The 576,716-nt window shown below is 47.3% G+C and overlaps 8 protein-coding genes, 1 long non-coding RNA gene and 1 pseudogene across 23 annotated transcripts in view; 8 read left to right on the forward strand and 2 right to left on the reverse strand.

Annotated features, from left to right (window-relative positions):
- The first annotated feature begins 8,618 nt into the window (after positions 1 to 8,618).
- Positions 8,619 to 15,544, forward strand: LOC115464892. Its single transcript, XR_003941285.1, has 3 exons — positions 8,619 to 8,657; positions 9,182 to 9,550; positions 14,828 to 15,544. It is a non-coding gene; the product is annotated as an uncharacterized LOC115464892 (long non-coding RNA).
- A 51,886-nt stretch (positions 15,545 to 67,430) lies between these two features.
- CC2D1A (coiled-coil and C2 domain containing 1A) lies at positions 67,431 to 117,013 on the forward strand. Of its 2 annotated transcripts, none has more exons than XM_030196897.1 (29): positions 67,431 to 67,602; positions 75,738 to 75,882; positions 76,325 to 76,434; positions 76,515 to 76,580; positions 85,921 to 86,058; positions 86,135 to 86,435; positions 86,925 to 87,049; positions 87,224 to 87,296; positions 87,499 to 87,585; positions 87,669 to 87,805; positions 88,122 to 88,194; positions 88,408 to 88,520; positions 88,644 to 88,749; positions 89,088 to 89,260; positions 89,363 to 89,485; positions 91,300 to 91,358; positions 91,452 to 91,568; positions 91,731 to 91,804; positions 92,408 to 92,466; positions 100,212 to 100,263; positions 103,507 to 103,606; positions 104,099 to 104,189; positions 104,906 to 105,037; positions 111,621 to 111,676; positions 115,150 to 115,213; positions 115,879 to 116,005; positions 116,089 to 116,165; positions 116,256 to 116,303; positions 116,383 to 117,013. In XM_030196897.1, the coding sequence occupies exons 2-29, from the start codon at positions 75,738 to 75,740 to the stop codon at positions 116,401 to 116,403; spliced, it is 2,847 nt and encodes a 948-aa protein (XP_030052757.1). In that variant the 5' UTR covers positions 67,431 to 67,602; the 3' UTR covers positions 116,404 to 117,013. The 2 variants fall into 2 exon arrangements, with proteins under 2 accessions (XP_030052757.1, XP_030052758.1); XM_030196898.1 differs by having other exon boundaries at positions 67,495 to 67,517.
- A 15,227-nt stretch (positions 117,014 to 132,240) lies between these two features.
- DCAF15 (DDB1 and CUL4 associated factor 15) lies at positions 132,241 to 147,500 on the forward strand. The gene is made up of 13 exons (XM_030196899.1): positions 132,241 to 132,474; positions 137,470 to 137,567; positions 137,664 to 137,805; positions 138,555 to 138,661; positions 138,966 to 139,096; positions 139,177 to 139,347; positions 139,439 to 139,906; positions 140,268 to 140,359; positions 145,945 to 146,073; positions 146,314 to 146,399; positions 146,538 to 146,642; positions 146,818 to 146,933; positions 147,011 to 147,500. Exons 1-13 carry the CDS (start codon positions 132,382 to 132,384, stop codon positions 147,064 to 147,066), a joined length of 1,794 nt encoding a protein of 597 aa, XP_030052759.1. The 5' UTR covers positions 132,241 to 132,381; the 3' UTR covers positions 147,067 to 147,500.
- A 112-nt stretch (positions 147,501 to 147,612) lies between these two features.
- On the reverse strand, positions 147,613 to 460,184 carry RFX1 (regulatory factor X1). Of its 5 annotated transcripts, none has more exons than XM_030196902.1 (20): positions 460,033 to 460,184; positions 442,155 to 442,398; positions 356,939 to 357,048; positions 355,063 to 355,158; positions 354,513 to 354,608; positions 354,214 to 354,309; positions 319,424 to 319,518; positions 257,270 to 257,597; positions 256,874 to 257,055; positions 256,557 to 256,676; positions 255,703 to 255,818; positions 220,464 to 220,582; positions 203,432 to 203,544; positions 173,008 to 173,159; positions 172,680 to 172,777; positions 171,152 to 171,301; positions 170,647 to 170,855; positions 170,407 to 170,560; positions 150,515 to 150,560; positions 147,613 to 149,301 (listed from the first exon to the last, which is right to left on the reverse strand). In XM_030196902.1, exons 2-20 carry the CDS (start codon positions 442,366 to 442,368, stop codon positions 149,144 to 149,146), a joined length of 2,652 nt encoding a protein of 883 aa, XP_030052762.1. In that variant the 5' UTR covers positions 442,369 to 442,398; positions 460,033 to 460,184; the 3' UTR covers positions 147,613 to 149,143. The 5 variants fall into 5 exon arrangements, with proteins under 5 accessions (XP_030052762.1, XP_030052764.1, XP_030052760.1 ...); XM_030196904.1 differs by lacking the exon at positions 460,033 to 460,184 and adding an exon at positions 459,557 to 459,775 and having other exon boundaries at positions 354,232 to 354,309; XM_030196900.1 differs by lacking the exon at positions 460,033 to 460,184 and adding an exon at positions 459,557 to 459,775.
- Positions 186,736 to 186,868, forward strand: LOC115467476 (annotated as a pseudogene).
- Positions 460,185 to 482,839: 22,655 nt separating the features above from the next.
- Positions 482,840 to 484,249, forward strand: RLN3 (relaxin 3). Its single transcript, XM_030195265.1, has 2 exons — positions 482,840 to 483,217; positions 483,427 to 484,249. The coding sequence occupies exons 1-2, from the start codon at positions 483,196 to 483,198 to the stop codon at positions 483,702 to 483,704; spliced, it is 300 nt and encodes a 99-aa protein (XP_030051125.1). The 5' UTR covers positions 482,840 to 483,195; the 3' UTR covers positions 483,705 to 484,249.
- Positions 484,250 to 493,953: 9,704 nt separating this feature from the next.
- On the forward strand, positions 493,954 to 507,903 carry IL27RA (interleukin 27 receptor subunit alpha). 3 transcript variants are annotated; one of them, XM_030196914.1, is made up of 15 exons: positions 493,954 to 494,181; positions 494,927 to 495,154; positions 495,821 to 495,953; positions 496,030 to 496,202; positions 496,283 to 496,434; positions 496,514 to 496,667; positions 496,761 to 496,831; positions 497,332 to 497,536; positions 498,051 to 498,233; positions 501,464 to 501,565; positions 502,631 to 502,789; positions 503,562 to 503,684; positions 505,630 to 505,765; positions 506,680 to 506,776; positions 507,122 to 507,903. In XM_030196914.1, the coding sequence occupies exons 2-15, from the start codon at positions 495,085 to 495,087 to the stop codon at positions 507,434 to 507,436; spliced, it is 2,073 nt and encodes a 690-aa protein (XP_030052774.1). In that variant the 5' UTR covers positions 493,954 to 494,181; positions 494,927 to 495,084; the 3' UTR covers positions 507,437 to 507,903. The 3 variants fall into 3 exon arrangements, with proteins under 3 accessions (XP_030052774.1, XP_030052775.1, XP_030052777.1); XM_030196915.1 differs by having other exon boundaries at positions 505,681 to 505,765; XM_030196917.1 differs by lacking the exon at positions 501,464 to 501,565.
- Positions 507,904 to 507,995: 92 nt separating this feature from the next.
- Positions 507,996 to 537,821, reverse strand: PALM3 (paralemmin 3). Of its 5 annotated transcripts, none has more exons than XM_030196910.1 (9): positions 536,375 to 536,737; positions 517,004 to 517,055; positions 515,871 to 515,951; positions 515,388 to 515,512; positions 514,437 to 514,527; positions 513,197 to 513,221; positions 511,429 to 511,500; positions 509,939 to 510,979; positions 507,996 to 509,740 (listed from the first exon to the last, which is right to left on the reverse strand). In XM_030196910.1, the coding sequence occupies exons 1-9, from the start codon at positions 536,452 to 536,454 to the stop codon at positions 508,554 to 508,556; spliced, it is 2,754 nt and encodes a 917-aa protein (XP_030052770.1). In that variant the 5' UTR covers positions 536,455 to 536,737; the 3' UTR covers positions 507,996 to 508,553. The 5 variants fall into 5 exon arrangements, with proteins under 5 accessions (XP_030052770.1, XP_030052767.1, XP_030052769.1 ...); XM_030196907.1 differs by having other exon boundaries at positions 507,996 to 510,044; positions 510,111 to 510,979; positions 536,375 to 536,736; XM_030196909.1 differs by lacking the exon at positions 536,375 to 536,737 and adding an exon at positions 537,803 to 537,821 and having other exon boundaries at positions 507,996 to 510,979.
- Positions 537,778 to 550,614, forward strand: MISP3 (MISP family member 3). 3 transcript variants are annotated; one of them, XM_030196912.1, is made up of 4 exons: positions 537,778 to 537,866; positions 545,387 to 547,710; positions 549,769 to 549,848; positions 550,150 to 550,614. In XM_030196912.1, exons 2-4 carry the CDS (start codon positions 545,433 to 545,435, stop codon positions 550,246 to 550,248), a joined length of 2,457 nt encoding a protein of 818 aa, XP_030052772.1. In that variant the 5' UTR covers positions 537,778 to 537,866; positions 545,387 to 545,432; the 3' UTR covers positions 550,249 to 550,614. The 3 variants fall into 3 exon arrangements, with proteins under 3 accessions (XP_030052772.1, XP_030052773.1, XP_030052771.1); XM_030196913.1 differs by lacking the exon at positions 537,778 to 537,866 and adding an exon at positions 537,903 to 538,125; XM_030196911.1 differs by lacking the exon at positions 537,778 to 537,866 and adding an exon at positions 538,290 to 538,541.
- Positions 550,615 to 575,269: 24,655 nt separating this feature from the next.
- The window catches only part of CLPP (caseinolytic mitochondrial matrix peptidase proteolytic subunit), a 5,906-nt gene continuing 4,459 nt past the window's right edge, over positions 575,270 to 576,716 (forward strand). For both annotated transcript variants that reach the window (XM_030196918.1, XM_030196919.1), the window contains exons 1-2: positions 575,270 to 575,354; positions 576,239 to 576,340. In XM_030196918.1, the coding sequence (XP_030052778.1) occupies positions 575,337 to 575,354; positions 576,239 to 576,340 (120 nt within the window). In that variant the 5' untranslated portion in view covers positions 575,270 to 575,336. The remainder of the gene's footprint in view (positions 575,355 to 576,238; positions 576,341 to 576,716) is intronic.

Here is a 576,716-nt window from a genome sequence, read left to right on the forward strand (position 1 = left end):
TTTTCGGGCGGGAAGACGGCCGCGCATGCGCGGTGCGCGCGGGGTGCGCCGAGGACTAGCAAAGGACTTTGCTAGTAAGGATTCCGATTGGAGGGGCTGCCGTGGACGTCACCCATCAGTGAGAACAATTAGCCTGCTGTCCTCGGAGAATACCTTCTACAGGTATGTAGCATTCGCTATAATCCCTTAAGGGAACTTTACATAAACCAGGAGAGAATGGCACAAGGCACAGCAAAATCTCAGAGTCAGGTTTCCCCAGTATATACAGCAGAACTTTTTCAACAACAACAGTGTGTGAGTGAGGACTTGCCAGCTACAAACACTGGACATACACTGCAATTTATGAAGGGCTTAGCAAGTCAAACAGATTCTGGTGCACTTACTGTGATGGCTGCTTCTGGTAATGAGAGGGGAGGAGGCAGCAGGGAGTCCCTAGTATCTCTGGAGCCTACAAGGACAGAGAAAGAGCTTCAAAAGGCTCCTACACATTTGCAGGCTATGGAAACCAGAGATAGAGACTTTTTCATACAAGAGCTCCAGACAAGTGTTCCTGTCGGAGTGGCAGAACTCTCGAGGAGGTGGGAATGGAACCTGAGGTAGAGCTAGGAGCTACCCTCCTATCATGCTCAAAAGTGATTGCAGCGGGTCTAACCCATTCAGTGGAGGTGTGTTGAACCCCTGAGGGATGGGGAGGGGTACTCATAGACTGAGAGGTGGTCACAGGTGATTCAGTCCATTGAAAGGGATGCCGGGCCCCTAATGAGTGGGGAGGGGTATTAGAAGGAGAGGCTGGGCTGTCGGGAGTTGAGGAGTCAGGGAGTGGAGCCCAAAGCGGGTCTACAGAGGTTAGCAGGGAAGGATGTGGCACAGAAGGGTAGAGCCGGATGAAAGTCCAACCTAGGATGTGGCGGGGTTTGCACAGAAGAGGAGCTATCCGGAGAAGCCTGTGCTGGAGAGGCTTGGACTGGGTGGCGTGGATCTCTGGGGGTGGCACGGAACCCCAACAATGGGCCATAAGGTGGTGGCTCAAGATCTGAGGGGTCATCAGAGAGTATGGGTTTCTCAGACAGGGTAGGGGCGGAAGCCACCGATTGGGTGGTAGGCTTCCTGGGGCTCTTTCCCTCTTCCAGTTTAGATTTTCTAATCTTTCTTTGAGCACGGCCTAACATGAATTTTACTGGGGAACCCATATAAATTTTCAACCAAGAGGGAGGGTCAGTCACAAGGCTGTCCCAGGAATCTATATAGGGGAGTTGTTCAGAATATTCTGGTTCTCCTACAATTATGCTGTAGACCTTCCGGATTACTTCAATATCTAAGCTGCCACTAGGGGGCCACCCCACTCCCATAGATGGCCACTCAACTTCACACAAGGTTCTTAGAGTACTTGAGCTTAAAGTCTGTCCATAGTCATTAATTAAAAATCCTTTTTTGAAGTTCTTAAGCATACACTCTAGGGGAGTATCAATTTGTCTAGACGATTTCCCTCCCATAATGCTTACAGTTACAACACACAAAAGGGAAGGAGTTTTTGGATTTGTGGTAAGGGGTCCACAGATCCGAGACACAAGGTAGACAGACAACAATCGCTTCCTTCGGTCACTGGCCAATTGAACTCGCGTTAATTGGAAACGCAGTTATAAGAAGTCCGCACTCATTTAACATTCACGCATCACACATTCTGCACAAAAAATCCCACCCAACAATTTCAGATTTCTCAGATACAGATAAGCTTAAGCGGTTTCGCTTCTAATCTCCACTAGACTAGAAGGTACTAGGGCCTTCGCTGAGAGTTGATCAGACTCCCCTTCCCTCAATTTTTGAGGGGCTGGTTTACAGTTTCCTAGCTAGGATTACAATACAGAATACAGAATACATACCCGGCGAATGTTCTCCAGTCAGTTGGGTGCTGGGATTAATGCAGGATTCAGGATCCCACCGCTGCCACCAAGAATTGTTGCAGGAATGGATGCATGAATTTGTGGTACTTCAGGAGTCAAACAGCACACCAGAATGAGAGAGAAATCTTCTTTATTTGCCAGCAAACAAAGTAGAACATCAGCATTAAGTCTCTTCTTCTCTTTCTCAGCTCTCTGTGTCTTTGTGGCTTCTGTCTCAGCTGCTTCTCTCCTTCTGCTGTCTCTCCCTCTGTCTGTTCCTTCTGCTCTCTTTCTGACGTAAGCTGCTTCTGCTCCCTCTTATATACAGTTCTAAGCCCCCTCCTAGCCTAGCCCCCCTTACTCTCCAGATGGTAAAGAATAGATTGGTTACCTTGCCTCAGCCAATCATTACTTTAAAAATATCAGTTACATAGGTTCCAGACATCCTAAACTGACCTGTGACCTGGGCCCCTCACACCAGACATTTGGGCTCCAGAACTCCTGCATGTTATTATGATTAATTTCTCATATTCCTAGTACTAACTGCTAACTAAACTCTGGCATTCATTAAAGGGGTCAAGGGCCAATCTTACTTAATGGCATAGCTTGTTATTACTTCCAGGACCATTCCTACATTTTACCTATAATTAATCAAGGAGAAGAGAGCTGACTAGTCCTGACCTCTTTTCACCTATCAGCTCCATACATCAAACCAGCCAGGACTGCAGATAATTCAAACCACATGCTTGACCTCTTAAACAGCAGACAAAGGCTCACTTTAAAGAGTCAGGCAAATATGTAACACTGGATTGAAAGGGTATTCTACATATTAATTACACAGAAAAACATATTCTAAAATAAGCAGAATCAGTATTCCTTATAAGCCATATCTACATATTAAGAACTTCTAAAATCTAACTCATTTATATCTAGAATTATTTAGAATCTAACTAAACAGCATTTCAGCCTAATCCTTTTAAATTGCCTGCAATATACCTTGTTCATAATAGGATACATATGTGTTTGCATTAGCAATCCATCAATCACAAGGGACAGAGTTTCATTTCTCACTGACCTTTCTAATCTTTAGCTCGGCAAGCTAGACTTTCAAAATAATCTGAACCATCTGGCATTCCTTCACTTGCAGAGTGAAAGTTAGAATTAACAAATATGATTTCTTAGAATTATTCTTTGCCCACTGCCTCAGCAGCATCTTCCTCCCTCCAACCTTCTAGCCCAGCACGCCTGCTCCCTTTCTCCCATTGTAGCCTAATATCTCCCTGTCCCTTCCACACACACACCCACACCCCAGCATCTTCCAGCCCCCACTTCCCTGTGGTCCAGCATTTCTTCCTCTCTCTCTTCCCTCCCTCCAATTGTCCAGCATTTCTCCCTCACTCCCTTCTGTCCCTGGATCCACAATCTCCCTCTTTTTCTCTTTCCCCTCTAGTGTATATCTATCCCTCCCTCTCATCCATCCCCATGTACAACCTCTCTTCCCTCTGTCTTCTCTCTCACTGCCCACATCACTCTCACTATCTCCCTTCCTTGCACCCTGGGCCCAACATCTATCTCTTTCGTTCTCTTCCTTCCCCTTTTAGCATCTCTCCCATCCCCATACAGCATCTCTCTCTGACTCCCTCCCTCCCACTTCCATGTTCCAACATTTCCCCTTTTCTCTTGCTGTCCCTCCCTCCTCCTCCACATCCAGTATTATTTCTCCCTCTCTCTCCCCCATGCATCTCCCCCCACCAACATTCCCCACCTCTCTCGCTCACCTCTACCTAGCATTACCCCATCACCTCAACAGTGCTCCTGTGACTGTCTCTCCCTGTCTCCCTGCCACCAGCCAGCATGCTGCCTCGCTCTTCCCCGCCGGCGCTGCCTCGGTCTCTGACTCCCTGCAGCATTTTTGTCCGTCGCCGTCAGCGCTGCCATTCATTCTCACAGGCAGCCTCGTTCTCGCTCCCCTTTGCCGCGTCCACTCCTCCGACGGCTCTCTCTGATGCACTTCCTGTTAAACAGGAAGTGCATCAGAGAGAGCCGGAGGACGCGGCAAAGGGGAGCGGGAACGAGGCTGCCTGTGAGAATGAATGGCAGCGCTGACGGCGACGGACAAAAATGCTGCAGGGAGTCAGAGACTGAGGCAGCGCCGGCGGGAAAAACACAATTAAGCCCCGCCAGTTCGCCGGTGTGACTCTCGCCCACCCCCCAATCTACGCCCATGCTAGTCTTGCAGAAAGAAGGTTTCCTGAAGAAGGCAGGACAGGAGAAGTACTATGGTTGAAGGTGCATTTGTGGAAGAACTGTTGCCAGCAGAAGAGCTCTGCTTGCAAACACAGGTGCACTCTACAGGCTCCCTGAGTGCAGGAACTGTTGCTAAATTACAAGGAGTAGCTGCAGCTGGGCAAGCAGGCTCTGGGGAATCCTGCCTTCGAGAGCTGGAAAGACAGGAGGTTTCTGCCAATCAGGAGGAAGCAAGGGGAAATTCCTCTCATAACACAGTGACTAGTCTCCCGAGGGACCCTTCTGAGCAGAATGCAACAGACAGACAGCTGGGAGCAGAGGAGCCTGAGCAGCAGGATATTCAGAGGGAGCAGCAGTGCAAGGTTTCTTCTGAACAGATAAGCAGGGATCTCCCCTGTGGACAAAATCTGGAGAACAGTGACAGTCTAGTAAATGGTTTCAGTTTGGACTTGGGGGGGAAGGCTGCTTTGGATGGGGTGGATGAGCAGGGTGGGGGATTGGTAAGAGAAGAGGGACAGAATGGGTGTACGTTTGAAGCTATGGAGGTGGCAGTCTGTGATCAGAGGAGGGGGGAGGAAGGAGGGGGGTGGTGCCAGGACAGGCTGCAGAAGGTAGAGGGGGTGGGGACAGCTCAGAAGGGGCAGTTGGAGAAGGGCATGGGTTTGGATGGTCGGGATGGTTCCAGGTCAGGGAAGAGCGGGGGTGGGGAGGGGAAGAGGTCGGTATCTTTTGCGGCTGTGGTGAGGGGGGAAGGAGAGCAGGGGAGGGGGAGGTTAGGTTTTGCGGGTAGGGGGGGAGACGGGTTTGGAGGAGGAGGGAGGGGGCAGGGGCAGATCCCCAAACGCCGGAATGTCGTTCAGCTCAAATGGGTGGGGGAGGGGGGTATGCCATCCCGGGATAAGGTTTTGCAGTTGGTACTAGGGCTAGGGTTTATTCCAGAAGATTTATATGCTTGCATCCACCCGGCTAACATTCCGGAATATGATGTTAGTTTTTTTACTCAAAGGGGGATGGAGGTGTTTTGGGAAAAGTACGAAGAAGTTCGAGGGAGGGGGGAATGGAGAAATTATAGGGTGATTCCGATAAGCAGACCTGATCTGGTGCAGGTGACCCTTTTAGTCCGGAATGAATCCATCTCAGCGGCGGACCTGGCCTTCTGGGTTCAGCGGTATGCTGAATTGAGAACTCCACTAACCAAGCTCCCGGATCCAAGTAGAGTATGGGCAGGGGGGTGGGGGGCTTTAGTTAGGCTTAAACAAGTGGGTCAGGTGGTCCAGCATATTCCCTCGGCAGCTTTTATCGGGAGAGATAGGATCCTGTGCTTCTATAAAGGACAGCCAAGACAATGTTTTAGGTGTGGGTCTTTCCGCCACTTTAGCATGTCCTGCCCAGTACAGCAGTGTGCAAAATGTGGGTCTAAGGATCATCTTTTGGAAGAATGTTCCTCTATCCGGTGCAATCTTTGTGGGGATCTGGGGCATGCCTTTCGGGATTGCCCGAGGGCTTTTCATAATGAGGGGGAAGAGGGTGGGGGACGGGGGAGTTTGGTCCAGGAGGGGGGGGGGGGTGGGGGGGGGGGCGGTTTCAGGGTCAGGGCCCGAGGTACAGGGAGTAGGGAAGCTGCAGAAGGGGAGGAGGGAGGAAGAGGTTTCAGGGGTACGGGGGGAGGAACAGGTGAGGGAACGGGGGGAGGGAGAAGGGGGTTGGGTTCAAGTTCATAAGAAACAAAGGGGGGCTGAGGGGAAGGGTAGGAGGAGTTGGGTGGCTCAGGATTTGGATCACAGGAGTGTAGGGTGGAGAACCGTTTCAGATTCTGGAAGAGGAAGGTAGGGAGGAGGAGATCGAGGAAGGTGGGGGAGGGGAGGGAGAGGGAGTCCTGGGGGGGGGATGAAGGGAAGAGGAAATTTGAGGTGGAACAGGGAGAGGGTGGTAGGTGTAAGAAGAAGGGGGGGAAGGTCCGGATGGTAGGGGTTGGGAACGAAGGAGGAGGGGGGGGGGGGGTGGGAGTAGAGGGAGGGGAGAAGAAGGGGACAGGAGAAGGAGAAGGGATTAAGAGGCGGTCTGATAGGATCAGATCTAGACAGGAAACAGGGTAAAAGGGGGTGATGGGAATGAGGTAAGGGGGGTGGGGGGCAGGGGAGCAGCTCAGAGTTAGGGAGCAAGTAGGGGAGGGGTGGGGGCCTTCTTTTGTGAGAGGGGAGATGGTGGTCTGGATGACTCTAAGAAGAAGAAGGGGAGGAAGAAAGGAGGGGGAGGGGGAAGGGAAGGATAAGGGTTTTAAACTTGGTGTTTGGGATTGGGCGGAGGAAGGAAGGGATTCTGCAGAAGGGGTGCAGGGCGTTGGTAGTGGGTTGCTGCAGAGGGCAGATATGCAGGAAGGAGGTGAGCAGAGGATTACCTTCTACTCAATGATGGTAATGGCAGGAATTGTTTTTTTTGTTTGCCACATTGAATGTGGCGAGTGTGGCTTCCCAGAGGGCGCAATGTTTGGCCTTTGATGGCCTCTCTAAGATACAGGCAGACTGTATTCTGCTTCAGGAAACACGGCTACAAACGCTAGAAGCGATTAGGCGGGCACAACAGGCCTGGAGATGGGGACCTTCGGTTTGGGGTTTGGCAGGAGAAAGGTATGGGGGGGTAGGAATCTTATTTAAAACACATAATGTAGATATTCAAAAAGTGATAGAGTTAGGTATAGGGAGGTGTTTGGTGGTAGATGTGTTGTGGCACGGGGTGGCGTTGCGGATTATTAATATTTATGGGCCTCAAAGTAAGAAGGAACATTCCTCGTTGTTTGGGAAAGTTAAACCTTATCTCTATACAGCACGTCAGGTGGTTTGGGGGGGGGATTTTAATACTATTTTAAGGAGGCAGGATAGTGGGGGGAGGACAGCGCAGGTGAGGTATGATGGGGTACATTTGGCCGGGATAGTGAAAGGGGCAGGGCTGGTTGATGTGCACATAGAACATTCCCCTGAGGTACAGGGTTTCACATATTCACGGGGTCAGTGTAAGAGTAGGATAGATAGATTTTTGGTTCGGGAAGGGGCATGCGGGCAGGGCCCCAGATTAGTGGACGTAGACTTCTCGGACCATAAGCTGGTGTTAATTGAGGTAGGAGGTTGGGCGGGGCATAGGCCAGGAAGGGGTTTATGGCGGCTCAACCTTAAATGGGTAGCAGATATGAGAATGCAGGAGGAGTATCGGGCCTTCTTGGAGGATCAGCTCTCCATCCAGGGTATTTTTCCCTCTATTGGAGAATGGTGGGAGGTAGTCAAAAAGTGCACGAGGAGATTTTTTACCCAACAGGCAAGAAGGGAAGGACGGGAAAGGACGAGGTTAGGAACGGCACTTAAGAAACGCAGGGATTATTTACTCTCCACAGGGGGTAGGCGGGAGGATATCCTGGAACTGCAAGCGCAGTTAGAGAAGGTCCAATACGATAGATATGCCTCCTTGCTTTATGAACGTGATTTCTGGAAATTGATTAGTCCTGATCCGTTTGTCTGCTGTAAGGAGCGGAGGGAGCATAGGGTAGTGGGAGGGTTAAGGGACGCAAGGGGGGTAGTGCAGGTTTCGAAGGAGGGGATTTTGAAGGTAGTAGGAGAACATTTTGCACGTTTTTTTTTCGGGAGGACACTTGGATAAGGAGGTGATGGGACACTATATCGACGGGACACCAGGGGTGGGAAAGGGAGGGCCCCATCTCCAGGCCCTGTCGCGTCCCTGGACACTGGGGGAAGTGGAGGAGGCCATCGGGGCCTTACGGAAAAGAACGGCTCCAGGGCCAGATGGCCTGACGGCTAATATTACCAAACTTTTAAGGTCCATCTGGCTCCAATTCTGTTGCAGGTCTGGGAAGCCGCACGACAGCAGGGGATTCTGCCCCAATCTCTGACAGAGGCAGCATTAGTGTTGCTTAGTAAAGGGAAAGATCCTGGGTCCCTGTTTGAACTGGCGTCCTATCGCCTTGTTGAATGGGGACAGGAAAAGTTTTGCACACATGCTCTTAAAAAGGATGAAGTCAGTGGTCCAGGAAGTGGTGGCAGTTTCACAGCAGTGTGGGGTTAAGGGGAGGGGGGTCTTGGAGGCGGCTGCATGGGTTAGGGAGGGGTCTAGAGCACAGCCGGGGGGAGGGGAACGGGAGGTTGGTGGTGGCTTTAGACCAAGATAAGCTTTTGATAGGGTACAGTGGTTTTTTCTTTGGAGGTTGTTAGAGCATTATGGATTTCCAAGGGATTGGGTGGCACAGTTACAGTTACTTTACACCGGGGCCAGTTGTTTTCCTTTAGTAAATGGTTGGAAAGGGAAGAGTTTTGGTTTAGTAAAAGAGGCCCACATTATACTTCCTCCATTCAATTCCACAGAGGAGGACCCAGCTTTTACTTATGGAGGGCAAGAAATGAAGAAGAAAGGAGGAAAGTAAAGAAATAAATGAAAAGGAAGCCCTGGAAATGGTGTTAAGAGAACAGATAGAGAGCAGCAGAATCAGAGACTGGGACCAATATCACCAGACAACAAACAACAAAGGTAGGAAAATCATTTTATTTTCATTTTACTGTTTGGAATATGTCCAATTTGAGAATTTACATCTGCTGTCTTAGTTTGCACTGGGTATACTGGAGCTGTAACAGCTAACAGAAATGATTTATAAAGAAAACAAATCATGTTATTTTTTTCTCCTATACTAGTATAATGTTTTCAGTGATGTCTGTTTATAGGCGCCATGGCTGGTGTAAGGGGTGTGGCTATCATGGGGGTGGAGTCATATGTGGTGACCCCGCCCATAATGAGTACCGACACTTTGCGATAAATAATTAGATTTTGGGTTGCTGTTTGGGCACTCGGTCTCTGAAAGGTTCGCCATCACTGAGTTAGTGCATTGCCGCACGCCAACCGATTAGTGCATGGTTAGCACGTGAGTCCTTTCTGACTACTAAATAGGTGTTGGTAAGGGCTCTTGCTTTAATTTGGAAATTAGCACATGGCCATTAATAGAAAAAATAGAAATGGAGAATTTTCTTATTGATAATTTTCTTTTCCCTTCCTACCAGCCAGTGGGGGTACAGAAAACTGAATTCTGCCAGTGACATCAACAGCATAAGCAGAGCTGCTCCCATGGAACAATCCAGTATGCATCTCCCCAAGCAGAGAAGGTCCCTATGTAATGCAGCCCTGCCTCCTCAACCACTGCAGCTGCAATGATAAAGTGAGCAAAACACCACAGAATGGCACTTGCTGTCCTGCATATTCCAGGATATAGCAATATCACTGTGACCCGTATGGCTGCCAATAACAAAATTAATTTCTTTTTCAAAACACTGAAAAGGAAGCACAGAGCACACCCAGAACTCCAGGCTGACGTCTTCCCAAGGACGGGACTTCAGAACAGTATAGCTGATTAAAGAAAATAAAATGATCAGGTAAGACAATTTACCCAGTATAGCATCCACGTAGGTGGTAAGGGCTCATGCGCTCATCAGTTAACGAACTATCCATCAGAGTAATCCATCTATAATTTGGTCTGCTCTGCCCAGCTGTGGCAGTATAACAGAGTTCCTCTTATAGTGACATATGATCTAGAACTGGAAAAACATTTTCAAATTGCATCACGAAACCTGACAGGCAGGCTTTCTGCTATGCTTTTGGCAAGTGTTACTAACTAGATCCAGATTCACCCAACAGGGTTGATCTGTTTGTGGGTTTACCCCATTGCATGCAAGAACTTGTAGTTCTGATTTCCCCATTGCAATCCCTGCAGATAGAGGTCTACAGAATACTGACTGGAGTGGAACTGGTAGACCTGAATCACTTGTTTACTCTTTCCAAAAATACAAGGACTAGGGGGCATGCAATGAAGCTACTAAGTAGTACATTTAAAACAAATTGGAGAAAATATTTTTTTACTCAACTTGTAATTAAACTCTTGAATTTGTTGCCAGAGAATGTGGTAAAAGCAGTTAGCTTAGCAGGGTTTAATTAAGGTTTAGATAATTTCCTAAAACTAAAGTCCATAAGCCATTGTTAAGATGGACTTTGAAAAACATACTGGTTATTTCTAAGATAAGCAGCATAAAATCTGTTTGACTTTTTGGGGATCTTGTTAGGTATTGGCCACTGTTGGAAACAGGATATTGGGCTTGATAGATCTTCAGTCTGGCCCAGTATGGCAACGCTTATAGTCTTATATAAACTCAGAACTGTATCAACCTTGTCAGGCGAATCTGGATCCAGTTGGCGACCTTACTTTTTTGACAGATCCCTTCTGCTATATGAGGCACTGCCTCTGAAGCCCTGAGAAATAGTGGAAGGGTGGAAGCATTCACTTCCCAATCAGCACACCTTTCCCCTCCCTGCCTCCCTCTTCTTTTTAGGCTCCACTAAAGGCCAGTGTTCAGCTGTATTGTTTTTTATTATTTAATTATTTATTTGTTACATTTGTATCCCACATTTTCCCACCTATTTGCAGGCTCAATGTGGCTTACATTGTTCCGTAATGGTGATCGCCATTTCTGGAATGAGAAATACAGAGTTATATAAAGTTCATAAGTGACAGAGTAGCTTAAACAATCAAGTATAAAGAGTTCATTTTCTTAATGAGAAATAATGGTATTGCGTTAAAGTTCATTCGTGACAGAGTAACGTGGAGGGGCATAATCGAATGGAGGCGCCGATCTCTAAGGACAGCCTAGCGAAGGGGCGGGGAAACCCGTATTATCAAAACAAGATGGGCAGCCATCTTTCATTTTGATAATACGGTCGGGGACGCCCAAATCTCAACATTTAGGTCAACCCTAGAGATGGTCGACCTAAATGTTGAGATCGCCGGACTTAGAGATGGGCGACCTCGGTTTTCGCCAATAAAGGAAACCGAGGCCGGCCATCTCAAAAACGACCAAATCCAAGCCGTTTGGTCGTGGGAGGAGCCAGCATTCCTAGTGCACTGATTCCCCCCTCACATGCCAGGACATCAACTGGGCACCCTAGGGGGCACTGCAGTGGACTTCAGAAATTGCTCCCAGGTGCATAGCTCCCTTACCTTGGGTGCTGAGCCCCCCAACCCCCCCCCAAACACTCACTACCCACAACTGTACAACAGTACCACAGCCCTTAAAGGGTAAAGGGGGGCACCTACATGTGGGTACAGTGGGTTTCGGGTGGGTTTTGGAGGGCTCCCATTTACCACCACAAGTGTAACAGGTGGGGGGGATGGGCCCTGGTCCGCCTGCCTGAAGTGCACTGCAGTACCCACTAAAAACTGCTCCAGGGACCTGCATACTGCTGTGATGGAGCTGGGTATGACATTTGAGGCTGGCAAAAAATGTTTTTTTTTTGGGTGGGAGGGGGTTGGTGACCACTGGGGGAAGTAAGGGGAGGTCATCCCCGATTCCCTCCGGTGGTCATCTGGTCAGTTCGGGCACCTTTTTGAGACTTGGTCTGGAAAAAAAAAGGGACCAAGTAAACTTAGTAAAAACATAGTAACATAGTAGATGATGGCAGAAAAAGACCTGCATGGTCCATCCAGTCTGCCCAACAAGACAAACTCATATGTGCTACTTTTTGTGTATACCCTACCTTGATTTGTACCTATCCTCTTCAGGGCATAGACCGTATAAGTCTGCCCAGCACTATCCCCGCCTCCCAACCACCAGTCCCGCCTCCCACCACTGGCTCTGGCACAAACCGTATAAGTCTGCCCAGCACTATCCCCGCCTCCCAACTACCAGTGCTGCCTTCCACCACCGGCTCTGGCACAGACCGTATAAGTCTGCCCAGCACTATCCCCGCCTCCCAACCACCAGCCCCGCCTCCCACCACCAGCTCTGCCACCCAATCTCGGCTAAGCTCCTGAGGATCCATTCCTTCTGAACAGGATTCCTTTATGTTTATCCCACTCATGTTTGAATTCCATTACTGTTTTCTTTTCCACCACCTCCCGCGAGAGGGCATTCCAAGCATCCACCACTCTCTCCATGAAAAAATACTTCCTGACATTTTTCTTGAGTCTGCCCCCCTTCAATCTCATTTCATGTAAAGTCGGCCAAATGCTCATCAGGGACGCCCTTCTTTTTTCATTATTGGCCGAGGACGCCCATCTGTTAACCACGCCCCTGTCCCGCCTTCTGTACACTGCCGACACACCCCCGTGAACTTTGGTCATCCCCGTGATGGAAAGCAGCTGAGGAACGGCCAAGTCGGCTTTTGATTATGCCGATTTGGCCGACCTTGAGAGAAGGCCGCCCATCTCCCGATTTGTGTCGAAAGATGGGAGCCCTTCTCTTTTGAAAATGAGCTGATTAGGCAGTCAAGCATAGAGAGTTTGGTTTTGTCCAGTTCTGGTATGAGTTTTGTTGTCTAGTATTTAGGATGGATCATTGTTGTATGCCTTATTGAACAGGTTGATTTTTAGTAATTTTCAGAAATTAGTTATGTCGTGTATTGTTTTTGTGACTTTTGGTAGTGCATTCCATAGTTGCGTGCTTATGTAGGAGAAGCTGGATGCATATGTTAGTTTATATTTTAGTCCTTTGCAGCTGGGGTAGTGGAGATTCAGGAATGTGCGTGATGATCTTTTAGTATTCCTGGTTGGTAAGTCTATGAGGTCTGACATGTAGACAGGGGCTTCACCGTGTATGATTTTATGAACCAGAGTGCAGATTTTGAACATAATACATTCTTTAAGTGGGAGCCAATGTAGTTTTTCTCTTAGGGGTTTAGCGTTTTCGTATTTCCAAAACTGCTGTGTTTTGGGCAGTTTGGAGTTTCTTAATGATTTGTTCTTTGCATCCGGCATAGATTGCATTGTAGTAATCTAGTTGACTTAGCACCATTGATTGTACCAGGTTGCGGAATATTTCCCTTGGGAAGAAAGGTTTTATTCTTTTGAGTTTCCACATTGAGAGGAACATTTTCTTTGTTGTGTTTTTCGCATGGCTTTCTAGTGTGAGATTTCAGTCAATTGTAACTCCTAGAATTTTCAGGCTATTTGAAACAGGAAGGGCAAAGTTTGGGGTGTTTATAGTGGTGGGTTTCTTCGTGTTGTGTTGCTTGCATATTTGGCCAGTTGAGGTTCCTTAGTTGGGAGGAAATCCTTGCATTCACGTGCATTGGTTGAGTTAGGGTCTTCTAGGTGTAGGTTTATGTCCCCTATTATAAGTAGATTAAAGTTAGATACACATGTGTTCGATATGAAATCCATGAGGTGTGGTTGGCACTCATGCCAGTTACCTGGTGGTCTATAAAACAGGATGTTTATGTGGTTGAGCAAGGTTGTATGGTGGATTCTGACTGAGGCGATTTCGAGTAGGGGTGTTATGGACTCAGCTGTTGCTGTTATGGTGAAGTGGGATCTATGGATTAGTGTTATGCCTCCTCCTCTTTTTTCTTTCCCTGTCCAGTGAGTGATTTTGTAGCCTGGGGGGCATAGATCTAAGATTATGGGGTCATTATGATCGTGGATCCAGGTTTCACTGATGAATAGAAGGTCAAGGTTGTCTGTCGTGATCCAGTCTGTTATTATTGTTGTTTTGTTGACTACTGATCTGGCATTTATGTATCCCACTTGAATTGCTTGGTAGGGGTCAGCTGGGTTCAAAGTTGTGTTGATTTTTGTTAGTTGTCTGTTCTCTTGCAGTCTGGGTTTGTTATGTTCTTTCTTTCCTTTGTATTGTTTTTGTCCGCATATGGTAGTTCTTCCATTGTTTTGGTTGTTGTTATTTTGGTGGGGTGTATTGTTTCTGGGTAGTCTGTTGAGCATGTGTATTGTGGGTATGTTGTTGGTGTCTGTGAGAGGGGTGGTTAGTGTGTGGTGAATTAGGGATAGGGAGTAAATTTTTAGGAGCAATTTGGCGGTATTCTTTTTGGTGTTCGTTCGTTTTGGGCTGTTAGATAATCAGGTATGATGGTTGTGTTGTTGGTCTTTGGCAGCTGTCATGCAGTTTATCTGTTGTATATCACTTTCAGAGACATCGGCCCACTCGTCGGAGCTGGCGTGTGGAGCGTGGGCTGGTCTCAAACCGATCAGTTCCAATGGGCACTAATTATTGATCTGATATATTACTTTAGTACAAGGTTTTAAAGCAGTTTGCAGTCATAAAAATGTTCAGCGAGAAGAACATATCATTACAGAAAATAAACAAACATAGACATTGCAGCAAAACGTCATAAATACAGAGGAAATTAAGAACTACCAGAAGCATTTTTCAAAAGCCAAGTTTTTTGGCTTTATGAAATCCGATATAGATGATGGTAGAATTGATTTTGACTGGCGGGGAGGTTCCATATAAGAAAAGCACTGTTCCCAGTTGAAGTCAATTAGATCGAACTGAGTAAGGAAATTAAAGCAGACAGTTGGAAGAGTGCAATGAGCACTGACTCACTTGTTTATATAGCTCACTGGAAAGATATTTAGGGAGCTCTTATAAGCAAGGCATAATGGCTAAGAGTGGTCCTTGCAGAAATTGGTAAGGATCAGTTCCACGTGTTGGGCATCGGGAGTTATTTTCGGGCTGCTCTTCTGCTCTTTTTGTTTAAATGTTTGCAAAAGCAGTTTTGTTTTTGAAAACTACATAAGATGTGATCTCTGCACACAGTACATGATGGGAGATTTCTGGCTGCTACGGGCACAGCTGTAGGATAACCAGCTAGACTAGTCAGACAGCATTCTGAGTGTTTCACAATGCTTCTCTTTCACTGCACAGAGAATGGAAGAGATGGACAGAAATCTCTCAGAAGCTGAACAAAGCAGGAGCAGCTCATACTAGAGAGGAGAGGTATATGCCATGGAGTTTAATAACAACATTTTAAAAGGCATGCTTTACACAACTTCTTCCCCTGTTCGCATCACCAGTTTCCCCCTCAGGCTGAGGACTGAAGGCCATGGCCCCTCTCCACACTATAGTGGATGTGGTAGAGACCAGAACTGTATTGGAATTAAAGTAAACAGCAAAGTTTTTGCCCACTTAGTATGAGAACAAGCAACAATTTTCCTACACCACTGATTGTATAGTTTCATTATCAAAATCTTTAAGGGGTCCTTTTACTCAGGTGCGCTAAATACTAAGAAGCCCAAAGGTATACAGTGGGCTGCATGTCATTTAGCATGGCCTAAACACATTAGCACACCTGAGTAAAAGGACCTCTGAGTAAGCAACCACAACCCTCCTTTCAAGAAGTACTTTATTGCCATTTTATGAATGATTTTCCCATACAGACTTGTAATTACTAGTTTTATTTGTTTTCTTATTCTGTATTATTCAAAAAGTTTTCTCAATAAAAAGTTTGAACTAAATATTAGACTTTGTTTTGCAGTAAATGTAGATGTCAGTTGAACCCTTAGCTAAGAGGATTAGAAAGCACGGGAATATACGGGGAGTAATTAGAGGGAAGCGAGAACATAAGATTATGCTCTTCGCTGATGATGTGTTGATGACATTGGCCCGCCCTGCACAGTCGCTTGGGCAGGTGATGGAGGAATTGCGACAATATGGGAAGATGTCGGGATTTAAAATAAACGTAAATAAATCAGAGATACTTAATCTTACCATGCCCCAGGAAGAGGCCCAGAGGTTGAAGGCACTATATCCGTTTCAATGGGCAACCAAAGCAATCAGATATCTAGGCATAATGGTCACACCTAGGATTGAGAATATAGTCCAGGAAAATTTCCCAAAGAAACTGAAGGAGTTGTTTGGAGAGCTGGACAGGTGGGAAGGCCTAACAATAACATGGTTGGGTAGAATTCATGCCGTAAAGATGATGCTTTTACCTAAATTGCTTTACTTATTTTTGGCACTCCCATTGCCGATTCCCCGAGCTTTCTTTCAACAACTAAATAAGAAAATGTTTGCATACATTTGGAGAAAGAGACCACCTAGAGTACGAAGGAGTATGATGTTTCAAACTCCAGCAAAGGGTAGAATGGGAGTCCCTAATTTCTACCTATATTATCAGGCGGCACAACTCAGGATTCTAGCGGAGTGGGATCCAATGAATACCAAGAAGTGGCTACATTGGGAAAGAGCGTGGCTGGGGACCCGATACTTGAGGGACATACTGTGGGGCTCGGGAGGAGAGATCTTAGCAGCAGCAGGGAAAGTCCCGGTGGGCCTCAAACACTTACTAAATACATGGCTCCAAGTCAGAAGAAGGGTGTTTCCAGATAGAAAATACTTTTTACAGATGGCTATACGAGGTGCACCGGGCTTCCCCCTTGGGGTAGAAGAGAGAACATACTTAGTGTGGGCTAAGAAAGGGCTCAATAGGCTGGGTCAGATGTGGAGTAATGGAAAAATAAAAACCTTTGAAGAATTGCAGGAAGAGTTTGATCTGGAGGAAAGGGATCTGGTCTTTTATGTATGCCTAAGGAACTACATCTTAAGGCGGGCCAGGGACGAACTAGAACTGGCTGAGACAGGGTTGGAGCAAGCGATGAGGGGGGGGGGGGGTCGGAAAGGTAGCATAACACGCCTATATAGAGCAGTGCTCCTCCTCTCGTCGCCCCAAGGCTTTTATACGAGACGTTGGGAGGAAGACCTCCAGACACAGTACACAGAGGAATGGTGGGCGGCTGGGTATAGACATCTGTTGAAACCGGCCGTTGCCCAGCCACTGGCAGAAAACGGTTATAAAATTTTGTATAGATGGTATTATACCCCGGTGCGGCTACATAAAATCTATCCACAGATTACAACAGACTGCTGGAGAGAATGTGGAGGGCGAGGGACATTTTGGCACATCTGGTGGGATTGTCCCCGGGTTCAGGGGTTCTGGACCGAGATTCTAGACATGATATATGATATGATAAAGATAACATACCCGGCTCAGGCCCAATACTGCCTACTGAACACACGCCCAGGGAAGAGCCCTATACACTGTCATAAGCTGGTTGTCCATCTCCTGGGAGCAGCTAAACTAGCGTTAGCTCAAGCCTGGAGACAGAAGGAAGTCCCCAAAATGCAGATAATAAAAGGGAGACTGCACCATCTCTATCAAATGTCAAAGTTGACAGCTATCCGAAAAGGGCAAATACACCAATTCAAAAAATATGGCATATGTATGAATAATGGAAAGGGATTTAAAGAAGCTATAACCTGTACCGATGATGGGGGGGGGGGGGGGGGGGGGGGGGAGGTGGGAAAAGGGAAGACCAGAGGAGCAAAAAGTATCTGATGTAAATGGATGTTTTGGATAATTATGTTATATTTCTGTAATGTTTAACATACTTTATTGAAGAGCGTTTATTTTATGTATTTTGGAAAAAAAAAGAATAAAAAGATTTATAAAAAAAAAAAAATGTAGATGTCAGTGGTTCTTTGAGTTTCTGTGGCTGTCAGCATTTAAGGGAAATTGGGATGGGATTTGATATGTTGCCTTTCTGTGGTTACATATTATATATAGGTACTTATTTTGAACCTGGGGTAATGGAAAGTCACAAGGAGCTGCAGTGGGAATTGAACCCAGTTCTCTGGGATTTGCTGTTCTGCTTTCACTGCTGCCCTAAGTAGATACCTACTCATGCCTACTTGCTGGGCCAGCCCTAGATTCCTTTACCTTGCTGTTTCTTCCTATCACTAATTGAACTGGTAGAGGTAGAAAGAGAGCTGTGTATTTTGGGCTATGCAGGGTCTGATTTGCTTATTCAACTGTCCAGGTCACATTCTGCCATGCAACTGAAAGTATCACTCAGGCCCTAGCTGGTCCAATCAGCAGTGCGAGGGCTGTGTTATCAGATGGAAGAAATTAGTATTCAGCTTGATATCTACTGGGTTTTCTCAGTTCACCTCATCCTACTGTACCTCTACTAGGGTTGAAAAAGTGTCCTGCACTTCTGGAATCCTGATCTGTATGAAGATTCTGCCTCCTGCTGGGTCTGACCCTATGTATACTGTGGAAGGGTTACATGCCTGAGGTATATGCAGATGAGACACCACATGGGTGGAATGGATAGAGTAACGCACAATAGGCCTTCTACAGTAAGAGGCAGTTTTGAAACTGTTTGCTTTTCTGTTTTCACTGTGCATTGTTAACCCAGGACTTTGCACTAAGTTACAAAGAGATAGTGTACCTGTATTTGAAACTTCCCTGAATACCCGTACCTATGGGCATTTGTGTCTGATTTTTGTGTGGGTACATTTCTAAGGAAAGCAACACATGTAGACTTGAAAGTACAATCCGCAGACATTATTTTCCACTACTCACCAAATCACGCTCCCAAGAACGCCAGGATTAAGCCAACTAATTCACTTGCATAAATGGCTTTGAAAACTGTTCTTGCTACATATTGTATATAAAGCATAATAACGAATTGGAATAAAGCTCTCTTTTTTTCTGTTCTACTCACCCCTTTCTTCCTAACACTTACAAAGAAAGTTGCATCTTTCGTCAGGGAAATCTTCACTAAGTCGCCCAGTGGCAAGGCATGCAGGCACTTGAGTTCACTTTGAAATTGCTCTTTCTGTGGGCAGCAGAAAAAGTGTAAAACCTGCATTTACAATGACATACAAAAGTATGTATGCTCTTTACTTCCCCTGAGAAAGCTTCTTCTGGTTAAAAGTCCACATATTGTTAAAATCCACACATCAGGGGTGTAATTTCCACTTTAGGGGATCCAGTCAGGTAACCCCATAGTCACATAGTCAGATTCCCCTGAAAAAGGAGAAATTAGACCTTACCTGCTAATTTGCTTTCCTTTAGTCCCTCTGGACCAGCCCAGAATGTGACTGATGAGTTGTGCACGCCTTCCAGCAGGTGGAGACAGAGAAAAAAACTGTGACTCTAGAGAGAGCCAATAAGAGCCCTTGGCAACAAGAGAAAGATCTAGTAACAAAGTACCAAAGCAGAAGGAAGTAAAACAATACGTAAATGGTCTGTGCATACGAACGCCTGAGCAGCCACCGGCATATTGCCAACAAAGGGTGTGTGCCACCAACAATAATGTGACCAATGACATGCCCCTGCATATCACGCACAAAAGGTTACATACTGAACCATAGAATTTGTGTGTTGTTTTTTTTTAAACAATTAAAACGGAAACACAGCTCCCAAGAAAACAATCCACCTTATAATTGAAAGAGAAAAACGCCTAGATTTCGACCCAAATCGGGAGATAGACGTTTATCTCACAAAAACGAATAAATCGGTATAATGGAAAGCCGATTCTGGACGTTTTCAACTGCACTCCATCGCGGAAGCGTACAAAGTTGACGGGGGCGTGTCGGAGGCGTGGTGAAGGTGGAACTGGGGCGTGGTTATCGGCCGAGGAGAGATGGGCGCCTTTCGCCGATAATGGAAAAAAAGTATGCGTTTGTAGCTAGAATTTAGGGCACTTTTCCTGGACCCTGTTTTTTCACGAATAAGGCCCCAAAAAGTGCCCTAAATGACCAGATTACCCCCAGAGGGAATCGGGGATGACCTCCCCTGACTCCCCCAGTGGTCACTAATCCCCTCCCACCACAAAAAATGATGTTTCACAACTTTTTATTTTCACCCTCAAATGTCATACCCACCTCCCTGGCAGCAGTATGCAGGTCCCTGGAGCAGTTGTTAGGGGGTGCAGTGGACTTCAGGCAGGTGGACCCAGGCCCATCCCCCCCCCCCACCTGTTACAATTGTGCTGCTTAATGCTTAGTCGTCCAACCCCCCCAAACCCACTGTACCCACATGTAGGTGCCCCCCTTCACCCCTTAGGGCTATAGTAATGGTGTAGACTTGTGGGCAGTGGGTTTTGAGGGGGATTTGGAGGGCTCAACACACAAGGGAAAGGTGCTATGCACCTGGGAGCTCTTTTACCTTTTTTTTTGTTTTTGTAAAAGTGCCCCCTAGGGTGCCCGGTTGGTGTCCTGGTATGTGAGGGGGACCAGTGCACTACGAATCCTGGCCCCTCCCACGAACAAATGCCTTGGATTTATTCGTTTTTGAGCTGGGCGCTTTCATTTTCCATTATTGCTGAAAAACAAAAACGCCCAGCTCACAAATTGTCGAATAAAACATGGACGTCTATTTTTTTTGAAAATACGGTTCGGTCCGCCCCTTCACGGACCCGTTCTCGGAGATAAACGCCCATGGAGATAGACGTTTTCGTTCAATTATGCCCCTCCACATCACTTAACTCTTGAAGACACAGAATACCTAAAGGGAGGGATCTGGGCAAGTCCGGAGGGACTGAAGGAAAGCAAATTAGCAGGTAAGGTCTAATTTCTCCTTTCTTAGCATCCTTACGGACCAGCCCAAAATGTGACTGATGGGAAGTAACAAAGCAGTAAGATTATGGGAGGGACCCTAACAGCCCCACCGTCAAAATGCGTGCACCGAAAACAATTTGCTGATGACTCAGGAGGTCCAATCGATAGTGCTATGAAAAGGAATGCAAAGAAAACCAAGTCGCTGCCACACAAATGTCCTCCAGAGGCACCAGACAACACTCTGCCCAAGAAGTAGCCTGACCTCTGGTAGAGTGAGCCTTAACTCCTTCTGGAACAGCTTTCCCAGAAAGAAGGTAAGCTGATGCAATAATTTCCTTAAGCCAATGAAAAATAGTGGGCATAGAAGCCATAAACCCTGTGCGTGAACCTCCGATGAGAATAATACAAACGATCGGACCGACAAATCTCCTTCGTAGACTTGACATAATGCTTCAGAACTCTTTTGACATCCAAACGCTTCAAGAGACGCTGCTCCTCTGACCCGGAGAAAGAACCTAGAACAGGCAACACCACCGGTTGAGATGAAAGAAAACGAGTCAATACCTTGGGCAGAAAAGAAGGAACTGGTCTTAAAACACTCGATCCAAGCTGAAAAAACAGAGACCTACACGAAAGAGCCTGCAACTCCGAAAATCTCCTAGCTGAGGAAATAGCCACTAAAAACAATCCCTTTAGGGTTAAGTCCTTCAAAGTACAAGAAGATAAAGGCTCAAAGGGAGGCTTGGTAAGAACCGAGAGTACCAAATTAAGATCCCAGCGGGGAAAATAACAGTGAGACGGAGGACGCAGGAGGTCAACCTCTCTTAAAAAACGGAACACATCCAGGTGGCTAGCCAGCGATCTTCCTTGAACACGACCTCGAAAACACGATAGAGCTGCAATCTGTACTTTAAGAGAAGCCAAAACAAGGCCTTTGTTGAAACCATGCTGCAGAAAATCCAAAATCTGGAAGACGGATGCGTGAAAGAGAGCTATCCCGAGCTCCTCACAACAGGCCTCAAAAATCCTCCAGGTCCGAACATAATTCAAAGAGGTAGAACACTGACAAGAGCGAAGCTGAGCCAAAAGATCCTGCCTGACCGGGAGCTTGAACGGATCCTCTACTAGAAGCCGCTAAAGATCAGCGTACCACGGTCTGCGAGGCCAATCCGGTGCCACCATGAACAGACGGCCCCTGTGCATCTAGTAGACGCCCTATAAATGACCGGAGAGGAAAGGCATAAAGAAGGCCTGTTGGCTGGGGAGCAAACAGGTCTATCTTGGGGAAACTCCCAATGGTTCACCACTGCCCGAGATACGCCACATCGCTTAGAGCCCACTCCCCGGGATCTAGCATGTTTCAACTGAGAAAGTCTGCCTGAACATTTTGAACTTCTGCCACATGAGCCGCTGACAGCGCCACCAGATGCACCTCCGACCACTGTAATGCTTCTTGCTCCAACTTCCGACTCCTCATTCCTCCTTGCCGATTGATGTAAGCCACCGCGGTGGCATTTTCTTACATCACGCGGACTGCCTCGCCCCTCAACAGGTGGACAAAGGTCTGGATTACCAGTCTAACTGCCCTGGTCTCTAATAGTTTTATTGAACAAGATCTCTCCTGAGGAGACCACAGGCCTTGAGCATACTGTCCCTGACAGTGAGCTCCCCATCCCTGGAAACTGGCATCTGTCGTAACCACCCTCCAGTTGGGCTGATCCAGAGGCATTCCCTTGATAATACTGGCATCTCGCAGCCACCAATGTAGGCTGCTCTTCACCTGAGCCGGAAGTGACAATTTCTGATGTAGAGAGTCCTTCTGTGATGACCACCGAGAAAGAAGCGACCTCTGAAGCGGCCTCATGTGAGCCCTGGCCCAGGGCACTGCCTCAATCGCCGCCAAAATGGAACCCAGGACCTGAAGATAATCCTTGGCTGCTGGCCTCGGTGATTGCAATAAGTGACAAATCTAAGACTGCAATTTGAGGACACGAGCCAGCGGAAGAAAAACACGGTCCTGCAACGTGTCAAAAGAGATTCCCAGGTACTCCAATGACTGAGATGGCTGCAGACGGATCTTTTGTGCACTGACTACACAACCTAGGGACTTCAAGAAGTCTACTACTCGAGCTGTCACCTGAACGCTCTCCTGGTAAGACTTTGCTCTGATCAACCAATCGTCTAAATAAGGATGGACTAGAATGCCTTCCATTCTGAGTGCTGCGTCTACTACGACCACGACTTTGCTAAACGTCCAAGGAGCAGTCACAAGCCCGAAGGGAAGAGCCCGAAAATGATAAAGCTGGCCGAGCACCGCAAACTGAAGGAAACATTGATGTGCCGGTCGAGTAGGGATATGCAAGTAGGTATCTGTGAGGTCCAGTGACGTCACAAACTCCCCAGTCTGCACCGCCACAATGACCGACCACAAAGTCTCCATATGAAATGAGGGCACCCTGAGGGCTCAATTGACCACCTGGAGATCTAAAATCGGCCTGAAGGAACCCTCTTGCTTGGGAACCAGAAAGTATATGGAGTAACGTCCTAGACGCTGCTCTGACAAAGGAACTGGACAAATAGCCTGAAGGTCGAGAAGTCTGCGTAGAATGTCCCTGACAGCCCTGGTTTTGAGCAGAGAACGGCAGGGAGACTCCATGAAAGCGTCTGACAAAGGACGAGCAAACTCTAAGGCGAACCCCATCACAAATAACCTCTAGAACCCACTGGTCTAAAGTAATATACCATGTAGCTATATTTTTACCTACTGCATAGGCTCACTGTATATACCTTGGTTGCTATATCACACTGCGGAATAATCATATATACCCAACATCTTACACAAGGTTTATATCCTGTCACGATATAAGCATAGGCTTACTGTATATACCTTGGCTACTACATTGCGCTGATGATTATTAATATATACCTTGTATCTCGTACAAGGTCTATATCCTGTCACGATTCCTAGCTCAGCTGCATAACTAAAGAGGAACAACAAAATGATTATCATCAAACTAATTCTAATAGCCTACACACTATCCCTAATTCACCAAACACTTACCACCCCCTCACAAACACCAACAACATACCCATAATACTTAACCTCTTCAGATTACCCAGGCATACCACACCTCACCAGAACAACAATAATCAAAACAATGAAAAAACTAACCCACGGGGACAAACATACTATAAAGGAAAGAAAGGACATAACAAACATACACAAGAGAACAGACAACTTAAGAAAATCGTCACAACTACAAACATAAAAGACCCTTACTAAACAATTCAGGTGGGATACATAAACGCCAGATCAGTAATAAATAAAACAACAACAATAACTGACTGGATCACGGCAGACAATCTTGACCTAGCACTCATCAGCGAAACTTGGATCCACGATCACAAGGACCCCATAATCTTAGAACTCTGCCCACAAGGCTACAAAATTACGCACTGGACAAGGAAAGAAAAAAGAGGAGGTGGAATAGCACTTATCTATAGATCCCACTTCACCGTAACAACAACTGCTGAGTCTATCACACCAAAACTCGAAATTGCCTCAGTTAGAATCCACCACACTAACATGCTCGACCATCTAAACCAGGAAATTGGCAAGAATGCCAGTCAAACTTTATGGATTTCATATCGAATACATGTGTATACTATTCCAATCTACTCATAATAGGGGACATAAACCTACACCTGGAAGACCCTAATGCAACCAATGCACATGACTGGAAGGACTTCCTACAACTCTGGGACCTTAACTTGCCTAATATGCAAGCTACACACGTCAAAGGACACACAATTGACCTCATCACAAACAAACTATCCTTAGACTCAAACTTTATACTAACAGATACAAAATGGACGGCCATTCCATGGTCAGACCACCATAAATTAAACATAGCCCTACAATGGCGGAAAAAAGAGACGCACCCCAAGCAAGAATGCACAACCTACACTACTAGAGGACAGATTGATCCTGCTACATTCTGGCAACAGATCTACAAAAACGAATGGCTAGCACAGACAGATTCCAAGCACTATCTCCAAAATTGGGACGACAGATGCAGGAACATACTCGACGAAATTGCACCACTACAAACAAGAACCACATGAAGACACAGCTCAATACCTTGGTTCAACGAAGAACTGAAAAAGCTAAAAACACAAGTCAGGAGAAATGAACGTGCATGGTAAAAAATGAAAAATGACCATACACTCAAAGCTTGGAAACAAATGCAAAGAAAATACAAATACACAATAAGACAAACCAAAAGAGCATACTACAAACCCAAAATAGGACCAGACTACAAAGACACACATAAACTCTACCAACTCGTGAATAAACTAATAGACACCACACCGGTGACCACAGACAGCACAGACACCCCATCGGCAGACCAACTTGCCAAATACTTCAATGAGAAAATTATAAAACTTCGATCCACATTACCACACAATACCACTGATCATGAAAAATGTATGGATTGCCTGGACCCTACTCCCAGTGAACATCCAGCAGATCGAACCTGGAATGACTTCACTCAAGCACAGAACAAATTTTCCAAAACCCACTCCAAACTGGATATTTGCCCCAGCAGCCTAATAAAGTTCGCCCCCAAATGCTTCATAACAGACCTTACATCACACCTGAACTTCATGCTACAACACAGACTTTTCCCCAAGGACAAAGGAAATATATTACTCACACCCATACCCAAAGACTTAAAGAAGAAATTAAATGACACAACCAACTATCGACCAGTAGCATCCATCCCCCTGATAATAAAACTAATGGAAAGTATGGTAACTAAACAATTCACCAATTACCTAAACAAATTCACAATACTACATGAATCACAGTCAGGATTTTGATCCAACCATAGCACTGAAACAGTGCTAACCACTCTCATAACCAAATTTAAGCAACTAATTGCAACTGGGAACAATGTGCTACTCCTACAATTTGATATGTCCAGCGCATTCGACATGGTCAGCCACCAAATACTCTCGAACATCCTGGACTACTTCGGGATTGGAGGAAACATACTAAGATGGTTTACAGGCTTCTTAACAACAAGAACTTATCAAGTGACTTCCAAATCAAAAACATCAACACCATGGAAACCTGAATGTGGAGTACCACAAGGATCACCGCTCTTACCAACCCTTTTTAACTTAATGATGACACCTTTAGCCAAATCACTATCCGACCAAGGACTCAACCCGTACATATATGCAGACGATGTCAGAATATACATCCCGTTCGAACAAGACATAACCGAAATCACAAATAAAATCACACACAGCCTCCAAACAATGAACTCATGGGCGGATGCACTCCAACTAAAGCTAAACGCAGTAAAAACACAATGTCTCACCCTGTCCTCACAATACAACACAATCAAATCCAAGACCATAAATACCCCAGAATACACCCTTCCGGTCTCTGACAGCCTAAAAATTCTGGGAATCACAATTGACCGAAATCTCACACTCGAAGACCATGCGAAAAATACAGCAAACAAAATGTTCTACTCAATGTGGAAACTCAAAAGAATCAAACCTTTCTTCCCAAGGGAAATATTCCGCAGCCTAGTACAATCAATGGTGCTAAGTCATCTAGACTACTGCAATGCCATCTACGCCGGATGCAAAGAACAAATCATTAAGAAGCTCCAAACCGCTCAAAACACAGCAGCCAGACTCATATTTGGGAAAAAAAAATACGAAAGTGCCAAACCCTTAAGAGAAAAACTACACTGGCTCCCATTAAAAGAACGAATTGCGTTCAAAGTTTGCACCCTGGTCCACAAAATCATCTACGGGAAAGCCCCAACCTATATGTCAGACCTTATAGACTTGCCTACTAGGAACGCAAAGAGCTCATCACACACGTTCATCAATCTCCACTACCCTAACTGTAAAGGACTAAAATATAAATCCACATATGCGACCAGCTTCTCATACATCTGCACGCAGCTATGGAACGCACTACCAAAGGCTATAAAAACAACACAAGGCCTAACCATCTTCCGAAGGCTAATGAAAACAGATCTCTTCAGAAGGAAGTGACGTCACTGACCAAGATGGATGTCTGAAGCGTGAGCTCCCGTTCCCCAAAACATAAACGTGTGGCGATACCCTACTTAGTTTTGCGAAGCGCATTGTCTCTCGGAGTTTCTAAAATATTGCCGCAACTCAGGGTCCATGAGTAAAGCTGCGAATCTCTCCCAATTTGCTTACAGCAGCTCCGCGACGGAGAAGCACATGGCAGCTATAGAGTGCGTGGCGGTGGATTCAACGAGCGCGGGAGCAGGACCTGCCTCACAAGACTTGTTCGCTTCAGAGCTTGATCGGGGGGATCCTGAAGCGGTCAACTATACGGAGCTGCGCGACTGGATCAAAGAAATGCGATCGGACCTTAAAGCGGTCCGCTCTGACCTTGCGACTATGGGAACAGATCTCCGTAGCGAAATACGAGACCTTGGAAACCACTTAGAGGAGGTAATGGGCTGAGTGGAGGAGCATGAGGAGGCGATCGGAGGCCTCACTAACCAGATCGGAGAGGTGCATGTAGAGATCCAGCAAATTACAGATAAGCTTGAGGATCTCGAAAACCGCAGCAGGCGATGTAACCTCCGGTTCAGAGGCCTACCAGAAACTCCATTGTATGCAGATTGTGAGGATGTGGTATAGCGGGTGGTGAGTGCCTTATTATCGGAAGCTGGCTCGCCTATTGAACCCAAAGATGTGCATTTAGTGAGGTCTCATAGGGCATTGGGTGGGGCGCGCAATAATCTGCCCAAAGACATAATTGCCTGCTTTCAGGACTTTAAGTTGCGTGAGCGGGTGATGCAGGCAAGCCGCAAGCTTGATACTTTTCAATGGGACTCTTACTCAGTTTCCGTCTTTCAAGATCTGGCTGCTGTTACTCTGAAGAGATGGGCAGATTTGAAACTGGTTACGGCAAGGCTGCGTGAGCTGGGTATTCAATACAGATGGCGACATCCCTTCGCCCTGGCGTTTTACAAAGATGGCCGACAGCATCAAATTAAGTTGGTGGAGGAGGCCCGTCAACTTTTACCTACAGAGGATAGAGGTACAACCTCCACGCAGCCTGGAAAGCCACGATCTACCTCATTACCAGCTCACCCGAAATAGCAGTGAGTGGCCAAAGGCAATAAAAGATTGGAACGTCAAAGGTCAAACACCCAGCTGACTTGAGTAGAGTGGTCTTCAGTGTGAACAGTTTTGTGTTGGAAACCTTAATCTTGGGTTCTCTGATGAGTATATGTTGCATTTTTGATGGGACTTTTAGATTTGACCTAATAGTCGGTCCACAAGACTTGGGTCCTGTTTACATGTTTATATGTTAATGTTCTAGGCTTTTCATGCTGTTTAGGGTATTTTTGCTGTCGCATTACAATATTTGCTAAGTTTTTGGGGGGGCGGGAGGAGGAGGGTCTCACTTTCTCGATTACATGTCCCTTCTGTCTATAAGAAGGGGTCCTATTAGAGGGTACAGGTTGGGGGTGGGTGGGAGGGAGGGGATGGGGTGGGGTTTTAGGCAGGGTACAGTGCGAATGTGGAGGGGGGGCCTGGGTGGGATTGGGAGAGCAGGCGGTCCATTAGATGACTGGTACATGGACTTTTTCTTTTTGAATGAGTAATATAAGGTTGGGGCTCTTGAATGTTAGAGGATTGAACGTCTCTATGAAGCGACAGCTTCTATTTAGGGAGCTGATCCGTTTAAAGATTGATATAGCCATGATTCAAGAGACTCACTTGAAGACAGTACATAAGTCATTATGTAGACATCGTAAATATCCACAGCAATACTTTGCTTCTAATAGTGAGGGCACAAAGTCTAAAGGGGTAGCGGTCTTATTTGCTGATTCTCAACCATGGCAGATTGACAAGGTTATCCGGGATAGAGGGGGGCGATATATTTTAATAGTTTTAATGATGGGGGGTCAGAGGTACACACTCTTAAACATATATGGGCCTAACACTGACCATAAAGCATTATTTGAACGGCTAGATCAGGTATTGCTTCAGCACAAAGATGGTTTTCTTTTGGTGGGTGGAGATTTCAACCTGCCACTTGATCCTACTTTAGACAATTCTTCTCGAGGAGTACATTATGCGGGGTGGGATCAGGAGGTGTTTCGGGCTTTCCTAGAACGGTGGCAGCTGACAGACCTTTGGCGACAGGCTAACCCCACTCGCAGGGAGTATACTTATATTTCCCCGGTTCACAATTCTTTTTCACGTATCGATTTGTGGTTGGGAGAGAGGGGACATTCTTTTGGTAGTTGCGATGTTGGGATCGAGATGCGAACATGGTCGGACCACAGCCCGGTGTGGTTGCAGATTAGTTTGACCGGTCCTCCAAGAAACCCCCCAGTGGCGGCTGGACGATTCCTTGCTTTCAGATATGTCCCACATCTTTCAAATTGAACAACATATTAAAGATTATCTTCATTTTAATGACAATGGGGAGGTCTCCCCAGGAATTCTTTGGGATGGCTTGAAGGCGGTGCTCCGAGGTCACTTTATCGCATTGGGGCGCATGTGAGGAGAATTAGGAGCCAGCAGGAAAGTTCTTTGCGTTCCCGCTTGTTAGCTGTAGAAAGGCAGCTGCAACAGTGCCCAGCGTCCCAATTGGCTCGGCAACAAGACCAATCTGGTAAGCTTCGGCTGGAATTGCATAACTTGCAGCTAGATGCGTTGTCTGAGCAACTTCAAAGAGTTTGTCAGACTCACTTTGAGTTTGGCAACAAGGCCAGCTGACTCCTGGCTCATAAATTAAGCAACAATCTACCCGCAACCATATTCTATGTCTGAGAGATGAGGCTGGAGCACTGACGTTCGATCCCTTACGCATGCAGCAACTCTTTCAACAGTTCTATGAGCAGCTCTATTCCTCTGATATTGCTCCTTCTGATGTAGATATATCAGGCTTTCTGGACCGCCTTCAGTTACCCCGGCTTGGAGTGGGGGCGCAACATCAACTCTCGCAGCCTATTGAGGTAGATGAAATTCTTTGGGCCATACGCACTTTGTCACTGGCAAAGGAACCGGGGCCAGATGGCTTTACTAATAAGTTTTATAAGATTTTTGGGAGGTTGTTGGCCCTGGTGCTTTTGAGGGTTTTTCATTCATTGGTTGAGGGCCAAGATATCCCATCGTCTTGGAACCTGGCGAATATTACTATAATACCTAAGCCAGGTAAAGATCCACAGTTATGTGGCTCTTATCGTCCGATCTCCCTATTGGGGGTGGACTACAAACTTTTTACTAAGATTTTGGCTAATCGTTTGCAGCACTATCTCCCTCAGCTGATTCACGAAGATCAGACGGGTTTTATTCATGGCCGTCAAACTTTTGATAATATACGTCGCGCTCTGCACCTTATGTACCATGCTGAAACGACTCGTGCGCCTCTTTGCCTTTTATCATTAGACGCATAGAAGGCATTCGATCGTGTGCATTGGCCATATATGTTTGCGGTACTGCAGCGGGTTGGAATAGAGGGTCTTTTTTTGAGTTGGTTGCGCTTGATTTATAGCGCTCCATGTGCATTGGTTCGTGTCAATGGTGGGAGATCGTCACCGTTTCTCTTGTTTTGAGCACTAGGCAGGGGTGTGCTCTCTCGCCTCTTCTTTTTGCCCTTGCAGTTGAGCCATTGGCGGAATGTATTCGCACCCATCTGGAAATCCAAGGCATTCGGCGAGGGGAATTTGAAACCAAACTGCTTCTGTTCGCTGATGATCTCCTGCTCACTCTCTCTGCCCTGGCGGTCTCTTTCCCGGCTTTGACTTCTGTCCTTCGAGACTTTGGTACATTGTCCGGGTTCAAAATTAATCTGGATAAGTCAGAAGCCCTTAATGTATCAGTTCCCGAGAATCAGGTGGCTCGGTTGAAGAGAGATTACCCCTTTAAGTGGGCTTCCGCAGGTATCAAATATCTGGGGGTCACACTAACGAAAAAGTTTGCAGATCTTTATGCAGCTAATTATCCAGGGAAACTTAAGGAACTTTTTTTGGAGCTTGAACGATGGGAGGGTCTTACCATTTCCTGGCTAGGCCGCATCGCTGCGGTTAAAATGATTCTGCTTCCTAAACTACTGTACTTGTTAATGGCGCTCCCTATTTCAATGCCGGATAAGTTCTTTCGGGGGTTACAGCACCGAGTCTTCTCCTTTATTTGGAGGAGGAGACCCCCCCCCCGGGTTCGTAAGAAGGTGATGTATCAACCACGTGCGCAAGGGGGGATGGGAGCTCCCTGGTTTTGGGCTTACTATCAAGCGGCCCACCTTCGCATCCTCGCAGCTTGGATGCAAAAATCGGGTAAATTATGGGAGCGTATAGCGCAAACTTGGTTGGATCCTTTCCCCTTAGCTGCTGTTCCATGGCTGCCTGATCATCAATTAGCTGTGCTCCTCAAAACTTTGCCCCCGTTGTTACAAAAGTCTTTGTCGGTTTGGAGAGCGGTGCGTCGCCGATTTTTCCCAAGTCGCCAGTATTTTCAACACATGTTTATTCGCTTTGCCCCACAGTTTGTCCTGGGGATAGAGACTGGAGGGTTTCAGAGGTGGGAAACACTAGGTCTAAGTGAACTGAGGCAGATTTGGGAGGAGGGTGAGATGGTTTCCTTTCAACATCTTCAAGAGGAATATGGGGTCTCTGCTTCTCACTCCTTCCAGTATCAACAGGTGAGGGATTTCATTTGGAGAAAAGCTAGGGTGGATTTGAATTTAGACGAAACGCTCTTAGAACGAGCAATGAGGAGTGGGGGAGGTAGAGGTGGAGTGTCTCGATTATGGAGAAATTAGATCTTACCTGCTAATTTGCTTTCCTTTAGTCTCTCCGGACCGGACCAGGATTGGACTGATGGGTTGTGCTCGCCTACCAGCAGGTGGAGACTGAGAAAAACTCTGACTCTAGAGAGCCAATAGGAGCCCTGGCCATGTGACCTTAGCCTCAGTATATGAATAACAAAGCAGGAAAAGAAAGAAAGAAAGAAAGAAAGAAAGAAAGAAAGAAAGAAAGAAAGAAAGAAAGAAAGAAAGAAAGAAAGAAAGACCTTCTGTGCCGTATGGAATCCTAGCAGCCATAAAGCACTCGGCAATGCCAAGTATCAGAGCTCACCAGCAACTCTCACCAGAGAAGTGGTATGGCTTGATTTGTATTACAGCTCACCAGCAACTCTCACCAGAGAAGTGGTATGGCTCACTTGTACTATAGCTCACAAGCAACTCTCCCCAGAGAAGTGGTATGGCTCACTTATAATATAGCTCACCAGCAACTCTCACCAGAGAAGTGGTATGGCTCACTTGTCTTATAGCTCACCAGCAACTCTCACCAGAGAAGTGGTATGGCCCACTTATAATATAGCTCACCAGCAACTCTCACCAGAGAAGTGGTATGGCCCACTTAAGGACCTACGAGAGCTGAAAGATTAAGATTGTGATTTGAAGAGGATTTTGGCCTGTCGGGCGAAGGAGACTAAGAACCTTAAAGTAAACGAGAACTTCCAAAAAGATGAGGCCGTATCGGACCTTAGAAACAGGAAAAAACTGCAAACTGCAGGAGAAGAGAAAGTAATCCTTTATGAAAACCAACAAAAAATGAACCGCCGCATAGAAAGAACTACTGAAGCAGAGCCAAAACCGATGACCAATAAAGCCAGAAAGATGGAAATTTTCTTTTTTTTTTTTTTTAAATATAAGCCAACACCTAGTGAGTTGACGAAAGAAACGCATATAGAAGGTTGAAAAACCCCTGCTGGACGATGGCGTCTTTCCCGTCTCCGTCAAGACTGTTACTGAACGGAAGAAGCAAGAAATGTTCATGAGCCTGAAGGCAAAAAGAGATAGCCCTGAAGTGTCGCAGTGAGGAAGTAAGGCTGAAAAGATGAGTCCACTCACCTGAATGCAGGGTGAGACAACTAAGAAAATATGACTACAAACTCAAGAGTATACTCTTAACTCCTGCTTGGCGGATGACATAACCCATTGCTCTCTCCGCCTTGTTTGTCAGTAGGGAAAACAAAATTCACCCGAAGGTAAACGAATTGCTGTGGTCCCCCAGAAAAAAATATATACAAACAAGCTTCTGCCAAAAAGTGTACTGCATGAAGCATCCCTATGACGGAACTAAGGTTCTTGAGATAACTAGATGACACTTAAATAGCGCGATTGATGACCCTGAGATTCCAAATAGGATGAAGAAAAATTCCTTCTTGGGAACTAGAAAGTAATTTGCATTCTGCAGAATAGAGCGAGGAAATGGCCGAAGGCCCAAGGTCACCAAGAAAAATATAAACTGGGATGTTTGCAGAGGAGACAAAAGACTCTGCGCCAACCTGACTAAACAAAGAGAAAATTAGAGATATCTGATGAGAGATCAAATGAGAGGCCTGGCTACAATCACCACCCAACCTAGAGACAGTAAGAAATGCAACATCCGGTGCGTGACCTGAGAACTCTGCTGATAAGACTTTCTCCAATTAGGCAGTCGTCTAGGTAAGGATAAAATGACCCTGAGAGCGCAATGAACATCCTCTTAGATCTATAATAGAACGGAAGAGAGCGTACTGCTGAAAATGACCGGTTAATGCATAAGCAAAAAAAAAAAACACTAGCCATTCTCTGGGTTCTGAGAAGAAGAGGAAGGGTGACCAAGGACACCAGTTAAATAGGGCTACAAACCCCAGCCCTATCTCTGTGGCGTTCCATAGTTGGGTAAGTTCCGAATATAGGAGTCCACCAGCTATGGTAGTATGCTCCGGACAGAAAAAATTGTCCCAGTATGAACGTCTGATTCACCGGCCTGTAATTTCTTGGATCTCCCTAATCCACGTACCACGGTCATGCTTCCTCCCTCACTGAGATGTACCAGACTCACATCCAATAGATATGAATGTTGAGCTTGTTTCAGGTTAAAACACAGAACCTAGGCCCAGGGTCCCCGGTGTTCCTAGTGGTGATCAGCCATGGCAAATATTGTATGTGTTAGTTTGCAGAATTACTGCAAAGCCTTGCTTTTGGAGCAGAGGTTTCTGTTCGACACTCTCGTGAGTTTTTTTTTTAAATGCTGTTCTGATTGTAGAAAGGTGGACCTTTGAGCTTTCCCAGTATGGCAAAACTTATGTACCTATGCCCATTAGATATGAATGCTGGACTTGATGGACTTTAGGCCTTTCCCAGCATAAACATACTTATGTACCTATGGCATAAATACACAGGAAGTGAGTGAATCCCCTTCCAATTGAAAGAAAACTCTGGAGTGAAGGCGCATAGAATGAAAATGAAAAAGGTCAAACTTGGAAAATACCTGTAACTAAAAAAGTGAAGTTGTGCCACAGCCACTTGGTGAAGGCAGTGTAGACAAGACTGTATCTGAATTCAAGAAAGCTTGAGACAACATAAGGTCTCTAAGAAAGAGATAGCAGATGGTATGTATAGGCATACTGGACCAAACCAGGATGTTTATAATCTGCCAATGCTGAACTGATAGAGTAGAGACAAACACAAGTAGATGGTTTGAGGACCTTCCACTATCTTTAAGTGGGAAATATGCAAAATGAAAGGATGACCTTATTCTCTAAGTGACCATATGTCCTGTAAGTACCAGAAGAAAGCTAAAATGAAATATGAGAGGCTTCAAGGCAGTTGGAAAAGAAGGGAAGACATGAATAAAGCATGCCTGCTAAGGCAGCTGAGTGATTGGGAGTTTGGTAGACAGGACTGTCCCTCAATCAGAGAATATGAGAGAGCTGATATATCCCCATGGCATCTGAACAATCTACTGTATGCCTATAGAGAAGTCTGAAAAAGAAAACACTGTAGAACACTACAGCCATTGAGAGTGATTCTTGAAAGGAATGAAGTTATTATGGCAAGATTTGTAGAGTCCCAGTCAATAGACTATTAAATACAATGCTGCACTTTGCACCAGGTAATGAAAAGGACACAAAAAACAAAACAACCATAAAATTGTGTACTACGAATACCAGAGCTAATAGCCAAGTTATAAATTTAAAACCTAAAGCCAGAAAACCGTGAGAGATATCTATATATGAAAGGGACCCTTTAATCCAAATATTGCCTGCTTATATGATGTGGGTGTTAGAGTCCTGTTTACCTCACACATGTGTGGAGACAGATGATTAGGAAAAAACAGTTTGAAGGTGAGCTATACTTTGATGTGCAGCATAGCCTGCAACAGAGATCAAAGTTCTGGACTGAGAAAAAAAATGGAGGGTGAATACAAATGGGCGCCATTCGTGCCACTTACACAGTGGCGGTTCCCGAAAGCGCGCCTGACACCTCCGCAACAAGCGGAGTAGGGTGGAACATCAAGAAAGGAAAAATAACAGCCAGCGAACTATGCCACAAAAACCCGGAGAAAACAGAGAATCCGAATAAAACAGAACTCTTTAATAGAGAAACTGCAGCTGCAGCCTAAAAAGGCGGCCTTCCGCGCCAAAACTAAAAGAACGAAATTGCTGACAGCGCCAAATGAAGGAACTTGAAAGACACAGATATCCGCAGAAAACTTGAAGGAGCCGAGAGCGTTTACAGTCCGGCGCTGCAAAAAAACGGCTGCAGCCTCCCCTGACTGGCGATACTCTCGCCACCCGAAAAAAAAAACGTCGCGCCCCAATTTTTTTTTTTTATAAGCCTGCGCCCGCTGTTCAAACGCGAGGGAACGGAGGGAGAAATTCTGAGAAAGAAAGTGGCTCGTTAAAGGCCCCGTCAACATTATTTTCTTCCATTTCCTCCCCCTCTTGTTTCTTTTTTTTTTTTACACACAGCTAAATTAGCAAAGAAAAGACACTCAAGAACAAAAGAATAACCCAGAGCTGTCTGCCCGGTAGAAAACTGGGGATTATCTTTTTTTTTTTTTAAACAGCTAAGCCTGCTCGTTAAAAAGCTGGGGAAAGAAAATACTTGAAACCTCCTAAAATGGCTGCCTCTCCCAAAGACCATACACCTTGCTAACCAAAGGGTAGTCCTTCCCAGCTAAGTATGGGAGATGGGGAGGATAGGGGGAAGGGACTCGGGGCACCCGAGTGTAACACCCCCAGAGGCTGTAAAAGAAAGAAAAGAACACCTTATCAGTCCAGCGTCTAATAGAGAATTCCTAGGCACAAAAGGAGAAGTAGCAATATTGTTTTTATTATTAGCCTCTAAAAGAGAAAGAGAAAGAAAGAGACTAAAGGGCTCGCTTCCTACCTGCTGGGAGACTGAGAAAATACTGGGGCTAAGGTCACATGGCCAGGGCTCCTATTGGCTCTCTAGAGTCAGAGTTTTTCTCAGTCTCCACCTGCTGGTAGGCGAGCACAACCCATCAGTCCAATCCTGGTCCGGTCCGGAGGGATGCTAAGGAAATAGGGCTTTATTATCACATAGTAGGCCGGTCCTTTACTACTTGGCAAAATGGGAGCAGGCTATGGGTGTATCTTATGAGTTCTCACAATGGGAAAGGGTATTCAACTTCCTGCTTAAAGTTTCTATTTCTAGTGCCTTAATGGAGAATGGGTACAAAATCTTGTACAATTGGTATTACACCCCAAGTAGATTGCATAAGATGTTTCCCTCGGTGTCAGCTTTATGCTGGCACCAATGTACTGGTGTGGGCAGGGCCACTCTTAGCAAGTGCGGGGCCCTATGCAGACCAACTTAGTGGGGCCCCATCCTAGCCCCGCCCCACTGTAGCTCCGCCCCACCATAGCTCCGCCCCATTGATATGATTATTCCATTTAAAAAAAAAAAAGTTTTTATTTATGAAATTTCAAATGAAGACAAATGAAGCTAAACTTGTACAAAAAAAACTGATTGAAATAATAAGCACAATGCTATCATGAAACCTCCCCTCCCCAGAAATTATTCAGTTCAAGTCCACTACAATTAGTAGTTCCAATTCTCATAACAAAGGAGAATAAAGGAAAAATATTAAGAAAAGATTCAGTACTTTCAAATTCCCCTATTACTCTGTAACCCATCAAACCAGAGAGGCAAGTAGCCAAAAAAAGAGGTAAGTGCAAGGTTCCCATTAAAGACAAAACCACAACACATTTACAGTACCAAATGTTTCCATAAATCAGGTATATTACAGATAGACCGACTGTCCTAAATCTAGTCCTCCTGCTCCTGGGTGTGCTGCTTTGAAATCAGCTCCCCCTGCTGCCGCGAATCTTCCATGAAGAAGAAAAAATTGACTTTTGTGCTTCCATTTCCTCAACCAGCATATGACCATGTAAATTGACCAACATCTGAAGGGCTGTTATTGAAAAAAAAATACCCATTAGTGTGTCTAGTGAAAAAAGGACTACCATGGATGGTTCTCGCTGGCCTTCAGCCAGAGAGCTATGTGCTTCATGGGTTAGGAGAACTTGAGGCCCGCGGCTGCAAGGGTGAGGGCCTTGGGCCAGGGCTCCATATTATCTTTGGTCCCTCCAGGCACTGCTCCTGTCCCATTCTCTCTCTGCACACTGCTCCTTAGAAGAAAAGAGTCAAAAGGGTCCACTGTCTGTCTGCTCAGAGGTCTAACAGGGGCTGTCCTCCCTTCCGATTCCCAAATCCCAATTGTGAGAGAATGGGGCTCATTTTCAAAGCACTTAGACTTACAAAGTTCCATAGGTTACTATCCTGCTTATAATCGAACGAGAAAAACGCCCAAGTTCCGACCTAAATCGGGAGATGGACGTTTATCTCACAAAAATGAATAAAGCGGTATAATCGAAAGCCGATTTTTGGACGTTTTCAACTGCACTCCGTCGCGGATGCGGACAAAGTTGATGGGGGCGTGTCATAGGTGTGGCGAAGGCGGAACTGGGGCGTGGCTATCTGCCGAACAAAGATGGGCGCATTTCACCGATAATGGGAAAAAAGTATGCGTTTTTAGCTAGAATTTAGGACACTTTTCCTGGACCCTGTTTTTTCACGAATAAGGCCCCAAAAAGTGCCCTAAATGACCAGATGACCACTGGAGGGAATCGGGGATGACCTCCCCTGACTCCCCAAGTGGTCACTAACCCCCTCCCACCACAAAAAAATGATGTTTCACAACTTTTTATTTTCACCCTCAAATGTCATACCCAGCTCCCTGGCAGCAGTATGCAGGTCACTGGAGGAGTTGTTAGGGGGTGCAGTGGACTTCAGGCAGGTGGACCCAGGCCCATCCCCCCTACCTGTTACAATTGTGCTGCTTAATGCTTATTAGTCGTCCAACCCCCCCAAACCCACTGTACCCACATGTAGGTGCCCCCCTTCACCCCTTAGGGCTATAGTAATGGTGTAGACTTGTGGGCAGTGGGTTTTGAGGGGGATTTGGGGGGCTCAACACACAAGGGAAGGGTGCTATGCACCTGGGAGCTCTTTTACCTGTTTTTTTGTTTTTGTAAAAGTGCCCCCTATGGTGCCCGGTTGATGTCCTGGCATGTGAGGGGGACCAGTGCACTACGAATCCTGGCCCCTCCCACGAATAAATGTCTTGGATTTATTCGTTTTTGAGCTGGGCGCTTTCATTTTCCATTATCGCTGAAAAACAAAAACGCCCAGCTCACACATTGTTGAATAAAACATGGGCGTCTATTTTTTCCCAAAATACGGTTCGGTCCACCCCTTCACGGACCCGTTCTCGGAGATAAACGCCCATGGAGATAGGCGTTTTCGTTCAATTATGCCCCTCTATGGAACTTTGTAAGTCTAAGTGCTTTGAAAATACACCTCGAAATATACCAGCTGAAACAGAAGTCTCTGCAGACCTACAAAATGTTAAAACAACAAAACAATACTTATAAATTAACCTTTCTTGCTCTCTCTTCTGCAAAGGCTCTCAATATTTTGTTGAACTTTAATTTTTTAGCTTCTTCACTTTCTATGGATAATATTGCAAGGCTGTTCAGTCTATCTTGGAGCATGTTTGACCTTAGATATGATTTGATCAATTTTAATTTGGAAAAGCTCCTTTCCCCTGATGCTACTGTGACTGGAATAGTCAAAAATATGCATAGAGCAATAAAAAAAGTGTGGAAATCCAGTTGCTCTCTCATTCAGTGCAAGGAATTCCAATCTTTCCAAAAGACGAAGAAGGAAGAATTGGCTTTAGTGCTTCCATTTCCTCAACCAGCATATGACCATCTAAATCTGAATTGACATCATCATTTTCCTGAATGAGGTTGACATCAGTTAGCGCAATTTCCAAATCCACAGCATATTTTTGTAATTCCTGTTTTGGAATTTGTTGAAATGTACTTAAAAAGCCAAATAAATCAACATTTTTTTTCAGTTGCTTAAACCGTGGCTCCAAAGACTGCATAGCTTTGTCTAAGACTTGGTTGAAGCAATTTATCTTGTAAGCTTCCTTGGGATCAGTAATGGGATTATCAGCAGACTACCTCCAAGTCATTTGCAAGCTCAGTTGCACTAACCAATACTTCTTCAAAGCCGGTTTCTCTATACTGTTTCAGCCATTGCAAGAGCTTTTGAAATGAAGAAAGAGCTGTGGCAAGATCTACTGTTTTACTCTGTAGCTCTTTGCTGACAAAATTAACTTGAAACAACAAGTCATACCAGAAAACCAAAGAAACAATTAATTTGTAATCTTTCATTTGGTTAGTTCATGATTCAGCTTCACTCCTTGCCTGTGGGTCCTCTGATGCTTCAGCTATTTCTATCAGTGCATCATAGAAATTGCCAGCTTGATACCTTACAGCCCTTACACTTTGTTTAGACATAATTCTCCCTAGGCCCACCCAAAATTTGTTGTCTGGCTACGCCCCTGCGACCCTACCCAGCTTCTTAAGTCATACACTCCCAAAGCTGTCTCTGAAAAGTAGAATTACTGTTTCCATTCCTGATCTGTTCTATATGACCGATCAGAGTTAAGCCAAGAACGCAATAGCTCAAGCACTGAGAATAAGGAGCTCTCATGAGCCAACTTTTCAAAATGATTGAGGTTGCTTACACTCAACACAAATGAATGCTCCCTTGTCAGAATAACAGCATTTGCTCACTTTTGGGGAAGCTCAAGCAGCCACAGAACTAGTACCTACTATCCGGAACCTGAGCAACTTGATCCAACGTATGTTAGTCAAATAAAATCTTAGCTTTGCTAACAGAGTGTGATTCTTGACCTTTTCCTAAAATCACAGTGGAGGGGCTGAGCCCTTTTGGATGAGACTGAGAATCTCCAGGGCAGGCGGTTCACCTGATAGCACCAAAGGCACACTCATCATTATCACACACAATCATTATCAAAGTAGAAAGATTAAGCATGCAAAATAAAATATTGAGCAGCATTCTGTGATTCTTGCAAAGAGATGAAGCTCTTCATTTCAGGATACAAAGTGTTCTTCGTTTTCTGTTAAGGCCTGTCCGTTGCATTTATTCTGAGCAGTGGAAAGGAAATGGGGTGATGCTATTGCAGTAAGGTGGTCTATGGGCTTTGTGAATGTAAAAATGTATCCAACTGGGATGGAAAAAAAACTAGGGTGGGGGGGAGGGGGTAGGCAGGGAGCTTTTTTATCAGCAAATCCAGGTTAGGTTGCTACCAATGAGATCAATAAACACATGGCAGGAGAGGAGACTCAGGAGGGAAAACAGTGATGTGTGAAATTGCGGACATACAGGATTATTCTGCGTTCTGTTAAATCTACCACTGAAAACTAACTGGACACTGATACATTTCCTTGACTGAAAATGTCTATTAGATTAGAAGATGCCAAATAGTCAATGTCTACCACGTTTCGTCCCTCTCCAAACTAAAATATTAATATAAAGCTGGCGGATCTTTACAATAGGCTTTAAATATCACACAAATAGTAGAGTAACAGGGATTCAAATGTACGACTAAAAGTTACATGATGAAACTCTCCTAATATACAGCAACATGGGAAACTGAAATTCACTGACTTCAAAACACAGCCATGCAACCTGCATTTCAGTCTGTATTATAACCTTGGACAAACAACCTCTCCCACCCCCCCCTGCGGATTATTAAAAAAAAAAGTCTGTGAGTGCCTGAATGACTGCCTACCTGCCTGCCTCCTGCTCACCTCCGAGGAGTCGACCACGCCACGCTTTCCAAGCAGCTCTTTCTCTTCCTCCCGCTCGGGCCGCTCAGATTCCCGCCCGCCCTCGAGGAAACAGGAAGTAATCATCAGAAGGCGGGCGGGAAGGCGCGTGAGCTGCTGCTGCACTGTCTTTTCCGGGGCGGGACTTGCTTTCGTCGACGTCGTCGTCCTGACTCCTGGCCTGGGAGTGGACTGGGAGCTGTCGTCGGGCGGGCTCAGTGAGGGGGGGGAGGCGGGAGCGAGCGTCACGTCAGAGGCAGGCATTCGCGAGCAGCGGGTGGATCGGATCAGCCTCAGGATCATGTTGCGAGCGAGCAGAGCAGCAGCCGGGTTGAGTCTCGGAGAGGCAGAGGTGAGGCGCGCCGCGCGGGGCCCCCTTAAGCGCGGGGCCCTATGCGGCCGCCTCGGTCGCCTCTGCCTAGGACCGGCCCTGGGTGTGGGGGATATGTACCATATTTGGTGGACGTGTCCCAAGGCTCAGAAGTATTGGAATGATGTAATACGTTTGGTGCATAGTATCACTAAGATCTCTTACCCTTTGAAAATGGAACACTGCCTTCTCCATGTCAAGCCAAGAGGTGTTAAGCCACACATTCATCACTTAGATACATTTGTCTTTGTAGCTAGCAAGCTGGTTCTGGCGGTGGCATGGCAGCAGAGTACACTACCAGGTTTGGAGGTTGTGGTCCGCAAATTGGATCATATTCATCTGATGTCTAAGCTGACAGCAAAATGTACTGGCCATCTTATACCATATCAGAAAATATGGGACACCTCTGTGACCTGGTCCTCCTGTCCGGATCCCACTCTTGGACTTCCATAATGGCGGGGGGGGGGGGGGGAGATGGGGTGTTGGGGTTTACGTTGAGGGTGCATATGTTTGCCATATTTTGAGCTATTTGTTCTTGATATCAGATGTTCTGTTGTCATATGTGAACTTATTGCTGTTATAATGGCTTTTATTTTCAATAAAAGTATTAAAAAAAAAACCAGAAAACAGATCTCTTCAAGAAGGCATACCATAAACATCCATCTTAAATACTAAATAATAACACTACACACGATCTATACAAAACCAAAATCTTATCACATAACAAGCACGACCACCTTAAACCTTATGTCAAACAGGGTCTCTCTATAGTCGATGACCTAATGAAGATTATAATCCAATTCATCACTCAAGAACCTTCATGCAATACCATATACGTACGCACACCCAAAAGGAGAGAGTCCTCTGAAAAAAACTTGGATCATTGAAATGGAACTACTCTGCCTGGTCTATACCGAAAAGCACGGCTCCTACCACAGCCAGAAAAAAAACACCACGTCCAGGCCCCCTGGGACGATCCTCAGGAAGCCTCGGAACTTTAGCCTCACCTAGGCCAGGGGTAGGCAACTCAGGTCCTCAAGAGCCGCAGGCAGGTCAGGTTTTCAGGATATCCACATTGAATATGCATGAGATAGATTTGCATACCATGGAGGCAGTGCTTGCAAATCTATCTACTGCATATTCATTGTGGATATCCTGAAAACCTGACCTGCCTGCGGCTCTCGAGGACCAGAATTGCCTACCCCTGACCTAGGCTAAGCAGCCGCTTATCCAACTCATTGCCAAAGAGAAAAGAACCCTTAAAAGGAAATTTACTAAGCTTGGACTTTGAGCCCACATCCGCAGACCAGCCACAAAGCCAGAGAGAGTGAAGGGCCACCACACAAAGAGCCATAGACTTAGAAGAGGCCTGAAGCAAGTCATAAAGAGCATCTGCCAAAAAGGCCAAACCCATTTCCAGCATTGCCACTTCGGCATCTATCGCTGAAAAAATCATCAGAAGAACGGTCCAAGACCTTTCCAGACTAACGAAAACAGGCTATCGCTACTAAAGAACCACAGATAGCAGCCTGCACTGCCAGAGCAGAAACATCAAAACTATTCTTAACAAGGATTCTATACGCCGATCCTGGAACCCCCTCAAAGCCGTCCCGCCATCCAGGGGAACCGTATTTCGTTTAGTGACTGTAGACACTACGGCATCCAGCACTGGAGGGTGTAAAAGATCCTTGTCTAAAACCAGAACAGGATAAAGCCTGAGCATGGATCTGGCAAGATGAAAGGCAGAATCCGGCACCTCCTACTGTGCCTGAATGATGTCCCTAATATCCTGATGCATTGGAAAAGTCTTACCTGGCCTACAAATACCTTTCTGGACTCCGCCACTGGAGTCTCCTGCTCCTCAAATCGCAAAGTTGTGGAAACCTGAGAAATAAGCTCCTGCAGGTCATCTTTATGAAAAATTCTCACCACTGAGGGATCCTTCACTGCAGGGAGAGGCTCCACACCATCTTCCAGCTGACCGAGGTCCTCAGGAAAATGACCTTCCGGAAACACCTATGTCTCCTCCAAGGATGGCATTTCCTGGTCCAAATCTGAAGAAAAATCCTCTTCTAAATCCCCAAAACTGCCTGGGCCGCTTAGCAGCCGCTGCTTGGCCCTCCTGAGACCTCTTCACTGAAGCCTCTCCTGGAGCAGCTTTGTGCAATAAAAAAGCTTAGTACATTTGTACCACAAAGTCAGGCGGGAAGCCACCTTCACCTGCTGAAGAAACAGGAGTCTGAGGCAGAGCCGGTAAAGAGGGCCGATAAAGCAGGCAGGGATGCAGCATTTAGAGGGGAAGACAAAATGGCGGTGTTTCACGCCGAAATTGGTGCTGCCAGCGAGGCTGACACAACCGCACTTAAAACTGCCGAATTGGACCCCCCCTGCTAACGGCGCCGACATTTCTACAGCCCCTGCTCCCTGCTCAGACGAAGCATCTACCACAGTGCAAAACTTACAAGCACCGCTCGAGGCGACTCCCTGCCACTGTCAGACTGAACAACGGCAGAGCTTCTCTGCCATCACGTCTGCCTAAGCCAACTGCGAACCAAAACAGGAGACAGAAAAAACAACAAACCGTCACAGAGAGAAAACAAAAGCTGTTTTGCTCGTTTAAAGAAAAAGTAAAGGGCAGAGAACCAAAATCAAAGCTTGTCTTTTTGGGGGTTTTTTTTCGTGGCTGCCTCTCCCTGCCTCAAAAGCTCTTCCCCTGAAGAGCTTGAGGAAACTGCCTTTTTGTGCTGAGATGTCCTCTTATTTATTTATTTTTTTTTACTCATGCACAGCTTAAAAGAATACCAGGGAGGACATGGGGGAAGGGACCCTATATACATACACGGATGCACAGAAGAAATAAATTAAAACCAAATAAAAGAAGTACAGCAAGAAATAGAAAAAATATAAAGAATATAATATAATATAAATATAATATAAAGAATGAGACTGAAGGGCTCACCACCTTCCACCTGCTGGAGACTGAGATTACTGGATCTTTCTCTTGTTGCCAAGGGCTCTTATTGGCTCTCTCTAGAGTTACAGTTTTTTTCCGAGTCTCCACCTGCTGGAAGGCGTGCACAACCCATCAGTCACATTCTGGGCCGGTCCGGAGGGACGCTAAGGAACATACTCTTAATCGTTACTTCCAGCCCAGGAGAATTTTCTTACTTGAGATTGAAGAGCTCAACATTCAGACCATTAAAACATCTCAGGTCCATTTTCCATTCTTATGGGGCTGCAAATCAACTCATCACTCATCACAGGTCTCACCATCTCTCTTCTGCAGCCTGTCTGTACTCTGTGGACATTCTCCACTCACTCAATTTTCTTCCTCATTTCTGAACTGCCCCCACCAGGGCTGCCATCATTAGACAAGGCACCCTGGGAAAACAGGTACCTTGAAAATCATGTGAGGCTGCTGGTGCAGGAGGTGCACATGGAGCAGCAGGGCGGTAATCTTACTTCATCTGGAAATCAGAGGAAAAACAGACAACATCTTTGGTGAATGGGACCCTTTGCTTCAGATTTGTGTTTAGTTTGGCAGTGAGTGGTGTGTCTTCAGGCAGAGAGCTGAGGCCAATGCTCGACTCAAGAAGCAGCTACAGAGGGTGAGAGAAAAAGGAATAAAAAAAAGAGCCTGGGAATGAGAATGATGCAGATGAAAGAGATCTGGAAGGAAAGTAAGGCTGGATACATAAGGGGGAGAGATAGGGAAAAAGCGAGAGGCACTATACAAGAGGGAGGGCTTCAAGTACAGTGTAGAAGCGTTTGATATTTTTTATAGATTACTGCAGGAATTAACAATACATAATAACAATAACAAGAAATAAATCAATAAAGCAGGTGAATACAGCCTCCTGGGGGAGTCACAGTACTCTGTGGAAATGATGCCAACTTGAGGCAGCCTGGACAGAGAAATCATATTAATTTGTTAATTCTGTTTAACTTTGATTCAGTCCTGTAAGTGATAGAATGCCATCTGGGTTTAATTACTCAAATGTCTAGCTTTTGCTAGACTAGAGGTTAGAAAGGTCAGCGAGAAATAAAACTTTCTTTGTCCCTTTTTGAGTGATGGATTGTTAAGGCTAGTTCAAAGGCATAATAAACCACATCTGGATGCCATTCTAAGTAAGGCATACTGGACAGTCTCGAGGGGATCAGCAAGCAAGCAGTTTTAAAAGATTAGGCTAAATGCTGTTTAGAAGGAGATAGTTTAGATTTAAATAATTCTAGATAATTTAGATTTTGTCTTATAAGGAATTCTGATTTCTGCTTATTTTAAAATATGTTTTATTCTGTTTAATTAATAAGTTCTATTTCTCTATGTAAAATATCTTTTCAATTCAGTGTTACATCTTTGTCTGACTTTTCAAGTGAGATTTGTCTGCAGTTTAAGAGGTCATCATCTGGTTTGAATTATCCACAGTCCTAGCTAGGTGAAAGAGGTCAGGAAAAGTCAACTCTTCTCCTTGATGGATTATAGCTAAGTGTAGGACTGGTCTCCTGAAAGTAATAACAAACCATGTCTGTGTGCCATTAAGTAAGATTGGCCCCTTAATGAACCCAGCTAGTTATGAAGTTAACCGGGAATCTGAGAATTTAATAATAATAAAATGCAGGAGATAGGTGCCACATTGTCTAGTTTGAGAGGCCCCAGGTCATAGGTCAGTTTAGGAAATATCAAACCTATGTAACTGATATTTTGAGTAAATGTGTAGAGATAATTAGTTCAAGACAGGGTAATCAATCTATTCTTTACCATCTGGTGAGAAAGGGGGGCTAGAGGGGTTTAGGACAATATATAAATGAGAACAGAAGCAGCTTATAGAACAGACAGGAGAGCAAAGACACAGAGAGACGGGAGAAGACAGGACACCGAGAGCTAAGACACAGAGAGCTGAAGGAGAGAGCTAGCGCTGATGTCCTACTTTGTTTGCTGGCAAATAAAGAAGACTTCTCTCTCATTCTGGTGTGTGGTGTTTGACTCCTGAAGTACCATAGATTCTGCTAACAATAGTGGTAATTCCTGCATCAAACTGACTCTGTACCACACATCTTGTTCCCATCGTATGTCTGCTCTTGGTCCCTCAGCTATATGGTAAGTGAATTGTAGTGAGACAGCATGGGCAGAGAAATAATTGGGTATTTTAATTCTTCAGTTCTGTAAAGTAAAGTGATGGAGGAATGCCATATGGTTTAGATTATTTAGAAGTTTAACGTTTGGGTTAGAAAGGTCAGAGAGAGAAACTTTCTTTGACCCCTTGTGAGTGATGGATGGTTAAGGCTAGTTCATAGATATTATTTTACCACAGCTGGAGGCCATTAAATCTTGAGGGGATCAGCAAAGCCAGGCATATTGTAGTTTTAAAAGGATTAGTTTTAAAATGCTAGTTAGAAGGAAACAGGTTAGATATAGATATTCTAGATATTATAGATACCATTATAAATATTTAGAATATGTCTTATAAGGAATTTGATTTCTGCTTATTTTAGAATATGTTTTATTCTGTGTAATTAATAAGTTTTGTTTCTGTGTAGAATATCTGTTCAACTCAGTGTTACTTTACAAGTAAGACTGCAGTTGAAAAGGTCATCATCTGGTTTGAATTATCCACAGTCCTAGCTAGTTCAATGTATGAAGCTAATAGGTGAAAGAGGTCAAGAAAAGTCTTGATTAATTATAGGTAAATGTAGGAATGGTCCTGAAAGTAATAACAAACTATATCTGTATGCCATTAAGCAAGATGGCCCTTGACCCCTTAATGAATGCCAGAGTGCAGTTAGCAGTTTAAGCTATGACTGGGATTATGAAAATAATAATAAATGTAAGATTGGCCCCTTAGCCCCTCAATGAACCTAAGTTAGTATGAAGTTGATTGGGAAATTGATTATGTGAATAATAATAAAATGCAAGAGTTCTGGTGCCATATTGTCTAGCGTGAGAGGCCCCAGGTCATAGGTCAGTTAGGAAATGTCTGGAACCTATGTAACTGATATTTTGGAAATATATGTATAGAGATGATTGGTTCAGACAGGGTAATTAATCTATTCTTTACCATCTGGAAAGTGAGGGGGTTAGAACTGTATATAACTGGGAGCAGAGGCAGCTTACGTTGGTACAGTCAGAAGAAGGAGCTGAGAAGAAGAGAAGAGAACTGAAGAGGACAGACAGAAGCCACAAAGACACAGAGAGCTGAGAAAGAGAAGAAGAGACTTAGTGCTGATGTCCTACTTTGTTTGCTGGCAAATAAAGAAGATTTCTCCCTCATTCTGGTGTGTGCTGTTTGACTCCTGAAGTACCACAGATTCTGCTAACACTAGTGGTAATTTCTGCAACAGTAGAAAATCTTTAGCATCATATCTATGTTAATTGGATGTTCTAATGCTGCTTATTGGGTGTATCATTAGTATAAGTAGTAAAAAAGGCCCGTTTCTGGAACAAATGAAACGGGCGCTAGCAAGGTTTTCCTGGGAGTGTGTATGTTTGAGAGAGAGAGAGCCAGAGTGAATGTGCGGGTGTGTGACAGAGTGAGAATGAGAGTGTGGCAGGGCCCCCTCCCCTGTTCCTGATGCCCCTCACCCTGTTCCCTCCCCTCCTTTTCCTCCTCCTTCCCACACTTTGGGTTCCTTAAGGCTTTCAAAAGTCTATGTACCCCCGTGGCCCTAACGCCCAGTATCCGGATACCCCACCGCTTTCCTCCTCACCCCTCCCCCAAGATGTAACAGTTTCATGTCCTTCATTTTTTTTTTATGTTTAAATGTGTTTATTAAAAGACAAAATAGTACAGTTTGTATGGCTATAGTCAAAATACATTTTAAGAATATTAACTACAAAACATACAATTAAATAGCCTCCAACAGTTTCGCCAATTTTCTCATTACTTTGAATCTCCCTTTTCCCCCCCATCCTCCCCCCTCCCCTCCCTCCCATCCCTCCCGTCTCTAAAGAGCAATTATGGATACGGAGGCAAAGAGTCACTATCCAGCTTAGCCCCTTATGGAGCTATCACACACAAAACTTATGTCTGAGTTACACAACCTGCCATTGCTTCCAAATCAGGCCATGTCGGTTAGTTTCCAGAGGTCATTTCCTTTTAAAATTCTTAATCTTTAGGGCTTCGAGGATTTTAGACAAGCACCTCATTAATTTTTACTTTTTCTCTTACATCGTTTCCCTCTGTTACCACGCCATGGAAAACACCTCCATTCAACCTTTAAGAGTTCAAAATCCTACTTCTAGCCACCTCTGTTAATGAGTCCCAAAAAGGGGCCCATGTGTGGCAGAAAGACTCTCCTCTGGGTGAGGCCAGATCGCCCACCGCTCTTCGTTCCAAAGAGCACAAAAAAATCATTCTCGCTCGCCATTGGGACAGGGTTGGTGAGTCTGGCGTTATCCATAGTTGCAAGATAACCTTCTTACCCAATAAAACCGTTTTTTTAAGAAACGGGCGCAACCCTATAGGTGGTCTTTGTACCAAGTGAAATTTGTGGAATAGTAGTTGAGGCTTTTTCCGCCATGTAACCCTCCACATCTCCGACACATGACAACACACTTGCGTCCAAAATCTGGCTATTCGGGGACAAGCCCAGAACATGTGGCCCAGCCCCGCTGGAGAGTGACCACACTTCTTACATCTATCTTCCTGACCTACATGCGCCCTCCATGCTCTATGTGGAGAAAAAAACATTCGAGACAGGAATTTATAGGCCGTTTCTTGCAGCGCCACGCTTTCAGAAATTTTGGTTAAGTCCAGAAAGCATGCCTTCAAGTGATCGGGTTTAACGTTCACTGGTAGGTCTTTATTCCATTGCATTGCCAATTGTTCATAATCAATCTCACCTAATTGCTCACGTAGTTCCGAATGGTAATATTTTAAAGGGACAGACCCTTGAGCATCCAAAGCTAAAAGAGACATCAGTCGGCTCCATATTTGGGGACTCAAGTGTGCGGGTGGAAGAGATCGTAAATAATGTCTTAGTTGGAAGGAGGCAAAAAAATCTTTTCTAAGTATACCAAATTCTCTGTCTAATTCTTCAGTAGTTTTTAAAGTACCCTCTTCTGAGTATAAGTGATGTATATAGCGAATCCCCCGTGTTTCCCATTCTAGGAAAAGTTTAGCCGAGCTCCCCGGGGGGAAGTGGTTGTTGCCTCTTATCGGCAATAGTGGAGTGCACGTGGTAGAAAAACCAAACCTACGGCCCAGCCAACGCCAGGTTTGTCTTAATGGAGACACCACTGATGTGAAATACCGGGGTGTATTTACTGCCCCTGGCGTAGCATGCAGCCATGCACTAAAATGTCGGGGGGAGAACACCATGGTCTCTATACTAGTACACGAAAAGAAACAAGTGCCACGAAACCAATCAGAAAGGTGGCGCATATTACTAGCCACAGAGAATAACTTTAGATTTAAGAGTCCCAATCCCCCCTTAGCTCTAGAAAGATATAATTTAGAAACTGGTAACCTTGGTCTCTTCCCCTGCCACAAATATTTGGTCATTACCCTCGTCAACGTCCGATCGTCCTTATGTTTAAGAAACAAAGGAAGCACTTGCAATACATAAACCCATTTTGGGACCAAAATCATGTTATAGAGGGCTACCCGCCCCATCAAGGATAGGGGTAAAGTCGTCCATGTTTGCAAAGTCTGTCTAGTTTTCAGTTTAAGGGGTTCTATGTTTTGGCTATAAAGGGTGTTCAGATCGGCTGTCAGCCATATGCCAAGATATTTCAATCTATCCTCTGCCCATGTTAATGGAAATGCCCCCTCCCAGGTCGATCGTATCCGTGTTTGGACTGGCAGAGCCATAGACTTACTCCTATTCAGGGCAAGGCCCGAGTAGAAGCCAAACTCCTCCAGAATTCCAAATAAGTACAGGAGAGAGGATTGGGGCTTTGTTATAGTTACTAATATATCATCTGCAAAAGCTAAAGTTTTGAGCTCTCGCAAGTGTAATTTAATCCCCTGTATATCTGGGTCCCTTTGAATAGTGCATAACAATGGTTCAAGGTATAACAAAAATAAGAGTGGTGAGAGGGGACAACCCTGTCTCGTGCCACATGCTATTGTAAAGGGGTTTGATTTCATACCATTAATCAATAATGACGCTTTTGGATTAGTGTATAGCGTCCCAATAGCATTAAATATCCACCCTCGGATGCCAATATAATCAAGGACAGAAAAAAGGTAATCCCATCTCACCTTGTCAAAAGCCTTTTCGGCATCTAAGCTAACTAGCAGCAAAGGTTCGTTCTTGGTAAGACTCTGTGCAATGGCTAAACAGGCCTTCCTGACATTGTGACAAGGGTGTCTACCCCGCACAAACCCCACTTGACCCTCTCCCACTAATTTTGGTATTAGAGGGGATAATCGTTCTGAGATGATCTTCGCTAAGATCTTTAAATCAACATTTATAAGAGATATAGGTCTATATGAACCTGGATTTTCTGGTGGTTTGCCCTCTTTTGGAATTAGGGTTATCAAGGCTTCATTAGACTCTCGCCTAAATCCCCCACTTTCAATGGACTCCTCAAAAAAATCAAGAAGCGGGCCACCCACTTGTGGAAAAAGCAATTGATAATACTCAGCACCAAATCCATCCGGACCCGGAGCTGACCCACGTTTTAATGATTTCACTACTCTTTGCAGCTCCTTGGCCCTGATAGGCATATTTAATTGTTCTAGCACTTCAGGGTTCAGACGTGGCATTCCAGAGTCTGCCAAGTAATCTGTTATGGACGGGCCGAGTGGCGCCTCCGGGGCTTTGTATAGGTTTGCATAATATTGTTCCAATAATCTGACTACTTCCTCTGGGTTGTTTATTTGTCTACCCTCTGCATCTCGAAGTGTTGGTATAAACCTATTTCCCCCCCAGGTCTTATTAAGGCGGGCCAACAATTTCCCAGATTTATTACCATGTTTGTGGAAAGAGAAAGATCTATAAAAAAATTGTTTCTTTGTTCTCTCATGGATCATTGTATTAAGGGCTGCCAGAGAAGCCAGCATAACCTCCCTGGACTCTTTCGAGGGGCGTGCTATGTGTGCCCGTTTCGCTGCTTGATACGCTACTTCCAATTGTTTCACTCCCTTTGCCAATCTCCTTGAACGAGCACACATATACGCGATTATATCCCCCCGAAGCACTGCTTTGGAGGTCTCCCAGAACAACCTAGCCTCCCCCGCATGGCCCCCATTCGTGTCAAGGAAATAAGACCATCTTTGTTTCAAATAATCCTGGAAGTCTGCGTCCTCTGCCAAATATCCGGGAAACCTCCAAACTTGATGACGTAAACTAGTTGCTCCCACTTCCAATTCAATCCAAATCATTGCATGATCTGAGATTTCCATTACTCCTATCTCTGCACGTGGTACTTGAGGAAACAAAACTGAGGATATTAATATATAGTCTATTCTCGACCATGAGCTATGTGCTCTGGATAGATGCGTATAGTCTTTAGATGTAGGGTGGGTTAACCTCCATGGGTCTATAAGATCTAAAGCGGTACTCAAATACCCCAATCCTTTACCCCTCCCAAACATTGAGCTTGTTTGCGGGCCAGATCGGTCTTGGAGCCCATCCATGACTTGATTAAAGTCTCCTGCCACTATCCATGGGGTATGACCATATTGGATTCCTAGCCGAACCAGGTGTTGGAAAAAGGAATGGTCATATACATTTGGGCCATAAACATTAAGTAGGAAAACTTCTTGTCCCATTATATTTAGCTGTAAAAGTATATATCTGCCCTCTCTATCTTTACAAATTAACTTTGATGTGCATTGCATATTTTTATGAATTAGAATTGCTACCCCTCCTTTTTTGCTGCCCGAAGATGCAAAATAACATTCTCCCACCCAACGTTGTCTAAGCTTTTGGTGCTCAACGTCCGTTAATTTAGTTTCCTGAAGGCATGCTATTCCAGCTTTGTGGCGCTGCAACGCTGTCAAAATCTTTGTGCGTTTTATTGGGGAGGAGATACCCGATACATTCCATGAAATCAATCGGGGGATTGGCGTCCTAGCCATCCTTTAAGTAAGCTTGGTAACATAAATTAGACAATTTCCATAGTCTTAGAGCTCCCGGGTGCCCAGCCCCCACCCAGGAGCCTAGTTTGTGTAACAGAGGTGGCCTACAGTCATTTCCTAGTAACTTTCCATTCCTATCCGCCTCAGCATTGCAGCAGGTTTCACCCAAGCTTTGTACTTTTCCAGGTCCTTGCTGTAAAGATAACATTTGCTCCAATCGACAGGACTCCATAATCCAACATAAACAGTATCTAGTTTTGTACTTCTCCCTTCCCCCCTCCCCCCCCCCCCACCATGCAAATCTTATCTCAATTCTGCTCTGCTCTCCCATGTCATCCCTACCCTCCCCCCTTAGACCTACCCTCTTCCCTACTCTATTCCCCATTAGTCGCACCTGGGCCTACGTCACCAGACGCAACCTAAATTAGTCGCGTCCGGTGAGGGGTCAATAGGTGCCAACAAAGCCCCGTTCTCCGTCATTTTTATTAATATCAACAAATTTCTGAACTTCCCTCCACCCTCTCCAAACCCCCACACAACCGGGTTATACATCTCTCATAAAGCTTAGAACACTTGCGAGCCAAATGACTCTAGTTCACTTATCATCGTTCCAGTCTTAGGATTGGCTCTCCAGCATCTGGGTGCCGCCAGTTGTACGTCTTGCGTCCATTTTCCTTAACAACTGGGCCACACGAACCCGCAAACCATGTGATCAACAAAATTCCAAACAGCCAACTTGTCAATCTCGTTAATTGTAATCCAACAGGTGTTTTAATCACCTCCAGCCTTTCATGATGATCTCTCCGTAAAGCTGTTTTAATCAGTCTGCTGGCCCTGCTACTTGCTTATTCAGCCACTCCACGGCTACTTCTGGTTTATTAAAGGCTTTCCAGACACCGTTATCCATGATTTTTAAAGTCGCTGGGTATTGTAACATAAATCTGTGTTTCTTCTCCACCAGACTCGTGCAAACTGCCGAAAACGCCCGCCGCTGCATTGACAAGGCCGCGGAGTAATCCTGGAAAACACGGATGACTGTGCCATCATACTTAGTGGAGTCTCTGCATCCTTTATATGCCCGCAAAACGGCCGCTTTTTGTGAATAGTCATGAAACTTTGCTATGATCACCCTAGGGCGCTGTTCTCTTGCTGGTCTGGGTCCCACTCGGTGGGCCCGCTCAAGACGTATTTGCCTCCCCTCTCCTGCTTCGGGAAAGCTCGCTTGCAACCAAGTTTCAAGAGTAGTTTTCAAATTGGCTTCTGATAGGGATTCCGCAAAGCCCACAAAGCGGAGGTTGTCTCGTCTAGATCTATTCTCCAAGTCCTCGATTCTCTCTGTATAATCGTGTATCAGGCGGGACAATCGTTCTAGTTCACCCGAACTTTCCTGGTGCCCCTCCTCCACCTCTGCCACCCGGGCTTCCAGCTCACCCGTGCGCCGCGAGAGTTCCGAGGTCACCGCCGTTATGCCTGCTATTTGTGTCGATAACTGATCAAATTGTGGGGCTAATGCCCGCACAACTGCCTCCGTAAGCTCCGGTATGAGCGTCTCACCATTCTGGCTGGAAGGAGAATGTGCCGGCGAAACCGGCGCCATGTTGGATTCGACAGCTCTTGTTTTGTCTTCCTTTTTCTTTCCACTTTTCGCCGTTTGAGCCATTAGAGATCTCGTGATATACTTGTCCATATATTAAGAAAGATGTTTTGCGCAGCTGGGGAGATTTTCAAGGGCGGGGATCGCCAGTTAAGTTGCTTTTTGAACGAGGCTTTGAGCAGCTAGAGTAGAGCACGTCTTCTGCCGCTCACTGCATCACGTGACCCCCTAAAGTCTCTTCATTTTTTTTTTAAAGTGTCCTATCTACCCTGTGTCCAAATGCCCATTCAGATTGTGTTCCTCTCGTAAATTTTCATTTCTTTCATTCATTCAGAACTTGCCCCCCCCTCCCCCCCAACATTTTCGGTTCCTTCAGTCTTTTAAAACTCTGCTATGTACCCTGTGTGCTAATGGCCAGCATTGAGATTCTTTTCCTGTCCCAAATTTGCATGTCTTTCAGTCTTCACAACTCCCCCCCCCCTTCTCCAGTTTAACACTTTCGTTTCCTTCAGTCTTTTAAAACTCTCCTATCTACCCTGTGTCCTAATGGCCAGCATTCAGATTGTTTTCCTTTCCCAAATGTTCATGTCTTTCAGTTGTTCAGAATTCCCCCCTCCCCCCATTTAACACTTTCAGTTCCTTCAGTCTTTTAAAACTCTCCTATCAACCCTGTGTCCTAATGGCCAGCACTCAGATTGTTTTGCTTTGCCAAACTGTCTGTGACTGATGTCACTGAGGTCAGTGCGTGCCTGCCTAGCAGACCACTTCCAGCAGGCACGGTCCCAAGCACATCCTGTTGGAGGTGAGAATTATTATATAGGATGGTAACATTGTATTATATCTCTGGTATTTGAATTCCAGTGCTGATAAATGTGTACATTTTTGATACTGTTTCATGGTAGTTCTGTTAGGTTTCAGTTTACTGTTTTCAAGTTTACCTCATTTATTTATATTCATTCTTGGTTATTTTATTATTGTTACTAGTAAAACTGGCCCGTTTCTGACACAAATGAAATGGGCACTAGCAAGGTTTTCCTCGGAGTGTGAGAGAGAGAGTGAATGTGCGAGTGTGTGTGTGTGACAGAGAGAGAGTGAGACTGCTGGGTGCGAGTGTGTCTCCTCTGTCCCCCCTCCAGCCACCCAGCAATTCTCCTCTCTCCCCTGCTCCCCCTCCAGCCACCCTGCGATTCTACTTTTTCCCTTGCCCCCCTCCAGCCATCCACCAATGTTCTCTCCCCTGCCCCCCTCCTGCCACCCAGCGAGTCTCATCTGTCCCCTCCAGCCACCCAGCGAGTCTCCTCTGTGCCCTGCCCCCCTCCAGCCACCCAGTGAGCCTCCTGTCCCCTGCTCCCCCTCCAGCCACCCAGCAAGTCCCCTCTGTTCCCTGCCCCCCCTCCAGCCACCCAGCGATTCTCCTGTGTCCCCTGCCCCCCCAGCCACCCAGCGATTGTCCTATCTCCCCTGCCCCCCCAGCGAATTCTCCTGTGTCCCCTGCCCCCCCTCCAGCTACCCAGCGATTCTCCTTTTTCTCTTGCCCCCCCTCCAGCCACCCAGCAATTCTCCTGTGTCCCCTGCCCCCCTTCCAGCCACCCAGCGATTATCCTATCTCCCCTGCCCCCCTCCAGCCACTCTTCCACTTTAATCAGCATATATTAAATACCCATGTGCTACAGAAAAGCACCAAGCACATCCTATATAATAAAACGCACCTCCAACGTTCTGAAGCCAAGAAAATGAAGCCTTCAAGCCAGTGGCGTAGCCAGACTGCCAATTTTGGGTGGGCCTGAACCCAAAGTGGGTGGGCACAAATTCCCCCTCCCCCTCCAGCAAAATTTATTCACACTCAGATGCATTTGTCACACAGGGTAAAGTTCTGCTTTTCAGTGCGTCCAATTTCAGACAATTTATTTAATAACCTAACACCCTTTTCAATGAGCTTTCAGAGGCCAAAACCTCCTGCCTCAGGTCAGTATAATGCTGTTACGGTATCCTCTCCTGACCTAAGGAAGGAAGTATTGGTCTCTGAAACTTTATTAATACCATATTACTTTATCCTAAATTAAAAATAAAATTATTTTCTTTACCTTTGCTGTATGGCCATTTACTTTTTCTCATTGTGTTGCTCCCAGTCTCTAGATTCTGCTTTCCTTCGTTTTCGTTTAACTCTTCTGTCAGGGTTTCCTGGCGATTTGTAATTTTTCTCTCCTTTTTCTTTGCTTTCTTCAATATTTTTCTGCCTCTCTGTGTCCAGATTTAATTCATTCTTACTATCCATTCTTTAATTTCCTTCATCTACTTATGGCTTTTCATCTTTTTCTCACCCTTGTTCTCCCCATGCCCCTTCCTCTTATTCTCCAATCTTTCACTACTCCCCCTTTCCATGCAGCAGCTCTCCTCTTTCTCTCCCCATCCTTCCAGTCTCTCCCCTCTGTCTCCCCATCCTTCCAATAGTCTCCCCTCTTTCTTTCTGCATCCTTCCATCGTGTCACCTCTTTCTCCCTACCCTTCCATCCAGTGTCTTCCCTCTTTCTCTCCCCATCCTTCCACCCATCTACCCTCTCTCCTGATCCTTCCATCTAATGTCTCTCTCCCTCCTTCTAACCAGTGTCTATCTCTCTACCCTTTTCTGTTCAGTGTCCCTTCTCTCTCCACATCCTTCCAGTCTCTCCCCTTTTTCTCTGCATCCTTTCATCCATCTCCCCTCTTTCTCTGCCATCCTCCCATCTGTTTTCCCTCTTTCTCTCCGCATCCTTCCATTTTCCCTCTTTCTCTGCCATCCTCCCATCTGTTTTCCCTCTTTCTCTCCCCATCCTTCCATTTTCCCTCTTTCTCTGCCATCCTCCCATCTGTTTCCCCTCTTTCTCTCCCCATCCTTTCATTTTCCCTCTTTCTCTGCCATCCTCCCATCTGTTTCCCCTCTTTCTCTCCCCATCCTTCCATTTTCCCTCTTTCTCTGCCATCCTCCCATCTGTTTTCCCTCTTTCTCTCCCCATCCTTTCATTTTCCCTCTTTCTCTGCCATCCTCCCATCTGTTTCCCTCTTTCTCTCCCCATCCTTCCATTTTCCCTCTTTCTCCCCATCCTGCCATCCATTTTCCCTCTCCCGATTCAGGCCCCCCAGCTCCCATTGCCGGACACTGCTGCTTTTCCTGATGAGCAGCAGGGCCGGCGCTACAAAAAGAAGAAGCGCTCAGCTGACTGAGCTGAGTGCCAACGCTAAGACTCGACGAGAAAAAATGTTTTAAAAAAAACGCAGCACCGCAGGCAGCCGCGAAGCATTGGCTGCTGGCTCTGCAGGCTCCGCCCGTCTCTTACGTCACTGCCCCTGCTTCGCTCTCTTTCAGTAATTCATCCTCCTGGAGTATAGGTTGTAGATCTCTTATGATTTTCCTCAGTTTTTCCAGCTCTGGATTGTATGTCACTACAAGCGGGATTCTGTCTGTGGATTTTTTCTTTTTGTACTGTAGCAGATTCTCCCTGGGTGTTTTGAGGAAGAAGGGCAACCTTCGAAAGCTAATCAAGAAATGTATTAAGAAATGTATTAAGTTATGTCCACTAAAAAAGGTATCATCTTATTTTCTTTTCCAAGAGCGTCCAGAAACGACCTGAAAAAAACATACACATCCCGTCAGACATTGGCTGTCGGAAGGCCAGTACTGGTGGGGATGGGTCTGTGGTCTGTGCTGCGATGGGCACCAGGACAGCACCCCAATATGCCAACCTTTTTATGGCTGAGCTGGAAGAGACATTTCTGAATACACACCAGACCAAACCTCTAAAATACTACCGGTACATCGATGACATTTTTATGATTTGGACGGAGGGTGAAGAAACTCTGAAACAATTTTATTCTGCATTCAATACATACCATCCTACAATCAGATTCAAAATTGACTACTCCCCAGAAAAAGTCAATTTTTTGGACACCACGGTCTCAATCAGTGATGGCTGTATACAAACATCTATATACAAGAAACCCACAGACAGATGCAGCTACCTCCACAACTACAGCTTCCATCCTTCACATACAAAAAGATCCATCATTTACAGCCAAGCCACAAGATACCACCGTATCTGCTCTGACCCAGGGGACAGAGACAGACACCTTAAAAGCCTGACTGAATCCTTCAAACAGAAGGGCTACAACCCCAAAATAATCTCCAAGAATATTGCCTCCTCCCTCAAAACACCCAGGGAGAATCTGCTACAGTACAAAAAGAAAAAATTCACAGACAGAATCCCGCTTGTAGTGACATACAATCCAGAGCTGGAAAAACTGAGGAAAATCATAAGAGATCTATAACCTATACTCCAGGAGGATGAATTACTGAAAGAGATATTCCCATCCCCACCAGTACTGGCCTTCCAACAGCCACCCAATTTAAAACACAAGCTAATCAGAAGTAAACTTCCATCACAGACTGAAAAGGAACAGGGCACACTTCCCTGTAATTTATCCAGTTGCAAACTATGCCAAAATATTTCACAGGACCCCAAAGTCATCCACAAAGGAAAGATATTCAACATAAAGGGATCTTTCACTTGCTCATCTTCCAATGTGGTATATATCATTCAGTGTAAAAAATGTAAGGAAGGATGCTATATTGGAGAAACAGGCCAGATGCTTAAGACAAGATTCAATTTACATAGACATCATGAGGCAGTGAGCAAAAGAAATTGAATAATTCTGAGAAATCATATGAAGGGTTAATTTTGTTTAAAGGTGCTCAGATATTATTTTAAATTCTCAGTTCTGCTAGCAAGTGAAGGAATGTTATCTGGTTTAGGTTATTTACGTTTGCCGGGCTGGGTTAGAAAGGTCAGAGACAGGAATTTCTTTCAACCTTGTGAGTGATGGATTGCTAAGCAAACACATGTATTCTATTATGAGCCGGTATATAGCAGGCTGTTTGTTTAGGATTAGTTTAAAATGCTTAGAAGAAATACTGTTTAGAGAGAGGCAATAGATTAGTATTTACAAGTTTTTGATATTTAGAATATGTCTTATAAGAAATACTGATTCTGTGTAAATTAATAAGGTTTGTGTCTGTGTAGAATATCTGTTAAATTCTGTATTACTCTTTGTCTGCTGTTTAAGACTGCAGTTGAGGAGATCAACATGTGGTTTGACTTAGCCATAGTTCTGGCTGGTTCAATGTATAAGCTGATAGGTGAACGAGGTCAGGGCTAGTTAGCTCTCTTCTCCTTGATTAATTATAAGCTAAGTGTAGGACTGGCCTCCTGAAAGAAATAACAGACCATAGCCGTATGCTATTAAATAAGATTAGCCTTTGACCCCTTTAATGAATGCCAGAGTCCAGTAAGCAATTTAAGCTATAGATGAGAAATCAATCATGATGAGAAGATAAGAGTCCTAGTGCCATATTGTTTGGCTTGAGGGGCCCCAGGTTAGAGGTCAGTTTGAGGAATACCAAACCTATGTAACTGATATTTCAAAAGTAATGATTGGTTGAGGCAAGGTGACCAATCTATTCCTTAACCAATTGGGAGTAAAGGGGGCTAGGCTAGGCTGGATAGAACAGTATTTAAGTGGGAGAAGAAGCAGTTTATGTCAGAAGGAGCTCAGAAGAAAGAGAAGGACAGAAGGAACAGATAGAAGAAGGAGAAGACACAGAGAGCTGAGAGAAAGACACAGAGAGCTGAGAGAAAGAGAAGAAGAGACTTAATGCTGATGTCCTGCTTTGTTTGCTGGCAAATAAGAAGATTTCTCTCTCATTCTGGTGTGTGCTGTCTGACTCCTGAAGTATCACAAATTCCTATCTCAATTCCTGCAACAATTCTTGGTGGCAGCGGTGGGATAAATCCTGCATTAATCCCAGCACCCAACTGACTGGAGAACATTCGCCGGGTATGTATTCTGTATTTTGTATTGTAATCCTAGCTAGGAAGTTGTAAACCAGCCCCTCAAGAAAGAGGGAAGGAGAATCTGATCAATTCTCAGCGAAGGCCCTAGTACCTTCTAGTCGCGGGGACTAGAAGCGAAAACGCTTGAGCTTATCTGTATCTGAGAAATTTGAAATTGTTGGGTGGGATTTTCTGTATGGAATGTGTGATGCTTGAATGTTAGAAGAGTGCAGACCCCTTACTGCATTCTCAAAAACTCCTTCCCTCTTTGTGTGTTGTAACTGTAAGCATTATGGGTGGGACATCATCTAGAACAATTGCTACCCCCCTAGATTGTATGCTTAGAAATTTCAAAAAAGGCTTTTTAATTAATGATTATGGACAGACTTTAAGCTCAAGTACTTTAAGAACCTTGTGTGAAGTTGAGTGGCCATCTATGGGAGTGGGGTGGCCCCCTAGTGGCAGCTTAGATATTGAAGTAATCCGGAAGGTCTACAGCATAGTAGTAGGAGGACCAGAATATTCTGAACAACTCCCTTATATAGATTCCTGGGACAGCCTTGTGACTGACCCTCCCTCTTGGTTGAAAACTTATATGGGATCCCCAGTAAAATTCATGTTAGGCCGTGTTCAAAGAAAGATTAGAAAATCTAAACTAGAAGAGGGAAAGAGCCCTAGGAAGCCTACCACCCAATCGGTGGCTTCCGCCCCTACCCTGTCTGAGAAACCCATACTCTCTGATGACCCCTCAGATCTTGAGCCACCACCTTATGGCCCATTGTTGGGGTTCCGTGCTACCCCCAGAGATCCACGCCGCCCAGCCCAAGCCTCTCCAGCACAGGCTTCTCCGGATAGTTCTTCCCCTCCTGTGCCAAACCTGCCACACCCTAGGTTGGACTTTTCACCTGGCCTCTACCCTTCTGTGCCAAATCCTCTCCTGTTAACCTCTGAAGACCCGTTTTGGGTTCCACTCCCTGACTCCTCAACTCCCGACAGCCCAGCCTCTCCTTCTAATACCCCTACCCACTCATCAGGGGCCCGGCATCCCTTTCAATGGACTGACTCACCTGTGACCACCTCTCAGTCTATGAGTACCCCTCCCCATCCCTCAGGATTTCAACCTACCTCTACTGAATGGGTTAGACCCGCTGCAATTACCTTTGAGCATGATAGGAGGGTAGCTCCTAGCTCTACCTCAGGTTCCATTCCCACCTCCTCGAGAGTTCTGCCACTTCGTCAGGTAACCACCACTCGACCGGATCCTAATAATCAGGGTCAGGTTATACAGGCACAGGCCTATCAGTATGTACCCTTCACAACCACCGATCTCCTGAATTGGAAGACGCATTATCCCTCTTATACTGAAAAGCCTCAGGCAGTGGTGGACCTAGTGACTAGCATTATGGCCACCCATAACCCAACCTGGACTGATTGTCAACAACTTCTCCTGACCCTCTTCACAACTGAGGAGAGGCGGAAGATTTTGCAAAATGCTGAGGCCATCACGCGAGAGCGTGTCCCCGGGGGGACACAGGACCCAGAGGGATGGGTTAGAGCTCGGTTTCCTCGCGCAGCTCCAGATTGGGATCCAAATGATGGGCAGCACTATGAACTGTTGTCTGGCTATTGCCGGGACTTACTGGAAGGTATGAGGAAAGGCATAAAGAGGCCCATTAATCTGGCAAAGGTCTCTGAAATTCTCCAAGGGGCAACTGAATCCCCTGGGGCCTTCTTAGAGCGACTAATTGAAGCCTACAGAACATACACCCCATTTGACCCTGAAGCCCAAGAAAACCAGAGAATGGTGAATAGCGCATTGGTGGCCCAGAGTATGCCAGATATCCGGAAGAAGTTGCAGCGTCAGGAGGGATTCGCAGGGATGAATACCACCCAGCTAATTGAGATCGCAACCAAGGTTTTCATTAATAGAGATCAGGAGGTGCGCCGAGAGGCTGACCGGAAGATGCAGAAGAAGGCCGACCTTTTAGCGGCAGCCATTACTAATTCCACTCTTAATCGAGGTCGACCTCTAGCTAATGGGAAGCCAAAGTGGGATCCCGGACCACCAGCCAGGCCCCGAGATTCCTTCAATCAATCCCGGCCAAGGGGGGAGAATCCCAGACCAAGATTGGAGAAGGATCAGTGTGCCTATTGTAAGGAAAGAGGGCACTGGAAAGATGAATGCCCCCAGAGGCGCCAGGGACTGAGAAGGGGACCAGGAGATCGAGGAAGCCGAGGCCGAGTTCGAGAGGGAAGATATGAGCCTCCTGAATCTGACATCATCGGGATAGCCGAGATGGCAGAATGGGACGAATAGGACAGACCGGGTTCCTACAAACTGGGCTCCCAGGAACCTATGGTCAAGTTAACTATAGGGAGCCGCTCAATTCCATTCATGATTGATACAGGAGCTGAACATTCTGTTGTGACGGAGCGATTAGCGCCTGTGTCTGGAAAAACTGTCCGAGTGGTGGGTGCCACGGGGGTGCAGAACCGGAGGCCCTTCCTGACAACCCGTAGATGCCAATTAGGCTCACACATAGTCACTCATGAATTCCTGTATATGCCAGACTGTCCAATCCCTTTGTTAGGTCGAGACCTGCTGTCCAAGCTTAGGGCCCAAATTTCCTTTGACTCTGATGGCCAGACTTCAGTCTCCTTTCGGCCCCCAACATCCAGCCCTAAGGGTATACTGAGTTTCTGTTGCCCTCTTGAAGAAGAATGGCGGCTGCATCAGTCGCAGGGCCAAGTTGACCTACCCCTGGCAGACAGCTTTCAGGTCAGAGGGGTATGGGCAGAAGATAATCCCCCAGGGTTGGCCCGAAATATTCCTCCTGTACATGTAGATTTACTTCCAAGTGCCCGGCCAATCCATCTTCGCCAATACCCAATTCCCAGAAAGGCTCTGGAAGGGATCCAAGCACATTTGAATCGTCTGTTATCCCATGGAATTATTCGTCCTTGCCAGTCTCCATGGAATACGCCACTATTGCCAGTTCAGAAGCCAGGGACTGAGGACTACCGGCCAGTCCAAGACTTACGAGTGGTCAACAAATCCACTATCTCATTACACCCTGTAGTGCCTAATCCATATGTCCTGCTAGGATTGATACCTTCTGGAGCTACCCATTTCACAACACTAGATTTAAAAGATGCCTTCTTTTGTATTCGGGTGGCCCCCGCCAGTCAATTGCTTTTTGCCTTTCAATGGGAAAACCCAGTAACAGGAAGGAAGCTTCAGTATACATGGACCCGCCTGCCACAGGGGTTCAAGAATTCCCCCACTATTTTTGGGACAGCCCTAGGACAAGACCTTAAGACTTTTAAATCTGAGCCTTCCAGGCGAGTTTTACTCCAGTATGTAGATGACCTCCTGATTGCAGCAGTGACCCAGGAAGAGTGTTTTGAGGCTACTAGAGAATTGCTGGAGCTACTCTTGGATGCAGGCTATAAGGTCTCACGCTCAAAGGCCCAACTTTGTCAGTCAGAAGTGAAGTATCTGGGCTTTTGCATTTCCCAGGGAAGTCGGAGATTGGATGCTAGTAGGAAGCAAGCAGTAGCTGCAATTCCCCCACCCAAGTCCAGAAGGGAAGTTAGGGAATTTCTGGGAGCAGCTGGATTCTGCAGAATTTGGATTCCAAATTTTGCATTGATGGCGAAACCCCTATACCAAGCCACAAAGGGGGGTGAAAAGGAACCATTTGAATGGGGATCTACTGCTCAACAATCTTTCATTGCCATAAAGAAAGCCCTACTCCAAGCCCCTGCGTTAGGCCTTCCTGATGTGGAGAAACCTTTCTCATTGTATGTCCATGAGAGACAGGGGGTTGCTCTGGGTGTGCTGACCCAGATGATGGGATCCTGGCAGAGGCCTGTTGCATACCTGTCTAAACAGTTGGATGGAGTGGCTAAAGGATGGCCAGCCTGCATGAGGGCCATTGCAGCAACAGCCTTACTGGTCCAGGAAGCTGATAAGTTGACCTTGGGGCAAGAACTGGTTGTTAAAGTCCCCCACGCAGTTCTTACCCTCATGGAGTATAAGGGCAATCACTGGTTTACAAATAACCGTATGGTTAAGTACCAAGCTAGTTTGTGTGAGAATCCACGGATACACCTGGAAACAGTGGCTACATTTAATCCTGCCACTCTTTTGCCAGCATCTGAGGGACCACCAGATCATGACTGTATCCAAACCATGGATGAAGTGTATTCCAGTCGACCAGATCTTAAAGATGTTCCATGGAGGGACCCAGATGTAATTTATTTCACAGATGGAAGTAGTTATGTGGAGAACTCCAAGCGACTGGCAGGCTATGCTGTGGTGACAGAAGACAAAGTGATAGAAGCAAGGGCCCTGCCCCAAGGAACTTCAGCCCAGAAAGCAGAACTTGTGGCCCTCATACGAGCTCTGGAGTTAGCAGCAGGACTGGTAACCAACATTTATACTGATTCCAAATATGCCTTCACAACTCTACATGCTCATGGAGCTTTGTATAAGGAAAAGGGACTCATAAATGCTGCAGGCCAACCTGTTAAGTATGGATCTGAAATACTTCAGCTGCTAGAGGCTGTGTGGGCCCCTAAGAAGGTAGCTGTCATTCATTGCAGGGGACACCAAAGAATAGATACTCCAGTGGCCCGAGGGAACCGCCATGCTGATCGGGTGGCCAAGGAAGCTGCTCGAGGACCCCCAGCAAGTACTGTGACTCCCCTGTTCCAAATCCGACTGCAAGAATGGACACCTATATATACCCAAGTGGAAGAGAAATGGGCTCAAGAAGAAGGTGCAGTAAGGAGACCTGATGGTTGGTTACATCTCCCTGATACCAGAGTTCTGGTGCCACGCCACCTAGCTTGGCCTGTAGTGTCTCAAGCTCATGACCTATCACACTTAGGGAAAACAGCACTAGCCCGCCTACTCAGTCGAGTAGTGGTGCTGGAAGGATTGGATAGTCTGGTTGCCACTGCCTCTGCCCGATGTACTCTTTGTGCCCAGAATAATGCCCGCCAGGGACCCCGTATTCCACCAGGAGTTCAGTCTAGAGGACTAACACCCTTTGAGTCCCTAGTTATAGACTTCACAGAAATGCCCAGGAGTGGTAGGTTCCGATACCTCTTAGTCATGGTCTGTACCTTTTCTGGGTGGGTGGAAGCATATCCTACAGTCACTGAGAAAGCCACAGAAGTAGCTCGAGCCCTCCTTAGGGATGTCATCCCCAGGTATGGACTGCCCCTTGCCATAGGTTCAGATAATGGTCCCGCCTTTGTTGAAGCTACACTTCAGGCCCTGTCCCGCGCATTGCGCATTACCTGGAAATTGCATTGTGCCTACCGTCCCCAGAGTTCAGGGCAGGTTGAGCGAGCAAACAGAACCTTGAAAAATAGCCTAGCAAAGATTTGTCAGGAAACCCAATTGAAATGGCCACAGCACTGCCACTAGCCCTCTTCCGCCTCCGATGCACTCCAACTAAAGGAACAGCCCTTTCTCCCTTTGAAATTGTGTATGGGAAGCCCCCAGCCATTTTACAGGGAATTAAGGGAGACATAGGGATTTTAGGGTCTGCCCAGGTGCAGGAGCAGGTAGCCCTCCTGGGTAAGATAATTTCTGAGCTTCAGTCTTATGTGAGAGAAATAAACCCTGTCCCCTTCCAGGCTCAGGTACATTCCTTCCTGCCAGGGGATAGAGTTTGGGTGAAAGACTGGAAGCTCCAGCCTTTGGGGCCCCGGTGGAAAGGACCTTTACTGTTTTGCTTTCTACCCCTGCAGCTGTGAAGGTCGCAGGGATTACTCCATGGGTCCATTGGTCTCGAATTAAGTCTGCTGACCAGACTGAGCCCAGCACGGATCAGACGGAGCCTAAACAGTGGAGAGCAGAAAGTGATCCAGCGGAGCCATTGAAGTTGCGCTTGACCCGAACCAAAGAATCTACTAGCTGAAAAGAAGGGTCAACTGCATACTGCAGGAGCGGCTGAACTTCGGCTTCATACTGAGACTCTTTCTTGCCTGATTCTGGCTTTCTTGGAATTTGAAAGCTTGATCCTTATCAGTTGAGGGTCTATCCCAACTGGTATAAGAACTCAAAGACTGAGAACACTATATGAGAGTAATCTGTGATTAGCACAGACTGTTGAAATATTACTGCTTAATTAGTTTGCTGTATTTGTTTTAGATTAGGAAGAAAGAAAATGTTATTCCTAGTTAGGACCACTATAATCTCCAGAGTCTGAGTTGTGAGACTTATCTCTGCATAAGCTGATTTTAGTCTCAAAGGGGGGAATGAGGCAGTGAGCAAAAGAAATTGAATAATTCTGAGAAATCATATGAAGGGTTAATTTTGTTTAAAGGTGCTCAGATATTATTTTAAATTCTCAGTTCTGCTAGCAAGTGAAGGAATGTTATCTGGTTTAGGTTATTTACGTTTGCCGGGCTGGGTTAGAAAGGTCAGAGACAGGAATTTCTTTCAACCTTGTGAGTGATGGATTGCTAAGCAAACACATGTATTCTATTATGAGCCGGTATATAGCAGGCTGTTTGTTTAGGATTAGTTTAAAATGCTTAGAAGAAATACTGTTTAGAGAGAGGCAATAGATTAGTATTTACAAGTTTTTGATATTTAGAATATGTCTTATAAGAAATACTGATTCTGTGTAAATTAATAAGGTTTGTGTCTGTGTAGAATATCTGTTAAATTCTGTATTACTCTTTGTCTGCTGTTTAAGACTGCAGTTGAGGAGATCAACATGTGGTTTGACTTAGCCATAGTTCTGGCTGGTTCAATGTATAAGCTGATAGGTGAACGAGGTCAGGGCTAGTTAGCTCTCTTCTCCTTGATTAATTATAAGCTAAGTGTAGGACTGGCCTCCTGAAAGAAATAACAGACCATAGCCGTATGCTATTAATAAGATTAGCCTTTGACCCCTTTAATGAATGCCAGAGTCCAGTAAGCATTTAAGCTATAGATGAGAAATCAATCATGATGAGAAGATAAGAGTCCTAGTGCCATATTGTTTGGCTTGAGGGGCCCCAGGTTAGAGGTCAGTTTGAGGAATACCAAACCTATGTAACTGATATTTCAAAAGTAATGATTGGTTGAGGCAAGGTGACCAATCTATTCCTTAACCAATTGGGAGTAAAGGGGGCTAGGCTAGGCTGGATAGAACAGTATTTAAGTGGGAGAAGAAGCAGTTTATGTCAGAAGGAGCTCAGAAGAAAGAGAAGGACAGAAGGAACAGATAGAAGAAGGAGAAGACACAGAGAGCTGAGAGAAAGACACAGAGAGCTGAGAGAAAGAGAAGAAGAGACTTAATGCTGATGTCCTGCTTTGTTTGCTGGCAAATAAAGAAGATTTCTCTCTCATTCTGGTGTGTGCTGTCTGACTCCTGAAGTATCACAAATTCCTATCTCAATTCCTGCAACAATCATATGAACAATACTGGTGCCAGCAGGGTTCCCACGCCTGTTGGTCAACATTTTACAGGACCAGGACACTGTACCAGTGACTTCACAGTGAGAATCCTGAAAGGTAACTTTAAAACCATACAAGAACCTAAGACCTTTGAAGTCAGAATGATTGAATATTTTAACACCCAACAGAAAGGACTTAACAAGGATCTGGGGTTCCTAGCCCATTAAACCATAAAGCTGTATGTCTCTGTTGATCACCCTCCCCTCACCTATCCACACCCATCCTGTTAGAATATCAATGATATGCTTTGATGTCCCCATGCATACCTCCGACCCACCCCCATCCTCCCACCCTGTCAGACTGTCATAGTAATGCTTGAATGTTTTCACTTATATACACTGTCAGCTAGCACATTTGCTTATTTCCGATCTGAGGAAGAAGGGCAACCTTCGAAAGCTAATCAAGAAATGTATTAAGTTATGTCCAATAAAAAAGGTATCATCTTATTTTCTTTTCCATGTTTTATTTTGTTTGATTTCTATTGATAACCTTAAGAGTGGACTAACACGGCTACCACACTCCTGGACGCTCTTGGAAACGTCAGATTGGGAGGCGTGACTGAGAGGAGGGGCGGACCTGAATTGTGCACAGCGACTGACGGGATTTGTAGTTCATTCAGGGCCCAAGGAGCTTATCCAATCTCCTAGTTCTGGCCCTGTCACAACCGTAAAGCGCATTCTGTCTTCTCTTTGCGTCTTTTTGGCATGTGCCGTAAAGCAGCGACCTGTTGACTGGTGGCGACCCGAGAAACCCGGAAGCGGGTGGTGGTGACGGTGATCTGAGGCTCAGGTCTGTGCGCCAGCGATGGAACCGTTGGAACCATGAACAGAAAGAAGAGGAGCCGCGGCCCAAAGTGCAAGGGGCGGCTCGGCAGGTCAGATGGAAACGGAGAGGGTGGAAATAGAGAAGAGGGGTAGAGGTTGTGGGAAGATGGAAATGGAGCTAGAGGATGTGAATATATTTTGGGGAGTGGGAATATATGTTTTGTTTTCCCGGGTGGAAAGAATGGAAATGTATTTGCTGGGGTGGGAGGATGGAAATGGAGGTTGTGGGGTGGGATGCAGAGAGGATGGGAATACATTTTGGTGAGTGGGACTATATGGGTTTTTTCTGGGTGGAAAGAATGGAAATGTATTTGCAGGAGTGGGAGGATGAAAATGGAGCTAGAGGAGTGGGATGCGTGGAGGGGAGGATGGGAATATATTTTTGGGAATGGGCATATATGTTTTTTAGTTGGTGGAAAGAATGGAAATTTTGGGGGTGGGGCGGATAGTTTTGTAGCAGTGTAGAGGGAGCAGAACATATTTTTGAATGGATTTGCGAGGGTGTATCTCGCCATAGAGGGAAGTGAGGGTACTGAATGTATTTGTTGCAGGGGAGCTGCTTTTAGGTATGGCTGAAGGGATGCTGGATATATTTGTGCCAGGAGGGGATGGGAATGTATTTTGGGTTAGAAGTATGGATACATTTGTGGGGTGGGGTGACATCCAGGTTATCTTAGGTGTTATATCAACCTTGTTAATAAACTTGAAATTTGAGAAGGAGGGGAGGATCAGATTGTATTTTCAGGTGCAGAATATATTTGTGTGAGGGGATGGGAATGTATTTAGGGATGTTGGTGTGGATATACTTGTAATAGAGTATCTGGGCGTGGGGGAGGAGTACTACTACTACTACTATTTAGCATTTCTATAGCGCTACAAGGCGTACTCAGCGCTGCACAAACATAGAAGAAAGACAGTCCCTGCTCAAAGAGCTTACAATCTAATAGACAAAAAATAAATAAAGTAATCAAATCAATTAATGTGAACGGGAAAGAAGAGAGGAGGGTAGGTGGAGGCGAGTGGTTACGAGTCAAAAGCAATGTTAAAGAGGTGGGTTTTCAGTCTAGATTTAAAGGTGGCCAAGGATGGGGCAAGACGTAGGGGCTCAGGAAGTTTATTCCAGGCGTAGGGTGCAGCGAGACAGAAGGCGCGAAGTCTGGAGTTGGCAGTAGTGGAGAAGAACAGATAAGAAGGATTTATCCATGGAGCGGAGTGCACGGGAAAGGGTGTAGGGAAGGACGAGTGTGGAGAGATACTGGGGAGCAGCAGAGTGAGTACATTTATAGGTTAGTAGAAGAAGTTTGAACAGGATGCGAAAACGGATAGGGAGCCAGTGAAGGGTCTTGAGGAGAGGGGTAGTATGAGTAAAGCGACCCTGGCGGAAGACGAGACGGGCAGCAGAGTTTTGAACCGACTGGAGAGGGGAGAGGTGACTAAGTGGGAGGCCAGCAAGAAGCAGATTGCAGTAGTCTAAATGAGAGGTGACAAGGGTGTGGATGAGGGTTTTGGTAGAGTACTCGGAAAGAAAGGGGCGGATTTTATGGCTGTTGTAAAGAAAGAAAGGACAGGTCTTGGCAATCTGCTGGATATGAGCAGAGAAGGAGAGAGAAGAGTCAAAGATGACCCCAAGGTTTCGAGCTGAGGAGACAGGGAGAATGAGAGAGCCATCAACAGAAATAGAAAACGGGGGGAGCGGGGAGGTGGGTTTGGGGGGGAAAATGAGAAGCTCGGTTTTGGTCATATTTAATTTCAGGTGGCGTTGAGACATCCAGACAGCAATGTCAGACAAGCACGCTGAAACTTTGGTTTGGATGCAAGGTGAGATATCAGGGGTAGAAAGGTAGATTTGGGAGTCATCAGCATAGAGGTGGTAGGAAAAGCCATGGGATGAGATTAATGAACCAAGGGAAGAAGTGTAGATAGAAAAGAGGAGGGGACCAAGAACAGAACCCTGAGGTACGCCGACAGGCAGAGGGATAGAAGTAGAAGAGGATTCACCAGAGTGAACACTAAAGGTGCGGAGGGAGAGGAAAGGACAGAGAAGATGGGAATATGTTTTGGGGGGTGGAGAATTGGAGGTGAATGTAAGCAGAAGGTGTAGCAGCAGAGTAGATAGTTAAGGAATCTGTTTCCATCCAGGCTGCCCTGCTTAACTGTTGGCTTTTGCTGTTGCTCTTTTCTCCATGTCGTGTCTTCAGATGGGATAGTTTTAACCTTATTGTGACAGAAGTGAATCTGTCTTATGCTGGAGATTTATTTCATTCACCACACATAGTACAGACTAGTCAAGCAGATCAATCCAGAGAGTTTCGGGTTATACCTATCTACCAGCAGGTGGAGATAGAACACCAGAGTTCTGGAACATAAGACCAAGGAGGTTTGATAAAAGGAGACAGTGTGAGCCTATCTGGCACATTTGGGCTGAAGCCAGTACATAAGTATTGCCATACTGGGCAGACCAAAGGTCCATCAAGTCCAGCATCCTGTTTCCAACAGTGGCCAATCCAGGTCACAAATACCTGGCAAGATCCCCAAAAAGTACAAAACATTTTATACTGCTTATCCCAGAAATAGTGGATTTTCTCCAAGTCCAATTTATTACAATATTCGAGGTGCGGTCACACCATGGAGCGATACAAAGGCATTATAATGGCCTAATTTTTGTTTTCCATGCCTGTTCTAATAATACCTAACATTCTATTTGCTTTCTTAGCCGCAGCAGCACACTGAGCAGAAGGTTTCAACGTATCAACGACGACACCTAGATCCCTTTCTTGGTCGGTGACTCCTAACGTGGAACCTTGCATGATGTAGCTATAGCTCGGGTTCCTCTTTCCCACATGCATCACTTTGCACTTACTCACATTAAACGTCATCTGCCATTTAAGCGCCCAGTCTCGTAAGGTCCTCTTGTAATTTTTCACAATCCTTCTGCAATTTAACAACTTTAAATTTGCTGACGACACAAAGTTATTCAATTACCTCACTAGTTTCTCCCATCTCTAGGTCATTGATAAATATGTTAAAAAACAGCGGTCCCAGCACAGACCCCTAGGGAACCCCACTAACTACCCTTCTCCATTGAGAATACTGACCATTTAACCCTACTCTCTGTTTTCTATCTTTTAACCAGTTTTTAATCCACAATAGAACACTACCTCCTATCCCATGACTCTCCAATTTCCTCTGGAGTCTTTCATGAGGTACTTTGTGAAACGCCTTATGAAAATCCAGATATACAGTATCAACCGGCTCACCTTTATCCACATGTTTGTTCACTCTTTCAAAGAAATATAATAGATTGGTGAAGCAAGATTTCCCTTCACTAAATCCATGCTGGCTTTGTCTCATTAATCCATGCTTTTGAATATGCTCTGTAATTTTGTTCTTTAAAATAGTCTCTAGCTTGTCGCCCTATCAATTTCATTGTGTTAGGTATACGAAGATGGCGGCAGCAGCATTGGGGAGAATTAAAATCTCCTTGAGTGGAGATCTGTTTTATGCCATTTCCTGTTATCAAACCTCCATGCATGAGACCCTGTGCAGCAGCCTCACTTTCAGTAGTCTCTCTACCTAGCAGGTGGATGAACATAACCTGTGTAGCTTTTGGTTGCTTCTGGCTGCCGGCTTATTGTACAGGTTCAGATGAACGCTGGGATCCTCGGTGGGCTTGGGGTACACCTGGTGGAGCCAGGTCCCTCCCCTTCCCCCCCCTCCACTGCTGTTGTGTTTAAAATAGAGATCATCTCCTGCCTCTGGGTGGGGGGGCGGGGGGGAACAACAAAGAAAGCCTGACACTGGCTGAGGCCCTTTTAAAAAGAGCCAGCAGTGCTATTTAGCAGTTGGGGTTGAATTTCCTTTCATTGCTCTGCCTCTGCTAACATCTCTTCTAAACATGTATTTCTGTGCTTTGCTCTGATGGCCACTTCTGTCAGAACAGTTAAACGCTGCTCCTGGTGTGGGAATTTGAAAGCAGCATCGGGGACTTGTGTCTCTTTGTACAGCATTCCTTGGGTCGAAGTTTGCTGCCAGGACAAGAAGTTGGAGTCCTCCTTAAAGCTATCCTTTGAAGTGGCTGCTTTGTGCCTGCAAGCCACGGTTTGTGGCTCTTACGTGGCCCGTGCTTGCTTAAGTTGGGTTCAAAAGAATTCCTCTACTGAGGAGTTAATTCAATCCCTGTCATCCTTGGAGGTGGGATTGGCCTATTTAGGAGACATATTGTGTGAACTGAGAGCTTCTGCTAAGGAACTCTCTTTGGCAGTTATAGCACGGCTCTGGATTGGGCATTGGAATGCAGACACGGTGTTCAAGTCTCGGTTTGCGACACTTCCTTTTCACAACAAGCTCCTGTTTGGGGAGGATTTGCAAAAGCTTGTAAAAGATCTGGGAGATTCCAAAGGCCCAGTGCCTGCTAGAAGATAAGCCAAAAGCTTAGTTCTGTCCTCTGTCTCGGTCCAAGTTCCAGGAAGCAAGATGGTACAAGATTGGGCACCTTTCAGAGGCCACAATTCCAGCAGAAGTAGCAGTCCTTTTGGAGAGACAGACATGCTTCAACGTACAATGCCTGGTTGGCCCCAGCCACCTGTGCCTCCCAATGATGGGGTCTCAGTCCATTTCTCAGAGCTCGACAGCAGGGCATGGTTGTCTCTCTTTCTAGAGGAGTGGATTAAGATTACATCAGACCAGTGGGTCTTGGAGGTGATCAGAGACGGTTATAAGTTGGTGTATACTCATCCTTTGGCAGATTGTTATCTGGAGTCTCTATTCAAAGCCTCTATTCAATCTACCCTCAGTGATCTCTGCGCTTGGGCACTGTGCAGGAAGTGCCTCTAGAGGTGGGGCAAGGCCGCTATTCTATCTGTTTCGTGGTGCCAAAGAAGGGCAGTTCTTTTCGTCCTGTGCTCGACCTCAAGGAAGTCAACAAGGCTCTCATGGTCAGGCATATTTGATTTGGTCACCTCATCAGTGTTTCTTGCAATTCTCTGTGCTCGGAAAGCACTTTGTTTCAAGCCTTACTGTTTGGGCTCGTGACAGCCCCACAAACCAGCTCCAAGATGATGGTAGTGGTTGCTGCCTTTCTTCGGTGAGAAAGCATCTGGGTCTATCCTTACCTGATGTTTCAGCAGGAAGAAGGAATGTGGCGTGAAGGCCTTAGATGCTCTTCTTCAGCCTTGGCCAGCCTGCTCCTTTTTCTCTTTCTGCCGTGGCCGAAGGTCAGCCAGATTCTCTTCTGTCTCTCATCATCTGGGACCAGTAAGGGAAAGCACTTTGTTTCAAGCCTTACTGTTCGGGCTCGTGACAGCCCCACAAACCATCTCCAAGGTGATGGTAGTGGTTGCTGCCTTTCGTCGGTGAGAAAGCATCTGGGTCTATCCTTACCTGATTTTTCAGCAGGAAGAAGGAATGTGGCATGAAGGCCTTAGATGCTTTTCTTCAGCCATGGCCAGCCTGCTCCTTTTTCTCTTCCTGCCGTGGCCGAAGGTCAGCCAGATTCTCTTGTGTCTCATCATCTGGGACCAGTAATTCTAGTGGCGCCAGAGTGACACAGAAGGCTGTGCTATGCAGAACTGATGCAGTTGCAGGTCAATAGCCCTCTTCAGCTGTCGAACCAGAAGGTCTCCTGGTGTAGGGTCCACTGATTATGGAGGATTCCTCCCCATTTGGTTTTACGGCTGGCTCTTGAGAGCACAAAATTGAGGAAGAAAGGTTATCCACTTAATACGTTACTCCAGGCAAAGAAATGGTCGACTTCAGTTGCTTATGGGACAGTTTGGAGAACTTTTGAGGCCTGGTGCTCTTCCATGGGTGTGGTGCCATTGTTGGCATCTTTGTCTCACATTCTGACATTTTTGTAGGGTGGCCTTGAGGATTTGGCCTCGAATGAAAGTTCAGGTGGCAGCCTTACCTTATTTTCCAGAAGTCTTTTTTGGCGGCCCATTTGAACATGGTTCAGTTTCTGCAAGGGGTTAACCTTTTGTGCCATTGTCCACCAGGCAGTCGGTCTGTCTATCTTGGAGTCTTAACCTGGTGTTGCAGGCCTTCTAGAGGGGGTCCTGTTTGAGCCCATGGATAAGTCCTCCTTAAAGGATCTTACACAGAAAATGTTTTTTCTAGTGGCCATTGCTTTGGTACATGTCGGAGTTGTAGGCGCTATTGTGTCGGGACCTATTCCTCCGGTTTATGGAGGCTGGAGTAATGATTGGGACGGTTCCATCTTTACTGCTTAAGTATTTCATTTAAATCAGACGATTTCCCTCCCCTCTTTCAGCCTGGAGTATTACCCAGAGGAATTTTATTCTCTTTACTGTCTGGATGTGTGCAGGATTCTTGTCCAGTACTTGGAAGTCACCAATAAATTCCAGCATTTGATCATCTTTTCATACTGTTCGCTGACTGCAATAAGGGTAACTAAGCTTCTAAAGCTACTGTTACATGGTGGCTTAAGAAAGTCATCTCTTCCACTTATTTGTTGGCAGGTAAGACCCTGCCTTTGCATCTCAAAGCACACTCTACAAGAGTGGAACTAATGTCTTTTGAAAAATCTCAGTGTATTTCTATTGATGAGATTTGTAGATCAGCTACATGGTCCTCAGTTCACACTTTTTCAAGGCAAAGCATTACCGCTTGTATGTTTTGGCTCGGGGTAATTCTGCCTTCGGAGCCTCTGTGTTGGCTGCTGTGTTCACTGCAGGGTAGGCTAAGTTGTTCGCACTGTTCGGAGTTTGGGTTATTCAGTTCTTTCTCCAGAGAGGCAGTATATTTCTCTCCTTCCATCTATCTTTACTGCTTTGTTATTGAAAACTAGTAAAAAATGCCCGTTTCTTAAGGGAAGGAAACGGGTGCTAGCAAGGCCACCCCCCACCCTCCCTCGCTGTTCCAGACTCTGCCCTCCCTCTGTTTTCACCCCCCCTCCGTGTTACGGACCCCTGTACCCCCCTTCCGCGACCCTGTCGACCCCCCTTCTCGGCGAAAACCGTCCCCCGCCGCCGGGGGACCCCAACCCCCGTCAGCCAAAGTCCTGTGCAGGCCTTTGCGGTGTTGCTTCCTCAATGATCTTCTGTAGAGGTTCCTCTGCGTGCATCTGATGTCAGACGCACACAGAGGAACTTGAACAGAAAATCATTGAAGAAGCAACGCCGCGAAGGCCAGCACAGGACTTCGGCTGACGGGGCTTGGGGTCTCCCATCAGCACAGGTACTCCACGGCGGTGGGGGACGGTTTTCGGCGGGAAGGGGGGGGTACAGGGGGCCGTAACGCGGGGGAGGTGTTGAAATCGGAGGGAGGGCGGAGTGTGGAACTTGGTGGGAGGTGCGTGAGGGGACACGGGGTGTTCATGCTCGTCGGGTGGGGGGGGCGGGTTGGTGATGCGGCGAGGGGGGGGGGTCTGTGTTGCCCTGCTCCCTGCAGGGAGCGGCGCACTGACAGCTGATTCCCAGGCAGGAGGAGGAGTAGGGAAACACTCCTCCCCTTGCTTTGGAATCAGCTGTCACTGAGGCCAGTGCGTGCCTGCCTGCCTAGCAGACCACCTCTGAGGGAGGCACGGTCTCAGGCACATTAGAAGGTTGGAGGTGAGAATTATTATGTAGGATAGAGGCTGCTGCATAGGGTCTTATGTAGCAGAGCTCTGGTGTTTTCTTTATCTCCACCTGCTGGTAGATGGGCATAACCTACAAGTTTCTGGATTGATCTGTTGGGAATAATGGAAAGAAAATTATCAGGTAAAATCCACATTTTCCTTGGCTATGACACTTCTATTACTAGTGCTTGTTTTGTGCTTTTCTCCTATCCTGTGGGGAGGTTGTGTTTCATTGAAACTCTTCCTGTATCTGCTGTTTGATCTGATCTTTTGCACTTGGGAGTGACCTTGGAAACAGCAGCAGGCAGAAAGGAACAGGAAGGACAACTCTTGAGTCCTAGAAGACGTCACAGACTTCTTGTACTTATGTAGTCACTTCTCAGCCTTTCTGTGCTTGCAGCAGGCCTGGGCACAACAAAAGCTTGTAGCTATACCCTCTGTAAAGCTAAAGAAGGTGTGAAGGCTGAAGTATGCTGAATACCTTGTGCTGTGATGTACCAGCTGCATAACACGGCTCTGACTTAATGTTTCTTGCGTGGGCAGCTTTTGTCTCTGGATGTTCTGGGACTCGAAAAGATGGGCTCTGATTTGTCTCCTGCTCTCCCATAGATGGGTCTGCTCCTGGATTTCTCTCCAGAAGGAATGATGATGGGCAGCCATGATGAGGATGTAGAGAGTGATGGGGATCTGGAAGCAGAGCTCTTGTCCCTGACTGGAGAGAAATCAGCTGGGAGAGAGAAGCCCAGAGGGAAAGGTAACTCTTCTTGAATTGGCAGGAATCTTAATTCACAACTAGCAGATGATTTTATTTTCTACTTAGATCAACACCTGACTTAATCTAGTCCAGTCATGGTCCTTGGTTGGGTGCTGCATATTAGGCTTTGACATTTATTGCTTTGCTATAACCTCTTCAGGCCTATTGGGGTGGTGAATGCTGGCTCCACAGCATTTCTGACCCCAGCTGTGTACTGAGTCTTTATCCTTCCACTTGCAGCCAGCAATAGAAAGATGGGCCTGAGCCATAGCTGGCAGGATCTTGAAAACTCTCTCTTGCTTATCTCACCAAGTGGCCTAGCAGGGCTTGTTAGATGTAATAATTATTTGGGAGGTTAACAGGAAGGAACAACATAGGTCCTTGGGCCTCACATTTTCATGAGATGTACAAATCCTTGAATGACTTGTTTTTCTACTTGCAGCTCCACTGCCCATGGAGCACATCGAGAGAATGGCTGCTCTGTGCATGAAGGATCTAGATGAGGACACCGTGGAAGATGATGAGGATGTAGAGGCAGATGAGGACCTGCTGGTGATTTGGGGTCTCTTAGCGGATGGGAGTATTAGAAATTTGCATGCTTGATTTCTGCTCACTTTTTGTTTGATTTGTAGGCGGAGTTGGGTGAAGTATTAGGAGAGGGCGACACTCCTGCACCTTCGCACCCCACATCAGCTCAGGTATGAGGAGAGACTTGCTGAACTAAACATGTATACTCTGGAGGAAAGGAGAACAGGGGTGATATGATACAGACGTTCAAATATTTGAAAGGTATTAATCCGCAAACGAACCTTTTCCGGAGATGGGAAGATGGTAGAACGAGAGGACATGAAATGAGATTGAAGGGGGGCAGACTCAAGAAAAATGTCAGGAAGTATTTTTTCACGGAGAGAATAGTGGATGCTTGGAATGCCCTCCCGCGGGTGGTGGAGGAAATGAAAACGGTAACATGCGTGGGATAAGCATAAAGGAATCCTGTGCCGAAGGAATGGATCCTCAGGAGCTTAGTCAAGATCGGGAGGCGGGGCTGGTGGTTGGGAGGCGGGGATAGTGCTGGGCAGACTTATACGGTCTGTGCCAGTGCCGGTGGTGGGAAGCGGGACTGGTGGTTGGGAGGCGGGGATAGTGCTGGACAGACTTGTACGGTCTGTGACAGAGCCGGTGGTTGGGAGGAGGGGCTGGTGGTTGGGAGGCGGGGATAGTGCTGGGCAGACTTATACGATCTGTGCCCTGAAGAGCACAGGTACAAATCAAAGTAGGGTATACACAAAAAGGAGCAAATATGAGTTATCTTGTTGGGCAGATGGACCGTGCAGGTCTTTTTCTGCCGTCATCTACTATGTTACTATCCAGCTTATAATCGAACGAGAAAAACGCCCAAGTTCCGACCTAAATCGGGAGATGGACGTTTATCTCACAAAAACGAATAAAGCGGTATAATCGAAAGCCGATTTTGGGCGTTTTCAACTGCACTCCGTCGCGGATGCGGACAAAGTTTATGGGGGCTTGTCAGAGGTGTGGCGAAGGCGGAACTGGGGCGTGGTTATCTGCCGAACAAAGATGGGCGCATTTCACCGATAATGGGAAGAAAGTATGCGTTTTTACCTAGAATTTAGGACACTTTTCCTGGACCCTGTTTTTTCACGAATAAGGCCCCAAAAAGTGCCCTAAATGACCAGATGACCACTGGAGGGAATCGGGGATGACCTCCCCTGACTCCCCCAGTGGTCACTAACCCCCTCCCACCACAAAAAAATGATGTTTCACACATTTTCATTTTCACCCTCAAATGTCATACCCAGCTCCCTGGCAGCAGTATGTAGGTCACTGGAGGAGTTGTTAGGGGGTGCAGTGGACTTCAGGCAGGTGGACCCAGGCCCATCCCCCCCTACCTGTTACAATTGTGCTGCTTAATGCTTATTAGTCGTCCAACCCCCCCAAACCCACTGTACCCACATGTAGGTGCCCCCCTTCACCCCTTAGGGCTATAGTAATGGTGTAGACTTGTGGGCAGTGGGTTTTGAGGGGGATTTGGGGGGCTCAACACACAAGGGAAGGGTGCTATGCACCTGGGAGCTCTTTGACCTTTTTATTTGTTTTTGTAAAAGTGCCCCCTAGGGTGCCCGGTTGGTGTCCTGGCATGTGAGGGGGACCAGTGCACTACGAATCCTGGCCCCTCCCACGAATAAATGTCTTGGATTTATTCGTTTTTGAGCTGGGCGCTTTCATTTTCTATTATCGCTGAAAAACAAAAACGCCCAGCTCACACATTGTTGAATAAAACATGGGCGTCTATTTTTTTCGAAAATACGGTTCGGTCCGCCCCTTCACTGACTCGTTCTCGGAGATAAACGCCCATGGAGATAGGCGTTTTCGTTCAATTATGCCCCTCCATATGTCTTTTGGATTCAGGTTGAGCGTATGGCTGTGCCGCTTTCTGTGGCATTCATATGCTGTTTAGGCTATGAAAAAGGCCCATGTTCTCTGACCTGGGTAAGCTGAAGGATCTTGAAGGTAGTGATACCGACTGCTAGCTGGAATGTATGTTTAGCAATGTAGACAGAATAGGTGGGCAAGCTGGATGGGCCAGTTGTTACTGTTCACAGTGGGGGTAATTTTATGACATTTATATGTTTAAGATTCAACAGTTTTTGTTTTTTTATTGATGACACACACATAAAATACATCTTGTCTCGTAGCTCATCTGACAATACAAACAGGTCACTTAAAAAAACCTTGGTAATCATTGTAGCCACACTGAACACGACATGCCATCAATATTTAGTACCTTCGTTCTTGCATCCCCCCTACCTTCCCCACTCCTACTAGTGTCCCTTAATGCAAAAAAAAAAAAAAAGGGGGGGAGGGGAAAAGGGGCCTCACCCAGCCGACACCTCAGCAGCTACAGTCTCTTATTTTTCTTATGTTTGATCCTCTCATTTGTTTGCAATGGAGCATCCTGACTCTGCCTCCCCAATCCTCTGGTTAGAAAGAGTTCCAGAGCAGACTTCTGGCCCGGTGCGGAAGGGATTCAATATAAACGTCCCATACTGTTTGAAATAATTTTTGTCTTTTGGGGGTTTGTCTAGCGTATTGGCGCTCCAAAAGCATCAGAGCATATAATCGATTTCTCCATGTCCAGAAGGATGGCACTTCTTCCCCAACCCAAACTCCCAGAATCACTTTCTTCCCCAGGATTCCAGCTTTCCTAAGAAGCAAAATATATGATCTTTTCCTTATGTAAAATGCTTCGTAATTATCTAGCAGCACTGCTGCCGGGGAAAGCGGTATGTCACAACCTAACAATCTCTCCAGATTGCCAAACACCGCCCTCCAAAAAACCTGGGTCAACCGGCATTCCCAAAAAGAGTGAAAAAAGGAGTTTGATCCCTGTTTACATTTCTGACACACCAGGGTCTCCACCGCCCCTATCTTGAATAAACGGTCCTGAGTAAAATATGCTCTATGTAAAGTTCGGAATTGGCACTCCCTCAAGGCAGCATTCACTGTGATCTCAGGAATTCTCTTTATTAGTTTTAATGGCTCTATACCCATACCTAACCCCCCCAAGATCTCGATCCCACCTTGTAGTAAGATCTATAAATGTCCTATTTTGGGATTTCAGCTGTAGTGCTTTATGTAGTCCAGATATTGAAAGGCCTCCCTCCCAAAATTTATCGAAAAAAACCTGAATCCTCTCTCCCAAGGATGGAACTAGAGCCCTCCGATCCAATGAAGACACATAATACCGTAGTTGTATGTAGGCCAACATAGCTCTCTGCTCTACTGTTCTGTTCGCCTGTAGGACCTCCCAAGATATCAATCTGCCCTCCGAGTCTAAAACATGTTGTAGTAATGAAATTCTTTTTGCGGCCCATCGACTAAAACTAGCGTTTTCCCTCCCCGGAAAAAACTGCACATCGCCACCTATCGGTAGCTGGTCCGACACATCAACCCAGCCCCCAAGGAGCAATGCCAAAAATCTCCAAGTCTGACGCAACAATCTTAGTACCACACTCTTCCGCAGCCATCTCGGAAGTGAACCTTGCGAACAATGCAACAAAGAGTTACTATGCTAGGGGGAATAAAATGCCGCCTCATAACTTCAGGTGTGTAGCTCTGCTCTTCTAGGATCCAATCCTCAAGATGGCGAAGCAAACAAGCATAATTATATAATGAGAGGTCCAGAATACTCAGCCCTCCATGTTTCCAAGATCCCAATAAGTGTTTAAACTGCATTCTCGGCTTCCGGCCCTCCCAACAAAGAGAAGATATCAGCTTTTGCAAGACCTTAAGGTCCCGTTTCAACAATCTAATTGGCAACAATTGTACAATGTAGAGCCATTTTGGAAATACCATATTAAATAATTGTATTCTGCCATAAGTCGAAAGAGGAAAATGCTGCCAATTCGCCAACGTGGACTTACAATGATCCAACAAAATTGTTATGTTTACTTTATAAAGCATCTCTGTACTACGAGATAGCTGAATACCAAGATACCAAAATGAGGTGAACTCCCACTTTACCGGGAAAGAGCCTACCCAATTTTCGCCTATGGCAGACTCAGTGGGCATTGCTATAGATTTGTCTAGGTTAAGACCGAAACCAGAGTAATTTCCATATTCTTCAAAACATTCCATTAGTGTTGGAAAAGAAACCCGAGGATCTACCATGTGCACCAATAAATCATCTGCAAATGCCAAAATTTTAAATACATGAGAGCCTATCTTTACCCCTTTGATGTCAGGATTGCTCATAATATCTCTTATTAAGGGGTCCATAGTCAATATAAAAAGCATGGGCAACAACGGGCAGCCCTGTCTAGTTCCACGGTGTATCTCAAACTCTGAGGATATTACACCATTTACCTGGATCCTGGCTTGAGGAGAATTATGCAGTGTTTGAAGTGCCTCCAGAAAAAAAACCCAAGAACCCATATCTTTTTAAGACCGTATAAAGAAATTCCCAGTACACTCGATCAAATGCTTTTTCAGCATCAAAGCTCACCAGTAAAGATGGTGCCTTTATCTTTTCCACGTACTCCATGGAGATCAAGAGTTTTCACATATTGTGTGCTACTGTGCGCCCCACCACAAATCCAACCTGCTGTTCCGAGATCAACTTTGGGAGTATTTTAGCTAATCTTAGGCATAATCTTTGCGAAAAGTTTGGTTTCCACGTTCAGTAGAGAGAGAGGCCTGTACGAGGATGGCTTTTCTGGGTCCCTTCCTGGTTTCAACAACAACACGATTTGAGCCAAATGGAGCGACAGGGGGAGGGTTCCCTCTACTACGAACTGTGTAAAATAGGATTGCAATGTTGGAAGGATTGAGGGGAATAACAATTTATAAAATTCGGCTCTGAAACCATCTGGACCCAGTGCTTTAAACAAAGCGCTCTGTTGAATTACTAGGCCTACCTCCTCTCTCGTTATAGGCTGATTAAGTTTATTGACCTCCCTCTCACTCAACTTTGGCAAGTCCAGATTTTCTAGATAAAGATCTCCGTTCATAGGTTCTTCCCGCGGTTGCCCATAGAGCTGTTGGTAGTAGTGGCAAAAAACTAGCTATTTCCTTATCGGTGTGTACTAACCTGCCATCTTCTTTTTCTATTTAGCGATAATACGTGTCTCTCCTGATTGCTTTATCAAATGCGACATAAGCTTCCTTGATTTGTTACCATGCAAAAATAGTTGATAATATCTCGCTGACTTCATTGCCCTTTCATGCAACAACTCATTTAGAGTTGTCTGAAGCGTGAGTAAAAGGCTACGAACCTGGGCTGTGGGACTTTTCCCATATTGAACTCTGACTTTGGCTACCTGCTGCTCTAAGCGCAATATCTCCCTATCCCTAGATTTCTTTTTAAAAGAAGAATATGCCAATATCTCTCTACGTAGTACAGCTTTAGCAGCCTCCCAATACAAAACCGGTTGTTTAAATTCCTCATTATGAAATTGATATTCTTCCCATTTCTTCAATAGGTGTTCCCTAAACATAGGGTCCCTATATAATTTCTGAGGGAAGCGCCAGATGAATTGTTGACCTCCTAATTTCCCATATTCCAAAGAACACCACACAAATGCATGATCGGAAATACCATATGGACCTGTGACAGTTTAAAGTCTGCATAATTTTTTGTTTTTTAATAGGTGAGGATACTCCATTGACATTCCAGGATATCAATTTAACCTTTTTCATAAAGTTTAGCCCAGCATGGCATACACCCGATCCAATGTGCTATGATCGCCAGCAAGCCGTCCCAGCGAGCAGCTTCCTTTCAATCCACTGTATATCTAGTAGCCAGTCGTGTCGCCCCCCCCCCCCAGAAAAAATCCCCCCCCTCCGAATCCAAACAAGGATAAAAACAAAAATAATAGTGGCCAACCTTCTCCCCATCCCCTTCCCCAGTCCCTTCCCTCCTCTATACATGAAACATAGCAAAATTACCAAACACATCCCTTTTCCCACCCTTGCTGCGTGTACCACCCTCAAACCCATCCCCCTGAATTTGTCCAAAACCCTCAATGGACTGAGGTCCGTTTGAGATACCTCCCTCCTCCGATCGCCTCCCCCACCCTCCTTGATCATACCCATAGCATACCCTAAAGCTAACATATACATCAGTTTTCTCTCTTTATAACTCAACGAAGAGGCAAAAGTGCCCAAATAACATTAACATTTCCATAACATGCACATTTAGTACTGAGTTTGATATTTCCCCCATTCTTCTCTTACATAAACTCTCCCCGATCAGTACACCCATCTCTCAGCTTTTTCCGCCCGTTATTTCAACCCATACTCCCCCTCCCCCTCCCATCCATTCATCCACATTCATACCTAGACCAAAAACTGTCCCTTAAGTACCCTTAATTCTCCCCCTCCTCCTATCCACCTCAGTTTGGAGTGAAAGGCTAGGCTATAACACTTCCATCAGGTGGTCTCTCTTAAGGGTTCCTTGTCCCTCCACTTCCTTAGCAAACCCTTTCAATGCCATAATTAAATTTTACAGTCCGAGCCATTCCCTCCCCCCCTTCCTCATCCTTCATTTTTACACCCCACACTCATTCTGTTTAACAGGCTGATTCAACTTGCACAAATAAAGTTTGTAAGGGATGCCCTTCGTCTATCATGAGAATTCTGGATCCCTCTGCAGTTCACATGCACTAAAGATGAAGTTCCAACTGGTTCAATACCTCCCAGCCAAACATCTTCCTTTGGTTTCCAGCTCTCAGTTCATTACCCAGTCTTAACCATATCCAGTCGTTTGCAGTCTTCCTCAGCCAGGCCTTAGCACTTTTGTCCATGTCTTAGGCAGCAGGGTCCGTATTTTCTCACCCCTCTACATCCTCATTGACTAGCAGAGCTGGGCTGCCCTTGGAGGAAATCTTTAGCTGATTCCAAGGAGTCAAAAAATTTAGCCTTGCCCTCCTTGAAAACTTTAAGGTGCGCAGGATAGAGAAGCGCAAACTGTATATGGCGATGGTGTAGTTCCATGCAGACTAGCGCAAACGCTTTCCTCAAACTGGAGACCTGGGCTGAGAAATCCTGAAAGCACAAAATAGTTTTATTTTTGTATTTTAATGGGCCTTTCGCTCTTATTTCTCGTAGTATTTCCAATTTGTATGCATAATTCAGGATTTTGCAGATGACCACTCGTGAACGATCTCCCAGTCCAGTCAGTGTGCCTGCTTTATTCGCAACGGCCCTGTTGTCGACATTGAGATTGCAGCCGACATCAGCCATGCCTCCAGAAATTTCCGTAGTTCGGCCTCTGGGATGGACTCGGGCAGGCCTACCAGCCGGAAATTCCCTCGTCTAGAGCAATTCTCCATATCGTCAGATTTATCTTCGAGAGATTTCACCTTGTCCTGTAACGCCACCGTCAGCGTAGATAATTGCTGCACCTGGTCTTCCAGGTCAGAGACATGCTTGACAGCAAGCTGAAAATTCCCCTTTCAGAGCTTCCAGATTCCCATCCACGCTATCCAATTTAGCAGGTACCATTTGCATTATTTTGTCCAGCGAAGCGTCAATGGCCTGAGTTACTTCGGTGACTATTTCAGCCACCCACGCGGAGCTGACCGATGAAGGGCTTCCATCGCTTCCCGCCATCTTGGATTCACACTTTGCTGGTTTCTCCTTCTCCCTGCAAGCCGTTTTTGTCGTCATAAATGCTGGGGGATGGCTTCGCAGATTCAACAAATCTTTCCAATATGGGTCCCCCTCACAAACTTCGTTTTGGTCTTTTCAGTGTAGCGTGGAAGGGTGAGTTCTTGCAAACCGAGTCAGGAACTTCTCTCACCGAAGTCTGCTCTCTTAGCTCGACATCACGTGACCTCACATTTATATGATTAAAATAGCATTCCTTAGCGTCCCTCCGGACCGGACCAGGATTGGACTGATGGGTTGTGCTCGCCTACCAGCAGGTGGAGACTGAGAAAAAACTCTGACTCTAGAGAGCCAATAGGAGCCCTGGCCATGTGACCTTAGCCTCAGTATTTTCTCAGTCTCCCAGCAGGTAGGAAGTGAGCCCAATAGTCTCTCTCCTTTTCTCTTTAGATATTACAGATATTTGTGATAATTCTTCTGTGCCTGGAATCTTATTTAGAGGCTTGACAGGGTTTCCTTTCTCTTCTTTCTTTGACAGCCTCGGGGGTGTTAAACTCGGGTGTCTCGAGTCCACCCCCCTTCCTCCCCATCTCCCTGGCTTAGCAGGGAAGGGCCGTCCCTTTCTCTGGAAAGGTGTACCGTCTTTGGGAGAGGCAGCCACTTTTAACAGGTAGCTGCTTTAAAAGAATTAAATCAAATAAAAGGAAATTCAAAGAAGCAGCCTTTCTTTCCCCAGACTTCTAACGAGCAGGCAGCTCCAGTGTTTTATTATGATTGAGGGGTTATTAAAAAAAAAAAAAAAAAACAGAAGAAAATAATTCAGTGTCTGTGACTTTAAACAGCGATTTTTCTCGTCAGATTTAATTTCCTCCATTTTCTTGCGTTTTGGCAGCGGCAGTTTAAAGAAATGAAAAAAAAAAAAAAAAAGAAAGGTGCGAACTGCATAAGCGCGGCCACCTGTTTTTTCTGATATGGCTTAAAAGTTCAAACAGCTGCTGTCGGTCAGGCGCAGTTCACGCAGCCGGAACGTGTAAATTTTGCTCTCCCTTCAAGGTTTCTTCGGGTCCAGTGCTGCCTCCGGTTTTTTCGGGGCCTTTTTCGCCGGCTGTTGTTTCTTCGCCGTTCCACTGGGCTTCACTTGTTCGGAGGTGTTGGGCGCGCTGTCGACGATCACCACAGGGCCAGTGGCACGAACGGCGGCCATTTTGTTTCTCCCTCCATCTTATCAGTCGGGGATCTCTCTGCTGAAGGTAAGGCTGCAGTTCATAGAGCAGTTCGGCTCCAAGATGTGTACACTTTTGTATGTGCTGAACGGCGTATTCTAAAATGCTGTTCACATCAGCAGGCAATATTTGATTGAAAGTTTATTCATACAGATAGTTGCCTATAGAGTTGATTGGGAGTATACACGTCTATATTACAGATGTACTGGCTTTGTATTGGAAGCACATGGTTTTAAGCAGGCCTTTCCGTATGTCTAAAGTTCTATTGTCCTTCAAATGCAGCTCTTTTTATGTACAGAACTGCACTGTTAGTACCAGAGAAAACAGATGACTGTAGATTTCATTATAGAGCTGTGCTGTTAATAGTAAGCAGCTGACTGTGTTAATTATGTGAGAGGATATTGAAGATGTTTTCTGTTTGTCATAATTGTAGTTATTGTTTTAATGATGTATGTTCATTTGTTATGTGCTTAGATTCTTGAGATGTGTAAGCAGTGTGTTGGAATGACTGTGGCAGTGAGGGGGAGGAGTAATGTTTCTGGTGATACGAAGGATACTGCAGGTTGTGCATGTGTGGGAATCAGGTTTTCTGGTGCCCTATTTGCAGTGCTGATATAATAAATCACGACTTTAATAATACAGAAGATTATCACCAACACTAATGACAAGTTATCCTCATCCTCAGCTGACTGCTGTTTCAACTGGCTCTAATGGACTGGAGTCCACCGTAACTGAAAGGCTGGAAATGTACCGGACAGCCATCAACAATGCCAAGCAGGCTGGAGAGAGCTCCAAAGCCCGGCGTTATGAGCGGGGCCTGAAGGTAGGTCTCTGTGTGGAGCAAGCGCTAATATCGTCTCATGGTAACAGAAGTGACCTATTCCTGGCTTTTTCCTCAGACACTGCAGGATATGCATTCCTTGCTCATGAGTGGCAGGAGTGTTAACCAGGAGGATCTTCCACCCCCCGTTGCCTTGGGTAAGAACAATGACTCTAAGGAGCCTCCTGCCATTGCACTGTCGCCAGCAAAGCTAGAGGAAGCTATCCCAAGTCATCAGGCTGCTGACACAGAACAAACAGCTGCAGTGCCCTCGAGAACCCCACCACCCATACTCCTAAAGCCTAGGCTATTGCTTGAGGCAGCAGTGGTGCGACCTACGTCAGCTTCTGCTGCCCCTCAGTCTTCATTCTCCAAAGCAGGTGAGAGTCTGAATCTGTCACCCTTGTTCGGAGGCTGGAATAGCGCAGGGTATAAGCACAGCCTGTCTCTGTGCTTCATGTCCTCCTTCCACCCGTCCTCCTCCTGCTGGCAGCACACTTTTCTTCCACTGAGCACTTGTCCTCCTCCGCTGTCTGCCAGTGTTCCCTCCAGAGACATGTCACTGTCTCTCCTCCTCTCATCATCTACTCTCTGCACATGTTTAATGATGGGTGGGCTTCTGAGTAGGTGGTAGGCTGTGTTCAGCCTGTTTTAACATTTTTTTTTTTAATTAGAGGATGCAGGCAAAAGGCATAAGTTCTGGAGTTGTTTTAGTGGTAGTGTATACAAGAAGCCCTGCCCCTCTTTTCCGAGGTCGCAGTAGCAATAGAACACGAAGGTGGTGAGAGAAGGGGCAGTTGACATTAACAGATTGAAACTCTTTGAATGGGTGTCTCCTTTAGTTACTTGAAATGTTCCTTTGTGTTTAGGTTCTGAGGATGTAGAGATCAAGGCGACACTCCTGGGTAGGCAGCGAGAGTACAAGCTGGCAGCGCTTCAGGCTAAGCAGCAGGGGGACAGAGAACGGGCCACTACATACTACCGCATAGCCAAGGTACCATGTTCTCTGCAGACTGTGAATGCCCGCCTCTCTTGCACTCTGCCTTTCTTGCACTCTGCCCACTTGCCCATCCATCTCTTTCTCTTGCGTTCTGCCCGCCTGCCTTTCTCTCTCTTTTTGGCCAGTGGTCCGTGCGTCATTTTTGTCAGTGCTCTGACCTCTTTGCAGGTACTGGACCCCATCTTGGCAGCGCTGGAGAAAGGGGAACCAGTGGACATGAGTAACTTGCCCCCTCCTCTTGGTAAGATTTGGGGAAGGAGAGGGGCTATACAGTCTGATGGAGAAACAAAATGGATCTTTCCTTGTGTTTGCATTCCTCTTCTCTGGTTTTTATTTAGATGTCACTCTGCCGCCTCCCCTTCTTGCATCCTTCCTCATTCATCTGCATCTCTTTCCCTCTGTCTCTTATTGGATCGGTCTGACCAGGGTGTTCTGTTTTGCAGACCAGCTTCCTGAGAGAACAAAATTTTCAGCTCCTCCATGCTCTGCCCCTCCTCCAATAGTGGCAGCTGGATCCCCTACTGCCCGAGGTAGGAACACAAGGACAGGGCAAAGGGGTCTGCAGCAGAGGCCTGTGTCAGTGGGATGCTGATGGTCCTTCCTGTGTCCACAGCCCCTGAGATTCCCCCTCCTCCGAGAGATGTGTTAGAGGCCCTGCAGCAGAGGATGGACAGGTACAGAGCAGCAGCAGCCCAGGCCAAAGAAAAAGGAGATGAGAGGAAGGGAAGAATGCATGAGCGCATTGTGAAGGTAAGAGCATGCTTTTTGCAGCAGCGCTGTATTCAGCTCTGCTGGGCACTGCCTGTGGTGATATCATGGCAAATGCCTTGTACTTGGTAGCACTGTTGGGCAGTGCTTGCTCTGAGTATGGTGCCCCAGGGGTGGCATTGCAAAGGATGCCATGTACCCTGCTACACTGTCTGGTGCCCCAAGGGTGGCATTGCAACAGATGTCCTGTACCCTGCTACACTGTCTGGTGCCATAGGGGTGGTATTGCAACAGGTGCCTGTACCCTGCCTTTTCAGTCACTGCACACGATGCCCTATCTGATTGTCTTGTGTTTCAGCAATACCAAGAAGCCATTCGAACTCACAAAGCAGGCAAAGCTGTGGATTTCTCAGAACTTCCGGTGCCCCCAGGTAATGACTGAGCCAATTTGTAGCAGATGTGTAAATGAGGTAGCGTAGATGTGATCACCTGACATCTGACATCCTACTGTACATGTGACACGCAATATCAAGTGGTGCATGACTTGATAGGTAGCTGAAATTTGAGCAGTTTTAAGGTGTGGATTGCAGGCTTGGATTGGTCCTCTTTTGCTGAAGAATCTCTAATGTTGATACTCTTGCCAGGTTTCCCTCCAATCCAAGGCATGGAGCCCTCAGCTGACCAGCAATGCATTGCGGGAGTGTTGGAGAGTGCCATGAAACTGGCCAATCAGGAGGCTGATGAGGGTGATGAGGAGGTCAGAGAGGTGGCAGCTTGCTGCTCTGCACATGTGGCCTGAGTTGGCACAATTGTCTAATGCAGTCCTATCTTGTAGCCCACATTCTCACTATAACAGAACTTTTCTTCTGCTTGGTTGTAGTCATATCTGCATCCTGCTCCTGGTAGAGCAGCACTGAAGTCCCCCAGCTCAAAGACCCCCAGAGCCTTCCCTGCAGTCACAGCTCCTCAGAAGACAGGCACCAAAGGTACCAGTGATTCTCCCCCAACTGCCCATCTCTGGATAGGGCAGATCATTAATTTTTCCTCCTTCCTCCTCCCCCCCACTCCCAGGGAAGCAACACAAACACGCTGTATGTCTGCAGCTGTTTCAGAGGTTTAGTTGGCCAGGGGTGTGAGTATGAGCAGTAGATGTGTTTGCACCTTATCATCCTGCTCTCATCCCACTTTTACATTTGTGTTTCTACTGTAACCAGCTGCAGCTTTTCCACAGGTTTGGTTGGACAGGAGGGAAGAGCAGTAGATGTGTTCCCACCTGATCGCCCCTGTTCTCACCCTCCTCTCGTCTCCATTGTTTTTCCTGTAGCCCAGCAGCAGCTGAATTTCCTGGAGGGCCGAAAGAAGCAGCTGATGCAGGCTGCTCTCCGAGCCAAGCAGAAGAATGACATTGAGGGAGCCAAGATCTTCCTGCGCCAGGCCAAGGGCCTAGAGCCTATGATCGAGGCCTCTCAGAATGGACTTCCTGTGGATATCACTAAAGTAAGTAAGCCTTTAGTGTGGGGTAGTGTGTGGCCTGAGGCTTGGCAGTATAGACCAGTCACTGCAAGATCTGCAGCTGGTTTCTGTGCTCCTCTCTTTCAGGTGCCCCAGGCCCCTGTTAATGAGGAGGATTTCACCCTTGTGCAGCACCGAGGCCAAACTGTTCATCCCAAGACCACGGCTCAGTACGTGGAATTGATGGAGCTGCTGCGGCAGCAGCACGAGGTACACTGACCTGTAATCTCTCAGCAGCAGTGTGCAGGGCAGCTCACTCAGTCAGGGGAAGGGAGCCGGTCACAGACTCTGGAGGGGACGGTGTGTGTGTACACAGAGAAACAGCACACACTAAATATGCAGAGAAATGGCGTGAGATTCTGCAGCTTGGGAGAGGAGCAGGGAACTGAAATAAGAGGAGGAATGGCCAGCAGCACAAACGAGGGGATGATGCTTCTATATAAACATCAGGTCAGACCTCATTTAGAGTACTGTGTGCAGTTCTGGAGACCACACCTTAAACAAGTTATAAACAGGATGGAGTCGGGCCAGAGGGTGGCTACTGATTAGTCTTTGGTCTTTGTTATAAAGTGTTTAGGGACAGACTGAAAGATGTCAAATATGTATACTGGGGAAGAAAGGGTGGGAAATGATAGAGACATCATATCTCCCCTCACCCTCTTCCTGTACATTTATACTACAGGGATATTTAAATGTCTCATATCTCCCTTCTCCTGCCTCCTGAGTGTTTATATCACAGGAGGTATTTAAATGTCTCTAACATAAGAGAGGGAGGTATGATAGAGACATTTAAATACCTCTGTGGTGTAAAATGCACAGGAGGAAGAAGAGGGAAGATAGACATGTCTATCATTCTATATAATAATTCTCACCTCCAACGTTCTATCTTGCTGCCTGTGTCCGTGGCTTTCTTCGCAGTTGGTCTGCTAGGCTCCATAGATCAGACTGACATCACGTAGAACGCCAGAGCTGGAGGAGGAGGGGCGAAAGGGGCAGGAGGCGGAGGCGGAGCTTGAAAGAAACAGAAGCGTTGAGGGGCGGAGTAGCCCACAGCGTCGCGACCAGTAGCAGGGAAAGAAAGGTCGGAGTCCTTGGGCATCAGCAGAGGGGGCAGAGCCACGGAGAGCCTGCTGCTGTGCCGAGCCGGCGCACGGGTGTGCTTGCGCGTTCCTGCGCTGGGTGCGTGGGGGACCTCAGGAGTCGGAGCGGCGCGAAAGAGGAGGCAAGCAGGCAACGGCCGCGGCTGCCCCTCCAGGCCCCATGGGAGGGTGTGTGGGCAGCCGCCACGACTCCTCGGGAGGGACCCTGAAAGTCGGAGGGAGGGACCCTGAAAGTCAGAGGGAGGGGACCATGACACTCGGAGGGAGGGGGGACCCTGAAAGTCGGAGGGAGGGAGGGGACGACCCTGAAAGTCGGAGGAAGGGAGGGGGGGAGAGGGGCTCCTGGCACACACTCATTCTCACACATACACACTCTCTCACAGACACACTCACACCCAGTCTCACTCTCTCTCTGTCACACACACACTCGCACATTAACTCTCTCTCTCTCACACAGTCACTCTCAAACACACTCTCAAACATACACACTCCGAGGAAAACCTTGCTAGCGCCTGTTTCATTTGTGTCAGAAACGGGCCTTTTTTTACTAGTATGTGGCATAAATGCACAGGAGACGAGTCACTTTCAATTGAAATGAAGCTCTGGAATGAGGAGGCATAGGATGAAAGGTGGTGGAGATGGGGACTGTATCTGAATTGAAGAAAACACAGGACAAGCACAGAGGATTTCTGAGGGAGAGGAAGGGATTGTAGAGATTAGTAGTTGGGTATGGATGGACAGATTGGATAGGTTGTATGGTCTTTACCTGTGTCGTTTTCTCTGTTTCTCTGAGGAAGGGATTGTAGAGATTAGTAGTTGGTGTGGATGGATAGACTGTATGGTCTTGCTCTGCTTCTGTAAGAGTGAAACACAGTGCTCCAACTCCCAAACTGCAAGAAATCTTTTTCTCATGTCGTCACGCAGATGTGCATATCTTACTCCAAGCAATTTACTCATCTTGGTAACATCACAGAGACTTCAAAGTAAGTGTTTCTGATGTACCTCAACCCCCTAGTCCTCTAGAGAAGTGTTTGGATGAGGGGATTTAACTACCACCTGCTCCTTTCTGTGCCTAGGTTTGAGAAGATGGCTGAGGAGTGTAAGAAGAACATAGAAGTGGTAAAGCAGGCACATGCAAAAGGATTCCCTCTGCCCAAGTACCACTATGAGCAGCGGACGATAAGCACAGTCAAGTGCGTATATCACTTATACCGATAGCAGCAGGGCTGTTTCTCCTCCCATCCTCTTCCTTCCTTGTCCCTCCCTTCTCCTTCCTACCCTCCACTGTGTGTGTTCTCTGTCATGCTGTCATCTGACAATTGCTTTCTCTCGGTTTTTTTTTTCTTTTTTTAAAGGATTTTTCCTGACCTCACTAACAATGACATGATTTTGTTTGTGGTGAAGGGGATTAATCTTCCAGCACCCTCAGGTAATACTTGCCTTCTGAGGTTTCTGTGTATCGGTACTTGGGCTGGGTGTGTGCTATTGAGACAATATACGAGTTGGCAGTGTGAGGCGAGTAAACATCAGGAAATGATATAGAGTAGAGGCCAACCAGACAGGTGCTCTCAAAATGATAGAGTCTAAAGCAAAAGCCCCATTAGATGAGCTAGGGGATGACAATAATTGGAGACATGTTCCCGGGTAAGAGAGTATTTTCTTTGTGGGCAGTGAGTATCCGTACAACCACACTGATAATGGTGACTTCAGGGATAGAGCATAGTCGGGATTAGCTTCCCAGAGCTCAGAAAACTCTGGAAACGTTTTCTGTGGTCTTGCACTTCTGCTTTTGACATTAGTCCTTTTCATTTGTGGATGACCAGTGTTTCATAATGTAATGGAGGCTTCTGAAGAAAGCTGCGGGTTGTGAGGTTCAAAACAAACCAAAAGGCAAGATGTTCCTATAGAGAGATGAGATGAGATGGACTTGGCCCAGAAGTTCCTGGGATACATACTACAGAGAAAGGGGACCGAAAGCGATCCCCCCTCCTTGAATGGACACTATGCTGAAGCCATATTTATCCATTTATAGGTACGACCCCTGATGACCTTGATGCATTTGTGCGGTTTGAGTTCCTGTACCCAAACACGGTGAGTTAGGCAGTCGCTCGTGCAAGGTGTCTGTTGAGTGACACTGCGCGTGTGTGTATAATGTATTTGCGTGAGATTACTGTCGGGGTAAATTTGCATGCGAATTGCATGTGTCAAAACAGTGTTCCTTAGCATCCCTCCGGACCGGCCCAGGATTGGACTGATGGGTTGTGCTCGCCTACCAGCAGGTGGAGACTGAGAGAAAATTCTGACTCTAGCGAGCCAGTAAGAGCCCTGGTCATGTGACCCCAGCCTCAGTATTTTCTCAGTCTCCCAGCAGGTAGGACGTGAGCCCATTAGTCTCTCTGTCTGGTATATATCTCTCTATCTAGTTTTCTCTTATTTTTCTCTTCTGCGCCTGGGGAATACAGTTAGAGGCTTTTTCTTTTACTTCTCAGCCTCTGGGGTGTCACACTCGGGTGTTCTCGGGTCCCTCCCCAATTCCTCCCCATCTCCCTAATGTTTATTTATTTTATTTTTATTTTTTTATTTTTGTTACATTTGTACCCCGCGCTTTCCCACTCATGGCAGGCTCAATGCGGCAGGCAATGGAGGGTTAAGTGACTTGCCCAGAGTCACAAGGAGCTGCCTGTGCCGGGACTCGAACTCAGTTCCTCAGTTCCCCAGGACCAAAGTCCACCACCCTAACCACTAGGCCACTCCTCCACTCCAGAAATAATTTCTAATTGGTAAAAAAAAAAAAAACGGGAAGGGTCTCCCTTTCTGAGGAGAGGGCTGTGCCTTTGGGAGAGGCAGCCAGTGTTTCTTTAAAAAAAAAAAAAGACTTTCCCCACTGACTGAGCAAGCAGACAGCTCTGTTGAATGGTCTGGGTATGCCTTGTTGGCTGTGTTGCAGCTCTGTGTAAAAAAACAAAAAAACCTATTTCAGCTTTTTGCAGCATTTGTTTGTGCCCTCTTTACTGGCAATATGGTATTTGTGTAGTTTCGTTTGGTTTTTCTTGGCTGCCGCTTCGTTCTCAGGTCGGAAATTAATTAAAAAGGGAAATCCGCGCGACCCGCGTCGGCACGAGCACATTTATTTCTCCGAAATGTCGGAGAAGTTGAAGAGGTGCTCAGTTTGTCAGCGTCGAGGCATTAATGCCTCAGGCGCTTGTAAATTCTGCACGGCGTTTGAGGTTTCCTCTGCTCCTCTCCCTCCGGCGACGTTGGGGTCCCTTTTGGCGGCGGTTCTTTCTTCCCCCGCGAGGTCGTTGGCACCGGCTGCGGAGGCCTCCGGCTCAGCTTCGGCGGGTAGCGCTGGCAATTTGGCACGAATGGCGGCCATTTTAAGTTCTGCTCAGATTTCTCCTGCAGGAGGGCCATCTGCTTTGCGCAGCTCGGCCTCCTTAGCTGATCCTGAATCGGGGGCTATTTTGCAGACTGCAAGCACTCAGGCAGGGGGTTTTCCTCCTGAGTTTGTCTTGCAGATGTATCAGGCATTTCTTTTTTTTTTTTAATATGTTTATTAAAGGCTTTTTCATACCGATAATACAAAGGTAAACTCAAAAATAAACACAAAAGCAACCCCCCCCCCCCCCCCCCCCCCCCCAAAAACCACAAAGGAAGATCAAAGAGCCATGGCAATACCCGGAAACACACAGTATGGATACACAAGCTCAATTGGTGCTATGCGACTCCTTACAAAAGAGATCTAAACAAGCCCAGGTCTTCAAAACAGACTTAATTCGTCGACGCCTATGGGCCAAAATGGTTTCATATTTCCTAATCACACAAACGTAACTCCACCATTCATTATAATTGAGGTACACATTATTTTTCCAATTGGAGACAATTAAATGCAGTGCAACAGCTAACAGTATGTTGAACAACTTTTTATCAGACTCCAGAAGGGAGACATTAGGACAAGAGGCTCGTAAGATCACAACCTCATAAGAAAGCGCAGTAGTCTCTAGCAGGTGAAAAATAAGACACATTCTTGTCCAAATAAGTTGCCAGTAAGCTCTGACGTTTTTACAGTAGAAGACCATATGCGCTAATGATCCATCCCTCTCCTGGCAAGACCAGCAACTAAAGTTGACACTTAGTGATTCTTGCCACACGAGCAGGAGTCCAATAGGCTTTGTGAAATATAAAATATGAGGATTGGGATATCGCTGCTGACTTAGTGGGACGCAGGGAGTTAACCAAGAAAGTATACCAGTCAAATTCTGACGCATCCAAACTGAATTCCGCTTCCCAGGACATCCTTAATGGTGCAACTGTATCAGCATATGAATCCTGAAGTTTTTTATATAGTAGGGATGCCTTCTTTCCACCCGATGTGATGGTGCGACAAAAGGAGAGAAAATCTGAAGGAGTTGTTGTATTTGAATTGGAGACTTTAAAGGTTGAAAGATATGTGGATATGTCCTTCCATGTGCCAGAATCTATAAAGAAACATTATACAATGCAGACAGAGCATCAGGTGACAACAAAGTACCAGCAATATATAATTGGGATAACTGCCATATACCCCCTCCCTGCCAGGCATTTCTGATGCAGAAGGGCACTTCAGGAGCAGGAGTGTCAGAGGAGGCTGTTCCATCCATCCTCCCTCCCAAAAGACCTCAGGAATGGGACACACAATTTGTTTTGTTTTCCTCTCAAGATCAAGAAATGCCTCTTTTAGAGGAGGAAGAGGAATTAGTGGAACATTCTTGGGAAGATCCTTCCTCGTTGGATTTGGACGCGGGGCCTTTGTCTCAGGGGGAGGATCCCGTTGTGGCTCGAGTGTTCCATAGAGAGGACTTGCAGGATCTCATCGTTATGGTATCCTCTACTTTGCATTTTAAGGTGGATATCTTAGTTAAGGGATCCAGAGCTTCCACAAGAACCTTTCCGATGCATCAAGATATTTGGGAGGTTATTAAAGCACAATGGGAGGTCCCGGATGCGGCTTTTCGTCCCTCTAAATCGATGCAGCACCTTTACCCTGTCCCAGAGCCTGATAGGGCTCTGCTTAAGCTTCCCATGGTAGATGCCGTGGTTTCGGCTGTAACTAAGCGCAATACGGTCCCGGTAGATGGCGGAACGGCGTTACGGGATGCTCAGGATAGAAGGCTTGACACTCTTCTAAAGAATAGTTTTCATGTTTCTTCTCTGGCAGTACAGGCGGCCATTTGTGGCTCTCTGGTGGCCAGAGCTTGCTTTCGTTGGGCGGAAAGAGTTTTGGATCGCTCTTCCGATGATCTAGGCGCAATTGATGTAGAGGTAGCTAAGATTGAGACAGGCTCTGCTTTTTTAGCCAATGCTCTGTATGATCTGTTGAGGGCTTCTTCTAAGTCCTTGGCCTTGGGAGTCGCAGCTTGTTGATCTCTTTGGTTGAAGGGCTGGTCGGCGGATGCGGCCTCCAAGTCTAAATTAAGTAAATTTCCTTTTAAAGGTTCCTTTTTGTTTGGGGAGGAATTGGATAAATTGGTTCAGTCCCTAGGGGATGCTAAAGTTCCTTGTCTTCCGGAGGATAGGCCTCGGCAGTCTAGTCGCGGAGCTTTGTTTGGTCGTATTCGTCTGCACTCTTTCCGTAGATTTCAATCTGATAGGGGTCCTCAGACTCAGAGGTCTCGGTTTTTCAACAGGTCTCAGTCCTTTCGCGGTTATCGCAGAGGAGGCAGACTCTCAGGCGCGAGTTTTTGTTCCCCATCACATGCTTCCCAATGAAGGTGCGAGGGCCCCTCGCTGGTCCCTGTCTGAGCTCGGCTTTCTCAGTTTTATCAGAGGTGGGCCCAAATTACCTCAGATCAGTGGGTCTTGGAAGTTCTCCGAGACGGTTATGCCTTAGAATTCGCAAGGCCTATTTCAGACGCCTTTCTGGAGTCTCCCTGTCGCTCTCCTCTCAAAGCACGAGCGGTTCGGGAGACTCTACAGAGGCTTTTAGATCTACAGGCTATTTGTCCAGTCCCTCCTTCCGAGTGCAGGCAAGGTCGGTATTTCATTTACTTTGTGGTGCCAAAAAAGGAGGACTCCTTTCGCCCTATTTTAGACCTCAAAGCTGTCAATCGTGCCCTCAAGATCATCAGTTTTCGTATGGAGACCCTACGGTCAGTCATAGTGGCAGTCCGCAAGGGAGAGTATCTAACAGCCTTGGATTTGAGGGAGGCCTATTTACATATTCCTATCCGTCCGGCTCACCACAAGTTTTTGCGTTTCGCGATTCTAGAACGCCATTACCAGTTTCGCGATCTGCCTTTCGGTCTAGCGACGGCTCCACGCACATTTACCAAAGTTGTGGTCGTGGTTACAGCGGCTCTCAGGAAGGAAGGGATCCTGGTTCACCCTTACCTAGACGACTGGTTGATAAGGGCGAAGTCTTATCAAGAGAGTTCGCAAGTCACAGAGCGAGTGTTAGCGTTCCTGCAGTCCCTAGGTTGGGTGGTGAATATAGCCAAGAGCCATCTGGTTCCCTCTCAGTCTCTAGAGTATTTGGGGATCACCTTCGATACTGCGAGGGGTCGAGTTTTTCTTCCGCAGGGCAGAATTCTAAAGCTCAGATCTCAGATAATGAATTTGATGCATCAGAAGGTACCTTGTGTTCGAGATTATCTTCAAGTTCTCGGTTCCATGGCAGCCACGATAGAGGTAGTTCCCTGGGCCAGGGCTCACATGCGGTCTCTTCAGTGGTCCCTTCTGACCCGGTGGTCTGCTGAAACAGATTCCCTTCTGAGGTTGTCTCTGCGCCACCGCGAGCGTGTCTCCCTATTTTGGTGGCTAGGGATGCCATTGGAGTCTCCTCGGTGGATACCACTGACAACAGATGCCAGTCTCTGGGGCTGGGGAGCTCATTGCCTAGATCATTGGACCCAGGGTCTCTGGTCCCCGTGGGAAGCAGCTCAATCCATCAACTTTCTAGAGACCAGAGCAATTCGGTTAGCCCTGCAGCACTTCGGTTCTCTTCTGGTGGGCAAAGTGGTGCGAATTCTCTCGGACAACACCTCGGCGGTGGCCTACATCAACCGCCAGGGAGGAATGAGGTGCCGTCTTCTGTGTCGAGAAGTGGAGAGTTTTCTGGCGTGGGCGGAAATTCATCTCACGGCCGTCTCAGCCTCGCATGTAGCAGGAGTAGACAACGTTCAAGCAGACTTTCTCAGCCGCCACACTCTCGATCCCGGGGAATGGGCTCTCAGCGATCGGGCGTTTTAGTTGATAGTAGAGCGCTGGACTCTTCCAGTACTAGACCTGTTCGCCTCCAGTCTCAACTTCAAAGTTCCTCGCTTCTTCAGTTGCCGAAGGGATGCAAGAGCGGCAGGGATAGACGCCCTCTTGCAGCCGTGGCCCTCAGGTCTTCTTTACGCGTTTCCTCCATGGCCACTAATAGGTCGCCTCCTACAGAGGATCGAAGAGCACGAGGGGCCGATAACTTTGGTGGCTCCAGACTGGCCTCGGCGTCCTTGGTACGCGGATCTTCAACGTCTCTCCGTGGCGTCTCCTCTTCGTCTACCAGTGCACAAGGCTCTGCTGGTACAAGGACCAGTTCCACATCCAGACCCAGCTTGATTTTGTCTTACGGCTTGGCTCTTGAACGAGCACGTTTAGCTAAGAGGGGATTTTCGGCACCAGTGATTTCTACCATGCTGAATTCTCGTCTGCGTTCCACTTCTTTAAACTATATTCGCACTTGGAGAATTTTTGAGGATTGGTGTGCAGATGCTGACATTGTTCCTTTTCGGATGTCAGTGGCTCAGATGTTAGATTTTCTGCAGCGAGGTTTTGATAAGGGCCTGTCTCTTTCTTCTTTGAAGGTGCAGGCGGCAGCTCTTTCCTGTTTCAGAGGCAGGATTCGGGTCAAGTCTTTGGCTAGTCTTCCCGAAGTAGCTCGTTTTTCACCGGTTAGATCGGTCTTTCCATCTTGGGACCTTAATCTGGTTCTTTCGTCTCTGACAAAGCCTCCTTTTGAGCCATTACAAGCCTGTTCTCTGAAGGATTTACTGTAACACTTAAGACAGTGTTTTTGGTGGCTATTGCTTCCGCTCGAAGAGTCTTGGAGTTGCAAGCTTTTTCCTGTAGATCTCCTTTTCTGGAATTTTCTAAAGAGAGGGTGGTCCTTCGGTCGGTTCCTTCTTTTTTGCCTAAGGTACTCTCTCGTTTTCATATGTCCCAGTCGGTATTTCTTCCTGTTCTGGGTTTCGCCACTGGTACGCAGGAGCAGCAGAAGTTGCGTACTTTGGATGTTAAGAGAGTTCTTAAACGATATCTGGCTGTTACGGAGGACTTCCGTCGCTCAGACCGTCTTTTTCTTCTTTTTGCTGGTCGCCGCAGGGGATTGTCAGCTTCTAAGCCCATGTTGTCTCGGTGGATTAAGGAGATTTTTTTTTTTTTGTTACATTTGTACCCCGCGCTTTCCCACTCATGGCAGGCTCAATGCGGCAGGCTATGGAGGGTTAAGTGACTTGCCCAGAGTCACAAGGAGCTGCCTGTGCCGGGAATCGAACTCAGTTCCCCAGGACCAAAGTCCACCACCCTAACCACTAGGCCACTCCTCCTCCTCCAGATAGCGTCTGCTTATCTCTTGGCGGGCAGACAAGTTCCTGAGGCGCTCAAAGCTCATTCTACACGTGGGCAGGCAGCTTCGTGGGCAGAGTGCTTCTTGGTGCCTCCAGCGGAGATCTGTAAGGCGGCGACTTGGTGTTCTCTCCATTCTTTCTCTAAGCATTACAGGCTGGATGTCCAGTGTCATCAAGAGGCGGTCTTTGCATCACGAGTACTCACAGCAGGTTTGCTGGGGTCCCTCCCTTAGGACTACTGCTTTATGTCCCATCAGTCCAATCCTGGGCTGGTCCGGAGGGATGCTAAGGAAGGAGAAATTAGACCTTACCTGCTAATTTGCTTTCCTTTAATCCCTCCGGACCAGCCCAGGCCCCTCCCGTGTGCTATTTTTCAGTCGAACTTAAACATTTCAGATGAAGTTAAACATTACTGTGTACAGACATTCAACTGTCTACAGAGCTGTTCTGCTAGTTAAAGAAATTGCATAATGTTTCTCCAAGTTTCAAGGGTTAAACAATTCATGATATTATGCAAGTTGATCAGTTTACAGAGTTTTCGTAACTCTATGTTATACATGTTGAACAGTTTAAAGAAATACATTAATCTGTACATAGTTGGCCATACCTTAGCTCTGAAGCGAGTTGTTGGTGAGCCTAGTATCACGGCTGAGCCGTAGTTTAAGCACGTTTCTCTAGTGCTTCCTGGCTGCTTGGATTCCTCACGGCACAGAATATAGGTTCTTCTTTTCCTTTCTGGTTTGTTATTCAAATACTGAGGCTGGGGTCACATGACCAGGGCTCTTATTGGCTCGCTAGAGTCAGAGTTGTTTCTCAGTCTCCACCTGCTGGTAGGCGAGCACAACCCATCAGTCCAATCCTGGGCCGGTCCGGAGGGATTAAAGGAAAGCAAATTAGCAGGTAAGGTCTAATTTCTCCTTTTACATACTCAAGTAGACCCTTAGGTCTGTACGTATAAAAGTGGGATCTTAGAAAATATATGTGTAGGTGTGCCCAGGACGAAGAATGAGCAGCACAGCAGCCAGATCAGCATGTGTGGCTATGATGCGCTCACACAAGTGCCGAATCTCACAGCATAGGCGTGCAGAGTTAATCGCACCTCTAAGTGGGTGTAACTGTGTGCCAGCTCTGCACACCAGGTTCCCTTATTTATAAAAGCACACATGTGCCTCTGTGCCTCCCTTGCCAAATTACGGTCCTAGTGTGAGAAGGTACAGTAATGTACTGTTATAATATTTTTTTTTCCAGGAAGAAGCACAAAGAGATAAGACAAATGTGGTGAAGAGTACAAACTGCCCAGGTAAAAGCAGGTGGTGGGGAGTGGGGAAGGAACAGGGTGCAGCAGGTCAGGGCAGGCTTTGGTGCATTTCAACATGTACCACTGAGTGTTCTTTAACTTTCATTCGGATAACTTTGTTGGCATGATAGTTTTACATGTGTTGCTAAAGTGATACATTTACTGGTTAATAGAAAAGACAGAAGGTGATAATTTTCCAAAGTAAAATAACAGCAGAAAATTCATTATGTACAGAGAGGTGAATAACAAGAACAGTTCCCCGGTTCTGGTGCTGGTCTGCAAACATTTGGAATTTATTACCACATATTAAGCAAGAAGATGATTATGGCAGGCTTAGGAAAAAAATTAATAACTTCTTTAATGTAGTCAATATTAGGTGATCAACATTGATATTTAAGTTGTTGTTAAGCTGGTTCCTCTTATCATGACCCACACTGCAGAATAAAAATGCAGTATTGTATAATATTAGAATTTTCCAGAAAAGACCAGAAAACCTCTGGCACAATTTCAAAGCCTTCATAAATGACCAAGAAGTAGAACGTACTTTAGAGAAGACATCATACTTAAGTGTTACTGAAAAAGAAACAGCTTTGATGGTTTAATTAATGCAAATAGGAAGAGACTAACATAAACACTAGGACTGTGTAGAGTTAGAGGGACTCACTGGGAAGATTTGTTTACAATAGTAAAGAAGTTCAAAGCTTAGTGGACTTACTATAACAGACCTATATAAGACCCCAATCTTATCTATCAGATCACAGCCAAATGGGCCTGGACAGCAACAGGTAGTGCCCACCCCAAAATCTCCAGAGAGTCCGTTCAAAACAAAGAATTAATCCAAAACCCCTAGAAAAGTAAGAGATTAACACTACTCGCACCATACTGACAAAGTAGTAAGCGACGTAAAGGCTGTCTTCCACAGAGTAATGAGGAGGCGTTTAACTACCGAAGTAAGAATCAAAGAACAGATCAAATATAACATGCTAAAAACAACCAGCTTTGATAGGGAATGTAAAAAGCTACATCTGAAATTAAGAAAGCACAGAGATGATTCACACACTTATCTCCCAAACTTTAGAAACTACAAGACAAGGACATACACAGTGTTCAGATAACATGATGAACAAACTGCCTGAAACTGAAGAGGCCATATGTAATTCCTTCTGGGATAGGTGGAAGGGACGTAACCCCAAAACAAAATCATATTTAGCAAGCTAATATGGTAACATCTGGAGTGAGCACTTCCAGCAACTCTGTAAAGAGTTAAAACCTGAAAATCTCACACGGGTGCAAAAACATCTCCAATGGAAACGAAATCTGCTTGGGAGAATGATCAAACACTAAAAAATGCCTATAGACACCCTATAGCATCACAGGAAATCAAAGAATGCCTCCAGTCACTTCAATTCAGAAAAGCATTACATGAAATGCAGCAATTTACATCTCAGTCACTCCTGTAGCAAAGAATTACTACTACTACTTATTTCTATAGCGCTACTAGGCGTACGCAGCACTGTACACTTGAACCTGAAGAGACTGTCCCTGCTCGAAAGAGCATACAATCTGATCGGGACAAATAAGGGATAAGGGAATTAAGGTGGGAAAGATAAAACATAGAAGGGTACTGTACAAGTGAATAGGGATTAGGAGTTAAAAGCAGCATCAAAAAGGTGGGCTTTTAGCCTAGATTTGAAGACAGAGATGGAGCTTGACCTATCGGCTCAGGAAGTCTATTCCAAGCATATAGTGTAGAAAGATAAAAGGAATGGTGCCTGGAGTTGGCGGTGGAAGAGAAGGGTACAGATAAGAGAGATTTACCCAGTGAACGGAGTTGCCGGGGAGGAGTATAGGGAGAGATAAGAGTGGAGAGGTTCTGAGGAGCTGCAGAGTGAAAACCATGGGATGAGGTCAGAGTGGCAAGGGAAGAAGTATAGATGGAAAAAAGAAGAGGTCCCAAGACAGAGCCCTGAGATACACCAACTTGATAGGGGGATAGAAGTGGAGGAGGATCTGCCAGACTATACACTAAAAGTATGATGGGAGAGATAAGAAGAAAATCAGGAAAGAACAAAGCCCTGAAATCCCGGTGAGGATAGTGTATAAAGGAGTAGGCGGTGATCAACAGTTTCAAAAGCAGCAGATAGATCAAGAAGGATGAGGATACAATAGAGACTTTTGGATCTACCCAAGAACAGGTCATTGGAAACTTTAGCAAGGGCTGTTTCAGTTGAGTGAAGAGGGCAAAAGCCAGATTGAAGTGGATCAAGAATAGCTTGAGATGAAAGGAGGTCAACACAACAGCAGTGAACAGCATATTCCAGTATCTTGGATAGGAAAGGGAGGAAGGAAATGGGGCGATAGGACAGGCTGGGTCTAATGAAGGTTTTTTGAGGAGTGGTGTAACTACAACATGTTTGAAGGCATCAGGAACACTTGCAGTGGAAAGTAAAAGATTGAGGATAAGACAGACAGAAGGGATGATAGTAGGGGGAGATAGTAGATCAGAGGAACAGGGTGTCAGTGTGGAGAAGGAAAGAAAATATGCAGTTTCCTCTTCAGTGATTTTGGAAAAGGAGGCAGGGGTTGAGGGGGGGTGGGGTTGAGAGAATGGACTGAGGGTAGGAGCTCAGTATGGGTTTGAGCCAAGAGAGTTTGTCAACTGGATATAGTAGTTCTGTTTGGCAAGTGAAAGAGCAGACTGGAAGGAGGTCAGCAAGAATTTGAAATGTATGAGGTCAGCATGGACACAGGATTTCAGCCAAAGGCGTTTGGCAGAGCGGGCACAGGAATTCCTCCAGACACTTAAACCCAGAAAAGCATTCAACGAAATGCAGCAGTTCACACCTCAGACATATCTTCCTGTGGCAGCTTGCACTGTTGCATCCTCCTCCTCTGTTTGAAATGTATGTGCTGTATGGGGATAGAGCATCGTGCCAGAAAAGGTTAACAGCTGTGGATGTCCAAGGCTCTGACTTTACTTGAGGTGGCACTTGGGTCTGGCTGTGGGGAGGCTCCTGGTAATGGCTGTAAGACTGTATTAGCCTCGTTGTGCAACGGATTCCCTTATTACTATCGTTCATGGTTTAATTGATGTGTGGGAGGATTTGGGGTTATTTCCTTGTGCTGCTACGTTTGTGATATCAAAACAGCTGTAACTTTTGTTTCTGTTGGATCCAGTGAAGTTAAAATAGAAGCAGCATAATGTCAGCATTATTCTGATATCTCCTGTACACTCTTCTCTGACAGTGTTCAAAGAACAATTTAAGCTCTTCATTAACCGAGGACACCGGGGTTTGAAGAGGGCAATTCAGGCGAAAGGCATCAAGTTTGAGATTGTCCACAAGGGGTAAGGAGGAGTCCAGAGAGCTGGGTAAATGGGTCTGACTGGAAGTAGCACCCCCACCCCCCTTTTCTGTCCTCAAGTCTGCTTGGGTTCCCATAGTGCATGCACATTAGTAAGAGATGTTCTAGGGCTGAGGTAGATTGGTCTGGGTGATTGGTTTTCTAATGAATGCAAGTTATTGCTTCCCTGTCTCGTTTTCCTCACCCCCTCAGCTTCTTGCACAGTATTTCTAGTGCACAGAGTTCAGGGCTGCTAATTTTTAAATGCAGACAGTGAAAGTGTGGAGTCTATCCAAAGTAGGAGATGTGAGGTTTGGGGGGGAGGAGCTATTGGACATGAGCTGGGATTGGGGAAGGGGTGGTGGGAGGGAGGTGTAAAGTCACAGATCAGGATATGAGGGGTATGAGGGCACAAAGCAGGGACACTGGCTCTACACCAAATGCTAAAATGAGATATGAGAGAGAAGCGCATGAACTGTGTTTTGTCTGTCCTCAGAGGGCTGTTTAAGCAGGATCGGGTGGTGGGCACTGCTCACCTAAAGTTGGAGGCTCTGGAAACCAACTGTGAAATCCGTGAAATCATTGAGGTGAGTGGCAGCCATATAGCTGAGAAATGTTTCACAAAGTAGGCAAGAAGGTAAAAGTGTTTCTGCTGCCTTCTTGTCACCCTCCCCCCCCCCCTCTAAAAAAAAAAGTAAGGGGATTAACTTGAAAAAGGCATTTCTCTAGAAGCTTGAGAGAAGGAAGTATGATAGTTACTGGAAAACTGGAAGGTTATTCCAGGCTAAGACCTCTTCCCCCCCCCTCCCCCATCATCTGTACCAGCTCAGATGAATGGGACTTCATATACTGCCTTTCTGTGGTTTTTGCAACTACATTCAAATTGGTTTACATAATATTTACAGGTACTTATTTGTACCTGGGGCAATGGAGGGTTAAATGACTTGCCCAGAGTCACAAGAAGCTGCAGTGGGAATCAACCCAGTTCCCCAGGATTACAGTCCACTGCATGAACCACTAGGCTACTCTTCCAGAGAGCAGAGGTGGGAAGTCTGCATAGATTGAGTCCTCCTGTGGACACACCTATAGGTGACTTGGGAGAAGGGTGCGTGTGAGACAGGTTCGAGTGTTACTCCGGATTCTGTAGTGAAGAAAGTGTCACTTTCCCGTAGCTGAACGGCAGCTGATTGAAACCCCCCTCGGGGATCCTGAGGTGGTGATAGCCTGTGAGGGTGGTGAGCTAGCTCCTGTACTGCTGTTCTGAGCCCTTTTCCTTTGAATTTTCAGCTTTTTCTCTTACTAGGTGATGGATGGACGTCGATCAACTGGAGGAAAGATCGAAGTGATGATTCGAATCCGGGAGCCCCTCAGCTCCCAGCAGCTGGACACTACAACTGAAAAGTGGCTGGTTATTGATCCCCTGAGCATGCCTTCAGTAAGAGAGAACCCTGATCTCACTCCCCCATCATTCTTTTCTTCCTCTCTTCTGTCCTACACTCTTATAACTTCGAGATTACAACCACCCAGCAAACAGTTTTTCCTCAGCGACCCTCCAGACCGGTCAAGACGCGTGGTTATGTCCTCCTACCAGCAGAGGGAGACTGAGAAAACACTAAGCTTTTGAAGCCTGTATATATAACCTGTGCAGAACCTCCACTAGCCAGTATTTTCTCAGTCTCAGCAGAGGTAGCAGTTGACAGCCTGTGCAGTCTCCAATAATCTGGTGAGGTAGTTTGTCATTGGGTCGTAGGATTTTTTCCTTCCAAACTTTATTCTGTTGCAGTACCCTGTACGTGTGTGTGTAAAAAAAAAAAAAAAGTGCTTTGGGGCCCTGGGTCTGGTGGGGCCCAGTTTTTCCCCCTGGGGTGTTACACCTATGTTTGGGTCCCTCCCCCTGTGCTGCTCTCTATTTCTGTTTGCTTGGCAGCTTTGTGCCTCGGCTGCTTTCTCAGTATTGTAGCCTTGAGTGCCTTACAATTTCCAGATGCCAGAGTTAGAGTACGATGCCTTTAAGGTCAGTTATTCTATGTCATTTTGCTTGCCAGCTTTGTGCCTCGGCTGCTTTCTCAGTATTGTAGCCTTGAGTGCCTTACAATTTCCAGATGCCAGAATTAGAGTACTGTGCCTTTAAGGTCAGTTATTCTATTTCGTTTTGCTTGGCAGCTTTGTGCCTCGGCTGCTTTCTCAGTATTGTAGCCTTGAGTGCCTTACAATTTCCAGCTGCCAGAGTTGGAGTACTGTGCCTTTAAGGGCATTTATTTCTTTATTTTCAGCGGACCGAACGGGGGTTTTGATTCCTTGCTGGAACGAGAGAGCAGCGCTTTCTCCACTGCTTTTGCAGTGTGAGTGAGTTTTTGGTTTGGCGCGTTTGCGGAACAGCTTTTCCCTTCCCTCGTGGTTTATGGCGGCCCAGCTCCTCCGATGTCGCGCGTGCTCGTGACGAGGGGTAGAGGCGCCGGGCGCTCAGTGTAGCTTTGCGGTGCACCTATAAAGGTGGCTGCGGCACCCCCCGACTTGACCGCGGAGGGATCGATGGTGTCGGGAGTCTCCGGGTCAGCGGGAGCGTAGGCAGGGCCGCTGTCAGCGGGAACAGTTTCGGCGGGAACAGCCGCCATCTTGAGTCTGACGCGGCCCGTGGAGCCGGCTGGTTTTGGGCCTGCGGCCTCCGTTTTTGGCACAAAAGGGCCTAATGACGGTCCAGGAATGGTGGGCTTTCCTCCAGATTTTGTCTGGACGCGGTATCAGGCCTGGAGATCGGGACCACCCCCCCCTCCCCCCCCCCCCCCAATTGGAAGAGGGGGCTATTTCCGTCTTGGCTGAGAGACCACGGTTAGAGTGGTCAGAGGACAGGCAATATTTTTCTCCTGTAGCTGCAGAAGCTGCGCTTAGTGATCTGGGGGAGTCAGATGGAATTGACGGCTCTCAGGAGCAGGATTGTTGGATTCCTGGAGAGGATCCTTCAGTAGTGCGGATTTTCCATAGAGATGAGCTGTCAGAACTCATAGATCAGGTGTCGTCCACCCTTCAGTTTGGTCCTGAGGTGGCTTTGGGAGAAACTGTCCAGGATCCGTTGGTGAAGGGCATTCAGCGTCAGGCGTGATCCTTCCCTATGAACAAGGATCTCCGGGAGATGATTTGTCAGGAATGGGATTTGCCGTGTAAGGTGGCAAAGGCAATGGCGAGGCTTTATCCCCTCCCTCAGGACGATAGGGATTCCTTTAAGGCTCCCACGGTAGATGCAGTAGTGACGGCAGTAATTATAGCTACGGCTATCCCGGTTGATGGAGGAACGGCCCTCCGGGATCCTCAGGATAGGAAGTTGGGATCTTTTCTCAAGCGTAGTTTTGTTTTGTCGGCTCTAGCCCTGCAGGCCTCGGTTTGTGGGGGTCTGGTAGCTCGGGCATGTTTTCGTTGGGCCGAGAAGCTCCTGGATGATTCGGTAGATGTTGGTTCTTTTGGGGGTCAGGAGTTAGCCGACTTGGACATGGGTTCATCCTTTTTGTCTGAGGCTTTTATGATTTGTTGCCTACTTCAGACAAAAAATATGGCTATGGTTGTGGGTCTCTGCCACTTAAGGGAGCTATGCTCTTTGGAGAAGATTTGGACAAGTTAGTGTGAGGTCTTAGTGATACCAAGGTTCTATGGCTTCCAGATTTTCGGTTCAAGGCAGGGGCCAGAACTAGTTCCTCTCGGGGACGGTTTAGGGAGGCTCAGCGGTATAGGCCGGGCAGATCGAGTGGGACCTACCCCTAGCTGTCTGTTTGTCCAATTTAGATTGTAAGCTCTGTTGAGCAGGGACTGTCTTTTCATGTTAATTTGTACAGCGCTGCATAAGTCTAGTAGTGCTATAGAAATGTTTAATAGTAGTAGGACCTCTAGGGGTCGGTTTTTCCAGCGCACACAGTTCTTTCGTGAGAGTCATCGCGGAGGGCGTGGCTTTTCCGCGGGAGGTTAGTATTCAGGCCACAATTCCCAATGAAGGTGTGCGGGCTCAGGCTCTGGTGCATGTTGGGGCTCGGCTGAGTCTGTTTTACCAGAGTTGGGCCCAAATCAGGTCAGATCAGTGGGTTCTCAAGGTGTTTCGAGGCGGATGTGCGCTGGAATTCGAAAGCTGTTCTCCCGAAGTGTTTCTGGAATCCCTCTGTCGGTCTTGGAGCAAGAGGGCAGCAGTGAGGGACACTCTGCGGTGGCTGCTCGCGTTGGGAGCCGTGGTTCCTGTTCCTTCAGATCAGCAACACTCAGGGTGCTATTTGATCTATTTTGTGGTCCACAAGAAAGAGGACACTTTTCGTCCCATTTTAGATCTCAAAAGGGTCAATGCGGCACTCAAGGTGCCCTCTTTCCGGATGGAGACGTTGCGGTCGGTCACTGGTGCGGTCAGGAAAGGAGAGTTTCTCACTTCCCTGGATTTGACGGAAGCTTATCTTCACTTTCCTTTGTGCAGCCTTTTGGTTCCAAGTTACAGGGTCCGATTCGTCGGTTCCTTGCAGAGAAGGCGCCGACGGCCCGTACTTATCGTCAGGTCCTGGGCCTGATGGCGGCGACCATAGAGGTAGTTCCGTGGGCCAGGGCGCACATGCGTCAGGTACAGTCAGCTCTGCTCAGTCGTTGGTCCCCTCTGTCGCAGGACTTGGAAATGTGTTGTCCGCTGTCGGTGGCCCCTCGTCTCAGTCTCCGCTGGTGGCTCAGTCCGCGCAATTTGGGAAAGGAATGCCGTTGGAGTCCCCACAGGGGCTGGTAATGGTCACGGATGCCAGTCTGCAAGGTTGGGGGGCACATTGTCTCAGGTAGCTCAAGGCCGGTGGTCTCGGGCAGAAGCAGAGTGGTCCATCAACCGGCTGGAAACTCGGGCCATTCGGGTGGCGCTCCAGGCCTTGACGTCGGTGGTTCGCCACAAGGCAGTCCGAGTGCTCTGTGACAATGCCATGGCAGTAGCATATGTCAACCGTCAAGGGGGGAACAAAGAGCCTTGGCGGCGCAGTTGAACTCATCTTCAGGCTCTCTTGGCAGCGCATGTGGCCGGGGTAGGTCACATAGATGCAGATTATCTCAGCAGGCACACTCTAGATCCCAGAGAGTGGTCTTTTCTTCGGTCAGTGTTCCAGTGAGTTGTGTCGGTCTGGGGACTTTCGGTGATCTTAGGGCAACGGCTCGCTATGCGCAAGTTCAGAGATTTTTTTTTTTTTCAGTCGCTGAAGAGACCCTTGAGCGGAGGAAATCGACACTCTTCTGTTGCCTTGGCTTCGGGAGTGACTGTATGTGTTTCCTCTGTGGCTGTTAGTCGGTCGAGTAATATAGCGCATCGAACATCACTCCGGTCGGGTGATTCTGGTAGCTTCGGATTGGCAGCGTCGACCATGGTATGGAGACCTGGTGCGGTTGGCAGGGGCAGCGGCCCTGCCTTTGTTGGGATCAGTTCTGTGTCAAGGCCCGATAATCATGCCGGATCTGGCTCGGTTTTCGCTTATGGCTTGGCTCTTGAGCGGCACAAGTTGAAGAAGAAGGGGCTTTCGTCCAGTGGCTTTGCTACGATGTTGAGTTGCCGTAGACGATCCACTTCCTTGGCGTATGTCCGGGTTTGGAGAATCTTTGAGCACTGGTGTGAAGACCATCGAGTTCGGCCGTTTCACTCTTCGGTGGCGGAAGTTTTGGAATTTTTGCACGATGGTGTTGATAGAGGTCTGGCCTTGTCTACACTGAAGGTTCAGGTGGCAGCTTTGTCATGTTTTCGTGGGAAGCTTCAGTGAAAGTCCTTCGCGTCTGTGCCTGAGGTAGTGCGTTTTTTGAAGGGTGTTAAGTTGCTGCGTCCGCCTCAGTGACGGATGGTGCCTCCGTGGGATTTGAAGCTAGTTTTGGATGCTTTGATCAGGCCTCCGTTTGTGCCTCTGGTATCGGCATCTTGTAAGGATTTATCTTTAAAGGCGGTCTTGTTGGTGGCGATTACTTCAGCACGGAGTGTTTCAGAGCTTCAGGCTTTGTCTTTTAGGGAACCATTTTTGTCCTTTCTGAGGGAAAGGTTTCGTTGCGGACGGTGCTTTCCTTTTTTGCCCAAGGTGGTTTCCGAGTTCCATGTTAATCAGGTCATCTCTCTGCCAGTGTTGGGTGATATGGCTGGAGATTCGGAGCAGCGTGGTATTGCCAAGCTGGATGTCAGGAGAGTTTTGAGTTGTTATCTCTCTGGAACTCAGGACTTCAGAGCCTCTGACCGTTTGTTCGTTCTTCATGGTGGCCCAAAGAAGGGTGCAGCGGCTCCTAAGGTGACCATAGCACGGTGGTTGAAGGAGGCGGTTGCATCTGCTTACTTGGTGAAGGGTCCTGTGGTGCCTAGGGGCTGGTCTGCTCATTCCACTAGGGGAATGGCAGCCTCGTGGGCGGAGAATAGTATGATTTCTCTGTTAGATATTTGTCGGGCTGCGGTTTGGTTTTCGTTGCATTCCTTTGTGAAGCATTATAGGATTCCTGTGCATGCAAAGGACGAGGTGCGCTTTGGGGCAGCAGTTTTGACCTCTGGCCTTAGTATGTCCCTCCCATAAGTTAGTTACTGCTCTGGTACGTCCCACGCGTCTTGACCGGTCTGGAGGGTCGCTGAGGAAGGTGAAATTAGATTTTACCTGCTAATTTTCTTTCCTCTAGACCCTCCAGACCGGTCAAGAGCCCGCCCTGTCTGTATTGGAGGCCAGGAGGTGTGTTTGTTGGATAATTCTTGGCTGCTGTAAATTGTTGTTTCTCTAATTGCAGACTGTTTATTTCTGTTTTGTGATAGGAGTCCGGGACAGGTGGGGCTCTTCTTTGATAGTCCACCTGTAGAAGCCCAACTGTTTTATCAAAGGCAAAGGAACATGTTTCCGTAAGAGCAAGCGGAAGATGTTTCTTGTTTTTGCAGTTTACTGTGACCACGTACAGGGTTGCTAGTTGTTGTTAGTGTTTTTTGTTTCTCTGCTTTGTCAGGGGTATACTGGCTAGTGGAGGTTCTGCACAGGTTATATATACAGGCTTCAAAAGCTTAGTGTTTTCTCAGTCTCCCTCTGCTGGTAGGAGGACATAACCACGCGTCTTGACCGGTCTGGAGGGTCTAGAGGAAAGAAAATTAGCAGGTAAGATCTAATTTCACCTTCCTTCTGTTTAGCCAATGCTATAACCATCCAACATTTTAACAGTTCATAAACTCTCCCCCTCCCCCCAACCATAGGTGTCTTTTGTGCCCCGAGACCCTGTGTTTCCCCAGTTAAACGTCCTTTAACTGACAGGCAGGTGGCAGTCTAGGTCATTTCCCTTTGGCTAGTCTGTGGATACATCTCAGTCTAGTGCAGCCAAACACAACCCCTGTCCCATTTCTGACCCTGAAGGAGGCTTGGCTAGTATGTTTCCCAGTGTCTTCTGGAAGTTGTAAGATCTGTAACATTCTCTAGGGATATCTGTCACCGGGCTACTTCTTTGTGCCTTTCTTCAGACGCAGCCAGTGGAGAACTAGCACCTTCCTGTTTCCCATATGTTTTATTTGTTAGGATTTATTTGCCGCCTTTTTGAAAAATTTAACCAAGGCAATATACAGCAAGATTAAGTCAAATATAGGCAATAGACACATACAGCAGTAAAACTATTCACATAATAATACATAATATGCTCCTTAAATGGAAGCAAACAAGTGCCAGGTTTCTACCCTGGCTCCCCAGACAGTGGCACACTATAGTCAGACTTCTCTGAGAACTGGTTATTTTATCTCTTACAAAAATGAAATCTTTTTTTTGTTGTTGTTTTTTTGTTTCCAGGTTTTCACTTTATTAGCTCTTTATCTTGACACATCACTAATCCAGATGTTTTTCAATCTGTAGGCGAGTTTCTACAATTGTGACCAGGCCAGGGTATTCGTCCTGTAGGTGGGTGGGTAGGTGACAGATGGGCATTAGCCCTGAATGGGCAGAAGCATTAAGGTGTTCTGCCACACCTTGTCCTTCAGTCTCATTATTTTAAACATCTTGCCAGTGAAAGGAATGATTACTGTTCTTTTTCCTTTCCAGGTTGCTCTTCCAAAACCGCAGCAGAGGCCTATCCCGATGAAAGGGGTGGGAAGCAGGTATGTATGACGAGTCAGTTCCACGCTGCTGGCAGTGCATGCACTTTTCTACTCATTGTTAGCCAGAAGCTGCTTTCACTTCAGAAACATTTCTTTTACTTTACTGTTTCTGCTTGGAAGTAAGGTGAACAGCTGAAGGTATTTGAGGCTTATGGCATCTGACTTAAGGACAGTTCCTTGTTGGGGTAGGAAGCTTGTGGTCACTTAGTGTGGCACAATATTGGGATGAGAGGCATATGTTCTGTCCTGCAAAAGGCTCATGGACTTAGGCTTGTTCTCAGAATGGGAGGTTCATGGTCTATCTTTGGCTCACGGTGCAGGTGGCTCGCTCCTGATGTGAGAGGCTGGTGGTCTGTCTTTGCTTGGCTCACTTCCGATGCGGTAGACTTCTGATATGAAAACTTCATGGTCTTCCTGTGTAGGTATCTGAATGGTGGTGTGGGAGACTGGTGGTCTTTGTTTGTGTGGCTCACTCCTGATGTGGGAGACTTTTGATGTAAAAGCCTCATGGTCTTCCTGAAGGTATCTGAATGGTGGTGTGGGAAGATGATAGTCTATCTTTGGGTGTTTTGCTTTTGATGTGAAAGACTTATGGCCTTCCTGTAGGTGATGGAAGTGGTGCCATGGGAAAGGGCTCATATGTAACCATTGCAGGAATCTCTTCTCAGCCTGTGGTTGCCAGTGTTAAAGAAGTACGACCTTCATCTTCCTTAGATGCTGATTGCCAGACAGAGTATGTAGTGGTGGTTGTCGCCCAGAAATTTGACCGTTGGAGCTCCCTTTCCGATAACACGATGGGAGGGGGTGACAATGGAGCCAGCAAAGTCGGGTTAGTGACCTCACAAGTTCCATCTGGCACAGGGCACCCAGATAGAACAGGAGTCTGTGGTTGATAAATCACTTGCAGCTCAGGGCAGTGAGCAATGCCTTATGCAACTGGTCTCATTCTGCTGGGTGCCCTAGTCTGAGTTTTCTCAGACCATGCAATGGCAGTGACATATCTACAAGCTGGGCGGGACCCGCAGTCATCTGATGGCAGTGGAGGTGGCCTCCCTCATGAGTTAGGCAGAGAAAAATCATCTCTGCCAGCAGCTCACATCACAGGTTCCTTGAAATGCGGAGGAAACTTTATCAGCAGGTAGTCCTTGGACTTGGAGGAACGGGAACTATCCAGCAAGGGGTTTCAGCTGATAGTGGACTATTGGGGGTTCTCCGTTTCTGGACTTGCTGGGATGAAAAGGAATACCAGAGTGCCCACGTTCTTCAGCCGTCAGAAAGAACCGGGCTCGATGGGCATTGATGCCCTAGTGCAGCCCTGGCCATAGACACATTTACTGTGTCTTTCCTCCTTAATCCATGGTACATCGTGTGTTGAACAGGATCGCATTGCACCAGGATCAAATAATTCTCATACCTCAGATTGGCTGCTAGGGCCATGGTAGGAGGACCTGATTCGACTGCTGGACGGGGGTCCTTTCCCTCTTCTGCAGCTACACGCACTACTGAAGCAAAGTCCAGTGCTCATGGAGGATCCATACCCCTTTGGTCTTATGACTTTTTTTGGCCATTTAAAGGGCTTTGATGAGACAAAAAGGTTATTCTGATTGTCACTGCTACCTTGCTTCAGGCTTGGAAATGTTCTGCATCCATGGTGCATGCGAGGGTGTGGAGGAAGTTTGAGTGCTGGTGTGCTGAGTGTGAACTTTCTCCCTTCTCCGCTCAGATTGCGTACATGCTAGTGTTTCTCCAGGTACGTCTTAAAGAGAAAACTTCAGGTTGTGGCTTTGGCCTGTTCCAGATGCCGAGTATAGAAAATATCTCTTGCGGCTCACCTTGAAAGATCTTAGAGACAGTGTTCTTGGTGGCTGTTGCGTTGGCCCGTAGGATTTCAGAGCTTCAGTCTCTCGTTTGGATCCCTTTCTTTGCTTTTCGGAGGTTGGGGGGCGGGGGGGGGCCAGTACACATGGTTCCTTCCTTTCTTCTGAAAGTGGTACCAGCATGTCATCTCAACCGATATGTGGCGCTTCCGTCCTTTTGCAGAGAGGACGAAGAGGCTCAGTATTCTTCCTTGAAGCTTCTTGATGTACGTAGATTCCTCATTAGATATCTGGAAGTCACAAATTAGTTTTGCAAATCGGACAGACTGTGCTCCTCAGGCCTTGTGTGGAGGAGTGGCCTAGTGGTTAGGGTGGTGGACTTAGTTCCTGGGGAACTGAGGAACTGAGTTCGATTCCCGGTACAGGCAGCTCCTTGTGACTCTGGGCAAGTCACTTAACCCTCCATTGCCTGCCGCATTGAGCCTGCCATGAGTGGGAAAGCGCGGGGTACAAATGTAACAAAAATAAAATAAATAAAAATTCTACGAAGCGTACAGCAACATCGTGGGTGGACCCTACCTTACTTTCTGCAGCAGATATTTGCAAGGTGGCAACATGGTTGATGATGCATATCTTTGCCAAGCACTATAGGGTGGACATTACGGCATGCTTGGAAGCTAGTTTTGGGGCTTTGGTCAGGCAGGCAGGAGTGCCAGGATCCCACCCACTCTAGGAATTGCTTTTGAACAGCCCACGGGTTCTGGAATAGTGGGAAGCTGCATAATGGAAGGAGAAATTGGGTCTTACCTGATTTTCTTTTCATTATGCCTTCCCACTATTCCAGAGGTCTGTCCAAAGTTTGAGATGTTTATTCGGTGTGAAGTAATGGGTCAAATAATGACTGTTGCCTTGCATAGTGTTTCCTGCATATCTCTTGTTCTCTACAGGTTGACCAGAAATGAGAGAGGTTCACATGTTTGGTCGTCTGGTTAGTGTCAAGTTAACGAGTTGTTTAAGGTTGTGCTTATTCTGAGTTTCTCCTCACTGCTTGCCTACATAAATACTGAGGAGCTGAACTGGATGTCAAGAGAAGATGTCTGTTTAGTTTTCAGTTCTCTATCTCCACCTGCTGGTTGATGGACACAATTTTCTTTCCATTAGTCCTTCCCACTATTCCAGAACCTGTGGGAAAATTATTTATTTATTTGTTTGTTGCATTTGTATCCCACCTATTTGCAGGCTCAATGTGGCTTACAACGTTCCATTATGGCGTTCGCCATTCCAGAGTAGAAATTACAATTGGTGTTACATAGAGAATAGGATGGCGTACTAAAGTTAAGCAGACAAGTATAGAGAGAAATCATTTAGAATATGAGGTGAAGTGGTGAAGTTTTGCAGTGACAATTATTGATCATTGTGGTATGTTTTGTTGAAGAGAGATGCTTTCAGAGATTTTTGAAATTTAGTTAGTTCGTAGATTGTTTTTAAGTTGCGTGGTAATGCATTCCACAACTGGGTTATCAGGTTAAGACCTAATCTAATCCTACCCCATAGTGATTCACTGCCCTCAGCAGCCTGCAATACAGTGGCTGTCAAGTGAGAGTGGTTGGAGGGGGTCTCTGATTTATAATTCATTGCTGACTTTTCTCATTGCAGACCTGGCTTTACACTACAGAGCTTGAATGTCTTGGCATTTGAAAAAGAGAGGCTGGAAAAGAAGGTGAGGTTCCAGGTTATCGGAGGAAGGACCAGGGAAAATTAGAGGCTAGGAAGGAAGGGAAGCATCCAGGCTATCAGGGAGACAGAGGCTGGAAAGGAAAGCTATAGGGGGAGGGACTAGGGTGAGTCAGAAGCTGGTTAGGAAGGTCAGTGTCTAGGTTATCAGGATGGGGATCAGAGTGAATCAGAGACTGGGAAGGAAGGGGAGTATCCAGGCTATCACAGAAAGGATCAGGGTGAATCCAAGGCTCGGAAGGAAAGGGAAATGGGACTTCATATACCGCCTTTCTGAGGTTTTTGCAACTACATTCAAAGCAGTTTACATATATTCAGGTACTTATTTTGTACCAGGGGCAATGGAGGGAAGTGACTTGCCCAGAGTCATAAGGAGCTGCAGTGGGTATCGAAAGATCCCCAGGATCAAAGTCCACTGCATCAACCACTAGACCACTCCGGAGTGTCCATGCTATCAGGAAGAGGATAGGGATAAATCGGAGAGGGCTGGGAAGGAAGGAGAGTGGGATTACGTCAGTTGGGAGGAGAGAGGTTGGGTTGGAGGGTGGGACTTTTCCTTATGTTAATATTCTGTTTTACACTTACTCGTCCTGAGACGAGTTCCTGTAAGCTCCGCATCTCTCTCTAACTCTGCTACATCCTTTTTCTCAGATCCAGGGCTACAGACAAGCTCAGAGACAGCCTCCTAATGAGCTGATGAACCAGTACAGAGACATTGTCCAGCACAGTCAGTGGCAGCGAGTACAGCTGGAGAGAGGAGGCCAGGCCGTGAGGAGAGGTAAAGATTATCATATGTCACATGTGGATCCTCAGGGAAACCCGCTGAAAGGCATCGCATCATTTCTCCCTCTCTTTCTGCAGAATACGCAGCCCAGCTGGAAAAATACCTGCAGTTATACACAGAGGCTACGCGACGCTGGGGACAGGAAGGCAATCGGGTAAAGGCATCCTCACGTTATTGCGTCTGGTAAACTGATAGATGTATGGTGGGTGACTATTGTTACTTGCTATGTGTTTTTTGTTGACAGGAAGCAGCGAAGGAAGCATTGTATAAACGTAACCTTGTGGAAAGTGAGGTAAGGATCTCTCCACCACCCTTTCTAATGCTTTTCCAGTGCTTACTGCTCTAAGAAGCTCCCCTCTCCTCTTCCCCAGCTTCAGAAGATGTGGAGATGAGGGCTTCACTCTATGAAGACTGGTTCGAATCTCATGCCCAGAGCCTGAATGTGAATGCAATGGTTCCGTGAACTGCCTCTACAGCCTTGGAACTGGTCCTTGTACTATGTGCACAACAACTTCTGCTCTACTTTTCGTTCATGAAGACTTAATGGAAGTATTCCTCTTAGTCTGCCCAAAGAGACACAGGGGGAACCTGGTAGAGCTTTCTGAGAGAGTGCTTAGCTCCAGTGTCCCCCTCTTCATACAACCTGCACCTGCAAAAGTAGCTAACACTACAAAAATACACACCTTGTGCCTATACTGCACACATGCAGTCCTGTGGGAAGTACGCAGGGATTGCTCTGTCACATAAAACCCTCTACAGGGAGCAATCCCATCACCTGCCACGTTCTGCTTCATAGTTTAAATGCTGATGGGTTCAGTGTTTCACTACTGAAGCCTAGGCAAGATGTAGGATGGTTTTGTGGCAACGGATCAGCAGGAGAGAACAGGCCCCGCTGTCTTATCTCCTCAACTTCTGTGTTAAGCAGGGGACCTCTCATTTTTATGTGGTCTGGCTCCTGTTCACTGTGTGCCCTGCCTCTTATAAATGCCTTTTATTCCTGGGGATTGGTGGCTGTTTATTTTCTGAATACAGACAGAATGATTTCTTTACTCTTAAAAAAAATTGTATTTAAGAAAACTCAAAATCTAGATCTTATGTTCTAATTTATGTGTTAGGGATCAGTCTCGGCTATCCCATACTGATGTAGAAGCCTCAAACACTGACAGAACGGACCATGACGAGAAACAGCTGAATTGGGCTATTTCCTGACTGACACATAGGTTAAGAGAAGACTGGTGTTAGCATCCCTCCAGACCAATCAAAACATATGGGTTTATGCACTCCTACCAGCAGATGGAGACACAATTACTGACTTGAAGTGATCCTATCTATATTCTGAGCAGTCTACACCCAGTCACTGTTCTCAGCTCAGGGTCCAGTAGATGGTATATGTGCTTTCTTCGGTAGTCTAGATCTGGTTGAGATAGCCCCCTCACAGCCCCTGTATAAGTCTGGCCCTTGTCTAGTTAAAAGAAAAAAAAAATGGAAAGGTGACTATTGGGATTCTTTATTTACTAAATAAATATAAAACAGAACATCTAAGTAAGAGGCTTGGGTCCGTGGAGTCAAACAGAATAAATATTCTGCAGGAAACAGATTGCAATGCAGAATCTTGATGGATGGAAAGGTCCACCTGTGAAGGGAAAGAGAATAATGTGATTAGGTGGCAACACCAGTAATTGGGGAGCAAAGCCAGTGCTGGGCAGAATTCTATGGTGTGTGCCCTGATCATGGCTTCATAAATTGGACAGTAAGGAGAAATTAGACCTTACCTGTTAATTTGCTTTCCTTTAGTCCCTCCGGACCGGCCCAGAATGTGACTGATGGGTTGTACACGCCTTCCAGCAGGTGGAGACTGAGAAAAAAAAAACTGTGACTTTAGAGAGAGCCAATAAGAGCCCTTGGCAACAAGAGAAAAAATCTAGTAACGAAGTACCAAAGCAGAAGTAAGTAAAACAATACGTAAATGGTCTGTGCATATGAAAGCCTGAGCAGCCACCGGCACATTGCCAACACAGGGTGTGTGCCACCAACAATAATGTGACCAATGACATGCCCCTGCATATCATGCACGAAAGGTTACATACTGAACCACAGAATTTGTGGTGGTGGTTTTTTTTTTTTTAACAATGAAACCAGCAACACAGCTCCCAAGAAAACAATATCACTTAACTCTTGAAGACACAGAATACCTAAAGGGAGGGATCTGGGCCGGTCCGGAGGGACTAAAGGAAAGCAAATTAGCAGGTAAGGTCTAATTTCTCCTTCCTTAGCGTCCTTCCGGACCGGCCCAGAGTGTGACTGATGGGAAGTAACAAAGCAGTAAGATTATGGGAGAGACCCTAACAGCCCCACCGTCAAAACGTGTGTCCCGAAAACAACTTGCTGATGACTCAGGAGGTACAATCGATAGTGCTATGAAAAGGAATGCAAAGAAGACCAAGTCGCCACCATAAAAATGTCCTCCAGAGGCACCAGACAACGCTCTGCCCAAAAAGTAGCCTGACCTCTGGTAGAGTGAGCCTTAACTCCTTCTGGAACAGCTTTCCCAGAAAGAAGGTAAGCTGATGCAATAATTTCCTTAAGCCAACGCAAAATAGTGGGCTTAGAAGCCATAAACCCTGTGCGTGAACCTCCGATGAGAATAAAACAAACGATCGGACCGACAAATCTCCTCCATATACTTGACATACGCTTCAGAACTCTTTGACATCCAAACGTTTCAAGAGATGCTGCTCCTCTGACCCGGAGAAAGAACCTAGAACAGGCAACACCACTGGTTGGGATGCAAGAAAACGAGTCAATACCATGGGCATTAAAGAAGGAACTGGTAACACTCAATCCAAGCTGAATTCCAAAAACGGAGACCTACACGAAAGAGCCTGCAACTCTGAAAAACTCCTAGCTGAGGCAATAGCCACTAAAAACAATCCCTTTAGGGTTAAGTCCTTCAAAGTACAAGAAGATAAAGGCTCAAAGGGAGGCTTTGTAAGAACCGAGAGTACCAAATTACGATCCCCGCAGGCAAAAGAACAGCGAGACGGAGGACACAGGAGGTTAACCTCTCTTTAAAAAAGCGGAACACATCCAGGTGGCTAGCCAGCGATCTTCCTTGAACACGACCTCGAAAACACGATAGAGCTGCAATCTGTACTTCTAAGAGAAGCCAAAACAAGGCCTTTGTCAAAACCACGCTGCAGAAAATCCAAAATCTGCAAGACGGACGTGTGAAAGAGAGCTATCCCAAGCTCCTCATACCAGGCCTCAAAAATCCTCCAGGTCCGAACATAATTCAAAGAGGTAACACTGACAAAAGCGAAGCTGAGCCAAAAGATCCTGGCTGACCGGGAGCTTGAACAAATCCTCTACTAGAAGCCGCTAAAGAGCGGCGTACCACAGTCTGCGAGGCCAATCTGGCGCCACCAAGATCAGACGGCCCTTGTGCATCTCGACTCTCTGAAGTAGATGCCCTATAAATGGCCAGAGAGGAAAGGCATAAAGAAGACCGGTCGGCCAGGGAGCAAACAGGTTCATCTTGGGGAACCCCCCAATGGTTCACCACCACCCGATAGGCCACATCGCTTAGAGCCCACTCCCCGGGATCGACTGAGAAAGCCTGCCCAAACATTTTGAACTCCTGCCACATGAGCCGCTGACAGCGCCACCAGATGCACCTCCAACCACTGTAACAGCTGTGACACTTCTTGCTGCAACTGCCGACTCCTCATTCCTCCTTGCCGATTGATGTAAGCCACCATGGTGGATTTGTTGAGATCAAGTGGAGTACTTCGCTCCTCAACAGATGGACAAAGGTCTGGATTGCTAGTCTAACTGCCCTGGTCTCTAATAGATTTATTGAACAAGATCTCTCCTGAAGAGACCACAGGCCTTGAACATACTGTCCCTGACAGTGAGCTCCCCATCTCTGGAGACTGGCATCTGTCGTAACTACCCTCCAGTTGGGCTGATCCAGAGGCGCATTCCCTTGGTCATACTGGCATCTCGCAGCCACCAATGTAGGCTGCTCTTCACCTGAGCCGGAAGTGATAATTTCTGATGTAGAGTCCATCTGTGGCGACCACAGAGAAAGAAGCGACCTCTGAAGCGGCCTCAGGTGAGCCCTGGCCCAGGCACTGCCTCGATTGCCACCACCATGGAACCCAGGACCTGAAGATAATCCTTGGCCGCTGGCCTCGGTGACTGCAATAAGTGACGAATCTGAGACTGCAGTTTGAGGACACGAGCCGGCAGAAGGAAAACACGGCCCTGCAACGTGTCAAAACAGATTCCCAGGTACTCCAATGACTGAGATGGCTTCAGACGGATCTTTTGTGCACTGACTACCCAACCTAGGGACTTCAAATCTATGCTGAAAACCCACCTTTTCACTGCTGCTTTTGGCTCCTAGCCACAATTGCCCTCCCCTTCCTCCCTTTTCACCCATTACTTCCCTCACTCGTAACTGTCTTGTCTGTCTGTATTATTTAGATTGTAAGCTCTTTTGAGCAGGGACTGTCTCTTTGTATCAGGTGTTCAGCGCTGCGTGCGTCTGGTAGCGCTATACAAATGCTAATAATAATACTCGAGCTGTCACCTGAACGCTCTCCTGGTAAGACTTTGCTCTGATCAACCAATCGTCTAAATAAGGATGGACTAGAATGCCTTCCATTCTGAGTGCTGCGGCTACTACAACCATGACTTTGGTAAACGTCCGAGGAGCAGTCACAAGCCCGAAGGGAAGAGCCCGAAAACGAAAAAGCTGGCCGAGCACCGCAAACTGAAGGAAACATTGGTGTGCCGGTCGAGTACGGATATGCAAGTAGGTATCTGTGAGGTCGAGTGACATCAGAAACTCCCCAGTCTGCACCGCCACAATGACCGACCGCAAAGTCTCCATATGAAACGAGGGCACCTTGAGGGCTCAAGTGACAACCAGGAGATCTAAAATCGGCCTGAAGGAACCCTCTTGCTTGGGAACCAGAAAGTATAAGGAGAAACGTCCTAGACGCTGCTCTGACAAAGGAACTGGACAAATAGCCTGAAGGTCGTGAAGTCTGCGTAGAATGTCCCTGACAGCCCTGGTTTTGAGCAGAGAATGGCAGGGAGACTCCACGAAAGCGTCTGACAAAGGACGAGCAAACTAAGGCGAGCCCCATCGCAAAAAACCTCTAGAACCCACTGGTCTGAAGTAATTTGGGCCCATAAAACTGCCAACCGAGCTCCTACCTTAACCAGAGGCTGGGCCCGCAAACCTTCACTGCTGAGGACGGGAGGAAGTTGAGAGAGAATTTCCTGTTTCCTGCACGCTTCTACAACCACCCAAAAGGAGAGAATCCTCTGAAAAAAACTTGGATCGTTGAAACGGAACTACTCTGCCTGGTCTGTACCAAAAAGCATGGCTCTTACCACAGCCAGAAAAAAACACCAAGTCCAGGCCCCCTGGGACGATCCTCAGGAAGCCTCGGAACTTTAGCCTCACCTAGGCTACGCAGCAGCTTATCCAACTCATCACCAAAGAGAAAAGAACCCTTAAAAGGAAATTTACTAAGCTTGAACTTAGAGCCCGCATCTGCAGACCAGCCACGAAGCCAAAGAGAGCGATGGGCTGCCACGCAAAGAGCCATAGACTTAGAAGAGGCCCAAAGCAAGTCAAAGAGCATCTGCCAAAAAGGCCAAACACATTTCCAACTTCGCGACTTCGGCATCTATCGCTGAAAAAATCATCAGAAGGAACGGTCCAAGACCTTTTCAGACCAATGAAAACAGGCTCTCACTACTAAAGAACCACAGATAGCAGCAGCCTGCACTGACAGAGCAGAAACATCAAAACTATTCTTTAGCAAGGATTCTATATGGCGATCCTGGAACCCCCCTCAAAGCCGTCCCACCATCCAGGGGAACCGTTTTTCGTCTAGTGACTGCAGACACCACGGCATCCACCACTGGAGGGCGTAAAAGATCCTTGTCTAAAACCAGAACAGTATAAAGCCTGAGCATGGATCTGGCAAGATGAAAGGCAAAATCCGGCACCTCCTACTGTGCCTGAATGATGTCCCTAATATCCTGATGCATTGGAAAAGTCTTACCTGGCCTACGAATACCTTTCTGGATTCCGCCACTGGAGTCTCCTGCTCCTCAAATCACAAGGTAGTGGAAACCTGAGAAATAAGCTCCTGCAGGTCATCTTTATGAAAAATTCTCACCACTGAGGGATCCTCCCCCACAGGGAGAGGCTCCGCACCATCTTCCAGCGGACTAAGGTCCTCAGGAAAATGACCTTCCGGAAACACGCATGTCTCCTCCAAGGATGGCATTTCCTGGTCCAAATCAGAAGGAAAATCCTCTTCTAAATCCCCCAAAACTGCCTGGGCCGCTTAGCAGCCGCTGCTTGGCCCTCCTGAGACCTCTTCACTGAAGCCTCTCCTGGCGCAGCTTTGTGCAATAAAAAAGCTTAGTACATTTGTATCACAAAGTCAGGTGGGAAGCCGCCTTCAACTGCTGAAGAAACAGGAGTCTGAGGCAGAGCCGGTAGAGAGGTCGGTAAAGCAGGCAGGGATGCAGCATTTAGAGGGGAAGACAAAATGGCGGAGTTTCCTGCTGAAATTGGCGCTGCCAGCGAGGCTGACCCGACCGCACTTAAAACTGCCGATCGGACCCCCCCCCCCCAACGGCGCCGACATTTTTACAGCTCCTGCTCAGACGAAGCATCTACCGCGGTGCAAAACTTACAAGCACCGCTCGAGCCGACTCCCTGCCGCTGACAGACTGAACAGCGGCGGAGCTTCTCTGCCATCGTGTCTGCCTAAGCCAACTGCGAACCAAAATAGGAGCCAGAAAAAACAACAGCAAACCGTCACAGAGAGAAAACAGAAGCTGTCTTGCTCGTTTAAAGAGAAAGTAAAGGGCAGAAACCAAAATCAAAGCTTGTCTTTATGGGGGGGGGGGGGGGGGGGGTTCGTGACTGCCTCTCCCTGCCTCAAAAGCTCTTCCCCTGAAGAGCTTGAGGAAACTGCCTTTTTGTGCTGAGATTTCCTCTTTTTTTTTTTTACTCAAGCACAGCTTAAAAGAATAGCAGGGAGGACCCCGGCCTCCTGAGTTCGATACCCCCGAGGCGCTAAGAGACCCCCATGGGCCTCTGCCTCTAAGAAACAAGCTTTTTATAAAAGAGGCCTGTGGGGGTCTCTTAGCACTTCGGGGGTGTCGAACTTGGGTGGCTGGGTCCCTCCCCCCATGTCCTCCCTGCTATTCTTTTAAGCTGTGCTTGAGTTAAAAAAAAAAAAAAAGAGGAAATCTCAGCACAAAAAATATCCGGATGCACAGAAGAAATAAATTAAAACCAACTAAAAGAATTACAGCAAGAAATAGAAAAAATATAAAGAATATAATATACCATAACATAAATATAATATAAAGAATGAGACTGAAGGGCTTCCCACCTTCCCACCTGTGGGAGACTGAGATTACTGGATCTTTCTCTTGTTGCCAAGGGCTCTCTCTAGTGTCACAGTTTCTTTTCTTAGTCTCCACCTGCTGGAAGGCATGCACAACCCATCGGTCACATTCTGGGCCGGTCCAGAGGGAAGCTAATAGAAAGGCCCGTGCTGTTTGACTTCTACCGTCTGGGCCCTGAAAATGGTAAGGACAAATCCAGATCAAGTAATATCACATCATACCTTATGATATGAGTTTAACTTATTGGGCAGACTGGATGGACCATACAGGTCTTTTATCTGCTGTCATCTATTATGCTATGTTAGGACTTGAGGAAAGGAAACATCTGCTAGTTGTCTTTTCTTGAGTCCTAGCATAATAGATAACAGCAGATAAAAGACCTGTACGGTCCATCCAGTCTGCCCAATAAGTTAAACTAGCAGATATGACCAAATTTCTTCTTCCTTACATCTAGATAATACAATAAAGTCAAAGTAGCAGCCCTACAAATCTCTGCAGCTAAAACCATGCATATGCCCAGGAGATTATTACACCTCTAATGGCATGGGCCTTAAGGCCATCCAGAATCAGATGCTCTTTAAGAATGTAAGCTGAGGTCACTGCTTCTTTGAGCCATCTTGCTATTTTTGACATTCGCCACATCTCCTTTGTTTCTCCTCCTCAAGAGTGTAAAGAAATCTGTCCAATTTCCAAAACTTGGCTGTAAATTCAAGTAGGTTATCAGAGCTCTATGTAATGCAGCAGACAATTGTACTCCAACGTCCTTCTCTATTGCCACCTTAAGAGAAAAAGAAGAGAACTCTCCGGCCAAAACGCCTGCCTCTGAACTCCAGAAGAGTCCCTATAATGCCTGCAACTCCAAACTTTTTCTTGCTCCACTAATAGCCAGTACAAAAACCACTTTGAGCTTAAGATCTTTCAACAACATCTGATGTAGGGGCTCAATCAGGGAGAAGTTAACAGAACCAAACTGAGCTCCTAGGCTTGGACCAACCAACACACTGGTAACACGCTATTGCTGCCACCTGCACTTTTTTTTTTTTTTTTTTAAAGGAGCTATCTACCACTCCCTTCTTGAGATCTTCCTAGAGAAAGGATAGAATGCAGGGCACTTAGGCAGATAGTCTTTCTGTGTAGACTGTGTTTTGCAAAGCCTCCAGACTCTAGCATAGTCCAGTAATGTGGCTCTCTTATTCATCTACAGCACAGCCTTTCTGTCTCAGGCAAGACCTCTCAAAAGGGCCAAGCTGTAAGACATAAGGGAAACTCATCTTCCATCAACATTGACACTCCTCTTCACTCAAGGAAGCCTGGTGGAGATATGACAGACATTTAACATTTAAATTCTTTAAAAATAAGAACCAGCCAACCTGTTCCAAAACCGGAGATCCTCTAGAACTAGAGGACAGGAGCTGAAGTTGCAAAGATGGACACAATAAAAAGCAAGCAATTAGTTTTACAGAGTGGGTGGGGTTTAGAAAAGTGCTGGAATTCAAAAAGATAACATGAAGCTGCCTAATCGGTACTGTAAGCTACTTTGAGCCTGCTCACATGTGGGATATAAATGTACTAAAATTAATTAAAAAGCATACAGCATTTCTACACCATGTAAAACAGAGTAAGAAAAAAAAAAAATAACCCCTATAAGAGGTGGTGAAGTGGGTATAACCTTAAAGACAAGGAGTTGCAGGTAGAACAGTAGCCACCTTTCTGGGCAGATAAAGACCTGCCTGCTGAACAAGGTGGCCAGAGTTCCACTTTCATACTTTACTGTCTGTCTCCTGCCATCAAAGCCAGTCTTTAAAGTATTGGTGTAACTGTGTATGAGGTCATTTAAGTTTTGCTTCTATTTATCTGCTGTCATTTACTACAGCAGCACTGCCTTTTGGCTGAAACTCCTTTAATAGCCTAATGCATTGCAAATGCCAGTCACAGTTCAGTTGCACTTTCGCGCCTGACTATATTGGCTGCATTCTCAGACCAGCTGTCCTGACCTTTGACTCAGTCTTTGACCACAGGCTTACCTAAGGGAGGCTGGGGAAAGGTTAGTTCAGTGTTGCTTAAAGCCCTTCTCACTTCCATCATTTCTTTTCTGCTCTAGGGCCAGATGCACTAAACTTAACGAGCCATTGATGAGCAAGTAGTAAACCCTGGCATGCACTAAAGACTTTCCGTAGCAGCTAACGAAAACGGAAACCCTATTGTAATGAGATGCACTAACCTTTTCCGATTGCCTTAACGCTGGAAAATCTAATGAGAGGTCTGTACCTCTCGTTGGGGCTGCGCGGGATAAAACTTGGCCCAAAAGTAACAAAAAACAAATATATCGGGGAACAAAAAAAAAACCACCCCCCCCCCCCCCCCCCCGCAGTTAACCCTGCTGCTGAACCCTGAAGAGGTTTCCCTGCTCATCTCCCCCCCCCCCCCCATCCTCCCCCACAATAATAAAAACGTCTTTTTTGGCAGTGCTTCACTCAGCTGAGAGACCTGGAAGTCTCTGAGCCAAACACAGCGCATTTAGCTCGGCTAAACGCGTTGTGATTGGCTCAGGGACTTCCAGGTCTCAGCTGAGTGAAGCACTGCCAGAAAAGATGTTTTTATTATTGCAAGGGGGGAATGACAGCCAAAATGGACTTTTTTTTGCTGGATGGGCGTCCATTTTGTCCGTCATCTTACCCCCCCCCCCCCCCCCCCCCCCCCGCAGTAATAAAAACCTCTTTTTTGGCAGTGCTTCACTCAGCTGAGCCCTGGGAGTCCCTGAGCCAATCACGTGTTTAGCTGAGCTAAACGTGCTGTGATTGGCTCAGAGCCTTCCAGGTCTCTCACCTGAGTGAAGCACTGCCAAAAAAGACATTTTTATTATTGCCGGGGGGGGGGGGGGGGGGGGGGGGGGGACGAGCAGGGAAACCTCTTCCTCAGGGTTCAGCAACAGGGTTAAAGACTGGGGGGGGGGGGGGGGGGGAATGAGTTTTTTTGAAGCTGAGCGTTTTTTTGTGCCCCTAATTTTTTTTTGTTACTTTTGGACCAAGTTTTATCCTGCGCAGCCCCAAGGAGAGGTACAGACCTCTTGTTAGATTTTCCAGTGTTTTTTTTTGAGGGGGGGCCTTGGGGTGCGGAGGATGGCGGGGAGGCCGGGGCTGCGGGAAGCTGTCATTTCAATGCAGGGGGGAGGGGGAAGCGGTGGCGATCTCGGACATCCTTGGCATGCGCAGAGCAGCCAGCATAACGCTTGGCTGCTCTGCACATGCTCAACTGGCTGCCTGTTTGATGGAATAGAGAATGCAAGTGAGCTACAACAAGCAGCTCATTTGCATTCCTATTCCTCGATGCATGCCCAACACCCACCCTCCCCTAGGACAACTCTTCATTTATAGTCAGTTATTTTAATTAGGGTAACAAGCAAGGAGTGCTCTTACAGAGTTTTAAATACATTTCATTACCATCTAAGAAGGAAACACTAAATCACACAATATACTATATAAACTAAAAGATACTTTTATATTAGGCTAATATCCTTAATACTGTAGCAAGTTTTAAATTATTGAAAAACTCAAAAACACTAAGATGGAGTCAGCAGTCCAGCAGCAAGAGGGGTGCTATCCAGTCTTTTGCATTGAGTGTCACATGTATGATTATCTCCCAGTTGGTGAGATGTCATATGTGTGTGCCCGATACAAAGAGCTCCTAGCTCTTGGAGAACGTGTCTGTTCTCTTGAGGCTAGAGTAGCAGACTTGGTGGAGCTGAGGGAGACAGAGAGGTACATAGAGGAGACCTACAGGGATGTTGTAGAGAAGTCCCACCTCCAGTCTGGTAGCCCTTGTGCTACCCTGGAGGAGGGAGGTCTCCTAGAAGGAGAGCATCACCCTGGTGAAGTAGGAAGTACTCCTGTAGCCAGGACCTGCCCACCAGGGGATGTACTATCCTCTCGCACCTAGGATATGTCTCCAAGTGCTGCCCGGGAGGGAAAGGTTAGGACAGCTGTTGTAGTTGGTGATTTGATCATTAGGCATATAGATAGCTGGGTGGATGTGAGGATTGCCTGGTGACTTGCCTGCCTGGTGCGAAGGTGGCGGACCTCACGCGTCATCTAGATAGTGCTGGGGAGGAGTCTGCTGTCTTGGTACATGTGGGTACCAATGACGTAGGAAAATGTGGGAAAGAGGTTCTGGAAGCCAAATTTAGGCTCTTAGGTAGAAAGCTCAAATTCAGATCCTCTAGGGTAGCATTTTCTGAAATGCTACCTGTTCCACGTGCAGGGCCCAAGAGACAGGCAGAGCTTCGGAGTCTCAATGCGTGGATGAGACGATGGTGCAGGGAGGAGGGTTTTAGATTTGTTAGGAACTGGGCAACATTCTGGGGAAGGGGGAGCCTATTCCGAAAGGATGGGCTCCACCTTAACCAGGGTGGGACCAGGCTGCTGGCGTCGGCATTTAAAAAGGAGATAGAGCAGCTTTTAAACTAGAAACGGGGGGGGGGGGGGGGGGGGGGGGGGAGAGGCCGACAGTCGCTCAAAAGCGCAGGGTTCGGGATAAGGTATCTTGCAAAGATATCTCACAAACAGGGAAGATAAGGTTTCTGGATAGTGAGGCTGCACAACAGACCGTGGTAGGCCAGGTGCCCTTAAATACAACTAAAGATCAGACAAAAGATGGCAAATCAGTAGTGTCCAGTACCAAGCATCATGCAAATAGGAACAACAAACATACTTTGAAATGTCTATATGTAAATGCTAGGAGTCTAAAACATAAGATGGGAGAGTTGGAATATATTGCAGTTAATGAAAAATTGGATATAACAGGCATTACTGAGACCTGGTGGAAGGAGGATAACCAGTGGGACACTGTCATACCGGGGTACAAAGTATATCGTAGTGATAGGGTGGACCGGACTGGTGGAGGGGTAGCATTGTATATTAATGAGAGCCTTGACTCAGATAGATTACAAATTCAGCAGGACACCAATCACACCCTTGAATCATTGTGGGTTGAAATTCCATGTATAAAAGGGAAAAGGACGGTGATAGGAGTGTACTACCGTCCGCCTCGCCAAGATGAGCAGGTAGACGCAGAAATGATAAAAGAAATCAGAGACGCAAACAAAATGGGCAATGTGATAATAATGGGTGACTTCAATTATCCAAATATAAACTGGGTAAATGTAACATTGGGACACGCTAGAAAGGAACAATTCCTTGATGAAATCAAGGACAGCTTTATGGTGCAGCTGGTGCAGGAGCCGACGAGAGAAGGAAAAATTCTAGACTTGGTCCTTAGTGGAGCGCATGATCTGGTGAGGGACGTTATGGTACTGGGGCCGCTTGATAACAGTGATCATAATATGATCAGTTTTGATATCAACCTTGAAGTAACTATACACAGGAAGTCAAATACATTAGCGTTTAACTTTAAAAAAAGGAGACTATGATAAAATGAGAAGAACGGAGGAAAAAAAACTTAGGAGGACAACTGAGAGGGTAAAAACTGTACAATAGGCATGGACGCTGTTCAAAAATACCATCCTGGAGGCCCAGGCCAAACATATTCCACAAATTAGAAAAGAAAGACGAAACTCCAAACAGCCAGCCTGGTTGAAAAGTAAGGTGAAGGAAGCTATTAGGGCTAAAAGAAATGCCTTAAGAAAATGGAAGAAGGAACCATCTGAAAATAACAATAAGCAGCATAAGGAGTGTCAAAGCAAATGCAAGGCGCAGATAAAGAAGGCCAAGAGGGATTACGAAGAAAAGATAGCATTAGAGGCAAAAAAGCATAGTAAAAATTTTTTTCGGTATATTAAAAGCAGGAAGCCAGCAAAAGAATCGGTTGGACCGCTGGATGACCGAGGGGTAAAAGGGGTGATCAAGGAAGACAAAGACGTAGCGGAGAGATTGAATGAATTCTTTGCTTCGGTCTTCACCGAGGAAGATTTGGGTGGGACACCGGTGTCGGAAATGATATTTCAAGCGGACGAGTCGGAGAAACTTACTGACTTCACGGTAAACCTGGAGGACATAATGGAGCAGTTCAGCAAACTGAAGAGTAGCAAATCTGGACCAGATGGTATTCATCCTAGAGTACTGATAGAACTGAAAAATGAGCTTGCGGAGCTACTGCTAGTGATATGCAATTTATCCTTAAAATCAAGCGTGGTACCGGAAGATTGGAGGGTGGCCAATGTAACACCCATTTTTAAAAAAAGGTTCCAGGGGAGATCTGGGAAATTATAGACCAGTGAGTCTGACGTCGGTGCCGGGGAAAATGGTAGAAGCTATTATTAAAAACAAAATTACAGAGCACATCTGAGGACATGGAATACTGAGACCGAGTCAGCACGGCTTTTGTGGGGGGAAATCTTGCCTGACCAATTTACTTCAATTCTTTGAAGGAGTAAACAAACGTGGACAAAGGGGAGCCGGTTGATATTGTGTATCTGGATTTTCAAAAGGCGTTTGACAAGGTACCTCATGAAAGACTACAGAGGAAATTGGAGGGTCATGGGATAGGAGGAAAAGTCCTATTGTGGATTAAAAACTGGTTGAAGGATAGGAAACAGGGAGTGGGGTTAAATGGGCAGTATTCACAATGGAGAAGGGTAGTTAGTGGAGTTCCTCAGGGGTCTGTGCTAGGACCGCTGCTTTTTAATATATTTATAAATGATTTAGAGATGGGAGTAACTAGCGAGGTAATTAAATTTGCTGATGACACAGTTATTCAAAGTCGTTAACTCGCGACAGGATTGTGAAAAATTACAGAAGGACCTTACGAGACTGGGAGACTGGGCGGCTAAATGGCAGATGACGTTTAATGTGAGCAAGTGCAAGGTGATGCATGTGGGAAAAAAGAACCCGAATTATAGCTACGTCATGCAAGGTTCCACGTTAGGAGTTACGGACCAAGAAAGGGATCTGGGTGTTGTCGTCGATAATACACTGAAACCTTCTGCTCTGTGTGCTGCTGCGGCTCGGAAAGCGAATAGAATGTTGGGTATTATTAGGAAAGGTATGGAAAACAGGTGTGAGGATGTTTTAATGCCGTTATAGCGCTCCATGGTGCGACCGCACCTTGAGTATTGTGTTCAATTCTGGTCGCCGCATCTCAAGAAAGATATAGTAGAATTGGAAAAGGTGCAACGAAGGGATGGGACGACTTCCCTATGAAGAAAGACTAAGGAGGCTAGGGCTTTTCAGCTTGGAGAAGAGACATGATAGAGGTATATAAAATAATGAGTGGAGTGGAACAGGTGGATGTGAAGCGTCTGTTCACGCTTTCCAAAAATACTAGGACTAGGGGGCATGCGATGAAACTAGTGTAAATTTAAAACAAATCGGAGAAAATTTTTCTTCACCCAACGCGTAATTAAACTCAGGAATTCGTTGCCGGAGAACGTGGTGAAGGCGGTTAGCTTGGCAGAGTTTTAAAAAAAGGGTTGGCCGGTTTCCTAAAGGACAAGTCCATAAACCACTACTAAATGGACTTGGAAAAATCCACAATTCCGGGAATAACATGTATAGATTGTTTGTACGTTTGGGAAGCTTGCCAGGTGCCTTTGGCCTGGATTGGCCGCTGTCGTGGACAGGATGCTGGGCTCAATGGACCCTTGGTCTTTTCCCAGTGTGGCATTACTTATGTACTTACAGATTTGCTAAGGGAATCTGTAAGGAAAGGGTTTTAATGAGTCTTTAGTGCATCTTGCACCTAATGTGGTGCAGGAGGCACAGCTTCCCCTCCTCTCGGCAGTACAGATATCCTCTTCTTGTCGCTCCTCCTTGATAGGAAAGAGTTAAGTAACCCCAGAGCTCACCCAAATACGCCTTCACCTTAATCTCCTCATGACTCACCTAATACTACTACTTGACATTTCTAAAGCGCTACTAGGGTTACGCTGCGCTGTACAATTTAACATAGAAGGCCAGTCCCTGCTCAAAGGAGCTTACAATCTAAAGGACAAATGTACAGTCAGTCAAATTTCCTGAAAGGTATAAAGGTTAGGTGCTGAAAGTAACATTGAAGAGGTGGGCTTTGAGCAAAGATTTGAAGATGGGTATGGAGGGGGCTTGGCAAAATGCCTCAGGAAGTTTATTCCAAGCATAGGGTGAGGCGAGGCACAATGAGTGGAGCCTGGAGTTGGCAGTGGTGGAGAAGGGTACTGAGAGGAGGGATTTGTCCTGTGAGCGGAGGTTACGGGGGGGGGGGGGGGGGGGGGGGGGGGGGAGAATGAGGGTAGAGAGGTAATGAGGGGCTGCAGACTGAGTGCATTTGTAGGTAAGAAGGCTTGAAATGCAGCTGGAACCCGAGAAAACATCCTAGTTTAAGAACCGCCCAAAAAAACTCCACAAGCAACACGTTCAAAGAAACCAACTTAAAAAAACGCGCCTAATTGGGCAAAATACCTACCTTGGCAACTCCCACAGGCGAACTGGTACGGTACAACACCCGGAGGGAGGGGGTGGGGCAGGGCACGTCACATGTGCAGCATAGCTCCGCCCCCACACGGCCTCTTCTTCCTCTCGCATTGTCCCAGACAGTGGTGCATCTATGATCCACCCAGACTTTAACCGGTCTCCAGGGCAACGGACGGCCGTCGTCCTCGCCCGTTGGTGGGGAATGGGTGCTAGTGACCAGCCAATCGTCAAGCGCTAGCATACCTCAAGCAGGCTCTTCCTTCACTGGACAGAACTGTCTGCTTTGATTGACGGCAGCAGTGATCATTGAGGACCGGAGATACTAGGACTGCGGCCAATTCGCAGCCTCAGAAGGCGGGTCTCCAAACGCGGCGGGGACCACAACAGCGTTCAAATCAGGAAGACAGATGGGCGCGAGCAACAGCCCGGACCAATCAGAGCGTCGGGTCCTTGTCGACTGGCCAATCGCCGGGCTGTGGCGGGGTTCGGCGGCTCCGGAAGCGGTGAGCAGCGGGGAAAATGGCGCCTAGCTCGAAATCGGACCGAGGCGGTGGAAGCGGGAAGAAATGGCGGCGGAAGGAGCACGTCGTGAAGCAGCTGGAACGCGTGAAGGTACTGGCAGCCTGTCAGCGGGTTTATGCAGAGCTGGATCGGCTGGAGGCCCCACCACGGGGGAGAGGGGAGAACTGGCCTGAATATGTTTGTACGGCCCGATCCGAACCTCCAGCTGTGCGCCTCCTCCCCAGCACAAGCGACTCTCTACCTCTTCTCTTTTCCATATCCAGGATCTCCTCTCTCTCCGCCCCCCCCCCCCCCCCATATCTAGCAATGCATCCTTCTACCCCACAGGTCTAATAACAATCACTCTCAAATCCTCTACCCCTCCCTTCCTCTCCATGTCTTGCAAAAACCACCATCTTCCCCCCCCCCCTCATGTTCAACAACTTCCTCTCGCATCCCCACAGGTCCAACAATCACCCTCCAATTCTGTACCATACTTTGCTCTCTGTCCAACATCCCCCCCCCTTGTCCAGCATCAGCCCACTTCCTGTTATCAAGGATCTCATCCTATCCCACTCTTCTCCCCATGAGTCCAGCAACAACCACCCTCTACCCCCATGTCCAGCATCAACCATTCTCTACATCACCCCCATTCCCCCATGTCCAGCATCTCTACCCTATGGGTCCAGCTTTGTGCTCAGCATCAACCACCCTCTCCTCCTCTGTGTTCAGCATCAGCCAGCCTCCATTCTGCTCTCCTCCATGTTAACCATGCTCCTTTCTCTTTTACTATTTCCTCTTTCTCTACCACACTCCACCTGAATGTCCAGCATCTGTACTCTTTCCCCCCCCATCTGTGTCCAACAGCTCCCCATATCTATTCTCCACCACACTAATCTCTCCCCTCAGGGTTCAGGATCCCACCTTCTCTATCCCACTCCCCCATGTCCATTCCCACTCTTTCTTTTTTGTGCCCAGCATCCCCCTTCCTTCCCCCAGTGTCTATCATCTTTCCTATTACCTCCCACTACCATGTTCAGCCCCCTCCCCCCAGCTTCCAGCATCTCTTTACTCTCCTTGTTCATCATTTCCATTCCCTATCACTCCTTCTCCTTCCCTGTCCATTTTCTTAACTACCCCATCCCCTCACAAAGCATTCCACCTCTCCCCTTGCCCCAGATATCCAGCCTCTTCCCCCTTCCTAATCTGTTACTGCTCAATAAAATGAACGTCTGTCCGTGCAGTATGGAGGTTTGAGCACAGTCCCATGCTGAGGCCCAGTGCAGACTTTTTTTCAGAAGGGTTAGGATGCTGCAGGGCATAAGTGTTGCTCCAGTCCAATTCTGCCACTCTAGGCGGATTCCTACTTTGTCCAGTAGCAGGGCTGACCCTGAAAGGGTGGAGTGAGTGCTTAGTTTGGTGAATGTGGTAAGATTGATGCTCTGTATGGTGACCAAAGGCTTCTTGCAGTGGTGACTTAGCAGCGTCTCTTTACTTAAGTGACTGTGGAAAGATTACTGTTTCACCCACAAAGTGTTGCTGCCCCTAGTCTCCAGTTCCTTTTAATAACATGCATATAGTAAGAACAGGAAAGAACAGCACTCACCTGACCTCACTCAACCTTGACAGACTGTCACAGCCCTAGGTTTTCACTCTTGAATGTCTGGACTCGCTTAATGCATTTCAAGGTGTCAAGTCTGAGCATATCAATTGAGGCTACACTGTGCAAAGGTAGCTTCCTTTCCTCTGATGAGTGATGGCTGTGTGATGCATCTGTGACCAGTCCTGGCATTGGTAGAGAGATAACTGTGCCCATCTGCTGAACCACTGTCATCCAGGACATTCGCAAACAAATGGCTTTCCATGGAAAGAGTAAGTGGTTTTGTAGGGTGGTGAGAAGGGCGGGGTTTGGCATAACTTCCTTGCAGGGTAATACGTTGGCATGTGCCAGAACTCTGGACACTCAATGGATTCTGAATCTCTCTTTTCTGTCTTGGAACCAAGCTAGGATCTGATGACTTGTGTGTTCATTTGCACTACTTTCTTTTAGGTTTGGGGTGGAATTGTCTGTTTTCTTGATATTTATGGTATTATTATGATGATTTTTTTTAGAGTATAGCACTAAGGATCACGTCTCTGGAATAGAAACACACGGGCCATGTTTGGCACTAAGGAACAGATCTCTGGAATAGAAACACACGGGCCATGGTTGTAACAGACTTGGGCTGGACAACACACAGCCTAGTGTCCTTCAGAATTTGGCAGCTTCTAATTGGATAGTGGCTACAGCTCCCCAGTCCTCATAGCATTCTCAGGAATTGAACCCAGGAGCTTGCACTTAGGAGAGAGCAAGTACTGACCTATTTTCTAGGCTATCTGAAGTAGGCTGTTTGTAGCTGTTCTGCTGCTGTTTTACATTCTTTGTAATTTTTCAATTCGCATTTCTTCTCTTTTCCTTACTATTCTGGTTATACCCAATCCTAGACATATTAACTATGAACTCGCTCAACACTCTGTGTTCTCCTGCTTGGCATCCTCCCTTTGAAACAATCTTCCTGGTTTCAAAGGGTTAAAGCCTTCTTGAAAGCCATCGGTTGACCTACCTTAAGAACATAAGTGGTGCCATATTTGGACAGACCAAAGGTCCATCAAGCCCTGTATCCTGTTTCCAACAATGGCCAATCCAGGTCACAAGTATCTGGCAACATCCCAAAATAGTACAATAGATTTTATGCTGCTTATCTTAGAAATAGATAGTGGATTTTCCCAAGTCTATCTTAATAGTAGCTTGTGGACTTTTCTTTTAGGAAGATAGTCAAACCTTTTTTAAACCCCGCTAAGCTAACTGCTTTTACCACATTCTATGACAAGTAATTCCAGCATTTAATTACACATTGACTGAAGAAATATTTTCTCCAATTTGTTTTAAATTTACTACTTTGTAGCTTTGTTGTGTGCCCCCAGGTCCTAGTATTTTTGGAAAGAGTAAACAAGCAATTCAAATCTACCCATTCCACTCCTCATTTTTTATAGACCTCTATCATATCTCCCCTCAGCTGTTTTTTCTCCAAGCTAAAGACCCCTAGCCCAAGGAGGATGGAGGGAATGTTGGGGGGAGGGACCTTGCTCCACCAGGTATACACCAATATATATTGGTATATACCAACTCAGGGATCATCAACCCCTATTCAGGCTCAACTGGGCCCGGGTAACGTGCCAGGAGCCGGATCAATCCATAGCTGCACAGTTATGACACTCCACCTGCTAGACAGAGAGAATACTGAGGCAAAGCTGGCTGCACATGACCATATATAGTAAACCTCTGAAGTTCTCTCCATCTCCACTTGCTGGTAGAGGGACATAACCTACAAGTCTCTGGATTGATCTGTTGGTACTAATGGAAAGAAAGTTATCAGGTGAGAACTAATTTTTCCATTTTTGTTTTCCATTCCTTTCCTAATAATACCTAACGTTCTCTGTGCTTTCTTCACCACCGCTGTACAGTGAGCAGAGGGTTTCACTGTGTCATCAATAGTGACACCTAGATCCTTTTCCTATGTGGAACATTGCATCATGTAGCTATAGTTCGGGTTCTTCTTTCCCACATGCATCACTTTGCATTTGCTCACATTAAACATCTGTCATTTGGATGCCCAGTCCCGTTAGGACCTCTTGCCAGTTTTCACAGTCCTCTTGCGATTTGGGGGCTTCAGTCCTAAGGCATTGCTTTTATACGTCCCACAGGGTCTGAAATAGTGGGAATCTACGTAATGGAAGGAGAAATTAGGTCTGTCTTGATCATTTTCTTTCCATTTTTTCTTCCCACTATTCTAGAAGCTTGCCCGAGGTTTCTGAGGTGTTTAGCCAGGACAAAGTAATGGGTCAAATAACAACTGTCACCTACAAATTGTCTAAGGATGAGAGGTCCACACATTTGCTTGTCTGGTTAGCAAGTTGTTTAAAGCTGTTATGTTTATTCTGAATTTCGCCTTACTTGCTTGTCTATGTAAATACTGAGGAGCTAGACTGGATATGAATAAAGAGATTTTTCAGTTCTCTATCTCCACCTGCTGGTTGATGGACATAACTATCCAACAAGTTCTGGAATTGTTCTGGATTAATGGAAAGAAAATGATCAGGTAAGACCTGATTTCTCCATATTCCCTCCCCCTGCAATAGGACCGGGAACAGCCTGAAAATCCCATCAAGTGGGGTACGTAAGATCTTCATTCAAGTTCATAAAACTGATTATCCAATATATAGTTAGTACCATCCAAAGAAACCGTTACATACAATCACATACCTGCAGCTTATTCTGACCCCTAAAACCTCAACATAGACTTGTTGAATTTTAGCACTATTTGTAACTGCAGGGACCATCACACCTCACGGTCACTTATTCTGAAATTCTTTAAACCTTCTAGAAAAGAACCAGCTTAGTGTTAAACCCCTTGTTACCGCTTACTGGCGATCTCACTGCTAGTAAAAGGCCACACATATGAGTGCTTGCTTCAGTGGAACACAAAAGCAGACAGCAAGATCACTTCATAAAGGTTCGGTGTATTCTGCCAGTATGTTCTACAGCTTTGGGTATACCTTGAAATGACATGCTGTGTGTCCCTTCAGCCACTAGGGTATATATTCGATGCTTTGTGTGTGTGATTACTAAGTACGAATGTTGGCTATCTGTCATGCACATGCTTTCCAGGCAGGCACATGCATGGGGTATTCTCGGCTGCGTTGTCAGAGGGAAGAGTGATATGGCCAGGACCACCTCCACCTGCAGAAGTCTCTCTCTTCCCCCAGCCTCTTGAAGTTGGTAGGAATCACTGAGCAGCCATTCTTACATACCCCTTCTGCTTCCGCTGCAGATTTTACTGGCTTCCTTTTGATGGCAGAATGAGCAGGGCCTGGGAATTTCATGACACTTCTGGGTTTCAGAGGTGGCAACAACGGATAAGTCCTCATTAGAGTGTAAAGCGCCTTGACGTCCTGCAGATATAAATGGAGCCCTATAGCCTTGGGAGTTGTATGTTTTAAAAAGCAGGACATATTTTCCCTGAAAACACAAATGACAGCATTAGGTTTTTTTCCTTTGTCTTCCAGATAAGCGGGCAGCTCTCACCCCGGCTTTTCCGCAAGCTGCCGCCTCGAGTCTGCGTTTCTTTGAAAAACATTGTTGATGAAGACTTCCTCCGAGCAGGGTGAGTAGAGCAGCCTTGATGCTGTCTTGCCTGCAGCCCTTCCTTTTGGGTTCTGTATCCATATGGCAGCCTGCCCCCGTCTTGTTTCTATCCTAGACACATATTTCTGGGGTTTCTGAAGTGTGGGCGTTACGTCCTCTCCTACACCAGCAAAGTTCTGGATGATGACTTTTCCTTCTCCTTTTACATCTATCACCTCTACTGGTGGGAATTCAACGTTCACAGCAAGCTTAAACTGGTATGTACCTTCTACCTTTCAACTCTGCCCCTCTACACCTCCCCCCCCCCCCCCCCCAAGAAAATTTGGCCTTGCACCTGCCCTCTCCCTATATACCGTCCTCCCGTCGCTCCCCCTTCATACAGAAAGCTCAGCCTGGCACCTGCCTTCTCCCTGTACTCTGTCCTCCCTCTGTCGCTCCCCTTTCATACAGGAAGCTTAGCCTGGAGCCTGCCTTCTCCCTGTACACCGTCCTCCCTCCTTCGCTCCTCCATACAAGAAGCTCTGCCTGGAACCTGTCCTCTCCCTGTACACCGTCCTCCCTCCATTGTTCCCCATCCATACAGGAAGCTCAGCCTGGAACCTTCCTCTGTCACTCTCCCTCCATACAGAAAGCTCAGCCTGACACCTATCCTCTCCCTACATGGTCTTCTCTGGTACACAGCATATATATGTAGTACCATAAGATATATAGACACAATATATATTAGCAGAAACCAAGCTCAGTCCACAAAGCTATGAACTCGGCTTCCTTTCCTGATTCCAGGGTAGTCATCAACACTGATGCTACTTTCCTGTGTATTTGCATTTTGAGGACAGGTTGCTTGAATTTGGGAAGAAGCTTTGAGTTTTTAAGGTGGGCATAATGTGAAATGTCTGCTGCTGTGTGGGGTGGGGGCATTATGTAGCAGCAGAACATCGTCTTGTGATGGTGCTCATGATTGCAAAATGAGAAACGGGAGTAATAGGAGCTGTTGTCCCTCTCGCAGGTTCGAGAAGTCCGTCTCTTTCAGGATGAGGAAATTTACAGTGATCTTTACCTGACAGTGTGTGAGTGGCCCAGCGATTCCTCCAAGATCATCATTTTTGGCTTTAAGTAGGTTCTGTACTTTGTAGTACAGTGCTTCCCAAACTTTTATCCAATATGACCTCATTTTAATACTTGCATTTAGAAGATGAAGACAAAATAGCAGCCCTCTGCTCCCATCCCCCCTTATCCCAAAGTATGGCAGCAAAGTTTGCTGAGACCCCAGTACTCTGCATGGGTTTCCAGTCAACGGGAAAGTTCACCGAGTGCTGGGGAACAGCCCTATTTTGGAAGCTCAGTTTGGGAAGCAATAATGTAGTACATTATGCGTTTGGGGGAGGGGCTTACTCAGCTCTCTTCTTTCTTCTCCTAGCACCTCAGCCAATGGAATGTTAATGAATATGATGAGCGATGAGAATCACCGGGATATTTATGTCAGTACTGTGGCCATGCCTCCCAGCATATACTGTGCTGCCTGCAGAGATGCAGCACTGGCACACCCAGGTGAGAATGAGTGTGAATGAACAAGAGGTGTCATGGTGCTGGCTCCAAGATATGTATTACTCCTTTTTGTCTGGTTTTAGGCGACTCACAGACTCACTGCCTGGAGCATGGCTTCATGCTCCACACCAAGTACCAAGTGGTGTATCCCTTCCCTACCTTCCAACCAGCCTTCCAGCTCAAGAAAGACCAAGTGGTGCTTTTGAACACTAGCTACTCTTTGGTGGCCTGTGCTGTCTCCGTACACACGGCAGGTAAAAAATGGTGGGAAGGGAATGCTATAGAAGGAAAGAGCTTGCATTCACCAGAAGCTAAGTAATAAGTTGGCCCTTTGCTGTGTTTTAGGGACTGGAGAATACTGCCAGATTTTGTACAGCAAAGAGGAGTGGGAGATGCCTGAGCAACGACGGGCATGTACTGGAGCCACAGAGCTTGGGGAGCCTCCAGAGGAGGGCAGCTGTCCCTGCCACAGCTCCTCCAGTGAGAGTAGCAGGAAGGCCTTGGAGCTGTCCCCATCCATGGCAAAGGCCAAAGAATTTGTTGCTGACCTTTTCCGGAGAGCCAAGGAAGCAGCTGGTTCTTCACTGCTCAGAAGAGATGAAACTTCACACACCACCCAAAGGCAAGAGGTGGAACCCAGTGCTGCTACAGGAAGTGCTGCACAGGGGCATCTTTCGCCATTCTTTCCGCAGGATCTTGGAGAAAGGACTCAGCAAGGGGGCAGCCTTCCAACGGAGAGACAGCCCACAGAGCCAGGCTATGTGAATTATACAAAACTGTGCTACGTATTGGAGCCAGGGGAGCAGGAAGAGGGTGAGAATAGCAGTGGTAGGAACACCCTTTCTCATATGCACTTAACACAGAGTATTGTCTCCCTTGTAGTGGACAGATGCCCATTATATCCTACAACTCCCCACAGGCTTGTAAGAGAAGCAAAATTTTAAGCTGCTGATGTCTCTTTTTCTTTCCCTGGAGAGATCTTGCAGTGATCCTTGCTGGAGGGAAAAGCACCAATAGAGAAATGCTGAAACACTGTAGCAGAGTCAGGCTGTAAGGGTCCTCTTCCTTCAGTAAGCTCCAGGCAAAGGGACTAAGAGGCTGTGAGGTGTGGGGGAGATTGGGCTGCAAGTCCACTCCAGCTTTACAGCACTGACTTTTGTCTTTTTAATTTCAGAGTACGAGGATGATAAAATTTCTCTGCCATTTGTGGTTACTGACCTGAGAGGAAGAAATCTGAAACCTATGAAAGAGCGAGCTTGCCTCCAGGTAACTGGCTAATCTGCATGAGGGGTCACGGTATAAGGCTGGAGGGGCATGAGGAGGAATTTCTTCACAGAAAGGGTGATGGATACAGAGGCTTCTTGGTACTAAAGAAGTGAAAGACAAAGCATGGAGGATCTTTAGCTGTGCAGGGAGTGAGGGGTAAAGCCCAGGACAGGCACAGAAGATCCTTAGCTGTGGGGGGGAGTAATGGGTAAGAACATAGGCGTTGCCATACAGGGACAGACCAAAGGTCCGTCAAGGCCAGTATCCTGTTTCCAACAGTTGCCAGTCCAGGTCACAAGTACCTGGCAAGATCCCAAAACAGTAAAATATTTTATGCTGCTTATCCTAGAAATATCAAAACAAAAAAATGGATGGAGACACTAATCAAGGTAATATCTACTATTGTGGTGTACAATAATATACTCTTGCCAATTTTTACTCGTGGAGGAGGAGTCTCATACTTTACACAACCAGCTTCACATCACCCTTCACGGTGAATCTTAGCATATCTGTGTATATTTATAATCACTGGCTCACCATCCCCCTCCTACTATTTCTGCATACTACAATAGTTTTCCAACATGCTTGTTTTAGCTAACAACGGTGGGTGCGCTTTACTTATCTCAATAGGCCGGCGTGCCCTGCTACTCTGACATGTTCCTGTTTAGCAATGATGGCGCGAGTCAGGTGAAGCGGTTTGATGCCAGTATCCCCTTGACAAAGCGTTGTTTGCGAAACAGGAACCTGTCGGGGTAGCAGGACACGCCGGCCTATTGAGGTAAGTAAAGCGCACCCACCCTTGTTAGCTAAAACAAGCATGTTGGAAAACTATTGTAGTGTGCAGAAATAGTAGGAGGGGGATGGTGAGTCAGTGATTATAAATATACACAGATATGCTAAGATTCACCGTGAAGGGTGATGTGAAGCTGGTTGTATAAAGTATGAGGAGACTCCTCCACGAGTAAAAATTGGCAAGAGTATATTATTGCACACCACAATAGTAGATATTACCTTGAGTAGTGTCTCCATCTATTTTTTTGTTTTGATATTCTCAATTTATGTGGTGGAGTTTGCCACATTAGTTTGACAGTATCCTAGAAATAAGCAGCGGATTTTCCCAAGTCCATCTTAATAATGGTTTATAGTCTTTTATTTTTTTTTTTTTTTTGGGAGGGGGGGGATTAGCTTAGGGTTTAAAAAAGGTTTGTATAACTGCTTTTATCTGAGGACCAGCAGGCCTATGTATTCTCACACATGGGCAGTGCGATCCCCAGTGCTTATGACAAGCTATTTGTAGAGCAGTGAGGAGTGGCTGTGTTTGTCTTTGTGGTGTTTTTTTCTGTGTTGTGTGTCCCGCTGTTCATGTAATCTTTTCTACCTTATATTTGTTTCTTTTTTCCCCCCTTTTAAGTTTCCTTTATTTTCTGCTTCATCAGGCAGCTTTTAGGCCTTGACTTTGGCCGGGTTCTCCTGTTCTTTTTTTTTTTTTTTCTGTGGTGCCTTGCCTCTTTTTGTGACAGCGAGTCATTCGATTTGGCTCTGGAAGTTTTTCCTCCATGTCCACTCAAGTGGCTTGAAGTGCTGTACCTGGTGCAGTCGAACCATCTCTGGCAAGGACACCCACTCTTGGTGTTTTCAGTGCCTAGCGCCTGACCATAGTCCTTCTAACTGTGTCTTGTGTCTTTGTATGAATTTTTGGAGTCTGGTCCGAATCGACGTCAGGGGTTGCATTTGGTGCATCGGTTCATTTGGCTGCTAGACGCTGACACTAGGAGCAGTTGTGCATCCGAGTGGGTCTCTACCTGCCTCAACACTGACAGCTGTGCAAGGCCCCTGGGACCGCCCTGTGTCGGACCTGACACCAAGGCGATGTGAGGATTCGATGTCATCCTCATCGGCACTGAGAATCCTTGATAACCGGCTTCGGGCGAAGGCCAAGAAGCAGCGGCATTGATCCCCTAGACGCATGGTACCGGGGGGGGGGGGGGGGGGCGCTAAGGGAATTCAGCACCTGAGCAGCGTCGGTACTGGGAGGACTATCATTTCTATAGCTTTACTAGATGTACGTAGCGCTGTACACTTGAACATGAAGAGACAGTCCCTGCTCGACAGAACCTACAATCTAATTAGGACAAATAAGAGATAAGGGAATTACTAAGGTGGGGATGATAAAATAAGGGTATTGAACAAGTGAGTAAGGGTTAGGATTCAGGGAAACGTTTGGCTATGCTCTCTGGACTTACAGGATGCATATATGCATATCCCGATACTTCCAGCCCACCGGAAGTATCTACGGTTTAGGTTGGAAATGCAGCACTTCCAGTACCACATGTTGCCATTTGGCCTCGTGTCAGCTCCCAGGACATTTACCAAATGTCTAGTGGTAGTCGCAGTGTTGCCATGAAGACTGGGAGTCTATGTGTTCCCTTATGTCAACGATTGGCTGGTGAAGAGCACGACAGAGGATGGTGCTTAGGAGTCCATGCAGAGGACTATTTGGGTGCTCGAGCTACTAGGATTCATTTTAAACTACCCCAAGTCCCATCTACATCCTGCCCAGCAATTGGAGATTATTGGAGCCCTGCTCGATACACAGGAGGTTCGGGCCTTCCTCCTGGGGCCAAGAGTGGATGCGCTAGTCACAGTGGCTTCTTGGGTTCGATCCTCTCAGGTCACGGCTCAGCAGATGTTGAGGTAGTTAAGGCACATGGAGTGCACATGACACGTCTTCACATGAGAATTGCCCAATGGACTCTAGCTTCTCAGTGGTGCCAAGCCACGGAGAACCTGAAAGATGTCATCTGAGTGTCCCTAGAGCTTGCTTGCTCCCTGTTGTGGTGGACTATTTGATCCAATTTGACTCTGGGACTACCATTCCAAATTCCTCAGCCACAGAAAGTGCTGATGATGGATGAATCTTGCCTTGGTTCAGGAACATTCCTGAATGGAGAATAAGAGGCTGTAAAGTTTATGGCTCAGCTTTGTAGGTGGGAACTTTTCTGTGCACTGTAGTTTTGTTTTTCTACATATTGTCTAAATAAAATTTAGACAATATGTATGTTACTGGGAGCCAGTGTAATTTTTTTATTGGTGGAGTGATGTGTTCAGACTTTGAGATTCTAGTGATCAGTAGTGCAGCTGCATTTTGGATGACCTGCAGTGCTTGGATTCGGGCTGATATTCCCAGAAATAGAGAATTAATAATTGATCTTTGTCAGAATCATGCTCTGTACAATCGTCCAAAAATCAGATGGTGTTACTACTACCTTTCAGCTTGCTCAACATGCGAAGTTGAAAAAAAAGAAGCCGAAATCACATGGTATGAGAGGGTCGCTTTTGTCAAAGCCCCCTGTAAATACCTCCACCTGTGTCATGGAACCTCAACTTCATTCTCGCCCAGCTGATGAAAGCTTCTTTTGAGCCACTGGATTCCTGCCATCTGAAATACTTGACCTGGAAGGTCGTTTTCTTGGTAGCTGTTACTTTAGGTCGTGGAGTCAGTAAGCTTCAGGCCTTAAAAGTGGATGCACTTTACACAAAATTTCATCATGGCAGAGTAGTCTTCTGCACGCACCTAAGGTGGTGTTGAAGTTCCATCTGAACCAGCCGATAGTCTTGTTAATATTCTTTCTCTGACCTCATGCCCATCCTGGTGAGAGCTACCCTGAACTGCAAACGAGTGTTGGCCTATTACATGAAGCTAAGCCCCACAGACAGTCTGCCCAACTTTTTGTTTCTTTTAATCCCAACAGGATGGGGGTTGCCATCGGGAAATGCACAATCCTCTAATTTGGCTGGCAGATTACATTTCTTTCACTTATACCCAGGCTGCGCTAACCCTGGAGGGTCATGCCAAGGCTGTGTCGGTAGCCAACTTGTGGTCAGCCGCCATTGAAGACATTTGCAAGGCTGCAATGTGGTCTTCGGTCCACACATTCTCACATTACACTACTGCCTTCAACAGGATACCTGATGCAACAGTCGGTTTGGACAGACAGTTCTGCAGAATCTTTGTGAGGTCTAGAATCCAGAGTGGAGGAGTGGCCTAGTGGTTAGGGTGGTGGACTTTGGTCCTGAGGAACTGAGTTCAATTCCCACTTCAGGCACAGGCAGCTCCTTGTGACTCTGGGCAAGTCACTTAACCCTCCATTGCCCCAGGTACAAATAAGTACCTGTATACAATATGTAAGCTGCATTGAGCCTGCCATGAGTAGGAAAGCGCGGGGTACAAATGTAACAAAAAAAAAAAAAAAAAACTCCGCACCCTTAGGCCTGTTTTCTCCTTTTCCAGGCTGCACTCTCACATAGTTTGTATATAGTTTCAGGTTAATCTATGTAATGTCCTCACTGTTGCAAGGCCCAATTGAAGAATGGTGTTTGTTTTTGGTGAGCCTGGATGCTAGGGATTCTCCATGTGTGAGAATACATAGGCCTGCTTCTCCTCGGAGAAAGCGAAGATACTTTCCTTTAGCAGGTATTCTCCGAGGACAGCAGGCCTTATGTTCTCACAACTCTCCCGCCTCCCTTTGGAGTTGTCTCCATTTTTTGTCATTTTTTCTTTTTTATGCTGTAGTTATTGTACTTCAGCAACTGCACTCTCATGGCGGGCGGGAAGGTACCCATTCTGTAGCAAACTAGATGTACGCAGCGCTGTACACTTGAACATGAAGAGACAGTCCTTGCTTGACAGAGCTTTCAATCTAATTAATAGCTTGTCATAAGCTCCAGACCGGGCAACGCGGGATCACATTATCCATGTGTGAGAATATAAGGCCTGTTATCCTCGGATAATACTTTCTACAGGTAAGTGTCTTCGCTTTACTACATTCTCTGGCAAACAAATTCCAGAGTTTAATTACACGTTGAGGGAAGAAATATTTTCTCTGGTTTGTTTTAAATGTACTGCTTAGTAGCTTTATTGTGTGCCCCCTAGTCCTAGTATTTTTGGAAAGAATAAACAGTGATTCACCTCTACTCATTCCACTCCACTCAGTATTTTATAGATCTCTATCATATCTCCCTTCAGCCATCTAAACTGAAGAGCCCAAGCCGCTTTATCCTTTCCTCATAGAGAAGTCATCCCATCTCCTTTATCATTTTTGTCACCCTTCTCTGTAACTTTTCTAATTCTACTATCTCATTTTTGTCACCCTTCTCTGTAACTTTTCTAATTCTACTATCTCATTTTTGAGATGCAGTGACCATATGGAAAGAGATCTTCAGGGGCCAGGGGAGTAATCATGAAACAAATTGAAAGGAATTGCATATAGCATTCGAGGTGCGATCTCACAATGGAGCAATACAAATATTCTCAGTTTTGTTTTCCGTTCCTTTCCTAATATTCTATTTGCTTTCTTAGCTGCCTCGGATAAGCACAGAGGATCCTTAGCTTGGGGGGGGGGGGGGGGGGGGTGAAGCCTGGGATAAGCACAGCTGTGGGGGGGGGGGGGGGGCGTGAACAGTAAATTCTGGGATAAGCAAAGAGGATCCTTGGTGGTGGTGGGAATTCGAGTTTATCATGTCAGGAATAGATACTGATAATGTTGGCTGTATTTGCAGGTTAATAATATGCTCTTCATCTTCAGGGTCCTTATCTTACAGTGGAACAGCTGACTCTGGACTTTGAGTACGTTATTAATGAGGTGATCCGTAATGATGCATCCTGGTGCAAACAGTTCTGTTCTTTTAGTGATTACGATATTGTGATATTAGAGGTGAGTGAATCATCTCAGGTGCAGGTAGAAGGGGGCATGCATTGGGATGAAGGATATGGAAAGATATCTTCAGGGGCCAGGGGAATAATCATGAAACAAATTGAAAGGAATTGTGTAGGGAAGGACAATAAACAGATATGGGGAGGGGGGGTGATGTATGGAATGGTGGTGTTTAATTTTATTGCTGTCTTTTCCCTCTCTACCCCCACCATATCAAATCTGAAAATGTGTTTCTTTTAGGTGTGTTCTGAAACCAACCAAGTAATAATTAACATTGGTTTACTGCTCTTGGCTTTCCCTGCTGCTGCTGAGGAGGGCCAGTTGAGGTGAGTGCCTGCAGCTGAATGGGACTCATGTCTCACTGAGCATCTTGCTAGCAATATTTGTACAATGATCTTGTATTTTTTTGTTGTTGTGGGTTTTTTTTTTTTTTTTTTAACCCCCATTCTACCTCTCCTTTTCAGACCGAAGACATATCATACAAGTTTAAAAGTAGCCTGGGACCTGAACACTGGCATTTTTGTCACAGTTGGTGTGGGGGATCTTACAGAGGTGCGAGGGCAGACAAGGTGAGCTAGGTGGGAGAAGTGAGAGAGCTTGGTGTGTTGGGGATCTCAGTGAAGAGCATAAGATATATGCAGGCGTGAAGTTCCGGTGCCCTCAGGGCACAAGGTTAACAAGTAGATGATTCTGTTTAGCAGTTTCTCACTGACCATGCCTTCATTTCATGTCATCCTTCTGCAGCGGCAGCGTCTGGAGCTCCTATCGAAAAAGCTGTGTGGATACAGTGATGAAATGGCTGGTGCCAGAAAGCAGTGGCCGATACGTGAACAGGATGAACAACGAGACTCTTCACAAAGGTAGCTGCCTTTGACTAAGGCTCCTGGGAAGGCTGCTGACGAGCTGTTCCCTAATTGATGCTGTTCTTTCTTTTCAGGTTGCTCCTTGAAGGTTTTAGCAGACAACGTCCGGTACATGTGGATAGTATTATAACGCAGGCCTTCCCGCAGATGTTAATACTACCTCTTAGTCCAGACTGGGCCCTTTTTATTAAAGTCAAAAGACTTCTCTGGTGAGAGGAAGAATATCCAAACAGCCCGAAGAGGGAGAATATGAGAGAAGAGACTGATCTTTTTCAAGTCGCTTCTTGTTCTGATGGATTTGGAAAGGGCCACTTTGAGAATGGAGGACCAGTCTGTGCTTTTTCCTTCCTGGATTACTTTCTGATGTAGTAGCCAGTGCTGTGAAGGAGCAGGAATAATTTTAGCTGTATGGCTGAAGAATGGAGAATAAGATGCTGTAAAGTTTATGGTTCAGCTTTGTAGGTGGGAACTTTTCTGTGCACTGCAAGCTGCATTGAGGGTGGTGAATGTATGCCAGTCTGCTCAATTTGTAGTCGCAACGTTAAGAATTTTTTGCTTTGTGTTAGACTTGTTTTTCTTCATATTGTCTAATAAAATTATCTTAAACTTTAGAAGTTCCACTTCTTCTACCCTGCAATAAGGCAGGAGCCTGGCTAAGCAAGGAACACAGCAGCCTTTATTTAAGAAATACTACAAAAGGTAGAAAAGAAGACAACACATTTTCACATCCAGCACCGCAATCCGATCCACTGCAAAAGGCCACGCGGAGAGGCAGGGGTCAAAATACAAGCGACAGCGAGGCACAGTTTGAAATCACGTGAAAAACTAAAAGATAAGGCCATGATGGTAAATATTTAAGTGGTTTCTGTCAGCACAAATCTCACAATATTCATATCATTAGTTGAGCATGGAGTGGTAATAGGTATGAAAGCACAGTCTTGAAAACATAGTATCTACGAGAAATGGGGAGAGGGGCAGGTCTGATCCTTCTTACCACAGCCCCTCTGCAATAAGCCTTCCTGAGAGCTTGGGCTGTGTGTCTGAACCAAAAGAAATGTACAGTCCCTGCAGCTGTTGCTGTCTCCAGCCACTGATAAGTGAAGTCTGGTATGGAATCGCTGTACATCCAGCAGCACCCAGCACTGAGTTCTCAGTACTGTATGCCATATGACTAGCATAGCTTGGGGCCTTCTTAGAATTAGCAAGTCTGCCAACTTGCCAAGACCTGTCACTTTTTAGAGGGATTTTCTCTGGAAAATGGGTGGAGTGCACTGGTCTGGTACTTGCAGCTGTTCCAGGAGAGCTGGACTAACGGTAGTAGGATTGCAGGACTCTCTGAAGCTCATTTTGGACAAGTCATGGCAGTACTAAGCTCTGCTGAGTGACTGTGACAGGAGCACAGCACATAAGGCACGTAAGAGCCTGGAGAGCCTGACATTACTAAGCTGAACCTGAGCACTGTCCCGACTGTGTACAATAAAGGCAGCAAAAACAATGCACCCCTTGGCTGCTCTTGTTTCCCGCCTGGAAAAGACCTTGCAGAGGGCCCAACTCTGCACAAAAAAAAAGCAATGGAAAGGTGTAGAACAAATTTTCCAGTGGACTGTTCCAGTGCATTTATGCTATATGCTCTGTGGCTGCCATAACAGGTTACTTCCCCAGCTGGAGCTTCCTTGGTCCCCCTTTTCCTCCTATCGTTCTGCCACCTTCTTCCTCTTTCTTCTACTGCAGCTTCCATGTCCCTTCCCTTCAGCCTTTTTACAAGCACAGTAAGAGACTGGACATGCCATGGGCATGAGACACAATCCATAGCTTTGTCTAGACAGCCTGTGCATACCCCACTCACACAACTAACTCTAGAGAAGTATATATACACACAGGTAATGACAAATATATATATATATATATATACACACAAGCAGTTTCAGTTGAGTATATACATATAGCACGCCTCATCAATGACATTATGAACACATATATACACATGCTCCCAGAGAAGCCTTTGGTGTATGTGGTGTAAGAGGAGCCAAAACTGTAGGGTGGGTGCTGCTCCTCCTCCTTGCCTCAGTTTCAGTATAGTTTCTAGGAAATCTCTCTAGGAACAAGCATTGGTGAGATCAGGTGCATTGGTGCTTAGGTCTCAGTAGCAGATAGGAGTCCTCTACAGCATTGGGCAACTCTTCGTTTTTTGTGCAGACTCCAAAAGGTTAGGTGGAGGGGGGCGCTTGCACAAAGATGCCCCCAGTCCGAGCAAGCTTAGCAGGAGGCTCCAGGGGGTCTGCAGGCAGAGTTGTGGATTCAGAATGCAGGGAAAGTTCCTGTGGCATTTCTTCATCACTTTCCTCTTCCTCCTCTTCTTCCTCATCTAATGCACACACAATGAGAATGGATGGAAAGGAAGATTATTCTGCAGTATCAATCTTTCCTCCCCCTGCTGGGACATGAAATATTCATCTTCAGTAGATTCAAATCTACAGTGTAAGAGGGTCATTCTAGATACCCATTTTTTCCTGATTATGTTGACCTGAACTACATGCACTCCATCCTTCCAGTCAATAAAATGATCCAAAGAGGATGTGAAGGAACCGGGATGCTATTGCACTAGGGGCTGTCAAGTCTAAAAATGGAACAATGCTGAATGTATTCGCTTTACATTTACAGATAACTATCTTTGAATAGACAGTTTGGGCTACTGGTGCCTTTGAGAACAACCAACTAAAGACAGCTAACGGCCAATGAAATGTGAGCCTATCCAGCCACTTTTTTTTTGGTGGTCACCCGTCAACTGATTAAATGGCTTTGCCTTTCATTGGGCATTTGTCTTTGGTTGGATAGTCTCCTTTTTTTGTTGGCAAGTATGTATTTTTATTTGGATTTAAGTTCGCACCTTTCAGTAGCAACTCATGGTGGGTTATTCTAAGTAGTTCCCTGTCCCACAAGAGCAAGTTAAGTGACTTGCCCAAGGTCACAAGGAGTGTTGGTGGGATTTGAACCCTGGCTTCCATAGTTCCGAACCCACTTCTCAAACAACTAGGTTATTTCTTCACATCTGCTTTCAAACAGTTTTGCCTTTTGATGACAGGAGTCTCCTCTTGGTTGGTTACTACTTATCAATGAAAAGAGATTATCTGCCCTCATTTGGACACTCTTTCATTGGGGGGGGGGGGGGGGGGGAACCTGTCTTTTTGTTTGGATTTTCTGTCTGTTGGATTGACCTTTTGATTGATAGGTACCAGCCCTTTGATGGGCTAGCCTTACTTTTTACTGTGTATGGCTTTCGTTTTCATTACTGGGTGTTTTTTTATGGATGATATTTTGTAAGTGTTGACAAGCATCTCCCATTGGCTGGATGACACCACCTTTTGTTGGTGGATGTCTACCTTTAGCTGGTGAGTGCCAGTCCTTAGTGAGATGCCCTTGCCTTTTGTTGGTGGGTACAGTCTTTATAGCATGGAGCATGACTCAGTTTGGACTGCACATCTTGGGACTCATGACTGGTGTTTTTCACTATAGTACCTGCACAGTTATGGTCTTGCAAAATAAAATCTAAGCACCAAATGGGAAGTAAACATTCCTACCTTTGTCTGGGTCTAGAGGATTCAAGGAACTCGCCAGATTAGCAAACTGGAAGATAAAAGTGAGGTTAATCTATTATGTGAACAGCCTGCATGTGATTTCATAAATGGTTTTTGTACTTTGACAAAAAACAAAACAAAACACAATTTATCGTTTATTACACTTGATATTCTGCTAAAGTTGCAAGGGAAATCACAGCGGCTTACATAATTAACTAGAATAAAAACAGAAATCCCAGACCAGAGGACAGGAATGCTATTCTGTAAAAGGAGAGAAGACTATCACTCACAGAACAGAACATCCACAGTTCTCTGTAGAATGCAGAAAAATGCAACCACGCTGTTGGTGATGTCAGCCAATGATTCCAGGGATGAGTCCTTATAGTTCCAAAGCCCAGGAACATCTAGAAAGCTTTCTTGGACCTGTGTAGAGGATTCCCATACCAGCATACTTCAGATACTTCTCCAGCTGTTAATAAACTTGCATTTTCTTCAACAGGAAGGGAGGTGCGCCTATTATTCTGCTTGCTACAGCAAGCCTCTGTTACAGACAACTTTGCTTGCTGTAGCAACAACCAGGATAATGTAGCCACACCAGTGGTGGCTCTAAAGCTGGGGGGGGGGGGGGGGGGGGCGGGCGGACACTCCTTTCACTTGTGCAAGCTGGGTAACCTGGGTAAGAAGAAATCCAGGTTGTTGAAGGTGAAACACCATTGTGCAAAAAGGTTCTGTAGTAGTATGTCCATGCATGCACTACTCTCAAGTCTTGAAGATGAGCTGAGGCAATAATGTTTGCCAAAAGTATGGATAGATGACCAGGATGCACACTTGCCAATCTCCAGTACAGATGACAACTTTGGGTTGGCAACAGATACTGCCTTTGCCCTTAGTTGGAATGCTTTGGCAGTAGGGAAAAGGTATGCTCACTTGACAGTGAGAGGTGATATAGTCCATCAAGCAGTTACATAAGGGTTGGGTTGAGGACACATAGATTCCCAGTTAATGTAAAAAGAGACTAAGAACTGGCTCTGTGGTATCGTGACAATAATACAATAGGACTTTCCTGCAATTTAGGATATTGTTATTACATTTATATCCCAAGTAAACTCGGGTTAAATGTGGCTTACATTTGAAAATACAGAGATGCCATAAGATTTCAAATCCAATTGCAGTACATACATAAGTGGGGGTGGATGTTGGTTAATGAACTGTTGATGAAGGCTCCAAGAGTTTATGGAATTAAAATAGAAGAGTATGTACTGATTCACCAAATTGAAGGAGGCAGCAATGTCAAGAGAGAGCAACTTGACCTCCCTGATCCCATCCAGAAGGATTTGGACAGTTTCACCTAAATGCAAATGAGATTTTTGAAGAGAAAATGGGCTGCACCATACACTGACTCAGAAGAAATACCCTGTGTGAATATACCGTGGAGCTCCCACCCAGGCAGCAGCTAATCAAATGTTTAAATGTGGAGAATAAAAGCCTCAGAGTCGCCGCCCAGCCAGTCCACCTCAGCGGACTATAAGGCAAGAGCTCAGCGTGCCATCATATAGCTACAAAAAAAACTCCACATATATATATACTGTCTATCATTAATACTGTTTGTAATCTGCTGTCTGCTTTGTTTGTCCACTGTGACTTATATCAATGTACTGTATCTTCTTAGTGAAACTTCTTAAAGCGACCCAAGTTGTATTCTAACCGTTGAATGCAAATGTAAGAGTTTATCAAGGAGAAGTTGCCCCAAACCACTTAGCTCAATATTGTCGCTAAAGTATCCATCATCCAACGACACTTCTCACTTTATAACCCGACAGGGAGACCCCGTTTCTCGATTGCTGCGGCAGGGGTGTAGAAATATGCTGTCACTTGCTTTCAGTGAAGTATAGGTCAAGGGCTTAGGCTTACAGCCAAGAGCTAGGCCTCAGGAAAAAATCAAAAACCATCTCTCACATGAATTAGGTCACTGCAGCTGAATTAAGCCGGCAGGGGGCCGGAATCTGTTCTCAGAATAGCAGGTGCACAAGGAAATGAACAGGATGGTAATAAAAAGTTGGGAGCAAAGATGTTTTGGCTTAGGCAGACCATAGTGGGTCAGACTGACATAAAACCGGAACATCCAGGGGGGGCTAAAGGGAGACTTGGAGATATGGGAACTCATTGCGATCAAAAGATGTTGATGTTCAGAAGCTATTAATGTATGAGCTCATTATTGTCACAGATGTTGAGACTTGGAAGTTACAGACATGTGAACTCATTATTAGCGAGGATGTTGATACTTAGAAAGTGGAAATATCAATCGATAATATGCAGAAACAGGTGGTGAGAAAGTTAGGGTCCATTGGAATGAATAGTCAAAATGGTATAAAAAGGGCAGTCTGAAGGGTGAAGGGTATCAGGGGAGAAGAGTGGAGAAGGAGAGAGAGACCAGAAGAGAGAAGTCTGACAACACCTGCTGCTTGTTGCGGAGCGTTGCTCCCTCCTATTCCAGATATGAATGCCTTTTAGCCTGAACTGCCTTTGGGTAAGATACTGATGCTAATGCTAATACACTATATCACTATATCTACTGACTATTGGGTTTCTTTCTAATTGTGGAGCTTGCTACTGCCCAGACTGTGTAAAACCGTCATGATCAGAGACAATGGGAGAGTGATTTAGTATTTAGAGGGAACATGCAATCCTTTTCAGGATACTAGAAAGCCCATGGCTTCCGCTGCCCAAACGGATGTGGCAGACCCAATTATCTACAGGGGTAATTTCCAAAGTTATTCTTCACAAAATTGCATCCACTGCCATAACGCTCCGTTTTCATCTAAGGCTTCCTGCAAAACGGTGCCTTAGATGGAAACGGAGCGTTATGGCAGTGGATGCAATTTTGTGAAGAATAACTTTGGAAATTACCCCTTGACGCAGCAATCGCGAAATGGGGGCTCCCTGTTGGGTTATAAAGTGAGAAGTGCCGTTGGATGATGGATACTTTAGCGACAATATTGAGCTAAGTGGTTTGGGGCAACGTCTCCTTGATAAACTCTTACATTTGCATTCAACGGTTAGAATACAACTTGGGTCGCTTTAAGAGGTTTCACTAAGAAGATACAGTACATTGATATAAGTCACGGTGGACACACAAAGCAGACAGCAGATTACAAACAGTACTGATTATAAACAGTATATATATATGTGGAGTTTTTTTAAGCTATATAATGGCACGCCAAGCTCTTGCCTTATAGTCCGCTGAGGTGGACTGGCGGGGCGGCGACTCTGAGGCTTTTTTTCTTCACATTTAAACATTTGATTAGCAGCTGCCTGGGTGGGAGCTCCACGGTATATTCACACAGGGAGTGTGAGCCTGTGTCAGGAATTTCATTATTAATTGACCTGGCGTGCATTATTATTCATCAGAAGAAATACCAACATCACCTTGGACCGAAACTTTGGGATGGGTCTACGTAACAACCTGGACAAAGTAGATGGAGGCCAGTACAGGGGGAACTGCAACTTGTTGACTCTCCCCTTCAAGATGGAACAGAAATTTGAGAGATGTTTGCCCCATGAGGTCCCAGGTTGGAGGTGCATCTATTGTCTCACCCTGTCCATTCCAGTGCACATTCAAGCCGTCTACCTTCCCAGTGAATGCAACCAGATTTCCAACTTGCTCAGTCAGCTACTGAATCCGCATGAATGGTCCTTTTGAATCAGCAGTATCACACTCTGTTTTCAAGTGATGGAGCTTCCCCTCTATCGATCTCTTTGCTGCCCCAGAGACTACGATATGTTAGATCTTCTGCTCCATCTGTCCAACTCCTCGCCGATTGGCTCACAATGCCTTTGCCGCCTCATAGAATGGGGCTTATTGTATGCTTTCCCTCCATTTTTACCCATCACCAGGACCCTTCTAAAAACTTTTCAGACTGCAGCGCAGCTAATCCTCATTGCACCTTGTTGGCCAGGCAGCTCTGGTATCTGCTGCTCCTCTCCCTGATAGTTGCATCACCCCCCACCCCAAAAAAACAAAACAGCGGCTTCAGCTCCACTCCTACTGATTTCAGCAGCGAGGATCCCTGCTCCATTCCAATTTACAGTCCCAATCCCTGACTGCATGGTGCTAGCGTGGCATTCTACAGTTGGGGCCAGGAGTTACACAAAACTTAAGGTGGTTCTCCTTGCAGCTCTAAAACTGGCCATTCAGCGATCATATCTCTTCAACTGGACCTGCTTTTCATGCTGGGCTGAAGACTCAGACGAAGATCCCTTCAACCTTTCATATTTTCTACACCTCTCTCAAGGTGGCCTCAAAACCACTACCATCCACCTACACCTTGCAGCCATCACTGCTTTTCATGATCTTGTCAATAACAAGCTTTTCTCTGCTCATCCCTTGATCTCCAGGTTCATGAAAGGCCTCTCCTGTATCTTCATTCCCCTGTCTGTGCAAAGCCTGTACCTTGGGACCTCAACATTGTTCACAATGCACTCATGAAGCCTCTATTTGAACCACTAGATGTCACCGCACTCAGGCATCTCATATGGTCTTCTTTTTAGCCATCATGTCTACTCACAGAGTCTGTGAGCTACAATCTTTGGGCTGGTACCCCCTGTACACCAATTCTTGCACAATAGGATGTCCCTCTGCACCCATCCCAAGTTCCTACCAAAAGTCAACTTTTCACACCAAACAATCTATTATGCTTATCTCCTTTCCTGGGCTGCATACCATACTACAGAAGTGTCTTTCTCTTTTACCTTAGGGAAACAGAGGCCCTTTGGAAATCCTTGCAACTATTAGTTACCTTCAACCTTAACAACCTGGGCCAGGCTGTGTCAAACGCACTATCTCATCACCTTTTGGCCAAGCTGTCCTCCACAATCTCTTTGCACTATGATGATCCACTATCCTGCCTCGTTGGGCCGCAGACAGAAAACAACAGCGGCTCAAAGGTTGGGAGTTACCAGCTAGTGTGTCTACATCTCCCCTGCTTGTCTGAACAGAAAGCGAAGTTTCGGTGTTCTCGGTAGATGGCAGGGGAATAAAGCCACACTTCCTCAGCGACCCTCCAGACCGGTCAAGACGCGTGGGTTATGTCCTCCTACCAGCAGAGGGAGACTGAGAAAACACTAAGCTTTTGAAGCCTGTATATATAACCTGTGCAGAACCTCCACTAGCCAGTATTTTCTCAGTCTCAGCAGAGGTAGCAGTTGACAGCCTGTGCAGTCTCCAATAATCTGGTGAGGTAGTTTGTCATTGGGTCGTAGGATTTTTTCCTTCCAAACTTTATTCTGTTGCAGTACCCTGTACGTGTGTGTGTAAAAAAAAAAAAAAAAGTGCTTTGGGGCCCTGGGTCTGGTGGGGCCCAGTTTTTCCCCCTGGGGTGTTACACCTATGTTTGGGTCCCTCCCCCTGTGCTGCTCTCTATTTCTGTTTGCTTGGCAGCTTTGTGCCTCGGCTGCTTTCTCAGTATTGTAGCCTTGAGTGCCTTACAATTTCCAGATGCCAGAGTTAGAGTAAGATGCCTTTAAGGTCAGTTATTCTATTTCATTTTGCTTGCCAGCTTTGTGCCTTGGCTGCTTTCTCAGTATTGTAGCCTTGAGTGCCTTACAATTTCCAGATGCCAGAATTAGAGTACTGTGCCTTTAAGGTCAGTTATTCTATTTCGTTTTGCTTGGCAGCTTTGTGCCTCGGCTGCTTTCTCAGTATTGTAGCCTTGAGTGCCTTACAATTTCCAGCTGCCAGAGTTGGAGTACTGTGCCTTTAAGGGCATTTATTTATTTATTTTCAGCGGACCGAACGGGGGTTTTGATTCCTTGCTGGAACGAGAGAGCAGCGCTTTCTCCAGTGCTTTTGCAGTGTGAGTGAGTTTTTGGTTTGGCGCGTTTGCGGAACAGCTTTTCCCTTCCCTCGTGGTTTATGGCGGCCCAGCTCCTCCGATGTCGCGCGTGCTCGTGGCGAGGGGTAGAGGCGCCGGGCGCTCAGTGTAGCTTTGCGGTGCACCTATAAAGGTGGCTGCGGCACCCCCCGACTTGACCGCGGAGGGATCGATGGTGTCGGGAGTCTCCGGGTCAGCGGGAGCGTAGGCAGGGCCGCTGTCAGCGGGAACAGTTTCGGCGGGAACAGCCGCCATCTTGAGTCTGACGCGGCCCGTGGAGCCGGCTGGTTTTGGGCCTGCGGCCTCCGTTTTTGGCACAAAAGGGCCTAATGACGGTCCAGGAATGGTGGGCTTTCCTCCAGATTTTGTCTGGACGCGGTATCAGGCCTGGAGATCGGGACCCCCCCCCTCCCCCCCCCCCAATTGGAAGAGGGGGCTATTTCCGTCTTGGCTGAGAGACCACGGTTAGAGTGGTCAGAGGACAGGCAATGTTTTTCTCCTGTAGCTGCAGAAGCTGCGCTTAGTGATCTGGGGGAGTCAGATGGAATTGACGGCTCTCAGGAGCAGGATTGTTGGATTCCTGGAGAGGATCCTTCAGTAGTGCGGATTTTCCATAGAGATGAGCTGTCAGAACTCATAGATCAGTTGTCGTCCACCCTTCAGTTTGGTCCTGAGGTGGCTTTGGGGGAAACTGTCCAGGATCCGTTGGTGAAGGGCATTCAGCGTCAGGCGTGATCCTTCCCTATGAACAAGGATCTCCGGGAGATGATTTGTCAGGAATGGGATTTGCCGTGTAAGGTGGCAAAGGCAATGGCGAGGCTTTATCCCCTCCCTCAGGACGATAGGGATTCCTTTAAGGCTCCCACGGTAGATGCAGTAGTGACGGCAGTAATTATAGCTACGGCTATCCCGGTTGATGGAGGAACGGCCCTCCGTGATCCTCAGGATAGGAAGTTGGGATCTTTTCTCAACCGTAGTTTTGTTTTGTCGGCTCTAGCCCTGCAGGCCTCGGTTTGTGGGGGTCTGGTAGCTCGGGCATGTTTTCGTTGGGCCGAGAAGCTCCTGGATGATTCGGTAGATGTTGGTTCTTCTGGGGGTCAGGAGTTAGCCGACTTGGACATGGGTTCATCCTTTTTGTCTGAGGCTTTTATGATTTGTTGCCTACTTCAGACAAAAAATATGGCTATGGTTGTGGGTCTCTGCCACTTAAGGGAGCTATGCTCTTTGGAGAAGATTTGGACAAGTTAGTGTGAGGTCTTAGTGATACCAAGGTTCTATGGCTTCCAGATTTTCGGTTCAAGGCAGGGGCCAGAACTAGTTCCTCTCTGGGACGGTTTAGGGAGGCTCAGCGGTATAGGCCGGGCAGATCGAGTGGGACCTACCCCTAGCTGTCTGTTTGTCCAATTTAGATTGTAAGCTCTGTTGAGCAGGGACTGTCTTTTCATGTTAATTTGTACAGCGCTGCATAAGTCTAGTAGTGCTATAGAAATGTTTAATAGTAGTAGGACCTCTAGGGGTCGGTTTTTCCAGCGCACACAGTTCTTTCGTGAGAGTCGTCGCGGAGGGCGTGGCTTTTCCGCGGGAGGTTAGTATTCAGGCCACAATTCCCAATGAAGGTGTGCGGGCTCAGGCTCTGGTGCATGTTGGGGCTCGGCTGAGTCTGTTTTACCAGAGTTGGGCCCAAATCAGGTCAGATCAGTGGGTTCTCAAGGTGTTTCGAGGCGGATGTGCGCTGGAATTCGAAAGCTGTTCTCCCGAAGTGTTTCTGGAATCCCTCTGTCGGTCTTGGAGCAAGAGGGCAGCAGTGAGGGACACTCTGCGGTGGCTGCTCGCGTTGGGAGCCGTGGTTCCTGTTCCTTCAGATCAGCAACGCTCAGGGTGCTATTTGATCTATTTTGTGGTCCACAAGAAAGAGGACACTTTTCGTCCCATTTTAGATCTCAAAAGGGTCAATGCGGCACTCAAGGTGCCCTCTTTCCGGATGGAGACGTTGCGGTCGGTCACTGGTGCGGTCAGGAAAGGAGAGTTTCTCACTTCCCTGGATTTGACGGAAGCTTATCTTCACTTTCCTTTGTGCAGCCTTTTGGTTCCAAGTTACAGGGTCCGATTCGTCGGTTCCTTGCAGAGAAGGCGCCGACGGCCCGTACTTATCGTCAGGTCCTGGGCCTGATGGCGGCGACCATAGAGGTAGTTCCGTGGGCCAGGGCGCACATGCGTCAGGTACAGTCAGCTCTGCTCAGTCGTTGGTCCCCTCTGTCGCAGGACTTGGAAATGTGTTGTCCGCTGTCGGTGGCCCCTCGTCTCAGTCTCCGCTGGTGGCTCAGTCCGCGCAATTTGGGAAAGGAATGCCGTTGGAGTCCCCACAGGGGCTGGTAATGGTCACGGATGCCAGTCTGCAAGGTTGGGGGGCACATTGTCTCAGTCAGGTAGCTCAAGGCCGGTGGTCTCGGGCAGAAGCAGAGTGGTCCATCAACCGGCTGGAAACTCGGGCCATTCGGGTGGCGCGCCAGGCCTTGACGTCGGTGGTTCGCCACAAGGCAGTCCGAGTGCTCTGTGACAATGCCATGGCAGTAGCATATGTCAACCGTCAAGGGGGGAACAAAGAGCCTTGGCGGCGCAGTTGAACTCATCTTCAGGCTCTCTTGGCAGCGCATGTGGCCGGGGTAGGTCACATAGATGCAGATTATCTCAGCAGGCACACTCTAGATCCCAGAGAGTGGTCTTTTCTTCGGTCAGTGTTCCAGTGAGTTGTGTCGGTCTGGGGACTTTCGGTGATCTTAGGGCAACGGCTCGCTATGCGCAAGTTCAGAGATTTTTTTTTTTTCAGTCGCTGAAGAGACCCTTGAGCGGAGGAAATCGACACTCTTCTGTTGCCTTGGCTTCGGGAGTGACTGTATGTGTTTCCTCTGTGGCTGTTAGTCGGTCGAGTAATATAGCGCATCGAACATCACTCCGGTCGGGTGATTCTGGTAGCTTCGGATTGGCAGCGTCGACCATGGTATGGAGACCTGGTGCGGTTGGCAGGGGCGGCGGCCCTGCCTTTGTTGGGATCAGTTCTGTGTCAAGGCCCGATAATCATGCCGGATCCGGCTCGGTTTTCGCTTATGGTTTGGCTCTTGAGCGGCACAATTTGAAGAAGAAGGGGCTTTCGTCCAGTGGCTTTGCTACGATGTTGAGTTGCCGTAGACGATCCACTTCCTTGGTGTATGTCCGGGTTTGGAGAATCTTTGAGCACTGGTGTGAAGACCATCGAGTTCGGCCGTTTCACTCTTCGGTGGCGGAAGTTTTGGAATTTTTGCACGATGGTGTTGATAGAGGTCTGGCCTTGTCTACACTGAAGGTTCAGGTGGCAGCTTTGTCATGTTTTCGTGGGAAGCTTCAGTGAAAGTCCTTCGCGTCTGTGCCTGAGGTAGTGCGTTTTTTGAAGGGTGTTAAGTTGCTGCGTCCGCCTCAGTGACGGATGGTGCCTCCGTGGGATTTGAAGCTAGTTTTGGATGCTTTGATCAGGCCTCCGTTTGTGCCTCTGGTATCGGCATCTTGTAAGGATTTATCTTTAAAGGCGGTCTTGTTGGTGGCGATTACTTCAGCACGGAGTGTTTCAGAGCTTCAGGCTTTGTCTTTTAGGGAACCATTTTTGTCCTTTCTGAGGGAAAGGTTTCGTTGCGGACGGTGCTTTCCTTTTTTGCCCAAGGTGGTTTCCGAGTTCCATGTTAATCAGGTCATCTCTCTGCCAGTGTTGGGTGATATGGCTGGAGATTCGGAGCAGCGTGGTATTGCCAAGCTGGATGTCAGGAGAGTTTTGAGTTGTTATCTCTCTGGAACTCAGGACTTCAGAGCCTCTGACCGTTTGTTCGTTCTTCATGGTGGCCCAAAGAAGGGTGCAGCGGCTCCTAAGGTGACCATAGCACGGTGGTTGAAGGAGGCGGTTGCATCTGCTTACTTGGTGAAGGGTCCTGTGGTGCCTAGGGGCTGGTCTGCTCATTCCACTAGGGGAATGGCAGCCTCGTGGGCGGAGAATAGTATGATTTCTCTGTTAGATATTTGTCGGGCTGCGGTTTGGTTTTGTTGCATTCCTTTGTGAAGCATTATAGGATTCCTGTGCATGCAAAGGACGAGGTGCGCTTTGGGGCAGCAGTTTTGACCTCTGGCCTTAGTAGGTCCCTCCCATAAGTTAGTTACTGCTCTGGTACGTCCCACGCGTCTTGACCGGTCTGGAGGGTCGCTGAGGAAGGTGAAATTAGATCTTACCTGCTAATTTTCTTTCCTCTAGACCCTCCAGACCGGTCAAGAGCCCGCCCTGTCTGTATTGGAGGCCAGGAGGTGTATTTGTTGGATAATTCTTGGCTGCTGTAAATTGTTGTTTCTCTAATTGCAGACTGTTTATTTCTGTTTTGTGATAGGAGTCCGGGACAGGTGGGGCTCTTCTTTGATAGTCCACCTGTAGAAGCCCAACTGTTTTATCAAAGGCAAAGGAACATGTTTCCGTAAGAGCAAGCGGAAGATGTTTCTTGTTTTTGCAGTTTACTGTGACCACGTACAGGGTTGCTAGTTGTTGTTAGTGTTTTTTGTTTCTCTGCTTTGTCAGGGGTATACTGGCTAGTGGAGGTTCTGCACAGGTTATATATACAGGCTTCAAAAGCTTAGTGTTTTCTCAGTCTCCCTCTGCTGGTAGGAGGACATAACCCACGCGTCTTGACCGGTCTGGAGGGTCTAGAGGAAAGAAAATTAGCAGGTAAGATCTAATTTCACCTTATCCCACCCACCATTCCCACCATACCCCACAAACCTTTCTCTTCCTCCTTCTTCATACTTTGGCACTCCAGCTGTGGTACATCCTGCCTGACAAGGAAAGTCCTGCGCATGCTTACATATGCTTAAAAGTTTCAAAAGCTAGGGGAGGGCTCTGGTATGTCTGTTCCATCAACGACATCACCAACTAGTGTGGATGCAGTCCCTTGGATGTCTATGGAGAATGCTCGTTACAGTCAAACAACTTCGCTTTCTGGACAAAGTTCAACTTCAAGAAGGGTGTGGGTTGAGTATTGTGGCTGCGTAATGATGCAGGAAGATCCTGACTACTTGAGCAAATGTTGGGTCCACGTAACAGACAGCAACAAAACAAAAGGCGTTATTTTCCACAGCAGGGAACTGCTTGACTAATAGTTTTGGTAGCTTAGGGAAGAACTATTGTTTCTGGATAAAGACTGTGCTCATCATCAAATTCCTATAGATACACTGGCAATTTCAGGGGCTGGACTGATGAATGAACTGGTAGGACTGATTTCGACTCAGTGGGGAATTGTTTGTGTTACAAAATATTACTGATGGCAGGAAGGACCTGGACCTGTTGATACAATAGTACAAGCATTTGCTAGGTTGGAAAAAGTAGTGCTTGCTACAATTGACTTGCAACACGATATAGCAATAGTAAAAGTCATAAATGTGTGAAAAAAATTGCTAATGAAGAAATTCACGCTGTATCTATGAATCTTAAGAAGACTCGTAACTTTTTCAGTATTCTCCAATTTTCCCAATAATGGTGAAATTTGTATTTACTGTTAATTTCCTTTCCTGGCATTCTACCTACAGATGAGTGGGTTAGGTCTTCCTGCTAGCAAATAGAGACTGAGCACCAAGGGACTCTCTTTCCCCTTGTAACTGTGGCATCTGTTAACTCCCAAGGAAGTATTCTTCAAAGGCATCATTTCTGCAAGCCTAGGGCTTTTGGCCAACAGTGGTCCCAACAACCTGAATGTCTGCAAACCAAGGAACAACACACTATATATATATATATAATTATAGTAATTTGCTCCGTGATCATTCGAAAGTGTCTACCTGGGATCGTAACCACCTGCTGACGTCACTGGCCAGCACTAGAACCCTGCTTGCCTGACGTCAGGAGGTGGTTACGATACCAGTGAGAGACGCGGGAAGCGCGCGACTGGCAAAAAGAACAGCGGACAGTTGAAGAACAGCGGGAGCGGGCAGAGACGTCCCTACAGGCACGTCGCCCCCCCCTCCAAAATCGCCAACCCCCCCCCCCCCCCTGCTACCCTCCCCCCCTCTTACTGGGGTACCAGCGGCAGCAGTGAAGGGCGAGCAGCAGCCTCGGCAAGTTGGCTGCCTTTCCTTCTCTCTCAGGTCTGACTCTGGTCATGCCCTTGCGGAAACAGGAAATGAGGGCGGGATCAGAGACAGAGCTGACAGCGAAGAGAAGGGAAGGCAGCCGACTCGCCGAGCCTGCTGCTCACCCTTCACTGCTGCCGCTGGGACCCCGGTAAGAGGGGGGAGGGGAGGGTAGCAGAGGGGGGTTGGCGATTTTGGAGGGGGAGGCCAGTGTCGGGGAGGGCCGCTGGTGGAGGCATCACAAGGACGTGTCTATGAGACAGAGAGGGGGGGTGCCGATTTTGGAGGGGGGGCGGGGGGTCTGGAACTCGGAGGACGGACAGAGGGAAGGGGAGAGAGAGGGGGGGGGGCCTGGAACTTAGAGGAGGGGGGGAATGCACCACCTGTAAAAAAAAAAAAACAGCACCCCCAATCAGGCCCATACAGAATACCTGGAAACTTATGGACAAAGTGGTGAGTTGCAGGGGAGTGGGAGAGGGGAGGGAGGACGGCCTGGAAATCAGAAGGGAAGAAAGGGGGCCATGGGACTTGGAGGGGACAGAGGGAGAGAGTGAGGGAGGGGGGGATAACCTTGCTAGCACCCGTTTCATTTCATACAGAAACGGGCCTTTTTTACTAGTACATATATATACATACTAGAATTCAATAATCCCACATTCCATATTCCCGGGAAAACTGTCCCAAGGAAGAGGACTAGTCCTGGAGATGGTAGGGCTGTAGAATAGGTACAGTAGCTCCATAGGTACAGTAGCTCCAGAAATACTGAGTCTGAATACCTGCAGGGAAGGCCAAATTAGAACAAAGCGAATGCTACATACCTGTAGAAGGTATTCTCCGAGGACAGCAGGCTGATTGTTCTCACTGATGGGTGACGTCCACGGCAGCCCCTCCAATCGGAAACTTCACTAGCAAAGGCCTTTGCTAGTCCTCGCGTGCTCATGCGCACTGCGCATGCGCGGCCGTCTTCCCGCCCGAACCGGCTCGTGTTCGTCAGTCCCATAAGTAGCAAACAAAGCAAGGGAAGACACAACTCCAAAGGGGAGGCGGGCGGGTTTGTGAGAACAATCAGCCTGCTGTCCTCGGAGAATACCTTCTAAAGGTATGTAGCATTCGCTTTCTCCGAGGACAAGCAGGCTGCTTGTTCTCACTGATGGGGTACAGTATCCCTAGCCCCCAGGCTCACTCAAAACAACAACCATGTTTAATTGGGCCTCGCAACGGCGAGGACATAACTGAGATTGACCTAAAAAATTTACCAACTAACTGAGAGTGCAGCCTGGAACAGAACAAACAGGGCCCTCGGGGGGGGGGGGGTGGAGTTGGATCCTAAAGCCCGAACAGGTTCTGAAGAACTGACTGCCCGAACCGACTGTCGCGTCGGGTATCCTGCTGCAGGCAGTAATGAGATGTGAATGTGTGGACAGATGACCACGTCGCAGCTTTGCAAATTTCTTCAATAGAGGCTGACTTCAAGTGGGCTACCGACGCTGCCATGGCTCTAACATTATGAGCCGTGACATGACCCTCAAGAGCCAGCCCAGCCTGGGCGTAAGTGAAGGAAATGCAATCTGCTAGCCAATTGGATATGGTGCGTTTCCCCACAGCCACTCCCCTCCTATTGGGATCAAAAGAAACAAACAATTGGGCGGACTGTCTGTTGGGCTGTGTCCGCTCCAGGTAGAAGGCCAATGCTCTCTTGCAGTCCAATGTGTGCAGCTGACGTTCAGCAGGGCAGGAATGAGGACGGGGAAAGAATGTTGGCAAGACAATTGACTGGTTCAGATGGAACTCCGACACAACCTTTGGCAAGAACTTAGGGTGAGTGCGGAGGACTACTCTGTTATGATGAAATTTGGTGTAAGGGGCCTGGGCTACCAGGGCCTGAAGCTCACTGACTCTACGAGCTGAAGTAACTGCCACCAAGAAAATGACCTTCCAGGTCAAGTACTTCAGATGGCAGGAATTCAGTGGCTCAAAAGGAGGTTTCATCAGCTGGGTGAGAACGACATTGAGATCCCATGACACTGTAGGAGGCTTGACAGGGGGCTTTGACAAAAGCAAACCTCTCATGAAGCGAACAACTAAAGGCTGTCCTGAGATCGGCTTACCTTCCACACGGTAATGGTATGCACTGATTGCACTAAGGTGAACCCTTACAGAGTTGGTCTTGAGACCAGACTCAGACAAGTGCAGAAGGTAATCAAGCAGGGTCTGTGTAGGACAAGAGCGAGGATCTAGGGCCTTGCTGTCACACCAGACGGCAAACCTCCTCCACAGAAAGAAGTAACTCCTCTTAGTGGAATCTTTCCTGGAAGCAAGCAAGATACGGGAGACAGCCTCTGACAGACCCAAAGAGGCAAAGTCTACGCTCTCAACATCCAGGCTGTGAGAGCCAGGGACCGGAGGTTGGGATGCAGAAGCGCCCCTTCGTCCTGCGTGATGAGGGTCGGAAAACACTCCAATCTCCACGGTTCTTCGGAGGACAACTCCAGAAGAAGAGGGAACCAGATCTGACGCGGCCAAAAAGGAGCAATCAGAATCATGGTGCCTCGGTCTTGCTTGAGTTTCAACAAAGTCTTCCCCACCAGAGGTATGGGAGGATAAGCATACAGCAGACCCTCCCCCCAGTCCAGGAGGAAGGCATCCGATGCCAGTCTGCCGTGGGCCTGAAGCCTGGAACAGAACTGAGGGACTTTGTGGTTGGCTCGAGATGCGAAGAGATCTACCAAGGGGGTGCCCCACTCTTGGAAGATCTGGCGCACCACTCGGGAATTGAGCGACCATTCGTGAGGTTGCATAATCCTGCTCAACCTGTCGGCCAGACTGTTGTTTACGCCTGCCAGATATGTGGCTTGGAGCACCATGCCGTGACGGCGAGCCCAGAGCCACATGCTGACGGCTTCCTGACACAGGGGGCGAGATCCGGTGCCCCCCTGCTTGTTGACGTAATACATGGCAACCTGGTTGTCTGTCTGAATTTGGATAATTTGGTGGGACAGCCGATCTCTGAAAGCCTTCAGAGCGTTCCAGATCGCTCGTAACTCCAGAAGATTGATCTGCAGATCGCGTTCCTGGAGGGACCAGCTTCCTTGGGTGTGAAGCCCCTCGACATGAGCTCCCCACCCAGGAGAGACGCATCCGTGGTCAGCACTTTTTGTGGCTGAGGAATTTGGAAGGGACGTCCCAGAGTCAGATTGGACCAAATCGTCCACCAATACAGGGATTTGAGAAAACTCGTGGACAGGTGGATCACGTCCCCAGCAGCCTGAAACCACTGGGAAGCTAGGGTCCATTGAGCAGATCGCATGTGAAGGCGGGCCATGGGAGTCACATGAACTGTGGAGGCCATGTGGCCTAGCAATCTCAACATCTGCCGAGCTGTGATCTGCTGGGACGCTCGCACCCGCGAGACGAGGGACAACAAGTTGTTGGCTCTCGTCTCTGGGAGATAGGCGCGAGCCGTCCGAGAATCCAGCAGAGCTCCTATGAATTTGAGTCTCTGCACTGGGAGAAGATGGGACTTTGGATAATTTATCACAAACCCCAGTAGCTCCAGGAGGCGAATAGTCATCTGCATGGACTGCAGGGCTCCTGCCTCGGATGTGTTCTTCACCAGCCAATCGTCGAGATATGGGAACACGTGTACCCCCAGTCTGCGAAGTGCCGTTGCTACTACAGCCAAGCACTTCGTGAACACTCTGGGCGCAGAGGCGAGCCCAAAGGGTAGCACACAGTACTGGAAGTGACGTGTGCCCAGCTGAAATCGCAGATACTGTCTGTGAGCTGGCAGTATCGGGATGTGCGTATAGGCGTCCTTCAAGTCCAGAGAGCATAGCCAATCGTTTTGCTGAATCATGGGTAGAAGGGTGCCCAGGGAAAGTATCCTGAACTTTTCTTTGACCAGATATTTGTTCAGGGCCCTTAGGTCTAGGATGGGACGCATCCCCCCTGTTTTCTTTTCCACAAGGAAGTACCTGGAATAGAATCCCAGCCCTTCTTGCCCGGATGGCACGGGCTCGACCGCATTGGCGCTGAGAATGGCGGAGAGTTCCTCTGCAAGTACCTGCTTGTGCTGGAAGCTGTAGGATTGAGCTCCCGGTGGACAATTTGGAGGTTTTGAAGCCAAATTGAGGGTGTACCCGTGCCGGACTATTTGGAGAACCCACTGATCGGAGGTTATGAGAGGCCACCTTTGGTGAAAAGCTTTTAACCTCCCCCTGACTGGTAGGTCGCCCGGCACTGATACTTGGATGTCGGCTATGCTCTGCTGGAGCCAGTCAAAAGCTCGTCCCTTGCTTTTGCTGGGGAGCCGATGGGCCTTGCTGAGGCGCACGCTGCTGACGAGAGCGAGCGCGCTGGGGCTTAGCCTGGGCCGCAGGCTGTCGAGAAGGAGGATTGTACCTACGCTTGCCAGAAGAGTAGGGAACAGTCTTCCTTCCCCCGAAAAATCTTCTACCTGTAGAGGTAGATGCTGAAGGCTGCCGGCGGGAGAACTTGTCGAATGCGGTGTCCCGCTGGTGGAGCTGCTCTACCACCTGTTCGACTTTCTCTCCAAAAATATTATCCGCACGGCAAGGCGAGTCTGCAATCCGCTGCTGGATTCTATTCTCCAGGTCGGAGGCACGCAGCCATGAGAGTCTGCGCATCACCACACCTTGAGCAGCGGCCCTGGACGCAACATCAAAGGTGTCATACACCCCTCTGGCCAGGAATTTTCTGCAAGCCTTCAGCTGCCTGACCACCTCCTGAAAAGGCTTGGCTTGCTCAGGGGGGAGCACATCCACCAAGCCCGCCAACTGCCGCACATTGTTCCGCATGTGTATGCTCGTGTAGAGCTGGTAGGACTGAATTTTGGCCACGAGCATAGAAGAATGGTAGGCCTTCCTCCCAAAGGAGTCTAAGGTTCTAGAGTCCTTGCCCGGGGGCGTCGAAGCATGCTCCCTAGAACTCTTAGCCTTCTTTAGGGCCAAATCCACAACTCCAGAGTCATGAGGCAACTGTGTGCGCATCAGCTCTGGGTCCCCATGGATCCGGTACTGGGACTCGATCTTCTTGGGAATGTGGGGATTAGTTAGAGGCTTGGTCCAGTTCGCCAGCAATGTCTTTTTTAGGACATGATGCATGGGTACAGTGGACGCTTCCTTAGGTGGAGAAGGATAGTCCAGGAGCTCAAACATTTCAGCCCTGGGCTCGTCCTCCACAACCACCGGGAAGGGGATGGCCGTAGACATCTCCCGGACAAAGGAAGCGAAAGACAGACTCTCGGGGGGAGAAAGCTGTCTCTCAGGAGAGGGAGTGGGATCGGAAGGAAGACCCTCAGACTCCTCGTCAGAGAAATATCTGGTGTCTTCTTCCTCTTCCCACGAGGCCTCACCCTCGGTGTCAGACACAAGTTCACAGACCTGTGTCTGCAACCGTGCCCGACTCGACTCTGTGGAGCCACGTCCACGATGGAGGCGTCGAGAGGTAGACTCCCTCGCCCGCATCGGCGAAGCTCCCTCCACCGACATAGTCGGGGAGCCCTCCTGGGAGGCGACGGCAGCCGGTACCGCACGCGGCACCGACGCCGGAGACCTCACCCCGGGCGATGGACCAGCCGGCGCTACACTCGACGGTACCGGTGGCGCAAGCACCGCCGGTACCGGAGGGGTAGGGCGCAACAGCTCTCCCAGAATCTCTGGGAGAACGGCCCGGAGGCTCTCGTTCAGAGCGGCTGCAGAGAAAGGCATGGAGATCGATGCAGGCGTCGACGTCAGAACCTGTTCCGGGCGTGGAGGCTGTTCTGGGCTGTCCAGAGTGGAGCGCATCGACACCTCCTGAACAGAGGGTGAGCGGTCCTCTCGGTGCCGATGCCTACTGGGTGCCGACTCCCTCGGCGACCCAGAGCTCTCGGTGCCGACACGGGAAGGAGACCGATGACGATGCTTCTTCGACTTCTTGGAACGAAGCATGTCACCGGAGCTTCCCGGCACCGACGAGGAGGACGTAGAATCTAGCCGTCGCTTCCTCGGGGCCGAGGCCGAAGGAGGTTGGTCTCGGGGGGGCTGTACCGCAGGAGCCCTCAGGGTAGGGGGAGACCCACCCGAAGGCTCACCGCCACCAGCAGGGGAATGGACAGCTCTCACCTGCACTCCAGACGAAGCACCACTGTCCGACGACATCAGCAGACGAGGTCCCGGTACCACCGACGTCGACGCAGCTGTCCGATGTCTCAGCGCCGATGCAGAGGGCCGATGCCTCGATGCACTCGATGCACTGGCGGCCGAGGATGAAGGTCTGGACGCTGAAGACGTCGATGCACTCGATACCCCCGGTGCCGATGTCGACGAAGAGCCCGAGAACAAAACGTTCCACTGGGCCAATCTCGCTACCTGAGTCCGCTTTTGCAAAAGGGAACACAGACTACAGGCCTGCGGGCGGTGCCCAGCCCCCAAGCACTGAAGACACGACGCGTGCCTGTCAGTGAGCGAGATGACCCGGGCGCACTGGGTGCACTTCTTGAAGCCGCTGGGAGACTTCGATGTCATGGGCGGAAAAATCACGCCGGCGAGATCAAAAGTCGAAATGGCGGAAAAGGCACCACAAAAACAAGGGGAAGAAAACTTCGACCCGAGGCCTAAAAGCGGCCTACCCCGACGACGAAAGAAAACTTACCGGGGCGAAAAAGCTGGAAATATCGTGGGAAAAGAGACCGAAGAGTCCCTTTCCACACACAGAATGGTTTTTTTTTTTTTTTTTTTAAAAACACGACGAGAACGCGCGAGGTCGACTTTGCGGGGCACGACACGGCGAAAACACGACCGTACCGAGCGCGGACAAAAGAAGACTGACGAACACGAGCCGGTTCGGGCGGGAAGACGGCCGCGCATGAGCGCGCAAGGACTAGCAAAGGCCTTTGCTAGTGAAGTTTCCGATTGGAGGGGCTGCCGTGGACGTCACCCATCAGTGAGAACAAGCAGCCTGCTTGTCCTCGGAGAAAAAAGGTTTTGGTTTGTTTTCATGAACTTCTGTATGAGATACAGCAGGAGAGCAATTTTGATGGTTGGGCCCATGCTGTGCTGGGTCCACCATGTGGAACAGATGGCTGAGTTCTTATATGAATTAGTCTCTTGTGGGGAGGGGAAGAGTATAAGAACCACTGCTTTTTGATGACAGGTGTTTAGCTTCTGTGAGTATACAGCATGCCAAACATAAGCTGGATGGTCTTTTTCCCTTTGTGGAAGGCTTAGGGGAACTCTGCTTGTGTTTGTTGTATATGACCCCTTTTAATAATTTTATCCTCCAATGCCTCAGGCTTCCTCTGTGGGCTTTGATCCATCTCAGGAGCAGAAGCATTCATGGCAGCCAAAGAGTGGTCAGTGATGGAGCCCTGCTGGTAGCTTCTTGATTTTCATGGTCGGGGAAGGAGGGAAACCCAAACTGATGGCTGCAGCGGTATTATGCAATACGTTTTGGCGTCACAAGAGATGGGCAGTTTGGACATGGAGAGGCCAATGTTACATTAGGTTGCTGCAAACAAGCTGTTTAAACCCTGTACTTCTGGCTGCAGCAGGGTTTTTCCTGGTCATGTGCTCCATGTGGGCAGCATGCTGTTAGAATCCATGAGTGCTATTTTAAAGTTTCACTGGGTCATTCCATTTTGACTCCGTCACTTATGAATGTAAAGAACAGATATACATGTCCAATCTAGCCAAGCAGGTAAAGTGTGTGGAGTGTGCTGGTGCAGGGATCACCTGCACATGCGTAGAAAGAAACTTCCAGCAGTGTCTGGGCTTTATACAAATGAATCTCCATCCCTGGAGCAGCTGGATTAGATCTGAATAGTTTGGCTGTATTATTCTGGCTACTACCAGTGAACTTGCATTGTACCCTTATACAGGCGTCTTCAGCTATGCTTACCTCTCCCATGACTGCAATGGGTGTCTCCCCTTTAGCCTGGGCCACACGGTGTTCTATCAGATAGTACATATACTCGTCATAGAGAAGGCGGATGAGATGGAAGGATCCAAAGCTTGCAGCACTGCGCAGAGTCAGATCCCGAATCACCATGGAGCTATCAGAAAAAAACCCAAGGAGTTTACACTACTTAGAAAGTCAAGACGTCAACAAAGCAAAAGAACAAGAGTGTGAGAGAAATACCTGTAAAAAGACCACTTCAGCAGAAAAAGTTTGGCTGCTTTGGGAAAACTGGGATTTCCCTGGTAGGGCTTCAGAACCTGGTTCACTACTCCATCCAGCCAAGCCGCCCACTGTTCCAGGGAATTCTGCTGCTGCAGTGTTATCTTAAAATCCTGCTCCAGGCGCTGGACTACCCTATCCTCACAGCGGCACACCCAGGAGGCTTGTTCCTGAGAGAAGAAAGAAGCACAGCTAAGAAAGATGACCCTGCCACAAGATGCTGCTCCTGCTTCTTACACACATTTTTCAGATAGCTATTGGGAGCACTACAGCCACAGCTGGGGCTATGCTCTATCACCCCTGGGCCCAGCTTTAGGTGCTCTCAGCTGAGGTTGTTGCTAAATAGAATTCCAGAAAAGCAGCAGCACTACAAATATTTTTTTTTTCGCCCATCTCTTGACTGTGCCTTCTTTCTGGGGCTAGGCATGTATGGACATAAGTGGAAAGACAGAGATATTTCCTGTACCTGTACGTTGGCAAAGTCCACACGGTTCAGGTCACTCAGCATCTGGCTAATCTGTGCCGTATTCTGGAGTACAGCCCGGGCTGCTTGCGCTAGGTGGTTCAGAGAGGTATACCGTCGTAGTGTCTGAGCAAATGCACTTGCTGCTGCAACCTGCAAGACACACACCATGGCACAAGGATGCTCACTTCAGACAGACAGAGAGATACTAATACTCATCATTTCTATAGCGCTACTAGACGTACGCAGCGCTGTACACCTGAACATGAAGAGAGAGTCCCTGCTCGACAGAGCTTACAATCTAATTAGGATTGTAATTGACATATCCATGGCACACTCATCCAGGCAGCAAAGAACAGGAAGGAATTGTGTACAATGATATCCTTAGCAGTGTGGCCAAATGGGCAGCAAGCTTGTACCTGCCATCGTTTCCTATGTTACCTGCTCTCTGACTAGAGTTATAGCAGGTAACATAGGAAACGATGGCAGTCCTCTGACTGTTTTGGGCTGCTTTGGAAAGACCTTTTCTCTGGATACGGCGGTAATAAAGAGAAATTGCACAGACACCACGTTTGGGAGTTCATTATTCCCGGAATCCGATTCTAGTCCTCCACAGCTGACAGCTGCTTTCAGCGCCAAAGATCCCTGTGGGATCTAGCATACTTTCTTGGAGGTGTCCTATCTGACACCATTTTCTATGCTGTGGCTTTTATTCTGTTGAGGAATCACTCCTTCACTCTCCCTACTAGGCAGAGGAGCACAGGCACTAGACCCACTGGAGCCATTACTTTCATCTGTCTGCACAAAACATAGGGCTTCCATCCTGCAGGACCTGGAGCAGTGAGATCAACGGAGACCACTTGAAATATGGGCTGGTCCCAGGCACTATAGCTACAGCTATAGCATGTAAATCCAGAATTGACATTTCCAATCCCTAAACACCTTTTAAGCAAACGGCATATCTACCCAGTTATTTTTGAAAGAAACAAATACGGTAAACTGTATTTTCTCTTTAGTTTGGAGGAGGGTAGAAGCGTAAAGAACAAATTGAGAAAGTGAGGGACAACATCCTCTCAGCAGCTATTAAGAGAGGATATGGAAAGCAGAACCACATGCATGCAATGCAAACACAGCAGAAACCTTCTTGATTTCTCAGAGCTCCAAAATCTACTAATTAGTATGATTTGATTATGTCATTCATTCATGGCAGATTCATTCTGCATGTCGATGGAAAATGGCTGAGACAGTTTCACCTGGGCACTGGAGAGAGTGGCAAGGGAACAATATAGAGAAATACTGAAAGGACAGAGAACAGGTAGGATAACTTCACCTGGGCGCCAGAGGGTGTGGCAGGAAGCGGCACAGTAGTATACAAAGGAAAGAAGAATGGGTCATGATAACTTCACTTGATCACTGAAGGCAATGGTGTGCAGAGCAGTAAGGACAGAATGGGTATGAAAACCTTACAGAAGTAGTGGAAGGAGTAGTGAGGAGGAGGAACAAAGCATTATAACGACACTTAAGATCTCACCTTCACACGAACCATCTCTTCTGGGATATTCATCATGGCACTGCTGAGCCAGCTCTCCAAACTCTTAGCAAAGTTGCGGACTGCTTGAGTCAAGGCACCTGAAAGAATTGGAATGAGATGTTCCTCGCTACATGCTATTGAACCTGTTCCCATATGCCTCCCCACCCTCTTCTAGCCTGTTGCTGTCAGTTCACCCAAGTAGCTTTCACTGGTTTTGGATAGCTTCTCCTCTATTTTTCTGGACAAAATTCTGTCAGTTTTGATTATGACTGGATTCTCTTGACTTTCCCTGTTCCCATCCCATCCCACCCCACCCTGCTGCACTCACTTGGTATGGGCCGCAGTACATCGGGGATAAGGATCTCCACCAGTCCCTGGTACAGGCTGTTATCACAGTCTTTTGTCCACTTCAGCACTGGCTCATACTTTGACAGAATCACCAAGGAGTCTTTAGGAAGTCGTTTCTCTGCCTCGTCATGTCTGCATACGAGAGTTGGGAGTAAGCAGTGAGATGAGGGGTCTGTGTCTCTGCTCTCCTCCTCACCTTACTGTTTGATAGACCAGTTCTGATTAGTAGTCACTCTACTGCAGCGGATGTTCTCTGATAATTTTATTTATTTAATTCCACTTAAGGACCACATAAAATGGCAACAACTTAAATTCAATTTTTAAAAAATTTAAAAAATCATGAAAACTACAATAACACATTCTTTTTCAGGTGAAAAGCAGGATGAACCAGACACAGTAGCTAATGTCGTCTGCTAACACAAATAGGGACCAGGTCTCTAGAGCTCAGGAAAAATGGGAAGGTTTTTCCAACTATGCAAAGGGAAATCTACACAGCCTCTTTTTTGACAGGCTCTCTTGCATTGCCATACTGTGACAGACCGAAGGTCCATCAAGCCCAGCATCCTGTTTCCAACAGTGGCCAATCCAGGACACAAATACTTGGCAAGATCCCAAAACAGTACAATACATTTTTTGTTGCTTATCCTAGAAATAAGCAGTGGATTTTCCCCAAGTCTATCTTAAAAATGGCTTATGAACTTTTCTTTTAGGAGGTTATCCAAACCTTTTTTTAAACCCCACTAAGCTAACTGCTTTACCACATTCTCTGGCAATGAAATCCACAGTTTAATTACAAGGTGAAATTAGGCCTTACCTGCTAATTTTCTTTCCTCTAGATCCTCCAGACCGTTCAAGATGCTTGGGATATGCACTCCTACCAGCAGAGGGAGACTGAGAACACTAAAACTTCTTATACAAGTAGCCTGTGCAGACCTTCTACTAACCAGTAAAACAGTAACAAAGCAGAGGAACAAAACACCTCCACCTAAACAAAACCACTGAATCCACACTCAGATCTCCTCCCCCTTAAGATGGGGGAATTCAACTGCAGATGGGCACAAATGGTACCACAAACTGCCTTTAGTAAAACTCCAGGACCCAAATCACAGGAGCTACTAGAAATATCAGCAACTGAAGTCTAAAGAAAATATCATACTGAACTGTCTGATACACTGGGTAGGCTCTTGAACGGTCTGGAGGATCTAGAGGAAAGAAAATTAGCAGGTAAGGCCTAATTTCACCTTCCTCAGCAATCCTCCAGACCGTTCAAGATGCTTGGGACGTATCAAAGCAGTAAACACATCTAAGGGTGGGACCTGCGAAGCCCAGAGGACAGGACTGCAGCTCCAAAACTGGCATCTTCCTTTGCCTGTACATCCACTCTGTAACTTTTGACAAAAGAATGCAGGGAGGACCACACCGCCGCTCTACAAATGTCCACCGGTGGAACAAAACTACTCTCTGCCCAAGAAGCCGCCATCCCCCTAGTGGAATGTGCCTTGACTCCAAAACTGGCATCTTCCTTTGCCTGTACATCCACTCTGTAACTTTTGACAAAAGAATGCAGGGAGGACCACACCGCCGCTCTACAAATGTCCACCGGTGGAACAAAACTACTCTCTGCCCAAGAAGCCGCCATCCCCCTAGTGGAATGTGCCTTGACCCCCACCGGCACCGTACGGCCATGCAATATGTAAGCCGAAGAGATGGCATCCTTCAACCACCGAGCTATAGATGAGTTAGAAGCAGCCACTCCCTTCTTGGGCCCCCCATGAAGGACAAATAACCTGTCCGAAGACCTGAATTCCTCTGACCTGCGCAAGTAAACCTTCAACACTCTGCGCACATCCAATTTCGCCAAACGACGCTGAGAAGCATCCCCCGTCCGGTCCCCCAAGACCAGCAACGAAATCACCTGATTGACATGAAAGGAGGATACCACCTTAGTCAAAAACGAAGGCACTGGACGCAGCGAAACCTTTTCCTTAGAAAACCACAGAAACGGAGGCCTACATGAAAGAGCCTGAAGTTCCAAAATCCTGTGAGCCGACGATATAGCTACCAAAAAGACCACCTTCATAGTAAGGTCTTTTATCGAACAAGACTCCAAGGGCTCAAAAGGAGAACACGCCAAAGATTCAAGAACGATATTAAGATCCCACTGAGGAACTACCGGCCGCTAAGGAGGACGAAGCAACTTCACCCCCCTCGAAAAATGGACCACATCCGGGGAAGACGCAACCGACCTGCCCTGCACCTTACCCCGAAAACACGCCAAAGCAACCAGCTGCACCTTCAAAGATGACAAGGAAAGGCCCTTCTCAAAACCATCCTGCAAGAAATATAAAATGCACGACACAGAAGGTGTTGAAGGGACACACGCCCGGTCCCCACACCAATCTTCAAATATGCGCCACACACGCACATAGGCCAAAGACGTCGAATGTTTGCGAGACTGCAGCATCGTCTGAATCACCTGAGGAGAAAACCCTTTCCTTCTCAACCGTTCCCTCTCAAGAGCCACACCGTAAGAGAGAACCGAGCCAGATCCGGCATGACAATTGGACCCTGACACAACAGCACCGAGCCCCCCAGCCGCAGAGGCTCGCCTTCTAACAGGCGCATCAGATTCCCGAACCACGGCCGACGCGGCCAATTCAGAGCCACCAACAACACCGTACCCGCATGATATTCTACCCTCTATAGGACTCAACCTATCAAGGGCCACGGGGGAAACATGTACAGTAATACCCGCTAAGGCCACGGAAGGACCAATGCATCGATCCCTTCTGCTCGCGGATCCCGATGCCGACTGAAATACCAAGGAACCTGAGCATTCTGTGCCAACGCCATGAGATCCACTACTGGCATTCCCCACTTTAAAACTATCTGGTCGAACACCGACTGGTGCAGAGACCATTCTCCGGGGTCCAACACGTGTCTGCTTAGAAAATCCGCGTTCACGTTGTCCACCCCGGCCACGTGCGCCACCGAAATCTGCACTAGATGTCTTTCTGCCCAACTCATGAGCAGAGCCGTCTCGATTGCCAGCCGCGGACTCTTTGTACCGCCCTGCCGGTTGACATACGATACCGCTGTCGTGTTGTCGGACATGACTTACCGCCTTTCCGACCACACTTGAGCGAAACGCCAATAGAGCTAGCCGAATTGCTCTTGTCTCCAACCAGTTGATAGACCACTGAGCTTCCTCCGTCGACCACCGCCCCTACGCGGACCGACCGAGACACTGAGCTCCCCAGCCCAGCAGACTGGCATCCGTTACCAGAATCACCCACTGAGGAGGTTCCAACGGCATGCCCTTTTTCAGATGGGCCGAGCACAGCCACCACTGGAGACTGCGCCGAGCAGCCCCCCTCAATGGCAATCAGAACTCCAAACTGTGTACCTGGGGAGACCACCGGGACAACAGAGTCGACTGAAGCTGACGCATATGCGCCCTGGCCCATGGTACTACCTCTATTGTCGCTGCCATGAGGCCCAGAACCCGAAGGTACCTTCGAACCGTCGGACTCTAAACGGACATTAACAGCCGGACCTACTGCTGAAGAGAGGCGATTGAGAATCCGGCAGAAAAACACGACCCACTGCCATGTTGAACCGCACTCCCAAGTACTCCAGACTCTGCGATGGGATCAACTGACTTTTGACTACATTCACTACCCATCCGAGCGATTCCAGAAACGCGACCACCTGAGCCGTCGCCACAACACTGTGAGCCTGAGACTTCGCCCAGATAAACCAGTCGTCCAGATATGGATGCACCAGAATTCCCTGCCTCCGCAAAGCCGCTGCTACCACCACCATTATCTTGGAGAAGGTGCGTGGAGCCGTTGCCAGACCAAAAGGCAGAGCACAGAACTGAAAGTGCCTCCCTAAAACAGCAAAACGAAGGAAACGCTGATGGGCCTCTCGAATCGGCACATGCAGATACGTTTCCGTGAGATCCAGTGACGTGAGAAATTCTCCCTGACGAACAGCCACTATGACCGAGCGCAGAGTCTCCATGCAGAAGGATGGCACCTTGAGCCCCATTGACTCTCTTGAGATCTAAAATGGGTCGAAACTGGTCCTCCTTCGGCACCACAAAGTAAATGGAATAACAGCCCATTCCCTGCTCGTGCCGAGGAACGGGTACCACAGCTCCCAACTGGATTAAGCGACCCAGAGTCTCTTGAATAGCCTTTAACTTGACTCGAGAGTGACAAGGAGAGGGAAGAAACAGATCCGGCAGCAGGTGCTCGAACTCGAGCACATAACTGTCGCAAACGACCTCCAGAACCCACTGATCTGAAGTAATTTCGGTCCACCCCTGATAAAACAGACGAAGTCGCGCCCCGACCTTCACCAGAGGCTGGACCCGCACACCTTCATAAGGAGGACTTATTACCATTTCCGGCACCTCCAGAGGAGTCCCGACCTCCTCGATGACCCCCTCGAAAGGACTGCGTCCGCTGGAAAAAACGGCTTTTAGGAGATACAAATCTGCCCGGCCTGTACCGCCTCGCGTCCTTAAACCGACCTCTAGCCGAACCCCCTCGACTAGCCGACTTAGGCCGTAACTCTGGCAACCGTGAGACCTTGGTAACCCCAAGACCACTCATCAGTTTATCCAAGTCCTCTCCAAACAACATAGAACCTTTGAAAGGTAGAGAACACAACTTTGCTTTAGAGGCCGCATCTGCCACCCAGCCCCTAAGCCAAAGAGCCCTGCGAGCCGTCGCCACCAGAACCATATTCTTAGCCGAAGCCCTTAGCAAATCATAAAGGGTGTCCGCCAAAAACGAAGACCCCATCTCCAATTTGGCCAGCTCCTGAACCAAACCAGTCCTATCTAACGCAGGCTCATCCAAGAGCTTCTCCGCCCAACGGAAACAAGCTCTGGCTACCAAGCCCTCACACACAGAGGCTTGCAAGGCCAAAGCCGACAAATCAAAGCTGCGCTTCAGAAAGGACTCTAGCTTCCTATCCTGAGGATCCCGTAAGGCTGTACTGCCATCCACCGGAATGGCCGTAGCCTTAGTAACCGCCGTAACCACCGTATCCACAGTAGGTGGTTTCAGCAGGGCCAAATCTTCCGGAGGCAAGGGATACAGCCGCGCCATAGCCCTAGACACCTTACAAGCAGCCTCCGGCACAGACCATTCCTGAAAAACCATGTCTCTAATGTCTGAATTCATGGGAAAGGAACGGGAGGCTCTCCGAATCCCCTTAACCAAAGGATCTACCTGGGGTCCCTCCGCAGAAGGAGTGGCCACCGGAGAAAACTTCAAAGTAGAGATCACCTGATCAATGAGCTCTACCAACTCCTCCTTATGAAAAATGCGAACCACTGAAGAATCTTCCCCAGGCCTTAGCCCATCCTGATCCTCAGACTCATCTAAGAGATCCTCCTCTCCTGGGTCACTCCAAACCTCCGACCCAGGCAGAGAAAGTATCTCAATAGGCTCCGAAATATCCACCCGTGGGCGCTTAACTCCCAATGAGCTAGCAGCCTCCGGGGAACAAACAGCCTGAGAGGGGCCAGCTCTCCAGGCATTATACAGAGACCAAACAAACTCAGGAGGGAAACCAGACCCCCCCCCTCTCGACGCTGCTGAAGCCCCAACAACACTTTCCGCAGTCTCCGCGACGGACCCCCCTCGCTCCCGCGGTGGCAGGTCCATCGCGTGATCCGCTGCTAAACTAGGCGCGCTTCCTGCCACACACGGGTCCCCCGGCGCCGGTATGAAATGTGCGGCCAAAAGGGCCCTGCTTTCCGCCAAAAACGACTCCGTTGAGGCCGACCCGAGACGCGCAGCCAAAATGGCCACGTTTCCCGCCAAAACCGGCCCCGCCGTTGCCGGCCCGGAATGTGCGGTCAAATCGCCGCCCAACACCTCTGCCGACTCAGGGGAAAGCACGGGGAGCAAGAGTGCTGACAACGTAGGCTCCCCACAAAATTTACATTGGCCACCTTTCACTTTAACGCCGTGCTTCGCACAAAACCGACACCTCGCCGGCTTAGACATAATGGCCGCGAACACAATAAAAACAAATAGTTGCTTTGTGCTCTGATAGACTAATAGGCAAAACCGCCTAAGGCAAGAACGCCCTTGAAGACGTTTTATCTCTGGACTGCCAAAAGAACGGCCAAAATAGCCGCCTTTTAAAGGAGAAATTAGACCTTACCTGCTAATTTGCTTTCCTTTAATCCCTCCGGACCGGCCCAGGATTGGACTGATGGGTTGTGCTCGCTTTCCAGCAGGTTGGAGACTGAGAAAAAACTCTGATTCTAGCGAGCCAATAGGAGCCCTGGTCACGTGACCCTAGCCTCAGTATTTGAATAACAAAGCAGCAAGAAGAAGAACAAGACATTCTGTGCCCCAAGGAATTCCAGCAACCAGGGAGCACTATTGAAAACGTGCTCTAATGAAGGCTCACCGACAACTCTCACCAAAGCAGCGGTATGGCCTCACTGTAATGGCTCACCACGTACCCTTACCAGAGCAGCGGTATGGCCTTATCTTAATGGCTCACCGAAAACCCTTACGAGAGTATCGGTATGGCCTAACTGAAATGGCTCACCGACTACCCTCACCAGAGCAACGGTATGGCCTCACTGTAATGGCTCACCACGTACCCTTACCAGAGCAGCGGTATGGCCTCACTGTAATGGCTCACCACATACCCTTACCACAGTAGCGGTATGGCCATAACAGAAGATCAATGTTTTTTTGTTTTTGTTTTTTAATTTTTATATTTGTCTAACTAGCAAAAAACAGCTCTGCAAACAAATAAATAGAACATACAAACCTAGACAGAAAACTGGAACAGGGAGGGGCCTGGGCCGGTCCGGAGGGATTAAAGGAAAGCAAATTAGCAGGTAAGGTCTAATTTCTCCTTCCTTAGCATCCCTCCGGACTGGCCCAGGATTGGACTGATGGGACGTAACAAAGCAGTAGTTCTTTGGGTGGGACCCCAGCAAGCCCACAGTGAGTACCCATGATGCAAAGACCGCCTCCTGCCAACAATGAACATCAAGTCTGTAATGTGTAGAAAAAGAATGGATAGAGAACCAAGTTGCCGCCTTACAAATCTCTGCAGGAGGCACCCAGGAATACTCCGCGCACAACGCTGCCTGCGCTCTAGTAGAATGAGCATAAATAGCCTCCGGGACTGCCTTGCCTGCCAAGAGGTAGGCTGAAGCTATCATCTCTTTAATCCACCTAGATAACGTAGGCTTAGAAGCTGACAAACTCTTACGGTGACCAGCAAAAAGCCAAAGACAATCCGAGCGGCGAAAAACCTCAGTGACTGCGAGATATCGTTTAAGCACCCTCTTACCATCCAAAGTACACAATTTCTTCTGCTCGTGCGTACCTGAGACCAATCCCAGAACAGGAAGAAAACCGACTGGGACAGATGAAACCGAGAGAGAACCTTAGGCAAAAAAGAAGGAACCGGACGAAGGACCACTTGCTCTTTAGAAAACTGTAGAAATGGAGACCTGCAGGAAAAAACTTGCAACTCCGAAACTCTCCTAGCTGATGTAATAGCCACCAAAAAACACTGTCTTTAGGGTTAAGTCCTTCAGAAAACAAGTTTGCAATGGTTCAAACGGAGGCCCCGTGAGAGCCGAAAACACCAGATTAAGGTCCCAACATGGAAAGATCGATCTGACCGGTGGCCAAAGGCTAACTCCTTTTAAGAAACGGGCGACCTCGGGAAGACTAGCCACAGACTTACCCCGAATCCGACCTCTGAAACCGGACAGAGCCGCCGTCTGCATTTTAAGTGAAGAAAGAGACAGTCCTTCATCAAACCCTCACTGCAGAAAAACATCTGAGCCATGGTGGAAATAAAAAAACCCCTGTGAGCTAAACGGGCTCGTTCAAGAATCAAGTCGTAAGACAAAATCGAGCCGGGGAAAGCCGGCCCTTGAATCAGCAAGGACTTGTATAGCGGAAGTCGAAGAGAAGACATCACCTTCAGCCGCTGCAGACTCGTGTATCAAGAGTGTCAAGGGTAATCTGGGAGCACCAGAATTACTGGCTTCCCATGTTCCTCTATCTTCTGAAGGAGACGACCTAATAGAGGCTACGGAGGAAGCGCGTAAAGAAATTCGGAGGACCCCCGCCGCAAGAGGACGTCTACCCTTTCTGCTGTTGCCTCTCTTCAGCAACTGAAAAAATGGAGGAACTTTGAGTTGAGTCTGTAAGCGAACAGAAGGAGTGCCCCAATGACGTACTAGCAACTAAAACGCTCGATCGCTGAGAGCCCATTCGCCTGGATCGAGCATGCGACGACTGGGAAAGTCCGCTTGAATATTGTCAACTCCTGCTATGCAAAGTATATGGCTTGATAGAAAAAGTAATATTTTGTTTAACAATTCTTTAAGCAAGCACAAAGATGCTTTAACCTATGCCCTAAATATAGGTGAATAGGCATGCTTGGAGCTACTATGGTGCTTATGATGGACGTCTGAAAATGGATATTTAAAGATCCACATTGCATAAACAGCCAGATAACAACTCTATGAAGCCCGAATGGAAAGAGAAATGGCCTAGGAGTGTTTTGGGCAGGGATAGGGGAGAGGGAAAAAAATGGATTTCTTTCTGTGATAACAGGAAGGCCTGGTACATCCGGAGAACAAACACAGGGGAAAATCCCCCTGCCTGAGTGACTCCGGAGTGTACCAGAGCTCCTGAATCAGGTTCGTCTGGACTTGCAGCCTTGTCTACAGCAGAGCGATCACCCGACTGAAAAAACGGAGGGTGATTGAAAATGGCCGCCGTTCGCGCCACTTTCGTTGTCCCCGAGAGCGTGCCTGACACCTCCGCAACAAGCGGAGTAGAGCGGGACAGGGAAGACCTAACAGCTGGCGAAACAGACTTGTGAACCGGAAGAAGCACAGGCCCCGAAGCCACATCGAAAAAATAAAAAACAAGAGCCAAATGTAGAAGAGCTGGTGGCGTTAAATCCGCGACGCCGATAGACAGCAGAGCTCTGGAGCTTTTCAGCGATATCGGAACAAAACGCGTGCATGTGCGTCAGCGGTTCGCGCCTTTTTTTTTTAACTAAAGCCCCGCTCGTACAACTACCGGTAAGAAAAAGAATAAAAATCTACTATATATTGACAGAGATGAGAGGCTTAATACTGCTGGTGAATGACATACAGAACAGCTGATCAGCTACAAGAAAGCACTCACAGAGAACTAAACAGAGCTGCCTGCTCATTAGGTCATTGGGGAAAGCACTGCTTCTCTTATCTCTCTTTGTATTTATTTATTTAATACTGGCTGCCTCTCCCAAAGGCAATACCCCCTTCTAGCAACAAGGGGTAGCCCTTCCCTTTTTCTTTCTTTCTTTATTTTATTTATTTATTATTTTCAAAGGGAGATGGGGAGGAAAAAGGGGGAGGGACTCGGGACACCCGTGTTTAACACCCCAGAGGCTGAAATGTAACATTGCTAAATACCTAACAAGCCTCTAAAGAATTCCCCTGGCACAGAATAAAGATTAAACAGAAAAAGTTATAGACCAACCAAGAGAGACTAATGGGCTCACTTCCTAACTGCTGGGAGACTGAGAAAATACTGAGGCTAGGGTCACGTGCAGGGCTGGTCTTAGCAAGTGCGGGGCCCTATGCAGACCAATTTGGTGGGGCCCCATCCTAGCCCCGCCCCACCATAGCCCTGCCCCAGCCTGGCTCTGCCCCCACCCTAGCCCCACCCCATTTATAAGATTATTCCATTTTTAGAAAATTTTTTTTATTTATGAAATTTCAAATAAAGACAAATGACGCTAAACTTGTACAAAAAAACTGATTGAAATAATAAGCAAAATGCTATCATGAAACCATAAACATCACTAATTCCAAGGACAAGACGAGCTACAACCTTATGCGTGGCATGGAAAGCCAACTGTAATTACACCGGGCTCTAAAACACCAGTGCACAACCTAGTGAAAAAAACAAAAATGGCTGCAAACTATACACTAGCAGAATACTGCACCTTCCTTGATCACACCTGAAAAACACATGAAGGCAAAATAATGAACTGGAAAGTAACCTCAAGAAGTCAGAATCAGCATGCAGCAATACTACAAAAATTGAAACTTACATGAAAAATATCACAGATGCACATTTCCAAAAACTGACATATTCCAATTAATAAATCCTGAATAAAATAGTTTTTTCTACCTTTGTTGTCTAGTGACTTTGTTTTTCTGATCATGCTGGCTCAGTATCCGATTGTGCTGCTATCTGTCCTCTTAACTCCATTTCCAGGGCTTCCTTTCCATTTATTTCTTTACTTTCCGCCTTTCTTCTTCATTTCTTGCCCTACATCCGTAAGTAAAAGCTGGGTCCTCCGCAGACTTGACTGTCCAGTGGGTCCAGCTTCTGCCTATTTTCTATATCCATGTGCACTTTTTCTCCTCTCTTCCTTTTCCCTCACCTCATCTCCTTCCTCACTCTTCCCTCGCCTCCATCCATGTCCAGCATTTCTTCTCTCCTCAATCCACCCATGTCCAGAGACCCTCCTGCCCCCCTGCCATCCATCTATGTCCAGCAACCCCCCCGTCCCCTCTGCCCTCCCCTGCCATCCACCTATGTCCAGAAACCCCCCTCCCCTGCCATCCACCCATGTCCAGCGACCCTCCTGTCCTCCCTGCCCTCCACCTATGTCCAGAAACCCCCCTTCCATGCCATCCAACCATGTCCAGCAACCCTCCTGTCCTCCCTGCCCTCCACCTATGTGCAGAAACCCCCCTCCCCTGCCATCCACCCATGTCCAGCGACCCTCCTGTCCCCCCTGCCATCCCCTGCCATCCACCTATGTGCAGAACCCCCCCTGTCCCCTTTGCCCTCCCCTGCCATCCACCTATGTCCAGAAACCCCCCTCCCCTGCCATCCACCCATGTCCAGCGACCCTCCTGTCCCCTCTGCCCTCCCCTGCCATCCACCTATGTCCAGAAACCCTCCTGTCCTCCCTGCCTGCCCCTGCCAACCACCTATGTGAAGAACCTCCCCGTCCCCTCTGCCCTCCCCTGCCATCCACCTATGTGCAGAAACCCCCCCTGTCCCCTCTGCCCTCCCCTGCCATCCACCTATGTCCAGAAACCCCCCTCCCCTGCCATCCACCCATGTCCAGCGACCCTCCTGTTCCGAGGGCGGGACAATGAGAATAAACGAATCAGGAAGAGCTTCTGTTCTGCTACAGACGTCGGGGGGACTCGGGAGGGGAGGAGCGTTTTCACTGACGCTGCTGTGCTGGATTCCGGCGACGGAGGGTAAATTTAAAAGAAAAATTATCCTTCCTTGGTTGAGGGGAGAAGATGAGGGCGGGCAGGGTGGCGGTAAGCATGGCATGGCGGCGCCGTGCCATGCTTACCTGGCTTGTTGTTTACGTCAGTGCCCTGGGAAGAGGCTTAAGGCGTGCCGCGCGGGGACCTATGCGGCCGCCTCAGTCGCCTCGGCCTAAGACCGGCCATGGTCACGTGACCAGGGCTCCTATTGGCTCGCTAGAGTCAGAGTTTTTTCTCAGTCTCCAACCTGCTGGAAGGCGAGCACAACCCATCAGTCCAATCCTGGGCCGGTCCAGAGGGATGCTAAGGAAAACGTTTATTTATTTATTTATTAAACCTCGTTGCTGATGCCTAAACGCCTCAAGGGTACAGAACGAGGTCTGTGGCCGAGGTGAAGCAGTCCTCCAGAGGACGAGCACTGGGGGAGGGACCCGGCCACCCGGGTGTGACACCCCACAGGGAATAAGAAGCCCCTTAGGACTTACACCCTGTAATAGAGATCCAAGTGTGTGTTCTCTAACATTTACAACCCAACCTACAAACCCCAAACGGGCCTACCAGACTGAGTACACTGCACAGGCTGCACACTTCTACCCTCTGCTGAGACTGAGAAAATACTGGTTAGGAGAAGGTCTGCACAAGCTACTTCTATAAGAAGTTTTAGTGTTCTCAGTCTCCCTCTGCTGGTAGGAGTGCATAACCCAAGCGTCTTGAATGGTCTGGAGGATTGCTGAGAAAATATTTTCTCTGACTTGTTTTAAATTTACTACTTTGTAGCTTCATTGCATTCTAGTACTTTTGGAAACAGTAAACAAGCAATTCATGTCTACCCGTTCCACTCTGCTCATTATTTTATAGACCTCTATCATATTTCTCCTCAGCCGGCTTTTCTCCAAACTGAAGAGCCCTAGCCGCTTTAGCCTTTCCTCATAGGGAAGTTGACCCATCCCCTTTCTCATTTTCGTCACCATTCTCTGTATCTTTTTGAGATGCGGCGACCAGAATTCCATACAGTATTTGAGGTGAGGTCGCACCATGGAGCAATACAAAGGCATTATAACATCCTCATTTTTGTTTTCCATTCCTTTCCTAATAATCCCTACCATTCTATTTGCTTTCTTAGCCACCGCTGCACACTGAGCAGAGGGTTTCAACGTATCGTGAACGATGACACCTAGATCCCTTTCTTGGTCGGTGACTCTTAACATGGAACCTTGCATTACGTAGCTATAGTTCAGGTTCCTCTTTCCCACATGCATCACTTTGCACATGCTCACATTAAATGTCACCTGCCACTTGGATGCCCAGTATCCCAGTCTCATAAGGTTCTCTTGTAATTTTTCACAATCCTCTTGCAATTTAACAAGTTTGAATATCTTTGTGTTATCAGCAAATTTAATTACCTCACTAGATACTTCCATCTCTAGATCATTTATAAAAATGTTGAAAAGCAGTGGTCCCAGCACAAACTCCTGCAGAACCCCACTATCTACCCTTCTCCATTGAGAATACTGACCATTTAACCATACTGTTTTCTATTTTTAACCAGTTTTTAATCCACAATATGTAATTTATTTTTAACATCAAGCATGGTACTGGAAGATTGGAGGGTGGCCAATGTAACGCTGATTTTTATAAAAAGGTTCCAGGGGAGATCCAGGAAATTATACACCAGTGAGCCTGACGTTGGTGCCAGGCAAAATGGTAGAGACTATTATAAAGAACAAAATTACAGAGCATATTCAAAAGCATAGATTAATGAGACAAAGCCAACATGGATTTAGTCAAGGGAAAGGTTGCCTCAGCAACCTACTACATTTCTTTGAAGGGGTGAACAAACATGGATAAAGGTGAGCCGGTCGATATTGTGTATCTGGATTTTCAAAAGGCATTGGACAAAGTACCTCAAGAAAGACTCCACTGGAGAGTCATAGGATAGGAAGTTATGTTCTATTACTAACAATAGTTCTGCAAGTTCATTTTTCAATTCTATCAGTACTCTGGGATGAATACCATCCTGTCCAGGCAATTTGCTACCCTTCAACTTGTTAAATTGCCCATTACATCTTCCAGGTTTCCAGAGATTTGATTCAGTTTCTCTGACTTAGCTTTGAGTATCATTTCTGGCACCGGTATCTCTACCACATCTTCCTCGGTGAAGACCGAAGCAAAGAATTCATTTAATCTCTCCGCTATTTTATTTATTTTATTTGTTGCATTTGTATCCCACATTTTCCCACCTATTTGCAGGCTCAATGTGGCTTACATAGTACCGTACAGGCGATCGCCAATACCGGTATGAGCAAATACAGAGTGATGTTGTAGTAGAGTACAGTTCATGTGTTACAGACACGTTAGGGAATCGTAAGGGCAAGAGTTAAGTTATGTCCAGTACGAGCTTTGGTTTCTCAGCCTTTTGGCTAAGATCAAGTGTAGTATCTGTTCATTGTGTTGCAGGGTTAAGGCATTTAAGTTGGGTCGTTAGGGTATGCCTTTTTGAACAGGTTGATTTTTAGTAGTTTCCGGAATTTTTGGTGGTTGTTTTTGTTTTCACGGTGCTTGATAATGTGTTCCATAGTTGTGTACTTATATAGGAAAAGCTGGATGAATAGGTTGATTTGTATTTGAGTCCTTTGCAGCTTGTGTGATGGAGATTTAGGTATGTTTGTGTTGATCTTGATGTGTTTCTGGTTGGTAGGTCTATGAGGTCTGTCATGTATCCCGGGGCATCACCGTAGATGATTTTATGAGCCATGGTGCAGATTTTGAATGCAATGCGTTCTTTGATTGGTAGCCAGTATAGTTTTTTTCGTAGGGGTTTGGCGCTTTCGAATCTTGTTTTTCCAAATATAAGCCTAGCTGCTGTGTTTTGAGCAGTTTGGAGTTTCTTTAGGATTTGTTCTTTGCATCCCGCGTAGATTCTGTTGCAGTAGTCTAGATGACTTAGTACCTTGGATTGTACCAGGTTGTGAAATATTTCCCTCGGGGGAAAAAGGGTTTTACTCGTTTGAGCTTCCACATTGAGTGGAACATTTTCTTTGTGGTAGCTTTCACTCGGCTCTCCAGTGTGAGATTTCGGTCAAGTGTAACTCCGAGAATTTTCAGGCTATCTGAGATAGAGAGGTTGTGATCTGGGGTGGTTATGTTGGTGGGCTTGTTTGTGTTGTATTGGGATGAGACAGTGTGTTTTTTCTGTGTTAAGTTTTAGTTGAAATGCATTCGCCCATGAGTTCATGATGTTTAGGCTGAGTTTGATTTCATTGGTGATTTCTGCTAGGTCATGTTTGTAAGGGATGTATATTGTGACATTGTCTGCATAAATGAAAGGGTTCAGGCCTTGAGTGGATAAGGACTTGGCTAGTGGGGTCATCATTAGGTTGAAAAGGAGCGGTGATAGTGGTGATCCTTGGGGTACTCCACAGTCTGCTTTCCATGGTGATATGTTCTAGTAGTTAGGAAACCCTTGATCCAACTAAGTACACTTCCGCCAATCCCGAAGTATTCTAGGATGCTTAGTAGTATATTGTGGTTTACCAAGTCGAACGCACTAGACATGTCGAATTGTAGGAGAAGTACGCTTTTGCCTAATGCAATTTCTTGTTTGAATTTGGCACGAAATCCTGATTGTGATTCGTGTAGTACTGAGAATTTGTTTATGTAGTCAGTAAGTTGTTTGGTTACCATGCTTTCCATTAGTTTGACTACCAGTGGGATGGATGCTACTGGGTGGTAGTTAGTTATATCGTTTGGTTTTTTTCTTGGTATCTTTTGGTATCGCGGTGAGGAGGATGTTGCCGCTGTCCTTGAGGAAACCATGTTGAAACATGTTGTTTATGTGGGATGTGAGGTCTGGTATGAAGTGGTGGGGGGTGGATTTTATTAGGTAGCTGGGGCAGGTATCCAGTTTACTGTGGGTCTTGGAGAACCTGTTAGTCGCTTGATTAACTGTTTCAGTGGTGAGGAGAGCGAATCTTGTCCAGAATCTGTCCGCTGGGTATTCATCGGGGTTAGGGTCCATACATTCGATGAAATTTTCGATGTCGGTGATGTTCTGAGGTAGTGTGTTGCGTAGATTTACAATTTTTTTCCTTGAAGTATTTGGCAAGTTTGTCTGCCGTTGGGGTGTCTGTGTTGGTTGTGGTGACTGAGGTGTTGTTTGTTCACGAGTTGGTATAATTTTTTCGTGTCTTTATATTCAGGCCCTATTTTGGTTTTGTAGTATAGCCTTTTGGCTTGTCTTATTGCGTATTTGTATTTTCTTTGAGTTTGTTTCCATGCGTCTTGTGCATCTTTTATTTTTTTCCATGCTCCTTCGAATTTCCTGGATTGCGTTTTTAATTTTTTCAGTTCTTCGTTGAACCATGGTAACGAGTTATGCCTATGTGAGGTTCTTGTTTGTAAGGGTGCTATTTCGTCTAATATGTTTTTGCATCTTTTATCCCAATCTGAAAGATAGTATGTAGTGTCTGTTTGTGCTGACCATTCATTATTGTACATCTGTTGCCAGAATGTTTCTGAGTCTATTTGGCCTCATGTGCTGTAGGTTGTGTGTTCTTGTCTTCCCTGAGTGCCCCTTTTCAAAAAGCTTTTACTATATGTTTTTGCCTCCAACGTAATCTTTTTTTCAAAATCTCTCTTTCCTCAGCAACCCTCCAGACCGGTCAAGACGCTTGGGTTATGCATGCCTACCAGCAGAGGGAGACTGAGAACACTAACTTCAAACTGAATACATATAACCTGTGCTAGCCCTCTATCTCCAGTATTTTCTCAGTCTCAGCAGAGGGTAGACATGCAGCCTGTGCAGCTTGTCCGGTCTGGTAGGATTTAGGTTCCTTGTTGTGAGATTAGTTAATCTTCAGTTGGTTTCTGGGGATAAATTGATGAAAGAACAGTGTTAATCCCTGTGCCTGGAATTCTGTGGTGTGCAAGGGCTTGGTAGGTCCGGTGGGGCCTACCATTGTCCCCTCTGGGGTGTCACACCCGGGTGGCCGGGTCCCTCCCCCCGACTGGCTCTCCCGTTTTGGGCAGCGTTGTGCCTCGGCTGCAGTGTTAATCCTGCAGCCTTGAGTGCCATACAGATAATAGCAGCAGGGCTCAAATAAAGTTTAAAAAAAAAAAAAAAAAAAAAAGCACACCTCGTGTGGAGAGCTGCAGGAGCTGCACTCCGGTGTTTCCGGAGTTGTTCAGCTGGTCTGGGAGAGCTGAGCCAGTAATTAAGCGCCGGTGAGTGTTTTTTCTTTTCTTTGCTGTTCGCCGGTTGTTGTAATCAGCTGTTTCTGAGGCGCGAGTATGTCGGGGAAGTTGCTTCGTTGCCGGCTGTGTGCGCGTCGGGGTGTAGACGCGGCTGGCGGTCCCTGCCGGTTCTGTGGAGAGCCCAAGGCCCTATCCCTCGCGCCACCGGTGTTAGCAGCGGAGGTTCCTTCGGCGGGATCGCAGGAGGTTGCTGCGGCTCAGTTTGGCGCTTCAGCGGCGGTTCCGATTTTGGCGGGAACCGCCGCCATCTTGGATTCGGGTCTTTTGGGCGCTGAGACGGTCGTGGGACCACAGTCTCTCCCGATTTCGAGCCCCGCTGGGGGGGAGGCCTCGGGCAGCATGGGGTTCCCTCCGGAGTTTGTTTGGAGTTTGTTTCAGGCTTGGAAGGCGGGCCCATCGGGTGCAGAGTCCCTTAGTCCCAGGTTGGGGGGGGCTATCGCTAAAAGGCCACGTGTGGAGTGCTCTGAAGATGTAGAGGTTTTTTCTCCTCCGGATTCTGAGGGTGATTTTAGCCCCCTGGAAGAGGAGGAGGGGTCGGTTGCAGGGCAGGATGAAGACCTGCCTTTGCCAGGGGAAGACCCCTCGGTGGTTCGGATTTTTCACAGGGATGAATTATCTGAACTCATTGAGCAGGTGTCTGCCACTTTAAGGTTTGATCCTGCGGCAGCTCCCATTGGGGATGGGAAGCAGGTGGATCCTCTGGTTAAGGGGATCAGGCGGGTCTCTCGCTCTTTCCCTATGAATGCGGACTTGAGAGATATGATCACGCAGGAGTGGCAGTCGCCGGAGGCTCAATGTAAGGTGGCTCGGGATATGACCAAGCTCTATCCTCTTCCTCAGGAGGACAGAGATTCTCTCAGGCCCCCGACGGTGGATGCCGTGGTGACGGCAGTGACTAAGGCTACTGCTATTCCAGTGGATGGGGGGGCCGCGTTGCGGGACCCTCAGGATAGGAAATTGGAGACCTTCCTAAAGCGGAGTTTTGATCTGTCTGCCTTGGCTCTGCAAGCGTCTGTTTGTGGAGGTCTGGTGGCTCGGGCGTGTTTTCGCTGGGCTGAGAGGCTCCTGGATAGCCCGCAGGCTGATAGGGCTTCTCTTGTTCAAGATCTGGTCAAGTTGGAAATGGGGTCGTCGTTCTTGGCGGATGCGCTGTACGATTTGTTGAGGGCGTCTGCTAAGAACATGACCTTTGCGGTGGCGGCTCGGCGGGCCCTGTGGTTGCGGGGCTGGGTGGCCGATGCCGCCTCCAAGGCTAAACTTTGTTCCCTTCCTTTTAGAGGCTCTTTGCTTTTCGGGGAGGAATTGGATAAGTTGGTGAAGGGTCTTGGTGATGCTAAGGCCCCGCGGCTTCCTGAGCTTCGTCCCAAGGTGCCTAAGGGGGCTGCAGGGCGGGGGCGGTTTCAGGAGGCTCGGCGGTATCGGCCCGGTAGGTCTTCTGGGGGGACTAGGGGTCGGTTTTTCCAGAGAACCCAGTCCTTTCGAGGTGGCCATCGCGGGGGGCGAGGCTCCTCTTCGGGAGCGTCCGGGCCGTCCCGTGTGTCGCAATGATGGTTTGGGGACCCAGCCTCTGGTTCGCGTGGGGGCTCGCTTACGCTTGTTTTACCAGAGGTGGGTCCAGATCACGTCAGACCAGTGGGTACTGCAGATAGTGCGAGACGGGTACGCCCTAGAGTTCGACAGTCCTCTCTCCGATTTCTTTCTCGTGTCTCCCTGTCATTCAAGATGCAAGGCAAGAGCAGTACGGGCCACTCTGTCGCGTCTAATCGGTTTAGGGGCGGTGGTACCTGTTCCCATGTTAGAAAGGGGTACGGGCTGTTACTCCATTTACTTCGTGGTGCCCAAGAAGGAAGAGGGTGCCTTCCGGCCCATTTTAGACCTCAAGAAGGTCAATGCAGCCCTAAAGGTTCCCTCCTTTCGGATGGAGACATTACGCTCAGTTATTGTAGCGGTGCAAGAAGGAGAGTTTCTGACTTCTCTAGACCTGACAGAGGCTTACTTACACATTCCCATTCTAGAGGCGCACCAGCGTTTTCTTCGCTTTGTGGTCTTAGGGAGACATTTTCAGTTTTGTGCGCTTCCCTTCGGCCTGGCGACTGCGCCCCGCACCTTTTCCAAGGTGATGGTGGTGGTGGCGGCGGCGCTGCGCTTGCAGGGCATTTTGGTTCATCCGTATCTGGACGACTGGTTGATTCGGGCCAAATCAAGGTCGGAGAGCGAGGAGGCGACCGGCCGTGTGGTGACCTTCTTGCAGTCGCTGGGTTGGGTGGTCAATCTGGCAAAGTGTCACCTGGTGTCTTCCCAGTCCCTGGAGTATCTGGGAGTTCGCTTCGACACGAAGAAGGGCCGGGTGTTTTTGACAGCTCCTCGCATTTCCAAGCTGCAGGAGCAGATCCGTCAGCTCCGAGCGCAGAGAGCGCCGTCGGCTCGGGCGTATCTTCAGGTGTTGGGTCTGATGGCGGCAACAATAGAGGTGGTGCCTTGGGCCAGGGCCCATATGAGAGAATTACAGAGAGCTTTGTTGTCTCGTTGGTCTCCTCAGTCTCAGGACCTGGAGGAGAGGTTCCCTCTGTCGGGGGTTGCCCTTCGCAGCCTTCGCTGGTGGCTCCACTCTCCGAATCTAGCGAAGGGCGTGCCGCTGGACACTCCCAATTGGACGGTGCTGACCACGGATGCGAGTCTCTCGGGCTGGGGAGCGCATTGCCTGGGTCAGGTAGCCCAAGGACGTTGGACGTTGGAGGAAGCATCTTGGTCCATCAATCGCCTGGAGACTCGAGCAATTCGGTTGGCTCTTCGGTCCTTTCAGAGCCTGCTAGAAGGCAAGGCAGTCAGGGTTCTTTCCGACAATGCCACGGCCGTCGCATATGTAAATCGGCAGGGGGGAACGAAGAGCCAAGCATTAGCTGTGGAGGCGGCGGAGTTAATGTTGTGGGCAGAGGCTCATCTTCAGGGCCTCTCGGCGGGCCACGTGGCAGGGGTGGACAACGTGAGCGCGGATTTTCTAAGCAGGCACACGTTAGACCCCGGGGAGTGGTCCCTCCATCCCTCAGTGTTCAATCGACTGGTGTTGGAGTGGGGTCGACCGGTGCTGGATCTCATGGCATCGGCCGACAACGCTCAGGTCGCTCGCTTCTTCAGTCGTCGAAGAGATCCTCGGGCCGAGGGCATCGACGCGTTAGTGCTCCCGTGGCCGGCTCAACAGTTGCTCTATGTCTTTCCGCCGTGGCCTCTGGTGGGCCGCGTGGTGCAGCGGATCGAGTGCCATGCAGGTCTCGTGGTTCTGATTGCGCCCAATTGGCCTCGACGTCCGTGGTACGGAGACCTGGTTCGGTTATTAGTGCAGGCTCCGATTCCGTTGGGGCCCGGGGTGAGATTGGTTCAGGGGCCGATCGAGATGGCCGACCCTTCTCCATTCTCGCTTACGGCCTGGCTCTTGAGAGGCTCAGATTAAGGAAGAAAGGTTTTTCAGCCAGGGTAATTGATACCATGTTGCGTTCTCGTAAGAGGTCTACTTCTTTGGCTTATGTGCGAGTGTGGCGCATTTTTGAGAACTGGTGTCAAGAGCGGGATTATGTTCCTCTACGTGTTTCGATTGCGGAAGTTTTGGAGTTCCTACAGGACGGTCTTGACAGGGGGCTCTCGCTCTCTTCCCTGAAAGTGCAGGTTTCAGCGTTGTCTTGTTTCCGTGGAAAGATTCAGGGGATTTCCTTGGCGGCTTCGCCGGACGTGGGGCGGTTCTTGAAAGCTGTCAAGTTGCTTCGTCCGCCTCGTCGGCCGACGGTTCCGCCTTGGGATTTGAATTTGGTCTTGGAGGCTCTGGTAGGCCCTCCGTTTGAACCATTGACTTCCATCTCGTGTAAAGATCTTACTTTAAAGACGGTGTTTCTGGTGGCCATTACTTCGGCGCGTAGAATTTCGGAGCTACAGGCTTTGTCTTGTAGAGAGCCTTTTCTCTCCTTGGCTAAGGAGAAAGTGACGTTGCGGACAGTTCCTTCGTTTGTTCCTAAGGTGGTTTCCTCCTTTCATGTAAATCAGGTGATTTCGTTACCAGTGTTGGGGGATAGGTCTGGTGATCGCTCTCAACGTCGTTTGGCTAAGTTGGATGTGCGACGCATTTTGCGGTCGTATTTGAGCAGAACGCAGGACTTCCGAGCGTCGGATCGTTTGTTCATTTTGTTTGGAGGTCCCAGAAAGGGTGAAGAGGCTTCCAAGGCTACTCTGGCTAGATGGTTGAAGGAGACTATTGCCTCGGCGTATTTGTTGAAGCGGCGGCCAGTTCCCTCGGTACTTAAGGCACACTCTACTCGGGGGGTAGCCGCCTCTTGGGCGGAAAGTAGTTTTATTCCTCCGCAGGACATTTGTAAGGCGGCGGCGTGGTCGTCCATTCATTCTTTTGTAAAGCATTATAGAATTGATGTGCAGGCAAAGGAGGATGCTCGGTTTGGAGCGGCTGTGTTGTCTTCTGCTTTTCGTGGGTCCCACCCTTAATGTGTCTACTGCTTTGGTACTTCCCAAGCGTCTTGACCGGTCTGGAGGGTTGCTGAGGAAGGTGAAATTAGGCCTTACCTGCTAATTTTCTTTCCTCTAGACCCTCCAGACCGGTTAAGAGCCCGCCCTGTCGCTTAGCAGAAGTATTTTTCAGCCGTGTTGATTATCAGAAGTATTTTGAGCCGTGTTCTGCTATGACTGTTCATTTTATATTCAGTATGGTCGGAGAACTTTCTTTGACCCTAATATTCTGCAGAGTGGGACGCCTGGGCGTTTCATCTGTTTTAAGCACACTGTTGGTGTTTCACTATTAGTTTTCCAGGTACAGGGGTTCTATTAGTTTCAGAGTTACTGTTCCAGGGATTTGTTTCTCTGCTTTGCTAAGTGTATACTGGAGATAGAGGGCTAGCACAGGTTATATGTATTCAGTTTGAAGTTAGTGTTCTCAGTCTCCCTCTGCTGGTAGGCATGCATAACCCAAGCGTCTTGACCGGTCTGGAGGGTCTAGAGGAAAGAAAATTAGCAGGTAAGGCCTAATTTCACCTTGCTTTCCTTTATCAGCGTTTTGCATTTACCTTGCCATTCTTTATGCTGTTTCTTATTATTTTCAGTTGGATCCCTCTTCTATTTTCTGAAGGATTTTATTTTAGCTCTAACAGCTTCCTTCACCTAACTTTTTAACCACGCCGGCTGTCGTTTGGCCTTCCTTCCTATTTTTTTTTTATACATGGAATACTAGTAAAAAATGCCCGTTTCTGAAGGGTAGGAAACGGGCACTAGCAAGGCCATCCCCCACCGTCCCTCGGTGTTGCAGACTCTGCCCTCCCTCCGTTTTCACCCCCCCCCGTCCTCCTCCGCCGCTTTACAGCCCCCTGTACCCCCCTTCCACGACCCTGTCGACCGCCCGTTCTCGGCGAAAACCGTCCCCCGCCACCGTGGAGTACCTGTGCTGACGGGGGACCCCAACCCCCGTCAGCCGAAGTCGTGTGCTGGCCTTCGCGGCGTTGCTTCCTCAATGCTCTTCTGTTGAAGTTCCTCTGCATGCGTCTGATGTCAGACGCACGCAGAGGAACTTCAACAGAAGAGCATTGAAGAAGCAATGGCGCGAAGGCCAGCACACGACTTCGGCTGATGGGGGTTGGGGTCCCCCGTCAGCACAGGTACTCCACGGTGGCGGGGGACGGTATTCGCCGAGAACGGGGGGGGGGGGGTCAACAGGGTCGCAGAGGGGGGTAAAGGGGGCCGTAATGCGGGGGGGGGGGTGTTGAAATCGGAGGGACGGCGGATTGTGGATCTGGGTGGGAGGTGCGTGAGGGGAGATGGAGTGGTTATGCTCGTCGGGTGGGGGGGGGGCGGGTTGGTGATGGGGCAAGGGGGGGGGGGGTCTGTGTTGCCCCGCTCTCTGCCACTTGCTCCGAAGTGACAGGGAGCGGCGCACTGACAGCTGATTCCCAGGCAGGTGGAAGAGTAGGTGACGTCACTGACGTCAGTGCGTGCCTGCCTAGCAGACCACCTCCGAGGGAGGCACGGTCCCAGGCACATTAGAACGTTGGAGGTGAGAATTATTATATAGGATAACTAGCCTGGGCTTCCAGGGTGGTATTTTTGAACAGCATCCATGCCTGATGTAAATTTATGAACTCTGCAGCTGTTTCTCTAAGTTTTTTTTTTTTCACCATTCTTCTCATTTTATCATAGTTTCCTTTTTAAAAGTTAAATGCTAATGGATTGGATTTCCTGTGTGTACTTACTCCATATTATTATGGATAATAATAATCATATTATTATCACTGTTATCAAGCAGTCCTAGCACCATTACCTCCTATACCAGATCATGTGTTCCATTAAGGACTAGATCTAAACTTTTTCCTCCTTTTGTTGGCTCCTGTAGCAGCTCAGCTGCTCCATAAAGCCGTCCTCGATTTTGTCAAGGAATTTTACCTCCCTAGGATGCCCTGATGTTACATTTACCCAGTCAATATGCGGGTAACTGAAATCACTCATTATTATGTCCCCCAGTTTGTTAAATTCCCTAATTTCTGATAACATTTCCACATCTGTTTGTTCATCTTGGGCAGGTGGACAGTAGTACACTCCTATCACTATCCTTTTCACCTTTATACCTGGAATTTCAATCCATAGGGATTCTAAGATGTTTTGTGTCCTGCAGAATTTTTAGTCTATTTGATTCAAAGCCCTCCTTAACATACAATGCTACCCCTCCACCAATTCGATCCACCCTATCACTACGATATAATTTGTACCCTGGTATGACAGTATCCCACTGGTTATCCTCCTTCCACCAGGTCTCAGAGATGCCTATTATATCTAATTTTTCATTTACTGCCAGTAACAGAGCAGGTACTGCTTCAGCTGTGTCGGAGGACGTGGTCTCAGGAGGCAGTGTAAATAGGACTTCTCTGAGCCTCTTGGAGAGGTCAGGCCCGCAGCAACCCAGATACCTGACCTAAGTTGGTAGGTGAATGCAAGATGGAGCAGATGAATTGCTTTCTTTGTCACCGTTGGAGGGATTACCAGCTGCGGTTTCCTCTCTCCTGGTTTCTGGTTCTCATGGGCGCCCTGAGTAGCACAGGACCGGTTCAGGGCTGGGGAGAGAAGAGGGGGAAAGACTAAGGGTAGAGAGGAGAGAATAAGGGAAGAGAAAGAATAAAGAGGAGAGGAAAGAGAATAAGGGGAAAGAGTTGCTGCTGACCACAGCAGCCCCCATCCCAAAGAGCACAGCATTGCAGCAACATCTGAGACAAAAAGTGAGAATCCGAGAGTCGAGAGAGGGCAGCCGGTGCAGGCATGTAAAGAGTGCTGGATCCCACCTCCCTTGGCCTCCTACTGATCCAATTGAAAGGCTGGAAGTAACAAAAAGGAGATGTGAGGGGGAGAGGGGCTCGGTGATGGGGCCATACAGTGGGAGTGGAGCTGTGGGGAGATGAATACAGGGGTATGGAAAGGGTTACTGCCTGGTAGTGAGAATGCAGCTGTAAAGAGCTGTAAATGTTTGAAAGCTATATCAGATTTGCAAGTAAAGAAGGTTCATTTGGGGTGCTTCGTCCCTTTACACTGTTTCTGTTTCCTCTCTGTCTGTCCTGTGAGTCACAGGAGGGTGATATAATCCATCTCTCCAGCACTCCGGCAGCTGAAATCTCCTATATGCTCAGGGCTGTGTCTGAATCTCTAGCACAAATAGTGCTATAGCAATCTCAGAAGGATCAGTCCTGCAAGATTCCATTTACTTTCCCATGAAAAGCTGGCACTGTACAGGGAGCCCACCAGCCCCTTCCTCTGAATTCCCTGAACAGAAATCTGACATGTGACACTGGCTCTGTACTGAGACGACAGACACTGGAAAACCAGTGGTATGTGATAGGGCTGCTCCTTAGCGTCACCTGACAGGATTAAAATTATTAAAGTAGAGCTATGGTCTACTAAAACTCTGATTACAGAAAACTTTTTATTATTTGGTAGGAAATGTCATTCAGTACAAAAGAACAACTTTATTGGCTCTTGCATTTTAGTAACTATAATGTCTTTATACTAGAGTAACATGTGGGACTTGAATTCCTCACTACCTGCATTTCACTAGGTGGGTTTTACCTCTAAGCCACCAGTAACTCTGAAAAATTATTCTGTATCCAGATAGTCTTCTCTATCCTGCAGAGCTCTGAACCCAGATGAGGAGAAGTAGAAGTTCCGAAAAGCTCCTAATGTGAAAGCCTGGCTGGCCTGGGTGTTAGGTTAGTAACAGCAAGATTGTGGGTTCAGATCCCACTGTCTCCAACTGATGAGAAATAGGTAGTTTTAGTAATATCTTGGCCATTTTTCATAGAAAAAAGCAGCATAACCCTGGCTGCTGGTGGCCCCCTCATAGTTATTTTCATCAAATATACTCAGTAGTCTATCTAACCTCTGGCCCCCTCCACCCACACCACTTACCTGTTCTGGCCCCACCTAGCTCTGGCTAAGCTAAACTAGAACCTGCAACGTCCTATATTTAATCAAAGCTCTTTAGTCACTGGCCAACAGTCAGCCAGTTACTTACACTTTACTTTTTCTTCCCCTTATTCCTCTCCTTTCTGGACTCAGCTGTAAATCAGTTGGAAACAGCACTGGAAATAAGGGATTTGAACCCACAGGTCACTTATAGTGGGATTTGGAGTGGAACAGTGGCCTATGGCTAGTGGGAGCAGACTAATGATTACTGTAGTAGGTTGTGGACCTGGTGAACTGGGTTCAATTCCCACTGTTGCCTGATGGCTGGCAGTGGGTTGAAATCCCAGGGGGACCAGGTTCAATTCCCTCTGCAGCTCTGTGTGACCATGGGTAAGTCACTTAACCCTCTGTTGCCCCAGGTACAACAGAAGTACAATGTACTATTTAGATTGTGAGCCCACTAAAGACAGACCTAGTATCTGTAAAATGAAACTGTAAACTGCTTAGGTCTAAGTGGTATATAAATACTGACATTAGTGAATTCTCTAATACAGGGGGTACTGTCAGGCTCATTAGGTGCAGTAAGATCTTGACAGGATGAAATCTTAAAGTATATTTGAATGTACAAGAAAGAGCAGTATTTTATGAGGATAGGATGTTTGAATAAGAAATTATTTCACCTTTGTTAATATAATCAGTTATTGCAAGGCTGCCTTCCTCAACACTTTAATATGATGTTACAGCAAACTGTGGCCAACATCTCTAGTACCCCTCTCAGATAGAATTGGAACACTTGGGGCAAATTTATGATCCCTCATGGGCAGTGGCATAGCTAGGGTAGTTGACACCCGGGGTCGGTCATTTTTTTAACACCCCCCGCCCCTCAATTCCAGTACTAGGCATACCGAGAATACAAAACACTCAGGACCTATAGAGCAATTCTACCATACTATAAACAGTAATTTGTACGAGTCACACAAGGAAAAGGAAAGCATCTTAAACACTACAGTGAGCACTAGAACATCAATTCACCTACTGTTAAACGAAACCAGGCAGAATAACACAGATCGTCCATCTTGCACAGTCAATGCCAACCAAAAGCCATGTCTTTTTCACAAACACAGATACATCTTAATCCACTATAGAATAAGTAATCATAAACTTTCTATTTAGACAAAAATTAAACTGAACCCCCAAGATGCCAGACTCTGCATACAATGCAACACCACAGAAACAGAAAATGTCCCCTAGTACTGTGCAAAATATAAAGACAGCAGATGTAAATTTGAAAAAAACTAAAATACCAATCACCACTTTACAAATTAACAAATAGAAATAAAAGAAATACAGAAAATAAAATAATACCATTTTATTGGACTAATACATTTGGCTTCCAGAGGCCAAAATCTCCTTCCTCAGGTCAATACAGTATAGTACTGTTACAGTATCCTATCCTGACCTGAGGAAGGGGGTTTTCTTCTCTGAAAGTTAAGTCAAAATGTATTAAAATTAGTCCAATAAAAAGATTACCTTATTTACATGTTCTATTTATAAACATTTAACACAGCTACAATACTATATCCTAAAGCAAAAAAAATAAAAATATATATTTTATTTACAGTTTGTTGTCTCTGGTTTCTGCTTTCCTCATCTTCTTTTCACTGTCTTCCTTCCATCCAGCATCTGTCTTCGCTCTCTGCCATCCAGTGTTTGCCCTCTCTAATGTCCCTTCCATCCACTGTCTGCCCTCTCTCTCTGCCCCTTCCATTCACTGTCTGCCCTCTCTCTCTCTGCCCCTTCCATCCACCCCAGTCTGCCATCTTCCTCCCATCCACATCTGCCCTCTATCTCTGCCCCTTCCATCCACCATTTGCCCCAGTCTGCCCTCTTTCTCTCTCCCCCTTCCACCCACCATCTGCCCTCTCTGCCCCTTCAATCTGTCTGCCCTCCCTCTCCCATCCATCCATCCAGGGTCTGCCCTCCCTCACACTCCCCACTTCCATCCAGGGTCTGTCCCCTCTCTCTCTGCCCGCTCTTTCCAGCCACCTTCACCCACCACATGCCTTGCATCCCCCTTTTCAGCCCCAGACCCATTCTCCCACCTGCCCCAGGCATGGATCAATTTTCCCTCCTGCCCCCTTGTCAGACCCCAGTTACAGCTTCAGACCCCTTCTCTCCTCTGAGCACTCGCCTCCCCAGTCCCCTTCTCCCCTCTAAGCTCCGCCACCCTCCCCAATCCCCTTCTCCCCTGAGCACCCCTCTAAGCTCCCCCACCCTCCCCAATCCCCTTCTCCCCTGAGCACCCCTCTAGGCTCACTCACCCTCCCCAATCCCCTGCTCCCTTGAGCACCCCTCTAGGCTCTCCCACCCTTCCCAATCCCCTTCTCCCCTGAGCACCCCTCTAGGCTCTCCCACCCTCCCCAATCCCCTTCACCCCTGAGCACCCCTCTAGGCTCACTCACCCTCCCCAATCCCCTTCTCCCCTCTGAGCACTCCACTCCCCAGTCCCCTTCTCCCCTCTAAGCTCCGCCACCCTCCCCAATCCCCTTCTCCCCTGAGCACCCCTCTAAGCTCCCCCACCCTCCCCAATCCCCTTCTCCCCTGAGCACCCCTCTAGGCTCACTCACCCTCCCCAATCCCCTGCTCCCCTGAGCACCCCTCTAGGCTCTCCCACCCTCCCCAATCCCCTTCACCCCTGAGCACCCCTCTAGGCTCACTCACCCTCCCCAATCCCCTTCTCCCCTCTGAGCACTCCACTCCCCAGTCCCCTTCTCCCCTCTAAGCTCCGCCACCCTCCCCAATCCCCTTCTCCCCTGAGCACCCCTCTAAGCTCCCCCACCCTTCCCAATCCCCTTCTCCCCTGAGCACCCCTCTAGGCTCTCCCACCCTCCCCAATCCCCTTCACCCCTGAGCATCCCTCTAGGCTCACTCACCCTCCCCAATCCCCTTCTCCCCTCTGAGCACTCCACTCCCCAGTCCCCTTCTCCCCTCTAAGCTCCGCCACCCTCCCCAATCCCCTTCTCCCCTGAGCACCCCTCTAAGCTCCCCCACCCTCCCCAATCCCCTTCTCCCCTCTGAGCACCCAGTGACCCATCTAAGCTCCCCCACCCTCCCCAATCCCCTGCTCCCCTAAGCACCCCTCTAAACTCACCCACCCTCCCCAATCCCCTTCTCCCCTGAGCACCCCTCTAGGCTCTCCCACCCTCCCCAATCCCCTTCTCCCCTGAGCATCCCTCTAGGCTCACTCACCCTCCCCAATCCCCTTCTCCCCTCTGAGCACTCCACTCCCCAGTCCCCTTCTCCCCTCTAAGCTCCGCCACCCTCCCCAATCCCCTTCTCCCCTGAGCACCCCTCTAAGCTCCCCCACCCTCCCCAATCCCCTTCTCCCCTCTGAGCACCCAGTGACCCATCTAAGCTCCCCCACCCTCCCCAATCCCCTGCTCCCCTAAGCACCCCTCTAAACTCACCCACCCTCCCCAATCCCCTTCTCCCCTGAGCACCCCTCTAGGCTCTCCCACCCTCCCCAATCCTTCTCCCCTGAGCATCCCTCTAGGCTCACTCACCCTCCCCAATCCCCTGCTCCCCTGAGCACCCCTCTAGGCTCTCCCACCCTCCCCAATCTCCTTCTCTAGGCTCTCCCACCCTCCCCAATCCCCTTCTCCCCTGAGCACCCCTCTAGGCTCTCCCACCCTCCCCAATCTCCTTCTCCCCTGAGCATCCCTCTAGGCTCTCCCACCCTCCCCAATCCCCTTCTCCCCTGAGCACCCCTCTAGGCTCCCCCACCCTCCCGAATCCCCTTCTCCCCTCTGAGCACCCAGTGACCCATCTAAGCTCCCCTACCCTACCCTCCCCAATCCCCTGCTCCCCTAAGCACCCCTCTAAGCTCACCCACCCTCCCCAATCCCCTTCTCCCCTGAGCATCCCTCTAGGCTCTACCACACTCCCCAATCCCCTCCTCCCCTGAGCACCCCTCTAGGCTCTCCCACCCTCCCCAATCCCCTTCTCCCCTGAGCACCCCTCTAGGCTCACTCATCCTCCCCAATCCCCTTCTCCCCTCTGAGCATCCCCCTCCCCCAAGCCGGTCCCGTCCTGTGCCCCCTCCGTTGAGAGCCGACAGCTCTCGTCTCCTGCCGCTACCCTGCTTTTTTTTTTTAATCCATTGCAGCGATGCAGGCAGCGCTTCCTGTCTGCCTTGTGAAGGAGAAAATCGTGTCGCTGGCGTCGGGCCTTCCTTCGTTGTGTCCCGCCCTCGAGGAAATAGGAAGTTACCTCAGAAGAGGGCGGGATAAAACAAGGAAAGGCCCGACGCCAGCGACGCGATTTTCTCCTTCACAGGGCAGACGGGAAGCGCTGCCTGTGTCGCTGCAATGGATTAAAAAAAAAAAAAGCAGGGTAGCGGCAGGACACGAGAGCTGTCGGCTCTCAACGGAGGGGGCACAGGACGGGACCGGCTTGGGGGAGGGGGATGCTCAGAGGGGAGAAGGGGATTGGGGAGGGTGAGTGAGCCTAGAGGGGTGCTCAGGGGAGAAGGGGATTGGGGAGGGTGGGAGAGCCTAGAGGGGTGCTCAGGGGAGGAGGGGATTGGGGAGTGTGGGAGAGCCTAGAGGGATGCTCAGGGGAGAAGGGGACTGGGGAGGGTGGGTGAGCTTAGAGTGGTGCTTAGGGGAGCAGGGGATTGGGGAGGGTAGGGTAGGGGAGCTTAGATGGGTCACTGGGTGCTCAGAGGGGAGAAGGGGATTCGGGAGGGTGGGATTCGCCGACACCCGGGGCGGACCGCCCCCAACGCCCCGCCCTTGCTACGCCACTGCTCATGGGATCAAAGGGTGGGGGAAATGCTGAAGACCCTGAGAACATTTATGACAGCAGGATCCTCCTATCTAGAGAAAAGTATCATGGGTTAAAAATGTAAGCACAAAATAGAAAAGAATGGCCTAAACAGCTTGTGACTTGTTCATGTGATAAACATATCCTGTAAAGACGTCAGGGACATGAACACAGAACCAAGTGTATGATAAGACCATCTTGAAGGGACAAAATTAAAGTCTTAATATAATTTTTGCTTTAGCCTTGAACTAATGCAATAATGTATACAGTAGGTAATCAGTATCTGTTTCCTGTTATTGCTTGCTTGCCTCACAAGTACAATGGCTGAACTGCAAATTTATGTGAAACAAAAAAATCTGAGATATTCAAATAAAAGGAACAGAAGTGAAGCAGAGGGTTGAAGAGCTCAGGTGAATGTCTCTAATTGGGAGAATACCATGAACCTCTTCCCAAAAGCTTTTGCCAGTTAACTAACAGTTGTCTCTGTGTGTGATATTCTTTCTCTTGGCCTCTCCCAGGGATGGGAGGCACAGAGCAGAGCAGGTGTCAGAAGCAAAATTGGGGTGCTGGAAACATGATTAGTACTCACATTACTGCAGAAGAGGCATTTTCACTGGGCTGGTTTAAGTTGTACCTCCAGAAGGTTTTCCACAGAGTTTCTACCAGCGTGAATTGCAAATTTATCATCACATCCACAATGGCCTGCCAAAGAGAACAGCATTTCTATCTCAACAAATAGTAGTTATTTTTCAAGTGAGGGCCACTTTAGCAAAATAACTTCAATGTGAGAGCTAGGACTGACACCATGCCCTGGGCAAGGGGGTCTCTCTCTCCCTCCTCAGCTATGGCTGATCCAGCTGCTCAAGCACAGTGAGACTGACTCATATAATTAAAAGAAGTTGATGCTCTCCCCCCCCCACCCTCTATCTCTCTGTCGATCCCCTACAAACTTTCTTTTCCCTTCATCCTGGTTCTGCCTAACTCCATCTCCCACTCCCTCCCCACATTATCCTCAAAACATATTCTCCACCAATCTTATGCCTCTTTTAAACAAAGTTGCATACCTGTAATGGGTGTTCGATCCTATAGTCACACAACTGGTGACGTCACCGGGGATGGAACCACTTCGGGATCAGCTGGAAGAGTTTTTCTGAGCCTGCATGGGTATTCCCACATCACTTTATTTTTGAAGCACATTTCAACTCGGGTGGGGATGGAAGGGAATGTATGGCTGTAGAATTCTGTCCAGGAAGCAACTTCATTTTCAACATGGGCAGCAAGAATCACTACACCCACACAAGCTGGTGACTCTGCAGCTGACGGTTGTCAGCACTGCTACTCTGCAACCTAGATCTTATGGAGAAGGAGGGTAGTTGAAGCATTAAAGCAGTCAAGCACTGCTTGGCCAAAATTAGAGCACAAATATGATGGATGATCTATAAGGTAGTACTTGACAAAAGTATGTATAGAGGACCCTGTGGATGTTTTGCAATTGTCCTCAGTCAAGATCTCTGAAGTTGTGCTTTCATTGCTGCAGCTGCTCTTTGGTGATGAGCTATAACTTTTGCTGACGGAAGAGTCTCTGAATTTTAGTAGCAAGAAGCTATACAATCAGAACTAGAGAGGATTTCTTTCTTGGACTGAAGGAGAGAAAAAACAGTGATGGTTTGTTGGACGAATGAGTTCTTTGTAAATATATCAGAAGCACTCTTCTACAGTTTAAATTGTGAAGACTCTCTTCTTGTTCTTTGGTATGAGGTAGAGGATAAAACATGGGTAATATTATTAGCTGATTAATATGAAAATCTTAAACTATTTTAGGAAATAAATGAGAGAATCCTGAAAATGTCCAATTCTCCAGGATATGTATAAAGATAATAATGCACCAGCACATGAAATTCACTAATCCTATGGGCCAAAGTTATAGCCACCAGGAACAAGTTCTTCCAAGTCTGGCTTAATCAACTGCTGTAGAGCTAAGCCGATGTTGGCTTCTTAAGAAGTAGCTATAAAATAATGAGTGGAGTGGAACGGGTAGATGTGAATCAATTGTTTACTCTTTCCAAAAATATTAGGACTAGGGGGTATGCAATAAAGCTACAAAGTAGTACATTTAAAACGAATCGGAGAAACTATTTCTTCACTCAACGTGTAATTAATCTCTGGAATTCGTTGCTAGAGAAAGTAGTAAAAGCAGTTAGCCTAGTGGGGTTTAAAAAAGGTTTGGATAGCTTCTTAAAAGAGAAGTCCATAAGACATTATTAAGATGGATTTGGGGAAAATCCACTGCTTATTTCTAGGACAAGGAGCACAAAATATATTGTACTGTTTTGGGATAGTGAATGATACATACCTGTAGCAGGTGTTCTCCGAGGACAGCAGGCTGATTGTTCTCACGACTGGGTTGACGTCCACGGCAGCCCCCACCAACCGGAACAAAACTTCGCGGGTGGTCCCGCACGCAGGGCACACCCACCGCGCATGCGCGGCCGTCTTCCCGCCCGTGCGTGACCGTTCCCGCTCAGATGAATGACAAGCAAAAATGATCAAACGCAACTCCAAAGGGGAGGAGGGAGGGTAGGTGAGAACAATCAGCCTGCTGTCCTCGGAGAACACCTGCTACAGGTATGTATCATTCACTTTCTCCGAGGACAAGCAGGCTGCTTGTTCTCACGACTGGGGTATCCCTAGCTCTCAGGCTCACTCAAAACAAGAACCCAGGGTACAACAGAAAATTGACCTACGAAGAACAACTAACTGAGAGTGCAGCCTGACCAGAATAAATTCAGGTCCTGGAGGGTGGAGTTGGATTTACACCCCAAACAGATTCTGCAGCACCGACTGCCCGAACCGACTGTCGCGTCGGGTATCCTGCTGGAGGCAGTAATGTGATGTGAATGTGTGGACAGATGACCACGTCGCAGCCTTGCAAATCTCTTCAATAGTGGCTGACTTCAAGTGAGCCACCGACGCTGCCATGGCTCTGACACTATGAGCCGTGACATGGCCCTCTAGAGTCAGCCCAGCCTGGGCATAAGTGAAGGAAATGCAATCTGCTAGCCAATTGGAGATGGTGCGTTTCCCGACAGCGACCCCTATCCTGTTAGGGTCGAAAGAAACAAACAATTGGGCGGACTGTCTGTGGGGCTGTGTCCGCTCCAAGTAGAAGGCCAATGCTGTCTTGCAGTCCAATGTGTGCAACTGACGTTCAGCAGGGCGGGTATGCGGTCTGGGAAAGAATGCTGGCAAGACAATTGACTGGTTAAGATGGAACTCCGACACCACCTTCGGCAGGAACTTTGGGTGGGTGCAGAGCACTACTCTGTTGTGATGAAATTTGGTATACGGAGCATGAGCTACCAGGGCTTGAAGCTCACTGACCCTACAAGCTGAAGTAACTGCCACCAAGAAAATGACTTTCCAGGTCAAGTACTTCAGATGGCAGGTATTCAGTGGCTCAAAAGGAGGTTTCATCAGCTGGGTGAGGACGACGTTGAGATCCCATGACACTGCAGGAGGCTTGATAGGGGGCTTTGACAAAAGCAAGCCTGTCATGAATCGAACGACTAAAGGCTCTCCACAGATGGCTTTACCTTCCACACGATAATGGTAAGCACTAATCGCACTAAGGTGATTCCTTACTGAGTTGGTCTTGAGGCCAGACTCTGATAAGTGCAGAAGGTATTCAAGCAGGTTCTGTACAGGGCAAGAACGAGGTTCTAGGGCCTTGCTCTCACACCAAACGACAAACCTCCTCCACTTGAAAAAGTAGCTCTTTTTAGTGGAATCCTTCCTAGAGGCAAGCAAGACAAGGGAGACACCCTCAGACAGACCCAACGCAGTGAAGTCTACGCCCTCAACATCCAGGCCGTGAGAGCCAGAGACTGAAGGTTGGGGTGCAGCAACACTCCGTCGTTCTGCGAAATGAGAGTCGGAAAACACTCCAATCTCCACGGTTCTTCGGAGGACAACTCCAGAAGAAGAGGGAACCAGATCTGACGGGGCCAAAAAGGCGCGATCAGAATCATGGTGCCGCGGTCTTGCTTGAGCTTCAGTAAGGTCTTCCCCACCAAAGGTATGGGAGGATAAGCATACAGGAGGCCGGTCCCCCAATGAAGGAGAAAGGCATCCGACGCCAGCCTGCCGTGTGTCTGAAGTCTGGAACAGAACAGAGGCAGCTTGTGGTTGGTCCGAGAGGCGAAAAGGTCCACCGAGGGGGTACCCCACTCTCGGAAGATCTTGCGCACCACTCTGGAATGGAGCGACCACTCATGCGGTTGCATGACTCTGCTCAGTCTGTCGGCCAGACTGTTGTTTACGCCTGCCAGGTATGTGGCTTGGAGGAGCATGCTGAACTGGCAAGCCCAACGCCACATCCCGACGGCTTCCTGACACAGGGGGCGAGATCCGGTGCCCCCCTGCTTGTTGATGTAATACATTGCAACCTGATTGTCTGTCCGAATTTGGATAATTTGACAGGACAGCCGATCTCTGAAAGCCTTCAGTGCGTTCCAGATTGCTCGGAGCTCCAGGAGGTTGATCTGAAGATCCTTTTCCTGGAGGGACCAGAGTCCCTGGGTGTGAAACCCATCGACATGAGCTCCCCACCCCAGGCGAGATGCATCCGTCGTCAGCACTTTCGTGGGCTGAGGAATTTGGAATGGACGTCCCAGGGTCAAATTGGTCCAAATGGTCCACCAGTGTAGTGAAGTGCGGCAACTGGTGGAGAGGCGGATGACATCTTCTAGATTCCCGGTGGCTTGAAACCACTGGGAAGCTAGGGTCCATTGAGCAGATCTCATGTGAAGACGAGCCATGGGAGTCACCTGAACTGTGGAGGCCATATGACCCAGAAGCCTCAACATCTGCCGAGCTGTGATCTGCTGAGACGCTCTGGTCTGTGAAGCCAGGGACAGGAGGTTGTTGGCCCTCGCTTCGGGAAGGAAGGCCTGAGCCGTCTGAGTATTCAGCAGCGCTCCTATGAATTCCAGAGACTGGGCTGGCTGGAGATGGGACTTTGGGTAATTTATCACAAACCCCAGCAGCTCCAGGAGACGAATAGTGCACTGCATGGACCGGAGGGCTCCCGCCTCCGAGGTGTTCTTGACCAGCCAATCGTCGAGATATGGGAACACGTGCACTCCCAGCTTGCGTAGATATGCCGCTACCACCACGAGGCACTTTGTAAACACCCGTGGGGCAGAGGCGAGCCCAAAGGGCAGCACACAATACTGAAAGTGCCGTGTGCCCAGGCGGAATCTGAGATACTGTCTGTGAGCTGGCAGTATCGGGATGTGAGTGTATGCGTCCTTTAAATCCAGGGAACATAGCCAATCGTTTTTCTGAATCATTGGCAGAAGGGTGCCCAAGGAAAGCATCCTGAACTTTTATTTGACCAGGAATTCGTTCAGGCCTCTCAGGTCTAGGATGGGACACATCCCCCCTGTTTTCTTTTCCACAAGGAAGTACCTGGAATAGAATCCCTGCCCTTCCTGCTCGGGTGGTACGGGCTCGACCGCATTGGCGCTGAGAAGGGCGGAGAGTTCCTCTGCAAGTACCTGCTTGTGATGGGAGCTGAAGGATTGAGCTCCCGGAGGACAATTTGGTGGCAGGGAGGCCAAATTCAGGGCGTATCCGCACCGCACTATTTGGAGAACCCACTGGTCGGAGGTTATGAGAGGCCACCTTTGGTGAAAAAATTTTAACCTCCCTCCGACCGGCAGATCGTCCGGTACGGACACTTCGAGGGCGGCTATGTTCCCATGGATCCAGTCAAAAGCTCGTCCCCGGCTTTTGCTGTGGAGGCGCAGGGGGCTGCTTAGGCGCACGCTGTTGACGAGAACGAGCGCACTGGGACTGTCCCTGTGCCTGATGAGGCTTTCGGGCCGGCTGGGTGTACCTACGCTTGGTAAAGGCATAGGGCGCAGCATGCCGGGCCCGGGAAAAACGTCCACCTGCTGAGGTGGATGCTGAAGGCGCCCGGTGGGAGAGCTTGTCGAGGGCGGTTTCCCGCTGATGCAGTTGGTCCACCAGCTGCTCGAACTTCTCACCAAAAATATTATCCCCCCGGCAAGGGACGTCGGCCAGTCTCTGCTGGGTGCGGTTGTCCAGGTCAGAGGCACGCAGCCATGAGAGCCTGCGCATCACTATACCTTGGGCCGCAGCACGAGATGCCACGTCACAGGTGTCATAAATACCCCTGGACAGGAACTTTCTGCACGCCTTCAGCTGCCTGACCACCTCCTGAAAAGGCCTGGACTGCTCCGGCGGGAGCTTGTCAACCAGGTCCGCCAGTTGCTTCACATTATTCCGCATGTGGATGCTCGTGTAGAGCTGGTAAGACTGGATGTGGGTCACGAGCATGGAAGATTGGTAGGCCTTCCTCCCAAACGAGTCCAGAGTGTGAGACTCCCGCCCCGGGGGCGCCGAGGTGGTATCCCTCGAACTCCGTGCCCTCTTGAGAGCAGAGTCCACGACCGCCGAGTCAAGAGGCAATTGGGGCCGCATTAACTCTGGGTCCGAGTGGATTCTGTATTGGGACTCTGCTTTCTTGGGGATGGTGGGATTAGAGAGTGGTCTCAACCAGTTCCGAAGCAGTGTCTCTTTGAGGACATTGTGCAACGGCACCGTGGAGGACTCTCTAGGTGGTGATGGATAGTCGAGGACCTCGAGCATCTCAGCCCTCGGCTCATCCACAGAGACCACGGGAAAGGGAATGGAAATAGACATATCCCTGACGAAGGAGGCAAAGGAGAGGCTCTCAGGTGGTGAGAGCTTTCTCTCTGGTGAAGGAGTGGGGTCGGAGGGAAGACCCACAGACTCCTCTGAGGAGAAATATCTGGGGTCCTCCTCCTCCCCCCACGAGGCCTCTTCCTCGGTGTCGGACATGAGCTCGTGCAGCTCAGTCCTCAACCGGGCCTGGCTTGATGTCGAGGCACCGAGGCCTCGGTGGCGTCGTCGAGCGGTGGACTCCCGCGCCGGCGGGGATGAAGCTCCCTCCATCGACGTCGACGGGGACTCCACCTGCGTGGCGGTCGAGACCGGCGCCGCAAGCGGCATCGAAGGCCTCGGCACCGGGCTAGAGCACGCCGGCGCCACAGTCAACGGCGCCGAGGGCGCAAGCACCCCCGGCGCCGGCACAGTCTGGCGCATCAGCCCTTCCAGAATCCCCGGAAGGATGGCTCGGAGGCACTCGTCCAGGCCCACTGTCGGGAAAGGCGAGGGGGCCGGTAGAGGCGTCGGTGCCGGAAGCTGTTCGGGTCCAGGAGACTGCACCGAAGTGCTGGCACCCTGACGCGGCGGTACCTCTACTACAGAGGGGGACCTCTCCTCTCGACGCTGCCGCTTCCTCGGCGTCATCTCCGGCGCCGGGAGCCGGATGCATCGAGGGCAATCGATGACTGTGTTTCTTCGTCTTCTTGCGATGCCCGTCATCGGCGCTTGGAGGAATTGAGGAGGAGGAGGTCGATCCCCCTCGGCCTCGAGGGACCGGGTCTGACAGGGTTCGGTCCCGAGGGCCCTGGGTAGAGGGAGTGACCGGGGCCGATTGCCCACGCGGCCTCTCACCTCTGCCTTCACCGGGGGACCGGCGGGCCGACGGGACCTGTGCTCCTGGGATCGATGCCATCGGTGCCGATTTCGTGGACATCGATACCGGTACCGAAGAACCGGCCGTCGATACCGATGCCGTCAAAGTCGACATCGAGGGGCCGGCGCAAGTTCCAAAAAGACGGTCCCGAAGAACTTGCCTCGCTACTTGTGTCCGTTTCCGGAGACCGAGACACAAAGTACACATCTTGGTATCGTGCTCCGGCCCGAGGCACTGGAGGCACCAAGCCTGAGTGTCGGTCTGCGAGATATGCTGGCCGCACCGACCACACTTCTTAAATCCACTCGGGACCTTCGAGGACATCGACGGAAAAATCGCGTCGGCGAAATCAAAGTCGTCGATGGTGGCGGTAAATATCACACCTTGAAAAGAAATCGACCGCGCGGCCACAAGGCCGCAACGCGACGCCCCTGCTAAGAGACGAGGGAAAACAAAGTTCAGCGGTTTTTTTTTTTTTTGGTTTATAAAAGAAACTAAGAGAAAACGCGAACAACGAAAAAAGAAGAAAATTCGCGCGAAAACGCGATCCGGTTTCCGGGGCTGACCGAGAGAGAGACGAACACGGCTCTCTCCAGCACGGAAAAGAAAAGACTGAGCGGGAACGGTCATGCACGGGCGGGAAGATGGCCGCGCATGCGCGGTGGGCGTGCCCTGCGTGCGGGACCGCCCGCAAAGTTTTGTTCCGGTTGGTGGGGGCTGCCGTGGACGTCAACCCAGTCGTGAGAACAAGCAGCCTGCTTGTCCTCGGAGAACTTGCCAGATACTTGTGACCTGGATCGGCCACTGTTGGAAACGAGATGCTGGGCTTGATGGACCTTCGGTCTGTCCCAGTATGGCAATACTTATGTACTTAAGGCTTTAAATTCACCAAACCTTCCATAAATCATTTGACAAGATATTGATTTTCTTGCCAGTGTTATAACAGTAAGCTGCACATGCACTTAAGTGAACTCACTGAAGAACAGTATATATGAAACACTGAAAAGGGTTTTCTAAATGTTCCTCACACCAAACCTGGAACTTCTACACTTTTTTGGAAGCTGGTAAAATATTTCGGACATTCACGCTCACAGTCCTAATGAACAAAGACTGGGATAAACTATATTCCCTGCTGTCTGTGTGAGGAGGTCCATTGTACATGGAAACGTCATTGGTGACTCCTGAGTCATATGGTTCACTAATGGAAACCAGATCTGTCTCAGCCAATATGGTACTATTAATATTATGTTCGCTGAGTTTTGGTGAATCTTTTGAATTGTTCTGGAGATAAATAGAATGGGAGGAAAAGCTACAGTAGCCTTTCCTTCCATGAAACTGCAAACGCATCTGATGCCACCCAGTATTTGGCTCAGATGTCAAGAACAGAAAAGGTTAAATTAAGTCTTACATAAGTATTGCCACACTGGGACAGCCCAAAGGTCCATCAAGCCCAGCATCCTGTTTCCAACAGTGGCCAAGCCAGGTCACAAATACCTGGCAAGACCCCGAAAAAGTTTTATGCTGCTTATCCCAGAAATAAGCAGTGGATTTTCCCCAAGTCATTTTATAATGGTCTATGGACTCATTTTTTGGTGGAAGAAGTTAAGATCTAATGGTAACCATATGGAGCAGTTAGCTTTTGGAGAGCTGAATGGGCTCTGTGACATCTTGAAAATTCAACTAAAATCTCTGTTCACTGACAGATCCCTCTATCTGGAGAATAGAGTTTTGACAAAACTTCTAGAGATCTGTCTCTATTGGGTTTGTGACATGGAGACTTACCTATTAGATTGGAAGGTCTAGACTTGTCTTCACTTTCTTTTTCTCTCAGGAATTCCTGCCAAATTTTAGTAAAGATAAAATGAGGCTGTGAAGGGGATTTTGAAGATCCCACTATGCTGCATTTGATTTCAGTGCCACATTTCCCCTCTGATGTCGATGGATCTGTCCACAGAGCGTCATTGGTTTAATTAAGGAGAGATATTCCCTGCTGCAGACATTTGTCTGCTCTACAGGCCCGTGGAATGGCTGCAAAGATGAGCTGGAGACTGATTGATGCACTTTATTCCAATGTTGTAGGAATGATGGTTTGTTTCTACAGTTGGTGTCTTCATGAAATCTGTCATAATGAGACTTTGAATTCTGCTCCTCTTGGTGCTTTTTGGGGAGATATGATTAGTTTTGGCACCAAGCTCCGCCCCCTCAGCACTGCTACAATCTTAGCCAGAGGAAGGGTCTGGGAATACATCTCCTTATTTGGAGCCAATAACACCAGTATGGGCCATTTTAGAGGTGCAATATTTCTCCTTTTCATTGAAATCTGAGGGAAAGCCTAAATGATGATGTTCTCTTGCACAGTTCAGAGGATTTAATTTTTTAGATTTAGTTGGGTTTCCTGTTTCTTCTCCAGAAATTCTTTCTGTGTCAGTTCTCTTATTTGTATTGTCATTGGTGATACACTGGCACATTTACAGCTTTCAATGACCTGATGCAACTCACCCATGACTGACATTTTTCTGTTGCATCCCGGGCACTGTGTGAAATCCAGTTTCTTTTTTTTTTTTTTTTTTAATTTTTTTATTTATACTTTCCAAACTTTACAATACAAGACAAACTTGCTAAGTAAATCAGACAGAATATTATGAAGTTATCACATTCATCTTACGAAGATACATTAATGCCTTTTTTATATCACAAAAAAAACCCGAGACCAAGGCGTTACTAAGAATAAATGGAGAAACATTATAGGTAAATATAACTAAAGAACAGACTTTGCACGTATCATTCTTCCTTAATTTCTTACAGCTTTAAACATTAGTTAGAATGTAGAAAAATCATAACTTCCTAGAGTCAATGAATACTCTTAACTGCTCTGGCTGGAAAAATATATATTTTAAACCTTGATGTTTCACCACACATTTGCTTGGATAGTTCAAGAAGAAAGAGGCTCCCAATTCCTGGGTCTCTTTCCTCATGCTCAAAAAAGATTTCCTAATATCCTGCGTTTGTTTCGTTACATCCTGAAATATACGAACTGTTTTACCATAAAACTAGTCATTTATTCGACGAAAGTATAGTCTTTTTATAGCTTCAACATCTTGCAAGAAAACAAATTGAACCATTAAAGTCATTCTTTCTGATTGATCCGATATAGTAGCTTCCAACAGTTCAGATACATTTAAGTTTATTTGTTCCATTAAATTTACAGGTTTATTAGAATCCTGCTTCCAAGGAGATCTTATTCATTATATAGTAAATTTTGTTAACTGGAGGTAAAGTTTCTGGGGTATATTTCAGAATTTCAATTAAGTATTTTTTAAAGGCATCCAACGGTGTTACTCCTTTCTCTCTTGGAAAATTCAGAATCCTCAAATTGAGTCTTCGATTATAATTTTCAATTTGATCAATCTTTCTTGCTATTATAGTTTTGTCTTTTATCATTTCTGAGGATAGGTCTTGCAGTTTTTTACATCTTGATTGAGCTTTATAGTTTAAGCTGTAAACTCCTTTTTTATGCCAGTCAGAGATTCAGAAAAGGCATTCATTGTACTTACAAGAGAAGATAGTTCTTTCGTAGATTTGTCCACATTCACCGCTAATTGTTGGAGAACACTCCAAATGTTCTCCAATGACACCGACCCAGGAGCAGATTTCAAAAGCTTCCCTTCTAGGCTCAGGCCCTCAGGCCTTTGCGACCCATCTGGAACCGCCGCTCCAGCCCCTTCGATTAGGGGTTCACCATCAACACCCTCTTCGGATTCGAGAAAACCTCTCTGGTTCCGGCATCCTTCTGGGTGGGGCGGTGGTTTAAGCGCCGGAGGAGAAAGAGTGACATTGAGTCCCAGGTCCTCCATAACTCCCCCGCTATGGGGGACAGCAGGAACACTCACGGCGTCTTGGGAAGAAGTTCGCGAGATGAACTGCTCGATCGAAAGCTGTTGCGGGGATGAGGTCCGGGGTATCGAAGCTTTACCCCGGACCGTACCCTTCCGTTTAGTATGAGGCATAAACAAAGAGATTTAGTTTTTAAGACGCAATCGAATCGAGGAGATCAGAGCTCACTCAACTACGTGCCACCATCTTGGAACCACTGCCGATCTGAAATCCAGTTTCATTTAAAACATATTGAATATTTATCCGCTTGATTAAACTTGATGATTATGGTTTTGTCTATTGAGTAATGATAAATCTGAAGAGATTAATTGAAAAAAAACTCTGTCTTGACTGACTGTAGCTGTTGATGAGAAATGACTGAAGCTAACTCTGAACTGTCACAGACATGGGAACACCTGCACAGCTAATCCAGAATCGGCTCCATCCCTGGTGACGTCACCAACTGTGTGGCAGTAGCGATCTTTGCTGTCTATGTAGAACCAGTCAGCATCTGCCATGCTTCCCCCTCTTGCTCCTTTGCAGAGACTCATGGCTGGCACCAACTCCAGAACAGCTGCTCTCTTTTCTTCCTGCATCATGTGGCATTCAGTGAATTTCGGCCTCATGCTGCCTGAACTCTCATAGTGTTCTCAGTCTCATACAAACAGTGCAGCTTAATCTCACTGAGAGGCAAGCGGTACAGATATAAAACAGAAGGTGAAATTAGGCCTTACCTGCTAATTTTCTTTCCTCTAGACCAGTCAAGATGCTTGGGTTATGCACTCCTACCAGCAGAGGGAGACTGAGAACACTAAAACTGTAAGAATGTATAAGCCACCTGCCAACCCCGAAGCAGCCAGTAAATCAGTAACAAAGCAGAAAAGAACAATCCTATATAATAAAAAGCACTTCCAACATTCTGAAGCTGACTCTGTGGCATTGTGGCAGTGTAGAGTTCGTAAGTCTGTAGTTCAGCGTTTCATTGGCTCTCACTGTCCCTGCCCTCATGTTGAGGAAATGGAATGCTGCATAGTTGCCAAGCAAACAAATGCGACGTCACAGGAACGAAGAACCAATCAGACAGAACGGAACTTGGAGGAGGGAAGTGGAGTGGATTGAATCTCTAACAAACAATCATATACAGGGAGGTATGAACATCAGTGGAGGCAAGTGCACAGAACGGAAGGGAAGACAAAAATTTAATCACTTTGTCACTCACACACATACACACACAGACATCACACACACACACACACACACACACACTCAATCAATCACTCTGTGTATCTCTCTCTTACACTGTCTGTAAAACACACTGTCACTCTCAGTCTCTCACATGGGCAACTATATGTTGCATTCTCACAAGTAAGGAGCTCTTCTGATGTGATTGTTAAACTGATTGAAGGGCCTGAACAAGGAAAACTTTTCCCACATTGTAACACAGTTTACACAAAAAATATTGTATATAAAGAAATCTTACACATGTAAACAACAATTATATTCAGAATACAACCGTGGAAACATTAATGGCAGGAACTCATTACATTGCTAGTGCCCGTTTCATTGCGTTAAGAAACGGGCCTTTTTTACTAGTCAAACACATAAAACAAATACATAGAACCCTGTACTCAGAACTCAAAACAAACACAAATGTGCTTCTGTCGACCGAACACCAAAGGGCTGCAGTCCGCCCCTGACAACGCAGAGGCTACTACCACTGAACTTCAGAAACTGAGAAGTCCAGAACTAAAGACCTATCAGCCATAGCAACCCTGAGGCACAAAACCAAAACCAGTCTGCAGACCACACTAGACTAAAACATACTGGATGGGTTCTTGACCGGTCTGGAGGGTCTAGAGGAAAGGTAAGGCCTAATTTCACCTTCCACAGTGACCCTCCAGACCGGTCAAGAGGCTTGGGAAGTAACAAAGCAGTAAACAGTCTAAGGGCGGGAACCCCGAAAACCAGAAGTCAGAACTGCCGCACCAAAACTCGCATCCTCTCTAGCCTGCACATCAATCCTATAATGCTTCACAAAAGAATGCAGAGAGGACCAGACAGCCGCTCTGCAAATATCTTGAGGAGGAATCAAACTACTTTCAGCCCAGGAGGAAGCCACCCCCCCGAGTAGAATGTGCCTTAAGTACCGAAGGCACCTCATGCCCCTTGAGCAAGTATGCCGAAGAAACTGTCTCTTTCAACCATCTGGACATCGTTGCTTTAGAAAATGCAGCACCCTTCTTAGGTCCCCCATACAACACAAACAACCTATCAGAGGCCCAAAACACTTGAGTCCTTGTCAAGTAAGAACGCAAAGCTCGGCGAACATCCAATTTAGCTAAACGGCGTTGAGTCGAATCTCCCGACTTATCGCCTAGAACCGGCAAAGAAATGTCCTGATTCACATGAAAAGAGGAAACCACCTTAGGCAAAAAGGATGGAATGGGCTTCAGGGACACCTTTTCCTTAGAAAAAGTCAAAAAAGGAGCACGACAAGACAAAGAATCCCACTTCAGGCACACAGGCAGCTCCTTGTGACTCTGGGCAAGTCACAACCCTCCATTGCCCCATGTAAGCCGCATTGAGCCTGCCATGAGTGGGAAAGCGCGGGGTACAAATGTAACAAAAAAAAAAAAAAAGCCTGCAACTCCGAAATCCACCGAGCCGAAGCAATAGCCACCAAAAACACCATCTTCAGAGTGAGATCCTTAAAAGTACTCAAAACCAATGGCTCAAAGGGGGAACCCACCAACACCAGATTCAAATCCCATGGAGGAACCACCTGACGCCACGGCAGATGAATCAACTTCACGCCCCGCAAAAACGTACCACGTCCAGAAAAGAGGCCAAGGATACACCCTGTACCTTCCCCCGGAAACAAGCCAAAGCCGCCACCGTTGTACCTTCAAAGAGGAAAGAGCGAGACCTCTATCCACACCATCTTGCAAAAATTCTAGCACTTCCGGAACCTACATGCGCCAAGGAGAATAAGAACGCTCCTGACACCAATTTTCAAAAATTTGCCATACGCAAACATAAGCTATGAAGGTGGACCGTTTACGGGACTGCAACATAATATCAATTACTCTGGATGAAAACCCTTTCTTCCACAACCTGTTCCTCTCAAGAGCCAAGCCGTAAGCGAGAACATAGACGGATCGGGCATTACTATGGGGCCTTGCACTAACAACACCGACTCCTCCAGAGACAGCGGACCCCGAACTGCCAGATGCACTAGATCTCCGTACCATGGCCGACGAGGCCAATTCGGAGCTACCAGAATCATCGTGCTTAAGTGCCGCTCTATTCTCTGAACTGCACGACCTACCAGGGTCCAAGGAGGAAACACGTACAACAGCTGTTGAGGAGGCCATGGAAGCACCAGGGCGTCGATCCCTTCGGACCACGGATCCCAACGACTGAAAAACCGGGGCATCTGAGCATTGGCAGACGTCGCCATGAGGTCCATCACAGGCAGACCCCACTCCATCACCAGACAATGAAACAGCGGACAATGAAGCGATCACTTTCCGGGGTCCAATTTGTGTCTGCTCAGAAAATCTGTGCTCACGTTGTCCACGCCGGCCACGTGACCTGCTAGGAGACACTGCAGATGAACTTCCGCCCAACGCATTAGCTCAGCGACCGCCCAACTCTTCGTGCCCCCTTGACGATTGACATATGTGACGGCTGTGGCATTGTCGGACAAAACCCGGACCGCCTTCCCACCTAGAATATACTGAAGAGCCTGGAGAGCCAAACGGATCGCCCGCTTTTCCAGACAATTGATGGACCATCTGGCCTCCGATGATCTGTCCGAGGCAATGGGCCCGCCAACCTCCCAGACTGGCGTTCGTGGTGAGAACAATCCAGTCCGGAGGATCCAAGGGCATGCCCTTCTCCAGATTTGGTGGGTGAAGCCACCACTGATGTCTGAGGCGGGGAGCATCTGGCAAAAAGAGTCTCTCCTCCAAGTCCTGAGTCTGAGGAGACCAGCAATCTAGCATGGACGACTGTAACTGCCGCATGTGAGCCCGGGCCCACGGAACTACTTCTATCGACGATGCCATGAGACCCAATACCTGCAGATAAGAGCGAGCTGAAGGAAGTCTCTTGGAGCAAAGCTGACGAATCAGAGACTGCATCTTGACAATCCGAGCTGATGATAGGAACACTCGCCCCTTCAACGTGTCGAAACGAACTCCCAGATACTCCAGGGACTGTGACGGAACTAGGTGACTCTTGTTCACGTTCACTACCCAACCGAGTGACTCCAAGAAACTCACCACTCTCGCGGTCGCCTCTACACTCTCCTGCCTTGACTTGGCTCGAATCAGCCAATCGTGAAGATACGGATGGACCAAGATTCCTTGCTTCCTCAATGCTGCCGCTACAACCACCATAACCTTGGAAAAGGTACGAGGCGCTGTCGCAAGACCAAACGGCAGAGCACAGAACTGAAAATGCTGTCCTAAGACCGCAAAACGAAGAAAACGCTGATGCGCTGCCCGGATGGGAATATGTAGATAGGCTTCTGTCAGATCCAACAAAGTGAGAAACTCCCCCAACTGAACTGCTACGATGACCGAACGCAAAGTCTCCATCCAGAACGAGGGAATCTTCAGCACCCCGTTGACCCTTTTCAGATCTAAAATAGGCTGGAAGGCACCCTCCTTCTTGGGAACCACGAAATAAAATCGAGTAACAACCTGCCCCCCTCTCTGAGGTGGATACGGGAACCACAGCCCCCAGATTGATCAACTGAAGGAGGGTTTGGCGAATTGCCCTGGCCTTGAGATGAGAGTGACACGGAGATCCCAGAAAAAAATCGCGAAGAGAGCCATCGAAGTCTAGGGCATACCCGTCGCACACCACTTCGAGCACCCACTGATCCGAAGTGATGTGGGTCCACCTCTGGTAAAACTGACGTACACGAGCACCCACGCGAACCAGAGGCTGGACCGGCACACCTTCATTGCGAGGCACGCACCGAGGCGGAACCCACTGAAGATGCATCCCGACCTCCCCGGCAGCCTCCACGAAAGAGCTGCTTACACTGAAAAAAATCGCCCTCTAGGCGCACCATTGGCCCTACCCGGCCTGTACCGCCAAGCATCTCGTAGACGACCATGGCCCGATACCGGAGGCGAAGAAAGAGACGGTTTCGGCTCCCCACAGAGCCTGCATTGTGCCCCCAGCGCGTCCACACCTCAGCGCACACAGAACCGGCAACGGGACGGTTTTCCCGCCGACATCCCTCAGGGAAGAAAGTAGGTAAGCAACCCAACAGGCAGCAGCGTCCAGGCTCATTCTCTCGCAAACGCACTGCAGCTCTCCCGGTCAGCCCCAAAACAAACAAGCAGAGCTTTTCTTTTCTTTTTTTCAACTGGCTTCTTACCTCCCAGCCCGGTTGCTAAAAGCTGACAAGAGCTGTGGCTCTCAAGGTTCCTACAATCACACAGGAGCCAAGGCACAGGGCTGACTGCTCAGGAGATCACAGCAGGGGGAGGGACCCGATCACCGGGTGTGACACCCCAGGGGAAAAACGGAGCCCCACTGGACCCACTTCCCCGAAGCACACAGATTCTAAGTACAGGGTGCTAACCAACAAAAGGCCTAAAACAAATCCCAGGCCTACCAGACCACACTGACTGCTCAAGCTGCACGTCTACCCTCTGCTGGAGACTGAGGTTTACTGGCTGCTTGGGGGTTGGCAGGTGGCTTATGCATTGTTACTGTTTTAGTGTTCTCAGTCTCCCTCTGCTGGTAGGAGTGCATAACCCAAGCGTCTTGACCGGTCTGGAGGGTCGCTGAGGAACAGCTATTTCAGAGCTAGCAATGGCAGAAAGCCTCTGGAGGAGATAGGGAGCCACACTCAGGACTGATGAGAGCTGCCATTGGCTCATGGGCCTTACACTGAACAGCACTGCTATCCTCACAATGGAAAACAACGTCCAAACCCCTTGTCCCAATGTTTTGCTTTGGTAACCAAGTGTCTTCTTCTATTCTCAGACAGATGCTATCTCAGACCAAGGCCTCCATTCCTCACTGAGTACAGGAATTACACCCCCTCCTAGAAGCCAGTGCAGCTCTGCAGTGTTTTACCATGGATTCCCTTTCTGCTACATGAAAGAAGAAACATAGCCTACTTCCCACGTACCTCACAGTGCTCTCGATACAGCACCTGAAACACCTTCACTTCCTCAGCACACAGTCCATCAGGCAAAGGTTTCCCCTGCAAGTCAATCTCCACAAATTCTGGCAGGCTCCGAGAGGCATCTGCAAGGAGCATAGTGACAAGACACAGAATCATCATGTAGGAACAGCCAAATCTAAAATCCTCAAAGCACTGTGCCATCCCCCTGATAACAAGCTGGGGGATCAAAACAGATCTTCGGATCACTGCATTGTTCTCCCTGTTAGGCAGGGACAGGAAGCACGCAGGTTGGTAAAGTACTGTCCTGTCCCCGATTCTAGGCTGCGATGTCAAAATTGAGATCCTCAGAGCAACACACTGAACAAGGGGACAGAAAGGAAGGCACGCAAACTGGTAAAGTACTGCACTGTCCCCTTGATGCCACACAGAAACAGACAACAGTCAATAAAGGCACTGCATTGTCCCTAATATCAAGCTCCATTCCCTTCTTTTTCAAAGTGGTTTGTGTTAATCAGCTGGCTATAACTTTGCTCGTTCTTCTACAGTGCACCTACTCTTAAGCACGCTGAGTGGAGGAATTTCAATGCATATGCTTAGGGAGGTGGAGGAACAGTATGTGTGCAGCTGTGTAGTGTGTAATATTAAACAAGCAGCAGTCAGTGGCTTTTTTTTTTCTATAAAAGAATATTCAGCATCGGGCCTTACCTGGATACCAGCACTGGGAATTAACTGCTGGAAGCCTATCAGGATATTGCTGAAATGTAGCACTTCTACCCGGGTACTAGTATATGGACAAGATAAGACAGCTGTTCATCTAACCTACAATAATTTGCTCAGATAATTGTCTGGGTGCCAGCACTAAGCATTTGTGATACCCAGATAACTTCTGGCTCTGCTCCTGCACCACCTTGGCTCTTTTCTGATACAATACTGAGCAGCATTATCTGGATAACGTCAATGAATATCACTTATCCGGACAGCAGGTGCTGCTACCCAGAAAACCCTGGAGTTTTCCAACAAATTCTACCCGCAGAAAGGGCCAATGCAAGGCAGCACACAACCTTTGTACCCATAACCATGCCCTTTAAAAGAGGTACGGCTAGAACCATCTGGGGCTTGGAAAAATGATCTATTTGAGTTGGGATATTCATGTGCTAAACAGGTAACTTATTTCTCCAAGTGGTGTCACAGAAAAGTGAAGTTACTCACCTGTAAGTATTCTCACAGCTGGGTGATGTTATCCAACTGAACTCGGTCTGGACACTGACTAGCGAGATTAATGTAGAATTTTCCAGCACATGCACTGGTGTCTTCCCGCCCAACGCGTAAGCATGGGTTCCCCAGTCATGTAAAACAGCTAAGGAATACAACTCCAAGGGGAGGTGGGAGGGTATGTCAGAATACTTGGCCTGCTGTCCTCGGAGAAAGCGAAGTTTCTTACCTGAAGCAGGTATTCTCCGAGGACAGCAGACTGGATATTCTCACGTGTGGGTGACATCACGTCGGCCCCCCGGAGGATTTTTAGCAAAAATCTCTAGAAGTCTCTTCTGGAGCGTTCCACCGCGTGTGGCAATCGCACTGCGCATGCGCGTGCGTAATTTCCCACCCGTTGCGCGGTCCCGCTCCTCAGTTAAATCCAATAGTAAAGAAGAAAAACAAAGGGGAGATGGGAGGGATTGTGTGAATATTCAGCCTGCTGTCCTCGGAGAATACCTGCTTCAGGTAAGAAACTTTGCTTTCTCCGAGGACAAGCAGGCTGATATTCTCACGTATGGGGTATCCCTAGCCCCCAGGCTCACTCAAAACAATAACCATTGGTCAATTGGGCCTCACAACGGCGAGGACATAACAAAGATTGACCTGAAACAAGAAACAGCTAACAGAGTGCAGCCTGGAACAGAATAAAATTGGGCCTAGGGGGGCTGGAGTTGGATTCTAAACCCCAAACAGATTCTGCAGCACCGACTGCCCAAACCGACTGTCGCGTCGACTGTCCTGCTGAAGGCAGTAGTGAGATGTGAATGTGTGGACTGATGACCACATCGCAGCCTTGCAGATCTCTTCAATAGTGGCTGATCTCAGATGAGCCACTGATGCAGCCATGGCTCTAACATTATGAGCCGTGACATGGCCCTCTAAAGTCAGCCTAGCTTGGGTATAAGTGAAGGAAATGCAATCTGCTAGCCAATTAGATATGGTGCGTTTCCCGACAGCAACTCCCCTCTTGTTGGGATTAAAAGAAATAAACAACTGGGTGGACTGTCTGTGGGGGCTTGTCCGCTCCACGTAAAAGGCCAATGCTCTTTTGCAGTCCAAAGTGTGCAGCTTGCTTTCGCCAGGATGGGTATGAGGACGGGGAAAGAATGTTGGCAAGACAATCGACTGGTTCAGATAGAACTCCGACACCACCTTCGGCAGGAACTTAGGGTGCGTATGGAGGACTATTCTGTTATGATGAAATTTAAGATAAGGTGCATGAACCACTAACGCCTGAAGCTCACTGACCCTACGAGCTGAAGTAACAGCCACCAAGAAAATGACCTTCCAGGTCAAGCACTTCAGATGGCAGGAATTCAGTGGCTCAAAAGGAGGTTTCATCAGCTGGGTGAGAACGACATTGAGATCCCATGACACTGGAGAAGGCTTGACAGAGGGCTTCGACAAAAGCAAACCTCTCATGAATCAAACAACTAAAGGCTGTCCAGAGATAGGCTTACCTTCTACACAATGATGATAAGCACTAATCGCACTAAGGTGAACCCTTACTGAGTTAGTCTTATGACCAGACTCTGACAGGTGTAGAAGATAGTCAAGCAACGTTCGTCTGTGTAGGACAAGAAAATGGATCTAGGGCCCTGCTGTCACACCAGACGGCAAACCTCTTCCATTTAAAAGAGTAACACCTTTTCATGGAGTCTTTTCTGGAAGCAAGCAAGACTCGGGAGACACCCTCAGAGAGACCCAAGGAGGCGAACTCTAAGCTCTCAACATCCAGGCTGTGAGAGCCAGGGACTGGAGGTTGGGATGCAGAAGTGCCCCCTGAGTAATGAGAGTTGGAAAACACTCCAATCTCCACGGTTCTTCGGAGGACAACTCCAGAAGAAGAGGGAACCAAATCTGACGCGGCCAGAAGGGAGCGATCAGAATCATGGTTCCGCGATCTTACTTGAGTTTCAGCAAAGTCTTCCCCACCAGAGGTATGGGAGGATATGCGTACAGAAGGCCTGTCCCCCAATGAAGGAGGAAGGCATCCGACGATAACCTGCCGTGGGCCTGTAGTCTGGAACAGAACTGAGAGACCTTGTGATTTCGTTGCGTGGCAAAAAGATCCACTGAGGGGGTGCCCCACTCTCTGAAGATCTTTCGGGCTACAGCCATGTTCAGCGACCACTCGTGAGGTTGCATTATCCTGCTCAACCTGTCGGCCAGACTGTTGTTTACGCTTGCTAGATAAATGGCTTGGAGAAACATGCCGTGCTGGCGTGCCCAAAGCCACATCTGAACAGCTTCCTGACACAGAGGGCGAGATCTGGCACCCCCTTGCTTGTTGAGGTAGTACATCACAACCTGATTGTCAGTTGGAATTAGAATGATTTGGTTGGATAGCCGATCTCTGAAAGCCTTTAGAGCGTTCCAGATCGCTCGTAACTCCAGGAGGTTGATCTGAAGTCGCTTTTCCTGAAGGGTCCAAGCTCATAAGTACATAAGCACTACCACGCTGGGAAAAGACCAAAGGTCCATCAAGCCCAGCACTCTGTCTCCGACAGCGGCCAATCCAGGCCCCAAGAACCTGGCAAAAACCCAAAATTTAATAACGATCAATGGACTTTTCCTTCAGGAATCTGTCCAGACCCCCTTTAACCTCAGCAAGGCCAGCTGCCGTCACTACCTTCTCCTTGAGTATGAAGCCCATCTACATGCGCTCCCCACCCTAGGAGGGATGCATCCGTCGTCAGCACTTTTTGTGGCTGAGGGATTTGGAATGGGTGCCCCAAAACCAGATTGGATCAAATTGTCCACCACTGAAGGGAAATCCGAAAGTCGGTGGACAGCTGGATGACATCCTCTAGATTCCCTGTAGCTTGATACCACTGGGAAGCTAGGGTCCACTGAGCTGATCTCATGTGTCCCGCCTTCTGACGTCAGAAGGCGGGACTAAGGGCACTAATGAACTCATCGAAGCAAACAGGGAAGGCTGGAGACAAGCAGCAGGGCTTTAAATAACGCGCGCTTCAACGGAGAGGTAATAAAAAAGATGGATGAGAGCGGGAGGAGACAGTGGGGGCGAAGGACAATCGCTGGACATGTTTGGGAGCAGGAGGGGAGGGCAGGGGAGGGAGGAGAATTGCTGGGCATGGATGGGTAGAGGGGGGCAGGGGAGAGAAGACAATTGCTGGGCAGGGATGGGTAGAGGGGGGCAGGGGAGAGAAGACAATTGCTGGGCATGTTGGGCAGGGAAGAGAAGACAGTTGCTGGGCATGAATGGATAGAGGGGGGCAGGGGACAGAAGAGAATTGCTGGGCATGGATGGGTAGGGGGGCAGGGGAGAGAAGACAATTGCTGGGTATGGATGGATAGAGGGGGGCAGGGAAGAGAGGAGAGTTTCAGGACATAGATGGAGGGGAGGGAAGGGAGAGAGAAGAAATGCTGGACATGGAGGGAAAATAGAGGAAAGAGATTAGATGAGGGAAAAGGAAGCGAGAAGAGAAGCTGCACATGGATGGAGAAAATAGGCAGAAGCTGGATCCACTGTACAGTCAAGTCTGCAGAGGACCAGAAATGAAGAAGAAAGGAGGAAAGAAAAGAAAAAAATGGAAAGGAAGCCCTGGAAACGGAGTCAAGGGAACAGATAGAGAGCAGCAGAATCAGATACTGGGCCAGCATGATCAGAGAAACAAAGTCACCAGACAACAAAGGTAGAAAAAAATAATTTTATTTTCATTATAGTGTTTGGAATATGTCCACTTTGAGAATCAGGTGCTGAACGTTAAAAGTTTATATTTATTTACTTATTTATGGCATTTTATCCCATATTAAACATGAATTAGATTGGAACCTGGGATCATTTAATTTTTTTTTCCTGGAGAGAGTAATGCATTGCCCCCCCGGCTATAACCAGCTCTGCAATTTGGGGGGAGCGCAGAGGTGGCCAGGGGGGAGGGGGGGGGGGAGGCGCAGAAGTGGACGGGGGGGTGCAGTGGTGGACCGGGGAGAGAGCCTGTTGTTAAAAATTTACCAGCACACCACTGGGCGTGACATGGGAGTTACATGAACTGTGGAAGCCATGTGCCCCAGAAGTCTCAACATCTGCTGAGGTGTGATCTGCTGAGATGCTTGAACCCTGGAGACCAGAGACAGAAGGTTGCCCGCTCTTGCCTCGGGAAGATAGGCACAAGCTGTCTGCGTGCACAACAGAGCCCCTATAAATTCCAATTTCTGAACTGGGATTAGATGGGACTTTGGGTAATTGATTACAAACCCTAGTAGCTCTAGCACCTGAATAGTCATCTGCATGGACTGCGAAGCTCCTGCCTGGGAGGTGCTCTTTACCAGCCAACCGTCTAGATGAGGGAACATATGCACTCCCAGTCTGCGTAGCGACGCTGCAACAACTGCCAGGCACTTGGTAAATACCCTGGGCGCAGACGCCAAGCCAAAAGGCAGCACACAGTACTGAAAATGCTGTGCTCCCAGCCGAAACCGCAGATACTTCCTGTGAGCTGGAAGTATCGAGATTTGAGTGTAAGCATCCTTTAAGTCCAGAGAGCATAGCCAATCGTTTTTCTGAATCATGGGAAGAAGGGTGCCTAGGGAAACCATCCTGAACTTTTCTTAGACCAGATATTTGTTCAGGCCCCTTAGATCTAGGATGGGACGCATCCCCCCTGTTTTCTTTTGCACAAGGAAGTACCTGGAATAGAATCCCAGCCCTTCCTGCCCTGGTGGAACGGGTTCAACTGCATTGGCGCTGAGAAGGGCGGAGAGTTCCTCTGCAAGTACTTGCCTGTGCTGAGAGCTGAAAGATTGAGCTCTCGGTGGGCAATTTGGAGGTTCGGATTCCAGATTGAGGGTGTATCCTAACCGGACTATCTGAAGAACCCACCGGTCGGAGGTTATGAGAGGCCACCTTTCGTGAAAAAATTTTTACCTCCCTCCCACTGGTAAGTCGTCCGGCACGGATACTGGTAGTGCGGCTATGCTCAACTGGAGCCAGTCAAAAACCCGTCCCTGGTTTTTGCTGGGGAGCTGCAGGGGCCTGCTTTGGCGCACGCTGTTGACGAGAACAAGCACGCTGGGGCGGAGCCTGAACCGGCTGCCGAGAAGTAGGAGTGTACCTACGGCCCCTAGAGGCATAGGGAGCACTTGCCTTCCCTAGAAAAAACTTCCTAGATGAGGAAGTAGATGCAGAAGGCGCCCAGCGGGAGAGAGAATCCATAGCGTATCACGCTGACTAACAGCTCTTCAACCTTCTCACCAAAAAGATGATCCCCCCCTCCCCCCGGCAAGGGATATCCGCAATCTTCTGCTGAGTTCGTTCCTCCAGGTTAGAGGCACGCAGCCATGAGAGTCTGCGCATCACTATACCCATAGCAGAGAATCTGGATGTCACATCGCACGTATCATAAATACCCCTGGACAGGAATTTGCGACACACCTTCTGCTGCATGACCACCTGGCGAAAAGGCTCAGCCTGCTCCGGCGGGAGCGCGTCAACCAAGCTCTCGAGCTGCCTCACTGAGTTCCACAAATGAATGCTCGTGTAGAGCTGGTATGATTGAATTTTGGACGCGAGCATGCCTGCCTGATACGCCTTCCTCCGAAAAGAGTCCAAAGTTCTGTGTTCCCGCCCCGGGGGCGCCGAGGCAAAGTTCCTAGAACTTTTGGCCCTTCTGATAGCGGAATCCACCACCGCAGAATCATGAGGCAACTGAGGCCGGACGAAACTGGGTTCCCCGTGGATCCGGTACTGGGACTCAGCCTTTTTCGGAACAGTTGGGCATGAAAGAGGCTTCCCCCAATTCCTCATCAGCACTTCCTTGAGTGTATCATGAAAAGGAACTATGGTGGAAGACTTAGGTGGAGATGGATAATCCAGGACCTCGAGCATCTTAGCCCTGGGCTCATCCACAGTCTCCACAGGGAAGGGAATGGTCTCAGACATTTCCCGCACAAAAGAGGAGAAAGACAAACTTTCCACAGGGGAGAGCTGCTTCTGAGGTGAGGGAGTTGAATCAGACGGAAGACCTAGAGAGTCCTCAGGCCTGTCATCATCATCAGATGAGCCATCATCGGATGGGGCCAAAAGCTCAGAAAGAGCAGCCCGTATCCGAGCCTGTCTCGACGTGGAGGTACGACGACCTCGATGACGGTGTTGAGAAGTCGACTCCCTTAGAGACTCCGGTGAAGCTTCCTCCACCGACGACAATGGAGAGACGACCCGGATGGCTGCCGACTCCGGTACCGCAAGCGATGCTGGAGAAGGAGACCTCACCACAGGCAAAAGGCTAGGTGCTGCAGGAGCCTCCGGCACCAACGGTACCGGTACCTCCGGTGCCGGGCTCAATTGGTGCAGCACTGCTTCCATAAAATGAGGAAACAGGAGAGGGATTTCCAAGATGGCGCTGTGAATAGACGCACCTGTGTTTGCTCCTGGAGGCTGCTGTGTTTGTGAGTTTCTCTCGGTGCCTCTGTAGCCTCGTTAACCATGGGGAAGCGGAGGGGGAAGGTAAAGGAATTTCCCTCGGTTCCTGTGACCTCCTCGACGATGAAACAAACAACCCTGCAATTCCCCAGGCAGCAACCGGGTCCTCAGGGAACTTCGACACCCACTGCAGCTCTCGGCCCTTCGGAGTCGATTGAGAGTGGAAACGGGGCTTCCTTGAGCCCTGTGGAGCGAATTGCACCTCCCCAGCCTGGAAGAGAGTTGCTGGCTGTTCCAACAGAGACAGACGCCGAAGTGGCTCAGCTGGTCCTGTCTGAGGGTGTGACTGCAGCAACGGAGATAGATTCTCAACTTCGGGAAACATTACTACAACAGGCTTCAAAGGTATTGCCTCAAGCTATTGTTTCCAAGTTAGCTCGGGCTGATAGTCTACCTCAATCTCCTCCTGTGGCTAGTGGAGTGATTAGACCAGCAATTGTGACGCTGGAGTCACTATGGGACAAGGTTTACAATATCCAAACCTCTATGCAAACTACTTTAAAGCAGAATTCTTCTGATATTGAAGTTCTTTCTGAGGCTGCCCTGCTTCAAGCACAAGTGACTGCACAGCAAACCCAGAAATTGGAACGTGTGGATATCAAAATTCAAGAAATGGGATCTATAGAAACAGCTTTGGTTAAAGACAATAATTTCCTACATAAACGACTTGAATACCTTGAAAATCAGACTAAAAGACTTAACCTTAGGTTTCTTAATTTTCCCAAATCGCCGTTAATTTCTCCTTTGGAGATGGTTAAAAAATATTTGGTGGACATCCTGGGAATGGACAAGGACTCACTCCCTCCCATTACACGGGCTTATTACATCGGGAGTACTGGAGTGGTGGTGGGAAACCCCCCGTAATAGGGGAGGGAATGAATCTTACCTCATTCCTAGAAAGCTCATTAGAAATAGTTACTCAGAGGTTAACTCTGCTTGCCACTTTCGCGTTGGAGCCTGATAGGAATGCCGTACTATGGCTTTTGTTGAGACACTTAGAAAATCTGTTTTTGGGCTCAAAGGTCCGTATCTTTCCAGATCTCTCACGGCCTACACAGATGAGACGAAGGGCCTTTTTGGAACTTCGCCCCAGGGTGGTGGCATTGGGAGCAAATTTTGTTTTGCGATTTCCTTGTTTTTGAAATGTGATGCTTGAGGGTAAACATTTTCAGTATGTAGATCCAAAACAGTTGAAAGAGTTTATTGATGCAAGAGTTGATGTGAATATAGTAAACCTTCCCTAATTTAGCAGGCTGGGGTCTGAACCAGAGGAAGCATCTATTGATTATTAATTTTTGTATTTTTTTTCTTTTTTAATTTCCTTAATCTTGGAATCAAATTTCTTTAACTTGTGGACAAATGGGCTGTAAAGATATATACGTATCATTTTTGTTTCCTAATGTTAAATAATGCCGATTGCATATTCACTTTATGTGGTGATATATTGGGAAATTTAGAAAATAAATAAATAAATAAATAAATAAATAAATAAAAAGATAAGGAAACAGAGCCTTGATGCACTCATCAAGAGAAGCTGTCGAGGAAGGCTGAGGTGCCGGTGTGGGCTTCGGAGGCAGAACCTGTAGGGGTTGGGGAGCCGGTACAGGACTGCCAGACGACCGTCGCGACGACACCTCCATCACAGAGGGAGAGCGATCCTCTCGGCGTCGACGCTTCTCGGGTGCCGAATGCTTCGACGACCCGGAGCTCGCGGTACCATGTCGAGAAGGAGAATGATGACGGTGCTTCTTGGCCGACGCCCGTCATCGAGGCTCCTCGGTACCGGTGAGGAGGACGTGGAATCCACAAGCCTCCTCGGGGCCGGGTCTGATACAGGTCGGTCCTGGGGGGGCCTGCAAAGCAGGAGGCGCCGAGGCAGGTGGAGACCCACTCGATGCATCACTGTTCCCAGCGTGCATCGGTCTTTTGGCAGCCTTTACCTGGTCTCCCGACGCCAATGCACCAGACCCAAAAAGCTTTTCTCTCTGAGCCTCCCTCGAGAGCTGAGTGCGTTGCTTCATCTGAAGACACAACTTACAGCTCTCCAGGCGATGGTCGGGCCCAAGGCACTGAAGGCAAAAGGAGTGCGGATCAGTGCTTGAGATGGTCCGGTTGCAGTGGGCGCATGGTTTGAAGCCGCTGGGCGTCTTCGATGACATGACGGGGAAAATAGCCTCCGCGAAATCAAAAGACGTAATTGTGTCAGGAAACTAGACACAAGAAAAAGGAAAACACCGACCGAGCGGCCTAAAAGTGGTCGCACGAAAAACTGAAAGAAACTTACCAAACGAAAATAAAGGAACTTTTCTTTTTTTTTTTATAGAACAACAAATATACTCGATCTTAGCCGAGAAAAAGAAGAAACTTCGTCTCCGGAAAGCAGAGGAAACACGAAGCAGAAAAAAACTCCGTGTCTCCTCAGACACGGAAAAGAAGAAACTGAGGAGCGGGACCACATGACGGGCGGGAAATTACGTACGCGCATGCGCACTGCGATTGCCACGCGCGGTGGAACGCTCCAAAAGTGACTTCTAGAGATTTTTGCTGAAAATCCTCCGGGGCCGACATGACGTCACCCACACGTGAGAATATCAGCCTGCTTGTCCTTGGAGAACACCTGCTACAGATAAGTAACTTCGCCTTCTCCAAGGACAAGCAGGCCAGTTGTATTCTCACAGCTGGGAATCCCTAGCCACCAGGCTCACCAAAAACAACAATGCTAAGATATTAGGGACTTGAAACGTAATCTAACTTGGTCTGACAAGACAGTTGGTGTCCATAAAGGATATAGAATTTGAAAATCACCCTTAGACTGTAACCTATATGTCAATAGATCGATCTCATGACCTTTTTCATGAGATGAACCTCCTTCCACCCTATAATACCCCAAATATTGCAGTGTATCTACTAGTGCCTTGGACTCTGAGTCATCTTGGTTATCTAAATGAACATTAATATCACCAAATAATAATTTTTTTGGCTATTAGAAATTGTGTGTTTGCCGATGGCCACCCCCATCAGGTTTGGATCAAAAGAAACAAAAAGTTAGGTGGACTGTCTATGGGCTTCAGTTCACTCCGGATAGAAGGCTAAGGCTCACTTCCAATCTAAGGTATGCAATACACTTTTTAGAAGCAGATCATGCATAAGAATATAAGAATAGCCATACTGGGTCATAAGAACATAATAGTAGCCATACTGGGTCAGGCCAATGGTCCATCCAGCCAGCACCCTGGTTCCAACAGTGGCCAAGCCAGGTAACAAGAACTGGCGGAAACCCAAATTGTGGCAACATGCCATGCTACAAATCCCAGGGCAAGCAGTTGCTTCCCCAAGTCTGTCTCAATAGCATACTGGAACAGACAGAAGGTCCATCAAGCCCAGCATCCTGTTTCCAACAGTGGTCAATCCAGATCACAAGTACCTTGCAAGATCCCCAAAAAAGTACAATACCTTTTATGCAGCTTATCCTAGAAATAAGCAGTGGATTTTCCCCAAGCCCATTTTAATAATGGTCTATGGACTTTTCCTTTAGAAAGCCATCCAAACCTTTTTTAAACCCCACTAAGCTAGAGAGGTCACGTGATGCTAGGCGACGGGGAGGACGCCGCTCGATAGAGCTCTGGGTCCCCTCGGGTAACAACTTCCCCTAGCATCGTCAAAATCGATACGAAATCTACAAAAAAGCAATAGCAGAAACCGGAACACTTACGCAATAAGCTGCAGTAAAGCCAAGCGGTAAGACGGTCGGAATGGCCGCGAAAACAACTCGGAAAGAGGGAGCCCGAAGCCGCGTGGGAGAAAACAAAATGGCGGAGGCCGGCGCGACTGGCGAGTCCGTGAGCTCAGCCTGGGCGGCAGAGATAGCAGCTGAGGTTTCGGCATTGCTGGAGGTATCGGTAGACAGAAAGCTGCAGAAAATATCAGATCAGATTGGGCAGATGGACGACAAACTGGAAAGTCTGCGAACCGATTTGACGGGATTCCAACAGAGGGTGTCAGATGTAGAGGATCAGTGTCAGCAAAACGAAAATCAGCAAAAAGAACTGAAAGATAGGTTGGACAAGTTGGAAGCAAAAGTTGAGGATCTGGAAAACAGATCGCGGCGAAATAACCTTAGGCTGATCGGATTACCAGAGTCGATACGAGAGGTGGAGTTGGCGGGATTTCTGGAATCATGGCTGCCTAAAGTGCTAAATAAGCCGCAACTGGAGAAGGCGCTGAAAATAGAGAGAGCACACAGGCTGGGGAGAGCTGGACAGAACGCGGAGAGACCGAGAGTGGTAATCTGTAAGATACTTAACTATGCTCATAAACAAGAAGTATTGAGGGAATGGAGATTAAAAGGAAAAATTCTATATGAAAACAACAGCGTGCTCTGTTTTCAGGATTTTTCAACCGCAGTTACAGCCCAGCGTCGACAATTTACTGAAGTATGCAAACGCCTCTATGAAAAAAAAGCTAGATTTGCGCTGATGTTTCCAGCAAAATTGAGAATACAGCAAGAGGGCAGATGGCATGTTTTCAGCTCACACGTGGAAGCTTCACAGTTTGTCAATCAAATGTTGGAAAGCGGGGGAGCAGAGAGTGAGCAGACACAAGAGGTCAGAGGAGTCCATGAAGAGAACAGTTCGCCAAGACAGGCTAAAACAACAGAAGAAGAAGACAGTGAGAGACACAGTGGAATACCCAAAGCCGCAGGGAATTTGGACTCACATCAAAGATAGATGATAAAAACTATGAGCCAAGCAGGGACATTAGAGAATAATATGCTGAGTACTCAGGATCATAAGCTGGGTAAAGTATAAAAAGAAGTTAAAAGTTTGAAGTTGTTTATCAGGTTGATTATATCGGTTATAAGTAACTGAGGGTTATATCTGTTACAAGTCCATGAAGAGAACAGTCTGGCCAAGAAAGGCTAAAATAATAGAAGAAGAAGGCAGTGGGAGACACAGTGGAATACCCAGAGTCAAAGGAAACTTGGACTTACATCAAGATAGATGATAAGAACTCTGAGCCAAGCAGGGACATTAGAGAATAATATGATGAGTGCTCAGGGTTATAAGCTGGGTAAAGTATAAAGAGGAGTTAAAAGTCTGAAGCCGGGTTCCAAGATGATTATATCTGTTATAAGTAAATGTTGGTTATATCTGTTACAAGTAAATGAGATATAAAATATAGCAGTTATGGGGAACAGCAGCACAACACGGAAGACGGTGATGGGGGGATGAGAGGGGACAGGGGCGTGACCTGTTCTCTTGCGAGAACGGCAGTCTGGTCCTTCGGGAGCAGCATGAAGGAAAGGGGACAGGGAAGGGAGGGAGGGGGGAGGGGGGCAGCAAGGGGTTTATATTCTTTGGTTATAAAATTTCCTTTTGTTTTAACCTTTTTTACAACACAGGTAACATCGAGAGGGCGGAGGCAGGAAGTGGGTGGATGTGGTGAAGGGGGAGACACCCAAGGGCTGGGGGGTGTATCCTCACCTATAAGAGATATGGAACGGAGAAATGTCGTAAGAATGCGGTATGGGAACGATTAAATTAATTTCTTGGAATGTGGGGGGGATTTCATCACCCATTAAACGAACCAAAGTCCTGCAGGCAATGCAACGGCATAAGGCGGATGTGGTCTTTCTCCAAGAAACACACTTAACAGCAGTGGAACATAGTAAATTTCAGAAAGGTTGGGTGGGGGAGGTGGTGGGGTCCCCGGCGAAGGGGAAAAAAGGGGGAGTGTTAATGCTGTTTAGAAAAGGGTTGCAGATACAAATAAAGTCGGTCAAAAGAAGTGAGGAGGGTAGATATGTGCTGGCGGAAGTGGAATGCGGAAGTAACAGGTACACTTTTTGTAATGTATACGCACCAAATATCTTTGATTACAAATTTTATAAAACACTAATAGAACAGCTGAGCCCCTTCCAGGAGAGCAATATTATACTTGGAGGAGATTTTAATCTGGTATATAACACCCAGATGGACAGGTGTAGTTCTGTGACTACTCCATCAAGCAACAGTGGCAGAGGCCTGCCCTTTCTGTGCTCGACTTTGGATTTAATTGATATATGGAGGGTACTCCACCCGACACACAGGGATTATACGCATGTATCCAGGGCGCACTTGACACAATCTCGTATTGATTACTTCCTGATTTCTAGGGGTCTATTTGCACAAACACCAGCAGCAGAAATAGGACCATGCGAAATATCAGACCACTCACTTATATATATACAGCTGCAGGTGTCTAGAAATTGGGGAGGAGGGAGTAATTGGAGGTTCCCCTTTGAATTATACCGGGATCCGCAGTTTAAGGAATATATAAGGGGAAAGTGGAAGGAGTTTGAGGAGCATAATAGGAGCCACCAACAGCAAACAAGTTTATATTGGGAAACAGCAAAAGCAGTAATGCGAGGGGAGATAATAGCATATAGGGCCCGAGCTAAGAAAATGAGGGACAAAGAAATCCTCCGCCTGGAAAAAGAGATTAGAACTAGGAGGCAGCGATTCGGTGAGACTATAAAGGAAGAACAGAAAAGAGCACTATTAGCATCTCAAAGGGAGCTAAACGAATTACTACACCAGAGGGCTAGGAAATCACAAATGTACTATCAGCACCAGCTCTTCCAGTATGGGAATAAGGCGGGAACATTATTGAGTAGGTTAGTAAAAGGGCAGAAGGGGCCTACTAGGATCCTACAAATTAAAGATGGAAGAGGGCAGACAATCCGGGAGACGGAAGGGATCATCAGTAGATTTCGGGACTATTATAAGGCACTGTATGAAAATCCGTCAGACATAGTCCCGGATAGCGAGGTTTACTTGGCTAACCAAGAGCTACCAAGGGTTTCAGAGACGCAATTGGAAACACTGAATAACCCCATAGTGGAGGGGGAGTTGATGTTGGCATTGCAGCAAAGTAAAATACATAAAGCGCCGGGACCAGATGGGTTTAGTATGGCCTTTTATAAACTAGTACAGGAACAAGTGACAAACCCATTAATTAACCTCTTTAACGAAATGATAACATCAGGAACCTTGTCAGATAGGTTAAATGAGGCGAAAGTAATAGTATTATTAAAACCCGGAAGGGACGAGAAGGAGATGGGGTCATACAGGCCAATATCTTTGTTGAACTGTGATATAAAAATCTATGCGAAGATATTGGCTAATAGGTTAGCTAAGGTGCTTCCAGACTTGGTAGCCTCCCCTCAGGTAGGTTTTGTAACAGGCAGGTCAGTGGCAAGCAATATAAGGGCACTACTAGCTTCCCTGGAGACAGTGGAGACGCAGAAAAGGCCTTCTGTGCTGGTTAGTTTTGACGCAGAGAAGGCCTTTGACCGAGTGGTATGGAACTTTATGTTTGAGGTCTTGAAGAAAATGGGGATAGAGGGGGCATTTAGGAAAGCAGTGGGGGCACTGTACTCCAACCCACAGGCCTACATGTGGATAAATGGGGAGAGGTCGGACTTGTTCCCAATTAGGAGAGGTACCAGACAGGGATGTCCTCTGTCGCCTCTGCTCTTTGTTTTGGTTCTAGATCCTTTGATCAGAGAAATTAGAGACCATCCAGAGGTGACGGGGGTAAGGTGGGGTCCGCAAGAGTTTAAAGTCTCTGCCTTCGCAGATGATATCTTAGTGCACCTTACCCAGCCCAAGCGTTCTTTAGAGGCTTTGTTAGAGCTCTTCCAGGAGTATGGAGATTTTTCAGGATTTAAGATCAATTATTCGAAATCTTTGGCGTTGGCGACTAATGAAAGTGTGAGAGGGATATGGAGAGGCACATTTCCTTTGAAATGGGCAGTGGAGTCACTTCGATACCTAGGAGTGCGGATTACCATGCACACTACAGCCTTATATCAGACCAACATAACCAGGTTAGTAGAAGCTATGAAGGAGCAACTAGGGAGGTGGAAAGCTTTACCAATTACTTTACATGGAAGGATACACCTGTTTAGAATGGTTGAGTTCCCAAGGTGGCTCTATACTTTACAGGTGTTACCTTTGAAGTTAAAGAATAAGGACTTGAATCGGATCTATAAGTACGTAAGGAAATTCGTATGGAGGGATTCCAAACCTAAGCTTCCCTTGAAAACATTAATGGGCTCGTGGAGGGAAGGGGGGTTGGGTCTTCCGGACCTCCGGCGCTATAACCAAGCTTGTTTGTTGAGACACTTGGGAGACTGGTTGTTAGACAGGCAGGATTTTACGCCTAGGAGACTGGAACAGGAATACTTTAAGCCATATCATCTATATTATTTGCTGCAATGCCCAGGGACTGCCATACCTAGTCAGGTGGGCAATAGCGTGTTGCTAAGACCCATTAGAGAGATTTGGAAGGATTTAAATAAGAGCTGGGGGTTAGGGGCAGAGACGTCAGATCTTTTACCATTACAGGGTAATCCCCAATTTAAACCGGGGTCAGAAAATAAAGTGTTTCTTAGATGGGCAGAATTAGGTATTACAAGGTTAGAGCATGTCCTTGATTTTCGGGGACATTTACTGGGTTTGGGAGCCTTGGGAGTAGGTATAGATTACAGCCACACATTTGCATAGGGTCAGCTAGCTCACTATGTTCGCTCCTTGGACTCAGCACAGCTGGGAGGAAGACATGGACGTAGAGTTAGAGAATTCTATGGTTCCGTACCTGGGGAGAGGTTATCGGTTTCAGGGCTGCAGAAAGCTTTGTGGGAGCTGGGAGGAGGTAAGAATATGGGCAAAATACAGCAGAAGTGGGCGCGAGATTTGAAACAGCCTAATCTGCAAATTAACTTCCGGAAGCTGGTATCACGAATACCCTCTATGTCAGGAAATGCAAATTTGAGAGAATGTCAATATAGAATTTTACACAGAGCATACATGGCCAAATCTCAAGTGTTCCATATGGGAGGGATCCCGGATCCATTGTGCTCCAAGTGTAGGCAGGGAGAGGGCACGCTGTTTCATTGTCTATGGGATTGTTACAAAATACAAAATTTTTGGAGGCAAATAGCTCAATACTTGGAAAAGGTGTTGCAGCATAAAATTCAGTTTTCCCCCTTGGGGGTCTTGCTGGATCAATATGAAATATTAGCAGTTCCGCAAAAAGGGGCTCGGCAGTTCATCCGCAAAGCTAGCATACTGGGAAAGAAGCTTATTCTGAATGGTTGGATGACAGAGGAACCGCCAGATTATTGGCATTGGAGGAACCGACTATATGACCTGCTTTTGCAGGAAAGAAGGGAGGTGGGATCATCCCCAAAGAGAAGAAAGGTGTTCTTGGGAATCTGGGAAATGTACATACAATCATTATCCTCTAGAGCCCGCAGTTTCCTGCTGAATAGACTGTAAGAAGGAAAAGAAGTACGGGGAAAATATATATATATTTTTTTTATGTTCCTTTTGGGATCATTAGATAATGGAATGTGAATGCTATTGGAAGATGTTAAATATGTAATGGGAAATGTTGTATAAATGGAGTATAATGTATGGTTACCAAATAAATGTTGAACTATAAAGTAGAAGGATTAGGGAGGGGGAAGGGGGGTTTGGGGATAAAAAAGGAAAAACTTCATTGATTGGAATGCTAGATGACTTACTAGTACTTGTACAATGTTCATGTTGAGGTTCTATTGGTTTGCATTGATCTTTCAGTCAATAAAAAAGATTTAACCTAAACCCCACTAAGCTAACTGCTTTTACTACATTCTCTGGCAACGAATTCCAGAGTTTAATTACATGTTGAGTGAAGAAATATGTTCTACGATTTGTTTTAAATTTATTACTTTGTAGTTTCATTATGTGCCCCTAGTCCTAGTATTTTTGGAAACAGTAAACAAGTGATTCGCGTCTACATTCTATTTGCTTTCTTAGCCGCTGCCACACACTGAGCAGAGGGTTTCAACGTATGATCATTGACGCCTAGATCCCTTTCTTGGTCGGTGACGCCTAACGTGGAACCTTGCATTACATAGCTATAATTTAGGTTCCTCTTGTTTTTAAAGTATTGCCATGTAACTTCCTTGAGTGTCCCCTAGTCTTTGTACTTTTGGAACAAGTAAAAAAGGAGAAATTAATTCTTACCAGCTAATTTGCTTTCCTTTAGTCCCTCCGGTCCAGCCCAGCCTGTGACTCATGGGTTGTGCATGCCTTCCTGCAGGTGGAGACTGAGATAGTCTGACTCTAGAGAGAGTCAATAAAAGCCCTGGCTAGCTAGAGAAAGATCCAGTATGAGGGTACCAAAGCAGGAGAAAGGAGAGAAGGAAACCACTTCTGTGCACCCAGGCAACTGGAGCAGCCACCAGGACACCCAAGAAACTGACCTGCCCACCAACTGTGGGCTTATCTTGCATTTATTAATGAATTTTTTTTTTTTTTGTAGAAAGTAAACTGCCAACGTACACAACAGCTCTGTAAGTGTAATCCGTTGGGTTGGTCGTGAGCCCTTGGGCCCTGGCCGAGGCCAGCAGGGCGCCGACCCAGGCCAAGGGGAGACCGACCCACCACCGCACACCCCAGCTACACAATACCCCCTAAGCTACCCCTCCCCCCAGTCCCTCAGGAAGAAGGGAAATAGGCATACAGGCGGGCCTCGCGGCCGAACCGGAACCCACGCAGACAGAGCCACTCGTGCGAGCCTCACGGCTGAACTGGAACCCAATCACACACAGGGAGGGGTGAAAGAACCCAGAGGGCCCCAAGATGCCAGACACGCACTGAACACCAGCAATAGGGCAGAGGGGGAAACAAAGGACCAGAGCGGGCCACGCCCACGCAGGGGACTAGCGCAGGACAGGGGAACTAACACAGCAACCCCCTCCCCACCAGGGTAGGAGCCCCAGGCAGAAGCCAGAGGAACCAAACACAAAGGAAGGCAGAAAGCCTTTGCCTCAAACCCACTGTAGACAGAGGCACACAGAACATAAAGGGTTAAGCTTGTAGAGCCAGCAGAGAGAGAGTGCCATAAATCAACAAACAATCAGAGAGAATGCTTCCCCTCCCGAGAGGGAGTGGGGCCCATCCAAACAAACACACTGGCAGAGGCAGGAATACAATACACACAGTACACAAAGGGTTAAACTCACTGAGCCAGCAGGCCAGGACACTGGGAAGAGAAATCCTTAAACAAACAAACAAAGGAGAACGCTCTCACTCAGCCCAGAGCCCCGGAGGCTGAGCAATGCCCAGCCCCCACTAAACAAACGAGCAGCTGACCCTGATTACAGAGCTACGCACACACACACACACACACACACACACACAGCAGCAGCTAACCCAGAGGGAAGGAAAAGAATACTCTAAATCAACACAGATCCCTGTCAGAACCTAGAGCACGTTCTGAGAGAAACCTATCAGGCTTTCCTGTTACCACCAGATAAGTAACGCAAAAGCAGAGAAACTCTTCAGCTGCAGGCTAAAGTACTATCCCCTGACGTCAGCACAACCCCTGGCAGCCAATCAGAAGAGACGTCCCCCCTCCCCCTCAGCCAAACCGGCAGAATCATAACAGTAAGAACCGGAACTCATTGAACTAAGCCATAACAAACAGCAGAAAGGGTGGGATCTGAGCTGGTCCGGAGGAACTAAAGGAAAGCAAATTAGCAGGTAAGAACTAATTTCTCCACCTTAGAGTCCCTCCGGACCGGCCCATATTGTGACTAATGGGAAGTAAAAAGCAGTATATTAATGGGCGGGCCCCCAGCAAGCCTGCTTGTAAGTAAGTACCTTTGCTCCAAATGTCACCTCCTGGTGACACTGAACATCCAATTTGTAATGCTTTACAAATGAACATAAGGAGGACCAAGTCTGCTTTACAAATTTCTACAGGGGGTACCAGACAGTGTTCTGCCCATGGCACCGCTTGCCCTCTGGTAGAATAAGCTTTCACCCCTGAAAGAATAGCCTTCCCTGCCAGAAGGTACACAGACTCAATCATCTCCTTACGCCACCAAGAAATTGTCACATTGGACGCTGCTAGGCCCTTACGGGAACCTTTAATCAATAGAAAGAGACGGTCTGTTCGCCTGAATTCTTCCGTCTTTGGCAAATAGTGCTTCAAAACCCGTCTGACACCTAAACACCTGAGGCTTTTCTGATCCTCCAACCCAGAAAGGGACCCTAGCACAGGCAACACCACCGATTGAGACAAATGAAACTTCGACATGACCTTAGGGAGAAAAGATGGAACAGGACATAAAACCACACGCTCCTTAGAAAATTACAAAAAGGAAGCTCTGCAAGAAAGCGAATGATGGGTGACATCCACGGCAGCCCCTCCAATCGGAACAATTTACTAGCAAAGGCCTTTGCTAGTCCTCGCGCACCGATGCGCACCGCGCATGCGCAGCCGTCTTCCCACCCGAACCGGCTCATGTTCGTCAGTCCCATATGTAGCAAGACAAAACAAAGGAAGACACAACTCCAAAGGGGAGGCGGGCGGGTTTGTGAGAACAATCAGCCTGCTGTCCTCGGAGAATACCTTCTACAGGTATGTAGCATTCGCTTTCTCCGAGGACAAGCAGGCTGCTTGTTCTCACTGATGGGGTATCCCTAGCCCCCAGGCTCACTCAAAACAACAAACATGGTCAATTGGGCCTCGCAACGGCGAGGACATAACTGAGATTGACCTAACAATTTTTCCAACTAACTGAGAGTGTAGCCTGGAACAGAATAAACATAGGCCTAGAGGGGTGGAGTTGGATTCTAAACCCCAAACAGATTCTGAAGCACTGACTGCCCGAACCGACTGTCGCGTCGGGTATCCTGCTGCAGGCAGTAATGAGATATGAATGTGTGGACAGATGACCACGTCGCAGCTTTGCAGATCTCTTCAATAGTGGCTGACTTCAAGTGGGCCACTGACGCAGCCATGGCTCTAACATTATGAGCCGTGACATGACCCTCAAGAGCCAGCCCAGCCTGGGCGTAAGTGAAGGAAATGCAATCTGTTAGCCAATTGGATATGGTGCGTTTCCCCACAGCCACTCCCCTCCTGTTGGGATCAAAAGAAACAAACAATTGGGTGGACTGTCTGTTGGGCTGTGTCCGCTCCAGATAGAAGGCCAATGCTCTCTTGCAGTCCAATGTGTGCAGCTGACATTCAGCAGGGCAGGAATGAGGACGGGGAAAGAATGTTGGCAAGACAATTGACTGGTTCAGATGGAACTCCGACACAACCTTTGGCAAGAACTTAGGGTGAGTGCGGAGGACTACTCTGTTATGATGAAATTTGGTGTAAGGGGCCTGGGCTACCAGGACCTGAAGCTCACTGACTCTACGAGCTGAAGTAACTGCCACCAAGAAAATGACCTTCCAGGTCAAGTACTTCAGATGGCAGGAGTTCAGTGGCTCAAAAGGAGGTTTCATCAGCTGGGTGAGAACGACATTGAGATCCCATGACACTGTAGGAGGTTTGACGGGGGGCTTTGACAAAAGCAAACCTCTCATGAAGCGAACAACTAAAGGCTGTCCTGAGATCGGCTTACCTTCCACACGGTAATGGTATGCACTAATTGCGCTAAGGTGAACCCTTACAGAGTTGGTCTTGAGACCAGACTCAGGCAAGTGCAGAAGGTATTCAAGCAGGGTCTGTGTAGGACAAGAGCGAGGATCTAGGGCCTTGCTGTCACACCAGACGGCAAACCTCCTCCATAGAAAGAAGTAAATCCTCTTAGTGGAATCTTTCCTGGAAGCAAGCAAGATGCGGGAGACACCCTCTGACAGACCCAAAGAGGCAAAGTCTACGCTCTCAACATCCAGGCCGTGAGAGCCAGAGACTGGAGGTTGGGATGCAGAAGCGCCCCTTCGTCCTGTGTGATGAGGGTCGGAAAACACTCCAATCTCCACGGTTCTTCGGAGGACAACTCCAGAAGAAGAGGGAACCAGATCTGACGCGGCCAAAACGGAGCAATCAGAATCGTGGTGCCTCGGTCTTGCTTGAGTTTCAACAAAGTCTTCCCCACCAGAGGTATGGGAGGATAAACATACAGCAGACCTTCCCCCCAGTCCAGGAGGAAGGCATCCGATGCCAGTCTGCCGTTGGACTGAAGCCTGGAACAGAACTGAGGGACCTTGTGGTTGGCTCGAGATGCAAAGAGATCTACCAAGGGGGTGCCCCACACCTGGAAGATCTGTCGCACTACTCGGGAGTTTAGCGACCACTCGTGAGGTTGCATAATCCTGCTTAGTCTGTCAGCTAGACTGTTGTTTACGCCTGCCAGGTATGTGGCTTGGAGCACCATGCCGTGACGGCGAGCCCAGAGCCACTTGCTGACGGCTTCCTGACACAGGGGGCGAGATCCGGTGCCCCCCTGCTTGTTGATGTAATACATGGCAACCTGGTTGTCTGTCTGAATTTGGATAATTTGGTGGGACAACCGATCTCTGAAAGCCTTCAGAGCGTTCCAGACCGCTCGTAACTCCAGGAGATTGATCTGCAGATCGCGTTCCTGGAGGGACCAGCTTCCCTGGGTGTGAAGCCCATCGACATGAGCTCCCCACCCCAGGAGAGACGCATCCGTAGTCAGCACTTTTTGTGGCTGAGGAATTTGGAAAGGGCGTCCCAGAGTCAAATTGGACCAAATCGTCCACCAATACAGGGATTTGAGAAAACTCGTGGACAGGTGGATCACGTCTTCTAGGTCCCCAGCAGCCTGAAACCACTGGGAAGCTAGGGTCCATTGTGCAGATCGCATGTGAAGGCGGGCCATGGGAGTCACATGAACTGTGGAGGCCATGTGGCCCAGCAATCTCAACATCTGCTGAGCTGTGATCTGCTGGGACGCTCGCACCCGCGAGATGGGGGACAACAAGTTGTTGGCTCTCGTCTCTGGGAGATAGGCACGAGCCGTCCGAGAATCCAGCAGAGCTCCTATGAATTCGAGTCTCTGTACTGGGAGAAGATGGGACTTTGGATAATTAATCACAAACCCCAGTAGCTCCAGGAGTCGAATAGTCATCTGCATGGACTGTAGAGCTCCTGCCTCGGATGTGTTCTTCACCAGCCAATCGTCGAGATAGGGGAACACATGCACTCCCAGCCTGCGAAGCGCCGCTGCTACTACAGCCAAGCACTTCGTGAACACTCTGGGCGCAGAGGCGAGCCCAAAGGGTAGCACACAGTACTGGAAGTGACGTGTGCCCAGCTGAAATCGCAGATACTGTCTGTGAGCTGGCAGTATCGGGATGTGCGTGTAGGCGTCCTTCAAGTCCAGAGAGCATAGCCAGTCGTTATCCTGAATCATGGGAAGAAGGGTGCCCAGGGAAAGCATCCTGAACTTTTCCTTGACCAGATATTTGTTCAGGGCCCTTAGGTCTAGGATGGGACGCATCCCCCCTGTTTTCTTTTCCACAAGGAAGTACCTGGAATAGAATCCCAGCCCTTCTTGCCCGGATGGCACGGGCTCGACCGCACTGGCGCTGAGAAGGGTGGAGAGTTCCTCTGCAAGTACCTGTGCTGGAAGCTGTAAGACTGAGTTCCCGGTGGGCAATTTGGAGGTTTGGAGGCCAAATTGAGGGTGTATCCTTGCCGGACTAATTGAAGAACCCAACGGTCGGAGGTTATCATAGGCCACCTTCGGTGAAAAACTTTCAACCTCCCCCCGACTGGCAGGTCGCCCGGCACTGATACGTTGATGTCGGCTATGCTCTGCTGGAGCTAGTCAAAAGCTCGCCCCCTGCTTTAACTGGGGAGCCGTGGGGCCTTGCTGAGGCACACGCTGCTGATGAGAGCGAGCGCGCTGGGGCTTAGCCTGGGGCGCAGGCTGTCGAGAAGGAGGATTGTACCTACGCTTACCAGAAGAGTAGGGAACAGTCTTCCTTCCCCCATAAAAACATCTACCTGTGGAGGTAGAAGCTGAAGGCTGCCGGCGGGAGAACTTGTCGAAAGCGGTATCCCGCTGGTGGAGCTGCTCTACCACCTGTTCGACCTTCTCTCCAAAAATATTGTCCGCTCGGCAAGGTGAGTCCGCAATCCGCTGCTGGATCCTATTCTCCAGGTCGGAGGCACGCAGCCATGAGAGTCTGCGCATCACCACACCTTGAGCAGCGGCCCTGGATGCAACATCAAAGGTATCATATACCCCTCTGGCCAGGAATTTTCTGCACGCCTTCAGCTGCCTGACCACCTCCTGAAATGGCTTGGCTAGATCAGGAAGGAGCTTGTCCGCCAAGCCCGCCAACTGCCGCACATTGTTCCGCATGTGTATGCTCGTGTAGAGCTGGTAAGACTGGATTTTGGCCACGAGCATAGAAGAACGGTAGGCCTTCCTCCCAAAGGAGTCTAAGGTTCTAGAGTCCTTACCCGGGGGCGCCGAAGCATGCTGTCACATCCGTCGCTCCCTCCGGCTGCTCCTCCACGGGAAGCAGGAGCCGGCGTCCTCCACGACGAACGCTGGCCTTCTTGAGGCCACGGAGGGGAGACGGGGCTCGCCGGGATGATGGCCGCCCAGTCCGAGGCCGAGGCTGGAGGCCGGCGATCGCGGCTGCCGGACTATCGATCGCCGGCTACGGGGGCTGTGTTTGCACCAGTAAGGGAAATGGCGCCGAGGCGCGATGGCCGGCGTTCCCTTCATTCTTGGGCGCGGGACCCCAAGCTCCGCCTCAGAGGAGTTAGACTGGAAGGCCAGCACGACAGACCCGCCCGGGAGGTCGGTCAGAGCCAATCAGAAGAGTTCCGTCGATAACCAAGTTCTGATTGGCCGGCTATGTCTACAGGGGCTGGGCGGCTGACTGCCGAACAGTATTTAAGGAATGAGTCTGAGGTAGGAGGTTGCTTCAGGTTCTGTTACCCGAGGCCAGTCTCCGTGGTTCCTGTGTTTCGTTGATTTCCTGGTGTTGCTGATTTTGGACTGTTTCCTGGTTTTCTCTGCTAGCTGCCTGCCTTGACCTCTTGCCTGACTCTGACTACGTTGTTAGCTGCCTGCCTTGACCTCTTGCCCGACTCTGACCACGTTGTTAGCTGCCTGCCCAGATCTGCTGCCTGTTTGTGGACTCTCTATTCCATCTGCCCGCTTCTATCCTGGTTCCAGTCCAGGTCAGTCCGTCAACCCCGCGGCTCCTGAAGTCCCGTTGACCGCCTGCAGCTGGGGGCTGAACCCTTGGTGAACGGCGGTCGCCGCGGGTGAAGACTTGGGGTTGCACGGCTGTCCTTTGAGGTCCTTCGGGGCCTTACGGGACCTAAGGGCTCACCTTCCTTGCGGACAAGACACATGCTCCCTAGAACTCTTAGCCTTCTTTAGGGCCAGATCCACAACACCAGAGTCGTGAGGCAACTGAGTGCGCATCAGCACTGGGTCCCCATGGATCCGGTACTGGGACTCGATCTTTTTGGGAATGTGGGGATTACTTAGAGGCTTGGTCCAGTTCGCCAGCAATGTCTTTTTTAGGACATGATGCATGGGTACTGTGGACGCTTCCTTAGGTGGAGAAGGATAGTCCAGGAGCTCAAACATTTCAGCCCTGGGCTCGTCCTCCACAACCACCGGGAAGGGGATGGCCGTAGACATCTCCCGGACAAAGGCCGCAAAAGACAGACTCTTGGGAGGAGAAAGCTGCCTTTCAGGGGAGGGAGTGGGATCAGAAGGAAGGCCATCAGACTCCTCGTCAGAGAAATATCTGATGTCCTCCTCCTCCTCCCACGAGGCCTCACCATCGGTATCAGACACAAGTTCATGAACCTGTGTCTGAAGCCGTGCCCGGCTCGACTCCGTGGAAACACGGCCACAGTGTAAGCGTCGAGAGGTAGACTCCCTCGCCAGCACCGGCGAAGCTCCCTCCGCCGACGTCGTCGGGGAGCCTTCCTGGCAGGCGGCCGCAGTCGTGATGTCGGAGACCTCACCCCGGGCAAGGGGCCAGCCGGCGCCTCACTCGACGGTACCAGTGGCGCAAGCACTCCCGGTACCAGAGGGGAAGGGCGCAACAGCTCTCCCAGGATCTCTGGAAGAACGGCCCGGAGACTCTCGTGCAGGGCGGCTGTGGAGAAAGACATAGAAGCCGATGCAGGCGTCGAGATCAGAGTCTGTTCCGGGCGTGGAGGCTGTTCCGGGCTGTCCAAGGCGGAGCGCATCGACACCTCCTGAACAGAGGGTGAGCGGTCCTCTCGGTGCCGATGCCTAGTGGGTGCTGACTCCCTCGGCGACCCAGAGCTCTCGGTACCGATGCGGGAAGGAGACCGGTGTCGATGCTTCTTTGACTTTTTCAAACGAAGCATGTCACCGGAGCTTCCCGGTACCGACGAGGAGGACGTAGAATCCAACCGTCGCTTCCTCGGGGCCGAGGCCGAAGAAGGTCGGTCTCGGCGGGGCTGTACCGCAGGAGCCCTCAGGGTAGGGGGAGACCCACCCGAAGGCTCACCGCCAGCAGCAGGGGAATGGACAGCCCTCACCTGCACTCCGGTCGAAGCACCACCGTCCGACGACATCAGCACTAGTGGAGGTCCCGGTACCACCGACGCCGACGCAGCCTTCCGATGTCTCGGTACCGACGATGCAGAGGGTCGATGCCTCGATGCAGTCGATGCCGAGGTCGGAGGTCTTGACGCTGTCGACGACGATGCACTCGATACCCCCGGTGCTGTTGCCGACGAAGAGCCCGAGAACAACACGTTCCACTGGGCCAATCTCGCTACCTGAGTCCTTTTCTGTAAAAGGGCGCAAAGACTACAGGCCTGCGGGCGGTGCCCAGCCCCCAGACACTGAAGACACGACGCGTGCCTATCAGTGAGCGAGATTACCCGGGCGCACTGGGTGCACTTCTTGAAGCCGCTGGGAGACTTCAATGACATGGGCGGAAAAATCACGCCGGTGAAATCAAAACCCGTAATTGCGGTAAAGGCACCAAAAAGAGGAAGAGAAAAAACTCGAACCGAGGCCTCAAAAGGGCCTACCCCGAAAACGAAAGTAAACTTAACGGGGCAAAAAACTGGAAATACGGGAAGGGGAAAAAGACCGAAAAGGTCTTTCTCCAAAATCCTTTTTTTTTTTTAGCAAAAAGCTGAAAGACGAGCGAGGGTCAACTTAAGGGGCGCGAACGGCGCAAACACGACCGTCCCGAGCGCGGACAAAAGAAGACTGACGAACACGAGCCGGTTCGGGCGGGAAGACGGCCGCGCATGCGCGGTGCGCATCGGCGCGCGAGGACTAGCAAAGGCCTTTGCTAGTAAAGTGTTCCGATTGGAGGGGCTGCCGTGGACGTCACCCATCAGTGAGAACAAGCAGCCTGCTTGTCCTCGGAGAAAGAGCCTGTAACTCTGAAACCCTCCTGGCCGAAGCTATGGCTATTAAAAACATCGTCTTGAAACTTCCGGCTGGGGAATGGAGTAGCGAGGCGGAAGGCGAAGCTGCTCCGGGACACTAACTGACCTGCACTCGTAAAAGGCGTCCTAAACAGAAAATAAACATCGGCTCCAGAACGGGAGTGAGTCCTGCACAGACCGGAGACAAGGAGCGGCGAACTAAAAGATATGGCGACGAAATCGGGGCGGAAGGAGCCCAAAGACCGCATACGTCCGGGAGACGGCAAGATGGCGGACAAAGGAGCGCCCGACTCACCTTCGCCCAGCTCACTATGGGCCGCTGAGATCACGGAAGAAGTGAAGGCGGCAGTGGAGCAGACGGTCGGACAGAAACTGCAGCTAATTTTGGACAAGCTGGACGGCATGGAAGAGAGGCAGGCCACGCTGATGGCGGAACTCCACGAGGTGCAGCAGCGAGTGGGGCAGGCGGAGGAAGAGGTCCGGAAGGTAGCAGAAGAGCAGCCGAAACTAACTCGCAGGATGGAGGAATTTGAATCGCGGCTAGAGGATCTCGAAAACCGCTCAAGACGGAACAATCTGCGACTTGTGGGTCTCCCAGAAAGCGTGGGGGAAAAAAATCTGAGTGCATTCCTGGAAAAATGGCTGCCAGGAGCGTTGGAGCATCCGAGCCTTGGAGGGAAGCTGAGAATTGAGCGGGCGCATCGTTTGGGCCCAAGGCGAGATAATATGGACAGGCCACGGGTAACCATATTAAAGATCTTGAATTATGCCCACAAGGCAGAGATTCTGCAATGCCTGAGAGCGGGGAAGAAGTTGGATTACCAAGGGAAGAACATATTATGCTTTCAAGACTACTCGCAGAAAGTTTCCGCAGCAAGAAGGGATTTTGCCCCTGTCTGCTCTACTTTGTTTGGTCTCAAATACAAGTTTAGCCTCCTTTACCCAGCGCGGCTGAAGGTGATCAACAATGGCCAAGCGGTCTTTTTTGAGAGGGTGAAGGAGGCGAAGGATTATGTCAGCAAACTGCAAGCAGCAGACGGAGGTGTGCATGGAGGGAATAATGGCTGAAAGGACAACTTCTTAAAGACTTGGCCAAGTCTGATGTGGTAATTATGACCGCAGGAGTCTGGAAGAGATTTCAAGTTGCTTGTTACAAATGTTTGTGCGGACTCATCGTTGTGAGTCGCAACTGTTTATAGTTGGGGCTGTGGGTAGCCTGCAGTTTGACATGGATACCAGAGGGTTGCAACCCTCAGAGGAGTAAGAAAGTGTCCTAATCCTGGGGACACGGAAGCTCATTTGCCTTCGGGCATGGTGGGGGTACAGTATGGTGGGGGGGAGATAGGGGGGGAGGGGTTGGGAGGGGGGTGGGAAGGGGAAGGAGGAGTAGGGTCGGGGGGGGGGGGGGGTAGGACAAAGGAGGGTTACTGGAGAGAGACGAATGTGGATGTGTGTGGTATGTGAGAGTGAAATCTGGCTGACTGGGACGGGGTGTGAGGTGGAAGATAAAGAAGATTACCCGGGAGGTGGTGGCTGGGACATCTCCTGGGTGCGTATAACTGGGAGACAGAGGATGGGAAGGCACACTAGCATTTGGGGATGATAAATATAAAGATTGTGACCTGGAATGTGGGGGGTATACACTCCCCAATAAAGAGGCAGAAAATCTTGAAAGTTCTGAATGATCAGAAAGCAACAATAGCTCTCCTGCAAGAAACACACTTAACACAAGTAGAACACGAGAAGCTGAAGAGATGGTGGGTGGGAGAGTTTATGGATTCCCCTGCAGTAGACGGGAAAGGCGGAGTGATAATACTGATCCGCAAAGGTCTGCATGTGAAAGTACAGAAAACTATAAAGGACACTAGAGGGCGGTGTGTCCTGGTGGCTCTAGAGATAGAGAGACAGCCATTGCTGTTATGCAATATATACGCGCCCAATAAATTTGAGAAGGTGTTCTATAAGCAGCTTCTGCGGCGGTTACAGGACATGGGAGAAGGCCCTGTTGTGATGGGCGGGGACTTTAATGAAGTCAGAGAACCGCAATTAGATAGATCTAAGCCAACGGGAAGGGAGCTGTCCAGAAGCCAGAGGGGTTTGGGGATGTTGGAGGAGGCGTTAGATGTGATAGATGTTTGGAGAACCCTAAATCCATTAGAGAGAGATTATACGCACCTGTCCCGAGCCCACTCCACGCTATCCCGCATTGATTATATAATGATTGCAAGGGAGATGTTAACACGAGTACAGGGGACTAAGATTGGTCCAATAGTGGTCTCTGACCATGCTTGGGTCTCCCTGGACATGCAATTGAACAGAGATGCGCAGAGGACCTCTTCCTGGCGCTTCCCGACATACCTTTACCGAGACAAGCAATTCCACCTGCAGCTGAGAAATAGATGGGAGCAATATCAGGAGGAAAATGAAGCCCATAGGAGTGACCCGGTGCTTTTCTGGGAGGCCGCGAAAGCGGTGCTCCGAGGGGAGACAATAGCCTACAATAGCTTTCGGAGGAAGGTGAGGCAACGAGAAGTGCAGAGGTGGGAGAGGAGGGTAACAGCTTTGAGGAGACTATATGGACACACTCAGACACCAGAAGTGCGGGCCCGGTTGTTGGAGGCGCAGCAAGCTTTAAATGAACTTCTGCAGCAAACAGCGCAAAAATCTGCACTGTATTATAAGTATCACCTGTATAAATTCGCTAACAAAGGGGGAAAATTTTTAGCTCGATTATTGCATAAGCAGGTGGGCTCCAGGAAAGTTCTTTCGCTAGTTAATAAACAAAAGGAGCTAAAGCATAAGGATAGAGAAATAGCGGAGATCTTTAGGCAATTCTATGAAGCGCTGTACAAACCGCAGCTGGAGATAGCAACTCCGAGTGAGGCATATCTTGGGAGCATTGATGTGCCGAAGCTGCACAATGATGACCTACAGATCTTAAATGCAGCAATAACGGAGGATGAGGTAGACTGGGTTGTAAAGCAGAGCTCGCTGGGTAAGACACCTGGGCCGGATGGTCTCAGCAATGAATTCTATAAACTACTTAGGCCGGGAATAGGACGACAATTATCGGAGGTTTTTAACGAAGTGATCAGTAGGGGACAGATGCCCAGCCATTTGAACCAGGCTAATATTACGGTCATACTGAAGCCGAACAAGCAAGCGCACCTGCCGGAGGCCTATAGGCCTATATCTCTGTTGAATTCAGAGACAAAATTTATAGCTAAGATACTGGCAAATAGACTAGCTCGGTTCTTGCCGACATTGCTGGAGCAGTCACAGGTGGGCTTTGTGAAAGGCCGGAAAGTAGTCAAGAATCTAAGGCGAATACTTGGTGCCCTGGAGCGAGTGCGGAATGAAGGTTTGCAAGCTATGTTAATCAGCTTTGATGCTGAAAAAGCCTTCGACAGGGTGGACTGGGGCTTTATGTTTGAGACCTTAAAGGCATATGGCATAACGGGATTTTTTGGGAAGGCTTTACAGACCTTGTATACGGAGCCTAGGGCGCGAATAAGTGTCAATGGGCTATATTCTGGCTGGTTTACTATAGGGAGGGGAACCCGGCAGGGCTGCCCGCTCTCGCCGCTTTTGTTCGTATTGACCCTGGACCCGCTAATGCGGGAAATTGGAAATAATGTAGGAATTAAGGGGGTACGGATCCGGGGTCAGGAGTTTAAAACTGCGGCATTTGCGGATGACTTGCTGGTACTGATCACAGACCCACAGAGTTCGTTGGACCAACTGATGGACAGTTTGCGGGAATATGGGGACTTTTCCGGGTTTAAACTGAATCTGGAGAAATCGGAGGCACTAGTTAGTGCGGGGGTGGATCCGGTGATTTGGAATCGGACACAGCTCCGTCAAACACATAAGGAGTTTAGGTACTTGGGAGTGCAGCTCCCAATGGATCCAGCGCAGCTGTATAAGGTTAACGTCCCTCGTTTGATTGGGGAATCTAAAGCACAGCTGGCGGCGTGGATTTCCATGCCACTGTCCTTTCTTGGAAGAATACATTTATATCGCATGATAATATTCCCAAAATGGTTGTATATGCTGCAGATCTTGCCTATTAGGCTGTTGGCTAAAGATCTGAAAGCCCTGCAGAGGCATGTAGCGTGGTTCTGTTGGGCGGGGAAAAAATCGAAAATGCAGTGGAAACATGTATATGGGGCGCAGTGTAAGGGAGGCTTGGGCATGCCTGATTTGAAGGATTATAATTGGGCGTGCTTGGCTAGACACTTGCGGGATTGGCTCCTTAATAAGACAACCTATACCGATATATGTTGGGAGCAAGCTTTCTTCAGGCCATGGTCCTTAAATTGTTTGTTACACGCTAACAGAAGGGGGATACCAAACCCGTTTAAAGATAGTGTACTTTTGCAACCTCTACGACAGGCCTGGAGGGTACTCTTAGGGCACTGGGGACAGGATCCGGGAACCAGCGTGATGCTGACGATAGTGGGGAACATGGACTTTCCGGCGGGTCAGGAGAGTCGTATTTTTCAAGACATGAAGGGGCAGGGAGTGTATTTATTGGAGAGTTTTTTGCAAGTGGATGGTTCGCTGTTGCCCTATGGGGAATTTGAAAGGAGATGTGTGGGAGGTCCACTGGCAAAATTGGCCTACTTGCAGTTGGAACACTACTTTAGAGGTTTGCCCCAGTCTGCACTCACATTGGATTTTGGGAGGAAGATTCGTGACTTTCTGAAGGGGGATGCAGTGGGGCAGACTTCAATCTCTTTGTTTCATAAGGCACTGGAAGAACTGAAGCCTAAAAAAGATATTGGTGAGGTAGTGGCGAGATGGGAGCAAGAAGTGGGGGGTTCCTTTGCAATCGAGAAGGTAATGGCTGCCTTAAAAGGGATGACAGGGGTGGTGCATAGTGCGGAACTGCAGGAATGTCATTTTAGATCAATCCACAGGGCATATTTCTCGGGTAAGCAAGCGTGGCATGCCGGGATAGTGGGGGCAGATACATGCGGGAAGTGCGGAGTGGGCATGCCTTCTCTGGCACATGGGATATGGCAATGTAGGCTCATTCAAGGATTCTGGGTGTCTCTCGCCCGGTTCGTATCAGAGCTATTGGGAAGTAGGATACACTTTACATTTGAACGGGTAATGTTTAGCTCCCCAAGAGTATGGACAGTGGGAACAAGGGAAGAAAAATTGTTCCTGAGCAAGTCCTGCATTCTGGGGAAGAAATGCATAATGAACCACTGGCTAATGGACATACCGCCCTCATACTGGTACTGGAGGAACAAGTTGCATGCTCTCATGTTATGGGAGGCTAGGGGTGCCCGTTACACGCCGAAAAGGAGACAACACTTTGTTCGAACATGGACTGCATATTTGAATGTGGTAGCCCCTAGAGTTAGAAGTCAGGTGCTGAATGAACTGGGTTGAGAGGGGATGAATGTGGAGTGACTGATGGGAAGCTATGTGGGGGGGTGGGTGAGGCGGGAAGGACTGAGGTAATACTGAGAAGAGCAGACAAGGACAATCCACAATGTAGAGATGACTCACCCCTTGAATATGGGGATTCCTATTACTAAGTTTGCACGACTTCTAAAGAGGTGTTGGCATAAGATGAAGGGCTGTAAGATATAAGTACATGTGGGGCAGATTATGTCGTAAGATATAAGTCCATGTGGGGCAGGCTATATCGTATGGTCGACACCTCCTGTGTTTCGATGTTGGCTGTTCTGTGTGGTTGTATTGAGCAGGGTGGTATGCACCCTTTTGGAATAAGCAAGGGTGATTCGCATTAATAAACATAAGGCGAGAGATGGAATAGGGAGGGATGGGGAGGGGGGAAGGGGGGGGGGGATAAAATGTAAAAGTGTATGGTGACTTAAGTGATATTATTGATAATTTGCGTTTGTCTCATTTTTTGAGCAACTTGTTCAAGCTCTGTTACCACTAATAAAAAGATTTAAACATAAAAACATCGTCTTGAGCATCAGGTCTTTCAGCATACAGGAACCCAAAGGTTCAAAAGGAGACTTTGTGAGCACTGAAAGGACCAAATTAAGATCCCAGACTGGAAAGATAGTCCTCGAAGGAGGGCGAATGAGACCTGCTCCTTGCAGAAAATGAGAAATATTCAGATGACTAGTCAAGGATTTCCCTTGAATGCACCCTCTACAACAAGACAGAGCTGCAATCTGCACTTTAACAGAAGCCAGAGCCAGGCCTTTGTCGAAGCCTCGCTGCAAAAATCCAAGACCTGTGCCACCGAAGCATGAAACAGAGACAAGCTCTGTTCTTCACATCAAGCTTCAAAGACTCTCCAAGTTCAGATATAATTCAGTGAGGTAGATCTACATTGAGACTTTAGCATCATTGCTACCACCACGGACAAGTAACCTCTCCTAGTCAACCGCGTCCGCTGAACAGCCAGGACATAAGACAGAATTGAGCCAGACCTGGATGAACAACTGGTCCCTGGACCTGGAGAGCAGCACCGACCAGAAGACGACAAAGGTCGGCATACCGTGGCCTGCAAGGTCAATCTGGAGCCACCAGGATTACTCGCCCCCTGTGTGCCTCTATCTTCTGAATCACCTTGATCTCTGAAAGCCTTCAGAGTAGTCCAAATAGCTCTGAGCTTGACAAAGTTGATTTGGTAAGTTATTTCCTGAGCAGACCAAGTCCCTTGGGTATGATCCCTATCCCAAGTTGGATGCATCCGTTGTTAGTACCTTCTGAGGAGGTGGAATTTGGAATGGTAGTCCCACAGTCAAATTCATCTGAATTGTCCACCAGAAAATGGCATGAGTCAACTCTCAAGGAATCCGGATTACACCCGCTAGATTCCCAGCTGCCTGAGACCACTGGGAAGTTAGGGTCCATTGGGCCTCTCTCAAATGGAGATGTGCCAAGGGAGTGTCATGGATTGTTGAGGCCATTTGCTCATTAATCTCAACATTTGCCGAGCTGTGACCTGCCTGCTGCTTCAGACCTGCGAGGCGAATGTTGTCAAGGTCTCTGCTCTCATTTGTGGAAGAAAAGCCTGGTTATTTTGAAAATTTGTAATATGTAACAGTGCTGGCAGCTGGAAGCAGCCTCAGAAAGAACCTGCGTTTGATCTGCAGTTGGCGCAAGCGCCTTCTATGCCTGAGCGGATTGCAACTGCAGCATCTGTGCCAGATCTAGTTGCTCATTGAAGAAAGGCCCCTCTTCCAAGAAGGAGGAGCGCTTCTCAGGTACTTGTGATGCTGATGCCCTGGCACTCGCGGCACCATGCAATGAGGAGGACTGATACTTATGCTTCTTGGGCTTCCCCCGATGCACAGCACTGCAGTCCTTTGGTGCCAAGGATGACATTGAACCCATACATGCCCTCGGTATCGGGTCTGATGCTGATCAATCCCAGGGCTTACTCTCAGCACATGATGTTGAGAGAGATGGAGACCTCCTTGATGCAGGTGCACTCCCAGTGGATGCTGAAGTCTTGGCAGCCATCAAGGTCGATGCTTCTGGTGCCAATGTCGATGTATCGGCCTTCAAGGAGCCAAAAAGCTTCTCCTGTTGAACCTGTCAGGCCCATGGTCAGGTCCAAGGCACCCGATGCACTAGTTCTGCAGGTTTGTCACAGAAATTACCCAATTACAATGGACGCACCTTTTGAAGCCACTGTGTGTGGGGGGGGGGGGGTTTCTTCTTGGACATCGAGAAAAGAATCACAGCTAAATTAAACTCTGCAATTGTGTGAACTGTAAAAAGGGGCAGCGTTCAAATTAAGGTCAGTGCTCGGTACTAAACTGGCCTAGCAACTCCCAAAAAAGAAAGGAAACTTGAAGAGCCGAAAATACTACAAAATTTAAAGGGTAACAGAATAAAATAAAGAGAAAGGAATAATAATTGCGAAAGGGACAAAAATACCTACACAGGAAGGCACTGATAATTAGAAAAAAAAACGCACTGAGAGGAGAACACGATGACGGGTCCTCCCTGCTCCACGCCAAAACAAAAACTGAGAGAACTGCGCTCGTGCATCAGGCGGGAAGCCACCAGTGCATGCGCGGTGGGATGCTGCTAGAAAATTCTACATTAATCTCGCTAGTCAGTGTCTGCATCGGGCTCCATTGGATGACGTCACCCAGCTGTGAGAATACAAGTGGTCTGCTTGTCCTCGGACAATCAGGTACAATTTTAAATAAATACATTACCTGTTTAAAATTGTGCTTGGATTTTCATTTGTGCTACTGCTGAAAAGCTGCATAAGTTTAAACAAATAACTTATCCATTTAAACTTATTCAGTGGCTGTCGGATGTGCTAACACAAGATGGTTCAGAGCAGGAGAATGTTCTTACCCAGGAACTGCTGGTATTGCTGCACTTGGGCACTGATATCCGAGAGCCCCACTGCCTGTTGCTGGCCAGCTCCTACACCGTTTGTCATACTTTCCATCTTCTGAATGGGCTTCAGCCTGAGAGGAAAGAAGAGCACAAATGGGAAAGCTGATAGCTGCAAGTGCTACAGGACCTTCTCTGTGTTACTCAATCAAAGGAATAAGAACTTGCAGCAAGTCCACATTCCTTTTCGTCCTACTAGAGCAGACCAGATGCATGAGCTATGTCCCCTTGCCAGCAAATGGATGATGCAGAATGAAGCTAACCTACTTATGTTACTGAAAATTGGGCTAAGAGCTGTGCTGGGAATGAGATTTTTCAGAAGCCTAGGAGGCTGCCTGGGTATTCAAGACCTTCTTCCAAAACCCATATATCTAAAGCATAGTTATAAGCAAATAATAATGAAATAACTGTACTTCAGATATATGGGTTTTTAAATATGATTTTATTTGATTCATTTATCATTTATTTATACTTTTAGTACTCTTATTATTGCAGTTTTCAATTTAATTTATTTATGGATGTTGTTAATTTATTTATATCTATGTTTTTTGTTGTTGTAATACTTTAGCCCCTGATACAGTCCACACAGGGAAAACGTATCCAAGCTGGTCGCAGTTGTTTTTTTGCTAATAAATTATTCTTGGACCTTCAATTGAACTCATGCTCGCCCATTTTTGCCAGTCTGGCCCTTGCAGATAATCTGCCTGTTTGCTTTCTGGGACCCACACACGTGGATCCATCCCTGGCTTGTCCTCTGACAAGATACAGGGGGGGTTGCTGGGGTTTTCTGAAGGGGGTTGGCTGGCTCCTACCTCTGCTTCTGAGAAAAGGGCTGCTGCCTCATAGCTAAGTGCTGCTGGTCTTCCATCAGGCGTAGAAGGGAGGAATTGCCCTTGATGCGCAAGCCATAATAATGGTACTTGGAATTCCCTCTGTGAGAAATTTAGAATACAGAACATAAGCAAAGAAAACAATTTGACTAGATTCTCTCCAGCTTCAGATCTGCTAATTCCTGTCAGGAGAGGAATCTCATCCCACAAATGGTGAGGTTTTTGGGGTGTGGAAAAACTGCTCCACACCCTATAACCCCGAAGTATGGCAAACCTGTAACATGCGGAGTGCACATTACCTTGTGCCAAGTCGGCGAGTGCGAAGTCCCATGAACACAGAGCGGATCAACTTGCCAAAGGAAGCAGCATTGACTGGCTCCAGTTTCTGTTCTTGACAGTGCATCAGGTAATGGCAGTATAAAGTACTGCGGGGCAGGCTGACTCCCTCTGCAGTCTCATAATTATCCAGAAGCCACTGAACCTACGGAAAAGACCTGACATTTCCTCTCCTTTGCAAACACATGCATGGAAATCTGAACATAGTATCACCACCTGTCTTCACTGGTTTCAAGTTACCTCAACCACTGACATTTCTCCACCTGCTGATAACCCACTTGCTATTATAGTGTTCCATCATAGTCTCCCACATTTCCTATCCATCCCAGCCTCTGCTGAAAAATGGATTAGTGACTTACGGTTGCAGGAGAGGCACGTGCGGTGTGAGAGTAAGACTGGCTTGAACTGCCGAGCATGTATCCGCCTTGAATCACATAGGTCCCTGCTCCTGTTGCTCCACCTCCTGCTGTTGCTCCTGATGCTGGTGCTGTTCCTCCTCCTCCGCCGCTGGCGCTAGTGATAATCTGCCCTCCAGAGACATACATGGGTACAGAGCCGCTACTGGCCACAGTCTGGGAGGTTGCAGGCGTGCTAACCTGGGCTGGGGTTGCCTGGGATTCATAATAAGTGTTTCCTGCGTTCTGGGTATACAGAGGTGTCTCTGTGTATGGATAGGTGTTAGAACGGCTGAAAGACAAGGAGAGAAATGTCACTTCTGAAATATTCTCTCTCTTCAGGCTCCAAGAGTGTTGACAGCCAGGCCTAGAGTAAATGCAAGCACTTTTCGAAAATGCCAGAATTCCACTCACAGACCAGAAAGGAGAAATTAGACCTTACCTGCTAATTTGCTTTCTTAGTCCCTCCGGACCGGCCCAGAATGTGACTGATGGGTTGTGCACGCCTTCCAGCAGGTGGAGACTGAGAAAAAAACTGTGACTCTAGAAAGAGCCAATAAGAGTCCTTGGCAACAAGAGAAAGATCCAGTAACAAAGTACCAAAGCAGAAGGAAGTAAAACAATAAGTAAATGGTCTGTGCATATGAAAGCCTGAGCAGCCACCTGCACATTGTCAACATAGAGTGTGTGTCACCAACAATAATGTGACCAATGACATTACCCTGCATATCATGCACAAAAGGTTACATACTGAACCATAGAATTTGTTTTCTTTTTTTTTTTTAACAATGAAACCAGAAACCAGCAACACAGCTCCCAAGAAAACAGTATCACTTAACTCTTGAAGATACAGAATACCTAAAGGGAGGGATCTAGGCCGGTCCGGAGGGACTAAAGGAAAGCAAATTAGCAGGCAAGGTCTAATTTCTCCTTCCTTAGGTTCCTCCGGACCAGCCCAGAATGTGACTGATGTGAAGTAACAAAGCAGTAAGATTATGGGAGGGACCCTAACAGCCCCACTGTCAAAATGTGTGCCCCGAAAACAACTTGCTGATGACTCAGGAGGTCCAATCGATAGTGCTTAGAAAAGGAATGCAAAGAAGACCAAGCTGCCGCCATACAAATCTCCTCCGGAAGCACCAGACAACGCTCTGTCCAAGAAGTAGCCTGACCTCTGGTACAGTGAGCCTTAACTCCTTCCGGAACAGCTTTCCCAGAAAGAAGATAAGCTGATGCAATAATTTCCTTAAGCTAATGCGAAATAGTGGGCTTAGAAGCCATAAACCCTTTGCGTGAACCTCCGATGAGAATAAACAAACAATCGGACCGACAAATCTCCTCCATAGACTTGACATAATGCTTCAGAATTCTTTTGACATCCAAACGCTTCAAGAGGCGCTGCTCTTCTGACCCGGAGAAAGAACCTATAACAGACAACACCACCGGCTGAGATGAATGAAAACAAGTCAACACCTTGGGCAGAAAAGAAGGAACTGGCCTTAAAACCAGTCGATCCGAGCTGAATTCCAAAAACGGACACGTACACGAAAGAGCCTGCCACTAAAAACAATGCCGTCAGGGTTAAGTCCTTCAACGTACAACAAGATAAAGGCTCAAAGGGAGGCTTGGTAAGAACTGAGAGTACCAAATTAAGATCCCAGCGGGGAAAAGAACAGTGAGACAGAGGACGCAGGAGGTTAACCCCTCTTAAAAAACGGAAAACATCCAGGTGGCTAGCCAGCGATCTTCCTTGAACACAACAGAGCTGCAATTTGCACTTTAAGAGAAGCCAAAACAAGGCTTTGGCGAAACCACGCTGCAGAAAATCCAAAATTTGCAAGACAGACAGGCGAAAGGAAGCTATCCCGAGCTCCTCACACCAGGCCTCAAAAATCCTCCAGGTCCAAACATAATTCAAAGAGGTAGAACGCTGACGAGAGCGAAGCATAGTAGCAATTACATTAGCGGAGTATCCTTTCTTTGTCAGCCTCGCCCGCTCAAAAGCCAGTAAGACAGAATCGACCCAGATCTGGATGAAACACCGGGCCCTGAGCCAAAAGATCCTGCCTCACCAGGAGCTTGAACAAATCCTCTACTAGAAGCCACTGAAGATCGGCGTACCACGGTCTGCGAGACCAATCCGGCACCACCAAGATCAGATGGCCCCTATGCATCTCGACTCTCTAAAATAGATGCCCTATCAATGGCCAGGGAGGAAAGTCATAAAGAAGACCGGTCAGCCAGGGAGCAAACAGGTCCATCTTGGGGAACCCCCAATGGTTCACCACCGCCCAATACGCCACATCACTTAGAACGCACACCCCAGGATCTAGCATGTTTCAACTGAGAAAGTCTGCATGAACATCTTGAACTCTTGCCACATGAGCAGCTGACAGCGCCACCAGATGCACCTCTGACCACTGTAACAGATAACATAGAGGGGAATAATCGAACGGCGCTGGCGAAATAGATTGCTGGCGATCTATTTTGGTGGCGCCGCAAACAGCTGGCCAGAACCGTATTATCGAAAAAGATGGCCAGCCATCTTTTGTTTCAATAATACGGTTTGGACCGGCCAAATGCCAGAGTTTGCCGAGTTTGAGATGGCCACTTTTGTTTTTCAGCGATAATGGAAACTAAAAGCGGCCATCTCAACCCCGGCTAAATCCAAGGCATTTGGTCGTGGGAGGAGCCAGCATTTGTAGTGCACTGGTCCCCCTGACATGCCAGGACACCAACTGGGCACCCTAGGGGGCACTTCTAAAAATTAAAAAAACATATACAAATAGCTCCCAGGTGCATAGCTCCCTTACCTTGGGTGCTGAGCCCCCCAAATCCCCCCCAAACCCACTCCCCACAACTCTACACCATTACCATAGCCCTTATGGGTGAAGGGGGGCACCTACATGTGGGTATAGTGGGTTTTGGGGGGAGGTTGGAGAGCTCAATACTTACCACCACAAGTGTAACAGGTAGTGGGGGGGATGGGCCTGGGTCCGCCTGCCTGAAGTCCACTGCAAACAACAAAAACTGTTCCAGGGACCTGCATACTGCTGTCAGGGAGCTGGGTATGATATTTGAGGCTGGCATACAGGCTGGCAAAAGAGGTTTTTATGTTTATTTTTTTAGTGTGGGAGGGGGTTAGTGACCACTGGGGGAGTATGGGGAGGTCATCCCCCATTCCCTCCGGTGGTCATCTGGTGAGTTGGGGCACCTTTTTGAGGCTTGGTCGTGAAAATAAAAGGGCCAAATAAAACTGGCGAAATACTCATTAACGCCGTTTTTGTTTTTTTCCATTATGCGCTGAAGCCGGCCATCTGTTAGCCACGCCCATGCCCTGCCTTCGCTACGCCGCAGACACGCCCCCTTGAACTTTCGCCGGCTCGGCGACGGGAAAGCAGCGATGGTGTCAAAAAAGGGGGTTTCGATTATACCGATTTCGCCGCTTTTGAGAGATCGCCGGCCATCTCCCGATTTATGTCGGAAGATGGCCGGCGATCATTTTCAAAAATAAGCCTGATAGTAACATAGTAGATGACAGCAGAGAAAGACCTGCACGGTCCATCCAGTCTGCCCAACACGATAACTCATATGTGCTACTTTTTGTGTATAACTGACCTTGATTAGTATCTGCCATTTTCACGGCACAGACCGTAGAAGTCTGCCCAGCACTAGCTCCACCTCCCAACCACCAGCCCCGACCCCCATTACTGGCTCTGCCACCCAATCTCCGCTAAGCTTCCGACAATCCATTCCTTCTGAACAGGATTCCTTTATGTTTAACCCACGCATTTTTGAATTCCGTTACCGTTTTCATCTCCACCACCTCCCGCGGGAGGGCATTCCAAGCATCCAACACTCTCTCCATGAAAAAATACTTCCTGACATCTCCGGAAAAGGTTCGTTTGCGGATTAATACCTTTCAAATATTTGAATGTCTGTATCATATCACCCCTGTTTCTCCTTTCCTCCAGGGTATACATGTTCAGGTAGCAAATCTCTCCTCATACGTCTTGTAACGCATATCCCATACCATTCTCGTAGCTTTTCTTTGCACCGCTTCAATTCTTTTTACATCCTTAGCAAGGTATGGCCTCCAAAACTAAACACAATACTCCAGGTGGGGCCTCACCAACAACTTATACAGGGGCATTAAAACCTCATTTCTTCTGCTGGTCACACCTCTCTCTATACAGCCTAGCAGCCTTCTAGCTACAGCCACCACCTTGTCACACTGTTTCGTCACTTTCAGATCCTCAGATACTATCACCCTAAGATCCCTCTCCCCGTCCGTACATATCAGACTCTCACCGCCTAACACATACATCTCCTGTGGATTTCTACTCCCTAAGTGCATCACTTCGCATTTCTTCGCATTGAATTTTAATTGCCAAACCTTAGACCATTCTTCTAGCTTCCGCAGATCCTTTTTCATGTTTTCCACTCCCTCCCGGGTGTCCACTCTGTTACAAATCTTAGTATCATCCGCAAAAAGGCAAACTTTACCTTCTAACCCTTCGGCAATGTCACTCACAAATATATTGAACAGAATCGGCCCCAGCACCAGTCCCTGAGGCACTCCACTACTCACCTTTCCCTCATCCGAGCGAATTCCATTAACCACCACCCTCTGGCGTCTGTCCGTCAACCAGTTCCTAATCCAGTTCACCACGTCAGGTTCTATCTTCAGCCTGTCCAGTTTATTTAAGAGCCTCCTTTGGGGAACCGTGTCAAAAGCTTTGCTGAAATCTAAGTAGATTACGTCTATAGCACGTCCCTAATTCAATTCTCCAGTCACCCAGTCAAATAATTCAATTAGATTCATTTCCCTTTGGTAAAACCATGTTGTCTCGGATCTTGCAACTTATTGGCTTCCAGGAAATTCACTATCCTTTCCTTCAGCATCGCTTCCATTACTTTTCTAATAACCGAAGTGAGGCTTACCGGCCTGTATTTTCCAGCTTCTTCCCTATCACCACTTTTGTGAAGAGGGACCACCTCTGCCGTTCTCCAATTCCACGGAACCTCTCCCGTCTCCAAGGATTTATTAAACAAATCTTTAAGAGGACCCGCCAGAACCTCTCTGAGCTCCCTCAATATCCAGGGGTGGATCTCGTCCGGTCCCATGGCTTTGTCCACCTTTAGATTTCCTGGTTGTTCATACACACTCTCTTTCGTGAACAGTGTTCTATCCACTCCGTTCTCATATGTACTTTTTCCAGTCAATCGTGGTCCTTCTCCAGGATTTTCTTCTGTGAAAACAGAACAAAAGTATCTATTTAGCAAATTTGCCTTTTCTTCATCATCATCTACATAGCGGTTCGCAGCGTCTTCCAGTCTCACAATTCCCTTTTTAGTCATTCTCCTTTCACTAATATACCTGAAGAAATTTTTGTCACCCTGCCTTACCTTTCTAGCCATTTGTTCTTCCACTTGCGCTTTCGCCAGACGTATCTCTCTCTTGGCTTCTTTCAGTTTCATCCGGTATTCCTCTCCGTGTTCCTCTTCTTGAGTTTTTCTGTATTTCTGGAACGCCAACTCTTTAGCCTTTATTTTCTCAGCCACTTGCTTGGAGAACCATATCAGTTTCCTTTTTCTCTTGCTTTTATGTACTCTCCTTACATAAAGCTGTGACACTTCTTGCTCCAACTCTCAACGCCTCATTCCTCCTTGCCGATTGATGTAAGCCACCGCGGTGGCATTTCCTGACATCACGCGGACTGCCTCACCCCTCAACAGATGGACAAAGGTCTGGATTGCTAGTCTAACTGCCCTGGTCTCTAATAGATTTATTGAGCAAGATCTCTTCTGAGGAGACCACAGGCCTTGAGCATACTGTCCCTGACAGTGAGCTCCCCATCCCTGGAAACTGGCATCTGTTGTAACCACCCTCCAGCTGGGCTGATCCAGAGGCATTCCCTTGGTCATACTGGCATCTCGCAGCCACCAACGTAGGCTGCTCTTCACCTGAGCCGGAAGTGACAATTTCTGATGTAGAGAGTCCATCTGTGACGACCACTGAGAAAGAAGCAACCTCTGAAGCGGCCTCATGTGAGCCCTGGCCCAGGGCACTGCCTCGATCGCCACCACCATGGAACCCAGGACCTGAAAATAATCCTTGGCCACTGCCCTCGGTGACTGCAATAAGTGACGAATCTGAGACTGCAGTTTGAGGACACGAGCCGACGGAAGAAAAACACTGCCTTGCAATGTGTTGAAACAGACTCCCAGGTATTCCAACGACTGAGATGGCTGCAGACGGATCTTTTGTGCACTGACTACCCAACCTAGGGACTTCAAGAAGTCTACTAATCGAGCTGTCACCTGAACGCTCTCCTAGGAAGACTTTGCTCTGACCAACCAATCGTCTAAATAAGGATGGACTAGAATGCCTTCCATTCCGAGTGCTGCGGCTACTACGACCATGACTTTGGTAAACGTCCGAGGAACAGTTACAAGCCCGAAGGGAAGAGCCCGAAAATGAAAATGCTGGCCAAGCACCGCAAACTGAAGGAAACATTGGTGTGGCAGTCGAATTGGTGTGGCAAGTAGGTTTCTGTGAGGTCGAACGACGTCAGTAACTCCCCAGTCTGCACCGACACAATGACCGACCGCAAAGTCTCCATACGAAACGAGGGCACCATAAGGACTCGATTGAACACCTGGAGATCTAAAATCGGCCTGAAGGAACCCTCTTGCTTGGGAACCAGAAAGTATATGGAGTAACGTCCTAGACGCTGCTCTGCCAAAGGAATTGGACAAATAGCCTGAAGGTCGAGAAGTCTGCGTAGAGTGTCCCTGACAGCCCTGGTTTTCAGCAGAGAACGGCAGGGATACTCCACGAAAGCGTCTGACAAAAGACGAGCAAATTCTAAGGTGAACACCATCACGAATAACCTCTAGAACCCACTGGTCTGAAGTTATTTGTGCCCACCTCCCATAAAACTGTGCCAACTAAGCTCCTACCTGAACTGGAGGCTGGGCCTGCAAACCTTCATTGCTAAGGACGGGAGGAAGACGAGAAAGAATTTATTGTTTCCCGACCGCCTCTACGACCACCCAAAAAGGAGTGGATCCTCTGAAAACAAAAAACCTACTCTGCCTGGTCTATACCAAAAATCACGGCCCCTACCACGGCCGGAAAAAACACTACGCCCAGGCCCCCTGGGACAATCCTCAGGAAGCCTCAGAACTTTAGCCTCACCCAGGCTATGCAGCAACTTATCCAACTCATCACCAAAGAGAAAAGAACCCTTAAAAGGAAATTTACTAAGCTTGGACTGAGAGGCCGCATCCGCAGACCAGCCATGAACCCAAAGAGAGCAACGGGCCACCAAGCAAAGAGCCATAGACTTAGAAGAGGCCCGAAGCAAGTCATACAGAGCATCCGACAAAAAGGCCGAACCCATTTCCAACTTAGCCACTTTGGCATCTATCGCTGAAAAATCATCAGAAGAACAGTCCAAGACCTTTTCAGACCAATGAAAACAGGCTCTCGCTACTAAAGAACCACAGATAGCAGCCTGCACTGCCAGAGCAGAAACATCAAAACTATTCTTCCACTTGCTGGAGACTGAGATTACTGGATCTTTCTCTTGTTGCCAAGGGCTCTTATTGGCTCTCTCTAGAGTCACAGTTTTTTTCTCAGTCTCCACCTGCTGGAAGGCGTGCACAACCCATCAGTCATATTCTGGGCCGGTCCGGAGGGACGCTAAGGAATATGGAATTATTAATACATTGAATTCCCTCTGCTTCACCACCACCACAACCAAGTGCAGGGTTTCCATGCAGAATCGGGACCAATATGAGCCAAATGGGTAACCTTCTTCTTGAGCACCACAAATTAGACGGAACCCCTTCTGTGTTCCCACTTCCCTATCTGAAACAGTAGCTCTCTTCTCCTTACTCTCTCGTCTTTTACTCAATTTGTTTGTATAACCAAGTAGGAGATGAGGGTTCAAGAAAGAAGGAAAGCCAGGAGTCAAAGTCAGTGAGAAAAGCAGAAAGGGACTCATTAGGGGGTCGATAAATGAATGAATGATGGAGTGGAAGCAATGAGACTGAGGTGGAAGAAGGGGTTGAAATCTACAAGAGGGTGAGACTAGTAGCCCGAAACCACCTCAGTGGCCAACCTAGCAAGGTGTATAGTCTGAGCACTGGTGTACCTAGGGTAGTTGACACCCGGGGCCGGTCATTTTTTAACACTCCCCCCCCCCCAAATCCAGTACTAGGCATACCGAGAATACAAAACACTCAGGACCTATAGAGCAATTCTAGCATATCATAAGCAGTCATTTCTACCAGTCACACAAAGAAAAGGAAAGCATCTTAAACACTACAGTGAGCACTAGAACATCAATTCACCTATTGTAAAATGAAAACAGACAGATTAGTACAGATCGTCGATCCTGCAGTCAATGCCAACCGAAAGCCATGTCTTTTTCACAAAGCGAATGATACATACCTGTAGCAGGTGTTCTCCGAGGACAGCAGGCTGATTGTTCTCACGACTGGGCTGACGTCCACAGCAGCCCCCACCAACCGGAACAAAACTTCGCGGGCGGTCCCGCACACAGGGCACGCCCACCGCGCATGCGCGGCCGTCTTCCCGCAACTCCAAAGGGGAGGAGGGAGGGTAGGTGAGAACAATCAGCCTGCTGTCCTCGGAGAACACCTGCTACAGGTATGTATCATTCGCTTTCTCCGAGGACAAGCAGGCTGCTTGTTCTCAAGACTGGGGTATCCCTAGCTCTCAGGCTCACTCAAAACAAGAACCCAGGTCAATTGAACCTCGCAACGGCGAGGGCATAACAGAAATTGACCTACGAAGAACAACTAACTGAGAGTGCAGCCTGAACAGAACAAATCGGGTCCTGGAGGGTAGAGTTGGATTCCAACCCCAAACAGATTCTGAAGCACCGACTGCCCGAACCGACTGTCACGTCGGGTATCCTGCTGGAGGCAGTAATGTGATGTGAATGTGTGGACAGATGACCACGTCGCAGCCTTGCAAATCTCTTCAATAGTGGCTGACTTCAAGTGGGCCACTGACGCTGCCATGGCTCTAACACTATGAGCTGTGACATGACCCTCAAGAGCCAGCCCAGCCTGGGCGTAAGTGAAGGAAATGCAATCTGCTAGCTAATTGGAGATGGTGCGTTTCCCGACAGCGACCCCTTTCCTATTGGGGTCGAAAGAAACAAACAATTGGGCGGACTGTCTGTGGGGCTGTGTCCGCTCCAGATAGAAGGCCAACGCTCGCTTGCAGTCCAATGTGTGCAACTGACGTTCAGCAGGGCGGGTATGTGGTCTGGGAAAGAATGTTGGCAAGACAATTGACTGGTTAAGATGGAACTCCACCACCTTTGGCAGGAACTTAGGGTGAGTGCGGAGTACTACTCTGTTATGATGAAATTTGGTATACGGAGCATGAGCTACCAGGGCCTGCAGCTCACTGACTCTGCGAGCTGAAGTAACTGCCACCAAGAAAATGACCTTCCAGGTCAAGTACTTCAGATGGTAGGAATTCAGTGGCTCAAAAGGAGGTTTCATCAGCTGGGTGAGGACGACATTGAGATCCCATGACACTGCAGGAGGCTTGACAGGGGCCTTGACAAAAGCAAGCCTCTCATAAATCGAACAACTAAAGGCTCTCCAGAGATGGCTTTACCCTCTACACGATGATGGTAAGCACTAATCGCACTAAGGTGATTCCTTACTGAGTTGGTCTTGAGACCAGACTCTGATAAGTGCAGAAGGTATTCAAGCAGGTTCTGTGCAGGGCAAGAACGAGGTTCTAGGGCCTTGCTCTCACACCAGACGACAAACCTCCTCCACTTGAAAAAGTAACTCTTCTTAGTGGAATCCCTTCTAGAGGCAAGCAAGACCCGGGAGACACCCTCAGACAAACCCAACGAAGCAAAATCTACGCCCTCAACATCCAGGCCGTGAGAGCCAGAGACTGAAGGTTGGGGTGCAGAAGCGCTCCGTCGTTCTGCGAAATGAGAGTCGGAAAACACTCCAATCTCCACGGTTCTTCGGAGGACAACTCCAGAAGTAGAGGGAACCAGATCTGACGGGGCCAAAAAGGCGCTATCAGAATCATGGTGCCGTGGTCTTGCTTGAGCTTCAGTAAGGTCTTCCCCACCAAAGGTATGGGAGGATAAGCATACAGGAGGCCGGTCCCCCAATGGAGGAGAAAGGCACCTGACGCTATTCTGCCGTGTGCCTGTAGTCTGGAACAGAACAGAGGCAGCTTGTGGTTGGTCTGAGAGGCGAAAAGGTCCACCGAGGGAGTGCCCCACTCTCGGAAGATCTTGCATACCACTCTGGAATGGAGCGACCACTCGTGCGGTTGCATGACTCTGCTCAGTCTGTCGGCCAGACTGTTGTTTACGCCTGCCAGGTATGTGGCTTGGAGAAGCATGCCGAACTGGCAGGCCCAACGCCACATCCCGACGGCTTCCTGACACAGGGGGCGAGATCCGGTGCCCCCCTGCTTGTTGATGTAATACATTGCAACCTGATTGTCTGTCCGAATTTGGATAATTTGATAGGACAGCCGATCTCTGAAGGCCTTCAGTGCGTTCCAGACCGCTCGGAGCTCCAGGAGGTTGATCTGAAGATCTTGTTCCTGGAGGGACCACACCCCCTGGGTGTGAAGCCCATCGACATGAGCTCCCCATCCCAGGCGAGATGCATCCGTCATCAGCACCTTCGTGGGCTGCGGAATTTGGAATGGACGTCCCAGGGTCAAATTGGTCCGAAGTGTCCACCAGTGCAGCGAATTGCGACAACTGGGGGACAGACGGATGACATCTTCTAGATTCCCGGTGGCTTGGCACCACCGGGAAGCTAGGGTCCATTGAGCAGATCTCATGTGAAGACGAGCCATGGGAATCACATGAACTGTAGAGGCCATATGACCCAGGAGTCTCAACATCTGCCAAGCTGTGACCTACTGAGACGCTCTGGCCCGGGAAGCGAGGGACAGGAGGTTGTGGGCCCTCGCTTTGGGAAGAAAGGCCTGAGCCGTCCGTCAATTCAGCAGAGCTCCTATGAATTCCAGAGATTGGACTGGCTGGAGATGGGACTTTGGGTAATTTATCACAAACCCGAGCAGCTCCAGGAGGTGAATAGTGCACTGCATGGACCGGAGAGCCCCTGCCTCTGAGGTGTTCTTGACCAGCCAATCATCGAGATACGGGAACATGTGCACTCCCAGCTTGCGTAGATACGCCGCAACCACCACGAGACACTTCGTGAACACCCGTGGTGCAGAGGCGAGCCCAAAGGGCAGCACACAATACTGAAAATGCTGTGTCCCCAGACGGAATCTGAGATACTGTCTGTGAGCTGGCAGTATCGGGATGTGAGTATAAGTGTCCTTTAAATCCAGGGAACATAGCCAATCGTCTTTCTGAATCATTGGTAGAAGGGTGCCCAAGGAAAGCATCCTGAACTTTTCTTTGACCAGGTATTTGTTCAGGCCTCTCAGGTCTAGGATGGGACGCATCCCCCCTGTTTCTTTTCCACAAGGAAGTACCTGGAATAGAATCCCTGCCCTTCCTGCCCGGGTGGTACGGGCTCGACCGCATTGGCGCTGAGAAGGGCAGAGAGTTCCTCTGCAAGTACCTGCTTGTGATGGGAGCTGAAGGATTGGGCTCCCGGCGGACAATTTGGTGGCGTGGAGGTCAAATTCAGGGTGTATCCGCACCGGACTATTTGGAGAACCCACTGGTCGGAGGTTATCAGAGGCCACCTTTGGTGAAAAGCTTTCAACCTCCCCTCAACCGGCAGGCTGTCCGGTACAGACACTTTGATGGCGGCTATGTTCCCATGGATCCAGTCAAAAACCCGTCCCCGGCTTTTGCTGTGGAGGCGCCGGGGGCTGCTTAGGTGCACGCTGTTGACGAGAACGAGCGCGCTGGGACTGTCCCTGTGCCTGAGGAGGCCTTCGGGCCGGCTGGGAGTACCTACGCTTGTTGTAGGCGTAGGGCGCAGCCTGCCTGGCCCGGGAAAAACGTCCACCTGTTGAGGTGGATGCTGAAGGTGCCCGGTGGGAGAGCTTGTCGAGAGCGGTTTCCCGCTGGTGCAGTTGGTCCACCAACTGCTCGACCTTCTCACCAAAGATGTTATCCCCCCGGCAAGGGACATCCGCCAGTCTTTGCTGGGTGCGGTTGTCCAGGTCAGAGGCACGCAGCCAGGAGAGTCTGCGCATCACTATACCTTGGGCCGCAGCTCGGGATGCCACATCACAGGTGTCGTAGATACCCCTGGACAGGAATTTTCTGCACGCCTTCAGCTGCCTGACCACCTCCTGAAAAGGCCTGGACTGCTCCGGAGGGAGCTTGTTGACCAGGTCCGCCAGTTGCTTCACATTGTTCCGCATGTGAATGCTCGTGTAGAGCTGGTATGACTGGATCCGGGTCACGAGCATGGAAGATTGGTAGGCCTTCCTCCCAAACGAGTCCAGAGTGCGAGACTCCCGCCCCGGGGGCGCCGAGGCGGTATCCCTCGAACTCCGTGCTCTCTTGAGAGCAGAGTCCATGACCGCCGAGTCATGAGGCAATTGGGGCCGCATCAACTCTGGGTCAGAGTGGATCCTGTATTGGGACTCCGCTTTCTTGGGGATGGTGGGATTAGATAATGGCTTCAGCCAGTTCCGAAGCAGTGTCACTTTGAGGACATTGTGCAACGGCACCGTGGAAGACTCTCTAGGTGGTGATGGATAGTCGAGGACCTCGAGCATCTCAGCCCTCGGCTCATCCACAGAGACCACGGGGAAGGGAATGCAAATAGACATGTCCCTGATGAAGGAGGCAAAGGAGAGGCTCTCAGGTGGTGAGAGCTTCCTCTCCGGTGAAGGAGTGGGGTCGGAGGGAAGGCCCTCAGACTCCTCTGAGGAGAAATATCTGGGGTCCTCCTCCTCCCCCCACGAGGCCTCTTCCTCGGTGTCGGACATGAGCTCTTGCAGCTCTGACCTAAACTGGGCCCGTCTCGACTGCGAGGAACCACGTCCTCGATGATGGTGTCGAGCGGAGGACTCCCGCGTCGGCGGGGATGAAGCTCCCTCCATCGACGTTGACGGGGATTCCACCTGCGTGGCGGTCAACACCGGTGCCACAAGCGGCGTCGGTATCGGAGGCCTCGGCATCGGGCTGGAGCACACCGGCGCCTCCATCAACGGCGCCGGGGGCGCAAGCACCCCCGGCGCCAGCAAAGCCTGGCGCATCAGCCCTTCCATAATCCCAGGAAGGATGGCTCGGAGGCACTCGTCAAGGTCCACTGCTGGGAAAGGCAGGAGGGCCGGTGCGGGTGTCGGTGCCGGAAGCTGCTCGGGTCCAGGAGACGGTACCGAAGCACCCATGGACTGACGCAGCGACACCTCTTCGACCGAGGGGGAATGCTCCTCTCGGCACTGCCGCTTCCTCGGCGTCGAATCATCTCTGGAGGCGCCGAAGCTGGTGGTCCCATGCGCCGTGGGCGACCGATGCCGGTGCTTTTTTGGTTTCTTACGGTGCCCGTCATCGGCGTTGGGTGGCAGAGATGAAGAGGAGGTAGAACCCCCCCCCCCCCCCGGCCTCGAGGAATCGGGTCTGACAGGGTTCGGTCCCGATGGCCCTGGGTAGAGGGAGTGGCCGGGGCTGATTGCCCGCGCGGCCGCTCACCCCTGCCGTCGCCGGCAGACCGGCGGGCCAACGGTACCTGTACTCCTGGGGTCGGTGCCATCGTCGGTGCCGATAGCGTCGACATCGGTACCGGTACCGAAGATCCGGCCGTCGACACCGATGCCGTCGACGTCGAGGGGCCGGCGCAAGTTCTAAAAAGACGGTCCCATAGAACTTGCCTCGCCACCTGTGTCCACTTCCGCAAGCCGAGACACAAGGTGCACGTCTTGGTATTATGCTCCGGCCCAAGGCACTGGAGGCACCAAGCATGGGTATCGGTTTGCGAGATCTGCGGCCGCACCGACCACACTTCTTGAATCCACTCGGGACCTTCGAGGACATCGACGGAAAAATCGCGTCGGCGAAATCAAAGTCGTCTATGGTGGCGGTGAAAAGCACACCCGAAAAGAAAACGACCGTGCGGCCACAAGGCCGCAACGAGGCGCCCCCGCTAAAGATGACAAGGGGCCAAACTTCTTTTTTTTTTAGGGAAAAAACGAAGCGCGAACACGCACAAGGAGAAAAACTTTGAAGAAAAACTCCGGTTTCCGGGGCTGACAGAGAGAGAGACGATAGCACGTCTCTCTCCAGCGTGGAATCGAAAAAAACTGAGCGGGAACCGTTGCGCATGGGCGGGAAGACGGCCACGCATGCGCGGTGGGCGTGCACTGCATGCGGGACCGCCCGCGAAGTTTTGTTCTGGTTGGTGGGGGCTGCCGTGGACGTCAACCCAGTCGTGAGAACAAGCAGCCTGCTTGTCCTCGGAGAAACACAGATAAACCCTAATCCACTATAGAATAAGTAATCATAAACTTTCTATTTAGACAAAAATTAAACTGAACCCCCGATACCAGACTCTGCATACAATGCAACTCCACAGAAACAGAAAATGTCCCCTAGTACTGTGCAAAATATAAAGACAGCAGATGTAAATTTGAAAAAACTAACAAATACCAATCACCACTTTACAAATTAACAAATAGAAATAAAACAAATACAGAAAATAAAATACCATTTTATTGGACTAATACATTTAGCTTCCAGAGGTCAAAATCTCCTTCCTCAGGTCAGTACAGTATAGTGCTGTTACAGTATCCTATCCTGACCTGAGGAAGGGGGTTTTGTTCTCTGAAAGTTAAGTCAAAATGTATTAAAATTAGTCCAATAAAAAGTTTACCTTATTTACATGTTCTATTTATAAACAACACAGCTACAATACTATATCCTAAAGCAAAATAATAAAAATATATATTTACAGTTTGTTTTCTCTGGTTTCTGCTTTCCTCATCTTCTTTTCACTGTCTTCCTTCCATTCAGGATCTGTCTTTGCTCTCTCTCTGCCATCCACTGTCTGCCCTCTCTCTCCCTGCTGTGTGCTGTGAAAAAAGAATCGCTTCGTTCGCTGGCGTCGGGCCTTCCTTCGCTATGTCCCGCCCTCGAGGAAATAGGAAGTTATGTCAAAAGAGGGCGGGACATAGCGAAGGAAGGCCCGACGCCAGCGAACGAAGCGATTTTCTTTTTTCACAGCACACAGCAGGGCAGATACCTGCGTCGCTGCAAGGATTTGAAAAAAAAAACGCAGGGTGGTGGCAGGAGACGACGGAGCACCCCCCCACCCGCCGACACCCGGGGCGGACCGCCCCCACCTTGGTACGCCACTGAGTCTGAGAAATAGTGGTGATATGGGGGAGTCCCCTACACAGACATGACTGAGTCTGTGAAGGAAGAGGCACACTGTGGGCCAGATGCACTAAATTTAACGAGCCATTAACAAGCAAGTACTAAACCCTGGCATGCACTAAAGACTTTTTTCCGACGATGGTAGCACTAATGAAAACGGAATGCAGATGAGCAAATTGTGTAGAAACCCTATTGTAATGAGATGCACTAACCTTTTCTGATTGCCTTAACACTGGAAAACGCTGGAAAATCTAACGAGAGGTCTGTATCTCTCGTTGAGGCTGCGTGGGATTGGAAAAATTATTAAAATGTAAAAAAAAAAAAAAAAATCGGGGGGGGGGGGGGGGGGGCAAAAACGGCCAAGTGCTCGTCAGGAGCGTCCTTTATGGACATTCTTCACTATATAAAAAAAAAATCAAACAGGCTTCGATGCTGTTTTCATAAATGTTCAATAAAGACTTCATACTGAGGCAGTGGACAAAGAAATGATATTAAAAGTCTGGTGTTTAAAAAGTTCAATTTTTCACTCTGCAAGTAAAGTGAAGGAATGCCAGATGGTTCAGATTATTTTCAATGTCTAGCTTGGCTAAGCTAAAGGTTAGAAAGGTCAGTGAGAAATGAAACTCTGTCCCTTGTGAATGATGAAGGCTAGCTCAACATTTGTATACTATTAGGCATATTGAATAGTTTTGCAAGCAGGCATGAGCCAGACATATGACATATTGTAGTTTAAGGAATAGGCTGAAATACTATTTAGAAGTGCTTAATATGTAGATATGGCTTATAAGGGATACTGATTCTGCTTACTTTAGAATATGCTGTATTCTGTGTAAATTAATAAGTTTTGTTTCTGTGTAGAATGTCTGTTAAATTCTGTATTACTCTTTGTCTGCTGTTTAAGAGGTCAAACATGTGTTTTGACTTAGCCATAGTTCTGGCTGATTTGATGTATGGAGCTGATAGGTGAAAAAGGTCAGGACTAGTCAGCTCTCTTCTCCTTGATTAATTATAGGTAAAATGTAGAAATGGTCTTGAAAGTAATAACTGATATGTATGCTATTAAGTAAGATTGGCCCTTGACCCCTTTAATGAATGCCAGAGTTTAGTTAGCAGTTAGTACTAGGAATATGAGAATAATAAATGTAAGAATATCCATTATCCTCTAAGTGAACCCAGGTTAAGCTATAGATGAGAAATCAATCATAATAACATGCAGGAGTTCTGGAGCCCAATTGTCTAGCTTGAGGGGCCCCCAGGTCAGTTTAGGATGTCTGGAACCTATGTAACTGATATTTGTATAGAGCTGATTGGTTGAGGCAAGGTAATCAATCTATTCCTTAACCAATTGGAGAGTAAGGGGGCTAGGCTAGGCTAGATAGAACTGTATTTAAGTGGGAGAAGAAGCAGTTTACGTCAGAAGGAGCTCAGAAGAAAGAGAAGGACAGAAGGAACAGACAGAAGACAGCAGAAGAAGAGAAGCAGCTGAGACAGAAGCCACAAAGACACAGAGAGCTGAGAAAGAGAAGAAGAGACTTAATGCTGATGTTCTACTTTGTTTGCTGGCAAATAAAGAAGATTTCTCTCTCATTCTGGTGTGCTGTCTGACTCCTGAAGTATCATAAATTCATGCATCCATTCCTGCAACAATTCTTGGTGGCAGCGGTGGGATCCTGAATCCTGCATTAATCCCAGCACCCAACTGACTGGAGAACATTCGCCGGGTATGTATTCTGTATTCTGTATTGTAGTCCTAGCTAGGAACCTGTAAACCAGCCCCTCAAAAATTGGGGGAAGGAGAGTCTGATCAACTCTCAGCGAAGGCCCTAGTACCTTCTAGTCTAGTGGAGATTAGAAGCGAAAACGCTTAAGCTTATCTGTATCTGAGAAATCTGAAATTGTTGGGTGGGATTTTCTGTACTGAATGAATGTGTGATGCCTGAATGTTAATGAGTGCGGACTTCTTATAACTGCGTTTCCAATTAACGCGAGTTCAATTGGCCAGCAACGGAAGGAAGCGATTGTTGTCTGTCTACCATTTTGTTTCTGGATCTGTGGACCCCTTACCGCAAATCCAAAAAAATTCCCCCCCCTCTTTGTGTGTTGTAACTGTAAGCATTATGGGAGGGAAATCGTCTAGACAAATTGATACTCCCCTAGATTGTATGCTTAAGAATTTCAAAAAAGGATTTTTAATTAATGACTATGGACAGACTTTAAGCTCAAGTACTTTAAGAACCTTGTGTGAAGTTGAGTGGCCATCTATGGGAGTGGGGTGGCCCCCTAGTGGCAGCTTAGATATTGAAGTAATCCGGAAGGTCTACAGCATAGTTGTAGGAGAACCAGAATATTCTGAACAACTCCCCTATATAGATTCCTGGGACAGCCTTGTGACTGACCCTCCCTCTTGGTTGAAAATTTATATGGGTTCCCCAGTAAAATTCATGTTAGGCCGTGCTCAAAGAAAGATTAGAAAATCTAAACTAGAAGAGGGAAAGAGCCCCAGGAAGCCTACCACCCAATCGGTGGCTTCCGCCCCTACCCTGTCTGAGAAACCCATACTCTCTGATGACCCCTCAGATCTTGAGCCACCACCTTATGGCCCATTGTTGGGGTTCCGTGCCGCCCCTAGAGATCCACGCCGCCCAGCCCAAGCTTCTCCAGTACAGGCTTCTCCGGATAGTTCCTCCCCCACTGTGCGAACCCCACCACATCCTAGGTTGGATTTTTCAGCCAGTCTCTACCCTCCTCTGCCACATCCTTCCCTGTTAACCTCCGAAGACCCGCTTTGGGCTCCACTCCCTGATTCCTCAACTCCTGACAGCCCAGCCTCTCCTTCTAATACCCCTCCCCACTCATCAGGGGCCCGGCATCCCTTTCAATGGACTGAATCACCTGTGACCACCTCTCAGTCTATGAGTACCCCTCCCCATCCCTCAGGGTTTCAACACACCTCCACTGAATGGGTTAGACCTGCTGCAATCACTTTTGAGCATGATAGGAGGGTAGCTCCTAGCTCTACCTCAGGTTCCATTCCCACCTCCTCGAGAGTTCTGCCACTCCGACAGGTAACCATCACTCGACCGGATCCTAATAATCAGGGTCAGGTTATACAGGCACAGGCCTATCAGTATGTACCCTTCACAACCACCGATCTCCTGAATTGGAAGACGCATTACCCCTCTTATACTGAAAAGCCTCAGGCAGTGGTGGACCTAGTGGCTAGCATTATGGCCACCCATAACCCAACCTGGACTGATGACTGTCAACAACTTCTCCTGACCCTCTTCACAACTGAGGAGAGGCGGAAGATTTTGCAAAATGCTGAGGCCATCACGCGAGCGCGTGCCCCCGAGAGGACACCGGATCTAGAGGACTGGGTTAGAACTCGGTTTCCTCGCGCAGCTCCAGTTTGGGATCCAAATAATGAGCAGCAATATGAACTGTTGTCTGGCTATTGCCGGGACTTGCTGGAAGGTATGAGGAAAGGCATAAAGAGGCCCATTAATCTGGCAAAGGTCTCTGAAATTCTCCAAGGGGCAACTGAATCCCCTGGGGCCTTTTTAGAGTGACTAATTGAAGCCTACAGAACATACACCCCATTTGACCCTGAAGCCCTAGAAAACCAGAGAATGGTGAATAGTGCATTGGTGGCCCAGAGTATGCCAGATATCCGGAAGAAGTTGCAGCGTCAGGAGGGATTCGCAGGGATGAATACCACCCAGCTAATTGAGATCGCAACCAAGGTTTTCATTAATAGAGATCAGGAGGTGCGCCGAGAGGCTGACCGGAAGATGCAGAAGAAGGCCGACCTTTTAGCGGCAGCCATTACTAATTCCACCCTTAATCGAGGTCGACCTCTAGCTAATGGGAAGCCAAAGTGGGACCCTGGACCACCAGCCAGGCCCCGAGATTCCTTCAATCAATCCCGGCCAAGGGGGGAGAATCCCAGACCAAGATTGGAGAGGGATCAGTGTGCCTACTGTAAGGAAAGAGGGCACTGGAAAGATGAATGCCCCCAGAGGCGCCAGGGACTGAGAAGGGGACCAGGAGATCGAGGAAGCCGAGGCCGAGTTCGAGAGGGAAGATATGAGCCTCCTGAATCTGACATCATCGGGATAGCCGAGATGGCAGAATGGGACGAATAGGACAGACCGGGTTCCTACAAACTGGGCTCCCAGGAACCTATGGTCAAGTTAACTATAGGGAGCCGCTCAATTCCATTCATGATTGATACAGGAGCTGAACATTCTGTTGTGACGGAGCGATTAGCGCCTGTGTCTGGAAAAACTGTCCGAGTGATGGGAGCCACGGGGGTGCAGAACCGGAGGCCCTTCCTGACGACCCGTAGATGCCAATTAGGCTCACACACAGTCACTCATGAATTCCTGTATATGCCAGACTGTCCAATCCCTTTGTTAGGTCGAGACCTGCTGTCCAAGCTTAGGGCCCAAATTTCCTTTGACTCTGATGGCCAGACTTCGGTCTCCTTTCGGCCCCCGATATCCAGCCCTAAGGGTATATTGAGTTTCTGCTGCCCTCTTGAAGAAGAATGGCGGCTGCATCAGTCACATGGCCAAGTTGACCTACCCCTGGCGGACAGCTTTCAGGTCAGTGGGGTATGGGCAGAAGATAATCCCCCAGGGTTGGCCCGAAATATTCCTCCTGTCCATGTAGACTTACTTCCAAGTGCCCGGCCAATCCATCTTCGCCAATACCCAATTCCCAGAAAGGCTCTGGAAGGGATTCAAGCACATTTGAATCGTCTGTTATCCCATGGAATTATTCGTCCTTGTCAGTCTCCATGGAATACGCCACTGTTGCCAGTTCAGAAGCCAGGGACTGAGGACTACCGGCCAGTCCAAGACTTACGAGTGGTCAACAAATCCACTATCTCATTACACCCTGTAGTGCCTAATCCATATGTCCTGCTAGGATTGATACCTTCTGGAGCTACCCATTTCACGACACTAGACTTAAAAGATGCCTTCTTTTGTATTCGGGTGGCCCCCGCCAGTCAACTGCTTTTCGCCTTTCAATGGGAAAACCCAGTAACAGGAAGGAAGCTTCAGTATACATGGACCCGCCTGCCACAGGGGTTCAAGAACTCCCCCACCATTTTTGGGACAGCCCTAGGGCAAGACCTTAAGACTTTTAAATCTGAGCCTTCCAGGCGAGTTTTACTCCAGTATGTAGATGACCTCCTGATTGCAGCAGTGACTCAGGAAGAGTGTTTTGAGGCTACCAGAGAATTGCTGGAGCTACTCTTGGATGCAGGCTATAAGGTCTCACGCTCAAAGGCCCAACTTTGTCAGTCAGAAGTGAAGTATCTGGGCTTCTGTATTTCCCAGGGAAGTCGGAGACTGGATGTCAGTAGGAAGCAAGCAGTTGCTGCAATTCCTCAACCCAAGTCCAGAAGAGAAGTTAGGGAATTTCTGGGAGCAGCCGGATTCTGCAGAATTTGGATTCCAAATTTTGCACTGATGGCGAAACCCCTTTATCAGGCCACAAAGGGGGGTGAAAAGGAACCGTTTGAATGGGGACCTACAGCTCAACAATCCTTCATTGCCATAAAGAAAGCCCTACTTCAAGCCCCTGCGTTAGGCCTTCCTGATGTGGAGAAACCTTTCTCATTGTATGTCCATGAGCGACAGGGGGTTGCTCTGGGTGTGCTGACCCAGATGATGGGATCCTGGCAGAGGCCTGTTGCATACCTGTCTAAACAGCTGGATGGAGTGGCTAAAGGATGGCCAGCCTGCATGAGGGCCATTGCAGCAACAGCCTTACTGGTCCAGGAAGCTGACAAGCTGACCTTGGGGCAAGAACTGGTTGTTAAAGTCCCCCACGCAGTTCTTACCCTCATGGAGTATAAGGGCAACCACTGGTTTACAAATAACCGTATGGTTAAGTACCAAGCTAGCTTATGTGAGAATCCACGGATACACCTGGAAACAGTGGCTACATTCAATCCCGCCCCTCTTTTGCCAGCATCTGAGGGACCACCGGATCATGATTGTATCCAAACCATGGATGAAGTGTACTCCAGTCGACCAGATCTTAAAGATGTTCCGTGGAGGGACCCAGATGTAATTTATTTCACAGATGGAAGCAGTTATGTGGAGAACTCCAAGCGATTGGCAGGCTATGCTGTGGTGACAGAGGACAAGGTGATAGAAGCAAGAGCCCTGCCCCAAGGAACTTCAGCCCAGAAAGCAGAACTTGTGGCCCTCATACGAGCTCTGGAGTTAGCAGCAGGACTGGTGACCAACATTTATACTGATTCCAAGTATGCCTTCACAACTCTACATGCTCATGGAGCTTTGTATAAGGAAAAGGGACTCATAAATGCTGCAGGCCAACCTGTTAAGTATGGACCTGAAATACTTCAGCTGCTAGAGGCTGTTTGGGCACCTAAGAAGGTAGCTGTCATTCACTGCAGGGGACACCAAAGGATAGATACTCCAGTGGCCCGAGGGAACCGCCATGCTGATCGGGTGGCCAAGGAAGCTGCTCGAGGACCCCCAGCAAATACTGTGACTCCCCTGTTCCAAATTCGACTGCAAGAATGGACGCCTATGTATACCCAAATGGAAGAGAAATGGGCTCAAGAGGAAGGTGCAGTAAGGAGACCTGATGGCTGGTTACATCTCCCTGATACCAGAGTTCTGGTGCCACGCCACCTAGCTTGGCCTGTAGTGTCTCAAGCTCATGACCTATCACACTTAGGGAAAACAGCACTAGCCCGCCTACTCAGTCGAGTAGTGGTGCTGGAAGGATTGGATAGTCTGGTTGCCACTGCCTCTGCCCGATGTACTCTCTGTGCCCAGAATAATGCCCGTCAGGGACCCCGTATTCCACCAGGAGTTCAGTCTAGAGGACTAACACCCTTTGAGTCCCTAGTTATAGACTTCACAGAAATGCCCAGGAGCGGTAGGCTCCGATACCTCTTGGTCATGGTCTGTACCTTTTCTGGGTGGGTGGAAGCATATCCTACAGTTACTGAGAAAGCCACAGAAGTAGCTCGAGCCCTCCTTAGGGATGTCATCCCCAGGTATGGACTGCCCCTTGCCATAGGTTCAGATAATGGTCCCGCCTTTGTTGAAGCTACACTTCAGGCCCTGTCCCGCGCATTGCGCATTACCTGGAAATTGCATTGTGCTTATCGTCCCCAGAGTTCAGGGCAGGTTGAGCGGGCAAACAGAACCTTGAAAAATAGCCTAGCAAAGATTTGTCAGGAAACCCAACTGAAATGGCCACAGGCACTGCCACTAGCCCTCTTCCGCCTCCGATGCACTCCAACTAAAGGAACAGCCCTCTCTCCCTTTGAAATTGTGTATGGGAAGCCCCCAGCCATTTTGCAGGGAATTAAGGGAGACATAGGGATTTTAGGGTCTGCCCAGGTGCAGGAGCAGGTAGCCCTCTTGGGCAAGATAATTTCTGAGCTTCAGTCTTATGTGAGAGAAATAAACCCTGTCCCCTTCCAGGCTCAGGTACATTCCTTCCTGCCAGGGGATAGAGTTTGGGTGAAAGACTGGAGGCTCCAGCCTTTGGGGCCCCGATGGAAAGGACCTTTTACTGTTTTGCTTTCTACCCCTACAGCTGTGAAGGTCGCAGGGATAACTCCATGGGTCCATTGGTCTCGAATTAAGTCTGCTGACCAGACTGAGCCCAGCACGGATCAGACGGAGCCTAAACAGTGGAGAGCAGAAAGTGATCCTGCGGAGCCATTGAAGTTGCGCCTGACCCGAACCAAAGAATCTACTAGTTGAAAAGAAGGGTCAACTGCATACTGCAGGAGCTGCTGAACTTCGGCTTCACACTGAGACTCTTGCCCAGATTCTGGCTTTCTTGGAATTTGAAAGCTTGATCCTTGTCAGTTGAGGGTCTATCCCAACTGGTATAAGAACTCAAAGACTGAGAACATTATATGAGAATAATCTGTGATTAGCACAGACTGTTGAAATATTATTGCTTAATTAGTTTGCTGTATTTGTTTTAGATTAGGAAGAAAGAAAATGTTAGTAGTTTGGATGCTTTTGTTGTTTTCTACTCCTTGCCTCCTTGTTCCTAAAACCCCAACTCGCTCCAACCTTTGGTTACACTCTGTCCAGGAACTAATTAGCCAGGCAAAGATTACTTCCCCTTGTATTGTGTGTTCCCGATTTTCTCCTTATACTACAGATGTCCCAGCTGTTCCTGTCCCTGTGCAGCTCCCAGCTCTTATACCTCCCTACTTTTCGAGTTCAGGTCCTTGGAGCCAGGATTATACTTGGTGGTCCTTTTATAATGCTACTTCCCCCTCTGATTCTTCTCTAAGGCCAGTTTTTACGTCTCCCTATCCAGCTTCTGGAGTGTTTTGTTTAACAAGAGACATCTCAACTGTTCTTCCCATTCCCTGTAATTATACTAATGTTCTCCCAGAGAAGGAGGAACCTGTGTGGGTAGTTTCTCCAGGTACTCCTATGTGCCCTACTACCATACCTGCAGATTATGACCAAGGTGATTATCTGGCTCCTAACTATACTACTGAGAAGACTATAGTGTCCCATCCTATTTTCTACTTTCATAAGTCCCCGGGGTATGAAGGGGTTGCATCATATGAGCGGTCTGTTACAATTGGGGATTGGCACCTATGGTGTACAAAGTCTCCATTTCTTCTTCGTTCCCCCTGGGATAGGGGCTCGGATTATGGGCATCCTAATCTCCATCCTGTGCCTACATTTATTGGGAACTTTCGTCGCCCTCTCCTTGGTCATTACTGGCTCTGTGATAATGTCCTCCACATGATTCTTCCCCCCACATATGATTTTTGTGTATTGGTAACCTTGAATTATTTTCCTAAAGTTATTCCTCTCCTCAGGCCACCATCCCCGCACCGCTCTAAGCGAGAGGCCTTGTCCTTACCTTCCTCCGTTGCCACAGAGGATGAGGCGATTGAATTAGCCCTCCAGTATATCAATTCTACTTATCCTCTGACTAAAAAGAGACTTGTAGCCCTTTCTGCTACGGCCTGGATTCCAATTGGGGGCCCGGTAGCGGGTATTACTGAACTAGGTATGGCCACCCGGAGACTTCAATCCCTACTTCATGTTCTAGTTCATGAGCTAAACGTGGTAGTCAATGCATTGCAGGATCAAATTAATGAATTAAGTATAGTTTCTGACGCAGCGACACCTCTTCGACCGAGGGGGAATGCTCCTCTCGGCACCGCGTCGAATCATCTCTGGAGGCGCCGAAGCTGGTGGTCCCATGCGCCGTGGGCGACCGATGCCGGTGCTTTTTTGGTTTCTTACGGTGCCCGTCATCGGCGTTGGGTGGCAGAGATGAAGAGGAGGTAGAACCCCCCCCCCCCCCGAGGAATCGGGTCTGACAGGGTTCGGTCCCGATGGCCCTGGGTAGAGGGAGTGGCCGGGGCTGATTGCCCGCGCGGCCGCTCACCCCTGCCGTCGCCGGCAGACCGGCGGGCCAACGGTACCTGTACTCCTGGGGTCGGTGCCATCGTCGGTGCCGATAGCGTCGACATCGGTACCGGTACCGAAGATCCGGCCGTCGACACCGATGCCGTCGACGTCGAGGGGCCGGCGCAAGTTCTAAAAAGACGGTCCCATAGAACTTGCCTCGCCACCTGTGTCCACTTCCGCAAGCCGAGACACAAGGTGCACGTCTTGGTATTATGCTCCGGCCCAAGGCACTGGAGGCACCAAGCATGGGTATCGGTTTGCGAGATCTGCGGCCGCACCGACCACACTTCTTGAATCCGCTCGGGACCTTCGAGGACATCGACGGAAAAATCGCGTCGGCGAAATCAAAGTCGTCTATGGTGGCGGTGAAAAGCACACCCGAAAAGAAAACGACCGTGCGGCCACAAGGCCGCAACGAGGCGCCCCCGCTAAAGATGACAAGGGGCCAAACTTCTTTTTTTTTTAGGGAAAAAACGAAGCGCGAACACGCACAAGGAGAAAAACTTTGAAGAAAAACTCCGGTTTCCGGGGCTGACAGAGAGAGAGACGATAGCACGTCTCTCTCCAGCGTGGAATCGAAAAAAACTGAGCGGGAACCGTTGCGCATGGGCGGGAAGACGGCCACGCATGCGCGGTGGGCGTGCACTGCATGCGGGACCGCCCGCGAAGTTTTGTTCTGGTTGGTGGGGGCTGCCGTGGACGTCAACCCAGTCGTGAGAACAAGCAGCCTGCTTGTCCTCGGAGAAACACAGATAAACCCTAATCCACTATAGAATAAGTAATCATAAACTTTCTATTTAGACAAAAATTAAACTGAACCCCCGATACCAGACTCTGCATACAATGCAACTCCACAGAAACAGAAAATGTCCCCTAGTACTGTGCAAAATATAAAGACAGCAGATGTAAATTTGAAAAAACTAACAAATACCAATCACCACTTTACAAATTAACAAATAGAAATAAAACAAATACAGAAAATAAAATACCATTTTATTGGACTAATACATTTAGCTTCCAGAGGTCAAAATCTCCTTCCTCAGGTCAGTACAGTATAGTGCTGTTACAGTATCCTATCCTGACCTGAGGAAGGGGGTTTTGTTCTCTGAAAGTTAAGTCAAAATGTATTAAAATTAGTCCAATAAAAAGTTTACCTTATTTACATGTTCTATTTATAAACAACACAGCTACAATACTATATCCTAAAGCAAAATAATAAAAATATATATTTACAGTTTGTTTTCTCTGGTTTCTGCTTTCCTCATCTTCTTTTCACTGTCTTCCTTCCATTCAGGATCTGTCTTTGCTCTCTCTCTGCCATCCACTGTCTGCCCTCTCTCTCCCTGCTGTGTGCTGTGAAAAAAGAATCGCTTCGTTCGCTGGCGTCGGGCCTTCCTTCGCTATGTCCCGCCCTCGAGGAAATAGGAAGTTATGTCAAAAGAGGGCGGGACATAGCGAAGGAAGGCCCGACGCCAGCGAACGAAGCGATTTTCTTTTTTCACAGCACACAGCAGGGCAGATACCTGCGTCGCTGCAAGGATTTGAAAAAAAAAACGCAGGGTGGTGGCAGGAGACGACGGAGCACCCCCCCACCCGCCGACACCCGGGGCGGACCGCCCCCACCTTGGTACGCCACTGAGTCTGAGAAATAGTGGTGATATGGGGGAGTCCCCTACACAGACATGACTGAGTCTGTGAAGGAAGAGGCACACTGTGGGCCAGATGCACTAAATTTAACGAGCCATTAACAAGCAAGTACTAAACCCTGGCATGCACTAAAGACTTTTTTCCGACGATGGTAGCACTAATGAAAACGGAATGCAGATGAGCAAATTGTGTAGAAACCCTATTGTAATGAGATGCACTAACCTTTTCTGATTGCCTTAACACTGGAAAACGCTGGAAAATCTAACGAGAGGTCTGTATCTCTCGTTGAGGCTGCGTGGGATTGGAAAAATTATTAAAATGTAAAAAAAAAAAAAAAATCGGGGGGGGGGGGGGGGGGGGGCAAAAACGGCCAAGTGCTCGTCAGGAGCGTCCTTTATGGACATTCTTCACTATATAAAAAAAAATCAAACAGGCTTCGATGCTGTTTTCATAAATGTTCAATAAAGACTTCATACTGAGGCAGTGGACAAAGAAATGATATTAAAAGTCTGGTGTTTAAAAAGTTCAATTTTTCACTCTGCAAGTAAAGTGAAGGAATGCCAGATGGTTCAGATTATTTTCAATGTCTAGCTTGGCTAAGCTAAAGGTTAGAAAGGTCAGTGAGAAATGAAACTCTGTCCCTTGTGAATGATGAAGGCTAGCTCAACATTTGTATACTATTAGGCATATTGAATAGTTTTGCAAGCAGGCATGAGCCAGACATATGACATATTGTAGTTTAAGGAATAGGCTGAAATACTATTTAGAAGTGCTTAATATGTAGATATGGCTTATAAGGGATACTGATTCTGCTTACTTTAGAATATGCTGTATTCTGTGTAAATTAATAAGTTTTGTTTCTGTGTAGAATGTCTGTTAAATTCTGTATTACTCTTTGTCTGCTGTTTAAGAGGTCAAACATGTGTTTTGACTTAGCCATAGTTCTGGCTGATTTGATGTATGGAGCTGATAGGTGAAAAAGGTCAGGACTAGTCAGCTCTCTTCTCCTTGATTAATTATAGGTAAAATGTAGAAATGGTCTTGAAAGTAATAACTGATATGTATGCTATTAAGTAAGATTGGCCCTTGACCCCTTTAATGAATGCCAGAGTTTAGTTAGCAGTTAGTACTAGGAATATGAGAATAATAAATGTAAGAATATCCATTATCCTCTAAGTGAACCCAGGTTAAGCTATAGATGAGAAATCAATCATAATAACATGCAGGAGTTCTGGAGCCCAATTGTCTAGCTTGAGGGGCCCCCAGGTCATAGGTCAGTTTAGGATGTCTGGAACCTATGTAACTGATATTTGTATAGAGCTGATTGGTTGAGGCAAGGTAATCAATCTATTCCTTAACCAATTGGAGAGTAAGGGGGCTAGGCTAGGCTAGATAGAACTGTATTTAAGTGGGAGAAGAAGCAGTTTACGTCAGAAGGAGCTCAGAAGAAAGAGAAGGACAGAAGGAACAGACAGAAGACAGCAGAAGAAGAGAAGCAGCTGAGACAGAAGCCACAAAGACACAGAGAGCTGAGAAAGAGAAGAAGAGACTTAATGCTGATGTTCTACTTTGTTTGCTGGCAAATAAAGAAGATTTCTCTCTCATTCTGGTGTGCTGTCTGACTCCTGAAGTATCATAAATTCATGCATCCATTCCTGCAACAATACAACTTAAAAAAGTGGAAAAAAAAAATCCAAGTGCTCATCCTTTTTTTTTTTTTTTTTTTTTAAACAATTAGTGGGATTTGAATTCACCACCTCTGGATTACAAGACCAGCTCTAACCACTCGGCCACAACTGTACTTGCTTGGAGGTCCCTTCATTACTTCCAGGTCTCTCAGCTGATGAGTGAAGCACGGCCAAAATGCACTTCTTTTTTTTTTTAAAGTGAAGCTTTATTAAAAAAAATCAAACAGGCTCCAATACTGCAGGCTCTTTTTTGGACATCACTCAACCCAGGACTAATAAAAACGTCTTTTTTGGCAGTGCTTCACTCAGCTGAGACCTGGAAGTCCCTGAGCCAATCACGTGTTCAGCCGAGCTAAATGCGCTGTGATTGGCTCAGAGACTTCCAGGTCTCTCAGCTGAGTGAAGCATGGGCAAAAAGGATGTTTTTATTATTCCGGGGTTGAATGATGTCCAAAAAAGAGCCTGCAGCATCGGAGCCTGTTTGATTTTTTTAATAAAGCCCATTTTGTGTGTCCACCCCCCCTCCCCCCGCAATAATAAAAACATCCTTTTTGCCTGTGCTTTTTGCCAGCTGAGAGACCTGGAAGTAAGGGCGGGACATCCAAGCAAATAGAGCGGTGGCTGAGTGGTTAGAGCACTGGTCTTATAATCCAGAGGTGGTGGGTTCAAATTCCGCTAATAGTTTTGTTAAAATTGGAGTTATTTATTATTTTCTCCCTATTTTTATTTATTTATTTGAACATTTGTTATTCTGCCATTCATGAACCTTTTCAAGACTAACAACTTCCAAACTGCACTTGCTTGCTATGAGTGAAATTCAGTCAACACATTAGCAGAAGCCCTGGCTCTGATGCTACAGGCTCTCAGCTGAGCTAAACGCGTCGTGAATGGCTCAGAGACTTCCGGGTCTCTCAGCTGAGAGCCTGCAGCATCGGAGCCAGGGTTACCTCGCAGGAGGGGGAAAAGCGTTTAGCTCAGCTCGGCTCAATGCTTCCTTCACTGTGATTGGGTGGAAGATGGCGCTGGGTGGATGGAAATCCTAATGACAGTCTCCAGAACTGCTTCTATTTGTACCATGGTAGGTGCAGCGGATGCCTGCAGCATCGGAGCCTGTGGGTTTTTTAAAATAATACACTACAGTGAAGAATGTCCATAAAGGACGCTCCTGACAAGCACTTGAGGCGAATTTGGCATGCGCAGAGCAGCCAGCATAACGCTTTGCTGCTGTGTGCATGCTTGACCAGCCGATTCTCCGACTGTTTTACGAGGGAATAGAGAATGCAAGTGAGCTACAACAAGTAGCTCATTTGCATTCCCTTTCCTTGATGCATAGCCGTTCCCTACCGATTCGCTATGGAATTCGGTAGGGAACGGCTCTAACAACGACTTTTGTGCATCTGGCCCTGTAAGTAAGTACTTTTTCATTTGTTTTTTATTGTTTCCAGTTATCAGGTGATAACACTGCCTTAGAGCATTAGGAGTTAAGCAAAACCTTCAGTTCTGATGGCCACTGCACAAAACTGTTTTGTAATGCTGCCGCCTTGTTTGTTTATAGCTTTATTGTGTACTTTATCTGACAAAGGGAATGGATGAAGAAAGGCTAGAAGAGAAGTCTATAAAACAGTAAGTGAAGTGGAGCAGGTAAGGTGAAATTATATATTTATTTATTTATTCAGTCACGCATGACATTTATACCCACATTAGTCCGAAATAGACTCAACTTCAATGTGCCTTACAAACAATAAAGTGAACATAATAATGTACAGAATATAACACAAATTACAATAAGTTCAAGAAGCAAATTAATACATATCCAGTAAGTAACCAGGGATTTAGACTATCTCAAGGACAAACAAATAATTAAGGGTGGATAAATGAGAGCATAATTAGGCAGGACTAGATGGGAAATAAGATTAAAGAAAAGGATGTGGGTAAAATTCAAACAGAGTTCTTTGAATTCAGAAAGGCCAGACTGAAGAAACATATTTTTAGAAGACTTCTGAAAGTTAGGTAATCTGGAAACCTAACTGATTTAGGAAAAGAAGGTGAAATTAGATCTTACCTGCTAATTTTCTTTCCTCTAGACCCTCCAGACCGGTCAAGACGCGTGGTTATGCACTCCTACCAGCAGAGGGAGACTGAGAAAACACTGAGCTTTGGATACTGTATATATAACCTGTGCAGTACACCCACTAGCCAGTATAACCATAACAAAGCAGAGAAACTAAAACACTAACCAAAACTATCAACCCTGTACATGGTCATTGCCAAATGCAAGAACAACTTTTGTTCCTTTTATCTGTTTCATTCACTGTTTTCTGTTTGTGCTTCCACAGGTGGGCTATCCAACCACACCTGTTTCAGACTCATACCAACAATCATCTGAAAAAAACAAGAGTCTGAATTATGTAAACCACAATCATCAGCTGCCAAGAGATATCCAAACACTAAAGTATACCTCCTGGCCTACAGAAAAGACAGGGCGGGCTCTTGACCGGTCTGGAGGGTCTAGAGGAAAGAAAATTAGCAGGTAAGATCTAATTTCACCTTCCTCAGCGACCCTCCAGACCAGTCAAGACGCGTGGGACGTACCAAAGCAGTAAATCTCTACGGGTGGGACCCCCTTAGGCCAGAGGTCAACACAGCAGCACCAAAACCTGCCTCCTCTTTAGCATGAACATCAATCCGATAATGTTTAACAAACGAATGTAGAGAGGACCAGACTGCCGCCCGACAAATATCTAGAGGAGGAAGCATACTACTTTCCGCCCAAGAGGCTGCTACTCCCCTGGTGGAACGAGCCGAAAAACCCTTAGGTACCGCACGACCCTTCAAGACGTAAGCAGACGCAATCGCCTCCTTCAACCACCGAGCTATCGTTGCCTTGGACGCAGCCGCTCCCTTTTTAGAACCGCCAAAAAGAACGAACAGTCGATCAGATATTCTGAACTCTCAAGTTCTAGACAGATAACACCGCAACACTCGCTTCACGTCCAACTTCGCCAGTCGACGCTGTTCCGAGTCTCCAGCCAGATTCCCTAAGACTGGCAAAGAAATGACCTGATTCACATGAAAGTCGGAAACTACCTTGGGCAAAAAAGAGGGCACTGGTCGCAGAGAAACCCTTTCCTTGGAAAAAGACAAAAAGGGCGTCCTACAAGACAAAGCCTGGAGTTCTGAAACTCTGCCCGCTGATGTAATGGCCACCAAAAACACCGTCTTTAAGGACAGATCCTTGTTCGTAGCCGAAGCCAAAGGCTCAAATGGAGGCCAAATTAAAGCCTCCAAAACCAGATTCAAATCCCACGGAGGAACCAACCGGCATTGCGGAGGCCGAAGCAATTTCACTCCCTTCAAAAACCGAACCACATCCGGAGTCGAAGCCAACGACCTACCCTGAACCTTGCCACGAAAACAAGACAAGGCCGCCACCTGAACCTTCAAAGTAGACAAGGCCAGCCCCTTGTCTAGACCATCCTGCAAAAATTCTAACACGTCCGCGAGAGAAGCGTGTATAGCCCTCAAATTCCGAGCCAGGCACCAGTGCTCAAAAAGCCTCCAGACTCGAACGTACGCCAGAGAAGTGGACTGCCTACGGGAACTCAACATCTTAGCAATAACTCTGGAAGAAAAACCCTTCTTCAACTTGCGCCTTTCAAGAGCCAAGCCATAAGCGAGAACTGAGCAGGGTCTGGGAGAGTGATGGGACCTTGACACAACAACACTGTCTCTGTCAATGGCAGGGGTTCCGCTACCGCCAGACGCACCAGATCTCCGTACCACGGGCGACGCGGCCAATTTGGAGCTATCAGAATCACCCGACCCGGGTGACGTTCGATGCGTTGAACTACTCTCCCGACTAACAGCCACGGAGGGAACACGTACAGCAACCCCTAAGGCCACGGCAGCAGCAGGGCATCGATTCCTTCCAACCGTGGGTCCCTTCTACGACTGAAAAACCACCGCACTTGCGCATTGCACGCTGTTGCCATGAGATCCATCACTGGAATCCCCCACACCGACAAAATGCGATTGAAAACCGAGCGATGAAGCACCCATTCCCCGGGGTCTAGAGTATGTCTGCTCAGATAATCGGCATCTACGTTGTCCACCCCGGCCACATGAGCTGCCGACAAGGCCTGAAGATGAAGTTCCGCTCTCTGGCACAACTGCGCTGCTTCCTCCGCGACCGCTCGACTCTTTGTGCCCCCTTGCCGATTGACGTAGGCTACGGCCGTGGCATTGTCGCAGAGAACTCTGACAGCCTTGCCTTGAAGCAGCATCTGTAAAGACTGAAGAGCCAAACGAATGGCCCGAGTCTCCAACTGGTTGATGGACCACTGGGCTTCCTCCTGAGACCACCGTCCTTGTGCCACCTGACCGAGACAATGAGCCCCCCAACCGGACAGGCTGGCATCCGTGGTGAGAACTACCCACTCTGGAGCTTCCAAAGGCATTCCCTTTACCAGGTTTCGAGAGTCTAGCCACCAACGGAGGCTGAGACGCGGAAGAGCAGTCAGAGGCAAACACATCTCCAACCCCTGCGATTGAGGAGACCACCGACTGAGAAGTGCCAACTGCAACTGCCGCATGTGCGCTCTGGCCCAGGGAACCACCTCTATAGTTGCTGCCATCATGCCCAAAACCTGAAGGTAAGCACGCGCTGTCGGTCTGTCCCCCGCCAGAAAGCGACGAATCTGATCCTGTAACTTGCGGATCTGGAGAGCCGGCAACACCACTCGACCGTTGAGAGTCTCGAAGCGCACTCTTAGATACTCGAGAGATTGGGACGGGATGAAATGGCTCTTGCTGTGGTTCACTACCCAACCAAGCGATTCCAGAAAGGCTACCACTCGCGCTGTAGCCACTTCGCTCTCCGACTGAGACTTGACCCGAATCAACCAATCGTCCAGATACGGGTGCACCAAAATGCCCTGTCTCCGCAATGCCGCCGCCACCACTACTACCACGACCTTGGATAAAGTGCGGGGAGCTTTTGCTAGCCCGAAAGGAAGAGCACAAAACTGAAAATGCTTTCCTAAGACCGCAAAGCGCAGAAAACGCTGATGCGCCGTCCGAATGGGAATGTGAAGATAAGCTTCCGTCAAATCCAGCGACGTCAGAAACTCTCCCTGTCGAACCGCGACAATAACGGACCGCAACGTCTCCATGCGAAAAGAGGGAACCTTGAGCGCTGAATTGACTCCCTTGAGATCCAACACAGGACGCCAGGCATCCTCCTTCTTTGGTACTACAAAATAGATCGAATAGCACCCTGAACAACGCTGCGCTGGAGGAACAGGAACCACTGCTCCCAGGGCGAGAAGATGATGCAATGTGTCTCGAACTGCTGCTCTCTGGATTCTCGAATGACACGGGGACTCCAGAAACCTCTCGGGAGGCGACTCTTCGAATTCCAGCGCATAACCATCTCGAATCACCTCGAGAACCCACTGATCGGACGTGATTTGGACCCAGCTCTGGTAAAACCGACTCAGTCGAGCCCCTACCCGTACCAGAGCCTGGGTCCGCACACCTTCATTGCACATTACGCTCGGAAGACTGTCCTCTTGAGGCAAAGTCACGCCCTCCGCGACGATTCCCTCGAAAGGACTGGGTGCGCTGAAAAAAACGGCTTCTAAAAGACCCACTAGTCCGTCCCATCCTATACCGCCAGGCCTCAGTGAAACGACCACGAGCAGACAGCCCCCTGGTGCCCGACTTGGGTCGTAAATCCGGGAGGCGAGGAACCTTAGCATCACTAAGGCCTTTCACTAAATTGTCCAAATCCTCTCCAAAGAGCATGATTCCCTTAAAGGGAAGAGAACACAACTTCGCTTTAGAAGCTGCATCCGCGACCCAACCTCTCAGCCATAGGGCCCTGCGCGCTCCAACTATCATAGCCATATTCTTGGCGGATGCCCTCAACAAATCATAAAGGGCATCCGACAAGAAAGACGAACCCATCTTGAGCTTGGCTAACTCATGAACTCCAGAGGCCCCAACCTCCACTGACTCATCAAGGAGTTTCTCGGCCCAGCGAAAACATGCTCAGGCTACCAAGCCCCCACATACAGAGGCCTGGAGCGCAAGCGCCGACAAATCAAAACTACGCTTAAGAAAGGTGTCAACCCTCCTATCCTGGGGGTCACGGAGAGCTTAACCGAGATTGGATAGCAGAGCCGGTAGTGGGAGGCGGGGATAGTGCGGGGCAGACTTATACGGTCTGTGCCACAGCTAGTGGTGGGAGGTGGGACTGGAGGTTGGGGGGCAGGGATAGCGCTGGGCAGACTTATACGGTCTGTGCCAGAGCCGGTGGTGGAGGCGGGGATAGTGCTGGGCAGACTTATACGGTCTGTGCCAGAGCCGGTGGTTGGGAGGCGGGGCTGGTGCTGGGCAGACTTATACGGTCTGTGCCTAGAAGAGCACAGGTACAAATCAAAGTAGGGTATACACAAAAGTAGCACACATGAGTTGTCTTGTTGGGCAGACTGGAAAACTCTTTTTATTGGAAAAAACTAAAAACAAATAACATACAAATCAAAAACAAGCCCCTAGCTATACACGGTCCTCCTATCTATGTACACCCCCTCCCCCTCCTCAATAGTACAGTGGAAACTGTTTATTAGAAAAACCAAAGAAAAAAAAACCGGACATGCAAATCAAACCCCAGGCTCCTAGCTAGACATGGTCTGCCTATCTATATACACCCCCTCCCCCTCCTCAATAATACAATGAATCAACCCCCCGACCCCCCCCCCCAAACCCCCCAAACCCCTTCAGACAACTGGCTATCCCCTGGGTAGCATGTCCCCTCATGGCGGCTTAAGCCTCACGTGTCTCCACCACCTCGAAGCCACCCCCACCCCTTTTTCCACCCTTTCCCACTTCGCCGCTTCCTGCACTGCCCTTACCACATCCCAGCTGACTACCTCCGCCGGCCGAACCTCCTGGTACAGGGACACCCTGCAGCGCGCCATCCAGAGGCAGTACCGCAATATCACCGAAATCAGAAAGCGTGTTACCGGATCCCTGCGTCCCCCTCCACCCTCTGGGCCGTACACCCAGTCCGCATAGCTGTAGTTGCGGAAACTGGGGATCTGCAGCAACGAGGAAACCCGGTCAGAGACCTGGACTGTAAATGGGCACCTCACCAGGAAATGCTCCATCGTCTCTTCAGTTCCAGCACATTCCTCCTGTGGGCACCCTCTATCTCGCACATTGCGATATTTCAAATTTCCTCGGACGTACAGTCTACCATGAAAGGACAGCCACGCCAGGTCTTTATACTTCGCCGGGATGCGGTTCGAAGCAATCAACCGTAACCCCTGCTGCACCCATGGGGCCGGCGCGTCCCTCAGCACCAGAGGAGCTGAGAACACCTGCGCCCTTACTCTGTCCATCCAGACCCCCCGTTGTCCTGCCTTCACCTCCCCCACCGTCAGCCCCCACACCCTCACCAATTTCACTAGGGTCTTGCAATAACTCACCCCCCCCGGGGCCCCCCTTCGCAGTGCCACTACCCTCCCCCCCTCCCGCCATAGGTCCCAATATCTCGGCCACCACTGCAGGACACTCCTAGCCCACCCCGGTGGCTCCCGCCCTACCGCCCTCCCCAGATTGAACTGCAGGAACAAAGCGCTGAAAAACAGGACTGGGTTAATCATGCCCACCCCCCCTCCCTCCTAGGCAGATATGTAAAATTCCGTTTTACCGGATTCGTCCTGTTGCCCCAGAGCAGCCGGAAGAACACCCCATACAAGGCCGCGTACCGGCTCTCTGGCAGCAAGCAGATGTAACTGACGAACAGAAACAAAGGAACTAAGTGTGCCTTGATGAGCTGTACCCGCTCCCCCATGGTCATTTTCCACCCCTTCCATCTATCCACCCTCCCCTTCGCTTCATGGAGACACCTATCCCAGTTGTAGAGCCTATAATCCCCCTTCTCAAAGTATATTCCCAAGACCCGTATACGTTCCACAGCTGTAGGAAACCTACCTCCCAACTCAAACTGCAGCCCCTGATCCCCAACCCACAGGCTATTGGACTTTTGAAAATTGACCTGGGACGCTGTTGCCTGCGAGTATTCCTGGATCAGGTTCTGCAATCTACCTCCCTCCCTCTGGTCCGCTACCCACACTGTAACGTCATCTGCATACGCCACGACCCTTAACTGGCTATTGTCCCCCACCTCCACCCCTTCCAGCCCCTCCGCCCCCCCCTTTTCCAGCCGTCTTATAAAAGGGTCGATGGCGTATGCATACAACAGCGGGCTGAGCGGGCACCCCTGCCGGACCCCTGCCCCTACCTCAAACCCCTGCCCTCTCCACCCGTTAACCAGGGGAAAACACCCCGCATGCCGATAAAGTAGCTGTAATTGCTCTATCCAGCCCTTCGGAAACCTATAGCGCTCCAAAATGCTCCATAGGACACCCCACTGCACTCTATCAAACGCTTTTTCCTGGTCGAGTGTTACCAACAGCCTACCATGCCCTCCCACTCTACTGCGTTCTACCCCCTCCCGCACCCATGCTGCCGCTTCCAAGACCCCTCTCCCTTTAACCCCACATGCTTGTGAGGCTGCCAGCAAATCCCCAGACACCTGCCTCATTCTCTGGAATAGCATTCGCGCAAAAATTTTCCGATCTGTATTAAGCAGTGCTATAGGCCGCCAGTTGGCCAGCATCGCCGGGTCCTTCCCCTTACTTAGTAGGATAAGAGCCGCCTCTGTCAGGGACCTAGGCAAGGAACCCTCCAACTGGGCTGCCCCCCATACCCTCACCAGGATCGGCACCAGCTGCTCCTTAAAGGCCTGGTAGAACTCAGTTGTTAGCCCATCCGGCCCCGGCGAGGTCTTCCTGTGGAGCGCCCCGATGGCTTCCTCCACCTCCTGTTCTGTCCACGGGTTCAAGAGGGCCTGAAGCTGGGGTCCCCCGTGACCTATCCCCGGGGTTTCTTCCACATAACACTCCATCTGCTCTATATCAATCTGCTGGGCTGAAAGGAACGCCGCAAAGTGGTCCCTCACTGCCCCCAGAATCCCCTCCCTGGTGTCCTGCAGGACCCCCTGTGCGTCCCGCACCCCCTCCACCACCCTGCGCGCCCTCCGCTCCCGGCAGCATGCGAAGGGGTCCGGGCTACACATTTTCCCGAAGTCCCGCTCGTACACCAAGAAAGTGTAGCGGTTGTACTGTACCTGTTCCAGGAGTGCTTGGAGATCATGTATTTCGTCCTCCCTCCCCCCTTGTGAAATCAGTGTGTCCCTCTTTTTCTTTATCGCCATGCCCAACTTTGTCCTTTCCCTCCCCTCCCTTCTCGCCTGTCTGAGAAAGAATCCCCGCGTTCGTCTTTTCACTGTATCCCACCACTCCCCTAATGACTGAAATGCCCCCTGCACTGACACCTGATCTTCCAAAAACCGGCGGTCCTCCCGCACCTGCTCGCTACCTAACCACTTTAAATTCAGTCGCCATAACCCCCTCCCTGGCCTCTGCGCTGCCGCCCCCCCCACCTGAAGGAGGACCATGTGGTGGTCTGAAAAGTCCACGTCCACGTTTCGTGGACCCCCCAGACAAACTCCCTTCTTTACCAGGAATCTATCGATTCTACTCTTACACTGCCCTCGAAAGAACGTGAACCCCTCCTGTTCCTCACAGAAGGCCACGTGCGCATCTACCAGCTCCGCCTCCCGCATGATCCCTGCCAGCCTCACCCCGTCATAGCCCACCTGTACCGATCGTCCCCCACTATCCTTTTTCCGCAATATGGTGTTAAAATCTCCCCCCCAGACTACTTGGCGCGAAGTGTATAGGTAGGGCTTGATCTTCCCAAAGAGGAGCACCCTTTCCTTCTTGCTTTGGGGCCCGTACACATTCACCACCCTCAGTGCTCTATCCTCCCAAATCACATCCACAACAAGACATCTCCCCACCCCCAGCTCCACCACTCGCTGAATATTCACCCGGTGGGACTTAAATAAGATCCCCACCCCACCATACCTCTCCCCCGCCAACCCCCACACCGAGGGACCCCACTTCCAGGCCCGCCTCGCCCGCCTGATCACCTCAATGGACCGCAACCGAGTCTCCTGGAGCAGGAAGCAATCTGCTTGGACCCTCGCGAACCAGTCATACGCTAAACCCTGCTTCTTCGGAGAGGCGATGCTGGCCACATTCAGCGTGGCAAATGTCAACACTAAGCCTGCCATCCTTATTGCGAGTCACGAGTCTGCTCACTCCCACCTTCTTTCCTTATCTCCTGGGATACCCCCTTCTTACCCTGAAGCAGGTCCTCTGCTATGCGGTCTACGTCATCCCCTGCCAGATCCCCCTCCCCCCCCCCCGCAGCCGTCCTGTCTGCACCTTACCCCCCCTCCCCCTTTCTTCCTTCCTTTCTTCTTTGCTCTATCCGGACCCACCCCCTGAACCCTCCCTCTCCCCTCTCCCCCCCCACCCCCTACCTCCTCCTCCGAGTCCTCCACCTCTCCCAAGTCCTCCAGGTCCTCCAGATCCTCCTCTAGCTCCACTCTGTCCCCCCAAGCTTGCACTTGGGCCTTCACCACCTGCCCAGCCCCCTCAGCTTTCCTCTTACTCCCCTTTCCCCTCCCTCCCTCCCTTCCCTCTTCCTCCTCCCTCCCCCCCTCCCCCTCCCCCAGAGCCTTCCCGCCCTTCTTCCTACCACCAGTACCCTCCTCCAGTGCATCCTCATATTTCAGTTTGCCCTCTCCAATCCCCCCTGCCGTCCCCTCTTCCTCCATTAACTCCACCTCTTCTCCTTCCCCCTGTTCTTCCTCCTCCCTCCCAACCTCCCTATCTTCCTCCTCCTCCTCCAACACCTGAAATCTGTTCCCCCCCTCTTCCCCTGCAGCGACCCCTCCCCGCCCACCCCTAGTTTCCCCCCCCCTCCGAAACTTCCCTTTCCTCTGTGGCACTTGTACCCACTCCCCCTCTCCCCCCTGCTCCACTCCTAACCCAGCCCCCTGCCGCCCCCCCTCCTGCATCCCCTCCTTCTCCTCCCCTTGCCCCTCCCTGCCTATCACCCCCTGCCCTATCCCCTCCTCCCTTACCCCCCCTCCCTGTCCCTTCCCCCACATATCCCACTCGTTATGGGCCGCCCTAGGGCAGTTCCGATATGCATGGCCTAACCCGCCGCAGAGGTTGCACCTGATTGCGGTGCAGTCCTCTGTGGCGTGCTGATCCCCGCATCTTCCACACTTTACCACTGGGCATGACATGCTGAAGTGCCTAAACGAACCACATCTGAAGCACTGCCGCGGCTGCCCCTTGTAAAAGCACAGTATCCTGTCGCGACCGATAAAGGCAGCCGAAGGAATGTGCTGGACCACATGGCTCTCCTGTCTCAATTTGACCAGGGCTCCCCAACCTCCTGCCCAAACCCTGCTTGGATCCGGTAACTTTGTAAGCGGGGATCTCAGCTCCGCGTACCTCTGTAGCCAGTAGGCTAAATCTGCCCCAGAGATAGACTCATTTCTCACGAGCAGGGTGACCTGCACCAGGTCCGGCTTGCTGATTGGAATGGCCCTGAGGTCCCGCCACTCCCCCTTTCCCCTCACCCCCTCGTACCTTTCCCAGAATATTTCCATCCCCCTCTGGGTCATGAAGCTCAAGTCATATTCTGGGATGTTGATGGGGTGTATACACGCGTAAAAGTCCTCGGGTATAAACCCCATCCCCATCACCAGCCTCAAGACCCGATCCCTGGAGGGCATTGCCCCCTCCCCTATCCATTTCAGCTGTACCACATTTCGCCGCTTAGGCAGCTGTCCACCCCCTGTCCCCGCTCCCCCCCAACCCCTCCCTGGGCCCTCAAAACCACCCGATCTCCCCCCCTCCTTCCTTCCCCCTCCCTGGACTACTGCCGCAAAGGACTTGGACCCCAGCCCCCACCGCCCCCCCTCCACACTTGTTCCAGCCCTTCCCTCTGCCTCCCCCCCCTTCTGTCCCTCTGCCCCTCCCCTCATCCCTCTCCCTTCCTCAATCTCCACAGCCCCCTCCCCCTCCCGCTGTCCCCCGTCCCCGTCCCCTTCCCTCTCAGACAAACATCCAGCAACGTCCATAGTCAGTTCTGCTGCTTGGGCTGCCTCCAACTGATTGTCCTGCCCATCTCCACTTCCTGGAACGTCCCTGCTCGTCCCTGCCACTGCAGGCTCCAGCCTCTGGGCTAATCGCCTCCTCTCCTCTGTCTCCTGGCGATACTCTGGCTCCTGTCCAGTCAGGTCTGCAGCTGGCGATACCAGACTCCCTGCTCGCTCCGCCCCCGAACTCCCTCCAACCTCCGGCACCAGGGGCGAAGCCTCCGGAACTCCGCCGCTCCCCTTGGCTCCTCGCTCCCAGCCGTCCTGCTGGCAGGTCCGCTCCACCACCCGCTGCACATCTGTTGGACTTGCCATGTCCACTTCTCTAGTCAACGACAGTCTCTCAACAATCGGGTTACTTCCCCCTTGCTTCTGGTGCAGTCCGTCCTGCATTCTCCCAATGGCTGGCGCTTCCCGGGGGCATGGCTTGTCTGTTCCTGATACCGCCACAGGCTGGCTGTTAGCATCCCCCGATTTCACCTCTTGTAATGGACAGCTGGTCAAATGAGCTCCCAGCTGCTGCCCGCTCCTATTCCTCTCTCTCCGACCCCTCTCCTGTAAACCGCCAGCTACTCCATGCTCAGGGAAGACCTCCCCTGCTCCCGGACTTCGTGGGCGGGGCTTCTCCAGATGCCATGCTGCCTCGGTTTCCACTTCAGCCATTGCAGACCCGGTCAAAAATACCGGAGTCTGCCTCTGCTGACCCTTTTCCAACAGGGCCTCCTTCACGGCAACTGTCTCTGCTGTTTGCACAACTGCAGGTAAGCCCTCTGAGACTTCGACCACCACCTCTGTAGAAAACAGGCTGCTACCTGCGTCTCCCTCTGCTGCCTCCATTATCTGGAGTTTTGACAATGTACTGAGTTCTGTCCTCCCCTCCACAGGTAGGATCTCCGCTCCAGCCCCCACCTCAGAGCCATGTCCTGCCGCTGCCTCCTTATCCTCTGGCTGCGGGGTAAGTGCTCTGGACTGTGTTGCCAACTGTCTCATGTATTTTAAAGTGGGGTCACCTCTGAACCCAGACAACTCTTTAGATTCTAATGCTGCTGAAGACACTGAAGCTTGCTGCAACTGTAGTGTTCCTGAACCCCCAGACTGTGGTATAGAAGCCATCCTTTCTCGGTTAACATAGAGCTCCCTCAAAGGATTCACAGAGCCCTTTTTTAAACAGTTCAACAAGTGTTCTTTTTTCCCCAACAACTTCGATATCCGGGCTTCCTCTTTAACATACATTTGTCTGTGCTCCGCTGGGGCAAATTTACACATAGTTCTTGCCATTTTCAGACGTTTTCCTAGCTCCACTACTTCTTTTTCCACCAGCTTAATTCGTCTTACAATATTTACCACACTACTTGCTGGATCATCAGGGTCATAGCTCACTTCAAGGAACTCCTCATCTGACGATCCACTCTCCTCACTCTCACTCTCATCTGCCTCCAGCAAAGGCTTCTGGCAAACTTCCATCGCCTCTTCCTTCTCCCTTCCTTGGAAGCGCCCTTCTGGGGCCTGTACTATTTTCCTCCCCCCTCCACTGTCTTCTCGCTTACCTTCCGCAAGCTGGGCCATGGAGGGGGAAATGCTCTTGTGGCCTCCACCGGGCTGCTTCTCCCTTCGGTCCACTGGACTCCTTTCCCTTCTCCCGGTAGTCAAACCAGGGAGAGAGCCACTCCTTTCGGCCTTCTGGTCCCGGGCCCCAGGAGGCCCCACAGCCTGGGACTTTCCTGAGGCCTTCTCCCCAGGGGCCCTCCTCATCTTTGGGGAGGGAGCTAGGTCTCACTCCCTTTCCACTGGAAGTCAGCAGAGCTCTCTAAAACACCTCCTTCCTCCTCAGCAGACTGGATGGACCGTGCAGGTCTTTTTCTGCCGTCATCTACTATGTTACTATGTCTACCGGGATAGCCGTCGCTCTAGTCACTGCTGTAACCACTGCATCTACCGTGGGGCCTTAAAGGAATCTTTGTCCTGCTGAGGAAGAGGATAGAGCCGCGCCATTGCCTTAGAGACCTTGCACGGAGCATCCGGTGACTTCCACTCCTGGGAAATCATCTCCCGGAGGTCCTTGTTCATAGGAAAGGACCACGCCTTACTGTGAATACCCTTTACCAAAGGGTCCTGTCCAGATTCACCCACGGGTACCTCAGGCTCAAACTTAAGTGTCACCGTGACCTGGTCTATGAGCTCCGCAAGCTCATCCCTATGGAAGATTCTGACAACGGAGGGGTCCTCACCAGGTAAGGCATCAATAAGGTCCCGAGAGCCTTCAAACCCCTCTACCTCCTCCTCAATACCTAGTGGGTCTTCCGAACCCAGCTGAGACAAACAGTCCCCATCTTCTGACCATTCTAACCTTGGTCATTTAGCCAGCATAGAGCCATGACCCTCCTCCACTTGGGGAGGCCCGGACTTCCAGGCTTGGAACAGGGTCCACACAAATTCCGGAGGAAAACCGACACTTCCTGAGCCCTCAGAAGGTACTTTCTGCCCTAAAACGGAGGAAGCTGGCCCCACACTCGGCGCATCTGCGGATCGCGCTTGACTCAAAATGGCGGCCGTTCCCGCCGAAACTGTAACCGCCGACATCGCGCCAGCCTGCGATCCCGCTGACACTGAGACCGCCGATCCCGTCGGAACTTCTGCGGCCAACACGGGGGGAGCCGAAATCGACTGTTTAGGCTCACCACAAAGGCGACACTGACCGCCCGCCGTCTCTACCCCCCGCCGCGAACAGGCGCGACATCGAAGAAGCTTGCCAGACATAATAAAATAAACACACAGTCCGCCTTTGCGCCAAATAGCGAATGCTACATACCTGTAGAAGGTATTCTCCGAGGACAGCAGGCTGATTGTTCTCACTGATGGGTTGACGTCCTCGGCAGCCCCCTCCATCGGAAAGTTTACTAGCAAAGGCCTTTGCTAGTCCTCGCGCGCCCATGCGCACTGCGCATGCGCAGCCGTCTTCCCGCCCGAAACCGGCTCGAGCCGGCCAGTCCAGTATGTAGCAAGACAATACAGTTCAAGGGAAGACTCAACTCCAAAGGGGAGGCGGGCGGGTTTGTGAGAACAATCAGCCTGCTGTCCTCGGAGAATACCTTCTACAGGTATGTAGCATTCGCTTTCTCCGAGGACAAGCAGGCTGCTTGTTCTCACTGATGGGGTATCCCTAGCCCCCAGGCTCACTCAAAACAACAACCATGGTCAATTGGGCCTCGCAACGGCGAGGACATAACTGAGATTGACCTAAAAAATTTACCAACTAACTGAGAGTGTAGCCTGGAACAGAACAAACAGGGCCCTCGGGGGGTGGAGTTGGATCCTAAAGCCCAAACAGGTTCTGAAGAACTGACTGCCCGAACCGACTGTCGCGTCGGGTATCCTGCTGCAGGCAGTAATGAGATGTGAATGTGTGGACAGATGACCACGTCGCAGCTTTGCAAATTTCTTCAATGGAGGCTGACTTCAAGTGGGCTACCGACGCAGCCATGGCTCTAACATTATGAGCCGTGACATGACCCTCAAGAGCCAGCCCCGCCTGGGCGTAAGTGAAGGAAATGCAATCTGCTAGCCAATTGGATATGGTGCGTTTCCCTACAGCCACTCCCCTCCTATTGGGATCAAAAGAAACAAACAATTGGGCGGACTGTCTGTGGGGCTGTGTCCGCTCCAGGTAGAAGGCCAATGCTCTCTTGCAGTCCAATGTGTGCAGCTGACGTTCAGCAGGGCAGGAATGAGGACGGGGAAAGAATGTTGGCAAGACAATTGACTGGTTCAGATGGAACTCCGACACGACCTTTGGCAGGAACTTAGGGTGAGTGCGGAGGACTACTCTGTTATGATGAAATTTGGTATAAGGAGCCTGGGCTACCAGGGCCTGAAGCTCACTGACTCTACGAGCTGAAGTAACTGCCACCAAGAAAATGACCTTCCAGGTCAAGTACTTCAGATGGCAGGAATTCAGTGGCTCAAAAGGAGGTTTCATCAGCTGGGTGAGAACGACATTGAGATCCCATGACACTGTAGGAGGCTTGACAGGGGGCTTTGACAAAAGCAAACCTCTCATGAAGCGAACAACTAAAGGCTGTCCCGAGATCGGCTTACCTTCCACACGGTAATGGTATGCACTGATTGCACTAAGATGAACCCTTACAGAGTTAGTCTTGAGACCAGACTCAGACAAGTGCAGAAGGTATTCAAGCAGGGTCTGTGTAGGACAAGAGCGAGGATCTAGGGCCTTGCTGTCACACCAGACGGCAAACCTCCTCCAATGAAAGAAGTAACTTTTCTTAGTGGAGTCTTTCCTGGAAGCAAGCAAGATGCGGGAGACACCCTCTGACAGACCCAAAGAGGCAAAGTCTACGCCCTCAACATCCAGGCCGTGAGAGCCAGAGACTGGAGGTTGGGATGCAGAAGAGCCCCTTCGTCCTGCGTGATGAGGGTCGGAAAACACTCCAATCTCCACGGTTCTGCGGAGGATAACTCCAGAAGAAGAGGGAACCAGATCTGACGCGGCCAAAAAGGAGCAATCAGAATCATGGTGCCTCGGTCTTGCTTGAGTTTCAACAAAGTCTTCCCCACCAGAGGGATGGGAGGATAAGCATACAGCAGGCCCTCCCCCCAATCCAGGAGGAAGGCATCCGATGCCAGTCTGCCGTGGGCCTGAAGCCTGGAACAGAACTGAGGGACTTTGTGGTTTGCTCGAGATGCAAAGAGATCCACCAAGGGGGTGCCCCACTCTTGGAAGATCTGACGCACCACTCGGGAATTGAGCGACCACTCGTGAGGTTGCATAATCCTGCTCAACCTGTCGGCCAGACTGTTGTTTACGCCTGCCAGATATGTGGCTTGGAGCACCATGCCGTTCCGGCGAGCCCAGAGCCACATGCTGACGGCTTCCTGACACAGGGGGCGAGATCCGGTGCCCCCCTGCTTGTTGACGTAGTACATGGCAACCTGGTTGTCTGTCTGAATTTGGATAATTTGGTGGGACAGCCGATCTCTGAAAGCCTTCAGAGCGTTCCAGATCGCTCGCAACTCCAGAAGATTGATCTGTAGATCGCGTTCCTGGAGGGACCAGCTTCCTTGGGTGTGAAGCCCATCGACATGAGCTCCCCATCCCAGGAGGGACGCATCCGTGGTCAGCACCTTTTGTGGCTGAGGAATTTGGAAGGGACGTCCCAGAGTCAAATTGGAGCAAATCGTCCACCAATGTAGGGATTTGAGAAAACTCGTGGACAGGTGGATCACGTCCTCTAGACCCCCGGCGGCCTGATACCACTGGGAGGCTAGGGTCCATTGAGCAGATCTCATGTGAAGGCGGGCCATGGGAGTCACATGTACTGTGGAGGCCATGTGGCCCAGCAATCTCAACATCTGCCGAGCTGTGATCTGCTGGGACGCTCGCACCCGCGAGACGAGGGACAACAAGTTGTTGGCTCTCGTCTCTGGGAGATAGGCGCGAGCCGTCCGAGAATCCAGCAGAGCTCCTATGAATTCGAGTCTCTGCACTGGGAGAAGGTGGGACTTTGGATAATTGATCACAAACCCCAGTAGCTCCAGTAGGCGAATAGTCATCTGCATGGACTGCAGGGCTCCTGCCTCGGATGTGTTCTTCACCAGCCAATCGTCGAGATATGGGAACACATGCACCCCCAGCCTGCGAAGCGCCGCTGCTACCACAGCTAGGCACTTGGTGAACACCCTGGGCGCAGAGGCGAGCCCAAAGGGTAGCACACAGTACTGGAAGTGGCGTGTGCCCAACTGAAATCGCAGATACTGTCTGTGAGCTGGCAGTATCGGGATGTGTGTGTAGGCATCCTTCAAGTCCAGAGAGCATAGCCAATTGTTTTGCTGAATCATGGGGAGAAGGGTGCCCAGGGAAAGCATCCTGAACTTTTCTTTTTCGATAAATTTGTTCAGGGCCCTTAGGTCTAGGATGGGACGCATCCCCCCTGTTTTCTTTTCCACAAGGAAGTACCTGGAATAGAATCCCAGCCCTTCTTGCCCAGATGGCACGGGCTCGACCGCATTGGCGCTGAGAAGGGCGGAGAGTTCCTCTGCAAGTACCTTCTTGTGCTGGAAGCTGTAAGACTGAGCTCCCGGTGGACAATTTGGAGGTTTTGAGGTCAAATTGAGGGTGTACCCCTGCCGGACTATTTGCAGAACCCACTGATCGGAGGTTATGAGAGGCCACCTTTGGTGAAAAACTTTCAACCTCCCTCCGACTGGCAGGTCGCCCGGCACGGACACTTGGATGTCGGCTATGCTCTGCTGGAGCCAGTCAAAAGCTCGCCCCTTGCTTTTGCTGGGGAGCCGCGGGGCCTTGCTGAGGCGCACGCTGCTGACGAGAGCGAGCGCGCTGGGGCTTAGCCTGGGCCGCAGGCTGTCGGGAAGGAGGATTGTACCTACGCTTGCCAGAAGAGTAGGGAACAGTCTTCCTTCCCCAGAAAAATCGTCTACCTGTAGAGGTAGAAGCTGAAGGCTGCCGGCGGGCGAATTTGTCGAATGCGGTGTCCCGCTGGTGGAGAGACTCTACCACCTGTTCGACTTTTTCACCAAAAATATTGTCCGCACGGCAAGGCGAGTCCGCAATCCGCTGCTGGATTCTATTCTCCAGGTCGGCGGCACGCAGCCATGAGAGCCTGCGCATCACCACACCTTGAGCAGCGGCCCTGGACGCAACATCAAAAGTGTCATAAACTCCTCTGGCCAGGAATTTTCTGCACGCCTTCAGCTGCCTGACCACCTCCTGAAAAGGCTTGGCTTGCTCAGGGGGAAGAGCATCAACCAAGCCCGCCAACTGCCGCACATTGTTCCGCATGTGTTTGCTCGTGTAGAGCTGGTAAGACTGGATCTTGGACACGAGCATAGAGGAATGGTAGGCCTTCCTCCCAAAGGAGTCTAAGGTTCTAGCGTCCTTGCCCGGGGGCGCCGAAGCATGTTCCCTAGAACTCTTAGCCTTCTTTAGGGCCAAATCCACAACTCCAGAGTCATGAGGCAACTGAGTGCGCATCAGCTCTGGGTCCCCATGGATCCGGTACTGGGACTCGATCTTCTTGGGAATGTGGGGATTAGTTAATGGCTTGGTCCAGTTCGCAAGCAATGTCTTTTTCAGGACATGGTGCAAGGGAACAGTGGACGCTTCCTTAGGTGGAGAAGGATAGTCCAGGAGCTCAAACATTTCAGCCCTGGGCTCGTCCTCCACAACCACCGGGAAGGGGATGGCCGTAGACATCTCCCGGACAAAGGAGGCAAAAGACAGACTCTCGGGAGGAGAAAGCTGTCTCTCAGGAGAGGGAGTGGGATCAGACGGAAGACCCTCAGACTCCTCGTCAGAGAAATATCTGGGATCTTCCTCTTCCTCCCACGAGGCCTCACCCTCGGTGTCAGACACAAGTTCACGGACCTGTGTCTGCAACCTCGCCCTGCTCGACTCGGTGGAACCCCGTCCACGGTGGGGGCGTCGAGAGGTAGACTCCCTCGCCCGCATCGGCGAAGCTCCCTCCGCCGATGTAGTCGGGGAGCCTTCCTGGGAGGTGGCCGCGGTCGGCACCGCACGCGGTACCGACGTCGGGGACCTCAACCTGGGCGATGGGCCAGCCGGCGCCGCGCTCGACGGTACCGGAGGCGCAAGCACCGCCGGTACCGGAGGGGTAGGGCGCAACAGCTCTCCCAGAATCTCTGGGAGAACGGCCCGGAGGCTCTCGTTCAGAGTGGCTGCAGAAAAAGGCTGAGAGGTCGATGCAGGCGTCGACGTCAGAACCTGTTCCGGGCGAGGAGGCTGTTCCGGGCTGTCCAGAGTGGAGCGCATCGACACCTCCTGAACAGAGGGTGAGCGGTCCTCTCGGTGCCGATGTCTACTGGGTGCCGAATCCCTCGGCGACCCAGAGCTCTCGGTGCCGACACGGGGAGGAGACCGGTGTCGATGCTTCTTCGACTTCTTCCGAAGCATGTCACCGGAACTCCCCGGCACCGACGAGGAGGACGTAGAATCCATCCGTCGCTTCCTCGGGGCCGAGACCGAAGAGGGTCGATCCCGGGGGGGCTGTACCGCAGGAGCCCTCAGGGTAGGAGGAGACCCACCCGAAGGCTCACCGCCACCAGCAGGGGAATGGACAGCCCTCACCTGCACTCCTGACGATGCACCTCCGTCCGACGACATCAGCAGACGAAGTCTCGGTACCACCGACGTCGATGCAGTCGCCCGATGCCTCGGCGCCGATGCAGAGGTCCGATGCCTCGATGCAGTCGATGGAGCGGCAGCCAAGGGAGATGGTCCGGACGCTGACGACGTCGATGCACTCGATGCCTCCGGTGCCGATGCCGACGAAGAGCCCGAGAACAAAACGTTCCACTGGGCTAATCTCGCTACCTGAGTCCGCCTTTGTAACAGGGAACACAGACTGCAGTTCTGAGGGCGGTGCTGGGCCCCTAGACACTGAAGACACGCAGAGTGCCTATCAGTGAGCGAGATTACCCGGGCGCACTGGGTGCACTTCTTGAAGCCGCTGGAAGGCTTCGATGTCATGGGCGGAAAAATCACGCCGGCGAAATCAAAAGCCGAAATGGCGAAAATTGAAGCACCAAATTTAGAGGGAGAAAAATCTCGACCGAGGCCAAACTAGGCCTACCCCGACAACGAAAGAAAACTTACGGGGCAAAACTTGAAAAATACGGGAAGGGCAGAAAACCCGACAGGGTCTTCCGGAACACTTCCGGAGCGCTTCCCAAACTTTTTTAGAAGAAAATACACGAAAAACACGTCGAAAAGGACGCGCGAGGTCGACTCTCTGGGGCACGAACGGCGTAACACGACCGTACCGAGCGCGGACGAAAGAAGACTGGCCGGCTCGAGCCGGTTTCGGGCGGGAAGACGGCTGCGCATGCGCAGTGCGCATGGGCGCGCGAGGACTAGCAAAGGCCTTTGCTAGTAAACTTTCCGATGGAGGGGGCTGCCGAGGACGTCAACCCATCAGTGAGAACAAGCAGCCTGCTTGTCCTCGGAGAATCTCTGTTACAGCAAATTCACACTGCTCTCCCGTCTAGTGCAAGGAACCGAACTCCCTGCCCGTTCCGCACCAAATAAATAATAAAAGGCTCTTAAAGGCACAGAACACTGCTGGCAGCTGAAATTTGTGAGGCACTCAAGGCTCCAGTACAGAGAAAGCAGCCGAGGCACAGAGCTGCCACTTATTCAGAAATGGAGAGCAGCATAGGGGGAGGGACCCGCAACACAGGTGTAACACCCCAGGGGAAACACTGGGCCCCACCGGACCCAGGGTCCCGAAGCAAACTTTTTCTTTTTTTTTTTTTTATTATCCACATACAGGGAGACACAGAATGAACCAATTTGGAACAAACAACCCAAATATTATCTCCTATGAGCACAACTACCTCACCAGACCAGTGAAGACTGCACAGGCTGTCCTTCTACCTCTGCTGAGACTGAGAAAATACTGGCTAGTGGGTGTACTGCACAGGTTATATATACAGTATTCAAAGCTCAGTGTTTTCTCAGTCTCCCTCTGCTGGTAGGAGTGCATAACCACGCGTCTTGACCGGTCTGGAGGGTCGCTGAGGAATTCCAAATTTTGGTGCCTTGATAGGAGGAATTAGCAGAGTGAATTGTTTTATATATCCCATTCTTACAGATAGGGAAATGTAAGACAAGATATTCTCTAGATGATGAAACAGCATTACAAAGTGGGTAATTCAATAAGATTACTCATATATTCTACTCCTACTCCAGCGGAGATCATATTTAACCATCTCTCTGACCTCGTGTGCAACTTTCTTTAAATCAGTCACCTTACTTTCAAACTCTTCTTACTCTGTTACCTATCTATATGTTACATCTTTGCTTTACCCTTCACTATTCTATTACGTATTGTGTTGACACTGTAAGTAGTATACCATGCCATACTTTGTATTGTCATTTGAATATTTTTACTGCTGTGATTGCCTATTGCTCATGTTTGATCTATTCTTACTGTACACCGCCTTCAGTGAATTCATTCAAAAAGGCAGTAAATAAATCCTAATAACTAAATAAACTAAATAAATATAGGGGCATGACCAAACAGGATTTGGAGAATGAAAACACATAATTTGAAAGATATTCTATCTCTTATTGGTAATCAATGTAGCTAGTATAAAAGAGGTGTGGTTTTGGTGAAATGAGGAGATCTACATATAAGATGAGAGTCAGTATGTGGAGCTGTTTGTAATTTTTTGAGACGACCACTTTTAAGTCCAGCATAGATGGAATTGCAATAGTCGAATTTGGTGAGGACAGGGATTGAACCAAAGTATGAAAGACAGATTTAGAGAAAAATGGCCTCAATCTCTTTAGCTTCCAAAGTGAGTGAAAGACACTCGAGGTCAACTTAGAGACTTGGTTTTCAAGGATGAGGAAACGATCTATTGTGACTCCCAAGATTTTCATTGATGACTCAAGGGAATAAGTTTTGTTCTTAATAGTAAAGTTACTAAGATTCATAGGATGGTTAGGGTTAGTCATAATTAGAAACTCTGTTTTATCCATGTTAAATTTTAGTTTGAAGTTAGAAGCCCACGATTCCTTAAGTTTTATTCCTAGACTAATCATATGAGTTATGTCAAGTAATTCCTTAGAAAATGGGATATAAATGGTGACATCATCAGCATGTATGTATGTCGAAAGACTATGTTTTTCTAAAAAATGACCAAGAGGTATCATCATAATGGTAAACATGATGGGGGAAAGAAGTGGGAACCCTGAGGGACCCCACAGCCAGAAGACCAAGTGGAAGAAAGTACACCTGATGGTTTGACTTGATATGACCTAGATTTTAAAAAATCAGAAAACTATTTCTGGACAAACGTAATAGATTCTGTAATAGTCAAGAATATTTAAAAGAATATTATGATCAACAGTATCAAAGGCACTGGATAGGTCAAATTGAAGTATCAATATTTTGTTGCCAAAACTTAACTCTCTCCTAAAGTAAGCACAGTTTCTGTACTGTGAGAGGTTCTAAAATCAGATTGTGAACTATGCAAAATGGAATGAAGCTGGAGATACTCCATAAGTTGGCGTATGAAAGTTCTTCCATTACTTTAACAAGAAGAGGAATTGAGGCTACTGGTCTATAGTTGGAAACTAAACTTAGGCTAGTTTGGGTATTTTTAGATATAGGAGTCAAAATAATATTGCCATTGTCAGAGGGAAAGAAACCTTGAGACAACATCAAAGTAAGATTCAAGTGCAAATGATTTACGAATAAATCAGGAGCTGACTTGAGGAGATAGGTAGGGCAAGTATCAAGCAAACAATGTGAATTTGCGGCACCCTGTCAAAAGAAACTGGTCAAAAAAAAAACCAGACAAAAAAGTTCCAAACAAAAAAAGTTCCCGACATAAAAGTCCCTGACAAAAGGGTCTGATGAAATAGATTTACTGAGAAAGTCCACGGCTTGTCACTTGAAAGTCCTGGCACCTGCCTACGGCTTGACTTCACTATCCACACTTGGTATCTAGTGAGAATCATAAATCTGCTTCACAAGATAATCCAGCTTGATTAAGGAGGTTTCCCTGCCCTGTTTTGTGTAGAATCTATTTTGTGTTGGGGTTTTTTTGGGAGGGTTTTTTTTTGTCATGGTCTGTTTTGGTTTTACTCTGTTTTGTTGGGAGTTTTTTTTTTTGTCATGGTCTATTATGTCGGGGTGCCTGAATTTGCGTATTTGCTTAACGCGTGATTGACCTGATCAGTAGTGACTGGATGAAAAACAGACCAGATTCTATCTGCTTGAGAATGAGGCAAGGATTATGTAAATGGAGGAAATAGTCTATAGATGACGGGGTCTATAGATGAAGTTCTATTCTGATTTTAGCTATTTTCTGTTTAAAATAAGTAGCCAAGTGGTCGACAGTAGATGTGGGATCGGTTGAATTGGTTATTAGTTAAGTGTTCAATAAACTATTAACTAATGAGTAAAGTTTCCTCAGGTTGACTACTGTTTATCACCAATGAATTTGGAATAGTAGGAAGATTTCGCTTTGGAGATCATACCTTTGTAGATTTTCAAAGGTTTTTAGGCCTTACCTGCTCATTTTCTTTCCTCTAGACCCTCCAAGATCAGTCAAGATGCTTGGATTATGCACTCCTACCAGCAAAGGGAGAATGAGAACACCTGAGTTTGGATGCAGCGAAGATACATACCTGTAGCAGGTATTCTCCGAGGACGGCAGGCTGATTGTTCTCATGATTGGGTGACGTCCACGGCAGCCCCAGGAACGGAAATCTTCCTAGCAACAAAAGATTTGCTACAACCTTCAAGTGTGCGGGCACGCGCACCGCGCATGAGCGGCCATCTTCCCACCCGTCGCGCGAGAGTCCCGCTTCAGTTAAATATAAAGCAATAACAAAAAAAAAGGACAACTCCAAAGGGGAGGCGGGCGGGTTTGTGAGAACAATCAGCCTGCTGTCCTCGGAGAATACCTGAAAAAGGTATGTACCTTTGCTTTCTCCGAGGACAAGCAGGTTGCTTGTTCTCACAATTGGGGTATCCCTAGCACCCAGGCTCACTCAAAACAACAAAGAAGGTCAATTGGGCCTCGCAACGACGAGGACATAACAAGGATTGACCTACGAAGTAGAACATCTAACTGAGAGTGCAGCCTGGAACAGAATAAAAATGGGCCTAGGAGGATGGAGTTGGATTCTAAACCCCTAAAAGATTCTGCAGCACCGACTGCTCAAACCGACTGTCGCGTTGGGTATCCTGCTGGAGGCAGTAGTGAGATGTGAATGTGTAGACTGATGACCATGTCGCATCTTTGCAAATCTCTTCTATAGTGGCTGACTTCAAGTGGGCCACCGACGCTGCCATGGCTCTAACACTATAAGCCGTGACATGACCCTCAAGAGTCAGCCCAGCTTGGGCATAAGTGAAGGAAATGCAATCTGCTAGCCAATTAGAAATGGTGTGTTTCCCAACAGCGACTCCCCTTCTGTTGAGATCGAAAGAAACAAACATTTGGGCGGACTGTCTGAAGGGGCTTGTCCGCTCCACATAAAAGGCCAATGCTCTCTTGCAATCCAATGTATGCAACTGACGTTCAGCAGGGCAGGTATGAGGACGGGGAAAAAATGTTGGCAACACAATTGACTGGTTCAGATGGAACTCTGACACCACTTTCGGCAGGAACTTAGGGTGCGTGCGGAGGACTACCCTGTTGTGATGAAACTTGAGATAAGGAGCATGAACTACAAAGGCTTGAAACTCAATGACCCTATGAGATGAAGTAACCGCCACTAAGAAAATGACCTTCCAGGTCAAATACTTCAGATGGCAGGAATTCAGAGGCTCAAAAGGAGGTTTCATCAGCTGGGTGAGGATGACATTGAGATCCCATGACACTGGTGGAGGTTTGAAAGGGGGCTTTGACAAAAGCAAACCTCTCATGAATCGAACAACTAAAGGCTGTCCAGAGATAGGCTTACCCTCTACACGATAATGAAAAGCATTGATGGCACTAAGGTGAACTCTTACGGAGTTGGTCTTCAGACCAGACTCTGACAGGTGTAGAAGGTATTCAAGCAGGGTCTGTGTAGGACAAGAACGAGGATCTAGGGCCTTACTGTCACACCAGAGGGTAAACCTCCTCCATTTAAAAGAGTAACACCTCTTTGTGGAATCTTTTCTGGAAGCAGGCAAGACTCGGGAGACACCCTCAGAGAGACCCATGGAGGTGAAGTCTACGCTCTCAACATCCAGGCTGTGAGAGCCAGAGACTGGAGGTTGGGATGCAGGAGTGTCCCCCTCGTTCTGAATGATGAGGGTGGAAAACACTCCAATCTCCATGGTTCTTCGGAGGACAACTCCAGAAAAAGAGGGAACCAAATCTGACGCGGCCAAAAAAGAGCAATCAGAATAATGGTTCCGTGGTCTTGCTGAGTTTCAGTAAAGTCTTCCCCACCAGAGGTATGGGAGGATAAGCATACAGAAGGCCCTTCCCCCAATGGAGAAAGGCATCTGATGCTAGTCTGGGTGCGCAGCACTTCCAGTATTGTGTGCTGTCCTTTGGTCTCGCGTCTGCACCCAGGGTATTTACCAAATGCCTGGCAGTAGTTGCAGCGTCGCTACACAGACTGGGAGTGCATGTGTTTCCTTATCTCGACGATTGGCTGGTGAACACCTCGGAGGCAGCAGCTCTACAGTCCAGAGAGCATAGCCAATCGTTTTCCTGAATCATGGGAAGAAGGGTGCCCAGGGAAACCATCCTGAACTTTTCTCGGACCAGGTATTTGTTCAGGGTCCTTAGGTCTAGGATGGGACGCATCCCCCCTGTTTTCTTTTTGCACAAGGAAGTACCTGGAATAGAATCCCAGCCCTTCCTGCCCTGGTGGAACGGGCTCGACCGCACTGGCGCTGAGAAGGGCGGAGAGTTCCTCTGCAAGTACCTGCCTGTGCTGGAAGCTGAAGGACTGAGCTCCCGGTGGGCAATTTGGAGGTTTGGACATCAAATTGAGGGAGTATCCTAACCGGACTATTTGGAGAACCCACCCATCGGAGGTTACAAGAGGCCACCTTTGGTGAAAAAAGTTTAACCTCCCCCCGACCGGTAGATCGTCCGGCACGGACACTTTGATAGCGGCTATGCTCATCTGGAGCCAGTCAAAAGCCCATCCCTTGCTTTTGCTGGGGCGCTGCAGGGGCCTGTCTGGGCGCACACTGTTGACGAGAACGAGCGCGCTGGGGCTGAGCCTGAGAAGGCTGTTGGGAAGGAGGATTTACCTACGCCTATTGTAGGCATAGGGAGCATTCCTTCTTCCCCTGAAAAAGCATCTACCTGATGAGGTAGAAGCTGAAGGCACCTGGTGGGAGAGATTGTCCATAGCAGTTTCCCGCTGGTGGAGCTGCTCGACTTTCTCTCCAAAAATATTATCCCCCCGGCAAGGGACATCTGCAATCCGCTGCTGGACTCGATTATCCAGGTCAGAGGCACGCAGCCATGAGAGTCTGCGCATCACTATACCCTGAGCAGCGGCTCTGGATGCAACATCAAAAGAGTCGTAAACACCCCTGGACAGGAATTTACGACACGCCTTCAGCTGCCTGACCACCTCCTGAAAAGGCCTGGCGTGCTCCACAGGGAGCTTGTCCACCAAGTCCGCCAGTTGCTTAACATTGTTCCGCATGTGGATGCTCGTGTAGAGCTGGTATGACTGAATCTTCGACACAAGCATAGAGGACTGATAGGCCTTTCTCCCAAACGAGTCAAGAGTTCTAGATTCCCGCCCCAGGGGCGCCGAGGCAAAATCTCTAGTACTCCTGGCAATCTTGAGAGCGGAATCTACAACCACAGAGTCGTGAGTAACTGCGACCTCATCAACTCAGGTTCTCCATGAATCCGATATTGGGAGCTTTTTTGGGGATGGTGGGGTTACTTAGTGGATTCTTCCAGTTCTTCAGCTATGTCTCTTTAAGGACATCATGCAGAGGAACAGTGGATGATTCCGTAGGTGGCGAAGGATAGTCAAGGACCTCGAGCATCTCAGTCCTGGGCTCCTCCTCAGATATCACAGGGATGGGAATAGCCACAGACATTTCCCGGACAAATGAAGAGAAAGAAAGACTCTCTGGAGGAGAAAGCTTTCTTTCTGGTGAAGGAGTAGGATCAGAGGGAAGACCGCAAGACTCCTCGGAAGAGAAATATCTGGGATCTTCTCCCTCATCCCATGAGGCATCCTCCTCGGTATCGGACAAGACTTCCTGAACTGCGGTCCGAAACCGGGCCCGTCATGACGCCAAGGAACCATGACCCCGATGGCGATGCCGAGAAGTCGACTCCTGTGCCGGCGGCAATGAAGCTCTCTCCATCGATGTCGACAGGGAGTCGACCTGGGTGGCAGCCGACACCGATGCCGCAAGCAGTACCAGCGTCGGAGACCTCACCACAGGGCCAGAGCCAGCTCCCGCTTCCATCAACGGTGCCGAAGGCACAAGCACCCCCGGCACCGGAACAGGCTTACGCAGAAACCCTTCCAGCAAACCTTGGAGAATAGCTCAGATGCACTCGTCCAGAGTCGCTGTCGAGCAAGGCTGCCGGGTCAGTGCAGGAAACGGGTCCAGAATCTGTTGAGGTTGAGGAGGCGGTACCGGGCTGTCCGGAGACTGACGCACTGACACTTCCTGAATGCAGGGTGAGCGCTCCTCCTGGCGTCGGCGCTTCACGGGTGCCAAATCCTTCGACGCCCCGGAGCTCCCGGTACCGTGCTTGGAAGGAGACCGATGACGATGCTTCTTCGCCTTCGCTTGATGCACGTCATCGATACTCCTCGGTACCGACGAGGATGACATGGAATCCACACGCTTCCTTGGGGTCGGGTCCGAGAGTGGTCAGTCCCATGGGGCCTGCACAGCAGGAGTTTTCGAGGCAGGTGGAGACCCACTCGATGGCTCACTGCTCCCAGCGTGTGGTCTCCGGACAGCCATTACCTGTGCTCCCAAGCTCAATGCCATCTCCGGTACCGATATCGCCACCGCCGCTGAAGAAGCAGGTGACGCTCCGAAAAGACGATCCTGAAGAGCTTTCCACAATGCCTGTGTCCGCTTTTTCAAGCTAAGACACAACTTACATGCGTCTGGGTGATGGTCGGGCCCAAGGCACTGAAGACACCATGCGTGAGGGTCAGTACCCGAGATCGCCCGGTTGCACCGATTACACTTCTTGAAGCCGCTGGGCGTCCTCAATGACATGGACGGAAAAATAGCGGCGGCAAAATCAAAATTCTCAATGGTGCCAAAAATAAAGGCACAAAAATGAGAAAAACGCGTACCGGAAGGGAAAGAAAACTTAACAGGACCTAACCTAAGAAATAAAGGGTCTTTTTTTTTTTTAATATTAAAGGGAAACAACTTAAATGAAAAGAGAATGAGGGAAAAGGAGACAAAAAACGAAGAATAAGCGAAGGCTCTTTTCAGGGGCACAGAGAGAGACCACAAGCAACCACTCTCTACCGCGGAGAATAAAGAACTGAAGCGGAACTCTTGCGCGACGGGCGGGAAGATGGCCGCGCATGCGTGGTGCATGCGCCCGTGCGCTCGAAGGCTCTAGTAAACTTTTTGTTGCTAGGAATATTTCCGTTCCTGGGGCTGCCGTGGACGTTACCAAATCGTGAGAACAACTAGCCTGCTTGTCCTCGGAGAATGTATATCTATCCTGTACAGAAACCCAGCTAGCCAGTATATAGATAATAAAGCAGAGAAAGAAGCAAAGAAAAAAACCCCTGTACCTGGCCCCACCACAAAAAAAAAAACTGTGCTTCCGCAGACAGACCTGCACTAGCCATAAAAATGGGAACACAGAACAGGTCTGGCACCTCTTTTGACTGGTTCATGCTCCTTTGGACTAATAAACAACCATAGCAAGCTCGAGCAAAACACAACAAACAGGGAGGGCTCTAGACCGATCTGGAGGGTCTACAGGAAAGAAAATTAGTAGGTAAGGCCTAATTTCGCCTTCCTCAGCAATCTTCCAAACCAGTCAAGAGGCTTGGGAAGTACCAAAGCAGTAAATCCCTAACAGCGCAATCCCCAGAAACCAGAAGTCAAAACAGCTGCCCCAAAACCAGCATCCCCTTTTGCCTGCACATCAAGTCTGTAATGTTTCACAAAAGAATGCAAAGAAGACCACACTGCCACTCTGCAAATGTCCTGTGGCGGAATCAAACTGTTCAATGTCCAGGAAGCAGTCTCCCCCTACTGAGTGGAATACGCTTTAAGCACCAATGGAACCTTGTGACCCTTGAGCAAATAAGCTGAAGCAATCACTTCCTTTAGCCATCGAGCCAGAGTCACCTTGGAAGCAGCCACCCCCCTCCTTCAGACCTCCAAAGAGCACAAACAATCTATCTGAAGTATGAAATTCCTCCGCCCACTTTAGATAATGCCACAAAACTCTCTTCACATCCAACCTCGCCAAGCAACACTGATCTGAATCCCCTGCTCTATATCCCAGAACCAGCAAGGAGATAACCTGATCACAATAAAGTCCCAAACGACCCTGGGCAGAAAAGAAGGAAATGGCTTCAGAGAAATCTTCTCCCTGGAAAAAGACAAGAAAGGTTCCCTAAAGGACAATGCCTGCAACTTTGAAATTCTCCAAGCCAAAGAGATCACCACCAAAAATACTGTCTTCACAGTAAGGTCCTTACAGGTGCTCAGCTCAAGCAGTTCGAATGGAGCACCCACCAAACCTCCAAGACAAGATTCAAATCCCAAGAAAACACCAAAGGATGTTGCAGAGGTCTGAGAAGCTTCACCCCACGAAGAAAATGTACCACATCTAGAGAAGAAGCCAAGGATGACCTCTGAATTTTCCCCCGAAAACAAGCCAATGCCGCAACCTGCACTTTCAAAGATGACAGAGACAGGCTTCTGTCCAAAACATCCTGCAGAAATTCCAAAATCTCCACTATCGAAGCATGCAAAGGCCAATAAGACCTACGCTGGCACCAGTTCTCAAAAATGCGCCACACACTCACATAGGCTAAAGACGTTGACCGCTTCTGTGACTGAAACATCATAGAAATCACCTAGGAGGAATATCCCTTCTTCTTCAACCGAGCCCTCTCAAGAGTCAAGTTGTAAGCGAGAATGGAAACAGGTCAGGCATTACAATGGGACCCTGATGCAACAAGTCTGACAACCCGTGCACCTCCAGACGGGCCAAGTCTCCGTACCAAAGACGGCGCAGCCAATCCGGAGCCAACAGAATCACTAGGCCCTCGTGTCATTTGATCCACTGAACCACCCAACCCACCAAGGACCACGACAGAAAAACATAAAATAGCACCTGAGGAGGGCACGGAAGAATCAATGCATCAATCCCTTCGGAATGAGGGTCCCTCTGATGACTGAAGAAGCAAGGCACCTGAGTATTGTCAGCCATTGCATCTCAACACAATGCGTTTGAAAACCAACTGGCGAAGAGCCCACTCGCTGGGATCCAGAGTCTGCCTGTTCAGAAAATCCGCATGCACAATGTCCACACTGGCCACGTGCATAACAGAGAGATCCTGATGCAACTCCGTCCAGTGCACCAGCAACGCTGTCTCCTCCAAGACCACCTGACTCTTCATGCCACCCTGCTGATTTACATAGGCCATGGCCATAGCATTGTCGGAGAGGACCTGCATGGCTCTGCCGACAAGGAGTGGTAGAAAGGATTCCAGAGCTAACCAGATTGCTCGTGTCTCCAACTGACTGATCGACCTGCAAGACTCTTCCATCGACCAGTGACCCTGAGCCACCTGTCCGAGACAATGAGCTCCCCATCCCTCCAGACTGGATCTGAGGTGACCACTATCCACTCCAGCGGCTCCAGAGGCATGTCTTCTTCCAGATGAGCCGTGCAAGGCCACCATTGTACACTGAGCCGGGGAGCCCCCAAAAGAGGAAGCCGCACCTCCAAATCCTGTTTATGTGGAGACCAGCGGGAAAGAAGAGTTCACTGCAGCGGCCTCATGTGAGCCCGGGTCCATGGGACCATCTCCAATGCAGCTGCCATCAAGCCCAGAACCTTGAGGTAGGAGCGGGCCATGGGATCGGACTCCGACAGGAGCTGCTGAATCTGCCCCTGCAACTTTATGATCTGAGCGGAAGGCAAAAACACCTGCCCCACCAGCATGTCAAACCAAACCCCCAAATATTTAAGGGACTGAGACGGCTGCAGATGACTCTTGGCTGAGTTCACCAGCCAGCCTAGATACTCCAGACAGCTCACCACCTGCCCGGTTGCTCTCTCGTTCTGTAAATAAGATTTCACCTGAATCAACCAGTCGTCCAGATACGGATGGACCAAAATGCCGTTTCCGAAGGGCTGCTGTGACAACCACCATCACCTTGGAAAACGTCCGAGGAGCAGTCCAAAGACTGAACGATAGAGCATAAAACTGAAAATACCTCCCTAAGACAGCATATCAAAGAAACTGCTGATGCGCCTCGTGAATAGGAATGTGCAGATATGCCTCTGTCAAATCTAGGGAAGCGAGGAATTCTCCATGCAGCATCATGACAATAACCGAGCGCAATGTCTCCATGCAAGGATGGAACCTTGAGAACCCCGTTGACACGTTTGAGATCCAAAACTGGACGATAGGAACCCTCCTTTTTGGGAACCACAAAGTAAATGGAATAACAACCCGTTCTCTGTTATCTCTGAGGCACAGGCACTATTGCCCCCAGTCGGACCAGCCGAAACACGTATCCTAAACCACCTCCACCTTGCGATGAGAATGGCACAGCGATTTGAGAAACAAATCTGGAAGCGGACTTTTGAATTCCAGCACACAGCCGTCGCAAACCACCTCAAGGACCCACTGGTCTGACGTGATCTGGGTCCATCTCTGGTAAAACTGCCTCAACTGAGTGACCACCTGCACCAGAGACTGGACCCCCACATCTTCACTGAGAACTGCACACTGGACCAGAAGCCCCCGAAAGGAGTTATGATCTCCACAATGCCCCCCCCCCCCCCCAAACGGTTGTCTGGTAAGGTTTGTTTCTTTGCAGATGGTACCAAAATCTGCAATAGGGTAGATATCCCTGATGGTGTAGTTAACATGAGGAAGGACTTAGCGAATGTAGATTAATGGTCTAGAATAATGGTCTAGAATTTGGCAGCTTAAATTTAAGCTGAGGGAACGGTACAGTTTAGGGGGTGAAGAACTTTTGTGCACGAAAGAAGAGCGGGACTTGGGTGTGATCGTATATGATGATCTTAAGGTGGCCATACAGATAGAAAAGGCGATGGCAAAAGCTAGAAGGATACTTGGGTGTATAAGGAGAGGAATGGCCAGTAGGAAAAAGGAGGTGATGATGCCCCAGTGTAAGACTCTGGTGAGATCTCATTTAGAATACTGTTGAGATGCACCTTCAAAAAGATACAAACAGGATGAAGTCGGTCAAGAAGGCGGCTACTAAAATGGTCAGTGATCTTCGTTATAAAGCATATGGGAACAAAGATATCAGTATGTATACTTTGGAAGAAAGGCGGGAGAGGGGAGATATGATAGAGACATTTAAATACTTTCATGGGATAAATGCACAGGAGGCGAGTATCTTTCAATGGAAATGAGGGTGCATAGGATGAAGGTGAAAGGGGATAGAAGTAACTTGAGGAATTACGTTTTTACAGAAGGATGGTGAATTCGTGGAACTGCCTCCTGGTGGAAATGGTGGAGATGAAAACAGTATCTGAATTAAACAGAGATTGAAAGAAGTCCATAGGATCTCTAATGGAGTGATAGGGAGAAAAGATGGCACAGATGGGCAGACTGGATAGGCCATATGGAGGCATATTTTCAAAGCACTTAGCCTTCCAAAGTTCCATAGAAACCTATGGAACTTTGGAAGGCTAAGTGCTTTGAAAATATGCCTCATATGGTCTTTATCTGCCTATATTTTTCTCTGCTTCTATGTTTAACCATTATTTAGCTAGATAGCTGTGAATGTTTCTACTTTCTGTTTGCTGAATAAATGGAGCAGGCTTTCTTATCTGAGATCTGGACACTGGCAGGGACAACATGCTGAGTTTGACGCATATTGGTCTTACCCAGCAGACGTCTTATTTTCTTTGTGGTTAGACACAGGAAGAGCTGGAGGGATCTTATATGCTAGTCTACCCAAGATGATGGAGCACAGGAGATGAAGACAAAAAAAAACTTTGTCCTGTATAGGGAGAATTTTTGCAGGTTGTCACATTCTGGGGCTGGCCGCTGGGATAATTCTTAGCAGTGTGGAAAGAATGACTGGATGGGTTGGATGGTCTTTTTTCTGCTGTCATGTATTATGTTCACTATGTATTAATCATACTGTGTATCCTGCCCTGGCTGTACTTACATGGTGCTTGCTGTGTAACTGGCATCTCCGCCTTCCACATATTGCACTTGGTTGGGATACACATGCTGGACTGGTACCTGCTGTAGCTGCTGAACCTGATTGAAACAGAATGGAAATAACTCAGCCACTCTCATTGTCGCTGCACTCAGAGCCCCCCTTGCTGTATGGGTATGTGTTTACTTTGTTAAGCAGCATGGATGTCTGCTGTAATGCGCCTGCTGACCTCGCTGTGACCTACTTTCAGAGCTGTGGCTGCTGTTCCAAACACTAGCACCTGAGGGACTCTCTGCACCTTCACTCTCTCTTCAGGGCTCTGAGGGTGGGATGGGATAAACGGCTGCTGCGGTGGCGGCGGCAGGAGCTGTTGAGGGAGAACTCGCACCAGCTCCACCCAGTGCTCAGAGCTGACCCCTGAAGGCAGTGACTGCACATACTGCAGCCCTGCTCCAGCGCTCTCAAACCTCTCAGCTTCCATCCTGTCTTCTAACTTGGGAGGATGATCAGTCTCTGACTGTCTCTGCTGCTCCTGCTCCTCCTGTGGCTGTAGCTGCTGCGGCTGACATTTCCTAGCAGGAACGGACAACTGACTGCCTGGGTTCTAAATGATAAACACAAGTACTGAAGACATTAGGCTTCCATCTGCAATCCTGCTGCCTGCTCTTAAAATTGGCAGGATAATTCTACATTTATTTCTTTATTTAAAATGTTTCCCCACTGCACAACTGGGTGGATCAGAAGTAGCTGAAATAAAACCATTGTTTTCTTTCTAGCTTCTGTTTCATTCTCTGGGAAATGCCATAAAATTGTGCTGTGGTTTAACTGCTATCACTATCATTGCTTTTTTTTTCTTTTAAATTTTATTGGTCTATGAGCAAACCATCCCAATAAGCAAAAGAAGTGTGTAAGCCATACCACAGGACCTATGTATACATTATAACCCATTTAATTTCACATCTTTACTTGTACTCTGCCCTTTCAATCACTGATAAATTTATTCCATAAATTTCCACTAATTTCTGAATTTAAAATAGAACACAAAAAACTGGCACAATATGAGCTCTATAACAGCTTCTAAAATATGAGAAAGCAAAGAAAAAAATGAAGTCTTACCTGCTAATATTCTTTCCTTGAGTCTCACCAGACCAGTCCAGACACTGTAAGTTTATGTTTATCTAGCAGCAAATGGAGGCCCGAAAACAAAAAGTTGTTCACTCTTTGGGCACTATCCTGCTTATTTTCAAAGGAGAAGGGCACCTGTCTTCCGACACAAATCGGGAGATGGGCGTCCTTCTCCTAAGGTCGCCCAAATCGGCATAATCAAAAGCCGATTTGGGGGTCCTCAACTGCTTTCCATTGCGGGGACGACCAAAGTTCAAGGGGGCGTGTCGGCAGTGTACAGAAGGTGGGATGGGGCGTGGTTAACAGATGGGCGTCCTCGGCCGATAATGGAAAAAAGAAGGGCGTCCATGATGAGCACTTGGCCGACTTTACTTGGTCCATTTTCTTTCACGACCAAGCATCAAAAAGGTGCCCGAACTAACCAGATGACCACCGGAGGGAATCAGGGATTATCTCCCCTGACTTCCCCAGTGGTCACTAACCACCTCCCAACCCGAAAAAAATAACTTCAAAAAACTTTTGTCTTTTTTTTTTTTTTAGAGTATGTCCTTTGCTATGCCTCCGTCCCTGCGATGGCAGTTGAGGATGTCCAAAATGTGGATGTTTCTGTAAGAAGGACATCCATACCTTTGCTATGCTTCTGACACCCTTTCTATTTATTTGGATTTTGGATCACAAATAGCAGCAGTGGGATTTGAACTGGCCACCTCTAGATTGCAAGCCCAGTGCTCTAACCACTAGGCCACTCTGCCACTCCATTCCACTCCCTTGAAATTTGGCCATCCCTGGGGGGGGGGAAGCAGTATGTGTGTGTCAGTGGAGGCATAACGAAGGTGTGGACATCCTTCTTTCAAACATGTTGGACGTCCTCAACTGCCTCCCATAGGGATGGCCAAATTTCAAGGGAGTGGAGGAGTGGCAGAGTGGTTAGCATACTGGTCTTGCAATCTAGATGTGGCCGGTTCAAATCCCACTGCTGCTACTTGTGATCCAAAATCCAAATAAATAAAGGGGGTGTTAGAGGCATAGCAGACATAGATGTACTTCTCACAAACATCCACATTTTGGACATCCTCAACTGCCGTTGCTTCCCCTCCTTAGGGAGGAAATCGTGTGCAAATGAGCGAGCAGCTCATTTGCATGCAATTTCTTTCATGCATGCCCGTTCCTCTCCGGATCGGTAAGGGAAGGGCTTTTTCCATTCAGTTAGTAGGACCAGTGCACTACAAATGCTGGCTCCTCCCACAACCAAATGCCTTAGATTTGGTCTTTTCTGAGATGGGCATCCTCGCTTTCCATTATCGCCGAAAACTGGGGACAACCATCTCGACCTAAATTTCATGATTTGGGCGTCCCCGACCGTATTATCGAAACGAAAGATGGACGTCCATCTTGTTTCAATAAATACGGGTTGCCCCGCCCCTTTACAGGGCCATCCTTAGAGATGGGCACCCTTAGAGATGAGCACCCCCGTTCGATTATCCCGCTCAATGCAACCTAAGCTCCTCAGTATTTTGTTTGATCAAGCAATAAGTACTTTTGTCTTTCCATTGATTTTCCACTTTCATTGCTAGATATCCGCGCAGAATCCTCATTTAGGAATTTTAAATTGAAATTGAAGGCCTGGTTGTTCACTAATGCTTTTTCTCTGAACTAACCTCATAGTGATTCATATCTTCTGTCCTTCTTTTTCTCCAAATTAGTTCCTCTCCTGCCGCCTTCCCTTTTTATGTGTGCTTCTTCCCCCATTCTCTTTTTTCCTATGTGAGTTGTGTCATTGCTTTCCTATCATACTTTGTAGTTCTTTTCCGAAATGTGTTTTATCATTGTAAACCACCAAATACTGCTAGTCAGTCCTGGGGGGTTTAGAAAATCTTAATAAATTATAAACTATAACATTCCTTTTTTTAATATGTAGCTGTGAACAGCAAAACTGAAAACTATAAAATTTATTTATTTTATTTATTTGTAGCATTTGTATCCCACATTTTCCCACCAATTTGCAGGCTCAATGTGGCTTACATTATGCCGTAATGGCGATTGCCATTTCCGGGTAGAGAATTACAAATGGTATTGCATTAAGGTGCATACATGGTAAAGTATAATACAATATGTTTTTTTTTTTTGTTACATTACATTTGTACCCCGCGCTTTCCCACTCATGGCAGGCTCAATTGCATAGAGATTCCTGAGTGATAGAGTAAAATCATGTTACTTTTCATTTCTAACAGCCAAACAGCAAGAGAACAGTACAACAAACAAGGAATCTTGTATCTGAAAAGGGATGGGACCTGGACTCGTCTGATGAGACTCAAGGAAAGAAAATTACCAGGTAAGACTTCATTTTTCCTTCCATTTCATCCTCATCAGACCAGTACAGAACCTCCAAGGATATAACAAAGTAGTCTTTAAACTGGGTGGGATTCTGCAACAACTACTCTGTTTCCATACCAAGTGAAACCTCTGCTCTCACCATCATAGTCAATCTACAGTGGTTTGAAAGGTGTGCAGTGATGACCAGGTTGCTGCTCTGCAGACATCAACTGGCGCTATTGTGTGCAGTTCTACCCTGAGGTTGTTACCCCTCTAGTAGAAGGTACTTTCAAACCCTTAGGAAGTTGCTTGCCTTTAAGTATGTAAGCCAACAAAAATAACCTTCTTGAGCCAATAAGCAATTGTAACTTTAGAAGCTGTGTGACCATTTCTGCAAAAAGTACAAACAATCTATCAGACCTCTAAAATTCATTAGTCACCTCCTGGTATCTAATAAGTGTCCAGTGGACATCTAACAAATGAAAGATCTTAAAATCCTTCCCACACTCTTCTAAGGCCTTGAGTACCAAATTAAGACTCTACTCTGGGCAGATGGGACATACTGGCAACACAATTAACCCATTTCCGAAAATGTACATCAGGATAAGAGACCAAAGAAGATCTTTCCAAACTACCATAAAATCATGCTATTTGGACTTTTAGGAATCCTAAAGCTAAGTCCTTCTGACGTCCCTCCTGAAGAAGGGTTAAAATGTGCAATGTTAATGCCACAAAAGGCGATAATGCTCACTCCAAACACCACAACTCAAATATTCACCAAAGACAGTTGCATTGTTGTTTTGTGTTTTTGTATAAATTGTTCAATAAATATTAAAATATATTTATATAAAAAAAATACTCACCAAACACTGGTACATGCCACCAAAGTGAATTGTTTTCTCGTTTTCAATTTTCAGTAATGTTGCTATCACTTCCTCTAAGTAGCCTTTCTTCTTCAAGCGCAACCACTCAATAACCAAGCTGTAAGAAAGAAGGGAGATGGGTCCTCCACTGTTACTGATCCCTGGGGAAGTGTGAGAAGCTGATTGACCTGGAGCTGAGCTAGATCTGCGAACCAAGGCTTCTTGGGTCAGTCTGGTGCCAGTAGGGCAATTGTGCCAGTAGTGTAGGGAGGATTTTAAGATGTTCCAGGATGAAAAGCTATTCTCCACAGGAGATGACCTAACATTGTAGTGGAAGAAACAGCTGTGGTTGTACCAGAGCATCCAGTCCTTCAGATCTAGGCTCCTTTCTTCAACTGAAGACATGCAGAACTTTGGCATTCAATTTCATTGGCATCAGACCTAACAACAGGAAAAGCCAGTGTTCTGTTTTCAGTCATGGCTTTCCATTATATAATTTCAATTATCCTTGATTGAGTTTCTGCTGAGAAAATATGCTTGTACATTCTGCATTCCAGCAATATGTGCTGCTGGCAGAGAAATTAGGTGTGCCTCTGCCCACTATAGCACCGAATGTGCTTCCTTCACCACTGCCATACTTCTCGTGCCCCTCTCTGTTTGTTGATGTAAACTACTGTTATCACATTGTCTGAAAATACTCTCACTGCCTTTCAGTGTAGGAGGGAAGGACTACAAAGCCTTCCAAAACATTCTGAGTTCTAGGTGGTTGGTGGACCGAGGCTATGTCCATTGCCCTTGTGCTACCTGACCCTGACAGTAAGCGCCCCCACCCCCAGCCAAACAAACTGGCACACATGGTTGAAATTATCAGGATGATCTAAGGACACTCCCCAGCAAAGACTGCATGCCTGAAGACACCAGCTCATGTTGCTTTTTGCCTGTAATGACCAAGGCAGTCGAATCTTGGATCTTGTAGCTCTGAGAATGAGAGTGAATGTGTGCATGGGCTCAAGGAACCACATCTGTAGTCACCACATTGATTGCAAGACCCGCATATAGTCTCACACCTGGGGCTCAGTTTTTTTGTTTTGTTTCAATAAATTTTTATTTAGAAAAAAGATGTACAACACCCATCCATCCTTCATAAACCATAAATATCAAACAAAAGAAGACCTACATTACAGAAATAAAAGCAGCAACTGAATTTGTTCTGTAACTAGACAGTAGAACTCCAAAAAACTCTCCTTCCGCCCAAGATCCCTCCCCACCAATATACCAAACAAATGTTATATTTAATTCTATCAGCACATTTATCAGTATTTCTTCAGCAAACACCTGCTAAACTACCCCCCCCCCCCCAAACTGCCCTCCCCTGAACAATCAACTCAGCCAAGTGAATCCATTCCTCCCGTGAAGGATCAAAAAGGCAATTTCTTCTATCTGTCAATTGTTCCAGGTCCCAAACCACTTTCCACTTGGTGACTAACACACTCGGCCACCATCAAACAGATATATTTAAGTCTTCTCTGCCACTTAGATCCTCTCTTATTGCTGAGGCTCAACCAACACACTGTCAGTTCAAGAGGGAACCGAGTCCCCAGTGTTCCATACAAGTAACAACAATAGTCCAAAAAGTTTGGATCTTCCGACGAGCCCACCAAATGTGATAAAAGGTCCATTTCTCCTTCAGGGACCACCTGGGGCTCTTTTAAGCTCAGAAGCTGCCAGATCTGTGACTGAAGTTTCAGCATCCTCTGTTGTGGCAGAAATTTTTCCGTTCTTTGGTCAATGGATTGTGATGGAGACAACTTACTTTTGCTGACATTCACCACCCAATGAAGGGATTGAAGCAAATGAAGAACTCTGGTTGTGACATGTTCGCTGACTTGCTCCATGGAGGCACAAATGAGCCAGTTGTCTGATACCCTTCTTATGAAGAAAGGCTGCAACCACCACCATAACCTTGGAAAACCTCCTGGGTGTTGTTGCTAAACCAAACATCATCGCTTAAAACTGGAAATGCATCCTCCTTATCACAAAAATCAAACATCTCTAATGTATAGACCAGATTGGAACCTGAAGATACACCTCCTTGAGGTCCTATGCTATTAAGACCTCTCCCTTTCTTACTGACACAATCACTGAGCATAATATTTCTAGCTAAAAATGAGTCAGTGCTCAATTCACTCCTTTGAGGTCCATGAGTAGGTGGAACATCATTTTGTTCTTGGGAACTGTAAAACAGATGAAGTATTTCTGCCTTTTCCCTTTTCGTGTTGGGGAACTGGAAACATCATCCCAAAATCTAGAATATCTTGCAGAGTAGATTTTACAGCATTCACCTTGCAACACCTTCGCCTCACCCTATGCTTGGAACAACTTTCCTGAGCCCTTACGCCAAGCCCCCTCCCTACCCATATTCAAGTCTTTGCTGAAAGCCCACCTCTTCAGTGCTGCTTTCGGCACCTAACTCTTACCTTTCAGGAAATCCAGACTGCCCCAATTTGACAGCCCCTATCGGACTGACTGTTCACTTGTCCTTTAGATTGTAAGCTCTTTGAGCAGGGATTGTCTTTCTATATTAAATTGTACAGCGCTGCGTAACCCTAGCAGCACTTTAGAAATGTTAAGTAGTAGTAGTAGTAGTAGTAAGATGGAGACATTATATATGAATATACAAGAGGGGGGAAAACTTCAAATTGTAACCTTTTTGAATAACATCCAGAACCCAGATCAGATGTGATCTGGGTCCATTCCTTTAAAAAAAGTTGAAAGACAGCCTCCTACATGATTCTCAGAGGAAAGGACCCGCAGCCCATCATTATGAGGCCCTAGTGGGTCCTGAACCATAAGGACTCTGGGCAGTTCCTTCCCTTTCCCCACAAAAGGAATGCTGGTGAGATTGGCAACGTGAACATCAAAAGGAACCTGAGCAACTTGGGTTTATATTTCTTTGCAGATCAAAATCAAGATCTACCTATATATTGTCTAGCAGATCTTTAGGTTTGTCCTCTGGCAACTGTTGAGGCTTTGTCTCCTGACTCTTTAACTAATTTTTGAAACATTCCCTGAAATGCAGCTTGCCCAGTCTGCTTGGTGTGTTTTGGAGGCTCTATATACTAACCAATTACACAGCCAGAGCAAGTATCTAGCACACACTACAAACCACTATCTCCCTAGCAGAAGGTCTAATCAAGTCACAGAAGGCATCAAAAGCGAAGATACATACCTGTAGCAGGTATTCTCTGAGGACAGCAGGCTGATTGTTTTCACATGTGGGTCAACGTCCGCGTCAGCCCAGGGATCGGCATTTTGCAAGCAAAATATAAACATTTTTTTGACAGTCTTCTGGTGTGTGTGCACCGCGCATGCGCGGACTGATTTCCCACCAGTCACGTGAACGCGTTCCCTCAGTTAAATCAAAAAGCATAAAAAGAAGCAAATAACTCCAAAGGGGAGGTGGGCGGGTTTGTGAGAACAGTCAGCCTGCTACAGGTAAGTATCTTCGCTTTCTCCGAGGACAAGTAGGCTGCTTGTTCTCACATGTGGGGTATCCCTAGCAACCAGGTTCACTCAAAACAATGAACATTGGTCAACTGGCCTCGCAACAGCGAAGACATAACAGAGATTGACCTGAAACCATAAACAACTGAGAGTGCAGCCTGGAACAGAACAAAAATGGGTCTAGGGGGGTGGAGTTGGATTCTAAACATCAAACAGATTCTGCAGCACCAACTGCCCAAACCGACTGTCACGTCGGGTATCCTGCTGAAGGCAGTAGTGAGATGTGAATGTGTGGACTGATGACCACGTTGCAGCCTTGCAAATCTCTGCAATGAAGGCTGACTAAGTGAGCCACTGATGAAGTCATGGCTCTTACACTATGAGCCGTGACATGGCCCTCCAGAGTCAGCCCAGGTTGGGCATGTGAAGGAAATACAATCTGCTAGCCAATTTGAGATTGTGCATTTTCCGATGGCGACTCCCTTCCTGTTGGGATCGAAAGAAACAAACAAACAACTGGGTGGACTGTCTAAAGGGCTTTGTCTGCTCCACATAAAAGGCCAATGCTCTCTTGCAGTCCAAGGTATGCAAACTGCTTTCACCTGGGCGGGTATGAGGACGGGGAAAGAATGTTGGCAAGACAATTGACTGGTTCAGATGGAACTCCGACACCACCTTCGGCAGGAACTTAGGGTGCGTGTGGAGGACTACTCTGTTGTGATGAAATTTGATAGAAGGTGCATGTACTACCAAGACCTGAAGCTCACTGACCCAACAAGCTGAAGTAACAGCCACCAAGAAAATGACCTTCCAGGTCAAGTACTTCAGATGGCAGGAGTTCAGTGGCTCAAAAGAAGCTTTCATCAGCTGGGTGAGAATGACGTTGAGATCCCATGACACTGGGGAGGTTTGAAAGGGAGCTTTGACAAAACTAAACCTCTCATGAAGCGAACAACTAAAGGCTGTCCAGAGATAGGCTTATCCTCTATACGGTGATGGAAAGCACTAATTGCACTAAGGTGAACTCTTACGGAGTTGGTCTTCAGACCAGACTCTGACAAATGCAGAAGGTATTCAAGCAGGGTCTGAGTAGAACAAGAAAGAGGATCTAGGGCCTTGCTGTCACACCAGACGGCAAACTTCCTCCATTTGAAAGAGTAACAACTTTTCGTGGATTATTTTCTGGAAGCAAGCAAAACTCGAGAGACACCCTCTGAAAGACCCACGCTCTCAACCTCCAAGCTGTGAGAGCCAGAGACTGGGATGCAGAAGCGACCCCTCGTTCTGAGAGATGAGGGTTGGAAAACACTCCAATCTCCACGGTTCTTCGGAGGACAACTCCAGAAGAAGAGGAAGCCAAATCTGACGTGGCCAGAAGGATGCAATCAGGATCATTGTTCTGCGGTCTTGCTTGAGTTTCAGTAAAGTCTTCCCTACTAGAGGTATGGGAGGATACGCATACAGAAGGCCTGTTCCCCAATGTAGGAGAAAGGCATCTGATGCTAGTCTGTCGTGGGCCTGAAGCCTGGAACAGAACTGAGGGACCTTGTGATTGATCTGAGGGGCAAAAAGATCCACCGAGGGGGTGCCCCACGCTCGGAAGATCTAGCAGACTACGCCCATGTTCAGTGACCACTCGTGAGGTTGCATTATCCTGCTCAACCTGTCGGCCAGACTGTTGTTTACGCCTGCCAGATAAGTGGCTTGGAGAAACATGCCATGATGGCGAGCCCAAAGCCACATCTGGACGGCTTCCTGACACAGAGGGCGAGATCCGGTGCTCCCCTGCTTATTGGTATAAAACATGGCAACCTGACTGTCTGAATTAAGATTACTCAGTTGGACAGCCGATCTCTGAAAGCCTTTAGAGCGTTCCAGATTGCTCTTAATTCCAGGAGGTTGATCTGCAGAACGTTTTCCTGAAAGGACCAGGCTCCCTGAGTGTGGAGCCCATCTACATGAGCTCCCCATCCTAGGAGAGATGCATCCGTCGTCAGCACTTTTCGTGGCTGAGGAACTTGGAATGGTTGCCCCAAAGTCAAATTGTATCGAATCGTCCAAAACTGAAGAGAATTCCGAAAGTCAGTGGACAGTTGGATTACATCCTCTAGATCCCCCGCAACTTGAAACCACTGGGAAGCTAGGGTCCATTGAGCTGATCTCATATGTAGACATGCCATGGGCGTTACATGAACTGTGGAAGCCATGTGCCCCAGAAGTCTCAACATCTGTCGAGCCGTAACCTGCTGAGATGCTCGAACCATGGATACCAGGAACAGAAGGTTGTCCGCCCTTGCCTCGGGGAGATAAGCTCGAGCCGTCTGAGTGTTCAGCAGAGTTCCAATGAATTCCAATTTTTGGACTTGGGTGAGATGGGACTTGGGATAATTTATGACGAACCCCAGTAGCTCCAGCACCTGAATAGTCATTCGCATGGACTTCAGAGTACCTTCCTTCGAGGTGCTCTTCACCAGCCAATCGTCGAGATAAGGAAGCACATGCACTCCCTGTTTGCGTAGAGATGCTGCGACTACAGCTAGGCATTTTGTAAACACTATGGGCGCAGACGCCAGGCCAAAAGGCAGTACACGGTACTGAAAGTGCTGTGTTCCCAACCGAAATCGAAGATACTTCCTGTGAGCTGGAAGTATCAAGATGTGTGTGTAAGAATCCTTTAAGTCCAGAGAGCATAGTCAATCATTTTCCTGAATCATGAGAAGAAGGGTGCCCAGGGAAACCATCCTGAACTTTTCTCGGATAAGAAATTTGTTCAGGGCCCTTAGGTCTACGATGGGACGCATCCCCCCCCCCCCCCCCCCCCCCCCCCCCCGTTTACTTTTGCACAAGGAAGTACCTGGAATAGAATCCCAGCCCTTCTTCCCCTGGTGGAACGGGTTTGACCGCTTGGGCCTGTAGAAGGGCGGAGATTTCCTCTGCAAGTACCTGCTTGTGCTGGGAGCTGTAGGACTGAGCTCCCGGTGGGCAATTTGGAGGCTTGGATTCCAGATTGAGGGTGTATCCTAATTTAAAGAACCCACCGGTCGGAGGTTATAAGAGGCCACTTTTGGTGAAAAAATAATAACCTCCCTCCAGCTGGCAAGTCATCCGGTACGGACACGTTTACTGAGGCTATGCTGAACTGGAGCCAGTCAAAAGCCCGTCCCTTGCTTTTGCTGGGGAGCCACAGTGGCCTTAAGCGCATGGTGTTGACGAGAACAAGCGTGCTGGGACTGAGCCTAGGCAGGCTGCCGAGAAGTAGGAGTGTACCTACGCCTAGCATAGGAATAGAGAGCACTCCTCTTCCCTCCAAAAAACCTCCTAGATGAGGAAGTAGTAGCAGAAAACGCCCGGCGGGAGAGAGAATCCATAGCATCATTGTGCTGCTTGATCTGGTCAACTAGATCCTCTACTTTCTCACCAAAAAGGTTATCCCCCCGGCAAGGAACATCCGCCATCCACTGCTGGACCAAATGATCCAGGTCAGAGACATGCAGCCATGAGAGTCACTATACCTTGGGCAGCAATCCTGGATGCTATATCAAAAAAGTGTTGAATGTACCCCTGGCCAGGAATTTTCAACACGCCTTCTGCTGCCTGACCACCTGGCGAAAAGGCTCGGCCTGCTCCGGAGGGAGTGCATCAACCAAGCTGGACAGTTGCCTCACCGAGTTCCGCAAGTGGACACTCGTGAAGAGCTGGTAAGTCTGGATCTTGGCAGCGAGCATAGCAGCCTGATACGTCTTCCTCCCAAAAGAGTCCAAGGTTCTAGATTCTCTGCCTGGGGGCACCGAGACATAGTCCCTAGTGCTCTTGGCTCTTTTGAGAGCGGAGTCCACCACCATGGAATTGTGAGGTAGCTGAGACCTCATCAAACCAGGTTCACCGTGGATCCGATATTGGGATTTAGCTTTTTTTCTGGATCATGGGATTAGACAGAGGAAATGACCAGTTTCTAATAAGGACTTCCCTCAGTACATTATGCAAAGGAGCCGTTTCCGCCTCTCTAGGTGGAGAAGGATAATCCCGGACCTCGAGCATCTCAGCCCTGGGCTCATCCTCAACCTCCATAGGGAAGGGAATAGCCGCAGCCATTTTCCGGACAAAGGAGATAAAGGATAGACTCTCCGGAGGAGAAAGTCTCCTTTCGGGTGAAGGGCAAGGTTCAGAGGGAATCCCATAGGACTCATCAGAAGAAAAGTACCTGGGATCTTCCTCTTCCTCCCACGAACACTCATCTTCAGTAACGGACAAGACATCCCTCAGAGCAGTCCAAAACTGAGCCTGCCTCGACGCCAAGGAGCGACGTCCTCGATGGCAGTGCCGAGAAGTCGACTCCCACCTGGACTGCGGTGAAGCTTCCTCCACCAACGTCGAAGGGGAGTCGACCTGGGTGGAAGCTGACACCGATGCCGCAGGCAGCACCGAGGTCAGGGACCTGGCGAAGGGCCAGATGCCGCTGCAGCAGACGGTACGGAAGGCGCAAGCACCCCGACACCGAAGCAGACTGGTGCAGCAATCCTTCCAGAAGCTCTGGAAGCAGTGCCCTGATGCGCTCATCAAGAGCCGCCATCGGAAAAGGCTGCAGGGTCGGTAAAGGCGCTGGTGGCAGAATCTGTCGAGGCCCAGGAGCAAGTACCGAGCTGCCAGAAGACCAATGCATCGGCACCTCCTGAATAGAGGGGGTGCAATCCTCTCGGCGCCGACGCTTCTCGGGTGTCAATTCCCTCGATGCCCCGGAGCTCCCGGCACCGTGTGTCGAAGGAGAACGATAATGGTGCTTCTTCGCCTTTGCTCGACACCCATCATTGAGACTCCTCAGTACCGATGAGGACGGGGAATCCTCACGCCTCCTTGGGGCCGAGTCTGATGAAGGTCGACCCCAGGGGGCCTGCATAGCAGGAAGCTTTGAGGCAGGTGGAGACTCACTTGATGCCTCACTGCTCCCAGCGCAAATTGGTTTTTCAGCAGCAATTACCTCCGCTCCCGACGTCGATGCTTCCCTCGATGTCGACGACACTGACCTCGATACTGATGTTGAGGTCGAAGGTCCAGACCGAGCCCCAACAAGCTTTTCTCGTTGGGCTTCTCGAGACGCTTGGGTCCGTTTCTTCATACGAAGACACAGACTACAAGCGGCTGGGCTATGGGCGAGCCCAAGGCACTGGATAAACCAGGCGTGGGTATCGGTACCTGAGATGGTCCGGTTGCACCAAGTACAATGTTTGAAGCTGCTTGGTGTCTTCAATGACATGGAAGGAAAAACAGCTTCAGTGAAATCAAACCACGCGATTGTGCCTGTAAACTGAAAAAAGGGCACAAAAAAGAAAGGGGATAACCCGAGCGCGCAGCCTAAGCCGGCTGCGTCAAAAAACAAAGGAAACTTGAAATGGAGACAAACTAAAAGACACTACGAGAACTTTTTTTTTTCAAACTGGCAATTGTAAGTAAATAAATAATTAGCAACAAATAGCAAAAAAAATTCGCAGACTGTTTTCCTGGGCCTGAAAGGAGCGGAGATCAAAACCTACCGCACCTCAACATGGAAAAAGAAAAACTGAGGGAATGCGTTCACACGACGGGCGGGAAATCAGTCCACGCATGCGTGGTGCGCGCTGCACGCGTGCCAGAAGACTCTGGCAAAAAAATTCAAAATATTTTGCTTGCAAAATGCCGATTCCTGGGCTGACTCGGACATCGACCCACATGTGAGAACAAGCAGCCTGCTTGTCCTCGGAGAAAGTATATATACCAAACTCACCTCCAAGCCACTTGCACTAGACAGTTATTTTCCTCTGAAGATGCCCCAAAGCCTTGTTGAACCCAACGTAGGGCAGCCCTGGATTCATAAGCTGCCCTGTGTTGGGCATAAGTGGTGGTGTAGCCTACCGGTTAGTGCAATAAGCAAGTCACTTAACCCTCTCAGGTACAAAACTTAGATTGTGAGCCCACTAATGACAGGAAAAATACCTCCTATGTATGTATGTAATATGTAAACCACTTTGGTTGTATCACAGAAATGTGGCATATCACGAATCTCAAATACAAACATACAAATGATGACCTGCAGATCTAAAGCTGTGATTTCAAATGCTTGCTTCAGCTCGGTCTCTAATCGACTATCCTGCAAGTCTTTTAAAGCTCAGCTCCCTTCAACTGAGACAGCAGTCTTTTTCTTCCAGCTGCAATGGGTAGCTTTGGCATAGCTCTGCCTTCCCCGAGACCTGCCTCAGAAAAATCCTATTCTGCACAGATAAGAGCTTGAATGGCCTAGTGAATAGGTAAATCCCTCAACGGTTTTCTCAAACTCTCTACAACTGGGTTCCTCATCATCAGTGCCCTGGACACCAAAATACTGAGGGCTTCTAAAGCCCTTGTGATGACAATAAGCAGTTCTTCTGAAGAGATACACAATAAACAGAGGGATTATCTTCTTCTCCCACTAGGAGTTCCCCTTCCTCCAAGAGCTCACCCAGCAAAGCTGCCTTCAAGAAGCAGAGAATTCCAAGAGTGATGCAGAGTCTCAAGACTGTCTTTCCATCTCCTCTTGTTTGTCCTGCCACCACAGAGGTTGAGGGAACAGTAGGAAGGACTTGGTCTCTCAGAGAACACTTAAGAAGAAATGCCTTATGGAACAATTGTATAAATTCTGGAGAGAAAAGAGTCCCTGAACCCATGGACCCTTCAGACATATCTAATGGCTCCATAAATTCTCCCCTTGAAGATACAGGCTAAGGGAATTGAGAAGGCACAGCTGACAGAGGCTCTGGCCCTGTTCCAGGTTCAAGGGAACCTAAACATAAAATGGCCAGCATTCCTACGCTTGTTGACAGACCTGCTCTAGACTCTGAAACCAAATCATAAAATTCTATCTCTGTAGCTGACCCCAAGCGGGCACTGTCCTGTCTGCTCCCCTGGTCCCAGATTTATCAGCCTGAACAGAAGGATCATCCTGACAAGCATCACAAGGACCCAAAGAACTGCAGCAACTGACTGACCAAGAACAGCACATCACGCGTTCTGCCAGGGTCTCCACAGCACTTATGACAGAAATTAAAGTGGCTGCAATTCAAGTTTCCCACTGGTGAAACAGCTAGCCCTCTGCAGGTCTGCTGCTGCCTGTCAAACAGTCAATGCAGTAGGAAGTACATAAGTACATAAGTATTGCCATACTGGGACAGACCAAAGGTCCATCAAGCCCAGCATCCTGTTTCCAACAGTGGCCAATCCAGGTCACAAATACCTGGCAAGATCCCAAGGAAGGAAACAGTGCCACCCCTGATGCTGACCCTTAATGCCAGTTAAGCTGCCCAAACTCCCCTGAGCGAGAACTAAAGTGAGGCAGTCCTACCCCTTACAATGCTGATTCCATGCTCACCTTTATGTTGGAATCGTCACTACTGGTTAAGCTGCTTGAAATAAAATTTAGCTTTTTTTTTCTTTTTTAATACTGGCAAGAGATAAAAAAAAAACCTCCTGGGGAAATATGAAGGAGGGGTAGGGAAAAAGAGACTCAGGTTCCTCTGAGTATTCCATGGAGAGAATCAAAACATTTTTTATTGGTTCTTCTGCTGCTCTAAGGAATCCTCTCCCCTGCTCACTGGGAACCAGTTCTCCAGCTGGCCCAGGAGTAGGCCTCAAAGAACAGTCCATCTGTTGCCATCTGCTAGAGAGACAGAGAAATACTGAGGAGCTTAGACTGCATAGTGCCGTTATTGAACAGAATGAACAACTCTGCTTCCATCTGCTGGTAGACAGGCATAACCCTACAAGTTCTGGACTGGTCTAGTGAGGACAAAAAGGAAGAAAGGGATTGTAGAATTTAAATAGTTGGTATGGATGGGCAGACTGGACAGGCCAGGGATGCAGGAGTTCAGGCCTCAAGAGCTGCAAACAAGTCAGGTTTTCAGGATATCCCTAATGAATATGAATCTATTAACCCCAATAACAGTGCTACTTTCAGTTTTAGGGTATTACATAATTTTTATTTTACTTTGCTTTTAACATTGTTGTAAACACTTATACTAATAGGGCTTCCTACCTACTATAATCTTATATCAATCACGTGCATTGATATAAGATTATAGTAGGTAGGAAGCACTATTAGTATAAGTGTTTACAACAATGTTAAAAGCAAAGTAAAATAAAAATTATGTAATACCCTAAAACTGAAAGTAGCACTGTTATTGGGGGTAATAGATTATAATTTTGTTAACAGCGGAGGGTTTTGTAACTCGTTAGGTATTCAATTAATGAACATGAATGATATAGATTTGCATACAACGGAGGTAGGATCCATGCAGTTCTCTCATGCATATTCACTACAGATATCCTGAAAACTTGACCTGTTTGTGCCACTCAAGGTCTGAATTCCTGCATCTCAGGGATAGGCCATATAATCTTCTACCATTTATTTTCTCTGTTTCTTACCTGTTACAGGGTCGTTCCACAGAAAGCAAGTGAATGCAGGCCGTAAGAACTGGCAGTGTCACCTGATGATTGCCTGCATCCAGACATGCTTTATCAAAACTCCATTATTAATCTTTATATTTATCTCCCAGCATTCCAGCAGCATCATAGCTTTTTAAAGTCACAAAGCAGGATAGGGCGGTGGGAAAATGTAGCAGTATTTCCTTGCTATTTACAGAGAACCCCTATTATAGGTAAGCACCTTTGCTTTCTCCATATATAGCAGGGAATGTACTGAAATTGGTCATTGCCAGCACAGGACGTCTTGGCATGTGCCAAGTGGTAATATAGCACGTCCATCCGGGTACAGGCTGTCATCAGATGGCACCTTCAGTCTGTCTGCCTGCACCTCCTGCTGTATAAAGAACAACCAAATAAAAGAAAAACAGACAAGAGAAACCCAATGAGAAACCAAATGAAGCAAGAGAGTAGCATGGAACTAGTAAACAAGTGAAATGGAAAAACAGCTTTTAATTCTCCAGTCAGGTCTTAAACTTTCTAAGCTCCGCTCATCCATTAGTTAATAGCCCTCCAAGAGAGGAAATCCCCAAGTCCTAAAGAATAGGTCAACTCCAAATGCTCATCATAATCCTAAATTATGATAATGATCCCAACCAAACCAGCCAGAGTGGCAAAGCATGCAGACATATCGCTCTACAATGAAACAAACTGAGGAAAAAGGGGCCTCAGTAGATGATGTGGCCAACATCCTGCTATATAGCACTTAAACTGGTCGGCACCACAAGGCTATTCGATCATGGGCTCTCCTTAAAAATCCTTATCATAATCCTACCATTTTCCAAAAGTGGAGGAGTGGCCTAGTGGTTAGGGTGGCGGACTTTGGTCCTGGGGAACTGAGGAACTGAGTTCGATTCCCACTTCAGGCACAGGCAGCTCCTTGTGACTCTGGGCAAGTCACTTAACCCTCCATTGCCCCATGTAAGCCGTATTGAGCCTGCCATAAGTGGGAAAGCGCGGGGTACAAATGTAACAAAACAAATCACCAAAAATGTGCTCTAACCGCAATCATAACACTCTCTAAGGTTCCTGCAAACACAAGACAGTAACATACCCAGTGCCATGAATGCAAATAAATTAAGATGTTGATGTACATTCAGACCCAGCAGCTTCTCTATACTCCATTCTTGGCTCTATCTGTGGAAATAATTCCTCACTTTGTTGACTCCACAAGAATGGCAGCGAAATAGAAACATAGAATTATAGAAAATGATAGCAGATAAAGACCATATGGTTTATCCAGTCTGCCCATCCATGCCATCTACTATCCCCTCCTCTCCCTCAGAGATCCTATGTACTTGCCCCAAGCTGTCTTCATCTCCATCATCTCAACTGGAAAGCTGGTCCATGCATCCAGCATCCCTTCTATAAAGAAGAATTTCAGTCTGTTCTCTTTGACCTTCAAACTATGCCCCCTCATCCCAGAGCTTCCGTTCAATTGAAAGAGACTTGTCTCATGTGAATTTATACCATAAATATATTTAAATGTCTCTATCATATCTCCCCCCCCCCCCCACACACCTTTCTTCCACATATTGAGATCTTAAATCTGTCCCCATATGCTTTATAGAAAAGACCACTGACCATTTTAGTAGCCACCTTCTGGACTGATTCCATCCTGTTTGTATTTTTTTGAAGGTGCAGCCTCCAGAAATGTCCACAGTACTTTAAATGGGGTCTCATCAGAGACTTATATAGCGTGAATTTCCAGTGATTTGCTATGAAGGATACTACAGGTGATTTGTAAGTTTGTGCATATGCCAGACAAGAGTGGTTATGTAACAGTTATATAAAACAGGAAATGTGTTCTATATAAAATACCTGGTGAGTGTCCCTTGGTCTTTTGTAAAGCTCCCGGGGTAAATCCCTGGTAACTTTAGCAAAACAGCACAGAATCAAACAGTTCAAACCAAAGTGGTTTCCTTTATAACCCCCTCAGGGTATTCTTGTGCTAAGCCCTCTTGAGACTCTCTAGCCCTTGGCTTCGGAGTTGTTTGTAAAAATATGTGCACTTCCTGCTCTCCACCTGACCTCACTGGCCCCATGCTCCTGAGCAGAACTCTCGCTGGTCTTCTCCCAGTCACTGGCAAGCACCCACCTCTATATCCTGGGCTACTTCCTTACTCAGGGTGACTGCTCTGACATGCCTTCCTCCTGCTGGATATCCTTCCCTGTTATGTCCACCGTGTCCCGGTCACTCCTCTGGTTCACGGACAGTGACCCACCGCACTTTCCCTGGAACTATAACTCGGATTCTCCAGCCTTCATCAATATGAAAATTAGGCAGTCCTCAAATGCAAATTCCATTTATTAGTACCTGGATTCAGTCTTGTGGGGAACAACTTCTTTCCAGTTATTCATTTGTAAATACACTCACTGAGCCCCTTTACCTTGGAAGACAGGGGTATCAGTATAAAACAGCCACCACCCCTGGACAGGACTTTCTTCATTCACCACAACTTTACCGTCCTGTCCTCCACCCCACGGCTGTTAGTCCATTTCAAATAAGTCACAAGTCCATCAATAACTTAGCCTGGTAACTACTTTCATTTTCCCCTGCTGGCTTTAGGCTTCAGTCAGTCTGGCTCCCTCCATCCCCTTCTCCAGGCAATCTCCTCCAGCAGGCTCCAGGCTCTCCAGGTTTCCATCTCTTCTCCCTAGCTCCTCAGGAGGTACTATTTATATAGGGCTGTTAATAGCCCACCACACCCTTTCTGGGCCCCTCCTCTCAGTTCTGGAAGAGTCCAGAGCCTTCTGGGTGCCCTTCTCTTAACAGGGAACCCCTGCTACAGATACTCCCTGGTTCAGGCCTTAGCTGAAGCTCCCTCTGCTGGCCCCTTCAGGTCATTACCCTGATGTCCCAATTGGAGCTCCCCCTAGGGACCAGATCATGGCATTTTCCCTATTTCTTGTAGGACAGCGCCCCCTAGTGGCCTCCTCAGGGTAGGGCAGGACTGTGTTTATCACACTTTGTAGTTTTTGAAAGAGTGAAAAATCGATTCACTTCTACTTGTTCTACACCACTCAGGATTTTATGCACCTTGCTAATATCCCCCCTCAACCATCTTTTTTCCAAGCTGAAGATCCCTAACCTCTTTAGCCTTTCCTCATATAAAAGGCATTCCATCCCCTTTATCATTTTAGTCGCTCTTCTTTAACCTTTTCTAATTCCGCTATATCTATTCTGAGATATGGCGACCAGAAATGAACGTAATACTCAAGGTGAGATCGCACCATGGAGCGATACACAGGCATTATAGTATTCTCAGTCTTTTTTTTTACCATACCTTTCCTAATAATTCCTTCAAATAAAAGTATATCAACTTGTGAAATCTCCTGGTGAAGCCAAGTTGGACTACCAGGATTCAGTGATATCATTCTCTATAAAATTCTATTGAGGATTACATGCATCTTCACCCCTGATAACATGACCAGAAGTGGAATAGGATACTGAGAGGGGGAACCCAAGGCACTAGTAGAAGAAAGGGGAGGAAATGTAATTGAAATTAAAAGTGAGACTGAGTCTCCAGTTGAATATATGGAGACAAAGAAGAAGCAGATTCCAAAAACACAGGAAATGCAGCCCCTTGAAATATTTCAGCTGTGTCCTGCATAAACGTTTAAAGGATCTGGGAAAAAAGCTCCTTGATATTTTAGCAGGGCTGCTGATTATTCCCTGATGTTAACTGAAGAAATAGAAGAAGCATGGATAAAGGAACTTTAGAAGGGGGCAGTTCAATATCTGGTACTGAAGAGGAACCTAGATAAAGATTTTAGACAGTGCTGGGGCAGAGCCGGCTGTTTGGGAATCAACAACATAGGAAAATGTGGGAGGGAGGTTCTGGAAGCCAAATTTAAGTTCTTAGGCAGAAAGCTAAAATCCATGCATATGCATGAGACAGATTTGCATACCAAGGAGGTAGTGCATGCAAATCTCTCTCATGTATATTCATAGTGGAAATCCTGAAAACCTGATTGGCTAGGTGTGCCTTGAGGACTGGGTTGAGAACCACTGTCTTAGTGGAGCGCATGATGACACAGGAAGTCAACTGTACTGGGGTCAATTGACAACAGTGATCATAACATGATCAGATTTGGTTTAATAATCGGGTTAAGCACACACAGGAAATCCAATACGTTGGCATTTAGCTTTCAAAAAAGAAGACTATGATAAAATAAGGAAAATGGTTAAAAAAAAACCCTCAGAGAAGAAGCTGCAAAGGTCAAAACTTTACATTAGGTGTGGATGTTGTTCAAAAATACCTTCTTGGAAACCCAGACCACATATATTCCACGTATTAAAAAAAGGCAAAAGGAAGGCTGTCTCCTTCCCTCTCGGGCACTGCTGTTCACTGCCAGCGGTTTTCACTGCTGCTGCGTGCGCAGCTGCTCATGCATGGCTCTTTCCTCACTTCTCAGGCTCAGCTGGTTGCTCCTGCCGGCTATTGGGGCTCCTCCCCTTGGGGGTGGTCTTGGGCTTCCCTTTCTCCTGATGTCAGACGCCTTCTCCTTTTAGGGAGGGTCGGTCTGGTGTTCAGGGCCTCAGCTACGACCTTGTTGAGAGTACTAAGGTGCATTTATTCTTCGCCCTCTGCCCGATTCTGAAATGCTGTCTTCTACTTGCTGCCTGCCTGAACCCTGAGCCTGAACTTGATACTGTCTGCTGCTTGCCGCCTGCCTGGACCCATGGCTGGGATCTCCATTCTTGCCTATTACCGCCTGCCTGGCCCTTTAGTGCCACATCCTCTCCAAGTCCTGTAGGAATGGCGGTTGACGCAAGTGAAGCACTGTGCTTGTCAACTGCTGGTCTTGGAACAGCTCAATGGCTCACTTACCATGACAGAAAGGGCTGTGCACACTCATGAAATGCTAAAAGTTTCTTCTGGGGAGAACTTTGGCACTAAGACATCAAGACGACATCACTACGAAGTGTACCTGCATTGCACCTGCTTGTCTGTGGAGAATAGTTCCATCCAGAAGTCTTCAGACCATGTGACTACTGGGTTAAACTTCACCCACAGCCTACTGTACAATGTTTCCCTTCAGTTTGAGCAACTCTCCAGTGACACCAATTCTGTACACAAAATATAAACCACAATCTACTTTACCCCCACAGGAGTAGGGAGTAACATCAGGAAGTATTTCTTCATGGAAAGGGAGTGGATACATGGAGCAGTCTCCCAGTAAAGAATTCTAGAAGAAAAAATTATCTGATGAAGTCCTGGCGGATTTCTTTACTTCCAAGGTCCACAAGCTCCTTGGTTCCTTACAGTTGAATTCTGTCAGTCTTTCTTTTCTTGGGTCTTTTAATTTATCAGCCACTCCCTCATCAATTGTGGGTCCCTCTAAATGGGAATCTTTTTCTATTCCATACTCAGGCCATAGGTGTACATCATGTCATGCACATTACTTCTTGTCTGCTCGATCCATTACCATCCAAATGGTTGACCTTTCCTTCCCATGGTTTATTACTGTTAGTTCTTCAAATGATCTCCCAGAGTTTTATCTCTGGTATTGTTCCTGACTCCTGGAAAAATGCAATTGTTTCTCCTTTTCATAAGAAAACTTCCCTGGATCCAACTGACCCTGCCAATTACCATCCGGTTTCAAATTTGCCTTTTATTGCAAAACTGTATGAAAAATTTGTCTTTGATCAACTTCTCAGTCACTGTGTTTCTCAATCTATTTTGTACCCTCGACAAGCAGGTTTCAGATCCCTTCATAGTGCAGAAACAACTGTTGCAGCGCTCATCAGTGAGTTACAGAGTATCCTTGATCATGGTCAAATCGCGCTTGTCATGTCTTTTGGACCTATCTGCTGCTTTTGACCTTGTTAGTCATTCATTACTTCTCAACAGGTTACAAACAATTTGTTTATGTGGTTCAGTTTTCAGTGGTTCAGTTCATTTCTTGCGAATCGCTCTTTCATTGTGCGTACTTCAACTCCTACTTCCTCTCAATATCCCTTGTCATGTGGTGTACCGCAGGGTTCTGTCCTGTCTCCACTTCTTTTTAATATTTATCTAAGCCATCTGGCTACTCTGATTCAAGATCACAACATCCATTTTTTTTTCAACGCAGATGACATTTTGTTAATTTACCCTACCTTGTTTATGTCACCTAATCTTGCTCAACTTCATCTTGTCTGACAGATTTGTCTGCATGGCCTGCAGAGCACCAACTCGTTCTCAACCCTTTAAAAAATGTAGCAGCTTGGATTATGGGTACTCATCCATGCCTTAAGTCCAGCATAGTCCTCTTTGATAGATCCAGTCTACCAGTGTCTAATTTTCACTACCTGGGTGTTAAATTAGATTATAAATTGTCCATTGAACCCCAGATTAATAATGTCATTAAATGAGGATTTCCCACTCTACGCAAACTGTGCTCTATTCATAGTTATATTGATGCCCCTTTTCTACGTATTTTGACACATGCTTTTTTGATTTAATGTCTAGATTATTGCAATGTAGTGTACGCTGGTATCTCTGGCTCTCTTCTTCGTCGCCTTCAAACCCTTCAAAATTCTGCAGCTAATCTCTTTAGAGCACGGAAGTTTATTTTTATTTATTTATTTGTTACATTTGTATCCCACATTTTCCCACCTTTTGCAGGCTCAATGTGGCTTACATATAACCGTTAACAGCGTTAGCCGATTACGGTCTGAACAAATACATGGTATGAATGAATACAAAGTGATATTGTGGTAGAATGAGGTACATGTATGGTAGGTACAGTTGGGGGGAACTCAGAGAGGGAAAGGGGGAAGAAGAGTCAGGTAATGTCTGTTACGGTTTTTGGTTACATTGTGTCGCAAGTGACCAGGTATTTTTATGTTGGGTCGGTGGGGTATGCTCTTCTAAACAGGTCTGTCTTTAGTGCTTTCTGAAAATTCAGGTGGTCAAGCGTAGTTTTTACTGCTTTTGGCAATGCGTTCCATAGTTGTGCGCTTAAGTAGGAAAAGCTGGCTGCATAGGTGGATTTGTATTTGAGTCCTTTGCTGCTTGGGTAGTGGAGGTTTAGGTATGATCTTGCAGATTTTGTGGTGTTTCTGGTTGGCAGGTCGATAAGGTCTGTCATGTATCCTGGTGCCTCGCTGTAAATAATTTTATGAACAGTAGTACAGATTTTGAAGGTGATACGTTTTTTGATTGGTAGCCAGTGCAATTTTTCTCTGAGTGGTTTGACGCTGTCAAAATGTGTTTTCCCATATATAAGCCTGGCTGCTGTGTTTTGGGTGGTCTGAAGTTTCTTTATGATTTGATCCTTGCATTCCACATAGATTCCATTACAGTAATCTGTGTGGCTTAGTACCATGGACTGTACCAGGTTACGAAATATTTCCCTCCGGAAGAATGTTTTTACGCCTTTGAGTTTCCACATAGAGAAAAACATTTTATTTATGGTGGATTTCGCTTGGGTCTCTAGTGATAGGTTATGGTCGATTGTTACTCTGAGAATTTTCAGGCTGTCTGAGACAGGGAGGGTGTATCCTGGGGTGTTAATGTTTGTGGGTTTCTATGTGTTGTATTGGGATGAGATAATGAGACAGTGTGTTTTTTCTGTATTGAGTTTTAATTGGAATGCATTTGCCCATGAGTTCATGATGTTTAAGCTTAGCTTGATTTCGCTGGTGATTTCCGCCAGATCATGTTTCTATGGGATGCATAATGTAACATCATCAGAGTTGATAAATGGGTTGAGGCCTTGGGTGGTTAGGGTCTTGGCTCGTGGAGTCATCATGAGGTTGAAAAGGATCGGTGATAGTGGTGATCCTTGCGGTACTCCGCAGCCTGGTTTCCACGGTGACGATATGTTTGTTTTTGATTTCACTTGATATGTTCTTGTGGTTAGAAAACCCTTAATCCAATTAAGTACATAAGTATTGCCATACTGGGAAAGACCAAAGGCCCATCGAGCCCAGCATCCTGTTTCCAACAGTGGCCAATCCAGGTCACAAATACCTGGCAAGATCCCAAAAATGTACAAAACATTTTATACTGCTTATCTCAGAAATAGTGGGTTTTCCCCAAGTCCATTTAATAACGGTCTATGGACTTTACCTTTAGGAAACCATCCAAACCTTTTTTAAACTCCGCTAAGCTAACCGCCTTTACCACATTCTCTGGCAACAAATTCCAGAGTTTAATTACACGTTGAGTGAAGAAAAATTTTCTCCGATTTGTTTTAAATTTACTACATTGTAGCTTCATCGCATGCCCCCTAGTCCTAGTATTTTTGGAAAGCGTGAACAGACGCTTCACATCTACCCGTTCAACTCCACTCATTATTTTATAGACCTCTATCATATCTCCCCTCAGCCGCCTTTTCTCCAAGCTGAAGAACCCTAGCCGCTTTAGCCTTTCCTCATAGGGAAGTCGTCCCATCCCCTTTATCATTTTCGTTGCCCTTCTCTGCACCTTTTCTAATTCCACTATATCTTTTTTGAGATGCAGCGACCAGAATTAAACACAATATTCGAGATGCGGTCACACCATGGAGTGATACAAAGGCATTATAACATCCTCATTTTGTTTTTCACTCCTTTCCTAATAATACATAACATTCTATTTGCTTTCTTAGCCGCAGCAGCACACTGAGCAGAAGGTTTCAACGTATCATCAACGACGACACCTAGATCCCTTTCTTGGTCCATGACTCCTAACGTGGAACCTTGCATGACGTAGCTATAATTCGGGTTCCTCTTTCCCACATGCATCACTTTGCACTTGCTCACATTAAACGTCATCTGCCATTTAGACGCCCAGTCTCCCAGTCTCGTAAGGTCTGCTTGTAATTTTTCACAATCCTCCCGCGATTTAACGACTTTGAATAACTTTGTGTCATCAGCAAATTTAATTACCTCACTAGTTACTCCCATCTCTAGGTCATTTATAAATATGTTAAAAAGCAGCGGTCCCAGCACAGACCTCTGGGGAACCCCACTAACTACCCTTCTCCATTGAGAATAATGACCATTTAACCCTACTCTCTGTTTTTAATCCACAATAGAACACTACCTCCTATCCCATGACTCTCCAATTTCCTCTGGAGTCTTTCATGAGGTACTTTGTCAAACGCCTTCTGAAAATCCAGATACACAATATCAACCGGCTCCCCTTTATCCACATGTTTGTTCACCGCTTCAAAGAAATGTAGTAGATTGGTGAGGCAAGATTTTCCTTCACTAAATCCATGTTGACTTTGCCTCATTAATCCATGCTTTTGAATATGCTCTGTAATTTTGTTCTTAATAATAGTCTCTACCATTTTGCCCGGCACAGACGTCAGACTCACTGGTCTATAATTTCCCAGATCTCCTCTGGAACCTTTTTTAAAAATCGGCGTTAAATTGGTCACCCTCCAATCTTCCGGTACCACGCTCAATTTTAAGGATAAATTACATATTTCTAACAGTAGCTCCGTAAACTCATTTTTCAGTTCTATCAGTACTCTGGGATGAATACCATCCGGTCCAGGAGATTTGCTACTCTTCAGTTTGTAGAACTGCCCCATTACATCCTCCAGGTTTACAGAGAATTCATTAAGTTTCTCCGACTCGTCAGCTTCGAATACCATTTCCGGCACCGGTATTCCACCCAAATCTTCCTCGATTAAGACCGAAGCAAAGAATTCATTTAATCTCTCCGCTACGGCTTTGTCTTCCCTGATCGCCCCTTTTACTCCTTGGTCATCTAGCAGTCCAACTGATTCTTTTGCCACCACTGATTCCGAAGTATTCTAGGAGTCTTAGCAATATGTTATGGTTAACCATGTTGAATGCACTTGACATGTCAAATTGGAGGAGGAGAATGCTCTTCCCTATTGCTATTTCCTGCTTGAATTTGGTTAGGAGAGTGAGTAGTACTGTTTCGGTGCTTTTGGGGGTTGAAATCCTGATTGTGACTCATGTAGTATAGTGAATTTGTTTATGTAGTCATTGAGTTGTTTGGTCACCAGTCCTTCCATTAGTTTGACTACTAATGGGATAGATACTGCTGGGTGGTAGTTGGTAATGTTGTTTGTTTTTTTCTTGGTGTCTTTTGGTATTGGGGTGAGCAGGATGTTGCCTTTTTCATGAGGGTAGATACCCTGTTGAAGCATGAAGTTTAAGTGGGATGTGAGGTCTATTATGAAGCAGTGGGGGGCAGATTGTATTAGGTAGCTGGGGCATGTGTCCAGTTGACAATGGCTGTTTGAGTATTTTTTAATTGCCTGGGTAACTGTTCAATCATGTAACACCTCTTTTGGTGTCTCTTCATTGGCTCCCAGTTTTCTTTCGCTCTCAATTCAAATTACTTTGTTTGACACATCACGCTCTTCATATAGGCTTTCCTTCTTATTTGACATCCCTTACTATTCCCTATACTCCTGGTCGAGCACTGAGATCTTATTTCAAATCGTCTTGTTTTTCATTCTCCCCAAATAGCTCACTATGAATCTACCCATTCTTCAGCTTTCTGTTTCCTGGCACCTTATCTGGAGTGGTCTGTCTCCATTTATTAGAGGGGAGTCCTCGTTTTTTAAATTTAAGACTCTTCTTAAAACGCACTTTTATTACTTGGCCTTTGGCCATGACCCAGTACCACTTAAGCCCGGAACTTGAGTTCTCTGCGGACACGGATTCTGGCACATTAATGTTGCTTGTTCTGTTGTGTTTGTGACTTTTCTATAACTTTTTGGGGGGTTCTTTTCTGTTGTGTTTGTATTTTAGTTGGATTGTACACCACTGTGATCAATGCTGTTGCAACAGCGGTATATCAAGTTTTAATAAACTATAAATTAATGGAAATGCTTTTAAAACAGAAAATAGTGTGGTTTCTGTAATCTAATGGATTGCAGGACCTGAGGCAGCACAGTCACACTAGAGGCAGGTCTTGTCAGACAAATATGAATAATTTCTTTGACTGGGTGACCAGAGTGTTGGATCGAAGGAGAGCGATAATGTGGTGTATTTAGATCTTAGCAAAGCTTTTGACATGGTTCCGCACAGACGACTGATAAATAAACTGAGTGTCTTTAGTATGGGCCCTAAGTGACTGATTGGGTTAGGAACTGTCTGAGTAGAAGGCGACAAAGGGTAATGGTAAATGGAGCTCATTCTGAGGAAGGGAAAATTAGGTTCTTACCTCGGTAATTTTCTTTCCTTTAGTCACAGCAGATGAATCCATTATGAATGGGTTGTGTCCACCTACCAGCAGGGGGAGATAGAGAACACTGAAAACCACAGTGCCTCTAGGACGGCTAGCTCCATCTGCCTCTCAGTATTTTGAAGCTTCCAAAGCAGTGTTAAACTGCAAAGTAGCATAACATGAACTTTCCTCACAGCAAACGAACGCCCCAGAACAGAAGAAATAACACAAAGGAGGGACAAACTCAACCTCCTGTAGTAGAACAGAAATCCTGAAGACTGTTTTCCAACTTCTCCCAATGAGGGAACATGTCTGCAGGAAAACTGAACACAAAACAGAGTCAATCAGGGAGGGATCATGGATTCATCTGCTGTGACTAAAGGAAAGAAAATTACCAAGGTAAGAACCTAATTTTCCCTTCCTTGTCATCAGCAGCAGATGAATCCATTACGAATGGGATGTATCAAAGCAATCCCTGGATAGGGCGGGAACAAGCCACACCACGCGCAAGCACTTGTGCTCCAAAAAGCGTGTCCCTCCTGGCAGCCACATCCAGCCTGTAATGATGGGCAAAGAGAGCTTAGAAGCTTTCCCACTCATGGCAGGCTCAATGAGGCTTACATGGCTCTCTCTTGAAGAGAGAGTGCTCCCATCTCAGCCCAAGAGGAAGAAATTGCTCTTGTGGAATGTGCCTTAAAGGAGTCAGGCGGAGGCCGGCCAGATAGCAGATATGCAGAAAAAATGGCTTCCTTAAGCCAACGGGCTATAGAGGCTTTAGACACTGGAGACCCTCTGCGAGGACCTGACAAAAATACAAAAAGGTGATCAGAGGTCCTGAAAACATTAGACATCTGCAGATACTGCAACAGAGCCTTGCGCACATCCAGAAGGTGCAACTGCCCAAAAGATTCCGGAAACTCCTCCCTAGTAAAGGAGGGCAGATAAATAGGCTGGTTTAGGTGAAACGCTGAAACCACCGTAGGCAGGAAGGAAGACACAGTATGTACCGTTACTCCGGACTCTGAGAATTGCAGAAATGGGTCTCGACAGCACAGCGCCTGGAGCTCAGACACCTGTCTCGCCGATGTAATGGCCACCAAAAAGACTGTCTTTAGAGTCACATCCTTCTCTGAAGCTCGCTTCAGCAGCTCGAAGGGCGAACACTGAAGAGCCTTTAATACTAGCCCCAGGTTCCAAGCCGGACAAGGGGCCCGCACGGGAGGCCGGAGCCGAAGCACCCCTCTAAGAAACTGTAAAATGTCCGGATGCACAGCCAGGGAGAGGCCAGCGACCTTCCCCCAAAAACATGCCAAAGCTGCCACTTGAACATGCAGGGAATTATAGGCCAAGCCTTTTTGTATACCATCCTGCAAAAAGTCAAGTATCGGCGAGACAGAAGCCCGCATGGGTGCGATCGCTTTAGAAACACACCAAGCCTCAAACTGGCGCCAGATCCGAGCATAGGCAACGGAAGTGGAACGCTTGCAGGCCTGCAAGAGAGTGGAGATGACCTTGTTAGAATAGCCCTTGTCTCTCAATTGCGCCCTCTCAATAGCCATGCCGTAAGACCAAAGTGGCAGGGATCCTCCATGGTCACCGGACCCTGCGTCAACAGGTTCGGTACCAGAGGCAAAGGAAGAGGAACCTCCACCAGCATCCGCCGGAGGTCCGCATAGCACGGCCGCCTGGGCCAATCCGGGGCAATGAGGATCACCACTCCTTGATGCAGCCGAATTCGCAGGAGGAGTTGCCCTATTAAGGGCCAAGGAGGGAACACATACAGGAGGCCCGGAGGCCAGGGTTGAGCCAAGGTATCCAACCCCGCCGAGCGAGGATCTCTCCTTCTGCTGAAAAAGGACGGGACTTTGGCATTTGTGCTTGAGGCCATACAATCCGCTATGGGCGTTCCCCGTTTGGCACAGATCTGAAGGAACACTTTGTCTGCCAGTTACCGCTCCGCAGGGTCGATTTGATACCTGCTTAGAAAGTCGGCTTGCACGTTGCTCTGACCTGCTATGTGAGCTGCTGACAGAAGCTGCAGATGTAGCTCGGCCCAGTGGCATATCTGAGCGGCCTCTGCGGCCAGTGTTTGACACTGAGTGCCGCCTTGTCGATTGATATAGGCCACTGCTGTCGTGTTGTCCAACAGAACTCTTGACAGCCAGTCCCTCCAGAGTCATGTGAAAGGCCAGAAGAGCCTGGAATATCGCTCTCAGTTCCAAGCAATTGATGGACCACCCCATTTCCTCGGGTGTCCACAGACCCTGGGCATAGCTTCCCTGGCAATGTGCTCCCCAGCCCTTCAGGCTGGCATCCGTTACCACCAGGCACCAATCGGGAAGAGCTAGTGGCATTCCTCGCTGCAGCATGCTGTCTGAGAGCCACCACTCCATACTGAGTCGAGCCGCAGGGAGCCACGTGAGTCTGCGTTGATAATCCTGGGACACAGGAGACCATCACTGAAGCAGGGCAATCTGCAGAGGTCTCATGTGCGCTCTCGCCCATGGCACCACTTCCAAGGTGGCCGCCATCGACCCGAACAGCTGGACAAAGTCCCAATCTCGCAGGCGAGGCATCCTCAGGAGCAGACGGACCTGATTCTGAAGCTTGCACCGCCTTTGGTCGGGTAGAAAGACAAACCCCGAGGCCGTGTCGAACCGGACCCCCAAATATTCTAGAGATTGAGAGGGGGTCAGGTGACTTTTGTGTATATTGACCACCCAGCCCAGAGATTGCAGTACTGACACCACTCTGGCTGTTACATAACGACTCTCTTCTGCAGAGTCCGCTCTGATGAGCCAGTCGTCGAGGTACGGGTGAACCCGGATACCCTCTCACCTGAGAAAAGCAGCTACTACCACCATTACCTTGGAAAAGGTTCGGGGAGCTGTGGCGAGGCCCGAAACTGGAAATGATTTCCCAACACTGCACACTGGAGGAACCGTTGGTGCGGGGGCCATATAGGAATGTGCAAGTAAGCTTCTTTTAGGTCCAGAGACGGGAGGAATTCTCCTGGTTGTACCGTCGCAATGACGGAGCGCAGAGTTTCCATGTGAAAATGCCGCACTCTTAGAGACTCGTTGACTTTCTTTAAGTCGAGAAAGGGCCGAAAAGACCCGCTTTTTCGCGGCACCACAAAATAAATGGAATAACGACCACAGCCGTGTTCGGTGGGAGGCACAGGGATCACCGCTCCAAGGTGCAACACGACTTGTAAGGTCTCCTCTACCGCTGCCCGTTTGACGGCAGTACTGCATCGGGACTCCACAAACACGTCTCTCACCGGGGCACCGAATTCTAGTCGGTAAGCTTCTCTGATCAGGTCCAGGACCCACTGATCTGAGGTAATCTTGGTCCACTCCTCGAGAAAGAGGGAAAGGAATCCTCCTACAGCTGTAAAGGAGGAGTGGACCGACGCCCCATCATTGTGGAGGACGGCCCTGAACTCCTGGCCTTGAGCCTGCCGCTGCGGAGCGTTTGTCCGAGCGAAAGGAGTTCCTCTGCTGAAAGCGGGCACGTTGAGTAAACCCAGCAGAGTGCCCCGGGCGATACCTTCTAGCTTCACGGAAGCGAGGTCTGGAGGAGGAGGGAACCACTTGACCCTTGGAAGAAGGCCGCGGCCTATCCTCAGGTAACCGCTGGGGTTTAGCATCCCCCAGGTCTTTAACAATCTTCTCCAACTCCTCTCCAAATAACAGAAGGCCCCGAAAGGGCAACTTCACCAGCCTTTGCTTAGAGGCCATGTCGGCCGCCCATAGAAGGCGGCGGGCGGACACCGCCACAGACATCTGTTTAGCCGAAGCTCTGACCAGATCATAGAGGGCATCAGCTAAAAATAACAAGGCCGACTCCATGCGCAGTGCAACCTCAGCGAGGGACTCCGCACCATCCACGGGCTGTTCCACTGCCTGTTGTAACCAAGAGGGGCAGGCTCGAGCAGCATAAGAACTGCAAACAGACGCCCTTAAGGCTAGGCCCGAAATCTCAAAGGACCGTTTTAGCGCTGATTCCAGCCGCCGGTCCTGAATGTCCTTCAGGGCGACCCCTCCCTCTACTGGGAGGGTGGTCTTTTTTGTCACCGCCGTGACTAAGGCATCCACTTTAGGCATTCCAAAATGGGCCAAGTGCTCCTCACTCAGAGGGTAAAGATGCCCCATCGCTTTGGCCACTTTCAAGGACCCTTCTGGGTCAGCCCATTGAGCACAAATAATCTCTTGGATGGAGTCATGCAAAGGAAAGGCACGAGCAGGCTTCTTAGTACTTGCCATCCTCGGATTGCCAGACGAGGCCTCGCCTTGAACAGGGTCATCAATAGAGAGGGCCTGTAAGGCATCAGAGATAAGTGCTGGCAGCTCATCGCGGTGGAAAATCCGAACCGCAGTGGGATCATCCAGATCCAGTGGCAAACCAGCTCCTTCCTCTGGCTCTTCAGACCACGAAGGCCTGCCAGATCCCTCCATGGGGGGGGGGGGGGGGGGGGGGGGGGGGGGGGAAAGCGCCACTCTCCGACAAGGAATTTACCCGTCTATGCTTAGCGTGCATCCAACGCTCAGGGGCATCCACATCTGGCATCAGCCCCGGGCCATCATCAGTCTGAGGGGAACCAGGCAGCAATGCAGTGTCAGACACCTGCGGCAGAGCTCTTTTCAGCATGAAGGCTTTATGTAAAATAAGCACAAACTTGGGGGAGAAAAACTCACCCTGACCTCCCGTCTCCAAATTAGGAGCCACGGGGAACGGAGCTCCTCTGGTAGCCTCGGCCCGAGGCGCCCCTCTGCTCTCAGACTCCTCCGTAACCGCGGGGGTTGAGCCATACGGCGCTTCCAAGATGGCGCCCGCTGGCAGCTCCATCGAGCGGGAAGAATCATCGCTCGCCATGCTTATACTGGCTCTACCATCTAAACAGCACATTTTACAGAGCCCCGCTGCTGATCTGCGCTTGCCACAATGGGAACAGCACTTAACTCCCTCAGCAGCCATCGCCGAAAAACAGAATTCAAAATGGCGGCTTTGCGCCAAAATCACCCCAATTGGAACGCCGTCTGCGGGCCCTCCCCGGAGGAGCTGAGTACCGCTCTTACCTCAAAGGACCAAGTCCACGACCACGCTGCACAGTCAGGAAAAGCCTCAGAAATAGCAGCGCTGAAAAGCGTGGTTTTTTTTTTACGCTGTGAGGAAAGTTGTAGGCAAACAGCTACAGAGCCACTCTGGAGGCAGAAGAGGGTGGGAAAGGCAGGGAAAGGCGAACCTATATGCCTGCATCCACACAGGGGGAAGGGTAAGGCAGGGAAAGGGCGAACCTATGTGCCTTTAAAGTGGGCTCCACTTAGCCACAACACCCCTGCTACAACTGGCAAAAGCATAGGAGCCACCCCAGGCAGAATCTTCAAGGAGCTGAACAAGCTGCATCCAACCCTGTTAGGAGATAGAGAAATACTGAGAGGCAGATGGAGCTAGCCGTCCTAGAGGCACTATGGTTTTCAGTGTTCTCTATCTCCCCCTGCTGGTAGGTGGACACACCCCATTTGAAATGGATTCATCTGCTGCTGCTGACAAGGAAAAGGATCTTACCAGTGGTGTGCTGCACAGTTCGGTTCTTGGGCTGGTTCTTTTTAACATTTTTATAAGAAATATTGCTGAAGGACTGTCTGATAAGGTTTGTCTCTTTGTGAATGATACCAACATCCGCAATAGGGTAAACACTCCTGATGGTGTGGATAACATGAGGAGTGACCTAGCAAAGCTTGCAGAATGGTCCAGAATTTGGCAGCTAAAATTTAATGCTAAAAATACAGAGTCATGCATTTGGGTTGCAAAAACCTGAGAGAGGGGTACAATTTAGGAGGTGATGCACTTTTGTGCACAAAAGAGGAGCGGACTTGGGTGTGATCATATGTGATTATCATAAGGTGGCTAACCAGGTAGAAAACACAACAGCAAAAGCTAGAAGAATGCTTGGGTGCATACTGAGAGGAATGGCCAGTAGGAAAAAGGAGGTGATAATGCCCCTGTATAATTCTCTGGTGAGACCTCATTTAGAGTACTTTGTTCAATTATGGAGACTACACAATCAAAAAGATATAAATAGGATGGAGTTGGTCCAGAGACGGCTACTAAAATGGTCATTGGTCTTAGTCATAAAGCACATGGGGACAGAGTTAAAGATCTCAATATGTATACTTTGGAAGGAAGGTAGGAGAGGTTAGACATGATAGAGAAGTTTAAATACCTCTGTGGCATAAATGAACAGGAGGTGAGTCTCTTTCAATTGAAAGGAAGCTCTGAAATGAGGGGACAAAGGATGAAGGTGAAAGGGGATAGCCTCAAAAATAACCTGAGGAAACACTTCTTTATGGAAAAGGTGGTGAATTCGTCGAATGGCCTCCCAGTGGAGGAGGTGGAGACAAAAACTGTATCCCTCAAGCAAGCTTGGGACAAGTACAAAGCATCTCTAAGGGAGAGGAAGGGATAGTAGATGGCATGGATGGGCAGAAAGCCCATCTGCCTTTATTTTTCTATGTTTCTATGAATCAGGAGCTGGCTGAGAAGCACCACGGAGGAGCTGCACGGTCTGTCCACCATTCACTGGAGACAGAGAAAGATACTGAACATTTTATGGCTGCATGGAGAAAATCTCTTGGAACTACTTTATTTCTCTGTCTCCATCCACTGATCGATGGACACAACCCACTTGTTCTGGACTGATCTGGCATACACAATAAGGAAAGCCTGGGATAAGCAGGGAGAAGTGAGGGGTAAAGCCTGGGATAAGCACAGAGGAACTTTAGCTGTAGAGGAAGTGAAGGATAAAGCCTGGGACAAGGACAGAGGGTCCCTTAGCTGTGGAGGAGTGAGTGGTAAAGTTTTGGATAAGCACAGAGGATCCTTAGCTGTGAGGCAGCAAGGGGTAAAACATGGGATAAGCACAGAGGATAATTAAATATGAGTAAAGTGTGAGAAACGCATAAAGTGGGAGCTGTGGAGGAAACACAGGCACTATCTGGACCCTGCTGCGGTTGTGTCAGTGGAACATGCCAATTATGCTAATTTGGTACAAAACAGTTGCTTGCTGTCAAATGGAGTACAAAGCTGCTCAGCTCTTTTTTTCAATGCTTTACTAAGATGTCTAGTAACAGCTGGTACCACAGCTAAGATCTTAAAGTCCTTCCCAATCAAATATCAGCAGAAAACTGGGAAGGGCTGTATGGTACAGGACGTGGAAGGAGCTTTCCTAATGCTGCTGGTTTATTACTCTCCATTTGTATTCACTGGTTGTTTTCTAGAAGCTAACAGGAGGCTTAAAGACAGCCAAGTACATGGAAAGAAGCAAGCAAAGGACTCAAGGGAGGGGGGGGGGGGGGGTGCTGCAACCTACCTCCTGTGTCACATGTACCTGCTGCAGGCCTTGCACCGTCAGCTGTTGCACTGGGCTGGTTTTAGAAGCCTGGGCTGTGGACTGTACGACAGACCTCTGGGGAGAAAAGCAGTCCAATGTCAGCCAGCAATAAAATACACATAGCAACAATTATTAAGTCTAAGCAATTAATGCGCCTGAAATGGTAAGGTTCCCTTTTGTCTGTGAATTGTGTTCCCTCACTGCAAGTAGCAAACTTTCTCTTTCGCCTCTCTTCCCTCCTGCCCCAACTCAGGAAAAACAGTCCAGGTTCTGCACACCTCTTGAGAAACAGACACCTGCTGTACTGCATGCACCTGCAGCTGCTGTACTTGTCCTGCTTTTGGAGTTGCGCTGTTGGTCTGAACAGGAGATCTCTGAAACAAAAAGAGGGTTCTTCAATGTCTAGGTAAGCAGAAGAGTCTGCAAAACTAGCCAAGCACCTGATTTCTCCTATCCCATGACAGCCTGCTATGTCACTTGAATGTAATTCATCTACTATTACTACTACTACTTATCATTTCTATAGCGCTACTGAGATTTATATCTTGCTTCTAGCAAATGGAAATTCTCAGGAATCTAGTGCAAAAAAGCAGATTATCAGTGTCTCTTCTGCATATTTCACAGTACAACAGTCCTTCTTTCAAAATGGAGGTCTAACAATCCTGGTGGAAGTCCCTCATCTTCTCACCCAGACTCCTGCAACCTGAAATCAGTGAGGGCTCCAGAGCTGCATGTACTCTGCAGAGAATGCTCCTTATGATGAGCTGAAGGATTGCAGACAGCAGTCTCTGTTGCATTTACTAACCATATGAGGTTGGTTCCACCCACCTCAGGAGGAGACTGAACTTGCGGTGGCAAAGTATGCACTGTCAGAGCCAGCTGTGTTCCCTTCCCGGCCTGTGATGTGCTCTGCACGACCAGACGCTGCAAAGGCACAGAACATACCATGCTCAGCTTATTAATCAAGAAGACCACACTGCAGCTAACCTGTACACAGACAAGGTTCACTCTCACTCACTGCAGCCAAAGACACAGCTCCAGCTTCTGGCTACACTTCTGCCCCCTGTTATGACACAGGCTCTCTTTATTTTTAAGACTAATTTCATAATTTGTACAAAGAAACTTAACCCCTTAAAACCTTGGTTCCAGGAATCAGAAATTTTGTTGATCCCATTGCATGATGGCACTGTGCTGATCCAGTCAGATGTGCTTCCACACACTGAGACTCCCTCAGCTCTACTTGGAAGGGTGTTTATCAGTGCTGGCCAGTAACAGGATCCTGTGGCCTGCAGTGATGCACCCAGACCAAAGGCAAACAGCTCCTCATGCTATGAAATCTAGTCTGCAGGCTGCATGGAGACAGAGAAGGGACTGGGTTTTATGGCCCCTGCTCTGGTGCAGTATATGTGAATACAATATTAGACATACATGCAACAGGCATGCAGAGCTGGCTCACAGAGTGACCTAATGAGAAGAGCAGGGGCTTGTCAGTTAAGTAAGATGGTGGGACACAGAACACACACACATAAACTTGATCAGGTACTTGCACTCCTGGAAGCTGCAGAGGGGGCACTACAGTTCCTTTAGGCTGGACACTGGCTTGGACCAACAGCCTCTGCGCACCGAAACACCAAAAGCTGGGGTTACAGAAGCAGAAGTACCAGCTGCCCCATGTGAGTGCAACACTGCAAGGGCAAAGACCTGGCAGTTCCCTCTTGCTCAGTCAGAACTGACTTCCACTGGACTGTGGCATAACCTTTCCTTAACCTTCCTTGCTCTTTTATTTATCCAGCGACAGACTGCCTGGCGAGGGGCCACAAACGGCAACTCCTTCCAGAACTTCATGTGCATGCATGCCAAAAGCCTGCTCAGACCTCACCCTTTCATGCCAGGAACCTGCACGCCCACCCTCCTTCCCTGGCCAGCTCAGAGAGCAGAAGCTGAGCTTGGGAATTAAACTGTAATCTCTATCATGGCAATCAAGATGTCCCTCTGGGATTTTACATTTATTCTTTACAGATATTCTGCAGGTCTTGTTTAGCTAACTTTATCCAGATATTCAGCCTGAATGTGTTTGAGCTGAACATCCAATCTTAAGTTAATTGGAAAAATTATCTGGATAACATGTGTCTGTCAAGTGAAACTGGGTCCCAGGCATGCCCCAGCACTGATATTTTTGGCAAGGAAGTTGGGGGAGGAGGAGGAAAAGAGGCTTGTCCTTATGACTATGCAAGTTGGCCGAAGAAACCTTTGAATTGGGACTTCAGTATCTGAATCACTGGAGAACATAACAAAAATTTATCCGCTTCTAATTAACAAAACAAGAGGGAGTCAAGTATAGTGCAGATGCTTTGAAAATGTCTCCCCCTGCTGTTCTAGCACTGAGACCCTCACACACAGCTCCGCCAGTGCACCTCACTTTCTGTCCTGCAGTTCCTTCTGTTACACACACACACCCCACTCTGCCAATGTGCCTGACGCCTGCCCTGCATTTCCTCCTGTTATTCTAGTACTGTGACCCTCACACAAAGCTCTGCTAGTACACCTCACTCCTGCCCTGCAGCACCTTCTACTATTCCAGTACACGCACACACACATATAGAGCTCTGCTAATGCACCTCACTTCTTCCCTGCAGCACCCCTTGTCATTCTAGTAGCCTTCTCCAACAATCACATGAAAGAAACCGAGAGCAGAGGCTAGTACCTGTTGTGCGGCCTGGACCTGCTGTACAACTTGTGTTGGCACGCCCACTTGTGCAGCCGTGGAACCTGGGCTGGACTCAGAGATGGAATCGCCAGGTCTCAAGGGTCCGTCTGGACAGAGAATGAGGAGGAAAACGAACAGGGATTTCAATACCTCACTGGCAGTTCATCTGCTTATCTGTCACTAGAATATTTACATTTTTTTTCTTATCTTAGTAGAGTGGACCTAGTTTAATTTTCTCTTTAAGGAGCTTTTTTGGTTGAATGCTCCAGAATTTCTTTTTTACCTAAATAATATATTTGTCCTATCACTTCTGAGGTTTCAACCATACACAAAAGAAGACAGCTGCTACTTTTAGACTACAGGACAGTTGAGGACAAGTTAGGGACTCTGGTAGGGCTTTTTCTGATTTCTTTCTACAGGTGCAAATACTTCTGCAACTGCAGTATGGCTGGGAAACATCATGTCACCAAAATTGTCCCAGTTACAGCTTCTGCCTCTGTGCAGACAGAAAATGTGATCCCAGGAGAGGGGCTAGTCCCATGTGCAAGATGTCTTCAGCTTGAATCCCTCATGAAAGAAGTCAAAGAACTGAGAGAGGAGATGGCAAGGTTGACAAGCATATACAAAAATGAGAAATACATTGATGAAATGCTTCATAAAGCATCAAAGATTTCCAGCAGTGGGGAAGAAGAAGCTGTGTTCAAAGAGGACAACTGAACTCAGATCATGAAACCCTACAGGACTCATACCACGACTCCATCTGCCCTCAAACTGAAGAACTGATATGCCCTGGAACTGGAGGAGGTGAAAGCATCCCAGAGAGAGGAGGCACTGGGGCTCAAAATCCCCAAAGTTGTGAATCAGTGACCACTAAGAGGTGAAAGGCAGTGGTGGTTGGTGATTCCCTTCTGAGGGGTACAGAGGCATCCATGTGATGTGATGCCCCGGGAGATATGCTGTCTGCCAGGTGCCAAATTTGAAGATGTTAAGGAGAGCTTGCTGAGACTTATCAAGCCTAATGACTATTATCCAATGCTGCTCATCCATGTTGGCACAAATGATACTGCTAGGTAACCCTCCAAATGTTATCAAAAGTGACTTCATGGTTCTGGGAAAAAACAGTGAAGCAGACAGGTGCACAGGTGGTGTTCTCATCGTTCCGCCCAGTTGAGGGTAAAGGCCAAGGCAGAGAAGCTCACATCCTGGAAATGAATATGTGGCTGCGCAGATGGTTCACCAAGAACATTCTGGCTTCCTGGACCATGGGATGTTTTTCCAAAGGCTACTGAGCAGAGATGGTGTCCATATATCAAAGATGGGAAGAAGTATTTTCAGCAGCAGACTGGCTAACCTACTGAAGAAGGCTTTAAACTAGAATTGTTGGGGTAGGGAGATTAAGCCCCCAGGTAAGTGAAGCATTAAATACTACACAAATGGGAAAAAGGGGGCAATGTCTGGAAAGCAGTATATACTAATGCCTGAAGTATGGGAAATAAGGTTTTAGATCTTGAGGCTGTGATGGAAGAGGCTGATTTGGATTTAGTGGCAATCACAGAGACATGGTTCACAGAGAACCATGACTGAGATATAGTTAGACCAGGCTATAATCTGTTTAGGAAAGACAGGGTAGGAAGAAAGGATATCCTGTAATGACTATGTCATAACAAAACTCTGTAAGCCACATTGAGCCTGCAAATAGGTGGGAAAATGTGGGATACAAATGCAATAAATAAAAATAAATAAATAAATAAATAAATAAATTATATGTTAAAGATAATAATAAAGCCACACAATTGCAGGACCTACAGGGTAAGGAAGAGGCACTGTGGGTCAATCTGGAAAGAGGGAATAGCAAACGTATTTACACAGGTGTGATATACAGACCTCCTTTACAGACAGAGGAAGTGAACAGAGATTGAATTGAAGCTATTAAAATACTAGTAAAAAAGGCCCGTTTCTGACACAAATGAAACGGGCGCTAGCAAGGTTTTCCTGCTGTCACCTCTCATGTCGCTGCGCTCCTCCGGGGTTCTACTCCAGGGGCAGTGACGTGAGAGGAGTAGAGGATGCAGAGCTGACAGCCAATGGCTGCCTGCGGTGCCCCGCATCCTTTTTAAAACAGCTGACGTTGGACGGAGGGAGGGGGGGAGCGGCAGCGATCTGTGGTGGAGGGTTGAGTAGTGGGTGCGGTGACCTTGGGGGGGGGGTGGAGGGTGGTAGCGGTGGCAACGTGGGGGGGGGTGTAGGGCTGAGCGATGCGATTCGCTGAGTGTCATAGCCCCGCCCTCGACGTCATCTCATTGTGACGCGAGGGCGGGGCAGACACTCATGGGGAAAAATTCCGATCTATACCACCTCGGAAGTTGCAGCTTCACTAGAACGTTGGGGTTGCGAATTATGTGCGGAAGGGGCATGGCTGAGGGCGGGTCTATGAGTGACAGTGAGTGGTGCTGACAGCCTAGCCTACCAACAGTGAAGGGCTTCAGTGTTTCCCTGCCACAGAGTGAGCTTCAGAATGTTTGAGGTGAGAATTATTTATATAGATGGCTGTGAAAGAGGAAGTACTACTGATAGGTGTATAGTCAGTTCACAGACATAAGCCTTTAAGAGGGCTTATTTTCATCCATGTCATCTTATCTAACTTTTCCATGCTAGACCGTCTAATTTGCCTGCAGTGGTTAAAGCCAGTATCTTATTGGCCTTATCTAACCAGTTGGGCTTTGGACCCTACATGCACAGTTCTTCTGCTGATAACGGGTAATGTGGAGATCCTTCCTGGCTTTTCGTCAGTGGGCTTCTCACGGGAAAACCTTGGTGGAACATCTGCTTCAGTTAGATGGCTTGCTGTTGGCATTTGATGAATTATGTCAGCACTTTTCCTTTGGTGTGGAAGATCATTACGCTTACCATTATGCTTACTTGCAATTGGCTCATTATTTGCACACTAGGTCCCCCCAAACATTAAAACTAAATGTTGGGCAGCAGATTAGAGAGCTCTTGGAGGGGGATGCTTTGGGTCGTGTCAATTTCCTTGCTTCATAAGAAATTGAGCAATCAGCAAAAACCTAAAATTTACACATAGTTATTGAAGCCCGGTCCAAAGAACTGGGAATATCTCTTAAGGTTGCATCCTTCAAGGAGCTATTAAGTGGGTTACCCAGGGAAGTGCATAGTGTAGAGTTGCAGGAGTGCCAATTTCATATAGCCTATAGAACATACTTTTCCCAGAATCAGGCGTTTTACACTGGATGTGCAGCCACCTATCAGTGTTCCAAATGTCATTCCAGAACTAATACTTTGGTTCACACGGGTTGTGGCAATGCCAATAAATTAAAGTGTTTTGGCCATTTTTGATTTATTATATTCAATCTCTATTTGACTATTCCCTTCCATTTTCGTTTGAGGGGATTATTTTTAAAAACTCAGCCTCTTTAGGGGCACAGGGCAAGGGAGAAAAGTTGTTCTTTAAGTAACGATTACATTCTTGGGAAAAAATGTATACGTAATCATTGGCTTAGTGACCAGCCACCGAGTTTCTGGTACTGGCGTAACAAACTTCATGAGTTATTGATGTGAGAAACAAATGGGTACAATACCATCTTAAACGGCAAAAACTATTTCTTTTAATTTGGGAGCCTTACTTGAACTCGATTTCCCACAGAGCTCGTAGTCATGTTTTAAACAATTTCCAAGATGTGGAGGGACTTTGATTTGGACATACCCAAAGGAAGAGGCTAATTGTGTGTGTGTGTGGGGGGGGGGGGGGATTATAAGGGCTTTTTCTAAATCTGGTTGTTAAGTAGGGACTATAAGAGTTCAAGTCTCTAACCTATGATATGGTGGGTGATTTTCTTCCTAGTTTGGGTTTGGGTGGATGGGTTTGGTGGGGGGAGTTGTGTTTCTACCTCATCCTTGTATTATTGCAGTAGCCTATTGTTCTTCATTCAATTCAATTTGTGTGGATTTGCTGCTGTTCTGTTCCATTTTCTTATTACTGAATAAAAACAGATTTTGAAATAAATAATATGCCAGATGTTGATTGGGAATCCCTATTGCGGGGTCTTTTAGTGGCAGGAAGAACCTGGATTCCCTACAGGGGGAACTATTCCAGCAGTTGGTAAAGGAACCCATACGGGATGGGGCCATACTGGACTTAGTGATTACTAATGGAGAGAGTGTCTCTGATGTTACAGTAGGTGATCTTTTGGCATCCAGTAATCACCAGATGGTGAGGTTTAATATTAAGAAGTGTGGAGTGGGTTCATTCAAAAGTGAAGGTTCTAGACTTCAAAATTTTGTACTTTATTCAGATGGGGATTACCTCAAGGAATTGCTGACTGGATGAGAACATCTGAAGAAGCTGGAAGGCAGCAGGCAAAACTGAAAGTAGCTATTATAAGGACAAAAAACCTTTTTGTAAGAAAAGTAAATAAAAGTAAGAAGAAAAGGAGGTTGCTATGGTTCTCAAAAGTAGTAGTTGAACAGGTAAGGAAAGGGAAATGGGACTTGATATACTGCCTTTCTGTGGTTTTTGCAACTACATTCAAAGCGGTTTACATAGTATATACAGGTGCATATTTGTACCTGGAGCAATGGAGGGCTAAGTGACTTGCCCAGAGTCACAAGGAGCTGCAGTGGGAATCGAACCCAGTTTCCAGGGATCAAAATCCGCTGCACTAACCACTAGGCTACTCTAGAGGTTAGCCTTTATAAACTACAAGAAAACACAACTACAAGAGATCACAGAAAGAGAAAGACAGGCAACAATATCTGGAAAAGCTAAGAGAAGCTGGAAGACTAGTCAGGAATGCAAAGATGCAAATGGAAGGAAAAACAGCCAATACGGTAAAATGGGGGAACAAGACATTTTTTAGATACACTAGTGATAGGAGGAAGTGCAAAAGTGTCACTGTGAGACTCAAAGGTGAAGGGGAGGAATATGTACAATCTGATAAAGATAAGGCGGAATTGCCTAACAAATATTTCTGTTCTGTGTTCACAGCTGAGAGCAGGAAGCAGGACTGCAGAAGACAAATAGAAATGGAGGGGTGGTAGTCCCTAAACGATCTTCAGAGGACTGTGTTCATGAGGAGCTGACTAAACTAAGGTGAAGAAAGCGATCGAGCCAGATGGCATACATCCGAGGGTACTGAAGGAACTTAGGGAAGTTCTAGTGGCTCCGTTGGCTGACTTTTTCACTGCTTCTCAAGAGTCAGGAATGGTCTCAGAGGACTGGAGAACAGCAGATGTGGTCCCTTCTCCACGAAAGCAGAAATAAGGGTTGGGAACTAAAAGCCAGTAAGTCTGATTTCTGTGGTAAATAAATTAATGCAAATGCTTTTAAAACAGAGATTACTAAAGTTTTTGAATTCAATGGATTACAGGACCGAGACAACATGGTTTCACTAGAGGCAGGTCTTGTCAGACAAATCTTGATTAATTTCTTTGACTGGTCACCAGAGAGTTGGATCGACGGAGAGCAATAGATGTAGTGTATTTAAATTTTAGCAAAGCTTTTGACACGGTTCCACATAAATGACTTATAAATAAACTGCATGCCCTCGGTATGGGCCTCCAACACATACAAATCTCTCTCATGAATATTTGTGTATACTCTGGGGTGCCTCCAGGACCAGGTTTGGGAATCACTGCCCTAACATAAGCTAAGAAGTTTGAGGTCTTCCTGGATTGCAAGAAAGTATCTATAAACTGACCGGAATAACCACTGTTCCTCAATTTCGCCTTCTAAAGAGCCATGTCATAAGACAGAATGGAGAAATATCTTGCATCGAAATTGGTCCCTGCACCAGGAGGTTCACCATCTTTGACAACACCAAGGGCTTCCCAACTTTTAATCTCATGAGGTCCCCAACACCAAGGTCTTCTTGGCCAATCCAGAACTACCAGCAAGGCCAACCCCAGATGACTCTCCACCTTCTGAATGAATTTGTTCATTAAGTGCCATGGTGGAAATGCTTACAACAGCCCACTTTGTGGCCATGGTTGTACTTGAGTTTCTATGCCTGCTAACAATATTCTCTCCTGTAGCTGAAAAACCTTGGAACCTTTGCATTCTCTGCTGTCACTGTTTAATCTATGACTGGCCTTCCTCAACATTGGACAATATGAAAGAAGGCTTCCTCTGCCAGGATTACATTCTCCTGGATCCAAGGTGTTCCTGCTCAGGAAATCCGCTTGCACATTCTCTACTCCAGTTTCATATGCTTCTGTCAGACTGATCAGGTGCCTCTCTGCCCAACACATGAGCATCTTCACCTCCTTCGATACATATTGACTCTTGGAGCTGCCCTGCCAATTGACATATGCTACTGCTGTCGCATTGTCCAATAACATTCAAACTATTTTGACATGAACTAGTGGCAGAAAGGCTCAAAGGGCAAGAAGTATGGTTCTCATCTCCAGATGACTCATTAACCACAATGTCTCAGGTCTCAGTTGTTGGCCAATGATCCTGAACTACTGTCACGTCTCTGGTCGTGACCACCCTCAGACTTACCTTATTTCTGGGGGCCAGCATCTATGCTGGCTTCTGTCTGTTTCTGTGTTAGTCTTGTCTCTGTCTCTGTGTGCTGATTGCTTCACTAGACCTCACCTGTGTGGGCTATGCCTCTCTGAGGAGACAGCATCTAAGATGGCTCCCGCTTGTTTTGTGCCAGCTTCCAAGATGGCTCCTGCCTGTTCTTCCTATGTGTTCCAAGCCTCTCCTTGGTGTGAGTGTGTTCCATGCTCCTGTCCTGCAGTAGGTGACATAATCAGTGAGAGCCTTCATAAGGAAGTGCTGTGCTTGCATTCAGGGCCTTTGCATAGTAAGTAAGAGTGTTATGCCAATAGGCCGTGAGGTTAGTGAGAGCACTGTTGCGATGCTACTTAGCCTTTCTCTGGGGCTCTTGCCCATCTGCTATTTGTGTCTGTGGACTGCCAGTCCTTCTGTGTGGGCGCTGCCCTTCTGCTTTGTGTCTGTGGACTGCTAGTCCTTCCGTGTGGGCTGATCTCATCTCATGGTTTCCAATATCATCTTTATGCTGACGACACCCAGCTTTATCTCTCCACACCAGACATCACTGAGGAAACCCAGGCCAAAGTATCGGCCTGCTTATCCGACATTGCTGCCTGGATGTCCAACCGCCACCTGAAACTGAACATGGCCAAGACCGAGCTCATTGTCTTTCCACCCAAACCCACTTCTCCTCTCACTCCACTCTCTATTTCAGTCGATAACACACTCATCCTCCCCGTCTCATCTACCCACAACCTCGGAGTCATCTTCGACTCCTCCCTCTCCTTCTCTGCCCATATCCAGCAGACAGCCAAGACCTGTCGCTTCTTTCTCTATAACATCAGCAAAATTCGCCCTTTCCTCTCTGAGCACACCACCCGAACTCTCATCCACTCTCTCATTACCTCTCGCCTTGACTACTGCAACCTACTCCTCACTGACCTCCCACTTAATCATCTATCAACCCTTCAATCCGTTCAGAACTCTGCTGCACGTCTTATCTTCCGCCTAGACCGATATGCTCATATCACCCCTCTCCTCAAGTCACTTCACTGACTTCCGATCAGGTACCGCATACAGTTCAAGCTTCTCCTACTAACCTACAAATGCACTCAATCTGCAGCCCCTCACTACCTCTCTACCCTCATCTCCCTTTACGCTCCTACCCGTAACCTCCGCTCACAGGACAAATCCCTCCTCTCAGTACCCTTCTCCACCACCGTCAACTCCAGACTCCACCCTTTCTGCCTCGCCTCACCCTATGCTTGGAATAAACTCCCTGAGCCTATACACCAAGCCCCCTCCCTACCCATCTTCAAATCCTTGCTCAAAGCCCACCTCTTCAATGTCGCTTTCGGCACCTAACCATTGTACCCCTATCCAGGAAATCTAGACTGCCTCAATCGTGATTGACTGCACTTTTTGTCCTTTAGATTATAAGCTCCTTTGAGCAGGGACTGTCCTTCTTTGTTAATTGTACAGCGCTGCGCAACCCTGGTAGCGCTTTAGAAATGTTAAATAGTAGTAGTAGTAGACTGCTAGTCCTTCCGTGTGGGCTTTTGCCCTTCTGTTTTGTGTCTGTTTTGTGTCTGTGGACTGCTAGTCCTTCCTTTGCCTTGCCTTGCGTTTGGAGTCTGAAGCTTCAGCCATTTTCTCTGTCTGTGTTTGGAGCTGCTGAAGCTTCAGCCCTGACTCTGTTATTCCTGGTTTATTCTATTGTCCGCTGCCTGCCCAAAGACTCTGTTTGCTCCTGGTTTATTCTATTATCTGCTGCCTGCCCAAAGACTGTTTGCTCCTGGTTTATTCTATTATCCACTGCCTGCCCTAAGACTCTGTTAGCTCCTGGTTTATTCCTCTTCCTGCTGCCCGCCCAAGACTCTGTTTGCTCCTGGTTTATTCTATTGTCAGCTGCCTGCCCAAAGACTCTGCTAGTTCCTGGTTCTTCTTCTGTCTGCCCTGCCTAGCTTGCTTGTATATCCCGAGTCCTGTTTCTGCCAAGCTTGCTTGCATATCCCAAGTCCTGTTTCTGCCAAGCTTGCTTGTCTACCCTGAGTCCTGTTTCTGCCAAGCTTGCTTGTATACCTTGAGTCCTGTTTCTGCCAAGCTTGCTTGTGTATCCTGAGTCCTTTTTCTGCCTAGCTTGCTTGTATTTCCTGAGTCCTGCTTCTGCCTAGCTAGTGTGTATATCCTGAATCCTGTCTCTGCCTAGCTAGTGTGTATATCCTGAGTGTATATCCTGAATCCTGTCTCTGCCTAGCCTTTGTGTACGTCTTGTCCCCTTGGTCTGTCTTGTCTTTCTGGCTTAGTGGCTGCATGCAGCTTTCAGTCCGAGTCTAGTATTTAGCCTAGTCTCCCTCATGTACCCCAGACCCAGGGTGGGTCCTCTGGATCTTCAGTTCCTGCCTTATCCTGCAAGTCCTGCCAGCCACCCGCACTCCGGAGCTCAACTCCGGAAGAACGGTGGTCAAGCGCAGGTGAAGTTGTTCCTGTTCTGCCTGTTCTAGTTGCCTGCCTCAGTTCTACTCCAGTCCAGAGTTCCAGTCCTGCTCTTCTGTGTCTCCAGTTCCAGGGTGGTCTTGCCTGCAGCTGCCGCTCTTCGGCAGTGGCCCAAGGGCTCACGTATTCCGGTTCTGCTTCGAGAACCTGACAACTACATTGTCCAGACAGTGGGCTCTCCTAACTACTCAAGGTGGTACCGGTCATCAACAGTATCCAGTTCAGCAATTTCAGGTCCATTCCTTGCTACAGCTTGGGTTAATGTAATCCTCTGCAGAAGACCGAGAAATACTGGCTGGTTGTGGGCTACATGGAACCCTCTTTAGGATGAAGGCATTGAACCTGTGGTTCTCAGACTCCATCAACTGGCAGGAGAGTGTATACCTATGTGTCTAGACTGGTCTGGAGAGATGAGGAGGAAAATAAAATAAAGTAAAACCTTTTCCAAATAATAAAATGCCCAGGCACAGCCTGCTGTGAGCCACTACAAACCATTATCTGTATATAGATTCTTAGACTGAGTCTTGCTTTTAAGAAAGAGGAAACCAGAAAATAGAAGATAATACGGGAAATAAGAAAAGAAAACAACAAAGTCAGATTGACAGAGCCACAAGGTAAGTGTTGTAGTCTATTCCTGTTCAGTGCAGGCTGGCCTCAGTACATTCACTATTGGCTTGCTGTATCTTTTGCAGTGTCTTAGGATCCTGTTTGTGCTAAATCTGGAAGCCAACTTGTGACATTAAATTTCTATTCACTCTGAATAGAAAGGGGGATAATTTTCATACAATCCCCAAACACCTAAAATCCCCAGCTAAAATATGTTTGATCCTAGATCCACTTTGAGCAACCAAAATGTTGCAACTGAAAATGTCCTAAATCTAGGCAGCCAAAATTAGGATGACTAAAATACAGTACAACCATTTGCCAAATGAATTTAGACAGGTGAAAACCAGTTAGGCAGCTAAATCTCCGCTATTCTTGGAAAGCTAGTTGAGTGGTTAAATTTAGCTGCTGGGAGAGGCAACCATTCTCCAGAGTCGGGTGGCTAGATCCCACAAAAAAAAAAAAAGACCCCAAAGTGATCAAAAGCCAAGTCACTAGAGGGTCAATTTCCAAAGATCTACCAAGTAGGTAAGATACTTGCTTAGTGTGAGGTGAATTTTCAGCAGATCTCAAATGGTTAAATTTTCAGATGAAAATTTATTTAAATCTAGCTGGTCAAAATGTATTTAATTGGATTTAAGAGAACTGGAATTTTATGATTCAAGACGCACTTTGATCTAGTTTCCCAGTACAACTCAATAAAATGAAATGTAATAAAATCATCTTTTTCTCATGGTCTGCCTAGCACTATCACTGGAAATTGCCTATGTCCCATTTACACTTGGATAAGGTTATGTGGTTGATGTGGTTAGTCCACTTAAAGTGTAGAAACAAAAGTTAATAAAATGCACACTCCCCTTTCTACTCCCCCCTTCCCAATTTTTGGTCAGGTCTATTGTCCTGGAACCACAGTCCAGTCAGTTTGGCACTATGATAGCCCCCTTCCAGGGGCTCCACAACCCAGCTTAAGTGGGGTTATATGCTTTCAGTACAATATTTTCTTGGAGCTGTGCCAATGCATAATGTCCTAGCACCTTATACAGCCCTATCTATTCCCCTATGGTAAACTGATATCTGAAATCCTCTTCCCTCCTTTAAGAAGAATCTCTTTATTCACAAATAACTCACAATAACAACCATAATGAACATGACAGATTAACAAAGTGGTTTGTTCCAATATTTACCAAGCAATATCCTTTCATCCTTATCTCTCCTCCAATCCTTCTACTGCCATGTAATACCCATGCAGAGACACAAAACTAGCCAGAGGATTTTGTTCTTATAAGCTCCCACTGTCACTCTGCTTTCTCTCTTCTCTTCTTTTAGCATGTGTGATATATTCAGCATTTATTCTGACTGGACACAGTTCTGCTGTTCATTACAAATAAAACAAAGAATATAAAGTGATACTTTGTATTGGACTGACTTTCAGGGGTTAAACCTCCTTCCTCAAGACAGGACAGAAACATCAAAGACACCTTTTGAAGTCATCGAGGGGCATAACTGAATGGGGCGCCCACATTTTCTTGAGGGCGTCCTCACAGGACGTCCCCGCGAAGGGGTGGGGAAACCCGTATTATCGAAACAAGATGGGCGTCCATCTTTCATTTTGATAATATGGTCGGGGACGCCCAAATCTCAACATTTAGGTCGACCTTAGAGATGGTCAACATAAATGTTGAGATGATCGACCTTAGAGATGGTCGTCCCCGGTTTTCAGCCATAATGGAAACCGAGGATGCCCATGTCAAAAACGACCAAATCCAACTAATTTGGTTGTGGGAGGAGCCAGCATTCGTAGTGCACTGGTCCCCCTGACATGCCAGGACACCAACCGGGCACCCTAGAGGGCACTGCAGTGGACTAACTAATGCACTAACTGAACGGAAAAAGTCCTTCCCTTACCGATCCCTTAGCGATTCAGAAAGAAACGGGCATGCATGAAGGAAATCACATGCAAATGAGCTGCTCACTGCCAAAGACGGCTTCATACACGCAGAGAAGCTGCGTGTATAATAGCTGTCTACAACCTTAAATAAATTGCCATCTACAACCTTACAAAAATACAAATCCAGGTGAAAATGTCCAAGTGCTCGTCAAAGACGTCCTTTTTTTTTTAGTATGGGTGAAGGACGTCCTTCGCTATGCCTCCGTCCCTGCGATGGCAGTTGAAGACGTCCAAAATGTGGATGTTTCTATGAGAAGGATGTCCATGCCTTGATGTTTCTGTGATGACATCCATGCCTTTGCCTATGCTTCTGACACCCTTTATTTATTTGGATTTTGGATCACAAGTAGCAGCAGTGGGATTTGAGCTGGTCACCTCTGGATTGCAAGACCAGTACTCTAACCACTAGGCCACTTCTGCACTCTACTTCCTTGAAATTTGGCTGTCCCTGTGGGGGGAGGGGAGGCAGTTCAGGATGTCCAAAATGTTTGAAAGAAGGACGTCCACGCCTTCGCTATGCCTCTGCTACACACACATGCCTCCCCCCACCCAGGGACCTGCATACTGCTGCAATGGACCTGAGGAATATGACATTTCAGGCTGGCAAAAAACGTTTTTAAAGTTGTTTTTTTTTTGGGTTGTGAGGTGGTTAGTGACCACTGGGGGAGTCAGGGGAGGTCATCCCCGATTCCCTCCGGTGGTCATCTGGTCAGTTTGGACACTCTTTTGAGGCTTGATCGTAAGAAAAAATGGACCAAGTAAAGCCAACCAAGTGCTCGTCAGGGACGCCCTTCTTTTTTCCATTATCGCTCGAGGACGCCCATCTGTTAGGCACACCCCAGTCCCGCCTTTACTACACCTCCGACAAGCCCCCGGGAACTTTGGTCATCCCCACGACGGAAATCAGTTGGGGACGCCCAAAATCGGCTTTCGATTATGCCAATTTGGGCGACCCTGAGAGAAGGATGCCTATCTCCCGATTTCCGTCGAAAGATGGGCGCCCTTCTCTTTCAAAAATAAGCCTGCATATAGGTGAATCATAATAGCTTTCCAATGAGAGATTGTAGGAGAAAGGAAGGGAAGGGAAGGGAAGAAGAGGGAGAGCTGGATGGGTGATTAGGTGACAAAGAAGCAGAATTTTATGGTTTATAATGTGATAGGAAACCCAGATTTTTTCTTGTGAGTGTCAAAGAATTTGATCATTTTTATTTCAAAAGCCTTGCATTCCTGAGCTATTGGAAATACAAAAAAAAAAAAAAAAAGATCAGTGGGAACAGTCACTAGGTAAGAAGAATCAAAATTGTTTGATAAAAATAGCTGGGTAGACATAACTTTATATATGAATATTTAAAAGCTCATCACAGTGACAAGCATAATAGCAATGTATAAAAATGTCACGATTGTGGTCATGACCCCTCTCAGGCTCACCTTATTTCCAGCGGTCAGCTTCTGAGCTGGCTTCTGTCTGTTCTTCCTGAGTTAGTTCTGTCTCTGTGTGCTGGCTGCTTCCAGCATGGCTCTGATTACTCCACTATACTGCACCTGTGTGTGTTAAGCCTCTCTGTGCTTCAGTATGCTTTCTGCCTGTGTTTTGGTTTGTGTTCCTCTTGCCCTCTGGTGGCCAGACCTGGTGGCTGCATTGGATTGTCTGTGTGCTGTTTCCCGTTCCAGACTTCAGCCCAGTCCAGTCCGGATCGTCTGGCCTGCCAGACTTGCTTGTCTTGTTTGAGCCTGCACAGCATCCGTAGCTGCTTGGTGATTGCTGCAGTGAATCTCAGCTGCTGCTGGGCTTATTAGCCATTTGGGAAACTCTCTGCTTTGCCTTTGCATCGTCTAAGGTCCCTGGTATGTTGGGATGCGCTGTGCACTTCTGCCTAGTCCAGTTCTAATCTGAGTTTCTTGCTTGTACTCTAGTTAGTCTGTGTGTAGCTAGTTTTGGTTCTATTGCTTATTTCCTAGTCTTGCCTCTGGTCTGTATTCCTGGCTTGGGTTTCTTTCTTGGTGGCTGCTTGGCAGCTTTCAGTATTGCTCTGCTCCCTGCCTGTATTTCTAGCTACTGGAGCTTCAGCCATAGTCCTGTCCTCTGCCTGTATTTCTCAGCTGCTGGAGCTTCAGCCATAGTCCTGTCCTATGCCTGTATTTCTCAGCTACTGGAGCTCCAGCCGTAGCCCTGCTCCCTGCCTGTATTTCTAGCTGCTGGAGCTTCAGCCATAGTCCTGTCCTCTGCCTGTATTTCTCAGCTACTGGAGCTCCAGCCATAGCCCTGCTCCCTGCCTGTATTTCTAGCTGCTGGAGCTTCAGCCATAGTCCTGTCCTCTGCCTGTATTTCTCAGCTACTGGAGCTACAGCCATAGCCCTGCTCCCTGCCTGTATTTCTAGCTACTGGAGCTTCAGCCATAGTCCTGGTCTCTGCCTGTACTTCTCCGCTACTGGAGCTCCAGCCATAGCCCTGCACCCCTGTCTTGATTTCAACCCTGTCTGCTTCTACCTAGTGTGGTATTTGTTTGAGGGTCCTACTCTAGTATTCTGCCTAGCCTCCCTTGGGTATTCTAGATCCCGTGGGTTTCCTGTTGGTATCCAGTTCCTGCCCTGTCCTATAAGTCCTGCCGGCTGGCAGCACCTGGGGGCTCAACTCTCGGGGAACGGCAGTCAAGCGCAGGTGAAGTCTAGCTGTTTCTGCTCTGCCTGTTCCAGCTTGTTTGCCTCTGCTGCAACTCCAGTCCGGGGTTCCAGTCCTGGTTTGCCTTGTCTCTGGTTTGGAGGCGATTTTGCCTGCTACTGCCACTCCACGGCAGTGGTCCAAGGGCTCACAACCCAGTGCTTCCGTGAGAAGCGTGACAAAAAATAAACAAAAACCCTTTAAAAATCAAATAGCATCAGCAGAACATACATTAAATAATTGTCCGTAAATACATCAACTGACCAACAGGTTTCGGCACAATGCCTGCATCAGGGGACTTAACCTTGCAGTGCAGTTGATTCACATTATGAAGAGCTGAAAGAACGAAGCAATTGGCGAAGGAACTTAGGGAGGGAAAGTAAGGAGGAGGAGTAAGGGTGGATGGAAAGTATTGACAAAAGCCAAAAAAAGAAACAAAACAAAACAAAAGCAGCAAGAAAGTAGGACAAACTCAGCCAAAATATTCAGATACGTAAAAGGACAACCACCTATAATTCAAAGGAACATAAATATAATAAAAGTAAAAGAAAACCAAGAAATAATATTATTAAAAAATAAAAAAAACAACGCAAATGTATGATTTATTTCTTATTTTCTTGTCTTTTATTATTTAATGTATGATCTGTTGATGCTATTTGTTTTTTAAAGGGTTTTTGTTTATTTCCAGCTATTTTTTGGAACAGGTTTGATTCTTTTTACTTGGTACCTGTACCCACTGATCTTTTGTATTTCCATATTTTCGGTACTGCAAACTGTTCCTCTCTATTTTGGTTTGGTTACACTTGCTATACACTGCCTTCAATGAATTTCTTAAAAATGGTGGTAAATCTTAAACGGTAACTGGCCAAGCCAAAAGCTGACATGAAATTAGAAAGTTAAGTTCAGCTGGACAGTGGGGGAAAGAGCTTCATAGCAGACTTTGAACTGGCTAGCTCCTAAAGTTAGCCTGTTAAACCTTTGGAAACATCCACCCCCAACCAAGGTTTTTCTCTTACTTTGTCTTAAAGGGCAAAAAAGCTTACAGAGTCTGTCCATATGTCTTCTGTTACTTCTGCAGTACAAGTGAAAAATAATTTGACAGCCAATCATTACACAGCAGGGCTAAGATAACCTGAGTGCTCATAATTTGCGGGACATAAATAGCTAGACCCAGTGAGCCGAAAAAAGCCAAAGCCATCCACTAAGGTTCAACAGAGGAAACCAGCCTTCTATATCCACAGATATACATAAATATTACAGGTCAACAGAAAAGAAAATTTAAGGCACGAGATTAGAACTGTTTACAGCGGAAGAAACTATTTCTGGAATGGCAAGCAACATTTTAAAGCATTTGACAAAATAAAACAAACAAAAAGAAAATATATAGAGAATAAAATGTGTTTATATGAGCATACTATCAGCAGCACGCATATTCTTTAAAGATGAAAAAGAACAGTACTCACGATGATAGGAAGCAGTATAGAGACAATCATAAAACATGGTGTTGAAGGCAAGGTTAGCGCTGTCACTGAGCAGCTAAGAGAGCCTGCACCTTTTATACCTGGGACCTTGCAGAGCTAATCCCCAGGCACCTGCACAAAGTGAACACAGGGCAGGAAAAGCAGACTGAGGATAAGAAGTGCCAGCAATAAATAGACCAATACTAGTTACACAGTACCAATGCTGGCTATAAATAAATCAATACCAGAGCTAGCTCAACTAATACCAATACCAGTTACAACAGTACCAGAGCAAGCTCAACTAATACCAATACTAGTTAAAACAGTACCGGTGCTGGCTATAAATACATCACTGTTAAGTTACAGCAGTTCCATAGCTAGCTAAACTAATATCAATACTAGTTACAACAGTACCAGAGCTAGGTAAGCTAATACCAATACCAGTTACACAGTACCAATGTTGGTTATAAATAAAACTAAAAACTAGTTATAGCAGTACCAGGAAGCGAATGCTACATACCTGTAGAAGGTATTCTCCGAGGACAGCAGGCTGATTGTTCTCACTGGTGGGTGACGTCCACGGCAGCCCCTCCAATCGGAAACTTCACTAGCAAAGGCCTTTGCTAGTCCTCGCGCGCCCATGCGCACCGCGCATGCGCGGCCGTCTTCCCGCCCGGACCGGCTCGTGTTCGTCAGTCCCGTATATGGCAAAACAAAGACAAGGGAAGACACAACTCCAAAGGGGAGGCGGGCGGGTTTGTGAGAACAATCAGCCTGCTGTCCTCGGAGAATACCTTCTACAGGTATGTAGCATTCGCTTTCTCCGAGGACAAGCAGGCTCACTCAAAACAACAAACATGGTCAACTGGGCCTCGCAACGGCGAGGACATAACTGAGATTGACCTAACAATTTTTCCAACTAACTGAGAGTGTAGCCTGGAACAGAATAAACATGGGCCTAGGGGGGTGGAGTTGGATTCTAAACCCCGAACAGATTCTGAAGCACTGACTGCCCGAACCGACTGTCGCGTCGGGTATCCTGCTGCAGGCAGTAATGAGATGTGAATGTGTGGACAGATGACCACGTCGCAGCTTTGCAGATCTCTTCAATAGTGGCTGACTTCAAGTGGGCCACTGACGCAGCCATGGCTCTGACATTGTGAGCCGTGACATGACCCTCAAGAGCCAGCCCAGCCTGGGCGTAAGTGAAGGAAATGCAATCTGCTAGCCAATTGGATATGGTGTGTTTCCCCACAGCCACTCCCCTCCTGTTGGGATCAAAAGAAACAAGCATTTGGGCGGACTGTCTGTTGGGCTGTGTCCGCTCCAGATAGAAGGCCAATGCTACTACTACTACTACTACTATTTAGCATTTCTATAGGTCTTTTGCAGTCCAATATGTGTAGCTGACGTTCAGCAGGGCAGGAATGAGGACGGGGAAAAAATGTTGGCAAGACAATTGACTGGTTCAGATGGAACTCCGACACTACCTTCGGCAAGAACTTAGGGTGAGTGTGGAGGACTACTCTGTTATGATGAAATTTGGTGTAAGGGGCCTGGGCTACCAGGGCCTGAAGCTCACTGACTCTACGAGCTGAAGTAACTGCCACCAAGAAAATGACCTTCCAGGTCAAGTACTTCAGATGGCAGGAGTTCAGTGGCTCAAAAGGAGGTTTCATCAGCTGGGTGAGAACGACATTGAGATCCCATGACACTGTAGGAGGTTGACGGGGGGCTTTGACAAAAGCAAACCTCTCATGAAGCGAACAACTAAAGGCTGTCCTGAGATCGGCTTACCTTCCACACGGTAATGGTATGCACTGATTGCGCTAAGGTGAACCCTTACAGAGTTGGTCTTGAGACCAGACTCAGACAAGTGCAGAAGGTAGTCAAGCAGGGTCTGTGTAGGACAAGAGCGAGGATCTAAGGCCCTGCTGTCACACCAGACGGCAAACCTCCTCCATAAAAAGAAGTAACTCCTCTTAGTGGAATCTTTCCTGGAAGCAAGCAAGATACGGGAGACACCCTCTGACAGACCCAAAGAAGCAAAGTCTACGCTCTCAACATCCAGGCCGTGAGAGCCAGAGACCGGAGGTTGGGATGCAGAAGCGCCCCTTCGTCCTGTGTGATGAGGGTCGGAAAACACTCCAATCTCCACGGTTCTTCGGAGGACAACTCCAGAAGAAGAGGGAACCAGATCTGACGCGGCCAAAACGGAGCAATCAGAATCATGGTGCCTCGGTCTTGCTTGAGTTTCAACAAAGTCTTCCCCACCAGAGGTATGGGAGGATAAGCATACAGCAGGCCTTCCCCCCAATCCAGTAGGAAGGCATCCGATGCCAGTCTGCCGTGGGCCTGAAGTCTGGAACAGAACTGAGGGACCTTGTGGTTGGCTCGAGATGCAAAGAGATCTACCAAGGGGGTGCCCCACACCAGGAAGATCTGGCGCACTACTCTGGAGTTGAGCGACCACTCGTGAGGTTGCATAAACCTGCTCAACCTGTCAGCCAGACTGTTGTTTACGCCTGCCAGATATGTGGCTTGGAGCCACATGCCGTAACGGCGAGCCCAGAGCCACATGCTGATGGCTTCCTGACACAGGGGGCGAGATCCGGTGCCCCCCTGCTTGTTGATGTAATACATGGCAACCTGGTTGTCTGTCTGAATTTGGATAATTTGGTGGGACAGCCGATCTCTGAAAGCCTTCAGAGCGTTCCAGACCGCTCGTAACTCCAGGAGATTGATCTGCAGATCACGTTCCTGGAGGGACCAGCTTCCCTAGGTGTGAAGCCCATCGACATGAGCTCCCCACCCCAGGAGAGACGCATCCGTAGTCAGCACTTTTTGTGGCTGAGGAATTTGGAAAGGGCGTCCCAGAGTCAAATTGGACCAAATCGTCCACCAATACAGGGATTTGAGAAAACTCGTGGACAGGTGGATCACGTCTTCTAGATCCCCAGCAGCTTGAAACCACTGGGAAGCTAGGGTCCATTGAGCAGATCGCATGTGAAGGCGGGCCATGGGAGTCACATGAACTGTGGAGGCCATGTGGCCCAGCAATCTCAACATCTGCTGAGCTGTGATCTGCTGGGACGCTCGCACCCGCGAGACGGGGGACAACAAGTTGTTGGTTCTCGTCTCTGGGAGATAGGCACGAGCCATCCGAGAATCCAGCAGAGCTCCTATGAATTCGAGTCTTTGCACTGGGAGAAGGTGGGACTTTGGATAATTTATCACAAACCCCAGTAGCTCCAGGAGGCGAATAGTCATCTGCATGGACTGTAGAGCTCCTGCCTCGGATGTGTTCTTCACCAGCCAATCGTCGAGATAGGGGAACACGTGCACTCCCAGCCTGCGAAACGCCACTGCTACTACAGCCAGGCACTTCGTGAACACTCTGGGCGCAGAGGCGAGCCCAAAGGGTAGCACACAGTACTGGAAGTGACGTGTGCCCAGCTGAAATCGCAGATACTGCCTGTTAGCTGGCAGTATCGGGATGTGCGTGTAGGCGTCCTTCAAGTCCAGAGAGCATAGCCAGTCGTTTTCCTGAATCATGGGAAGAAGGGTGCCCAGGGAAAGCATCCTGAACTTTTCCTTGACCAGATATTTGTTCAGGGCCCTTAGGTCTAGGATGGGACGCATACTCCCTGTTTTCTTTTCCACAAGGAAGTACCTGGAATAGAATGCCAGCCCTTCTTGCCCGGATGGCACGGGCTCGACCGCATTGGCGCTGAGAAGGGCGGAGAGTTCCTCTGCAAGTACCTGCTTGTGCTGGAAGCTGTAAGATTGAGCTCCCGGTGGGCAATTTGGAGGTTTCGAGGCCAAATTGAGGGTGTATCCTTGCCGGACTATTTGAAGAACCCAACGGTCGGAGGTTACAAGAGGCCACCTTTGGTGAAAAGCTTTCAACCTCCCCCCGACCGGCAGATCGCCCGGCACTGATACGTTGATGTCGGCTATGCTTTGCTGGAGCCAGTCAAAAAGCCCGCCCCCTGCTTTTGCTGGGGAGCCGTGGGGCCTTGCTGAGGCGCACGGTGCTGACGAGAGCGAGCGCGCTGGGGCTTAGCCTGGGCCGCAGGCTGTCGAGAAGGAGGATTGTACCTACGCTTACCAGAAGAGTAGGGAACAGTCTTGCTTCCCCCATAAAAACGTCTACCTGAGGAGGTAGATGCTGAAGGCTGCCGGCGGGAGAACTTGTCAAAAGCGGTATCCCGCTGGTGGAGCTGCTCTACCACCTGTTCGACTTTCTCTCCAAAAATGTTGTCCACTCGGCAAGGGGAGTCCGCAATCCGCTGCTGGATCCTATTCTCCAGGTTGGAGGCACGCAGCCATGAGAGTCTGCACATCACCACACCTTGAGCAGCGGCCCTGGACGCAACATCAAAGGTATCATATACCCCTCTGGCCAGGAATTTTCTGCACGCCTTCAGCTGCCTGACCACCTCCTGAAATGGCTTGGCTTGCTCAGGAGGGAGCTTGTCCACCAACTGCCGCACATTGTTCCGCATATGGATGCTCGTGTAGAGCTGGTAGGACTGAATCTTGGCCACGAGCATAGAAGAATGGTAGGCCTTCCTCCCAAAGGAGTCTAAGGTTCTAGAGTCCTTGCCCGGGGGCGCCGAAGCATGCTCCCTAGAACTCTTAGCCTTCTTTAGGGCCAGATCCACCACACCAGAGTCTTGAGGCAACTGAGTGCGCATCAGCTCTGGGTCCCCATGGATCCGGTACTGGGACTTGATCTTCTTGGGAATGTGGGGATTAGTTAAAGGCTTGGTCCAGTTCGCCAGCAATGTCTTTTTTAGGACATGATGCATGGGTACTGTGGACGCTTCCTTAGGTGGAGAAGGATAGTCCAAGAGCTCAAACATTTCAGCTCTGGGCTCATCCTCCATGACCACCGGGAAGGGGATGGCCATAGACATCTCCCGGACAAAGGCCGCAAAAGACAGACTCTCGGGAGGAGAAAGCTGTCTTTCAGGGGAGGGAGTGGGATCAGAAGGAAGGCCATCAGACTCCTCGTCAGAGAAATATCTGATGTCCTCCTCCTCCTCCCACGAGGCCTCACCATCGGTATCAGACACAAGTTCATGAATCTGTGTCTGAAGCCGTGCCCGGCTCGACTCCGTGGAAACATGGCCACGGTGGGAGCGTCGAGAGGTAGACTCCCTTGCCAGCACCAGCGAAGCTCCCTCCGCCTACGTCGTCGGGGAGCCTTCCTGGGAGGCGGCCGCAGTCGGTACCGCTTTGGAGACCTCACCCCGGGCAAGGGGCCAGCCGGCGCCTCACTCGACGGTACCGGTGGCGCAAGCACCCCCGGTACCAGAGGGGAAGGGCGCAACAGCTCTCCCAGGATCTCCGGGAGAACAGCCCGGAGACTCTCGTGCAGAGCGGCTGTGGAGAAAGACATGAAAGCCGATGCAGGCGTCGAGGTCAGTGTCTGTTCTGGGCGTGGAGGCTGTTCCGGGCTGTCCAAGGTGGAGCGCATCGACACCTCCTGAACAGAGGGTGAGCGGTCCTCCCGGTGCCGATGCCTACTGGGTGCCGACTCCCTCGGCGATCCAGAGCTCTCGGTACCGATGCGGGAAGGTGACCGGTGTCGATGCTTCTTTGATTTTTTTCAAACGAAGCATGTCACCGGAGCTTCCCGGTACCGACGAGGAGGACATAGAATCCAGCCGTCTCTTCCTCAGGGCCGAGGCCGAAGAAGGTCGGTCTCGGGGGGGGGGGGGGGGGGCTGTACCGCAGGAGCCCTCAGGGTAGGAGGAGACCCACCCGAAGGCTCACCGCCACCAGCAAGGGAATGGACAGCCCTCACCTGCACTCCAGTCGAAGCACCACCGTCCGACGACATCAGCAACAGTGGAGGTCCCGGTACCACTGACGCTGACGCAGCCTTCCGATGTCTCGGTACCGACGATGCAGAGGGTCGATACCTCGATGCCGTCGATGCAGTCGATGCCGAGGTCGAAGGCCTTGATGCTGTCGACGTCGATGCACTCGATGCCTCCGGTGCTGTTGTCGACAAACAGCCCGAGAACAACACGTTCCACTGGGCCAATCTCGCTACCTGAGTCCTCTTCTGTAAAAGAGCACAAAGACTGCAGGCCTGCGGGCGGTGCCCAGCCCCGAGACGCGTGCCTATCAGTGAGCGAGATTACCCGGGCGCACTGGGTGCACTTCTTGAAGTCGCTGGGAGACTTCGATGACATGGGCGGAAAAATCACGCTGGCGAAATCAAAATTTGCGATGGTGACAAAGGGCACCAAAAATAAGGGAGAGAGAAAAAACCCGTACCGAGGCCACAAAAAAGGCCTACCCCGAAAGCGAAAGGAAACTTATGTCGGGGAAAAAAACTGGACACACGGGAAGGGACAAAGACCGAGGTCTTTCTTTTTTTTTTTTTTTAGCGAAATCGCGAAGACGCGCGAGGGTCAACTTTGGGGGGCGCAAAACGGAAGCAAAACACGACCGTCCCGAGCGCGGACAAAAGAAGACTGACGAACACAAGCCGGTTCGGGCGGGAAGACGGCCGCGCATGCGCAGTGCGCATGGGCGCGCGACTAGCAAAGGCCTTTGCTAGTGAAGTTTCCGATTGGAGGGGCTGCCGTGGACGTCACCCATCAGTGAGAACAAGCAGCCTGCTTGTCCTCGGAGAACTAACTAAACTAATACCAATATGTTGGTTATACTACTACTACTACTACTATTTAGCATTTCTATAGCGCTACAAGGCGTACGCAGCGCTGCTCAAACATAGATGAAAGACAGTCCCTGCTCAAAGAGCTTACAATCTAATAGACAAAAAAATAAAGTAATCAAATCAATTAATGTGTACAGGAAGGAGGAGAGGAGGGTAGGTGGAGGCGAGTGGTTACAAGTGGTTACGAGTCAAAAGCAATGTTAAAGAGGTGGGCTTTCAGTCTAGATTTAAAGGTGGCCAAGGATGGGGCAAGACGTATGGGCTCAGGAAGTTTATTCCAGGCGTAGGGTGCAGCGAGACAGAAGGCACGAAGTCTGGAGTTGGCAGTAGTGGAGAAGGGAACAGATACGAAGGATTTATCCATGGAGTGGAGTGCACGGGAAGGGGTACCAGAGCTAACTAAACAAATACTAATACTAGTTACACAGTACCAGAACTAGCTAAACTAATACCAATGCCAGTTACATATTACCAATGCTGGCGATAAATACACCAATACCAATACTAGTTACAACAGTACCAGAGGTAGAAAAACTAATATCAATACCAGTTACAATAGTACCAAAGCTTGCTAAACTAATACTAGTACCAGTTACACAGTACTAATGCAGGTTATAAATAAAATAACTACGAGTCACGTGATGCACTGAGAGAGGAAGGACGCACGTCTTTTGCTCTCCGAGGCCCTCCGCTCCAAACTGCCTAATTTACACAAACAGTGACCTACCTACGCTGTTAAATCCTCCTGAGAAACATGGATAAATACGTGGAGTCGGCGTCCAAAGTTCTGCCAGCACGGAGCGCGAAAAAAGAAAAAGAAAAAGAAAAACTACGGGCAGCGGAAGTGACCGTAGCGAGGGCCCCGCCATCAGACGGGCAGGGGTTCTCAGCGGAGCAGATAGTGCAGATTACAACGGCGGTTGCCCAAGCGCTGGAGCCGCGCTTCGAGAAATTGCTAGCCCAGGCTCTGGAACCGCGATTCGAAAAACTCTCCGCCCAGCTGTCCGGATTTGAAAATACACTAGCAGAGACAACGCAGAGAACGGGAGAACTGGAACGGAGAGTATCCGAGTTGGAAGACGCACACCAGCCTATACCAGCACAGATAGACAAATTACAAAAGGCAGTGGGCGCTCTAACGGACAAAGTTGATGAATTGGAGAATAGAGCACGTCGCAGCAACCTCAGACTCATAGGAATACCAGAGTCTGTGGGGGATTCAGTGCTGGCCACAGTGGTTGAGAAGTGGCTGATCTCGGAGTTTGCGCTGTCGGATCACGCTGGGGCCCTTTGTCTAGAACGGGTGCACCGGCTGGGCCGTGTCCAAGATGGCCGACAGACCCCGCGGCCTGTGATCATAAAGATCCACAACTACATACATAAGATGGAAATTTTGCGGGGCTACCGGCTCAAGAGAGACAGCACAACTTACGACGGAAAGCTAATCCGCATCTTCCAGGACTTCTCAGTCTCACTTCAGGAACGCAGGAAGAAATTCACCCCGCTGTGTCGCCGACTTCACGACATGCAAACGCAGTTCATGCTTATTTACCCAGCAGTTCTAAAAATACGCTGCAACGGTAAATGGCAGAATTACGACTCTGTCGCCACAGCACAAGACTTCGTAACTAAACTGGAGCAGCAACAGCAGAAGCAGAGCGAAGATCACGCAGCGGAGTGAAAGCAGCTGGACACGGACACATGTATCAGGCAATGAGGACTAACAGTATACAATCAGGAGCAACAAAAGCAACTAACACTGGAAAGAGACGGGGTGGAGGGCCTCGAGCATGGCAGAGGCTCCCATAGATTCATCCAGGTGTGTTTATTGGGGTAAGGGTTTAGTGAAGAGTTTGGGGATGAGACAGGGGGGTGGGGAGGGTAGGGAAGGGCCATTTAAAAGGAAAAGGGGAAGATGCAAAAATTTGCCTGAAGCGGGGAGAAGAGTCAATAGGTATACATTAGACAAGAACGTGGAAGAAGTAAGTAAAAGGTGGAGATGGGGGAGAGAGGGACATTTCTTGAGCCCCTGGGGTGTGGCTGGGAGCCCCGGGAGCAACTCTAAAAGAAGGAATCGGGATGGACTTCATATAGGGCTTAATCATGAGTAACAAGACGCGCCTGGTCTCCTGGAATGTTTGTGGCATTACTTCCCCAGTTAAAAGAACAAAGATATTGGCCGCCCTTAAACGCCATCGAGTGGGAATTGCATGCCTACAGGAGACCAGACTGTCTGGGGAAGAACATGAGAAGCTAAAGCGAGGTTGGGTGGGAGAGGTGTTCCACTCACCAGCTACTGGCAGACGCAGTGGGACAGCAATTCTCATACATAAAGCATTAATGAGCACAGCCAAGCTAGCATTTAAGGATAATGAGGGCAGGTTTGTGGGAATTAAAATTAACCTGCAAGGAACAGAAATCTTATTGGTGTCAGTATATGCCCCTCACACAGAAGCAAGCAGATTCTATGCCCAACTTTTAGTACATTGTCAAGCACATGCACACCTGCCCATGGCGATAGCGGGAGACATGAACCAAGTAATGGACCCGTTGCTGGACAGATCCACACAGGTGCCCAGAAACATACATAGCACCCCCTCACTTTTAGACTCGTTTTGCCAGAGATTGGGATTGCTCGACCCCTGGAGACTACTCCACGAAGAGGAAAGAGACTACACGCACACATCCAGAGCACATCGCTCTCAGTCCCGGCTAGACTATATATTTACATCCCGAGAGTTATTCCAGAGAGTACTCGGGGCCACAATTGGACCAGAGGAGATCTCTGATCATTCGATGGTGTGGCTGGAGCTGGAACCCACGGCTTACTTTAGCGGACCGCACAGTTGGAGGTTCCCATCATATTTATTTCACTCAAAAGAGTTCCGGGAATACTTACAGAAAAACTGGGAGGAGTTTTACATTCACAATCAGGAACACCTAGAAGACCCAATTTTATTTTGGTCCACGGCAAAGGCAGTACTGAGGGGCGGGGTGATAGCGTTTGTCAGCAACCGCAATCGGAAAATAGCAACAGGGATCACAGATCTAGAAAAGAAACTTAGATCCGATAGACACCAGTACAGCAGACAGCCTACAACCGCGCATTATGAAACCCTTATGGCCACGAAAACAGCGCTTAACAGTTTAATCCATGAGCGCACGACCCGCTCCCTCATATACAGGAAATACAGACTATACAAATATGGGGATAAGGCTGGAGGGATGTTAGCGAGATTAATAAAAGGAACGCGTAAGAAAAATTTCATAGCGGCTATACGCCACCATACAAAGGGCATTGTTACCAAACCAGAGGAGATAGCCCAGGTATTCCACAAACACTTTGCGGACTTATATAAGGGATCTCAGGAGCCAACTGACATAAGAGGTCACATCCAGAGGTATCTTGATAGGGTCCAAATGGGAAAACTCACAGAGGAACAGTTAGCACAACTACAGAAACCGATTGACACCAAAGAGTTACACAAGGCTATTGCTACATTGAAATTACACTCCGCGCCAGGGCCAGACGGGCTATCAGGAGAATTTTATAAAATGCTTAAGCTCCAGGTGACGGGACCACTATTAGATTACTTCTGCTCAGTGGTGGAGGCGGGACGGTTTCCAATACATACAAATATGGCCCTCATAAGCTTGATACCCAAAAAAGACAGGGATCCCCTTCAGCCTGGCTCATATCGGCCCATCTCACTTATCAATGTAGAGGCCAAGTTGTTAGCAAAGATCCTTGCGGACAGGCTTGCCCCAATATTGCCACAACTGGTGCAGGAGGAACAGACCGGATTTGTTAGGGGGCGTCAGTCGGTTATTAATGTACGTAAAGTGCTGTTAGCTACCTTCGCAGAGGCTGACACACCGCCGCCAGGGCTGATAGTGAGCCTAGATGCGGAACGTGCATTCGATCGCGTGCTATGGCCCTTCCTTTTTGAAACCTTAAAATGGGTTGGCTTAGATGGATGGTTTCTACAGGCAATATCGACTCTCTATACCGGGGTACGGGCCATGGTAATAGTTAATGGGGTCCGAACAGAGAGCTTCGACGTTCAGAAAGGTACACGACAGGGATGCCCCCTGTCCCCACTATTATTTTTGCTGACCTTAGAACCGCTACTGTGCGAGCTGCGTGCACATAAACAAATACAAGGGATTCGTATACATGGGAATGAGCTAAAGGTTCTGGCATACGCGGATGACCTGATGCTCTTGCTGGGTCGGCCTGAGTCTTCTTTGGGCCAGCTCCTTCACACCATCGAAACTTATGGCACACTATCTGGATTCCAATTAAATTTAACAAAATCACTGGCGATGCCGCTAGACCCAGAGCTGCAGCGGAACTGGGAGGGTCCATTCCCGTTACGGTGGGCGGAGGGGCAGGTTCAATATCTTGGGGTAGTGATTCCCTTAGATAAGGGGCAACTTTATGACAGGAACGTCCTCCCACTGCTGGCAAAGACAAAACGCACATTACAACTCTGGGGGGCATTCCCTATGTCATTATCAGGCCGCATTGGACTTTTCAACATGATGATAGTGCCTAAGTGGCTTTACATGTTTCAGATGTTACCATTATACATGAGGCGGAGGGAGGAGAGGGCGCTGAATAGTGCTACACAAGCCTTTTTGTGGCAGGGGAAAAAACCCAGACTCCCACTATACATCATACAGAAGCCAAAAGCCCATGGTGGGATGGGATTGCTAAACATTAGATATCTCACAGTGGCGTGCTCAATGAGGCACATAAGAGATTGGTTAACGGGGCAGAACGATTTCTCTAATACACAACTGGAGAAGTCCCTGTTTCCAAATGCACACTTAAGCTGGTTGTTGCATGCACCTGGGAGGGAGATAACTGCTAGAGTAAGGAATAACCCATTAGTTACATCAGCACGGGCGGCGTGGAGATGGCTCTGCAGGAGACATCATTTTGACTGGAAGGCGACCCCTCTCTTGCCATTATACCACAACCCGGATTTTCCGGAGGGTTCCTCCTCGATGACCTTTAAACGATGGAGGAATAAAGGAATACTATATGTACACCAACTCCTGACTGAGGGGGGGAAAATACGCCCCTTTGCAGAGCTGAAGCGGGAACACCATTTGGCTGAAACAGACCATTTCGCTTATCTTCAAGCACAACATTACCTGAAAGCCCTGGGCTGGATTAACCTCAGCGAAGATGTGCAAGATACCCTGAACACAGCTATGACTCTTGGAGCCCAAGGCCCAGTGCCCCTCCGACATCACCACAGATACCTCCAGGACTCCACAGAGGATATCGATTATATCGGTAGGGCACAGGTCTGGGCCAAAGACTTGGAGACTGAAATAACACCGGAGATATTTAGAGATTCCCTCCGCTTGGCTCGGAGGGGTGCAGTCTACTCACGTCATTGGGAATTACAGTACAAATTTGCAATGAGGTTATATATTTCCCCATCAAGAGCGCGGAAGGCGGGGTTCGGTGATTCTGGGGAATGCCCCAGATGTGGACACTCTAACGCAACACTTGGACATATGTTCTGGCATTGCCCCAACATTGTGGATTTTTGGTCCCGAGTGCTGGGCGAGGTTCAAGTATACTGGGGGCATATTGTTCAGAGACACCCGCTACTGCTCTTTGGAGTTCATAGAGAGTCAATTTCAAAGGTTTCGGGACTTACCGCCTTTTTAGGGCGCGCAATGCTGATTGGGAAAAAGACTATACTTCTGAATTGGCGAGAAACAACAACCCCGTCGGTAAGCGTTTGGAGGACACAGATGATTGAACTGCTCAAACTGGAAAGATGCGGAGTCACGGACTTCGCCTCTAAAGAGGGTAGAAACCTGGAGAAAACCTGGGCAAACTTCTGGGATACACTCCAACCCGCGGCGAGAAGTAGAATACTGAACTAAACACACTGTTGAACAGGGTCCTGACGACTCAGACTCCTTGCACTCAGAGACTATCTCATGGGGGGGGGGGGGGGGGGGGGGGGGGAGGGGGGGGAGGGAGGATTCTGGGAAGGGATTAGAGGGGTTGGGATGGTAGGAGGTTCCGTTGTACCTGTTCAGATGTTTTGACAGATTTTTCAGGACATGTTTTGTTATATTTGAAACTTAATAAAAATGATTTAAACATAAATAAAATAACTACTAGTTATAGCGGTACCAAAGCTAGCTAAACTAATACTAGTTACACAGTATCAGAACTAACTAAACTAATACCAATAATACATTATCAATGCTGGAAATAAATATACCAATAACAATACTAGTTACAACAGTACAAGAGCTAGATAATCTAATACCAGTTACAATAGTACCAGAGCTACTTAAATTAATACCAATACCAGTTACAACAGTACCAGGGCTAGCTAAACTAAAGCCAACCAGTTACACAGTAGGGCAATCAAAGTTTAATAAATAAAATAAACAAAATAAAATCTTACTTGTTAGCCATACTTGAAAGGCATACATGCACCCAATACCAGTCAAAGCAGCATGGTGAAATTGAAGGGCTTATTTCCAAAACCCAAGAAATCCATAGTAGTTGTACTGAACTTAGAAGATTTTGGAAATAAGCCCTTCAACTAGACCTTACCTGTTAATCTTCCTTCCTTGAGTTCCACCAGAGCAGTCCAGACATGTGGGTATGCATTCTCCTACCAATGGATGGAAACTGACAACCACTGGTTTGATATCATCACCCTATAAGGGCCCTGTGCAGCAGTGGAGTAGCCAGATCTGAATTTTTGGGTGGACCCAGAGCTAATATGGGTGGGCACTATGTATATAGGTGTGAGTAGTGTTTCGTGGGATACTACAAAATAGCCCTGCATCAACATAAACCACATACATACTTAAAAGGAAAAAAAAATAATAAATATTTATTTATTTATAACATTTGTATCCCACATTTTCCCACCTATTTGCAGGCTAAACGTGGCTTACATAGTTCCGTAAGTGGTGATTACCAGTTCCGGATAGAAGAAATACATAGTTGAGGTAGAGGGACAGAGTGGGTTAGGTTACAGGAGGAAAGTTCGTCTTATGATAAGAGCTGACGGTAATAGGTTAACTTCATTCATGACAAAATTAACTTCAACAATTATATAACAAATGTAACAAATATAGTTACATTATCCCATATCTTAAACTTGACCAGATATATGTCTAGTATAATGGCAAACATCTCAACACATGTGACAGGATCCTGCAATATAATTACAGCAATGGCATATATCCTTCAAACTTAGTTTTAAAACAAATGTAAACACCTGACTAAGCAAAACAGGTAAATACCTTACATTTTTCAAAAATGTTAATCTTTGTCTATTCTTCAACACATCAAAAAAACCGCATGAAGCAAAGCCCCAGATTTCTCACTGATGAGAAGAAAAATCTTACTGTCAACATCAATATTTTTTTCCCATCTGCTGTGGAATCTGTAGCATAAAGAACATAGCTAGAATGTTTCCTTTTACAGCTTTCCATAGGAAAAATGTATTGAAATTCTGGTAGCATCTCAATAATAGCAACACAAAATCCCTTCACTGCCACTTTGTGAAGTAACACTAAATCCTAAAAAGAAGCTTCTTAGAGCCTGTATCGCAAACCTTAACAGCAATTCTGAACACGAATATCAATTTTACCTTTAAAAAGACAGCAGTGAATATACACAACAGCAATGCGCATCCCACTGGAAAAGCTAGACAAGTCAGACTCATAGATCCCCACACAAACCACATATCAGCAGAATCTCTCACCTGCTCATTCACAGGCAGAACACAGACCAGCCATCATCAATTACAGAATAAGGACCAAAAATTAGAAATTGTCCCATAGCTCGGCATCAGCCCTGCCCTACCCTTCCCTTCCTCACCATCCATCCCCATAGCCTTCCCTTCCCTACCATCCGTCCTACTCTCTACCTATCCTCCCATAGTAGTTTGGCACCTCCTCTGCCCATCCCAGTCTTCTACCAACATCCCACCTACATTAAATGTTTAAAAAATATATTTTAACCTAGGCACTGCAGAGACCATCCCCATCCAAAAACCCACCAATATGAACAAATATACAACTTTTTTTTTTTTTCATTTTAAACTAGGTACCGATCCTACCCCCACCAATAAACCCAACATTAAAATTTATTGTTGATGGGTTTCTGAGTGAGGGTTGGCTTTTCACTGCCTAGAGAAAAAAAAGGTATATTTAATGATTAAATAAATATACCTTTTTCCCCTAGGCATTGAAGAGTCCACTCCAACCCAGAACCAGCATTATACTGTAGATACTTTAAAAAAAAAACCCCAAAAAACCATTTGTTTTACCTGGGCAGGTGCAGACTCAAAGAGCACTGCAGTGTGCTCCATGTGCTGGCTCTGTGCCTATCTGGGGCTGTGGAGGCGTACAGACGCCTGAGGGGCTCAACCAAAGAAGGCAGATCGAACAGGGAGCAAGTTGAAGCGAGTGCCCAATAACTTCTCTGTTTCTGTGCAGCGCTGGCATCTGTGCACGTTGCAGGGGCAGTGGGGGGCAAGGCAAGACAGGCACCATGAGAATAGGCCCGTCAAAGAGCAGCAGAGCACAGCACTGCGACAGCAGTGGTGCGTCGAAGCACTACAGTGGCCATTCCCAACCCAGATCCGCACTTTTTTACCTAATTTTTTTTAAAGTGCGGGTCCGGGTTGGGCCTAGTTTTTTACCTAATTTTTTAAAACTAGGTAGGTTACTGCATTTAGGCAGCCAGCTCGCTCTAAAGCTGTTTTTGCTGCCGGCTGCCCTAAATGGACGTGACTGAACCGCAGAAGAACTAAAACGTGCATTGCACTCCCGGTGCATCAATTGGAGAAGGACAACCAAATGGGTGGGCCTGAGCTGAGATTGGGTGGGCCTGGTCAAAAACACCTTCCCTTTCTGAGTATCAAATAAGGCACCCAAATACTTCAACGACTGGTTTGAAATGAGCTTACTTTTTAGAAAGTTGACGACCCAGCCTGATTCTGCAGGAAACAAATCGCCTGAGTCATCACCAGTTCGCTCTCTTTTTTACTTTTATCAACCAGGAGCTCTTGTTTCTGGAGTGCTGCCATCACTACTACCATCACCATCGAAAACATTCTTGGAGCTGTAGCCAGTCCAAAAGGAAGTGCCTGGAAATGATAGTACTTTCCCAGCACCCCTAGCCGCAAGTTCTTCTGGTGATTCAAACAGGAATCCTATATAATAAAACGCACCTCCAACATTCTGAAGCTGACTGTATGGCTGAGGCATTCCTGCTCTCTGTATCCATCTCCTGAATTGACATCACGTATTTCCGGGTTCGTCACAAGCAGAAGTGACCAACCACACGAGGTTTCTCGGCTTCAGAATGTTAGAGGTGCGTTCAGGGGTGTGCTGGTAAATTTTTAACAACAGGCTCTTTCTCCGGACGGACGTAGCCAGCTCTGCAGTTGGAAGGGCCAGGGGTGGTGGTGGGGGGGGGGGGGGGGGGGGAGCAACACTTGCCTCTCTCTCCTCCCTCCCTTCATGTGGGCACACTAGGCATACCTTTGCTGGCAGCCAATAAATGGACTGCCACCACTCCCAAAGTCTTGCTCTGAGCAGCATGCTGGAACTTCTCTCACATGCTCGAGAAGTCCCAGCCTGCTGCTCAGAGCTGGAAACAAGAAGCGGGGAGCAGCAGCAGTCTATTTACTTGGCTGGCAGGGCTCAGCATCTCCACCAGCAAAGTAAAAGAGAATTCAGCAGGGGGCCCAAGCCCATATTTTGGGAGCCAGTTGTTAAAGTAGCCATGGAGGGCCCTACTTTAACAACCGGCTCCCAAAATTCTTAAAAACTTAACAACCGGCTCTTGCGAGCCTGTGAGAGCCTGCCCCAGCACACCACTGGGTGCGTTCTATTAAATAGGATTGGTCAGTTCCTTGAAGCACAGCCAGAGCTCAGCATCCTGCACAGTAACGCTCAGACACCAGAGAGGGAGGGAGGGGGGGCCTGACACCAGAGATGGGGGAGGGGGAGGTATCTCTGTCACACACACACTCTCTCTCTCATATACTCTCTCTCTCTCACAGTCAATGTCTTTCTCTCTCTCACTCTCACACACTGTCTCTCACACATTCTATGTCTCACACTGTATCACATTCACTCTCTATGTGTCACACATTCACTTACACACTCTCTTGGTCTCATACACTCAGTCTCACAGACAGTCTGTGTCTCACACACACTCTATCTCTCGCACACACTGTATTTGTGTGAAACACTCTCTCTCACACTGTCTCACATACGCACTTGCAAACACTCTCATTCTCACACACAAACTCTCTCTCTCACAGACACACTTGCACACAGACTCACTCTCTCTCTCTCACACACACACTCGCACATTCACTCTCTCTCTCTCTCACACAGTCACTCTCACATACACTCTCTCAAACGTACACACTCCGAGGAAAACCTTGCTAGCGCCCGTTTCATTTGTGTCAGAAACAGGCCTTTTTTACTAGTATGAAGATAAACCACTATGAGGTGAGGTCCAAGGAAGTCAAAAGTTCTACATGCCAGACCACCACAATGATTGATTTTAGAGTTTCCATCCAAAACCTAGGTACTTGCAATGCCTTGTTGACCTACTTCTAATCCAAAATTAAATGAAACGTATCCTCCCTCCTTTGGGACTACAAAGTAAATGGAATATCTTCCAAGATCTTGCTCCTTTAAAAGAACCAGAAAAATGGCCTCTAAGAGAGCAGCTTCTGCAGTTTCCCTGAATATCCCGGTCATTGTTCCTGTACTATGGAACAGTTTCCCACTATATATTTGTTCCACGACTTCCTTCACTAAGTTTAAATTGGCTAGAAAACCTGTTATTTTACTCAGACCTTCCCTCCAGACGGATTCCTGTGACTTTGCTTGGTGTTGCCTCTGCTTGTAGCTGGCTTTGGCAGCTACCTTCCACTTTATATATGCAAACCTATATAAAATGAAGAAACATACCAGCAGGCTGATTGTTCTCACGAATGGGTGACGTCCACGGCAGCCCCGAGACCGGAATCTACCTAGCAACAAAAGTTTGCTAGAGCCTTCGATCATGCACAGGCGTGCGCACTGCGCATGCGCAGCCATCAGGTTCCCGCCCGTCACGCGAGAGTCCCGTCAGTTTGATAGCAAGCAAAGGAAAGACAACTCCAAAGGGGAGGCGACCAGGTATGTGAGAACAATCGGTCTGCTGTCCTCAGAGAATACCTGCTACAGGTATGTATCTCCATTTTCTCCAAGGACAAGCAGGCTGCTTGTTCTCACGAATGGGGTATCCCTAGCCCCCAGGCTCACTCAAAACAACAAAGAAAGGTCAATTGGGCCTCGCAATGGCGAGGACATACAAGGATTGACCTACGAAGAACACAATTAACTGAGAGTGCAGCCTGGAACAGAACAAAAACGGGCCTAGGGGGGTGTAGTTGGATTCTAAACCCCTAACAGATTCTGCAGCACCGACTGCCCAAACCGACTGTTGCGTCAGGTATCCTCCTGGAGGCAGTAGTGAGATGTGAATGTGTGGACTGAAGACCACGTCACAGCCTTGCAAATCTCTTCTGTAGTGGCTGACTTCAAGTGGGCCACTGACGCTGCCATGGCTCTAACACTATAAGCCGTGACATGACCCTCCGGAGTCAGCCCAGCTTGGGCGTAAGTGAAGGATATGCAGTCTGCTAGCCAATGAGAAATGGTGCGTTTCCCGACAGCCACTACCCTTCTGTTGGGGTTGAAAGAAACAAACATTTGGGGCAGACTGTCTGAAGGGGCTTGTCCGCTCCACGTAGAAGGCCAATGCTCTCTTGCAGTCCAATGTATGGTTGACTGGTTTAGATGGAACTCCGACACTACCTTTGGCAAGAACTTAGGGTGAGTGTGGAGGACTACTCTATTATGATGAAATTTAGTATAAGGAGAATGAGCTACCAAGGCTTAAAGCTCACTGACTCAACAGTAACAGTAACAGCCACCAAGAAAATGACCTTCCAGGTCAAATACTTCAGATGGCAGGAATTCAGTGGCTCAAAAGAAGGCTTCATCAGCTGGATGAGAACGACATTGAGATCCCATGACACTGGCGGAGGTTTGACAGGGGGCTTTGACAAAAGCAAACCTCTCATGAAGCAAACAACTAAAGGCTGTCCAGAGATAGGCTTACCCTCTACACGGTGATGATAAGCCCTAATTGCACTAAGGTGAATCCTTACGGAGTTGGTCTTTAGACCAGACTCTGACAAATGTAGAAGGTATTCAAGCAGGGTCTGTGTAGGACAAGAGCAAGGATCTAGGGCCTTGCTGTCACACCAGACAGCAAACCTCCTCCATTTGAAAGAATAACTCCTCTTAGTGGAATCTTTCCTGGAAGCAAGCAAGACTTGGGAGACACCCTCAGAAAGACCCAAGGAGGCAAACTCTACGCCCTCAACATCCAGGCCATGAGAGCCAGAGAATGAAGGTTGGGATGCAGAAGTGCCCCCTCGTTCTGAGAAATGAGGGTTGGAAAACACTCCAATCTCCACGGTTCTTCAGAGGACAACTCCAGAAGAAGAGGGAACCAGATCTGACGTGGCCAGAAAGGAGCTATCAGAATCATGGTCCCGCAGTCTTGCTTGAGTTTCAGCAAAGTCTTCCCCACCAGAGGTATAGGAGGATATGCATACAGGAGGCCTCTCCCCCAATGAAGGAGAAAAGCATCCGACGCTAGCCTGCTGTGGGCCTGAAGTCTGGAACTGAACTGAAGGATGTTGTGATTGGTCTGAGTGGCAAAACGATCCACCGAGTGGGTGCCCCACGCTCAGAAGATCTTGTATACCATGCCCGAGTTAAGAGACCACTCGTGAGGTTGCTCAACCTGTCGGCCAGACTGTTGTTTACGCCTGCCAGATACGTGGCTTGGAGAAGCATGCCATGGGGCGAGCCCATAGCCACATCTGGACGGCTTCCCGACACAGGGGGCGAGTTCCAGTGCCCCCCTGCTTGTTGACGTAATACATGGCAACCTGTCTGTCTAAATTTGAATAATTTGATTGGACAGTCAATCTCTGAAAGCCCTGGGAGCGTTCCAGATCGCTCGCAACTCCAGGAGATTGATCTGAAGACCTGATTCCTGGAGGGACCAAGCTCCTTGAGTGTGAAGCCCGTCTACATGGGCTCCCCACCCCAGGAGAGATGCATCCATGGTCAGCACTTTTTGCGGCTGAGGAATTTGGAAGGGCTCCTGCATCTGAAGTGTTCTTCACCAGCCAATCGTCAAGATAAGGGAACACATGCACTCCCAGTCTGAATAGCGACGCTGCAACTACCAACAGGCATTTGGTAAACACCCTGGGCGCAGACGCGAGCCCAAAGGGCAGCACACAATACTGAAAATGCTGTGTTCCCAGACGGAATCGTAGATACTGCCTGTGAGCTGGCAGTATCGGGGTGTGCGTATAAGCATCCTTTAAGTCCAGAGAACATAGCCAGTCGTTTTTCTGAATCATGGGAAGAAGGGTGCCCAGGGAAACCATCCTGAACTTTTCTCGAACCAGGAATTTGTTCAGGGCCCTTAGGTCTAGGATGGGACGCATCCCCCCTGTTTTCCTTTGCACAAGGAAATACCTGGAATAGAATCCCAGCCCTTCTTGCCCTGGTGGAACAGGCTCAACCGTACTGGCGCTGAGAAGAGCGGAGAGCTCCTCTGCAAGTACCTGCCTGTGCTGGAAGCTGAAGGACTGAGCTCCCGGTGGGCAATTTGGAGGTATGGAAATCAAATTGAGGGAGTATCCTAACTGGACTATTTGGAGAACCCACCAATTGGAGGTTATGAGAGGGCACCTTTGGTGAAAAAAATTTTAACCTCCCCCCGACCGGCAGATCGTCCAGCACGGACACTTTGATAGCGGCTATGCTCAACTGGAGCCAGTCAAAAGCCCATCCCTTGCTTTTGCTAGGGAGCTGCGGGGGCCTGTCTAGGCACATGCTGTTGACGAGAACGAGCACACTGGGGCTGAGCCTCAGAAGGCTGTCAAGAAGGTGGATTGTACCTACGCTTGTTGTAAGCATAGAGAGCATTCCGCCTTCCCCAGAAAAAACGGCTACCTGATGAGGTAGATGCTGAAGTCGCCCGGTGGAAGAGATTGTCCATAGCGTTTTCCCGCTGATTGAGCTGTTCGACCACTTGCTCGACTTTCTCGCCAAAAATATTATCCCCCCGGCAAGGGACATCCGCCAGCTGCTGCAGGACCCTATTGTCCAGGTCAGAGGCATGCAGCCATGAGAGTCTGCGCATCACTATACCTTGTGCAGCAGCTCTGGAAGCAAGATCAAAAGAGTCGTAAGTACCTCTGGACAGGAATTTATGACACGCCTTCAGCTGCCTGACCACCTCCTGAAAAGGCCTGATGTGCTCCGGAGGTAGCTTATCCACCAAGTCCGCCAGCTGCTTGACATTGTTCCGCATGTGGATGCTCGTGTAGAGCTGGTATGACTGAATCTTGGACACAAGCATGGAGGACTGATAGGCCTTCCTCCCAAAAGAGTCCAGAGTTCTAGATTCCCATCCCGGGGGCGCCAAGGTGAAATCTCTAGAACTCCTGGCTCTCTTGAGAGCAAAATCCACAACCATACTACTACTACTACAACCATACAGTCGTGAGGTAACTGCCACTTCATCAACTCAGGCTCCCCATGGATTCGATACTGGGACTCAGCTTTTTTGGGGATGGTGGGATTAGATAGTGGTTTCGTCCAGTTCTTCAGCAATGTCTGCTTAAGGACATTATGCAGAGGAACAGTGGACGACTCCTTAGGTGGTGAAGGATAGTCAAGCACCTTGAACATCTCGGCCCCAGGCTCATCCTCAGAAACCACCGGGAAGGGAATAGCCACAGACATTTCCCGCACAAAGGAGGAGAAAGAAAGGCTTTCCGGGGGGGGGGGGGGAGTTTCCTTTCAGGCAAAGGAGTAAGATCAGAGGAAAGACCACAAGACTCCTCCAAAGAGAAATATCTGGGATCCTCCTCTTCTCCCCACAAGGCATCCTCTTCGGTGTCGGACAAGAGTTCACGAACTGCAGTCCAAAACCAGGCCCGTCTCGACTCAGAGGCACCACGTCCTCGATGACGACGTTGAGAAGTCGACTCCCGTGCCGGCGGCGATGAAGCTCCCTCCAGCGATGTTGATGGGGAGTCGACCTGGGTGGCAGCCGAAGCCGCAAGCGGCATCGGCGTCCGCACCACAGGCGCAGAGCTCGCTGCCGCTTCCATCAACGGTACCAAAGGCGCAAGCACCCCTGGTACCGGCACAGACTGGCGCAGCAGCCCCTCCAGGAGACTTGGAAGAATGGCTCTGAGGCACTCGTCTATAGTGTCTGCCGGGAAAAGCTGTGGGACCGGTGCAGGAGCCGGAGGCAGAACCTGTGCAGAGGAATGAGGTGGTACCGGACTGTTCGAAGACCGACGCACCAACACCTCTTGGATGGCGGGTGAGCGGTCCTCCCAGCGTCAACGCTTCTTGGGTGCCGAGTCCCTCGACGCCCCGGAGCTCCCAGCACCGTGTGTGGAAGGAGATCGATGCCGATACTTCTTAGGCTTCACTCGATGCACAGCATCGGTACTCCTCGGTACCGACGAGGACGTGGAATCCACACGCCTCCTCAGGGTCGGTTCCGAAAGTGGTCGGTCCCGATGGGCCTTTGCAGCAGGAGCCTTCGAGACAGGTGGAGACCCACTCAACGGCTCACTGCTCCCAGCATGCAGTGGTCTCCGGACAGGTATTACCCGCTCTTCTGATGCCGATGCCATCTCCGGTGCCAATGCTGACGCCGCCAACCTCGGTACCACTGTCGACGCCAAAGTGCCGGGCAGGCTCCAAACAGATGTTCCCACTGAGCCTGTCTCGACGCCTGTGTCCGCTTTTTAAGGTTAAGACACAACTTACACGCGTCTGGGCGATGGTCGGGCCCAAGGCACTGAATACACCACGAATGGGGATTGGTACCTGAGATTGCCCAGCTGCACCGACCGCACTTCTTGAAGCTGCTGGGAATCCTCGATGTCATGGACGGAAAAATAGCGGCGGCAAAGTCAAAATTCACGATGGTGTCAAGAAAAAAGGGCACTAAAAGGAGAACACGAACGCACAGCCCAAAAGGGGCTGCAACAGCGGCAAAAGAAAACTTAAAGAGGGCCCAACACTAAAAAAGATAAGGGAACTTTTTTTTTTTAAAATACAGGAGATAAAAAGGAAAAAGAAATGAAGAAAAAAATTGCGAAAACGCACGGCTAAATGAAGGCTTTTTCTCAGGGGCACACAGAGAGAGACGGCCAAAACAACCACTCCCTACCGCGGAAAGAGAAAAAACTGACGGGACTCTCGCGCAACAGGCGGGAACCTGATGGCTGCATATGGGAAAATGTGGGATACAAATGTAACAAATAAAATAAATAAATAAACTATTTGCCAGAGGATGTAGTAATAGCAGTTAGTATATCTGGGTTTAAAAAAATATTTGAACAAGTTCCTGGAGGAAAAGTCCACAGTCTGCTATTGAAACAGACATGGGAAGACACTGCTTGCCCTGGGATTTGAGGCATGGAGTGTTGCCACTGTTTGGGTTTCTGCCAGGTACTTGTGACCTGGCTTGGCCACTGTTGGAAACAGGATACTGGGCTAGATGAATTATTGATCTGACCCAGTATGGCTATTCTTATGTTCTTATGGTGCACTGAATCCATTTCAATCTGGCTTTCGCCCCCTTCATTCAACTGAAACAGCGCATGCTATGATCTCCAATGATCTGCTCCTGGCCAGATCCATAGGTCTCTATTCTATCCTCATCCTTCTCGATCTATCTGCTGCTTTTGACACTGTTGATCATAGCCTACTCCTTGATACGCTGTCCTCACTTGGATTTCAGGGCTCTATTCTTTCCTGGTTTTCTTCTTATCTCTCCCAGCGTACCTTTAGTGTATACTCTAGTGGATCCTCCTCTACTTCTATCCCACTGTCAGTTGGTGTACCTCAGGGATCTGTCCTGGGACCCCTTCTTTTCTCCATCTATACTTCTTCCCTTGGTACTCTGATCTCATCCCATGGTTTTCAGTATCATCTTTACGCTGATGACTCCCAGATCTACCTCTCCACACCAGAAATCTCAGCCGAAATCCAGGCCAAAGTATCAACCTGCCTGTCTGACATTGCTGCCTGGATGTCTCAGCGCCATCTGAAACTAAACATGACCAAGACTGAGCTTCTTATCTTTCCCCCTAAACCAAACTCTCCTCCTCCCCCATTCTCTATTTCTGTGGATAACACTCTCATCCTTCCTGTCTCATCAACTCGTAACCTTGGGGTCATCTTCGACTCCTCCATCTCCATCTCTGCACATATTCAGCAGACTGCTAAAACCTGTCGTTTCTTTCTCTATATCATCACCAAAATTCGCCCTTTCCTTTCTGAACACACTACCAGAACCCTCATCCACGATCTTATCACCTCTCACTTAGACTATTGCAACTTGCTTCTCACAGGTCTCCCACTTAGCCATCTCTCTCCTCTTCAATCTGTTCAAAATTCTGCTGCACGACTAATATTCCACCAGTGTCGTTATGCTCATATTAGCCCTCTGTTCAAGTCACTTCACTGGCTTCCTATCCGTTTCCGCATACAGTTCAAACTCCTCTTATTGACCTATAAGTGCATTCACTCTGCAGCTCCTCAGTACCTCTCCACTCTCATCTCTCCCTACATTCCTACCCGGGAACTCCGTTCACTGGGTAAATATCTTTTATCTGCACCCTTCTCCTCCACTGCTAACGTGGAGAACAAACCAGCAGATCAGTATAATATCCAAAATACTTTAATGAAGATACCGTATGTTAGACAAATGCCCGACACAGGCCGTCATTGTTTATTAAAAAATTGTTTTTCATTCAGGGAGACGCTGTTTTGTGCTGCTTATGCTGGTTTTTTAAAAGAAATTCTTTTTATCCTTGCCTTGATATGCAATTTGCAAGTAAATATTATATACCTATTTGAGTTTTATTTTTATTATTTTTTATTTTTCATTTATTTCATTATTATTTTTTTAGTTTTCACTATTTTTTCATGTAATCATGAATTTTTTATATATTTGTTCTTCTTCTTTTAGCTGTTCTTATTTAAGAAAGATACCAACTAGGTAGGTGTCCTTAATCTTATGATTCTTAATGGTTTTACAACTTATTTCAAAATTAAATTTTCATGTTTGCGCCTGCGCCCTTTCTTTGTTGGTAATTTATAATGTATATGTTTTTAATTTATAATTTAGAGGTTTTTTTGATATATATTTATATATATTTTAAGCATTTCTATGTTATATTTTTAAATATTAGTCAATGTCTAATGTAATTTTATATGTTCATTTTAACATACCTTTAAAGTTTTATATTATTTTTGAATCAAAAGAGACTCTCAATGTTTATAATTCATGTCTATGGTTTACATGTATTTGTTTATTGTATTTGTATCCCACGTTTTCCCACCTCTTTGCAGGCTCAATGTGGCTTACAATATATCATGGATAATGGAAATTGCAAGAGATATACATTTGGTTTTACATTATTATTCACATTGATGTTTTATATATTTTATAGAAATATATAAATTTTTAAATAATTTCTCATATTTTTTAATTTGTTATGTTTGTTGTTCATAGCCCCAGCCAAAAACTGAAGACATAAGTACATGCCATACTGGGAAAGACCAAAGGTCCATCAAGCCCAGCATCCTGTTTCCAACAGTGGCCAATCCAGGTCACAAATACCTGGCAAGATCCTAAAAAAGTACAAAACATTCTATATTGCTTATCCCAGAAATAGTGGATTTTTCCCAAGTCCATTTAATAATGGTCTATAGACTTTATCTTTAGGAAGCCGTCCAAATCTTTTTAAAACTCCGCTAAGCTAACCGCCTTTACCACATTCTCCGGCAACAAATTCCAGAGTTTAATTACACGTTGAGTGAAGAAAGATTTTCTCCGATTCGTTTTAATTTTACTACATTGTAGCTTCATCGCATGCCCCCTAGTCCTAGTATTTTTGGAAAGCGTAAACAGAAGCTTCGCATCTACCCGTTCCACTCCACTCATTATTTTATAGATCTCTATCATATCTCCCCTCAGCCACCTTTTCTCCAAGCTGAAGAGCCCTAGCCGCGTTAGCCTTTCCTCATAGGGAAGTCGTCTCATCCCCTTTATCATTTTAATCGCCCTTCTCTACACCTTTTCTAATTCCACTATATCTTTTTTGAGATACGACGAACAGAATTGAACACTATATTCGAGGTGCGGTTGCACCATGGTGCGATACAAAGGTATTATAACATCCTCATTTTTGTTTTCCATTCCTTTCCTAATAATATCTAACATTCTATTTGCGTTCTTAGCTGCAGCAGCACTCTGAGCAGAAGGTTTCAACATATCATCGACGACGACACCTAGATCCCTTTCTTGGTCTGTGACTCCTAACATGGAACCTTGCATGACGTAGCTATAATTCGGGTTCCTCTTTCCCACATGCATCACTTTGCACTTGCTCACATTAAGACTTGTCAGGTTCTCAGGTTCAGAGCCCGCGGGGCCGGGCTCTGGAGCAAACGTGAGCCCTTGGGCTGCTGACGAGGAGCGACAGTAGCAGGCAAAACCCACCAACCAATGCTGGGCAAGCACACCGGCACCGGCAGGGACTGCAGGCACCGCCTAGCGAGCCGGAACACACGGACTGGAATACCCTGGACTGGAGGAGACAGGACTGGAACACTGGACTGCAATCCCCCAGACTGGAGGACACAGGACTGGAACACACACCGGACCGGAACACACTGGACTGGAGCACACTGGACTGGTGCATACAGCTTCACCTGCGCTTGGCCACTACCTCCCAAGGGTTGAGCCCTTGGGTTCGAGTGGCCGGCAGGACTTACCGGAAACCGGATGACACAGGGACCAGGAGTAGAAACAGAAGTATTCCTAAACCTAAACTGACCTAAGTGCTCTCAAGTACTAACCTAACAAGAGGTTCCTAACAGTGAACCAACAGCAGTGCTACTAAACACTAAACACACAGCAGAAGTGCTACCACACACTACAAGGGAAAGTAGGGAAGCCACAAAGGAAAAGCAGGAAAGTTAAATACACAAGCTAGCAAAGGAGCTTTCTAAGCCCCCACGCTACAGCAGTGCACCACCGCACTAACCTAACCCAGGTGCCACTAAGCACCAAGCTGCAGAAGTACTTCTCACAGCGAACTGAAGTGCCTCTAACAGCACCAAACCCAGAAGTACTTCTAACAGCAAACTGAAGTGCTTCTAACCACACCCAAAGGGAAAGCAGGGGAGCTACAAGGGAAAGGCAGGGAAGCTAAACACTTAAACACAGGTCAAATGTGCACACTGCACCAACACTAACCTAGACCTAAAGCAAACGCAAGCAGGGAAGCCAAACACATCAGAAGAAGTGCCCACTGCACTAACCCTACCTCAAGCACGCGTTGCAAAGGCCTTGAAGGAAAGAACATCACTTCCTTATCAAGGCCCTCCCAGATAATGTCACACTCCCTAGACCCAGGCAGCACACTGAAACACAGAGAGCACACTGAAACCCATAGAGGCCCAACCCACACCAATGCAGTCCCGTGAAGCACTTGAAGCCAGTACACCCAGAAAGGGAGCAGAGCAACTCAGGCAACACCCACAGCTGCAGTAAAGTGAGACAATTAGAGTCATGCTGCTGGAAGCTGCCAGCACAGAGAGAGAGAGCCAGCTCAAAAAGGACAGACAAAAGAAACAGAAGCCAGCTAAGCTGACCACCAGGAAAAAGGTAAGTTTGAGAGGGGTTATGACCACAATCATAACAAGACTGTAGTATTAAATATAGAAATTGCCTAATTGGGAAAAAGCATACTTTTAAGTCACTTTTGAAATATCAATAAATTAACTTCCAAATGAAATTCATCTGGCCTCTCGTTCCAAAACTTGGGAAACATCACTTGAGAAGACCCTATCCTCCTGTTTCACTGGATGCATAAATCTACAGAGTGGAACAGAAATTGCAGGGGAGAAAGACATGAGATGCAGCCATCAAACCTCCAAGCTTATTGAACTTGGAGGGGGTGGGGACATACCCAATATCACTGGGTTCTACACCCCAGGGCTGTCCAATCAGCCTTAGCTGATCCAAGACTCCATCCCTGGCCCTCACTGGAAAGATGCCCAAATGTTTTGGTTTTTTTTTAAATCCTAACTATTCTCCAGGCCCACACAGACTGCTGAGAAATTCTGGCCAGCTAAGGACTGCACAGGGCCCTTATAGGGTGATGTCATCAAACAGGTGGTTCTTGGTCTCCATCTGCTGGTAGGAGAGCATAAACCCACATTTCTGGACTGGACTGGAGGAATAATGAGAATCAGTATTTGTTAAACATAGTAACATATAGTACATGTGAGCAAAACACAACAGGCAAAAAAAAGCCTACTAACCCCACCCTGTCTGCCCAGCTATTCCTGTTCACACTGCAGACAAATTAAGCTTCACTGTTTGTAGAATACAACCCTTTACTTAGAAGAGACTTTGTTTTCTGTCTCCAACTGGTTTTATCTAACCATCTTACGTAGATAAGCTTACAAGGCCCTCAGAGGAAACTGGCCAGAGTACCTGAAAGAGAAGTTAAGTCTCTACATGACTTTGAAAAGTCCTCCCTAGAAGCATTCCCAATTATACTCTCACCAAAAGAAAGCACATGGTGTGACACCCACCAGTAAGTCTTCTCTGAACTGGAACTCATCACCAGTAGGGCCACACTTAACTCAAGACTGCAAATGTCCCATGTGCTGATTTTTAACATATCTCCAAATTTATCTTACTAGTCTTTTTTTTTTAATTGCACACAACAAAGGAACAGTTATAAACAGTTATGCAAGAAAACATCAAAAGCATTCAGCAATAACAATTGCAAACAGTGTTCAGACATGACCAGATCATCCCAGTCCGATTAGCTCTTATCTAGACAGGGATGAATACAAATAATATACACACTGTTCCTTAATGATGTGCAATTTACTCTCTTTGAAACCCTTCTCCTCTCATGACATCCTCACTCATACCACATTTACATATTAGCAATCCTCCCTGTCATTTGTGGGACAAAAACCATAAACGTTTGCCCGGCACTGTCCTCACATTCCAAATTACTGGAGTTTACGTCGAAGCTCTCTCCAGCCCATCCTAAACCAAATTGCTAAATTTGAAACTTGGACCGTACAAACTAGCCCAGCACCGGCCTTAGTGGATGCAGCCAGAGTCACCAGCTAAGCACCACTTGACATGCAAACACATAAGCAACCCTTTAAGTTTTGTTTTTTATATCTTTCATTTTCTAATTAGAAATCCTCTGTGTTCATTCCACGCCTTTCTGAATTCCGCCACAGTTTTTTTTCCACCACCTCCCTCGGGAGGTCCAGGCATCAACCACCCTCTCCGTGAAAAAGAATTCTCTGGCATCACTCCTAAGTCTACCACCCTGCCACCTCAATTCATGTCCTCTAGTTCTACCACTTTCCCCATCAGTGGGTAGGGGTCAGTGCCATTGACACTTTGTAGTTTAATACAGTGAGTACCAGGTGAGTTTTCGCCATCCACAGTCCTCAAACTGCCCACTTTCTCATAAGGTGCTTCTATGCTGCAACCAGAGGGGCAGTGTCCTGAACCCACTACTTCAAAGGTGACCTTAAGCACTAAGAAGAAGGCACAAAATGCTTAACTGCTCTCGGGGACAGCCTTTGCTGCTCCTCCAAATCCCAAATGCCCAGCATTAATAAACTAGAAGTACAGGACAAAGACTGGCCCAACAATTGCTCTACCAGATGTATAACATCAGTCCACAGGCCTTATAACATTGGGTATTCCAAAAAATGTATGTACCCAGGTGGCCATTACAGCAAGAAGGGTCAATCCATAATTTTAATCGGACCCATCTGTCTCTGGTAATATAAGTATGATACAGTAATTTGAATAATGTTTCTTGCAATGTCACATTAATATGCAATCTCCTCCCATCCTTTGAAACCCTGAGTAAGTCTGTAACGGAGATTTCCTTATGTAAATCTGAAGTCCGCTGCTAGGCCAAGTTCTCTGAATACTGCCCATCGCTCTTCAACTGGCCAGTCCAACACCAAATGGACAACTTATTAAACTTCTTTGGTAAAGTAGCAAAATCATCAGCTATGCTAGTGACTTGCAAGGTTCCCTCCTCCCTTCGCCTGGGCACAGTGAAATACTGGCGGACTTGCAATAGATCCCAATCTCTTTCCGTGTTCAATTCAAAATCCTTTCCCTGGCTCATAAAGTTCTCTACAGGGGCACTCCTTATCTCTCAGAGCTCATTACACAATGCCTTGCATTCAGGTCTTACTTTTCACCTATTCCCCCAGTTCACCTTTCCCATCTAGAATCTACACAATGCATTGCATTCTTCTTCTTCTCTGCACCTTCGCTTTGAGCTGTGTACTCAGCAATCCCATCCTAGATTCAATCCCTACTTAAGGCTTCCCTTCTGGAAGTGGAGTAGTAGCCTAATGGTTAGTGCAGTAGACTTTGATCCTGGGAAACTGGGCTCAGTTCCCACTGAAGCTCCTTATGACTCTGGGCAAATCACTTAACCCTCCGTTGTCCAAGGTACAAAGAAATACCTGTATATACCATTGTAAACCGCTTTGAATGTAGTTGCAAAAACTACAGAAAGGCAGTATATCAAGTCCTATTTCCCTTTCTCTCTTTTTTATTTTTATTTTATTTTTAAAGAAGTCTTTATTGAGTATCAAAAGGCAGAAGTTGGTACAAACAGCCTTAATTGTAAAATTGTAATGTAATCTAACCTAACTGTAAAATTGTAAGCCACTTTGAAACAAAACTTGTTTTTGGAAATAGTGGGATACAAGAATGTATAAAGAAATAAATAAGGAAACAACAAAACAATGATACAATAACACCAGCAGAAATACCAATCTCTGCCCCTGGCAACAATTATACAAATAAGGAAACGTTTTGTATTTTAGAAGAAATCCCCAAAGTACCTGTATAGCCTTCTCTTCTACCCTATAAGGAAGCTCCATGGGGGAGCTTGATCTTGTGTGGTAGACACAGAGAAAAAGCCCTCAGAAACCGCTGGCAAAATTGCCTACGGTTTAGTGCATGGTTATATATAATTCAGTTTATAACTCACACAGCATTTCTATCATTGGGCAAAAAACTCTGTCACCACAGGGCTATATATTTACGAGCCTCAACCAAAATTATACTAGCTAACAGCAATAGTTTTTTAAGTATCAGGCCAAACTCATGACCCGAATTAAATCAGCAAAAAAAAGACTTAGCTTTGAACTGAATTCAAGTACTCTTCTTTGTCCGTTCTACGGGGATCACCGTTTCACCTAAGACCACGGCTTCATCAGGAACGGAGTGCTAATGTGCTGAAATTAAATTGGAGGCGTGAACTTTTTCAAAATGGCGCCATTTTGAAAAAGTTCACGCCTCCAATTTAATTTCAGCACATTAGCACTCCGTTCCTGATGAAGCCGTGGTCTTAGGTGAAACGGTGATCCCCGTAGAACGGACAAAGAAGAGTACTTGAATTCAGTTCAAAGCTAAGTCTTTTTTTTGCTGATTTAATTCGGGTCATGAGTTTGGCCTGATACTTAAAAAACTATTGCTGTTAGCTAGTATAATTTTGGTTGAGGCTCGTAAATATATAGCCCTGTGGTGACAGAGTTTTTTGCCCAATGATAGAAATGCTATGTGAGTTATAAACTGAATTATATATAACCATGCACTAAACCGTAGGCAATTTTGCCAGCGGTTTCTGAGGGCTTTTTCTCTGTGTCTACCAACACAACACCAATAATTTCAGGCTGTAGCTTTCATATAGTATTGATTTATACGTTGCTGCTACAGCACACTGCATTTTGTTCTGACTATTATTCGAGCTTGATCTTGACCTGGATCTGGAATGTGTTTGTTACTTGTTGGATTTCCCCACTCCCCCTTTCTCTCTTAAGCTTTTCTTTCCTTGAGAAGATTATAGTTCTTTTCACATTGTTTTCAAATTGGTTTAATTGTACACCATTATTATTTTATTGTGAAGGGTGGTATATAAAGTTTTTAATAAACTAAACTAATTTCATAAATGAGTACTAGGAGGGGCATTTTCGACCGGGGACGCCCATCTCTAAGGGCGCCTATCTCTGAGGACGGCGCCACGAAGAGCCGTATTTTCAAACGAGATGGGCGTCCATCTTTCATTTCAATAATACGGTTGGGGGCACCCAAATCTCAACATTTAGGTCAACATTAAAGATGGTCAACCTAAATGCTGAGATCACCGGATTTAGAGATGGGCGCTCTCGGTTTTCACCGATAATGGAAACCGATGGCACCCATCTCAACAACAAACAAATCCAAGGCATTTGGTCGTGGGAGGGGCCAGGATTCGTAGTGCACTGGTCCCCCTCACATGCCAGGGCACCAACCAGGCACCCTAGGGGGCACTACAGTGGACTTCGCAAATTGGTCCCAGGTGCATAGCTCCTTCCTTACCTTGGGTGCTGAGCCCCCCAAAACCCACTCCCCACAACTATACACCATTACCACAGCCCTAAGGGGTGAAGGGGGGCACCTACATGTGGGTATAGTGGGTTTAAGGTGGGTTTTGAAGGGCTCCCATATTCCACCACAAGTGTAACAGGTAGGGGGAGGGATGGGCCTGGGTCTGCCTGCCTGAAGTCCACTGCACCCACTAAAACTGCTCCAGGGACCTGTATACTGCTGCGATGCACCTGAGTATGACATTTGAGGCTGGCATAGAGGCTGGCAAAAAAAAGTTTTTAAAGTTGTTTTTTTGAGGGTGGGAGGGGGTTAGTGGCCACTGGGGGAGTCAGGGGAGGTGATCCCCGATTCTCTCCAGTGGTCATCTGGTCAGTTTGGGCACTTTTTTGGGACTTGGACCTGAAAAAAAAAGGACCAAATAAAGTGGACCAAATTTTCGCCAGGGACGTCCTTCTTTTTTCCATTATCAGCCGAGGGCGCCCATCTCTTAAGCACGCCCCGGCACGCCCCTGTCCCGCCTTTGCTACCCTTCCGACACGCCCCCGGGAACTTTGGCCTGCTCTGCGACGGAAAGCAGCTGGAGCCGGCCAAAATCGGCTTTCCATTATACCGATTTCGCTGGCTTCAGGAGATAGCCGGCCATCTCCCAATTTGTGTCGGAAGATGGCCGGCAATCTCTTTCAAAAATAAGCTAGTAGGTATATCCCATTTAGTTTTAACTAGGTCAAAGAAAGGAAAAGCTCAGAGGTAAAAAAGCTGGGTTTCCAGCCAATGTCAGAAAAGGTGTAATTTTGGGGGACAGTTTCCAAAATCTTTGCCACCAAAACCAAGCTTTTCGTAAAGGTACCGCAGACAAAGACAATCCCTTTGGACCATTCCTTGGCCTTGGCATTATGTAATAAAGTGATTGCAGTTTATCTTACTGTTCTAATTATGTATCTAATCTAATATAGGGCTTTCATAGACCGCTTAATCTCAAAAGAGAATCTGAGCAGTTTACAATGAAGAAAACCAACACATTCATTAGGAATTACAACTCAAACAGTTAAGAACAGTAAATGATTTCAGTAATCATCTTACTTTAAGTATTTCTGGAAAAAAAACAAGTTTTCAGATGTTTTCAAAATAACATATAAGAAGGGTTGACATTTAATATATAAAAGTAAAGTTTTCCAAATATAAACCACCTTACAAAAGAAAGAGCAATCCAATAATCTTTTGAAGTGGAGATCCTTTACATAAGGAAATGTGGGTACAGTAGGTTTTTTGTGAGTTTTGGAGGGCTCACACTTCCCACCACAAGCGTATCATATCCTACTCTAAATGGGCCTGGGTCCCCTTCTCTACAGTCCACTGCACTAACCACCAGGCTACTGCTGGGACCTGCTTGCTGCTCTAATAAGACCGGCCATAACATCTGAAGCTGTCATAGAGCCTAGTATGGGGACAGTGACCACTGGGGGAAGGTAAAATTATGTATCATACCTGATAATTTTCTTTCCATTAATCATAGCTGATCAATCCATAGACTGGTGGGTTGTGTCCATCTACCAGCAGGTGGAGATAGAGAGCAAACTTTTGCCTCCCTATATGTGGTCATGTGCTGCCGGAAACTCCTCAGTATGTCGATATCAAAGCTCCATCCGCAGGACTCAGCACTTAGAGAATTACACCCACAAAGGGACACTCTGCCCAGCTCACCACCGCCGAAACGGGGGAGGGGAATTAACCCAGCTCATCCCCACACAAGTGGGGGAGGGGAATCCGTCCAGCTCATCCCCGCGGAGCGGGGGAGGGACACCACCCCGCCGATGCGGGGGGATCTGGCTTATCCTGCAACCGCGGGAGGAGCTGACTGACCCTAACACCGCCGAAGCGGGAGGGGTACAAAGCTGCCCTACAGCCGCACGAAGCGGGAGGGAGTGCCGGCAGAATTTAAGTCTCAATCCAGCCCCGTAAAACGGAGGGGAGAGGAATGCAGCAGCTCACTGTAACACAAACTCGTCTCAACTCTTGAAGAATCCAAGTGAAAAAACTTGAACACGAAGTCCTCCTGAAGTAACTGAAGACTAAACTTGAACCTAAAATTCAACCAGAATAAAACAGTACAGATATCTGGGAGGGGCTATGGATTGATCAGCTATGATTAATGGAAAGAAAATTATCAGGTATGATACATAATTTTACCTTCCCTATCATCAAGCTGATCAATCCATAGACTGGTGGGATGTACCAAAGCAGTACTCACCCAGGGCGGGACATAGAAATCCCTGACCGCAACACTGAAGCTCCAAACCGGGCCTCCGCCCGAGCAGCCAGTCAAGCGGTAATGCTTGGAGAATGTATGGGCCGATGCCCAAGTTGCCGCCTTGCATATCTCTGCCAAGGAGACGGACCCGGCCTCTGCCATCGAGGCCGCCTGAGCTCTAGTGGAATGAGCCTTCAGCTGGATAGGCGGCACCTTCCCCGCGGCCACATAAGCCGCTGCAATGGCTTCCTTGACCCATCTTGCCACTGTAGGCTTAGCAGCCTGCAGACCCTTACGAGGACCTGCAAACAGGACAAACAGATGATCCGATTTCCGGAAATCATTGGTCACTTCCAAGTATCTGATGATAACTCGTCTCACATCCAGATATTTAAGAGCAGAGTATTCCTCTGGGTAGTCCTCCCTACGAAAGGAAGGGAGACAGAGCTGCTGATTCATATGGAAGCGAGAAACAATCTTGGGCAGGAAGGAAGGCACTGTGCGAATAGTCACTCCTTCCTCAGTGAACTGCAGAAAAGGCTCTCAACATGAGAGTGCCTGGAGCTCGGAAACTCTTCTGGCTGAAGTGATAGCCACCAAAAAGACTGCTTTCAACGTCAGGTCTTTCAGAGATGCCCTCAACAAGGGTTCAAAAGGCGGCTTCTGCAAGGCTCTTAGCACCAGGTTCAGATTCCACGCAGGCACCACTGAGTGCAGAGGAGGGCGCAGGTGATTAACTCCCTTGAGAAAACGCACCACATCTGGCTGCGAAGCCAGGGAAGCACCCTTCAGGCGGCCCCTGAAGCAAGCCAGAGCCGCTACCTGGACTTTAAGGGAACTGAGCGACAGGCCTTTCTCCAGACCTTCTTGCAGGAACGCCAACACTGAAGAAATTGGAGCAGTGAAGGGAGAAAGTGAGCCTGCTTCACACCACGCTGCAAAGGTACGCCAAACCCTGGCGTAAGCAGTAGAAGTAGAGCGCTTCCTCGCTCTCAGCATAGTGGCGATGACCTTGTCTGAGAAGCCCTTCTTTCTCAGCCGCTGCCGCTCAATAGCCAGGCCGTAAGACCAAAGGGGGAGGGATCCTCCATCACCACGGGACCCTGATGTAACAGGCCCTGCTCCACTGGCAGCCGCAGAGGATCGTCGACTGAGAGCCTGATCAAGTCCGCATACCAGGGACGTCTGGGCCAATCCGGACCCACCAGGATTATCCGGCCCGTATGCTTTGCCACCCGGTCTAGCACCCTGCCCAACATGGGCCAGGGCGGGAACACATAGAGAAGCTCTTGTGTCGGCCACTGTTGGAGAAGAGCATCTACTCCCAGGGATCGAGGGTCCCGTCCTCTGCTGAAAAAGCGCGGCACTTGGCAATTGGCCGATGACGCCATCAGATCTAGGCTCGGCAGGCCCCAGCGCTTCGTGATGTCCAAGAACGCCTGAGCAGATAGCTGCCACTCTCCGGGCTCCAAAGTATGGCGACTGAGAAAGTCCGCCTTGACATTCATGACTCCGGCAATGTGGGCCGCTGACAGCTGTTCCAGGTTCGCTTCTGCCCACTGGCATAGATTCAAGGCCTCCTTGGCTAGAGGGGCGCTCTTGGTACCTCCCTGGCGGTTGACATAGGCCACAGCCGTGGCATTGTCCGACAGGACCCGTACAGGCTTCATCGCCAGTACCGGGATGAACTCCAAAAGCGCCAACCGAATGGCTCTGAGTTCCAGGAGGTTGATAGACCACTTTGCCTCTGCAGGAGACCAGAGCCCCTGCGCTGTCCTTCCCAAGCAGTGGGCTCCCCAGCCCGACAAAGAGGCGTCCGTCGTGACGACAATCCACTCCGGGGTCACCAGAGGCATTCCTGCAGACAACTTGTCTGTCTGCGTCCACCAGCTCAGCGCCTTGCGCACTGCTGGGTCCAAGGGAAGGCGCACAGCATAATCCTCCGACATCGGAGTCCAGCGCTGCAGCAGAGAGTGTTGTAGTGGTCTCATATGAGCCCTGGCCCAGGGCACTACTTCCATCGTGGCCGTCATAGAGCCCAACAGCTGCACATAGTCCCAAGCCCGAAGAGGAGAGGCTACTAGGAACTGGTCCACCTGAGCCTGAAGCTTGACAATCCGATTGTCTGGCAGGAAAACTCTTCCCACTTGGGTGTCGAATCGAACTCCCAGATACTCCAGGGACTGAGTTGGGCACAGCTGGCTTTTCTCCCAGTTGATGATCCACCCCAGGGAGCTCAAAAGAGCAACCACCCGGTTCACAGCTTTGCCGCACTCTGCATAAGAGGGGGCTCGGATCAACCAGTCGTCCAGATAAGGATGGACTTGTACTCCTTCCTTCCTCAGGAAGGCCGCGATGACCACCATTACTTTGGAGAAGGTCCGCGGAGCAGTAGCCAACCCGAACGGGAGGGCTCTGAACTGGAAGTGTCGGCCCAGGACTGCAAAACGCAGAAAGCGTTGATGAGGAGGCCAGATGGGAATATGCAAGTACGCTTCCTTGATGTCCAAGGATGCCAGGTACTCCCCTGCCTTCACTGCTGCTATAACAGAGCGGAGAGTCTCCATGCAAAAGTGCCGAACTTTCAAGGCCCGATTGACCCCTTGAGGTCGAGGATAGGCCGCACAGAACCTCCTTTCTTTGGTACCACAAAGTAAATGGAGTAACGCCCCTTGCCAAGCTGATTTTCTGGCACCGGAACGACCGCACCCAGGCGGATCAGGTTGTCCAAGGTCTGCTGCACTGCCACAGCTTTGACCGGAGACTTGCAGGGAGAGAGTACAAACCCGTCTCTTAAGGGTCGGCAGAACTCTAGCTTGTAGCCGTCTCTGATGACTTCCAGCACCCAAGCGTCTGAAGTTATTGTGGTCCACTCGCCCAGAAACGAGGACAGCCGTCCTCCAATCAGCACTGGGGCGTGGACCAAGGCCCCGTCATTGGGTCCGAGACCCTGGGGGAGGACCGGAGGGAGCACCTCCGGGACGGCGGTCTCTGCGAAAGGAATGCTGCTTGGGGGAGAAGTTCCTCTTGAAGGAAGAGGGGGCAGAAGAGCCCGACCTGCCCGGGCGGTACCGACGGGCTTCCTGAAACCGTCCTCTGGAGGTACCGGGGCGAGTACTAGCCCGAGCCCTGACCTCTGGTAACTTCTTGCCCTTAGACGTGCCGAGATCGGTCACGATTTTGTCCAGCTCGACCCCAAAGAGCAGCTTGCCTTTAAAAGGCAATCTAGCCAGGCGGGATTTAGAGGCGTGGTCAGCAGACCAATGCTTCAGCCAAAGCCACCGCCGCGCAGAGATTGTCTGAGCCATGCCCTTAGCTGAGGCCCTCAAGACATCATACAGCAAGTCTGCCAAATAAGCTAAGCCCGATTCCAGGGCCGGCCAATCAGCCCTCAAGGAATGATCCGAGGGGGAAGCCCGCTGCACCATAGTCAGGCACGCCCTGGCCACATAGGAGCCGCAAACTGAGGCCTGCAAACTTAAAGCAGCCGCCTCAAAGGACGACCTTAAGGCCGCCTCCAATCTTCTGTCTTGGGCGTCCTTTAGGGCCGTGCCACCTTCCACCGGCAATGCCGTTTTCTTAGTCACCGCAGTGATTAAAGAATCCACTGTAGGCCACAGATAGGCCTCACGTTCACTTTCAGGCAAAGGATAGAGGCGGGACATAGCCCTAGCCACTTTAAGGCTCGCTTCCGGGACATCCCATTGAGCCGAAATTAAGGTGTGCATGGCGTCATGCACGTGGAAGGTTCTAGGCGGGCGCTTCGTCCCCAGCATAATGGCAGAGCCAACAGGGGCTGAGGGAGAGACGTCCTCCGGAGAGGAAATCTTCAAAATGCCCATGGCCTGCACTAACAGGTTGGGCAAATCCTCTGAGCTAAAGAGCCGCGCTGCAGAGGGGTCATCCGCTCCATCCGAGCGGGGATCCGTCTCCTCCAAGGAATCCGCAAAGGACCGTTGGGAGAACTCAGATACGCTGCCCTCATCTACATCGGAGGAGACAAAGTCCTCCAAGGCCTGGGAATCAACCCGAGGGCGTTTACCTCCCGGGGCCTCAACCTCTTTACCAGACGAGGGAGCAGGGGCAGCGTTTTGCATAAGGAAGGCCTGATGCAGCAGCAAAACAAACTCGGGGGAGAAACCCCCCAGACTGTGCACTTCCGCAGCCTGGGCTACAGCCCTAGACGCACCCTCAACCGGCGCTCGCAAGAGCGGGGGAGATACATGCTGCGCATCCAAGATGGCGTCCGGCGCGACACTCCGCGAAGGAGCCGCGCGGGAAGAACGGCGTTTAACTTTAGCCGCTTTTGTGCCGTCGCCCAAATTAAGGGCGTTCATGGCATTAATGTCTCCTACCTCAAGGGCGGCCCAAGAAGAAGCCGTCCGAGCCGCGTGGCCGGCCAAGATGGCGGAGGCGAGCAGCGGGGGATGGGCGTTTATGGCGGGAAAAACCGCCACACCTGAGGAAGGACCGGGACACTCATCGGTCACGAAACTGTCACCCAACAAGGGCGAATCAGACTTCAAGACCCCCACATCCCCTCTAGAAGCGCCCAAGCGATCCGGGGAGCGACTCTTTGCGCCCTCGCCCTCCGATGCCATAGGCCACGTGGAGATCAATCGGGGAACCCCCTGCCCGCTATAAAAAGGTAAAAATTACCTGCTTGCCGCTCCGAGCTGTAACGACCTGGTGTCCCAGTGAGTAGCTGCAATAAACGTTTAAATAAACGTCGAAATAAACGCCTTTAAGGACGTTCAAAAATTTTTTTTTTTTTTTTTTTTTTTCAAACGGAGCCAGCGGGAGGGGGGAGAAAAGGAGGGACCTGGCGCCACCAGGTTTGCACTTGCTCAAGAAGAGCCCTCAACCCCAGGCACTCAACAAAACCTAAAAATTAGGCTTGGAGGCCTAGCCAGAGCTGCTGCTGTGTGTGACCACCACCTGCTGAGATAGAGAACATACTGAGGAGTTTCCGGCAGCACATGACCACATATAGGGAGGCAAAAGTTTGCTCTCTATCTCCACCTGCTGGTAGATGGACACAACCCACCAGTCTATGGATTGATCAGCTTGATGATATGGAATAAGGGGTTATGACTTAATCTCTCCAGTGGTGATTTGTCATGTAGGTAGGTGCCACCTCATTTTGGTCACTTTGTCATGATCTGAAACAGGCCTAGACAAAAACGTCTTAGATTTGTTCCATTATTGCACAAAAGCATTTATCTTTTTGTACCACCCATGTCCAAAACAAGCCCCCAACCCCCCCCCCCCCCCCCCTTGAAATATGGATGAACTGTGGAGCAAAACATCTAAAACTGAGGTGTCAAAAATCACAACTTGGCTGTTTTTGAGAGAAAAATGTCCTTTTGCCACCTTATGACGTTTTGGGGACTTTTTTTGTTTTGAAAATGAGCCTCTTGGTCACCTTTTCCCAGAGACAGTCACAAATGTTGGTGTGCATTTTTCAAAATGATATGCTTAACATATCAAATTCTTTTTGAGCAAACCTCAGAACATTTGGTGAAAATAACTGAAATTTCTCAATCTACTAGACCATCCTGATTATGTGACTACTCCTTATTGGTATATAGGTGGGACCTGCAGACGTAAGGGCTATTGTAATGGTGTACAGTTGTGTACACTAGATTTTTGGTGGGTTTTGGACACCCTGTTTGACTCTTAAGGCTTTTCATACTGGATCTCCTTCATACCTCTCTTCTTTGACTATACCTTATACCCTGCACTGCAACCTTAGATCTCTGGATGCTAATCGACTCACTCTACCCTATCCTCACATGGCACATTACGAGTCTACCCGCTCTTCTGCTTTCTTCTTCCTTGCTCCAAATTCTTGGATGACCCCCCCCCCCCCCCACCCTACTCTACGATCAGAGGCCAACTCTTCTAAAAGCTTATTTCTATCAATTGGCTTTTGGATCTATTTCTGTACAGGCCTAGGCTCCCCTTGACAGACTCTTCAGACCCCTGCCTTTACTGTGTGATTGTGTACTATCCTATCAACAAATGATGCTCTTTTTATTTGTTATCAATTATTGTTTTACTGTTAACTGCTGTGACCAAGTGTATTGTAATAGCAGTATACCAAGCCATCAATAAATTATAAGGGGGTAACTGTGAGATGTGTACCTGAGACCTTTTATGTGAAGTCCACTGCAGCGCTCCCTAGGGTGTCCCACTGCTCTGCTGGGATATCTGTGTGGCCAGTCTTCTAAGTATACTGGTCCCCATACATAGCAATGGTTTGTTTTTGTGCGTTTTTCCCTTGGACATTTTTTTTTTCAAAAATGATCCTAAAAGATAGACGCACCGAGCACAAAAACATCTAGCAACTGGCCATTTTCAAAACAAAAAGTTGGACATTTTTCTAGTTTGAAAATGGCTATGTTCTCTACTGGATTTTTGGACATTTTTTTGTAAAAAGTCAAATCAGACTTAGACATTATATCGAAAATGTCCCTCCACAGTAGCAGATCCAAAATGTTGAGAATGGCTGATTTTTCATCTCACAGATTCATAAGCAGTCTGAAGAAAGTTTCATAAAAGGATGGGGGTTTGGACTGTTGTATTACAAACTGTTTGCTCCAATAGAAATCATTAAAACCTAATTTTTTGTTCCACAGATGTTCACATTTGGTCAATTACAATGTAAGTTTATTTATTTCAAGCTACATCTGCTGTACACTGCCTAGGGTGAATACCTTAAAGGTAGTTCATAAATCTTTATTAAAAAATACAAAATCCCATTCGTAATCAGACACCCAGCAAGCTCCCCCCATCCCAGACTGTTGCCTAAGAGCCTGAAGGGCAAGAACTGCGATGACCTGAAAACTGACAGTGTGCTCAGCTGGACAGATGCTTGAGGAACTGTCCACTCTTCTAATATCATAGTCACTCAAGGGGAGGGGGGTAACCTCTGAGAGCTCCTGGGCTGTTAAGTTTCCAATGACATGATCAAACAGCAGTTTACTTCTGCAGTTGTGTGGTGCCTGTTGTTCACCCCTTCCAAACTCCCTGATGCTCTCAGAACAAGGAAAATGGAGGCAATGTTGCTCTTATTGTAAAGATAATAGTGACATCCCACATGAGTACTAGGCATAGTTCTGAAGACCGCACCATTAAGATACCACCAAAGCTTGTTAACTACACATACTGGGAAATTCATCACACCCTATTAGTAAATCATGCTTCCATGAGCAGCCACAGTGCTAGGGAGTGTCTCACCCCTAGTCACTGGTCATCAGCTGAACAGAGATAAAGGAACACTGTACCAGCTACTCATGTGGAGAACTAGAGACTGCCTGTGTCTAATGACCCATGACATTGTATAAGTCAGGCACCAGATTACTATCATAGGACAGGCATTGAGCTTTCTGCAGATGAAATTTCATGCCCCCTGAAGCACTGTAAACATTTTACATAAGTCACTTTAACTTGCTGTTTTTCTCCATAAAGCTAATTAGAAAAGCCCAATCATTCTATAAACAGACCTCTTACGGCTGCTTGTTTCATGCATGCCACAAGGACAGGAGCACAGAAAGATTAAATGAGCTTGGGGCTTGGAAGTGCGGTTTTATATATATATATATATATATATATATATATATATATATATATATATATATATATATATATATATATAAGGAAGCAGAAAGTGTAATGAAGGTTCTTGGTGGAAAGTGGGATAAATCAGACATATAAGTGGGTGGCATCTTGCAATGGGAAGGGAGAAGGGAATGTCATAGCTGAGGGCTACTCTGTTTTCATGTATAGAGATATAGTGGAAGCGTAGATTATTAATTATAAAACCTTTGCAGAATACCTTCAAGTCATACTGCCCAGATAGTGATGAGAATATGTCAGGTCTCTCGGGGAAATGTGAGCCCTTGGGCCGCTGTCACGGAGGTGGCAGCAGCAGGCAAAACCACCCAACAGGAGACAGGCAACCCTAAGACGGGCTGAAGTAGACAGGACTGGAGTGGCTGGGCTGGAGCTGAAGAGGCAAGCAACAAGGAATCCAGGAACAACGTCCTACAGCAGGGTTCAGGCTTAAGAAGCAGGATACCGGAGCTACATACAAGCTAAGCTCAAGGGAATGGGAATGACAGATACGCTTGCCAGAGGAAGGGTTAGACTGGAGTTACAGTAGCTAACAGATAGAAAGGAGAGAAATGGCTGCAGCATCAGCCGCTAACCAACCTCAGACAGGAAGCAGAGCCACTGCACAGGGATAACAGAAAGGCTAGAAGCCCACAGAGAATAATATACACAGAAAGGCTGAAAGCCTACAGGTCAGAGAGATACGCCAAGAAAGGCTAGAAGCCCACAGAAAGGCTGGAAACCCCCAGGCTGCAGTAATACAGCCAGAAGGCCTGGAAGCCCACAGATAAAAGGGGTATACACAGATAGACTGGAGGCCCTCAGAGCAATGAGCACAGAAGAGCTGGAAGCCCACAGAACAATAGACACAGAAGGGCTGAAAGCCCACAGAGCAGTAATACCCAGAGCAGGAAAGCAAGAAGCGCACAGGTAAGTAATAGATTAGGCAGAAAGCCTACGAGCAATAATACCCTGAGCCAGAAGGCAAGGCCCAAAGGTGATAGTAACTAGCAAAGCAGAAGAGCTGGAAGCTCACAAGAAAAGACAAGGAAAGCTAACTGTGCAAACAGCACACTAACCTTGGGACTTAAGGCACTGCGTAGGCATTGGCAATGCAAAGGCACTGAAGACCAGAACACCAGTTCCTTAAGAAGGCCCTGACAGATGAGGTCACCCCTTCAGGCCACAGGCAAGGAGCATACAGAAGCCCAGAGAGACCTAACCCACACAGGTGTAGTCTATTGAGGTAATTAGTGTCAGGCTGGAAGCAGCCAGCCCACCTAGCCTGAGACAGAGCTACCTCAGGAACAGCCCACTGAAGTACAGAGAGGCCCAATACACACAAGTGTAGAGTAGTGAAGCCATTAGAGCAGCCAGCCCACAGAGACAGAGATAGAGCTAACTCAGGAACAGTATACTGAAGCACAAAGAGGTTAAACCCACACAGGTGCAGTATACTGAGGCAATCAGCGCCATGCTGGAAGTGGCCAGCACCCAGAGACAGAAACAGAGCCAACTCAGAAGTAGACAGAAATCAGCAGAGACACTGATTCCCAGAAATAGGGTAAGTCTGAGGGTGGTCACGACCACAGACGTGACAGAATGAGATATAAAGGTGTGAATGGATGACCATATTGCAGCCCTATGTATTTCTTTAAGGGAATGCTCACTGGATTTTTAAGCTGTTAAGGTGTGATAAAGTCACATCCAGGATAGTTGGGTTAAGGCAGTGTCAGTTTGAAATACAAGTCCCAGAAGGCATTGCAGGCAAGGCTCCAGGGGGTGAGATGAGGAACCCGGACTGGACTCCTAGCTGCAATGGGGAAAGACATGGGTGTAAGCTGGCAGGACGTGTAGAGGGGCTGCCACTAGGGGGAAAGAGAGATAGGAAACCCTGTGTGCAGGAGCTCATCATTAGTCTAATGCTTAACTCAGCTGGTATGGGTGTGGGGGAAGCTAATGGAAGGAGAATGATTGGTTGTGAGAGCAGAAGCCAGGGATTGATTAGGCAGGTGGGAAGGAGTCCCAGAGGAGAGAAGCAGTTGCAGGCTGAAAACCCTTGGGTAAGAGAGGTCCCTAAAGTACTGAAGCAGGCTGAAATCCCTTGGGTGTGAGGAAGTCCCAAAAGTATTTGCAGGCTGAAAATCCTTGGGGTGAGAGAGGTCCCTAAAGTATTGAATTTACCAGTGAAGCTGATGCAGGGTGAAATCCCTTGGGTATGAGGTGTCCCTAAAGTATTGAACTCTCCTGAAGGTGGAAGGTAGAAACTGCTGCTTTGTGATTTAACTGTGATGATGAATTGAAAGAACGGCTTCTATTTGGAATTGAACTACTGCTTATTGTGCACTGGATAACTGACGGGCTTCCAGCAAAGGATGTCAGACGTGGAAGATCAGTGCCAGCAAACCGAACGCAAGCAGCAAACCCTGGAGAAAGAATTAGATCAGCTGGAACAGAAGATCGAAGACCTTGAAAATAGGTCTAGGCGGAACAACCTAAGGTTAATAGGGCTTCCGGAATCAATACGAGAGGTTGATTTGCGCAGTTTCCTTGAGGTTTGGCTGCCAAAAGTGCTTGATCTGCAGCAGATGGATAACTCGCTGAAAATCGAGCGGGCCCACCGGCTGGGACGAGTTGGACAAGGTACATAGAAACCGAGAGTAGTGATTTGCAGAGTGCTCAACTATGCACATAAGCAAGAAATTTTGTGAGAGTGGCGTCTGAAAGGCAAGATACAGTATGAAAATAATTCCATCCTCTGTTTTCAAGATTTTTCTGCATCTATAGGGGCACAGACAGCAGTTTGCGGAGGTCTGCAAGCGCCTATACGAAAAGAAAGCGCGTTTTGCACTGCTGTTCCCTGCTAAGTTGAGGATCCAAAGTGAAGGCGGCCAGCATTTCTTTCAGTCACCTACAGAGGCCATGCACTATATGAATCAAATGGACAGCGGATCTATAATGGTTAATGGCCAGGCTGGTACAAGTAGCCAGCAGAGTCCTTGAAAGTAAAGGCATTGAGAAAGGCTGGTATGACTACAGATGCTGAGTAGAGCGGACGCAGTGACGGTGGAACAAGAGTGGACAGTGACACTGAACTATAACAGTGGTATGCTCAAGAGAAGGCATGTTTTCTGCAGTCTGAAAGGTGCAGGATGGAAGAAGGTGTATGGTGTATAGGTTTAAAAGGTTGATTTAAGTTGCTTAAAATGGTAGAACAAACGGTTACTGAAAAAGTATGTTCTTTTGGGGGAAACAGAAATATGGAAATAGGGCACAATAGTTTTTAAAGGTTTAGGAATGGTGCTGGGTGGGCACAATGGGGTGGAGAGGTGACCGGTTCTCTAGCGAGAACTATTAGGAAGAATGGGGAGGGCTGTCAGTGGGGGGGATGGGAGGGGGTGGATGGGGAGGGGGAGAGGCAGGGTAGGGAGGAGATCTCAGGGTTTTGTTTTGTTTTTGGCTACTTGATGGTGGAGGGACGGAATCTGGAGGCATGTCAAGGGAGGTTGGGAAGCAGGGGAGCTCATGGACTGGGGGGCCCCCCTGCACACAGGACTCTAGTACATCTGCAATAGACGTGAGACAATATGAAAGGTACACTTAAGTTAATATCTTGGAACGTGGGGGGGATCTCCTCTCCGGTCAAGCGCACAAAAGTGTTGCAAGCGTTGCAAAGACACAAAGCAGACATCGCGTTCCTTTAGAAGACCCACTTATCCAGCACAGAGCATAGCAAATTTCAAAAAGGCTGGGTAGAGGTGGCAGTTGGATCACCAGCAAGGGGGAAATAAGGTGTTGATATTGGTTCGGAGGGGCCTGCAATTGAGAATTAAGGCTATCAAAAGGGACGAGGGAGGGCGAATAGTGATGGTGGAGATAGACAAAGGAACATCCACATATGTCCTATGTAACATTTATGCACCCAATGTGTATGACCAGAAATTTTACAAAAGCTAATAGAATTGTTGGGTCCCCATCAGGGGGGTAATGTCATACTAGGGGGGGGATTTCAATATGGTGTTGGACCCCGGGGTGGACAAAAGTGGTGGGTTAGGTGCACAGGCCAGACATCATCCAAGGGGTGTGCCTTTCCTCTGCTCGACCTTAAACATGATTGACATTGAAAAAGACGAAATCAGAAGAGTACTGCGTCATCTTCATCTGCCTAAGCTATTGGAGGTTGATTGCGCAAAATTAGAAGCTCCCTTCCATATACAGTGGTGGAAATAAGTATTTGATCCCTTGCTGATTTTGTAAGTTTGCCCACTGACAAAGACATGAGCAGCCCATAATTGAAGGGTAGGTTATTGGTAACAGTGAGAGATAGCACATCACAAATTAAATCCGGAAAATCACATTGTGGAAAGTATATGAATTTATTTGCATTCTGCAGAGGGAAATAAGTATTTGATCCCCCACCAACCAGTAAGAGATCTGGCCCCTACAGACCAGGTAGATGCTCCAAATCAACTCGTTACCTGCATGACAGACAGCTGTCGGCAATGGTCACCTGTATGAAAGACACCTGTCCACAGACTCAGTGAATCAGTCAGACTCTAACCTCTACAAAATGGCCAAGAGCAAGGAGCTGTCTAAGGATGTCAGGGACAAGATCATACACCTGCACAAGGCTGGAATGGGCTACAAAACCATCAGTAAGACGCTGGGCGAGAAGGAGACAACTGTTGGTGCCATAGTAAGAAAATGGAAGAAGTACAAAATGACTGTCAATCGACAAAGATCTGGGGCTCCACGCAAAATCTCACCTCGTGGGGTATCCTTGATCATGAGGAAGGTTAGAAATCAGCCTACAACTACAAGGGGGGAACTTGTCAATGATCTCAAGGCAGCTGGGACCACTGTCACCACGAAAACCATTGGTAACACATTACGACATAACGGATTGCAATCCTGCAGTGCCCGCAAGGTCCCCCTGCTCCGGAAGGCACATGTGACGGCCCGTCTGAAGTTTGCCAGTGAACACCTGGATGATGCCGAGAGTGATTGGGAGAAGGTGCTGTGGTCAGATGAGACAAAAATTGAGCTCTTTGGCATGAACTCAACTCGCCGTGTTTGGAGGAAGAGAAATGCTGCCTATGACCCAAAGAACACCGTCCCCACTGTCAAGCATGGAGGTGGAAATGTTATGTTTTGGGGGTGTTTCTCTGCTAAGGGCACAGGACTACTTCACCGCATCAATGGGAGAATGGATGGGGCCATGTACCGTACAATTCTGAGTGACAACCTCCTTCCCTCTGCCAGGGCCTTAAAAATGGGTCGTGGCTGGGTCTTCCAGCACGACAATGACCCAAAACATACAGCCAAGGCAACAAAGGAGTGGCTCAGGAAGAAGCACATTAGGGTCATGGAGTGGCCTAGCCAGTCACCAGACCTTAATCCCATTGAAAACTTATGGAGGGAGCTGAAGCTGCGAGTTGCCAAGCGACAGCCCAGAACTCTTAATGATTTAGAGATGATCTGCAAAGAGGAGTGGACCAAAATTCCTCCTGACATGTGTGCAAACCTCATCATCAACTACAGAAGACGTCTGACCGCTGTGCTTGCCAACAAGGGTTTTGCCACCAAGTATTAGGTCTTGTTTGCCAGAGGGATTAAATACTTATTTCCCTCTGCAGAATGCAAATAAATTCATATACTTTCCACAATGTGATTTTCCGGATTTAATTTGTGATGTGCTATCTCTCACTGTTACCAATAACCTACCCTTCAATTATGGGCTGCTCATGTCTTTGTCAGTGGGCAAACTTACAAAATCAGCAAGGGATCAAATACTTATTTCCACCACTGTAGAAGAAATTAAACAGGTCATCAAAGGGCTTAAAGGGGGGAAAGCCCCGGGGGTGGATGGGTATTCTGCCAAGTTTTATAAGATATTTGCTGGAGAGGTGGGCCCCCTATTAATGAGAGTGGGTAATGCATGCTTTTGAGGTTGCTCACTCCCAACCAGTATGCACGAAGCGGGTATATCATTAATCCTGAAGCCAGGCAAAGATCCATCAGTTTGTGGGTCATATAGACCAATTTCATTAATCAATTTAGATGTTAAGATTTTATCCAAAGTCCTTGCAAACAGGGTGGGGGGGATACTACCAAAGTTGATACACCCAGATCAATCAGGGTTTGTGGAGGGGAGACAGGTGGCTGATAATATACGCCGAACACTCCATCTTGTCTGGGAGGCCCAACAGCGAGGGAGGCCTTTGGTATTGTTAAGTACAGACGCTGAAAAGGCCTTCGACAGGGTGGAGTGGTCTTATCTTTGGGAGGTCATGAAACATCTGGGATTTGGGGAGGGCTTGATAGGATGGTTACAACGACTATATGAGAGACCCATAGCGCGGATTAAGGTGAATGGGGGTTATTCGGAAGCTTTTCAAGTAAAGAGGGGGACAAGACAAGGCTGCCCGTTGTCTCCCTTGTTATTTGCGTTGGCGATTGAACCATTGGCGCAAAAGATAAGAGAGATGAGAGATGTAAAAGGAATTACAGTAGCTGGCAGAGAACATAAGTTGGCTCTATTTGCTGATGACATCCTCTTTTTTGTTATGAATCCTCTACTGACCCTTCCAAATCTAGTAAAGGAGCTAAATCAATTTGGTAAGATTTCGGGTTATAAAATTAATTGTAGTAACATAGTAGATGACGGCAGAAAAAGACCTGCATGGTCCATCCAGTCTGCCCAACAAGACAAACTCATATGTGCTACTTTTTGTGTATACCCTACCTTGATTTGTACCTGTCCTCTTCAGGGCATAGACCATATAAGTCTGCCCAGCACTATCCCCGCCTCCCAACCACCAGGCCCGCCTCACACCACTGGCTCTGGCAGACCGTATAAGTCTGCCCAGCACTATCCCCGCCTCCCAACCACCAGTCCCGCCTCCCACCACTGGCTCTGGCACAAACCGTATAAGTCTGCCCAGCACTATCCCCGCCTCCCAACTACCAGCCCTGCCTCCCACCACTGGCTCTGGCACAGACCGTATAAGTCTGCCCAGCACTATCCCCACCTCCAAACCACCAGTCCCGCCTCCCACCACCGGCTCTGACACAGACCGTATAAGTCTGCCCAGCACTATCCCCGCCTCCCAACCACCAGCCCCGCCTCCCACCACCAGCTCTGCCACCCAATCTCGGCTAAGCTCCTGAGGATCCATTCCTTCTGAACAGGATTCCTTTATGTTTATCCCACTCATGTTTGAATTCCATTACCGTTTTCTTTTCCACCACCTCCCGCGAGAGGGCATTCCAAGCATCCACCACTCTCTCCATGAAAAAATACTTCCTGACATTTTTCTTGAGTCTGCCCCCCTTCAATCTCATTTCATGTAAAGTTGGCCAAATGCTCATCAGGGACGCCTTTCTTTTTTCATTATCGGCCGAGGACGCCCATCTGTTAACCACGTCCCTGTCCCGCCTTCTGTACACTGCCGACACGCCCCAGTGAACTTTGGTCGTCCCCGTTATGGAAAGCAGCTGAGAAACGGCCAAGTCGGCTTTTGATTATGCCGATTTGGCCGACCTTGAGAGAAGGCCGCCCATCTCCCGATTTGTGTCGAAAGATGGGCGCCCTTCTCTTTTGAAAATGAGCTGATTAGGCAGTCAAGCATAGAGAGTTTGGTTTTGTCCAGTTCTGGTATGAGTTTTGTTGTCTAGTATTTAGGATGGATCATTGTTGTATGCCTTATTGAACAGGTTGATTTTTAGTAATTTTCAATCTGAACTGTTGGGGGTGTCTATATCACAAGATCGACTTTCCGAGGTCATCAGGGGTTTTCGTTTCGCCTTAATAAGAGGAGCATCAAGTATCTAGGGGTTCAGATACCCTCGGAACTGAGCCAATTATACCATCTTAATTATGATCCTTTATTTCAACAGGTTTGTAGGGACATGGTGGGTTGGAAAGGGACTTGGTTATCCTGGTGGGGGAGAATAGCCTCAGTACAAATGAATATCTTGCCCAGAATCTTGTTTCTGTTTCAAACCTTACCCATACAGATACCTAAAAAAGAACTACAAAGGATACAGAGAGAGATTTTGAAATTTATATGGGGGGGCAGAGCACATAGATTAAATAAGAAATTGATGTGGAGGTCGGTGGACCTGGGTGGTAGGGGTGTGCCAAATTTGGAATGGTATTTTTGGGCTGCGCAGGTGAAGTTTGTAGTGGCATGGAGTCAAGAGTCTCCATCGGAGTTGGCCATATTAGACCAAGGGATGGTAAGGGGACACAATCTGAAATCAGTTCTCTGGGCCTCAATGGAGACGAGGCTATATGGAACGATGACAACGAACCCATTTGTCAAACACTTGTTGTCTCTATGGGCCTCCTTTAGAACACGGTTTTGGCAGAATAGACACACCTCCACATTAGCATTTATAGGGGGGGAACCAGCTTTCCCAGCAGGTAAGGGACATCGGGTTGCGGGCTGGTGGGCGGAGGAGGGGTTGATATGCTTTAGGGATCTTCTAGATGCTGGGGAGTTAAGGCCGCTAGATGAGATCCAGGAACAATGTGGGGGTGGGGCGGCGGATAGTTTCTTCTATTTACAAGTCAAACATTACATGAGCCAACAAGGGTGGTTGAGGAGGGATCCGGAAGATTATGAAGAATTAGCAAATTTGTGGGGGTCCTTGGGGAAAATGGCCGCGTTACCTCCCTGTTGTACAAATTTATTAGAGGTCGATCTTTTGAGAAATTTAATTACATGATACAATGGGAACATGACCTTCAGCAGGAATTTACGATAAATGAGTGGACAGCTATAGTAACAGAAGTTAAAAAAGCTTAAAACTGTGTATTGTTAAAGGAAAATGCTTTTAAGGTATTGACAAGGTGGTACTATACTCCACAGCGTTTACATGCCATGTTTCCCCTGGTCTCCTCACTTTGCTGGAGATGCGGTGACGAGGAGGGGACTTTTCTACATATATGGTGGTCTTGTCGACTTCTGAGACCATTTTGGACACTTGTTACGAAAAAAATCTCTGAAAACACGAATAAGCAGTTCAAGTGTACGCCGCAATGGTGTCTGCTAGGACTAGGTAACAGGAGAGGTAACAAATGGCAAAGGCGCCTTAAGAGGATGTGCTTAACAGCGGCTAAGAGCGTTATTGCTTTGCACTGGAAAAAGCAAAGGGCCCCATCACAACTGGACTGGATTTTGAAACTCTCCATAGTTGGAGAATTTGAGCAGCTTACGGACAAAAGAGTGGGCATGTACAACCCAGCTTCTGAACTGTGGTCTCGATTTCATCATTTAACCCAAGCAGGACAGTTGGAATAAGGGGGGGGGGGGGGGGGTTGGGGAGGGAGGGAAGGGAGAAATGTATGGGATAAAACTGTTCATGTCTACAATGTTTGTATTGTGATGTTCCTAATAAAATATTTAAACAGTAAAAAAAACAAACAAACCATGATTGACATATGGAGGGTGCTACATCCAATGCAGAGGGATTATACCCACACCTCCAGAGCGCACATCGACTACTTTCTTATATTGGAGGCACTTTTCCCTCAGGTGCCAGTAGCAGAGATAGGCCCCTGTGCTGTCTCAGATCACGCGATGGTTTGGCTCCAGTTGCATGTTTCTGGGGGAAGATCCGGGCAGGGGGGGTGGAGATTTCCATTTGAGCTATACAGGGATCCGTACTTTAAGCCTTTTAGCAGTGGGAAATGGCAGGAGTTTGAAAAGTTTAACGGCAAGCACAGGCAAAACGCAGGACTGTATTGGGAGACTTCCAAGGCAGTCATGAGGGGAGAAGTGATAGCCTTTAGAGCACGAGCTAGGAAAATGAGAGATAAAGAAATTCTCCGTCTGGAAAAGGAGGTACGGGTGCAGAGGCAGCGGTTCGGGGAGGAGGTCACGGAAGATAATAAGAAAGCATTGTTAACAACTCAGAAAGACCTAAATGAGTTACTCCATCAAAGAGCACAGAAGTCCCAAATGTACTATAAGCATCAATTATTCCTCTATGGGGAGCGCTATTGGGTAGGTTGGTACAAGGGAAAAAGGGGCCCTCGAGGATATTACAAGTAAAGGATAGCAGAGGAGGGCTTCTTAGGGAGACCGGAAGTATTATTGGGAGATTTAGGGAATACTATAAGGCGTTATATGCAGAACCTAAAGATATAATGGAAGATAGTAATATGTATCTAATCAATCAAACGTTGCCCAGGATCAGAGGAGCAAAGGGAAGCTCTAAATCATCCTATTGTAGAAGGGGAATTGTTAGTTGCCCTGCAGCAGAGCAACATACATAAAGCGCCAGGGTCAGACAGGTTTGGTATGGCCTACTACAAGTTGATGCAAGAACAAGTTACGCCCTCACTGTTACATTTATTTAATACTATGGTAACATTGGGGGCTATGCCAGACTCCCTTAATGTAGCAAAAATCATAGTATTATGGAAACCCAGGAAGGATGAGACCGAAGTAGGATCATATCGGCCAATTTCCCTGCTGAATTGCGACCTCAAGCTTTATGCGAAAATTCTGGCAAACCGGCTGGCAAGGGTATTGCCTCAACTAATAGCGTCTCCACAGGTAGGTTTTGTGAAAGGTAGGTCAGTGGTGGGTAACATTAAAGCCTTACTGGCATCCCTAGAGATTGCTGAAAGACAGAAAAGGCCTTCTATGGTAGTTTACATAAAGCGCCATCAGTGCGCTTTACAGTGGTGGAAATAAGTATTTGATCCCTTGCTGATTTTGTAAGTTTGCCCACTGACAAAGACATGAGCAGCCCATAATTGAAGGGTAGGTTATTGGTAACAGTGAGAGATAGCACATCACAAATTAAATCCGGAAAATCACATTGTGGAAAGTATATGAATTTATTTGCATTCTGCAGAGGGAAATAAGTATTTGATCCCCCACCAACCAGTAAGAGATCTGGCCCCTACAGACCAGGTAGATGCTCCAAATCAACTCGTTACCTGCATGACAGACAGCTGTCGGCAATGGTCACCTGTATGAAAGACACCTGTCCACAGACTCAGTGAATCAGTCAGACTCTAACCTCTACAAAATGGCCAAGAGCAAGGAGCTGTCTAAGGATGTCAGGGACAAGATCATACACCTGCACAAGGCTGGAATGGGCTACAAAACCATCAGTAAGACGCTGGGCGAGAAGGAGACAACTGTTGGTGCCATAGTAAGAAAATGGAAGAAGTACAAAATGACTGTCAATCGACAAAGATCTGGGGCTCCACGCAAAATCTCACCTCGTGGGGTATCCTTGATCATGAGGAAGGTTAGAAATCAGCCTACAACTACAAGGGGGGAACTTGTCAATGATCTCAAGGCAGCTGGGACCACTGTCACCACGAAAACCATTGGTAACACATTACGACATAACGGATTGCAATCCTGCAGTGCCCGCAAGGTCCCCCTGCTCCGGAAGGCACATGTGACGGCCCGTCTGAAGTTTGCCAGTGAACACCTGGATGATGCCGAGAGTGATTGGGAGAAGGTGCTGTGGTCAGATGAGACAAAAATTGAGCTCTTTGGCATGAACTCAACTCGCCGTGTTTGGAGGAAGAGAAATGCTGCCTATGACCCAAAGAACACCGTCCCCACTGTCAAGCATGGAGGTGGAAATGTTATGTTTTGGGGGTGTTTCTCTGCTAAGGGCACAGGACTACTTCACCGCATCAATGGGAGAATGGATGGGGCCATGTACCGTACAATTCTGAGTGACAACCTCCTTCCCTCCGCCAGGGCCTTAAAAATGGGTCGTGGCTGGGTCTTCCAGCACGACAATGACCCAAAACATACAGCCAAGGCAACAAAGGAGTGGCTCAGGAAGAAGCACATTAGGGTCATGGAGTGGCCTAGCCAGTCACCAGACCTTAATCCCATTGAAAACTTATGGAGGGAGCTGAAGCTGCGAGTTGCCAAGCGACAGCCCAGAACTCTTAATGATTTAGAGATGATCTGCAAAGAGGAGTGGACCAAAATTCCTCCTGACATGTGTGCAAACCTCATCATCAACTACAGAAGACGTCTGACCGCTGTGCTTGCCAACAAGGGTTTTGCCACCAAGTATTAGGTCTTGTTTGCCAGAGGGATTAAATACTTATTTCCCTCTGCAGAATGCAAATAAATTCATATACTTTCCACAATGTGATTTTCCGGATTTAATTTGTGATGTGCTATCTCTCACTGTTACCAATAACCTACCCTTCAATTATGGGCTGCTCATGTCTTTGTCAGTGGGCAAACTTACAAAATCAGCAAGGGATCAAATACTTATTTCCACCACTGTATGTAAACCCCCGTGCATATCTGTGGATCAATGGGGAACAGTCAACGCTATTTCCGATCAGATGCAGTACAAGACAGGGGTGCCCTTTATCGCCCCTAGTGTTTGTCTTAGCCATGGACCCCTTGATCGGAGAAATCCAAGACCACCCAGAGATAGAGGGGGGTACATGGGGGTCCTCCAGGATTACGGTCTCTGCTTTTGCAGATGATATTCTTGTCCATTTGACTCAGCCCAAGCGCTCATTGGAAGCATTGCTGGAATTATTCACGGAATACGGGGATTTTGTTGGTCTCAAAATAAACTACTCAAAATCCCTAGCGCTCACAGCTAATCGAGAAGTGAGACAGCTGTGAGGAGATGCCTTCCCATTGCGTTGGGCTTCGGAATCCCTCCAATATCTGGGGGTACAGATCCCCATAAAAACATCAGAGTTGTACTTTACAAACATCATCAATATGGTTTCCGCTTTGAGGGAGCGATTGGACAAATGGATGGTATTGCCGCTCAATTTACATGAGAGAATTCATTTGTTTAGGATGGTGGAGTTCCCCTGATGGCTGTACCTGTTTCAGGTGCTCCCTATTCAGTTAAAGGCCAAGGACTTGAATCAGATTTATAAACACGTGTGGAAATTTATCTGGAGAGGGGCTAAACCTAAACTCCCTTTGAAGCTATAGAAGGAGGGGGGCATGGGACTTCCTAACCTACGTCGGTACAATCAAGCCAGTTTACTGCGTCACCTAGGGGATTGGTTATTAGATAGACAGGATTTTACTCCCCCCCCCCCCCCCCCCACAGACTAGAACAGGAATACTTTTACCCATATCACTTATACTTCCTGCTGCTGTGTCCAAGCTACCAACTCCCGGCTTGGGTGAGTCTTAGTGTACTGGCAGGCCCCCTGAGAGAAGTATGGAGAGAGTTAACCGCGGCCTGGGGATTGGCATCAGATGTTTCGGACCTTTTACCCCTGCAGGGGAATCCCCAGTTTCAACCAGGTACAGAGAGCAAGGTGTTTTGTAGATGGGCAGAGTTGGGGATCACCAGGCTGGAACATGTGCTGGGCTCTAAGGGGCAGCTGCTAGATCTAGGAGCCCTGGGGGTAGGCATTAATCAGACTCATCAATTTGCTCACTGCCAGTTAGCACATTACGTCAGATCTTTGGAGCCCGGGAAATTGAGAAGTGGACATGGGCGTTGCATTAGGGAATTCTTTAACTCCATGCCAGGGAAGCGTCTATCGGTGTTGGGCTTACAAAAAGCATTAGGGGAGTACAGTAGGGGAAATGATACAAAGCGAATCTTAGGAAATTGTGCTCAAGATCTGGGGCCCCCGAACTTGCAACTGGGCTTCCAAAAGTTAGCGGCCTGAATACCTTCCTTGTCAGGGAATGCTACCTTGAGAGAATGTCAATATAGAATACTATATCGGGCATATATGTCAAAATACCAGGTCTCCAAGTTTGGGGGAATGGTAGATCCTCTCTGTTTTAAGTGTGGACAGAGGGAAGGCACACTGTTTCACTCCCTTTGGGAATGTTACAAGATCAAAATCTTTTGGAAACAAATTGTAGGGTACCTGGAGACCGTGGTGTGAGGAGAGATCCCACTTTCCCCGTTGGGTCTCCTGTTGGATAGGTATGAAGTATTTGTAAAGCACACCCGGGGAGCTCGGCAGTTCATACGGAAAGCGAGTATACTGGGTAAAAAAATGATTTTAAATGCCTGGATAAAAACAGAACCTCCGGATTTCTGGCACTGGAGGAATAGTTTGCATGAGTTGTTGATGATGGAGCGGAGAGGGGTGAGATCCTCCCCCAAGAGAAGGAAGGCATTCTTGGGAATTTGGGAGCCATACATACAATCCTTGGCACCAAAAGCTCGTAGCTTTATTTTAAATCGTCTGTAACCTTCACCACAAGTCGTGTTTCCTTTTTTTTTCTCTCTCTCTCTTCTCTTCGTGGATTATGTTGAAGTTGAGAGGGGGAAGAGGGGTTGGGGAGGGCATGGTCTACACTTTTACTAGATGGTTGGGGAAGAGGGAGGGAGGGGGAAGCAACTGAGGTTTAATATAGTAGCAAGGTGGGCCAAGTCCATGTGGTACAAACCTACGTTCAACTGTCACAGCTACTATTAGGTCATGGTATAGTTGGGGGAGGGTGTTGAATACTGGTCATGTACACAAAGTGATCACACCTACAGCTGAGCCCTTCGGAGTTGGGGGAGAGGGTCATCAGAGCACAGGCCCTAAGGCTCCTCCAGGGGGGAGGGCGGCTTCAGCATTCGTATTCAACGCGAGGCTGTGGAAGAGGCAGCGGTTGCTTTAAGGGGATGGGCGATATAACAGTAACAGCTGAAGAATTGTTGATAAAAAAACCTTTATTGTAATGTTTGGATCTTCTGTGGAATGGTCTCTAGTAGTGTTTAGCATGATTTAGTACCAACAATCCTTTGCATTTTAAGCACATTGGGGAGGGTAGGAGGGAGGGGTAGGGGAGTGGGGTAAAACTGTTAAAATGTTTGATGACAGACTCTATCCTTTAGTTTGTTTGTGGAAGTTGTGATGCTGGCATTTCTGTCTCGACCAGAAATTGAATGTCCTGTATTGTGTTTGTCATCAATTAAAAAGCTGAAACCTAAAGAGTCCAGACTGGAGCTGACTGTGAGCCTGTATCGAATCCTGGTATGTGCTGATAGCCTACTGCTTAAAGGGGACTATTTGCCACACACTTTCAGGTGGCTTATATATGCTTAAGATTGAAGGTGAATGCTGCTGTTGGAACTGTGTATCAGGTCTACTAGAAACCTGCATGGAATAAAGTCTTTAAGATTGAAGTTGCGGGTGGACATTTATTTCTTGACTGTACCAGGAGCCTGTGGCTGGAGGAGATTGTTCTATCCTTGGCTGCACCTAGAGGTACCTGGTTACAAAGGGAAAGGGAAATGGGACTTGATATACTGCCTTTCTGTGGTTTTTGCAACTACATTCAAAGCGGTTTACATATATTCAGGTACTTATTTTGTACCAGGGGCAATGGAGGGTTAAGTGACTTGCCCAGAGTCACAAGGAGCTGCAGTGGGAATTGAACTCAGTTCCCCAGGATCAAAGTCCATTGCACTAACCACTGCTACTCCTCCACACCAGGATATACAGTCTGCTAGTCAATTTGACGAACAAATTTTAGTAACTGCTCATCCTAACTTGTTAGAGGATCAAGAGATGACTGGCAATGTGGCTGAGTTCTTTTCCGACACAAGCTAATATTTATGTGCATGAGGCTTCTGAAAGGATCTGGAAAGCACTACTGATTTATCGATGTGAAGGCTTTGGGTAAAAATGTTAGGCCAAGTTCTGGACTATTCTGTTGTGGAAATTTTGCCTTTATTTATTTAAACACATTTATATTCTTCCTATTCATTACAAAGCAATGTTCTATGTGGAATACAGTGGAACACACAGAATCAGAGACATGGAGAAAGCAAGACATGAATGATTCCAATAATAACAACAGCTATTTCCTCAAAGAGGTCAACTGCTTCTCTGTAGCTGATGAGAAGGTCTGAAAGATGGAGCAGTGGTCTTTCATTAAACCGACCTTCTCTTTTACCCTGTTCCCAAAACAGGATTTTTCCAATACAAGGGCCACTGGCCAGTCTTTCATGAATGTTCGCATGGAGGACACATACTCTTGAGCCAGGTTTGCTGAGGTATCAAAAACCTCATATGAAGAACTGATTCAATGCTTTGTCTGGCAGAGATCCTCTGTGAATGGTCTTACTGTTATATGTAGTACAAGAGACGAAGCTGGTGTGCTGCTATTCTCCAGCTTAAATTAGGTTCTTACCTTGGTAATTTTCTTTCCTTTAGTCACAGCAGATGAATCCATTAACTGATGGGTTGTATCCGCCTACCAGCAGGTGGAGATAGAGAACACTGAAAAACCATAGTGCCTCTTGGATAGCTAGCCCCAACTGCCTTCAGTATTTGAGATTTCCAAAGCAGAGTGAACCATAAAGGTATAATAACATAAACTTTCCTCACAGCAAACAAACGCCCCAGAACAGGAGCCATAACCATACAAAAGACGGATGAACTCAACCTCCAGTAGTAGAACATCATGTAGAAATTTTGAGAAATGGTATCCAACTTCTCCCAATGAGATCTATATCTGCATGAAAGATCTGAACAAAAAAACAAGTCAAACAGGGAGGGATCATGGATTCATCTGCTGTGACTAAAGAAAGAAAATTACCAAGGTAAGAACCTAATTTTCCCTTCCTTGTCATCAGCAGCAGATGAATCCATTAACTGATGGGATGTATAAAAGCAATCCCTACTTAGGGTGGGAACAGGCCACACCGCGAGCAAGCACTTGTGCTCCAAAAATCGCGTCCTGCTTTGCTGTAACATCCAGCCTGTAATGCCGGACAAAAGAGAGCTGAGAAGCCCAAGCAGCCGCACTACAGATCTCTTGAAGAGAGAGTGCACCCGTTTCAGCCCACGAGGAGGAAACTGCTCTCGTGGAATGCGCCTTAAACGCTTCAGGCGGCGACCGACCTGAAAGCAGACACACAGCAAAAATGACTTCCTTGAGCCAACGGGCTATAGTGACCTTAGATGCCGAGGACCTGACAACAAGACAAAAAGGTGATCAGAAGTCCTGAAGTCATTTGACATCTGTAGATACTACGGACATCCAGAAGATGTAACTGCCCAAAGGAGTCCGGGAACTCTTCCCTAGAAAAGGAAGGAAGAAAAATGGGCTGGTTCAGGTGAAACGCTGAAACCACCTTAGGTAAGAAGGAAGGCACCGTACGTACCATTACTCCGGACTCCGAGAATTGCAGAAAAGGGTCCCGACAGGACAGCACCTGCAGCTCAGACACGCATCTAGTCGATGTCATGGCCACCAAAAAGACTGTCTTGAGAGTCACATCCTTCTCTGAAGCTCGCTTAAGCGGTTCGAAGGGCGAACACTGAAAAGCCTTCAACACCAGCCCCAGGTCCAGGCCGGACAGGGCAACCGGACGGGAGGACGGAGCCTAAGCACCCCTCTGAGAAATTGGGCAATGTCCGGATGAGCAGCAAGGGACAAGCCAGCAACTTTCCCTCGATAGCATGATAATGCTGCCACTTGCACCCGCAGGGAATTGTAAGCCAGGCCTTTTTGTAAGCCCTCCTGCAAAACGTCCAGCACTATCGAGACTGTAGCCCACGTGGGTGTGATCGCCTTTGAAATACCCCACACCTCAAACTTGCACCAGATCCGAGCATAAGCTGCGGAGGTGGACCGCTTGCGGGCCTGCAAGAGAGTGGAGATGACCTTGTTAGAGTAGCCCTTGTCTCTCAATTGTGCCCTCTCAATAGCCAGGCCTTAAGACCAAATTGGCAGGGATCCTCCATAGACACCGGACCCTGAACCAACAGGTTCGGCACCAGAGGCCAATGCACCGGAGCGTCCACCAGCATCCGGAGGAGATCCGCATACCACGGACGCCTTGGCCAATCTGGAGCGATGAGAATCACCAGACCTCGGTGCTGTCGAATCCGCAGAAGGACTCGCCCTATCAGGGGCCAAGGAGGGAACACATACAGGAGCTCCGAGGGCAAGGGTTGAGCCAGAGCATCCAACCCCGCCAAGTGAGGATCTCTCCTTCTGCTGAAAAAGCGAGGTACTTTGGCGTTTGCACGTGACGCCATTAGATCCATTCCGGGAGTCCCCCATTTGGCACAAATCTGAAGAAAAACTTCTTCTGCCAGTTCCCATTCCGCTGGGTCCATTTGATGCCTGCTGAGAAAATCAGCTTGCACGTTGCTCTGACCTGCTATGTGAGCTGCCGACAGAAGCTGTAGGTGTAGCTTGGCCCAGTGGCAAATCTGGGCTCGGCCAGGGCCCTGCACTGAGTGCCTCCCTGACGATTTATGTATGCCACAGCTGTCGTGTTGTCTGACAGAACCCGGACAGCAAGCCCTTTCAGAGTCTTTTGAAAGGCCATAAGAGCCTGGAATATCGCTCTCAGTTCCAAGCGATTGATGGACCACCCCGCTTCCACAGGTGTCCACAGACCCTGAGCATAGCTTCCCTGGCAATGCGCTCCCCAGCCTAGAAGGCTGGCATCTGTTTTCACCAGGCACCAAGAAGGAAGTGCAAGAAGAATTTCTTGGCGCAGCATCCTGTCGGAGAGCCACCACTCCATACTGAGCCGGGCCGCAGGGAGCAAGGTTAGTCTGCGTTGATAATCCTGGGACATTGGAGACCATTGTTGAAGCAGGGCAATCTGCAGAGGCCTCATAAGCGCTCTCGCCCATGGAACCACCTCCAAGGTGGCCATCATTGACCCCAGCAGCTGGACAAAGTCCCAAGCTCGCGGGCGAGGCATCCGCAGGAGCAGACGGACCTGATTCTGAAGCTTGCACCCCCTTTGGTCGGGGAGAAAGACAAACCCTGATGCCATGCCGAACCCCCAAAATACTCGAGAGACTGAGAGGGGGTCAGGTGACTTTTGGGTATATTGACCACCCAGCCTAGTGCCTGCAGGACCGCCACCACTCTGGCTGTGGCAAGACGACTCTCGGTTGCCGAATCCGCTCTGATGAGCCAGCCGTCGAGGTAAGGGTAAACTCTGATACCCTCTCGCCTGAGACGGGCAGCTATGACCACCATTACCTTGGAAAAGGTATGGGGAGCTGTGGCTAGGCCAAAAGGCAAGGCCTGAAACTGGAAATGCTTTCCCAACACCGCAAAGCGGAGGAACCGCTGGTGTGGAGGCCAGATAGGAATGTGCAAATAAGCTTCTTTTAGGTCCAAAGACATGAGAAACTCTCCTGGCTGTACCGCCGCAATGACGGAGCGCAGGGTTTCCATGCGAAAATGTCGTACTCTGAGAGCCTTGTTGACTCTTCGTAAGTCGAGGATCGGTCTGAAAGACCCGACTTTTTGAAGCACAAGAAAATAAATGGAATAGCAGCCGCAGCCGAGGTGCAGCAAGAGTTGTAAGGTCTCCTCTACCGCCGCCCGTTTTACAGCACTGCTGCATCGGGACTCCACAAACACGTCTCTCACCGGGGCACCGAATTCCAGTCGGTAACCTTCTCTGATCAGGTCCAGGACCCACTGATCTGAGGTAATCTTGGTCCACTCCTCTAGAAAGAGGGAACGACGTCCTCCTATTCCAGGCAAGGAGGAGTGGACCGGTGTCCCATCATTGTGGAGGACGCCCCTGAACTCCTGGCCTTGAACTGGTCCCTGCGGAACGTTTGTCCGAGTGAAAGGAGTTCCTCTGCTGAAAACGGGCACGTTGAGAAAACCCAGCAGAGCGCCCTGGGCGATACCTGAGAGCTTCACGGAAGCGAGGTCTGGAAGAGGAGGGAAACACAGAACCCTTGGAAGAAGGCCTCGGCCTACCCTCAGATAACCGCTGGGGTTTAGATTCCCCCAGGTCTTTCACAATCTTCTCCAATTCCTCTCCAAATAACAGAAGGCCCCGAAAGGGTAGCCTCACCAGTCTTTGCTTAGAAGCCATGTCAGCCGCCCAATGCCGCAGCCAAAGAAGGCGGCAGGCGGACACCGCCACAGACATCTGTTTAGCCGAAGCTCTGACCAGATCATAAAGGGCGTCAGCCAAAAATGACAGGGACGACTCCATCCGCGGGGCAACCTCAGAAAGGGGGCCCGCACCATCGGCGGGTTGTTCCACCGCCTGCTGTAGCCAGGAAAGACATGCCCGGGCTGCATAGGAACTGCAAATAGACGCCCTCAAGGCAAGACCCGCAATTTCAAAGGACCACTTCAGCGCGGACCCCAGCCGCCGGTCCTGCATGTCTTTCAAAGCAACCCCTCCCTTTACTGGGAGAGTGGTCTTTTTTGTCACCGCCGTGACCAATGCATCCACTTCAGGCATCCCCAAAGGGGCCAAGTGCTCCTCACTCAGAGGGTAAAGCTGACCCATAGCCCTGGCCACTTTCAAAGGCCCATTGGGGTCACACCATTGAGCAGAAATAAGCTCTTGGATGGAGTCATGCACCGGAAAGGCCCGAGTAGGCTTCTTAGTACTCGCCATCCTAAGATTAACAGAGGAGGCCTCGCCTTCAGCAGGATCATCAATCGAGAGGGCCTGCAAGTGTCAGTAATGAGAGCTGGCAGCTCGTCACAGTGGGATCATCCAAATCCAGTGGCAAACAGGCACCCTCCTCTGGATCATCCATCCCTGAGGGCCTGCCAGATCCCTCAGACTCTCCGCAGCCTGACCACGGGGAGGGGGGGGGGAGGATATGTGCCACTTTCAGACGGGGAATTTACCCGTCTATGTTTAGCGTGTTTCCAATGCTCGGGGGAGGAAATAACCTCTGAAGCCATCCCTGGGGCATCAACACCCGGAGGGAAGCCAGGATGTAAAGCAGTGTCAGACACCTGCGGCAGAACTCTTTTCAGCATGAAAGCCTTATGCATTAAAAGCACAAACTCAGGGGAGAAAAACTCACCCTGACCCTCCGCCTCCGAATTAGGAGAAACGGATGTAGGAGCTCCTCTGGCAGCCTCTAAACGAGGCGTCCCCCTGCACTCAGACTCCTCCGCAAACGCGAGGGTCAAGACATGCGGCGCTTCCAAAATGGCGCCCGCTGCCAGCTCCATCGAGCGGGAAGAAACATCACTTGCCATGCTCATACTAGCGTGAGCGTCTAAGGAGCATGTTTTACACAGCCCCGCTGCTGGTCTGTGTTTACCACAACGGGAGCAGCGCTTAACTCCTTCAGCAGCCATCATGCGACAGGACGGGAATATACAATAAAATGGCGGCTTCGCACCAAAACTTACCCCGATCGGAACGGCGTTCACGGGACCTCCATGGAGGAGCTGGGCACCACTCTCACCTCAGAGGACCAAGTCAACAAGCTCCGGTCAAGCTGCATAGAACCAGAATCACTGGAAAAAGCCTCAGAACAGCCACGCAGTAAAAGCGTGCTCTTTTTTTTTTTTTAATGCTGTGAGGAAAGTTGGAGGCAGGCAGCAACAGAGGGACTCCGGGAGGTAGGGGGAATGGGTAAGGCAGGGAAAGGGCGAACCTATATGCCTTTAAAGTGGGCACCACCAGCCACAACACCCCTGCTCAACTGGCAAAGCACAAGAGACACCCCAGGCAGTCTGAAATCCAGGAGCTGATCAAGCTACATCCACACCTGCTGGGAGATAGAGAAATACTGAAGGCAGTTGGGGCTAGCCGTCCAAGAGGCACTATGGTTTTTCAGTGTTCTCTATCTCCACCTGCTGGTAGGTAGATACAACCCATCAGTTAATGGATTCATCTGCTGCTGATGACAAGGAAGGAGCCTTTGCACACCTATTTTCCTAGGAGAACCAACATTTTGTTATCTTTCCCAGTTGGCAGGCTGGACTAGGCATTTGATTACTTTGCCTTTTTCAAGGTGGACTCTGCTACCTCCAAATGGTGCGGTAGTTGGACTACATCAATACCCAGACAAATAATCTGGACACTCAGCACCACTATATGGATAGTGACCCAATGCCGAGTGGTTGGTGCTAAATATCCGGCAAAGGTGGTCAACACCAGAACTTAGATATAAACTAAAAAAAATTGTGAAGAGAACCCCACAAATATATGTCACAGATACAAAAAAAAAACCAAAAAGTTTCTCTTATAAAATAAATTGTGAGCAATGTTGAAAAATAAGGAGGAAAAAGCCTCAAGAAGCTCCCAGCTAAAAACAGCAGGAGGACTGCTTCAACACTGGTGAAAAAAAACCTCCTTACAACATGACAGCATATAGAAAATAACAGCCTCTTCAAAATTATCTTCAAAGGTACAATAAACAAATCTTAGGCGTACTAACTATACTTAGCCGTACAGTCCTTCCTTTCCTCAAAAAAACAGACCGTGACCAATAGTGGTCACCGTTTCGTCTAGCTGCATCAGGGTCTAACGGCCAAAAATGTTAAACTCCGTTCTTCATTTGACCAGAACTTATCCAGCACATGCTATCCGAGTAACTTATGCACTCCTGGCATTATCCACATAAGTGCCCTTGTGGGCTGTATTACATTGGTCATACAGTAAGAAAAATAAAATTGTGAAATTTTTTTTTTGTTACATTTGTACCCCACGCTTTCCCACTCATGGCAGGCTCAATGCGGCTTACATGGGGCAATGGAGGGTTAAGTGACTTGCCCAGAGTCACAAGGAGCTGCCTGTGCCTGAAGTGGGAATCGAACTCAGTTCCTCAGGACCAAAGTCCACCACCCTAACCACTAGGCCACTCCTGAATTGGAGAACACATTAGCAATATAAGACCTAATAAGCAGGATGCTCCACTCACGACTCATTGGACACAATTTCATCATCTTGTGTCTGATTTGAAGTATGTGGTATTACTGCAATTTTCTTAAGCAATGATAGTAAACTAGATCCCGCTCTTCTAACCCATATTCATCTTGTAGTTCCTCGAAATTCTTTATTTTCCCATCAACCCATAATTGGTCCAATTTATATAGCCCCTTATCTGCCCATTGTTGGTAAATATATTCTGAACCCCCCAGTGGGAAACCCGGTGCGCCCCTAATTGCCATCTGCAAAAAGTATCTCCTCTCAGGGAACACCCTTCTACGCACACACAACCATGTGTTTAGCAAATGACTCATTCCTAATGGTAATCTGCGTATTTCCGCTAATATTTCTTTCTCTGATTTCCACAGTATATCTCCTATAAATCGCGTTCTCATCCATGCCCTTTCCCAGTGTAACCATTTCTTAGTAGCCCACGGGGTCCAGTCTGCCATTATGCGAAGCTGGGCTGCCTGATAGTATAGACTGAAATTAGGGACTCCCATTCCTCCTTTGTCTGGGGTTTGGAACAGCATTGTCCGCCGTACCCGTGGCGGTCTCTTATTCCAAATGTAAGCAAACATTTTCCTATTTAGTTTTTGGAAAAAAGTCCGCGGGATTGGTATTGGAAGGGCCATAAACAGATAGAGAAGTTTGGGAAGCAGCATCATTTTTATTGCATGGATTCTTCCTATCCAGGATATATTTAAGCCCTCCCATCTATCCAGTTCTTTAAATAGCTCCTGAACTTTCTGTGGGTAGTTCGCCTGATACATCTGCTCAACCTTTGGAGTGATCACCACCCCTAAGTATTTAACTCCTGCAGGGCTCCATTTAAATGGGTATTCTCTCTGGAGCTGCCGAATATATTACTGCAATTTTCGAATATGGGAGGTAATTTACAACAAAGGTTGTTGTATAAGGAACAATGCCTCATCTATACATGGGGAACTACACATCTGGGGGGTCTCAACAGGGAGGTTGAACAGTGTTAAGAAATTAAGTAAATGATCATCATTATCCAACAACCGTGTGGTTAGCTTTAAATTTAACTTCAGTGTGTACGCTGACGCACGTCCTGTTTGGGGTGTAGTCTTGGTGTCTGCCTGGGAATGTTGGTTGTTATTGTATGGTACGCATATATGTCTTAACTTTAAACTTTGTTATATAATTGTTGATATGATGGTTAAACTTTGTTCACCTTGCTTGAAAACATCTCGTACATTGTTTTGTAACAGCGGTTCCTTCTGAAGAAGGTGTAAGCGAAACTCTGCATGAGTTAAGGAAGCGCTTGGTGTAAAGCCAATTTTGATTGATTATTGCACGAGTTCAAATCGGAGTGAAGTTTGAGAACTGTGCAACTAAACACATCTACAAGCCGCCTTATGTGGGATATATACAGAAGTGGACATTCATTCAAGTGAATTTGTAGAAGGAAGGTTTCATGCTTATCAGAGATCATCTTGGGATAAGTAATCTAACATCTGCATTTACAACATAAAGAGTCTTTGTGAAGTTGGAGAACGTTGAACTGCATAATTACTATCCACAGCTGTGATAAGCAACTGGAAGTTAACTCATTTGCATCAGAAACAATCTGGACTCTTGTACTCACTAAGTAGCGATGTTCTGGCTTGAGAGTGGAATATGTGATTAATTAACATTGATTATAGACAGTTGGCTGTCTTGGATCGCCACTGAAGTGTTCAATGTGTGAAGAGAGTTAATCCACTCTAGTCCAGATGATGATGTGTTAGTCAGCATATAAACTTATCAAAATAAACAATTGCGCATTTTATTTAAGTGTGGTGATTATTAAGTCTATCATCATAATAGTACAGAATAGTATTGAATGTGTTTACAGATTGTTTGATGTGCTATTTTAGTAGGTCATTTTTATAAAGCACAAGAGTTACGAAAAATATTAGCTTCCCCTGTTATAGAAATAGTATTAACCACATAGTACCAAGGTGGTCTGTAAAGATATTCAGAGACACTATCTGAATAATGTCTCTGAGTTTCCCAGTCAGCAGCACTTATCCAGAACTGCAGGCTCTCCACTCTCGTCTTCTTTCTTCAATGTTTATATGAGTTCTTTGGGTAAGACCTTATAAGAATTAGGAATCTACGTACTATCCTATGCTGATGACATTTTTGTGTTTTCTCTTGCCACTACTATCCAGCAATTGAGACCTTATACTCAAATAGTAGGTAACAGGACTCAGAATAACTTTTTGAAGCTCAGTAAAAAAAAATAAAGATCATCAGAGATGTTAAGGAATGCAGTAGCAGAGAATTGCTTTTGTCTTCAGGAGAAGTTCTCCGGATTGAATCAAAGTCAAAAGTTTTATTTATTTATTTATTTAGATCATTTATACCCTGCTTTTTACCACATAAAGTAGACTAACGAGTTAGTTAAAAGATTTTTCTTTCAGGCAAGACGCTCTTGAGTCTTGAGAGCTTTAGCTCAGGTAGTCCTATTACCAAGGTTAGACTACTGTAATGTTCTTTATAGTGGGGTTTCACTTAAACAGAGAAATAGATGCAGCTGCTTCAGAATACACCTACAAGGCTAGTTTTTAAAATAAAGAAATATGAGAGAGTTGTGCTCCTTTTGCATCAGTTGCACTGGCTGTCGTTAGAGCAACGCATTAAATTAAAGATAGCAAAGATGATTTATAAAACTCTACATGGCCAGGGTAGTATGAGGATGATGCAGCTTTTAACTTTTCCAAGTAATTATTCTAATTTTTATTTTCAGCCCACAATAAAATTGGGTTATCCTTTGATGAAAAACATTTGCTCTCTGGTTGAATAATTAATTAGAGGCTGTTTCTGCACCCTGGTCCACAAGATTATCTATGGCAAAGCACCGGGTTATATGTCTGACCTTATAGACCTACCAAAAAGAAACACAATTGGATCATCACGATCATACCTAAATCTTCACCACCCCAGCTGCAAGGGACTCAAGTATAAATCAATCCACGGATCCAGCTTCTCCTATATAAGCACACAACTATGGAACACATTACCAAAAGCCATAAAGATAACACACGACCACCTCAACTTCCGGAAATCACTAAAGACCGACCTGTTCGAGAAGGCATACCTTACTGATCCAACTTAAGTGCCTGGACTCAGCAACACAACGAAACCATAACCTGCAACGAACATTATATAACTCTTCTTCTCTCGATTCTATTATGTGTCTGTAACACATACATCTCATTCTCTACCACATCACTCTGTATTTGTTTCATCACCAGAGGCGGCTTACGCCTCATGGTGCTATGTAAGCCACATTGAGCCTGCAAATAGGTGGGAAAATGTGGGGTACGAATGCAACAAATAAATAAATAAATTCTATTTGTATTTTCTCTTCATTTGAATGAAGATCTCTTGATGTAATCCACTTTGAATCCGATATGGAAATAGGTGGAATATAAGCAACAGAATAGAACGTCTGACAGCAGCCCATGGACTCTTCTAGTGTAATATCTCCAAACAGGTTAGTTTTGACAGTAGCATGACATTTTTTGTGAAGTGTCGTCTCTATCATACCTTTTCCTACAGCATGACTCCTTCTCCTCAGTGAGGTACTATAGAAGAAGGTCTGACAGTAATTCATAGCTCTTCTAATGTAATGTCTCCAAATGGGTTAGTTTAGACCATAGCATGACATTGTCATGTGTCTTCTCTATGATTTCGTTTCCTATAGTATGACTGCTTCTCCTTAGCATGGTAGTATAGATGAAGGTCTGACAATACCCCATGGACTCTTCTAGTATAATGTCTCCAAATGAGCTAGTTTTGACCGTAGCATGACATTCTGTCATGTGTCTTCTCTACGATGCCTTTTCTTATAGCACAACTCCTTCTACTCAGTGTGGCTTCTGCTCTCCCTGCAACTGCTCCTCCTCGCTCTTGACATCTCTCTGGTTTTACGTTAATTTTCCAATGAAGACAAGTACATGGCTTCTATCTTGTAGGATCTGAACACAATGGGAAAAATTTGTGATCTCATTGTCCTGCCCAAGACATCAATAACAGGCACATGTGTGTCTCTCATGGACATTTTCCAACCTCTGTAAGTGAACAGTCTGCCAACCAAGCTGAATTCAATTTTTTAAATGTAAAAAAAAAATCTTTTTATTTTTTTTTATTGAAGATGGGGGCATGACGGGACTGCGACGAAGTGGGGGGAGGGAAGGAGATTAAAAAATTTGACAAAATAAGGGATACATTTTTCTCATTAGCTATAAATGAGAAAGAATTGTGCACAAGCAGAACCATGTCCATGACAAAAAAAGACTGAGATATGTGAAGAAGTAGCTAAGAGGGAACCTTCTAGATTATTCTGAGTTGTAAGAGAGTTAATCCATTTTGGTACTGTAGAGAGTATCTCTCACTTCTATGGCTGATGCATCCTGCTTGTCAAAGAAGCAGCACAGGTCAACTGAAAATATAAAGCAGCTACCTCAGTCCTTAAGGGCAAGCCTTTCAGTGTCAGTAAAACATTTATGGGGCACCCTTACCCTCTCTTTCCTATGGGTCTAAGCAAGTCAGTGCTGCTAAGGAAACCCTTGCAGAAAGCATCTCTGACACTCTCACAGTGTGCACATTCATCAGACATGGCACCTTCACTATGGGATACAGAAAAAGAGGTAGCAATTGCTCACCGGACACTGTTACCACAATGTACTGCTGTGGTGCTACTGCTGCTGGCAGTGGCTGAGGCTGGGGGGACTGGATCTCTGCCACATACTGCTTCTGAGAGGACTGTGCTGCTGGTTGCTGCGAAGCACTCTGTAGTTCTGCTCCATACTGCTGTACTGCTGCCTGTGGCTGCGGTGGAGCTGCCTGTAGCTCTGTGACGTAAGCCTGTGTTGCCATGTCAGCAGTGGGGGAGATGGTGATCTGCCTCTTTTAGTAGACAAAAGAGGGAGACAGAAGAAACAAAAGTGAATTCAGTTTCAGCATGCTTAACACATGTAGACAAAGCACCATCTCTGGAAAAAACAGGACAGTGTACCTGGTGTTATATATAGGAACTCTTCCTACACAAATATATCTGGAATAGAACAAAACTGAAATGCATGAGAATCCCTCTGGTATATCAAATAATTTCCTTCTAAATAATCAAAAATAATGTACCTGGATAAATCATGATTTACCCAGGTCTGAAAACTTGCTGAATGTACAACTGAGATTCCATAATATGTATACTTTTACCACATTTGGAGGACACATTAATTTTCCATAAAAATTCTACCCACACAAAAAAACAGATACAGTTTGAAAGGGAAAGTACCCAAGGGCATCATGGGTAAGCAGTGCCCATGGACTCTGCACTGAAGTACAGAGATCTTCGACAAATAAGGAAAAATGTATTCTTACTTGTTAATTTCCTTTCCATTAATCCTAATAGACCAGTCCAGACATGTGGGTTTATGTTGCCCTGTCAGAAGTATTCTCTGTCTCCCTCTGCTGGCTGGGAGACATTAATCCATGTGTATGGATACGTCTAACAGGATGATAAGGAACAAATGTTTATCTATGCATGGAAAAGAAAAGGGAATGGGGCAAAGCTGGCTGACATACCACACTAGGATTTAATTTTGAAGCTCTGGTGTGACCATTACCCCACATACTTTGCACCTTCCCGCAGCAGTGACAGCCAGTTTATTTTTGAAAAGAAAACGCTGCAGGGAGATTCAAAAGTACCCTCTCACTTTTCTTTAAAGTCACAGAAAAAAAACATAGAACGAGGGCAATCTTACTAAGGCAGTACACTGAACACACATTTTATAAGCCTCTATTTCTATTCATAAGTTATGGTACAGGATGAAATTCCCCTGCATTAAACCCTAGTACTACATCTGAAAGATAAGTACATATGTTTTGATATGTGAAATTAGAGTTAAGATTTATAAAATATATTGATCAGTCAAGCTATAAATGAAGTAATGAAATAAGTCCCACACCAATGACGAGGTGGGGGCGTAAGACTCGTCAATTAAGAAGTATTGAGACATTGACGAGCTGTACAGCTGAGGTCTGAGGTGAGATCTGAATTTAAGAGAACATCACTGTATTTACAGATCTAATTGTGGATGGTTCCAAAGTTTATTGTCTAGATTGTTTAAGTTATGGTACAGCCACTACACATGTAACTTTACCCAAACTAACTACAGGCATTCCTGAGGATAGGGTTGTGGATTACATTTATGTGCATATTTTTTAAAATACATGCATATGCAGGTAAATTAACCCAGAAAATTCAAGCATGGCAAAGAACAGGTGTAACCTAAGTATCTGTGGCACAGCACTTTCATGGTTTCAATCATGTCTCACTAATAGGACTTCTTAGTTGATTGTTCTTCCACATCTTCCACATGTAAGCCTCTTACTTCAGGGGTTCCTCAAGCCTATTCTTGTCAATATTTTCCTTTCCCCACTTTGGGGTTTTCTTTTCTTTATAAATGCTGAAGATATACAGATTCTTGCACCTTTAGAAACTCACTCCCCTCATATCCTGGATAAGGCACATCAGATTAAGCTTAATCCCTGTAATCAGATGTAATAATTTTCTCCATTCCTCCCTCTTCACTCCCATTCCTCTCTCATAGCATTCATAGTATTAATATCCCCTTGAGAGATTCTATCAAAACACACTGTCATTCCACAAACAAATCTCTAGTGTCACTAGAAGCAGCTTCTTCATTTTGAAGCAGTCTGCTCAATGAAGCAACACTCTTCTCTCGAATCCTCCTTCTGGACCTTGTTATTACCAAACTTGACTACTGTAATTCCTATACCACGGTTTGCAAGCTACTCAGATCAGAAGATTACAATTGGTGGTAAGAAAAAACATGACCACATGTCCCCTCTTTTTCTGTAGGGTACTGATCCTCTTCAAACACCTGATTATTTATTTATTTGTTACATTTGTACCCCGCACTTTCCCACTCATAGCAGGCTCAAGGCTCAATGCGCCTTACATAGTAATAGGATTACAAAGTATTGTCTATCAGGTTCCACATTCAGGTTTCTATTTTTTTCCAGTCATCTTATATCGTATGCCCCTCAGTGGACACTCTGCTTCTCCTGTCCCTTCTCATCATCACATCTTGCTAGATTATATAAGAAATTCATGCTTCGGTGCCATCACCCCAAACCTCTGGAACAGCCTTCCAGACGCCATTAGGTCTGAACCTTCCTTTCATAAATGTAAATGTACTCTTAAAATTTGTTTCTTTACTCAGGCCTTCCCACAGGTATGATACTCTCTTTCACTGTGTCTGCTCCTTGGTTGCAGGCAACAGTGTGATGCTTTACATTTTTCCCTTTTCCCCTGTTCCTCTACTTGCCAACTAAACTGCAATTATTTTGCCTTTCATCATTACTTTGATTTATGGTATATCAAAATAAAATTGTACATAACTTGAACTATATGTTACAGAATTGAATCAAACAGAATAAACATTGAGCAGGAAACAGATAACCTGGTTTCGATCTTGACTCCTCATAATTTATAGCTCTTTTCCCTGCATCCATGGTCTCAGATTCTTCATTGCTCCTTCCCCCTTAGTGTATATGCCTTCTGTCCTATTGATTGATTTTCAATTTGTTATTTTTTAATTAAAATTTTACTGTACACCACTGTGATCAATTTTGTTGCAACAGCAGTATATCAAATAATAAATAAACTATAAGCTATATAACTATACTACTGGAAGCAGTCTAGATGGACCTTTGGCAATTCTTGTGTTCTTATGCATGTTTTCAGTTACAGAATACCCAAATACTAAAAGACCTATATGATCAAAATGGTGGCAAACTGAGCACAATATTTTTAGTGGATTAGAATATGCAGAAAGAGAGGGAAGATTGAGACTCTGATTAACAATGCTGGTTGCTTGTTGCATTTACTTGTGATATTGTACCTTTTTGCCAATAAAGTTCTGAAAATAATTTAAAAAAAAAAGAATATGCGGAAAGTGTTGCTTCCTCAGGTCAGTGAGAAAGTGCACTGCATCGGAATTCAATGAAAAGGTCTCACCTACAGCTTTCTTAGTTACCACTTTTCAGCTGGACATTAAATATTTAGTTTGTAGGAGATCAGTTCACAAGCTTATAGAAAGTCCATTAAAAGCCATTTAACAGGGTAAGTTAGCCTGGCTGCAAAGAAGCTGCAAGTACACGCATGCTTGCACACTATATGCATAGGCTTTCACCATAAGCACTCTTCTAGACAAGTCAAAAAGAGGCCTTTCCAGAGGAGTAAAGAGTACAATTTCATCTGTGTTTTCCGAAGGGCGTAGTACATCCACCCAAACAGAAGGTACAAAGTGCACAAACCCTGTGTACACTTGTCACCAGAGAGAAAAGGATCTCTAAGCCTTGAGCTCCTGAAAGGTTTTCCTAAGGTTTGTCTTCAGGAAAATTGTTTCACATATCTGCTTCTAATCTCCTGTTCAAACACAGGTGAGGGAGTAGAAAACAAATGACCATCTGAAGCTTATATAAAAGGAAACCCCCAGAGAGTTTACTAGCTTTCTGCATTAGTTGCTCCTGTCAACTTTATTCTGCTCTCAGCGACCTGAAGAGAACAGACAGACCACTTCTCTTTTGCTATGTGCTCTTTCGATAAAGCCCCTTTGCAATTAATTCCATTAAAGGCTCTCAACAGAAGGCCACAGCGCTTCTCCTTGCTGCACCTTCCTTATCACCCCCGATAGCAATCAATTTCCAGAAGAAGTATCATAAACTCAGCAGAACACAGTCCTTAATGGATTGCAGCTTAATGTCAGTTGAAACCTTTTGGCCATTTCTGTTAATCTTCATGTCCTTGGCGCTTTGTGGGAACCACGTGGCAGTACTGAGTCACTTTAACAGGACGCGCCTAATGTTCTTAGAACAAACAGCTCTTCAAACCAGGCCCTTGCTTTCCTATCATTCTGTGTGAAGGGCTGACTACAGAACTAGACATTGCAAAGAATCACAGGGAAAAGATTGCTGAGATATGATCCTCTATTCCTCTGGCCATCCCCCTTCCTTATCCTTCCTTCTCCCACTGCTGCTCTCCCCAAACTGGGATTGTCTGTGCATCCCATGACAGGGAATGAACTTCTTTCTTAAACCGGGGTATGTAAAGTCAATTTCTCTGGGGTTAACTGTCCAGAAAATGGTTTGTCTGTATATCCCATGAGCAGAATGAACCTCATGCATAAAATAATAAAAATAAAATGGGACTTGATATACCGCCTTTCTGAGGTTTTTGCAACTACATTCAAAGCGGTTTACATATATTCAGGTACTTATTTTGTACCAGGAGCAATGGAGGGTTAAGCAACTTGCCCAGAGTCACAAGGAGCTGCAGTGGGAATTGAACTCACTTCCCCAGGATCAAAGTCCACTGCACTAACCACTAGGCTACTCCTCCAAACTGGAGTATGTTGGGTATGAAGTCAATCCCTCTGGGGTTAGTATCAAGAAATGAGCTTGTCTCTGCATCCCATGACAGGAATAAACCAGGATATGTTGGGTATGAAGTCAACCTCTCAAATAAACTGTTGGTGCTTTTTTCTTTATACTCACAATATTACAAAGAAATTTACCTTCTGGAGCTCAGAGGGTATAATATGCACAGGCAAAATAATAAGGTTTAAGGGTTTTTTTAGTTTAACGAACTTATAGAGTTAAGTAGTGTGATGTATTGTCTGAGTCATGAAGCAATCCCTGTGGAGTTCCACAAGGATCGCCCCTCTCTTCCAACTGTGTAATGTCTTCCTCCTTACATTGGGTGCTGAACTATCTCAAGTGGTTTTATCACTTATAGTTATGCGGATGATATAACAAGTACTAATACCTGTTTATTCATCCTTGGCACAAATCTCAGTCCTGGTAATAAATTGTTTAGAGTGAGCGAGCTTATTTACTTACTTACAGCTTTTTTCTAACCCGCATTTTCCAAATAGTGTTGTTTCAATGTGGCTTACATGGAACTAAGAAATACAATAAGATAGGGGATCTGAATTACATAAAATCAAAGTGGCTTAAAGAGGGATAGGGGAAGAGAACTGAGGCAGGAGGAAATATAAAGCACAGGGGAAAAGCGTCAGGGTGGGGAGGTAGCTCTATTAGCAGAAGTAGAGAATGAAATGGGGATATGTCCCCGTCCCGTGAGTTGTCTCCATCCCCACCCCGTCCACGTAGGCCCTATCTCCATCCCCGCCCCACCCTCACAGGTTCTGCCCCCCATCCCATCCCCGTGGACTCTATTCTCATCTGCAGAAACCTCAAAAACTATGATTTTATATTTAAACCTTTTTATTAAAGTATAAAAAGGAACACTATGCTGTGCAACTATTGTGCATACACTACAAATAGAAAACAATAATAATAATGAGCAGCTAGAATAAACCCTCCCACCACCACCACCCTCTACCCTTCCAACCCCAACAATAGCTGACTTCTACTACCCCAAGGAATCCTAATCCACCCTGTTCAAATATTCAGGGGTATAAAATACAACCTGTTCTGTATGCCCTAGAGGGGAGAAATATGTCCTATGAAGAACTGCTATGATTTTTTAATCTGTGGATAAATAAGTCATCAACAATCTCAGGATTCAGTCTAGCTCTCCTGTCCCACAGTCCCTCCGCAATAGAAGATGTCTTCTTAGAAGATGTGCTGGTAGCAGGATGTACAGGATCCCCCATGGAAAATTTTGCTAGCTGTGGCCAGCATGATTGTTTTTCCAAAAATAAAAACATTGTGGTCTGCATCAATAATAGTCCAGTTCATTAACAAGTTTCAAAGTAGAAAGTAACACGGGGACAAAGTTTGTCCCCGTCCTCACGGGCTCTGATCCCCATCCCCGCCCCGTCCCCGTGGGATCTGTCCCTGTCCCCACCCCGTCCCCGCGGGCTCTGTCCCCGACCCCATCCCCGTGTCATTCTCTAAGCAGAAGCCAATGCAGGATCGTGACCAGGCAAGGGATGGAGGGGACATTGCTGAGTAAGAGTGATGACTATTCATAGCTCATTCATGGTGGAGCTTCGTGGAAGGATTTTTTGAAGAAGTGGGCGTTGAGTCATTTACAAAAGATCAGGTAAGTATCTAGGTTCCTCACTGCTTTAGGAGTGCATTCCAGTTCTTAGTGCTTGGATACTGAGCTACAAACTAAGGGCGTCTTTTACTAAGGCGCGCTCACATTTTTAGCATGTGCTAAAATTGTGGGCAAGCTAAATGTTAGATATGTCCATAGGAATGCATTGGCGTTTCTAATTTTTAGCGCGCCTACAATTTTAGCACGCGCCAAAAACGTAAGTGCGCCTTAGTAAAAGACCCCCCTAAAATTAAATACTGACAAAACTAAATTACAAACCAGACCCCATGGATGACTATCAGGCTTATTTTCGAAAGAGAAGGGCGCCCATCTTCCGACACAAATCGGGAGATGGGCGTCCTTCTCTCAGGGTCGCCCAAATCAGCGTAATCAAAAGCCGATTTTGGGCGTCCTCAACTGCTTTCCATCGCAGGGACGACCAAAGTTCATGGGGGCGTGTCGGAAGCACAGCAAAGGCGGGACTGGGGCATGCTTAACACATGGGTGTCCTCGGACGATAATGGAAAAAAGAAGGGCGTCCCTGACGAGCACTTGGCCGACTTTACTTGGTCCATCTTTTTTTTTTTGCAACCAAGCCTCAAAAAGATGCCCGATCTGACTAGATGACCACCGGAGGGAATCGGGGATGGCCTCCCCTTACTCCCCCAGTAGTCACTAACCCCTCCCACCCTAACAAAAAACAAAATTAAATATTTTTCGCCAGCCTCAAATGTCATACCCAGCTCCCTGACAGCAGTATGCAGGTCCCTGGAGCAGTTTTAGTGGGTGCAGTGCACTTCAGGCAGGCAGACCCAGGCCCATCCCCCCCCACCTGTTACACTTGTGGTGGTAAATGTGAGCCCTTCAAAACCCACCCGAAACCCACTGTACCCACATGTAGGTGCCCCCCTTCACCCCTTAGGGCTGTAGTAGTGGTGTACAGTTGTGGGGAGTGGGTTTTGGGGGGCTCAGCACCCAAGGTAAGGGAGCTATGCACCTGGGAGCAATTTGGGAAGTCCACTGCAGTGCCCCCTAGGGTGCCCGGTTGGTGTCCTGGCATGTCAGGGGGGGACCAGTGCACTACGAATGCTGGCTCCTCCCATGGCCAAATGGCTTGGATTTGGTCGTTTCTGAGATGGGCGTCCTCGGTTTCCATTATCGCCAAAAATCAGGGACGACCATCTCTAAGGTCGACCTAAATGTTGAGGGGAAAAGGCAATGAATTCCATTTAAAAATTGGTAGTACATCATCGTCAATCGGGCTTTAGGGTTGCTTGCAGTACAGAAACAATTCTAGTATCTGCTCTAAGCGAAGTACGGTCCAATCTGGATAGTCATGATTTCACCGTAGCTATTTATTTTGACCTCTTTGCGGCTTTCAATTTAGTGGATAACTTTATTTTACTCTTGCAGCTTGCATCCCTGGTGGTTACTGGCACAGTTCTCCAATGGTTTCAGTCTTTTCTCACAGATCGTTCCTTTCGTGTCACTGTCAATCACTCCACCTCTTCGGACAAACCCTTAACATGTGGACTACCACAGGGCTCCATATTCTCACTACTCCTATTCAATATTTTTATCAGTCTCCTTGCTACCCTTAATCAAGAATCACGCATCTTCTTCCATATATACGTGGATGATACCCTATTACTGTTTAAGGTTAGTCCTTCTAATTTTAAATTATCACCTCTTCAACAATGCCTGCAAGTTATCGCTCAGTGGCTCACAGATCACCGTCTTGTTTTAAACTGTAACAAGACGGTGGCCTGATGGCTGACTGGTCATCATACTGCCCCAAATGCTCCACCTCTATTGTTTGGTACCCCAATCTCCCCAGTTATTGGTATTTAAGAGTTCTTTTGACTCCAGTCTCTCTTTTGAACCACAGGTTTCTGCTCTATGCAAATCCCAGTTCTTTCTTCTTCGACAACTTAGGGGTCGGTCCATTCATTTTTTGACCACGATACATTTCACTCATTCATCCTATCTCTTTTTTATGACCCGCCTAGATTACTGCAACATCATTTATTTAGGGATCACCAAAATGCTAGGCTCCAGACACTTCAGAATACAGCTATCCACCTACTCTGCTGCTTAAGAAAATTTGATCACATCACATCTGCTCTACAGGATCATCACCGGCAGCCAATTCAATATCGCATCTAGCTTAAAGCGTTGTTTTTAGGCTCCAGGTCTTTTTGACAATGTAGACTTTTGTAACTGTCCTCTCTAACCATTCCATATTCTTCAACACGGGTATTATGTTCTATAAATGACCATCGCATGGTTTTACCAGGGCTACGTCTTGCTCAATTAGAGACAACTCATTGTTGTGCATTCTTTTTTGCTGTTCTTCATCTCTGGAACTCCATGCCTCTACCTCTATGCAGTGAACTTAATACAAAGAAATTTAAGACTAAGTTGAAGGCTTGGTTATTCAAGCAAGCTTACACTGGTTGATTGAGATGGCTTGTTGGGGTATCAGTACCTGGGAGAGGGAAGACTTATGTCTGTCTCTAGTGTAGTGCTTGATTCTGCTTATGTGTTTGATTACCTTTCCTGTCAAAACATTGTAGCTCTTTTTCCTTGCTTTCATTTTTATTTTATTGTCAACCACCTTGCTCTGTTTGTCAGTTAAAAGCAGTATAAATAAAGATGGATTGAGAAAGAAAAAAGCAGAGTGGCGAGTAGTTTGTAGTCTAGAATGGGATACAGCAGGAGTAGTCAACTGGTTTAGATTAGCAGAACACAAAGAACACGTGGGTTTATAAGGGAAAATTAGGGATAATAAAAGTGGAAATCTGGGAATAAAGCACTTTCTGAGTTAAGATTATCAATAGAAATAAAACAAAATAAAATGTGGAAAAGAAAATAAGATGATACCTTTTTTATTGGACATATTCCAATATGTTATGTCCAATAAAAAAGGTATCATCTTATTTTCTTTTCCACGTTTTATTTTGTTTTATTTCTATTGATTACCCTTAAAAGTGGACTAACAAGGCTACCACACCTCTCTATTCAAGATGAGTTAAGATTAAAAACAGCTGAAACGCCTGTAACATTTTATCCAATGACATCCACTCCCCACCTTACAAAAACGTAAGTCTCTTTCTCAAGCCATGATGCTAGCAGGAAGGCTGCACTGCAACAGTTTCACAGATTCAAGTTTGTAAACCATGCGAGGTATCAACATGTTCTCATAGACTCCAGCTACCTAGTGAAATGTCTTTCTCCACTACAGTCTCTCTCTCACACCCTTCTTTTTGTGGCTAGTTCTAAAAATGACTTCTGAAGGAATAATCCATAACTGGGTGCTTGCATTTCCCCATTTACACAGGACTGTCCTTTACGTGTGACAGTAATACCAGGGAGCCTAAGCACTGTTCTATAACAGGGCACGTATGTAGCACAGCACATAAATTTATTTATTTGTTGCATTTGTATCCCACATTTTCCCACCTATTTGCAGGCTCAATGTGGCTTACATTATTCCGTAATGGCGATCGCCATTTCCGGAATGAATCATACAAAGTGGTGTTGCATTAAAGTTCATAAGTGACATTTTGTAAATTAAGCAGTCAAGTATAGAGAATTCATTCTGGAATGAGAAATAAAGTGGTATTGCGTTAAAGTTCATTAGTGATGAAGTAAATGAAGCAGTCAAGTATAGAGAGTTCGGTTTTGTCCAGTTCTGGTATAAGTTTCATTGTCTGGTATTTAGGATGGATCATTATGGTATGCCTTGTTGAACAGGTTGGTTTTTAGTGATTTTCGGAAGTTTGTTAGGTCGTGCATTGTTTTTATGACATTTGGTAGTGCATTCCATAGTTGCATGCTTATGTAGGAGAAGCTGGATGCATATGTTGATTTATATTTTAGTTCTTTGCAGCTGGGGTAGTGGAGATTCAGGAATGTGTGTGCTGACCTTTTTGTGTTCCTGGTTGGTATGTCTATGAGGTCTGACATGTAGACCAGGGCCTCGCTATGAATGATTTTATGAATCAGGGTGCAGGTTTTGAATGCAATACATTCTTTAAGTGGGAGCCAGTGTAGTTTTTCTCTTAGGGGTTTGGCGCTTTCATATTTCGTTTTTCCAAATATGAGTCTGACTGCTGTGTTTTGGGCAGTTTGGAGTTTCTTAATGATTTGTTCTTTGCATCCGGCATAGATTGCATTGCAGTAATCTAGATGGCTTAGCACCATTGCTTGTACCAGGCCTTCAGAATATTTCCCTTGGAAAGAAAGGTTTTACTCTTTTGAGTTTCCACATTGAATGGAACATTTTGTTTGTTATAGTTTTCATATGGCTTTCTAGTGTGAGATTTCGGTCAATTGTAACTCCATAAGTACATAAGTACCGCCATACTTGGAAAAGACCAAGGGTCCATCAAGCCCAGCATCCTGTCTCTGGCAGCGGCCAATCCAGGCTTCAAGAACCTGGCACCCCCCCCCCCCCCCAAAAAAAAATAAAAAAATTAATAATGTTCAATGGACTTTTCCCTCAGGAATCTGTCCAACCCCCCTTTAAATTCCGTAAGGCCAGCTGCTGTCACTACATTCTCTGGCAACGAGTTCCAGAGTCTAACTACATGCTGAGTAAAGAAACACTTTCTCCTGTTTGTTTTAAATCTACCATATTCTAGCTTCAACTTGTGTCCCCTGGTTTTGTTGTTGTTTGAAAGTGTAAACAAATGCTTCACATCTGTCCACTCTACTCCACTCATTATCTTGTAGACTTCTATCATATCACCCCTCAGCCGCCTTTTCTTCAAGCTGAAGAGCCCTAACCTTCTCAGCCTTTCCTCAAAGGGAAGTCGTTCCATTCCCTTTATCATTTTCGTCGCCCTTCTCTGCGAGAATTTTCAGGCTATCTGAAACAGGAAGGGTGTAGTCTGGGGTTTGTTCATGTTATATTGTGATGAGACATTGTGTTTTTTCTGCGTTGTTTTAATTTAAATGCATCCGCCCATGAATTCATCTTTGGAGGCTGTGTTTGATTTCATTTGTGATTTCTGTTAGATCATGTTTGAACGGGATATAGATCGTGACATCGTCTGCGTAGATGTAAGGATTAAGGCCTTGGTTGGATAGCGATTTGGCTAGAGGTGTCATCATTAGGTTGAAAAGGGTCGGTGAAAGCAGTGACCCTTGGGGTACTCCGCATTCTGGTTTCCATGGTGATGATGTATTCAAATTTGATATCACTTGGTATGTTCTTGCGGTTAGGAAGCCTTTGATCCAACTAAGTACGCTTCCTCCAATCCCGAAGTATTCTAGGATGTTTATTAGTATTTTATGGTTTACCACGTCGAACGCGCTGGGCATGTCGAATTGTAGAAGTACACTATTGCCAGTTGCAACTGCTTATTTGAATTTGGTTAGGAGAGTGATTAGTACTGTTTCGGTGCTGTGCTTGGATCGAAATCCTGATTGTGATTCATGCAGTATTGGGAATTTGTTTAAGTAGTCGGTAAGCTTTTTGGTTACCATACTTTCCATTAGTTTGACTGCTAGAGGGATAGATGCTACTGGGCGGTAGTTGGTTATGTCATTTGCTTTTTTCTTTGAATCTTTAGGTATTGGGGTGAGTAGTATGTTTCCTTTATCCTTAGGGAAGAGTCCATGCTGTAACATGTAGTTTAGGTGTGACGTGAGGTCTGCTATGAAGCGTTGAGGGGCGGATTTTATTAGGTTGTTGGGACATATATCCAGTTTGCAGTGGAATTTGTTGAACCTGTTGATCGCTTGGGTGACGGTTTCATCGGTAAGTAGAGTGAAGTTTGTCCAGATTCGGTCTGCTGGATATTCATCGGGGATTGGGTCCAGTGTAATCCTATATAGTAATTCTCACCTCCAACAGGATGTGCCTGGGACCGTGCCTGCCGGAAGTGGTCTGCTAGGCAGGCACGCACTGAACAGTTACAGACAATTTGGCAAAGCTAAACAATCTGAGTGCTGGCCATTAGGACACAGGGTTGATAGGAGAGTTTTAAAAGACTGAAGGTTATCAATAGAAATCAAACAAAATAAAACATGGAAAAGAAAATAAGATGATACCTTTTTTATTGGACATAACTTAATACATTTCTTGATTAGCTTTCGAAGGTTGCCTTTCTTCCTCAGATCGGAAATAAGCAAATGTGCTAGCTGACAGTGTATATAAGTGAAAACATTCAAGCATTACTATGACAGTCTGATGGATACACATAAAAGACTGAAGGAACTGAAAGTGTTAAATGGGGGGAGGGGGGGGAGTTCTGAACGACTGAAAGACATGAACATTTGGGAAAGGAAAACAATCTGAAAATACTGGCCATTAGGACACAGGGTAGATAGGAGAGTTTTAAAAGACTGCAGGAAACAAAAGTGTTAAACTGGAGAGGGGGGGGGGGGGGGAGTTGTGAATGACTTGCAAATTTGGGACAGGAAAACAATCTCAATGCTGGCCATTAGCACACAGGGTACATAGGAGAGTTTTAAAAGACTGAAGAAACCAAAAGTGTTCAGGGGGGGGGGAAGTTCTGAATGAATGAAAGAAATGAAAATTTACGAGAGGAACACAATCTGAATGCCGGGCATTTGTACACAGGGTAGATAGGACACTTTAAAAAAAAAAATGAAGGACGTCAAAGTATTACATCTTGGGGGAGGGGTGAGGAGGAAAGCGGTGGGGTATCCGGATACTGGGCGTTAGGGCCACGGGGGTACATAGACTTTTGAAAGCCTTAAGGAACCCAAAGTGTGGAAAGGAGGGGAGAGAACAGGGTGAGGGGCATTAGGAACAGGGGAGGGGGCCCTGTCACACACTCTCATTCTCACACACACACTGTCACACAGACAGTCTCACTCTGTCACACACTCGCACATTCACTCTGGCTCTCTCTCTCAAACATACACACTCCCAGGAAAACCTTGCTAGCGCCCGTTTCATTCGTTCCAGAAACGGGCCTTTTTTACTAGTGGAATAGAATTTTAAAGATTGTTTTTCAACCCTGTCTGGACCGACCAGTGCACTCGGGGTCTGTATTGCTGATTAGAAGTAATTCTGTTTGAAAATGATTGTTTAATACACTCTGAAATCTTGTCTTTGACCGAAAGTAACTTTTCTTGGACTGCAGGAGATAAGACACAGTTCTAACTAATTTGGTATGCAAAGGAGAGGATGGCACTGGTTTCCCAAGACCAGCTTGGCCACCTGGACTTGAGAAAGCATGTGATCACATTCCCACAGACGTAAGCAGAGAAGTATTCTGTAATTTTCTAAGAGAAGCTGTCTGTAATTTTCCTTAGCTATGAACATGAGCTCAAACTAATAAAAAGGGAGGGCTGTCACAGTGGAGTTGGGGTTCATCTGTGAGTAACGTACGGACTGCGCAGAGATATGTTCCTGGTCTAAAGCTCCTAGCTCTCACGCTGCGTGAACCGGGCCCCCCAAGCTGTTGTTAAGAGCCTGGATGATGGAGAACCAGTGATGATTGTATGTATAGTGTAATTATTGTTTATATAGCTAATCATGGTGTTTGCTTCTTTTCCTGGTCTAAAGAACTCTTTGCATTGCTTAGATGTAGAGACCAGTGATGTAATGATTGTTTATACAGCTAACCATTGTGTTTCTAGAGCTAATTACTGAATATGTGCTAACCATTATATATATGTATATATATTAACCATTGTAGAATCCAGCTTCCTCTAATAAAGGTTTCATTTACTTATCACGAATCCAAAAGAATCCACTGTAATAACTGAGCAGTCTATGTTAGTGAGACAGGCTGTAAATCCATAGCAGAACAGTCCAGACAGTCAATGAATTTTTCGTGGTCGGTGGTGTTGAGTGGTAATGTGATTCATAGCTTTATAATTTTCTCATTGAAGTATTTAGCAAGGTTGTCTGCTGATGGGGTATCTGTGTAGGTTGTGGTAACCGGTGTGGTATCTAGTAGTTTGTTCACGAGTTGGAAAAGTTTATGCGTGTCTTTGTAGCCTGGCCCTATTTTGGTTTTGTAGTGTGACCTTTTGGTTTGTCTTATTGCATATTTGTATTTTCTTTGTATTTGTTTCCATGCGTGAAGTGTGTATTCATCTTTTATTTTATTCCATGGTTGTTCAAGCCTCCTAACTTGTGTTTTTAGTTTTTTCAGCTCTTCATTAAATCGAGTTGTGTCTTCATGAGGTTCTTGTTTGTAGTGGTGCTATTTTGTCTAATATGCTTCTGCATCTGTTGTCCCAATGTAGAAGATAGTGTTTCGAGTCCGTTTGTGCTTTCCATTCGTTCTTGTAGATCTGTTGCCAGAATGTTATAGGGTCAATTTGGCTTCTCGTGGTGTAGGTTTTGCGTTCTTGATTGTGGTATGAGCCTTTTTTTCGCCATTGCAGGGATAGGTTTAATTTGTGGTGGTCTGACCATGGGTATGTCTGTCCATTTTGTATCTGTTAGTATTGTTTATGTCTGAGGACAGTTTGTGTGTGATAAATGAGAGGGGGCTCCCGCTTATGCATGTAACTTAGCCATTCCTGCCACATTTATGTCCCCCTAGTGATGCCAGCTCTATGGTGTGTGCTGCTGGCATGTTATACCAGGTGCCGTTATGGAACAGCCTGTTATTGTGTGTTATCAGGGTGAACTGTTGAAGAATTGGCCCCTGAGATTAACAGAAATGCACTTCTTTCTTCATGTATCTTAACTGGGCTGTAAGTTCCATGGGGAAACAACAGTCTCTTGTATATATGTGTACAGCACTATACCAATCATCAAACTGTAGTACAGCACTATCCAGGTTTGGCTCAACTACTAAACAGACTAGGCATTTGGCTAGGGCAGCAGAGTCATAGCAATCAATGTGTTGATGTTCAGTATCTCCCCACCCCCACAGTGTTCAGCAGCTTCCTTTCTCTGCCTTACCACTTCCGCAGTGGCACCAGCATATATCAGTCAGCTTGCCAACACAATTCTCGTCATGTCCAGAGTGGGACCTCGTGCATCTGCACACACTCAAGACAGGTCCCTCCCACACTGAATTTCCAGCAGCTCAAGACCCTGTATCAGGTGTCACAAGTGTTGTGTTGGCAAGCTGACATACAGGTGCTTCCACAGAAAGAATAAGAAAGAGAAGCCACCAAACACTTTCTGAGGATGAGAACAGAGGAGGACAGAAATGCTGGACACCATGGGGAAAGGGAGAAGGGGAGATGCTATATGTAAGGGGTTAAGGTAGGCTGGGTGGGGGGAACCTTGAGGGACCCTGGGATGGGAGACACAAGTCTGAAAGTTAGTTACTGCACTCATATACCAGTTCTTCCCCCAAAAAATTGAGCCTAAAGTAATTTACAAAAGAAAAACAGGGGGAACAAAAATAAAGATTTCAGGATACAGCAAACCTTTTGAAAAGTAAAATGTCTTCAAATTTTGGTGAAATATCATATGAGACTGATGAATAGAAACAGTTCCAGAACAAAGAGACCTGATTAGAAATGGATTGTTCCAATAACTTTTTAAAGTAAACTGCTTTGAAAGGGACTTGATCTACAGCCTTTTTGTGGTGTGTTTTTTTTTTTTTTTGCGCAACTACATTCAAAGCAGTTTATATATTATGTACAGGCACTTATTTTGTACCTGGGGCAATGGTGGGTTAAGTGACTTGCCCAGGGTCACAAGGAGCTGCAGTGGGATTTGAACCCAGTTCCCCAGGATCATAGTCTGCAGCACTAAACTCTAGGCTACTCCTCCGCTCCAGGGAAGAGCAAGGATGTCAGACAGCAGACCTGACACCACCAGCAGCTACTATGCACTTAACATCTCCAGCCTTGGTAATCCAAATTCCAGGCAACAGCAGGCTCAATTTTCAGATATGGTCAAGGTGTGAGTTAATTGATTGGCTAACATAAATATATTTTCAACTAAAGCTAAACATTTAGGGCTCCATTTACAAAGCTGCACTAGCGATTCTGGCGCAGAAAATGCGACAAAGCCCATTCATCACATTTGCCGTACCAGAATTAGTAGTGCGGCTTTCTAAAAGAAGGCTTTCTGCTGAAAATCATCCTCAACCAAGAGCTACCAAAGCTTAGAAGCACCTAAACTTAGCCAACTAGATCTTAGCGTGGAAAATCAGGCACAGGGGGTAGAAGCAGAGACTGGGCAGACTCTAAGATCCTGCGTCCAGGAAGGGGCGGGCTGAGCATGTTCTAGGCCCTTGGGCAATAAGGGCCATGGGACCCTAATAATTATCACATTACATTTGGGCGTTTATACTCTAATATCTTTTCAGTTCTAAGCGGTTTACAATGATAGAGAGATCAGAACATTTCTCTGAGAATTACAATTGGAGTTTTGTAGGCAAAGTGATTAAATTAGATGGGATGCCTGGGCCCTTGGGCACTGCGCTATTGTTCCAATGGTCAGCCCGCCCCTGAGTGAAGCCAAACCACATTTTAGGAACTAATGAAAACAGATCACATCACAACAATTCTGTTCTGACTTAAATACCAGCCTCCCATCCTTCTCTTTCCATCTCTCCTTAATTTTATCCCTCATTACCCTTTCTCCCAAATTACACTATCCAATCCTGTCTACCCTCTTTTATCCTTGTCATATATTATCTAACTCAACTTATCATACACTACTAAGCCCAACTTTACATTGTTTTACTACTGTTTTATTAAAATTCTATTAACTTTGTATTTCAAATTACTATGTAAGCCGCATTGAGCCTGCATTGTGTGGGAAAGCGCGGGGTACAAATGTAATAATAATAATTGTAGTAGTATACCATGCCATATTTTGTATTGTTATTTGTATACTTTACTGCTGGAATTGCCTATTCCTCGTGTTTGTTCTATGCTTACTGTACACCGCCTTCCGTGAATTCTTTCCAAAAGGCGGTAAATAAATGCTAACAACTACATCAATTTAGCGCCAGTACATCAGATCCGTAAATGAGAAGAAAGACACAGCAGTTACCAACTGACCAGGCTGATCCAGTCCTGGGATGGCCCTCACTGCACACGAGGACTTGTAGCCTTAGTGAATGCAGTAAAGAAAACAGCACTAAAGGACTGGAACCAGCTGACAGTCCCAACTGCAACTTCAGCTGCCCCCGTCAGTAAATACCCGCGCCAGTGCACGTCACGGACGGATGACGCAAGCGCGTTCGTTACGTCATCGCTCCCCGCAACCGCGGCCTGGCGCCACACCCCCCCTTGGCGGTTGACGGCCTCCCGCCCCTCATTTGCATACGGGGTCGAGCACAGCTCGGCACCGCCCCGGCCTCCAGTTCCCACGGCGACCTCCGAACTCGGTTCCCGCGGCCCGGCCTCTCTACTCCCGCCTGCCAGACCGCCATTTTGAAAGCCTTTCGCCATCGCCATAACAACCGGCTCGAAGGCGGCGGGAGTCGAAAGCGCGCGCCCGACCGGAGCGCGGCGCTCGGTGAGAGCGGCGTCACCTGCTGTCTGCGCCGGCGGGGCCGCCGCCCCCACCCCGGGGGCTCCCGCCGCTCCCCGCCCGGCTCGCGGGCTGCCGGCTCGGTCGCTCGGTTGTTGTTGTTGACTCTCGTTGCCGGGTTCTTGTCGCCAGGACTACCGTGGCTATGGCGCTCCGTCCTCACCTGGGCAACTGTTGCTACCCACCCACCTCGTCAGCCCTGCTGCCCCGCTCCTGACTGGCCGCTGGGAGGAATGCCCCGCCTTCTTAGCCTCCCACTGTTGGGTAGCTGCTTTGTCATTCTATTTGGCAGGTTTCAATTGGCTCTCGGTTGTGCCCGTCTTCATGGGGCTGGCCTTTCTCAGGATTTCAATGTTCCGCCTCTCGAAGCGGCAGTGATTGGTGCGATTTCGGTCCTTCTCATTGGTTTCTAGCAGTGTCATTCAATATGCGGACTTTAGTAGGACCGCAGGCTTAAATGAGGAGCTGCCTGCTGCCCTTGGAATTACCTTTAGGGGGAGCTCGGCTCCAGGCCAGGGCCCTGATTTCGCCTGCGCACTCAGTACGCAGCATGCTGATCTCTCCCGTGTTCAGCGCGCCTTAATAAAAGACCGCCTAAATGTATTAGCTTGGTGCTGAAAATCAGTGCCAGGCTCCAAAATTTGCACTGTTGGCACCATAGGAGCCGACTCTGTGGGTGCTGAGCGCCCCCAATATTGAGAAAATTCCTTGTATGTGTTCAAGGAAGGGTTGTTTCCACTGGGCTTAGCACCCCCAATAATTTTGAAAAGTTGGCTCCTATGGTTGTCACACCCACCCTCCTTTTTATGTTCCTAAAGTTAGGAGTTTAGTGAAATTTGGGGGTTCATGTTCATTCAGCTGGGGAGGAGTACCCAGTTCCAGGCTGGAGCCTTTTTGGTCAGTGCTGGTTTTGCACTTATATCCCAAAAACTGTGTGGCATTTATAGTGTCTGATTGAAATCAGTGCTTCAAGTCCCATAATGTACCAGAATAGAGAATAGGGGGATCAGAAATTCAGGACTATCCCAAAATCTCCAGCCTGGAATTTGGTAATGTAGCATCTCTCTATTAGCTTTTTGGTTAGTGGAGTGGGCTGAGAACCTAGGGAACCCTAACCGTAAAGAATAAATAGGTTTTAATTTGTTTTCAAAAAGTTAAATAACTTGTAGCACTGCTTAGTAAACAGGGTACGTCTTTAAAGAAAGGTCAGGTTGTAGTATTCCTAGGTTTTTGTGCAAAAAAAATAAAATAACTGGTTTCAGGAGAGACAAACCTTAAGAGGACCAGTAGGAAGAAATCTGAGCTCAGCCTTCCTGTGTCATTTGCCTCCCGTTGCCCTCCTTACTCTGAAATCCATGATCATATAGCTACTGAATAGAAGGTAATTTTCAGCCCAGAAAACTTTCCCATATTGCTTCCACTCTGTATCCTTTCAGAGGTTCTAAAGAAACAAAATATTTTATTCTGCTTTCTTAATTTGCAAAGCAATAATACACTTTTTCAGTACTAGCTCAAGCTGAGTTACATTTAGGTATAGAAAGTATATCCCTCTCCTTGGAGGGCTCACAATCTGTACTTGAAGCGATTGAGGGTTAAGTGGCTTGAGATCAGAAGGAGCAGGCACCCCTGGGTGTCAAGCCTGGAGCTCTAACCACTTGACTACTCCTCCACTTGAGTCTTTCTAGATGTATGTCCTAGACGCACTGTGGAAAAATCTAATGCTTTAGGCCTTAAGTATGGTTCACCCTTGGCCATCTCTGCTTCTGTCTAAATGGGCTTGTTCCGAAAATATTTGGATCCGATATTTAGCAGGACATATCTGAATAGAAAGGGTCTTATCGTTAAGTTACTTACTGGGCCAGATCTGGTTATCAGTGACACTGTGGCTTGTGGTGAGGCAGTCCAGGGGCAGAGTCATGGTGGACCTGGAAAGTATCTGGGTGCTGCCAATTTTTAATGCTGGTACCCAGATAACCAGCTGGGCAAGAAGGACCACATAAAATGTAGTTTTAACTATGTCTGCTTAGTTATTTGGAAACTGCCACTGAATTTTGACGCACCTAGGTGACTTCAAGGAGCTGCCCATATCTGGATAAGGGCCCCACAAGGCTTCCCTATCCCCTGCCCGTTCCCCTCAACCCCTTCCAACAGTCATAACAGTCTGATCACTAAAAACCAACCTGTTCAAAAAGGTATACCACAATGATCTATCCTAAATTCCAGATAACGAAACTTATACCAGAACTGGACAAAACTGAACCCTCGATTCTTGATTGCTTAATTTACTCTGTCACCATTGAACTTTAACGCAATACCACTTTATTTTTCATTCCGGAAATTAACTCTCTATACCTGACTGCTTAAAGTACTCTGTCACTTACGAACTTTAATGCAATACCACTCTGTATTTCTCATTCCGATAATGGCGATCGCCACTACGGCATAATGTAAGCCACATTGAGCCTGCAAATAGGTAGGAAAATGTGGGATACAAATGCAACAAATAAATAAAATGATCAATAAAATATTGTGGGGCTAATCCCATAAATAACCTTTTAGATAAGGGGAAAAAATTAAACATAACTCTGGTACACAATGTTTATTCTGAAATGTACACCTTAAAGACAACACAGAACCATGTTTCAGCGCAAAGCGCCTGCCTCAGGAGTCTAAAACATTAAAAATAACATTAAAAAACAATAATAAAACCTTGTAAAAATAAAATTCTAAACAGGTAGAAATTAAAAACGTGTTATACAAGAGGACTGTGTTGTAAAAGAGAGTCCTAAAGAGGTATAGTCCTAAAGTGGCTGTCCATGTGCTAGTGCTGCTTTAGTAAACCAGTGCGAAGAACAGGTAGAGAGGCTATTAGAGCACCAGAACAAGGCTTGAAGAGAAGGAGAGAACAAGGAGGTTTAATAGACAGGAGATGAAGTGACATCATAACGCTGAAAACAAGTAGGTCAGTCTAAGTTTCCCCTTCCCAGCCATCATCCCCATTCACTCAAAACAAAGCAAGCAAACCTATGAGCTGCTGCATCCACGTTGTCATTCTTTATTGTTGGGTACCATTTGTATTTATGTCACTTATATTTTCAAACATGCTGGCTTGTGCAGCATACGGATGTACACAGAGGAAGTATAAGAATGGAATAACTTTTCATAGTTTGAGTATAAATCTTAATTAGTGGTCAGTTGGAGGGGCTGGTTACAGGGACACCCTAGCACATGTTATATTCATGCACAGATGTTTTTCTCCTGGTAATGGGCCACTAAAACCACATCATGTTATGAGAATCAGGTGCTCAACATTCAGAGTTTCTATTTATTTATTTATTTATGACATTCATATCCCACATTTAACATGTATTAGGTTGAAACCTGGAAGCATATGAAAGCTTTTTTTTTTCTTGTGCCTAGATCAAAAGAGAAAGATGGTTTCTGGGAACTTGCGCCTTCTATTTTGCAGAATGCAGTGGTATATTATAAAAATGCACTTAATATTGTTTATTACTATTATTTACTAGTGGTTGATATACAGCAGAAGTTAACCAAGTCAACTTCATGCTTTGTAATATAATTCTTAATAGCATTTTCTCAGTTATTACCTAAATACAGATAAAGTTATAATGCTAATTATATGACCCTGTCTGCCTCTTATGGTAGTTAAGATAACCTGGTCCTGGAGTTACCCAAGGCAGTCAGATTTGTCAGGATATTGACAATGAATATTAATGAGAGAGATTTGCATACAGTGGAGATAGTGCTTATTATGAGTCCTACTGATCTGTACATCTGTTGTGTTATTTTGGTGGGTGGAAACAGTCATGTGGGCTTACAGGGAGTACAGGGGAGGGAAGGGTTCTTGGAGTATGTTCTGTGTAAAGGTTTTTATTGTGCCATGTTGGGTGGTTTACTGTTTTTTTTTTCTTGTTCTGTATGAAGCTTAGCAACCAACATGTTTTGCTTTTAATAAAGATGATTAAAGCACAAAAAATACGTTTTGGATGCTACTGAATTGTATTATTCAGTCTCACTGTATTTCCAGTTTTGGCACAGTATAAGCCATCACAAGAACAAAATATAAGAAAACCAACGGACTGCATTACTACTACTACTACTTAATATTTCTAGAGCGCTACTAGGGTTACGCAGCGCTGTACAATTTAACAAAGAGAGACAGTCCCTCTCAAAGAGCTTACAATCTAATAGACAAGTGAACGGTCGGTCCGATAGGGGCAGTCAAATTGGGGCAGTCTGGATTCACTGAATGGTAAGGGTTAGGTGCCGAACGCAGCATTGAAGAGGTGGGCTTTAAGCAAAGACTTGAAGACGGGCAGGGAAGGGGCTTGGCGTAAGGGCTCAGGAAGGTTGTTCCAAGCATAGGGTGAGGCGAGGCAGAATGAGCGGAGCCTGGAGTTGGCGGTGGTGGAGAAGGGTACTGAGAGGAGGGATTTATCCTGTGAACGGAGGTTACGGGCGGGAGCGTAAGGGGAGATGAGGGTAGAAAGATAGTGAGGGACAGCAGACTGAGTGCATTTGTAGGTAAGAAGGAGAAGCTTGAATTGAATGCGGTATCTGATCGGAAGCATTAGGGGCTTATAGCCCATTTAGTTATGTTTGAACAAATTAGAAATCTGTTTGACATAAAATATTTTTATTATTTTGGCTCATAAACCACTTGTCCCTGAAACATGCTCAAACAACAGAATAATCTATTTGTGTATCTAGAAGGTAAACTTCTACAAAACAGATGAAGATGTGATTCCATGTGCCCTAATGAAAGGAGAGTTTAATTCTATTTCCATTTAATTTCAATATATTCCATCATCTTTATAACACCAGGCTCCCCAGGCAGATTACAACAACATTTAAGATGAACCCATCAGGAAACAGGATATCCTCACTGAAATTTGGCCATATGTGTTGTATACAGTGTATTTATTTAGTTTTTAGTGTAGAAAAATTAGCATTAAATATACTACTACTACTACTTATAATTTCTATAGTTTAAAATTGCTGTTTCTACCAGCTATAATAATTTGTTATGCTGTTTTAGTGATATTCAATTGCTATTTCCTGATATTTATATCTACATATGGGAAGCTTTCAAATAAATTACAAAGCTGTCCAATAAGTAAAAAATAAAATAAAATTGTCCTCCACCTTTTAAGGCACTGCCTATCCAATTGAAAAAGCTTTAGATGTGTTACAGATGGACCAACAATAAAAAATGACAATGTGGATGAGAAGCTCATAATTTTGCATGCTTTGTTTTGAGTGAATAGGGATGACGGCTGCTCTGGGACGGGGAAACATATACTATCCTTATTGGCTTCCTTGCTTACAGTGGAAGTCAATGCGAGAGATGCTATTGGAGCACCAAAATGAGGCTTGGAACACAAAAAGAGAGGCTATTGAAGCACCAAAGTGAGGCTTACATCACAAGGAGAGAGGCTATTGGCACACCAGAGTGAGGCTTGAATACAAGGAGAGTACCTATTGGAGCACAAGGAGGGAGGGTATTGAAGCACCAAAGTGAACTTCGGAATGCTCAACGAGACAAAGCGGCAGATTGAAGTTCGTGAAACCGCGCACCCTGAAATAGAGTAGCCCCCCCCCCCCCCCAAAAAAAAAAAAAAAAAAAATCTGCCAACGGCCTACAAAGCAGTTATATATCTTATTTTATTAAATCGAAATATGTTTATTCTTGCATAAATCTATATACGTGACTGTACATATTTGCCTGTAATTACTCGTTACTGAATCTTCTGACTTCATCAATCTTTTATTTACAGTATATCACGAAAGTTCAATAAAAATGTATTGCAAAACAAATAAAACATGGATAAGCACTTCTTGAAGTAATGCACATACTTTTGGTATGGGGGACATTCAGCAACTTTCCCAAGACAAAGCCATCAACATTCTCTCTTCAATTTTCAAACACTAAAATTTTTTTTTAACGTCATAGATGGTGACTATCCGATTTTATATTCTATTCAAACATTTCTATCAACTTTATAATAACTTTTCTTAACCATCTCCCATAAGTCCAACATTTGACATTCAAAACGCATAGATAAGTGGCACCATCTGGCGGACAACAAAAGTAATTACAAAATGTCGCATTTATTTCTAATTTATATACTAGTATGTGGCACCATCTGGTGGACTAAAGAAGTAATTACAAGATGACAAGTTTATTTCTAATTTATATACTAGTATGTAGTACCATATGGTGGACAAACCTAGTAATTACAAGATGACACTTTATTTCTAATTTATATACTAGTATCTGTCTATCTCGTGGACAAAAGTAATAATTGCAAGATGACACGTTTATTTCTAATTTATACAAGTTCTTATATTTAGTTTATTCATAAAAATATGGAGCAGTCAATCCCTTGATTTAATCCTACTGGTTCCAAATAGTTCAATCTATTAATCCATCTTGCCTCTTTCCTCTGCTGGCCTTTTTTACCCATCCCCTCCTCTATTCCAAGAACTGACGCCGCCAGAAGGCAATTTTTGGATGGGCCAACAGGTTGGATGGGTGGGCACTAGAGAAACACCTGTCATCTGATGCACCCATGCCCTACCCCTACCGCACACCTGCCACACTCCCAAAAACTTTAATGAGGGTAGCAGTGCTGGCTTCAGTGACTGCAGGTCACATTGAGGGCTAGGGGAAGTACAAAAGGGTCCACTCTTAATCTTCCATTGAGCCATGGTCCTACAACACACATATGCTTCCCCCAAATATTCTGCATCCGTAGAACCCCCTGGCCCTCCCCCAACAGTGGATGCAGTGCAGAGCTAGGATATTTCCCTATAAAACTCACCATACAAAAATGTTTGTTCCTAGTGTTATTTGAATAACAAGGCATATTGTATAGTACAAAAATCTATCAAACTCAGAACCTAGAGCAAAACTATCATGCCAGCACTAACATCCAAAACAAGGATCCTACCTATGATATTTTAGGACCCTAAATATTGCAGACTGGATGGACCATTTTTACTATTTCAGTGGGGCTCTAAAATATTAATACATCTATTGAGAAAACTGAACAAGCCAAAATACTACAGAATAATACATAGAAAATTCATGCTAACAATACTTTGGTCACACACACAGAACACAAACGGCAAATACAGAATAAGTGACCACAAACCATAAACAAATTAAGTCAAAATCCCAAGAGGCCAGACCTTGCACGTAGTACAGCACCAGAGAAATAGAAAGAGATGCATTTTCTCCTATACTGTGCAAAATATAATGATAGCACATGACACAGATGGTATTAGGGGTTACAATTACAGCAACTGCCCTTGGCCCCCTTGCCAGAGAGAACCACAGGCCACCTGGATGCTAAAAAAAGGTGCAGCCTAGTAGTAAACTTTGAGGTCCCCTTCCAAATTTCTGCAGTGGGCCCCGGCCTTATCTAACACCAACTCTGGCAGGGTGTACATTTCAAATCTGACATATTCTAAACACAAAATGGAAAAATTAAATAATGTTCCTTAGCATCCCTCCGGACCGGCCCAGGATTGGACTGATGGGTTGTGCACGTCTACCAGCAGGTGGAGACTGAGAAAAAAACTTTGACTAGATAGCCAATAAGAGCCCTGGTCATGTGACCCTAGCCTCAGTATTTTCTCAGTCTCCCAGCAGGTAGGAAGTGAGCCCATTAGTCTCTCTTTCTAAATTTCTAGTTTTTTATTATTATATCTTTCTCTGTGCCACAGGAATTCTTTGAGGCTGGTTAGGTTTGGTCAGCTTATTAGCTCAGCCTCAGGGGTGTATACTCGGGTGCCCTGGGTCATTCCCCCTCTTCCTCCCCATCTCCCTTCTAGTAATCTCTAAGGGAAGGGTTCCTCTTTTGGTTAGCAAAGAGGTCTTACCTTTGGGAGAGGCAGCCAGATTAAACTATATAAGCTCTGTTTCCCCATTGTTTTAACGAGCAGGCAGCTCTGTTTACGTTTTGGGGTGTCTGTATTGTGTGTCTGTTTAAAAAAAAAAAAAGAACGAACCAAAGAGCACAAGTTTTGTTTTGGTATTGTGCTTATCTTTCGTTTCGCTGGGTCATTATTACTAGCGCTGAAGAGCGGAGTTTGGTGTTTTTCTAACATTTAAAGAATAAAGGTGTTTAGGCGCGAACCGTGCACACGCATCTCCGCCATGTCTGAGAAACTTAAACAATGCGCTGTTTGCCAGCGTCGGGGGGGTTTCTTCTACCGGCGCATGTAAATATTGTACCGTGCCAGGAGCAGCGTCCTCGTCTGTTTTGCCTACGACGTCGGCCTCTCTGTTGTCGGTATTGGGTCCCTCGCCGTCGCGGTCCTCGTCTGCAGCTCCTGAGGAGTCAGGCGCGCCTCCGGAGGCCGCCCCGGCGAATTTGGCGTGAACAGCGGCCATTTTGATTCCTACTCCATCTTCTCCTTCGCGTATTCAGCAGCCTACGGCCCTAAGTCTATCAGATGCTGATACTTTGAATTCGGGAGCTCTGGTGCAATATGGGGCTGCTCAGGCAGGGGGTTTTCCTCCTGAGTTTGTGCTCCAGATGTACCAGGCGTTTTTGATGTAGAGAGGCGATGCAGGAGCTGGGACAGCAGATGCTGTCAGACCTACACCTCCACCTCCTAAAAAAGTTAGGGAAGATGTTTTCCGCGGGGATTTTTGGTCCGATCGCGATCAGGAGATGCCCTATCTGGAAGAGGAGGAAGATTTTGAAGACAATGCCTGTACTGATCCTGATTTTTCTCTCACAGATCCGGAGGCTGCAACTTTTGCCCAGGGTGATGATCCTTCCGTGGCTAGGATTTTTCACAAAGATGACTTGCAGGAGCTCATTTTTATGGTCTCCTCTACTTTGAATTTTGAAGATCTTACGGCGGTTTCTCAAACCCGTAAGGTAGACTTCTTGATTAAGGGGTCTAGATCCGTGCCCAAAACTTTTCCCATGCATCAGGACATTTGGGATGTTATTAAAGCGCAATGGGAGGTTCCAGATGCAGCTTTTCATCTGACTAGATTTATGTCTCGTCTCTATCAGATTCCAGAAACGGATAAAGCTATGCTTAAGGTGCCGGTCGTGGATGCAGTGGTGTCGGCGGTTACTAAGCGGAATACGGTTCCCGTGGATGGAGGCACGGCTCTTCGGGATGTTCAGGACAGAAGACTAGATTCTCTGCTCAGGAATAGTTTTGATGTTTTTTCCTTGGCAGTGCAGACTGCCATTTGTGGTTCCTTGGTGGCTAGAGCTTGCTTTAGGTGGGCAGAGAGAGTCCTGGACAGGACTTCGGATGATCTTCATACCATCGATGAAGACGTGGCTAGAATTGAGACGGGGGCGGCTTTTCTGGCTGATGCCCTCTATGATTTGCTGCGAGCATCTTCTAAGTCTTTGGCTTTGGGGGTCGCTGCTCGCAGATCTCTGTGGTTGATAGGTTGGTCGTCGGATGCGGCCTCCAAGTCAAAGTTGAGCAAGTTTCCTTTTAAAGGTTCTTTCTTGTTTGGAGAAGAATTGGATAAGTTGGTTAATTCCTTGGGAGATGCTAAGGTTCCTCGCCTACCGCAAGATAGGCCTCGTCTGTCCACTTGGGGTTCTTTGTTTGGTAGGAGTTCTGTGAGAGGTTTCCGGAAGTTTCAGGCTGGTTGAGGTTTTCAGCCTCAGAGGTCTAGGTTTGGCAATAGGATTCAGTCCTTTCGGGGTTCTCGCAGAGGAGCAGGTTTCTCCAATCCAGGTTTTCGATCCCAGAGTCGTCCGTCCCAATGAAGGTGCGAGGGCCTCTCTTCTGGTCCCTGTCGGAGCTCGTCTTTCTCAGTTCTGTCAGAGGTGGGCCCACATTACTTCAGATCAGTGGGTCTTGGAGGTTGTTCGAGACGGTTATGCCTTAGAGTTCGCAAGACCTATTTCAGACGCCTTTCTGGAGTCTCCCTGCCGCTCTCCTCTCAAGGCGAAGGTGGTTTGGGACACTCTACAGAGGCTCTTAGATCTTCAGGCTATCTCTCCAGTCCCTCCTTCCGAGTACAGGCAAGGCCGGTATTCCATTTATTTTGTAGTTCCAAAGAAGGAAGACGCCTTTTGGCCTATCTTAGATCTCAAAGCTGTCAATCGCGCTCTCAGAGTCACAAGCTTTCGTATGGAGACGCTGCGGTCAGTTATAGTGGCAGTACGCCAGGACGAGTATTTGACAGCGTTAGATCTCACAGAGGCCTATTTACATATTCCTATTCGTCCAGCTCACCACAAGTTCTTGCGCTTTGCAATTCTAGGATGCCATTACCAGTTTCGAGCACTGCCCTTCGGTCTTGCGACGGCTCCACGCACATTTACCAAAGTCATGGTCGTGGTTGCAGCGGCCCTCAGAAAAGAAGGGATTCTTGTTCATCCATACCTAGACGACTGGTTAATCAGAGCGAAGTCTTATCTGGAGAGTTGTCGAGTCACAGGTCGAGTGATGCAGTTCTTGCAGTCTCTAGGTTGGGTGGTAAATGTAGCCAAGAGTCGGTTAATTCCTCAGTCTCTGGAGTATTTGGGAGTTGTGTTCGACACAGCACGTGGCCGAGTCTTTCTGCCGCAGGCCAGGATTGTAAAGCTTCAGGTTCAGATACGGGAGTTACTTCAGCACCACTGTCCATGTGCTCGGGATTATCTTCAGGTGCTCGGTTCCATGGCAGCCACTATAGAGACAGTACCCTGGGCCAGGCTTCATATGAGGCCTCTTCAGTGGTCCCTTCTATCCCGGTGGTCCTCTCAGAGGGATTCACTACTGATGCGACTACCTCTCCGCAACCGAGAACGCAGCTCGCTGTTTTGGTGGCTGCGGATGAAGAATCTGACTGTAGGAATGCCTTTGGAGTCTCCTCGGTGGATACCGTTAACGACAGATGCCAGTGTCCGAGGCTGGGGAGTGCATTGTCTAGGCAAGTAGACACAGGGTCTCTGGTCTCAACTGGAAGCCATTCAATCAATCAACTTTTTGGAGACCAGGGCGATTCGGTTGGCTCTGCAACACTTCAGTTCTCTTCTGGTAGGCAAAGCGGTGCGGGTCCTTTCAGACAATGCCTCGGCAGTGGCCTATATCAACCGCCAGGGAGGAACGAGATGCCGACTATTGTGTCGGGAGGCGGAGAGTCTCCTTGCCTGGGCGGAAGTTCATCTCACGGCCATTTCAGCATCACACGTAGCAGGAGTAGAGAACGTTCAAGCCGACTTCCTCAGTCGCCACACTCTCGATCCGGGAGAATGGGCTCTCAGCTCTCAGGCGTTTCAGGTTATAGTAGAGCACTGGGGCACTCCAGTCCTCAATCTTTTTGCCACCAGTCTCAACTCAAAGGTCCCTCGGTTCTTCAGTCGACGAAGGGATGCAAGAGCGGCAGGGGTAGACGCTCTCTTGCAGCAGTGGCCCTCCGACCTTCTTTATGCGTTTCCTCCTTGGCCGCTAATAGGTTGTCTCCTGCAGAGGATCGAGGAACACGGAGGACCGGTAATTCTGGTGGCACCAGACTGGCCTCGGCGTCCTTGGTACGCGGATCTGCAACGTCTGTCGGTGGCGCCTCCTTTTCGACTCCCGGTGCACAAGGCTCTGCTGGTACAAGGGCCAGTCCCACATCCAGATCCGGCTCGATTTTGTCTTACGGCTTGGCTCTTGAATGAGCCCGTTTAGCTAAGTGGGGATTTTCACAACCAGTGATTTCCACCATGCTTCGTTCTCGTCGGCGTTCCACCTCTCTGAACTATATTCGCACTTGGAGAATTTTTGAGGCTTGGTGTGTAGAGGCTGACATTCGTCCTTTCGGCGCGTCAGTGGCTCAGATGTTAGATTTTCTACAGCGAGGGTTTGACAAAGGACTGTCTCTTTCTTCTCTTAAGGTGCAAGCGACAGCTCTTTCCTGTTTCAGAGGTAGGATTAGGGGTAGGTCTTTCGCTAGTCTGCCCGATGTAGTACGTTTTTTGAAGGGAGTCAGTCTTCTTCGTCCTCCGGTCAGGTCAGTCTTCCCATCTTGGGATCTTAATCTGGTCCTTTCGACTTTGACAAAACCTCCATTTGAGCCATTGCGTGCATGTTCTTTGAAGGATTTGGCTCTTAAGATAGTGTTTTTGGTGGCTATTGCGTCGGCTAGGAGAGTCTCGGAGTTGCAAGCTTTCTTATGTAGATCTCCATTTCTGCAATTTTCAAAGGAACGAGTGGTTCTTCGTCCGGTGCCTTCCTTTTTGCCTAAGGTGCTGTCTCGATTTCATCTCTCCCAGTCAGTGTTTCTGCCGGTTCTAGGATTGGCCTCAGGGACGCAGGAACAGAGACGGTTACATACTCTGGATGTTAAGAGGGTGCTTAAACGGTATCTCGCAGTTACTGAGGATTTTCGTCGCACGGACCGTCTTTTCCTTCTGTTGGCCGGTCACCGTAAGGGTTTGTCGGCTTCTAAGCCCACGTTATCTAGGTGGATCAAAGAGATGATAGCGTCAGCCTACCTTTTGGCAGGTAAGGCAGTCCTGGACTCTGTTAAAGCTCATTCAACTAGAGGGCAGGCAGCGTCCTGGGCCGAGTGTTCCTTGGTTCCGCCAGCGGAGATTTGTAAGGCAGCTACATGGTCTTCTCTCCATTCCTTTTCTAAGCATTACAGGCTTGATGTTCAATGTCGACAAGAGGCGGTCTTTGCGTCGCGAGTAATCTCAGCAGGTTTGCTGGGGTCCCTCCCGTAGGACTACTGCTTTGTTACGTCCCATCAGTCCAATCCTGGGCCGGTCCGGAGGGATGCTAAAGAAGGAGAAATTAGACCTTACCTGCTAATTTGCTTTCCTTTAATCCCTCCGGACCGGCCCAGGCCCCTCCCGTGTGATATATTTCTGTCTAGTTGTCTATGTTCCATGGTTTGCAGAGATGTGTTCAGTTCTTTGTTTGCAGAGCTGTTTTGTTTGCAAGTTAAACAATAAATAAATGAGTAAAAAAACAAACAAACACATTTTCTATTAAGGCCATACCGCTGCTCTGGTAAGGGTATGTGGTGAGCCATTATAGTTTAGGCCATACCGCTGCTCTGGTAAGGGTATGTGGTGAGCCATTATAGTTTGGCCATACCGATGCCCTGGTTAGGGTACTTGGTGAGCCATTATGATAAGGCCATACCGATTCTCTGGTTAGAGTTTTCGGTGAGCCATTATGACAAGGCCATACCGCTGCTCTGGTGAGAGTTGTCGGTGAGCCTTTGAGCACATCTTCAATAGTGCTCCCTGGTTGCTTGAATTCCTTGGGGCACAGACTGTTCTTCTTCTTCTTTCTGCTTTGTTATTCAAATACTGAGGCTAGGGTCACATGACCAGGGCTCTTATTGGCTATCTAGTCAAAGTTTTTTTTCTCAGTCTCCACCTGCTGGTAGACGTGCACAACCCATCAGTCCAATCCTGGGCCGGTCCGGAGGGATTAAAGGAAAGCAAATTAGCAGGTAAGGTCTAATTTCTCCTTTTCTACCTTTTGTTGTGTGATAATTTTATTTTTCAAATCATGTTGGCCCCAGGCTCTGGTTTCTGCTTCCCTTTGTCTTCTCCTAACTCACTCACCAAGGTTTTCTGTCCATTTGACATTTCTACTGTCTCCATGTCCACTATCCATCTTCTTCCATCTCTGTGCCTCTATCTTCCTCCATGTTCAGTATCTCCCTTTCTCTGTGTCCCTATATTTCCATGTCCTCTCTTCCTCCCCCATGCCAATATATCTCTCTCCTCTCCAACCCTACCCCTTCCAGCTTCTCTCCCTCTCCCCCATTTCCAGCATCTGGTTTGCTTGCTTGCTTGCTTGATTGCTTGCCTTTCCACCCTCTCTCCTGCTGTGAGGCCTGGCATCTCTGATTCCCTTCCCTTACCCCTTGTGCTGTTCCAGGAGCTCTCTCCCTTCCCTCCAGCTCCCTCCTCCTCTTCCTCCCACATCCAGCAGTTCTATCCCTTCCCTCCAGCTCCCTCCTCCTGGTCCTCCTACATCCAACAGCTCTCTCCTTTCAATCCAGCCCCTCCTTCTTTTCCTCTCAGAAGTCTAGCAGCTCTTTCCCTTCCCTCCAGCCCCCTCCTCCTCTTCCTCCCACATCCAGCATCTCTCTCCCTTCAATCTAGCCACCTCCTTCTCTTCCTCCCAAAAGTCCAGCAGCTCTTTACCTTCCCTCCAGCCCCTCCTCTTTGTCCCACATCCAGCAGCTCTCTCCCTTCCCTTCCCTTCCCTTCCCTTCCCTCCAGCCTCCTCCTCTTTGTGTCACATCCAGCACCTCTCTCCCTTCCCTTCCCTTCCCTCCAGCCCCCTCCTTCTCTTCCTCTCATGACCAGCATCTTTCTCTCTTCAAGCCCCCCTCCTCCTCTTATTCATCCCACATCAAGCAGCTCCTTCTTTTCCTCCAGCCCCTTGCTGCCTTTCCTCCAGCAGGATCAGCTGTCTGAGATGGTTGACTCTTCCTGCCTGCCATGCCACAGCCGCTTTCATTGTTGACTGTTGCTAGCAGCGATTCACATAGAGGCATATTTTCAAAGCACTTAGCCTTCCAAAGTTCCATAGAAACCTATGGAACTTTGGAAGGCTAAGTGCTTTCAAAATATGCCTCATAGGCACTTAAAGGCAGCCTTCCCTCTGCCATGTCTGGCACTCTTTGATAAAACTTCATGTTTATGTGACTGCTGGAAGCGGCAGAGAGAAGGCCACCCTAGAGTGCCAGTCTGAATCGCTGACAGCAAAAACACGTCTAATTAAAGCTGCAGGCACCGCGGCAGCAGGAAGATGCAATGAACCTAGATGGCCGGACCTGCGGGAGGAAGGCAGCAAGGGATGTTAGATTGGTGATAGTTAGAGTGGGCTTCGGGCAAAAATGGATAGGACTGGGCCCACCTGTGGCTATGCCCCTGATCCCAAACTGCTTCTTAGTCAATTCCAAACCATCTTAATTCAGATAAACTATGTGAAAACTTGATACAATGTTCAGCCAAAGGTGCCTGTGTTCTGCACATCTTTAAATTAGATTTAGGTTCAGATAAAGTTATTTTCAGATGTCTGCTTGTCGTGCAGGACGTCAGACTCACAGAAACAGAAGCCTGCGCGGCCGTGTTGCTGATCTGCAAGGGCAGGCTTCTAAGTGGAATGTTGCTAGTGGAATAGCAACATTCCATGTAGAATCTCCAATAGTAGCTACAGAAATAGTAGCAACATTCCAGGTAAATTCTCAGATAGTAGCAACAGAATCTCAAATAATTTATTTAGATTTTGCTTACACCTTTTTCAGTAGTAGCTCAAGGTGAGTTACATTCAGGTACTCTGGCTATTTCTCTGTCCCAGAAGGGCTCACACTCTAAGTTTGTACCTGAGGCAATGGAGGGTTAAGTGACTTGCCCAAGATCACAAGGAGCAGCAGTGGGATTTGAACTGGCCACCTCGGGATGTAATGACCAGTGCTCTAACCACTAGACCACTCCTCCACATAATTTCTTTGAGAGGGACAGTAAATAATATATACAACATATTCAGTCCTACAGTTATTGAAATGTCTCATAACATACTTTTTTTTTGTTACAATCGTAGGGGTTAATTAATTCCTTTCCTTGTTAGGCAATTTTGCAAAACAAACAAAAAACATCAGGGTAAACTTTGAAAAAGTTAATTAATTGTATATTTTAGAATGTTATGCTTTGGAGATATTGATTTAAGAATAGCATACACTAGAGATAAAATTTGAAAGAGCTCATGTGTCCAGTAGTCATACAAAAATCACAGCATTCTAAATATACTGTTAATGGACATTTTCAAAGTTAAACTTTATTTTGTATTTATAAAACAATAAACCCTACATTTAAAATAAGATTTAACCAACTTTATAATCCTATGATATGTAGAGAAAACAGTGACAACCCCCGATTAATCATTTACTCATCCTAAATTTAATATATACGTATTGAAATAATTACTGCTATTAAAAATCCTTTCTTCAATTTTCAAACGCTAAAGTATTTTTTAAAAAGGCCATAGATGATTAATATCCAATTTTATATTCTATTTAAATATTTCTATCAACTTCATAATAACTTATAAGTACATAAGTAATGCCACACTGGGAAAAGACCAAGGGTCCATCGAGCCCAGCATCCTGTCCACAACAGCGGCCAATCCAGGCCAAGGGCACCTGGCGAGCTTCCCAAACGTACAAACATTCTATACATGTTATTCCTGGAATTATGGATTTTTCCCAAGTCCATTTAGAAGTAGGTATATGGACTTGTCCTTTAGGAAACCGTCTAACCCCTTTTAAACTCTGCCAAGCTAACCGCCTTCACCACGTTCTCCGGCAACAAATTCTTTAATTGTACAGAGGTTGCCGAGGGTGTTCAAGTTTGTAGCTCGGTGTTTGGATTTGTCATGGCCTGGTTCGCAGTATATCTCAATCTGGTGTAATCCAGATATTAGAATACAAGATTAGGTTATTAATTGGCCAGTCTGGCAGTGTTGTGGTGTTTAGTCTGTACATCTGGTCCTGCAGGGTAGTGGGCTTAAATCTTTTGAGACGGTTGGAAGAGAGTTTGATTTAGGGTCGAAGTATTACTTCCAGTAGTTGCAAGTGAAGCATTGTCTGCAGAGTTTAGGGTTGGTTGAATAGGCAGCTTGTAAGGATTCTGGGTTGAAGGATTTTTGTTTTGAATTAATAGGGCAGGCTAAAAAAGCATCTGCAGCATATAAAATAGAAAGTTCAAGAGTGCATCCCAAGGAAGAACCCTTGCACTAGAGGCACACAGTGAATAACAGACATAATGGGATGGAGTTTCTGCCTCAGAAAGGTTACAGTCCATTGCTAGTGTTATCAAGAGTCCCCCATGATTTCTTCACTGCTGTTTAGTATTCTAAGGACAGACATGGCACTGTGCTTGTAACTAGAAATTCGTACTGTGTGTGAGCCTGTCTGGTTGCCTGACCTCAGGGTCTCTGATTTTCTTTTTGTGCCCAGCTTGAGATGCTGGGGAGTGACCGGTGCCACTGTTAAATGTCATTGATTTCGCTATTGGACTCCACATTTATTTACATAACACCATTTTCACGCTGATTCTTGCCAGATAGTAAACTCATCTTTCTGACCCAGAATGTGGCAGAAAAATCTCAGGAGACCTGCATTTTCTGCCAGTGGAAAAACGATCGCATGGAAGGCTCTCTCAGACCTCACACTTAGTAGAAGGAAGAGGCTCTCCTGACAGTGGACTTCTAATATCCACTCCAAACCATGTAAGTGCCTAACCTACCCCAGACTGCGCATAAAACCACCAGCTATCAGATTGGCAGTTCTGATATTCAGCGGCACTACACCATTAAGTGTAACACAATAGATGATGACAGATAAAGACCTAAATGGTCCATCCAGTCTAACAGTCACACTCATTATCAACATGATTAAACCATACCTATACTTGATCCTGATCTTTGCTGCCAGAGCACAGAAGTCCACCCAGCACTGTCCATACATTCCAGCTACTGGAGTTACCATTGAAGTTCGCTCCAGCCGATCCTGATCCCTCTAGCCATACAAGAGACACATAAATACATAAGTATATAAATATTGCCACACTGGGACAGACCAAAGGTCCATCAAGCCCAGCATCCTGTTTCAAACAGTGGCCAATCCAGGTCACAAATACCTGGCAAGATCCAAAAAACGTACAAAACATTTTATGCTGCTTATCCCAGAAATAAGCAGTGGATTTTCCCCAAGTCCATTTTAATAATGGTCTATGGACTTTTCCTTTAGGAAGCTGTCCAAACCCTTTGTAAACTCTGCTAAGCTAACCGCCTTTACCACATTCTCTGGCTACAAATTCCAGAGTTTAATTACACGTTGAGTGAAGACATTTTTCTCCCATTCATTTTAAATTTACTACTTTGTAGCTTCATCGCATGCCCCCTAGTCCTAGTATTTTCGGAAAGAGTAAACAAGCAATTCAAGTCTACCCGTTCAACTCCACTCATTATTTTATAGACCTCTATCATATCTCCCCTCAGCCACCTTTTTTCCAAGCTGAAGAGCCCTAGCCGCTTTAGCCTTTCCTCATAGGGAAGTTGACACAGATCTTAGACGTCTGCCCAGCGCAGGCCTTAGTTCCTCACATCAGGAGTCACCATCTAAGCACCACTCGACATATCAATACACACACAGTCGTTGAAGTTTTGTTTTTATACCGTGGTGTAATAAAGCAGCAGCGGGACACTCACTCCACGAGACATCAAAGTGAAGCAACACAGGAGCAGAGGGCGACAAAATTACTTTCAGCCTGGGAGGAGATATTCAGAAATTCTTTATTTATATAGCACAGGTAGAATGCCCCAACACGGGTCCATGTTTCGGTGGATGAAGACGCCTGCCTCAGGGGTCACAAGAAATACCGTGTATAAAAGTAAATAACTATGTAAACAATAATACAAGATGTATATAAACTTACTAAAAACATAATACATTCAAAGCACAAAACTGGATACATATTTTGTTTTGATACCATCCATTTTCTAATTAGGGATCCTCTGTGTTTATCCCTCGCCTTTATGATTTCCATCACTGTGTCTCCACCGCCTCCCTCAAGAGAGCATCGACCACCCGCTCTGTGAAAAAGAAATGTCCACAGTACTTTAAATGGGGTCTCATCAGAGACTTATACAGCGTGAATTTCCAGTGATTTACTATGAAGGATACTGCAGGTGCTTTGTAAGTCTCTGTGTACGCCAGACAAAAGTGGTTATGTTGTAATGATATGAAATAGGAAATGCGCTTTATGTAAGACAGCTGGCATAGTGTATAGTCCTCAGAGATGTGAGAGGATGTGAAGGGTCAAATATTGGCCTGTTCTCGTTACCTCTTGAAAGTGCATTTTTTTCTAGCGAAAAAGGTGCCAGTACTCAAATGCCAGACCACCCTTCAGGGGTGGGGTGATCATTGAGGGACCCACCCCACAATAGCTAGGCCCCCTACAACCAGTCACAGATCTATGACAAGGCAGAATTTGAGTGTTGAACCTGAGCTCTTTCATTAAAACTTGGGGACCATGGGTCAATTTTAGCAGACAATGGAAAAGGTGCCGGTACTCAGTACCCCCAAGTATCCCCTCAAAAAAAGCCCTGCCTCTTGACCAACTTTTGCAAACCACACACGTCTGAATTGTATAATTTTATGTATCCACTGCTAATTCTAGGTGTACTAACGAGCATCCTTCATTAGTGAGAGATGTTAAGAGAGAAAACTGAGTGTTACTGTTCACTAATCGTTTTCAGGGGAAGCCAGTCAATCGGTCAGAGGCAGTGGCTGTGGAGAGTGAAGTGATACGTGACAAGCAAGAAAACACTGTGCACGTCATAGAGCACATTCAGAGATAAGTTCATGTTTTGATTTGATTTATTTATTTAAAGAGTAGCACTGTTTAAGAGAGGCAATAGCACATATACAAACAAAGAGAAGCCCGATGAAAGAAGTGCTATACCACTTGGCAAAGAAATGTATTGCCTAAAAAAATTTGTTTTTGCTGAGGGCACTCTTTAATACGAAGTCAAAGAAAAAGAACAAAGTAAAATAAAAAAAAAACATTGAAAAAGGATTTTAAAAGATATCAAACATATGTGTTTGTAGTGCTGTTAGCTTTGTTAGTGGAACAGCATTTTTCAGTCTTGGTTGTAGTTTCTTCATATCATTATTGGTTACCAAAGACTGTGGGATTTGATTTGGTGTATATCCACTGTTTACTAATCAACATTGCATATATGCACTTATGAGCCATGTATGTATCATCCTGAGCGGTACTTATGGAAATAACAGTATTGTAACACTATATAAGATGCATCACAAATCTATGTACTTTAGACAGAATCTGATTGCTGACTTCTCTCAGCACTGACATAATAAAACTTTTCCTTTCTCTAATGCTATCAGAGTTGGAGATTTATTCTTTGTATGTAAGGAAAAGGGAGGGCAGGGGATGGGACTTGATATACCGCCTTTCTGTGGTTACAGTCTAAGCGGTTTGTGTATTATATTCAGGTACTTATTTTGTACCTGGGGCGGTGGAGTAAGTGACTTGCTTTTAGGTTTCAGGTGCTCTCCCTGTCCTTATAGTGCTGGTGCTGTATTCATAATGTTGTTTGGAGGTTTGCAAGGAGCTGTTGTCTTATCTGTTGCTGGATTTTGTGATTTCAGGCAATAGACTGACCCCAGAAGTTATGACAAAACTTTCTTCTACCACATACTTCTCATCCAGCTCTTCACAGAAACGTGTGTCCTTTCGAGATGACCTTGGGGAGTATTTATGCAGCCTCCTGAGCGATACCAGCTAGATCAGTCATTTCTATTCAGAAATGTTAAGATTGCTGTGTATCTGCTGAGGTACCGCTTCCTGCATTGTCTGCAGCTTTTCAGGTGCTGCAGGCTGACACTGTGACATTTGCCTACACAAAAGTCTCTTATCTGGGGACACAGATTAATTAGATATAGATATCTAAAGTTCAGCAAACTGAATTACAGCTAAGACAAGGTTGGAGGAGGAGGTATTAGCATTCAAAAAGTTCTGTCAAAGTGCATAATGAAGAAGGACAAGCCAGAGAGGCTGAGAGGGCTCCTAGATAGTTTAAAAATGACCTTTACACCCTGCAGCACTGTTCCTGCAGTACCATATCCCCACAGGATCACACCACCGTAATGCACTTGCAGGACCATGCCCTATGGTATTCTACTGCCCCTCTCCACCACAACAGCTCCTGCATCTCTCTCTAAAATTCACCCCTGTGCCCACTCCTCCCTGTGGCTTGTGCATCATTCCCTCCATCACTCTTGTCCCTTTTTCTGTGCTACTGGTGAGCCAATTGATGTAATGTATCTAGATTTTCAAAAAGCTTTTGATAAAGTTCCTCATGAGAGACTCCTGAGAAAATCAGAGAGTCATGGGATAGGAGGCAAGGTTCTGGTGTGGATTAGGATTTGGTTATTGGACAGAAAACAGAGGGTAGGGTTAAATGGATATTTTTCTCAGTGGAGGAGGGTGAATAGTGGAGTGTTGCAGGGATCTGGACTGAGACCAGTGCTATTTAATTTAACATATTTATAAATGATCTGTAAATCAGGATGACAAGTGAGGTGATTCAATTTGTAGATGACACAAAACTATTCAAAGTTGTTAAAACATGTGTGGACTGAGAAAAATTGCAGGAAGACCTTAGGAAATTGGAAGACTGGGCATCTCAAGTTTTGAGAGCTATGCAGAAAACAAGCTTGGTATAGTTTTTTTTGTAATCCATGAAACAGAGATTAATATTTGAGAGCATGAGGTTCCATTTTCTATTTTGACAGCATTGCTCCGTAAAAGGTGCAGGTGGGGGTGGGTGATCACAATTGTTACCTAGAGGCCTGAATGGCAATGGGAGAAGGGGCAGTGCAACACTTAGGGCTCTTTACAGTCTTGAGCCACCCCTGGTTACCTCCGATTTTCCACTTAGTTGGAACATTACACCCCTCCCCTCCTGCTTACAGCCTTGCTGGCATTGGTGGTTATTCAGGTTGTTGTGGGACCCTGTGGGTAGGACATGGGATGGAAGAGGTGCTGGACATGAATTACAGAGGGGCTGGGAGGGCACAGTACAGTGGAGGGAGATATGTAAAGAGCATTTCCTACCCTCGGTCCCATTCTATGGTTGGAAGTAAAAGAAGTGGACAGACCAGAAGAGACCAGTTCACATACAATCTGTTACTGTGTAAGATGGGAACACTATTATTCAGCTGGTGTTGCTTATTCAGAAGGAAAGGTTATCTGCTACCATCACAGTACAAGCGATGAATCCCTGACTTTTCTCATCTCCGATGCGTGCACAAAAATTATCTCCACTTCAGAGAAAATCTTGGGTCAGGCATCTCGCTGCAGGTGACTGAGGTATCTCTATTGTCATGTAAAAGAGAGAGGCAGAGGTGAGGCACAGGAAAAGGTCAGTCTCTCTGTGGAGGGAGGTGGAGAGAGAAGGTATAAATGAGGCAGGAGAGTCCCCTGGAGAACACATTGTTACCTCTCCTCAGGTTACTTGTCCCTCTGAGCCTCAGAATGCAGAAGTTTGTGCTCGTTGTCGCCATCTGGGTGCTGGCATCGGAAGTGGCGGTGGAGGCTGAGGGACAGAACCCACCTTATGGTGTGAAGCTGTGTGGCAGAGAGTTTATTCGGGCTGTTATCTTCACGTGTGGTGGGTCCAGGTGGCGGCGAGCTGGGGGCTCACAGGCAGGTGGGTAACAAAAGATGGGACTTTTAGTTGAGTAAACTGTACACTGCCTTGAGTGAATTTCTTCAAAAAGGCGGTAAATAAATCCTAATACATCAATCAATCAATAGTAACCTGTCTCCTAGAATCAGCCAATTCTGAGTTTTGAATTTGCATCCTGATGTAGTGGGATATGTAGTTTCTGGGTTTTTTTTCCATTTGCGATGACCTAGTGCATTGTGGGATATGTAGTTTGTTTCTTGCATTTTAAATGTTCCTTGTAGGTACCAAAATGTACTGGGGACTGGAGGGAAGTGTTGGAAAGCCAGGACTCATTCAAAGTTTCCACCCAGAAATCACTGGCAGCTCTGAGGTAGCCAAGCCAAGAATGTTTCCATTGGATAAGATGCTTGGGATAATTCAGGGACAATGAGGGGCAGATTTATATCTGGTGATTTATGAAAATTAGCCATACAAACTTACACTTGAAAAGGTGATCCAGTGACACATTCACAGATCTGTGACAGACAATGGGAGAGTCAGTCCTGGCTTTACAAATCCTCCTTCAAGTTTTTCTTGTTGAAAAATTATTTTGAAAGAGGAATTGAGGAACTACATCTGGCTCCCTGTCTCTTTCACCCTGGAGGCACCTGTGCTCTCCAGAGATCTGAGGCCTAGTCTAAGAGGGAGCAAAAATGCTACAATGATTCTATGGACAACCAGGTCAAGGAACCTTCTGTTGCTGTAAATGGTTGAACCTGAGGCTCCCAAATCTTTCAGTGTGATGCTGTAGATGTAAAAATGCAGGGAAGACACTTCAAAACAAGCACAGGCCTGTGCCTCCCATAACCCTGCTTCTGCTCCCCCTCTTGAGATCAGGCATCAAAAGTCAGGAGAATGACTCAACTTTTTTGGTTAAGCATTTCTCAACATGCAACAGAAAAGCATTTACAGTAAGTGATGATTTAGACTAGCAAGAGGTTTCAAACTTGGGGTGAAGTTTGCCCAAATTCTGGCAAACCTCCCTATTGAAAATTTGCTGATCTGGAGGAGACAAATTGCTTTCCATAGGGTCACAGTGAAATGTGTTCCAAAGCCAGGCACATGCATGATGCATTAATGCTTTTGTTTCTTTCTCTGTGGATTTCTTTTCTCTTGCCAGCCAAGTTCCCTGATGGATTCAGCAGTCCTGCAGTCACAGATTCTGGGGAAGAAAACACTGGGAATTGGAAGAGCGGCCTCCCTGACTCTGGGAACCAGTTGAGCTGGAGGGAATATCTGGCAGGGTCAAGCAAGCAGACTGGCAATGTAGGGCTGGCAGAGGATGTCTTGGACACACTGTTTCACTCGGAGCGCAGAGGTCGGGATGTCATCTTGGGACTCGCCAGCACTTGTTGCAAGTGGGGCTGCAGCAAAAGCGAAATCAGTTCCCTGTGTTAGGCTGTGGGAAGCTGCAATCTTTGCTCCTTCAGACATTGTGCTGGGCTTGTCCCATGCAGCCCATTGTCCGGTTTTCCAGGTGATGCTAGACATGGATCCCAGCCTAGAGTAACAAGCACTGTCTCTTTTCTTCCTTAAGTCTGTTATTCAGTCCTTGGGTCCCAGTTTTCCCGTGATCTTTTCTCCCTATTGTGCTCTTTCCTCTCTCCTGTGTAATCTGTCGCTTTCTGCTGTGGGGACTCTGTATTTTCAGGCTTTTCTTGGGTGAGCAGGATGGGGTGGGGGGTGGCAGTGTGCAGGTACAGTACATTTTCTAAAGAAAAGACTGGAAGGACCTGCTTATAACAATTCTCCCTAGCTCTCCCTCCCTCTTAGCACTCCTGCTGTATTCTGCTGTTGGGCATGAAATGTGATCTGACCTGGGGCAATCCTGTTTGGCACCGGAACCTGGGAATCATTCTGGTTAATGTGCTCTGCAATTTTATGTTACTAGTTTGTAAATTATTCTGAAACTTGTCCTGCCAATAAAGTGATGTAATTGGGAATCTTGTTAATACGGACCATGTTTTGTGATAAGTGCCACATGCTACGTGTTATGCCTCTGTCACTGCATCCCACAGCCAGTCTTGTACATCTTCCAATCCAGAAGATAAGTGAGTCAGCCAGCCAGTGACGGCCCCTAGCCCCAATAGTTCAGAGAGATGGTTTTATAAAATTCAAAACAAACTGGCTTCTTGATGTGCTGTGCATTTTGCCTCTTTTTGTAGAAATAAATTCCAACAGGTGACTGTAGATTGTATTACATGGTTGGCAGCTCCCCCCTCCCTCGGTTTATTTCTGAGTTGGTGGGTGGGACTGTGGATATATTTTATAAGTGTGTTTCTCTGCATATATGTATTCTTACACACACACATGCATTTGTATATATACATGGTGAATAGAAAAAAAGGGAAGCTGACCTTATACCTTATAAGTTACCGTGTACCGATTTGTTTTCAGTAGTTGCAATGTAAGGACAGTGCCGGGCGGAATTCTATGGAATTAGAATTTACTATTTCTAAACCACCTTTATCTAAGGCGGGAATACAGCATAACATATGTACATATGTCCCATAAAAGGCAAAAAAAGACCAGGATCAAGGACTTTATATCACATTCATTGATTGTTTACTCATGAATCGATAATGAGTGTGACTGTTGGGCAGACTGGATAGATAGTTCAGGTCTTTATCTGCCATCATCTACTACGTTATGTGTAGAAATGTGTTGAAAAGAAGAGAACAACAATACAACACGATCACACCCTAATGCTGTTGTCACTTAGCTTGTAAAATAAAAGACAAAAAAACTGTAATGAATCAACATGATTTTGCTAAACATACACTGGACAACTATGTAATCTTTTTTGATTAGTAACGAACATGGCATTTTTCCTGCAAAGTAAGCGATAAGGTTAATTTCAGTCACAGCATGTATTCAAAATGTCTTCCCTGAGCAGACACAAAAGTGAAGATGCGTTTCGCCACTGTCTTATGGAGCATCAATCACACTGACAACGTTTTTCCCTTCTGACCTTCTCTCTTGTACCAGTTCCATCAATCTTTTTCAGCAGCTAATTTAAGCCCCCCCCCCAGTCCAATTCTTTGTTGAAAATTCAGCAATAAGACACTTTACATTATGTAGCTTTTTTATGGTTAGTGTAAACAATGGCATCACACTGATATTACTTTTGCACGGTAGAAAAAGTAAGTAAGTAGCGAGCAAGTATGTACAGTGTTGCTTGATGTTTTTGGTACAAATTACCCAAATTTGCTTAAATGGTGCTGTTAGTTTACGTTTCTTTAGTCAAAGATTTTGCAAAATACAAAAGAGAAACAGCAATGTAGAACTTCAAGCCTTGACATTGTGATACACTTACACATAAGATATGGTCTGGCAGTATCCTGGACTAAAGAAGATATAGGAGACCATTTATCTGTGAATTTATGTATCTTATTGGATTTCTTTGCTAGATATGATTCAGATTTATAGGTGGTGCATACCAAACTCTACCACTGATTATTATAATGAATATTAGATAAATTGTTCCACAAATTCAGAACAATGTTTAGAGCTGGATGATAAAATCCAGAGATTCACTTTTTTTTTTTTCAATCACCATGGCATGTACAGAAGGGGCTGGAGGTCTCTGTATCTCAATGGTTGATGGGTCTCATGTTGGGGGGGGGGATGAATTAATGTACAGTGGTGGAAATAAGTATTTGATCCCTTGCTGATTTTGTAAGTTTGCCCACTGACAAAGACATGAGCAGCCCATAATTGAAAGGTAGGTTATTGGTAACAGTGAGAGATAGCACATCACAAATTAAATCCGGAAAATCACATTGTGGAAAGTATATGAATTTATTTGCATTCTGCAGAGGGAAATAAGTATTTAATCCCTCTGGCAAACAAGACCTAATACTTGGTGGCAAAACCCTTGTTGGCAAGCACAGCGGTCAGACGTCTTCTGTAGTTGATGATGAGGTTTGCACACATGTCAGGAGGAATTTTGGTCCACTCCTCTTTGCAGATCATCTCTAAATCATTAAGAGTTCTGGGCTGTCGCTTGGCAACTCGCAGCTTCAGCTCCCTCCATAAGTTTTCAATGGGATTAAGGTCTGGTGACTGGCTAGGCCACTCCATGACCCTAATGTGCTTCTTCCTGAGCCACTCCTTTGTTGCCTTGGCTGTATGTTTTGGGTCATTGTCGTGCTGGAAGACCCAGCCACGACCCATTTTTAAGGCCCTGGCGGAGGGAAGGAGGTTGTCACTCAGAATTGTACGGTACATGGCCCCATCCATTCTCCCATTGATGCGGTGAAGTAGTCCTGTGCCCTTAGCAGAGAAACACCCCCAAAACATAACATTTCCACCTCCATGCTTGACAGTGGGGACGGTGTTCTTTGGGTCATAGGCAGCATTTCTCTTCCTCCAAACACGGCGAGTTGAGTTCATGCCAAAGAGCTCAATTTTTGTCTCATCTGACCACAGCACCTTCTCCCAATCACTCTCGGCATCATCCAGGTGTTCACTGGCAAACTTCAGACGGGCCGTCACATGTGCCTTCCGGAGCAGGGGGACCTTGCGGGCACTGCAGGATTGCAATCCGTTATGTCGTAATGTGTTACCAATGGTTTTCGTGGTGACAGTGGTCCCAGCTGCCTTGAGATCATTGACAAGTTCCCCCCTTGTAGTTGTAGGCTGATTTCTAACCTTCCTCATGATCAAGGATACCCCACGAGGTGAGATTTTGCGTGGAGCCCCAGATCTTTGTCGATTGACAGTCATTTTGTACTTCTTCCATTTTCTTACTATGGCACCAACAGTTGTCTCCTTCTCGCCCAGCGTCTTACTGATGGTTTTGTAGCCCATTCCAGCCTTGTGCAGGTGTATGATCTTGTCCCTGACATCCTTAGACAGCTCCTTGCTCTTGGCCATTTTGTAGAGGTTAGAGTCTGACTGATTCACTGAGTCTGTGGACAGGTGTCTTTCATACAGGTGACCATTGCCGACAGCTGTCTGTCATGCAGGTAACGAGTTGATTTGGAGCATCTACCTGGTCTGTAGGGGCCAGATCTCTTACTGGTTGGTGGGGGATCAAGGTGAAATTAGATCTTACCTGCTAATTTTCTTTCCTCTAGACCCTCCAGACCGGTCAAGACGCGTGGGTTATGTCCTCCTACCAGCAGAGGGAGACTGAGAAAACACTAAGCTTTTGAAGCCTGTATATATAACCTGTGCAGAACCTCCACTAGCCAGTATAACCCTGACAAAGCAGAGAAACAAAAAACACTAACAACAACTAGCAACCCTGTACGTGGTCACAGTAAACTGCAAAAACAAGAAACATCTTCCGCTTGCTCTTACGGAAACATGTTCCTTTGCCTTTGATAAAACAGTTGGGCTTCTACAGGTGGACTATCAAAGAAGAGCCCCACCTGTCCCGGACTCCTATCACAAAACAGAAATAAACAGTCTGCAATTAGAGAAACAACAATCTACAGCAGCCAAGAATTATCCAACAAACACACCTCCTGGCCTCCAATACAGACAGGGCGGGCTCTTGACCGGTCTGGAGGGTCTAGAGGAAAGAAAATTAGCAGGTAAGATCTAATTTCACCTTCCTCAGCGACCCTCCAGACCGGTCAAGACGCGTGGGACGTACCAGAGCAGTAACTAACTTACGGGAGGGACCTACTAAGGCCAGAGGTCAAAACTGCTGCCCCAAAGCGCACCTCGTCCTTTGCATGCACAGGAATCCTATAATGCTTCACAAAGGAATGCAACGAAAACCAAACCGCAGCCCAACAAATATCTAACAGAGAAATCATACTATTCTCCGCCCACGAGGCTGCCATTCCCCTAGTGGAATGAGCAGACCAGCCCCTAGGCACCACAGGACCCTTCACCAAGTAAGCAGATGCAACCGCCTCCTTCAACCACCGTGCTATGGTCACCTTAGGAGCCGCTGCACCCTTCTTTGGGCCACCATGAAGAACGAACAAACGGTCAGAGGCTCTGAAGTCCTGAGTTCCAGAGAGATAACAACTCAAAACTCTCCTGACATCCAGCTTGGCAATACCACGCTGCTCCGAATCTCCAGCCATATCACCCAACACTGGCAGAGAGATGACCTGATTAACATGGAACTCGGAAACCACCTTGGGCAAAAAAAGGAAAGCACCATCCGCAACGAAACCTTTCCCTCAGAAAGGACAAAAATGGTTCCCTACAAGACAAAGCCTGAAGCTCTGAAACACTCCGTGCTGAAGTAATCGCCACCAACAAGACCGTCTTTAAAGATAAATCCTTACAAGATGCCGATACCAGCGGCACAAACGGAGGCCTGATCAAAGCATCCAAAACTAGCTTCAAATCCCACGGAGGCACCATCCGTCACTGAGGTGGACGCAGCAACTTAACACCCTTCAAAAAACGCACTACCTCAGGCACAGACGCGAAGGACTTTCACTGAAGCTTCCCACGAAAACATGACAAAGCTGCCACCTGAACCTTCAGTGTAGACAAGGCCAGACCCCTATCAACACCATCGTGCAAAAATTCCAAAACTTCCGCCACCGAAGAGCGAAACGGCCGAACTCGATGGTCTTCACACCAGTGCTCAAAGATTCTCCAAACCCGGACATACGCCAAGGAAGTGGATCGTCTACGGCAACTCAACATCGTAGCAAAGCCACTGGACGAAAGCCCCTTCTTCTTCAACTTGTGCCGCTCAAGAGCCAAGCCATAAGCGAAAACCGAGCCGGAACCGGCATGATTATCGGGCTTTGACACAGAACTGATCCCAACAAAGGCAGGGCCGCCGCCCCTGCCAACCGCACCAGGTCTCCGTACCATGGTCGATGCTGCCAATCCGGAGCTACCAGAATCACCCGACCGAAGTGATGTTCGATGCGCTATATTACTCGACCGACTAACAGCCACGGAGGAAACACATACAGTCACTCCCGAGGCCAAGGCAACAGAAGAGCGTCAATTCCCTCCGCTCAAGGGTCTCTTCAGCGACTGAAAAAACAAAAAATCTCTGAACTTGCGCATAGCGAGCCGTTGCCCTAAGATCACCGAAAGTCCCCAGACCGACACAACTCACTGGAACACTGACCGAAGAAAAGACCACTCTCTGGGATCTAGAGTGTGCCTGCTGAGATAATCTGCATCTATGTGACCTACCCCGGCCACATGCGCTGCCAAGAGAGCCTGAAGATGAGTTCAACTGCGCCGCCAAGGCTCTTCGTCCCCCCTTGACGGTTGACATATGCTACTGCCATGGCATTGTCACAGAGCACTCGGACTGCCTTGTGGCGAACCACCGACGTCAAGGCCTGGAGCACCACCCGAATGGCCCGAGTTTCCAGCCGGTTGATGGACCACTCTGCTTCTGCCCGAGACCACCGGCCTTGAGCTACCTGACCGAGACAATGTGCCCCCCAACCTTGCAGACTGGCATCCGTGACCATTACCAGCCCCTGTGGGGACTCCAACGGCATTCCTGTTCCCAAATTGCGCGGGTTGAGCCACCAGCGGAGACTGAGACGAGGGGCCACCGACAGCGGACAACACATTTCCAAGTCCTGCGACAGAGGGGACCAACGACTGAACAGAGCTGACTGTACCTGACGCATGTGCGCCCTGGCCCACGGAACTACCTCTATGGTCGCCGCCATCAGGCCCAGGACCTGACGATAAGTACGGGCCGTCGGCGCCTTCTCTGCAAGGAACCGACAAATCGGACCCTGTAACTTGGAACCAAAAGGCTGCACGAAGGAAAGTGAAGATAAGCTTCCGTCAAATCCAGGGAAGTGAGAAACTCTCCTTTCCGGACCGCACCAGTGACCGACCGCAACGTCTCCATCCGGAAAGAGGGCACCTTGAGTGCCGCATTGACCCTTTTGAGATCTAAAATGGGACGAAAAGTGTCCTCTTTCTTGTGGACCACAAAATAGATCAAATAGCACCCTGAGCGTTGCTGATCTGAAGGAACAGGAACCACGGCTCCCAATGCGAGCAGCCACCGCAGAGTGTCCCTCACTGCTGCCCTCTTGCTCCAAGACCGACAGAGGGATTCCAGAAACACTTCGGGAGAACAGCGCATATCCGCCTCGAAACACCTTGAGAACCCACTGATCTGACCTGATTTGGGCCCAGCTCTGGTAAAACAGACTCAGCCGAGCCCCAACATGCACCAGAGCCTGAGCCCGCACACCTTCATTGGGAATTGCGGCGTGAATACTAACCTCCTACGGAAAAGCCACGCCCTCCGCGACGATTCTCACGAAAGAACTGTGCGCGCTGGAAAAACCGACCCCTAGAGGTCCTACTACTATTAAACATTTCTATAGCACTACTAGACTTATACAGCGCTGTCCAAATTAACATGAAAAGACAGTCCCTGCTCAACAGAGCTCACAATCTAAATTGGACAGACAAACAGACAGCTAGGGGTAGGTCCCACTCGATCTGCCCGGCCTATACCGCTGAGCCTCCCTAAACCGTCCCCAAGAGGAACTAGTTCTGGCCCCTGCCTTGAACCGAAAATCTGGAAGCCATAGAACCTTGGTATCACTAAGACCTCACACTAACTTGTCCAAATCTTCTCCAAAGAGCATAGCTCCCTTAAGTGGCAGAGACCCACAACCATAGCCATATTTTTTGTCTGAAGTAGGCAACAAATCATAAAAGCCTCAGACAAAAAGGATGAACCCATGTCCAAGTCGGCTAACTCCTGACCCCCAGAAGAACCAACATCTACCGAATCATCCAGGAGCTTCTCGGCCCAACGAAAACATGCCCGAGCTACCAGACCCCCACAAACCGAGGCCTGCAGGGCTAGAGCCGACAAAACAAAACTACGGTTGAGAAAAGATCCCAACTTCCTATCCTGAGGATCACGGAGGGCCGTTCCTCCATCAACCGGGATAGCCGTAGCTATAATTACTGCCGTCACTACTGCATCTACCGTGGGAGCCTTAAAGGAATCCCTATCGTCCTGAGGGAGGGGATAAAGCCTCGCCATTGCCTTTGCCACCTTACACGACAAATCCCATTCCTGACAAATCATCTCCCGGAGATCCTTGTTCATAGGGAAGGATCACGCCTGACGCTGAATGCCCTTCACCAACGGATCCTGGACAGTTTCCCCCAAAGCCACCTCAGGACCAAACTGAAGGGTGGACGACACCTGATCTATGAGTTCTGACAGCTCATCTCTATGGAAAATCCGCACTATTGAAGGATCCTCTCCAGGAATCCACCAATCCTGCTCCTGAGAGCCGTCAATTCCATCTGACTCCCCCAGATCACTAAGCACAGCTTCTGCAGCTACAGGAGAAAAACATTGCCTGTCCTCTGACCACTCTAACCGTGGTCTCTCAGCCAAGACGGAAATAGCCCCCTCTTCCAATTAGGGGGGGGGGGGGGGTCCCGATCTCCAGGCCTGATACCGCGTCCAGACAAAATCTGGAGGAAAGCCCACCATTCCTGGACCGTCATTAGGCCCTTTTGTGCCAAAAACGGAGGCCGCAGGCCCAAAAACAGCTGGCTCCACGGGCCGCGTCAGACTCAAGATGGCGGCTGTTCCCGCCGTAACTGTTCCCGCTGACAGCGGCCCTGCCTACGCTCCCGCTGACCCGGAGACTCCCGACACCATCGATCCCTCCGCGGTCAAGTCGGGGGGTGCCGCAGCCATCTTTATAGGTGCACCGCAAAGCTACACTGAGCACCCGGCGCCTCTACCCCTCGCCACGAGCACGCGCGACATCGGAGGAGCTGGGCCGCCATAAACCACAAGGGAAGGGAAAAGCTGTTCCGCGAACGCGCCAAACCAAAAACTCCCTCACACTGCAAAAGCACTGAAGAAAGCGCTGCTCTCTCGTTCCAGCAAGGAATCGAAACCCCCGTTCGGTCCGCTGAAAATAAAGAAATAAATGCCCTTAAAGGCACAGTACTCCAACTCTGGCAGCTGGAAATTGTAAGGCACTCAAGGCTACAATACTGAGAAAGCAGCCGAGGCACAAAGCTGCCAAGCAAAACGAAATAGAATAACTGACCTTAAAGGCACAGTACTCTAATTCTGGCAGCTGGAAATTGTAAGGCACTCAAGGCTACAATACTGAGAAAGCAGCCGAGGCACAAAGCTGCCAAGCAAAACGAAATAGAATAACTGACCTTAAAGGCACAGTACTCTAATTCTGGCATCTGGAAATTGTAAGGCACTCAAGGCTACAATACTGAGAAAGCAGCCGAGGCACAAAGCTGCCAAGCAAACAGAAATAGAGAGCAGCACAGGGGGAGGGACCCAAACATAGGTGTAACACCCCAGGGGGAAAAACTGGGCCCCACCAGACCCAGGGCCCCAAAGCACTTTTTTTTTTTTTTTTTTTACACACACGTACAGGGTACTGCAACAGAATAAAGTTTGGAAGGAAAAAATCCTACGACCCAATGACAAACTACCTCACCAGATTATTGGAGACTGCACAGGCTGTCAACTGCTACCTCTGCTGAGACTGAGAAAATACTGGCTAGTGGAGGTTCTGCACAGGTTATATATACAGGCTTCAAAAGCTTAGTGTTTTCTCAGTCTCCCTCTGCTGGTAGGAGGACATAACCCACGCGTCTTGACCGGTCTGGAGGGTCGCTGAGGAAATACTTATTTCCCTCTGCAGAATGCAAATAAATTCATATACTTTCCACAATGTGATTTTCCGGATTTAATTTGTGATGTGCTATCTCTCACTGTTACCAATAACCTACCCTTCAATTATGGGCTGCTCATGTCTTTGTCAGTGGGCAACCTTACAAAATCAGCAAGGGATCAAATACTTATTTCCACCACTGTATGTTGGATGGGGGATGATATTTCTTGTAGGGATGTGAGTGTATTTTTCTGAGGGGGAGGTACATTAGTGACTGTATTTTAGTGGGGGGGGGGGGGGGGGGGGGGGAGAAGGATTAGAACGTGTATTTTTTTTTTAAGGTGGGAAGTACATTACTATTTTTCTGGGGAAGGATTTACTTTATGTATTTTCCTGGGGAAAGGGGTTAGTATGTGTATTTCTTGATAGAGTGAGAAATATATTAGTGAGAGTATTTTTGCTGGGTGGGATTAGTGTGTGCATTTCTTGTTAGGGTGGGAGGAGCAGTAGTGAGTGTATTTTGCTGGAGGTGTGGGGTGTGCACTAGTGTCTTTATTTTGCTGGGGTGGGGGGTGCATCAGTGAGTGTATTTTGTTGGGGTGGATTAGTGTCTGTATTGGGGTGGGGTGCATTAGTGCTTTTATTTTGCTGGGGTGGGGGTGCATTAGTGAGTGTACTTTTCTGGGGGTGGGGTGCATTAGTGCCTTTATTTTGCTGGGGTGGGAGCGTGCATTAGTGTATTTTTCTGGGGGGTGGGGGATGCATTAGTGAATGTTGCTGGGGGTGGGGGTGCATTAGTGGGTGTATTTTGCTGGGGTGGGGGATGCATTAGTGAGTGTATTTTGCATTATTTTGTCTCAAATATTTTTATTCATATTTATCTATTTTGCTGCATTTAGTTTTGCAGAATAATAAGTGTCTCGCTGCACATCCGCTTTGTAGATCTGGGACTTGACAGGAAGAAGTAGTATCGGTTTGCTGGAAGCTCGCTCTGGCGTCTGGCCCCGCCCCTGCAGTGGGCGGAAGTGATCTCACGGTGGGTTTGGGGGACCGGAAGAAGCGTGGGGGCAGGGCCAGGAAGGGAATCGCTGCGGGTGGGGTGAGCTGAACACGGATCGTTGTGAAACGGGGAGCGGGTCCGACTTCTTACATCTTCGCCGCAGTCCCAGTTTCTAAATCCCCCCCCCCCCCCAACGGCAAATCCCCCGCATAGACCCCGGAAACAACCACCTGCTTCTGTAACATAAGCGATGGAAAATCTGGAGCAGAGTCACAGCCAGGTAAAATCAGAACAGCAGGCAATACCAGAGCCTGAGACCCCCCAGCTAAGGATCCTCTGTGTTTATCCCAGACTTTGCCCCTCTCCCCCCCCCCAGCTATGGATCTGCTGTGCCTATCCCAGACTTTGCCTCTCTCCCCCCCCCTCCCCAGCTGTTGATCTGCTGTGCCTATCCCAGACTTTGCCCCTCTCCCCCCCCCCCCCCCCCAGCTATGGATCTGCTGTGCCTATCCCTGACATTGCCCCTCACCCCTCCCAGCTAAGGATCCTCTGTGCTTATCCCAGGCTTTACCCCTCACTCCTACATGCCTACAGGTGCCTTTCGCATCCCTCTGGCTTCAGTTCAGTTTTTGTTTTTCTTCCACTACCTTCCTTGCCTTCTATATACAGCTGATGTACTTCCTAGTTTCCAATCTTTGAGGAAGACAGATAGTGGGCTTAGAGTTGATAGAGAGGGGTGTCAGTATATATTGTTAGGTGACATTTCAAATGTCGTTTATCGGTGGAAATAGGTATTTGCCTGATGATAAGGGTATTATGAGAACTGTAGATCTCCCGGTAGGTGGGTAGAAGCATTTGCCTTGTACAGTGGTTCTGATGACCTTTCTGTGAGGGAATGCCTGGCGTAGGGTTCTTGCAGATGTGGCAGTGATGTGTATAACTTTTAATGTATTCATTTTTTATTTTCAAAGCTGTGTTTTTACTTGCAAGAAGAAGGACTGTCATTTTTCTGTGTTCCTTTGCAGAATAGCAGGAGATGATCTCTTGGGAAGGTCCAGTCATCCTTTTCCCTGTGAGAACTGCTGGATTGTACCCCTGCCCCCAATATTCCAGTTTAATGTAAAGGATACCAGAACTCCAGTCCCCACTTGACCCTGTCTCTTTGTGCTGTTGGACCGAAGCCATGAGGTATAGGGGCCACTTAACCTACCACCTCCTCCTGCTGCTGCCCTCCACAATCATCTTACATAACGGTAACTGCTGGCTGAAATGGCAGTTAGTGGGGGGGGAACACAGAGCGTAAATTCTACAGAAAAGGAACTGTTTGAGTGCTCACATTATTGGGCCTATAGTTTGTGTAGGTTGTTTTTTCTCCTACCCTGTAATTAACGTTCATTTCTTTTTCTCTTAAAACGCCTTGTGCATCCCCTCATTAGGAAGATAAAGACCGTATGGCCATCTGCTCTCCCTATCACTCCCTTAGAGATCCTATGGATGTGTCCCAAGCTGTCTTGAATTTAGATACTGTTTTCATCTCCACCACTTCCACCGGAGGCCATTCCACAAATTCACCACCCTTTCCATGAAGAAGTATTTCCTCAGTCTATCTGCTTTCACCTTCATCCTATGCCCTCTTGTTCCAGAGCTTCCTTTCAGTGGAAAGAGACTCTCCTCCTGTGCATTTTTGCCACATAGGTATTTAAATGTCTCCATCATATCTCCCCTGTCCTGCCTTTCTTCCAAAGTATACGTATGGAGATCTTTAAGTCTGCTGAGAGGGAAGGAGAGAGAAGGGAAGTCTCCCCCTACTGTGGGAAGTGCTGCTGACAGCCTTGTTGTTTGGGAATTAGGAGGTGATGACACTCTCAGACTTGTGCATTTGATAGATTTGTTTATAACATGTGCTCTGTCTGCTTCAGGTGCTCTCATTGCTGCCTCAGGATTGCAGTGTTTTCTCAAGGGCCGATGTGGAGACATGAATTGTACTTGGAATTCAGGGAGGGAGCTTGTGATGGATGGCACTTACACCTTTCACTTTCGTAGCCTGAAATAGTGAGTACGGACCGGCCAGATAGTCCCTCCCGCTTCATCAGGACTTTCTCTAACCTGGCATGCCTCTGTTTTACAGCACCTCTGCTGGACAGGTGGGTGTAGTCCCTTTTCTACGTGGGCGGCAGTGGGTACTGGTCCCGAGGAGAAACCTGACGTGCTCTGATCAGTATGAGGTGTGGGTGGAAGGCCCTGACAATGACAGCAACGACACAACGTTGGGACATGGGATGTTTTCCATGGAGGAGATAGGTATAAGAGGGAAGGTAATTTGCACACCATCTCATCCATTTTTCTGGTTCCCTAGATCTGATAGTATCTCTCTCTTTCAGAAAAACCAGACCCACCAGTGCTGGGTGTGGAGATCTCAGAGGCTTCCTCAGAAGTGATAGTGACCTGGAAGACCAATCATGAATCCGAGGACCATCTGCATTCACGCTTTCAGCTCCGCTACAGGGAATGTGGGACCCAGAACTGGACCTGGGTAAGAGACTTACACACACTGAGCTGAGGCCTCTCTCCCTGCCCTGCTCACTCCAGTCTAACCTTGGCTTGTCTTGTAGGTGAATGAGGAAGACATTGAACCAGACTCCTATGAGTTTTCACACCTAGAGGCATTCACGGAGTACGAGGTGCAGATACGCCATGTCCTGCGAGACAGAAAAGTGCCAAAGAGTGACTGGAGCCATCCCATTGTGTTCCGGAGCCCTACAGCTGGTGAGAGCTTTTTGTGAATGAAGGTGAAGGGGATGGGAGGGTGTCTGCTGCTGCTGCCCCTGCTACTTCTGCTGCCTCTCTTCTGTCTTGCAGCCCCTGTTGGCCTGGTGGACCTCTGGTGGTATCTGGATAAAGGATGTTCCAGCCTAACAGTTCTTTGGAAGGTAATAAGAAATTGCGGTGTTTTTTTGTCAACTCCAGTTGAGTGTGGTTGGTCAGGTTCTGGTATGCAGTGATAGTGATCTGCTTAAGCTCGGTGAGGGACAGTAGACAGCCGATCTCACCCTTTTCAACCAGGAGCAGCACCAAGGATAAGTTAGAGAGCTGTGGGCAGCAGGATATCAAGTCCACTGATGGAGTGACATCCATCAGAGCCGATGCAGTAAATATCTGGGCAGAAACTGGAGGATGTCTAATATCTCTTATACCCACCCTCTTCCCTCACGGCTGAGATTAATCCATTTCCTTTAGAGAAAGAGGGAGAACCCGGCTCTGCACGAGGATGCCCTGCACACCATGGACGATATACCTGGAAAGCTTGGGAAACTCCAGAAACCTCAGAGGCCGTTTTGTCTTTTCACCACTCCAGGCTCCATCGAATGACGCCACCCAATCAAAGCTCCGTTCTGAACAACAATTTTATCTTGTCTTCCTGTTTCTGCAGGAACTAGAACCTAAAGCAGCCAAGAGTCATAATGTAACCTACACAGTGTCCTATCGGGAAGGAGGAGCACATGGGGGCAGTTTAAGGAGCATCACGGTGTTATGCTGTAACATCATCATCCCCCACAGTGTGCAGTATATCTCTATATCAGCAGCCAATAGCGTGGGCAGGACCCAAACGGCCAGCCTCAACCTAGAGCATTCCGGTAATGTCTTTCTCTCACTCATTTGTGTGTGCATTTCCCTGCAGGACCTGCCTGCCTGCATGCTTTCTCCTGCAAGCATACTTACTGGGCTGAGGCTCCCTGGCACCCTGACTGCTGCTAATGTTCTCTGTGCCAGAACCGAACTGGAGCAGCTCAGAGCCCAGAAGTAATGTTAAAAAGAGAACATCCTATGTAAAATGAAGAGGGCTCCAGCTTAGTGATCAATCTGTCCAATAGGAATCTTTAGTCGGGGGTAATGAGTGGGATAAATGGTGAAAGAACATAAGTGTTGCCATACTGGAACAGACCAAAGTCCATCAAGCTCGGTATCCTGTTTTCCAGTAGTGCCCAATCCAGGTCACAAGTACCTGGCAAGATCCCAGAACAGTAAAACAGAATAAAAAATATATATATATATATTTTATTGAGTATAATTGTACAAAAATATATAGTTAAATTCAGGTATAAACAGAGGAGCGCTGTATCTCACTGGTCTTTTTCTGGCATATGATAGATTTCCCACCACCTGAAGGGGTTAAAGCTAAGGGGAATCACGTTGGTCTCCAGGTGTCCTGGAAGCCCTACAGGAGGTTGCCGCAGGAGTATGTGGTGCAGTGGAACGAGGCAGTCAACAGGAGCGCAGCCACAATACGCTGGAAACGCGTGGAACCAACCAATCACAATGTCACACTGACTGGTGAGAATTCTCTGATCCCCTGACACCTCCCCCCCCCCCCCAACTTAAAAAAGCAAATGCTTTAACACATTACATTCTTGAGAGCGAATGTCCTTTTGTCTTTCCCATGGTATCATATTATTGACTTAGCTTCCAGAAGGGCCCATCCGTAACCTGGTCATTCCACCACGAAGGTCTTCAGGAGAGTTAATGGTATTAAATGATCATAAGTACATAAGTATTGCCATACTGGGAAAGACAATAGGTCCATCAAGCCCAGCATCCTGTTTCCAACAGTGGCCAATCCAGGTCACAAATACCTGGCAAGATCCCAAAAAAGTACAAAACATTTTATACTGCTTATCCCAGAAATAGTGGATTTTCCCCAAGTCCCGTTAATAATGGTCTGTAGACTTTTCCTTTAGGAAGCCGCCCAAACCTTTTTAAACTCTGCTAAGTTAACCGCCTTTACCACATTCTCCGGCAACGAATTCCAGAGTTTAATTACACATTGAATGAAAAAAGATTTTCTCCGATTCGTTTTAAATTTACTACATTGTAGCTTCATCGCATGCCCCCTAGTCCTAGTATTTTTGGAAAGCGTAAACAAACGCTTCACATCTACCCGTTCAACTCCACTCATTATTTTATAGACCTGTATTATATCTCCCCTCAGCCGCCTTTTCTCCAAGCTGAAGAGCCCTAGCCGCTTTAGCCTTTCCTCATTGGGAAGTCGTCCCATCCCCTTTATCATTTTCATCGCCCTTCTCTGCACATTTTCTAATTCCACAATATCTTTTCTGAGATGCTGCGACCAGAATTGAACACAATATTCGAGGTGCTCACCATGGAGCATTATAACATCCTCATTTTTGTGTTTCTTTCCTAATAATACCTAACAATCTATTTGCTTTCTTAGCCGCAGCAGCACACTGAGCAGAAGGTTTCAACGTATCATCAACGACGACACCTAGATCCCTTTCTTGGTCCGTGACTCCTCTTGCATGACGTAGCTATAATTCGGGTTCCTCTTTCCCACATGCATCACTTTGCACTTGTTCACATTAAACGTCATCTGCCATTTAGATGCCCAGTCTCGTAAGGTCCTCTTGTAATTTTTCACAATCCTCCCGTGATTTAATGACTTTGAATAACTTTGTGTCATCAGCAAATTTAATTACCTCACTAGTTACTCCCAACTCTAGGCCATTTATAAATACTTTATAAAGCAACGTTCCCAGCACAGACCCCTGGGGAACCCCACTAACTACCCTTCTCCATTGAGAATACTGACCATTTAACCCTACTCTCTGTTTTCTATCTTTTAACCAGTTTGTAATCCACAATAGAACACTACCTCCTATCCCATGACTCTCCAATTTCCTCTGGAGTCTTTCATGAGGTACTTTGTCAAATGCCTTCTGGAAATCCAGATACACAATATCAACCGACTGACCTTTATCCACATGTTTGTTCACCGCTGCAAAGAAATGTAGTAGATTGGTGAGGCAATAACTTTGTGTCATCAGCAAATTTAATTACTTCACTAGTTACTCCCATCTCTAGGTCATTTATAAATATGTTAAAAAGCAGCGGTCCCAGCACAGACCTCTGGGGAACCCCACTAACTACCCTTCTCCATTGAGAATAATGACCATTTAACCCTACTCTCTGTTTTTAATCCACAATAGAACACTACCTCCTATCCCATGACTCTCCAATTTCCTCTGGAGTCTTTCATGAGGTACTTTGTCAAACGCCTTCTGAAAATCCAGATACACAATATCAACCGGCTCCCCTTTATCCACGTTTGTTCACCCCTTCAAAGAAATGTAGTAGATTGGTGAGGCAAGATTTCCCTTCACTAAATCCATGTTGACTTTGTCTCATTAATCCATGCTTTTGAATATGCTCTGTAATTTTGTTCTTAATAATAGTCTGTACCATTTTGCCCGGCACCGTCAGACTCACCGGTCTATAATTTCCCGGATCTCCTCTGGAACCTTTTAAAAAATCGGCGTTACATTGGCCACCCACCAATCTTCCGGTACCACGCTCAATTTTAAGGATAAATTACATATTACTAACAAAAGCTCTGCAAGCTCATTTTTCAGTTCTATCAGTACTCTGGGATGAATACCATCCGGTCCAGGAGATTTGCTACTCTTCAGTTTGTAGAACTGCCCCATTGCATCCTCTAGGTTTATAGAGAATTCATTAAGTTTCTCCGACTTGTCAGCTTCGAATACCATTTCCGGCACCGGTATCCCACCCAAATCTTCCTCGGTGAAGACCAAAGCAAAGAATTCATTTAATCTCTCCACTACGGCTTTGTCTTCCCTGATCGCCCCTTTTACTCCTCGGTCATCTAGCGGTCCAACCGATTCTTTTGCCGGCTTCCTGCGTTTAATATAGCTTAAAAAAAATTTTACTATGTGTTTTTGCCTCCAACGCAATCTTTTTTTTCGAAGTCCCTCTTAGCCTTCTTTATCAGCGCTTTGCATTTGACTTGACATGACATGACATTCCTTATGCTATTTCTTATTATTTTCAGTCGGTTCCTTCTTTAATTTTCTGAAGGATTTTCTTTTAGCTCTAATAGCTTCCTTCACCTCACTTTTTAACCACGCCAGCTGTCGTTTGGTCCTCCATCCTCCTTTTTTAATATGCGGAATATATTTGGCCCGGGCTTCCAGGATGGTTTTTTGAACAGCATCCACGCCAGATGTAAATTTTTGACCCTCACAGCCGCCTCTCTAAGTTTTTTTTTTTCACCGTTCTCATTTTATCATAGTCTCCTTTTTTAAAGTTAAACGCTAACGTATTTGATTTCCTATGTATACTTACTTCAAAGCTAATATCAAATCCAGTCATATTATGATCACTGCTATCAAGCGGCCCCAGCACCATTACTTCCCGCACCAGATCATGCGCTCCACTAAGGACTAAGCTAGATCCTGCAGTGCCTGCTAGATAGAACTTTAAATCCCAATCTTTAAGTTCCCAAAGCACAAGCAAAATAGTGTTCACTTACCAGAGAAATGTCCTCTTCTCTCGGAACTTCTCAGAAAGAAAGTTCAGTGGGACCTTTCCTCTTTATATAGTTTTGAATCTAAGGGGCCTTTTTTAAACAGGCTCTTTGAAGCTGACTTAGCAACCTATGCAAGTATTCTACTTCCCCACACCTTAATTAACACTTAATTGAGTGTTAATTAAGGTCCAGGGTCTTTCATGTTTCTTTCTTTTTGCAGATGGTTTCCAGCCTCAGGTTCCCTATCTTGTTTCTGTATATGGGCTCTATCCTCATGGATACACAGGACCAGTCTCTGTCTTGGGTTATGTTGAAGAAGGAGGTGAAGAGCTTATTTTTATAGCAGTGTTCCAGTATAGAAAGTTGGCGGGTGGAGGGGGGATTTACCTGTCTGTGCTCTGAACAGGGGAAGAGTTGGGTGGGTGCTGGGTAGCAAGTTTGGAGAGGGGGTGCACTGTTGAGCCAGAGGGTTGGTTTGGAGAGTGCTGTTGAGTAGTTGGGTTGGCTTTGGAGGTGGGGAGGGCACTGTTGAGCGGGTGGGTTGGCTTTGGAGGGGGGAGGGCACTGTGGAGCAAGTGGGTTGGCTTTGGAGGGGGGAGGGCACTGTTAAGCGGTTGAGTTGGCTCTGGAAGGGGAATGTGTTGAGGTGGGTTGGATTTGGATGGAGAGAGGGTGCTGTTGAGTGGGTGGGTTGGCTTTGGAAGGGAAGGGCACTGGAGCGGGTGGGTTGACTTTGGAGAGTGCTGTTGAGCAAGTGAGTTGGCTTTGGAGGGGAGGAGGTCGCCGTTGAGCGAGTGAGTTGGCTTTGGAGGGGGGAGGGCGCTGTTGAGCGGATGAGTTGGCACTGGTAGGGAAGCATGCTGTTGAAGAGATGGTTTGGCTTCTCTGGATGGGGGGTGAGCGCTGTTGAGGGGGTGGGTTGGTTTTGGAGAGGAGCAAGGCATGGGTGGGTTGTTCTCTAGTTAGTGTTCTGTTTTTTTTTTCACATACATTTTGGGTGGCTTCCCAGAAGTTCTCCTCAATATGAGACTCCTATGTGTATTGCTTTCACCCTGCCACACGAACCCTGAGGACTAAGTGTAAAAGGTCTGCTTGAGGTTCCTTCATTTAGACGTATCGGATTCCAGGGACTCCATTTTTATGGCCGCGTTTGTCAGCAAAGACTTTTATTGAAGCCAGCATTGATTTGTTGTTATTTTTCTGTTTTATTTTAAAGTATTAGATATTTTTTATGAGTCTGTGTTTTGTAATCTTGTTTTGTTTTGTTTTGTTTTTAACTCCATTGCGTATGTTTTTTGGAAGCCACCTAGATTTGTAGAGAAAATGTTAGAGAATTTTAAAAAATAAGTAAATAAAATTTGTAGTGTGTTTTCTGATTGATTCTCAGTGCCATCTGTGGGACCAGACATCATGGTTCGAAGTGTGTCTCCAACCAAAGTGCTGGTGCTCTGGGATGATATTCCATTACTGCAGCAGAGGGGTGTTATCACCCACTACACCATCTACACAAGGAGCAGCGGATCTCAGGTTCTAAGATCAGAGAACGGTGAATATCTTATCTCTTACTATCTTCTTCCCCTCCCTGCCGGCTTACGCTAATGACACCCTCTAATTGCTCACCCTTGAAGCCTTCTTAATGTGCTGGAGCTGTACACTAGCCGGGTACTAGCTTTTCACAGACAGCATGGTGGATGTGTGGAGCTCCTCTCCAGAAACTACATCTAACGGACTTCAGGAAAGCATAGAATGAGCACAGAGGATTTTTAGTTAGTAAAAGTGAAGGAAGAGAGAGTGGAGCATGCATCTCAAAGTGTTTTGCTGGAACAATTCAACAAGTGTTGAGGCTGACGACGAAGAGCAAAGCAGGAGATGTGAAATATGGCCAGTCTTATCAGAAGCAAAGGCACCCATTGCAGCTGAGTCAGTCTGCCAGGCTGTGAGTACAGGAAGAACTAAATGCTCTGATGGAAATGCAGCTGGCTTGGTATGGCAGGCTCTTTGCTTCTTGTGTCTAGTTAGTAGTAGTAGGGCATCATCCATAAAGGCCATAAGGACACGGAAGGTTGAATAGTCAAGTAACAGCTGATCTGCAGTCAGTAGCTGCAGGACCCTGTGATTGGATATGGGAGGGCAGTACTTGGGATGCCAACTAACTGTGTATTGATCTGCCCAAAATAACATTTTGTCATCTTCCTCATTTCTGAATTGGGTAAGGAGAGGTATTCTGCAGCAGTTTGGATGGAAATCGGCAGACTGAATAAGTGAATGTTTGATCTTTTTCTGCCATTATATGTTAGATTATTTCTGGTTTTCCACAGTTTCTGTGGGGAGAAACTCTAGCCTCCTACACGTCCATCCATCCACCAGCTACCAGCTCTGGATGTCTGCATCCACATCAGCTGGAGAAGGAAGGAAGAGATACATTGAGTTCACCAGTCAGGGTGAGAAACATTGTTGATTCTAGAATGATGGGCTTTCAGGGGTAAGATGTGTGTTAGCCGTGTTAGTCCACTCTTAAAGGTAATCAATAGAAATCAAACAAAATTAAAAAATGGAAAAGAAAATAAGATGATACCTTTTTTATTGGACATAACTTAATACATTTCTTGATTAGCTTTCGAAGGTTGCCCTTCTTCATCAGATCAGAAATAAGCAAATGTGTTAGCTGACAGCGTATATATCAGTCCCTCATAGATGGTCTAGCAGGGTGGGTAGGAGATGTGTATGGGGACTTCAAAGCATTCCATAGTCTAGCAGGATGTTTGTGGGGAGGGGAGGGTGATAAGCAGTGAAATACAACTTATGGTTTATAGTGGGCTAGAAAACTCAGATCCTTGTTAAGTCCTGACCGTTGGGTGTCAAAATATTCAATCATTCTGATCTCAAAGGTTTTATGTTCCTGAATTGTTTTCACAGTATTCTCACTGTGAAGTCACTGGTACGGTGTCCTGGTTCTGTAAACTGCTGTCCCACCGGGGTTGGGGCCCTACTGGCAGTATTGTTCATGTGATGTCTATGTGAATTGAATCTTGTCTTAAGCATCTGGCCATACACATCTCCTACCCACCCTGCTAGACCATCTATGAGGGACTGATATATACACTGTCAGCTAACACATTTGCTTATTTCTGATCTGATGAAGAAGGGCAACCTTCGAAAGCTAATCAAGAAATGTATTAAGTTATGTCCAATAAAAAAAGGTATCATCTTATTTTCTTTTCCATGTTTTAATTTTGTTTGATTTCTATTGATTACCTTTAGGGGTAAGATGAGAAGGACCAGCATTTCACCCCCTGTTTTCAGGGAAACACTGGTGTCACGAAACACCTATCACCCACCTGGGGTTATCTTTCAGCCACTTGAGAGAGTCTGCCCTCAGCACTGCTCAGGTCCACCTGCATTTGGCACACGCTCTACGTTAGCACTGGCCCCCCACCGACTGGTTCCCAACAGCCTCTGGGTGAGTCTCCCACTCTCAGGTATCCCCAGTGATTTATAGGTTATAGGGACTACACTCTCAGTGGTCTTATAGTTCCTAGAAAGCACCCACAGACCAAACACACAAACCACCTAGATTCTTAGTCAGTCCAGACAAGCAGAGGCAATAAACTAAAAATGTTTATTGTCATAAAAATTAGAACAATGAACAGAAAAGGTGCAATCAGCAAACAAGAAGGAACTGAAATATGGATCAATTGTAACACTACCTAAACATTTGTTTACTATCTAAATAGTACCTGGGGAGTTCAGGACATATAGCTGCTCATAGGTTATCAAATATAACTGTTCACAGGGCCTCAGCAAAGAGATCTTTCTTTCTATTCTCCCTGGCTAAGACTTGAGAAAAAGCCAGTACATCCTAGATGAATCTGAGCTTCTGGGCCAATCAGAGCCCAGAACAGCAAGTTTTCAAAAGTATACTGCATCTTACGTCCTATGTGTGTTAGGCTATAGAAAGAACAGTCATTTCTCTGTAACAGCTTTAAACATAAACATGCCCACCTGCTGGCGAAACTATAGAAATACACTTAATGAAATACTCTTATCATTCATATGCTGGAAAGTTTACTAGTTCGTCACAATGAATGACTGGCTTTCAGGGATAAAAAAGAGAAGCACCATCATTTCACCCCCTGTCTTAAGGGAAACACTGGTGATTCTAGAATGGCGTGCTTTCAGGGGTAAAAATGAGAAGAATAAGCATTTCACCCCTGTCTTCTGCCCTCTCTTACATCGTCTCTTCAGCACAAGTGGTGGTCAGCCCCCTGTAATCTGTATGAAGGGGATGTTGACGTTTTTGGCCCCTGAAGGGGGTGTCTGAGTCTGCATGGGGTCTTGCTTATATATATGCATGGTGTTAGGTAAATCTTATCAATGTTTTGCCAGGTGGTGGCCATGTTGTTCTCATTCCAGCATCTGCCTTCTCACCCTGTCCAGATGCTGTGCTGCTGCCAGTGGTATTTGTCTCTCTAACTGTCATCTTTGCCATTCTCTGCATCCTGGGGTTACTTTTCCACCAACGGTAAGGCGTCCCTAATATCCTCTGCAGTGTCCAATTTGTTGTAATTAAACGAGGAGTGAGGATCAACCTAATGGTTTGAGCAGGAAGCTGAGAACCAGGGAAGCCAGGGTTCAAATGTCAATGTGGTTTATCGTGATCTTGGACAAGTCACTTAACCATCCATTGCCTCAGGTACAAACTTAAACTGTAAGCCCTCTGGGGACAGGAAAAATACCTGAATGTAACTCACCTTTAGCTACTACTGAGAAATCTAAATAAAGGGTGTAGTGTAAATTTGGAATTAATTGCCAGAGAATATGGTAGAAGCAATTAGGTTAGCAGTGTTTAAAAAAAGGGTCTGGATAATTTGCCAGACGAAAAGTCCAAAAGTATTTATTAAGATGGACTTGGGAAAATCCACTGCTTATTCCTGGGATAAGCAGCATAAAATGTATTTTACTGTTCTGGGATGTACTTGTGACCTGGATTGGCCACTGTTGGAAACAGGATACTGGGCTTGATGGACCTTCGGTCTGTCCCAGTATGGCAACGCTTATGTTTTTCTGACTGACTATCCGCTATGCCCTGCTCACTCTTGCCCCAGTGTTAATTTTCTCTCTGTCTCTACTCTTACACTTCCACAATACTGTAGGGGCCCTGGGAGTGGAGAGGTAGCGCTGCAAAGGGCTGTAGTGCCCCCAGGAGCAGAAGGGTTGGGGCTATCCCTAGTGGCCCCTGGGAGTGGAAGGGGACTGGGTAGCCCCAGTGGCTCCTGGGAGCAGAAGGGGAGGGGGTAGCCCTAGTGGCTCCTGGGAGTGGAGGGGGTAGCCCTAGCGGCTTCTGGGAGTGGAGGGGGTAGAGCTGTAGCAGCCTGGCTTGTTCCAGTTATCTAGGTTTAGAGATTTACTGCATTGCTCCACTTTGTCCCATTTCAGGATTGTGGGTGTTGGCCGTTGGATTCTTCCTGAATGGTGTTGCCAGAGTATCCCAGATCCGATGCACAGCAAGATAACCATCCAGTCCCAGCATAAGGTAGGAATCTTCCTGAGCAGGATGATGTAGAAATCAGCCCTTCTGCGGGGCGATTCCTTCACTGCCCTAATACTTCATGATCTGATAAGACAAACACATCAACCCCCATTCTGGTAATTCTGCCTGTGGTTTTTCTAATTTCTGAATGCTGTTCTCTCATACTTCCTTAGAAAACCACATCGCATTCTTCCTGTTAACCTGCTTTACACAGATAGCACACGGATAAAGTGTCTTAGTGTTACGCTCTTTGGTGTCTCCTTTGCCTGAGGGCCCTGACTATAACCTGAACTAGTTTCTTTCAGTCTTTTCTTGTAATGAAAACAGTGAACTTATGTCTTTTTGCAGGATGCAGATGGATCCCAAGGTGCCTTTCTGCAGTGCCTCTACCTGGGTGTGGACACCGCAGACCCCCTCCTGACAACCGTGGAAGAGATCTCTGAACCTGCTGCCTCCCTTACTGGTGATGTACATGACAGTCAAAGAGGCGAGAGGTGCAGTGGATCTCTGGACCCCCCGTACCAGGCTGAGCTCACTCCCAGCAGTGCTGGACCTTGGGACATGTCTGATGCACCTGTGGCTCGGCCTTTGCAGTCCCTTATCATTTCAGGATACGAGAAGCACTTCATGCCCTCAGCAGAGTTCCTGGAGCAGTACAGCTGAAGGACTGGACAGGCAGGACCAGGGCATGGCTGGTTATCTCCCCACTGGACCTTTTCTTTCTTAGGCTGGAGAGGAGGCAGAGTTTGAGTGTGCCTTATAGAACATTAACTGTCCTGCTGTTACAGCTTATTTATGTAACAGTAGATGGAGGTGTGATGGAAGGACTCAGCTGATTAATATGGTGTAGAGCACTGAGCTCCTTGGGGCCGAAACTGGGGGGGTGGGGGGAAGGACAGGGGCCACATCTGACCTGCTTTTAAAACTTATCAACCACAAAAGCAGTTAGCTGTGCCAGGATTGGGGGGGGGGGGGGGGGGCTTTATTTTGAAGTAGTATTCAGTGGAGTGGTCCTTCCCCTCTGCCCTTCTCCTCTTCCATTTCCCAATGAAATGTACAGTTCCCAGACGCTGTAACAGTATAGAGTTGCATATATTTTTACATATTTTTATATAAATGTTTAACATACATTGATGTGTTTGTGTGTTTACAGTTGTGGAAGGGTTATTTGTCTCTTCCTCCTTGCTTGCCTTCCTCAGCACTGCTAGAATTGGCCTCACCTTTCCATGTCCTTTTACAGATTCTAAGACTGTGTTTCTTCAAGTGTTAAGGCCTTAGGTGAATTATCAGCTTTAAGGCTCTCCCCCACCCCACGGTGCAGTCGTCCTGCAGTTTCCTCCCACAGGTGGATGTCTGGGTTCTTTTGTACATCAGAGCCGCTTTAAGCATTTTACTGCCTTCCCCTACCAGCATTGGCTTCTGGGCTGAGGCACTGCATCCTGATAGCAGTGAGACAGTACCCATTGTGGTGCAGACTTCCTGGCAGTGGGGTTGGAAGGGGAGAGGAAAACTCTTTCCTGGCTGAGTAGGGGGAACTTTTCATCTGTTGGGAGTGGAGGAGGGCTGTCTATGCAACTTCTGTTAGTAGTTGAAAATCAGCAAATGGTTCTTCCTCATTTAATGAAATCATTTATCTGGTACAGTTGGCTCTCTCTTCTGGCACATTACTGTGGGGATGTGGTCCTTATCGGATCCCTGACCGTGGAGAGCAGTGTGGGAGATTGCACGTTAAACACCTGCAGATGGATGTAGTAAGGTTGAAGGAGGGGCTTTAATACTGTCACATGACCAAGCAGCAGTGACATGTCTTCCGCTTGGGGCCTCTTCCATCTGCACCTGGGACTCTGCTCCTGTCCTGACTTGCTGGGGCTGAATTTGTAGAGGTTGTGGTGTAGGATTCAGTTCCTGTATTTCTTGTAGACTGTTTGAGGGGAAACAGGCTGGACAGCTGGGTCTCCCTGAGCTGCTTTGCTGCTGGCATGCCTGCTTCCTGTAACAAGGGCTGCTGCTCTGGATCGAGCCCCCTTGTGCTCACTTTAGCGATGGGAAAAGCTGGGTCAAGGTCACCTTTGGATTTTATGGGCATTGTTTCTTTTGGAAGTGATGGGAGCTGAAGGGTTAATATCTGCTCCTGTTCTAAGGGTAATTCCTGCTGGGCTGGGGGTATCTGCTCTTGGTCTTTGAGTAGTGTATCTGAGAGTGATGGGACCTGGATTAGATGGGTTAATATCTGCTCTTGGTCTTTGGGCAGTGTATTCTCTGGGTTTGATGGGACCTGGTTTAGATGGGTTAATATCTGCTTTTGGTCTTTGGGTAGTGTATCTTCTGGGAGTGATGGGACCTGGTTTAGATGGGTTAATATCTGCTCTTGCTCTTTGGGAAGTGTATTCTCTGGGTTTGATGGGACCTGGTTTAGATGGGTTAATATCTGCTTTTGGTCTTTGGGTAGTGTATCTTCTGGGAGTGATGGGACCTGGTTTAGATGAGTTAATATCTGCTCTTGCTCTTTGGGAAGTGTATTCTCTGGGTTTGATGGGACCTGGTTTAGATGGGTTAATATCTGTTCTTGATCTTTGGGTAGTGTATCTTCTGGGAGTGATGGGACCTGATTTAGATGGGTTAATATCTGCTCTTGGTCTTTGGGTAGTGTATCTTCTGGGAGTGATGGGACCTGGTTTAGATAGGTTAACATCTGCTCTTGGTCTTTGGGTAGTGTATCTTCTGGGAGTGATGGGACCTGGTTTAGATAGGTTAACATCTGCTCTTGGTCTTTGGGTAGTGTATCTTCTGGGAGTGATGGGACCTGGTTTAGATGGGTTAACATCTGCTCTTGGTCTTTGGGTAGCGTATCTTCTGGGAGTGATGGGACTTGGTTTAGGTGGATTAATATCTGTTCTTGGTCTTTGGGTAGTGTATCTTCTGGGAGTGATGGGACCTGGTTTAGATGGGTTAATATCTGCTCTTGGTCTTTGGGAAGTGTATTCTCTGGGTTTGATGGGACCTGGTTTAGATGGGTTAATATCTGCTCTTGGTCTTTGGGTAGTGTATCTTCTGGGAGTGATGGGACCTGGTTTAGATGGGTTAACATCTGTTCTTGGTCTTTGGGTAGTATATCTTCTGGGAGTGATGGGACCTGGTTTAGGTGGGTTAGTATCTGTTCTTGATCTTTGGGTAGTGTATCTGAGAGTGGTGGGAGCTGGTTTAGGTGGGTTAATATCTGTTCTTGGTCTTTGGGTAGTGTATCTTCTGGGAGTAATGGGACCTGGTTTAGGTGGGTTAATATCTGTTCTTGGTCTTTGGGTAGTGTATCTTCTGGGAGTAATGGGACCTGGTTTAGATGAGTTAATATCTGCTCATGTTCTACAGGAGTTTCCTGCTGGGCTGAGGCTATCTGCTCTTGGTCTTTGGCCATTTGTTCACAGAGGGAAATGTTTTCCTCTTGAATGGCTAATGTCTTCTCTGGATGTTCGATTAGTTGCCCTTTGAGTGTTGATATTGGCCCTGAGAGCAATGATTTCTCCTTTTGGGTCACGGTTACCTGCTCTTGGGGTACAGATAGAGCCCTCTCTTGCTGGCTTGCTGCTTCAAGTAGCACCAAATGATTAAGTGAAGCTTGTGCAGACAGGTGGGTTTCTTTAGAGGAAGATGCCTTTGAATTTGTATCTCCAGTAACCTCAGCAGGCATGGGCGTCGCTGTGATACCTGGTCCATGTCCATCTGAGGATTCCACCTGAATGTCCACTTCGTCCTCTATCACCAGAACATGCTCAGTATGTTTTACTCCATCCAGCACTTTCCCTGGAGCCAGCATTGCAGCTAGGGAGCTGCCCAATACCTGTTTGCATCTAGGTGGGGGCTGTGGGGGGTAATCAAGTTTTATTTCATCTTCTTGCAGGGCTAGCTGGAGGGTTTCTGCATCAGACTCTGTTCGTTCTTGAGTGGAGCTGGATCCAGGTGGGGTGACAGAGCTGTTTAGCAGATCTGTTTCCCTGACAGCTGTCACATGTTTGTGGAGCCTCGGACATTGTCCTGATGACTCTGCAGGGGACACGTTGCTGACGGGCTGCGAGCTGAGTACACAGTTCATGGTCTCCTTTCCAAAGGCAAAACTATCGGGGTTAACAGTCTGTTGAATGTCTTCCTGCGTTAGGATCATGGCATTGGTCCTCATGTAATTGGAGCTGCTTCTGTCTACCACAAAGGTACCTAGAAAATAAAACCACATCTTAATACAGGCCTCCTGACCTTTCCCCATGAACTCCTGCTCCAATTTCTGTACTGGATGTTGCAAATGTTTATAAACCCACTGCAGGGGGTTAGCATTGAATGTGGGGTGAGGTTTTTCATACACATTCACTCCATGGAATGTTTTATATACACACACTGCAGGGTCTAACATTGATTATTGGTGTGTGTGTGTGGGGGGGGTTGGTTCTGATGTACACAAACTGAAGAGTTAGTACTAGATGAGAGAGTGGATGTTGTACACACACTACAAGATAAGCCCTGGATGGAAAGGTGGGTGTTGTACACACACTGCAGGATATGCCCTGGATGGAAAGGTGGGTGTTGTACACACACTGCAGCATTAGCATGAGATGTAGGAGCAGAAAGGGGGTCTTATAAAGAAGTCATGCTTTTCCATGTTCTCTCACCTGCTAGCTGTGGGCCACCGTTCCCTTGTACATCTCGCTTAATTATTTGGGGTAGGTCCTTCATCTCTGTGCCTGCAGATAAAGCAAGAGAAGAACCTGTTTATTCTGCCCAAATTTAAGGGGAATTGTTAGTGCTCAACCTGCCTTCTTGTCAATATTAAGATTGGTGGTAGGCACAAGGAGACCCGAGCACATGGAATTCTTTGCCAGGGAATGTGGTAAAACCAGTTAGCTCAGCAGGGTTTAAGAAAGGTTTGGATAATTTTGTAAAAGAAAAGTCCATAGACCATTATTAAAGTGGACTTGGGGAAAATCCACTGCTTATTTATAGAATAAGCAACATAAAATGTACTGTTTTGGGATCTTGCCTGGTACTTGTTACCTGGATTGGCCACTGTTGGAAACAGGATACTGGGTTTGATGGACCTTTGGTCTTTCCCAGTATGGCATCTCTTATGGTCTCAGAAGACATTACTGAGGTGCTCAGCTTGCCCTTCTTTTGTCAATATCAGGACAGGCATTAGGTGGAGGGAGACCCCAGTAAATGATCTGACAACATTTCGCAGTACTGCTCTTCCCCTCAGTGCCTTACAGCTGATTCGACACAGTTATGAATAGCAGAGTTAGAAGCTGTATTTCCTCCCCATGGACTCTTGGGCAGGGGTCCTCTCAGCCAGATAACATGCAATAGCTGCCTGATATTTAAATCTTAAAAACAAACAAAAAATGAACGGGAAACAAATGCGCTGATATATCCACGAGAACCTTAAATAATGATTAAAGAGGAGCATCAGTCTTTTGCAATATCAGTATTCTTAAATAACATTCTTAAAAACTGAATAAAATATTCCTGTCCTCAGTCATACACGGAGTCCCCCTGATGTAGAAGGTTTCTCAAAACATGGACCATGGCAAGGAAATGAGGACTTTCTTTTGAGTAAATGTTTTGATTGAGAAGTACCAGGGAAGAGTTTAAGATGGTGGCTGATGTCTCAGGATATGAGCTGAGGAGTTCCTGTGGCAGATAAATGAGATTGACAATTCAGAAAAATCAGAGAAAGTTATTTTGGAAGTTTAAGGACACAATTTGTTTTTTTACTGACATTTTAGAATTGGAAACAAATTTAATAAAATTAATACTATTAAAAAGAAATTTGATTGAGGATAGGGGGATCAAGTGATGTCCTCAGTTTTGTATTCAGTTCTTATGGGTATAAAAGAAAAACAAAACAGCAAAAGTAGAGGCTGACAAATGCGCAAACCAATAGTGAGATAATATAAAAAAAACAGTTTATTCTGAATATTCATATCAAGGACCCAACATGATCCGTGTTTCGGCGCCAAAGCGCCTGACCCCTGAGGGTCCTTGATATGAATATTCAGAATAAACTGTTTTTTGATATTATCTCACTATTGGTTTGCGCATTTGTCAGCCTCTACTTTTGCTGTTTTGCTTTGACTTTCCGTGGAGGCTCCTCCTGTCTTCTTGGATTTGCTATAAAAGAAAAACTGCTTTATCGATTATCGCAAAAGCCTGATGCTCCTTTTTAATTATTTAAGGTTTCAGTTATCACTTGCAGATATGTCTGTGTATTTGTTGCCTTATTTTTAATGTAATTTCTTGCTATCAGTTTGGACCTTTTGTTTTATTAATCCAGCAAGTCTTGGCAGACATGAGGTGGGGGTGTTGCAGCAGTTAATGAGAAATGCAAGAGCTCCTTGGCACAATGTGATTTTATGATGCTTCACGGTAAAGTTCTCCTCATACCTGGTAGAAAATGTATCCTGCTATCCTGAAAGAGATGAGAAATCTGATGTCACAAATCCAGTCTGTGGAGAAGTTACTATACCATTAATTGCTGCCAGAAGCTTTTCTTCCCCGTTTTTTATGCTTTGAAATCTATAACTGTGGCACCTCTTTATCAGTCCAAGTGGTGCAAAGCTTATTATTCCAAGAAGTCCATCCAGTGTTGAAAGCTGTTTACATTTTAAACAGGGCAGCCACTGATTAACCATCTGGAAACTGAAATGGATAAGCTAAGTATTTCTACGTTATGCATCCCTTCATCTGCCCTTGATTTGAGCATATCTGATCCCTCCCATACATACAGTGCCAGGTCTTGGCTGTATATTGACTTGTATGTGTGTAATTTATCCAGTCAGCAGTGGGATTTTTTTTTCTTATGTTAATAATGAGAGAATTTGTATCTTGTATAATTTGAATTAATCACTCACTGGCTGCAACTTCAGAAAAAGAAAAAGATCTAAATACATGAATGCTAAAGACAGAAACTGTGAAACTTAAAATAAACACCCAAGGCCGCATTCCCACAGCACACTGAACAGCGGAAGAGGTTTCTCCAAAATGCCAACCTCAACTCCTTTTCTGCATTTCAAATGATCTTGTGTGCGAACCAGTACACCACATCCCCCCTTCCTGTTAGAAATATAGAAACATGACAGCAGATAAAGGCCAAATGGCCCATCCAGGCTGCCAATCCTCAGTAACCACTAACTCTTCCTTTCCTAAGGGATCCCACTTTCTTAAATTCTGACACAGTCCTCGTCTACACAACCTCCACCAGGAGGCCACCCTTTCGGTGAAAGAGTAGATTCCTCCTAAGTCTATTTCCTCTTAACTTCATTGTATGCCCCCTCGCTGAACACAGCTTGCATCCAGTTTCTTTTGTAAATTAACAAGACATGCACAACTGTCCTATTGTTATGCTTGAATTTCTGTGTCCCTATCCATCCAAGAAGCACATCTGTTTCCTCCTAATTGTATAAGGGGCTGAAGATCACCGCTATCTGGCTAGGTTTTTGGCACACCCTCAGACCACCTTTTCTGGATAATTTTGGTTGCCCTGAATTTTCCAAAAGGAATTCTGCTAACCATATAAGTTTCTTTGAATACTGACTTCCAGGATCTTGAAAACTGACCTGAAAACACTGGGAGCCTTGTGATTTGTAAACCTGAAACGATCTGGCGGCCCTGCATTGATCATTACCTCTGTGGAAGCATCTGCTGGTGCTGCTGTGGCATTCGGTGGGGACGGATGTGATTCCTGGGTCTCCAGAGAGTTCACTTGTGATTGGAGGCTGTGGAACAAGATTAAACATTTTAATCAAAATGCAGCCCTAAAAAAAGTTCTGAAAATCAGGAATAAAGACCTGAATATGACAAAAAATGTTATCTCATGTGCATCCTCAGGTCATGCGAACCAGTGGTGTGGAAACCATTCTTTGTCCGTGTGATGAACAGCCTCAAATTTTTAGCCACAGTATGATGAAGTGTCATGGGGGGGGGGGGGGGGGGGGGAGGTGGCTAACACCCAGATTGTGTTTCAAAATTCCACATGTTATATAAACGTTCTCAAGGCAATTTTCAGCTCAAGAGTAAATGCAGACTTTCACTTTGAAATCTGGGGCAGAGCTTGAGGGTGGGATGGGGAGGGATTTTGAATTTAGCTCACACTTTTTTTCAGCAGTAGCTCAAGGAGAGTTACATTTGGGTGCAGCAGGTATTTCCCTGTCTCCAATGCATGTAGGGACTTTTAGTTTGTTTCTCTGAGAACAGCGACTGTACCAGGTGCAGCTATACACCAGGAGTAACATAGTAGATGATGGCAGATAAAGACCTGTATGGTCCATTCAGTCTACCCATCAAGATAAACTCATGGTATCAGGTATGATGTGATACTACTTGATCTTGATTTGTCCTTGCCATTTTCAGGGCTCAGACCATAAAAGTCTGCCCAGTACTGGCTTTGCTTCCCAATTACTGGTGTTGCCATCTAATCCCTGCCAAGCTTGTTTGGTTCCATGCCTTCTATACACAATTCCTTTGTGTTTATCAGTATGTAAATCAGCCTGGCTGAGCCCCTCCCTAAAAATATGGAGTTGGAAGGCATTCATGATCACAAGAGATGCCCCTCCCCCCCCCCCCCCCCCCTGCTCACCTGGCCAAGGTGTCCTCCAGCTGCTGGATCTGGCACTGAGTCTGCCACAGCGGTGATGAAGGGTCGGATTCCTCGGAGGGTGATGCTATCCCCTCCATCAGCCACCTGTCCCTGAGAGACTTCCTCTGCGAAGGAGCACAGGAGACGTGTTACTGACATGGTGGTGGGGGGGGGGGGGGGGAGAGGCTGCAGAGTCAGGGTACCAGGGGGACAAAACTGGAACCCCCAAGAGGCAGCCCGGGACTCCTTCACTTCCTCACCTGCCCAACAGCACAGAAACTAGTTACAAACATAAATTTATGGTTCCTGTTCTATATGTCAGCCCACCCTCTGTAATCCCAGTACACTATCCCCCCACATGTTAAATCTTGGTCCCCAGTGTGATCTCAGTATATTGTTCCCCCACATGATATGGATGCAGCTTTCCACCACACACACTCTCCCCTGCTTGCACACCCATGGGACACTTTGGCTCCAGGTCACCTTCAGTTGTTGCAGCTTCAGCTTCTTCTCTTCCAGCTCCCTCCTCTTCCTCTCAATTTGCTCCAGCACTTTCCGCTTTTCCTAGTGAGATTCAAGCACAAACTATCACAAAAGCGAGGGCAGAGGAGGGATTGTGACTCGCAACATAAGCAGGGCAAAAAGGGACAGAGAAAGTTTAATTCTCTGCACCCCTCTGCTATCCCACACCCTCTGCATCTCACCCATCACACTCCATGGGCTCTATTTGAATTGTGTTGAATAAATATCTTTAAAGGACTTTTCTCCTGATCTGCTCTTTTGTTTTTATTACACACTATGACTTCACATTCCTGTACAAGCTGTCTTCAGCCTCCTTGTGACTTCAAACTCTTGTGAGACCTAACTTACTATGAACTCACACTCACCATGATATCACATTCTCTATGACCTCACATTTCACAATGGAAGGAGATGTGATGCCACAGGATATGCTTCAGGAGTCCTGAAAGACTGCTCTGAGGTGCAGTTGTTTGATGGGAAGTGGTGGCTTGTAGCAGTGTAGGTTAAGAGTGGCACAGAGGATGGGATGATAAAAGGAAATGTCTACCACTTCTCTCTTCTGGGAGAGGGCAGCAGGGCAGGAATCACCCAGATCAGAGCTGCCTAGTACTTCCAAGTGACCAGTGGCATATCTTGTGTTAATTGGTCCTGGCTTGGACCCTGCACTGAATCACTCACTCCTCCTGGCCCAGGATATTCACAGTAATGAAGCAACTGAATATTTTGGGGAGGGACTATAACATGGGGGGGGGGGGGGGCGGTGGGGGATGCCCAGGTGGTGTGATGAAGGCTTGTGGTACCTGATCCCAGTATGGTTCTAATTCAACTTAAAAGAATGGGGCAGAGGAACCCCCCCCCCCAAAAAAAAAAAAAAAAAACCTCTTCAGTGAGTCTTTGAAAGACAGTGTCATACAGTTTGTGACATGGTGGTGGCTGACAGATGTATAGACTTGCAGAAGTGACTGGGCAGGCTTAGAGGACAGCAGATTGCAAGGAGGCCCATCTGTCTGTGCTACAGAAAGTGTCCCAACTGGACAAAGGCCCGTTCTAAAAGGGCAACTGCTTAACAGGTGGGCTAGAGGATGGCTACTTACAGTAATAGCCTGGAGCCGGCGTCTGTACAGTGAACTCTCATCCATCATCAGCCTGGAAACCAAACACAAGACCAGAGATCATTCAATGACCTTTTCAAATTGGTTGTGGGTACTAAACTAACAAAAAAAAAAAAAAGTTGCTGAGCAAAATGCAAAGAAAGAAGAGAGAGAAAATCAAAGACTTCCCAGCAAAGAATGAGCAGGAAAAACTCGGTATAATCCTGGGCAAAGAGGAGAAACAACAGCAAAATCTGTGGGGTTCTGCCATTAGGCCAAAACAGGATCAGCACCAGAACTCAGGAATTATCCATGGTGTGATTATTATCATTTTTTGTGGGTGCTACCAGGTGTACGTAGTGCTTCAGTGGACTGGAGCACTAGCTAAATCCCACTGCTGCTCCTTGTGATCTTGGACAAGTTCTTTACCTCTTAAAAATGTGTGAGCTAAATCCAAATTTAAAAAAATGACAGTCCCTACTCACTAGAGCTTATACTCTGCTCAGGACACACAACAGGACAGACAGAAGAGGCTTTGACTTAAGGCCTCACATCGTTGGCGGAGCGTTTGTTTTGGGCTGAGTATTGTTAGATGAAAGATACCTGTGCTTAGATGTGGATAGGTGAGGGTATAACTGCTTTTAAATGTGATTTTTATTGCAATTTGTAACATAATCCAAGGTATAAACACTTAGAAGGAAATACAGAAATATTTATAAGGAAATTTAGGAAATAATTAACTTAAATACAGTTCACAACACTATGAGGATTACAAGTGAAATTTAAAAAGAAATAAAGATAACTATGTTAAAAAACATGACACTGATATCATATTATGCAAAAGCAGAAGCTATTACTAAATTAATGTGAATCAATAGGAACTGCCATAACTGGAGAACTAGACAGAGGTCTGTTATCACTGAGAAAGGCCGAGAGCTGTGAGGGTTCAAAAACAAAGCAAAACCATATTGCACTGATTTCCACTTAATAAGATATTTATGAAGATATTTCAAGAAAAAAGAGCTCCCAATTGGAGGACATCTGGTTTAAGAAGAAAATTCTTCCTTCTCCTTTGAGTCTCTTTAGACTAGTCAGAAAAAATCCTGACTTGACAACTCAAGAAGGGAACATCTCTTTTTTTGAAGAAAAGTTTGAACAGCCATTCACGATCAGATGGCAGAGCCGGTGATACTATCAACGTAACGGAGGAAACAGCCTCAGAGTCCGAAGTGTCCAATAACTGTGATATATTTAATACCTCAGGATCAGCGGTGAAGCCCACAACCTGGGCAGCTTGTATAGGTTCCTTCTTAGCCTGAGGCAAATAATAAATATGAATCAGTGGAGGCGTTGCTTCTTGTGAAACCTGGAGAATGTGTTTCAAGTAACGTTGAAACATATCTCTAGACTATTTAATCAATCTTAAATTTAAAAATCTCACAGAATTTTCTAATAATTCTATCTTCCTTTTTAGAACAGAATTCTCCTTTACCAAAGACGTAAGCCAATACTTGAGAGGTTCTTAATCTGTTCAGTATTATCTACCACCTCTGCGCAGTTTGACTCAAATCTTTGCGAAGCTGCTCAATATTAGCAGAATTCAATTGTATATTGGCATTTGTAATAGCAAACTGGACAGGGCTTTACCCAAGTCTGAAACTGCATTCCAAATGGACTTGAGAGTGAAGGTTGGGGGTCTCTGACGCTGAATCGGGCCCACCGCTAACTCAATACTCCCCACAGTAACAGAAGCCCTGTCGGTCTCCAGCACAGATCCAGCACCTCTTATTGCTTCATCTGGGACATAAGTACATAAGTACATAAGTAGTGCCATACTGGGAAAGACCAAAGGTCCATCTAGCCCAGCATCCTGTCACCGACAGTGGCCAATCCAGGTCAAGGGCACCTGGCACGCTCCCCAAACGTAAAAACATTCCAGACAAGTTATACCTAAAAATGAGGAATTTTTCCAGTCCATTTAATAGCGGTCTATGGACTTGTCCTTTAGGAATCTATCTAACCCCTTTTTAAACTCCGTCAAGCTAACCGCCCGTACCACGTTCTCCGGCAATGAATTCCAGAGTCTAATTACACGTTGGGTGAAGAAAAATTTTCTCCGATTCGTTTTAAATTTACCACACTGTAGCTTCAACTCATGCCCTCTAGTCCTAGTATTTTTGGATAGCGTGAACAGTCGCTTCACATCCACCCGATCCATTCCACTCATTATTTTATACACTTCTATCATATCTCCCCTCAGCCGTCTCTTCTCCAAGCTGAAAAGCCCTAGCCTTCTCAGCCTCTCTTCATAGGAAAGTCGTCCCATCCCCACTATCATTTTCGTCGCCCTTCGCTGTACCTTTTCCAATTCTACTATATCTTTTTTGAGATACGGAGACCAGTACTGAACACAATACTCCAGCTGCGGTCGCACCATGGAGCGATACAACGGCATTATAACATCCGCACACCTGGACTCCATACCCTTCCTAATAACACCCAACATTCTATTCGCTTTCCTAGCCGCAGCAGCACACTGAGCAGAAGGTTTCAGCGTATCATCGACGACGACACCCAGATCCCTTTCTTGATCCGTAACTCCTAACGCGGAACCTTGCAAGACGTAGCTATAATTCGGGTTCCTCTTACCCACATGCATCACTTTGCACTTGTCAACATTGAACTTCATCTGCCACTTGCACGCCCATTCTCCCAGTCTCGCAAGGTCCTCCTGTAATCGTTCACATTCCTCCTGCGACTTGACGACCCTGAATAATTTTGTGTCATCGGCGAATTTAATTACCTCACTAGTTATTCCCATCTCTAGGTCATTTATAAATACATTAAAAAGCAACGGACCCAGCACAGACCCCTGCGGGACCCCACTAACTACCCTCCTCCACTGAGAATACTGGCCACGCAATCCTACTCTCTGCTTCCTATCTTTCAACCAGTTCTTAATCCATAATAATACCCTACCTCCGATTCCATGACTCTGCAATTTCTTCAGGAGTCTTTCGTGCGGCACTTTGTCAAACGCCTTCTGAAAATCCAGATATACAATATCAACCGGCTCCCCATTGTCCACATGTTTGCTTACCCCCTCAAAAAAATGCATTAGATTGGTGAGGCAAGACTTCCCTTCACTAAATCCGTGCTGACTTTGTCTCATCAGTCCATGTTTTTGTATATGCTCTGCAATTTTATTCTTAATAATAGCCTCCACCATCTTGCCCGGCACCGACGTCAGACTCACCGGTCTATAATTTCCCGGATCTCCTCTGGAACCTTTCTTAAAAATCGGAGTAACATTGGCTACCCTCCAGTCTTCCGGTATTACACTCGATTTTAGGGACAGATTGCATATTTCTAACAGTAGCTCCGCAAGTTCATTTTTTAGTTCTATTAATACTCTGGGATGAATACCATCAGGTCCCGGTGATTTACTACTCTTCAGCTTGCTGAACTGACCCATTACATCCTCCAAGGTTACAGAGAATTTGTTTAGTTTCTCTGACTCCCCCGCTTCAAATATTCTTTCCGGCACCGGTGTCCCCCCCAAATCCTCCTCGGTGAAGACCGAAGCAAAGAATTCATTTAATTTCTCCGCTACGGCTTTGTCCTCCTTGATCGCCCCTTTAACACCATTTTCGTCCAGCGGCCCAACCGACTCTTTGGCCGGTTTCCTGCTTTTAATGTATCTAAAAAAGTTTTTACTATGTATTTTTGCTTCCAACGCTAATTTCTTCTCAAAGTCCTTTTTTGCCCTCCTTATCTCCGCTTTGCATTTGGCTTGGCATTCCTTATGATCTATCCTGTTACTTTCAGTTGGTTCTCTTCTCCACTTTCTGAAGGATTGTTTTTTGGCTCTAATGATTTCCTTTATCTTACTGTTTAGCCACGCCGGCTGACGTTTAGTCTTTTTTCCCTTTTTTCTAATACGTGGAATATATTTGTCCTGAACCTCCAGGATGGTGTTTTTAAACAGCATCCACGCCTGATGCAAGTTTTTTACTCTGCGAGCTGCTCCTTTCAGTCTTTTTTTCACCATTTTTCTCATTTTGTCGTAATCACCTTTTCTATAGTTAAACGCTAGCGTACTTGATTTCCTAGTTTCACTTCCTTCAATGCCAATATCAAAACCGATCATATTATGATCACTGTTATCAAGCGGCCCTCGTATCGTTACCCCCTGCACTAGATCATGAGCACCACTAAGGACTAAGTCTAGTATTTTTCCTTCTCTTGTCGGCTCCTGAACTAGCTGTTCCATGAAGCTGTCCTTGATTTCATCAAGAAATCTTATGTCCCTTGCGTGTACAGATGTTACATTAACCCAGTCTATATGCGGGTAATTGAAATCCCCCATTATTATTGTGTTGCCCAGTTTGTTTGCGTCCCTGATTTCCTTTAACATTTCCGCATCCGTCTGTTCGTCCTGGCCAGGCGGACGGTAGTACACTCCTATCACTATCCTTTTCCCCTTTGCACATGGAATTTCAATCCACAGTGATTCCAAGGAGTGTTTTGCTTCCTGCAGAATTTTCAATCTATTTGATTCAAGGCTCTCGTTAATATACAATGCTACCCCTCCACCAATCCGATTCACCCTATCACTACGATATAATTTGTACCCCGGTATGACAGTGTCCCACTGGTTATCCTCCTTCCACCAGGTCTCAGAGATGCCTATTATATCTAATTTTTCATTTAGTGCAATATATTCTAACTCCCCCATCTTATTTCTTAGGCTCCTGGCATTCGCATATAGACATTTCAAACTATGTTTGTTGTTCCTAAGTACATCATGCTTAGTACTTGACAGTATTAATTGGCAATCTTTTGTCTGATTTTTATTGTTATTTAAAGATACCCGATCTACTACAATCTCTTTTGCAACCTCACTATCAGGATACTCTATCTTCCCTGTTATGGTGATATCTTTGAAAGATACCTTATCCCGAACCATGCTCTTTTGAGCGACTGTCGGCCTTCCCCCCATTTCTAGTTTAAAAGCTGCTCTATCTCCTTCTTAAACGCCGATGCCAGCAGCCTGGTCCCACTCTGGTTAAGATGGAGCCCATCCTTTCGGAATAGGCTCCCCCTTCCCCAGAATGTTGCCCAGTTCCTAACAAATCTAAAGCCCTCCTCCCTGCACCATCGTCTCATCCACGCATTGAGACTCTGGAGCTCTGCCTGTCTCTTGGGCCCTGCGCGTGGCACAGGTAGCATTTCAGAAAATGCTACCCTGGAGGATCTGGATTTCAGCTTTCTACCTAAGAGCCTAAATTTTGCTTCCAGAACCTCTCTCCCACATTTTCCTATGTCATTGGTACCCACATGTACCAAGACAGCGGACTCCTCCCCAGCACTATCTAGAATCCTATCTAGGTGACACGTGAGGTCCGCCACCTTCGCACCAGGCAGGCAAGTCACCAGGCGATCCTCACGTCCACCAGCCACCCAGCTATCTATATGCCTAATGATCGAATCACCAAGTACAACAGCTGTCCTAACCTTTCCCTCCCGGGCAACATTTGGAGATATATCCTCGGTGCGAAAGGATAATACATCCCCTGGTGGGCAGGTCCTGGCTACAGGAGTACTTCCTACTTCACCAGGGTGATGCTCTCCTTCTAGGAGACCTCCCTCCTCCAAGGTAGCACAGGGGCTACCTGACTGGAGGTGGGACTTCTCTACAACATCCCTGTAGGTCTCCTCTATGTACCTCTCTGACATGTTGATCCAGAGGTGTACTCTGCACCTCACCAATGGCGCTGGAAGGCTTCCATTAGCGGACTCCTCCATAACTACTTTTAACTAAATACTGCCCTTTTTGAACTTTTTTTTTCTTTTTCGGGTAAACAGATTTTACTCCAAGAGGTCCTTAAATGAGAATCTGAGAGGAGTTATGTTAGCAGCTCAATGAGAGCTTGATTTAGGATGCACAGAGAGAAGGCTGCAGAGGCTGATATTTCCTCCTGTCCTTAATCAGATCCTAATCCAGGGCTCCAGGGAGGACAGTGGCTACTCTACCTCCGTGCCTTGTGTTGCTGCTGTCTGTGGGAGCTGTAGCCACTCCTGCATCCCTTCAGCTTGAAAAAGAGGTGGCTGAGGAGGGATATGATAGAGGTCTGCAAAATCCTGTGTGGAGTGGAAGGGGTAGACGTGAAAAGAGTGTTCACTCCTTTTAAAAGTACAAAGACTAGGGAACATTCCATGAAGTTACACAGTGGCACATTTAACAGAAACAGGAGAAAATATTTTGTCATTCAGTGTATAGTTAACCTCTGGAACTGGTTGAACTTTGGGAAGTGGGGAGGAAAGAGCCTGCTTAAAGCAGCTGGGGGGTATAAGTCCATTGTGGGCTCATAAACCAATCCTGGGTGTGAGTCCTAAGCCCAGCTCATACTTTGCTGATTGGAAATGCTCTATCTATCTGCAACCTCTAGGGTGAGTGGGTGCTGGATTTTATACTGAGATGTAGCTGCCCAGCTTTGCTTTTAGGTAGCCTTACAGAGTAGGGAGTGAGGAAATGAAAATTTCCCCTCACAGTGGCTTAATGTAGTAATTATCATCTCCAGATGAAACTAAGAGGCAGATGCACTAAAGCTAAATGAGCCTTTAATGACTCTCCAACGAGGAAAATTTGATCCGTTGCATGCATCAAAGGGCTTTTACCGAGGAAGCCAGCAGCTAACGAAAACGGAATGGAGATGAGCAATTAGTGTGAAAACCCCATTGAAACGACATGCACTAACCTTTTCCGATTGCCTTTACGCAGGAAAAAGGCAGGAAATCTAACGAGAGGTCTGGACCACTCGTTAAGACAGCTCTGTGCCAGGAAAAGTCATTAAGTGAAAAAATAAACAAACTTTGAGCCAATCCCAGCCAATCCTGATGCCTGCCTTCGCCCAGCTTCGATGGCGCGTCTTTCTCCTGCTGCGCCCGCCCCTGTCTGACGTCAGTAACCTACGTAGGTTACCGACGTCAGACAGGGGCGGGCCCAGCAGGAGAAAGACGCGCCATCGAAGCTGGGCGAAGGCAGGCATCAGCTTTCTTCTTGCCCGTGCAGCGCCTTCGGACAGAGGAGAGAGGCGCTGCACGGGCCCGGTAAGAGGGAGGGGGGCCCGATGGAGGAAGGGAATGGCGGCGACGACCCCAAAAGGGGGCGGGGCACAGGACGGAGGATGTCGGGAGGCGGAGCTGAGGTGAGAGAGTAGTGAGGAAGGGAGGGGGGCAGGGGCTGCTTGAATTTTGCTTTTTCGGGGTGGGGGGAGCGGCGGAAAGTGGGGAGCAGCGGGGGGGGGGGGCAAGGCCGTCCGTACAGGACGCTCCTGATGAGCGCCCTTGCCCCCTCCCGACCCTTTTTTTTTATTTTTGTTTTGATTTGGGAGCCATGTGCTTGTGATTTGACTGTGTTTTGACTGTTTGTGGCATGCGCAGAGCAGCTAACATAACGCTTGGCTGCTCTGCGCATGATTTGGGGGCCGATTAACGATGTGTATTGTGATTCTTTGATACATTGTACGTTTCAATACCGATCTCAGCATGTGTGACTTTTTTTTTTGGTGCATTTTTCGTTATTTTAAAATCGTTAGGGACTTTAACGATTTAGATTTTTTTACGTTTGGTTGCTGCATCTGCCTCTAAATGTGAACGGCATGCAGGCAATTCTGGGGTGGCCAAAGGACCTAACCAGGTCACACTCACTGACTGAGGCAAGCTAAGCACATAAAATAAACGATGTCAGAAGAATGTTGAAAGATTATAAATTTAATCATCCAAACTGCAGCACCATTTGCATGAGATATCTGAATAATCGTGCTCCTACTGCCAGTGATTGGGGTTTTCCTTCATCATCATTTCAGAGCGTGAGCCCAGAAAGCAGAGGAAGTAATGTCTATGCCTTCCCCATGGAGAAGCCACCTGACTAAGCCTCCAAGTTTTCTATTCATCTGTGTAGGGACTGGGATGTCCAATCAGTGGGGTAAATGTGTGTGTGTGTGTATATATATATATATATATATATATATATATATATATATATATATATATATATATATATATATACAGTGGGGGAAATAAGTATTTGATCCCTTGCTGATTTTGTAAGTTTGCCCACTGACAAAGACATGAGCAGCCCATAATTGAAGGGTAGGTTATTGGTAACAGTGAGAGATAGCACATCACAAATTAAATCCGGAAAATCACATTGTGGAAAGTATATGAATTTATTTGCATTCTGCAGAGGGAAATAAGTATTTGATCCCCCACCAACCAGTAAGAGATCTGGCCCCTACAGACCAGGTAGATGCTCCAAATCAACTCGTTACCTGCATGACAGACAGCTGTCGGCAATGGTCACCTGTATGAAAGACACCTGTCCACAGACTCAGTGAATCAGTCAGACTCTAACCTCTACAAAATGGCCAAGAGCAAGGAGCTGTCTAAGGATGTCAGGGACAAGATCATACACCTGCACAAGGCTGGAATGGGCTACAAAACCATCAGTAAGACGCTGGGCGAGAAGGAGACAACTGTTGGTGCCATAGTAAGAAAATGGAAGAAGTACAAAATGACTGTCAATCGACAAAGATCTGGGGCTCCACGCAAAATCTCACCTCGTGGGGTATCCTTGATCATGAGGAAGGTTAGAAATCAGCCTACAACTACAAGGGGGGAACTTGTCAATGATCTCAAGGCAGCTGGGACCACTGTCACCACGAAAACCATTGGTAACACATTACGACATAACGGATTGCAATCCTGCAGTGCCCGCAAGGTCCCCCTGCTCCGGAAGGCACATGTGACGGCCCGTCTGAAGTTTGCCAGTGAACACCTGGATGATGCCGAGAGTGATTGGGAGAAGGTGCTGTGGTCAGATGAGACAAAAATTGAGCTCTTTGGCATGAACTCAACTCGCCGTGTTTGGAGGAAGAGAAATGCTGCCTATGACCCAAAGAACACCGTCCCCACTGTCAAGCATGGAGGTGGAAATGTTATGTTTTGGGGGTGTTTCTCTGCTAAGGGCACAGGACTACTTCACCGCATCAATGGGAGAATGGATGGGGCCATGTACCGTACAATTCTGAGTGACAACCTCCTTCCCTCCGCCAGGGCCTTAAAAATGGGTCGTGGCTGGGTCTTCCAGCACGACAATGACCCAAAACATACAGCCAAGGCAACAAAGGAGTGGCTCAGGAAGAAGCACATTAGGGTCATGGAGTGGCCTAGCCAGTCACCAGACCTTAATCCCATTGAAAACTTATGGAGGGAGCTGAAGCTGCGAGTTGCCAAGCGACAGCCCAGAACTCTTAATGATTTAGAGATGATCTGCAAAGAGGAGTGGACCAAAATTCCTCCTGACATGTGTGCAAACCTCATCATCAACTACAGAAGACGTCTGACCGCTGTGCTTGCCAACAAGGGTTTTGCCACCAAGTATTAGGTCTTGTTTGCCAGAGGGATTAAATACTTATTTCCCTCTGCAGAATGCAAATAAATTCATATACTTTCCACAATGTGATTTTCCGGATTTAATTTGTGATGTGCTATCTCTCACTGTTACCAATAACCTACCCTTCAATTATGGGCTGCTCATGTCTTTGTCAGTGGGCAAACTTACAAAATCAGCAAGGGATCAAATACTTATTTCCCCCACTGTATATACACACACACACACAGACAGACATATAGACTACTAAAAACCTAAGGGGGGACACTTATCAATGTTAAGACAGGTTATTTTAAAGGTAGTCCAAATTGGTATAATCGAAAGCGATTTTGGGCGTTTCCAACTGCACTCCGTCGCGGAAACGAATAAAGTTGATGGGGGCGTGTCGGAGGCATGGTGGAGGCGGGACTGGGGCGTGGTTATCAGCTGAGAAGAGATGGGCATCTTTAGCTGATAATCGAAAAAAAAGGCGTTTTGACCGTGATTTTGGGTCACTTTTTTGGACCCTTTTTTCTCACGAACAAGTCCCAAAATAGTGCCCCAACTGCCCAGATGACCACTGGAGGGAATCGGGGATGACCTCCCCGGACTCCCCCAGTGGTCACTAACCCCCTCCCACCAAAAAACCCCCACTTTAAAAACTTTTTTTCCAGCCTCTATGCCAGCCTCAAATGCCGTACCCACCTCCATGACAGCAGAATGTGTTCGATCCTGTCACAGCCTTTCCCTGGGTCAGATGTGGCTCTCGGGTGCAGTACAGGGTCACATCAGCATTGCATTGTGGTGGGTGTAGAGTATTGTGTTAGCTTGTGTTACAGTCTCACAATGTTGGTAGTTGGTAGGCTCTTCTCCCATGGTGCTTTTCCCCCTGCCTACTGGGTCAGGGTGTGCCCTGTTGTGTTTCCTGTTGTAGTCCATGCGGTAGTGGCCATTTTTGTAAGCCAGTTTTAGTTCCCTTTCCTGTGTTAGCCACGTTAGAGAACTTAGTTATTACCTTGAATGTGGCTGAAAGAGGGCATTGTACAGCATTCTGCCAGCTCTGACCTACTGCTAATCTCAGTACCAGGGAGACTCGTTGCCAGTGGGGCACAACCTCTGATCTGCAGTTACTGTGAGTAAACGCGGTTATTCCAATAAAGGAGGTTTTCGGAGAGATTAGTCTTCAGGTGTCAACTGCTGTGCCAATGTTATACAGCAGCAACAAGTCCTAGAGGCCTGCGTGTATGCAGGTCCCTGGAGCACTTTTAGTGGGTACCGCAGTGCACTTCAGCCAGGTGGACCCAGGCCCACCCCCCCCCCCCACCTGTAACACTTGTGCTGGTAAATGGGAGGCCTCCAAAACACCACAAGTAGGTGCCCCCTTCACCCCTAAGAGCTATGGTAGTGTTGTACATTTGTGAGTAGTGGGTTTTGGGGGAGGGGGGTTGGGAGCTCAGCACCCGTGGTAAGGGAGCTATGCATGTGGGAGCTTTTTCTGAAGTCCACCGCACTGACCTAGGGTGCCCAGTTGGTGTCCTGGCATATCAGGGGGGCCAGTGTACTACCAATCCTGGCCCCTCCCACGACCAAATGGCTCGGATTAGGATGTTTTTGAGCTGGGAGTTTTTCGTTTCCATTATCGCTAAAAAAAACCAAACACCCAGCTCAAAAACATCCATTTTTTCGAAAATACGGTTCGGCCCGCCCCTTCACGGACCCATTCTCGGAGATAAACGCACATGGAGGTAGGCGTTTGCGTTCGATTATGCCCCTCTATGTGTACTTACAATTTTAGTGATTTGACCATGTGCAATTGTTTCTTTATACATAATTAGGTATATTTATGTTTTGCACGTCATTTGTTTTTATACTTTCTTTAGATACACTCATTGTAACCGTTTTTGTACATTTTTACACTTATATTACTTACAGTTGCAATCCTGACAAAGACTGTTCAAACATGGTCATGTTGGGTGTTTGGATTTTATGGACATTGTGTTTGACTTACTTGTGTGGTTCTCTTGTATTGAAACCATTTCTCTCCCTATGCACTCAAGCATCCTTCTAGCTTTCGCTGTTGCCTTTTTTTTTAATCTGATTGACCACCTTAAGATCATCACATATGATCACACCAGAGTCCCGCTCCTGTCACCCCCTAGACTGCATCGTTTCCTAGGGGTATGTAGCCCAAATGCATGACCCTGTATTTTTTAGCATTAAATCTAAGCTGCCAAATTCCAGACCATTCCTCTAGCTTCACTAAGTTCTTCCTCATGTTATCCACACCATCAGGGGTATCTACCCTATTGTAGAGGTAATTATTCTGAATTTTGATATATTCTCTTACATAATTTTAATGACGGCTTAACAATTTGTGCTTTGATTTTGTTTTCTTGTCCTCATATTCTTTTATTTATTTATTGTATTTGTATCCCACATTTTCCCACCTTTTTGCAGGCTCAATGTGGCTTATAATGTATCGTTCTTGGTGGATAATAGATCGGAAGATAGACAGTTAGTGTTACGAAAAGATCATGCATAACACAATAAGAGATAAGAACAATCAGATAGATGAAAAACAGTTCCGATATGGGTAATATGGAGGTGAGTTACATTTACACTTGTTGGTCTTTGTGGTATGCCTTATTGAAGAGGTGGGTCTTCAGAGATTTGCGGAATTTAGTTAGTTCATAAATAGTTTTTAAGTTGCGCGGCAGTGCGTTCCATAGCTGTGTGCTCAGGTAAGAAAAGTTTGACACATGCGTTAGTTTATATTTTAGGCCTTTGCAACTGGGGAAGTGAAGCTTAAGGAACGTGCGGGATGATCTTTTAGTGTTCCTGGGTGGCAAGTGTATCAGGTCTGACATGTAGGCTGGGGTGTCTCCGTGAATGATTTTATGGACTAGGAAATGTATCTTGAAAGCAATACGTTCTTTAAGTGGAAGCCAGTGTAACTTTTCCCTTAGGGGTTTGGCGCTTTCATATTTTATTTTTCCGAATATGAGTCTCTTTACTGGTATTGGTAAATTAATTTTTTACTTCAGTATTTTTCATGTCTGTTTCTTATTTTTAATTTTGATATATTATTACACAATTTTATTAGAATTACCTTCAGTTTCATGACAGTTTAACAATTTGAGCTATTTCTTTTCTGTCACTGCTCAGATGGTCTAAACCTTAGACCAGTGGTGCTTGACTCATTCATCGGAACACACTCATCCAGTCAGGTTTTCAGGTTAACCACAATAAATATGCATGAGATCAGCTTGCAGCCACTGCCTCCATTGTTTGAAAATCTATCTCATGCAAATTCATTGTGGAAATTCTAAAAACCTGACTGGCTGGGTGTGTCCAAAAGGCTGAGTTAAGAGCTTCTGCTTAAATCATGGTCTGTGTTTGTGCCAACGTCAAGCAGGAAGGGCTGAGTATCATTGGTGTGGACACATTAGTTGAAACACTCAAATATAGTACACTTACCAGTATTACACTGTTCAACTTTGTGCCACGTAGAAGCAATGCCTCAAACAACAGATTCAATTAATTGCTAATTCTACCAAGCAACTCTGTGGTACTTTTAATAAACTTGTGACCCCTCCACATGAGACCACATAAGTACAACATCTTACCTCTGACACTAGGGTAAGTATTTTTCATCTAAGATTGAAGAATTCCAAGCCACTGTGTCTTTCCTGTCTTTGGATAATATCTCTCTCGCTTTTCTGACACCACAGATTGGTTATCTTTCAACATCCCTTCGGTTAAATCTCTCTCTAAGATTTAGACTTGTTTTCTTTTTGGCCACAAACTGAAAATAGAATGAACTTAGCCAAAATCTGGCCAGGTATGTTGGTGGCTCTTTGGCTCTGTAAAACTTAATCCCCTGGTGACTAGTCTCAAGGTGCACGTTTTTCTTTGTAGCTTGGTGGCCTGACCCAGGATGCTAGCTGTGATGCCTGGGTTAGATGGAGGATCGGTGAGATTCATGGTATTGGACCCAGAGTTTGATTCCCCCCCCCCTCAATAAACCCCAAACTAAAGATCTCTTATATGCACATTTCCTCACATCTTTCACTTCACAGAGCCAGGAATGATCCTAACTCATATGATCCATCAGAACCAAGGTCCATTCCTATAAGATGTGGAGGGGCATTTTCGATATGATGTCCAAATCTGAGTTTGGACATTTAGCGGAAAATGTACAAAACTCCAGTAGCGAACATAGACATTTGCAAACCTGAAAAACAACTATCTTTATTTTTTTTTTCTGAAAATGGTTATTTCCTAGATGTTTTTGTGCTCAGTGCATCTATCTTTTTGGACCATTTTCAAAAATAAAATTTCCAAGAGAAAAACATACAAAATCAATTTATTGAGATGTAGGAGGAGCCAGCATTCTTAGTAGACTGGCCACACAGACATCCCAGCAGAGCAATGGGGCACCCTAGGTCCCAGGTACACTTTAGCCCCTTATCTTGTACAGTGAATCCTCCAAAACCCACCAAAGACCTACTGTATCCAACTGTACATTACTACAATAGCCCTTGTGTCTGCAGGTGACACCTATATGTGGATACAGTAGGTTTTGGAGAGCTAACACTTTTCCCCACAGGTGTACCAGTTAGAATGGGATATGGGCCCGGGTCCCCATCTCTATAGTGCACTGCACTGACCACTAGGCTACTCCAGGGACCTGCTTGCTGCTCTAAAAGGACTGCCCATAACATCTGAAGCTGTCATAGACTTTGATATGTACTGTTTCTTTCACATCTTTGGGGGGTGGGAGGGGTTAAGTGACCACTGGAGGAGTAAGGGGGGTATGCTTTAATCCCTCCAGTGGTCATTTGGGGCATCTTTTTGTGACTTGTTATTAAAAAAGGTCTAGCCCAAAACATCTAGGTTTTAGCCCTGGATGTTTTTGCTTTGTTCTGCTATGGCAGAAAAACATCCAAGTGTTAGGAATGCCCAAATCCTGCCCCCAACATGCCCCCTCCTTGTGATTTGGATGCACTTCAGATGAATAGCATAGAAAAACATCTTAAAATTTCCGATAGCCTCAAAATACTAGGTGTTACTATTGATCGCAATCTTACACTTGAGACCCAAGTCAACTCCATCGTAAAGAAAATGTTTCATTCAATGTGGAAACTAAAGCGTATAAAACCTTTCTTCCCGAGGGATATTTTTCGTAATTTAATTCAATCAATGGTACTAAGCCACATTGATTACTGCAATGGAATCTATGCGGGATGTAAAGAACAACTCACAAAGAAACTCCAGACAGCCCAAAACACAGCAGCCAGGTTGATATTTGGTAAAACATGATTCCAAAGCGCCACACCACTCCGTGAAAAACTGCACTGGCTTCCAATCAGAGAACACATCACTTTCAAAACCTGCAGCTTGGTCCATAAGATTACCTACGGTGAAGACCCAGGTTACATGATTGACCTGATTAATCTCCCAACCAGAAATAGTACCATTTCATCACGGATCTACCTGAATCTCCACTACCCAAATTGAAAAGGACTTAAATACAAGACAACCCATGCGTCCAACTTCTCTTACATAAGCACACAACTGTGGAACACACTGCCATAAGCTGTGAAAACAATCTACGATCACCTAAAATTCAGAAAATCATTAAAGACTCATCTATTCGGAAAGGCATACCCGACTGACCCAACTTAAATGTCTCAACTCTGCAACACTTCACTACCAAAGATCGTATTGGACATTATCAAACCCTCCTTACCTTTAACCCACGTGCCTGAATCTTATCTTCCCTATTCCACCATAACATCTTTTGTACTTGTCGCCTACCGGTCTTGGTGAATGCCTTCACAGTACTATGTAAGCCACATTGAGCCTGCAAATAGGTGGGAAAATGTGGGATACAAATGTAACAAATAAATAAATAAAATGGGTTTTGAAAATAGCAATTTGGATGTTTTGGGGGAAGAAAAACATCCAAATGCTGCTTTTTGGATGTTTTTCTGTTTGGAAAATGAGCCCCTAAACTTCCCCCCCTTGCACCCCACACCTACAACTTGAGAAACTGTCTGTCCCGGTTCAGAGAGGCCTCAGGTTACCTGACCCAATTTAAGTAGTTGTTACCAAACTGTCCCCCCTCAATGCTATCTTCCTGAACAAAATACCAGGTCTTCAGTCCTTTAAGTAGCTGTGCCAAGGACCACAGGAGGCTGCAACAAGTGGATGATTCACTCCTCCCCTCATGATAGAGTGGGTGAGAGGCATTTTGATCCAGAGGTACCTTAGGATATAGATGGCACCTTCCAGGCTACAGCATCCTTGGGTCTAAATTCTTTGTTTGGTTGGGATGTCCATTATTTTAATTTCAGATTATCAATAGAAATCAAACAAAATAAAACATGGAAAAGAAAATAAGATGATACCTTTTTTATTGGACATAACTTAATACATTTCTTGATTAGCTTTCGAAGGTTGCCCTTCTTCGTCAGATCGGAAATAAGCAAATGTGCTAGCTGACAGTGTATATAAGTGAAAAACATTCAAGCATTGCTATGACAGTCTGACAGGGTGGGAGGATGGGGGTGGGTAGGAAGTATGCATGGGGACATCAAAGTATACCATTGGTATTCTAACAGGGTGGGTGTGGACAGGTGAGGGGAGGGTGATCAACAGAGACATACAGCTTTATGGTTTATAATGGGCTAGGAACCCCAGGTCCTTGTTAAGTCCTTTCTGTTGGGTGTTAAAATATTCAATCATTCTGACTTCAAAGGTCTTACGTTCTTGTATGGTTTTAAAGTTACCTTTGAGGATTCTCACTGTGAAATCACTGGTACAGTGTCCTGGTCCTGTAAAATGTTGACCAACAGGCGTGGGAACCCTGCTGGCACCAGTATTGTTCATATGATGTCTGTGTAAATTGAATCTTGTCTTAAGCATCTGGCCTGTTTCTCCAATATAGCATCCTTCGTTACATTTTTTACACTGAATGATATATACCACATTGGAAGATGAGCAAGTGAAAGATCCCTTTATGTTGAATGTCTTTCCTTTGTGGATGACTTTGGGGTCCTGTGAAATATTTTGGCATAGTTTGCAACTGGATAAATTACAGGGAAGTGTGCCCTTCTGTTCCTTTTCAGTCTGTGAAGGAAGTTTACTTCTGATTAGCTTGTGTTTTAAATTGGGTGGCTGTCGGAAGGCCAGTACTGGTGGGGATGGGAATATCTCTTTCAGTAATTCATCCTCCTGGAGTATAGGTTGTAGATCTCTTATGATTTTCCTCAGTTTTTCCAGCTCTGGATTGTATGTCACTACAAGCGGGATTCTGTCTGTGGATTTTTTCTTTTTGTACTGTAGCAGATTCTCCCTGGGTGTTTTGAGGGAGGAGGCAATATTCTTGGAGATTATTTTGGGGTTGTAGCCCTTCTGTTTGAAGGATTCAGTCAGGGTTTTAAGGTGTCTGTCTCTGTCCCCTGGGTCAGAGCAGATACGGTGGTATCTTGTGGCTTGGCTGTAAATGATGGATCTTTTTGTATGTGAAGGATGGAAGCTGGAGTTGTGGAGATAGCTACATCTGTCTGTGGGTTTCTTGTATACAGATGTTTGTATACAGCCATCACTGATTGAGACTGTGGTGTCCAAAAAATTGACTTTTTCTGGGGAGTAGTCAATTTTGAATCTGATTGTAGGATGGTATGTATTGAATGCAGAATAAAATTGTTTCAGAGTTTCTTCACCCTCCGTCCAAATCATAAAAATGTCATCGATGTACCGGTAGTATTTTAGAGGTTTGGTCTGGTGTGTATTCACCCAACAGAAAGGACTTAACAAGGACCTGGGGTTCCTAGCCCATTATAAACCATAAAGCTGTATGTCTCTGTTGATCACCCTCCCCTCACCTGTCCACACCCACCCTGTTAGAATACCAATGGTATACTTTGATGTCCCCATGCATACTTCCTACCCACCCCCATCCTCCCACCCTGTCAGACTGTCATAGCAATGCTTGAATGTTTTTCACTTATATACACTGTCAGCTAGCACATTTGCTTATTTCCGATCTGACGAAGAAGGGCAACCTTCGAAAGCTAATCAAGAAATGTATTAAGTTATGTCCAATAAAAAAGGTATCATCTTATTTTCTTTTCCATGTTTTATTTTGTTTGATTTCTATTGATAACCTTAACAGTGGACTAACACGGCTACCACACTCCTCTACTTTAATTTCAGAGGAATCTGAGTCCCCAGCAAATACCATCTGCAAGAATACCTGGGGGCTGCACTGAAGGGTCACAGAATCTTGGTCAGGTGTCACTGAGCCTAGCCACCCTCTAAAACTAAATCTGTGTCCACTGTGGAAGAGGGATTGATCTTGAAGATCTCCCAATCAATAAAAGCAGATTCCCAGCAAGGGCCCAGGTGACGTCCAGTCTACACAAGCCCTGATGCAGAGGCTAAGTGTAATGTGGCCTGAAATATCTTTAGGGCCACTCTTAGACATGCTGGCACCCAGGGCAGGCAGATAAAGATCATATGGCTTATCCAGTCTAACCATCCATATCATCCGCTATCTCTTCCTTCCTCTAAGAGATCCCACATGCCTGTCCCATGCTCTCTTGGATTCAGATACAGTCCTCGTCTCTACCACTTCTACCGGGAGGTCGTTCCACGCATCCACCACCCTTTTCATAAAGAAGTATTTCCTCAGATTAGTTTTGTCTACCCCCCTTCAACTTCATCATATGCCCTCTCATTCCAGAGCTTCTTTTCAGTTGAAAGAGACCTGCATCCTCTGCATTTATGCCATTCAGATATTTAAATGTCTCAATCATATCTCCTGCCTCTTGTCTTTCTTCCAAAGATCACCAACAGGCTGCACTTCCTTCAGTTTTGGGTAGGCCTTTGGCCTTCTGTGATGTGGGGGGTGGGATGAGCACCCTGAACCTTCTCCACAGTACCAAACTTATATGCATAATGCAACCACCTTAGGAGGACGGTGGTCAGGTAACCTGTTTACCAAAAGGAGTCACTATCTGTGCTTTGGAGAGGGATCCCTTGGAGAAGAGAGCTTCAGTCTGTTATAAGGAAGGCTCTATCCTGACACAGTTAAATCTGCTTAAGTAACTGACTTCCAAAGGTTGCCCTTAATTTGTCAAGTGTGTGTGTGTGTGTGTGTGTGGGGGGGGGGGGTCTCATCACAGTTTGACTTTTGGAACATAAGATAATTTTCAGTTTACCGGCCAGGAGGTGTTTTACTTCCAAAAGTTAACAAATAACTGAGTGGGTGGCTGAGAGAGAGGGAAACAGTGTGGGAATGGTGGGGAGGGCACCCCCACACCTCCCACACTCTGAAGCCTCCATACAGCCTCAATCAAAAGAGACAAGGCTGCTGGGGACCATCTCCCCATCCCCCCCCCCCCCCCCCCCCGGATCTCTATGTTGCTAGATCAAGTCCCATCCCCCTTATTCCCCTCCCTCCCCGTTACAGGTAACCAGGCTCTCAACAGCTGATCAGCTGTAGCAGAGCAGACTGCATCCTGATGAGTCCCAGAAGCAAGATCTGCCCATTACTCACTGCTGTGGTGTCCGAAGACAGCTGCCTCCTCTCCTCAGCTCCTGAACCTGGCCAACAGGAGGTCTAGTACCCAGCTGTCTGTTCCTGTTCAGCTCCTCTGGATCAGTTCTGTTCTTCCTGGCAAAGTACCCGAGGCATGGGGGCAGGGCCAACGCTCCTCAGAGAGCAGGTTTCACTGGTTTTACAGAAAACCGGGAAGTGAGGAAAACTTCAAGCAGAATCCGAAGTCTTTTCCAGACATAGAAAGTCCAGAGACAGAACTAGGAATGCTGAGTAAGAGCTCTGAAAACAAGCTGCTGGGAGGGGGAAACTCTATCAGTTGCCCAAATCAATTATTTACTGGGATTCCAATGCTGCCTTGATCAATTACCTTCTCTCCTGTGCATGAGAGGCGAGTCTGGAGCATCCGCCCATCACACCAGCTCTCCCAGTTTCAGGATTCTGGAGCATACACCCATCACACCAGCTGTCCCAGTTTCAGGTCACTGAATCAGCTATCCATCCCAGTCTGCTGTCCCAGCCTTGGGATGCTGAAGCATCCACTCATCACACAGACTGTCAATTCCAGGACGCTGGGTCATCTGCCCATTCTAGAAACTGTCCCGGGACTCATTCACCCATCACACAACCTGTCCTGGTTCCAGTCCCATGCATTACACACACTGTCCCAGCCTTGACTCTCTGTCAGCTGCCCATCACACAAAGTGCCCCTAACCAAGCTGTTCATTCCTTGCAGGACAGCATACAGCACCCCTTGGCATCTCCTCCCCTTTGCCCATGGGGGAGGAGCAGTTTCGCTTTGGGTACTTGGTCATATGCCCTGTTGGTGGCTGAAGTGCATGGCATCTCAATTGTATATCCAATCACTGCTCTTTGCTGTCACCACAGCAATGACTGTGACAGGACAGTGACCAGAGGACAGATCTGGGGATCGGACTCAGATCTCATGATGCCAATCTTCCCTTCTTTTCTCTGACTGAAGCACTGACCCCCACCTTTAGACTCATGGTCACCCATGTTAAATGTTTCTGTGGGGCTCTCACACATCTCAGCTTGATTACAATGGGTGAAATATGTTCACATCACTGCATTATCTCTGTCCACTGTTCATCCTGTCTGAAAATAGTGAGGCTACTGAGACATGGGCAGCCTGTGATTATTCCTCCCTTTGTGTGGTGGGCAGCCTGTGACCCCTTCCTCCCCCAGTACGTGATAGGGTTAATGTGTGGTAGGTAGCCTGCGGACCCCCCCCCCCCCCCACACACACACACACACCTCTTTTCTGCTCCCAAGACATTTGTTTTATAGGGCAGGATGCTTCTGTCTTTTCCCATTTGACAGGTAGGAAGTGCTGTAACATACTTTGGCTTGTAATCTGGACTGAAGACAGACTGGTTCCAGTATCCCAGGGAGTCCTTCTGCCAGTCTGGTTGTGGTTGTTAGCCAAGGCAGTAGGAACCAGTCTCAGGGCAGTGTGAACAATGATCATCTCAGGAGCATCGAGGGGGAGAGGGCTGGGGAGAGCTTAGCAGGTGAGTGCATGGAAGAACAGAATTTATGCCTAACCTGTTTGTCCCTGTAGCAGTCCTTGAGTGTCCTCTGAGCCAGTAAAAACAGCAGCCAGCAGGTCTTGGACTGTCAGATAAGCCAGTGGCATATAAACAGTTCATTGTGTAACATGGTCGTCATCTCCTTATCCCCAGCCCCCTCCCACCCATCACATGGCACAGCTGGTACACCTGCCCAAAGTCAGCACAAGGTGAGTCCTGCAGAGTCCGTGCCAGAGGCTGTGGCTCACCTTCAGATGAATGACCTGGGCTGAAAACCTTCAGATTCACTGACACAAAGCTGGTCAGATGCAGGTAACTTGCGATCCCCTTTCTTCTGTGATGGAGTGTATTGCTCCCACAGTTCCAGCCTCTCTCTGCAGGAGGTGCTATAGGGAAATGAGCAGGTGCACTGGCTGTAGGGAAGCTCACAGCTCCTATGGTCCCAGCCTCTCCCAGCAGGAGCCACTGTAGAGAGTGGTGTAGAATAGCTGGGTGGGGGATGCTCACAGCAACTACAGTCCCAGTCTCTCCCAGCAGGAGGTGCTGTAAGGAATGGTGTGCAAGGTGGGAGGTGAGTGTAACTGTACTTTAGTGTTAATATTTAATTCTGCTCTTGCGGTGTATATTTGTGGAGTGTGGAATGTGTGTGTGTGAGCATGCACAAGTGTGTTTCCCTAGGGGAGGGAAGGGTGGGGATAGCAGGAATACTTTGGGCAGTCCTCTCTCCGATTGGTCTTGCCGTCCTCTGCTACTGAGCAACAGGACTTACAACAGATTAGAAAAGTAAAAGAATTACTTGGCTCAGTTTAGAAAGAACTTCTCCCCTTGCTCCAGGAACCGGAGACACACCCTGGGGGGGGGGGGGGGGGGGGTCAGAAAATCTATCTGCTCCCAGGTTCAGAGTCACACTGCAGACCACAAGAGATTTGACTCTCTCCCAGGATCAGGGCTACTGCAGTTACACTCCAAGGAGCCTGGAACCTGCAGGTCAGTTAATGAATGCAAGTACTTTCACCACTGGTAGAAGAAAAAAATGGAAAAGGGCAGGAGCACCACCAAAAATATTTGGATTAGTTCAAGCCTCTTTCAGTAATTCAAGGCGAGTTACATTCCTGTACAGTAAGAATTCAGTGTAATGAACCTTTAAAAGGAAGTGTGTTAGGAGACAGGGAATGTCCTGATCTGGGATCCTTTAGAAGGAAGAACGTTATCAGTTTCTGGTGTGAGGAGACAGGGAATGTCCTGATCTGGGACCCTTTAGAAGGAAGAACGTTATCAGTTTCTGGTGATCTGGGATCCTTTAGAAGGAAGAACGTTATCAGTTTCTGGTGTGAGGCGACAGGGAATGTCCTGATCTGGGACCCTTTAGAAGGAAGAACGTTATCAGTTTCTGGTGTGAGGAGACAGGGAATGTCCTGATCTGGGACCCTTTAGAAGGAAGAATGTTATCAGTTTCTGGTGTGAGGCGACAGGGAATGTCCTGATCTGGGACCCTTTAGAAGGAAGAACGTTATCAGTTTCTGGTGATCTGGGATCCTTTAGAAGAAAGAACGTTATCAGTTTCTGGTGTGAGGAGACAGGGAATATCCTGATCTGGGATCCTTTATCAGTGTATTCTTGAGATGGACATGGGGGAAGCCACTGCTTTAGGAGGAACTTTATCAGTGCCCTTGTGTCAGGAGGAGGGGGGTCACCCCCGTGTCTCTGTCTGGGGGAGGGCCACTAGGCCACCACTAAAGCAATGGCAAGGGTTCCAATGGACCTCCATCTCCTTCGTTTGACAGGTCTGGGCTTTTGACAAGGGTGGGAAGATTGTGCCTCAGCGCACGGTCAGGCAAATTCCTCCCGCACTTTTACCCCTATGATCAGAGCTAATAGTGTGCCTAAATTTGTTATTGGCTCTGATCATAGGGGCTAATTTTAGAGCGCTGTTTGGAACAGCACAGGGCTTCTGATCATTGGGGCAAAGTGTGCCTCTAGGGGAGGCTTGAGAAGCCCTGCCCGAAGTGATTATCCAGTCTGATTAACAGTTAACCTGACCTTGGTCAGATGTTAGCGCTCATACCTCAAAGGCAAATGTGCCAAAAACAGAACTTCCAGTGTAAAAGATCCAATAAAAGGCACAGTAACTAAAGACCTTGGAATAGTTGATCTTTTTCAAAAGTTTTACAAAACTTTATACTCTTCAGAATCTTCAGCTTCAGTAATGGATAGTGATACTTTAACACCCTATTCTGAATGAATCGCAAATAAACATGTTAGATTCACCCATTACTTTATCCGAAATTACCTTGGCTATCAAGTCCTTTCCCTTAAATAAAACACCTGGACCTGATGGCCTGTCAGCTGAGTTTTATAAATCTTTTTCTTTGGAACTTTCTCGTATTTTACAATGATTTTATAACCATATTGTCAATGATCACAAACTTGCTGGTTCCTTTGTTGAAGCTAAAATTGTCCTCCCGAAACCTGGCAAAGATCCAGCTTTTGTAGCCAACTATAGGCCTATCTCACTTATTTATTTATTTATGACATTTATATCCCATATTATTCCAAACAAATTTGAGTTCATTGTGGCTTACAATAAACAGTATAGGATACAAAACAAAGAATAATGCATAAGAAAATTTGTTGTAAGAATCCAATTTTACAATACAGTATCATAAACATACTGGGACTTTTTTTTAGTTACATTTGTACCCTGCGCTTTCCCACTCATGGCAGGCTCAATGTGGCTTACATAGTACCGTAAAGGCGTTCACCAATTCCGGTTTAAACAGTTACACGGTGAGGTTATGGTAGAATTGGATTCAAGTAGAACAACATATTAGGGAACCATATAGAGGAAGAATTACATTATGTCCATTACGTTCTTTGGTTTCGTAGTGTTGCAGGGTTCAGGTATTTAAGTAGGGTCGGTAGGGTATGCCTTTTTGAACAGGTACGTTTTTAGTGATTTCTGGAAGTTTAGGTGGTTATATGTTGTTTTCATGGCTTTTGGTAGTGCGTTCCATAGTTGTGTGCATATGTAGGAAAAGCTGGATGCATAGGTTGATTTGTATTTGAGTCCTTTGCAGCTTGGGTAGTGGAGGTTTAGATATGTTCGTGTTGATCCGGATGTATTTCTTATTGTTAGGTCGATGAGATCTGTCATGTATCCCTGGGCTTCGCCGTAGATAATCTTATGAACCAAGGTGCAGGTTAAGGACAGTCTCCTTCACACCCTTTACTATGTTCTGAAGTGTTTTGCTGGGTCAGTCTGACCCTTTGGTTCTGGTGCAAGTTCTCTTATTTTCTCAGTATGTGTCCTGTATCAGTCACCTACACATTTAATGCACCAGTTTTAGTTAAGGCTTTTGTCCTTTTAAACGAGGTACTGGAAAAGAGAAATTCAAATAATCCAAAGAGAACAGGTGGCATAAGCAGCATCTGGTGGCTCAGCAGTTCCCTGCAGTGTCTTCTATTACAGAGTTTGTGGGTTGGAATCCCATATTTCCAGTGCTTTTACATTGGAGTACAGGAATGAGAGGTATAAGGGAAGGGAAAAGTCAGCTCTGAGTAATTGGCTGACTGGTGGCCCGGCAGCTAAAGAGCCTTTGATCAAATATAGGAGGTTGTGGGTTCTAGTCTAGCTTAGTTAGTGCTAGGTGGGTCCAGAACATTTAAGTGGTGTGGGTGGAGGGGGCAACAGCACAGAGAGGCCTGTGCACTGAGTATATTTGGTGAAAACTGCAGAGGGGCCACCAGGGTTATGCTGCTTTTTCCTCTGAAAAGTGGCCAAAATAGAAGTAAAACTACCTACAATTGGAGACTGTGGGGCTTGAACCCACAACATGATTGTTACTAACCCAGCACCTAACCTTTAGGCCAGCCAGGCTGTCACACTAACAGCTCTTCAGAATTTATACTTCTCCTCATCTGGGTAGAATAGAAAAGTATATCTGAATAAAGGCTAATTAGCTGCTGGTGGCTCAGAGGTAAAGTCCACCTACTAAGTCAGGGGTTCAAGGCCAACATTTTGCAATAGCTTAAGGGCATTATAATTACTAAAATAAAGAACCAATAAGTTTTTCTCTTGTTCTGAGTGACATTTCCTACCAAATCATAATGGAATCACAGCCTAGAGAGGTTCTCATCTCCAGGACTGATCCTGAGATGAGATCACTGCAGCAGCGACTGTGCTGGAGATTCAGATATAACCCTGAGCAGATTGGAGATTTCAGATGCTGGGAGTGAATCTGATTTATTATTTCTAGTCTGCCCTTATCCAGGGCAGACTAGAAGCATGCATACATAAAATCAAATTAACAAAACACAAAAACATAATAATTTACAATTACAAAAGCATCCAACAAAATGCAGTTCCAGCAGGAAGTCCAATCAATCTGCACCATTCCTTCAGGCGGAGTTGTCACAAGCTGAATACAATAAAAATCTCTCCAACATTTCTTAAATGTAGACAAGGAGGTTTCCGATTTAATTCGCAATGGCAAGTTATTCCAGTCAATAGGGCCATAGATGGAAAGTAAGTCAGTCTGCATAACCTCTAAATGTATGTGTTGAAGTGCAGGAATGACAAGCTCACTTTTATACTGAGATCTCAAGGATCAAGTTAGCAGATACCATTTCACAGCATTTCTTAAATAAGTGGAGTCATGACAGAGAGCCTGATGAACTAACAGGAGTGCTGGAAAGATAGATTATCTCATCCTCCTGTGACGCACAGGAAACAGAAACTGTGTAAAGGGACGAGTTACCAACTAGATCTAGATTTGCTCAACAGGGTTGATCCAGTCCTGGGCTTACCCCACTGCATGTAGGGACTTGTAGGCTGGCTTTTCATAGGGAATGGGGGAAATCAGAACCACAAGTCCCTGCATGCGATAAGGCAAGGACTGGATCAACCCTGTCGGGTGGATCTGGATCTACATGTAAACCCTATACCTTTTTTTATTCTTTATTCGCAAACCTGATACAGCTTTCAGAAATTCAGACACTTCTCCTACAGCTTCACTCTCAGCCTTTCTCTATCAAGCAGCCTCTCTCTTCTCCATACAGCTCCTTCCTTCCTCTTCCAGTTCTTCACAGTCGAATTCTCATTGGTAAATATCAAGCAGCTACCACCAGATACTCTTACGGTCACAGCAACATTCCCCATGCAGATGACATAGCTGCATGTGATAAATTCCTAAAACATGCATCCTGGACCACCAATACATACCAGAAACTATTACAAAATGAATCAAATGTATCCTAACTCACAACTATTTCTGTTTTAATAATGATGCCTATTTGCAAATCATGGGCACTGCTGTGGACACCAGGATGGAACCACAATATACAAACTTTTTCATAGCAGAACTGCTACTCCCAGCCTCTGTTCCCATCAGACTAAACCCCTAAAATACTTCCAGAATATTGATGACATTTTTATGGTTTGGACTGAGGGAGAAAAGACTTTCACACAGTTCTACAGTTCTTTCAATCTGTGTCATCCTTCCATCAATTTTCAATAGTGACAGAAAAAGTCAACTTTCCAGACACCACAGTCTCTCTTAACAATCATTATATACAAACAACCAACTGACAGATGCAGCTACCTCCACAACTCCAGCTTCCACCTTTCACATCCAAAAATAGCCATTATACACTGCCAAGCCACATGATACCATCTACTCTGACCCAAGAGACAAACACCTTATAATCCTAACTGAATCCTTCAAACCCCCAAATAATCAAGAAGACCGCTTCTTCCCTCAAAACACTCAGGGAAACCTATTGCAGTACAAAGAAAAGAAAAACTGAGAGAGTCTGCCTATCCAAAGCTGGAAAAACTGAGAATAATGAAAGATCTACAGCCACTACTCCATGAGGATGAATTACTGAGGGGCTGCTTCTCACTTATCGCTATAGCAAACAGCGCTGCACCCATACTGCATGAACAGTGCAGAAAAATAGCTCTCCAATGCTCAACGCTAATGGCATATAAATTATACTTAAAGTAAGGGGGAGGAACGTGTCTGGCACATGCGTATGAGTTTCGCAGTAAGCTTAGCTCTTGTGTGCATGTCCAGACACACCCAAAAGTGATGCGTCACGCACACCTCAGCATCATTCTTCTGTGCCTTTAAAAATAAGCTTTTCAATTTTTCTTTCACTTGAAAGGCTTATATTCACTTTTAGTTTTTGCTCAGGCTCATACACATTTGTTTCTCACTATCGGCGCTTCCAAGACGGCTTCCTTCTGCTTCCAAATAAAAACTGGAAGATTTTAACCAGAAAATCATGGGAAATCCTCTCTTCAAACATCCCAATGCCAGCTCCAAGCTGGCAGTAGGTTTCCAGCAGTAAGGGCAAGGTTTGTTTGTGCACTGTTCTCTGAGCATTGGGAGGAAATAGCAAATGACTTCATTACCATTTATTTGTCTACATTTGCATATGATTTGCAGCCATCTTTGGTGTGCAAGTTATTTCCTGCGTTGTCTTTTGAACATTCTGCGCAAATTAACACTGGTGTTAGGTTCCGAGAATTGGCCCCTGAAAGAGATATTCCCAGTTCCACCTATAGTGGCCTTATGACATCCATCTAATCTGAAACAATTACTGAAAGCACATTCCTGATAGAAGCTCAAAAAGAAGAGAATGGCACACGTCCTTGAACTATACCTGTAGCCCATTGGTCAGATATTCCAGCCAGTAGGCTACAGCGGGAGCAGAAACTGAGATACAGAAACACTCCTTCCTGCTCTGTAGCATGGAGATTTCAGCTCCAATTGTAATAAAGTATATCATGCAAATATTGGGGGGGGGGGGGGGGGCAGACATCCACAGAGCTTGTGCCTATGATCAGGACCAGTGTCAGACATTCCTAGGTGTTCAATATTGTTGTCTGCAGCACTGTGTAGCTGATATCCCAAGCTCTGCCAGCAGATGGCAGCCTTGGCTTTGCTGCCCTTTCCATGGTGCCTGCACACACTTGCTACTGAAAACTAAGGGGGTCTTTTACCAAGCTGCGCTGCTGTTTTTAGCACGCGTTAAAAATAGGCGTACATGTGAATCGCTTGTTTACTCTTTCCAAAAACACTAGGACTAGGGGGCATGCAATTAATCTACAAAGTAGTAAATTTAAAACGAATTGGAGAAAATGTTTCTTCACCCGTGTAATTAAACTCTGGAATTTGTTGCCAGAGAATGTGGGAAAGGCGGTTAGCTTAGAAGGATTTTAAAAATGTTTGGGCGGCTTTCTAAAGGAAAAGTCCATAGAACATTATTAAAATGACTTGGGGAAAATCCACTGCTTATTTCTAGAATAAGCAGCATAAAATGTATTGAACTTTTTTGGGATCTTGCCAGATATTTGTGACCTGGATTGGCCACTGTTGGAAACAGGATGCTGGGCTTGATGGACCTTTGGTCTGTCCCAGTATGGCAATACATATGTACCTATTGAAATCCATGCTTTATAGCATCATAACAGGCTTGACAGAAACTCAGGACTGGCCTAAAATCTTCTGCTTGGAACTGGGTACCTTGGTAGCTTTGGAGAACAGGGTTCTTTGCAGACAGTGATACCCTATGCAGGCAAGGGAAATGGAGCCCTTTCTGCCTGGGGCAGGGAAGAGCATGAATCTGGCTCTGATATTATATCAAGAATTATGCACACTGATTTCTTCTTCAGCTGCACCCCCTCCCCCTCCCTCTCCTTTAAGCTAGTGAGCCAGTCCTGCTAGTGAGCCTGTGAGTTTAAGCTTCCCAGTTTTAGAGGGTGACCTTTCTCACCAGTGCTGCGCTTCTGACTTCCTAACCTGTGCTCTCTGCTTTTCTCCATGCAGTTGTGACTTTGGCAGATTCGGACTTTCCTGTTGACCCCGTGACACTATGGCTTCAGAGGTCACTGCCCTGCAGACTGCTGCTGTTGACTGTGCTGAAGGGGAGATCAGAGCAGCACCATGTGACAGCACTGGACTTAGCACCATGGACAGAGAGACAGAGTCTCCAAGATGGAAGGACACAGCTGAACCTGGAGGTCTGAGCTGGAGTCCCATCTCTACTTTTATCTGTGAAACAGAAGGTACTGGGAAGAAATCTGCCCCTGCCCAAGCAATCCCCGCCTCAGAGGAGAGCCTCAGTGGCAGTGAAGGCACAGAAAAGGAAACCAGAGATGCTGTGAAAAAGTCTGACCAGCAGTTCAAAGGAACTAAAGTGGACCTGAATCAGGAACCTGTAGAGACTGAGGTTTTGAGCTTGGATCCCCTATGGGTCAGGGATGGACTAAGCTGTGAGTCTGTGGGAGATAGTGAGAGTCTGCATCAGGAGAGTATGGAGCCAGGGGATGGTCTGAATCAGCAGCTTGCAGGGACTGAGAAGGGGCTGATCCAGGAACCTACAAAGACTGGAGAAATCTTGAATGGGGAGCCCAAAGTTGTCATGGACAGTCTAATCCATGAGCCCAAGGGTACCACAGACAATCTAAGCCATGTGCTCCAGGGTGATGGGGACAGTCTAATCCAAGAGCCCAAGGGTGCCACAGACAATCTAAGCCATGTGCTCCAGGGTGATGGGGACAGTCTAATCCATGAGCCTAAGGGTGCCACAGACAATTTAATCCCGGAGCTCAAGGATACCAGGAACAGTCTGAATCAGGAGTTTATGGAGGTTGGAGAAGATCTGATTGGGGAGCCTGTGGGAACCAGAGAAGTTCAGCACTGGGACTGTCTGATCCCAGAGCCCCTGAGATTAGATAAAGAGACTGCAGAGGACAGAGAACAGGAGAAGGGATTGAGAAACAGCCAGTTAGCACCCACTGCCTTCACAGGCAGGCAGCAGGCAGTAGCAGAAACCTCCATCCCCATGGCTGTGAATAAAGCAGAGGCTGGGCACACCTATTCAGCAATGACTGAAGCTAGCCTAGCTGAGGCTGAGATCCTGCAGGACATTACCTGGCCAGACCAGCAGGTGGGAGATGCCACCTTCCCAGATTCATCCTGGGTTCCTATAGCAACCTGCAACACAGAAGCTGCCACTCCCGGGGACAGGGAGCAGAGGGAGGAGGTGAGGGAGGGGAACTCTGTTAGCTCAGCAGGTGGAGTAAAGAATAACACAAGCTGGGAGGGCCAGGCACCAGAGAAAGTGAGCCTGCCGGTATCTGAGGAGCAGCCGCCAGTCATAGACCTAAAGCAAAGCTGTCAGGAGTCAGCAACTGCCCCAGCCTACAGCCAATTCCAGTGCCAGGGGCCAGAGGAAAGGCTAGAGACCATGGCACTGGAGAATGGAGACCACAGTGACACACTGAGTGACAGCAGTATATCCACAGACTTCTCCCCTGGCAGTACAGTCGAGCCAACTCCCAGCTCCGAAACCCCTATTGAGCGAGAGATCCGGCTGAACATGGAAAGGGAGGCGCTCTTGCGCAAGGAACGGGGCATCGCCTCATCTCTAGGTTCCCAGCAGTACGTGGAGGTGAGGATGAAACCCATCTTAAGCCAGTCTCTGCCCATAGTTCCCACGCTGCCTAAGGAGAAGGACCGCCAGTTGGCTGGGGTCCAGATGCAACGAGATATCCTGCTGGAGAGCCAACGGGAGGAAGACCTGATGCAGTTGGGAAAGGTGCAGGGTCTCTATGATCGTGGGATGCCACAGGAGCTGCATGAGAAAAGGCTACTGTTTGAGCAAAAGCAGGATGGCCTGGAGCCCACTGCTCTGAGGAGACTGAGCAGAGGCTTCTCCATTGAGCCCTCTCCTGCCAAAACTCCAGAGAGCACGAAGGGGCCTTCCTATGTTGAAGCCAACAGTGCTGACATGATCATCCTAGAGCACAGCACATTTCAGCAGCCCATTATTTCCTCATCCCCCACGGCCACAAAGAAGCTGCTGACTAGTAGCCAGGCTACCCATCCCAGGGTGGCAGATGGGGAATTCGGTCCCTCTGTCTCTCCCCAGGGCACAGTGGAATCCATCCAGAGCAACCCCTTCTTCAAACTGCGCTCCAAAAGCCCCCAGTCACTGCTGGAACAGGAGATCCGCGAGGTGAGAGAACGTGAAAATGAACTCCGAAAACTGAGGCACAGCCTATACGGACTCCAGCCCCCGGATACCTCAGACCAGGTCCAGCACATACCTGAGGGAGAGCAGCCCACAGCCAAAAGCAGCTTTCCAGGTAAGAGATGTGGCACTAGTTTCCCTGGGACTCAGCTCCCAAGGCTGTGTGTAAATTCAATGCAGTTCCGACCAGTGCAGCACTGACCGGTTCCAAAGTGACCAGTTTGGTGTTGGTTTAGGTTTCTGCATCCTACATTCACAACTGTACTTCTTTTACACTTATTTTTATCTCAGCCCCAAACTCATGGTCCCTTCAGTGGGGATTTGAAAAACGAGTAATAAGAGGGGAGAACAGGTTATCTGGGAAGAAATATAATCCTGAATGAGCTAAGCAGGGGCTTCCTGATCTCTGCAGGACATCCACAAACAAAAGTGAGGAAACCTGGAGCAGAAAATGCAGAAAGTATAGGGGCTAAAAATACCAGAAGAGACTCCAGCAAAATACACATGGTGCAGGGACTGAAAATGCCTGAGAAACTCCATCAAAGTTCAGAGAGGCATAGACTGAAAATACCAGAGGAGACTCCAGCAAAATGCAGAGAGCAGTGCTGGGGCTGAAAATGCCAAAGGAGATTCCAGTATAATGCAGAGAGGTGTGGTAGCCGTGTTAGTCCACTTTTAAAGGTAATCAATAGAAATAAAATAAAACATGGAAAAGAAAATAAGATATCATCTTATTTTCTTTTCCATGTTTTATTTCTATTCAGTACAATGCAGAAACAACAGGGGCTGTAAATACCAAAGGAGACTCCAGTAAAACGTAGAGAGTGCAGGAATAGAAAATACCAGTCTCAGTTCAGTTTCACCAGATCCAGCCCGACTAAGTAGACTACGTATCTGTCTAGGATGGCACCAACAATGCAGTCAGAATGCCTATGGAAGACATCACGGCCAGAACGGGGCCATGAGCATCCATGCATGCTCAAGTCGTACCAGATTTTGACCCTTCTGAAACAGGAAGTTTGGAGGGGGTGAGCCCCAGTGGGCTTTGAGCATATGTGAATGCTCAAGGCTCTACACTAGCCACTATGTCTTCCGTAGATATGACTGTCTCATTAGTACCACTCCAGAGAGAAGGAAGGGAAGCAAGCTACTGAACACCTTGGGGCTGGGAGGAGGGGAGGAAAGGGGAGAAAATTGAGGGGAATGAGAGAAATGATGGATGCCATTGGTGGGGGTGAGTAGAGAAGGTGAAAGATGCTGGACACAAAGGGAGGAGGGTAGGGAAAGGGGGATGCTGGACATGAGTGGGGTAGGGTCTTAAGATGTTCTGGGATGGGTCTTGAGCCACCTCAGGATGGGGCCACATGGCTGACTGTTTACCTAGATTTCTCAGATATCCTCAGGTGGGCTCCGAGTTTCACTGTGCCAGGAAAGAGTGCAGTTCATCAGAGAAGCTCTGTAAGATTTTGCTGGGGATGAGGGAGGTCTGTAGGGATGATTGGGGTGGATAGGGCCTGGATGGGACTAGAGGAAGATTTGGGATGGAGAGGTCCTGGTGGGTTCAGAAGGTGGTCTGGGTTTAGAGGAAGGTTTGGGGTGGATAGAGCCTGGGTGGGATTAGAGGAAGGTTTGGGGTGGAGAGGTCCTGGATGGGTTTAGAGGAAGGTCTGTGATAATTCTGGGTGGGTCTACAGAATGGTTCAGGTGGATAGTGCCTGGGTGGGTTTGGAGGAAGGTTTGGGGTGATGAGGGCCTAGGTGGGTTTAGAGGAGGTTTTGGGATGGAATGTTTTTTTGTGGTCTGGAGGAAGGCCTGTGATAGAAAGCTTTGGAGGTGTGAAGGCAGATTTGGGATGGGACCATGCAGGAAGGATCTACAGTATGGTTTGGGGGTAAATTAGATACAAAGGTGTTGGGTTTAGTGATGGATGTGGGTCTCGGTGAAGTTGTATTGAGAATGGAAAATGTTAGAGGTTTACTGGAAAGTCTGCCTGGAAGGGCATAAGATGATGAAGAAAACGGAGACCATGAGAGACCACAAGGAAAGTGATGGAGAGAGTATCCGAGTGTGAAAAGGCAGAGATCAGGGAACTTCCAGCAGACAGGAGTAGAGGAATGGCTTTCTCATCCTGCAGACACTGCTCCTCTCATGAGTTTCTCTCTCATTTCTGTAGAGAGACAGTCTTTCAGGAAGCTGGATGTGACCTGGCCACCTCCTAGAGCCACTGACATGAATGGGAAAACGTCTGAGCAGGTAAAGAACACTGGAGAAATAATTGCTGGGAGGGCTGAATCAATTTAGCATTAAGATATAATTCCCCAGGAGGAGTTCCTTACAGAATAATTGATTTAATGTGTAGAGTGAAATGTGATGTGAAAGTGTGTATGAGAGAGGAAGGGTCCTATGAAGTAACGTTCTTTTGCCCTGGCTATGAAGGAAGAAAGGTGGGCTGCTTCTATTAGACCCCAGTGTCATAGAATGAAGGTTTGCCATTAAGGAGCTGAGTCTTAGGATTCTCTGACCCCTCTTCCCTGTCATCCCCCACCCCCTGCAGGAAGACAGAAGCACCGGGTCTCTGCGTCAGAAGAGTGTCTTGCTGCAACGCTGGGAAGCGGGCATGGTTTCAAATCACGCACCCCAAGATGAGGGGTAAGAAGATGGCTCATAACCAATGCTCATGGACCCACAATGGAAAATCTGGGAGGGGGTGAAGGAGGTGGGCACATGCATCCCCTGCCCAGAGGACAAAACCTGCTCAATCACAAAGGCTGCAGAGCTTGAGGAGCTATCAGCCCTAGAGCCTACTATGCCCTCCTGGGACCTGCCCTCAACAAGGCACCTAGAATTCAAGCCCTAAGTCTGCTCCTTCCCAGGAATCTTGTCTCGTCACCTCCACCTCTTCCTGGATCAGGACAGACCTGTATGCAAATGTTTCTAAACCTTTAACTCTAGTATCAGCCCAGCTTGTTCCCTAAACTCTGTATTTGCCAATGAAATAAAACTCTGCTCTGTCTGCCAGGTTGCTGTAAATATATGTTGGGGGTTGTGGGTTTACAGGTTGTATCCTAGACTGAGAATTGGGATTTTAGCTCACACCTTTCCAGATGTAGCTTGAGCCATTTATCTGCCGTTTTCAGGAGAAATGGCTTAGACACATCAAATGGATATCCAGTGTTTCTAGTCTGAGATTGGAGCAGAAGGGGAAAGGGCTATCTCCTAAACTGAGAACATGAGGGTCTTTCCCAGGCTGGGACTGGAGCTGTTGGGGGTGGGGAGAGTATTTTCCAGGCAGAGATGGGGTGATCCTTCCTAGGCTCTTTCTTAGGGGGTGGGGGTCTCTATCTCCACGTCCACTTAGTTTCCTCCTGAAAACCTTCTTTATCACCTCTGTCTGCACGAGACTGGCTACATCTGCCTGGTCTCCCCTGAGTCTGTTGTCGTGCTCCCACAGTCCTCCACATAGGCTACCCTTGAACTGTCAGGCTCCATTGGTGAATCTCTCCTGAACTAGCTGCTGCTTTCCAATTCTTCTACCCACAACCCATCTAAGAGACCTCTGAACAAGCAAATTAATGCTGACGATGCACAAGGGTCTCAGTGGTCCTCATCGGAAAAAAGGACACGTGTTTGTGCACATGCATCTCTCAGTTTATGTTTATTAAGGAATTTACTATAGCGTCTGGTTTTTCAGGTCACAGCGGTTTACAAATTTACAAAAGTAGAGAAACCCATACGGGAAACAGGAAAGATGCAAATGCAACACACACACAAAAACCAGACACAGCTTAAATATAAATTACCCCAGCATCTTCAAACCCCCACTCCCCCAAAAAGCAAGTTGGCCAAAAGAACGCACCGTCCTGATTGCCTTCCGATGTGTGTGTGTTCTCTATGTCATCATGAGTGAGGAATCCATGTCTCTCTAGGGAGCAAGTCTTGCTGCTGGAGCCTGCAAAGAGAACGAGAGCAGGGAGCAATACGCAGTGCGCCTCCACTCTCAGGACGTGCCCAGCCCCAGAGGTAATGCTTACAGTGCGCAACTCATGGCTGTCCGCGTAACTAATGCCATGACATTGAGGGAAAGCCACTTACCTCAATAAAAAGATATAACCTGAGCAAAATGGCATGTGTCCTCTTAAAGACAGGCATTTCAATGTGTGCGAGACAGCAGGTACAAGTCTGGTTTTCAAATCTATGCACTGCTTACAAAATAACAGCTGTCAAGGGCCACTTAAGGTATAATGCTGACTGGCAGTGAGAGAGACACTGAGGACAGAACATTGACAGGCACTCAGATGGCACGGAGCGTACAGTGCTGACTGGCAGCCAGAGAGACTGAAGGTATAACACTGACACTCAGGGCACCCTGAGAGTATAATGCTGACTGGCAGCCAGAGAGAGACTGGGGGTATAATGCTGACATATAGGAGGCACTGAGCATACAGTGCTGACTGGCAGCCAAAGAGACTGAGGGTATAACTGACAGGCAGTGAAGAGAGAATGGAAGTATAACAGTGATGAGTGCCCACACTCACCTCTTCCTATGGTTACTGCTGCTCCCTGCACTCACAAACTCTCTCTCTCTCTCCCCACCCTGCAGGATCAGAGTACACTATGTAAGTCTGATAAGGGTCAGTTCTTTCTCTACTTTCCCTGATAAGGTTGTAGCTGTTAATCACACTTTAAACAAACTTTCAAGGGCCTGAGGCTACACTCACACCCCTGCACCACTCTGTCCCAAGCTCCAGGGGCTTTTTATTAACCCCTAATCACTTAGAAGAAGGGTGTCTGAGGAAGGCTGATTTCCTGAAAAGAGAGCCAGGAGACAAGGGCCACCCCCACCACCCCTTGGAAGCACCTCAGTTTCCTTAAGGTGGTTTTCAGGGTTCTTCCTAATTACTGGGCATGTATTGATAAGATCCCCCCATCACCAGTCAGGGAATGGGAAGTAGGTTACGCCCTTCTGTCTATGAGATCACATTAGGAACAGAAAGAGAAATGAAGCCAGAAACAAAGAAGAACAATGGAGAAAGTGCAGTGGCTATCAGGTGACATGACTCAGCCGGAGGTGGTGAGCCCTGCCCGCCTTGGGGCAGGTTCATGTTCCTCCCATCTGCAGTGCCAGGAGCAAGATGCTAGTGGAAGCAGAGCAGGAGAAAAAAGCCGAGACTCTCACACATGTGAGAGCAGTTTCAAACACACACACAGGGAGTGATCGGAGCACAAGGTCCAGGAGGCACCTGCCGCTCTCACAGCCAGGGGCAGACTGACAGGGATTTGGGCCCCCAGGCAATAATAGCCATGCCCCCCCCCCAACCTCCCATTTGACAGATCACTGGCTCTGCATCTGTCATAATATTTCTAAAAGACACTAGACAAAAACCCGATGTAAAAATATACAAAATCATTCAATCCTGCTAATGATGCATCCAGGGTGTACAATCAGAATGATCTGTTGTTTTGCTTTCCAAATGCTGCTGAGGCTCAACCTTTTTTTCATCTGACACAGTACAGCAGTTGTTATGAATTAAATGTACACATGCTTTGCATCCATAAAAATCCAACCTCTCCCCAACAACAGATGAAGATCAGAACTAGGAAATTTCCCAATGGAAGTCACCATACAAAAAAAAATTCTGATTCTTATTCATCTGAGGAGTAGCAACATAAATGTCTCCCTTTCCAGGCACATTGTGAAGTACAAAACCTGAAAAAATCCTAACAACATAAATGTAACAAATGTGCCATATGACAGTAGCACTAATCCTATGATTCAAAGAGCAAGAACCCTACCTATGAATACACAGCACCACAACTATTAAACTGGGCCCTTAAAACACCAACTACAGGCAAAACAGAACATGTGGAACTGCTATTGAGTTCTACACAGAAACTACACCCAGAATACCACACCTCAGTCATATCCAAAACACAGACAGACCCTAATCAAACACAGAACAAGGGATCACAAATTACAAATAGAAATATGAAGACAAAAATCGATCTGGGAACCCCAAGAAGTCAAACTCGGCATATATATCGCAACACTAAAAGAAATAAAAACAAATGCATCAACATAATACAAAGCCATTTGCAATGCACATTTCCCAAAGCTAACACATTCCAGTTAATACATTCAAAATAAAACTTATTTTCTACCTTTGCTGTCTGGACATTTTATTTTCCCATCATGCTGATCCCAGTTTCTCTTTTCTGTTTTCCTGCCTTCTGCTCTTTCCATCAGATTTCCATTTGTCATTTCTCCCCTCTCCTCCTGTCTTGTTCCATTCTTCCAATACAACTGTCTGACAGACTGATCTTACCCTTTTATTATTTCCTCCCTTTTTTCTTTTCTGCCTCTGTCCAGTCAAGCTTCACCCTCTTTCTTACCTTCCAGTTCTCCACCTCCTGTTTCCTTTCACCTACCTATCAACTTTCCATCTCCTTCTCTCACCCCATAGCTCTCCATTTCTGGCCTCACCCTTTCCCAGCCTCCTATTCCATTCTATCTTTCATCTACTCCCCAATACCTCATTCCTATCCTCTTTCTACTTATCACCTTGACAGCCCCCAATGGCCTCTCCCACATGGTTCCAACATTATGGCCTCTCCCCTGAAGCCTTGTAGTCTGATATCCCTTCCACTCCACCACTGTCCTCACCCATGGTCCAGCATATCTCCCTATCTCTCTTCTACTCCCAGGTTCAACATCTCTCTCTCTCTTTCTCTCCTTCTCTCCCCCACATCCAACATCTCTCTTCTTTCCCTCCCTCCCTCCCTCTGTTTCCTCCTTCCCCATGTCTCTGGGTCCAATGTGTCTCCATCTGTCTTTTTCTTTCTTTTATAAAGTCTTTATTGAACATTTATGCATTACATTTTGTGCAAAACAAAATCCATCAGTACAGTTGTACAAATATGTCCATGTGACAAACATTCCAACAAGATGCTTTCTATATTATAACAACATTCAAAAAGAAAAAACCCCTCTGTTGACTTTTTCCCCCCCCCCCCTCCCCTCCCCGTCCCTTCCCCTCCCCCCCCTCACCACCTTGTGGGGATTACATTAAACTTATGCAACCTTACATTTGCACCAGCATAACTCTAAGTTGTGTTCGCATCATTGAGAAAGAATTTCCAGGTCAAATACCATTTGCTCTTTTGATGTTTCCGCTCTGCTACAAGTCTCTCCATTTCACACACATATCGCAATTTATTATACCACTTCGCAATTGGTGGGACCCCCACTTGTTTCCAGTGCGAAGCTATTACTACCCGGGCAGCCCCCACCGCCTGCCTCACCAATGCTTGTTGATGTGTTGTTAGACCTGCCACCTTTATAGAGAAAAGAAAAACCTCTGGGGCCCAGGCAATTGAACAGCCCACCCAATACTGCAGCCTACTGTGAACAGCTTTCCAAAAGGCTTTCACTCTAATACAGCTCCACCACACATGTCCCATTGTGCCTTTTTGACCACACCTCCTCCAGCACAGCCCCGTCAAATCCGGGTATATGCGCTGAAGGCGATCCGGAGTAAGGTACCATCGGTACAGCACCTTCACCGCATTTTCCTTAAGCGGTACATGGATTGACACTTTCGCCACTGCCCGTTCTATTCTCTCCCACCGGGCCTCCCCCAGGGCCACACCAAGCTCTCCTTCCCAGCTTTTCCTATGTTTGCTGTAACAGGGTGCCCGCCTACATATACAACCATACAGGCTCCCAATCAATCCCCGTGACATATGGAATTTTTCACAAATTTCCTCTAGTGGTGTTTTTTCCCGCTTGATCACCCGTGTAATTGCCTCAGTCTGGAGGAAGTGCACCAGCTGACGATAAGCAAACTCATCCCTCTCCTCCACGGGGTACATACCCTGTAATGCTGAAAAAGAAATTAGGGAATCAGCTTCATACAGTTGCCCCCACGTTTTCACCCCCAGCCCGTACCATCTAGTGAAGGTCCCTTTCTCATTGCCAGGCAGGAACAAAGGGTTATATGCTATTGGGGACAGACGTGACAAGACACACTTACTCTGTGGAAATATACTATCCCAATAATGAAGGGTTACACCAACTGCCGGGCATTCATGCTCTTCCAGCAATCTAAAGGGGCGTGGCAACCACATGAGTGCCTCCAGTGGCTTGACACCGACTGAGTACTGCTCCAGCTGTACCCACTGTCTATCTGGATATGCCTGATACCACTCGACTGCCGCCTTGCCCTGTGCCGCCCGGTAATACCATGTGAGGTTTGGAACGCCCATCCCTCCCCTCTTCCTTTCTTGATAAAGGAGGGCGCGCGACAGCCTAGGTCGCTTTCCTGCCCAGACGAAGCGCACTATACGATCCTGCAACATCTTAAGGAATCGCCTGGGCATCAACACAGGCAGCACTTGGAACAAGTACAGGAGACGAGGGAGAACATTCATTTTTACAATGGCTATCCGTCCAAACCATGAAGCCTCCAAGTCCCCCCACCGCTCCATATCTGCCGCTATGTTCCTTACCAACCCTTTATAATTGGCCGAGAAAAGCTCCGAGAGGTCGGGGGTCAGGTTAACCCCTAAATATCTGATTTGCTTTTTAGCCCATTTGAAGGGAAAAGTCGCCTTCAGGGACTCCACCTCCTCCCCACTCAGCGTCACGTTCAATGCTTCTGACTTGGCCATGTTCACCCTGAACCCCGATACTGCCGAGTACTCTTCGATAAGCTGATTGAGTTTTGGAAACGTGACTTGTGGACGTGTTACATACAGCAGGACATCATCCGCGAATAAAGCTAATTTATGTGTCCTTTCCATCACTCTAGCTCCCGAGATTTCCGGGTCGAGCCTCAGGCGTGAGGCAAATGGCTCCATGACCATGGCGAATAGAAGGGGGGACAAAGGGCAGCCCTGCCGTGTGCCTCTAAAGAGCTGGAACAACTCCGAATTACCTCCGTTAACTCTCACGCATGCACTAGGGGACGTATAGAAAGCCTGTATCCAAGCTCTAAACTGCACCCCAAAACCCAGAGTCTCCAATACTTTGTACATGAAGGTCCAATGAACCCGATCGAAAGCCTTTTCGGCATCCAGGCTGAGAAGACACAGAGGCTTCTGATTTCTTTTAGCAAGGTACATAAGGTCCAACGTTCGCCTGATATTATCCATAGCCTTCCGATGGGATACAAAGCCCACCTGGTCTGGATGTATGAGAACCGGGAGCAAAGGTGCTAACCTATTCGCCAATACTTTTGCCAGAATTTTAACATCGGCATTTAAAACTGAGATGGGCCTATAGGAGCCACAGTCCTCGTGGTCCTTGCCCGGTTTGGGTAATACTGCTATCCAGGCCTCCATCATGGTTGGGGGCAGGGTCTTCCCCATTCCTACCTGATTAAACATGTCTGCAAGAAGTGGCGCCAACTCAGCTGCAAACCTCTTGTAGAACTCGTTAGGGAACCCATCTAGCCCTGGGGATTTATATGAAGGCAGACTATGGATGGCCTCCTGGATTTCCAAGGGAGTAACTGGTTTGTCTAGCACTGCTTGTTGTTGATTAGTCAGTGTGGGAAGCTCACTCTCCCTCAAGTAGTTCTCTATAACCTCTACTGAAGGATTAATCTCCTGTGTATAGAGTGTTCGATAAAAGTCCCCGAATCGCTCACGCACCCGCGAAGAAGTTCGCAACATGTTGCCTCTAGCATCTCGCACCTGCCTAACCGTTTGGTCAACCCTTTGCCTACGCATCCGTATAGCCAGGAGACGGCCAGCTTTGTTTGCGAACTCATAAGACCCCGCCCTGTGCTTCGCCTGTATCATACTGAGGTGTTCAGAATAAATAGAGTCCAACAACAGTCGTTCTTTCCTCAACTCTTGCCAGACTTGGGATGACCGATTTGCCTTATGCTGGGCTTCCAAACTATGTATCTTCTCTAAACAAGCCGCTATTTGAGCCTTCCGGGCCTTGGAGCGTCTACTGGCCAATTTCAGGAAGTAGCCTCTGGACACTGCCTTCATGGCATCCCATACTACCTGAAGTGAAGGCCCAGATTCTATGTTAAGATCCAGGTATTCTTTTAGCATGCTTCTATAGCCCTCCACCACCTCTTCCTCTTGCAGCAAACTAACGTTTAGTGTCCACCTCCTGTTTTTAATTTCAGCCCTTACATTTGGCAGGGAGACCCAGACTGGAGCATAATCTGAGATTGTTATATTGCCTATTCCTGCCTCTGGCCCCCTTTCCACTAAGTTGGTGTCTACGAAGATGTAATCTATGCGTGAGTATGAATTGTGCACTGGTGAATAGAAAGTATAGTCCCTCTCAGCCTTATGGGTCAGCCTCCAGAGATCCAGCACTCCTAAAGAATAAGCCATGGACTCCAATGCCGCAGTCTCTCGTTTCCCCTCCGTCTTAGCGACTCCCGTACGGTCCAACCCAGGATTCATTACTGCGTTAAAATCACCACCCACTATTATTGAGCCTTTAGCAAATGTTACCAAAGAATTCCGTACCCTCTCAAAAAATTCCCTCTGACCACTATTTGGGGCATATATGGATGCAATCGTTAGGTCAGCCTGATCAATTTGTAAGTGAAGAAACAAAAAACGCCCTCCTGGGTCCCTCTTAATGTGTATTACCTGTGCTGCCATCGAGGTGTGCAGCAGAATCGCCACCCCCCTTTTTTTGGATGCTTCTGTGGACGCAAAGTATGCCCCCGGGTAGCCCGTGCTGGAGAGAAACCTCTCATGCTGGCGGCGCAAGTGTGTCTCCTGCAGAAGGACTATGTGTGGCTTAAGCTGCTGCAGCTCCTTAAAAAACTTTTGTCTCTTTTGAGGCATATTCAATCCTTTTACATTGTAAGACAATACTTTCAAATCAGCACTCATTTTTGAGGATAATTACAGCACATAATGATATTGAACATCATACATCTTTCTCTTCCCTCACGTACAACCCACCACCCACCTGCCAGTATTACTTCCTTTAAATAACAAACTGCTGTCCCCCATGATGGTCGTAGTTCCCCCCCCCCTCCCGCCTTTCCCTTCCTTCCTGACCTTTTCAGGACAACACCCCCACCAAACAGAGCTATAAGCCCTAGTTGGGAACAAGGGCCTCCCAGTATACCCCACATGAACCAAACAGCCATACCTGTCCCACTTGCCCCGAGTACGTCCCCCCTGCCCGCTTCTGTAATACAGAATCTGTAATCCCCCTAACTCTTTTGCGCTACCCACCCTCTAGAGCCCTTGCCACTTACATAATAGCACAACATCAAGTAACTTTTTAAACACTATAGGCCCCTGAATCAGCACTAACATCTCACCACTTTAACTGGCGTCTGCAGCCAAGATGAAGAAATAATATTAGAACAAATGAAAACCATAAAGTCATGTCTTGGCTCCCCGATTCTGGGACTTCTGAGGTACTCTATTCCACTTCTGCAACTTAGCTTTGGTTGAAGGAGCCAGGTCTCCCGGAGGCACCGATGCTTGAGTCAGTCCCACCTCATGCAGGAACTTCCACGCCTCTGCGAGTTTTCGGAATCGACGCTGTTTTCCACTGAACATAAAACTCAAAGCAAAAGGAAATACCCATCTGTATGAAATCTTTTCTTTTTGCAGGATTGCCAACACTGGTCGCATATCTCGCCGCTGCGCTAGGGTGAACAGTGACAGATCTTGGTAAACAAACACCTTCGCCTCATTGTACTCCAATGGCGGATTTTGGCGCGCTTTTAACCATACTTTCTTTTTGAGCGCATATGATGTGAACTTCACGATTATATCTCTGGGTTTGTTGTCTGCTGGCTTCCCAAGCGATCTATGTGCACGCTCAAACAAAACCTCCTCTGGGTCAAGTTGTTCCCCCAAAATCTTCTCACACAGCAAGCGTGCTATCGTGGGTATGTCTTCCATATTGCCCGTTTCAGGAACACCTCGGAACCGGAGGTTTTGTCTCCTACCTCGGTTCTCGAGATCGTCTATTTTGTATTGTAACTCCTCCGACTGCTCTGCCAGTTGCAGAAAACGAGCGTCCATGGCCTCTGCTCTCTCGACCTGCTCATCTGCATGCTCCTCCAAGGCCTCTACCCTGCCCCCCAGCTCACGGAGATCAAGGCTAATGGCGTCGACATGTTCAAGAATTTCTACCTTAGATGCCTTGATCTCCGCTCGGATCTCCTCCAAGTATTTAGCCATCTCTTTGGTAAAGCCTGTTTTAGGGGCGGGTCTCCGCGGTTCGGCTTGCGAGGAAGCAGATTCTGATCCCGATGAAGGCCCCGGGGCCGAGGACACGTGGCGCACTCGACTCTTGGCCTGCTTTCGCGCCGAGCATCTCTCGCCGTCGCGCGACTGAGTTGCTGTGGCTTTGCTTATAATATGTCCGGAGTCAGTACTTATCTAAGTGGCTATTCTGATGTAAATCCAACTTCGGGTGTCCGCGCTAAGTGCAGTTTTATCGCAGGGGAGCGCGGAGCTATGGGCTCAGGCGTCCATTCAGGTCCGTGACGTCACCGGAAGCTCCATCTGTCTTTCTTCCTTTACACTTTCCCCAGGTCCACCATGTTTCCATCTCCTTTTCCTCCACCCCCAGGTCTTCCTTCCATTCCTCCCTGCGTATAATATCTCTCCCCTCAGGTCCAATGTTTACGCATCTGTTTTTCTTCCCTTATCCCACCCTTATCCCACCCCATGTGTCTAACATTTATCTCCCTCCTTTCTCTCTGCCCCTGGGTACATGTCTTCATCATTTTATTTTATTTTTTGTTACATTTGTACCCCGCACTTTCCCACTCATGGCAGGCTCAATGCGGCTTACATATTGTATACAGGTACTTATTTGTACCTGGGGCAATGGAGGGTTAAGTGACTTGCCCAGAGTCACAAGGAGCTGCCTGTGCCTGAAGTGGGAATCGAACTCAGTTCCTCAGTTCCCCAGGACCAAAGTCCACCACCCTAACCACTAGGCCACTCCTCCTTCCTTCCCTTCCTCCCTCCCTGTATTTGACATCTCTTCCCCTCTGTTTCCTCCTTCCCTACTGCCCCTGGGTCCAAAATCATCTCTCTTCCTTCTGGGGTGAGGGGGTGGGGGGGAGAGGAGTTTAGAGAACCAAGTAGTGCCAGATTTGGAGGCAGAGGGGAAGCAGAGTGAGAAATGGACATGTGAGGTGGGAAGCGCTGGGCTCCCTAACTGTTCTGGGCCCTCAGGCACTGCCCGATTGCCCGAATGGTCAGTCCACCCCTGCTCATAGCTCTCATCTGATGAAACAAAGAGCGAAGAGTTTCTCAGATAACATGAGGATGACTTTTGGTCTGGCAAAGGCAACTTTCCTTATTGGAAAGGAAAATGGAAAACGTCTCTCTGACAAAAGACACAATATGAAAGAACTCCTATGATAGAAGGTGTAATGGTCCAGCACAAATTACTGACAAAAGAAAACAATCAGTAAAATGAAGATACATACCTGTAGCAGGTATTTTCCGAGGACAGCAGGCTGAATATTCTCACTGATGGGTTGTCATCCACGACGGCCCAGGAGACTGGAACAAAAGCTTCTAAAGCAAAAAGAAAGTCTCTAGAATGCTCCGTCGCGCGGGCCGAACGCACCACGCATGCGCAAATGGCTTCCCACCTGCGACATGAGTGTGCTCTCACTCCGTTTCTTTTTGTCCGTGCCTTGGCAGTCACAATTTTTCGCCACTGCTCAGGTTTTGGTCCAGGAGACTCGCTACAGCGTTTATCGCTACCCTCTTGTTTCTGTTTCTTTTACCTTTTCTAGTTTTAGTCTTAAAATTAAAAAAAAAAAAAGTAGTTTTTCCTTTGTATTATTAGTTTCTTGTCACTTTTTTCAAGTTTCCTTTTCTTTTCGTTGCGGCCGCTTTTAGGGTCTCCTGGGCCATCGCGGACGACGACCCATCAGTGAGAATATTCAGCCTGCTTGTCTTCGGAGAATGAAAACTACACTGCACAATGCCTTAAGAAAATGGAATGAAAACGATACAATCGCTCAATCATTGCAATCCCTGTGGCATCATAGAGCTTAGGAATCATAAAGAGCTTGAAAAACTGGATGTAAGAAGAGGAAAACTCCTTCATGCCCACCAGTCAAATAATTTGCACCTCTAGAATTAAAGCTGAATCCGTAGCCCAGTGAGTTAATTCAGAGACAGACAAAAAAAAATGAATGGTGACAGAGAATCTCTCTAAAATATTTATTGCTGAATCTTGATATTAGGAATGACAAACTGTTCTTATTCCTAATTCGTATAGAGTACAGTGTACCACACTTTCATGGTACTTGATCAATCCAGGATTGACACAGTACATTTCAAGGTAATTTATTATCCAAGAGTGTGGGATTCTATCACAAACTTTCATATAGTCAATCCATGCTATACTGACAATTCTATTTTTCTTACAGGAAGTCAAGATAGCTTTATTCAGCATCAGCTGGTTCTTAGTTCCATAGCCCCTCTTTTGCTGGGTTTCTGTTCCACTACAATAATATTGTTCAAATCTGTGATCATATATTCTATCTACATCGATTGCAGTGAATAGCTGGTTTTAGGTAGCCCCTGGGGACATTTCTTTGGAGTAATTTTGTGCATACCATGACAGAAATGAACCTTACTGCTATGCCAGCGTACATTGGAGATTATTGGTAGGAATCCACTTTATTGCAGTTAATCCTCTTAACTTTTTCATTAACTTCTGTGGTTTATCACTTGCTGCAGTATGCGCTTAAAAATTCCTTTCAATCAGGAATGTAGCACTCAATGCGATGGGAAATATTTCTGAATCTTTTGGCCACATTTTCTTGGCATTTCTGACTGTACTTTTTGCTTTTTAAGTATCTCTTCTCTATCTGCTTGATTCACAGAATAATTGCTTATGACTGATACTTCTATAAATCAATACTGTTTTGATGTCTTTCTACTTTCTGATAATGGGAATGGAACTGGAATATCCTACGCGATCATAACCTCTTTCTTTGCCATAATTTGATGCCAGTGCTTTTCTGTACAGCCATCTTGTAATGTTTACAAAGCTTCCAATGAATGAGACTTTGCTGGGAGAATGTTTTTTAAGCTATGCCAACTGAGGGCTATAAGATCTTCCCTAAACATGTCTAGTTTAGGATTGTAGCTCAAGTTCTTTTAATACCTCAGCTGAACTACTGTTAACGCCCTTTACTGTGGTGTTTCTGTAAAACTACGTTGTAGGTTGCAGTTACTTCTGAACACTGCCCCTAGACTAATTTTTGGAAAGGGTAGATATGAAAGGGTCTCTCCACTGCTTTTACACCTTCATTGGTTACCAATAAAACATATTAAATTTCAAGTTGCAACCCTTATTTTCAAATCTTTCAATGGATTGCTCCCTACTAATCTTGTTCAAAATTTGAATTTTTTTAGGTGTCCACAATGCTTCTTGTTTTAAAACAACACGAGCTAATTTTAGCACACACTAAAAACGTTAGTGCATCTTACTAAACAGGGCCCTTAGATTGGGCTTACACACTTGAGGAATGTTCACTGTAAATCAACGATGGAACATTATTTTTCTTTTCGAGGGCCTAAAATTTGGAATCATTCCCATTCAAATTTAACAAATTCAATCCTACTTAAGTTTTCAAGGGTGTTAAAAACCTACTTTTTTCTGATTGGATTAATAATTGACTAATAATTAGTATGGATACTGGCTGCTGTTACATCTCTTCGGTATATAGATGATTTCTTAATCTGTACTCCTCCTTGAATCTTTTCATGGAACTAGGTGGATAATAAATTGCTGAATAGAATAGAGTGAGACCTGCCACCTTATCGTTCCTTTCTGTAGAGAGATTTTCTCCTATTAGACCTTTCCATCCAGCTACGGGATGAATAACCATTAACCATTTCCAGCTCTTTCTTACAGAGTTTAACTTCTGTTGTTCATTGTCAACTGCCCTGGGCTCCAGCTATTAGTTGCTCATCCTTAGGTTTCAGTTCTCCTCTCCTTAATTACTCACGAGTCCAGTTCTGATTAATGAATGGCTCATGAAGTAACACTTTCTATTTCCCGCTGTACTTGGCACTTGCCCCTGATCTATATGAAGAGAGTTCTCTTCTTTTGGAATTCTGTGCTTCGAGATCCCCTCCCAAAGTTTTGCCGGGGGGGGGGGGGGGGAGAAATAATGTCTCCAATGGGTTAGTTTTGCGCATTTCACGACACTGATGAATCTTACTTCTAAGCCAGCGTATGTAGAAACTGATCTCAGTCTCTCACATTTACTGCTAAAGTTAATCGCAGTGCTTGCACTGTGCCAAACAGATCTTTCTTCTGGAGTTCATAAGATGTAACACCAATAGGCAACTTATGAAGGTGTAACTGAAATGTGTTTTAATCAAATCTGTGGCACACAATGATGAGAAATATTTCTGTATCTTTCTGCCACATTTCCCCGGTCTCACACTGCATTTCTCATGGGTCCAAGCCTGCCAAAGGTTAAGAAGTCAAGGACTGCCAGCAGGCTTTGGTGCCCCTCTCAAATGTTTGCCCCGGGCCCCAGCATGTCTAAAATAAGAACACATCTTCTCTTCACGCATTTGATGTGTGTAATTGTGGAGAGCATGGTGACATTTGTTTTACGTGCTTCTTACCAGCCTCGGAAGCCCTTCCAGTACTTACCCATCATGCTGTGAGATCTCAATCTCCAGAACCAGGACCCTGCATGCCCAAAGCAGAGGAGTTACTGCAGTCCCTCACCAGCCTTCCAATGCTTTGTACAATGCGGGAGAGGGCTCCACGCCTCCCTCTGAGTCCACGACTTCAGCCCTCCAGGACAAGGAGACACAATTACCAGTTGACCCCAGGAGGGAGGTGGGATTCCACTCCTTGAGATATACCCCCTAAATCCGGGCACATGTATAAAAGATCCCATGCAAAGGCATCCTCCAGGGCTCAACACCATACCTGCAGGTCTTTCAATGGCCCTATACCTTGAATCCCTTCCTAATCTTAGTTTTAACATGCTTAACCCTGTGCTCACCACAGATGCCGCATTATCACATCACCAATGGAACTGGGTAGAAGGCGATTAATTCACACCTCCTCCACCCATGTTATAAAGTTCTCGCTCATAGCCACAAAGCCATGAAGAGAGTTCATAGTCAATTTGGCTATATAAAAAGATGGATGGCTTCCTGTCCTTAAAGCACTGTAGGAAGTGGGATTCAAACTGGTGTCACGCCATGACACTGGGCTCCAGTAAGGCTGGGTCAGATCCGCCATGACACTGGGCTCCAGTATGGCTGGGTCAGATCCACCGTCACGCCATGATACTGGGCTCCAGTAGGGTTGGGTCAGATCCGCCATCATGCCATTTATTTTTAAAAATGTACAGACCACACTATCCTACATTTCTAGGCGGTTTACATAATAATGCAAATATTAAAGAATTATATTAAAAGACGTTATCTAAAACATCACAAAGACAAATAAAGCAGCAGTCACAAGAAAATAAAAACATGCCACATATGAGAACAGGGGTTTACTGTACCAGGCATGAACTGGCCCTTAGGCTGCTGTGTCTGAAAGGCTCTCCAGGCAGAGAAATGCTAGCAGTCCTGACCCAGCCCTCTAGTATCTTATCTCTGGGGTCCTTGCCCTCATTATCAAGTGGCCACGGAGAAGGTTGTGTGTGTCACAGGGTAGGATCTATGTGTCTGAAATCTTGCCATCATATTAAAAACTAATTTCTTCCCTACCATCGCCAGGAGTCCAGCCCAGGATTAGGTGTGTCATCCTACATGGTGCACCGTGCCTGCCCTTCCACATTATGTGATATCAGAGCTTGTCCCGGGCTGCTACAAAAGACATTTCTTTATAACCTCAGAAATAAAATTCAGAGAGAGAGAGAGAAAGAGAAAGAGAGAGCGGGACATGCACAGATAGAGCTAAGGGAATGTCTCGTGTCACCAGCCTGAAGCCTTAATCCATGGCTCAGGCACTGCTCCTCAGGATCCCATATGGATTTATTAGGATCCCATTCAGGCCTTCTCAGGGTAGATCAATGCAAGTTACGTTCAGGTACGGTAGCTATTTCCCTGGCTCCAGAGAAACTTATCTACTAGCGCCAAATGAAATACTGAGTTTGTGCAGGATTCACTAACCTGGGGAACCTCAGGACTGTGGGTCAGTGAATCCCAATGTACATGTTTTTTTGCATTGCTGCAGCTGGAATTGCTGTACATTCCCGGATACAGCATCGCATAGGCAGAAGGTCCCAAGTTGGGGCTGCTATCTTTTAAAGGGCCATTGAGGTAACAAAACAAAAAAAAACCTGCTACTGCTTCTGAACCCTTAAAAAGAAAAAGTTCCCCCCTCCTGATTCTTTTCAAAAAATGTGGGTGTCCCACTGAAGCCATTTGCTACCTTCAATCCCTGAAGAAAACTCACAGATCCCCCTCATGAACTCTCCTCCCCCTCCAATCCCTGTGAAAAATGTTGGCCTGCACCCCTGAGGATCCTCGAGTCTAGTGGGAGGCAGAAGTAATCCCCAGAGGCTGCCTCATGGCCCTTTCAGGCCTCTAGTAGCAATCTTGGGTGAAGTAACCACAGAACAATCCCAGCATGACCCTCAACAGTATCAGCCTGAGGATAGGGGCCAATTTTGTTAGCTCAATGGCCCTTTTAAGCAGCTTGTGAGCAGGCCGTCTCATCTCACACATCCCCTCATCCCACTTAGCACATCCCCCATATACAGATCATGTGTCCCCTCACATCTTCCCTGTATAGATCCCGTCTCCCCTCACTCAACACATCCTCCCTGTACAGATCCCATTTCCCCTAATACACTCACATACCCCACTCATCACAATCTCCTGTACAGATCCTGACTCCCCTCAAACACTCCACTTTTCACATCACCCTATATAAATCATGTCTCCTCCCACATAACCTACCCCCCACTATCATCTCCCCCTTTTAGCCTCTATATCAGAGCTTCCCAAACTATGGGTCGGGACCCCAAATGGTCACAAAACCCACATTTGGGATCGTGACCTCGGTGGGCTCTCCATAGATGCATCATTATTTTGCACCTCCAGGGTGGTCAATAATCTTACTTTGGCCATGGTCATGGGGGGTCACAGTCACAAAAAGGATGAATAGGTACTGTTCTACAATTCATTGCACAGATTAGAAAAGGTTGCAGAGTCCCCAGTACCTATAGCTGTCTGGGGCTGGTGGTGCTTTGTTTTCCTTTTGCCCCCCTGTGGTCCCTGTCCGTATTGCAGACTCTAGGGACAGAAACTCCTGAAACATAAAAGGGATGGCGAGTCCTTGTCACCGGCATCTAGAAAAAAAAAAGTAGGTCACCTGGGAGATTTACAGTCAAATTGTATACAGGAGGGGGGAGCGGTGACGTCACGCTGTAAGATGGCGGCGTGAGTAAGGAGCTCTGCATGCCCAGTAAGAAAGATCACGTTTTTAAGCAACAGCGGTGATTTATTTCCCCCAGGTCACCTTTAAAACAAGCATCGGAAACCCTAACGAGTGTACTCATGGCGGGTAAAGAGTCAGCGGGGCCGCGTAAAACCTTAAAAGCTTTCTCTTACCAGCCGCAGTCGGAAGGAGGCAAGATGGCGGCGGGGCCGAGAGCGGCGCAGGCCACAGGTGTTACCCGGGAGGCTGAGAAGAGTGGAGCGGCGGGAGATGTGGATCTCTCGGTAAGCGAGTTCCATGCCCTCCTTATGGAGATACGAGAAGAAGTGAAAGGCGGGCGTGAAGATATTACAAAACTAGCCGCTGAGCTTCGCGGCGAATTAGCAGAGATGGGTCGACGCGTGGCAGAGGTGGACGATCGTGTAGAGGAGCAGCAAGAGGTGTTAAGCACAATGAACACAGCTTTGAAGGAACAACAAGAAATCTATAACAATCTCTTAGATCGAGTGGAAGATTTGGAGAATCGAGGTAGACGATCTAACATACGGATCCGGGGTATCCCTGAACAAGCAGAGTATCTGCAATGTGAAAAGATTGTGCAGCAGATAGCGAGCATGCTTTTGTCGGATGAACAGCACGAGGTGGCCCCGGAGGATATAAAGATAGATCGAGCACACAGAGTGTTGTCACACGCTCGTGCAAATATACCTCGAGACATTATAGCCTGCCTCTCGGACTATAAGATCAAAGAGGCCATTATGAGGGAAGCACGAAAAAAGGACGATATTAAGTGGGACACGATCCCGATTGAAATATACCAGGACTTGGCGCCTTCGACGCTGCAACGACGAGCGGCTTTAAGGAGCTTCACAAGATACCTACGCGATCAACAGATATCCTACAAATGGCAATACCCATTTGCTCTTGCCTACAGCATGGATGGAAAATGGCACCGCGTCCGGACCGTGGAGGAAGCTAGAGCTACTTGGCCAGAGGTCGAGACAGTGCCGGAAAGAGCGGGTGCCACGGCGGATACTGGGATGCGCTCGACCCGCCAGGGTTGGACTCGGGTGACCAGAGGCAAGGGACGACTCACCAGGCATCAACCCAGTCAGCAGCAAAGTCCTACCGCCAAAGACGGACCTTGAGAACTAAAATGTGACAGGGACTCTGCTAATTCAATTTGAAGGAGGTATATGTGGGGTTATATATTTTTGCAGAAGGTACTCTGGGGGTGCTATAAGGATAGTGCTATATATATCTGTATTTTTCTTTCTTTCTTATTATCATAAAGATGGGAGGGCATGCAAGGGATCACCGCTCTCTCAACTAACTAATAGGTGGGAATAGGATGTCCCACTGGATGCAAAGGGGATGGGGGGTAGGGGGGGGGGGGGTAACTCAGAAAAGAAAAGATTGTTAGGATATCGGGAGGGGGACTTATTTTATGAAAGGATTAATAGCGAAGTTCTGTTGGCTAAATCAATGTCTGTAGCGATAAAACTGATGTCATTCAATGCTCGTGGCCTAAACTCTCCACAAAAACGAAAGAGTTTTTTTAAAGAGGCCAGTAGGATAGGGGCAGATATTATACTGGTACAAGAAACACATCTAATGGAGAGACATGAACATCTGGTGGGTGATTCACGTTACCCGTTACAATATTTGGCATCTAATAAGCTACAGAGAAAGACAGCAGGTGTGGGGATCTTATTGAAACGGGGACTGGCCTGGGACACTATTGATGTGACAAGGGACAATGGGGGGCGTTTTATAATGCTGGTGGGCAAATTGGAGGGCCAATTGTATACAATAGTAAACATTTATGCTCCTAACCAAGCACAGGGTGAATTCTTTGAAAAGGTCAGCTCGCGAATGGTAAAGATTATTCAGGGAGAGATATTGCTGGGAGGGGATTTCAATATTACCATAGATCCTAAGGTAGATAATACAGGGGAGGCTGCGCACTACGCAGGGGCGTAGCGTAGCCGACTAATACATTTTCTGAATATATGGGGATTGGTGGATATATGGCGGGCTCTACATGAAACAGAAAGAGATTACACATGCTACTCAGCCCCTCATGGCACACATTCCAGAATTGACATGTGGATGGGTAGCCCGGGCTTAATGTTACAGGTTATATCTACAGAAATAGAGACGCGTACATGGTCTGACCATGCCCCAGTGGTTCTTTCATTGCGAGGTAAACAGGGGATGGATGGGAGGAGACAATGGCAATTCCCGGAAAACTTGCTAAATGACCCTAAACAGGTGAAAATCATTGAAGGGGAGTTAAAAGAATTTCTTAGCATAAATGATACACCGGAGGTCACACCTGAGATATTGTGGGAAACCCTAAAAGTCGTGATGCGTGGTCAGATGATATCCTTACAAGCGCATTTACACAAAGAGCTTAAACAGCAGGAAAAAGCGCTGCGAGCCACAATAGATCTTCTTGATACTAAGGTGAAGCAGCAACAGACTGCACCAAATATTCAGGAAGATCTACATAGAGCTCGTGTGCAATTGGCAGCATTGGAAAATAGGAGCATTCAGGAACAGCTGCAAAGGGTTCAGCAAGAGTATTATGAATTTAACAACAAAGCTAGTAAGCTATTGGCATACAAATTAAAACAATTAGCTAATCGCAATAACATTAATAGCATAACAGATGAGGAAGGTCGGGTGTGGGATCAGGTGGAGGACGTTCAAAGAGAGTTTGTGAACTACTATAAGCGGCTATACCAGCCAGAAACCTTCCCAGAAGAGGGATCAATACACGCATTGTTACAGAGGGTAGATTTCCCCACTCTGACAGAAACAGAGCGGAAAATATTATCGGTCCCCATCGAGGAGGAGGAAATTGAAACAGCTATAAAGGGATTGCCGGGAGGGAAGGCACCGGGGCTAGATGGTTTTGGCAACCGGTTTTATAAATGCTTTCGAGCCATTCTATCACCGGTGCTACTTCGGGTGTTTAACAATATCACGAAGGGGACTACACTCCCCCATTCATGGAGGTTGGCGAGTGTGGTGTTGTTGCTCAAACCCAATAAGAATCCTCAGAACTGTGGATCTTATCGGCCAATCTCCCTGTTGGGAACTGACTATAAAATTTTCACCACGATCCTGGCGACGCGACTACAAAAAGTGCTCCCACGCCTGGTGCATGAGGACCAGGCAGGTTTCGTCGCAACTAGGCAGACTTTTGATAACACCAGAAAAGCGCAATATTTATTGGACAGAATACAGCGGACAGGGCAGCCGGCGGTTTTCTTGTCACTGGATGCAGAAAAAGCATTCGATAGAGTGCTGTGGCCCTTTCTTTTTAAGTTGCTAGAATACGTAGGATTTAGCGGCCAGTTTCTGCATTGGGTCATGGCGCTCTATCGTAATCCGCTGGCTCAACTAAAAATCAATGGCAGGAGTACTGCTCCGTTCGAGTTGTTTCAGGGCACGAGACAGGGGTGTGCGTTGTCCCCTTTGCTGTTTGTCTTGTCTATGGAACCGCTGGCCCGGTTGGTTCGCCAAGAGCCACGGATTCAGGGCATAAATATGGGGAGTCAGGACACTAAAATAATGCTTTATGCGGACGATGTTCTACTAACTTTAGCAAATCCGGAAGAGTCTATGTGTGCAGTGATGGATATTCTTAAAAAATATGAGGAGGTAGCAGGCCTAAAGATTAATATACAGAAATCAGAACTTTTAGCTATACAATTTCCAGCAGGATTACAGGAGAGCCTGCAGCCGCTGTTCCCATTCAAATGGGCACCAAAGGCTATACGCTATCTAGGAGTGAATTTAACCCCGAATACGAGAGACTTGTTTCAGGCAAATTTTGTCCCTAAAACGCAAGCTTTATTCACGGAATTAGAAAGATGGGGAGGGCTGGGGATGTCCTGGATGGGCAGAATAGCGGCGGTGAAAATGTCCATACTCCCCAAGCTCCTCTACCTGTTTATGGCAATCCCCATCCAAATTCCGAAAACATTTTCAAGATGCTACACCGAAAGGTCTTTCGCCTTTATCTGGCGGAAAAAACCCCCGCGGGTTGCAAGAAATGTATTGTATCAATCTAGAAGGGATGGGGGGATGGGGGGTACCGAATTTTTGGCTATATTATAGAGCATCATTATTCCAAATGTTAGCTATAGGTCAGAAAGGACTTACCAGACCGTGGTCACATGCGCACAGTGGGGTTTGAGGGGGATCCCACTATGGGTGGCTCCTTGGCTCCCTATACCGTCATTGAAGAGTCTTACACAGGGATTACAGGGTCAAATGGGGGTGGCTCTGAAAGAATGGATCAGGTGTAGAACAACCTGGTTCCCGGGTCGGAAGTATCATTTAAATACCCCCATAATCTTTGCATTGGATTTCCCAGCGGGTCGGGAGGAGCGTGCATATAAGCAGTGGTCGGCAGAATCATTACGAGTACTAGGCCAGTTATGGGTGGAGGGACACTGCTGTACATTTGACACTCTAAAGGAGGAATATGGGCTGGTGGACAGGGATAAATTTCATTATATGCAGGTCCGAGATTTTATACAACGGAAAGCCAAGGATGACCTGTCTTTACAAATTTCTGAACTAGAGCGGGCCATGGATTCTGGGGCAGGAAAAGGCGGTATATCTAGAATTTACAAAGCACTATTGCACCACTCGTTTCCCCTGATTCCATATATTAAAAAATGGGAAGCTTTACTAACAGTCCAATATCCGAAGGAAACATGGCTAAAGATATTTAAAACATTATTAAACTTCACGGTGGCGACACCACTGGTGGAAAATGGTTATAAAATGCTCTATCAGTGGTATCTTACACCACATAGGCTATCCCGTATATTTAAAACAGGGACATCGACTTGTTGGAGGGGATGTGGGGCACAGGGTACATTCTGGCATATATGGTGGGAGTGCCCAGTGATTCACAAGTTCTGGACGACCTTAATGGCCCAAATACAAGAGAAAATGGGGATCCGGGTCGCACTGTCTCCGGGTTTGTGTTTGCTTAACATTCCGGAGGCAGGGATCAGTAAAGCACAACATGGGTTGCTGGTATATATAGTTACAGCAGCTCGGACCCTGATAGCCAGGCTATGGAAGCAGGTGGTGGCTCCTACGGTGGAGCAGGTGCTGGCAAAATTAGATTTTTGCTGTATAATGGACAAAATGACAGCTAGTAGAAGAGGTACAATGGCTCGATTCCTTAAAACATGGAACACATATATGGAGTGGAGAGGGTTGGAGATGTAACACATTAGCAAGTCTGATCCTCAAGAGTTTGAGTTGTACATGTTACCTCATGGGAGGGAGGGGGGGTAGGGTGGAGTGGGAGGAGGGGGGGGTAAGGAGTTTGATTGTATAATTTCTATAATTAACGGAAGACGTTGGCTTAATGTACCATGTGAATGACGTGTTTGTTATATTCTGTTGGATAAAAAATCAATAAATATATTATTAAAAAAAAAAAATTGTATACAGGAAACCAGGAAAGGAGAATTTACACTTTGGAAGTGGATCCTATATCCTTACTCATGAGGGTTCTGAATCCACAGAGAGCAATACTCTTCTCCACAATAATAAGTAGGCTTATGAGAAGGATGCAGCCCTGGCCTGTGCCACCACTCCCACCCTCCCCAGGCATGATAAATGGGCTTGTGATAGCAGGGGCATAGCTAGACAGCCAATTTTGAGTGGGCCTGAGGCCAAGGTTGGTGGACATTACAACCCTACCCTGTCTGGCATTTCTCCCTCCCTCCATGCAATTGGGCATCTCTCAGCTCCACTCCCCCAACCCTTCAGTACCTTTTAAAGCCTTCAGTTCTTTGCCCGCAGCGACTCATACCTGCTTTTCACGCCAGCCCCAAGCCTTCTCTCTTATGCAACTTCCTGTTTCTGCATAGGTGGAACCAGATCAGAGGTTTAGGGTCAGCATGAGCAATGGGTATGAGTCGCTGCTCGATGCCAGCAAAGAACTGAAGGTTTTAAAAGGTACTGGGAGGCTGGGGGTGTAGAACTGAGAGACTGGATCAGCTACAGAAGAGGGGAGGGAGAAATGCCAGAAGTCTTCAACTGGTGGGGCTTGGGGATCTTGAGTCTGTGCCCACCCATGGCAATACCACTCTATAGTGATAGAGCAGAGTTGTGCTGCCCTTTCTACCCTCCAGACATAATAGTGATATAGAACTGGGCTATGCAGCTAATGCTGCTAACCTAGAGCTGCCAAGTTACTCATTCCAGGAGGGGGTCTTTTTGGCAGGTCCTGGATTTCTGTCAACCTCATCGACCTGCAGCACTGATTTCAATGGACTACAAATACTACCCTGGTTTGGGATGTAAGTTTTAAACCAGAACTGGGTAACGGAGAATCTCCGAACTATATGATAAATCTGGTCGACCTTCCAGCAAGAAACATGTCTGTATCCTCACGAAAATACCTCAACCTGCACTACCCAGCTGTAAAGAACAAAACTTATTATGGATCCAATTTCTCCTTCCAGGGCAGCCGTCTATGGAATGCTCTCCCTAGACCTATCCGAGCAATCCATGACCACCTACCATTCAGAAAAGCACTAAAAACCCATCTATTCAAACAAGCCTACCCAAAAGACCCAGATTAATCTCATGAACCCATCTACCTTACATATACTGAAGAGAAAACGACATTGACCCAGAATCTATCTCCCACCTTACCCTCCTCTCTCTATCACCTAGGCGGGGAGAGTCTGATAGGCACGGACGGGGAGAGGGATCTTGGGGTGATAGTATCTGAGGACCTGAAGGCGACGAAACAGTGCGACAAGGCGGTGGCCGTAGCTAGAAGATTGCTAGGCTGTATAGAGAGAGGAGTGACCAGCAGAAGAAAGGAGGTTTTAATGCCCCTGTATAAGACGTTGGTGAGGCCCCACCTGGAGTATTGTGTTCAGTTTTGGAGGCCGTATCTTGCAAAGGATGTTAAAAAAATGGAAGCGGTGCAAAGAAAAGCTACGAGGATGGTATGGGATTTACGTTCCAAGACGTATGAAGAGAGGCTTGCTGACCTGAACATGTACACCCTGGAGGAAAGAAGGAACAGGGGTGATATGATACAGACATTCAAATATTTGAAAGGTATTAATCCGCAAACAAATCTTTTCCGGAGATGGGAAGGCGGTAGAACGAGAGGACATGAAATGAGATTGAAGGGGGACAGACTCAGGAAAGATGTCAGGAAGTATTTTTTCACGGAGAGGGTGGTGGACGCTTGGAATGCCCTCCTGCGGGAGGTGGTGGAGATGAAAACGGTAACGGAGTTCAAACATGAGTGGGATATGCATAGAGGAATCCTGTGCAGAAGGAATGGATCCTCAGAAGCTTAGCTGAAATTGGGTTGCGGAGCAGGTGGGGGAAAGAGGGGGTGGTGGTTGGGAGGCGAGGATAGAGGGCAGACTTGTACGGTCTGTACCAGAGCCAGTGATGGGAGGCGGGACTGGTGGTTGGGAGGCGGGAAATACTGCTGGGCAGACTTATATGGTCTGTGCCCTGAAAAGGACAGGTACAAATATGAGTTTGTCTTGGGCAGACTGGATGGACCATACAGGTCTTTTTCTGCCGTCATCTACTATGTTACCATGTTACCTACCTACCCATCCATCCTTCTATTATGTTATACTTAATTTCCTACTTTACATAACAAAATTCTGTGTTACCTATTACTATGTAAGCCGCATTGAGCCTGCTTTTAGTGGGAAAGTGCGAGATATAAATAAATAAACTTGGTATCTCAGTGCGAGCCCAATATAGAGGTGGGTGTGGAGTATCAGCAGCTTGCCTCCCCCTTGGTGGGCTGGATACCCTAAGGCGCTGGAGGGCCCTCATTATAATCAGGGTACAAGTTGATATCTGAACTCTGCGATGCCATTGTCAGGACTTAGCCCGAGAGCTTCCCCAGCCCAATTCAACGAGTTCAGTCTGGTTTACAGAGGGATCCAGGATGGGTTTTACCCGGGCAAACTGGGAGTTGTAGTTTCGGATTCTGCTAATAATAACATAGGAACTACCACACCACGTTCCGCACAGAACTGGTAAAAGCATAAGCGGAAGCTTCCTACCCCCGGCCCTCTCTACAGACTCCATGCCTGCCCCAAGGCACTTCTCTCTACTTCTTCCGTTCCACTTCACCCAGGCTTGACGACCTCAATATGGCAACGACCAGTCATGGCCCTCTACGTCACGCGAAGAGGAGGCGGGGCCAATCACGAGCGCGAACAGGCAATGTTCGGCTGTTTTCCTTTTTTCTTCCGGTTCATTGGGGGCTGGCAGTGCCACTAGGCAAGTGTAGGATGTGGCTCAGGTTGACGGTAAGTAGAGGGAAGCACAGGGATTTCTTAATCCTGCTGGGGGGGGGGGCGGAGGTTGGAACACAGCGAATCCTTAACATCCCTTATGCTCTTGGGGGGGGGGGGGGGGGGGGGGGGGGGGGGGTGGGGGGGGGGAGGGGCACAGAGAATCCTTCACCCCTCTTACCCTGTTGGGGGGGGGAGGGAGGCGGGAAGAACACCGAGAATCCTTAATCTCTCTTACCCTCTGGGGGGGGGGAGGAAGAGACAGAGAATCTTTAAAACTTCTTACCCCAGGGGTGGGGAAAAGCCAGAAACTCTTTAGCCCAACGAGTAATGTTTACAGTAGTACAGTGTTGCGCACAGCTACTACATACAATGTTTGTAAATAATCTGACGAAGAAGGGCAACCTTCGAAAGCGAATCAAGAAATGTATTACCTTAAGTCCAATAAAAAAGGTATCATCTTATTTTCTTTTCCATGTTTTATTTTGATTTCTTTAAATAATCTGCTAAAACCCTACCCAAAAGACTTGACAATCCAAGTGGTACCTAATGTAATGGGAAGTAAATTGGGTTTATCCAAGGTCACCAACAATCAATGGTGGAAGTTGCTTTTGTGTCATGGTTTTTAAGCCTCTCTTCTCAGGGGTGGTGAGGTGATGGGGTAGAGAAGAAGTACAGATAACAATTAGTGAGGCCATTGGATGGAGTGGCCAAACAGAGTGATGTTTTCCTTTTGAATTTCTGAATCTGCAAGTATGTGTGTGCTAGAGGGAAGGGGGCAGGGAAACATCCCTTGTCCTAGGGTCACTATTCAGTGACTTGGTTAGCTCTTTACCTTTCCTCCTTAAGGGTAAGAGGGGCTCAGAGTTTTAATCTAAAACTTGTAATATTCTTTTCAGAATGCTTTCCTGCAGAGGAGCCATCGGGTGACAGGAAGCAGAAGCTTCCACCAGACCTCCCTTTCTTACAGCCCACTCATCCCGATTGTGGTGGAGCAGACGGTAAGGGGTGGAGGGAGTTTGTTTCTGAGAGCCTGTACAGCTCAGTGCTGTTAAAGCAGTGTCCTAATGACACAAGTAGAAGGCAAATCCAGTCCACAGACTTTGTCCAGGTGCTGAGGGAAGAGGTGGTCTTTACAGCTACTCCTGTTAATGCCTCATTGCACTGCAAGTGGCTGTGGCTCTATCATGGTCTCAGACACAGCAGAGAAGTCCAGAACTTGGACAATCCATGGATCAGTGTACTGAGTTAGAAGTTCAGTATGAGCTGGTATTTGACTGTTCCCCTGTGGTATGGGAACTGGTTCAGGGGCTGAGGTCTGACCACCCCCCCCCCCATATTGTGGTGTAAGCAGTATGACGTGTATTAACATGTAGA

This window comes from Microcaecilia unicolor, chromosome 3, assembly GCF_901765095.1.
Source record: "Microcaecilia unicolor chromosome 3, aMicUni1.1, whole genome shotgun sequence".
Classification (NCBI taxonomy): Eukaryota; Metazoa; Chordata; class Amphibia; order Gymnophiona; family Siphonopidae; genus Microcaecilia; species Microcaecilia unicolor.

Coding starts and splice junctions, on each gene's coding strand:
- CC2D1A (XM_030196897.1), top strand. CDS start 75,738: ATGGGTCTGCTCCTGGATTTCTCTCCAGAAGGAATGATGATGGGCAGC. Junction 89,486..91,299: donor TGCTGCGGCAGCAGCACGAG/GTACACTGACCT, acceptor GTCGTCACGCAG/ATGTGCATATCTTACTCCAA. Junction 111,677..115,149: donor ATGAAAGGGGTGGGAAGCAG/GTATGTATGACG, acceptor TTCTCATTGCAG/ACCTGGCTTTACACTACAGA.
- DCAF15 (XM_030196899.1), top strand. CDS start 132,382: ATGGCGCCTAGCTCGAAATCGGACCGAGGCGGTGGAAGCGGGAAGAAA. Junction 139,097..139,176: donor TGCAGCACTGGCACACCCAG/GTGAGAATGAGT, acceptor GTCTGGTTTTAG/GCGACTCACAGACTCACTGC. Junction 146,643..146,817: donor GAGGTGCGAGGGCAGACAAG/GTGAGCTAGGTG, acceptor ATCCTTCTGCAG/CGGCAGCGTCTGGAGCTCCT.
- RFX1 (XM_030196902.1), bottom strand. CDS start 442,368: ATGGCAACACAGGCTTACGTCACAGAGCTACAGGCAGCTCCACCGCAG. Junction 203,545..220,463: donor TGTATCGAGAGCACTGTGAG/GTACGTGGGAAG, acceptor TCTCTTTGGCAG/GCCATTGTGGATGTGATGAT. Junction 171,302..172,679: donor AAGAGATGGTTCGTGTGAAG/GTGAGATCTTAA, acceptor TGTGTCTTGCAG/GTTGCAGCAGCAAGTGCATT.
- RLN3 (XM_030195265.1), top strand. CDS start 483,196: ATGCAACAGAAAAGCATTTACA. Junction 483,218..483,426: donor GCAACAGAAAAGCATTTACA/GTAAGTGATGAT, acceptor TTCTCTTGCCAG/CCAAGTTCCCTGATGGATTC.
- IL27RA (XM_030196914.1), top strand. CDS start 495,085: ATGAGGTATAGGGGCCACTTAACCTACCACCTCCTCCTGCTGCTGCCC. Junction 497,537..498,050: donor CCTCAACCTAGAGCATTCCG/GTAATGTCTTTC, acceptor GGCATATGATAG/ATTTCCCACCACCTGAAGGG. Junction 505,766..506,679: donor GGGTTACTTTTCCACCAACG/GTAAGGCGTCCC, acceptor GTCCCATTTCAG/GATTGTGGGTGTTGGCCGTT.
- PALM3 (XM_030196906.1), bottom strand. CDS start 536,454: ATGCTCCAGAATCCTGAAACTGGGAGAGCTGGTGTGATGGGCGGATGC. Junction 513,222..514,436: donor CAGCAGATGCTTCCACAGAG/GTAATGATCAAT, acceptor CATCTCTTTCAG/GATAGCAGGATACATTTTCT. Junction 511,501..513,196: donor CAGGATACATTTTCTACCAG/GTATGAGGAGAA, acceptor CTTTATCTGCAG/GCACAGAGATGAAGGACCTA.
- MISP3 (XM_030196912.1), top strand. CDS start 545,433: ATGGCTTCAGAGGTCACTGCCCTGCAGACTGCTGCTGTTGACTGTGCT. Junction 547,711..549,768: donor AGCCAAAAGCAGCTTTCCAG/GTAAGAGATGTG, acceptor TCATTTCTGTAG/AGAGACAGTCTTTCAGGAAG. Junction 549,849..550,149: donor ATGGGAAAACGTCTGAGCAG/GTAAAGAACACT, acceptor CACCCCCTGCAG/GAAGACAGAAGCACCGGGTC.